Here is a 476,320-nt window from a genome sequence, read left to right on the forward strand (position 1 = left end):
CGTGTAAGTACCTGTCAGTATGGGTTGGTTTTCGGTATACTGTATGTCCTATGCTTCCATCTTCTTTCTTAATAACTAACACATCTAGGAATGGAAGTTGTTGGTTATTCTCCCGTTCCATGGTAAACTGTATTTTTGGATGGATATTGTTAATGTGTTGTAGAAATTTATTAAGTTTCTCTTCTCCGTGCGTCCAGATAATAAATGTGTCGTCAACATACCTAAGCCACAGTTTGGGTTTATGCTCTGCTGTTTCTATTGCTTTTGATTCCATATCTTGCATAAAAAGGTTGGCTATTACGGGGGACAGTGGTGAACCCATCGGTGCTCCTTCGACTTGTTTGTACCTCTGGTCCTTGTAGATGAAGTAGGTGTTGTTTAAGCAATGCCTCGTTAAGTTTAGTGTATCCTGTGGTATTGGATATTTTCTATGTATAATTTCTAATGTTTCTTCTACTGGGACATTGGTGAATAATGAGATTACATCAAAGCTCACTAATAAGTGTTCAGGTTCCAGAATAACGTCCTTGATACGGTCGATAAAGTGGCTTGCGTTCTTGACGTAAGAATCCGCTTCCTCCGCATATGGTTGTAGCTGGTCAGCCAGAAATTTTGCCAGTGATTGTAGCGGTGATCCAATAGAGCTGACTATTGGTCGTAATGGTAGCTCTGCCTTATGTACTTTAGGTAAACCGTACAGTTTTGGACATCTTGACGACTTTTCTCGTGGAATAAGCTGGAACTGTTGTTCTTTCTTGATGTTTGACGCTTGTATTTTGGCTTTCGTTGTTTTCTCCAGATACGTTGTTGGGTCTGTTGCGATTTTTTGATATGCACTATCGTTTAGAATGTTTTTTATTTTTGTGTCGTAGTCTTCAATGTTCATTATGACAGTAGCGTTACCCTTGTCAGCTGGAAGAACGATAATGTCTTTGTTTTGTTGTATATTCTTCAAGGCTTTCTTTTCTTCGTAAGTTAGATTCTTTTTCGGAGGCTTGGCTGTTCTTAATATTTGTGATACGTCTTGTCTAATAATCTCGGCTGTTTCTGATGGTAATTTAGTGATAGTCGTTTCCACTTCGCTAATGATGTTTTCGATGGGAATACGTGTCGGTGCAATAGCAAAATTAAACCCTTTGGAAAGGACACTATTTGTAGCTTCATCCAAAGTAAGATTTGAGAAATTGTAGACTAAATTATTGGATTCTGTTGTTGGTAGTTCCTTATTCTTTGGTCGTTGTTGTAGTATCAATTTCTCAAACTTTTTGATTTGTTTTTTCTTGGTGAGATCAGCATCTGTCTCCGATCGAAAGTTTGTGAGTTTGTCGAAGATGTTCCACATAATCGGATGTACTTTGTTACTTAGTGTGAGATATAGCTTTAGCAACTCTGAATTTACTTTATCGATGTCTCGTCTGGAATCTTGAATTGCTTCTCTAGTAAGTGCTAGACTTGCCCTTTTTAAAATATTCTTAGTTTTATGGTTGTTTTTGTGGAAACTTAACTTCATACAAGTGGGTATTATGGCTTCATCGCGGCAGCGTTCTAAAAAGGTTAGGTTACAAAGTAACTTACCTCGCTTTGACCGTAGTTTTTCATATCGTCTAAGGTCTCGTAGAATTTCCTCCCCGTAGAGGTTAATTATATTGAATTTGAAATTTCCGCGGGAGCTATATGTGGTTTCAGTTGTTTTCCGGGTTTGACTCCGCGTTAAATATTTTTGGTTTTTAGAAAAACCATTGTTTTGACGACGTTTCGGCAAGGTCACACTTGCCATTGTCAAGTCAGATTCTGCTTCGTCTTGATGTTACAGGCGAACTGATTTCTCGGTCGCTGCACGCTGAGTTTAAATATCTTGTTGCGCTTCTTGTCATTGGTCCTGTGCGCAGAGTGGGCGTGGTCTTCTTCGCTATTTTAATTTTTACGTTTTTCTGCAGAATTGTTTTCCACGTATTTGGGAGTCTTTGGGCATCATCTCTGGTGTTTAAATTTTTCGGATGTTTTTCGATCTCTATGGCTTCTCTGATTACACGTTTGGCCTTATTTTCGATGTTGGCTAGCATTGTTGTTCCATTTAAGTCTATTTTATGTCCTGTGTTTATGACATGTTGTGCTAGGGATGAAGTTTTTTCTTTTCTTTCGATGGCGTTTCGATGTTCTTCGCGTCTAACCTGTATCCTTCGATTTGTTTGTCCGATGTACGATTTATCGCAGTCTTCACACGGGATCCTGTATACGCCTTGATTTTCTAATGCAACTTTTGTTTTTGCTGATGGTAATATGGTTGCTATTTTTCTGTCGGTGTTAAAAATAGTTTCTATTTTGTTTTTTCTTAGAACTCTGCTGATTTTGTCTGTCGTACCCTTTATATAGGGCAGGATAGTTTTACCGACTGGTTTTTCTTCTTTTTCTGGATCTTTGCTGTTGTTTCGGGATTTATGTGCTTTTTCAATCATGAACATGGAGAAACCATTTTTTCTTAGACTTGTTTTGACTTTGTGCATTTCTTCATTCTTATGGTCCTCATCTGCCAGTTTCTCAGATCTTGTTATTAAGGTTTTTATTACCGAATTTAATTGTGCAGGATGATGGTGTGAGTCTGCGTGTAAGTACCTGTCAGTATGGGTTGGTTTTCGGTATACTGTATGTCCTATGCTTCCATCTTCTTTCTTAATAACTAACACATCTAGGAATGGAAGTTGTTGGTTATTCTCCCGTTGGTAAAAAAATTAAAATAGCGAAGAAGACCACGCCCACTCTGCGCACAGGACCAATGACAAGAAGCGCAACAAGATATTTAAACTCAGCGTGCAGCGACCGAGAAATCAGTTCGCCTGTAACATCAAGACGAAGCAGAATCTGACTTGACAATGGCAAGTGTGACCTTGCCGAAACGTCGTCAAAACAATGGTTTTTCTAAAAACCAAAAATATTTAACGCGGAGTCAAACCCGGAAAACAACTGAAACCACATATAGCTCCCGCGGAAATTTCAAATTCAATATATATATATATATATATATATATATATATATATATATATATATATATATATATATATATATATATATATATATATATATATATATATATATATATATATATTATTGTAATACTATAATTTTTTCTTACTCACAAGAAACAATACAGAAAACATGGGAAAAAAAAGATAAAGGAAAGGATCCAGTTACAGATAACATCAGTCATGAAATTCCCAAATATTAAAAAAAAGATAAAAAAGACAAAGTTTAAAAGATCTTTCAAGCTAACATGATTTTAGAATTACGAAGTTACCACCAATTTTATTTTTTAAGAAGGGCAAAAAGGATCAAAGAAAACATAAATTAATAAATAAACTTCTTAAAATGCTAACAAATATTTTTACCACTCGTACAAATAAATCTAAAATGTGAACTATGTGAGAAGTGTCACAAGTTATGAGGCATTTAATGATAGATCATATTATGAATATGTGTTTGTTATATGTATTATTATATTTAGATGCATTTTTTGTTCCAATATTTATTTAAGTAATTTCATATGCATTGTAAGTACAAAAAATCCATAAATGATTTAACACAAAAATACTGTACTGCCTATAAATTGAAGACAATGGTTGACTTTCTAGCGCAACTTGAGTAATTTTTGTATTTTTGATATGTGCTATTATGTTTACAAAAGCGTTAGATTCTTTTGCTCAATTTATGTACATAAAGGTCTATATCAAATATACTACGTTGATTCGCTTAATCAGAAATTATATTTGTTGATAAAGGATAAAAAATAACAGTAAGATTACGAGTTTAGATTAGATAAACTAAAAGTTCGTTGTTGTCTATATTGTGTTACGACGACAAGCTTACAAAAACAAGTTTATTTTATTGCGAGTCTATTTTAAAATCATTTGTTATTTCTATTGGTCTTTATAGGAAAATTTTACCAGTCTTTATGTGTTTTCAAGACACTTTGCTTCTCCTATAACGCTGTCTATCTACAGCCATTCGTCACCTTGGGATACCTAGTTCTGAAAACTTTTGTTGACGTTCTTTTTTCCATGAATTATTAAGCGAAGAGTTATTGAGTTTCTGTACTTGATTGACAGGAAAATTTCATTACTTTCCCCCATTCTTCCAAGAAGCACGACATTGGTTTTATATTGTGTTTAGAAGATAGGTTTTACATTAGATTTTTATATTATCTTATATTCCGTTTATATTATGGTCAGTATCACAAAAATCTACCGCGTTAAACGCTAAATATTTTTCAATATTTGTGTTAATACCTTGTAGAATTTAATCTCTTGTTGTATATACAAGTCTTGTTCTTCTTCATAGTTTGGGCGAGACACGTTAATATCTGGCAATTGATCGTAAGATCTTTGTACCAAACCATTAAATTCCAGTAAGTTCTCTGGCCTCAAAGGAGGCCAACAGTTTCCTCATTGGTAGTTTAAGGATGTCTTCTGATTCAATCCTCAGTTGACCAAAATTCTTCTGGCTAACTCCTCTTCCATTTACCATTTTCCGCACCATGGTTCATTACCATACCTATGTTCTTAAACGACAATGTCACAATTTCGATAACAGTTTTAATCTCTATTTAAGTTCATCAAATTGTCCGAGAGTTTGTATGAATATTCTTGATTATTTCTTAGTGTGGATGTGCCATTAAATGACTCTTTATTTTTTTTAATGATTTCGGATCATCTATTTCTGGACCTCGTTTCTTGCAGCATCTTTGGTGATGCCACACAATAGCTCTGGTCCTACAAATATTTCTCTCGAGCCTTGTTCTGCCAACCAATTTGCTCGATCATTCCCATGTCTCCCCTTCATGACCTAACACCTATTTTAAAGATACTTCATTGTCTTTTGCCAGGTTGTTAGATCTTTACAGTTCGTTCCCTTAAGTTTTAATTTGGTGAGTGTGTTTTTTACGGTCAGAATTCATCTTTCCATTAGCAATTTTGTCTACTTTTTACTTCTTCTTCAGGTTTTCATTACAGGTTGTCAATTCTTCTGACTTTGAGCAGTATATTGTGCCCAATTCCAGTGGTGAATATATGGAGGGAAGGTAAACGAAGGTCCAAAATTAAAGAAAACCTCTTGTTTATATCTTTTATATAGTTTAGGTTTATCTTTTTTATATCTTTTGGTTAGTGTTTTATTGGAAGTTCCCAACCAAGTTGGAAGTTCCCTCCCCTCAAAACAAATGTCTAGATCCGCCACTGCATAACTCCATATGTTCATTCAAGTTTGGACGCTTTCCAGTTTTGTCATAATCTTTCTTACCTTGACATGCATATCTTATTTAGATCGTTGAACATTTTCTTTTTTACTAAATCTATTCTTCTTAATATGGCCTTCTAGCTGCGTCTTGCGCTGTCAAATATGCTGACCAGGTAGCAAAATTCCTCTCAATTTCTATTTCGTTTCTTTCTACATTTATGTTACACCTTAGTAGATTTATTTAAAGGATACTTTACATTGGATTATTTTATAAAATACCTACATTTATTTATTATTTTTTGTTTTACATCACAGTTTCTTTTGGGTTGTGCACATTATATCAGAAATTAAAAATAAAGAGTATGTACCTACAGGAAAAATCAAATTCTGGATTGTGCAACCTTTTTTGATATTTAAGTTATAAATTAAAACTCGTAGTATTATTGTTATTATTGTATTTGTTACAATTTAGTAAAATTCGGTTATGTTATTTACAGGGTAGTTAAATTGTTTAAGCATATATGGTTTTGGAAAACTAAAATTATGAAAGATTTTCAAAAATGTGATTATTTTTTAAGGAGCTCAAAATATCTGTAGCTATTTTTGTTATAACCGTGGCAGTTATGGACAACATGGTAACTAATCCATTAGTAGTTTTAAGAGTAGAAAGACTACTGTATTTGTATGCAGGGTACTCATTATTATTATGATATTTATGATGTTATTTTCAAAACAAGGATTTGAAACTTAAGGTTCTTAAGATATTTAAGTATATAAGCGAAAGTTGAGTGGGTTATGTATGTGATATAGACTAAATATTGTGAATATTTTCCCAGGAATTGTTCTTAACCTATATTGTTTTGGGGGGTCAAATGTAAAATAAGATAAAAGTAGAATTGCGTATTTCTATTCCTGTAACTATTATTTGTGTATCTAAGTTATAAATTTATGATGCTCACCTGCCAAATAATGAACAAAATGAGCAGTAAATATGGTCTTGTGATGAATAAGAAACAGATCCAAACAAAGAAGACTATGACGAAGAAATCAAACACAGATTGGCAATAACATTTAAAACAATTATAAAACAAATCGTATAGTTAGAGACTTACCAATATCCTAACAAAATAAACTAAAACAATTACACGCATTAACCTTTTTCATTGCCATATATGCATCTAATACACGGACGTTAATATTCAGCAATTGAAGAAAATTAGCTACCTTCACAATGTGGGCTTACAGAAAAATATTGCAAATATCCTACATAGAATATCGCACCAACATTTTAATTGTAAAGCAATTAAATGTCAACAAAGGAATGTAAATGAAAATAAATCAGTCCTACCTCAGATATTTCGAACATATAGCGCGAAGAGAAGAAGACCTACAAAACTGACTATAGGGAGTAAAAGTAATGGCAAACGACCACACGAGGCAGATCACACAAAAGCTGGGTAAATGAAACCAGAGAAATTATTGGTGATGGTATACGTGAAACTTACCGAGCAGTCCAAAACAAAGAAGGATGGAAATCCACGACCCGAGCGCTCGAACCATAATGTCACTATTCTTTTTCGAGAGTCAAGAGACAAAAGAAGTAGAAGAAGAAGAAATTATAAACGACCACATAAACGATGGTTAAAGTATTCTATATAATATGAGATGAAAATACGGACCTTAAAATTTATCAGTTTTTAATGAACATCATCACCATTGGCACTATATCTCTTTATGTGCCACAGCTTTCTTTAAAACATTCCCTCATTGCGTCCTATCTCTAATAACTCTTTTCTATCCTTTAACTTTGATGGATTTTAAGTCATCTTCCAAGTTATCCAGATACTAAAGTTTCAGTAACTAGTACGTAGTTACACTGGTCCACTTCGGTCAATTACTTTTCTTACCATCGCATCTTCCTCCCATCTGATGACATGTCCAATCCATCTAAGCACACAAACCTTGCTTTTTTAGTCCTCCGTATATTATTTTTAGCATCTTTAACTCGACACGCTTAAGCAACTCTTGGTGATTCTGTGTGAGTGACCACGTTTTAGCTCCGTATGGAAAATCTGATCTTATCAGTGTTCTATTTATGGTAAGTTTAATTTTTCTTGGAAGTTTTGAAACCTCTCGTCCTCCGAAGCCATAGTAATACTTATTGGCAAGGACTAATCTTCTTTTTATTATTTTCTTTTATTCTTCGCTGACGTTATTGTCCTTAGTCAGTAACAAATCTGGGTATATGAAGGTGTCCATACCATCTAACTTCATACCGTCAATTATTAGTCTTGGTCTTTAATTACTAGAGTGTAAGACGCATTATATATATATTTTTTTTATAGCCCTTTTTCTATCCGAATTGTCGAATAAAGGCCTCTCCCATTTCTCGCCATTCATCCCTGTTGTGTGCTAGGCGTTTCCACATTGGTCCTGCGACTCTTTTGATATCGTCGCTCCAGCGCATTTGAGGTCTTCCTCTTGGTCTCTTCGCATCGTACGGTCGCCAGTTTCCGACTTCTTTGTTCCATCTACCATCTTCGAGACGTTCGTTTTGTCCAGCCCATTTCCATTTTAATTTAGCTGCTTGTTTCGCGGCGTCCTTTATTTTTGTTTTGTTCCGGATTGCTTCGTTCGTTTGCCGATCTATTAGTGAGATACCAAGCATCTGTCGTTCCATGGCTCGCTGAGTTTTTCGAATCTTGTCCATGTTCTTTTTTGTGAATGTCCAGGTTTGAGCTCCGTAAGTGAGAACGGGAAGGATACAAGAATCGAATACTTTTGTTCGAAGGTTTTGGGGTATCTTTTTGTCTTTCAGTGTGTATGAGAGTTTTCCAAATGCGGCCCATCCCATTCTTACTCGTCTGCTTATTTCGGTAGTTTGGTTTTCTTTGTTTACCTTGATATTCTGACCCAGATATATGTATTCTTCTACATGTTCCACTTTTGTTCCTTGGATGGTTATCGTCGGTTGATCATCTTTATTCGACATTAGCTTAGTTTTACTCAGATTCAGTTTCAGTCCTTTTTTTATGGATTCCGTATGAAGCTCATCGATCATCGTCTTCAGTTCTTTCCAGCTGTCGGCTATTAGTACTACGTCATCTGCATATCTTAGATGGTTTAAATACTTTCCGTTTATCGATAGTCCCTTCGTTTCCCAATTTAGTGATTTAAAGATGTCTTCAAGTGCGGCAGTAAATAGTTTTGGAGATATGGTGTCTCCCTGTCTTACTCCTCGGTTGATTTTTATTGGCCTCGTTTTCATTCCGTTATCCATCGTGACTACCATTTCAGCGTGTTGATATATATTATGTATTAATATCCTATATCTAGAATATATTCTGCTGTTGACCAGTGCTTCCTCAATAGCCCATAATTCTATGCTGTTAAAAGCTTTCTCGTAGTCTATAAATGCTAAACAGATTGGTAAATTGTATTCGTTAACTTTTTCTATTAGGACCTTTAGTGTGTGAAGATGGTCACATGTACTGAACCCTTTTCTAAATCCGGCTTGCTCTACTGGTTGATATACATCGAACTTTGTTGTCAATCTATTTGTAATTATTTTTGTGAATGTTTTATAAAGTTGTGATAGTAGTGATATTGGACGATAATTTTTCAGATCTGTATTGTCCCCTTTTTTGTGTATTAATATTGTGTTAGCAGTATTCCATTCCTTTGGTATGTTTCCTTCAAATAGGCATTTATTAAAAAGTATTTTTAGGTACCTGATGACTACTTCTCCGCCTTCTTTCAACATTTCTGCCAGAATTCCATTAGGTCGAAAGCCGCACTCAACCACCTATTTGTTCGGCACCAGGGAGCATTCTGCTATACAATACATTCGATAGTATTTTATATGCCATGTTGAAGAGAGTAATACTTCCATAGTTGTCGCATACCATCATGTCTTCCTTCTAGTGAAGTGAGGGTTGTATACCTAATTTCCAGTGGGCGGGTGTTTCAATTCTGTGTCACATATTATTTATTTACATATGAATGTGATTTTAGCAGTAATTGTGTCGAAGAGATTTTAATGAACGCTTACCGTATATAATGGTGGAAAAAAATATTCTTTTTATATTCTGTATAATAATGCAATGCTGTTAAAATTTTGCTTGAATGCAAAATTTCAATTTGCTTTCCTTTTCATCGTAGAATAAAAACAAAATTCTAAGAGATACTAGACGTATCTAGATTGCATGGTCAGCTTATGGAAAATTAAAACACATATTAAACAAGACTCACATATTGAACGAGACTTTTTAAAACTTGAATAATAGGTATATGTATTTTTCTCCTTATACATATGAATTGAGAATCTTGCTGCTTATTAAATATTAAGCGAGAAGACTTCGAACATCACATAGAGCCATGGTTCGAACAATTTTGAGGATTTCACTTGGGACTGCGAGATAGAAGCAGAAACGAATAGCTCAGAAACAAAATTAAAATCAAAGATGCAATAGAAAAGTCACAAAAATTAAATTTGATGATTTTTGACTGTTCTGGCCACTTCCGTAACTTATTGAACTGCAACACAAAAACTGTGGGTATGCAAAGCTCATGACAGAACTCAGTGGAAAAACTTGGATGATACCTATTACTAGGTACGGATGAATACCAGTTTAAAAGAGCACAAAGATGTTTTGAGGTGAAGTGTTCCTGCACAGAGAAGTCACCGTATTTTATTTGTATGTTTTGTAGTCTGTATTTTGAGCGAGTTTAAAAGTATATGTTTAATGCTCGAAAAATTGATTTATATATTGCTACTGCTTTGGTTATTACCTTAATTGTATACGTATGACTTAAGAACAATTCCTATAAAATGCAATTTTGTATTTCTTGTATGATTGAAACAAAGAATGAGTGAACAAAAGTTGATTTTTTTTTATTCAAAACTGGTTGCAATAGACCACGAGAACCTATGTAGTAGATACCTAGTTCAAAGAAATTATGGAGTGTTCGTAACTTACTCACATGATACGCTTTTATGTATGCAAGATGTGCTCAGAAAAAAGTTGAGTCTTTTAATTGTGATGATAGTTAAGAAAAGTTATTATTCGAGGTGCCGTTTTCTGAGCATTTTGTATAGCCAGTTATTTGTTGCCAAATAGTGGATGTATATTTAATGTAATAATCAAAATGTGGACATCGTAACCTTATCAAATGGATGATTAAGTAATACAAAGTTAAAAATAATATTATACTTTATAGCGTGTCCTCTATTTAACAAGTTTTTACTGTGACTGTTTTAAGAGAAAAAAACATTTTATAGACTTTTATAGTTCTATGCATTTTAAATTAACATAGACGTCATGCAAAATTCTGGGCTTCCTTTTATATGTCATTGCTAAATCACTTAGCTATGCTTTTCAACAGTCTTTTAGATTCAGATTGTTAGGTTAGGTTAAGATGGGTATAATAAAAATAGCCTAGAGGAAAAATTTATTTCTTATATCTTTTTTTTATTCATAAACAATTCTTGACATAGCCCCTTCTATTACAGATTATAAGTTTCTCTAGGAAATTTATCTCTATCTTTTGAAATTCTTAACCCAATTTTACTGTTAAAAACATTGTTATTGTTACCTGTTTCCCGATTTCTTAATATCGCACAGGTAATATCTAGTATCTAGGTGCTAAATATTATCTTTAATACTTATTCATGTTATATCTTCTATTGTGTTCCGTTATACTGTGAAATATAAACGTGAGACAGCTGGAAAAACGCTTCTCGATAGTACAAGAAGCGAAGGGATAAGACATAAATGCAAGGCAAATATAGAAGAAAGGGTGGTATGGTTGTTTTGTTCTCTAAATTTTATTGTTTTGATCGTTTTAATTTTTAGACACGGGTTCACTATGTAAGTATATCAATTTTAATGTGATTTTTAATTTAATTTAAGATGTTAATATAGTGCCCAATATTGTATTTCTTTTGTACTACGTTTATGAATTGCTGTTGGAAAGACATAGGAGTTGGAGATAAAGACTATTAAGTTTTTGATTGTTTTAACTATTAAATGTGGTGTAATTAAGTGATCATAATTTTTAACTTTCGCTAGTAATTACAGGTATACCATTCTAGCTTGGCCACTGAGATGCCTAGAAGGGAGTGTGAAAGAATCACTGTACAATAGCGACAGAGAGCGGAAAGTTCCTTCACTATATTATTTAACTTCATTCGATACATTTTGCTACATATAAATCTACAAGTTAAGGCAAGTTCTATTATTTTAGTCATTTGTGATTTGAGTTCATCAACTTAATTTATTTCTTTTATTCCAGACAAATTGCTCCATTTCAGATTAGTTATATCAGTTTCTAAGTCACTATTGGTTTTGTCAAAGTTAGTAATAATCTTTTTTACAACTATTCCACCTTTTTTTACACCTATTGGTTCCTTTGATACTTTTGCGAAATTTTACAGTGAATGATCAATTTGTCGGCTGCTATTTAAATAAATTATTACAATATTTTAAAACAGTTAAAATTAAAATTTATTTTTCTGATATTCCTTTGTTTTATCCAAAACATGTGAATCAATTACACTGGTAAACACATAATCTCCTGCGGGAAATTTTTTCGCTGTTTCTAGGTAATTTGGATCTGCAGAACGCAAAAATGCCATTATAATTGCCTCATCAGATCGCTTTAACAAAATACGGCAACAGATCACATTTTTAACATATTGGGTAATTTAAAGCAGCGCTACTTACATATGTAGTGCTGCTATTCATCAAAGAAAAGAAAAAAGACACAAATAAAAAGTAAGATATTTATTGTACAATAATATTTTTACAAAAATCATCAAACATATATGCCAGAAAACCTGAATCCTTTCATCTAACCTAATCAGTATCGCAGCACAAAGCTGTTATTTGGCGTCACCTAAAAACTTCCTTTTATGTGATATTCTTGCAAAAGATTTAAAAGGACGGTTGAAGACTCCAGCAGTAATCAGCCATCATGTGAGTGTCCCATCTCCCCTGGTACTTATGTTCCATCGCTTTGATATCTTGGTGGAATCGTTCACCCTGTTCCGCACTAAGGTCATCAAGAGTTTCTGGCAAACGGTCTAAGTGGCTGTGGAGGAAATGAATTTTAACGCTCATATGACAACCCTGTTTCTTAAAATTGTTGAGCATGGCTTCCACTATATCTCGGTAATTTTCAGATTTATTGGTTCCAAGAAAATGTTGCACAAGTTTAACAAAAGGACACCCATTACTCTTGTGTCTAAATGCGAATCTTTTATAAGTTGTCTTATCTCAAACCCATCAAATATTCCGGCTTTCAATTTCTCTGTACTAAGTGTAGGGAACTTGCTGGAATAGTATTCAAAACAAGAACTATTCTGGTCTAATATCTTTACAAGTTGTTTCATGAGCCTTAGTTTAATATGCAACGGAGGTAATATTACTTTCTCTCGTTCGACCAATGCTTCGTTAATTACGCTAGCTTATTCTAGAACTAAAGCATCTCTAGATGGCCATTTTGTTCTACTTTAGTGTTTGTTCTTAGCCCTGCTATACCAAAAATATAGGAAACGAAGATATTTTGTATAGCCACCTTGTTGTAATAGAAGAAAGATCACCATCTTAAAATCAATACAGATCACCCACTGGTATTGGTTATAGTTGGTTATAGTTGATGTTTCTTAGCACCAGCGATGTTGTTTTATATTCTTCCTTCATTTTTGTAGAATATCAAATTGGTATACTTCCATATTTGTTGCCATTTAAACTTCGTTTGGAGCTGTCAATAAACAATTGCCAGTGATCTGGTATATACTCTGATATAACTATTTTTTCTAACAGCCCTTTGATATTGTTACAAAAAACTGATTTTCTACTTTTCTTCAAAATGTACTCTCTATATATAGAGCAAAAACCGTCCGGATGATTCACACAACAACGCCTGATTGTAGAAGCATTGGTTTTCACTTGTCAACAACAAGCTCCTGCCACGAAAGTCAAATATAAACTAAATTTTACAATGGAATTAAGTCGACCTTATAGGAATTATGTAGCTTCTAAAATGTTAGATTTTTTATGGAGTTTGGGATCGACTTAGGGATACTAGAGATCAGAAGAAGAAACCGAACAGAATGGCGACTAATCTCAGAGCAAGCCAGGATCCACAGAGAATTGTCGAGTCCAAGATTATGATGATGAAGATGTTAGCTTAATAAAATAAGGCAATTTTAGAGAGAAAAAATAAAATGACTAATTGGAAATAATTAAGAAACCTTGAATTAGGTAATTTCAAGGGAAAAATAAAATGACTAACTAGAAATAATTATAATGGTGTGGGTGTTTCCAAAAACTATAGTTTCATTATAAGTCATTGCAGTGCATTCTTACCAAAATTTGTTAAGATTTTCGATAAATATATTGCAATTATTATAGTGGAATATACAGAAATATGAGAATAGTTAAGTATTTCATGAGTACATTATATCTCGAAAACTAGAGCTGATACAAAGAAAGGCTTTGTATTTTTGGAATCAGCAATCAGTTGCTTTTTTTTCGACAGCAAGTCTATTTCTCACCTTTCGTACCTCGGATTGTACTATTGTTTGTATATTTATTGCATCGTATCGTATTTTATAGCTATATTGTAACAGATTATCCAGTTGTGGTTTTACTAATCATTATCATTGCCTTTAATATGTAACCATTATTGCATTGTTTGTTATGGTTCTTAATTAAAACAATCCTTTCATGTTATCAACTGGGAAGGAGTTTCTGGGAAATCGATATTTTAGAGTTCTTGTAATTGATCTCATGATTGTATTCGCCATTTGTGGTGTCTGATTTCCACCTAATACTCGTATTCGGAATAAATGCATTTTCGCCATTTTCATGCATTATAAGACGTAATCGCTTGCTTCTTGTCTTTTAAATCCTTTTAGAAATTCAGAGCTCCATCACTTTCCATAAGTTTTTTGATGAGTTCGTATCGAAAATCGATTTTGTGAATTTCTGTATGCAAAGTTTCTGTGTAACCTTCATAGCTAATATCTGCTAATTTTTTATAAACTATCTTTAATGTAGAACATTGCTATTATACCTACATCGTTATGGCGAGCTTTTATTTTTATTTGTTATTATGTTTTATTAGGGGTTGAAAACGTTGTTGAATAACCCGTTTCTTGTATCTATACTATAGATACAAAGTATCTATAGTCTTGTGAGTAACTTATACCGTTTTCTTTTTAATTCGTCGACTATTCGTAATGGAAACGCCTATTGCTATAACAACACGTTTTTGTTAAAAGCATGTATATTATAAAAATATATCCAAACCTATTAATTTAATATCAACAAGGCACCGAAACAATTATTAATTCATTAAAAAAGAAAACGTCCAGAGCTACGGCAGCTACTGCTTCTGCTGGCAAACACTACAAATCTGAGTTCAAAAACTGAGCTCTCGAATGTTATACGTGTTCAAACTCCAAATCCCAAACTAGATTGGTCTACCTGTAAGTCATTCGTATATTTTGCATAACCATAATTTAATTTCTTCCCAATTGTCTCTGAGCTTTATTGAATTCCGCTTTGGAATAGTTATAATATTTGTGAGTACGTTCTAATAGGGCCCCAGGACGAAGAAGAATATCCTGGCTTGCTAACCTGAGAGCATGGTATAGAAAGACCTCAACACAGCTATTTCGTATAGCAACCAACAAAGTCATTATAGCCAGGATGATCGCCAACGTTCGGAACGGACAGGCACCCTAAGAAGAACATTCTAATGGACCTTCATTAGTTTGATTAATTTTGTTAATTTTTATATCTTTGCTTCAATCTGAAAGTTAAAGATTGGCTAAAGCAGCTAAGGTGCTATATTGTCTGATCCGTTGCTGGATCTTTTTTCGTTGATGTTATGGTGTGCCTCAGATTTTAGTCAGTAGAATCGATAAGACTTTTATTTACAGTAAATCAAACATTATTATTTTTAAACTTTCAGTTCATTATCTAATCGCTTCTAATCAAGTACAAAGTTTATAAATGTAGTTTAGTAGACCAATAGAACGACAATTTTTGAGATCTGTCCTATTTTTAAATAAAACAATATTTACTATTTTAGTAGCTGTTTGATTGCATTTAGATAGTATATTATGTAAAGGTAAAATGAATAGTGTCTTTTTTAGTTCTTTGGTCTTTTACTGTTTTCAATAATTCGTTCCTTTATCTAATTATTTTTCTAACGCAATGAGATAACTTACCGTTTTTTAAATTTGTTCTTCTAAATATTCACTGTACAAAACTTTTTTAGTCTTAATTTGTAAACATTTTTTAGTGTTCTGATAAACCCTCTCCTTGAGCTAAAAATTTCTTTATTTGTTAATTATACGCCCTGTGTCTTTGTATAGCATCTATTTTAGTTTCATATTCCAAGTAAATAGCTAAACTTCAGTTTATTTAAATGCCATACTATTTTTTGTCATTTATATTGTCATTTTGGCTTCGACGTAAAAAACAGTTGATACGCAACATCTTTATTTGAATACCTTTTTCTATTTTATATTAATCTCATGATACTATTAAAATATTTAATGTGATTTATGTGAATGGTTTTTTATTAATATAAATTTTCAAATGATAATTTATGGTTGCTCATATTAAGTAATTAATTCGTTTGTTATTTATTTTGGTATATATTTCATAACAACAAGGAAACATTTTACAGTGACTCCGTTTTACAATGTTGTGGGTGTAAAGAACATTAGTTCTTTTGATTTATACTAAAGTCAGTTGTTCCTAAGTTAAATTCTAACCTTATACTTCATTCTAGTTAGCTATGCAAACAACATCAAATGTTATTTGTAGATCGTTGCGCTGGTAAATTTTAAATAAGTGCTATACAAATCTATCAAACCGTTGTTTTTATAATTGTTTAAATGCTATTGGAATTAAGTGCAGTATATCTTTATACCAGTATGTATATCAGTATTTCTTAAGCTGTAAACTTTTTCTAAATATTTTCTATAGGATGGCCAAAAGAAAACGAAACAGAGTCGTTATCAGGAAATGCGTCAAAATTTTAGACAAACGCAGACATCTGTCTATTTTTGTTTAAAGGGGGAGAGTTTTCTTGCTATTTTGGCCCTACTTTCACCCCCAAGCGAAGGAGTGAAATTTTTATTGGCATTTAGGGTTGTCTAAGATATTTGAAAGTCCTTGCAACAGCTTTTAGATTTTAAAATTCCACCTACTTTATTTGGTATTGAGGAAGAAAGTGGACAAAGTATTTTAATAAGTTCATATGGGCATTTACATTACAATTCGCCCAAGCTTTTGTATTCGTCTTCTCCGCCTTCTAAAAGATCCGAATACAATAGAGACGAGTTGCTAGATTTATTACTATTGGCAGCCATAGAGGTGCGTTCCGAATCGATGATTAATTAGCGATATGTTTTAAAAGGATTCATAATATAAAAAATAATTGGAAATTATCAGCACAGTTATTACATTTTAAAAAATACATTTGAAAACTCACGGCTACTTACAACTTACGATATAGTTATTAAAACTAATGAATTCAACGTATTTAATTTTTATGATGTATTTACGGTTAAAACGGGAATATCGGATAGTACTAGAATTACTAGAGTTTTTCAAGCATAGTGGATAAAGCTATATATTTGTGAATATTTCGTTTTATTCTGGATTTATCCAGTTAATAATATATTATTCTGTTCGAATAAATAAGCTTTTTTAACTTGAAGTAAAAATTAATATGATTTTTATCGCTTTTTGAGTTATATGAAGATCTCAATGCTTAGTCATATCTTTTGGAAAATAATTCTGTAGTAAATCCTTAATGAAGACCAGAAAGCAAATAAAATTTAAACGTAAATAGTGTTATTCATGTCCAAGTCTCTAATGTACTGTTCTATCCACTTGACATTGGATATCTAGAAAGGCCCGGATAAATCAAGAAGTTATCAATCTCCTATGTCTTTTATCGACCCAATTTGGATAATACGCAAAGTATCCTAGTAAAACTAGTTTTATCCAATTTTGGGATTTATCCGTAACATATATAGTACTACGTGGAGAATTCTTGGCTTTGAATCTGTCAGTACGTTAATGGTTTAAATTTGTATTTTTACCCTCACAAAATTTTTGTAATTATTTACCACATTAGCAAAAATGCAAATGGGTACAAACACCAATAACATGGAATTAGTAGATATTGAGGAAAGCTTATATGTTGAAGTCCATAACTACTTCTTTGACGCGGAAATTTTTTATTTTGAAATTTGAGGACACAGACTAGGAACCAGTTTTTTTGTTTTTTAGTGCTTAAAACTAAAGAAATCATTTTTTTGCGAAATTTCAAAAAGAAAAAGAGAAATAATAGTGATTTTGGAGTGTAAAAATGTCGCGACTTCAAATCACTGTAGAATCTGATATTATGATGGTATTTACATTATTGTCAAATCTTCAGTTTTTCTGGCTATGACTGTTACAATGACAACTTTGACTTTTTAATAAATTAGTAGATATTGTTGGTGTCTATGTAAAAATACAATAAATTGTATATCTGAAAAATAACGAATTGAGATTTTATAGATAGTAGTATATAGTGATATGCGCCGAAGTCAACAAGAAACGTGTAAAATCTTTAATAATTTATATCCTAACCGAAATCCCATAAGATCCACATGAAGATCTACTGTCAGTATCTAAATTAGTAAAAAAGTTTAACGAAACTGGTTCAGTAAATGATTTATCGAAATCAGGGCGCAGAAAAACTGCACAAACTGAAAACAAATCTTTAGATGTTTGTATCCTGTTAGAAGACTAAATTACTAGTCAAGTATCCTGAGAAGAAGAAGATTTTGCAAACGTCCATAATAAATTTTTTTCGTGAAAATAAATTCCATCCTACAAAATTAAATTAGTTCAGGAGTTATCAGATGATGATTGCGATAAAGGTGAAGAGTTTGCAGACATAATGATGGATCGACAATCAAAACGATCTAAATGTTTTTAAGTAATATGGTAATGGTATGTTTTGTAATGAAGGAACTTTTTTTATTAATGGAAACGTAAATCTGCATAACATTAGATACTGGTCACGTAACTATCCACGTTGAATGCGTTATTACCATACAAAGTATTAAGAAAAACTTAATATACAAGCTGGAATAATGGACGACAAAATAATTGGTATCTCTTAAGGGAAACTTAAATGGTCAGACGTATGTATTTACATTTATTGGAAAATAGTAATATACCTGAGTGGGCTGGGTTATTTCCGAAACCAAGTAAGTATTTTTAATGACATTTTATTGTAGAAGTTTGGTTATTTGAAAATTTTAGACGATAACAAGATCCCAAACGACAATATTCGGCTGCAATAAGATGGAGCTCCACCTCACTATGCGCGTGTGGTGGAGCAATACCTAAATAATGTGTTTGAAGATGGATTGGGAGGCGTAATTTTATCGAATGAATTTGTATTCAGCTACTGTAGTCTTTCTGCGCTATGATTTGGATAAATCTTTTACTACAAAAGTGTCGTTTTTTACTTTTTACTTTTACATTTATTGTCAGTAAACCTTGTTATGATGTTATAAGGATATAAATTCTTTAGAGATTCTAAAGATTATTCAAACTAAATGAGTTTATTCATCAAAATGTAATACTTTAACTTTGGCGAAGATAATGTAAATAGAGTAATAACTTTAAAAGTATGGCATTTAGTTATAGGGAACATTACATGAAAAATAATTTGTATTTCTTAACGACTTCAAAAGGCAAAAAACAAAACAAAGTTTATTAAATTTTCAGAAAGATGGACGATCTGACAACAATGTAAATACGACAGTAACAACGGTCACATCACAAGATCTTTTATACAAGTGTAAAAAAGGCCTCAATTTTTGTTTTTTGAAAAGGTTTGTAGATGCTTTTGAACATATTCGACTGTGATTTTAAGTCGCGACATTTTTACACTCCAAAATCACCATTATTTTATTTTGCTCATTTAATTTTTGAATTTTTCGCAAAGAAGACATGACTACTTTCGTTGCGGGTGGCGGTACTATTTTTTTTTCTCAGTTTTAAGTAATAAAGAACAAAAAAAAAATTGGTTCTAAGAGTGTGCTCTCAAATTTCAAAATAAATGTTTTTGTCATCAAAGAGAAGAGAGAGAGAGAGAAGAGAAGAGAGAAGACATTACTCCCGGAATTACTGGACGATTCGGTCTTGGGGAAAGAAACGAAAGAGGTGATAGATTGGTGGAGTTCTGCCAAGAGGAAAACTTTGTTATCGCCAACACATGTTTTAAACAACCAAAAAGACGTCTCTATACATGGATATCACCGAGAGATGGCCATGGTAGTGTAATGCGTAACCAAATAGATTATGTCATGATTAACAATAGATTTCTAAACTCATGTAAATGTACTAAGACATATCCAAGTGCCGACGCAGCCACCGATCACAATGTACTGGCATCTAGAATCAACCTAAAATTAAAGACAATCAAAAAGCCTTCCATTACAAAGAAATACGATAGACAAAAACTAAAAGAAGAAGAATTTAAACATCACTTAGAGCAGACAATGAACGAAAAAATTCGAGACAACATCACACAAGTATACAATGTACCAACAGTCGAAGAAAGATGGGATAACATAAAGACTGGTATCATCGATACAGCAATGCAAAGTGGAACTGTCACCCATTATAAAAAGCAAGCGTGGATAAAAGATGAAATAATCGAAATGATGTACGAAAGAAGACAGCTTAAAAATAGAAATAACTCAGAGTATAAACGAAAGCATAATCTGATTCGAAGAAAAATCAGGGAAGCCAAAGAGTTATGGATGCGAGCAAAATGTGAGGAACTAGAAGAATTGCAACGAAAACATGACGAATTTAACACACATAAGAAAATAAAAGAAGTTACAGTACACAAAAGAAATACACCCATAACATTAACGAATAATGAAGGTCATGCACTATCCCTAGATGCAGAGCACCGCCTTGCAGAGCATCCAACTAGATGAAAAAGACATAAACTTATTGCCAAACTTTACTGGAACCAAACAGCCATTATTAATACCAACAACAGAGAATCAAAGCCAATCAGTATTGAACGAGGCGTAAGACAGGGCTGTGTACTGTCTCCCACCCTCTTTAACTTGTATTCTGAGAATCTATTTAGGGAAGCTTTAAAAGGTCAAAAAGGAATTATCATAGGAGGAGAAACAATTAACAATATACGGTACGCCGACGATACTGTGATTCTAGCTGAAAACATCGACGATCTGCAGGAGCTAATCAATAGAGTTGACATGGAATGCACAAATTGGGGACTGTCGATAAATATCGATAAAACTAAATACATGGTGACCAGGAAAGTGGATATCGGCGCAACCCAACTGATATTAAACCAACAACCGCTGCAGAGAGTTCAGAGATTCAAATACCTTGGATGTTGGATTACCCAAAATCTGGATCCATCCTTCGAAATTCGATGTAGACTTGAACAGACAAGAAACTCATTTCAAAAATTCAAGCCTGTATTATACAATAACTCATTAAATTTGGAAAGCCGTGAAAAGCTAACAAGATGTTACGTGTGGTCTGTACTTTTGTATGGATATGAAACTTGGACTTTAAACGCCGATATCATGAATAAAATCGAGGCGTTTGAGATGTGGTTGTATCGAAGGATACTAAAAATTCCATGGACTAGCAGAACCAGAAACGAAGAAGTTCTTCGAAGAATGGGATATCAACGAACTCTATTAAATATTATTAAGAGGCGTAAACTAGAATATCTTGGACATATAATCAGAGGACCAAGATATGAGTTCCTTCGGCTAATTCTCAACGGTAAAATCGAAGGAAAGAAATGGATAGGACGGAAGAAACTCTCTTGGTTGAGGAATTTGCGGCAGTGGACAGGTTTGACAGCGGACCAATTGCTACACGTAGCGCAAGACCGAGATCAGTATAACAATATTAAAAGCATGGTAGTCGCCGACGTTCCGTAGGGATATGGCACTCTAAGAAGAAGAAGGCATCAAAAAAGTAGCTATTTTGAATTCGACGTATATTATTTCGCTTTACTTCATAAATGATAAAAGTGTAAGTGCAACAGCTTAACAGTTTAATAAACAACATCAAGATAAACATGTCAGTAAGAAGTAGGTAATAAGAGTTTATTAAGTATAACAATTTTAGGAGACAGTAAAAGTCTGTAATGAAACAGTTTGCAGTTTTGGACCAAATTGCAGTTTTCAGTCATGTTCATCTAAATCCTACATTAATCACATCTATGTCTGGAATTAATTGAACTAGAGTGCAAAAGAAGAGAATATATTTAGTGTATTAACAATTAAGAAGAATACGACAGCCGGTTGTAACTTGGTGAAACAATGAGTAAGCGAATAGTAAATGATGCCCATTTTTTTTTAATATATTACTCTCCAATTAATTCACTTTTTTATCAACTGGACTGTAAATCGTCATAATTGCCGCTATTGGTCTGATTCATGGTCGTCATTCATTTAACGAATGTATTTTAAAATGTGTTTTTTAGTGAGTCTTGGACGCAACTTAAAAATTGACAGTTCATTAAAAAGGGATATATGGACTTTACAATGATATATTATTTGAATTCCAACGCCATTTAAAAATCCTAAGTCAATTCTTAACCTCACCTTGATTGAGCCTAAAATAACGGGGAAACCCTCCTTTTAAACAAAAATCTTCTCTAACGTCTCTAACGGAAGTGTTTCTAATAAGAAGGCGCAGTTTCTAATAACGGTTCCGTATCGTTTTCCGTAGCCACCCTGTATATTACAAGTGATACAATTAGTCACAATAATGTATTTTAACTTAGTCCACTAGATAAGGTTATTCGAATTGTTTTTTGTTAATAATCCTAATTATAAGGAACTAAAACAAAACTTTATGGTTGTGTATAGTGCACTTTTTATTATAATGACCGAAATTATAAAAGATCCAAGAAGTTACCCACTTTTTTATTAAATGATAAATATTGTTTATCGTTTGTGTTTTATTAAGATTATATTTATATTACGTTGTGACTAGTGTTAGAATAGATGTTATATAGTATGTTTTTAAAAAATAATAACATACCTAATGCTTTATTTATTAATTACCTTATGGAATAAGAATTGTAAATAATTGAGTGTATATGGTACCTATATCCCAGTGGAATGTTTTTCTTAATTATAACTGAAATTTGAAGCGAAAACTAGTGAATAGATGTATATTTTGTTGAAATTTAATTTATTAGTAGTAGGAAGTGTATGTTATATTAGAAAACTGCAAAAATTTAAATTTGTTACATTGAAGACGTGCAGTAAGTATTGCAAAAAATTAAACAAAGAAAATGTGTCAACATATTTACAACCGTAATCTTAATATATTTTTTCATACTCAAATATACGTGCTGATAACTAAAAGAGAAATGTGAAACAATAAAAGAAGTAGGTACAGTAAAAAATATTCAGAAATAGAAATGAAATATTCTGGGTTCTAGATCACATACCTGACTGAATATAGGGGAAGAGGGGGCACAGTGTTACATAAATGTTTTTATTTGATGTCATTTTGACAGGATTTCATTAAAAATAAAATTTTGAATATTTTAGAACTCGTTTGGATTTGACGCATACTATTATATAATCAACTATAGGAAAAACTTACATGACTAGTCGGTAAAAACGATTTTGTAGAGAAAATACAATTGTAACATTGTGCCCCACTAGTGGGGAACAGTGTTATATACTATGGGGTACACTGTTACACAAGGAATACTGAAGTGATTAATGAGAATTTTATATTAAATACCATTTATTTGTCGTAACTCTACATACAAATAATATAAAATTTATTTTAATACATTATAATAATTTTGAAAATCTACGGGAAACACCAGCATTTCACTTCTGCGTGCTGTCTGGCCTGAAGGTTTGGGAGTTGGTAATTTTAAAACAACTTGGGAGACATTAAATACGTAGTTTTCATTGGAGGAAATAAATGTGAACTTGGGAAATAAACGACGGATATAGGTAACTTTCACTGTAGTTTCAGTTTTGCCAATAATATGTCCTATAGACAATATTTCTATGCCTTTTGAGATACCTTCTTTAATGAGAACATAATCGCCAACGTTTATTTCTTTATTATCGTCGTAATCCATTTGGGATATCTCTTCGTCATGACTTATAAACGATCCCATACTTGATTCACTATCAGCACAAGAGAAAGATTCTTCCGATTTCTCTGAGTCAGAAGAATCTTCCATATCTTGAAGTTTACGTGTATTTGATTGAAAAACGTTTCTTTTTACAACTTCTTTTCGCTTTCTGTCATTTTCATCTTTATTAGGCGACTCTTCGTCTTCTGACGCTGATGTCTGTTTCTGAATCCTTTTATGTAAGACAGACATTTTTGTTTTACCACATTTTTTTGACGTGTTTATTTCACCGCGTTTTCTAGTTGCGTTCTTCTCATGCCTTACTTTTAGATCAGCAATTAGTGCGTCTTTAATAGGTGTATTTGTTAATATTTGACTTTTACGTTTTCGGTTCTTTCCTCTTCCTTCTTTTCTATCTTCTGCTCGAGGAAAAGGGCGAACTTGTTCTGGAGAGACTAGCGATGACAACCATGATGAAGTTGACGGAACTTCTGAGGATATTGCCGAACATGAAGGCAGCTGAAATGATGCAGTTGCCACAGGCATTATCTCAGGTATTTGATGTGTTTTTATCTCAGCAGTTTCATTATTGACTAGCTGTGGTGCCATATCAGGCGTTTCAGTAACGACTTGTTTTATTGGTAACGTAGCTGTTTCATTTGTCATCTGCTCTACGGGAAACGGTCGGTCAGTTACTGCAGATGCTAGAAAATCGTCTTCAGAGAAGATCTGCCGATTCAATGGCCAAATTCCAGTTGACTTAAATCCACTAATAATGTTGTTTGGAATAAACGCAAGTGGATATGCTTTGCCCAAGAGTTCAGCTATTTCATAGATAGTTATTGTTTTGCCAGGATTAGTTATCATCCAATCATTGCAGGCTTTATTAAAGTGAGTTTTTAATGACTTATATAATGCTTTATCTAAAGGTTGAAGTTTTCCGCTTGTGTGTGGGGGTAAAGTTAAAAGTATAATTCCGTTAGACTTACAAAATTCCAATGAAGCAATTGTAATGTGCGACTCATGGTTATCCAAAATTAGTAGTATGGGAGATTCTGAAGATGATTTTGTAAAATGATGGAGATGTCTCAATATGTCGATGAAGACTTCTCCGTTGACCCAACCTGTTTTTACTGCTGCTCCTGCAGATCCAGGAGGTGCTCCCTTCAACATTCTGTCCTTAAAATGAACTCTGGGAAATACAAGGAAGGGCGGTACAGAATTACCTATTGCATTAATAAAACAGCATACCGTCACCAATACCCCTCTTTCACCTGAAGTTACTTGTCCAATTTGTTTTAAGCCTTTCGGACCTACTACATTTGGAGGATTGTGAACAGTGGTAAGTGCTGTCTCATCCAAATGGTAGATATTTTCTGGACTTGGACCATTGCGAAATTTTTTAAAAGCACTTACCAAATTGTCAAAAAATTCGTTAATATTTGTTTTGTTGAAACTGGTTGCACGACTCAGACTAGTCGCCTCAGGTTTTCTTATGGATAGCTGGGAGTATCGTTTCATATAACCGTACAACCAGTCTACTCCAGCCTGTTTATTTTCGTTCCATGAATTTGGAAACTTAAGATTATTTTTCACAGCCAATTCATATGCAAACTGCATTACATTCTTTCTGGTTAAGCCATGGTGCATTTTACAAGCTATAATCAAATAATCTCTTAGTTGATCTTCTAGCTCTTTCGAGAAAACTTGATTTATTTCATAGTTTGGCGTAAATCTGAAATTTACTCGCTCTTCTTCAGACAAAGCTTTGTATTTATCAACATATCTTTTTAGAGTCATATGAATTATATTAGCTTGAATGGCTGCTGCCCTTACTGACCATCTGTTATTAACTACATTAAGAACGGCCGTTTTCATTGTATCATGGGTAAATGAGGCTATTTTTCTGATGGATTTTCTGTTACGAACCATTTTGATTCTGAAATAAAAATACAAAAGTAAATAAAACATCTTACTACTACCATATGCAATTTAGTACAAAATTAGTATTGTACATCATGCATATTTTCATTGTTTTTCTAGCAAAAAATGAAATATCACACTGTTCCCCACGCCTAAGTAGTGTAACACTGTACCCCTTCATAAGTTGTAACTCTGTGCCCCGAACGACGTTTTTACATTCAAATAATATTTTTGCCGAGTCACGAATTTTTGGGGTTATGTTAGTCCTACGAGTGTGTAGCTACAAGACGCATTTATAGTAATATATATCAATACAATGTGTAATATTTATTTACTAAGAGTTAAAACAGTTTTTAATACGTATCATTTACTTACTTTGGTGGTACAAAAACAGAAAAACACTTATATTTTCACTCAAATGTACAGTGACGGTCTACAAACACACCTACTGTTAACAAATAACGGAAAGTAACTACGACGACGACGGTACGGTTTTAAGTTCAACTTTAAGAAGATGGCGGAGAATTTAACATTGTACCCCGTGTAACACTGTGCCCCCTCTTCCCCTACATATAAAGGCATCTAATTGGTATTTAAAAATATTCTATCCCTAATATTGAATACGATCAGGACCCCCGGTTCAATTGTATTTAACATTATGATTAAACAATACTAAAAGAGTTTAAAATTTAAGGGGAGAAAGTTACTGTGCAAAATGTGGAATAATTAAAACCAAAGAAGATTTGGGAAGAACACGAGACTATTTGGCAATAATACGGAAGAAAGAATTTACTAAAATTGGAAAGCAAAGATGAAGATAGATAAATCAATTTGTAGAATGTCTAAAGTTTCACTTAACCATAATACAATCAAAAAAGCGAAATTTATTTACATATCTTATAAAATGCCAAAAGGATAGTCTAAAAACTGAATTTAATAATCTTATTGAAAAATTTTAGGTACCAGTTTCTTCACATACTACTAGCATAATTCTTATTTACACAGTTCTTAACTTATCATACATGGAACAGTTTTGGCAATATATCAATGGCTCGAAGATATTTGGAGCCCTCACAAGAATTAACACCTCACTGTGGATCCTTTCTACCATGTGGAAACCAACATTGTTAGTTTAATCTAGTGAACTGTGGTAAAAATATTTACAATTTATCTAATGGTAGTATTAGTATATCTGGATGTTTTAGAATCTATCAAAGAAAAACGTTTTATCAGAATCAAAATTTGTTGGTTCTACGAAATTCTGAAACTCACTCCTAAGTCAGATAATAACCTTATATCAAAATGTTCCTGCTAAAAAACTATGCATCTATCTTATTAAAAAGAAATTAATAATCAAATATCAAAAGTAGTAGCGACACAAATAGTAATTTCTACAATATCCACGAACATTTTTTTATAGCATTTTTGTACCTTTTCTTATTGAAATGATGAATTGTTTGCACATGTATGTCCATTTTCTAAATAGGTACGAAATAGACGAGGTACTGACACACTAAAAAAGAATCTACCAATTTCCCGTAGCAAGATGAATCTCTATACAACTGTTTACATTCGATTTGGGAAAGTGTCAGGAAAATTTTTGAATAAAATTCATACGGGTAAAATTAAAATCGCATTTTGTGCATTTTGTGCAAACTAGCAACTCGGAAAATATCGACAGGAATGAGTTCAATTTTGTTCCTCGGGTGTTTTCGAGGTCGCTGAACACGAATATGATAAAGAGTAATTAGAGGATTTTGTTATTTCCTAAAAAGTGTAGATTTGTTAAAAAATATTGAAAATAAATACATATTTATGACTTTTGTATCGGTTTCAATTAGTTCATTTTGTGTAAGAAAACTGTCTATGTCTTCACTGTAACAAAAATATTTTCTGTAGTAAAGATTAAGTAATCGGAATGGCTAGTGAAAACGCACCTTAACAAGAATCTCCCTTTAAATTTCAGTAAAGCAACGTTATGACCTACCCAAAATTAGACCTATTTCTGTCGAAGCTGGTGTTGTTCGAAAAATTTAGTTGCTACTTATAAGCTTTATGTACATAGTGGCGCCGTATTTAGGGGAACCCTTAGTACATTTATTGAAATAAGACTGGTTAATTAATTGGCACAACACCAGTTTCGAGATTATCAGGTCTGCCAAATGTAATCATTAACAGTTATATAGTTTGTTGTATATATTTTAGGTAATGAATTTTGAAATATGTGGAACATACTGTATTTGTTATGTTACATTAAATATATAGGTGTTACAAATAATAAAAGTTGTTTTATTAACATTGATTATTGATTAAGCAGTAGTTCTTACTAGAAGAAATCCTAGAAGAAATTCTTATTTGGGAATATGCACATGGAATGTCAGAAATGAAATGAAAAATGAAAAGAATGAAAATAGATCTACTGGGAATCAGCAAATTAAGACGGCCAGAGTCATGATTTTTTAGAATAAACGGTAGTATAATATATTATTCCAGTAAAAGCACAGAAGACCCACATCACAAAAATGCTGTAGGTATATCAATAACACCAGAACTGAGTAAATATGTGACCAACTTCGTACCAGTCTGGATAGAAAAATATTACTTCAAATAAATACTCAACCAGTCAAAACCAATATTTTTCAAATCTATTCCCCAACTGCAGATAGAAAATGTCACGATGAAGTCAAAAAGCTCTATGATCAAATCATAGACATCTTACAGAACTTTAATAAACCCGAAATTTTATATATTGTAGGAGACTGTAATGCAAAAATTGGAAATGGTCGACGAGGTTAAACTGTAGGTCCTTGTGGTCTTGGACAACCTAACGATCGAGGGCAAAGTATGTATAAATTTTGTAAAGAAAACGACATTATCATTGCGAACACCCTACCCAAGCGATGACTATATACTTGGAAAGCGCCATTTGATGATAGCAATAACCCTGGGTCTTCAAGAAATCAAATAGATTATATACTTGTAAGTGAGCGCTGTACGTTTCCAGGAGTAGATTTTGGATCTGATCACCAACCTGTCGTGGCTGATATTAAACTAAGGTTAAAACGAATCCAGCGACAAAAACCAAAAACCAATGTACTTAACTTTGATATTATAAGCATAAAAGATAACATTAAACAATAATTTAACAATAGTATAAAGAACACCGGAGAACAATTAAAAAATCCAGGGGAACTGTGGAATGAATTTAAAAACCAAGTTAACGTAATCTCCACAATCAATGATTATAGAAGTAACTTAATCAAGGAAGATAAAGGCATGACAGAAAACATCTTGAAATCGATGGGAAAACGTCGACTTATAAAATCGAATAAAACAAAATATAGATATCTACAGAGAAGAATCAAAAGGAAGATAAAATAAGTCAAAGAAAAATCGATAAGAGAAAGGTGCGACGAAATGGAGGATATGGTATCCAGTCACTACGTATTTAATGTGCACATAAAAGTAAAAGAAATAAACAACATATTTAAAAAACGAATTTCCTCTGTACTAGTTGACAATAGCACTAAAATTATTGTAAATAAGAATGAAATGGGAAAATAATGATAACTGTATATATCAGAGTTGTTTGAAGATGACAGAAATAATATCGAATTCTACCAAAATTTTACTGACGGCCCAGATATGAAATCAGAGGTATAACACGCTATAAAAAATGTTAAAATTAGGAAAGTTTGTGGTCTAGATGATACACCAACTGAGTTGATGAAGCTAATAATAGATGAAGATAACGTAGAAGTAGTATCAATTTTTCCCTTATCCACGGCCACTCCTTCTTTACTGGTTATATGACCCAGATAATTGACTTTACCTTGAAATAGCTGGCACTTCTTGGGGTTTAACATCAATTGGGCAGCTTTAAGTCGATTAAAAACGTTTTCTAAATTCTTCAGATGATCTTCAAATGTCTCCCCCAAGACGATTATGTCATCTAGGTAAACCAGGCATGTTTTCCAAGATAACCCTCTCAACACATTTTCCATAAGCCTCTCAAATGTCGCAAGAGCATTACAGAGTCCAAATGGCAAAACGTCGAATTGCCACAATCCAGATCCTGTGGTGAAGGCTGTCTTCTCTTTATCTACTGGGTCCATTTCTACCTGCCAGTATCCAGACTTCAAATCCATAGTAGAAAACAATTTACTTCCAGCCAATGTGTCCAATGTATCGTCGATCCGAGGCACAAGATAACTATCTGTCTTGGTAACGTCGTTCAGCAAGCGGTAATCCACACAGAACCTCGTCGTTTCGTCTTTCTTCTTAACCAGGACCACCGGAGAGACCCATGGGCTCGTAGAAGGTTCTATCACCCCGTCTTTCTTCATTTCCTGAACAATTGTTTCAGCTTCCTCTCTTTTCGCCTGTGGTAATCGTCGAGCTGTTTGACGAATTGGCTTAGCATTACCAGTATCAATTTTATGCTTAACAACGGTAGTTCTTCCCGTCTTTTCTCCTTTCGGTACGAAAATATCACGATATTGCCGAAGAAATTCACTTAATTTCCTTTTCTCCATCTGATTTAGAGACTGTCCAGCAACTGCAACCATTTGGTCGAATTTGTCGTTGGAATTATCAGATGTTGTCACCTAACGGATTATGGATGTCACAGGTATACAAGTTTCTAATTTTGTCTCTTTCTTGATGGTCACCAGGTAGTCATTGACATTGATAAGTCTCACAGGAATTTCTTTAGCCGAAGTCACCAATTCCTTTCCAATTATGATTCCACGGCCAACCTCGTCGTCATGGTTCCAAGGCTCCATCATAACAAGTGTCCCTTCGTTCACAATTCCCTGTAGCCGCGCTACTATGATCGTTTCGCTTCTCGCAGGCACGACTGTATCTTCTTTAATGGCTGCTTGCACAGTGTTGTCATCATGTGGATGAAAAAATACCTCCTCGTTGCCAACTTTGATTATCTTATTCTTAAAATCCAATTGGAATCCATGCATATTCATTACGTCCATTCCTAATATAACATCCTCTTCGATGTCAGCAACTATAACAGTATGGACGAACTTTTCTGCTCCAATTCCCAATTGTACCTGGATTTCTCCATGAATGTTGGCATTTTCACCTGTAGCGGTCCGAAGTCGCAACCTCGTTGGTAACAGTTTCTTACGGCTGTTTATAACTGTCGGGCGTATAATAGTTCTGGTCGCTCCGGTATCCACCAACAACGTATGCCTTCTACCATTTATTTCTCCATCTACATATACACTATCTTCACGACATTTCAAAGAAGCTATTAGTATGAGAGGGTCTTTGGAAAAGTTCCAGGTCGAAGCTGCCCCCCTAAGGCGACCCGTCCTAGTTTTCCTGGCGGTGAGTTTCTTGATTTGCGTCGTACCTAGGGTGCTTACATGAGCTTCGTACGTGTCCTATTTCGCCACAATTCCAGCATCTTATGGTCTTCGTTTTCTTGTATGTCATACTTTTCATCATATTAACAAGCTGGTCAAGTTTATCTTCATCTCCTATATTTTAATAATTTATTAATACTGACAATAATAATAAATACCCCACCAACCCGTCAGGCCAGCGTGGTGGGATGTGACAAAACCTCTAGAATACAAAAATGTCGATTTCAACAGAGACACGTAAGGTGCCACAGGTGGGTAGGAATTTTATTTCACAATCCCACACCGAAGCGACGGTCTCTCAGAAATCTGGGAGGGGGGGGGGGAAATACGTAAGAACAACAAACAACTTCATATCAACATTATAACATCTGTTCCATGGCAAGATAAAAAACATATGATATAATGGGAATCAGAAGTTAAAAGAAGAGGAAAGGGGTATGTGGCTTTACATTCACGCAATAGGTCCTACTATAAAGGTAGGGAAGACTATAAATACTGTGAGGTAGGTTTCTTAATCAATAAGAAGAGAAAATCACATAAATTCAAATAATTATTAGCGTCTCGGACAGGGTTACATACATGACCTTAAAACTAAATTCATAAATCAGAATAAAGATTGTGCAGGTTTATGCATCAACTGAAATAGAAACTAATGATAATGATGATAGATGACAATCAAGAACCTAAAATAATAATGGGAAATTTTAACACCAAAATTGGAAGTAAAATTGAAGACTCTTAAAAACAATATTGCAAATTTCGAATTCGCTCAATAAACTTAAGAGGAGAGAAACTTCTGGAACTCCTAGAACAATAAAACATGTATGCTATGAATACCTTTTACAAAAAGAAACCTAACAGTAAACATGAGTCGCACCTAACGAAACTAACAAAAATAAAATAAATTATTTTTTCACAAACAAAAGAATATTTGAAGATGTCACAACCAACAAACAACGTAACTACTAGTAGTGGCCATCGTATAGTTAAGGCGAAAATAAATATTAATCGAAAGAAGAGAGAAAACGGATCTTTAAAAACAATGCAGATAGATGCCTTCAAAGTAAGAACAAATGGAGAAGAATTCCGAAAGATCTTAGCGTAAATTTGAATCATATCCTCTACATCCCTCTTCCTCATTCCTTGAGCCCTTGTCAGGGCGTGGTGATACTCTAAATAGGCTTGCTGCCTCCATTGGCTGTGATCATGTGCCATATGGACGGCTTCATGTAGGGATTTTCCCACCAAAGTTTTCACCTCATCCTTATCCTCCACATAATCAGTACCAAATTGAGACGTTAACAAGATCATAAATTAAAACCTTCTGGAAGCCAGACTACAGGTCGTAAAGAGAACAAAAACTAAAGAAAACGAAATAAGCAGCGAAAGTAACAACTAATGAATGAAAAGAGACAACTACTAGCAGAAAAAAAAACGCGACACTCAAAAATATGTAGAACTAAATGGAATAATTACAAAATGACGAAACAGTGACATCAAAAAATGGAACAAGAACTTAATAGAGCAAGTTATAGGAAACAATCTTCTTGTCCTGGTCCTCCCGACCATCAAATTTTGCCCATTAAAATGATTTTTAAAAGTTTATATTTGTCGCCTCTAAAAATATGACCTAAATACGAGTCCTTTCGCTGTTTAACGAAGCTTAGAAGCTTTCCTTGGGTATTAGTTTTTCTAAAGACCGCTCGCTTTATGTGTGATATTGTAGGAAACAATAGAGGCTTCAAATATCAAAAGTGTGTTAAAGACAAGTAATACTACTACACAACGAGGGATCAAATGTGACCCAAAAAAATTATAGACCTATATCGTTTCTCAGTCAAATGTACAAACTATTTATGAGAATCATAAACAACCAGTTAACTTACAAAATGGATAATTACCAACCTCTAGAGCAGGCTAGCTTTCGCAAAACCAGACTAAGTGCCTGCCTATCAAACTATATGCTGACAATGAAAACATTGATAGAGAAGGCAAATGAATACCAAATACTCGTATTTCTTGCATTCGTAGACTACGAAAGGGCATTTGACAGCATCAAGATGTGGGCCATAAAACAAGCTAATAATAATTGTTAACTAGATTCGAGATATAGGCAACTAATACATAATATATAATATGAAAACGCAGACGAAAATACAAATCTCATCCTCTTTAAAAAAAGAATTCTACAAGGCGACGTAATATCGTCAAACTTGTTTAATCTAGCCCTAGAAGTCATCTTGTGTTCAAAATTTCAAATGGGTCAACATATGGCATCAACGTTAATGGCAACAAGTTAGGTTAAGTTAGGTACAATATGAGTGGGCGCTTAACCACCCTTTCACTCGACCTATAAGTCTATTGTGGCTCATCCCTAGGATAAAGTTGTTTCTTTAGCACCAGCCATTTTAACAAAATCTAAAATGGCCTTACGTGACACTCTATGTCATAGGGCTCTAGTTGATAACGCCCAACTGTATTGACCCTTATCCTATCTAACCCTAGGCAGTTGCATATAACGTGTTCCGCTGTCTCGTCATCGGCCTGACAGAATCTACAATTCGTACTTTCTGTCAGTCCGATTCTGTTCATGTGCTCCTTAAGGCGACAGTGTACTGTTAGGAGATCTATGATGATTCTCATATCATCCTCATTCATATTTAGTAGATCTTTGGATCTCTTTTTCGAAAGTTCATGTATAAAAGCCTTCGAATGTTTAAGACCCATTTGTTCGGACCACTAGTTACGTCTCATCAGTTCCACCCAGTTCGATATTGTTCTTTTGACTATGCTTCTTGCTATCCAAACGACAGGTTCTGGGACTCAGACTGCTTTCTTTGCTCCTACCCTGGCAAGTATTTTCTTTTTCATTTCCTTCAATACCAGTATATTCAGACACCCAGAGTAGACTGGGTAACATAATAAATCACCTCAGATTCGCTGACGACATCGTGAATATAGCGAGCACATTCGAGAAACCAAAAACTATGGTGGAGGAACTCGCAGACAGCTCCCAATACATTAGCCTAAAAATAAAAAAAAAAAAACAAAAACAATAAAAAACACAGATGAAACAAGAATATTATCTACCTATGTCAAATTCTGAAAGTTAACAACGAGAACCACAGTACGGATATTACTAGAAGAGCAAGAGTGGTATGAGCAGGTTTTGGAAAACTTGTTCAACCAGTGCATCCTTCCTATCATGGCATATGGATATTAAATCTGGGCCCTAACTGAGGCAAATATAAACAAACTAGCCACAATAGAAAGTTCAATCAAAAGGGCAATATTAGGTATACGACTATCAGCTACAACACGGAACAACTGAGTAAAATCAAAAACCGACCTCCGCAGGCCACACTGCTAGACAAAAAGACTAACGTTGGAAAGTCAAAATACATCATTGGAGACCCTATAAAGGTAGATGATCAAGAGGAAGACCACAAAAGATGTGGGTAGATGACATCAAAAAATAACCGGAACAAATTGGACGATGTTGCTTAGGATAGGGATCGATGAAAGTAGTTGAGAGAGGTAAAACATAGTCCAAAAATCAACGATAGAAGACTAAGAAGGAGATTGATACTGATAGTTACCGTATCCACATTTTCTGTCACTATTACCACCAAAATGCTTGTCAGTTATTATTTGGATATCTTGGGAATTTGTTTGGTAGATACCCAAGCAACTAGAATTATTATCAGCAATCTCAAAAAATATGTTCGTTATTGAAATATTTAATTTTAGAATAATCTTATTTAAATAGGAAGTATTTGTAATAAACATTTTGATAATCATCTGATAAAGTAGAAAATATCGATATTTGGATAAAATATGCCTTTGGTAGTACTTATTATCGTTCAGTTTCACAAATAGGTAGGCAGACATTATGATGAAAAGTATATTCAAACACACTGTCTGTTTTTTACACAAAGTATAACGACTCTAAACTATTAGACACAAATTAAGTTTAAGACCGCCTTTCTGTTTTAGTTCTTTACTCGGTTTCGATTACTAGAAACTAAATTCACTAAGAATTTTTACCGTGATGACCGGCATGTGGAATGCATATTATAGATTCCCTTGTCGACTAATTTATCAATATGTCTGCTTTGCAAGTTGTAGAAAGCGTAGTGGTAAAAATTTGAATTTAATTTCGCCAATTAGGAAATCTTAGGATTTCTAATATTGTTATTAGATGGCGTTGTAACGCCTGTAAATAATTATTTTTATAATTATTGTACTATGACGGGAAAGATTTAATTTCGATTCAGTGCCTCTGTATATGTCGCTCTGGTGATACCTTATGAGGTTGAAATACGTATAAGCGGATGACAGATGCCCTGCATTAAAATTAAATCTAAGACCGTCTTTTTGTTTTAGTTCTGTAATATTTTTTATTAATCTAATTTATTGTCTTTATTTATTATAAAAATGTTCTAACACTTAGTTTATTTAAAGTCTTTATTTGTACAATATAACTAATTTATCTCACACTAATAATTATATAATTTATTTACATTTATTACAATACGCGCGTTACATTTTAAAAACTCGACGCGATATTATCTTCCGACTGCCTCACACAATGAAAGTCACGCTATATATACCAAAACAGCCGTTAGCATGGAATTTCTCGAAGGGGCGTTGACCTTTCAGAACTTACTTGATCGTCGTGGAGCCAAACAGGTCTTTTAGCGTAGGGGACCCGTGGGTCTTCTTACTAGAAATTTCTGCCGGCAGGTATATGATCTGGAAAATACTTGAATGAGAAAGGATATTTACAGTTTAGATATTATGAGTCATCGTAACAGTTCTTTACTCGATTTCGAGTAGTAGAAACTAAATTCACTAAAAATGTTTACCGTGATGAACGGCATGTGAAATGCATATTATAGATTCCCTTGTCGACTAATTTATCAATCTGTCTGCTTTGCAAGTTGTAGAAAGCGCAGTGGTAAAAATTTTAATTTAGTTTCGTCAAGGGAAATCTTAGGATTTCTAATGTTACAAATAGTTACGTTCTTGAATATCTCCAACATCCACGTCAAGGTGTGGTACAAACGACTTTTTAACTAATTAAAACTTACATCAGCAACTCACTTCTTAAATTCTATCTCCGTAGTCATTTCACTGTAAAACAAAAATTATCGAATACTCAAACCTACTAAATGAGCTCTTTAATATAGCGTACTAATCCCAGTAACTTTTTTTCTCTGGAAGCCGTCTGTTCTATAAAAATCGTATTGCAGACAGTTGGCTTCACTTTAATCTCTAGGAGATGTACATCCTCAATTAACTATTACACAAGTCTTGTGTAAGATCAGTGATTGCCTTGATTAACGCAGCAAATTACCTTTTATCCGGAAGATCATTTATGCGTCATAGTCAAACGATATATAGGTTTCACACAAATACCATTTCGGTGTCCTTCAACTTATAAGCTTACCTTAAAGAAGTTAAAAAATAAATTAAGAAAATTCGAGCTAAACGAAACAAAGCATTCTTCCAAAATACAAAAAGATGGGACTCATACAACTGTGTCTTGTTAGGTTGCCTATCCCTTTCGGAAGTTGACGATCAACATGGTTAGGTTTACATGGACCAAGAAATTCTTCTTGTCGCTAGTCCTCTTTTTCATACACCTTAGTCTGAATATTGAGTTGATATCATTTCTATTAATATAGCCCAGATATTCTACTTTGCCCTTTTAATTGTATGAATGATTTCACATTTCTTCCTCATTCTACGTAAAACCTTGACATTACTTACCGGGTCCCACCTTGGAAGTCTTAAGATGTCTCTGTAAAACCACGTCCCGAAAGCTTCGAGATTTTTAAAAAACTTTAGAAAGCATTGAAGTCTTTACTTCGTACAATAAGGTAGAAAAAATATAACATCTGGGGATAGAGATTTTGCTTCTGACTGACAAATTATAACTCTAGAAGATAGATTTTATACTAACGAATGCTAATCTGATCTTCCTCATGCGTTGTTTTATTTGAATCGAGGGGTCTCATTGGCTGTTTATATTAGTATCAAGGTATATGTAGCTACCGATCATGTTAATTGGCTGTTGGTTAACCAAAAGCTGTCTATTAAGTATTTCACAATTACTTACTACCATGTGTTTTGTTTTTTTTTATATTAAGATCAAGTCCATACTTTTTACTGATAACTGAAAAGTGTGACTTTATTTTTTGTAATCCATTTGATTATATTTAAATTATTTGTAAAAACTACTGCGTCGTCAACATATCTAATGTTATTTCGATGCATTTTGTTTACTAATACGTCTTTCCTTTATTCTTAATATACAGTTTATGTTAAACAACAATGGCGACTGCAGTCTCACTCCTCTATCAATTAAGATTGCCTTTGTCAAGAGACTTTAACTCAGTATTGTAACGATTATAAATAAAACGAGCGGTTATAATTTATATAAAACTATTTATTTATAAGTTTACAGCACGATGCTATCTTGTCAATTAAACTACTTGATCGTACTTTCTGGAATTCCTCGTCTCTATTCTGAACGCGTTTCTCGTACCCCGGTCGGAACATAGAGAAGACTCTCTTATATGCGTCATCATTCTGACGAATTGAAACCGTTATACGGGGTACGTCGAAATTAGCTTTTACTTTACACTGCTTCTCTTCTAGATCCAAACATCCCGATCAGCAATTTTATATAAAGGCCCAGGATGACGGAATCTGCAAGATTTTCCAGCTCTGCATAAACCCTTCAAGAAGAAATAACAGTCTACTGTCTTTAAAAGACATGATCTCTTCGAGTTAATGAAATACACAGTAATTCCTACACCGGTTTCTTGGAAGATCACTTCAAGCATGTTTTATAACAATCTTTCAATCCTAATTTTTTAGTGCAGGGCCTATCTTTGGTAAAACCAAATGTTTGATGTTACAATTACACACGATTTTTTTCAAATTAGTTAGAGCACACGGTATATGCTCGTACGTTACCTTGTCTATATAATACTTCCTGTTCACCACATACTGCAAAGATCGAGGATCATCTTCTAATCTCTGTATCATGCTAATTTTTTAACTCATCCAAGAACCCGGAACTTCTTATTGAATGCGGACGAGACTCAATTAGTCATCTCAAAGTCTTGGGCAGCACAGTGGGATAGAGAGACGTTTTCCGGAACACTTAAAAGATCCTGCTGAACTTCTGTGTTCATGACGAATCTAGCACACTTTCTTTACTCATGGCCTCGTACTACTTCAGGACGTGCAATAGTTCTTGTTGCACCTATATCTACCAAAAACGATCTACATTTATTCTTGATATGACCCTCAAAGTACAAGCTATAAATTTGAACCTTATATGATGCGTCGTTTCGTCTCTTGTTGATTCTTCCTTCACTGCAGGATTTAAAACTATTGCGTTATCTGGTGGTAACACTTTCGTATTGATCATCATGCTCTTTACATGTTTGAACTTCACTTTACATCAACTACATTTTTCTGTATTTTATCGAATGTTCTAGAAACTTCTTTAAATTTCTTATTGTTCTGCCTACATACTTCTTTAATTATTTAAAAAGTGTCGTAGAATCGTCTAAAAACATTTTCGAATTTCTCGTCGTGTTTTTTGTGGAGTACAGTGTTTTTTGTGTTTTTTCAATGAAACCTTTTAACATAAAACCAGCTTAAAAGGAAAATTTCTGTATTTTTTACCAAATGAGATGAGTAGTGATACTTTAAAAATTTGACCATAGCTCTGAAGATGGCTTTGTAAGCTGAAAGCGCGTATCTAGGAAATAAATTTTTACACACTTCAAAAAATACTTTTCTTTTCAATTCTTTGATTTTAATTTTTATTTACACTGCGTACTGCGTCGTATCTTTTTCAACCTTTTATTCCATCAGTGGATTATGGTAAATAAATTACGGACTTAATATCGGTTCCTGGATACGTTTTGACTGATGTTAAGGAGTTATAGGTATTTTTTTTTAATAATAATGTAATCTATTTAATTTCTCACTATTAGACCTTGGAATATTCTGAGGTGATATCTGACTGTATTTCCGTATTCTACCGAGAAATAAAATAAATTAAAAAAGGTATGAGTTATTGACAGCTCTTACACTTAAGCGAATCAATTTCACGAAACACGTCCAAAACGCCAAGGTAAAAGCAAATGTAGCTAAAGAACTAATGCAACCTTATATTTTCAGGACAAGTCCCATAACGAAGGTCAAGAAGGTCTAATTATACCAGGCTTACGTTAGGTCGGTGATGTTATATGCAGTTCCAGTATCGAGTTCAACGGCAGAAACCAACTGGAACAAACTAGAGAGAACTGATACGTCGTAATCGACGGTGCATAAAGAGAGGATAGAGTTACAAATGCAATCATCCAGGAAAGGCTCCAGTACACACCACTGAGGGAGGTGGCCGAGAACAGGACAAGATACTTCTTTTACCAAGCCACAAGAAGATTACTAAAAACAAGAGACATCCTTGATAGAAATCGAATCAAGAGGATGTAAAGAAATAAACAGGTTGATCAACCATCTGATCAGCAATTAGCCAGGTGGTTGCAACGTCGACCAAAGATAGTAGGTATGATGCCGGAAAACAAGTACCTGCAGAAAAAGATGCCAAGGAGTCCATGACAGAAAAATCCAAGGTCCGAAAGGAGGCAGTTCAACCAGTAGGCGGTGCAGAAGCGGGACGTCAAGAAAGAAGGCTATAATATCTAGAGTTGAAATATCTTGTGAAATGTGAAATGTTAATTATATTAAGGGCAATAAACGTTTTTATTTTTTATTTTATTTATTCTTTGGTATTAACATTAAACTGTGGTCTTACCAATGCAATGGGACAAGTCATGTGATAATTTGAAACCCATCAGCCACCAGTTCAAGACACGATGACACGAAGTGTTGGTTGCGTGCATCCACACCTCAGATTATTTTGTATTTTAGAAACCATTACAAAATAAATATATCATATCAAATTTTAACCAAAAAATTGTTGTAAAAGCAAAAGTATACATAAATATAATTTGTTTACTTTTTTTTTGTACAAATAATGAAACTGGTTTCTCCCATATTCACCAGCAATCATAAAACATCTGCCCCTTTTTAAGAATTAAGTAATCTTATCAGCAGTGCACTAAAAATTGATCAACGTAAATAAATAAAACTGTCGTTAATATCTGCGCCATACCACACCACAACATATATTACAATTTACATACGATTTACAAAACTTGAATTGGATCACGCTCTACCACGGCCTTGAAAAGAAGAAATATCGCCTTGAATCTCCCCTTCCATTACACATTTTGCTGTTTTCATTTTTATTTTACCAAGTTATCTAGTCTCATCGCAGCTTTGCATTGTTATTATTAAATAAATACAAACCGGCGTTCAATTTTGAGGATAATATGCAAAACGGGTTGATTTTTGTTTAATGTTAACTGTTTTTTACCTGTGTTAAGTGTGTCACTGTGCCAGAAGTTAGGTTAGGTAAGTTATTAATCATCGATTTTTGTTAACCTTTGTTTTGAAGAATTTATCTTTTCTGCGACAGTTTTCATGGCATAATTTCGTGTGTAGAATTATGGAAAAAGTATGATATATTTTAGCCCAATGTCGTAATTCCTTGTTTTTATTGTTTTTTATGCCTATCCTAGAATTTAACGATTTACTATCCTAGTTATTATCCTAATTGTACATCAACATGCGAATTAAATGAGAACACAAATTTCAATTTCATTTAATTAATTTAATGAAGATACTGCTATCAAAAATTATTACTTAAGTAGTCCAACAATGTTTGTGTAAGCGGCAAATATGGTTTAAATAATGAACGAATTGCTTAAAGAAGTCTTGCCAAAATAAACACATCTGGGGTTAGGATGAATTGTGGAATTTTAATGCATGGTGATAGGAACTCTAAAACCATCAATTTTTGTTTTTTACATGTAATATTGGTTTATACTTCAGACAACCAAAACATAACTAGCAGTAACAAATTTTATTACATGCACTGGCATTTGGTAAAGCTCATCCTAAAGTAAAGTATACAAAATTCTACTTTTAACCACTTAATTACAGGTCTAAAATATATTTTTTTAAATTGAGATATTCATGTTTACTTATGCTAGAAGCACTAAATATTACTATTTCATTTTTGGAAACACCAAAATCTATAGACTGATTTTTGTTGGAAACATAAACATACAAGATTATATTGTTAAATGACCTCATATTTATTCAGCATAGTAAAAGAAAGATAATTATCTTGATATAAACATTGCTACAACACTGCTCATTGAATAGGAATTTTTAATACTGTATTCTTTGAAATATCTGAGAGAAGATATATAAATACTTATATATAAATGACAATATTATTTGTATTAAGTTATTTTTTACAATTTATAAATAATGATAATGAAAACTAATTTTACATCAAATAAAATTAATCAGTTATATGTATTTTATTTACTATTTAGAAATAGTTAAAGGATGTAGATAGGCATTGGGATTGTATAACAGGAACATTTTTAATGTTATTGCAAAATTATAGATAGTATTCCACCTACTTACCTTAAGTTAAAATGATAAGTTATCAAATTATAAGGTTATTAAAATAGTAATTTCCAATCAATTATGGGTATATATTCTAGAAAACCATTGGGTTTTTTTTGTTCAAAACCCATTGGACTATTACTCTGTTTTTCTTTTTGTATTTTTTCATATTTATAATTAGTTTCTTGAAATTTTGATGGCAAATCAACATTAGTAACAAGACAATCAACAGGTCTGTTATATTAGTCTTATATATACTAACATAATATATATTGTTATCATAGTAGAATTAGTGTATGTACTAAGTGTTTAAATTGACCACAATCTATATTTATTTTAAAGTTGTAAGTGCCACAGTAATTCTAATTAAGTATCCTTGAAAAAATAAAGACACAAGTGGTTACTTTGGATTAAAGATTATTAAAAAATAAAATGTATCATTCTTAAAAAGCATATATTTTAACTATTTTCTTGACAGTTAATAAAAATGCAAAAAGAATGCATTTCTTAGCACTTTAGCACATGTATAGTACTTGCTTTATAATATTTAAGAAAAATTGCTGTATTATCAGAATAAACACTGTAGCAAAACATTATTTTACATTTTTATGTGACACAAAACCCAGACAACTAACTTAACATCACAGCACCTAATATAGTTTTTTTCATCAGAAAAATTGTCCCCAGGTTTATAACTAGTAAAAACAAATGTTGGCATCTACTAACTACTCTAACTGATATATAATTTGTGATTATCACCCTCTCTGTTGATTCAATTTATTTGGTGTTTTTGATACTCCTCATTTATTTCTTATGTTTTTCATATCCAATTTTATTTTTTGTGATTTGGTATTTTTCTTAAAATTGTCATTTTCGCTGGCAATAATAATTTTTGTTATATTAGGTTTATATTATATATTAGGCTTAGGTTTATATTATATATTAGGTTATAGGTTTCAATGGAGGTATTTGTCCTGCCATAAATATGGGTAGAAGGTATTTAATGAAAAAAATTTGAACTACTGGTTTGATTTGAAAATTTTTTGCACAATTTATTACTGGTATTATTCACTACAAAAAAATATTCAAAATAGCCACCATATGCCTGAATAGAGTACTGAAGTCTGTTAGACCATACATTGATCACTGCATAGATTCAGTCTATATGAAAATTGTCCACAGCTTCTACCAGCACCTGATTTAATAACTCCAGATTATAGTGACATCTTGTACAGACGATGCCCCCTAAAACTGACCACAAGTTGTAGTCAAGTGGATTAAGATCTAGGCTGGCTGATGGCCAATGATCACTATTAATAAGTTCGGTAAAATGATTTTTAAGCTACATTGGTTTTGGCCTTATGCACAGGTGTAGAGTCCTGTTGGAATATCTATGGTCTAATATTGTTCTGAAGCCATTCTCTTGTGGCATTTTAAAGTAATTACCATTTAAATGGGAATAAGCCACAATCAAAGGCCACATGGTAATCACGAAATCAAACAACATCAGTGCTAATCTTGTAATAGACAATACAACGATTGAGCGTGTGTCCTGTTATAAATATCTAGGTGCTTGGATCACAGACGATACTGATCAAACAAAAGAGATTAGATGTAGAATAGAAATCGCTAGATCAGTCTTTAATAGAATGCGCAAACTCTTTTGCAATCGTGATATCAATATAAAGTTACGAATATGCTGCGGTGTTATGTCTTTTCTACCCCTGTTGTATGGAGTAGAGGCTTGGACACTAAAACAGTTGACCACAAAAAACATCGAAGCTTTCGAGATGTGGTGCTATAGGCGCATTCTCAGAATATCATGGATGGACCGCGTCACTAACACGCAAGTACTCCAAACTTTAGACAAAAGATGCGAAATTCTAAATGAGATAAAAACTAGAAAGATGGAATACTTGGGGCACATTGTGAGAGGTGAAAAGTACGAACTTTTAAGAAATATCATGCAGGGCAAAATTAAGGGCAAAAGAAGTGTGGGAAGAAGAAAAATATCGTGGCTTCGTAATCTACGTGAATGGTTCGGGTGTAGTTCGATTGAACTTTTTAGGCGCGCTGCTAACAAAGTCGCAGTGGCGATGATGATTTCCAATCTCCGCTAGGAGTGGCACGAGAAGAAGAAGAAAGGCCACGGCATGTTTATTGATGTTTTAATTTCCACTTCAGAAATCGTTCGCAAAATACAAACATTAGTAAATTAAACAAATTTTTGGTTTTCTTAAACGTGCTTTGGCTTTTGATTGTGGCTTATTCCCATTTAAATGGTAATTAATCTATGGTCTAAATTGGCATATATCACACATTTTACATGTGGAGAGAGATACAACTTGCTCCAACTGATTATGCAGGAAAAGGTGAAAGGAAAGAGAAACATATAGGTAGATGTAGAATATCATGGTTGCGCAACCTGAGAGAATGGTAGTATGATGTATATCAAATGAAGTTTCCAGAGCAGTTTTCTCTAAAGTCCTAAATAGCTATGATGAAAGCTAAAGAAGAAAAAGAAGAAGATTTTGGAAAATAGGATGGATTAGGGGCTCCACTACATTTGTATAAATGTCCCAAAAAGAATTTCTCACTGCTGTTTTAACACTCTTTTCACAAAAATATAAAGAAGTGACACTGTCGTAGGACACCCGCACCAAACCATCACTGAGGCAGAATAATGTCCCTGCTTGATCCTTGGCACCATTTCACGGCTTCCTTGAATGTACATAAACTCTATCGTTTTGCTATTGAAAGTTTCCTATACAGTAAAAATTTGTTCATCTGTAAAGAATATTTGTAACACTCTTTACCCTACAGTGACAACAGGCGTCTTGATTTTTTTTACTATTTAGTTTTAATGCAATGGTAAGGTGTAGTCCTGTTTGTCCTTCGAAAGCCCCAAGTCTTGTTTGATAATGCCACTCATGGTTCTTGGTGCAAAATCCATGTCCATGATTCTTTTTTCATACAGGAGCAGAGTTAATAATCTGTGGCGTAAAAGCCACTTGAGGTCGGTGGTAACTTATATAGTCACTTACTCCTTCTGTATCCAAAAACAACTTAGTATGATACACAAAACACGAGTAATATTTAACAGTTTAATTAATTCAAAAATAGGCGCTCTTTCTATTTCGTACTAATGAAGAGCAATGGCAGCAATATGGTTCTCTTTGTCTCTCCACTCTATAGTAATGGCTCAAACTAGACAAGAATGTTTTCGCGCGTTTATAGTGTACATGTCAACAGTCAGAAATGTCAATATAACTTTTAGCTGCTTCAGTTTGTTAGCTGTACAAGCTGCGTTTACAGTTATATCATATAAATATTTAGGACAGGAGTAGGTATATTTAATTGTGTCCTGTATTTTCATAGAATATGCATGTCACTCTATGACTTTGGCAATTTTCAGAGTTGATATCTGAGTTAACAGGGCTTAGTGAGAACATATGCTTACTTTAAAGCTTACATGTGTTCTGTTTTCTGACCCCGTAAGAGTATTTTTGTGTACAAAACACCTTCTAATAGGCAATAACCCTTTTGCTTGACTTTGGCTTTAACATTTTCCCCTTAGGCTGTACTAAGCTCCTATTTCCATTTTTGGACATCTTTCAACTTGCAGCTCTTTGGAATAATACATAATGGTTCTGATTCAATACAAAGACGACCACTTTTGTTTATTATTTTTTTATTGTTACATTGCATGTTTACAATCTACTCCATACACAGAGTAATAAGTAAATAATCTGTAAGTAAATTAACGTGAGGTACTGTCCAGTGACGATCCTCTAAGTATTATTGAGGTAGGACTTCTGGCCATACTCTCTTCAATTTTCTTTCGGCAAGTGGTTGGGTGAATAAATTGTTTATCAGTTCGTGGTTGTAATCAGTGGTGCAATTTTTATATTTTATTGAGTGATTTTTTATTATGTCCTTATGTAATGGGATGTCCATTATATCATAAATAATGTTTATTATTTATGACAACGATTTGCATAAATTCATATCTCCTTACAAATCAGTTTCAATCAGTTCAATTTGCAATGAGGAAGTTTCTACTAAATCTAGCAAATGGTTTGCTGCAAACAAACTGAAACTTCTCCGATGAATCTCTGGTAAAACGCAAAACTTTTTTATATCTGCAAGTAACTTACATAATGATCCAGATAACAAAGAGACTGTTAAACTATTGAGAATAACCCTAGATAATCGACTGAACTGGTCGGCTCATATCTTACAACTAAAGAAAGTGCTATCAAGTTCATTATTTATTATTCGCCAACTAGCAAGGGTGGTCAATTTTGAAATGTCACTTCAAATTTTCAGAATGCAAAAAAAGCTATCAGGATATTAGCAGGGGTTAGTTATCTAGAATATTGCCGACCTTTATTCTTTACGATGAGAGTCGTAAAGAATGGTAAAAATCGCTAAACGTTTATTTAACAATTTTAAGTATATAGAATTACTTTATTTTCAACAATATACAAACATTTTATAAGAAAGCTGCACTTTTTACCTTTAAAACGCATTTTGAATTTTGTCAATAAGACACTCTTATCAAAAGATCTTATCCAACTTTTACCGTCGAGTTGATACGACAATGCTATTTAAATTTGATATCGTGCGGGTAATTACATTGAAAATCACCGGTCGCTTCAAGCGTTGTTTCTGAGAGAACAATTCATTCTACATAAAAAGTGCTTATAAGATTTTTGTTCAAAATTATCTCAGCTACATTTTTTGTTTGAAACATTTTTTTCTAAGGTGTACAGATTCTTGGTAAATCGATTTTTTCCGATTTTTCCCACTTACGAGGGGGAATTTTAGGGGGAAGCCTGGAGGTAAAAGTGGTAAACTTTTTTGCATATTTTTTGGGGTCCCAAAGTTAACATTCTCAGCAAAATTCAGCTTGTTCATATGATTTTTAGAGGTCAAATCTCTGACGACTGGACTATGTATCCCAGTTTAAAAAATGTGTCAAAAGATATGTCATTTTTTCCGAACGTTCTATCTTGACACCATGTTGGATTTTTTAAAGAGGGTAGCTGGTCTTTCTTTCGTTTACCCCCACTTCTTTAACTCCAGTCGGAACGCAAAGTACTCTTTGTTTACAACATTCCTGTTACCAGTTTGTACAGTTGTGTCGAGTAAAAAACTAAAATTGACTTAATAATGGAATAAATAAAGAAAGAAAATTAAAGACTGGACTTCCGGAGGGCTTACACAACTTTTCTCCAACATGTAATCTCCGATGTTCTTCCTACCAGTTTGGTCCAATTTAGCTATTCTTACGATATAAGGACTTATAGTCCTGGGTCTATACATAAATTCATAGAAACAACAGAAGAGACGTTAACATCATATTTAAAGACTATGGAACAATGTTGTAAAAAATGGAGACTGTCTCCTAATGCTAACAGTATGCTGTGTACATCTGAATAATAAAATGGCACACAGAAAATTAACCATCACGGCCCAAGACAAAACATTTCCAAATAATCAGTATCCTAAATAACTAGGAATTACACTACCCATATTTTGTCCTTCTTTAGAAAACATCTTGAAAAAGTCGCTGCCAAATTCAAAACGAGAAATGTTATTCAAAAACTTGGTGGGACAACTTGGAATATTACTATAAAATACTATAAAATAATAATTTATAATGGGTTTTCGGATTTCTACGCCACTTAGTATATATTATCATATTCTTTAAAAACCTTTACTCATACATAAATTACGTAATTACTGGAAAAATATTTTTATTTAACGAAAATACATACTAATTCTGTGTGTACAGTTCCTAATGTCAACAAGGGGTTGTTTACAATTAATTAATTAAATAATAATATATATGGGAGATGTCTTTAATGTCAATTTTATTATTGACACGGGTTAGTTTTTTAATATGAATCATCTTCAATGTAGGTATCAATATTTTTGTATTAGGTCGCAGGCCATTATTTTTGTATTACCTACCTAAGTTATCAATGCCGTACAAATATGCTTAGCTAAAAAGAACTTATCCCCTTGACTGGTAAGTTTATCTTACCTGTGACTCAACTGTACCGTTAAGAATTGACGGCATAGTATCTAAAGCTGTTATACACATTGTAGTATTTTTGTATACGTGATTCATGCTCGGTAAAATGACCGATTAAAAATCTCCCATGGGAGTCTATTACTGTCTTGACAATAGGTATGAATTTTGAAAAATCATACTACAAGATTTTTTTGTAAACTATGTTATAAACACACATAAATGCAAGTTATTTTGATTCTTAATATCTCACTTGGTGTAGTAGTTTCTTACCTATTTACCAAAGGACTCGGATCTAAAGATGACTTCAAGTAACGTAGAACTGTGCAGGTGGTATTTTAATTAATATCAAATGTCAGTTTTAAATATGAATGGTCGCCAATTTTCATAATAAAAATTAATTATCCCACTATCAAAAAATGGCAAAGAGTAATTTTGTCCCTTGTTTGATTTGAAGTTGAATTTGGTTGAACATGTATATTGGTTAATTGTCAAATTTTTTTTTGTTTAATTCAATAATCCCATACATATTGTTTGTTTTAGATAAGTTTTATTAGATTATTTTTATGTATCTATTTTGTAGATTTTAAATCCACATTTTTAATACTATTTGAGTTGAATGACTAATACTGTGACTAAATTAGCATGTTTTACGTGGAAATTATAATGAACAAATATTGTGAAACCAAAGTAGAATCAAATATGCGGTAGGTATTACTAAACCGCTTTTCTTTTAGCATACCTATTTGAAACGTTTAGGTTACTGTTTGCTCTTTTAATAATCTACTTAAATTGGGGATAATGTTAACTTATTGGTTTAAAAAATAAATTATGATTTTAAGAGATAATCAGACATTTTTTGAGGTGATTTTATTTCAGAATGTTTTAGTTCTTAATTAGAGATAGTAATTATTGAATTACACCTATTTTAAAAACCTTTGTAAAATTTTTTGGAAAAAACGTAAAAAAGACATAAACGGAATAATTTAAAATAATTTCTCACATACCATTGAAATCATGTCTGGAGTAATGCTGTTAGGCGTGTTCAGTTTCTTGGTAACCAAAGATTATGATGCCCAATGAAAAATATTTAAATTTATCTCATTCGGAAATACATATACATACATTCATCTCCGGTAACGCGCATGGCGCGTTCATATAAATATTCTCAGATGCCAGCAACGCGCCTAGCGCGTCCTCATACTTATTCATATTCATTTGCAAGATTAGGTACCGGCATGTCAGAAAACAAAACAAAAATGAACTGGCACATAGAATAACATACAGTGTGTAAAAGCCAAATGGAATAAATTCATTATTTAGGTTACTGTACATATTTATAAAAAATTCCGAAACACGTCAAATTTAAATTATAACTTGACATTCTTTAACGTGAAAATGCAACCCCTACCTTCAACCTCCTTAGAATGACAGGTACAACCCCCAATTTTTAAAATAGGAAGTATAGGCTTGTGATATATCGTTTGAAAGGTCTTTTCATTCTCCATTCAAAAATGTTGTCGCTTTCAAGTTTATTAAGATTAATTAAGATCAAATAAATTAAAATCATGTGGTTACCGAAATTCGCTACAATACAATCAAAAACTAAAATGTAATGAAAAACGTAATAAAATGTAGAACACGAAAAATAACTATGAATGTTAATGAAGTAGATGTTCAAAATGTTCACCGCGAAAGTCTTGGCAACATCCTAATCTCAAATAAAACTGTCTTCTAACATTATTTAACATAACAGGCGTGATGTTATGTTAAATAACATCATGCCTGTCGATAACGACCTAATCGCAAGCGTTATTCGTTCTTTTAAGTCATTTAAATCAGAAGGTTTAGTTTTGTACACATGGCTCTTCACATATCCCCATAAAAAGAAATCTAATAATGTAAGATCAGGTGATCGCGCTGGCCATTCAATCGATCCTCGCCTCCCTATCCACCGATTGGGAAATATTGTATCGAGGTACTGCCGGACATTAAGTTGGTAATGTGGTGGTGCTCTATCCTTCTGAAACCATATCGTATTCGCTGGAACTTGAGGGTTTCCTGAATCAGGATATAAATTTGCCAACGTTGGAATGACATCATTTTGAAGTAGTGCCAAATAATTGTTACCATTCAAGTTGCCCTCAATGAAAAAGGGACCAATGATATTGTTTCCTACAATCCCTGCCCAAACATTAACCTTTCGAGGGTATTGAGTGTGTTCTTCCCTCATCCAGTGAGAATTTTCCGTGGCCCAGTAGCGGCAATTTTGCCGATTAGCATGACCGTTAAGTGAAAAAGTACACTCACCAGAAAACATAACGTCTTCTAATTGGATAATATTGTTATCCAACATGTCCATCATTTGCTCACAAAAAAAAGTTCTCCTATCAAAATCGTCTTCCATGAGCTCCTGAGTAGGTATCATCTTATAGGGATGCAATTTATTTTCTTTTAATATGTTTACTATCGATGTATGGCTAGCATTGAATGTAGTGGATGCCTGTCTACTCGATGTATGTGGATTTTCCTGAAACTCAAGCAACACATCTAATTTGAGTTCATCACTCAGTGCATTGACAGCTGCTGTTTTTATCTGCCTTACATGACCAAACTCGCGAAACTGCTTCTCTATTTTACTTATTGTTCCTTGGGATATAGGCGGTAAATTAGGAAATTTCTCATGAAATACGCGAGTTACTTCCTGTTGTGTTCGGGTGTTATCTCCGTAACCAATCATTTGTAAAACTGTTATTTTATGCATTTCCGTTAATCTAACCATTTTTCAGAATTGAATTAAACGAACTTTTTACTTAAATTAAAATACTGACAACTTAAATAAAACAATTTACTAATGCGTGTTAAAATAACGTTGCCACGGAAATTCTTTAAAGTTTTTTAATGGTTACCATCTAAAAACCACATTGCTATGGTTTTTGTTCACTTTCTCATTATCAAGACCTAAACGGGAAATAAGTTTTGAGTATATTTTAGCGAATTTCGGTAACCACATGATTTTAATTTATTTGATCTTAATTAATCTTAATAAACTTGAAAGCGACAACATTTTTGAATGGAGAATGAAAAGACCTTTCAAACGATATATCACAAGCCTATACTTCCTATTTTAAAAATTGGGGGTTGTACCTGTCATTCTAAGGGGGTTGAAGGCAGGGGTTGCATTTTCACGTTAAAGAATGTCAAGTTATAATTTAAATTTGACGTGTTTCGGGATTTTTTATAAATATGTACAGTAACCTAAATAATGAATTTATTCCATTTGGCTTTTACACACTGTATAATTTAGGCCTAGGTAAACTTGGACACAATACATGTCTAGATTTATATTGTCCTTAGTAACTAGAAAAATAAAGTTTGTGTTTATTTCATTTCGACTTTTAATAGTTATTACGTAGAAAACTATCCAACGGATCTCAGAGTTTAGAAGGGGACCTGCAGTTTTTAAACAGTGACTCCATCGCGTCCATCATTGCTTCTGGAAGATGGCAGCAAAAATCTAGTGAATTACACGGCGATGATTGTTCATTACGAATAATTCGGCGAATGGTGGTTTGTAGTAGTACATTTTGGTTGTTAGTTATCCCTAAAGTGACGGTGAGTAATAATGTCAGTAAAAAAGTGGATGTAAATATTGAGTCTTCTGCATCTAAAAAGGCTAGATATGAACATAAGCGTAAACTGAATACTGTTGACTTACAATCATTAGAAGCATCTGACGATGATAATGTAATGAACAGTGGAAGTGACTGAGTGTCAAGATAATAGTAATATTACTGAAAGCGATGATAAAGTTCTTGGCGATGATTTAATGTAAATTAAAAATTTCATTCAAGTAGCTGACATATATGGTCTCCAGAAGTACGATATCATGAAATCCTATGAACTGTTAAAGCCACACATATAGGAAATCCAAGTGGAAATGATCCTATAGACTACTTTCCACACATATAGGAAATCCAAGTGGAAATGATCCTATAGACTACTTTAACCTGATTGCCAATAACTAATTTTATAAACTGATCATTTTAAATACAAATTCATATGCTGTCGAAATTTTTTGGTTTGTATGTACAGCCCTTTTAATTTTTTGTGAAATTTAAAAAAGCAAGTACGTTTTATAGCAATAATATAGCAATTTTGTTTTTGGAAAATACTAGCCAAGGGCTTCCTAAACTTATTCGTACTGTGACGCCCTTGGGACTTTGCTATTTTTTTGCGATGCCCCCTCAATCCAACCCCCAATAATACTTACCAATTTTAGTACTAGTCTTAGTAACAGATTATAGTTATAACAAAAACACTATTGTTCTGAAGCTATTTTCTTGTGGCATTTTAAAGTAATTACTGTTTAAATGGGAATAAGCCACAATTAAAGGTTAAAATACGTTTATTGACGTTTCAATTTCCACTTCGGAAATCGTTCTCAAAATACAAACATTAGTAATGTTCCAGAAATGAACATATCATTTTAAAATATAAAATAAAAATAATGTTCTTTACACTTTTCTTAGTGTAGAATAAGTAAAATATTCACTAATATCTAGTTTGCTCGGGATAGCCGACTTAATGGCGCCACAGCCTCTTAAATAGTTTTCACACCTAAATACAAGAGGGGTAATCTACACTTTTACGCACCAAGTATTATTTTATTAGTTCGTTCTCACAGATCGCCCTTGAGGCATCGCATTTTAAAACACTCTCAATTCACGTATAAAATATTTCTTTACGCCGAAATCGGGCATTCTTCTCATAAATACGGTTTTCTCTTTTACGTGTGATAAAGAAAGAATTATTTGATATTGTACTGTCAGCTACGGTCGTTTTGAACCTCTCTACTCTAAAAATAAGTTAATTATAAGTCGATAAACTAAAGGTGATTTTATTTCTCTGGAGTTACATTTGCTCACATTAACAATCCTTATCCTTCAACGGTCACTGAAGAACCAAACCTATGGAGATACATCCACTCACAAGTCCTTTGAAGTAAGGCTTGGAATCAAAAGACTTCCAACCCTCTCATATAGGGAGCCAGTAACAAGGCTCCCACTCAAGTAAATTAAACAAATTTTGTTTTTTTGTTACTTAGTGAAAAATTCTTCTAATAATTTAATTTTATCTGACTCATCTATATTGACAATTCAGACATACATTATACATTTTAAAGTAGACGACTTTAAAATGATATTGCCAATATTGTTGAGTTGCGTTCCTGGGACGACTTTAGATAGTTCATTAGATTACATGATATCAACTTTAACTTGAGAATATCCGTCAGAAAAGATCATAACATGTAATTCATAATCATAACATAAAAATGTTTAATTTAGTAATGTTTGTATTTTGAGAACGATTTCCGAAGTGGAAATTGAAACGTCAATAAACGTATTTTAACCTTTAATTGTGGCTTATTCCCATTTAAATAGTAATTACTATCACAAAAACACTATTTGACATTTATATTTTTTATTAGAAATCAAGAACGAAATCAAAACATAGGCACAAAAATAAAAAGGGATATTTATTTATGTAATTAGCTGGTTAATGTGAGGGATGTGCTTGCTTTTTTGAGCACAGCTTATGAAACTGGGGCTCCATTTTGGAAATTGCCACTCTCATTTCTTTTTCTAAGTTTAATTTTGACGTGTACTTGTTTTTAATTACTGCAATTGCAGAAAAACCCGTTTCGCACAAGTACGAAGTCGCAAATGGTAATAAAACCTTTAATGTAGTAGTGCTAATGGCATGATATTCATGAGAAAGTGAGCTCCAAAATTCAAATAGTTTGTCCTTGTCGTATTGAAGCTTTAGGCTGGAATCACAGGACAATTCTGTCAGTTGCTCTTCTTCCCTGTTCAAAGTGTCGATGTCGTGAATGACAGGAAGGAGTTTCTGAACCAGTCAAATTGCTCCATATCTTCGGGAAAATATTTCTCAAAGTGTTCCCTCAATGATAACATGTGTTTTGTAAGCATATTTTTTAAATAGGGATCAAGGATTTCTATCGATTTTTCTTGTACAATAGCTTGTAAAGCAGGGAAACAGTCAATTTCTTGATCTTCTAATTTTCTCTTCCATAAGAGCAATTTCTTCTGAAACCCAGTAATTTTATCTGCCAATTGCAGGATATGAGTATTGTTTCCCTGCAGAGACTTATTAAGATCATTTAATTTGTTAAATATGTCACAGAGGTATGCTAATTTTATTATAAAGTCTGAATTAATAAAGTTTTGCGCATCATCATATGATTCTGTATGTAGATATGTGTAAAATTCATTTCATAATTCGTATTCATACATAAATTAAAGAGGTGTGCTCGGCCCCCATTTCTTCATACAGTTTATGGAAAAGTCTTGATTTCACGCGTCGTGTTTTAATGTAGTTTACCACTTTAATAATGCTATCCATTACAACACTTAATTCACGTGTAACCTTCTTTGCTGCTAATGGAGCCTTGGTTTTGATGAGAGCTTGTAGTCCTCCATACTGTCCAGAGATCGCTCGGGCACCATCCGTACACACGCCTACAAAATTATCCCAGTTAATATTATTTTCAGTCATATATGAGTTTAAAATCTCGAATAAATCAGTAGCTTTACAAATTTCACATATTTTTCTGCAAAATAACAAATCCTCACATATATTTGTTTCTTGTATATAATACATAACATATCAATTGAGCATCATCATTACTACCAGTCGCCTCGTCCAGTTGAATTGCAAATAAACCTGAAAGTTTCCCCACAATTTGCTCATTAATCTTCTTCCATGTCGTGAATACGGCGACTAAACGTATCATTTGAAAGAGATATATTTTTTTTCTTTAGCTGCCGATTCTCCAATCATCACTGTTACCATATCAACCGCTGCAGGTAAGATCAGTTCCTCAGCGATCGTATGTGGTTTTTCACATTTGGCAACATGGTAAGCTACCATATAACAGGCGAGCAATGTTTTGGTAGGAATTTATGCTCTTGAAATCAAAGCCGTGGTCTGATGTTTTAGCTCTCGCAATTTTCTTACAAAAAAGTATTTTTTAAGAAGAAGCATACTTTCAGCCGCCAACACTTTGTGACAAACAACACATTGTGGAAGTTCTACATTCCCTTTAGTAACACAGGTAAATCCAAAATCCAAATATTGCTCGTCATATTTCCTATATTTCTTCTTTTTACTTAAATTAACATTACTGCTCACGCCTGATCCTTCACTTCGTTTTTTATTCTTTTGAATATAAGTATCCATTGTTGATAGCAAAAAACTCCGCGTGCGTAATAAAACAAAACAAAAGCTTTACTAAATGACATCACATAACATAACACGCGCGACAGTAGGGAACACGCTGGTCGGGGGAGGGGAACCGAGCGGCGAAACAGAATGCGCCCGGCGCTCACTCGACTGTAGTGTTGCTAATGTCCCGATAATTATCCGATTTTCGGATAATTTTGTGGACCGTCGGATAATTTTCGGATTAAACAATTTTTTGAATAAATTTGGATAATTCAAGGGTCTATCGACTTGATGTTATATTTTTTATTTGATTTATTTATTAATAAATATATTTTATACTCATTTAAAATCATATAAATATATTTTCTGTATTAAAAGTCCGCGCTAACACGCGACGCCTATGGGACAACGCAGCGACGCACCAGGGCGTCGCGACGCACAGTTTGGGAAGCCAGGGAAGGGTTTGTATTCAATCTGGTTCTTATTTTTAACTTAAGATCGGTCTTGCTTAACCCTTAAATGCCCGTGATATGAAAATAACCATAAATGCCCATGTGGGGTCTCCTAGGGACCCCACTAAAATTTTCAATTTAGTAACGTCATTTAGCACTGACTAAAAGGAAAACACGGTTAAAAATAATTTTAAGCATATTTGAATAATTTTTATTTATTTTTCATACAAAATTAACGGCTTTTCTAGAAACAAATTATTTTCAATTCGAACAAAATTAAAATTAAATAATAATATAAGCATATAACTTTTAGTTGCAATTTTTACATACAATAGTTTTTTCTTCTTTTCTGTGCACCTGGCATATAAATTTTTTGCAAAAAGAGCAAACGGTGTTCACTTTTCTGTCACAGTTTCGCGGACACTGGTAACAACGAGCACGTTTCTTAGCTGAATGGACGGATTGAGTTGCAACTTCGGTAGTTGGGTTTACCATTGGTATGCCACAATCTTTTAGAGCAGATTTTACATAGGCTTTATGTTTTATATATTTCGCTCTTTTTTCCATGTTGTTTCGAGCAAGCTCAGCCCCTAATTGTAACAGGAAAATACGTCTTCGTGAAAAATTATTTTTCTTCCAATCAGGATTTTTTTCAATGTATAAAATATAGGCATTTAGTGCACATATGTCTATAATATTCATAAAGAGCCTGAATGGCCAACGAGCAGTTCTTCTTTTACAGGAATATTCCCTAATCAGTTTGTCGGCATTATCAACACCACCCTTGGTATTATTATAGTCTAAAATCATCAAGGGTTTGTTTTGAGAGTCTTGACAAATTATATCACTATCGTGTTGACTTGAAAGAAGATGTACCATCCTGTGTATTTTAGGTATGTACGAAACCATAGCTAATTCTTTAGTAAAAGCAAATATTGACGACTCCGCAGGTCTTTTTGTCAAACTTAGTTGTGGTGGTGTATCAGGTTTATTTTTGCGGACGGTCCCAAGTAAAGTAAGGTTTTTAGATAAAAGATATTGAGCAAGAGGAACACTGGTAAAAAAGTTGTCAGTTGTAATTCCTCTCCAACTGCCATGATATGGTTCCACCAGATCTTTCACAACACGAAATCCCTGATTTTTCTCTATTCTACCACCTGGTAGTTTTTCAAGGTACACCTGAAGTTTTGATAAATAAGATGTTTTAACATCCGCTGCAGCCCAAATTTTTATCCCATAGCGGCAAGGTTTTGATTTTATATATTGTCTAAAAGGACACTTTCCTCTAAAACTCACTAACTGTTCGTCAACGGTTATATGTTCGTATGGTTCAAAGGCTTTGTCACAGTTAGAGACGAACATGTCCCAAATTACTCGTATCGCACCTAACTTATCCTGTTCCTTCCGCTCCACCCTGGTTACTTTGTCATAAAACCTCAAGAAACTCGATAATTCTTCAAATCGGTTCCTAGCGAATGCGGCTGTAAAAAATGACCGGCGTATTGAGGTGTCTGTAGACCATATCTCTCGTGTCGATTCTTTCCCACACCTTAAAGCACCAGCTTTGATAAGTGCTCCTAAAAAGCTATCCAGTTCATTGTTGGTAAGTACCGTCCACTCTTTTTTGTTATTCGGATGTTTTTCGTTCCACTCTTGATAACGCCTAACAGCTTCTTCATTAGTATGAAGGCATATGACATTCTTCATCTCTTCGGTCAAAAATAAATTGAAATAGTCTAAAAACGTGTTGGAATTTTTACTATAGTTTGTTAAGCCTGGATGTACATTTATAATATTTTTTTGTTGCCTCTTGGATCTCACGAAAGGTAGGCTATTCCACTGCATTCCAGATTTGGATGTATATGTTGGACCACTAACCTCACTAATATTATCGTCCACTTCGGTAGGTTCTGCATCTGATTCCTCGTCACTGTTGACTTCTAAATTGTCCTTAGTTTCCGAAACATTTTCCTCAAAAACATCTTGCTCTTCGCTATCTGATTCGTCGGTAATCTCATAGTCGAAATCGGAGTCTGATATCCCTTCTTCTATATTTCGGATAATTTTTTCATGTTCTTGGTCGCTTATTGTCATTTTCATTCTCTTACGGTCCATTTTTCAATGTAAACTGACGAAAAATGTTAAAAATAATAAAAATATTCTGGTGCCTCTAAATGCCCAATCGGGGTCACAGCGAGACCCCACTTATCTAAATCTCTCTTACAGACCACTGCACCTCACGAATGTTCGTGGTATACTAACAGAAAACGTAGGAGACACGTCCACACAAATACCTGATTGCGCGGTTGCCAAATGTTTCAAATAAAGATATTATAGCCAAAAATGTATGTCTGGGGTCCCATAGTGACCCCGATTGGGCATTTAAGGGTTAAAATTCTATCGTTCGTCCAATAATTTTCTTTACGCATATTTGTTTTAATTTACTTATTTAGTAATGAACTACGTTTTGTTCATTTTAAAATGTTTTAGTAGTCAAGTCAAGTCAAATTTATTGATCACATGCGACATTATACAAAGTACAGGTATGAGACAAGTCAAAGTTACATTTTACAAAGTTATCTTAAAAGTATATAAATTAATAAACACGATAAAACATACTTAAAAGTTATTTTTAGAATATGGCTCTAGCTCACAAATGTATTGATGTACACACCTCCGAAAGTTCGGCTGATGTAAATTCATTCGTATATCTATTGGTAATTTGTTAAAGAAACTTATGGCTGCATAGTGTGTGCTACTTTCCAACAAAACAGAACGATGTTGTGGAAGCATAAAGTGATTGTCTCTGAATCTTGTTGAATAAACATTGTTAAATTGAAATTTATTAAATTCATAAATTTTGCTATGTAAATACATTATACACGAAAATATATACAGACCAGGAATTGTAAGAATATTGTTTTGTCTAAAGATGCCTCTACAAGAATCTCTAAATTTCATTTTATACATTATCCTAATAGCTCTTTTCTGAAGTACGAATATCTGCTCTAACTCAGAGGTACAACCCCAGACTTCAATGCCATATTTGGCTATTGAGTAAAAATGGGCAAAGTATACTGTTTTTAATACTGATGTATGAAAGAGACGTGAAAGAATTCTCAATGCATAACATGCGCTACTTAATCTGGATTTCAAATTAGAAATGTGGTTTGACCATTTACAATTACTGTCTAGAAGTACCCCCAGCAACTTCGTGCAGTCTGTTTTATCTATTGCTGCTTCTATAGTGGCTTGATGGTTTAATAAATTATTTGACGTGAAAATCATATACTTTGATTTCTCTTTATTCAAAACTAATTTGTTGGATAAGAAATAACTGTTGATGGTGGATAGTATCTGTGTGGTTTTATTTTGCAAATTTTGATCAGACGTTCCTGTGACTAGAATGTTAGTATCATCCGCATAACTGATGATGTTAACCCCAGTCAGTGAATTAGTTAACAAAGCCATATCATTAATAAATACTATAAAAAGTAGAGGACCCAATACACTACCCTGAGGGATACCATAATGGATATCCAATGTGTTTGATTCGTTTACAAGTTCATTAGATGTTATCTTTACTTTTTGTCTTATATTCTCTAGGTAGGAAGTAAACCATTTTAGAACTACACCACGAATACCAGTACCCTCAAGTTTTATTAGCAACAAATTATGATCCAAAGTGTCAAAAGCCTTGGACAAATCGAGAAATAAACCACATGCCTTCTCTCGTCTGTCCAAAGCATCCAACACTAAGCTGACGAAATTTGCAAGAGCTGTAGTTGTAGACTTTGAAGATATAAAACCATGTTGAAAATTATGCAAGACACTATGCTTTTTTAGGAATGCGTTCATTCTAGTATAAACCAGAGTTTCAATTATCTTTGAAAACACAGATAAGAGACTTATGGGACGATAGTTGTTAAGGTCATCTTTATCACCACTTTTGAATAAAGGGATTACAATAGATAGTTTAAACATACTAGGAAATATTCCTTGTTGAAAAGAGGCATTACAAATATCCGTCAGTGGATCTGCGAGAGCATGAATGCATTGTTTTAATAACTTAGGGGAAATCTGATCAAAACCACAACTGTGTTTGGATTTAAAACTTTCGACTATACTAGTTATTTCCTGTGGGTTAGTAGGATATAAAAACATAGAACAACTATTACGGTTTTTTGATGCTGATGTAAACCCACCTATTTTAGTAGGATCCAAAGCGGCAAGTAACTTTGGAGCCATTTCAACAAAATGGTGGTTAAATTTGTCTGCTAAATTACTGTTATCATCACTAGGTACTTTTGAGTTATTTTGTTTCCCGACTGTTAAGTTTACTAAATGCCAAATACATTTCATTTTATTTGATGATTCGTTTAACTGTCTCATGAAGTGACTACTTTTAGCTGCTTTTAATTTAATTGAATATTCTGCCTTTGCCAAATGAAGGACTGGCCTAAGATTACTATTTTTCTGACAGATCGTTTCTAAAAGTTTTAGCTGATCCCTTAAATTGTACAGTTCCTGCGTAAACCAATTCGAACGTGTACATTTTTTAGGTTTACATTTAAGTAGTGGAAAATGGGACCGAAAGTAATTTTGAATAGTATTTAAAAAAGCTAATGATTTATCCTCAGCAGAAATTGTATTAAATACTTCTGACCAATTTGTTGACTCAAGGGTTTGAACAAAACGATTTATGTTCCTTAGTATGTTTGAGGTGTTTTGGACGAATTTATCCAAAACGTTATTTATTTAGCGTATGGCTACATCCTAGGTAAATTTTGTGAATAAACAAAGGGGACAATACCTTGCAAGCAGCAAATAATAATAATTATTTTTTGGAAATAAACATTGAGTTCACAAATATAATCAATTGACACTTTGGTCGCAACTAAGAAATCTGACGGATTGCCACTTTAGGATCTAATCGGGCATTCATCCACCAGATGTTTAACCGTTTGTCTTTGAGCACCTCAATCACAATTTGGGGAGAATTTTTTTTCCCATCTCAAAACTGAATTGGGGCATCTGTAACAGTTTGTTCTTATTCTGTTCAGTGTGGTCCAGATTCATCTTGGTTGGTCGAAACCCTCTGAATTGCTTGTAATGCATGGCATATTCCGGGTGACAGGAGGGGCATTTTTAATTGTAGTTGGCCAGCCCGTTGTTTAAATAAGAGCACAATACTTCCGTCTTGACCAGATTGAACTGCAATCTCCAGCGGTGGAAATATCTTCCGAGGGTAACCACTTCGTTTGTTAAAGTTCAATAGAGTTGCTCAGTAGAGTTCAATTCTTTAGGCCCTGGGATCGTAGTATTGATGACATCAGTGATCTTTCTGAATGGAATCGCTCGCATTAATTTATATATTATTCCTTGTCTCTATACGGTATCGTATGTTGCTGTTAAATCAACGAAAGCAGTAGATATGTTTAGTTAATTTTGAAAGCCCCTTTCTACATAGTTATAATAGTCAGTGCTAGGACTTGGTCTGTGCAGCTGTACAGATTCAAAGCGTTTATTTGATTACATTAAAATAATTTTAACACAATCAAATAATAATTATTTATAGTGCGTAATTAGTCTACATTAATGCCAAATATTGTATCATATTCAATCATATCTCATCAGTAACTCGTTGAAAATCAGGCAACACATTAATTGGTACACACAAGTTAGCACAATTGTACAAACACACGATACTCAATTTAAAAAAATGTTATTTGAAGTACATTTAATTATGTTTATACATTGTTGATGTATATTTATTTACTGTACTATTATAAACAAAACATATATCAACATTCTATAATATAATTATATCTCATAAAGATAACTAACCAATCTATTGCAATGCCCATAAATTCCGTTCTTTCATTTTCGAATTGTTTGTTAATCTGTCTATCTATGGCACTGCTTCTTTTTTGCTTCACATACTAGTTCTTGTGTACTTAACATAAGTATAATAACACAACTAGAAAAGTTAAATACGTATTATGAAGTTCAGGGCCGGCGATAACGAGCCTGCAAGGGAAGCACTGCAGGCGGGCGCTCCTGTTTGGGGGCAAGTTTTAACAAAAAATTATGTATCGGCGAACCGGAGGCATCCACATTTACTCACTTTAATGATTTTTTACAGACCATAAAATATCTCTAGAATCAATGGAAAGTTTAGAGGATATCGGGAAATAGCCTAAAGTACCCGAAAAAATCAGATAGTTTTAATCGAAAAAGGGCCTACCCATTCAAACTAAACTGATCAATTATCAACAAGATGCAAAAGGACGAAAATTCGACAATACATATTTCAACCGGAAAATGGAAAATGGGGAGATTGTCTTAAGAATATGGTTAACATATTCCAAATCTTTAAGTTCTGTTTTCTGCTTTTATGTACGATTTTTGAATGTTAACTCCATCATAGTCTACAAAAAATAGTCGAGAAATTTTGAGACCAGACTTGATAGTCTAGCATGTTTAATAGAAAATGATATATGTAATAAATTAGATATTAATAATTTTATTGATAATTTTGTAAAAATTAAAACAAGAGCAAACAATTTTTTTTTACTATTTACATTGTGTTTTACTAAATTTTGTATGATTGCCAAAATATTAAATAAATATAATTAAATTAAAAAAAAACCGAAGGGCCTTTATGCTAGTTTTGCAGGCATCTTATAGAGATATCGAGATAGGCCTTATACCCTAAGAGTGTTTTTAAGAGGGTAATTATGTTTACGTAATGACATTTAAAACGCTTAACTATGTATGAGCTACTGTCAAATCTATGAAGAAGACGGAAGCTATTAGTCCCCACCGGTACAATAAAAAATCGTTAAGACCTATAGATACATATGTAGCTTTTGCTTTAGCGGACTCCCACCTGTTTGATCAGCAGCTTATAAGTCATACGTAATAAAACAATAGGGCCATACATTTGAGTACTGTGGCTGGACTTTGTTTTCGAAACAGTTTGTAACATTTATTTTACGGAAATACGGAATTACTGATATAAATAGAAGAATCAGAATAAAGTAAGCTTGGAAGGGTGGCGTTTGGAATATTTTCTCAGATAAAAGATAAAAGATTGTATTTTTTTGGCTTGCTGGAGTAAAGTTGGGGCTGTAAAGTGTGGCTAGTAATCAAGTTACGGTAATAGAGTGTATTTCTTTGTAGGATATCAACTTTTTCGACAAAAGACAGAATTTGGTAGGGTGTGCGAAACTTTTCTTTTGGACAATCTGATGGATACTGATAGAGTAGCTTCTTGTATACCTGATAATATCTTTACAATTGAAAATACCACTGATATATTTCAAAGGAAGCTTGATTTCAACTTTGATGTGGAACCGATGTGAAAGCCGTTTCTCGCTCCCTTTACGCCATCAATTTCTGTCAATCCAGTCATTTTAACCTCAAATTGTTCTGAAGCTACTTTCTTGTCGCATTTTAAAGCAATTACTATTTTAATTGGGTATAAGCCACAATTTAAGTTTAAAATAAGTTTATTGACGTTTCAATTTTCACTTTTTTACAAGAACGCTTTCCGAAGCTCCCTTACCTTGAGCTATTTTATTATTAACGTGTACATCAGAGGTTTCTGTATTAGAGAATGTGACACCTAGATAGTTAAAATTCTTACAATTTTTAATCACACCACTCTCAGTTCTTCTTCAAAATTGTCGACCACCATATGCTCTGTTTTCTCTAGATTAATTTGCAGGGTATATTTCGCCTTGTAATTTCCGCATTATACAGTGTGGCGCACCGAAAACGAAACAGAGGCATTTACGGGCAGATGATTCCTTTTTTGAAAAAACGCTCGGACCCGTCGATTTTGTTTTCGAGGGGGACACAAAATTGGCATACAATCACTTTAACATTTGCAGCCCCTTAAGCGGGGGTGGCATCATCCCTAAAATCTTAAATGAAAAGGGGGGTCGAATGATCCATTATTTGAAAGGTCTTTCAACTCCCTTTATAATGATGTAAAATTCATGTATTCAATTCAGTAGTTTTGGAGATTTATTGATTTAAAGTTTAAAGTAGACTTTAACAGGTACATCAAATTAGTTTGTACTTCTTTCAGAAGAAATTTGAGTAAAAGCATTTTCTTGATAAGTAAATGCTTTTATTTACTACGCCCATGGTTTATTAATAATAAAAATAGCAATTGAAGTGTCGTTTGTGACAAAAAAAAGTTGTTTCTTGAAGAAAGATAAGTAGAGAATGCCACGTATTTATTTTAAATAGGAAATAGTACATTAGTTTGCGATTGATTTGACCAATCTTTGTTGTTAAAATATCATTTATTGCTTTATACATAAATTAACCATGGTATATTCCACGGCAGAAAGGGTTGAAATTATTGAAATATTTTTCGGAAATAATCAGTGCGCTAATAGAACAGCACACATTTTTAATGAGCGACATGAGAACAATAATGTGCACCGAAAATATGTTCTAGAACTTGTAGCTAAATTTCGGGAAACTGGATCAGTCGCCAATAAAAAACGTAATATTGAAAATCCTATAAGGAACGAAGCAACAGAAGTGGGGGTTTTAGGGCAAGTTATTGTAGATCCTACATTAAGTACCCGCAAATTGCAAACTTCGTGTGGTGTTAGTCGACGTACTATTCAACGGATTCTAAAGGCCCATAATTTTCATCCGTATAAAATTCACCTTGTACAAGAACTTAATGAAGACGATTTTGATAAGCGATTAGAATTTTGTGAAGTTATGAGTGAACGAATTACAAACGATGAACAATTTTTATTTAACATTTGCTTTTCCGACGAATGTTCCTTTTTTTTAAATGGCGAAGTAAATCGTCATAATTGTCGATATTGGTCGGACTCTAATCCCAGAATTTACCATGAGGTACACACACAGCAGCCACAAAAATTAAATGTTTGGGCTGGCATTTTTGGCGATCATTTGGTTGGTCCTTTTTTCTTACCTGGAAATTTGACTGGTGAAATGTATTTGGAATTACTGCAAAATGCCATAGATCCTGCGCTAACAGATATAATTGAAAATCAGAATGATGGTCGATACGTTGAGAATATGTTGATCTTCCAACAGGATGGTGCCCCACCACATTACGCATTAAGAGTTCGGCATTATTTAGATCAGACCTTTCCAGGTCAATGGATTGGTAGAAGAGGTACCGTTGAATGGCCCCCAAGATCGCCAGATTTATCACCTTTGGATTTCTTTTTGTGGGGTTACTTAAAAAGCAAAATCTATGCTACTCAGCCAATATCCTTAGAAGATTTACGACAAAGAATTGTGAATGAGTGCCATCAAATTACTCCTCAAATATTGCAAAATGTCCGGCAACGTTTTCAGCAAAATCTTTATTATTGCATGGAAAGTAATGGTGGTCATTTTCAACATTTACTCGGCTGACATGTCAGTTCATTCTTTATTTTTTAACAACTTTGCTGCTATGTATTGATCTCCTCTTACGATGATGTATTTAAACTTTAAATCAATAAATCTCCAAAACTACTGAATTGAAGTACATGAATTTTACATCATTGTAAAGGGAGTTGAAAGACCTTTTAAATGATGGATCATTCGACCCCCCTTTCCATTTAAGATTTTAGGGATGGTGCCACCCCCGCTTAGGGGGCTGCAAATGTTAATGTGATTTTATGCCAATTTTGTTTCCCCCTTTCGATATCAAAATCGACGGGTCCAAGCGTTTTTTTTTAAAAGGAATCATCTGCCAGTAAATGCATCTGTTTCGTTTTCGGTGCGCCACCCTGTATAGGGTGTGTCGTCCAAATTATGATCACCTGATCGTCAGCAAATAGAAGGGTATATTTTCGTGTCTTCTATTAGTATTCTCATCTCGTTTTTTGTTTTTCAGTCTGTTAATGTGTCATTCATGTATACTTTAAACAGAATAGGAGCAATACAACACCCTTGTCTTAGTCCTTCTTAGACTGAAAAAGGTGGAGTTAATTTTTATACTATAAAAAAAACAGTATTGTGTTATATTCGTTGTACCAAGGTATATAGCTTGCAAGGCTTTTATAATTGTGTGTTTAATTGCCCTCTTTTTGCAATCCTGGCCAGTCACGACAGTGGTACAATATCGTATCTTTGAGGTCTGCGAAAGTTAGGTGGACGGGTGGACTGTCCTTTTCAGATTGTTTTTCAATAAGCTATTACCAATGCACGAACGCTCAGCTCCAAAACCACTTTGCTATTCGCTTTCTGTCATAATTTCTATTCGAGCTTTAATAATTCTTCCATATAGCCTTCCAATCGAGCACAAAATGTAACAGTATAACTCCAACTAACATTGGGAGCCAATTGTTTTGGGCTTCGACTAATATTAGTGTCTCAGCTTTAGGTATGTCTTATCTTAAATGCAAATTTGAACAAAGAGAAATCATAGGGGTAAATAAAAGATGATATCTACCTAATCATATTTATTATACATTAAAAATGAATTTGAATATTAATATAAAAGGCAAATTCTGCCCAAAGCTATACAAAATGTGGAAATATGGTAAAATATACGGTTGGCTTCATGTAGTTGAAAAAGTAACTCGTTAGATTCATGTAGTTGAATTTAGTGTTAACTAGTTTAGTTTAGTGCAGTTGTAGTTAAATATAGATAAATGTAAGCTGAAGTAGTTTTAGGTAGTTGTTGAGTTCTTCATGGTAGCAGGCATGTTACTGCAGCTTACTGCAGAAATTGGAATAAAATAATTATTTGAAGAAAAATAACAAACATGTGACGTTTATAACGTTACAAAAACACTGATATCTCAGTAATGCCAACACTTCGACCTACTACTTCCACTTGAAAGATATCTATTATAGTAAAATTACGTCTCTATATAATTATAATTGTCTATCCTGAATTAGCTTCCTGTTCTAACGATATTCTAACGGTATTAGTAGATAACGAGGGCCTGCGTAGCGCAAGCGGTAGGATGCTTGCCTCATAAGCCGGTGGTCCGGGGTTCGAATCCCACCGCCGGCAAGAACATCTAGACATTTTAAAAAATGTCTATAGGCCCCAGGTCGACTCAGCCTGAATAAAAATGAGTACCTTGGGTAAAACCAGGGGTAATAATAGACGGTTGAAGCGTAGCACTGGCCATGTTACCTTCCTTGTATACCGTAGGCCCTAGATATAGCAGACTACCCTGCTATACTCCCAAAGCCGCGACAGCGGTATAAAACGGGAGACTATTATATTATTAGTAGATAACTATATACCCAACAGCTTCATTAAGCGTCTTATGCTGAATAGAAAGGTGTGCTTCTTTGGTATGTTCCCTAATATTTTTTTAATCTCATATTTTGGTAATCAAAAATTTTTTATTCAGTTTTACTTTTATTATATCAGAAAAAAAGCATTAGAATTGATAACAATATATCCTAATCAAGTTGTTTAAAAAGTATATTTGAAGAAAAACATCTAATTTTTACATCCTGTTTGTAATACTATTTACTATTAAATACATAAATATATATTCATCTATTTCTTTATTTAAGTTTGAAATTTTTATATTTATTAGAAGACCAATAAACGTTGACTGCTATAGTTGCACTACTTCCTATTAAATAATACACGTGTATTTTGTTTTACATTTTTGTTATCAAGTGTATAAGAATAATACATCCTTAAAATAGGGGTAAGTTTTTTTCTATATTGTAATTTCTAATTATTTAATAGCTTGTTTATACGTAGTTTTTCCTCTTATTTTTCTAGTCCTCTGCCTATGAAAGATAATGAGAAGAGTTTTGTCTCAAATGCTGGATATAAACTTTTTCTGCTAGTTGTCAATCTTTACTTATGAGTAGTAAAGCTACATTTTACCATTTTCTACTAACTACCTTATTTTAAATCTTTTATATTCTTAATTGCCTTATGTGAAGTTAACATATCCATTTTATAAGCCTGAATTTAGACCAACACTATAATTTATTGTTGGTTTAATACCTATTATTATTAAAAATTATTGCTGTAGCCGTTTTCTAGAAACAGTGGGTATGGTAACTTTACGGTAAAGCTAACATAGCCATAGCTATATCTCCGCAAGGAAAAGGGGTATAGGGCCCATCTTGGCGGCATATTTTATTGCTAATTAATTGCTGTTGCTTGGTATATTAACCAATCTGAAAAAGCTACCCCATCACCCCCTAGCTCAAAACACACCCCTAGAAAACCGAGATATCGGCCAAAAAGCAAACCGCAAGGAATTGATTGCTAGTTTATTGACGAAGTTTTACGCTTCTTCTTCTTCTTCCGTCTTGTATGTAGGCTTTAAAGCCTGTTTCTTCGTCAATATTAGCCTCCTAAATTGTTTAAATTATCGCACCATCTTTTTCTTGGTCTGCCAATACTTCTTCGTCCATTTGGTGACTTATCTCGTGCTGTTCGTACCATCCTATCCTCTGCCAGTCTATTAATGTGTTCGTTCCACTCCTGTTTCCGTTTTGTCACCCATCCATTTATGTCTTCTATATTGCATGCTCTTCTTTTCCCTGATATTCGTCGAAGTATTTTCATCTCTGTTGTTTCCAGTAGTCGTCTCATTTTAGATGTGCCAGGTCTTGTCTCCGCCGTGTATGTTAATATAGGTTTAATTGCTGCTTTATAGATTCTTGTTTTTGTGTCTTCTCTTAGGTGTTTGTTCTTCCAGATTGTGTCATTAAGAGATCCCGCCGCTTTAGTTGCTTTTAAGCTTTGTTGTCGTACTTCTTCTTCAACATCTCCGTAACTAGTTATGTCTATTCCCAGATATCTAAACCTTGCTTCCTGCTTTATTATTTTTCCATTAATTTCGATTTTACATCGTAGTGGGTATTTAGATGTTGTCATACATTTGGTTTTTTCTGCTGATATTAATTTATTGTATTTTATGGCTATTGTATTGAAGATGTGTGTTAATCTTTGAAGCTCGTCTTCTGTCTCGGCGATTATTGCGGCGTCGTCTGCATAACATAATATTTGTATTTCTTTGTTCCCATTCTGTAACCATGACCTTTACGTACTGCTTGTATTATTTCGTCCATTATTATATTAAATAGAAGTGGGATTAACGAGTAACCCTGTCTGACTCCGCTTTGTACTGGTATACACTGTGTTAGTTTTCCATGTATCTTTGCCTGTATTCGATTATGGAAGTAGATGTTTTCGATGGTTTGTATAGTATTGATTGGTATGTTTGTTTTATACAGGAGGTGTAAAACGCCTTCGACTTGGATGCGATTGAAAGCCTTTGTCAGGTCTATAAAACATAGATATGCTGTTTTATTGTACTCGATGGCCTTTTCTGAATCCTTGTTGTTCATCGGATAAAATGTTATTTTATTGATTTTGTTGGTTAGTACTTTTGTTGTAAGCTTAAGTGCGGTGTTCAGTAGACTTATACCTCTATAATTGTTAGGGTCTTCTTTATCTCCTTTCTTGAACATTGGTATCATTATGCTGTTTCTCCATGCGTCTGGTATTGTGCAGTGCAATATTAGTTTTTGTATAAGTTTTGTCATCTCTAGGGTTATATTTTCTCCTCCGTGTTTTAGAAGCTCGTTGGTTATTCCGTCTGGTCCTAGTGACTTTCTATATTTAAGTGAATTTATCTCTACTTCCTGAAAACTGATTTCTATTTCGTGTCTTAATTCAGGTACGTTATTGTGTTGATTATTATTTTCCTTTCCTTTAAACAGTTTCGTCAGGTATCTTTCCCATTCGTTTGCTGGTATGTTATTGTATTCCTTCAATTCTGCCATTTCTTTCCGTTGGTTTCTTATGAATCTCCATATTTGTTTTTGTGTACCGTAGAAGTCGTTTTCCATCCTTTTTGTAAACTGTTCCCAGTGTTCATTTTTTGTTATTCTTATTAACTGCTTTGTTTCATTTGGTATTCTTCTATAGGTGGCTCGGGATTCTGCAGTATTTGATGTTTTCTACTTCGTGTCGGCCTCTCGTTTCTCTTTACATTTCTCTTTTATTTCTTTTCTGAACCATGGTGTATTGTTGTTGTTTCTTTTGTTCAGTGTGACTTTGCGTTTTCCTAGAGCTTCTGTTGCTGCTTATTCAATGTTGTTTTTAATTTTCTCCCAGCTCGCGCTTATATATTCGATGTCGTCTATTTGTTTCAGCTGTATCTTCTGTGCTAGCCTTCTTTGGTACATTTCTCTTGTAGAGTCGTTTCACAGTGATTCTACATTGAATTTTTCCTCGGTGGTTTCCTGTAGAAAATGTTTTGGTGTTAGTTTAATTCTTAATTTTGCGAGTACTAGTTTGTGTTGACTCCCTGCGTCTGCTGAGTTTAAAGTTCGGATATCTAGAATCTGCTTTGGGTGGATTTTTCTATTAGTGACTATAAAGTCAATCATAGATTTGTGCCCCCTGGAGTTTTCAAATGTATATTTATAATGGAGCTTATGGTCGAAAAATGTATTATTGATTCTCAGTTGAAGATGAAGAACTCATGGCTAATGGCAGACGCATGTGTGTACTTATCTTAAAACTAGTTTATTTCCATTTTTTGCAATTTTAAGGGAGTGAGATCGGCAGCACACGGTATGGGGACTACCTTAAATTAGCAAAAATTTAACAAAAAAATATGGAATTATCTCGTAGTTGCCATATTATATCGATATTGTAGCTTAAGAGAAATATTGTCTGGTGTACGCAATGAATAGAACAAATAGCTTTTCAAGCTAAAAACGGGGGTCAAATCATATATTATTTTTTATAAACTGAATCAGCACTATTTCGCCAGAGATAAGATTTGCATTGAAGGATGATGGGAACAATAGCAAGTAATTTGAAACATTATTCAAGAAAATTTAATTAGCAATACAATATGTCGCTAAGATAGGTTCAGTTAACAATATTTTTGGGAAACGGTTGCAGAAATAAAGTGTTTCTTGGCATAAAACTTCAGCAATAAATTAGCAATTAATTGATAGCGGTTTACTTTTGTGGTTTCAACGTGTTTGGCCGATATCTCGATTTTCCAGGGATGCGTTTTGCGTTAGGGGGATGATAGGGTAGTTTTTGGGGATTGATCAATGCACCCAATAATAGCAATTAATTAGAAATAAAATACGCCGCCAAGATGGGCCCTGTACCCCTTTTCCTTGCCGAGATCTAGCTTTGGCTATGCTAGCTTTACCGTAAAGGTAGCATACTCACTGTTTCTCGGAAACGGCTACAGCAATAAATTTTTTCTTTCCGTAATAAATTAGAAAAAGATTAGAAATAAATTATAGTGTTGGTCTGAATTCGGTCTTATAAAATGGATATGCTAGTTTCTTACCCTATACGCTCTCATTTTAGCATCATTTGGTGCCATCACTAGACTTCCCTTAATATACTCATTCTTATCGTAGCTAGGTCTTATGGCAGTTTTATAGAATTTTGCTTTGAGTTTCATTGGAATCTTTCTGTTACACAACATACCACTAGTTTTCTTCCACTTCATCCATCCCGCCCTAACTCTAATGTATGCACATCCATATATTTCTCCATTATTCTGTTTTACCGATCCTAGGTACTTAAAACTATTAACTTTAACCATCACTTAACCATCCACAATTATCATTTTTTTTATAGTAATAACTCCATCTTTAAATGAATGTTCCGAATACTCTGTTTTTGTCCTACTGAAATTGTCTCCACTGTTTCAGTTTTTGTTCTAAATTCCTTCCAGTATTCCAGGGAGTGTTACCCTGTTTTTTCTCGTTGTCTTGTGACGTCCTCTCGTGGGAGTCACTATCCGGGTAGCTTTTAGACAGTCAGAGACAGAGTTCAAAATAAAAATAAAACTTTATTGCCTTCCTTAAATTAAATTGACAAAAATCTTATATACATATTTACAATTTGGTTTAGTCTTCTCAGTACCTGGCCTATTTATTCAAATTAAGTTTGACCTTGTCATATGGAACCAGTCTTATCGGCAAGCGAATGTGTACTTGAAATTTTACGGTTTTAATAACAGCGGACAATAGGTATAAAGGAAGGAAAGGAACTCAACACGTCCCTTAAGTGATTCGGGTTAATAGGACACTCCTCGACAATCTCAACACGACTGCTTCAGAGTACGGGTAGTGAAAAGCTCAACACGCTTTTCGGGTAAAGACGGTATGGGACGGAAACAACTTGTGAACTCAACACGTCCGCAAGCCGGGGTAGGGAAGAAAGAGAACCTTCAGTCAACACCTGTCGATTCTGTCTCTGTGAGGAAATGTTGCCGTTTATATAGCGGAGCTTTGCCCTTTCTACTGTCGATACACTCCTACTTCATGGGTTGGTTCGCGCGCACGCTGGTTTAACGGTGATGGCTTGGACTCATCGTTACACCCCCTCTTCCTGGGGAAAAAAAATTTTGGAACAAAATTTTTTTTTTATTTTTATTCCTTGCCAGGTACTTGGTTACCCTAAAAAAAAATTTACAATACATCGAAATAAAAAATGTCCGCCCTAAAAAAAAATATAAATATCGTCTTCTTAAACAAAAAATCGTCTTCCTCTCTCTTTAAAAAAAAAACGTCTTCCTTCGTGGGGCTTCAATTATTGGTTTTTATCCTCAGCACCTGGTTCGGGAGTCTCAGTCTGTATTTTTTTCCTTTATGCTGCGGCGGAACTAGTGAGAGCAGCGGGATTGACACTGGAATTGACTGGACTTTCTGAATTTTTGTGATGCCCATGGTTGGTTCATCGAAAAGGTTCTTGAATTTGGAAATAGCCTTTATCAGGGGCTCGCAGCCTTTGCCCGGGGTGTTAGGTTTTGGTGTGTTCCCTAATGGTGATATTACTTCTGGAACGGTGTATGGTGGCGGCGTAACTGTGCCGTCCATTTCTATGTCACTGTAATATATTTCTAATGTGTCTGACATTGTATTTGAAGGTAACTGTAAACTGTATTAAAATATACTGTCACTACTTGGTGTTGACTGTAAGTGCTTGGACTGATTAAGGAGTAGGGAAATCGGTAAATGCGGGTTTTAGGTCTTTGATATGAGCTGTTATTGTACGGTTTTTATCGTCGTGTTTTAATTTGAATATTACATTAGAACACACTTTTGTTATAGTATATGGGCCTGAAAATTTCGGTGCTAATTTGGCGTTAAAATTTTTGGCGGCATTTGAGAGTTGGTATTCCCTTTTCATGACTTTGTCGTTTATTGTGGGTTTCCACTCTCTTCGTCGTAAGTTGTAGTAATGGCTTTGAGTTGTAAAAGCTTTTGCCAGGTTTGTACGTACTAATTCGAATGTTTCTCGTAGTTTATGCCATTTTATGTTTTGATCGGTATGTTGTGTGTCGTTTGGGGTGTTTACGACTTTACTTGGAATTTCTAGTTCGTGTCCAAAGTTCAGGAAGGCTGGGGAGAAACCCGTTGAATCGTGTTTAGCTGTATTATATGCGAATAGTAGTTCTGGAAGGCTCGTGTCCCATTTCTTATGGTTATTATCGCAGAACTGAGCTATCATTGTTTTGATTACTCTGTTTGTTCTTTCTACTGGATTATTCTGGGGAGAATATGGCGGAATGTTTCTTTTAGAAATCTGGAATTCGTCTAGCAACTTTTGTACTTCCCTGTTATCGTATGTTCTTGCGTTGTCTGATATTAGTTCTTTGGGTGATCCGAATCTCATAATGATTTTATCTTTTAAGTTCTGACAGACTGATTTTGCCGTTGCTGTTCTGATCGGTATGACTTCGACCCATTTTGAAAAGGTGTCCTGGAATGTCATTATATATTTGTTTCCTTTGCTGGATGTTGGAAGGGGTCCTATGATGTCGGTTGAAACGGTGTGCCATGGATGTGGCGGAATTTGTGTAGATTGCATGCGGCCTGGAGTTAAGCTTTGTTGCGGCTTAAATTGCTGACAGTTCTTGCAGTTCCTGACGAACTTTGCGGCGTCTTTAAACATCCCTGGCCAGTAGTATTTTCTAGCTAGGCGGGTTATTGTTTTGGCTATTCCTAGATGTCCTGCGGTCGGTTGCTCATGGTTTTCTGCCAGGAGTTGTTGTCTCTTGTGGTTTGGGATGCATAGTTTCCAGGGGTTGGATACCTCTGTCTCTTTTAAATCGTATTTGTCCCAGAAGTGTCGATAGAGAAGTCCATCTTTGATAGAGTAGTCTGGAAATAGTTGCGGATTTGTCTGGATTTTATTTAAAGCTTTATTGTACCATTCGTCGGGTTCTACATCTTCTACGTTTATTATGCAAACCAGATCTACTGGTTCTCTAGAGAGCGCGTCGGCCAGGACGTTCTGGGAGCCCTTTCTGTAAATGACATCGAAGTCAAATTGTTGCAGCAGCATTGCCCATCTAGCTATTCTACCTGTAGGGTTTTCCATTGTTTGTAAGTATCGTAGACTTTGATGATCTGTGATAATTGAAAATGGGTATCCTTCGATGTAGGGTTTCATCTTTTCTATACCGAAGATGATCGCTAGTAGTTCTTTTTCTGTAACGCTGTAATTTTTTTCGGCATTTGTTAGGGTTCGACTTGCGTAAGCGATGACTTGTTCCTGTCCTTCGTCGTTTGTTTGTACTAAAGCTACTCCTAAACCGTGGTTCGAAGCGTCAGATTGTAAAAAAAATCTTTTCTGGAAGTCCGGGCAGATCAGTATTGGAGCTTGTGTCAGTAGTAATTTTATTTTGTTAAATGCTTCCTCTTGGTCTCTGTCCCAAGTCCAATGTTGTTTTTTCTTTAGTAGCTTTGTTAAAGGGGCTGCAGTTCGTGAAAAATCTTTTATAAATCTCCTATACCATGAGATGATTCCCAAAAATCGGCGTAGTTGTTTAACGGTTTTTGGTGCGGGATATTCGACTATGGCTTTTGTCTTGTTGTCGTCCACTTTTATTCCCGTTTTGTTTACTACATGGCCTAAATAATTTATCTCTTCTTTGCAGAATTTACATTTGTCTATATTAATTCGTAGTTTGGCCTGCTGTAGTCTGTGAAGTACTTCTTTTAAGTTTTCCATATGTTCCTCGAACGTTTTCCCCAGTACTATTATGTCGTCTAAATAGGCGAATGCATGTGGTTCCATTTCTGGGCCGATTACTGTATCTAGTAATCGTTGAAAAGTAGCGGAGGCGGCGTGTAATCCGAATGGAAGTACTTTGAACTGGAATAGTCCTTTTCCTGGTGCTATGAAAGCGGTCAAGGGTTTGCTTGCTTCGGAAAGTGGTACTTGCCAATATCCATTTTTTAGATCTAACGTGGTAAAATATTTTGCAGATTTTAACTTTTCTAGGATATGATTGATGTACGGTAATGGGTAGGCATCTTTTTCTGAGATGTCGTTGATTTTCCTAAAATCGATGCAAAATCTGTATCCGTTGTTATCCTTCTTTTTTACTAGGACGATGGGGGAACTGTATGGGCTATTGGATTTTTCTATCACGTTCTCTTCTAGCATCTTATCTATCTCATCGTTTATGATCTTCTGCATTGCCGGGTTTCGGGGCCTGTATCTTTGTTTGATCGGTGTATTATGTTTGAGTTTTATTGTATGTTCGGTTAGATGTGTTGTTCCTTTAATTTGTTTAAATTTCTCCAATTCTGTTAGTAACAATTCCTGTAATTGTTTTTTTTCGGTATTGTTTAGTGTAGTACTGATGTCGAGCTGCTCTCGTTTCGGACTGTTCGTGAATTCCGGTATGTATGACGGAATATCTTCGGTCTGGTCGTCGGCCGCGGTATCGGTCGGTAGTTCGGTATATCTTCGGTCTGGTTGTCGACCGCGGTATCGGTCGGTAGTCGGTATATTTTCGGTCTGGTCTTCGACCGCGGTATCGGTCGGTAGTCGGTGGGTCGTTTTGTTATATATTTTGCTTCTCTGTTGGAGCGGATATCTTGCGGTTGGTGTTTCGTTGACCCTGGAATTGGTCGGTATTCGGTTATTGTCTGCATTGTACGATCTGGATCCGTGTTCTGTACTGGTTGGGTATTGTTCTCTCCTTCTTACGCGATTTCTATTTAAGATGTTTGATAAATCAAGGCCCCATCTTGTTATTTCATGCATTCCCAGTACTACTTCTGAAGCTAGGTTTGGTAAAAAATGTAGCTTGGCATTTCTCCAAACGTTGTCTATGGAACATTTTGCTGTAAAACAGATTTCTATGTTGCTGGTTTTTCCATCTGCCAGCGTGATCTTTAAAGCTTTTCTGTCGCTTTTTGTTCCACATTGTTCCAATATTTTTTTACCTTTTTGTCCTATAAACGAATTTTGGGCTCCTGTGTCTATTAGTGCTCTTAACTTTTTACCGTTGCTGAACGTTATCGTTGTGTGGGGTCGTTGATCTGTATAGTGTGCGTAGCTGGAGGTTGTTAGGGAGGACTCTAAATGCTGACTGGGTTGCCTCCTTCTTGTCCAGTCCTGTTGGAGTTTTCCGGTCGGCTTCTACATTGGCAGTTATTGGAAGTTGTTCCTCGGGTTCCGCAATGGCTGCAGAAGAGTACAGCGATAGCTCTGCAGTTTCTTCTATTGTGGCCTCTGCGGCCGCATCTCCAACAACAAGTCTGTCTGTCGAAATTCTGTATTTTGTTATTACGACTATTTGCCTGTGTCCAGTCACACCGTGTATTGTTTCTGTTGTATATTTCTTTTTGGACCATATCATATTCTTCCGCTAGTCTGATGATGTCCTGTGTTGACGATACGTCTTGCCTCTTTATATACAACTTGTATTTCGGGTTCATATTGGTGTATATCCTGTTTAGTTCTTCTTGGTGATTGAATTCACCATGTCTTCTGATCATTGTTTGAATATCAATGATGTAGTCTTTTACACCTTCGTTGTTTCGTTGGAGTCGGTTCCGGATTTGAGTTCCAGAGATTGCGTGAGAACGGAGGAAACGAAGAAATTGCGGAAATCTTGTTCGAAGTCTTTTAATTCGTTCCAATATTTATTATTGTTTCTGTACCATAGTAATGCTTTCCCGTTTAATGTTTCTGGTAGAGCTTGTAAAACGTGGGTGTCTTGTAGGCCGTAAGCTGTCTGGAGTTCTTTCAACCGTTCTATGAATTCTATTGGGTCTCTTGAACCGTCAAAGTGTAACCACCATTTGCGTACTATTTCCATCTTTCTTTGTCTGTCTTCCATCTGGTTTTCTTCTATTTCCTCTGGGTTTTGGCCTTTTTGAGTTGGTGCCTTGATGATCGCAACTAATCTCGCTCTTAGCTCGCTGAAATTCCCTTCCGTCGGCTGTTCTCTGTTTGTTAATTCGGCTATAAGTTCGTCTTTCTTTAATAGGTACACCCAACTAACCTTCGACGTTTCCGGAGCGTCTGTCATTTTTGAACTGTGAATCACCCTGTCTTTGATTAAAATTTGAAACGTAGTACTGTCTCATGAAAATAAAATTCGGAATTCGGTCGGTATTATTGTTTAAAACGTATTTTTCTGCTCGGGCGCCATTTGTGACGTCCTCTCGTGGGAGTCACTATCCGGGTAGCTTTTAGACAGTCAGAGACAGAGTTCAAAATAAAAATAAAACTTTATTGCCTTCCTTAAATTAAATTGACAAAAATCTTATATACATATTTACAATTTGGTTTAGTCTTCTCAGTACCTGGCCTATTTATTCAAATTAAGTTTGACCTTGTCATATGGAACCAGTCTTATCGGCAAGCGAATGTGTACTTGAAATTTTACGGTTTTAATAACAGCGGACGATAGGTATAAAGGAAGGAAAGGAACTCAACACGTCCCTTAAGTGATTCGGGTTAATAGGACACTCCTCGACAATCTCAACACGACTGCTTCAGAGTACGGGTAGTGAAAAGCTCAACACGCTTTTCGGGTAAAGACGGTATGGGACGGAAACAACTTGTGAACTCAACACGTCCGCAAGCCGGGGTAGGGAAGAAAGAGAACCTTCAGTCAACACCTGTCGATTCTGTCTCTGTGAGGAAATGTTGCCGTTTATATAGCGGAGCTTTGCCCTTTCTACTGTCGATACACTCCTACTTCATGGGTTGGTTCGCGCGCACGCTGGTTTAACGGTGATGGCTTGGACTCATCGTTACAGTCTGATCCAACAGTAATGAGAATAATTATCCTGCTTTCACATGAAATTTATCAGTCGCACATGTCCTAACATTAGTTGTTACTTACTCATAAATATCTCTCACAATTTTCACATACCAGGAACTCCATTCTTATTCAGCGATCACCACAGAAGCTCTCGAGGAACTCTATCATACGATGTCTCAAGATCAGTGAATACCATATGAGTGTTTGTTTAGTCCTGTATTTTTCCGTCATCTGCCAAACTCACTATTTGATTGTGAAATTTGTATTTTACATCTTTCGAATTTTTAGCTTTCCAAAACTATCTTTCATTGATCCAAAAAGTTCATAAAGTAAACTTTGTTGTTTACTTCTAATACAGCCTGAATCAAATCTTAAACCCATCAATGATATTCTGAAATGTGTGTATAGGACCAGTTACTAGAACAAACTGAACATATTCACTACCCCATGAATGAGGTAGTAGGTGAATTAATGTAGGAGTAAACACATTGTTTATTTCACCAAAAATTTATTGATGCTAGTACTTAGTAACATAAATGATAAATTTGTAAAATTTTTGACCTCATTATATACCAACTAAATTTTTAAACATCATCGTGTATCTGCCTACCTTTTAAATTTGGATCGGGGTACACAGTGTGAAGACAAATATCGAATAAATTCGAATATCGAATCTTTTTCGTGTGCTTCCGTCCAACATTAGTAGTTCCCATTTTGTAATTCCTCAATAATAATGTTGAAATTATTTTGATCTATTAATTCACTAGAAAATTTAATTTTAAACAACTTTTCTATAGATGTATACGTACAAAAAGTGCATAGAAGTCACCGAAATCCACCCTAGTGTCTAGGGACTAATTTACCCCCTTCTCAAAAACGAACCCCTTTAAATGGTTTACTCACCGGGGTTTTTTCATATTTGGGGGTCAATTGACCACATGAAACAATAAAATTCCTTTAACGTTGTAGTTCCTTTCTAAAGTACATAATCAATAGCCTATTATGAGCTATTCAAATTTTAATAGCAAAAATACATTATATTTAAAACATTAGAAAAATTATCAAGCACATTGCCCTAGCCAACATTAACGTAGAAAGTGCCAGAAAATATTCCGCTTAATGAAAGACAGGTGTGCTCTGTCATCGGTACACAAACAAAACATTTTTTATAATTCTTGCTATTTTACTCCTACATTTACTATTGTTGGTTACAAAAGTTTTATCGTTTTGTATACATATTAGACAAAATTTTTATATTTTTGTACATTTATATCATATCAAATATTTACTTGATAATAGTTATAGATGAGTAGTAATATGAGCTCTTATTACTTTTACATTGTAATGAAGAAATTATGGATGTGCGTTCATTTCAGTTTTTTTAATATATTAGTTGTTCCAGTAAGTTACTAATGAAAAGCGATTGTAAACGAGTTGAGGTAGAAAAAGGTCTGGATTGTAATGTGCGAAATTTTTGCCAATTACTGTAGTTTTATAGTAATCTAACACATTGTTTGTATTTAAGCCAGTCCAGTGGTATTTACTTCCTAATCAACTAAACTTTTTAACAAAACCAGTGATCATTCAAGGTTATTTTGTAAACCGTTTCTTCTAATGTTTTTGATTCGTTTTAATTGATAAGTGTGCACTCGGCTGTTGTAGTATAATTTTACTATTATTATTAATTCATTCAAAATGACGTCATTCTTAATATCAACTTTGTATATTCCAAAGATTAATATAGTTTAAAATATTTGCATGGATATATAAAAATATTTTTTCCAGTAATTACATGATTCAAGAATGAGTAAAGGTTTTTAAAGAATAGTGATCAATATAATTATTATTAGTAATTTCTCTATCGGTCGCATTAACTTGACATATTTTTTGACCGTTAGATATCACTTAAAGCAAAGTGGAAAAAACGAAGTAGGAAGGTAATCCCAGGAAATCTGAAATGTAATTGTGAACTTACTCAGGTTAACGTTAACGAGCTTGACTTTTTCCATTAGTGATGGATCGTTTACGAACGATCTAGATCAATGTATATTTTTGTGTGCGAACAATAATAAAATTGATATAAGTATCTATAAATTTTATTTTTATTTCCCTTTTTCTTATTTTGTTAGTGTTTAGTTCCTTTTTTATTTAACTAAATGTCAGTGCGAGACATAAAGATAACACAATAACACCCCAATATCTGTTTTCGTTCAAAATGATGTGGACGCCGGTTCCATAAGTAAAGATCCAGATCACCCGAGACCTGGGTCCGTTAAGTTTAAGTGATTAAGACCCGTTAATACGGGTCTTCAGAAGTTCCGTATTACCAAGACTATTTTCCTTATGCCCTATCTAATTATATTTTTCGGTATGTTTCTATTTTGAATGGAACCAATATTAAACAAGATATATTATGTTTTGTGAATTACCATTTTGGCGTTGTGTTGATGAATGAATCGATGTTTTTGTCCTTGAAATACTCAATGGACTGTATTGAGTTATTTTGAGCTATTTATACAATGATTTACTGTTTGTGACTTGAATTGCAACTTATTGTAAATGCACTGCGTGGACACAACAAAAACTCACTGTTCCGTGTAATGCTTTATTTTAATTGATCTTTACTTACTCACAGTAGCGTCCACTATTTAATTACAACTCTTAAAAATTAAATTAAATTTTTGCATGGGGCTTATTGAGTGTGCTCCTATCCTATGGTCTTATTTTGGTATTAAGTCGTGCTATATTTAAATCTACTTTCTTCATTTTTAATTTTATCCTTTTATGTCACCCTATTCATCCATCAAGTGTTCTCGTTTCTGGCACATGGATTCATTTTTCTTCTCTCTTTTTAACTGCTTAATAGTCGGTACCTTCACCACAGCTGGTATTATGACAGTTTCACCATAGCTGGTATTATGACGTCGTTATATAATTTACCTTTTAGGTTTATTGGATTATCCTATCAAAGAATACACTATGCGGTTCCAGATTGGACGACGTATAAACTTCGTTAAATCTGCTCTGACTCTATACACGCATCTCCATCCTTTATTTTTACACTTTTGTGTGATATCTATCCTAGATATCTAAACTACTTTTTAAAATTATTTCACCATTCAAAGTTACTTTCTTATTTGTGCTGCCAACTTCATCTTTAAATGTACTAAATATTCCGTTTCGGTCATTTTCTTTTCCTTCTTGTTTTTTCCAGTAGCTGTCTTTACTTTTCAATCTTTGGTTTAATACCGTTCTCAGTTTTTCCACTATAACAAATTTTCAGTATACATTAAAGAGCAAGAAATGCCACACGATAAAATTTTCCTGTTATCTGATCCAGCACTAACCAGAATAAGTAAGGCCATTAAGCCCTGATATAACCCCACCCTCCTTGATTTATCAGTCTCCATAACTATCTTAACACTAAATGTTATTCCACCGTACATATAGTTTACAACTTTCGCATAATCACCGGGAACTTCTTCCTATTCAGTGTACACCACAAAAGCGTTCGAGATAGTTTTACAATATCTAAGATTCGCAAGCAGGTCTATTAAACAGATCTGTTTGCCAACTTGTTGTGGTTTCCTCTAATGTTGTCTATACTTCTTCAGTGATGCTCTCTGGTTTAGCTCTTATACCTTACTTTTCTCCTTTTTTTTTGTAATGCTGAGACAATTTCCTACTATCAAAGTATTTCTTCCACTTTTATTATTTCCGTTTTAGATGTAGCTAGTCTGATTAACGTATTTTGCTTCGTTTGTTCTTTTTTTGGGAATTTTATCCTCTTCCTCTTTATAAGAAACTCTACTTGTTCATTGGCGGATTAATACCTCTATGGAAGGTTGTCACTACATCTCTTGCGCGGCCGCCCGATACTTCCTCTACCGATTGGTGATTTATCTCATGGCATTTTGACCACATGGGTCTCCTCCATTCTGCTTATGCGGTTATTCCATTCTTTTTTTCTGTTTAGTGTCCATTCGTTTATACACTGACCGTTACATTTTCTTCTAATGTCTCCACTTCCCGTTCGATCTCTCAGCGTATTTCCTATAATTCTCAGTATTCTCATCTCTGCCATTTCTAGTAGTCTTTGTGTTGGGCCTGTATCGCGTCTTGTTTCTGATGCATGTCATTATTGTTCTTACACTTAATTTATAAATTATTAATTTCATCCCAGTGTTAATGGGTGGTTTCGCCGTTTAGTGCCATTAAGGCATCCTGCCAGTCTATTGGCTTTTGTACTTGATCTCTCACTTCTTTGTCCAAGTCTCCATAGCTGAACAGTGTAATTCCCAGATATTTTATTTCCATTGCCGACTACAATTATATTAGTTTTCAAATTGTTATATAAAATTCGTTTGCTCTTTTTGTAGTAGGTATTGCACTTTTGATGATTCCATCCATTATTAAATTGAGGAGCATAGTTATCAATGAGTCCCTCTGTCTTATTCCGCTGCCGATTATTTTATATTTGAATATATTCGTTTCACCATTAACTACTAATATAATACATATGTTTGGCGTATTTTATTGCACTATGACTAAATTTCTATATATATTATTTGTATATTATTATATACTGACAAAGTTTTTGATGCTACTGAAACCCACAGCACGTTCGATGTGTCAAGTTTAACTTAATTTTGAGATATATATTTCAAACAGTGTAAATCAGAATTTTTGATTATTTATTGAACTTCAATTATATTTGGTGTCAAGTTTATCGTATACATTTTTATATGTCTTCTTTAAAACTTTGTTTTGAAAAGTTTGAAGATCTTCGTACTTTTTTTCAGGTCACTGAAAATGCTCCACTTCGTTAGTGAGGATTTTCTAAAACTGGCATATTACTGCCATCTATATTTCAACTGAGTTGTTCTTCTATTTTGTTCTGAATGAAGACTGTTTTGTGCCCTTTAACATCTACCATTTGTTTTGTTTTTTATTCATCTCCACGCTGTAGGGATATAGTTGATACGTGTTCTCTACTTTTCTTTATGGATTGGATCTGCATAGACTAAAACATGTATATCTAAATAAATGGACCACCTTTGAATTTTGCTGAAAAGGAAACTGCTACGAATTTTATGGATAGACATATTGTTAAATTTGGAAGTAATTACTAGGATGGGGAATTAATGAGAAATAATATTGAACATTAATAGAAGAACTTAAATAGAGACCTATAAAGAGCAACTATTAAAACTCATTACGCACGGCAATATTTGAAGAAGGCGAAATGGGAGAAGATATTATCCTGTCTAAGGAATCTGTGGAAATGGTTCATATCCAGCAGCTCTGTATAAAGCGGCGCGCGGTAAACAAGACCCGCATAGGCATCACTGTGTGCATCCTTCAAAAGAGGATGGACTTAAAAGAAGATATATCCTGTATTTGGTTAATAATTAATAATGGGTATTTGGGTTTCATTTCGCATCTTAGTTCAATGACGAGAATAGCAACTTATGTTCTTTATTTACAGTGTTTATTACTTGGCAATCTTTAAATTATATATATTTATGTAAATAATGTAGAATCGGAAGAAAACAACAATAGGCACCAAAAGCGGATACACTCACTTCTGAGCTAACTAAACCTACTTCCTCTTAACCGGACAGAGATGTGAAGTCCAATACACTTTATACTGACTTATACTTTCAAGTTTATAATTGTGGTAATTTCCCATTACATATTAATGACAAAGTTAAAATATCTTTAGTAAATAGCTTTAGAAGAATTCACACATGTACCTTGTTATCTTCTGGTCATAAAGTAATCTAATTAAAACTTATTTTGTCCCCTCTTGGATTGGCTCACGTGTGAATAACATTACTTCCTGTTATTATTCTTTGTGGGAATATCTCTGAAGGTTGAAATTCTCGGTAATCGTTATTTTAGGTAAATCCACATCATGTTGATCCATTACTTACTTTGGCAAGTATGCTTTTTTACATACATAATGTATCTTAATATATGATACCTGTATATGTTCATCTCAATTCAACTTAATGGTTTTTGTATTTTTTACTACACAATTATTTCTTGTTCTAACGTCGTGCTTTTTGCTCTTGCAATATTTTCTCAATTATGTATTTATATTAAAATTCGCTGTTGGAGTTTTTTGAGGACGTCAATATTTCTATAATAATAAATTTAGCAGCAATGATTCCGTTTATATCTAGTAGTTGGCATTTACAGAGAGCTGTATCATTTTGATAAAATTCGCATGTCCTGTTTATCAATGCAAACAGTGATTATAAAGAAGTTTTTCTACATCTGCTCATTTTAAATCAAGAAAAATATTTATATATCTATTGATAGCAAGCTCTATTAGACTGAATATGTTGTAAAATTACCTATTCAAAATAAACATTTATTAAAATTTAAAAAGGGACAATTCCCTTTAGTTGGCTGTATACCATATAGTTAAAAAAACTCGAAGTATAACACTTCTGTTGTAATTGGAAGGATATTTAATTAAAATTAAATTTTAAAAATTTAAAAGGATTAAGTTCACAACCTTTTTGAACTAATCAGTCCATCTTCAATGAACTTTGTAATACTTGCAAAATAAACTCAAAACCAAACAGTAGTTGGGTTTAAATGGATTTATCCATACTCGAAAATATTAAATTATATGGCAGTATGCCGATGAAATTAGATTGCCGACAGGGAACATAAGTCCCTGCTCGAAAGAGTTTTCTACATCCGAACTGTGGGAATGTTAAATACCAACTGTTTATTAAATTTATTATTTTTAAATTATAATACACAAGTTTTATGTTGATTGTGTTTTGTTGATTATTTTGATAATTATCTAGAATATAGATTAAAAATTTTTAATCACCCTACACATATTTTATTTATAGTTTGTTAATAAAGTGTATTCCAAACAGCACATTACGCAAGAGTAAAAGTATACAATAGTACTGCTAAACAATATTAAATTCGAACACTTCTCCGCTTCCGATGAAAATCATATAATTCCCATTCATTTTTCTGGACATTCGTTGTAATTACTGGCTTCTTTATGAATTCGCTTCTATGAAAACAAAACGGTGCGTGCTGTTTATAACGTAATAATTGTTTGTCTGATTTTCTCTTCCATATATTTCGTTATTGTTAAAACTGAATTTTAAGAAGTATTAACTAAAAAGGGACCTACAAAGGGAAAAAGTGGAATAGGATATTTGTTATATCTAATGTATTGGCGGATAGTAGAGTCTCTGGACGATATGTCTTTTAGGAATTTTCTTATTTTTTTATTTTAATTTCTTCGATAAATTAGATAAAAGTAACTTTTAGAAGAATCATAGGTTATAGATTCTGTACAAATGAAAAGTTAATAGTTAATACAATTAAAACTATATATACATAGTTACCTGTAGAAAGATATATTTATGATGTTTCGTGCGTAGAATCTATTTTCACCGTTTGCTTTCACGCGTAATTAAAAGTTTGTTACTCTGGTGTGCTCTTTTTAAAATATGTTTTATTGCTGTGTAGAATTATTTACCAGATGGTAATTATAGCATTATTTAGGACATACATATTGTTATTGTTTACTTTAATAACTAACAAAATGGTATTTTACATATTGGTAGAAAGTGTAATCGTCGTTGCAGTAAGAAGAATTATTAGCTATATCTAGTTATGGACTAAAACCAAGACAATCAAAAGGTATAATGGATATAGTGACTAGTAATTTTGAAAACGTTTTGATGTTTTGGAAAAACCTTAGGTAACAAAAAAGAGATGACCATGTAAAATAAAACTATTGAAAAAACAAATCGATGGTTTTTTTTATTTTTAACAAAAGTTACTGCTTGACGAAGGTGGCGGCGTATTTGTCTAAACCGGAAGTCTGTACCATTCAACATTAAATAACGCAATAAGGGTAGACTTTGAGGAAAACTCCAACGTTTTTTAAAGTACTTCCATAGACCTTTGTGAGCTATAGTAAAAGTCATTAGTGTAAAAATAAACAGACTTATTACAAAAACAAAGTGGTTGTCTTACTTTGTGGGACAAAAAACAAGAAATCAAAGGGCTTTACCACAAAATTAAAAATAAAACGTAATCCTGGTTTATTCAAATACACGTAGGTACTGACAATGTGTTCTGAAAATTTGTCAAATTTAAAATGCATAGAACACTGAAAACTTTTGTTTTCAACACTTTCACAAAATTTATTCTAAATAATTATCACTACAGCTGTTTCGGCCAGAGTGCCTTTCTCAAGTGAACTATGTTTGGTATGTGTTTACACTGTCTAGTCTTTAACTGAATAAGTTGAGGAGGGGAGAACTGTTTGTCTCAAGTTGGTCATTCAGAATTATATCCGTATTTTTTAATTTGTTGATTTCCATAGATTCTAATAAAGATAGCTTAAGGCTTTTATTTTGAATGTGAAGAATTTGAAATTCGTCATTAAAAGACTGATTATGGTCTAGAAGGTGAAGTCCGTACGTAGAGTATATTTTTCTGTTATTGAAAGCCCTTTTATGTTCTGCTATACGTTTGATAAAAGTTCGATCAGTTTGACCGATGTAAGTTTTTGGGCAGTCGCCACATTTAAGTTTGTATACACCGCTGTGTAATTGCTTTTTGTTTGGATCTTGTTGTTCTTGATATATTTGCCTAAGTTGTTGTTTGTTCTAAAAGCTGGTGTTATTCTTTTTTTTATGTGTCTAGCTATTTTTGTTGATATCTTGCCTGTATATGTAATCGAGCAGAAGGTACTGGGTTTTTTTTTCTGGAGGTGGAAATACTAATTTCAAGGCTTTTCTTTATGTAGTTTTTGATTTAAAATTTTATTTATTGTGTGTTCTTTGTATCCATTGTTTACTGCTATATGCTTAATTATATTCAGTTCTACCTCGAAGTTATTTTTTGACATGGGAATTTCTATTGATCTGTGTAACATGCTATGGTAAGCAGCCAATTTATGTTGTGTAAGATAAGATGATGAATTGTGTATAGTTGTGTCAGTATGGGTAGGTTTATTAAATACGGAGAACTGATGTTTGTTTTTAAGTCTGATAATTTTTAAATCTAGAAAATTTATGGATTGATTCTGTTCTGTTTCTATTGTGAATTCAATATGACTATGGAATGAATTAATATACGATAAAAATTGGTCAAGTTGTCTATTAGTTCCTGTATAACATACCAGTATATCGTATCTCCACCAATACAAAAACTGTTTGAGTATGGGATGTTTTGAAATCTTTCTTTCTAGGTGGTCCATAAAAATATCTGATAGCAATGGGCTTAGAGGATTACTCATTATAAGTCCTGCACTGTTATTTGTATATATTTGATTATTAACTTCAAAGTATTATGCAAATTTCAAGAAGATGTAAAATTTCAGACGTAATGATTGGATTTGAAATATTATGGTCTAAAAGGTCTTTTACTAGAACAAAAGATTCTGTAGGAGGAATTCTAGGAAAAAGGTTTTTGACGTCAAATGAAATTAATTTTGAGTTGTAACGTAATTGAAAATGTTTTATTTTATTAGTTCTATTGTATTTTTTACGGTAAATTGAAAACTATATTTTTTCAGCCCTTTAAACAATTTAAACAATATGATCTCAAAAACGAAGATCTTAAAAAAAGTTCTACTTAACATAATTTAGTAGTTCTTATAATTCCCTGCAGCTCTAATTTTGAAGCATTTAAATATCTTAAAAATTAAAAAGTTCATCGTTAAAAAACCATTTACGTGTTTCGGTGAAATTTTCGGAGCAGTAAAAAATACTTTTAAACTCATATTCTCACCTTATCAATTTTTGTATTTTCTAGTATTAATTCTATATCTTTCTACATACACTATTCCCTTTTATACACACACGCACATACAATCACACAAATACGTTTGTATATTCGTAAATACCAGTGTCCTCCAGTAACAAATCAAGAGGAGGAAATCGAAAGTGATTTTAGTTCTTCTCATGAATTGTAAAATTGCAGTAATAAGTCATTTTATTATATTAAAATACATAGGTAACATCTTTCGTTTTTACTTTGTCATTCTATAATTTTTGTCTATAATTTTGAAAATTAAAAAACAAATAAGTAATTACTATTTAAATGGGAATAAGCCACAACTAAAGGTTAAAGTAAGTTTATTGACGTTTCAATTTCCACTCCGGAAATCGTACTCAAAATACAAACATTCGTAAATTAAACAATTTTTTTTCTGTTTAATTTACTAATTTTTATATTTTTAGAATGATTTCCGAAGTGGAAATTGAAACGTCAATAAACTTATTTTAACATTTAATTGTGGCTTATTCCTATTTAAATAGTAATTACTTTAAACTGCCACAAGAAAATAGAATTCGGAACAATATTAACAAATAAGTAATGTTAGAAAGTATTTAATTTTTTGGGAGAGTTTTCTGTAAGGGATGATTTTTAATGGTTGAAAGTGAAAATATATCTGAAATAGTTTTAGAAATAGAAAGACAATAATAATTATTATAAATAAATGATTCGAATATTTTAAACAATTAAAATTTGTTGAAATCAATTTTGCATTAGTGTTTATACTCTAGTCGTCAGAGACGAAAATGCCACTGAACCTCTAAAAATCATACGAACAAGCTGAATTTTGCCGAGAATATTAATTTCAGGACCCCAAAAAAGATGCAAAAAAGTTTACCACTTTTATCTCCGGGCTTCTCCCTAAAACCCCCCTCGTAGGGGGTAAAAACGCAAAAAATCGATTTTCCAAGAATCTGTACACAGTAGAAAAAATTGTTTCAAATAAAAAAATGTAGCTGAGATAATTTTAAACAAAAATTTTTGAGCATTTTTTGTACAGAATGAACCGTTCTCTTAGAAACAACGTTGGAAGTGACCGTCGATTTTGCATGTCAGTTAGGCGCGTGAAATCAATGTTCAATAAAATTTGTATCAGCTTTACGGTAAAAATTCGATATCTTTTGATCCAATTGTCGTATTGACAAAAGTTAAGATGCATTTTAAAGATACATAGTTCAGCTTTCGTATGAAGTTTTTGTATTTTGCCGCAAATAAACTCAGATTTAATACAGGTGTTAAATAAATAAACGTGGCGCGATTTTTGCCATTTTTTATGATTCTCACGAGATCAATACAATATATCCCTTTCATTGACCGGCCAATATGAAGTTTCGATTACTAGTGCCTAACCGTTAAAATATATAGCATGAAATTTAAGTTTTGAGTTTTGGCAACAAATATGAGGCATTTGAAATATGCTTAAAAAACGCTGGATTTAAACTTTCACACAACAAACGATCTAAAACATTTAAAACTTTTTTTTTACTTACGCTAGTACGTTTTTTAAAAGAACAAAACTTCTGCAATAAACTATACCCAAAACCGTCTTCTTAAATGCATTTTCCGTGACGTGTGATCGTTTGTAATGTAAAACATTAAATTCTGCGTTGTTTATTCATATTTCAAATGCCTCATATTTGATAAACCACTCCAAATTGAAATTTCATGTCATAGGTTTTAAAGATTGATCTCTAAAAATGAAAATTTTACTACAACTGGTCCATGAAAGTGATTAATTTGATTGATCTCAGAGAATCATAAAAAATGGCAAAATTCGCGATACGTTAATTTATTTAACACCTTTATAAAAACTGAGTTTATTCTCGGCAAAATACAAAAACTATATACGAAAGCTGCACACTTTGCCTTTAAAACGCATCTTGATTTTTGTTGATAGGACATTTGGATCAAAAGATATCGAAATTTTACCGTCATGGATATAAGTTTTATTGAACATTGATTTCGCGCGCGTAACTGACATGCAAAATCGACGGTCACTTCAAGCGTTGTTTCTAAGAGAACTGTTCATTCTACACAAAAAATGCTTATAAACATTTTTATTTAAAATTATCTCAGCTACATTTTTTATTTGAAACATTTTTTTCTACGATGTACAGATTCTTGGTAAATCGATTTTTTTGCGTTTTTACCCCCTGCGAGGGGGGTTTTAGGGAGAAGCCAATGGGTAAAAGTGGTAAACTTCTTTGTATCTTTTTTGTGGTCCCAAAATTAATATTCTCTGCCAAATTTAGTTTGTTCGTATGATTTTTAGAGGTCAACCTTGACGACTGGACTGTTGTTTAAGGGTTGATAAATTACAGTGTATGTGAAAGAACATACACATAAGTAAAATAATGGTTTATTATTAATGAACCATTTAAAAATTTAAATCTAACGAAAAATGTTTGCATAAATTTCGTTATAAGGGTTGGTTTTCTAAGGGTTTAACAATGAAATAATTAAGAAATAAAACTGCATACGATGAGAAGATAATAATTAAATAACAATGTAATATTTAACATTTGCGATCCGTAATCCATAGAAAACTATTTTTTGTGTAAATTTTGACGTAAATGGTGGTTTTTGAGGGTTGACACATTGCAATATATATTTAAAAATATAAACTAATGTTTATTTCACATAATTAAACATAATTTAAATCTAAAAAATGCATAAATCAGTAGTTTTTAATTTTTTTTGCTAAAGGGGTGGGTTTACTTCTTAAAAATAAAAAGCACCCATTAAGAGTATACCTATATAGCAGAAAAAAGGTCAATTACTATTTAAATAGGAATAAGCCACAATTAAAGGTTAAAATACGTTTATTGACGTTTCAATTTCCACTTCGGAAATCGTTCTCAAAATACAAACATTAGTAAATTAAACAAATTTTGTTTTTTGTTCCTTAGTGAAAAATTCTTCTAATAATTTAATTTTATCTGACTCATCTATATTGACAATTCAGACATACCTTATACATTTTAAAGTAGACGACTTTAAAATGATATTGCCAATATTGTTGAGTTGCGTTCCTGGGACGACTTTACTTATAAGATAGTTCATTCGATTACATGAAATCAACTTTAACTTGAGAATATCCGTCAGAAAATATCATAACATGTAATTCGTCTTTAAAAAGACAAATACATGCCATGATGTCAGTAAAATTCTCCTGTTAGTGATTCATAGTAAATTATGAGGGAAAAACCAGGAAAAAACCTCATAATACTATCCCGAGATGGTAAGTATTTGATCGTGCATTTAGTTTACCTTCAATAAACACCAAATTCCGATTTTATGTTTGTTACTTAAAAACCATAAATGATGTATTTTCTATATGTTACTGACTTACCAATACTGGTATTTTTCTTTTGTATATATTAATATATATATATATATATATATATATATATATATACATTATATATTAATACTTACCAATATTGGTAAGTCAGTAACATATAGAGAATACATCATTTATGTTTTTTAAATAACAAACATATAAAATCGGAATTTGGTGTTTACTGAAGGTAAACTAAATGCGCGATCAAATACTTACCATGTCGGGATAGTATTATGAGGTTTTTTCCTGGTTTTTCCCTCATAATTTACTATGGAATCACTAACAGGAGAATTTTACTGACATCATGGCATGTATTTGTCTTTTTAAAGACGAATTACATGTTATGATCTTTTCTGACGGATATTCTCAAGTTAAAGTTGATTTCATGTAATCGAATGAACTATCTTATAAGTAAAGTCGTCCCAGGAACGCAACTCAACAATATTGGCAATATCATTTTAAAGTCGTCTACTTTAAAATGTATAAGGTATGTCTGAATTGTCAATATAGATGAGTCAGATAAAATTAAATTATTAGAAGAATTTTTCACTAAGTAACAAAAAACAAAATTTGTTTAATTTACTAATGTTTGTATTTTGAGAACGATTTCCGAAGTGGAAATTGAAACGTCAATAAACGTATTTTAACCTTTAATTGTGGCTTATTCCCATTTAAATAGTAATTAATTTAAAATGCCACAAGAAAATAGCTTCAGAACAATAGAAAAAAGGTCATTTTCAAATGGCTGTACAGGTGCTTTGTCAATATTTCCAACGGTTTTTTTTGGTCTGATTCTCTTCATAAGATCTCAAATTTTCATCTTTTTAAAAAGTATATTAGTTTTTAATGGTTTACTTACAAATAATTGATGTAGAATGAAGTACCATTTTTCGCCTTTAAACAATTTAATTATCTGCGCCGTTTTTACCTTTACCAAAAAACAAAATGCATTAACTGAAAGGTTATGAAAAAACACATCTTAAAAAAGTTTGTACGACCCATAGAACCGGATATGTTTTTCACAGCAAAATTGTTTAAAAACATTAAGAGCTGAAATTTGGATAGATTGTCAACTAAGTTTCAATTTTTCATTTAAAATTTAATCAAATTTAATATATGCCTAATTAACATTATGGAAACTGGTTAAAGTTAATAAATCAAAAGAAAGGTCACCCAGGCCGCATGGAGGTAAAAATGTCTTTCAAGCGCATGAAACTAAAAACGGAACTATTTATTGTTTATTTTATTAATTATAAACAATTGAAAAAAATGCCTACTTTCGGGTTTAGTTTGCAATAATTTTTTTTTGTTTATAAATATTCTATAATTTAGAAAATCTTATTTTAAAGAGCAATATTTTCAAGATAGTGGACTGTGGTACGTTTTCATCAAGAACGCGTGGTTTATTCCCAATATTAAAACGAATGAAAAAAGTAACTTTTTTGTTTAAATGTTAATAGAAAATCATGACGCAGTAACAATTTCAGGTCTCACGAGATCTACAAATTCCCAGATATACAAATGTTTTTAAAATACATAAGTTTTTATTTCTGAAAAAAATATTGAATATTGTCTTCTACTGATTATTTTGTAGATTCTAAACATTAATTGTTTATAATAGCAAAGAGAAATTTTCACCGCTTAGTATTCTAAGTTTTAAACATGCTTGAGATACATCTTCCATGATGTAATACTTTGCTGTAGTCTTTTTGTTTTAGTCGTTAATCAACGAAACTTTTTTGGATAAAAATAGAGCTATAAATTTTTCGATAGACCTTGAAACACCGCATTGGCGTGATGATAACTTAAGGACGCAAGGTTTGCGTTATTATACTAAATTTTTATTATTTTCGGAGTTAAATCTATGATTCTATTTTTAAGCATAAAAATTGTTGTTTATTGTACATTTGAGTTTAATTACAAGGTAGTATGTCACTAACGAGCAACCAACAATGTGCTGTATCCATTAAAAACAAATAAATTTTCGTTGTATTTAACTTAAATTGTTCATTTCGTGGTAATAAGGTAGATAACTATATCATATTTATCGGAAGAAAGAAAAAATGGAATGAATTCAACACATAATAGAGCAGATTCTAACCAGTCCATGTTCTAAGCTACTTTTAGTATGTAGTTATTTTAAAAACCTGTGTTTATTTCCTCAATTTTTTCTCATAATAATTGATTTCAAACATCTAAGTTCTCAGTGAATTTTATATAACATATTCGTTATTATTATTATTAAAGGCATAAGTGATAGAATGATATATCTTATCTACAAAGTAAACGAAAAAATTCAATTAAAGATCATCCTGGTATACGCACCTACCAGTGCCCATATAGATGAATAAGTTGAATGGTTCTACGATGACGTTAACACAGCGATACAAGAGGTAACCACCAACTATACTATACTGATGGGAGACCTAAACGTCAAAATAGGTCTCAAGCAGGATGATTCAGAGTTTGTACTTGGACGTCACGGATATGGTAATAGAAATGAAAGGGGTCAAACACTTACAGAATTTTCTTCTGCAACACACGCTATATGTCATAAACACTCATTTTAAAAAAAGTCCCCAAAGAAAGTGGACTTGGCAATCACCAAATAGTTTAAACAAGAACGAAATTGACTTTATATTTACTAACAAGACAAGAAAGACTCTGTTAAAGACGTAACTGTATTAAATCAATTTTCAACCGGAAGTGACCATATAATGGTAAGGGCGAAGATAGTCTTGAAAGTAAAGAAGGAAAGGAAAAAATATGGCAACAAGGACTAAAAATGTCACACTCACTGCGATTATTAACACAAGAGCATACCAGGAATAAATAGACAGTATCCTACAGAAAGGCATGCCAGATGAAAAAATATTGAACAGTTTAACGAAATGTGGGTGGATGCCCTAAGGAAGGCACAGAAGTACCAAGCCAGCGGTAAGAGATATGAAGAACAAAACACCTGGAGAATATGGCATTGTAAGTGAAATGATAAAACTAGGAGGCGAATGCGCCATAAAAGTTTTAAAAAACTCTTTATAATGCTTGCCTCTGTGAAGGAATTACACCAGAAAAATGGAATAGTGGCATTATAATAATCTTGCATAAAAAAGTAGATGTATCAGAAATTGGAAACTACAGACCTATCACCATGTTATCTCATTTATATAAGTTCTTTATGAGAAAACTTACTAACAGGCTGGGACCTATGCTAAATTTTCAGCAACCACTAGAGTAAGCCGGATTTAAGAGTGGCTTTGGAACGAATGACCACCTGCAAGTAATAAAATCCTTAATAGAGAAAGTTATAGAATACAACAAGCCATTATATTAATATTTGTAGACTTTCAGAAAGCATTTGACTTTGTCCAGCATAGCTCCATGTTGAGTGCCCTTACAGAGTGCAGTATTGATCATAGGTACACAACTCTTCTTCGAAATATATATAATAGCGCAACAGATGTCGTAAGAATGTACTATCATGACACAAACACATTTCTCTTGGATAAGGATATTAGGTAAGGAGACACGATCTCTTGTAAACTATTTATTGCTTTATTCCAGAGTGCCATAAGAAACAATTATTGGTAAATATTGGAGTCAACATAAATGGGGAGTTTCTGATCAACTTAAGGTTTGCAGACGACATAGTCCCTATTGCAGACCGGGTAGATCATGCCTGTCAACTTCTTCAAGACCATCAGAGATCTTGTACACGAGGTGACCTAAAAATATGACCTTTTCCAAAACACATACATGACCAACCTTGTACTGGCCAAAAACATTTCAACTAATGGCACGCAAATTGAACAAGTTTATACCTATAAATATCTGGGCCACGAGATTAAATTAGGAAGAGACAATCAAACAACAAAGGTCAGACAGGAGAATAGGACTAACATGGGCAGCTTGCGAAAAACTGGGGGAAGTCTTTGGATTAGATCCAATATGCTTGAACAGAAAGATCTTTGATAGATGTGTACTTCAGTTCTAACGTATGGAACAGAAACGTTGACCCTTACCAGAAAAACAATCAATAAGATACAAGTGACACATAGAGCAATGGAGAGGTCAATGTTGAATATATTCCTCAGAGCCAGAGTTTCAAATCATATAGTTAAGAGAGAAACTGGTATTACGGACGCAGTTAAAAGAATTACAATGCTGAAATGGAACTGGACAGGACATGTTGCCAGAGTCAGAGATGGAAGATGGTCCTAGAACATTTTAGAACGGAAACCTAGACACGATGCTTATCGTAATCGAAGACGTCCTCCAACAAGGTGATCAGACGACATCAAGCACAACTGGATTCAAGAACGGATGAAATGGAATTATTTACGGAGGCATATATTCAGCAGTTATTGTACTTCTTCTTTTTTTAAAATAGTATTAGGCCTTGGTTACTTTATTATGTTAAGTCTTCCCTGCTCTTCCTGTGATGCTTATCACCAATTCTGGTACCATCGTTTTGGTAATGTGACTAGAGCCCTAAAAAAACTTGTGTATTCTATTTGAGTACATATATATTTTTAAATTAAAAAACTTTTTTGACATAAACGGATGTAGTGAGCCATTTTAAAAATTCTCCAAATTATTTGTCTCCAAATTAAATTTTGGCAAAATTATTTGAATTCTTTTATTAATGCTGGGTTTTCTAATGACAATTTTGATTAATCCAATTTGACATTTCAATCACATTTTTTTCTTGAAACGATAAGGTGGATTTAGCTAATTCATTCTACAAATTGATGATTAAAATATTCTTACTCGGAAATGTTACTGCTTAGGTTACTGTAATTATAAATTACTATAATTGTATAATAAGGTACGATTTACATACATTTACATATACATTTATTATAAAATTAAAAATACGTTTAAGATACGTCAATATTTAACCAAAATAAAATATAAATAAATATAAAATAAAATTAAATTAAATTAAAATTTATAAAAATAAATAAAATTAAATAAAATTAAATAAAGAACGAATCTGCATCATAAGATTAAGAGGTAAATGGTCCAATTTAACTATATTTTCAGTGTATGCACCATCCGAAGATGCATTAGAGGATGAAAAAAATGAATTCTACGACTCTCCAAATCAACTCTACACAGAAGCTCCTAACCACGATATTAAAATAATACTAGGTGATCTAAACGCAAAGGTAGGCACAGAAGACTACGTAATACCGGTGGCAGGAAGATATAGTCTACATGAAGTTACAAACGATAATGGATCACGTTTGGTCGATTTTGCGACAGGCTGCAACGTAGCCATCAAAAGCACCCAGTTCGCTGGAAAAAAGATCCACAAGGCAACATGGAGATCAAACGATGGAAGAACAAATAATCAAATAGATCACGTATTGATTGATGGGAGACATTCTAGCAGCATAATAAGTGTAAGAAGTATGAGGGGACCGGACAGCGACACAGACCATTTTCTCGTAAAGGCCAAGCTCAGAACAAAAATTTCAACATAATCAACAGATAAACACACAAAGATCGAAAGATGGAAAGTGGCGAAGCTGAAAGAAGAAAATAATCAAAGACAGTACCAAGTAGAATTAAGAAATAGGTTTCAGGTTTTGGAAATAAATGAAAATGAAAGTGAAGATATAGATCAGCGATGGAACTCAATAAAAACAACTATTACAGAAGCAGCAGAGAAATCTATCGGAAGAACGAAAAAAACAAAAAAGAAAAAATGGTTCGACGACGAATGTGAAAGAACTCTAAAAGAAGCAAACAAAAGAAGAATTGATTATCTGTCGAATCCATCAGAAGAAAAACGTATACGATTTCACAGAGAGAGAGAGAGCCGCAGCTAGAAGAACACTTAGACAATAAAAGAGACAATATCTGCAGCAACAAATTGAAAAAGTAGAAGGAGAACACAGACGAAATCAAAATAAAAATTTCTACAGAGAAGTAAGACAACATAAGAGAGGCTCGTACATAAGCACACCCAACTTCGTAAGAGATAAAAATGGAGAAATGCTGGCTGCCGAAAACAAAATAATAGAAAGATGGGCTGAATATTTTGAAGAGCTCCTGAATATCCAAAATTTCACTGATGAAAACAATGAAAATAGTGGAAACAACGGAGAATATGAGTATCAAACGGTCGAATTCGAAATACCCCCACCAAGCATGGAAGAAATTACGCATGCCATAAAAAAGCGTAAAAACGATATGAACTCATAAGTAAAATCCATCAATTACTAGAAATGGTCTGGCAACAAGAAATAATGCCGAAAGAATGGTGTGGTAGTATTATTGTACCAATACACAAGAAAGGAAAAAAGGAATCATGCATGAATTACAGGGGAATCTCACTAATCAACACTACATATAAAATATTGGCTTCGATATTATTAAAAAGATTAGTACCAACGCCGAAGAAATAGTTGGTGACTACCAGTGTGGTTTCAGGCCTGGCAGATCGACTATTGATCAAATATTTACAATAAGACAAATGCTTGAAAAGTATTGGGAATATAATCACGACGTGCATCAGATTTTTATAGACTTCAAACAGGCTTATGATTCAATTAATCGTGCAACATTATGGAAGGCAATGATCGAGCTCGGCGTACCCAAGAAACTAGCTGCGGTAACACAAATGTGTGTAAGTAACTCTTTTGCAGAAGTTAGAATAGGGGGGAAAATATCAAATGCTTTCTACGTAAATTCTGGACTGTGACAGGGAGATCCGTTGTCCCCATTGCTGTTTAACCTGACCTTAGAATATGCCATGCGAAAAATATATCCAAAAATCAAACAAGACATAACTGCTCGGGGAGCAAAAATCATACTCGCCTTTGCCGATGACGTAGACGCAGTAGCACAATCAACATTAGAAATTAAGGATATTTTCTCGAGCTTTGAAGAAGCTGCATTAAACATCGGTCTAAAAATAAATGAAGACAAAACAAAATACATGGTCGTCTCAAAACAAGAGCGACGGCGAATAAGGCAAAACATGATCACAACTTCGAAGTGGTTAAAGAATTTAAATATCTAGGAGCAAAAATCACAAATGACAACAAATTAGAGCGAGAAGTTGAAACGAGAATAATGGCAGGAAACAGATCTTTCTTTGCAATGCAACATCTAATAAAATCAAAACTTCTTTCACGAGGCACAAAAATCCGGATATATAAGACCACAATACGACCAGCAGTCGCGTATGGAAGCGAAACATGAACGCTAACAAAAAGAGAAATAAATAAATTGCTGGTGTGGGAACGTAAAATTCTTCGAATGATATATGGGACTTGCAGAGACAGCGTGACAAATGAATGGAGGGGCAGATACAATAACGAGCTAGAGTCTCTATTCGGAAAAGAAAATCTAGTCAGATATATAAAGGCCAATAGACTCAGATGGGCAGGGCATGTGATACGCAGTAACGACAATCGCCTTATTAACAATATGTTCTGGGAAAGGCCAGAGGGAAGAAGGTCTGTAGGGCGGCCTAGAAAAAGGTGGAAATATGCAGTCAAAGAAGATCTAGAGAAAGTGGGAGTGCGACAAGGGGAATTACTGGCACAGGACCGACAAACATGGAAGGCAATAGTAAACGTGGCAAAGACTCACGAAGAGTTGTAGCGCCATTGATGATGATTGATGATTAACAGTATTTAAAGTTTGACAGTTTACCAAATATATATTATAAATTTCGGCTTTAATATAATTGTAATTAGACAATTTTTTAATAAAGTTGTTACATTACGCTGCTCAGGTGTGGCTGGGAAATATCTCAGAAAATATCTGGATGGTACGGACTGGTTTTTATTACACTGGACAGAACTAATATTCAAATTCATCTTATTCGAATAAGACAGATGCTTGGTACAGCGGTTACAGTAGTTAAAATAACTTATTGGAGATAAAAAAAAACACGTCAAATATTTATGTTGACATAATTAACCAAACAATACAAATATCATGAATAGTACCATGAATAAATGCCTATTTTTTGGCATGGTAACCTTTGGCAATGTTTATAACTGAGTTTAAAAATAAAAGAAAGTTACCATCAACATTATATCACGATTAAATCCAAAAGTAAAAAGAAATTTACCTAGAAAGAACCCTACTGCTATTTGGAAGTCAGTTAGTTATACTCAATTTGAAAATGCATGATAGCAAAATTTTTATGGCGGAAGACTACAGTGGTGTATATAAGTTGCACATCTCAATAAAAAACTGAATCGCCCCTAAAACAAGTAATTGGAGCCGATCCTTGGAAATTCGATATGACATCTGTGTATCTATTTCCTGATCAAAGATTTCAATAGTTGGTCGTAAAACATCTTTATTACCTTTTAATATGTAACTGTAAGCCATAAATCCCTCACTTTATTTTTTCTTGTTTTAAAAAGTGTTTTTGTAATCAATCAAAATAAAGATATTTTAAAACTCAAAATCTACAATTTACTTTAACATGGAATTGATACCTGCTTCTTTAAATATTGGTTATGTTATCTCGTCTTATGTTGAGGGAAAGAGACATCCACAACAGCACTTACATTTATTATATACCTAAATAAATATAGTCATTTAGTACGAGTGGTTGGCGATTAGCTTTAATTTTAAATTGGTATTGTTTATCTAGACATTTGAGCATATATTAGTTCAATTGGGATAAATGCACAACGAATAACGATAACGAAGGTGGTTACACCGTAACTCCGCGTTCTTTTGATACTTCATCTACAGCATACTTATTAATTTTTGATGAATCTCATTTACATAACTGTGAATTTTTTTTAATAATACTTTTTCTGCCCTTATTATTTGTTATAAAACTTCTTTCTTTTTTCAGTAGGTAAAAATAAAATAGGTTCCAGTAGGTTTTCTTTCTTTATTCTTGCTAGGTAATGGTTCTTTTAATCTTACATGGTAACTGGCATTGTCCATAACTAAGTACTACATAATTGAATGTTAGGAAATGTATCATTTTACCAAAATAATCTACAATGTCAGACGTCAACATCATTGTTGACATCTGACAGTCTGTTTAATCAGGTAGACAATCCACACATTCAATAATATATGTGTTTTATTAAAAATAACAAAGTGGATGGAGACTTCCGGTTTTACCACAAGTGATCCTTCCTTCCAATCTATACACCTTAACAGATGCGTAGTGATTATGGAAGTTGCGTTTCTCCAGGCATCGTATTGCTCTTTTTACGTGGTTTCTTCATCTGTCTCTATTTTGGGTGGCATATACCGCATTAACAAAGTTCGTGTTTAATAACTTCTCGACTGTATCACTCCATCGTGTTGGTGATCGTGTTTGACTTCTTCTTATCGGCGTTCCTTGGACTACGAGTCTCTCCATATTATCGGCACGTGTTATAGGTCCAAAGAATATTAATATTACCCTAAGTGATAGAGGACTGTAAATTTTTTTGGACTTGTAGGTCATATAGTTATACGGAAGTGCAAATTTTGAGCTTTGATATCCGATTATTTTTAAAGATAAATCTAGTTGCCTATCTACATAAATCTACAAATGTTGTGTATTGTTGTATCATTCATCCTATGTTAAGTTTATTATCTCATTTTGTGGATAATTTTTTCAGTTTTATATATGCAATACAATTTTCTTGTGCATTTGATTTAAAACGCGATTCGATGAGTCACGATTTTAATTTTCGAATACAAATACCGTTCGTAGATATTTTCTCAAGTTGCAGAAATCAATTGTTATCGCAATAACTATGTCCTTGGACGCAAGCCATTTTATAGTCACGCCCATGGCGTCCAGCTCAATGTTGAGAATAGAGGTATAAATTCTTTCACGGTTCTTAGTTCTCTATTTGTTGTTTTGATGTAAGATCTAATAATCCATAGACTTTTATCGTTTAGCATGTCACATAATTTTCCCCTTTTTGGGTAAAAGTATATCCAGACATCGAAATCCGGATAGACGCGTCCTATAATTTAATTTTAAATATCTAAGCTCTTATAAAGAAGCCGTTAGCCGATAGAGCCTCTATTCGATGGACTGAGCATCGGTTGTTAGTAGTTTAATCTTGTTAGTGCTTCGTGAGGCTGTGTTTTATGGTTATATTTTATGTGTAAAGCTAAGTATTTTAATTTATTTGAACTACCTGAATAACGACGTTACTTTAAAATAATTATATGGGAGGGGCATTTTTCAATCTAATGATTCTGAACTGTTTGCTCTTTAATCAAATCAAAAATTAGTTAAATTTATTAATTAAAAATTTTATTAAATTTAGCTTTATTACGCCTAACATTTCATACAGTTCATCCTTAAAACTGTAATAAAAAAAATTATTAGGAAACTTCATAAAAACTATAAACAGACGTCTTAGTTACTCAGAAATTTATGTTTAAGAATATTTTAAAAGTAATGTTGACTTTATGTACCCACTGTACATTATTTTTGATGCAATTATTTTCTTCTACTCTTATTACTACGAGGGTTATTTACTACGAAGCTACGAGCTTTCGGGGAAGAAGGAATATACAATATTTAGAATTAAAAAAATATATTTATTGTTTTTCAAATTGTTTAGTTATATTACAGTAGAATATCACTAATCCGGCAGTATTAAAAATCACAGAGTTCCGGATTAAATGTTCCAATTACTGGAATGTATAGAAAAATTCATAATAAATAAAATGTATGTATGTATTTGTGTCCATGTTCTACACGTTTTCTTTTATAACTCTAGTATATCTCGCATTTAACTAATTACATAGTTAACATAGTTTAATTGAGGTTTGTTTTTGTGCAACATGTAGTCCTTGTTTAAAAACCTTTTCTTGCATGTTTCGAAGAATTATACTATGTTTGCAGGTATACCATTTTCTTTAGTCCATGTTAACGCAGTTATTGAAAAAATTGAATGCTGTATCTGGTTTTACTTTTATAGTTTACAACTGTTTGATTCGTTCCAATATTTCTACTTTTCTACTGTCCATGTAGTATATTTCTTGATTTTGCTTTTGTTTTTGATTGTGGCTAGACACTGGATAGTCAATGGTCCACTATACTGTACAGCGTAAGAAGTACGAAAGTAAATTGCTCTAGCAATGAAAATATGAAACAAGTAATTTCTAAATTAAATTAAAAAAATCCATTTATAATCTTTTTTTACGGTATTAATAAGAAGTTATTTACAGTAAAACCTTTTAATATAATTCATGTAAACTGTAAATTTTATGTACATACATTTTATGTATTTAGATTTTTTAAACATATTTTTATTTTCTATTTACCTGCAAAATATTTGTTACAACCAGATTAGTTATTACCTAGAATTTAATGTGGTTCCAATCAGTGAGCTCTGAGTAATTATCACATTAATGCCCAAGGGGTCGTTAACGACCCACGAACTAAAAATAAATCTAGTGTGAGCTGTGATTTACAGATGGAGCCAAGAATACCCCTACCGTTAACTAACAAAACAAGTTAACTAATTTTCCCGTGCGACTAGTTATAACATGGACTTCTTTCTAGCTAATACGTATTGCGAATGTAGATCAAGTGGTAATATCATATCCAATTACAGAATTGCTATGAGAGGAAAAAATGGTGTTCCCCAATATTGCATTGGATGATTAACTTATGAATATGATGGATACAATCAAGGCAATCTACATTTTAGAAGAAAAATTGCATCGCATCTTTTAAAAAAATACGGAGTTAAACCGAAAATGTCTGGACCAAAGAGAACTTCTGTGTACAATAAAACCTTAGAAAGTCGTTTTTGCCAACAGACAAGAAGAATATGTTCATAGTGTAAAAAATAAAACTACGAAAGCATGTGAAATTTGACAAATTTCACTTCGAATAACTGTTTTGATGAATTTCAATAAATTAAAGAAAAACTTAATCCTAGTTTTTATTTCAGTAAGTGCCCAAGGGGTCGTTAACGACCCACTCTCAAAATCATAAACTAAATATCAAAAAAAAATTGTATACTTTTTTCATGTCATATTTGATAATTTTGTAACACAAAACATTAATTTGAATGATTTCAATAATAGTTCATAGTTCTTGGCATTAATGGGTTAACATAAGCGTAGACACTTCCCCAGAATTCCTCATAGGCTGAATTGAACTGATTATACTTTGGTATTTGACCATTTGGAGAAACTGATTTCTTCTTCTTTGTGTGTCGTGCTTGTATTCAAGCGTTGGCTATCGTCATATTGACAAGCTGATGAAATGATTCTCGGTCGGCAGCTAGATGAAACGGTTCCTCGACCGTTCGACCTGTCCATTGTCTAATGTTACGCAGCCAGGACAGTTGTTTTCTTCCGGAAGAAAACAACTGATTTCTTACTTTAGCGATATGTCCAAGCCGGTTGAAAATAATGGTACCCTGATAAGTTTGTTATAGTAGTACTTGTGATTGGAAAGAGTTTGTTATAGTAGTACTTGTGATTGGAAAGAGTTTGTTTCTGTATTGACAGCAATAATGGCGAGACGTGTTTTAGATTGATATACATCAAGTATTATTTAGTTTGCTCGCTTATTTTACAGCTGAAAAGCCAATAGAGGCCCTTTGCGACCAGTTCAATCCGTACATACGTACGTGTATGTCATCGCAAGTCAGTTTTGAAAATTAGAAAAAGTGTAAATAGTGAAGTACAGGTAGCACCATATAAACTTCGACCACACACTAAGGCTAAAGTTCTTCCTCAGGGTTGTAATTTTGAAATTCGAGATATTATATATAAAATTCGTGAGAGGAAAGAACATGATATTATAGAGACGGTGTTAAAAAAATTAAAAGACAGAAATACATTCGAAATTTTTTAGGGTAAGTCTTTATAAGAATTTTCAAACAGATTGGGTTTAAGTTTTGGGATTTGGCAGAACGAGAATAAAAATCCATAAAAGACACCGATACTGAGATAAAGAGACATCATATTGCATACGGGTGGAAAACATATTTTTTTTTATCAAGTAGATTTTGTGTTTTTGTAAAATCAAAATTACGATGTCATAAATATGGAGATGTTTTGAAATGGTTTAAAGAAAAACTGCTTCCAAGTTTACCTGAACCATCTGTTATAGTTTTGGATAATGTCCTATACCATTCGGAAAGTTTAAATAAGCGAACCAATAAATTCCTGAACAGTATATAAAATAAAAGAATGGCTAATGAATGAAAATATTTCATTTCCACAGGATTATATTATACGTAGCTTTGCACATAATGTGTTAAGACTGCCCCCTTTACCATTGCGAATTCAGTCACATTGAACATATTTGGGATATGCAAAACTTATTACGATAACTATATTGTACGTAACGGTTAGTGACGCAACAGTTTTGAAAATATAACAAGAAGCATTGAATACTGCTACTCCTGCAATTTTGTAAAAAAAGTTTGCCGAAATGTGAAAAGTTAGAAGGATATCGGATGATATCCTTCTAACCAAATTAAGATACCGACGACAGTGATTATGAGTATGGATTTAATTCCTGATTACTCTGTAAGGTAATATGTTTTCATTTTCTCATTAAGAAACATTTTGAGTGTTTTTGTTATTATTTTATCATAAATACCACACCTATTTAGAAATAGAATGTGTAGTTTCTTCTACGTTTGCACTAATAATTATTTCTCTAAATAAGTGTAAAGTATATTCAGGTAAAACCGCATTTTTGCTTGTCTTCGACACTCCTTCAAATATTGGAAGAATTTGCTATTAACTTTCTCATTACAGAGGACCGTTCAAGTCAAAGTTTTTATTCCTATTCCGAAATAGTCGCAAATTCGTGAAATATACTGTAGGCTTTATTTCCCTTCTTGAACTGCTTCCCATATTTCTTCATCTGTAATAATTTGCTGTTTCTTCGGTCTCTTCAAACCAAGAATTTAAATCTTCGCTTGTCTCGGATCCTTTTTCTGAAAAATTTTGAAACCAATCGGTAAGAAGTAGATTATCTCCAGGACCATTTTTTTTGTCTCTTGTGATAGGTACGGCATTAATTGCAGGCCGTAGCTTTTTCCATGATTATTGGATTAAGTCAGGTGAAACGGAGCTTCATGCGTAAGCGAGAGAGAATATCACATCCTTCAAATTAAATTTGCGTATGCATCCGCGTTATGTCAACCTGAGAAATAATAGCAATTGTTATACAACGACTTTATTTTTGTAAACATTTGGATCCATCGGCTGTATTAAAGCTGTTAATTATTGTTTATTTGGGTTGCCTGGACCTTTGTCAAGTACGAGTAAACCTTTTATGGGCAAATTGGACCGTTTCATAAACTTCTTTACTTCTGGGACAAAATCTTTATGGAACCATCCACTAACTTTTATGTTGGTTCTTGTAGCAGACTGGAAGACAAATGATTTTAAAAGCTCTGTAATTTTTAGCTTTACAAATCAGTAACAAATCTAATTTGTGTATTCTAGTAGCATTTAGATACGGAATTATCCAGCCTTCTGCGTCCAGAGTTGAACAAGGCTTCCCTAAATCCTTGCAGTTCTGTTGGTCTTGAGCTCCCTGAAGCCACTTTCCAGCGAAATCGTTTGTCACCGTCTATCCATCGTGTAGATGATCGCGTCTGCTTCTTAATTCTGCTCTTGGTCTCCACACTGTAATTTTTTGAGTCCACCGCCCGTCGTTCATTCTGGCCATATGGTCCGCCCAGTTCCACTTCAGCCATGCTCTGCGCTCTATGACATATGTGACGTGGGTGTCACATATATGATAGAATACAGCATAAACGTGACTATATCTTTTGTTGTAATGTTTTGTTGGGCAACAGCCTCCAAAACCGACCACTCTCTTCTACATTTTAAATTTGGTCAGGAAGAACATCCAGTTCTTCTACTTTGTCTTTAAAATACTGAATAAATGGCTGCATTACAGGTTCGTTGCGTGACAATTTTTCACCTAATATAGTTGATAGATAGATACCTAATCGCTTTTTAAATTTTTCCAGTCACCAAACACTGACAAAGAAATCATTTTCTTTGTAACTTTTGTTATAAATTTCGATTGCTTTTACTTTCAGAATTGTTTCAGATACAGGAATTTGTTTAGAACACTCTGGCATGAACCACATGTATAGATCGTTTTTCATGTTTGGTCATTCACCAAGTCTTAATGTTTTTTCCTTGTACAGATTCCATTTTCTTCACCTGATCCTCTATCTTTTGTTTTTTTCTCTTAAAATCGTGTATAGTAGCACGCCCATTTCCATATTCTGTTGCCTCCACTATCTAACTTCTTTTTGTCCATTTTATCGTAGCTAGATAAAATAGATTAAAGCTAGAGTCTTGTGTTTTTTCGTTGACGACCTTTTTAACTACAACATTGTCACTTAGAACTTAGAACAGTAATCGAAACGTTAAAATAAACATATTTTAAACTGAAATTGTGGTTAATTCTTAATAAAAAATAGTAAATAATAATAATCTTGTTACACTTATTTTTGGTTTTTTTTGAACAACGGAAATATACTACATCATCTATAAGTATTACGTGTATACTCCATTGTTTTTATTGGATTTTTGTTTAAACCTGTTTCTTTTAATGCTGAATTTAAATTACCTAATCGTCTATATAGGAATTTAATTATATATCTCCTAACAATGAAATATATTAGATGACAGAATGATAAATTATTTAAATTAATGCATTTTATACATGGTCATGGGTTTTATGGGGATTTTTTTTTAAAATGTGTGTAGGCATGAACTTTCAGGGGCTTTCCCATACAAAATATTCAAATGTGTCAAATTGTTGGGTAGATCAATGATTATTACATTTTAATTCTTTAACCATTTTGTAAATGAACCTGTTTATTCTAATAATTAAAAAGGTTTTTATAGTTTTGAATTGTGTAGCAATTCAATAAATTGGTTTTTGACTTAATGTAAATTTGAAATACTGACTTGGTATGTAAAATTTAGTAAGTCTTTAAAGATTTTAATAAAAGTTGTTATCATGGTTTATCAAAATAGGCACTTGCTAATAAACGGTTGCCTCAAAAAACTCGTTTAAGACTGTAAAAAACATAGTAGCAATCAGCTACTGAAACAACTGAGAGTCGTATCCTGATCGCATATTATAATGAACAAATGAATATGTATACCAATCAGAAAACAAAATGGCACTTGGGAACAAAATTTAACGAATTTATTCCAACCTTACGTGTTCACTGTATATTTAGTACTACTATACTAAGTTGAAACATTGATAAAGCCACACTAAATAATATAACTTAAAATGTTAAACAATCCAATAAACATAAAAATAGAAAGGGAAAGTACAAATAAATCAAACGTCTCAAAAATTATAACGTCTCATCGGAAACAACAACTTACCGTTCAGATGGAAAATGTTTTTAACGATGTGTCATTAGTCTCCAAAAATAGACAGGATTTCTGATATGAAAATAAACCCACATTATTTTTACTGGGAACTCCGGATATAATTTTTTTTAGGTAAATATAAATACATTTTTTACTAGTTTTTTTACTATAACACATGCTCATACATAATGTAGGTACAACAGACAGATTGTTAACAAGAATTTAATTATATTATTTTACCACGTTTTCTAAATAAAATTGAAACGGTTTATGCCAATAATACTTGCAAATGTTCTCACAAAAATACTAAGCACAACACCTATTTTTTCCTATTATGTAGAAACACCGAAATTTGCACCAATTATAAATAAATGTTTATACTCAGTTTAATAACAATTGCCTGAAAAAGTACACAGTAGAATATGTAGCAATAGGTGAGCAACTTCTGAGTTTTAGAAGTCATTCGTACGAAAACATTCGTACAATTTGTTCGTTCCGTATTAAACAATTCTCCGGGTATATCCCCTAGTCCGAGTGCTTTGTTCCTCTTCAGCTGTTTACATGCATTTTTAATTTCCACTGTTGTTAATCTTATTGGCGAGCCGACTATTGAAACTCTATCTTGGTTTTGATTTCTATGTTCTTGAAATTCGACTCTACTCTACCAAAAGTTCTTTGAAATACGCTTCCCAGTCTTCATGTTTTATGCTCTGTATTACTTCTTTATTCTTTTCTTTTCTCAATTTTTTTATCAGTTTCCAGCTTTCTGTGCTTCTGGTTCCTCCTAGATAAGTATTTATTCGTTGGCAGTTTCTTTCCAAGACTCGTTCTTCTTAGAGATTTTCCTTCGTACTTCTGCTAGTTTTTCTTTAATTTTATTTTGTCTTGTAATGATTTGGAGCTTAAATATTATTGGTACAGTTGTCTTTTACATTGTATTTCTTCCTCTATTTCGTTATCCCACCAGTATGATTTGTTTACCTTGGGTTTTATGTAGCATCCCATTGCTTCAAATGCTGCTTCGTGTAAACAGTTTTTTATATGTTCATATAACTGGTCGATATTCTTAGGGGCGGGAATTTGTAGCTTCTCATCCAATCTATTTTTGAAAAAGTCTTGGGTAGTTTCTTCATCTAGGCTTCTGATGTTGTATCTTCGTTCCTGTATCTTTTCTGTCTTGTTTATGTCTATATGTGTTTCTCTCTGTTGTGTTCGAATTGAGAAGTGTATTTAACGTAATAAATAGTGATCGCTACCCCATGTTGCGCTTCTCTGAACTCTTACATCTTGGACTCTCAGTCGGGTTTTTTGTTTTGTTACAATATAATCGATTATTGATTTTATGTTTCGTGTTTCCTGAATCCATGTATAGCTGTGTATCAGTTTATGTGGAAAGTATCCATTTAAGATTCTGAGTTGATTCTGATTGCATAAATCTATGAATCTTTTACCATTGTTGTTCGTGGTGTCTTCTCCGTATTTTCCTACTATTTCATCCTACTATTACATCTTTTCTTCGTACTCTACTGTTATTATCCCCCATTAATATTATTTTCCGCGATTGACTTATTTTCAATATTTCTTCGTGAAACTGTTCAAAAAATGCGTCTTTCACGTTGGCTAGTGCGTCGTTATTTATTGCGTATACCCCCATAATTGTTAGTTTATATCGGTGAAGACACATATTTACTTTAATTAATCTTTCACTTATGGCTTTCCAGGTTGTTATGAACTTTCTTGGTCTTCTGTGAATCATTAAAGAAATTCCCTGTTGAGCTCCAAATTCTTTTGGTACTCCACTATAGAAATGGTCATATTTTCCTAGATTTTCAGAGCCGGTTCCCTTCTGTTTTGTTTCGGTAATGACTGCTATGTCTATTTTTAGTTATGTTAATTCATTTAAGACTTCATTAAGTTTTTTTGAAATACCTTGAACGTTCTATGTACCAAAAAATCGTGCCCCTTTTCGAAGCTTATGTTGTCTTTGTTGTGCCGTCCTATTCCGAGGCGTGTGATTGGGTTTTTTAACAATTTTATGTTTTTACAAGTGCTGGAGAGTTAGCCCAATGCCTTAACCCCCCAACCTGGAGGACCAGGAGTTTGGGTTCAGAGTCTCCCTCTCCTAGACGGATTGCGGGATCTACCGCTAACGGGTTCCGTTCAACCTTTTAATTTTATACGAACCCTAAAATCGAGGGTTCGGGGATTAAACGATAATTTTACTGGTGCAATTAGCTTAACTGTAAAAAACCTGAAGTAATATTATTTTATAATATCAAAAAGGATCTCCGAAAAGTATCTCCGACAGAAACGATAGTTTTTCATAATAAAGTGACAGGATCTATAAGGTCAAACGATCCTTATAAAAACTGCAATTTATAAACTATGTTATCTGAGAAGAAAAATAAGAGAAGAAGCGAATATGAAGTACCTATTATGGAATAGAAGATATTATACATCATGATGGACAATGAGCAGAAACAGACCGAACAGACATTGTAGTCTTAGATGATTCATTTAAGTCACCGTTTGAACTTCATGCAGAATAACTTAATAGGTCCATTTATTAGAAGGATAGAAATTTAATAGACGTTCATAAATATGTATATTTGATAGATATATTTGATATTATAGCATATTAATTATGTGGTAACAATAAAAAAATAATTAGCCATAAATTACTGACATTATTAAACTGATAGATACAAATGTACCAGGTAATTAATTTCATTTATATTAATTCGAAAACTGAAAGAATAATAAATTTAAAAATCTATTTCAGAATTAAATTACTCCATTTCGAATTTCGGATTTAACTCTTTCAGATTTAAAAAAAAAAGGAAGAATTAAACCCTACCTAGCACTATCGACAAAGGAATACCCAGTTTATAGTCTGTTTTGTGAATATTTCTAAATATTTTGAATGGGCTTCATATAATAATTCAATTATTTATATATGTAAATACCTGATTTAGAAAATACTGATGGTACAGAATTTGTAAACAAAATGGAAATATAAGAATGCACTAAGATCTACAAAGGATCTTCGCTGGTGACCCTGGAGCTGACCTTCATAGAGATCACAATCCAATTATATTGGATTTTAGACTAAAAAGATTTCTGAAAGTTAAAAGGGAAAACGTGACAAGAAAAATAGACATATCACAACTGAAGAACCCTGAACGAAAAAATGAAATAAGTATCCAGGTTGAGAATAAAATAGAATCGCTAGATAACTTGGTGCATACAGACATTAAAGAAACACGCACTGCTCTAAAAAGAACGGACGAAAGATATAAGAAAAAGATATCGGGTTCATGAAAAACTACAGAAAACAAGAGTTGCCGACAACGAAAGTAACAGCCTAGACTTGATAACAGTACTATTCAATATGATATTGGACAGCGGTAAAACACTATCAGACTGGCTAAAATCAATCATTCGTGACGTTACCAAAAAAATTCAATGCCATACAATGCGATGACTATCGAATATTAAGCTTGATGTTTGATGTCCTTAAAACTTTCTCAGAATCATGCATACACGGATTTACAACAACTGTGAGTTTTAGATGAGTGACACTCAATTCAGATTTCGAAACGGATTGGGAACACGAGAAGCTCTTTTTGCCTTAAATGAATAAACACAACAATCAAGAGACATGAATGTAGATTATATGCATGTTTTATTGATTATCAAAACGCATTTGACTGCGTTATTTAAAAAAAAATTATCTGAAATTCTGAGAACAACTGGAATTGATGAACAAGACCTGCGAATTATCCCAGAACCATATTAGCACCAAACAGCAACAATTGAAGTAGAGCACACAACATCCGAAGATATACGAATTCGACGCGGAGTGCGAAAAGGTTGCGTCTTGTTACCGTTATTATTTAATCTGTATTCGGAATCTATATTCAGAGAAGCATTAGACGAGGTCCAAGGGGTAATCAAGATTAACGGAACCACCACAGACAACATAAGGTACGCATATGATACCGTCATAATAGCAAGCGTAGTATTTCTAGTATTTTCAAAGATACTTCTTCCAAAGATAAAAAAACTTCGGTACATGAGTCAACAAAAAGAATTACTTCAAAGAGAGAAAAGCTCATGTCTTGAGAGGTGAAAGATATAAATTACTCTAAATCATGTTGGAAGGTAAAATACAGGGTAAAGAATCAGTTGGAAGACGCCAGAACCCGTGGCCAAAAGACTTGAGGAGATGGTTCGACCGCTCATCCGCAGAAATCTTTCGTGCAACATTATTCAAAGCTACATTTGCCATTTTTTGTGCCAAAAAGAGCACTTTTTTCTTCTCCAAATCGAGTCGTTTTTTCTGCAATTCGGCGTCGAATCGGGCCAAGTTTTGCCCTTCTCCAGGTAGCCGATGTGGATCACCCCTTGTGAATTCCAGAAAATGGTGGCCATCACCTTTTTTTTTCTATTCCCAAAATTTCAGATAGGATATGACATATGCTGTCTTTCGAGATGCCTACTATCTCATCTATCTCGCGCACCTTCAGTCGGCGGTATGCCAATACGAGATCGTGGATTTTTGTCACGTTATCCTTCGTGGCAGCCATTTTAGGGATATCGAGCGTGCCTTATCAAAAACTGACGTGCGACCACGTTGAAACTCGTTAAACCAATTTTTGACGTTTGCCATCGAAGGAGATGGCATCCAAGCGAAGCGCTCTTTGATTTCGTTGCGCGATTTTTCTTTCAAAACAAGAATCGAATCACCGACCTATATTGCTCTTCCATTTTTTTTTAAAATTCGCGGACACTCCCGCTTTCACACGCTTTCAAAACAAAACTATGAGTCCGAATAGTCCGATTCGGCTGAAAATTTGACATTAGCCGTCTACTAAAATGTATTACACGATAGTAGATGTCTCTTGAGATAGTGGCGCCATCGGGCAATGGGGCTAAGTACTTATCGGACCGCCTACGTAAATGATAGCATATTGTGTGTATAACGTGTGTATGCGTATTTTGTTTTGTGCGTGAGTTTACGTCGTGTTCATGTTCAACCAACAAATCCCTAGTTTTAATAGTTATTGACAACTGCAGCTGCTCTGTCGTGTTCTCTGTGGATGGTTATTTGGTTATATATACCTTTCCTATTGCCGTTTATATAATATTCAGGTTTCGAGATATTTGAAAAAAATATATTTATGACTTTTCTCTTTATACTTTAAAGCCGATTTTTAAAAATTATTAAATAATGACTGGTTCTTTTGCTCGAATAAAGACAGTAATAACCTTCTCTTTATGTTTTCCTTATAAGGCGAGTGGTTTTGCAGATTATAGCCTTCGTAGTAATATGTACATATAAAAATGTAAGGTTACCGTTCCAAAAATGGCGACTTATTTACTAAATATTTGTAATAAATTTGGATAAAAATCGAAGACAAAAATGTTATATCATAATTTTCATGTTTTAACTATATATTACAACTTCAATAAATCATTTTATTTAAATAGGTGGGTACTCGTTTTAGGGCATTAATTTACTATAATAATAATGAACGAAAAGCAGTAGTCATGAAAAGAACAGCGAAAAAAATGTTACAATGTACAATAAACATGCAAACAATTTGATGCCATACATATATTGAATAACGAATGCGCCCAATAGACATTTTTATACACGAAAATGAACACTAGGATTGCATATGATCAAAATTCTCAATATTACATTTATGTTGTCGACATTAAAATCGTTGATAGAAAGGACTTTATTAGAAGACAACAATGTTCATAAGTGATTTATAGAGTTGAAAAACACCGAAACATGTATCAAACAATAAATTAAAAACCAAATTATTAGAGTTCATAAAACCAGAATGTAACATTAGTAGATTTTACTTGTTTGAGATATGAAGTTTGAAGACTTGATTTGAGATCGTAAATATTAAACAAACTAAGGTCTAAAAATTCAGAGACATTGCCGATTTTAACGGATCAAATTGTATTTACGGATGAAAGCCTTATCAGAGTTAACTGAATTAACTAGTAGACCGTTGCATTTTAATAGAGCCACGATTCTATCCCTTAAATCTTTGAGAGAAGAACTACAAGATGAAATCAAGTAGAGGAAAATATGTGATAATAAGCTGTGGGGTTTACTAGAGAAATTTGCGTGAAAGTTTAATTTTGTTTTGTAAAGAAAACCGCATGTGCTGCGATGATTTTTTGTACGTTGTTTAACAGTGTGGTCCACATAATTAAATAACTTGTCTCTTATGAAATTGAGCATCAATTAACTTACATGTTCTGCGGATTTATACTTAACCATCTAACAGACAAGATCGTAAAAATTATCTGTTGAAGTTGATATATTTTTTTAAGTAAATATAGGCAAAAGTAACTTATTTTTAAAGTCTGCTAAAAATCTTGTCTAGAATGAGTGCTAGGTGAAAAATAGCGAAGACCGTTTACAGACGGTCTTGTCGGGTTATGAGTAAAAAATAACTTTGTTAGATGTTTATTATAAAACAAGTTTTATTGAGCGCATCAAATTTTTTGCACAGCTTATACCTCTTTCTGCTTTTTCTATTTAACCAAACTGGAAAATGGTTTTCACCATCAAAACGTACATCAGCAACTTGATGAACCACTTTTTTCTAAAACCAGATGAACTAGTTTTACTAAAAGAACCAGGTTCGCCATTTCGAGCTAATGATGGTGACTTAAATTACGTTTTACCTTAAAATAAACAAGGCCAGATGCTATCTTTTCACGGAATTCTGAAGCAGATAGAAGCCTCTCCTCTTCGCAACAGTCACTAAAAATATTTGCCTTTTCGACACATTTACGTTTATATAGTACAAATGCGTTTATGGCGGCTATGTCGACAAAACTTCTGCTTTTAGCTCGAATGTGATATCCACCCAAAAGGCCATCGATCAAATCGACTCCACCCATGTGAGCATTATATTCACGTATGATTTGTAGACAATCAACTTCGATGTGTTTTCTTTGCTTCCTGTCATACCGAGGTACTCTTGCTTTTTGTTTATTATAAGTAGTTCTTATAAAAGGTTTAATACCAACATATGTCAATGTCAGACGGACACATTTGTTATCCTTCCATAATACAGTGCTTACGTCGATCCCATAACTTGAGGTCATGCATTCTATGGAAAACCCTCTACTTTCTTTATTTACTTCACTGTTAATCGACAGTTTACACGCTGGTATACGTTTAGCTACAAATAAAAAATTAAAACATGTATCATTTTGAATAATATAAACTACGGAAAATTTAATTACCTCTTACTGTGCCTAAACTATAAATTCACGTAAATATATAAAAGAGGAAACGAAGTATAGAAGTTGTCAAAATAAAAGATGTAATCCACGAAATTAGGAATTGTTTGTGATAATCGAACTACAACATTTGATGTTGCTCATAGGTCTGGTTTACCAGGCAAGACTACATTATCTCCGGCACCATTGTAAATTTCGAAGCGATAGGCAAAACTATGTGAATCACATAGAACAAACAATTTCACACCCCATTTGTGCGGCTTATTTGCCATATACTGACGCAAATGGTTTTTGTAGAGCACATCTGAAGTAATGAATAATATCCTGGTTCACCTCTTCTTTCGTTGTGATTAATCTTGAAAGTATAAATATTTCTTGATGGCAATAAATCGTTTTGATGTCATACAGTTTTGAATTAGCACAAAAGCATTGTTTCCCCAATAACTATCTATGTTGGAATAGCGATATATAGACATGTACAGCATTATACCAATATAGTGTCTTATTTCGTCTGCAGTTGTGCTGAATATTGTATTTATATTTTTTTCAAAGCTCAATGGTTTGTCTCTTAAGCAATCTGTTTACCGATATCGTCTTTAAGCATCAGTGTTTGAGCTGTTTGACTATCTGAATCGCCACGAAAAGCCCCCCCCCCCCTATTTGAAACCCCCCTACTCGAAAGAGCAAAACTCTTTCGAGTTTTTTGATATTGTATTCAGAGCTGTAATAAAAAAGACAATGTACGTAACGTATAAATATGTTTTCTATATAATCTTACCCCTCCAGTAAAGCCACCATTATTAGGTTAAATTAATTGCCCAGTACCTTTAAGAGTTGGCAATGGAGATCGAGTTCTTTTGACTGGTTTAAAACATGCATTTGTAGAAGTGGGTGTAGATGGTTCTTGTACTTTAAATGTTCGGTCGCTACATCATTCAAAACTAATGTTGAACCTGCTGGTTGATCAACTATGCTAATATCCAGTGACAAATTTATATCATTTACAAATGTATCAGTTGTCTAAGCTTTAAGCATCTGAATGCATTCATCAATAACTCTGATACGTCGAGTAAGCTGTAAGGCTTCGCAGGCTCAATACTATCATCAACATAGTCGCGATCCACAATAATACCGTCCCTACTATAAATGCTATCGGTTTCTACGGAATCAATAAATTCGAATTCTTCAAAATCAGACAATTCTTCTAAATTAATTGTGTTCTTATGGTTACGATTTAGACGATGCATCTATTAAAGAAGAGAAACATAATAAAACAACAGGAAAATAAGCGTGTTTCTACGCACAAAAAGATAACAAAATTTCATACTGAAGGGGACATTTCTTATACGTAAACCGGCAAAACCGTCTTGAAACGATCATACAAACTACTATTATTTCAGTGATGGACTCGACCGTTGCTTAATGAGAATTAATTTTATATAATAATAAAACACTGAAAAAAACTTTCACAAAATTTATTATTCTTCACTGATGCTTCCAAATGTCATGAAGGACATGCTGCAGCCTACATCTACGAAAACGTCAAGTCTACCATACGAATCCCAACAAATTGTTGTATATATACCGGAGAACTTACGGCAATTCATCAGGCCGTGAAAAAATGTTGTTCTATCAATGAAAGCAAATTTGTTATCATCACCGATTCAATGAGCGCATTACTTGGAATAAAACAGCTATATACAACTCACGCCATACTTCTCAGGATCAAAGAAGAGTTATCTTATCTACAGACTCAACAAAAAGATATTTCCTTTATCTGGGTACCTTCCCATATGGGAATAAGTGGTAATGAGGAAGTGGACTCTCTGGCAAGCAATGCAACCACCGACCAAAGTATTGCTATCATAAATCAAATGCCTTGGACTGATCACAAAGTAAATATCAAAGCCCACGTATACAGAGCGTGGCAAACTACTTGGGATCACACTGCTAATAAACTCAAAGAATGTCTAAGTCAAGTAGGAACCAAACTCATCTTACCAAATAATAGAAAAGACCAAGTCATCATTAAACGACTCCGAATAGGACATACTTTCCTTACACACAAGCATATCTTCAACCAGGAGGCTGCTCCGTTGTGTACCAAGTGCAATACTCAGTTGTCAGTGAAACATATAATTGTTGAGTGTCCAGTGTACCAGAACGAAAGAATCGCGTGTGCCCTTAATGATAATTTAAAAAGTATACTAACGTCAAATTTACAGTCTTTATTAAGTTATCTTAAAATGACTAAACTATATACCAGATTGTAAAAAATATTTTTTTTATGCAACAATATGTATCTTACTGTTTGTGTATGTCCCCCCGCTAATAACCCTTAGTGGTTGATGCGGGTATATTTGTTTAAATAAAAAAAAAAAAAAAAAAAAAAATTTATTATATAATAAATTTATAATATTTAACATTTGTGGAAGTTTTGAAAACAGAGTTTTAAGTGTTTTATTGTTATACTTTTATTTCCTATAAATTTTTCGCTATAAGTATTTAACTTCGGTCTGCTATTTTGTATACTTAAATATTTACGATACATATTTTGTTACAGCTTTATTCTACGCCCTTCAGTAAAAAACTGTGAAATATGAATCCTCCGCCCCTTCCTATGTTGGTACCCTACCAACAGTACTTCAATGCTTATCCAGTAATTAATTATCAACAACCTCCAAGCGCAGCTAACGGCTACGGCTGGCATGGAAATGGATATGGATGGCAGTTGGATCCGAGCTCATGGCAATATGCACCACCTGATGCTGAAGAAACTGGTGCTCCTGTTGTGGAGGAACCCCCTGTTATGGCTCAGAAAGTTACCAAACAGAATGCATGGGTAAGTGAAAATTTTATGCAATTTATCATCTATCTAACTCAGCACATAAGGCTATCTATTTACGGAAGACTTAATTCCGATAAACATTTAATTTTGTTTTTAAATGCTACATAGTTAAAAGCACGATGAGAGCTGTTGACTAAATTTTAAAACGAACAAGTAAAAACAATTTAACTATTTTCTCGTTGTAGAACGTTCGAAAATTGATTTATTGTTTAAAGTACACTCCATGATACATATTAATACAATTTTTCATGTGTTCGAGCCAATTTCTGAAGCACTTTTCCTGTTCAGAACAAGATAATAACAAAAACATGTGTTCCACTAAAACTAAAAGCCATTTTAAAAGTGCAAGGACAAATATCTAAATTCAGTCGTACAGACCAGTTTGTAAAACTTATTTTCTTAATATTGATTTTTGTGTGATAGGAATGATTGCAAAAAATATTGAGTACTTATCAAAATTAAAAAATATTTCGGGTATTAATGACCGCACCAGCAATAGCTTATTAGACGAGGCAAAAAGCTCGGGTTCGTTCGGAAAAATTTTCTCATGAAATTTTTTGCATAATCACTTTCATAACAAGCTGAATTTTGTTGAGAATGTCAATTTTGGGACCCCAAAAAATATGCATAAAAGTTTGCCACTACTATCTCCGGGCTTTCCCCTAAAACGGAAAACATTGATTTACTAAGAATCTATACGCCGCGTAGAAAAACAGGTTTTAAACAAGAAATTTAGCTGGGATAATTTTGAAAAAAAAAATGTTTATTAGCGTTTTTTTTTGTAGAATGAACCGTTCTCTCAGAATCAACGCTCGAAGCAATCGATGATTTTGAATGTCAGTTACACGCTCGAAATCAATTTTTTAAATAAAATTTTTATCAACTCAACGGTAAAAATTCGATATTCACAATATTCGAATACGATATACGAAAATTTGCACAACGTCGGATCAATGAAAGTGATAAATTTTATTGATCTCAAGAGAATCGTAAAAAATTCAAAAATTGACAAAAATCTCGCAACGTTTATTTAATTAACAGCTTTATAGAAACTGACATTATTGCGGCAAAATTTAAAAATTGCATACGAAAGCTGCACTCTTTACGCATTATGAATTTTGTCAATAGGCCGCGTCAAAAAATATCGAATGTTCACTGTCGAGTTGATACAAATTATATTTCAAAAATTGATTTTGCACGCGTAACAGAAATTCAAATTTGTCGGTCGCTTCAAGCGTTGTTTCTGAGAGAACATTAACATTAGGAATGTAGCTGAGAAATTATCTCAGCTACATTCCTTGATGCCCGAGGCACAGTATATTTCTTAAAAAGAAAAGCAATATACTGTGCCCGAGGGTAGCAGTGGCAAACGTTTTTACCACTTTTTTTTTGGTCCCAAAATTGACATTCTCTGCCAATTTCAGCTTATTCATCTCGTTTTTAGAGATCAAATCTATGACGACTAGACTAATATATATATATATATATATATATATATATATATATATATATATATATATATATATATATATATATATATATATTGATATGATTGGTGTTTATAGAAAATAATTTATAAGTTACACTACTAGATAATATTAGATATTAAAAGTATTTGGTTATTTTAATAAGTTATATACTAGAGAATTTTATAAAAATTATTTATGTGAGGGCATTTTTAAGAAATTAGCATATAATAATTGTAAAAAGTTGTATTTTAATAATTATAATATTGTAGATATATTTAAGTGAGCCATGTGACTAGGCAACCAAAAATACTCTTCAAAGTGACAGATAGAAATTCATAATTAGGAATATAAAGTGGGGTTATAATAATATGTTAGTTTAAAATGTTTAATTTATATATATTTACTGATTTAAGTGTATATTCTGATCTGAAAAGCCTAAATGTCAACAAAATTATCAATAGAAAATTGGATCGAACATATACTGTTTCCAGAAAATTCAGACATGTGTTTAATGGAACAAATCGAACATGATTTCTTACCAGATGGTTCTGGAACATGAAAAAAGATATAAATACCCGGTGATTTGGATTCAGTCCATTCAGTTAGTCAATCAGTTATGAGTTACAGTTACTATGATGGCCAGTATGAAAATTAGTTAGAGGCAGTCAATCAGTTACAATTGTTCAATATAGTGAGTTAAATCAAGATTAAGAAACAGTATAAAGAAAATATTATTGAAGATTAAAAATTATGTTATGTATAAATGATGATAATGGAAGAAGTATTAATTGAATATTAAAATTAAATAATATTTTTGATTGGATATTGATATATTGAAAAGAAGAATAAAAATAAATGCTGTTTGCTGGTTTGCTTGGTGGTTTATAAATGCTGTGAAGAAAAATATCTTAACAGGTTGACTGCCACATAAAAATGTTTAAAAAAGTCCATGGTGCCAAGTTGAAAAAAGTGCATCTGGCAACCAACTAAAATACTTCCATTACTAATATTTCACCAATTTCATTTATTAGTCCCAATTTTTGAAAAAATAGGTCAGCGGTCGAATACGACCGCCTGGGCGTAGGCGGCATACTTATTCCCCTGGTGCCAATCGGTCGGTCGGGCGGTCGTTCTGTTCATGATGAGACTTGTTGAGTGGTTGTTTTGACCAATATTTTATCAGTAGAGAGTAGAGGTTTGATTGTTAGTAAGACAAGTAAGTTAATTGTGCTCGTGTTATTTTTAGAGTTAGATAATAGTAAAAATAATTATTATTTCTTGAAATAAAATGGGAAGTCGCGGTAAAATGATGGTTGGTATGGTTTTGGAAAGCAATGAACGTTCAGGTAAGATATAATTTTCATATTTTCATATCATATGTTCCTATTATATTTTCAGATGTAAATCATTGCATAGGATTACTGTTTGAAGTATGTACCTACACAATAAGCAAGATAATATTCTGAAAAATACACATTTATTTATTAGTAGAATAGCATAGAAATATGCTTTATTGTCATTGAAAGCTATATAGACAATATAGATATTGAAAGATTTATAGCAAAAGTTTACAAAGAGTCAGAAAATAACAATAGCTAATACCATTTACTAAAATCATACAAATCGTTAATATAAATAAAAAATAATGAAGTAAAACAAAACCAATTTATTGCAAAATTTAAATAAGTTGCAAATAATTAACGTTTTTTTTTGACAGTTTCACGGTTAAAAATTTTGTTTTTTTTTCAGATGACGAACCTAATGATTTTTCCTTCGATTCTGACCTAGACCCTCTGTTCTTACCGTCCAGCGATGAAGAAATTCTATATAGCTCCGATGGATCAGAAGCGGAAGAAGAAATAAATTTGAAAAATAAACGTAGAAAGCTAAACACTCTTGTTAAAAAAATGGAAATTGGTAATGAGCCATGCTGTTCTAAGTCACTTTCCAGCCTGGATAACATTCACAAAGAAATACACTCTTTGGATGAAAATTCAAAAAATATTGTCCAACTACAGCCTTTGGAATTGAACAGCGCTATTTCCTTGAAAGAATTAGATGACTTTTTTCAAGTTACAATCGATCAACAAAACCAACAAAACATATTATCATTTGAGCAAAATGAAGATCACCAAAGCCAGGAAAATTCTGCTGATGATCTAGCCGATAACTACTATACAAGCCTAGAGTTAGCTAACATTTTACTTGACAAGGAAACTCACTATATTGGGACGCTAAGAGCAAATCGTCGTGGAAACCCAAAAGAAGTAATAAATAAAAAATTGAAAAAAGGGGAAACGTTTGGGTTGGAAAACGAGACAGTCATCTGCGTTTTGAAGTGGAAGGATAAAAGAGATGTCTTATTACTATCTACTAAACACACTACCGAAACTCGAGCAATTCAGCGACGAAGTGGTGTTGTTCATAAACCTCAGGCTGTAATGGAATACAATGAGGCAAAGTCCTCAATTGACCAGTCAGACCAGATGGCAAGATATAATTCACCTCTACGAAAGTCACTTAAATGGTACAGGAAGCTCGCTGTAGAATTTCTTCTTGGAACATCCCTCGTAAATTCTCACATTATTTTCAACCAACTAGCCGATAAAAAGATGAAAATAACTGAATTTAGAGAGCATGTAATAAAGTCGCTCTTAAGTTATGAAGACAACATTGAGTCACAGAATGATTCCGAAAGGGAACAACAACAAATACGAACTACAAGGAGATCGATGCAAACTCATACTTTGGTGAAAAAAGAAGGACCATATGATAAAATAAAGAAATACTGTAAAGGTTGTTATAAAGAGAAGATTCGGGGAAACATAACAAAAAATCAGGTCAAAAAAGTAGTAACTTACTGTGTCACTTGTGAAGGTCAACCACACCTTCGTTTAGATTGTTTCAACAAACACCGATATAACAAATAACCGATAATTTTTAATTTCTTTTGTGTTTTTATTTAACTTTTGTATGTATTTCAGTTTGTATTGGATATTTTTTATAGTTTTATATTTTTTACTCGAAATAAACATGTCAAAATTTCGATATCATTTTAGTCTCCCCTATTCAGCCAAAATGAAAACTGATATGTATATACGACGACTGTATGCCACAATGGTCGAATACTGCAATAATTTCACTTATCTACACGATCTCTAGCAAAACAGGAACTATATCACAGACCGTATCAAATCGGTCGTATACGACCGCCGTGGCATGCAGCACTTATTGAACTGTCGGTCGTATACGACCGCCTGGCAGTCAACCTGTTAAATTGGTGGAAGCTAATAATTGGAAAAAGTAATTTCACAAAAACAAGGATAACCGAAGCTGAGAAGAAGACATTGGTGCTGTTCTCCTTTGTTGAGAACAGAACTTTGTTGGTCTTCAGCGGAGAACCATCTAAATGAAGCCAAATGTTCGTTTAAAATTTTTTAAATATTCATATCTACGAATATGAACATTATTTTCGGCAAAGTTTGTGTGTTGTTTTTTGTTTTTTGTTTTTTCTTTTTTGGTTAAGTTAGTTTTAAATAATGAGTAAAGTGTACAGTAGATATATGATAACATCGATAATATACTACATATTGAGTTAGAACTGATGAAGCTTTAGAAATATAAAGCGAAACGTCTTCGATAAACTTATGAAGTAGTTGACTTCTTTTTTTATTTGCCAACCTGAATGACCGATTAAACCTCTGAATTCACTAGTTAAGTACTTTAGAAATATAAATTGACGGTCGTATTCTTTACAATATATATATATATATATATATATATATATATATATATATATATATATATATATATATATATATATATGGATATTTATCACTCAAATGGATAATTTAATAAATAAGAAATCAGATGTTGAGCATCTGAGTGAGATTTATGATTATTTATTACACATCGAAAAGTAAAACATTATAAATAGACACACATAACTATTAAATAATTAATGCAACACAAAATGTAATTTCAAAATTTTTCAACTACAACACACCTTTACGGTAAATCTTAATCAAATAAACAACTACTACATCAACACCATGGAACTAATTATCGTCTGGCATAAGTCAATCAGTAACATTCGATATTTGGTAATTCTGGTACTTAACCTTAATGACAGTTACCGAACTAAACGTTTTGTGTATGTTTTGTTTTTAATTTGAATTGTGTTTTTGTTTCTTATATTTTAATTGTGAACGTAAATTATACAACTAAATGTTACATGTCTGCATGTCTACATGATAGCTGCAATCCACATTGTACCCACAAATCATTACTTGATGTTATTAAAATTTAACCTCAATCAAGTAAGATATAAACAACAAACAATTATTAAATTGTATTTTACCATGTTTTAAATAATTGTAGCTCTCATCTGATGATGCCAATGAAAATTGGCGAAATATAATGAATGTTGAACAGACTACACTTGGCTTTCAATCAGCTGTATACCCAATTAACCTCAACCCCCTTTTTCATCTATCAGATCAGCTGTTATTTTAGAGGATATATTATAACTGTTTTGGATGGGTTGGAGTCAATAAAAGGGCTATTGGTTAACTATTTTTTTAATTCTCGAGCTTTAATATATATATATATATATATATATATATATATATATATATATATTGGATATTAAGTCTTACCCCCCTAGTGAACTCCGTTATTTAAGACAAAGATGAAAAACGCTCGGACCCGTCAATTTTTATTTTAATAGAGGTATTTTATAACATAAAAAAATTGTCACCCCTTTCATCCCTTTCACTTGACAGCTATCCCCTCAGATTTTTTAAATGGCAATGGGGGTCGTGCGATAGTTTGTTGGAAAGGGTTTGAAAAGAAGAATTCTAAAATCTATCACACTTTACTTTAACTTTAAGGATCTGTTCGTTAATAACGATTTATTGTTTGGAAATACACTTTGCGATACAACAATACAAAAGTAGGTACACTGGTTTTGCTTTAATATGGGACATTCGGTATAACAAAATTTATTTAATTTTTATTCTTGAACGTTTATACCGAATTATTTTTTTGCAGAATAAATACTTTTGTGTCGTTAAAACATATCATGGTTAGAACAATTTTTTAAATAATCTAGTTGGCGTGTATAGTTTTTGACAACTGTCATAAAAACCAAGCAATTAGCACTGTTGATTGTAAAGAATATTGACAAGAACTTGAGATTTGGTGAGCTTTAGTGGTAAACTGTAAATTTTTAGTATTCAAAATTCAAAACAATCAAAATGGCACCACCTCGTAGATTAGTAGACAAATGTGAAGCAATTTTAATATTTAGCGAAGCATGCCGTAACTACCATGAAGCTGTGAGAATATTTAATGAACGTTTTCCGAATCGTCCAATTGATCGACATTACTATAGACTACTTGTCACCAAATTTTGTGAAACTGGTTCTGTCGAGAACAAGAAACGGGATGGTAAAAAAAAGACTTCTGAGGAAAAGCAAGTAGATATTTTGTCTCAATTTGTAGTAAATCCATCCAGTTCAACTAGAAATGTTGCTCGCGAATGCGAAGTTAGTAACAGGACTGTCTTAAACACTTTAAAAAAGCAAAAATTATATCCCTATAAGATGAAAATGGTGCACGAATTGACAGAGGATGATCCAGATCGACGACTGCAATATTGTGAAACTATAATAATATTTCACTTGATCTTTTTTATTTCTTACCTTGTCATTAATCTTACATTTTTTGAAATTCTTTAGTTTTCATCACCCTATCACTTCCTAATTGTACATAAAATTTCCCTCCATGTTGAGGTGTCGTTGAAATTTCTTCTATGCTTCTTCGGACTTTTCACTTCTAAACACAAAATACACACTTTCTTACAAACCAATAGTTCATTTTCAATAATAAAACAAAGCATTAAAATCGGTTTTTTTAATGTTCACAGAATATCATCAACTATTTTTTGCTGTATAATAGCTTCACCAGAATAGAAATTTTCTCTTTTAAAAGTAACTGTTTTCGCTATTTTTCATATTGTCTTTGTCTGTTTGTTTGTTCTACGATAATCTTTAGGTATTTTTGGTTTGTCATGATTTTAATTTCATCACAGTTCATTTTGAATCAGATTTTTATTGATTCGATGTTTTAAGTTTTCTTCAATTGATTTTTTTAATTCTATGGTATCGAATGTTTTTTAAAGTCCACGAAGGTCATATATGTTAGTACGTTTTATCGAGTGGATATGATATATGTGCATTTGCTTATGTTAGAGTTGTTAAAACATGATCACTTGTTCTGAATCGTCTATCTAGTTTTGATTTTAATCTATATGTTAGAATCTTAACGTCTTCTTAGCGTAGTTTAGGTTCAATAATTAGTTTTTGGAGCTTATTAAGCTTCTATCCTATATTGGGGAGCTGTAATTTGTGGCGTTATCCACCCAGGATATCCTAATTATAGGTCGGTCCATCCACATTTCGAAGTCCTCAAGTGGGTTTAGCAAAGCAATTCCTCTGATCTCTACATTTTCGTAGGAGAACCGTCAGCCTGAACAACCCTTCTATGGTCCTAAGACTAGGTCTAAAACCAAATTGTATTATGCTTATATCGGTGTCGCATTTCGATATATTCTGCGATGTATGATTTTTACATATAGTTTTAGAATTTGGATCATCAGACTTATTAGACTGGATGCTTTAATAGATCATTCCTGAGTAGTATTTGGTCCATTTTCCATCTTCAGTATGACGACAAATTAAAATCGATGAGAAGATAAAAACAAAGACTAAGAACTAACTAACATGATATCCACTTAAGGTACGACATTTTATTACTTCAAAAAATTATGAGATGTGTTATGAGTTTTACGAAATAAATTATATCTCTAGAATGATATAATGAAAACTTGAAAAAAGTGGATTTCTAGTATCTAAAACACAGTAGAGAATCTTCCTTGATAGACAAATAGGAGAAAACAAATTTTTTGGAGCTGAAACGAAAGATTAAACAAGCCAGTGAAGAAAATAAACATATAAATTAAGTAGACACGACATGGATAAATTCAGGATACACGGATTCGAAACAATAGCATGATGAAATGATTAAAAGCAAAAGACGGGTATTTCGAGTATAAAAAGGGATTGAAGGTATTTCGATAGCGCGTCTTCTTGGCGCAGTCCTCTGATAGTTGTAAATGGTTCTGAAAGATCTCCTTGTACCCGCACTTTACATTTAACTTTCCTCATTGTCATTTTAACAATTCTACCAATCCTTTTGGTATTCCAAATTCATAGCCGAATATAATTGGGGTCTGTCAATAGTATCTTACGCTGCCTTAAAGCACTACTTTCAAAATATACTATGTTATTAACACTTTCAAAGTAACGTCCAGAGGGCAGGTAAATAAGACAATTAAAAGAAGTAAAGTGAATGTGTTGAAAACTGACAATATTTATGAAGATTTAATTAATTGAACTTGTTATTCTTAATCCAAACTGTGGTTCCTTTAAACCTAATTCAGATTATAACGTGGTCACTTTATTGCATAACAATGAAAAGACCTAGTAATAATAGATACAAAATACTAGTTTTTTCACTAGCTTGCGACTAAAACTTTTTATATCCAAATATTTTTGTACCTTCAGTTTCTGGGTGTTGACATATCCCAAAGATCTCTAAACATTTATTGATTTTAGTACAACCGCACCCATTCAATAAAATCCGCAACACATCGCGATCGTGCCAAAAATTTTTTCTTAAATTTTAACTGCCAAAGTTAATATACACATAAATATCACTTTGTATACTACTCCAAAGCAGTTGTTCAGAACTTATTGCATAATATATTTTGAATAGGTTAAAGAAAATATTTTAGAAATACATAGTAGGTATGTTAAAAGCATTACAAGGATTAGCAATAAAATGTTTTTCGAAAATTTAAATTTGGAGGCTCGATTTGTTGGAAAAATATTATTGCTATATTGGTTTTCTAAAATGATATTTGAAGAAAATTTGAAAATGAATACCTAGCTTTAGTAATCTACAATATAATTGCTTATCTTGGGAATCGAATTTATTGTAATAATAGATATCTTACATTATTAATTTAATATTTAAAAAAATATATAAGTATGTTCATATAAACAACTACCGATATTTTGTTTTTTTATTAAAATATGTGCTGAGTTAGAAAGATAAGCATGCAGTAATTCTTAAATAAACTATTGCTAATTATGGCCTGTAGAACGATTCTTTTAATCAAATGCTTTCGTAGTTTTTATTTAAAAATGTTGCAACAGTAGTTTTTGTCACGACCATATGAAATTATTTCGTTTCTTTTAACCATCTGTCTTATAGAGATTAATCTCCTACTTCAATTTATTGATAATGATTTTGATTATGTTGTATCACAGATTCCTAAGACTATAAATATTCCTACCCAAAGTACTATATCATCAAAAACCAATGAGAATTGAATAATCAGCCTTTTGTTTCCATGTCACATGATGTATGCACACCGGTTTCCATACAATTCCTTGTTCTATATTTTGGCATATCAGCCTTCTTGTCGTGTTTGTTATATTAACCAAATATTATTTATTCCTGAAACTGTTTTCTTGTTGCGTGTTTAGGTTAAATATTGTATTTGTATGCGATTAAACCCCAATCGATTGTAATGAAAATTACATTTTATATTTTGTTGTAACATTTTAATTTCTATTTCGGAAATCGTAAAATTTTTTTTATGAATTGAGAAAGTGTGTTAACCTATAATGTTTATCAACTGACAATTAACAGTCAATTATTAATTACAGGTTAACATAATTTCTTAATGCATTAAACGATTTCCGCATTGGAAATTGAAAATCCAAAAACAAATGTAAAATGTAATTTTCATTAGGTATAATCAATTTTGGTTTAATTTCATATAAATACAATATTTCAATTATTTATTCCTCTAGGTTAACATCATACTCTCTTGAGATCATTCCTTTTCTTGAATGCGGTTCTGAATAATTTTATCATTTTTCTATGATTGTATTGAATACGAACATATAATGCTGTATATATTGCATTTTATAATTTATTGTCTATTGTCTTTCTTCTCCTTACCTGCTTCAGACATGATATTTATGTATGACATATTCTACTTATTTATTCTTTACTATGCTCCATACGTCCATGCAACCCTCTTCAATGAGAACCTTTCGAGTACTGAAAACCATAGTGTTAATTAGCAAATGGCTTTAGATTCATTTTTAATTATTTGTCTATTCGAAAAAAATATTAATACGTACTGATTAATATAGTCCACCTAGAAAATATCCAACAATTATAATATTTCTGTATATACTTTTATTACCTGTTTAAATTATAAAATGATTAAAAATTATTCATTTCATTTACTTACAATTTCTTGCGGCCTAGGTAGCTCAGAGTGTATCCACCTTTGGTAGCGAATGATATGGATTTTATTTCAACTACAAAAAGAAGTATATTCTAGATCGCCGCTTTGAAGGCTCAAATCACAAGTCGTAATATGTCTAAGTACAGCTTCTTTACACTTAGTGGTTCGTAGTCGACTTTCAGCTGTAAGTTTTGTATACCTGTGTACATTTAACGATACCTAACACTGATATATGTAGAGGAGTTTCCTACGCTCAAAATTGGGTATTACACAATAAGAATAAGGCACAATCTCTAAACGTGCAAGTATATCAGAGACTAGGTCACCGCCATAATATTCCGTAATGTTGTTCCAAGCCTGTAAAACTGATCGAATCAAACCTTTTATTTCGTTACGCTGGTCGTTTCAGCTCAGTTTTCATTAATCCTGATATTGTTAATGGCACAAAGATTTGGTGAAGTACCTTGAAATTGTACCCAAATGATGTTCAAGCTTGGTTATAAACAAAAATATGGCATTTTGCATTACTCTAATAAAGCGCCACCCTCTCGATAAAATTAGTTGTTTCAGGAAGAAAACTATTTAGTAGCTCACAGTATATTGTACTAATAGTGGTGCCATCATCTATACAGGGTGTCCCATAATTAATTGGACATTAGCTAATGGGTGATAGCTGACATAAGAATAAAGCGTTTGAGCTCAAATTGCTTAGGCAAAATGTTGCTAGTTTTCGTTCTACAGGGTGATTCATTAATATTTTTTTTATATCATTTTTAGGGATATATTGAAAACTATTCAACTGATTTGAGTGAAATTTGGTATCTTACCATTATTTAGTATGCTTAATGTAAAAATGATATTAGTTTTACCATTGACACTAGGTGGCGCCACCTACTATATCATTGGTTCATTAATGTGGCCATAATGTTTTTTATCCTCCCTGTATAAACATTCTAGGAAAAAAAACATGAAATAAAATTCAATTCTACACAAAAAAAGTATTCTTGTTCCAAATCAAAAAAGTACACCGTTTTCAAAATAAATGTGTTTTTTAGAGACGTGCATAAAATGAAAAAAAATTACAAAAACTTATGTAAATTCAAACCTTATTCAAAAGGTCTTGAAAACCAGTGAATATTAAATGTATTAGTAGTAGATAATTTTTGTAAACAAAATGCATATGATTGAAACAATTATTTTTATTAAATCTTTTACACAGTAACAAATTTAAAAAAAATCAGAAATTAAATTAAATTAAACAATGCAGTGAATATAAAACAATTGACAAAGTGAATTATTCAAAACGAAACGAAAAAAAATTACAATAAGTGTTCAAAATGTTCACCATTAGATAAACTACATAATCTAAATATTTTGTGTAAGTTTTGTCTTATTTTAAATAATGAGTTTCTTTGGCCCCTAATTACGTTAACTCCTTCTACAATATTTTGCCATAACTCTTGACATTTATTTATTTTTTTATATAAACAAGTGACTTTAGGTAGCCCAAGTGAAAGTCTAGGGGATTTAGTTCGGGCTGCCATGGATATACACTACCTCTACCAATCCACCTTTGAGGATAAATTTCGTCTAGATAATTTCTAACTTCTAGGCTATAATGTGGTGGTGCACCATCATGCATGTACCAAGAGTTACGTCTCAAATTTAGAGGTGTGTCTTCTAAAAGAGTTGGTAAATCTTCTCTCAAAAAATTTAGATAAGTTACTCCGTCAAACCTAGTTGGTAATTCGAATGGTCTTACAATACAATCCCCAAAATGCCACTTCAGATATTTATGGAAAACTCATGTTGAAAATGATGTTCTTGAAATGCATAAGGATTTTCTGTCGCATAGGTATGGCTATTGCGCCAGTTAAACACACCTCTTCTAGTAAATGTGGCTTAATCGGTAAATAAAATTTTATTATAAAACATTGGATCGTCTAAATGCCGCCCTATCATAAGCTGACTAAATCGAAGCCTTGCTGGAAAATCCTGTGGTAAAAGATTCTGTACTGGACTAAAACGATACGGATACATATTTTCTGTCCGTATTATTCTTGAAACCGTAGATTTGCTTATACCAGTGTCCGCAGAAACAAGCCTTGTACTGGTTTCTGGATCTTCTGGAATACGTACACCAATGTCATCCTCCATATCCGCATCAATTACTCTCGGTCTTCTCTGTTTTTACTTTAATAGTTTGATTGCCTTCTATTGGAATAAAGTTCGAAATAGCGTTGAGCTGCTTTACGAGAACAAAAATTTTCCTGGGCATACAAACAGATCATATCGCGTATTTCTACACTAGAAAATTCGCTATGACGTAGCATTTTATCTTTATCTTAAGTGGTTTATAAAAAACGTAATAGCACTTTGACAAATAATGGCTCGCACTGCACTTTGACAACCAATAAGAAATAAAGTCGTAGCTACGTCTTGACGTTGCCATTAAGTTCAAAGCATACTTGTTTTACAAAAAATTAAATAGAGACATGCATCATTAACAAAATACGTTTATTTCGAAAACGGTGTACTTTTTTGATGTGAAAGAGGACTAGGTAGCTGTTTTGTGTAGAATTGAATGTTATTTCATGTTTTTTCTCATAAAATGTTTATACAGGGCGGACAAAAAAATTATGGCCACATTATTGAACCAATTTTATAGTAGGTGACGCCACCTAGTGTCAATGGTAAAACTAATATTATTTTCATATGAAGAATACTAAATAATAGCAAGATAGCAAATTTCACTTAAATCGGTTGAATAGTTTTCAATATATCCCTAAAAATGATATAAAAAAAATATTAATGAATCACCCTGTAGAACGAAAACTAGCAACATTTTGCCTAAGCAATTTGAGCTCAAACACTTTATTTTGATGTCAGCTATCACCTATTAGCTAATGTCCAATTAATTATGGGACACCCTGTATAGAGAGGTGTAACACCAGGCTAAGATATTGCTCTCCAACTTCCAACATATATAAAATTATTACCAAAATTGTCTTGCTGAAAACGTTGACAAAAATCGATTCTTCGCTGTCTCTCAATATGTATCATTGCAAGGTTTTTCCGGTCTTCCCGACACTGGTCTATGTCTCATATGGATGGCATTCTTTATTGCCTCACATACTGCACTTTTTTCGAATGTATTCCAATTGCACTAATTTTTTAACGTTTCAATCACCTTTACTATAAGAAATATTCCACCTCGTTTTTTTTTCTACTTGTGACGGTATTTCACAAATTTTAAGTCTGTCTAAAATATTTATTGATTATCGGCACAGCTACCCTATGCATTACCTTTTTTTTAGTATTACAAGTAATTAATCTATTAAAAATAGGAAAAATGTAAAATTCTGGATTTTTTCTAGGTGGAATATATTTAATATAATTAATATAATTAAGTTGCAATTAAAGATGGGCAAAAAATGACCAAAAGAGTAAAATTATTCGAAAGAATTTTCTTACAATTATTACTTAACTTTAATTTGTATATAAACTAACATATTTTTATTTTATTTTAACAATAGTTCTCTTCTCGAATGTTTGACCCGGTAAGTCAACATGATACATATTATCAATGTGGTAGTTTATGTTGTAAAAATCGCTTATTGTAAAATAGCTTTGGTATGATGCCTTTAATGTGCTTCTAGCAAAAAATATTTGTGTCGTATGTTGGGAATTTATGAAAAAGTTCTATTATTGGGGACAGTACTGTTTTCAATGTCTGCAGTAATCAGATACCTAGTGTAGGCTGTTTTACTGCAAATGTGGTTTTACTGAAATTAAACATTTGTTAATTTAAAATCCCATAGGAGTTAATTTGCCATGCTTTTAAGGGAAACAAAGGAATAATTTTTAAAAAATCAATTTTTTGGACTTAGAAATTGTGTGGTTCGAACTGTATGAAGTGTGTTTTTTCATTTTTATTATATATAAGTATAAATAAGTTGCCGTTTCTTGAGTATTCAGTTTTCTTTTATACATGTTTCAATTTAATTCTTTCTAATTTTGAAGCAATCAGTTGAAACTTCTTTGTGGAACTGTGATTTTTATGACCATTTGCATGATACAATTGCAGTAATAATTATACTTAATACTAATACCATGTTGATTCATTTTTATTTTTTATTTATTTTGTAATAATATTCTACTCTTACTATTTTTATCCATTTTTTATCTACACTTTCTGGGGCTAATCGTTAACTAATGGTGCTTCTCGAATACGTGCCCTATTTACCATGTCTGCATCCTGAGTTATGTAGGTTGGTCTGAGTCGGTAATGGAATTTTCAGTGAGATGTGTCATATTTCTGCTGAGGTATGACACAGCCGATTTTCATTTTATGGTGTATTATTGTATTCGAAATTTGTCGAGGTGGTCATATTATTTTTATATTTTCTTTTGCAAAACTTAGAAAAAAAGGTGTCGATGTTTATAATGTTTTTACTTTAAACAGGCCTGTATAAAGACTGTTGTAATCTTCTCCGCAAAAACTGTGCTATCATACATTTCCAAATCGAGTGTAAACAAGCTAGTTTTACCGAATAAAGGAGGATCCATAGATTCTCCAACAAAGTTATTTATTTTATTATTCCAACAAAAGATATTTAGCTATTGGAGATGATGCTCTTTCAGCACTTGTAAACCGAGTATCTAAAAATACCATTTCAATTTTTTTTAAAGGTATGTAAACCAAAAAATGTTGTTTTTTATACATCGTTTTAATAGTCTTCATTTATATCACTAATACTATGGCCACAAACTTCTATTTCCTTATCAATAGAATTTAAAGCATTTTCTCGTGCATATTTCTTTTTATATCGGTATATCCGTATAATAATTCCAACGGCAATTATGCTGGTAATATAGTTCCAAAAACTTGCCATAGTCCTTTAAGACCACTAAAAAATTCATTATGTTAAGTTTCTTTATTATTGCTAATTAATTATCAACAATATAATATCAGTATTATATTCGGATCATATTAGGATCATATGTAAAGGTAATTGTAGAAAAGTTCATAAAAAATATTAAATGACATTTGGCACAATTTCGTATATTTTAAAAAGTTTTTGTTTGTATATTTTTTTCATTTATGCCTTATGTTCTAAATACACTTGGGTTTCCAAATGATGTTAAAAACACAACACTTCAAAATAAAAGATCCCTTTCGAAATGTACTAAAAAGTTGAATTTTTAAAAATTGTTTTTTTGACATGGTGAAATAACTTGACATTTTATAAATACTTTTCTGATCTATTAAAAATTATTATATATATATATATATATATATATATATATATAACAAACAAATAAAATATTACAACAAATGCTCGAATTAAGCTCCTTGGTTTAATTGACAGTATCCAAGACGTCCAATGAATTCTTGGCTTATATTTCACAACATCACTGGTGTAATTTTTTGCATTTTAGTACGAATTCTCTGTTTGAGGTCTAGCAAATTGGTAGGTCGGTTTACATATACTTTACTTTTCATATAACCCAATATAAAAGTCCATGGGATTCAAATCTGGCGACCTAGAAGGCCATTCAATGTGGCCGCGTCGTCCAATCCAGCGATTGGGAAAAGTTACATTTAGAAAATTTCTAACTACTACAGCATAATGTGAACTTGCTCCATCCTGATGAAACCAAATAGTCGGATCTATTTGACCAGGATTATCGTTATCTGGAAATGTTACGGTTAAAAATGGAACTACGTAAGTTTGCAACATTTTTAAATACCTTTCACCCGTCACAGTACCGTCAAAAAATACAGTCCTACAATGGTATTCCTAACAATTCCAGCCCATACATTTACTTTTTGGGTATATTAGGTATAAACTTCCATTGTCCAATTGGGATTTTTTGTTGCCCAATAACGACAATTTTGCTTATTAACGGTACCATTTAAACAAAAAGTGACCTCGTCGGATAACAAGATCTTATATTCAAATCCATTATTTCAATTACACAATTCTTATTTATTTCGCATATTTTCGCAAAACTCCATGCGTCTATCAAAGTCGGCTTCATTGAATTCATGTATAAGTTTAATGTTTTTCGCCTTTTTTTAGAATTTTATGAACAGGACCACGACAGATCTCATTGTTAGTTAATAAAGTTGTAATTAAAGAATGAGAATTTTCTTCAATTTCAAGTAATACATTTAATTGATTATCGTCGGAGAAAGTGGGTCGGCCACGCCACTCTTGAGCTTATCTCTAACATTGCCAATATCATTAAATTTATGCAATATTTTGCTTACCGTCGTTTTACTTATTGGTACTTGATCAGGATATTTTTTACGATCGCCGTATCCTAAGATTATCAAAACTTCTATTCGCTGTTTTTCTGACAGCACCATCGTAATTTCAAATAATTTCTTTTAGGGTAATATTTCTCAAAAAATTACTAGTGCAGACTTCTAAATCGTTGTGACACAACAAATCAATTTAATATTGACATATCGTTGACACATAGTCATCACTTTATTTTATTGTATTTTTGATCTACAGCCCATTACAAATCCATTATCATTTGAATGGAATTGGTTATCTTTAATAGATAAACAATAACAATAGGCCACTTCATTCGAGCGTTTGTTAAATAAATTTTGAATTAAATTTTAAGAAATACGAGCACTGGTTTCCTTTACACTCTGTATACTGAAGTTTGAATATGATGAGTTTGGTACAATTGTACTCAGAAAAATATGGGCTTTTAATTTTTTAGATAAAATATGCTTTTTATTTAACAAAATTATCGATGACGTCACATCTGCTAAGAGAGTGGGGGTAAAAGTTAGTTTTTTTTCCAAAAAGGTTAAAAATCAAAAATAAAATCAACCTGTCAGAGCTTTAACTCTGAAAATAATTAAAATTAACTCATAGGATAATAGACCGTTTCCACACTTTATGAACACACTGTATATATATATATATATATATATATATATATATATATATATATATATATATATATATATATATAAGGCTTCGTAGTACTAACACATTTATTTATAAGTGATAATATTGTCTAGTTCAATACATAAAATGAATCTAATTTTTGTATGTACCTATGTATTTGTGTTGTGTAAAGCTTTCCGTGCAAGAAAATGCATGGGTATTCTCTACTGGTTTATTGTTTACTTTTGGGAAATTGTGTTTTGTATTAAATAGGTTTGAACTTGTGCGACTTATAGTAGATCAAGAAAATGACGAGGGTAACGTATACATGTAAAATGTAAAAGAATCTACTAATTGTACAAGGTGCGTAACAAATAAGTTGTTTACCAATACGAAAATCAAAATAATATGGGTTCATAACATTTTAATAGCTTTATTTACATTTTAATAATATGCGTTCCGTTACAGTGACCAGTTGCAACAACAGACGTGTTGAGGATGCGTTTTACCAAATAAAAATTTGGTCAATACAAATTATCTGACTCCTTAATACTTTACTCTCTATCAGATGCGTTTCATAAAGGCATCTTGAAAATTATTGCCTACATTTATTTTAAAAAATGAAAATACGTAGATAACAACGTTTTTTTTAAATAATTTGTTTAGATACTTAATTATCAAATAACACCTTACCATTTGTTAATAAAAACCATTTTTATTCTAGTATTAATAAGTCTCTTCTATATTTTCGAAAGATTAATAACTAGTTGAATAAATAATCCAACAATGACAATTACTTTGTGATTTAAATTACTGTAATTTAAAATTATCATTATCGTACCTAGCACCAGTAAATTCATTATTAAACGTTTTTCATCAAACTCTCTATTATATCGAAAAATATATCTAGTGGAAGCTTATTTTATTTTTATTTACAGTCTTCTAACACTTATTTTAATTTATGTACAGTCATTTGACACTAACACTAAAAAAAACAATTTAGTTTATAACATTTTACTTACTTAATGCTTCAAATATATTTCTTAGACTAAGTCTCTACAATTTAATTACTCTTATTTATATTATACACCTATGCTTCTAGAGATTTCTGGTCGCTTTAATTGTCTCTCGAATCATTCCACGGGCTTCTAAATTGGTGTGATTTGATTCGATTCGATTATATTCCATCATGGACGTAGCAATGCTATCGTAACACTATATTTAACACATTAAACTTTTAATTTACGGCTTAGCTTGTAGCGGTTATATTGCCAACCACATTGGGTATCACATAGGGATTTGAAAATGGGGACTAAACAATAACTGGGCTGGAGATATGGTAAGCAAATAAACCGGAATGTTTTCGAACGGCTACTCTTGGTTTGATTGGAGAGCTGGGTCGTGAGTTAGTGAATAAAAAAGGGGGATCGGAAAAGAGTAGCTACAAAAAGAGAAATCAAAAAGTACTCACATGGATTTCCTGGACAACACAACACAAGAAGGTTCCTAAGCTATTTAGACTGGACGCCGCTTACAAGAATCTTCCTGCTGGATGGAAAGATAGGCTTTCCTTTCCTAAAAAATACATTAAAAGGGTTAGAATCTTTTTAGGAAGGACATAATACTACACTTGGTTTAGGGAGAAACATTACATATTTATAATTATTTTACCATAAACAGTTACAAATACAAATAATAACAAAATACAGAAACAACTTTCAATGCTGCTATCGGTTTAAAAAAAAACTCCAGACGTTGGGGACACTATTTGGGCGACATTTTGTAGCGGTTCCAACAACTAGTTGTAACTATTTACAACTAGTATACTTATTATAAATCAAAATATCTTAAATGGAGCTTACTTACTGAGGTTAACCTTTCAAATACAAACAAAACAATTTAACTTTTAACTTTTTGAAACATTAAATTTTTAAAATTATTTGCATTTAAAAAAATGAGATAAGAATAATTAATATGACAGCTAGCCAATCCCTAAAATTTATAATTTTATTTATTACAATTTTTTTTAACTTGTCGTGAAAGCAATTATTAGTGAAAATGTCTATTTTTGATTTGAAAAATTTTAACAAAAAAAGTACCTGATATCACTGACTGGTGTATTTCCTTTAAAAGTTTTTGGGGCTGGAACTGGATTCAAAACACTGCAAAACAACACAAATGCATCTCACAAGCTGTAAAATGGTCTGAAATGACCAGAAACAACAAATAGACGATGGAAGCTGGGCACTGGATTATGTAATCTTCAAAGCTTGGCTTTTCAAAAACTTAAGCTCCTACTTGAAACCACGTGGACATCTTTTAAACTGTTGGAAACGCCGTCTTACAAATCCCTCAGGTAAAACACAGTACGAGCAAATCGGTGATTAACTCAGACAAAAACTGACACTTTACATTTACATAATATGAGTATAAAATTCACCTCTTTCATAAAAACCGGCCTTTCATTGCCGGTTCCTTGAAGAATACACACCCAAGCTCTTTTCCCGTCAAAATGTTAAACCATCCTCATTTTAACTTCACACAAAACTTCACACTGCTACTATACTACATATTTTCCCATGATAAAATACGAAAAACGAAAAAACATTACGAATTTGAAGAAAAATTCGGACTCCAATAAAACTAAACGCTGTTAACAGCGGCCTGACCGAGAGTGATCTCATTATCTTTAAAAATCGTGCACCCAACTCGGTATAAACAAAAGCATAAACGAAAAAAATTCCTGTTTATTTGACGCGCAAAATATCCTAAAGCGGCTCTCGATCAAAGAAATACATACCCATCTGTGATATATAAACAAACTTTAAAATGTGTTTATTATCAACTCCAGCGTTGATAATAAACACAACTCCAGGGTTGAAAATACTTTTTCGGTGGTTTAACGTATACGATAGGAAATAGAAATACATTGAAAATATTGTTTTAATATATGTTTACGGTGTTTTAATATATACAAGGTGATTTGAACTGCCACAAGTTTATAAATCATCCGAACCATGGGACTTCATCGAGTTTTTTGACTCAGTGGCACCGACCCATACTATTACACGTTCCAACAACATTTTCCATTATCTCATTCAACTTACATATATTCTCTCCTATTTTTATTCCGTAGGCAACAGCGTCCTCTCAATTATTAAGATATATGTGATCCATATTGTTACGTTCTTCCAGGCCACATACCCCTCAATTGAGCAGAATTTACTTCAATTTGATTCAACTCCCAATGGTAAAGTGATCTCAAAACAATAATACTATTTATTTAGTGTTTGGTATACATGGTAATTTCATCATTTCAAAAATACAGAGTGTGTGTTATTTCATTACATAGAATTAAGATATATCAAAAGTAAATCCAGTTATCCACTCAAGACTTAATATGCTCTTAACTTACATTCTTCAACCAGATGACGAACGGAGTGGCTAGCAGCTTCACAGTCGCAGTTTTTTTTGCGAGTTTCCCCCACTATAGGCTTTCTACACAGATACCGTGTCCCTTGTGAATTATATTCAAGGTTTTTCATATACATATGACGAGGAAGATCAAAACCGTTGCATATTTTTGTTGGATTTATTAAGTCAAGAGTCGGGCGAGTTCTGATTCCACAATTCCATCCATCTACCATCGAGGTTGAAGCCACCACCAGCAAGCTGTTTAGCAAGATGTCAGGATGGCTTTCGGGATCGCATTCGGTTTGTTGCCATTCAGGGTTCATCCCTATGGATAAGCAGTTCAGAGATATTCATAATTTTATTGTATTCCATTATAAGCGCTTTTTGTCTGCGTGAAGAAGGTGCAGCTGTATGGCTGAGTATCGGAGGCCAGAAATGGGAAGTAGATCTGATATAACCAGTAAATATCCTCATTTTTCTATGTAGTTGGACGTCGATAATTTAGAGCGGGCGCTGTTAAGCCAAAGTGATGCACAGTATTCTGCCACGGACTATATCAGATTTAAAGCTGAAGTTTTTAATGTGTTTCGATATTTTTTGTGCGTGTTCTTGACTTGGAGGAGGTATTTTCAATATATGTTTTAAAAGAATATTAATAGATAATATTAGAATAGAAGAAGAAAATCAGTAATAATTTTGGATTCTTCATACAAGAGCTTGAGTTTCTTTTTTTTTTTGTCTTGTAATTATCGTATGTTTGTCATGTATTCAGGTATCCTTTTTTGATTTATATAATTAGTAATCGAAGGCCTCGGGAATACACAATTGGTAAAATGCATGGAAAAATTATAAAATACATTTAAATACACTAATAAATATCTTAATTAGAAGTGAAATGTTTGTAAAAAATAGTTCTATGCTTTCAGTGCCTGTAGATCTTTATAAAAATAAACGTTAAAATTTGGAAATTTCAATTCATGTGGGTGGTTCATTTAATAAAGTTTATGCATGAAGGTAGGCTGAAGAAGATCATTTCTGATAAATTTAGATCAGAAGCCCGCTGTGTTTAAATTGCAAAATGTGTTATTAAAATATTCCTTATGCAAGATTATGTAAATTACTTTAAACCTAAAATTAGCCATCTCCGTTAAAAATTTGGTGGCGTCATTTGACATTGCAGAAGTTCATTTTGGTATCCTATCTTTACCTGCAATTTTTCAATTGGTTTTTAAACTTCCTCCGTATTTATATTAACTTCTTCTTTTGTAGTTATTTCTGGTGTTTCCATGTATTTCAGGTAAATTATTTTCTTTACCCCTCCTCTTTATTTGGATAATGATTTTGGATTCTTCTTACAATCTTGCGGTTCTTTTTTTGCGGTGAGTATTGTATAATACATTCAGTACTCTACGATAGACCTAGAACAAACTTATTTTTGGTTTATGTTTTAGATCCATATTCGCGTTTCGTATTTATACAATTTTTTTGGTAAAATGAGGGAATTCTGGGATTGTTTCCAAATATATTTAAAGCCGTTCTAGGGTTTGTATACCGTTTTACAATGTTTATGCCTTAATAATACGGTTAAAATAAAACCAATTAAAGGTTATCCTGCAATAATTTACTATGCCAGTACCATCCGCTGTACTTAAGTTTTTGACTGAATTATGTCCCCTTCACAAAATAAATATAGAGGGTAATTCTGTTCTACAAATCTTGTAACATCCCAAAAAGTGTACCAATTTTTATAAACAATATTTTAAATAAATTTTTAAATTTGAATATTTTAGTTTAGAACTAGTCCCATCGTAAAGTAGGGGAGACCGGAGTTTGTTGACTTATTTTTTCAATAATTAATTTTTGCTGATTTATTTTTTGCATACTGTTAAATTCAAATATGTCAGCTGGTTTTATACTCCTTCAGGTATTGTACGTACATTTTCAATTTATTCGAATTTTCCGTAGAAAAAAGTTTCAAACAAATTTTGTCTGCCTTGCAAAATAAATCAACTAGCCCCGGGGGTGGGTTTAGTTGACTAACGGCCTGGGGTGCTGACTCGATATTAATACTATTGACACAATTAAAAAATAAATGTAGATTAAATTTTTAAGAGTTAATTAATTTAAATTAATAAGAGCAGTAGAAATGGAGTTCCTGAGGAGAAGCTGTAGACTTACAAAAAGAGACAGAATTGAAAACGCAGAGATTAAGCGGAGAATGGGAGTGCAATCAGACATAATCGACTATATAGAGGAGAAGAGACTATCCTGGTACGGCCACGTCAGAAGAGCGGACAGAGGACGCTGGATAAACAAAATCACAGAATGGAGCCCGATTGGAAGAAGAAAGAGAGGAAGACCCCGAAGGTCATTCAGAGATGAAATCGACGAGGCTATGGAGAAAAGAACCCTGCGAGATGGAGACTGGAATGACAGGGAAAATTGGAGAAAACGGTTGAGTGAAGGAAGACAGTGAAAACTGTGGAAATCCTTAGTAGTAGTAGTATTAAATTTTTTACTTTTATTTTGACCATTGACATGAATAAAATCTAACAATTAAAAACGAAACTCACAAATCATCATCTGAATTACAATTGATAAATATGAAAAAAGTGATATTACTTTTGTTTGTGCATTTGATGTGAGCCTACTGCTGCAATGGATCAATGCTAGCGCTATTTGGATAGGGTTCTTCACATACTAAGCACTTAGTTTCACCCTCAGATTCCGACGATATAAGGCCATGATAAGCTCAGACGTAGATGGAATAAGGCTTTCTTCCCGGAAAAGAAATTTTCAAGTTTTCTCTTGGTTGCATATTTTTTATTATGTGGACCTTTCTTTTCTTTTGCATTCTGTTTTTCTTTGCGAGAGCATCTTTTATCGTTGTATCGATTAAAATAGCAGTTTGTCTCTTCTTCTATGTTTGCTGACAAGTCGTCGTTGACATCTGGGAAATGTTCTAGAGTTTTCAGTAATGATTTTAGCTTGCTCCACTCTTCAAATATTTCTGTTGTTTTCGGTAGCGTTTTCCTCTTAATTTGCTAGTGTACTCCTGTCTGTCACATATGATGGCAAGAATTCACTCTCTGTGAAGATACCCCCATTCAGACGACATATCCTTGTTTGACTGAACCCAGCCATTATATTGGTTGTCGTAGCAGTTAGAGGCAGACTCAATTTTCAATGCCAAGAATATCATATGTGTAAAATGTCTTACATAGATTGTTCACTATCCAGTTGTCCATAGCTGAGTTGCAGTATTTTTTAGGGGCCCGTAAACACTTCTATCTAGAGGCTGCTATTTATGAGAGCAGTGCGGAGGTAAAGATAAAACTATTACTCCGTTTTCCTTACAAAAATCCTACGTCTCGATAGAAAGGTAGGATTCTTGGTTGTCAAGCAGCAAAAGTACAGGGCGCTCCTTAGAACACCTTGTGCGAAATACAAAATACTTGACAAATTTTACAAAATGTTGTTCTTTCATCCAACCTGATCGATTTGCATTTTCTAGGCTTCCGACAGGTGCATCTCTAAGTGGTCCCTGTAGTTTACCCTCGGAAAATGAAGAACGGAGGAACAGTATTTCCACTTGCTGAAACTGCAACAGTGAGGGTTACAAGGATTCCTCTTGCTACGGACGTGATTTTGCCTATTTGCTTGAAGCCACGTCGTGCCACTATTCAATCCGGCTTCTAAACAGTTGCTATACCCGTCTCGTCAACGTTCCAAATATCCGATGCTTGCAAATTCAGGAGCTTATATACCGTTTTTAAAATGAAAAACATGTCTACATTTGATTCGTTAAATGAAGTGGCTCTTGACAAACTGGTGGCTTGTGGTGTCCTCAAGGATAATGTTCTATTCCTCTTGATATAAGATGTATAGAAATCTGGACCTGCCATTTTATTGTTTGTCCAGCTATCTGGAACTCTTAGATGGTTTGCACTGGCATACTGAAAGGCGAATTTTCTAAGCTCTGTGGGGGTTAAACCGTAGTACATATACGAAGCTTGTTTTAGGTAGTTAGGTGTTAGGTGTTTTAGATAGCTACAAGTTTCTCTTGTTCCTCAAAAGAAATATTGTAATATTGTAATTGTCGCCCATTGTAATAACCTACACGTTCCTGCTTTACATTCCCACCATGTGATCTGACTTTAACTACATAACGCTGAAGTAATTTTTGTGGAAGTGAGAAGTCTTTTGCGACACTGTGAACATTTCTGTCATCATTTAAGACTGTTAAAACTGCCCGTTGAATGATATCGGGTGCTGTCTTGCCCTTATCACTTCTTCTCTTGTAGGTTCTCACAGTTCTGCTATAACAAAAATAAAGAAGGTTAACGCTTCAGATATATTTACATTTGGAGAAACATATGCAATATAATAGTTGCTTGTAGTTTCCAAATACCTCGATATCACTATCAACTTAATTAATCCCTTGTAAAATGCCAACTTAGTTTACAAATTCTGAAATTTAAGTACATAATGGGGTTTGTCGACTAAGTCAACAGATCCCGGCACGACTTAGTCGAAAAGCCCCATGCGTCACCCTGTCATTCCGAGGTCCGTATGATAGACATGCGTTAACGTAGATACCAATAAATCACCGTCAAATCATAGCCAATGTATATTACTTCTTAAAAATAATATTCAGTGAAATTTGTGACGAATGAAAGATGATTCTAGATTTCTCGTTCTCACCGACACAAAACACAATCGATCATAACAGCGATATTGAAAAATGGAGGCGTAAGAGTGGGCAGTTCAGGTACCGTGTCTAGAGGCGACATCTGCTACACATTAGAGGAAGGAGAGACAATTAATCAACTAACCCCTTTAGTCAACTAGCCAAGATCTGCCCTTTGGCTAAAAATACATTAAAAATGCTAATTATATTATATAAAAAAAGTTTATAGTTTATGAGTTATTAAAAATTTTAAGTCGAGAAATCGAAGATTTTGTCTACTTTTAGTCCTTATAACTTTTTACATGGGGCATATTTCTCTAAAAGCTGCACATAAATAGAAAGTTTCAACCTATTTTGACAATTTACTATTCTTTCTCATTTATTATATTATTAGAGAAACTTTCTTTCTCATTGAGTTAACAAGTAATAAACAAATAGCTTTTCGCCCTTCCCGAATTAACCAGCACACGGCTAGCTAGTAGGCGTTGATATTATGCGTGGTAAATAGTAGCTATTTTAAAATTTCATAACCGCTTGAAGCATGCCTAAGGTCTACAACGTACTGCCTGTACGTTGTAAGTATGTAAGTGTGCTTGTTGATTCTGCAAGGGCGAAAAGCTATTTGTTTATTGCTTGTTAACTCAATGAAAAAAGTTTCTTCCATTTTTTGCAATGGTAAATTGTAAAAATAGGTTCAAACTTTCTATTTATGTGCAGCTTTTAGAGAAATATGCACCATGTGAAGAGTTACGAGGACTAAAAGTTAGCCAAAATCAGCCAAAATCTTCGATTTATCTACTTAAGTTAAATGTTTAGTAAATTGTAAACAATAAACTTTTTATATATAACATGTATAGCATTTTTAATGTATTTTTAGTCGTACTTTACGATGGGACTAGTTGTAAATTTAAATATTAAAATTTGAAAATTTATTTATAAAACAAATTGTTTTTAAAAATTGGTACCACTAAATGTATCTCCTTTTGATATGGGACCTATATATTCGTATTCAGTGAAAAATTTTACATAACATAGAATAGTTTTTAACTATTCACCTTTCCATGCATAGAGAGAGGTACACAGCTGCCGGATTATTACGGAAAGTAAGAACAATCAGCCAATTATGCATGAAAAGAGTGGTGTGTAGATTTTAGTAAACAAGCATTGTTTCGCGTTCAGAAATGTTATCTAGTTGTGTTTCACAATGTAAAGTGAATTCATCGTATTTATTTTTGCTGTTTTTTTTTTTGCTGAAATCAGTCTTTCTAATTATATTTCTCAATATTTTCGACAGTAATGTCCCCGTCGAAATATTTCAATATTTAATCTAATTATAACAATTTTATTAAGATATACAATAAAAAGTTAAAAGTAGATAAAAGGTATCGATGCCGCAAATTACTTTAAGTATAAGAGAGACAAAAACAAATTTTAAATTTAGTAAAAAATTGAAGTACACTCTATGAGAGGTAGGATTTACTTGTTATCTATTCTATAAATCACCAACTTTGATTTGTCTAACTGACATTTACATCAAATCTATTTAGAAATTAATTAAAATTAAGTCAAAATTTTTAAAGTATACAATGTTCCATGTCTTGCTTCTTACCTAAATCATGTGCAAACTTTTGCTGCAGCCCATGCGTACCGAGATGTTGTATCCCGTGCTGCCAACCATATTGCTGTCCACCTATATGCCGTTCATATAAAGAACCACTGTCTTTTTGGACCGGCTTTCCAGGTAGAGATGATGATAAAAAGAAAACGAATGGATCCAAAAAGAAACAAATTGTAGGTTCACGAAAGAAAAAAGGTTTAATATCAGGGGCTGATGTAGACGAAGGAACAGCTGTTGGTGGTGTAGGTGGTGCTGGAGTTAGTGTTGGACCTGACGGACCTGGTATTGGAGCTGAAGGAGTTGCTATTGGAACTGATGTATCTGGTATTGGAGCTGGACCTGGACTACCTGGTGTTGGAGCTGGACCTGGAATGCCCGGTATTGGAGCTGGACCTGGAATGCCCGGTTTTGGAGCTGGACCTGGAATGCCCGGTTTTGGAGCTGGGCCTGGAATGCCCGGTTTTGGAGCTGGACCTGGAATGCCCGGTTTTGGAGCTGGGCCTGGAATGCCCGGTTTTGGAGCAGGACCTGGCTTTGGACCTGGACTAGCTGGTATGGGTCCTGGACAATTTGGTATTGGACCTGATGGTAGTCCTGTAACTGCTTTTGGAGGTGGACTTGGCGACGTCCCTACAGATGGACGATATGCCGGAGACGATATGAAAATTGGAGGTGTAGGTGATATGTATGGTCATGAAAAGTGTAGATGTTGTAGAAGATGTCCATGTCAAGTAGGTAAACCCCAAAATAGTAGTCCTAAACCTAAAGGACCTTGTACTTGCTGCAAGGACTGTCCTTGTCATGCAGCTATTCAAGCACGGTATTCATCAATAGTCCCAAAAATTATTCGTAGTCAGCATAAAAAGCAATGCAAGTGCAGTAACGCTAAAAAAGATAGTGAGAAGTACGCACTAGTATTATGCTGTGATTGCGGACACCGAAAAAAAGTGTTGTTACCAGATGATGAAATAAATGAACTGTCTATTTGCTGTTCATGTGGAAAAGAGAAGAAATCGAAGAATGGTAACAATGTTTTATGTCCTCCTCCATCTACTAAAATGCGACGTCTCTGTAGGTACTGCAGATATGTTCAATCTTTTTATCAAGATTAGTATATTTTTGAAGCTGTCTGTGTTTATATGCCACCTTTAAATGTATTGTAATTCGATTGTAATTTGATTAAATGAAATGAAATAATGTATAGACTTTTTACTACTTCTTTTAATTAAATGTTCCAAATTTTGGACTCCTATGTATTTACCCTTTGTTTCACTGGTGTCTCATATCTTGGTTATACCATGTTACTGTCTGTTTATATTTTAGAATATAATTTAGTTGATAACAGTTGGTTCATTTAAATTCAAAGGAGGGAAATCATTGGGTGAACAGCTGATAGACAAAGTATACTATTTTTACTATATTCAATATATTTCGCCTATTTTCATAGGCATCATCAGGGAAAACTGCAATGATGGTCATTGGGTATATCTTACATATGATGAATTGGTTTATTTTACTGCCAAGTGAGGATGTTTGTCAAGATGTGTAATTTTTATGGATAATTGCTTCCAATCAAACATCTTGACAAACATCCTCACTTAGTAAGTAAAAAGAAATAATTCATCATATGTGTAAGATATACTTCACTATACAGTGAGGAGACGTTTGTTGGTCTTTCGTGTTCATAACGCGGTGTTGTTGTTAATTATTCAAATACATAGACTAACAAATAGTGCAAAAAGTTGGTAATAGCCAACGTGAAGCAATAGTGAAAGTGTTTTTACTAATTTTAATCTGCAAGGAAATCCCTTTATCTAAGCATATATCACAATCTGTTAAAGTTGTTTGATAAATCTTTAACAAATCCATGTAATGTTGGTTATTTTAAGAATAATGAGATACCGCCCATACTGAACCTTTTTTTAATATATTTTTGTATAGCAAGTTTCTGAAACAATTATTGGTTGTGATAATCCTTTTAATTATTTAAAAATTTTATTTTTAAATAATTAAAAGGATTATTGTAGCTTAATCCCACAAAAACATATTTAATACTTCTGTGTGTTATGGACTAGCTCCCAGCTTTAAACCACTATATGACATTTTTAAAATATAAAGAGACCACAATAGAAATATGAACAAACTAATAAAGGTATAATGAACAAGGGAAGTGGAAGACCATTACAGTTTAGAAAAATCAGGATAGGGTCTTGGAATATTGAATATCTTACAGATCAGACTATGGTGTTTGTAGATGCGCTTGAAAGAAGGAGAATACAAATTGCTTACAATCAAGAGACAAGGTAGAAAGAACTAGGTTAAATCAGTTCAAAAAGTAAAGAACGGTAAAGCAGTTGGACAAATGAGGTTTGTTTAATCGAATGAGGGAAGTTCGTTGTTTACAAAAATAAAGATGTTCAATTATGCATAAACAGAGGGCCGATAAAGCTATTTGATATTGATATAGGGATAGGTGAAGAAACTGAAATATCCGAAAATCAGATTAGATTTATACAACAAATCAACATCAATGGATGTAATTTTGGATCAGATAATAAGTAAACCCTAGGTAACATTTCTTGAAGAAAGGACTTGGTAAGACAAAAACAGAGCATTTGGAATGCTCATTTAAAGAGGCATTTACTACCTCAAATGATATGATAACTTTAGAGGGTAAAATGATTGTGAAAAGTAATAATTTTAAAGACGGTATACAGCGTAATGGGGAAATAGCTCAGGACAAATGAAATAGAAGGAGGCGAGCGGTGTGTTATGTGACAGAAATATTTCAATGAATCTGAAAGGAAAATTTTACAAAACTGCCATGTGCTAAGATTTGTATGTTGTACCGCCGTCTCTAGTTCGTGTGTCTTGGACCGCCTTTTTCAAAGCAATATTAAATAGGATGCAAGCCAGGATTGACTGATTCCATCCTTTATCTCAAGGGATCGAGAATTCTCTCACTGTTTCCTAAAACTGGCTTTTAAATCAGACATTCTCATTCTCGTTAATCGGATAACTTTGTTATACCAAACTCACGCATTGATTGTTATAGCATTGTTCTCTTAACACTGTCGGATGCGGTTTTGAAGACGTCAAATAGGTGATGGGTTTCAATGTTAAATTGTAATGTTTTTTTAGAGGATCTGTCTTATTGAATGAATCTGGTTAATTGTTGATTTTTATTTAGTGATTCCGACCTGGTATTTTCCAACTATGCCCACTTAAACTTTTGTAAAGAATACTTGCTAGTATTTTGTAAGCAGTTGCTAACAGGATTATACCTCTGTAGTTGTCACACTGGAACTGATCACCTTTTTTTATGTAACGGACATATATCACGCATCGAGATCATCATTCACAGACCATGGTCTCATTTTGCCAGACAAAAAGTAAAAGTTTATCCAGTGTCTGTAGCATGGCGTCGCCACCATTCTTGTAGAGCTCACTGCAAATTTGATCAGTTCCTGGTGGTTTACTATTTTTAAACCCTTTAAATGTTTGGGCAACCTCTTCAATGGTATGTAGTCTTTAGTTTGGGTTGAATAGATCCCAATCATTTCGATATGCTGGGGTGTTATCTGCTTCTTCGATATGATGAGCATTACATTTTTGCGACGAAACAGTCAACCCATCGGTTCAAGATTGGAACTGTATTACTTAGGATATTTCCTTCTCCATACTTACAGCTCCCTATTCTTGACTTAAACTCTTTGCTCATTTTGTTTAGATTTCTGTAGAACTTTTAAGTTTTGTTGTGATTTCTTAGTTATCCTATGCTTTCTACTCCTTTATTTTCCTAGTGCATCCAGCTTGATTTTTCTTTAGGTATGCTCTATTTTTATTATCTGTTGCTTTTTGGCACTCCTTGTTAAACCATTCATTTTGTTTACCTGGTTTAGTTTTCCCCAATATTTCCGTTACCTTCTCAGTTATTATGTTTCTACATTTTGTCCACAACTCCTCCAGATTTTCCCCCGCCTCCAAGCTGTCCATTTCCTTGTTTCATTGGCAGGGGATTTCCATTTTCCTTTGTGTATCATATTATTGCGAAATATTTTCCTCCTAGTATTATGTTTTTGGTGCTTGCAAAGTTTATTAGTCTCAACCCGTTATCATTTGACTCTTTATGTAAGCTCTCACATCCTATAGTTGTTTGGAAAGATTCAGGTCCCCAGGAATTATTTTCATGTCATGACATGGACATCGATTATATTCTTTGTCCAAGGTGTCGTAGAATTTATCTTTTTAGTCATCTTCCTTTTCTTCTGTACGGGCGTGTGCACTAAGTAAGCTATAGTTAAAGAATTTTGTTGGTTATTCTTTCAGGAAACTTTTAAAATTCTTCTATTGCACCACATTTCGAAAGCCTCAAATCGATTTAGATGACTTTTATTTACAGTCCAAGACACCATAAAGTAAGACCGAGAACACGTAGCAGCGTAGCAGGCGGATTCGCAATGCCAATTTTAGGGCTCTGTTACATAATACATTGGGCAAAACGGCAAAAATTGGTATGACCCAAAGATAAAAATTTATGAAGGAATGTGATTAGAAAGTCAGAGAAAAAGTCAAAGAGAATGATGATGATAATAAACAAGACAAAAATTATATATATATATATATATATATATATATATATATATATATATATATATGTATATATAATTAGATTTTTTTTATTGTCAGTGTTATAACATATTCATATGAACATCACATTCATATCTATAGAGATACAACTGTCACTTCTGTCTTGTCAATTTTTTGTAGACAGTTTTATATTTTGTGACATTTTTGTAAGTGCTGTTTAAAAAGAAAAGTTTGTTAATTTTGTATTGTTTAAAAATTAATAATGTAAGTCTAAATATGTGGGAATCGTTCTATGATAGGACATCTCAATCCTGTTCAGGAATAAACGCAAAATTATTAAGTTATAATAAAAAGAAACACGATCTCCAATCTGTCGAATATAAGAATTACATCCACAGAGACGTATTATGTGTTTTGGATCCGAGTCCCATGAAAAAATATAAAAATCAAAATAATCGTAAAAAAGGTGTTCCCAGTGCAAGTAAAAGAAGTAATAACAAAGCTGTTTTGTCCACTTTTGTTTATTACAAGGTAAACGAAGAAGCTGCAGAAACAAAAAAGAGACCAGTAACACCTAGTTGTGGGAAGTGTGAGACTCCCAATGAGGTGAATGCTGGTTCAGAAAAAATATGTGAGCTGTTACCAAAGACTTCGATACCACGACCTAAATCATCGTCGAAAACAACCACATCCGAATTATCTTCAGAGCTTCCAAAACAACAAACACCTAATGAGTTAGAAAATTCCGAGAAAAACAAGTCTAAATCATCTTGTAGACCAATTTGTCAATTCTCAAAGAAACTTTTTTCTACTTTGGAAAATGAAAGAGCGAGTTTCATTTGTGCCGAGACACATCAAATTCAACCGAAATTATGTACGATAAAGACCTGTATAAGAAAAGAACGGTCCAGATCGATAAAACCCTATGAACCGCCGACGGAGAAAATAAAAATTTATAAGGTAGAGTATACTTATAAATATATAACTATTTTATAGTTTACATGTATAGTGAAACGTAGACCTATATTAGTATAAGGCAACGCTGTCAAAGGTCATATTAAATCCAAGATTGTCGTACTTAACAGAGTAAACTTTTTTAAATAATGTATACAATCTGCTATAATTTAAAACCGAGTGTAACACTAACAAAATCTGATACTATTAAGCTTTGTTATGGCCTACATACAAGTATATTTACTAATTCATTTGGAATATATGGCAATTTCTTGCTCTCAGAAATTTTTTAATGCAGATTTATTAATGTTATTATGATGATGAAGTCTTTTAAGTTTTATAACAGAGCTTTTATAATTATCTGTATAATATTGCTGTATTTGTAAATTTGTTCTCTGTATGTTCCGATTTTATTTCTTGTGTCGATTAGATAAATTTCTTTACCTCTACCTTTTGTAAACTTAACAATTTTGTAAACTTATTTTGCGAATATTTTACTTGGTAATATATTTGACTCAAAAATGTTGTAGTTGGTTATTTTCAAGTAAACAAGTAATTACTAAATTATCTACAGTAAGGGGAAAAATTATGGAATACATTTTTTTTTGAAAATAGTCAATTTTGAATTAAATTATATTAAACACGAAGTATGTAGAATAGACCGGGGGAATCCCGACACCTTAAGACAATTTGAATTTTCAGATTTATTCTATATTAGTTACGTTTTTTGTGAAAATACCTATACTATAATTGGAATTTTCCGCAGCAAGCAAACAAGCAATTTAATTAAACCCAGCCTGTGAGAAATGTTCACCCCTAAGAATTACGTTCGGGTGTAACAATTCATTGGAGCGAGGTGTATTAACTCGAGTAAAAACAAGAGTCTTTCCATCGCGCTCCAATGCTCCAGACCATCCCTTTCCCCCTATAGCACTCTAATGCGTGATAGGGGCACAACTATCAGCCAATTGCTCTTCATGTGAAGATTCTGGGTAATAGAACCCCAACATGGTTTCCTAACCGAATTCAAAACTTAGGACAGCGCATTGTCGCTATATTCCTGTTATCCTAATGTGGATTATCCGCGAACTAAAATATCTTACTTGGGGCTCAAGTCTCCGCTCTGAGCTAGGCTCAGTTCGGCGACTTGGTGCTCAAGGGGTTGGACCCTACGTTTCCGGGGTTTTAATGGTTTTTGTTAATATTTTTTTTGTGGCTTGCGCCGGTTTTTGTTAGTAGTGTTTTGATTTTTTTGGTGGCCGAAGCCGTTTTTTGGATTTTTTTTTGTAGGATGCCTGAAACATAAAATCAGAATTAGTGCATATTAATATAATAAATTATCTACTTAAAATTAACTGGGTCCACGCTGTACGTTGCGATTGTCCACGAATGTTATGAGCTACGAACTATCTTCATTGTGCGTTGTTGTTGTTTTTTTAAGTGTTTTCTCTCTGGTGTTTTGTTTTCTCTCTGGTCTGATTGTTGATTTTTTCTTTAGTATTATGATTTTATTCTTCTATTTGTTTTTTGGGTCTTTTGTGCTTCCATCTGTGGAAAGCGTCGTACCTCATTACCTCATTTTATCTCGCAATATGTGGCTGGGGTGGTTCTCTATCTCCGCGAACTTTGTCCTAGCTTTTTCTTTCATTGTATCAGTCACTCTGATTTGTTGTAGTTCTCTAAAGAGGAATCTTTCTGCTACGTATCTCGGTACGTTGACTGCTTCTCTTAGGCTGTTCTAAATTTAGGCTTCTGATCTAAAACCGAATTGGGCTTCGGGTATTATATCTAATCTGTCTGTTTCAGCTTGGAGTCTGCTGAGTATTATTCTCTCTACAATCTTGGTGATTGCAGGTAGTAAGCTTATTGGCCTGTAGTTTTGTGGGAATGTGCTGTTTTTTCCGGGCTTTGGTAACATTATGACATAGGCCTCTTTCCATCTGTTTGGGAATTTCTTGAAACTTAGCATCGCGTTAATTATATTTGTTAGATATACTATGACTCTCGCTGGTAAGTATTTTAGAGCCCTGTTTGTTATTTGATCGGGACCAGGTGCTTTTTTCGGCGAGCTATTTAATTAGCTCTTTTAACTCCTCTGGTGATGTATGAGGGATGATTTCGTTCGGGTTTTCGGGTCTTCCTCTTTGTCTTTCGACTTCTTCTATGAAGTCGATGTCCTCGTCTGGGTGGTAATTTACTGTACACTATCTTTCGAGAGTACTTCTCATTACCTCTGCTTTTTCCTCTGTGGTGTAGACTATTCCCTTTTCTCCATGTAATGGAGGGATTTGCTTTCTGTTGTTTCTCAGTATTCTCTGGAGCCTCCAAATATTTTGCATATTTGGTCCTTGCTCCTCAATGTCTCTTATGTGGTATTTCTGTTTGTAGTCCTAGGTTGCTTGCTACTACAATGTCTATGTATGTAGGAAGTCCGTTTTCTGGGTAATACGTTGGGTCTGTGGGGCCCATTGCCATAACGTCGTCATTATTTTCTATGTATGTGTTTAGTAGTCTTCCGTTTCTGTTCGTAGCTCTGTCGTTCTAGTTTGGGGATCTTGCGTCTAGGTCTCCTATTATGATTTAGGGTTCGTCGTTTAAGAACGTATTTAAGTCGTCTTCAGTCAGTAGGTCTTGTGGTCTTACGTAGCCGGAGGTAATTCTGACTTCTCCTTGCCTCATTTGTACTCTTATTGTTGTGGCTTCCATAGTATTTAGTTGTGGTGTTTTTTCACTAATATTGCTGTGTTACCTGATCTTGCTGTGTTGTCGTTCCTGAGTATGTCGTAGCCTGGAAACTTGATGTTGATGTTGTTCGTGAGCTTTGTTTCTTGTATTGCCACGACGTCCATTTCATATCTATTTACCAGTTCGTCCAGTATATTCTTGTTGGTCCTTATGCCTCCTGGGTTCCAAGAGCCTATCCTCAAGTATCCCCTATTTGCTTGCTCTAGTTTAGTGCTAGCTTTATATCTGCGATCGCCTCGTGGACAATTCTAGTGACCAGCTCCTTAACTGAGTTCACTAGGCCGTCTTGCTGTTGTTTCGAGATCAAGATGGTCTAGATATTTTGCGCTTTCGCTGCCTGTGCGTAGGAAGGTCCGCTTGATGTTTATTGCGGCCTTTTTTGCGGGGCCTGTTGTCTCTGTGGATGTTTTTTTCCCCAGATTGGACATCTGTGGCATCCTCTGAAGTTTGTCGGGTGTTGCCCCTGGCAGTTGGCACATTTTGCCTTCTATTCTCGGGACATTTGGCAGTTTCTTGTGGAGTGATTTTCTCCGCATCGTACGCATCGAGGTGTCTTAAAACACGCTCTCTGCGCGTGGTGGTACCCCTGGCAGTTGAAACACTGCGTGGGCCCAGTTGCCTTTCTGAGGTCGTCGATGTGGACCTTCATTTGCATCAGATTAATGATGTTCCTGGCTTTTTCCACGTCCTCCTTCTCCAGTGTCAGCACAAAGATTGGTAGACTTTTTTTATCACTCTTTCTGGAAATCATGTTCTTTATCGATTCACATTCAATATTATACTCTTCTTTGAGAATATTGAACATTTCTGTAACGTCTGTGTTTGGAGGTAGTCCTTTTAAAACCATTCTTGGTTTTATGTCTTCCTCTAGTGGAAAGGCAATCCACTGTATAGGTGTTATTTGTGAGCGATCCATATTCGCGTGTGGGTGGAAGTCCTAACCTTTGGAGGAAAGCTTATTTTTTGACCGTCTGACCCGTTGTCAGCACGGCTTCTGGGTGCCACCCAGTACTATTCGGAAGTTCACGCTCTAGGCAGAACTAGAGTGGAATCCGCTTGAATTTCTCACCGCTCTGCCCTTGGGGCCGTGTCTGCCAGGTGTAATTTCTAAAATATTACACCTCACAGTGTCATCCCAATCGTAGCACAGGGAGTATCGCGACGGGCTAAGCCCGTTTACTTTTTCACTTGCCAGACTGATAAGTCCGGCTTCGACTCAACGCTGCAGCTCCTCGGCGGTCTTTAGGTGTCGCTTCTGCTCCACGTCCATACTGTTCAGCGGCTGACGCTGAACTGAATTTTGCGCATCTATTGGGTATGTAATGATGGTAAAACAATATTTCATTTAGGTATAAAAACAATATTTCATAAGATGTCGGTATTTCCCCGACCACCGGGGTAATTCCGAAAGAGGTTTGGGGTAATTTCGACAGTAGTAATAATAAGAAAATAATGAGACAACTAATGGTATTGCTATATACGAAAACATTAAATACATGAACGAAAACTAGATAAGCAGATAAATAAGTTAGCAGACATACAACAAATGACTTAGTTCATAGAACAAAAGTCAAACTGATAGTTTTCCGGGCAATCATATCCACTGCACTCAGCGTGAGCCCATTGTCCACAAAACACACATCTTTACCATAGTTTAATTTTTATACCAAACTCAACACATTTCAGTGTTTTCGGAAAATAATTCAAAACTGTAATCAGATATTTTTGAGTCATATATATCTTCTTCGAAGGAGGATTCGTCAAAATTAATTTGTCTTCTACACCTTTATTGGTAACCTTTCGTTTTAATGCGCCCAATTTTATTTGGGATTTATTTTTAACATTTAATTGTTTACTTTTTTCACTATTTAACATTTTTAGCTTCAGATTCGGGACGACCTTTAGATCCAGTATATCTTTTTCTAATCTACACTTGGCTTTTAAGTCCCTAATTTTTTCTTCTTTTGTGTTTCTTCCAAAACCGTTTTCATAGGGGTACCAGTCATAATTACTGAGTGTTGTTTTTTGTAATTTTTTGGATTTGGTTTATCATCAAATGATTGTGGTCATGAAGAGTTGCACCAAGTGCTGGTTCATAAACGTTTTCACAGTCGACGATGACTAAGTGTATTGTTAAGTGACAAAGTCTATATCAGTAAAATTTTCAAGGCTGTACGATAAGTTCTCTGAAGCGCTAAACTCTGAAACTCCTTTATCTATCTTTGCGACTTTTAAGTAAGCTTCAATAAATATAGATGCTGTCATATATAGAAATCTTCCGAAATTGGTTTTCCCCCAAGAACCTGTCACCCTGTATATTGAATGATTTCTTTAAGGGGCCATAAAACGATAAATCCATAGGCTGTAGTTTATGTGATGTGTGAGGTGGTATTGAGACAACATGTATGAGATTAGATCTATATCATAACTATCAAGAGAGATGTGAGTCCCGTGATTGTCCATGATCAATAAGACGGGATCTTCCTTTGTTGGTTTTACGTTGTCTTTGAAATGTGTGAGTCACTGCATAAAGAGGTCTTCATTTGCCCAGCCATTATGGGAGCATTTGTATATGGCTCCAGCTGGTCCACTTTTCTCTAACTGAGGTGACATCCTCTGCCTAGGATATATAAACATGGGCGGTATGTATGCACCTGAAGCACTCCAAAGTGCCGACAATCGTAATGTTGCTGCATCTTTCCCAACTTGTGGCAGAGCTCACCTGATGTTGGCCCTTAGTAGCTAAAACCTTTCCAGGTTTTTGGACCGTAGACTTACCGGTTTCGTTCATATTGAATATTCTATATTCAATCAATCCTCTGGAACATTGTGGATCATTTCTGGAGTTATATTAAGAATTTATAATCTAATTCTATATTTTAAATCTTGTAAATTTTCTGGTCGTTCGGCGACCTGGATCATCATCATAGATTTTTTAAAATGTATTGAATTAATGAGAAGTAAATTAGTCCCCAATTTTGTCAACTATTAAAACACTTGAAGAAGTTTATAAATACACATTTAGTACTGCTGTTCTTTCTACTTTCTATTTGAATTGAATTTTATAGACTTCAAAATATATTAAATCAAGGTTTTTTATAGGTTATATATATTCGATATTAAATGAGGACTTTAGGACATTAAAAAATTGGGCGAAACACGTTTGAACCGTCCAAAAAACCACGTTTTTCACATTTTTAGGGTTTTGGGGAGGTTAAACATATTTTTTTACATTGACCCAACCTGAATCAATTTTCTATTTTTACTTTTTATGTGAGTAAAAAATAAGACTTAGCACAAGTCTATTCTAATAAACCCTTAGGGTGAGTCTACATAACCTAAATGCATTTTTTTTTTTCGGAAGAAGCGTACATCTTTTTTTGGAGGTGGCTGGAGGTCCAATTTTTTTGTGTATTTGATCAAAAACTATATCTCTGATTTTTTCAGATTGTTTCGTATGGTGCACCATTTTAAAAAATCGGAAAAACTGTTTTTTAAAATGGAGAAAATCTCCCAAAACCCTTAAAAAACAGTTCTTGGGATTTTGGAGATGGGAAACCTTACGAAAAAATCTGAAAAAATATCAGAGATACAGTTTTGGATCAAATACACAAAATAAAAAAAATGGACTTGCATTCTCTTCTTTTTACCGAAAAAAAGAATAATAAATACGAAAATGACGTTTATGGGATAGGGGAAGGCGGTTGGCGGGCTAAAATTGCGCTGTCTTATTTTTTAATCACAAAACGTAAAAAATAAAAAAATTGATTTAGGTTGGATCGATCGAAAAATATGACTAACCCAGCAAAACCCCTTAAAAACCGCAAAAACATGTTTTTTTGGAGTTTTAGAGGTGTTTTGCCCAATTGTTCAATGTCGTTAAGGTCTCTATTTTAAATTAAAATATATATATACCTAATCAATAAAAACCTTAATTTTATCTATTTTGAAATCTATAAAATGGGGAAAATCCCCCAAACCTTTTTGGCTTTTGTTCAAAACCTTTTTGTTTTGAAGAAAATCTGAAAAAATCATAGATTATAGTTTTTGATCAAAAATGCAAAAAAAAAGTTTTTGGGAGGAGGGAGAGTGGGGTGGTAAAATTGAACGTAAAAAAATTAAAATCAATTCTGGGAGTCAGGTCATTTTGTCTATCTTAAGGGAGGGGGTTAATAAATAATTTTTTTAAGTAAATTTACTTATACAAACTTTTACATTAAACTTTTATCAACATTCAAAATCATGTCTGTTTTTTAAATTTTTTGGAAAAATGTGAATAACTAAATAAAAATAAAATATATTTTTGAATTATTGTACATACTTTATATTTTTGTAATTTTACACCGAATCTATCTTCTTCTTCTTCTTAAAGTGCCTATCCGTTCCGGATGTTGGCGATCATCACGGCTATCTTTACTTTATTTATTGCAGCGCGGAACAGTTCAGTGGTAGTCGTGTTATACCACTTTCGTAAATTTTGAAGCCAGGAAATGCGTCTTCTTCCCGGTCCTCTCTTACCATTTACTTTCCCTTGGAGAATCAGCTGGAGAAGGCCGTAACGTTCTGGATTTCTCATTACATGTCCTAGATATTCCAACTTTTTAGTTTTGACGGTCATGAGAATTTCACATTCTTTCCCCATTCTACGCACTACCTCCACATCAGTAACTCTGTCAACCCAGGATATACGTAAGATGCGCCTATAACACCACATTTCGAAAGCTTCGAGCCGATTCATAGATGCAACAGTCAGTGTCCATGCTTCCATTCCGTAGAGCAGAACTGTGAATATGTAGCAGTTCAATAGACGGCATTTTGTTTTTAATGATATGTCCCGACTGTTGAAAATGGTTCTCATTCTAACGAATGCTGCTTTTGCTTTTATTATTCGCTGTTTAATTTCTGTTGAGTGGTCCCATTGGCTATTTAAATTGGTGCCTAGATATGTATATTGCTCGACTCTTTCGATATTCTGTTGGTTGATTGTAAGTTGAGCGTTTAGTATTGGTTTTTTACTAATTGTCATAAATTTGGTTTTCTTTATATTAAGAGCTAGTCCGTATCTGTTGCTGACTTCTGTTATGCGATTTGTTAATATCTGTAAGTCATTCAAATTATCGGCAAAAACTATAGTGTCATCTGCATATCTAATGTTATTCAACCATTCACCGTTTATTAGTATTCCTTTCGCACAACCGTCTAAAGCTTCCTTAAATACCCATTCAGAATAAATGTTGAACAACAATGGAGACAAAATACAGCCCTGTCGTACTCCACGTTCTATTGCAATTTTATCAGTTAACTGGTCTTCTATTTTGATTTTGGCCGTTTGATTGTAGTAAATGTTTCTGATAATTCTAAGATCTTTGTTGTCAATTCCAATTTCTTGCATTAGAGTCATTAATTTGTCATGTTTTACTCTGTCAAATGCCTTCTGGTAATCTATAAAGCATACGTATATGGCACAATTCACATCCCTGCATCTCTGAAATAGCACCTGTACAGCAAAAAGGGCCTCCAGTGTTCCCAGAGCATCACGAAATCCGAATTGTGTTCTTGTTAGTTGTTCCTCACATTTTGTATATATTCTTTTGTGAATGACCTTTAGAAATGTTTTAAGTAAATGGCTCATAAGGCTTATAATTCTATAGTCTTCGCACTTTCTCGCATTGGGTTTTTTTGGAAGATTTATAAAAGTTGACACTAACCACTCTTGGGGAACCACGCCTGTATCATATATACTGTTAAATATATTTGTCAACCTTTATGCCATCATAGTCCATAAGTTTTAAGAATTCTGAGTGAAAATTTTCAGGGCCTACTGCTTTACCATCTTTGGTGCTTTTGATGGCATATTTTACTTCTTCGACTGTAAATGGTGGTCCAGATTCGCAATTGGTGTTTGTTGTAATACCAGTGTTACTTCGTATATCTTCAAAAGTTTTTTCTACGTATTTAATCCAAATATCTCTTTTATGCTCTATTTCCAGTACTATGTTTCCCTGATTATCTGTCAGGAATCCAGTGTTCTTGTATTTATATAAGCCTGCCGCTTCTTTAATCTTTTTATGGAGGTTAAATGAATCATGTTTTTGTTGTAATGACTCTATCTCTGTACACTTCGAGCTAAACCAATTTTCTTTTGCTATTTTAATAGCCCTTTTTATTTCGTTATTTATGTTGTTGTAGTAATTCTTATTATCTTCTATACCGAATCTATACATATGATAATATACAGGGTAATTCATTAAAATGTCAACTTGATGGTGACTTCGATCTTTATCGGAAGTACAATTTTAAAGATTTTAAATTCGATTATTTTCATAGATAATATTTTGATGATTGTATGTATTAGGGTTATTAGAATTTATAATATTCTCAGATATTTGTCAGTTAAATTGTGCTATTGAGTGTGTTTATGCTTTAGCGGCTTTTTGCATTATGCTTGTAAATAAAATCTCTTAGAATAGATTATTTTAAGCGACTCACAAACACTTTCACATACAATTTCACATAATTTTTTTTATTTTTTATCAACCTTGAGTTATTTATAATTATTTTTTAAACTGTGTATATATTTTGTATTTTTTAGACCTTACCGGATTCTGATAAGGTATTTTTTATATTGGTATTTATTAATTTACTTGTAGATATGTCTAAGATTTTTAACTATTTTAAAAACCCTGTACACAACACACATCAATGTGTTTTAAAACTACAAAAATATCAATAATTTTAGAATCTAATACATAGTTTTAAGAAAACTAAAGAAAGGGGTTTATAATAATAATAATAGACAACAAAAATAATAATTTACGTTACAAGTTCCGAAAGTGATATTTTACGAGACGAGTTGGGTCTGCGAGTCTCGTAAAATTACTTTTCGTGTTACGTACAATATTTTTTTCTGCAGCCGTTTTGTATGTTAAACAGAATATATGGATAAACTTTACTTTTACTTTTATTAAACATTAATAACACAAGTATAACAATTATTTACATTGATATTGTTAGGAATATTAACAGAAATGGCAGTATTGAAATTAGTATTGGACGTGTCAGTACTTTAACTATGTTTTGAGATATTGACTTGGTTGCGGCCATTTTCAATCTGTGAAGCTATGTGAATTTTATTTCTTAAAGAATTTTCTACGTACTCCACTGCTACATTAGTTGATTTCCATCCCTCGTGTCTTTTCAAGTTGGTTATAGCATAGAATAACCGCGGTTGTTCTCTGGTTATAGTACCACCACTATCAGCCAGTAAAGTGGCTGAGCTGCTTCGTAGACAGTGCCCGGTAACTTGCAGGCAATTTTTCCAAAAGTGTAAATACCAATAGGTTGTATAGTACACCTTCCATTTTTGTAGTATACAAATAATATACTATGCGGTGTGTTTGCTTGACGTAATGACAAATATTTTCTGTATAAAGAAATGTTATTTTCTCCAATAACCACAAAGGTTCTTTCCATGTTTATTTTAGAATTAAGAATTTTAATCACTAACATGGTTATCTTATCTTGTATATCATCTAAACTCATTTTGCAAAGCTCCTCACGACGACAAGCTCCTGCCAAACCGATTATTACCTAATGCAACCTAAAATTTACAAAAAAAAAATAAAAAAAGAGAAATTAGATTTAATTATATAACCTTTGTCATTAAGTAGATCTTATCTTCAGTTTCTGATAAAATTTATCTATTTCTTCTTTATTTAATACTTTCCATTTTTTTGGTTTGTAGCCGATGGATTTTCTTTTAAGGAAAGCCATAACTTTTGCATCTCTCAAGACCCTTCCATTGCAAAAATGGACTAAGACAGGGTGATGGACTATCGTGTCTCTTATTCAACCTGGCATTAGAAAAAATAATTCGAGAGTCGCAGATTACTACGAATTGTACTATCTTTAACAAATCAGTACAAATTGTCGGATACGCAGATGACATAGACATCATAGGTAGGTCCACAGAATCTCTGACTAGAGCATTTCGGTCGTTAAGAGCATCTGCACACAGAATGGGACTAAATATAAATGTTCAAAAGACCAAATATATATGTTGCACTAGGTCAAGCAATCCGACACCTACACGAATAATAATTGATGACCTAGAACTGGAAGGTGTTGAGACCTTCATATACTTAGGGTCGCTGCTAACCAAAGATAACAACGTTAGTGAAGAAATCAAAAGAAGAATAGTGCTCGCCAATAAGTGTTACTATGGCTTAAGAAGACAGATGGCCTCAAAAATGCCTAGAAAAATTAAACTGACTGTATACAAAACACTAATAAGACCAGTGCTAACATATGGTTCAGAAACTTGGACACTAATACAGAATGACCAAGATTTGCGCAAACGTTTTGAGCGAAAAATACTAAGACGAATATATGGAGGCATAAAAGAACAAGGTTTGTGGCGCAGGTGTTACAATTTTGAGTTGTATAGAAGATTTGGAGAACCTGACGTTGTAAAATTCATTAAGGTAGCACGCCTCAGATGGATAGGTCATGTAATCAAACAAGAGGAAGATGCCATAGTCAGAAAATTTTTTGACCGAAGAGGGCCGATCGGACAACGAAGAAGAGGAAGAAAGAGACTTAGGTACCAAGACAACCTAGAAAATGATTTGAAGTCTTTTGGAATTAGAACATAGAGAAGAGTTGCCAGAGACAGGGGCGAATGGAGGATTGTTCAGAAGAAGGCTTTGGCTCATAAAGAGCTGTAACGCCACTGATGATAACTTTTGCATAGCGGCTTATATCTATATTATTTTTAATGTTAAGTGTCGACTTAAGCATCGAGTAACTGCTCCAAAGGCTTGATGGCTTCAAGATATTAGATTTTTCCATTAAATATGCAAGAATGACTTCTTCATGTATAGTATGTACATTTTTATCATTGCTCCACTTTTGAAATAAATCGTAGACCAATTCATACCTCTTTCTTGACTTTACCGGCAATAATTCATAAATAGCAGCTTTAGCAGTTTCCCTAATCTTGTCTGGAATCATTTCGGCTTCACTTTCACTGCTGATTTCCATTTCTTGGAATTGAAAAACAAAAAACTGAGCGAAAACACACGAATCTTAAATGACAAGCGTTGTCATAATAAAATACAAAGTTGATGTTACTGTCAAACCCGTTAGCTAGCTACCCAAAATCGTTCCGAAAGTGAAAAAATTAGTCCCGAAAGTAGCTACTTTCGAAGAAAATGCCACGAACAAACATAGCACTCCACACCCTCTTCGTAGACTTCAGACAATACTTTGACTGTATTGAAAGAAATAAATTATTTAATGAAATAAAAAATCAAGATACAGGTACCGACAAAGCTAATTAGATTAACAAAAATGACTATGGATGGATCTCGAGCTAAAATAGCAACAGAAGAAGGTAGCACAAACTCAATTAAAATAGAAACAGGAGTGCGACAAGGCGTCAACCACACTAGTCAACGTAGCGGTAGAAGGAAAAGTCAAGGCCAACTAAATTAAAGGAAATATAGCCCACTCTTTAACACAAATAGTAGCATATGCAGATGACATAGTTATTATAGGAAGAGACAATGAAAGATTAAAAGAAGCAGTATCAATCCTGGCAAATGCTGCAAGAAATCAGGTCTAGAATGTTAACGAAGGAAAAACAAAATATCCACCCTGTTTTATAAGAGAAGATAACAAGACGACAGAAATCAAGATAGGAAACTACACTTTTGAAAGAGTTTAACAATTTAAATATTTGGAAGTAATTGTGAATGACAAAAATAACATAATTACATACTCAGTTGAGACTATGTGCCTCACATATAAAGACCAAGGGGAAGAACCGGGCAGAGATGGGAGGACCAGGTCATAAGAGATATCAAAATCCTGAAGGTGAGAATCTGAAGGGAACTATGCACAGATCGAAATCAGTGTAAGAAAATTGTAACGAAAGCCAACTCTAACAACTCACATGAAGAATGCGGGGTGATTCACCGCAATAAGTGAATCTGCGAACTCTGTATGTATAAGTAAGAGCGGCAAACGTTCCGTCAGGAATGAAAAGCCATGATAATGATGATGATCTTACTGCTCTATTAATAGATTGTATGTTAATTCGCTATTGCTAATACAATTAGCTGCATTCCCAGTGGATATAAAAATAAATGAAATATTTTACCAAATTATATTAGAAGACTTAGCTTCAATTGAGTGGTGGGATTAGAAAGTGCTGTCAATGGTGTTGTGGGAAAGCAAACGCAAAGGCGATATAATTTCGAATTGTAAGAAATGTGTAAAGAAATAGTTAATGGTGGAGAAGCAATACCTTTCATAAAAATAGGTAGGTTTGATGGGCTGGAAGAAACTAACAACATAAACGATTGCTGGGAACAAATGAAAACGACAATAATCACTACAGCTCAAGAAAATCTTCAGAACGATAACGAACAGTTAAAATGATAGGATTACTCAAGATATCTTAGATCTAATGGACGTTCGAACACAGTACAAATTTAGAAACAGAGAAAAATATACTAAAATACGTAGACATCTTACAAGACTCTGGTGGTAAAATCTTAAAAGATATTAAGGATGCTGTACCGAATAACAGGAGTATTTAAAGGCAATTGAAGAATCTACCAAGAAATAACATCTAACAGATTACAGGCACACCGATCCTAGTCTCAGAAGTGTAAAAGTCCATCGACCAATCGAAACGAAGGAAGGCTCCTGATCCTGGCGAGATACCTACAGTATTATTATAACTATTAGATAATGAGAGTGTTGCGATTATCACTTTTCTTTAAGATATACAGCGGCGGCAAATTATTAGATACTTTGTTGAAATAAATATTTGTATTATTCCCAAAAAAAGTAACGCTTAAGAATGTAGCGACTATCAACTTATTAGTTTAATGAGTAAGTCACTCATAAATTTTATGAAAATATTGCATTGTCGCATAAATTAACTCGTGAGGAGATTACTGGTGATGAACGAGTTTAATTTCCGAAGCGATATGGGTACGCGGGAAGCGCTTTTTTGTATATGAATACTTTTACATCGAAAAGTATTTGCATTCAGTTTCGAAAAAATATTTATGCATGTTTTATAGATTTCGAGAAAGCATTTGGTAGAGTACCAGATACATTACTACTTCAATGCTTAGGCTTGGTTGGTCTGGACACGTATGATATCATATTGCTCAAAAATCTTTACTGCACTCAATCCGCTTGCATTAAGGTGGGTGGATGTTTCAACTGACGTTCATATGAAGCGTGGCGTCAGACAGGGATGCCAATATGTTATGTCATCGATGTTGATGTTGTTTAATACCTACTCTGAATTAGTATATTACATACCGCTAAAAAATCATAGCGAATGTGTTACAATCGGTAGAGAAATTATTAATAACATCATATTATACCGCCGTAATGGTAGAGGATCTAGAAGACATTCAAACTCTGTCGAGCGTAGTAAACAATGAATGCAATTGAAAATGGCTGAACCTTCAAAGCAAAGAAAACGAAATGGATGGTATCGGAAAAATGAATATTGAAGATTCGGTACTAAATCTAGGTAACAAAACCCTGAATATGGTGGAAATCTTCAAATATCTGGGCAGCCGGATTGTCTGCTGTGTTAAAACGACGACTAAATTTCGACCAGAATAGAACTGATACGCAAAAGCTTCATTTATCATGCTCTCCCATACAACTCTCAAACATGAATGTTTACTAAGTAAAACTGAAAAACTGATAAAAAAAATAGGGTCTAAGAGTGCTAAAGTGCTAGATCTGGTCCGCTTTGTTGTATGAATATGAAACCTGGACAATAAAAGTCAAAAATCTAGATAAATTAGAAGCGCGCGACTTGTCCTGTTACCGTCGCATGTCCAAAATCCCGTGGATAGCATACATGTTCAACAAACGTGTAATAAAAACTACGCACAAAGAGCGAGAATTGATCAAAAGGATTTCATTCTATTTTTTCCTGAATAATTTAATCAATGAAAAGAAAGACGGCATTAAAAAACAAAATATCTTTTTATCCGCATCAATCATGCAAGGTTATTAGCATAATAATTTTGTCTAGGGTGTAGATGTTTATTAAAGGTCTTGTTAATAAGTAAAGTCAGCTTCATTGTGTTTACAAAGAGTGGCTTATATTCGAGCAATTGCGATACTTTAAGCCTTCGGACTTTCGTTAAAAAAATTTCCTTCTTAGGTCATGTAGATGTTGAATGATCGCATAATTAGATAAATACATATAAAAGCTAAGTTATTTGTTAATTTTTAATTGTGATTAAGCTCTTTATTAACTTATATTATATTTTATAGAACATACCGAACTTACCGGAACCAACTAAGGTATTGTTTTGATTAAATTTATTTTTAGTTGTTTGACAATATGAATTTTACTAATATTTTTGTTTTAAATCATATACACACATTACTATCAAGTAATCACTCTTAAAATAGAAATAATGTTTGTAATATCAACAGGAAGTGGCATCCTTCTTTTGAAGTCCATTTCGTCACGGTTATTATAGCGTAGGGTAATTTTTGAATGACACTGTAAATGTCAAGTACACGTCTGTGAAGCTTAAAAAATAGGTTAATTTTACTACGTCATTTATGTTTCCAACTATTCTAGAATTGAAAAATAATGTAATTTTTTTGTTATCATCTAAAAACGCCTTAAAATGACTTTAGTTTAATTGGAAAAAATTATTTAGCGGATTGCTAGCTCATACCATAGAATATTTGACTTTGGTTTGAAGACCCCGTTTTGATACCCAGTGTCTGCGAAAACATCTAAATGGTTGTATTAATATATTAAAGTCCCAAGTTAACTCAGCCTTTATAATCTTTGGTAAAAATAATGTAGTGACAAGTAATAATGTAGGGGTTAAATCCACCAATCCTATGTAACACATAAAAATCTCAACCCATTATGTTATGGTTATTGCCATGCGTAACATTATTCTTCTAAGTTTACTTTTGAAAATATGATAAATTACTTACCATGTATTCTATAATATGTGTGGTCGGCGGACAAAAGCAGACAAGTCCAAATTTGTGTTTTTTTTTTTCAGAAAGTAATAAAAACTATTTTAAAATTAAACGCATGAGTAAATGTAGCTTTTATTAATTAAAATTATGTATATAGGATAGATACATGTATTACAATATCAAATTCATTACAGATCAAATTTTTATGCTAAAACAAATCCTGACCAATTGCTATGAATACAACATTTCAGCACAAGTACTTTTCATTGATTACAAAGCTGCCTACGATACAATAGACAGAAACAAGTTAATAGAAACACTAAAAGAATTCCAAGTGCCAGAAAAAATAATAAGATTGGTAAAAATAACAATTAGACAAACCATTTGTGCTGTGAGATGCAACGGTACAGTCTCAGAAGAATTCGAAGTGAAAAAAGGTGTTCGCCAAGGAGACCCGTTGTCTACATTGCTATTCAATACAGTTCTAGAAAAAATTGTAAGGATTAGTGGGATAAATAGGTCCGGAACTATTTTATACAAGGAGCACCAATGCTTAGCATACGCTGATGATGTGGTTCTCATTGCAAGAAATGGAAAAGAACTATCAAATATAACAAAAAGACTGATTCGGGAATCTCTAAAATGGGACTGAAAGTTAATATTAATAAATGGAAGTACATGGAGATCTCGAGCAAAAAAGGAATAAGCACCAGGGGAAATATTTAAATTGGAGGTAGAGAATGGATCAGTTGTAGAATTCGAGAAGGTGGATGAATATATGTACTTAGGTACTCTTATTGATCAAACATGTAAGGAAGAAACTGAAATTAACCTGAGACTGACCAAGAGCAACAGGTGTGCTGGAGCCATGAGCAAAATAATTAAGGCCAAAGATATATCTCGTAATACAAAAATAAGAGTATACAAAACTATAATTAGACCCACAATGCTATTCGCTGCCGAGACATGGACTATGAACAAAACCGTACAGAACACATTGGAAGCATGGGAAAGAAAGATACTTCGCAGAATATTTGGTGGAAAAGTAGTAGAGGGAGAATGGAGAAGACGAACTAATGCAGAAGTGTATCAGTTGTATGCTAACCATACAATAACAAAAGTGGTAAAAAAACGTAGACTAGAATGGCTCGGCCATCTAGAAAGAATGCAAGGTAATAGACTAGTCAAGAATATTGCTTGGAGAGTACCTGAGGGCAAAAAAAGAGAGGAAGACCAAGAAAGAAATGGAGAGATGTAGTGATGGAAGATGTCAGAGAGATGGGAATCAGAGATTGGAAACTGTTAGCTAAGAATAGAAAACAATGGAAATTATCCATCCAGCAATGGCCTAAAAGGCCTGTTAACGCTGTACATACATACATACATGTATTACAATACAAATTAAAAACAACATAACTTGGATTTTGTTAAAATTTTGGATTTTGGTTGACTTGTCCAATTAGGTACGTCTTTCTTTACTGACTTATCTTATAAGGTATAAATGAAGTGCAAATTTGAAAATAAAAAAAAAAACATAAATATTATATTATTATAATTACGAAATACACATTAAAAAATACAATTTTAAAAGAACAAAAGCATAAATTTGAGTTAATTTATTCCTTCATCATCACTTACAAGATCCGGATGAGTATTTTGAGTTGTAGTATTCGTATGCAAGCCTTGATAAAAACTGTGAAATAGGGTAGGAATTAGAGGCAGTAGCGAAATATAGTCTACTTCTTTATCTCTATAAATAGGGACTGGTTGATTAGTTATAATTGAAACTTTTTAAGGTAGTTGCCCCCCTCTTCTGTTGAAGTCAATAGTCTTACATGGGTCTTCTTTACTAAAGCTGTCTTTGAATTGAACGATTGCAAAGTCTTTCGTATATCGAAGTCATCTTTTGTCCAGCCATCGGAATTGAAAACCATCAGTGTCTTTATTTCTTAGTACCATGCAACCTTTGAATAACGATGAGAAATCAAAGAAGTCTGTTGGTGACATTTCCATAACAGTGAATTTAGAGCTTGAGCTTTAGTGCTTGAACGTACAAGTTGCATCCAGTCATGAGAGTAAAATATTTGAATGTCACTTTTCTTATAGACAAGATGCTATCTGATTTGCCCCTCTACCTGCAACAGATTCATACCACATGTAACCAACACTTTTCCCTGTACTGTTATCATGAACTGTCAAATTAAACGTCCACAGCTCTTATAAAATGCAACAGATAATTTTAAATATGGTGTTGGTAAGCACTGTTGTAGGTCGAAAGTGTATGTCCTTAAATGTGGAACAGTTTTGGCAGTTTCTGTATCTTTCCTTTTTTCATTATACGCTTGATCAGCTTTCATTTAGTGTGATTTGTGGTCTGAAGAGAGTTCTTTCTGGTCATCTGTACAAATTTTTAAGTGCATAATAAAATTATCGCAGGTAAAACATGTATCAAGTTTTGACTTTTTAAATCCGAGGTTAAGCTTTTTAAATTCCTATGAATAAATTTTGATAAATTTGGGCGCAGGTAAGGACTGTTTGAACAATTCGTACATTTTTGTTAAGTTATGTGAGATGGTAAGTACTTCTTCGAAGTGTATTTTTGTGTGTGACGAATAATGACTTTAGTACAGTGGAAATGAAAGTATATGATTTTTTATTTCTATTCGTTTTTCTTCACTAATTTTCGGTTTTGATGTCTTTCCTCTTTTATCTTCTACATCAGTACCTGCGATCGTAGATTGAATCTTACTGGCGATAGTTAAAATAGAGTTTTTGCTTTCATCGAAGACATTAAGAAGACAACCACGACAGATAGATAGTCTCGTTATTTCCCTTTATAAAATGAGAATAAACCAAAATTATTGACCTGCATTTAACCTTGTTCAGATCCATTGTTCTTGGTCGATGTAAAGCAGTTTCTTTCACTTGAATAAGAGATGCCATGTATGTTGCTCTCTTTGAGTACGAACTTTAACCCCAATATTCATCAAAACATTTTTTAACTCGTTTGCGTTAAAGCGATCTTTACATTTAATTCTTAGGACATGAGCTTAATACTTTGGCTACGCGCGAACGTATTAGTTTTCCTTGTAACGTAAGATAATCTTTTCCTGAATTTCGCTGTAATTTATTGTAGGCTTTGCGTTTCCTTGTGCTTAGTTTTTCTATACGTGCATACTTATACATTTTACACGGTATAATATTAACGAAAACATTGAAAGTGATAAGAAACGTGATAAACCCAATGTAATCAATACCCAAATTACAAATTGAATGAATCATTTATATAATATCCTTTTTTATAACTCCCTCAGTCTTTTCGCTAGCCAGCAATTTCACTAATAACTGTACCTAACCAGTTAAGTCAAACGTTTGGTTAGGTATACTCCGATCTAAACCAGATAAAAGGACTTGATTGGTTAAATTTATCTCTAAAATGGAAAAAATTGTGAGTATGAAAAGATCACTATTTAATAGGGAACCACATAACATCTGTATCTGTATCTGTAGAGTAGGGAGGGCGAGTTAAGTTTCACAGCACTTAGGCCACAATTGACCCATTGTGCATCCTCCCAGGGAGCTGTCGCCCTTAGCTCATTGTCCATCCTGCCAATTCTAGGAAGGTGGACAAGTCACCAGGAGACATCTCTCTTATGTGGGCAGGTGTTGGCCAGGACTCACCGAACGCATACTCTCGTATTAACGATAACTCTGGGCATTCACATAGGACATGCTCTACAGTTTCGTCTTCTCGTTCACACTTCCTACATAGAGGTGTGTCTGCTAGCCCCAGTGTATGGAGGTGTTTGCTTAGTTGACAATGACCAGTTAAAAAACCAACTGCCAAACGTAGGTTTTTCCTGGTCATTCCCAAGTACTTCTTAGATGTTGACTCTTCAAGGTTACTTAGTGTTACCCTGGCAAGTTTACATCCTTTCCCTTCTTCCCATCTTTTTACGGTTTGCGCATGGGAGTGACATTTGACAATTTCCGCGATTGTTGTAGTTGACCAACCAAAAAGATCCCCAGGTCCTAAGAGTCTTAGGCCTGCCGCCTTCCTAGCTAATTGGTCAGCAATGCGGTTGCCTTTATTCCTATTGTGTCCTTTAACCCACCTCAGGATGATGGTATTACCATCCGAAGCTTGGGTTAGTGACTTGTGACACTCCATTACTAAACCTGATGTGACACGTGGTCTATTCAAGGTTAGTAGCGCTTGTCTGCTATCTGTGCAGATGATTATAGTTTTACCTGCTATACCTTTTTGGGTTATCTCTTTTGCGGCTATGGAGATACCAGTCAGTTCTGTCTGAACTACGCTGGCATTTTTGCCCATACCCCACTTTATTCTTAGGTTCAGTGATCTGGAGTATATCCCGCATCCTGAGCCTTCTTTCATTTTGGAGCCATCGGTGTATATGCAATAGGCATTTGCCACGTTTGTCTCCATATACTGTCCTGTTTCAATTTTGTAGGGTTTGTTGAAGACAAACTTTGGTTCAATTGAGTCGCAGCCTGCCTGTAGAAGTGGTAACGCATCCAACTCTTCTCGCCAGAAACGAGTTCTCAATTGTCCCATTCCTACATCAAGGTTTGCACCAGCTGTTGGTGTTGTTTTCATGGCACCTGTTATATTTATGCAAGCCATCCGCTGAATATGGTTTAGTTTGTTAATCGCTGTTGCCTGTAGCACTTTTAGTACCCAAGCAATAGCTCCGTAAGTTAGCATTGGCCTAATGACAGCGGTGTAGACCCAGGCGATCACCCTGGGCGTGAGGCCCCAGGTGCGTCCGACCGTTCGTCGACACTGCTCATAGGCAATATATGCTCTTTTAGCTCTACCATCTAAGTGTGAGTTCCATGTTAACTTCTTGTCAAGGGTAATACCGAGGTACTTCACCTCGTCAGAAAAATTTAGACTGTAGTTTAGAATCCTTGGGGGTATTAAGCCCGTGATTCTTCTTTTCCTGGTAAAGAGGACCATCTCAGTTTTCTTTGGATTTATAGATAGTGAGTGTTCCTTGCACCATGTTTCTATTAGTCGGAGAGCAACTTGTGATCTCTCACATAGTGTGCTCTCAAACTTACCGCTTTGCAGGACAGCAATATCGTCTGCATAGGCTATTGTGTAGAAACCGTTGCTGCTGAGTTGGTCAACCAGGGTATCTAGAACTATGTTCCAGAGTAGTGGTGATAGCACCCCTTCCTGTGGACAGCCCCTCGTAACCATGCCTCTAACAGAAACGTCTTCTACATTTATGCTTATTGCTCTATTAGAGAGCATACTGAATATCCATTCGCTTATGACCAGGGGAACATTCCTGACGTTCAGCTGTTGGGTGATAGTTGGGAATGTGGTTTTATCAAACGCTCCCTCAATGTCTATGAATATACCTAGGGTGGATTCTTTATTATCCAGCGATCTTTCAATTCTTCCCACTACATGATGCAGTGCAGAATCGGTAGATCTTCCCGAAGTATATGCATGTTGATTTGGGTGAAGTGGGTTATGGACCAGAACTTCATCCCTTATGTACCTCTCGCATAGCCTTTCCATCGTTTTCAACAGAAAGGATGTTAGGCTAATTGGTCGGAAAGCCTTTGGTAGGGTGTAGTCCATCCTACCTGGTTTTGGTATGAAGACCACACGTACCTCTCTCCACTTCCTAGGAATATATCTCAGAACCAAAGAGGCTCTGAATATTTCCACGAGGTGCGGCAGAAGAATATCCAGTCCCCACCGTAGTAGGGCTGGATATATGCCGTCAGGCCCTGGTGATTTGAAAGGGGTGAAGCACAATATGGCCCATTTTACCTTTTCCTCATTAATCATTGTTCTGGCGAGATGCCAGTCGTTTGTTGACGGTGTGATTGCTTCTTCCATCCGGTTTGGTGCTGTTGAGACACTAGAACCGGGAAAGTGTGTTTTCATCAGGACCTCAGCACTTTCGCGAAGGTTGGAAGTTTTATTCCCATCTTCCTTCGTTAGTATGCCGACATGCCGATGTGGGTCCTTTGAGAGCGCTTTTTGTAACCTGGAAGCCTGCGGGAAATCTTCGATTTCCTCGCAGAAGGTTCTCTAAGCAGCTCTTTGTCTTTGTCTGCAGACTTTTTTAAACTCTCTGAGATTTGATTGGTAAGAATCCCAATCCTCTTTGAGTTTGGTGCGTTTTGCTCTATTAAAAGCTGTTCTTGCTGTCTTCCTAAGGTGTTCCAATTCAGTGCACCACCAAGAGTTGGTTTTGCGACTTTCCTGGACCATCCTTATTGGACAGGATTTTTTATAAGCATAGCTTATTTTGTTTTGGATAGATACCGCATACCTTTCCAATTCTGTATTAGTTCCTGGAGTTGAAGCCCTTTCATTCCGCAGAGCATCTTCTAAGAGTCGGTTGTAGAGTTCTACATCCGTCCTATTAGGGTCGCGCGATTTGATAAGGCTTTTTTCCAGAATAATATTATAGGTTAGCCAGCGGTGGTCGGACATAGAAATATCCTCCGATACCTGCCAGTTCTGAATTTTATTCGATATTTCAGCTGTTGCCTTGAACCACATAACATTTGACTTGTCTTTTTTATACCAGCGGTAGGTAATTTTTTTTAGGTGATTTTAATAGATCCAAAAATTTTCTCAAAAATTGACTTGTCTGCTTACGTCCGCCGGCCACACATATATTCTTCAATATTAAACTACAGTTATCTCCATAACATCTCGAATAAAAATATCTACTAATACTTTGTTTCCCATTTTGATAATTTAAAATACTCTAAATTTTAAAATAAATTGTTGAGGTGCTGATGATGCTAGTTAGATCGATACGTTCGATAGGCGAAAAGAAACAGGCAAAGTGTTGAATTACAATGTGCGGGAGCATCTCTAATACCCAAGAAACACGTAAAGTACCTGGGAGTGACATTCCACCAGAATGGAAAATGGGGGGAGCACGTGCGGGAGGTGGCCCGGAAGGCTACGGATAGTGCGGCTGCGTTGAAAAGGGTGATGCCCAACATTGGGGGACCCAAATACGAAAGAAGGAGGGTCTTACACGGTGTTGTACAGTCGATCGTCCTTTAGGCGGCACCAGTCTGGAGCGGGGTGGTAGAGATAACGGCCTATAGGTGGCTAATGACACGAGTGGACACAACAAGTCTGTTGCGAGTGGCATGCGCCTACAGGACTGTGTCTGGGGCAGCCTTGTGGACCATCACTGGATGTGTTCCGTGGCATGTTGTGGAGAGGAAAGAAAAGAGCTCTATGAGAGAAGATGCCCAAATCTTACTATGGCCGAGAGAAGACAGGAAAGGGAAAGGTCAATTGAAAGATGGCAAAAAGAAGGGGATAACACGGAGAATGTGGCACAGTGGACGAAAATGCTGATCCCGAACATAAGAGATTGGGTGGACTGTGGCCACAGGCGACTGGATTATTTCCTGACGCAGGTTCCTCTCTAGATTCGGAAAGGCTGACATAGATGAATGCCTATACTGCGTACACTCGGACACTGTGACACATATGTTGTTAGAGTGCAACAGATGGATAATAGAAAGGAACAGAATGGAAAGCGCGACAGGTGGGCATTTTGTTACAGTGAGTCGGTTGATCCGTATTTTTCCTGAAACTTTTGATATACTTAGTGGAGAGATTTCATATTTCGTAACGCTAAGATCCACATTCTCTTTGGATGTATCGTCTCTACCATTAAAGCTTGACTCGTTAACAGGAATATATATCTAGAAATTAATGTATTACTGCACCTGAATTGTTTCCATTTTGTAACTTTTAAAATAATTTCTTATCCTGATATTAGATAATCTGCAAATCCTGACTTATTTACTAAATATACTTACCAATTCATATCAAAAATATGAGATTGTGAGATGAGTTTAATTTTACTTTTTCGTCAAAAATAAAAACGGTTGACGGAAAATTTTTTTTAAGATTTTATATACGAAATAATTGAATATCAACTTCTTCTTCTTCGTGCGACTAGGATTACTCCTGTTTGTCTGCCTCTTATTCTGTTTGAGTCGTTGTTGACTGTACATTATCTTTTCACCTTTTTGGTGGCCTTCCAACGGGTCTTCTGCTATACGGCTTGTTGTTTTTACAGATGTTCGCTAATCTATTTGGTCCCATTAGGTTTACATGTTCGTTCCTGTTAATATTTTGAATTTTGCATTGTTCGCGTATACTTCTTTAGTTTGTCTGTCTCTTAATGACATGCCCGCTATTGATCTCACTACTTTAATTTCGATATTGTTGATTTGTTGTTTCGTCTTTCTTGTATCGGTCCTTGTCTCCGCTGCATATGTTAGGATTGGTCTTACTGTTGTCTTATATACTTTTATTTTGCTTTCCGTGGTCAGATATTTGTTTCTCCATATGGTTTCTAGGATGCAACCACTTACTCTTGCCGCTTTTGATGCTTGCCTTGTGGTCTCTGTTCTTATATCCCTGTCACTAGTGATTTCTACTCCTAGGTAATTGAATTTCATTACTTGTTCTACAATTTTGCCGTCTATTTCTAGTTTGCATCTACGCGGCTCTTTACTGATTACTATACATTTAGTTTTTTCTACTGATATTCTCATATTAAGTTTGTTTGCTGTGATATTAAAGGTGTGGAGCTGCCTTTGTAGGTCATCTTCGTTATCAGCAATTAGTACTGCATCATCGGCATAGCATAGTATCGTGTAATATCAACAAAATGAATATTTATGTAAAATTATTGATAAATTCCATTTGTAACATATTTTTAAGTGAACAAACCACATACATTGAAATAAAACAGGTATGAAAAATAAGAAAACACGGCCCTGTACTTACAGAGTTACTAAAAAATCTACCACATGTAATAGAAACCCTATGTGAGATATTCAACGACTGCTTAAACGGAGGAAACACTCCAGAAGAATAGAAACTACCGTATATAACTTCGATATATAAAAAGGACGACAAGAAAAAATTTGAAAATTGTATAGGATTAGGATTGAGTGTGACGTCATCTATTGGTAGACTGTGAGGAAGAATTAAAAAAAAACAACAAGAAGAAGAAATAATAGATGTTGAAGCTGAGAGTATATTTACAGCTGATAGGTCTGGTACAGATAAATTATGTCTCAGACAGCTAATTGAGAAAACTAAAGAATTCGATAATTAACTGCACTTAATATTTATTGACCTAAAAAAAGCTTATGATAGCGCACTCCTAAATAAGTTGTGACTTGTCATGAAACAGCAAAATATGTCAATAACTTATGTAATCGCTGTTAAGAATTCTATGAAGGCAACTTTAGCTCTGTAAGAACATGGAACGGCTACTCAAAACTTTTTTCAGTTATAAAAGAGCTAAGACAAGGTTGTTACATGTAACTAACTCCTTTCAAAAATATACGTCAATCCTGAACTTGAACTGAACAATGGACAATGACAAACTACATGCTAAAGAAATTATTGACAAGAAAACTAAAATTCGCGCTTGGAAATTAATGGTAAGCAAACTGGGTATATACCAAAAAAATATAAAAACTAATGCAGGGGACATTAGAAGGACACAGGATTGCCGATACTTAAGATTTCAGTTAAATGAAGATAAAAAGGATAATTGAGAGATACAACAAAATAGAAAGAGGTCAAGTTACATTATTAGATCCTGTCAGAAATAAAAGAAATCGAAAAAGAATGGTTATAGAAACAACGTTTGTAGACATGATAGAAACGAAACAACTGTCCTGCTATAGCTGGAAAAGGATTCAAAGAGGCGATGAGAAGGAGAAATTTGGATGAAGAACCCTGGATTGATAAAACGAATGGCGTAAGGGGTGCGAGAAACGTCCAAGGTAGCTGTAAAGAATCGCTATTCGCTGTGTATAATGTGTATATTCACGAAGAGCGACATCTAGTGACATAAATCAGCGAAGATGTTAGCATTATTAATATTTTAATTTTATATTAGCTGCAAATAAAGTGAATAAACTTATTTATTTAATACAATAATTATTGTAATATATATCAATAATTAACTTTTTGAAAAATTTTGAATTTATTTTTAACTGTAAAAATTCGTAAGTATATTTTTTACGTTTATATTTCATTATCTGACATTTAAGGTTGAGGTTATGTTATTAAAATGTAAACATTGTATGTAGTAAATAAAATAATTATTAAATTGCAATATTACTATTAATATGGATGCAATAATAAAAACTGGATTCCAGAAAATAAGTCATAAAATATCTTTTCAACGAACTATCATATCCACTGTAAAATACAATTAATAATTGCAGTCCGATTTCATGATAACCTAAAGTACAGTTTAACTAATGTTCATTTTCGACTAAATTGAACAAACTTGATCCAACATGATTATTATTGAAATTTATACTTTAAAGTGAACTTTATATTATTTAAATTTACAATTAAAGTGAACTTCAAACTTATTACGAAACCGGGCGTAAGAATGAAGAGTTTGGGTTATGTTACTTACTTCTGCTTTATTATGATATAAATCCACTTTTCTCGTTACATTAATTTGTGCCTAGAAGTTAGAAACCAATAGAACTTGAATTTACTATTTTGTGTTGTATTTTTACAATTTGTTACACAGCATTTACGAAATCCCATTTTCTGCAATAACTACTTATGAAATATGCTAACAAAGTTGCAATATTTCACTTCTGCACGCGCACGATCGTTTCTCGAATCCCCTCCAAGTACTTTCACTTTCAGCGAATAATATATAATACCAAACAAAAACCATTATTAAAAATATCTAAAACGATTTCCTCATAATGTCTATTTATAACGAAAATAACAGATTTGTTTAGAAACATTGACATCGCTAACATCGCATCATTTCAGAAAGGCAAACGTCAGAGATTATATATTAGCCGCAAAGACCTTTAGATCCCCTAAAGCTGTCGATCACTATTATCTGACATAGGCATACATTGCTCAATTAACACAGACAGACCAATAATTCAACAAATTTGACATTTCTCCATTTGTATAATTTTAAAACTAGATAATAGGAGACAAATTTTAGTCAATATTATTTATGATAATGGTTTACAAAAGTATTTTAATGGAACAATTAAATGCGTTTAATATTTAAAAACCCGCCTTAAAACTCAGGAAAATATGATCATACTAGACTTTCCGTGACTTTCCTTACTATTTAGTATAACCCTCGTAAAATTTCGATTCATTCAGAAGATAATCATGCCGAAACGGTCAATCTTCCTTCCGCGGCTACTTTGTAATCAAATCGATATTAACTAGAAATTGTTGCAATAAAGAAATCAGACCAAATCCATTGACATTTCGAAAAGGTTAACAAAATTGGAAAGGGTACATAAAAATATTAATTAGTCTAATGCGATTCCATTATCAACACTAGATTAAATACCGCAATTGCGTTTCCTGTCCAGAGGGTTAGGCACAGCCGTATCATATCGAGATATTTTTTCAGTTTGCGTGAAACATTCGCTTGGCGATGAACGCGTAAGACTACTCCTGAAAAATTAAAGCGAAATGGATAGTAAATCTTCTTCGGTAACCAAAGTTACCGTCGTTAAATCTACCTACCGGGTCTCTCCAGCAGACAGTAATTCGCCGTCGCGAACCGGTTTTACTGATGGTGGAGAACAGGTAGATCAGAAACGTACCGTGCAAGCAGTACATGCTGCAGCCGTAGTGCCTTCGAAACCGAGTGTTGCGAGCCCCGGCGCGGCTCCGGGAAAAGCGCCGGGACCACCTGCCGGGCGGGGTGGCCCTCCGGTGAAACCACACGGTCCACCTGCCGGACGAGGTGGACCTCCGGCTTCGGATAAACAAACGGAGAAGACTGTGGAGAGCGTGCCTGACACTGAGAGTAGGAAGTTAACATCTGCTGTTCTTAAAAAGGTTTATAAGGTATTACGAACGAAAATATAGTAAATTTACTTAAAGACTTGCTTTGATGCCTTTGGATTGACATAATGTTTGCATTTAACAATATTTCTTAGTGTTTATTCACCTGTAACTATATTTATATTTAAGCCTATGAATATACATATGTTTGAAGATTCTAAAAGGTATATGAGGGGTAGCTTTGTTTTTTTAAGCAATCTTAAAAAGTGAAAAAAATATTTTTGGTTCAAATAAAAGATTATAAAAAGTTCTTTAATTTTGAGAGTTTGCAAATTAAAATACATAAATCATTGACTGAGATAATTGAAAAACCCTTATTTTTGCAGTGATTTATAAATGTTAACAACTTTGTTTTTTTTTCCATAATGATAGATAATATAACTACTTAAAATTGTGACAGTTAATGAGCTATTAAAGTGTCCTAAATTTTAAACAGATCGACCAAATAGTTTATCAGTTATTCAATTTGTTTATCCTGGGAGAACAATTATTTAAACAGCTGTACTTGCCAACTCAGTTGCCATCTAGATCCCATACAGGGACATCGTCTCAAGATCAGCAAAGCCCCAAATTGGGAGTCTTACGTTGCCATGCAGGGTACCTGTCAAAAAGTTTAACATTACACCAACTATTTAATAAGAATATAATAAATAACAAATTCTGTACCATATCAAGGGTTTTTACCCACATATTTAATGGTGTTACTCATGTACACCTGGTAAATGCAATGATGGTGGACTTGTTAGTCTGAAAACGTTCTGTTTTGGTGTAGCCCGAAAAGGTTTTTTTTTAATTATATGCCTTTTATAAAGGATTTTTAAATAAAACGCTAGAGATATTTTGTAAATTGCAATCGATTCTTTAAGGCTTCATTTGTAAGGTATATTAAAAAAAACTTTTATTAAATTTGTTATTAAAAAACAGTTTGAAAAAGGACTGACTTTTTAGCTAATAAACATTTATAATAACTTTGACATTTTTTATGTCACATGCTTGTAAGTAGACTCAATGAAAATCTGATGAAAAAACACACTTTCCAAAAAAGAAACAGATTCTTCTATGGCCAATAGGAAGCAAGATATCATTTTTTTCTCTTAAAATCATATTTGCATGAGCTGAACAAACAGATTGTTATTTTTTTTTATTAACTCCAATTAAAATTAGAATCTATCCAAAAATAAAGAATAATAACTAATTTGTTTGTTTGCTTAACGTGTGGGCGCCTCTTCCAGTGGATAGTTTCTTTTCTTTATTTAGTAACTGTAAACGTTACTAATTTATTATGAAAAGTTTAACTAAAAAGTATTTAAGTTAAAAGCAATAAAATAATAAAACACAATCACAACTACCTATCACATAATTAAGGAAGAATTTAAAATACAGTTGGTTTAGCTTAAACATTAAATCTGTTCGGTAGATCATTTGGTTTAAAACTTTTCAGTCTAAGCACTTCATTATTGTCATCGAATGACCACTTCGCGTGTACATTGGGATGCACTTTTATCCGTGCACCATATTTGACACTGTAACTTGTTACAACTTCTTTTACCGAAGGCACTTCCAGATATTTTTCTATAGAGGAGGATTTAATTTCTTTTACAGAAGGCACTTCCAGATATTTTTCTATAGAGGAGGATTTAATATACCATGGAGCATTTACTATAGATCTTAACACTTTATTCTGGAAGCGTTGGAGGTTTGCAAGATTAGAATTGCTAGCGGTGCCCCGTAGCTGAATACCATATTTCATATGGGCTTGTATATAAGCAGTGTGTTATCCAATAATAACTTTTGAGTTTCGACCAATCAACCAGTACGTATGTCTAAATTTAATACGAAGTTTCATTGTAAAGGTTAAATGTGTTGACCTACTCTCGTTTATTCTAATTCGCCAATTTTTTTATCCAAATTTCTATTTTATTTAGGTTTTTTTTGTAAATTTTCTGTGTGTAGGAACACCTGATTTGATAGGGTGGAGCTGAGTGTATTCATCGTGATGTTTTACCAAGAAGTGTCTATCGGAGAGGTAGGATTTTAGGAGTGGAAAGAAAGGATATGGCAATTGTTTATTTGTCCTCTAAAGTGGACTTCTCGCCAAACCTTATAGAAGGCTTGACTGACGTGTAGGAAGGCTGCTGGGAGGTAGGATTTACTTTTCAGCACGTAAAAGATTGTTTTTACTATTCTATGGACATGTATTGTAAATGAAGATCTAAATTTTATTATACAACTTATAAATGGCATGCACAGTGAAGATATAAACAGTTATAACTCGTTAAAGTGATGGTACTCGTAAAATACCGCCATGGAAAAGTGGAGTGGAGAACTGTCCGCTGCAATATCTCGACTTATTTCTTGTTATTGGGCATAGAAGGTTCTGTTTTTTTTTGGAAACTGTGTTTTTTCGCTAGTGTTTCATTGCGTCTACTTACAACCGTGTGAAAAAATATCTAATTATATATAAATGTTTCTAAGCTAAAATGTTAGGCGTTTTTCAAACTGTTTTTTTAATAACAAATTTAATAAAATGTTCCGGTTTTTTTAATACACCTTAAAAATGAAACCCCAAAGAATCGATTGCGATTTTACCAAATATCTCTAGACTGATTGTTTGGGCAAGTACAGTTGTTTAAATAATCGTTAAAACTTTAATAAACATAAACTTTAATAAACATAATTAACTATGTGGTCAATCTGTTTGAAATTTAGCACACTAAACAACTCATTACCTGACACAATTTTGATTAGCTATATTACATGTAATTATGCAAAAAACAATTATGATTATTAACATTTATAAATTACTGCAAAATTAAGGGTTTTTTGCAATTATCCCAGTCAATTGTACATATTTTAATGGGGAAACTCTCAAAATTAAAGAACTTTTTATGTACAACGTTTATTTAAACTATTTTTCTTTAGAATATATAAGAAACGCTTTATAGGAAAAAATAATTTTTCACTTTTTGAGATTGTTTAAAAAAACAAAGCTAAATCAGCTGTACGCCCTCACAGATGTTTCATCAGCTACCCCTCATATACCTTTTAAAACCTTCAAATGTCTGTATAAGTGGCCAGCGAGTTATAGATCATGGTCATCTTTGTGGAGGTGTACGAGTTCATCATTTTATAGCTCCCATAAAATTATTAGACCCTTCGAGATATAATAGCAAACTGATCACCGGCATACTTTGGAGACCCGAAACTTATCACCATCACTTTTGCACCATGGCATTGGTTTCTAAAGCGGAAGATTGGCTGTTAGCTATTACAATTCTTGTTTACGTGGTAATCTACTCATCACCAGCATTTTTGCACCATGGCACTGGTTTCTAATGCAAAATATTGCTTGTTATATCTTAAACTTATTGCTAACGTGGTAATCTATTAAATTCAGAAATTGTTTTAAGCAAATTACTTTAAAATTTAACTGATATTTTTTTTATAATTGAATGATTCGACCGTTACTTGATGGAAATTCATTTTATGTAACAATAAAACACTGAAAAATTTTGTAGAAGTTTTGAAAACAAAGTTTTCGATATTTTTTTTATTCATATCGGGTGCCTCACGATGAGTGGCCTATTAGACGTATTAGAGGTAATCAATAAGCAATTCAGTATCCATGTTGAAGGAACGATGGCAAATGAAGAGACATTTTTCTTTTCGCTTATTTTTAGGTGGCTATCAATAGAATTTAGTGTAATTCCCAAATACTAACCAATACATTGCATTTGCATTTAATAAATCCGGACTTGGATTATTGTTTTAAATTATCAAATCTTAGCATTTTGCAAGAATTTTATTGTTTTTAGCTGCCACAGCATGCAGGTAGGCCAGTGATCAGTTTATATATCTCTTCGGTTCTAATAATCCCTCGTTTTATTGCTGTGATGAGTTTGTACTATCACGAGTGCATTTATGCTAATTGGTGATGAGTTTACGTGTTCCCATCTTTTTGGAAGTTCGCCGCTCGACTATAAACGATTGCTAAATCCATATTATGTTGTGTCTACGTTGTCTATTATTATTTATGGATGCAAACTTGTCTCATTTCCTGAAGACTTTTTTTAATTGTTGTCTTAATCATTTGATCCCCAATGTTTATGTTATCCCTTAAAATTCGATAATTTGCTTTTCGCCTTCATAAGCTGGAAAAACAATTTAACGTTAAGAAACACTGAAAAATATTCTGAAAAATCATCCACAAAAGAGATACACCCGAAATGTATTCTATTAAATGAAATTTTCGAACTCAACCTGTGTAGCTACATGAAAAACTCGTATAAATTTAATTTATAGGCTTGGCAATATAAATATGACATTGTTGGTAACTATGAAAAACATTATGTGTCAAAAGTGGAGCTCGTATAAATTTTAGAAGCTTTTGGACACATACACGCTATCATAAACATATTGTTTCCTGAAATACTTTTGTAATATAATAACCTTTGAATTATTATTATATGTATAAAATAAAGAAATTTAATTCATTTACTATCTAACTACTTTCTTAATTATTTCAAAATATTTTTAAGTAATTAAAACAAATTTAGTTTTGTAAACGTTTTCCAGTATTTAACTAACTGTGTTGTGCCACATGCTAAAAAAATTATAAACGGTATTAAATATCGCTTAGCAAGTATTATTTAATATGCAACTCTTATTTGGTTTGTTTCGCTACTGTAAGGTTTGTATTTACAACTAAAAGCAAGCAGTGACCGAAATGCATGTTCACACTATGAGAGATCATTATTCAAATAATGTCAAGAATGTGAGATATTGCATTGAGCATATCAATTCAAGAAAATAAAACTAAGAAAGTGCTGATCTCCTATGAAAAAGCATTTTTAAGTGAAAAACAGCTACAGCTTCTAAGAAAGTGTACAGCTTATGTATATGTACCATTCTGATATACATTCATAGATCTGGAATTTGTTATTTACGATGTTATTTGTTTCGATGTTTTTCACTCAAAAAAGAGGATATACATAGCTGCTTTCATGCTTAAATATTTAACATTTTGTTTGATTTATTTATTATCATTTTTAACGTTATTGACTTAACTGTAAAGCAGCTTCTATTTTCGTCGCTATTAGTTAATTGATATGTTGACCGATAACATGATATCAATAATTAATCTAAATAGTTTATTTCGGTGATCTGTTCTATTTTAATTTTTTTATATATAAATGAATTTGGAATGTGATGAAGAAAAGTTTTTTTTTTGCAATATTATAATATTATTTTAAACAGTCTGTCTGCAATCGAACATTGTTTTAAAACAGGGTCAGGAGTGTGATTTATTAAAAAAAGTGAAACTGGTACATACGAATATCATTTTTTATCTCCTCTCAATTTATTTAGTCCAGTCGTCAGAGATATGGCCCCAAAAAATCATACGAACAAGCTGAATTTTGTCTAGAATATCAATTTTGGGACCCTAAAAAAGATGCAAAAAAGTACCACCTTAAGCCCCGGGCTACCCCCTAAAATCCCCGTCGCACAGGGATAGAAACTCAAAAAAATCGATTTACCAAGGAACCTGTACGCCGTAGAAAAAAATGTAGCTGAGATAATTTGCACTTTTTCTGTAGAATGAACCGTTCTCAGAACCAACGCTTAAAGTGACCGGCGATTTTGAATGTCAGTTGAGCTTGAAATAAATGTTAAATAGAATGTGTATCAAGTCGACGGTAAAAATTCGATATCTTTTGATGAGAATGTGTTATCGACAAAAATCAAAATGCGTTTTAAAGATAAAGATCGCAGCTTTCTTATGCAATTTTTGCATTTTGTCGGAAATGAAGTCAGTTTCTATATATATGTTCAATAAATAACCGTTCCGTGATTTTATTTATTTTTTAAAATTCTCGTGAGATCAACAAAATTTATCATTTTAATTAACTGGTCATAGTGAAATTTCGATTTTTAGAAATCAATCTTTAAAACCTATAACATGAAATTTGAATTTTGAGTTGTGGCAACAAATATGAGGCATTAGAAATATGACTAAAAAACACAGAATTTAAACTTTTACGTTACAAACGATCACACGTCACGGAAAATGCATAAAAGAAGATGTGTAATTTTGAGTGTAATTTGTAACAGAAGATGGGTAGTTTTGAAAAACGTGCTAATGTAATTAAAAAAGAGCAGTTATAAATGTTTTAGATCGTTTGTAATGTGAAAAATTAAATTCAGCGTTTTTTAAGCATATGTATTTCAAATACCTTACATTTGTTGCCAAAAACTAAAATTTCATGTTATAGGTTTCAAAGATTAGGCTCTAGTTATCGCACTCCACAGTGGCCGGTTAATAAAAAGAATAAATTCTATTGATTTCATGAGAATTATAAAAATTGGAAAAAATCGCGCCACTTTTATTTATTTAACCCCTTTAAAAAAACTCAGTTTATTTGCGGCAAATTACAAAATTGCGTACAAAAGCTGCTCTTTTTAAAATTAAAACGGATCTTGATTTTTTACGATAGTACACTCGGATCAATAGATATCAAATTTTTACCGTTGATCTGATACAAATTTTATTGAACATTGATTTTGCATGCCTAACTGACATTAAAAATTGACTGACAGATTCTTGGTAAATCGATTTATTTTCCGTTTTTTGCACTCTACGAGGGGGTTTTAGGAGAAAGCCCGAGGATAAATGTGGTAAACTTTTTGCATCTTCTTTGGCGTCCTAAAATTGACATTGTCGGCAAAATTTAGTTTGTTCGTATGATTTTTAGAGTTTCAGTGGCATTTTTGTCTCAGACGACTGGAGTAGTCATTCAGAAACGAAAACCAATCACTGCATTGATTGCCGATAAATAGACTTATATACCGATAAGTATTCTTTGTAATAAAGATTAAGTAGTAGTAGTGTCCCTATTATAAACGCAAAAATGACCATTGATAGAACATACATTAATAGAATAAAAAAAATACTAATATCAAATCGTCAAATTAGGTGATAAAATTCAAGTGTTGAAAAGGACCATACAAAGCCCTCAAGTTGTAGAGAAAGTATTGTGTTGTCTTCAACCTTTATTCGGATGACATGTTTTAAAAACTGTGGAGAATAAAAACTAGGGTATTAGGTCACTTTTTCACTAATAGTTAGATACACCCACAATATCATTGCATTGGATGAAATAAATAAAATATATAACTTCTTACGTTAGTCAATTCTCTTATCAGTAAGGTTGGTCTTAAACCGCATAAAAAATAACTGGTGATTACTACAACAAACATTGATAATACACATAAAACGAAACGATATTTCAACATAATTACCTAGAATTGAATAAACGATAAGTTCTAAAGGCGGGTACACATATGCGAGCAGAACTGTTCGCGAACCGTTTGTGAACGCTATATTCGTTAATTTGTACGACGGGACGAACCGCTTGAGAGCTGTTCGTTCGTTGCTCGTCAGGAACCACAGCCTGTCGGTTTTTGGGACGAAATTGGAAAAGATGAGATCATTCGGTTAAACAAAATTGCTGAACGAGCGCGGCTTATTCAAAAGTAACGAGAGAAATTAATAACAGATAATGTAAACAAAATACCGAAATGTTTAGAATAACGAAGTAAATTAATTCTCGGCGTGTTATTAGATACTTAGGGTATTGGATAGCCTGAACATAAACATATTTTCAACGAACTCTTCGCGAACAGCTCACGAGCAGTTCGCAAACAGTTCGGCTCGCATATGTGTACCCACCTTAAGATTCTACTCCGCTTACGACTTCTAACGTAGGACTTAGATCCAAACAGCGAAAAATATACAGATTGAAACGTCTTAAAACGCTTCCATGTTTCAATATTTTTGTTTTTTTTTTTATTATTATTATTATTTTTTTTTATTTTGTCAAACATCTAGTATTTACATTCGACAGTTCCTTGTAGTTTTTTGCGCGATATTTTTATGACTTCTTCGCAAAATTTCGCAGCTAGTGAAAGTTTCGTTATTCCTACATATTTTGTTTGAACAATAATCTAATTTATGATCGACCATTTTTAAAAAGCTGTCTCCACTCACGGTACCATTAGGTTTTGAAGCCGGCAAATTTATTAAAAGAAGTGATGTTTACTTTCAAACAAAAAAGTGCTTCTTTCGCTCGTATAAATAGATCTTATTTTCTCTCATTCAGGTATTTTCTGTTTACACTCACAAGTGAGGTCAAACGTTTGTAGCTGTCAGTTCTGTTTTGTCGAACTATATCCCCTTTTATTGGATAAGCTTTCTTTTAATTATTTTAAATATCTCATCTTATTTTTTCATTTTTCGTTTTCTTCGCCTGTCAGGTATCTTTTTATTCATACTTGCAAGGTTTTATTTACGGTTGGTTCATAAACCTTCGCAGATCACTTGATTGTCAATATTAACCTTGAATATATCCCTGTAGATAATTATCCAGTGTCGAGGTACTTATGAGCCATAATTTGATTACCGGTTATGCAGGTGTTGTGGACACTTTACAATCACCTAATCTGAGACAGATTAAGACTATAAACAGGTACATTTTATCTTTAAATTTACGTTAAGAAAATCAAATTGACAACATTTCAAGAGACTGGACTTTTATTATTATTATTTGATGTTAATCATATTTTTATGCTGCCTCTAAACATTAATTTTACATTTTTCAAAATATTTCGACTTCGAGTCCGAAAATCCTTTTAAAAAAAACTTTTCAAATATAAAACAATGAAAACTTCTAAACTCCTTATGAAATCTATTATGAATTCGTTGAATGTTTATATTGAATACTTTGAAGCATCCCCACAAATACACTAAATCCACATTAGCTTAAGGGCTTGTTTGTAAACTAATGTTTTGCTAAAAAATAAGAAGTGTGAAATTTTTTTCAAGAAATCTCTTTTTTCTACAAAGAACAAAATAATTGAAAACACAAGGATCTAGGGAAAGATAAATGCTAAATATCAAATTAGCAGACTGCAAAAAAAATGGTGAATTCAAAATATCACCAATGTAAGACATATAGTTCGAATAGAAAAATCAGGAACAAACTTCAATAAAATTGGAAAGGCACTTTGTACCAGAGGACTGAAATTAGAAACTGAAATTTAGCACAATAAACAACTCATTACCTGACACGATTTTGATTAGTTATATTACATGTAATTATGCAAAAAACAATTATGATTATTAACATTTATAAATTACTGCAAAATTAAGGGTTTTTTGCAATGATCTCAGTCAATTGTATATATTTTAATGGGGAAACTCTCAAAATTAAAGAACTTATTATGTACAACGTTTATTTAAACCATTTTTCTTTAGAATGTATAAAAAACGCTTTATAGGAAAAAATAATTTTTCACTTTTTAAGATTGTTTAAAAAAACAAAGCTAAATCAGCTGTACGCCCTCACAGGTTTTTCATCAGCTACCCCTCATATACCTTTTAAAACCTTCAAATATCTGTATAAGTGTCCAGCGAGTTATAGATCATGGTCATCTTTTTGGAGGTGTACGAGCTCATCATTTTATATCTCCCATAAAATTATTAGACCCTTCGAGATAATAGCAAACTGATCACCGGCATACTTTGGAGACCCGAAACTTATCACCATCACTTTTGCACCATGGCATTGGTTTCTAAAGCGGAAGATTGACTGTTAGCTATTACAATTCTTGTTTACGTGGTAATCTACTCATCACCAGCATTTTTGCACCATGGCACTGGTTTCTAATGCAAAATATTGCTTGTTATATCTTAAACTTATTGCTAACGTGGTAATCTATTAAATTCAGAAATTGTTTTAAGCAAATTACTTTAAAATTTAACTGATATTTTTTTTATTCATATCGGGTGCCTCACGATGAGTGGTCTATTAGACGTATTAGAGGTAATCAATGAGCAATTCAGTATCCATGTTGAAGGAACGATGGCAAATGAAGAGACATTTTTTTTTCGCTTATTTTTAGGTGGCTATCAATAGAATAATTTAGTGTAATTCCCAAATACTAACCAATACATTGCATTTGCATTTAATACATCCGGACTTGGATTATTGTTTTAAATTATCAAATCTTAGCATTTTGCAAGAATTTTATTGTTTTTAGCTGCCACAGCATGCAGATAGGCCAGTGATCAGGTTACATATCTCTTCGGTTCTAATAATCCCTCGTTTTATTGCGGTGATGAGTTTGTACTATCACGAGTACATTTATGCTAATTGGTGATGAGTTTACGTGTTCCCATCTTTTTGGAAGTTCGCCGCTCGACTATAAACGATTGCTAAATCCATATTATGTTGTGTCTACGTTGTCTATTATTGTTTATGGATGCAAACTTGTCTCATTTCCTGACGACTTTTTTTTAATTGTTGTCGTAATCATTTGATCCCCAATGTTTATGTTATCCCTTAAAACTCGATAATTTGCCTCTCTCCTTCATAAGCTGGAAAAACAATTTATCGTTAAGAAACACTGAAAAATATTCTGAAAAATCATCCACAGAAGAGATACACCCGAAATGTATTCTATTAAATGAAATTTTCGAACTCGACCTGTGTAGCTACATGAAAAACTCGTATAAATTTAATTTATAGGCTTGGCAATATAAATATGACATTGTTGGTAACTATGAAAAACATTATGTGTCAAAAGTGGAGCTCGTATAAATTTTAGAAGCTTTTGGACACATACACGCTATCATAAACATATTGTTTCCTGAAATACTTTTGTAATATAATAACCTTTGAATTATTATTATATGTATAAAATAAAGAAATTTAATTCATTTACTATCTAACTACTTTCTTAATTATTTCAAAATATTTTTAAGTAATTAAAACAAATTTAGTTTTGTAAACGTTTTCCAGTATTTAACTAACTGTGTTGTGCCACATGCTAAAAAAATTATAAACGTTATTAAATATCGCTTAGCAAGTATTATTTAATATGCAACTCTTATTTGGTTTGTTTCGCTACTGTAAGGTTTGTATTTACAACTAAAAGCAAGCAGTGACCGAAATGCATGTTCACACTATGAGAGATCATTATTCAAATAATGTCAAGAATGTGAGATATTGCATTGAGCATATCAATTCAAGAAAATAAAACTAAGAAAGTGCTGATCTCCTATGAAAAAGCATTTTTAAGTGAAAAACAGCTACAGCTTCTAAGAAAGTGTACAGCTTATGTATATGTACCATTCTGATATACATTCATAGATCTGGAATTTGTTATTTACGATGTTATTTGTTTCGATGTTTTTCACCCAAAAAAGAGGATATACATAGCTGCTTTCATGCTTAAATATTTAACATTTTGTTTGATTTATTTATTATCATTTTTAACGTTATTGACTTAACTGTAAAGCAGCTTCTATTTTCGTCGCTATTAGTTAATTGATATGTTGACCGATAACATGATATCAATAATTAATCTAAATAGTTTATTTCGGTGATCTGTTCTATTTTAATTTTTTTATATATAAATGAATTTGGAATGTGATGAAGAAAAGTTTTTTTTTTGCAATATTATAATATTATTTTAAACAGTCTGTCTGCAATCGAACATTGTTTTAAAACAGGGTCAGGAGTGTGATTTATTAAAAAAAGTGAAACTGGTACATACGAATATCATTTTTTATCTCCTCTCAATTTATTTAGTCCAGTCGTCAGAGATATGGCCCCTAAAAATCATACGAACAAGCTGAATTTTGTCTAGAATATCAATTTTGGGACCCTAAAAAAGATGCAAAAAAGTACCACCTTAAGCCCCGGGCTACCCCCTAAAATCCCCCTCGCACAGGGATAGAAACTCAAAAAAATCGATTTACCAAGGAACCTGTACGCCGTAGAAAAAAATGTAGCTGAGATAATTTGCACTTTTTCTGTAGAATGAACCGTTCTCAGAACCAACGCTTAAAGTGACCGGCGATTTTGAATGTCAGTTGAGCTTGAAATAAATGTTAAATAGAATGTGTATCAAGTCGACGGTAAAAATTCGATATCTTTTGATGAGAATGTGTTATCGACAAAAATCAAAATGCGTTTTAAAGATAAAGATCGCAGCTTTCTTATGCAATTTTTGCATTTTGTCGGAAATGAAGTCAGTTTCTATATATATGTTCAATAAATAACCGTTCCGTGATTTTATTTATTTTTTAAAATTCTCGTGAGATCAACAAAATTTATCATTTTAATTAACTGGTCATAGTGAAATTTCGATTTTTAGAAATCAATCTTTAAAACCTATAACATGAAATTTGAATTTTGAGTTGTGGCAACAAATATGAGGCATTAGAAATATGACTAAAAAACACAGAATTTAAACTTTTACGTTACAAACGATCACACGTCACGGAAAATGCATAAAAGAAGATGTGTAATTTTGAGTGTAATTTGTAACAGAAGATGGGTAGTTTTGAAAAACGTGCTAATGTAATTAAAAAAGAGCAGTTATAAATGTTTTAGATCGTTTGTAATGTGAAAAATTAAATTCAGCGTTTTTTAAGCATATGTATTTCAAATACCTTACATTTGTTGCCAAAAACTAAAATTTCATGTTATAGGTTTCAAAGATTAGGCTCTAGTTATCGCACTCCACAGTGGCCGGTTAATAAAAAGAATAAATTCTATTGATTTCATGAGAATTATAAAAATTGGAAAAAATCGCGCCACTTTTATTTATTTAACCCCTTTAAAAAAACTCAGTTTATTTGCGGCAAATTACAAAATTGCGTACAAAAGCTGCTCTTTTTAAAATTAAAACGGATCTTGATTTTTTACGATAGTACACTCGGATCAATAGATATCAAATTTTTACCGTTGATCTGATACAAATTTTATTGAACATTGATTTTGCATGCCTAACTGACATTAAAAATTGACTGACAGATTCTTGGTAAATCGATTTATTTTCCGTTTTTTGCACTCTACGAGGGGGTTTTAGGAGAAAGCCCGAGGGTAAATGTGGTAAACTTTTTGCATCTTCTTTGGCGTCCTAAAATTGACATTGTCGGCAAAATTTAGTTTGTTCGTATGATTTTTAGAGTTTCAGTGGCATTTTTGTCTCAGACGACTGGAGTAGTCATTCAGAAACGAAAACCAATCACTGCATTGATTGCCGATAAATAGACTTATATACCGATAAGTATTCTTTGTAATAAAGATTAAGTAGTAGTAGTGTCCCTATTATAAACGCAAAAATGACCATTGATAGAACATACATTAATAGAATAAAAAAAATACTAATATCAAATCGTCAAATTAGGTGATAAAATTCAAGTGTTGAAAAGGACCATACAAAGCCCTCAAGTTGTAGAGAAAGTATTGTGTTGTCTTCAACCTTTATTCGGATGACATGTTTTAAAAACTGTGGAGAATAAAAACTAGGGTATTAGGTCACTTTTTCACTAATAGTTAGATACACCCACAATATCATTGTATTGGATGAAATAAATAAAATATATAACTTCTTACGTTAGTCAATTCTCTTATCAGTAAGGTTGGTCTTAAACCGCATAAAAAATAACTGGTGATTACTACAACAAACATTGATAATACACATAAAACGAAACGATATTTCAACATAATTACCTAGAATTGAATAAACGATAAGTTCTAAAGGCGGGTACACATATGCGAGCAGAACTGTTCGCGAACCGTTTGTGAACGCTATATTCGTTAATTTGTACGACGGGACGAACCGCTTGAGAGCTGTTCGTTCGTTGCTCGTCAGGAACCACAGCCTGTCGGTTTTTGGGACGAAATTGGAAAAGATGAGATCATTCGGTTAAACAAAATTGCTGAACGAGCGCGGCTTATTCAAAAGTAACGAGAGAAATTAATAACAGATAATGTAAACAAAATACCGAAATGTTTAGAATAACGAAGTAAATTAATTCTCGGCGTGTTATTAGATACTTAGGGTATTGGATAGCCTGAACATAAACATATTTTCAACGAACTCTTCGCGAACAGCTCACGAGCAGTTCGCAAACAGTTCGGCTCGCATATGTGTACCCACCTTAAGATTCTACTCCGCTTACGACTTCTAACGTAGGACTTAGATCCAAACAGCGAAAAATATACAGATTGAAACGTCTTAAAACGCTTCCATGTTTCAATATTTTTGTTTTTTTTTTATTATTATTATTTTTTTTTTTTTTATTTTGTCAAACATCTAGTATTTACATTCGACAGTTCCTTGTAGTTTTTTGCGCGATATTTTTATGACTTCTTCGCAAAATTTTGCAGCTAGTGAAAGTTTCGTTATTCTTACATATTTTGTTTGAACAATAATCCAATTTATGATCGACCATTTTTAAAAAGCTGTCTCCACCCACGGTACCGTTAGGTTTTGAAGTCGTCAAATTTATTAAAAGAAGTGATGTTTACTTTCAAACAAAAAAGTGCTTCTTTCGCTCGTATAAATAGATCTTATTTTCTCGCATTCAGGTATTTTCTGTTTACACTCACAAGTGAGGTCAAACGTTTGTAGCTGCCAGTTCTGTTTTGTCGAACTATATCCCCTTTTATTGGATAAGCTATCTTTTAATTATTTTAAATATCTCATCTTATTTTTTTATTTTTCGTTTTCTTCGCCTGTCAGGTATCTTTTTATTCATACTTGCAAGGTTTTATTTACGGTTGGTTCATAAACCTTCGCAGATCACTTGATTGTCAATATTAACCTTGAATATATCCCTGTAAAATAATTGAAAACACAAGGATCTAGGGAAAGATAAATGCTAAATATCAAATTAGCAGACTGCAAAAAAATGGTGAATTCAAAATATCACCAATGTAAGACATATAGTTCGAATAGAAAAATCAGGAACAAACTTCAATAAAATTAGAAAGGCACTTTGTACCAGAGAACTGAAATTAGAATTGAGAGTTAGGAGAGCAAGGTGATATATTTTCTCGACTATTCTATGGAATGGAAGCGTGGACCCTTAACGCGGCGACTACTAAGAAGCTAGAAACATTCGAACTGTTGATATATAAAAAAATCCTGAAGATATAATGGAGACCAAGCGTGTAACAAACAACGACGTGATGAGAGAAGTTAACAAAAGAACGGAAAGCACCAAAACACGAAGGCGAGTCATGCGTGGTCAAAAGTACGACGTACTTTAATTGACTCTACAAGAAAAGATCCAGGACATTAGAAGTGTAGAAAGGAGAAAAAGCTCATGGCTGCGTAATTTGAGGGAATGATACGGTTGCACATCAATCGAACTATTCAAAGCAACCGCATCTAAGTTTATAATAGCCATGATGATTGCTAACCTACCAAGTCGCCAACTGAAGTTGCTATATTTATGTCCTACCCTGTATTGAAGGAAAAAATAAGACTTTTATGTGAAAAGATGGACGTTTAATACACATTTAATAGATAGATAGATAGAAAGATTAAATGTTTACATTTATAGTTATCTCTTTCAATTAACAGAATTCATCTAGAGACGAAAATAATCCCTAATTTCTGCTGATTTTCCCGTATGAGTGTTTTATATATGCTATTCCCTATCAACAATTAGTGCCCCTTGTCATTACAGTTTAGAAGGTACTACTTAAAGTTTAGCAAAGTGTTGAGTAGGCCTCAGTATTCAATAATGTGTCGAAAACAAAACCCGGAAGATGATTCAATTTAATCTGGCCCCGATCGTTGAAAAATGATTATATAAATCATTTTAATTTACTTAGTTTATAGACTACAGTTTATTCTCTTAAATTTTGATTATTGTCAATTGATAAAAAAGATTTAAATCCTTTCATTGTCTATAACTACTCATATAAACAATATCTATTAAAAATCGCTTCATTACTTCATTAATATATTGCCAAGATGATCTCATCGACCAGATACAGAGAGATAATTTAGATTTGCAAATAATTTCATGTCAAAATCACGTAAAAACGTTTGGTACAGATGTTTTTTGAATCAAAGTAAACATAGTCTTTACATGTTTGTTAGTAGCTAAAAATGATGTAATTAGAAATATTTTGGACAATTATAACTTCCTCTTCTTTCCATACAATGATTTTGTTATAAAGTATTTCAAATTTGTTTTTTCTTATTTATTTTGTTTTTGTTGATACTGCCTATATTCAGATTGTCTTATAATGTATCATATATATATATATATATATATATATATATATATATATATATATATATATATATATATATATATATATATATATATATATATATGATACATTATAAGACAATCTGAATATAGGCAGTATCAAGAAAAAAAGAAAAGAAGTGAGTTAAAAAGGTCTACCAAGACATCAATATTATCTTCAATAGTTCAATTGGTATATTATCGGGTCCTGGAGCTTTTCTACCTTTTGTGTGTTTTATGGCATAAATAACTTCCTCTTTCATTATTTCTGGTCCTGTGATTTCTCCGTCAACTTCTGATTGTTCTACATTTTGGTCATAAAATAGGTGTTCAATGTATTCTTTGAATGTACGTAATTTATCTTGCGCTTCAGTTATAGTAGTACCATCTGCATTTGTTAATATCCCGATTGGTTTGTTACGATTTCCTGAAATCATTTCTTTAACCTTCTTATAGGTGTTGAAAGTGTCATACCTTGCCTCACATTCCTCAATTTCTTGACATTTAATGGACATCCATGTTTACTTGTTTTATTTTCTGTTTTATTTGTTTATTAATTTCTTGATATTTAATTTTATTTTTGTTTTTATGTATTCTTCTTTCGTCCATCTTTTCGAGAATTTCTTGTGTCATCCATTCTTGTTTGACAGCTTTTGTAAATGTTAATGTTTTCCGTCCCACAGTCTCTATTGTGTTCTTTATATTCTTCCATTTCGTTTCAATATCTGTAGTTTTTTTTATTTTGTTGTTTTATTTCTTGGATACTCTGATTTATTTTATTTCGAGTTTCTTGGTATGTATTTGGTTTTCTTAGTTTATCAATGTATATTTGTGGTCTAGATCTTTTCATTAGTGGTTTTCTCAATCTTACATTCATATTTGCTACTACTGGGTTGTGGTTCGAGTTTACATGCCTGGGACGATAAGCACAGTATACAATAGAAAGATGCATTAATAGTCATGAAGGAAAACTACAGCAAAAAGAGGAAAATCAAAGAAGCAGCCCTCATATTACTTATGAAGAAAAATGTATAGCAAACTGATCAACAGAATGTAGTAGGCTCTGGGTACTAATACTAAAAGAAGAATTCAGCAAAAAGAATATGCTAACATTAAAGGATTAGTAGAAGTCAGAGACACATCATCTACAATTAAATACATAAACACACAAAAATTAGAATTTGACATCAATTCGAGAGTACATCACCCACAGAATCTTAACTAAAAACATGGCTGTTTGTCTTCAAGGTAAGCCACCTGTCAAACAAAGCGACAATTAATAAACAACTACAGGTTAAAATGACTTCTTATTTAATAATAATCTTTTTGAAAACAATATCCGGATTAGAAATCCAAACCTCCAAAATAAATGTACAATGTAATTTTTATTACAATCAGTTGTGGTTTAATCTCATATAAATATTTTGACGCCTGTTATCGTTCTCAGCTGTTTCGTGCTTGTTGTTCGCAGTATTTTAACCCTTTTAGTTAATGTAATAAAATTTTGCCGGGAATAGTGTTTTACCGGGAATATCCTCCCAGTAAGTGTTCGGATCCATTTTTTTTTGTGCCACGGACTGCGCTTTCTGATCCCCTTCTTTAAAGTTCATTAGCTTTTTGGCATTAGTTGACTTGGCACCCATACCAGTATGACACTTACATCCCGCTAGATTATCGAGTTCTTCTCGGCATTTCCAAACTAGCCTAAGCGACTCCAGAGCCGCTTTACTATCTTTGCGTTTATTGACCCACTTAAGTTCGAAAGTCTCCATGTTAATTTTTCTTAATTTCTCATCTGACCGTTCTGCACTTTTAGACTCTCAAGTATAACTCTGCAGCCTGAGTTGTGTTTTTTTTCTAGCCCATCCTTCTGATGGGCAGTTGTTTACCTGGAAAGGTACTTTAAGCCTGTATGTGGGTACCGTATGGTCAGAAGTCGTCATCCATATTATGGTATCCCTAATTTGATTTATTATGCCTCTGAATGTTAAGGAGTAATCAGCTTCTCTGGACTAAATCAACCTTTCTAACTAATTAATGTAACATGGATTAGAGTTTAGAGTTCTTGAAGTAACAATACTGTTTACACGACAAGAGCGTGTCTTTCAAAATCGCTGTCGCTTTACATTCCGTGAGAAACAGAAACAAAAAACATTATAATATTTTTGTAATTCACAAAACCCAAGTAAGTATTAAAAAAACGAGTGTGGCAGTCCAGTGGGACTGCCGGTGGAAGTTACACTTCTATACACGCATTCGCCGTTACAAATTTATTTGGGAGTCAATCTGCACAATCATTTACATATGTAATGCTATAGGTAAGACATAGCAGAAAGAGAAACAGAATTAATAACAACTTACTAACAATTAATAAATAACTTTTGACCTGTAATAGTATAGTAAATGAAGGATTGAATCAATATTATGATGAAAATGTATATTTTTATTTTCATATATGTATGAAAGGAGTTGAATGCAAAAATTTTTTACACATACTCTGCAGTAAAATTCATTGTTTATTTTGTTATTATTATAATAATACAATACAAATTAAAATGCAATATTTATAAGTATTTAAAAATGACAATAATATACATAAAAAATACACTATAATACAGTGCAACATAATTCAATATAATAATACAATGCAATATTCTTCTTCTTCTTAACATGCCATACACCAAAGTGCGTAGGCGACTATCTCATTACTAGAATTCTGTTCTTGGCGGCGTGACACAGCTCGCCTGTATTGTGTATTCCTGTCCATTCTTTAATATTCCTTAACCAGGATAATTGTTTGCGGCCGGCTCCTCTCCTACCTTCGATCTTCCCTTGTAGGATTAACAGTGGTATTTCATATTTTGCTCCTCTCAATATGTGCCCAAGGTAACCAATCTTGCGTTTTTTAATTAATTCAAAGAGTTCTCTTTCCACGCCGGCTCTCTTAAGGACGTCATCGTTTCGAACTCTATCCACCACTCTATATGCAATATTCATAAGTATTTAAAAATAATATACATAACTTTTCTACTTACGCATATATGTTTAATTTATCATGTAATAATATTAATAAAAAAGTCCTCCCCGACTGGGAATCGAACCCCGGTCTCCCGCGTGACAGGCGGGGATACTGACTACTATACTACCGAGGACATGACATAAACGTATTTCAAAATTGACAGTTCTGGATCATACAGTGATTTATTAAGATTATTATTTTAAAATACAAAAAGACTAATATTATTATGAACATTTAATAAATAATACAAAACATATCACATAAATAATAATATTAATAAATATTTTATTATATATATAATATTATATGTATATATATATCTTTATATAATATATATATATATATATATATATATATATATATATATATATAATATTAAATTATATATACAAAAGGAACATTTTTATATTCGAGAGAGGAAGAGAGAGAAAATATATCTTCTGTCTCTCTCTTACTCATTATCTTACATATGGAATGATTTCACAGATTCACACCCATACAAATTTCCAACGTGGAGCGCGCGTATAGAAGTATAACTTCAATAATACACGCGGTTACTGTTGTTTAATGCCATTAAAATGGGGAAGTGCAAATTTTCCTATTTCAAATCAGTATAACCGAGATAGGCCTAATCTGCGGTTTAGGTTTAACACCCTATATATAAATGCACGGATAAATTATCATTTCATATATTTATTATTGGATATATGTACTACAAATATAATGTTTCTTTAGATTCTAGTTAGTTGTGTATGTTTAGTCGTATGATAACAATTTCTTATTGTAATCTGCATTGAAATAATGTGTACTTAACAATCACAGCTTTTTCGCACTAACCTTAGATAGTCTAAATAATATTGTTGTAAATTTGTAAATAAATGCATCGCAATGTAGTAGTTAAAAATGTGTAAAATGTGTCGGGTAGTGGGATTAAATGATTTTAAAGTCGAAATCAATTGGCACATCTACAAAGAGATAAAAATTTATTACATTGATCCTACAAAGTAAATTGGTAATTAGCGATTAGAAAAAGGAATTTATCACATTATTGTATTCAAGAAATTATTTTTATTAACACTTTTAACTAACCACTAGTACTAGTTAAATATTATTCTTATAAAGGTATATCGAACAATTTTTCTATTTGTGTAGTAAACGAAAATGCATAATGGAAACATTTATACGTATTTCAAGGCATTTACAAAAAATATTGCTATTTCAGTTCCAAAGCTTTGTTTGTTAAAATTGAGTTCAAAGAGATTATCATCAACTTTCCTAGTTTACCTTTTCGATAAACTTCAAACTTTCAGCAACCAAATTTGGTATTTGTGAATTCTTGGGTCTATATTGAACATGACCCATTGTTGTAATCATCCGCATTAACCGTGCAAGATTATTGCCGAATAATTTTTGCAAGGTTGATGCGGATGATCGTAAAATCTTCTTCATTGTCATTTAAAGGATTGGTTTATTATATCCGAACGACTACGTTACCAGAAACGGATACGAATCCGATGATTTTTGCATTTAACAAATCTTTTAATATATTTCATACAATACCTTCATCTGTCAAAGAGTTTTATATTGGTATATTCATCGATTTAACACATCCATCTTAAACCTAGTTTTTAGTTTTTTACTTTATAATACATCTTATACTTTCCATATTTGTCACGTACGAGGGTTGTATTTTTAGTTTTGCATATAACCATAAAGACAAAAGATATGTAGACTTAAAGTACTTTATTGCTTTTCAAAATATGTCCCACCAAGATCGATATAATTTGCATACGATCAAAGCAATTAGTAAAACAGTTAGTCCAGTCTTCAGTTGACACCTGCAAAATCGCTGTTTTAAAGGCATGGATGGCTTCTTCTAGCGGCTGGAATCGCTGCCCACGCATTGAATTCTTAATCTTTGTGAACGTGAAAACGTTGTTGGGACTTACATCGGGGCTATACGGTGGAAACTTTAACAATTCAAGGTTTTGAAGCTCCAAAAACTCTATTGTCTTTTGGGCAGTCTGAGTACTTGCGTTGTCCTGGTGTAGGATGATTCGCCGTTGCGTGTTGCTTTATCGGAGCTTCGCGATAACTTTTGGTAAACAAACGGGTATATACCAATCAGAAGTAACCATTCTTCGATCTTCTAAAGCAATTGTTGCCACATGACCAGAGTTTAACACAAAAGTTTCGACCCTTTTCTTTGCCACACTTCGAGAACGAATCACTTTTGTTGGTTTTTCCTCATCGTGGAACACCCAGATAGTAGATTGGCGTTTATTTTCTTGTTCGTAGGAGTAATCCAAGATTTATCGCCACTAACAATACTATAAACGTTTTTTGAATTCCCTTTGTTGAACCGTTCCAATGTTTTTCGACACCAATTGACGCAAACCGCTTTTTGCTCTTCTGTGAGCCAATGAGGGATCCAACGGGAAATCAACTTCGTAACACCCAGTTCTTTATGTAGGATTTTTTGGATTGAGGTCTTTGAAATGCCCAAAGATGCCTTTATCTCACGGTATGTTACAGGGCGGTCATCCTTAATTAGCTGACGAACCGCATCAATGTTTTGCTGTGTGATTGCTGTTCTGGGTGGACCTAGTCTGAATTTATCGCTGAGACTGGAGCGACCACGTTGAAATTCACAATACCAGCTGGAAATAGTTGACTGGTGTGATGTTTCATTCCCAAACACAGAAACCATTATAGCCAGGCACTGCTGTTGGGATAATCCTCTCCGAAAATTATAAAAAATTGTTCTTGGCTAAGATCCATTTTTCGATCGAATTGCTAATTTCAAAAATTCACTATATCTACACGACTTGTGGTATTGCAATGAAACTCGATTTATGTCAATAAAATATTGAGGTTACATTTGTGTCGCAAGGATTTATTGGTGGCGCCCTCTAAGCGGCCATATGCAAAACTAAAAAGACAAAACCTATTCATCCTGAATTCGGGAGTTTTCGAAACACTTTGATTTCTCCCACCTTGGACTTGGACACTGTATTTGTTGTGCTTGTTTTGGAATTGTTTGAATAGCGTATTAAATTATAACATTCTTATTTCACATAATATTTTACAACATTCACTTCGCTCAATTTTCACATAAAATAAAATATATCCACATGTTTACATTGAATTAGCTTTTTTATAAATTAAAAATGTGCCAATAGTTTTCTTAATAAACAAAGTGTTACAACAAAATAATGTTCTAATCTTTAATTTTTTTATTTAGTTCGGTGAAAAAGGATCTGGTACACGCACAAAAAGTGGAGATTCTCAAGATTTTTATGCGCTACGTGATGAATGCTTAGCAAATGGAACACTCTTTGAGGATCCAGAATTCCCTTGCAATGATTCATCGTTGTTCTTCAGTCAAAGACCTGACAGGAATTATGAATGGAAACGACCCCATGTAAGTAATTTTTCGTGTTTTAACTTTAATTTTGATTATGATCGTTTCAATTAAATTTAAATAAATAAATTTGAAGTTTAAATAAATAAGTTTTAATTAAGTTTAAATAAATAAATTCCGGGTAGTGGGTAGGAACTCCTTTTTGGATAGTTCTATCAGGAAACATGAATCAGTCCCCGCCTTCTGCAGATTGCAAGTGTTTCTTGACCCGGTAAACTAGTACCTCTTAAGGGTCCCTCGTACAGAGTCACGTTTGAAGCCCAAAACGGCGTCCATGGCGGAGAAGAAAGTCTTCACAACGGTTTGGAGGGTGAAGGTGATAGCCTTCTGGTTTTAGGACTATTATAAAATAAAAAAGGGGGAAGACAGGTCTTTTTGAGCCGTAGACAATGCAATCAGTCTACGATACTCTCCGATACATGGTTAAAACTTCCAGAAAGTTGTCTCGAAAACGATTGAATAAACGAAGACCACTCAAGCTAGGAAAACGGATTATGGGGATTGATACATGGAACGTTCAAGGTATCTCACAAAAAATTAACGACATAATTTCAGAAACAAAAAAAACTAACGTGGATATTTTAGTACTTACCGATAACAAAGTATTTACCGAGACCAAAAATAAGAGATAAGGTCAGAGAACCTAGGAGAATACGACCATTTTTTCTCTAAAGATAAAAGAGCCCATCAAGGAGTGTCCATACTTATTCGAAAAAGTCTAGGAAGATACGTAACATCCTGGGTAGTAGCGAGCCAGCGCATCATTAAAATAATTTAAAACTTGCTACCAGGAAGTAAAGTCACCATTATAGGAGTTTACACCGTAAATGATGATGCTCTAGTAAGAGATAAAGACGAGTTCTTTGAGAAACTCTCAAGATGATAACAGAGAAATGTTAATTACCATATGTTACCAAAACAACTTACGAATCCTAAATGGTTTTTTCCAACATCGAGAAATACATAAATTTAGATGGGTATAACAAACAAGAAACTTGAAATCAATCATCGATTATGTGATAACTAGACAAAATACAAAGCTCAAGGTACGAGATGTTTGAGTATATAGAGATAGTAAATGTGGAATTGATCACCACTTGGTCAAAGCTAAAAAAATTCCCCTTCAACTAGTCAAGAAAAAAGAAGATGCGGCGCAGGAACAAAACAAAATAACTCTGGAAATTAAGTAAAACTTGGAAACCTTTAACAACGAAAGCTCAAAAATACTGTACAAAAAAAGACTACATGAAAAACTCGTATGTGAAAAATTTGATAGTGTAGAGGACCATTACAACTATATAAAAGAATATTTAAAGGGTGCAGCGGAAGAAGTGTTGGGCAAGTATGAAAAGACAGCACAAGCAAGCAATATTGGTGAGATGAAGAAATCGAAGAGAAAATAAACACCAAACGTGATAAATACAACATTTCTGAAAGTAAAACCGGATCAAAGTAAACACGAATACAAAGTAGAAGTGTTTACACAAGTAAATACAAAGCAGAAGTATAGAAAACTGGAAAGTAACTTAAATCTCTTCGAAAAAAAGATATCATCTCTCCTATTAGCCTACGTGAATGGGACGAATACGTTGAAAAACTACTGATAGAGAAAAGGACAGAATATCTACAAACACCACAAACACACCCTTATGTACAAGTAAATACAATAGCATCTCCACTTAGAATTGACAGTAGAGAAGTAAAATAAGTATGTCAAATGTTGAAAAACAGAAAATCATCACGTCCAGGCAATATCTCACCCAAACTACTAAAATGCGGAACCGACAAACTATACAGGTACGAGCTAAAGGCATTTGTGACAACTATCATTATACTGAGGAATGGCAGTGGTAGTCCCTATCTGGAGAGTTTTTGAAAATTAATAAAAAAGAGAATGGAGGGAGAATACAATGATGGAGTCCGAAGAACAGGCTGGCTTCAGAGCAGGTGGATCGACTATTGACCATATTTTTTACGATTACCCAACTTATAGAAAAAAAACGGCACGAAACCAAGCAATACACCTCCTATACGTAGATCTTTGAAAATCATACGACAGTGTACCACAACAATAACTATTTTTAATAGTTTAGGGAAGGTTCAGAAAAAACAAACGTCAACGTAACTTTAATAAATGTAGTGCAAGAACTCTGTAAAAACAACACAAGCAAAATAAAGTTAGGCCAAGAGATATTCAAAGGGTTTGTGGTAGACAAAGGACTCAAACAAGGATGATGTCTGTCCCCGACTTTGTTTAAGATCTACTTGGAGCCAGCGCTAAAGACGTGGAAAAGGAAATGTGGTGTGGGAATCTCTCTAAACAACACATTGTCCACACTATGCTTTGCAGGCGATCAAATGGTCTTGGCTCAGAACTACGAAGACCAAGAATATATGACACGCAAGCTTATTCAGGAATATCAAAAATTGGGTTTAAAAGTAAATATAAAAAAAACAGAATCCATGTGTATAGGAGGAGAACAACAAAATACAATTTTGGAAGAGCAACACCAACAAATAAATCACTGTAAAATGTATAAATATCTAGGCATACCTATGACCAATGAGTGTAATTTGGATGAAGAGATTTAACACAGAAATAACCAGGAAGACATTGTGCTGAAGCTATTTTCTTGTGACATTTTAAAGTAATTACTATTTAAATGAGAATAAGCCACAATAAAGTTAAAAGGTTAAAGTACTGAAATGATATTTATTTAACTGTTGTCTTTATTCAATTTATAATGTCTTTATTAAAAGGTTCTTATTTTAATTTATTAAAAAGCACGATAACTTATATTAATTTATTTAACTACTCAATAATACATAATTTATTTTATACGAACGCTACAATTAAAATCGCGGGCGCGAGTGTTCAGATTTTAACTGATCCTTGATATAAAATTTCTCTTTTATATAAACCTCCGTTAGTTCTGGAATTCCCTATAGCAGACTCGAACATTGTTGGTGGTGTTGACAAGAATAACGGGAACGCCATCGAATAAACTAGAAGGATGTCAACAGCTAAAACTAGTTTTTCAACTGCTTGGAACCCTCGAGTCGTGGCTCATGACTCATCATAATTCGGGTCTAGAGGCTTCTAGTAAACAAACGCCGAAATGACTACAACAAAACAGAATTAGTCATAATATATATATACAGTTTTATAGGCCATGATATTTATTATCGTAACAGTACGTTTATTGATATTTCAATTTCCACTTCGGAAATTGAAACGTCAATAAACGTACTTTAACCTTCATATGGGGCTTATTCCCATTTAAATAGTAATTAACCAGGAAGACAAGTCATTCGGCAATTAAAGAGCTTACTGTGGGATAAAATAATTTCGAGGGAAAATAAACACAGAATCTAAAATATCATTGTCAAAAGCATTGTTCAAAAATGTGGCCACTAAAGGAGAAAGCCATAAAAACTTTGGAAGGGACAGAAATAGAATATTGAAGGAGAGCGGCCGGTAAATCAACATGGGACCGAGTAAGAAACAAGAGAATTCAAGAAATCATGGGCGTTAAACATAGAATAACGGAGGACATCGGAATCAAGCAACTAAAATGGTATGGGCACGTACAAAGAATGGATTTTAAAAGTAGAATTCCAAAAAACAAAGTATTAAACTGGACACTATAATGAAAATGAAAAAAGAGACCTAGATTAAGCTGGAGAGAAGGAGTCGACAAGGATATAAAAGCGAGAGAAATAGAAGAGTACTTTCTGAATGACCGAGTCGAATGGAAACTGGAAATCAGAAAACTAAATCAGAAGATTTAGTGTGATGTTTAATTTGACGAGACTTGGTGGTCACGGCATGATTTAAGGAAAGCAAGATCACAGAGAAGACGGTATTTGCGTGTTAGAAGATTAGAAAAAGAGTATTTAGATTTAGTAAGAATGAAAAATTCCTCCCCGTAGAGGTGAATAAAATGTTCGTATAAATTTCCGCGGTCAGATAAATGAAAATTGTCAAGTTATCGGGAAGAACCGCGTTGAGAATTTAATACTCGACGTTTCGGCACCCATTTTCAAGAGTTATGCGGTTTCATTCGAGTTCGGGGTCTCAATCTGCCTACTCCTCTCACTCGTGGCGTGCCAGTATCGTGTTCTGTATAAATACAAGAACCGTCAAACGGCACCGAGGTCTCAATCTGCCTACTCCTCAATGTCCAGTGATGACCGGTATTACCCTGTGTGGCTGCTTTTATACTATCAGTATGCGCAGGAACTGTATGCGCCGACGTGATCTGATTTGACGTGGTCTGAGCTGACGTGGCCTGAGCGGTGTCTGTTGGGGCAGGGTTTCGTAGAAGCAGTGGTCGCCATGTTGCCGGCTGTCGTTTAGCGTCATCGCGCGTGTTCAAGCTGTTGCCGTTTATCAATTTCGATGGCTTCACGAATGATTCTCGATTTTAAGGAGCGGATGGGAGCGATGGTTTTTGCTTTTTCGAAATCCATTTTGTGGCCAGTCTGAATATGATGATGGCTAGGCTGAAGTAGTATCGGAATGTTTGACTGATAGAGAATGTTCGTAAATACGGTTATGGATTCGTCTTCATTGGGGATTTGGTCTTTTACGGATCTGTCGATATTGTACAACTTGGAGTGAGTAGTGAAAATGGCTTTGATGTTTAGATGGATACGAGTTCTACTGATCTGACAGGATCTGATAAGATCAATAGAACTTTTATCCCTCTAAACATCAAAACCATCTTCACTACTCACTTTAAGTTGTCAGATCCGTAAAAGACCAAATACTCAATGAAGAGCATGGTGTCTACGAAATACATTGTTAACCGTATCACTCTTGAAAATGGCTCCAAAATGGGTGCCGAAACGTCGAGTATTAAATCTCAACGCGGTTCTTCCTGAGAACTTAGCATTGATAAAAACAAAGAGAGCAGAATGATTAAAGAAATAATAGAAGTTGATAAAATTTAAAGGATTCTTTAGAAGAAAAATTAGAAATATTGGGGGAATAAAAGGCGTTGGAATAATGCATTGTTATGATGTATTGATCTATTTATTGTTTGATAATAATAAAAACGCGATTGATTGCAGAATCGTAAATGCCAACGAATCGACAGACCACGTAGTATAAGCGATAAGTTTTTCCCATTAATTTTAGATATATCATTAACGGGAAACTTTAACAAACTATCAATGGTATAGTCTATAATAGTATAGATTATAGAAATGAAATAGACGAATATGTTCTTATTTAAAGGGACTATTTTTAATACATTAATATTGTGATATGTTGTAATGATTATGAAAATACTTTATTCACGTTTTTTCAGCTGCTTTAAAACTGAATTGTTGACTCCATGAAGTGTACAAGGTGGCCATTATTTCCATTTCAATAAGCTCTTTATTCTAAGACGGCATTGTAATGGTCCGAAATAAAACAATTTATTAAACTTTACCTAAAAAATAATTGGCATTGAAACAAACAGCTTTTTAAAACATAAATTGGCATAGGTTTGAACTTCCTTACATATTATTAGTACAAATTATTAAACTCATGAAAATAATGAAAATTTCAAAAATTACGGTTCGTCAGAAATTATCAAACCTGTTATGTTATTCAGTAGAACAATGTATTGGCGGTTGACGCAAAAGGAGTTGGTTTAAACTCTCCTGATGGATGTGAGCGTGTCTGAATTTTGAATTTTGACTGGAAAACACTGCACTCATCACGTTACATTACATACCGTTATACCTTTTTAGGTTCCCCATGATCCCCTTATGCTCTGCTTAAGGACCATTCTTTCTTCGAATCTATGAGCGAACTAGAAGTATTACACCGAGATTCGATCTTTTATTTTTATGTGAGATGGATTAACACTAGAAAGTCGGAGGGGGCAATTTGGCCCCTGTTGCGATTTGAAGTGATTGTAGTTCTTTTATTTGACACAATAATAATTTCATATTTTATGACTTAATATTTTGATACAAAGTCTTATTTAACGCAAAAAAATATTGTTTACTAAATTTATTAAATGGATTTTCTAACAAACCTACCATAGAAGTCTGAAGGGGCCAAACTGGCCCTGTATTAATTATTATCGTTTTCTCGGAAATTTGACGATTTCTTTTAACCACCGAACATTTAACTTTCTGTCGGATAGATACAATTATGTTTATGTACGTTTATTCCTAGAAGATATTTTGTTACATACTGTTTGTTCCTTGAAAGTATTTTGTTTATTGAGCGGTTTATTAGGTTCTGCTGACTCTCGTTTCTAGAATATTGAAACATTCGTTCAATTGTGAAAATTCAAGACGGCTGTAAAGATGTCTCGTCGTGGACTATCAGAGCTTGAACTTCTTGAAGAAATACGAAAAATACAAGAAGATGTTTCGGGAGGTGAATCTGAATTTGCAGAAAATAATGAGTCAGACGATGAACAATACGTACCACCACAAAATAATGATTCAAGTGACTCTGATGCTTCAGAGCAGTTAGACAGTTTTATTGTACAAGACTCACGAATTTATGTAAACACTGCTTCTACAACTCAACAGCACGAGTCAGCTAATTTTATCGTGAATCCAAGTGCATCTAAGCCAAGTCACAAGAGAAAAAGAGGTCAACAAGGAAAAACTATTTCAATCGGAGACACCGAACAATCGAAAGACGGAACAACGTGGAAAGTTATTGATTCTGGATCAGTACCTAGTAAGATTATGATTTTTAGTATCTTCATATTCATTGAATGTTTGCTCATTACAGGACGCCGCGCTCAGCACAACATTTATCGAGAGGAATCAGGTCCTACGTCGTATGCAAAAAGGAACGTGAGGAACAATTGTGTGGTAAGTGCTTGGCATCTAATAATCAACGACAGCATGTTACGTCATATAAAAGAATGCACTATTGCAGAAGCACATCGATGTTTGAAAAATGACACATGGACTATAACTTTGGAAGAACTGGAGGCTGCCCTTGCTATTATGTACGCAAGAGGAGTCTACGGCGCCAAAAATTTCCCAACCAACAGCTTGTGGTCAACAGTATGGGGTCCTCAGTTTTTTAGGCAAACTATGCCACTAGACAGATTCAAGGATATTATAAAATATCTCAGATTTGACATAAAGCAAACGAGATCTGAATAATTGAAAACCGACAAATTTGCTCTAGCCTCTGCGGTTTGGAATGGATTTATAGAAAATAGTGGTGCATGTTACAAACCGGGAATAAACCTTACTGTGGACGAACAACTACTGCCTTCTAAAGCCAGGTGCCCGTTCACACAGTACATATCAAATAAGCCGGATAAGTTTGGCATAAAGTTTTGGCTTTTGACATGCGTGGAATCAAAATATATTGTAAATGGTTACCCTTATACTGGCACTGATCATCTACGCAAGAAAGATACAAGTGTTGGTGAACATGTTGTTTTGCGGTTAATGGAAAATCAACTGGGAAAGGGCAAAAATGTTACGACAGATAACTACTTTACATCGTTAAAATTGGCCAAGGCGTTGCAAAAAAAATCAACAAGTCTTGTGGGTACTTTGAATCGCAACAGAAAGGAAGTTCCTCTAAGCGTAAAGAGTAAAAAATGGAGAATTATATGTTACCCATATATTCCAGAGCGACGAAAAGATAACACTTACTGCATACCAAGGAAAGAGTCACAAAAATGTGCTTTTGTTGAGCTCATTACATCAATCAGTGGATGTTGCTGTCGATGGAAAAAAAACTTCCTCAAACAGTAAGTTTTTATAATAAAACAAAATACGGGGTTGATGTAGTGGACCAAATGGCGCGTCTTTATATTACAAAAGTTGCTTCAAGACGATGGCCAATGCACGTGTTTTATAACATTCTTGACTTAGGAGCAATAAATGCATGGATTATTTATAAAGAAGTTACTGGAAGTAAAATCAGTCGTCGTGTAAGTTTATTCTTCAGCTGTGTGAAGAATTACGGGCTCCATACCTTGCCTCCCGAAATCTGGTACTATACCCAGCACCACCGGATTTACCAACCACCAGCACTGTTACTAGCCAAAAAAGAAAAAAATGTCAGTTAAAAATGTTTTGTAAAGGAAATCATACTTCCAATGAGTGCCACGGCTGTAACAAGGCAATGTGTGGCACATGCCAAAAACTGCAAACTGTATGGTGTTCCAAATGTTTAAAATGAAACTAAAAAATTAAATCAAATTCTATCGTCAAGAGTTTACATAATTTCTTAAAACTGTTTATTTTTATTTTTTGTTTATTCCCAAATAAATAGTTAATTCTAAACTTGGTTTTTATTGATTTAGGAACTTGGGGCCAAAATGATCCCTTCGGGCTTTCTAGGTAGGTATGCTAAGCCCGACTTTCTAGTGTTAAAATTCTTTATCTTATCTCACTGTCTTGACCGTCTTGACTTCACGTCATAAAGCGTTGGAATTTTGTTGGTAAAATAATTTGTGATCATGTTACATTTTTTAAATTTTAATTCTTTCTTTTTATTATTTTTGTATATTTTTTAATCTTTTTTAATTTTTAAACTAATTTGAGAAATCATGACGCTTTGAAATCTCTTTACGGCTTTTCGGCTAACAAAGCATAACATATTTCTATTGAGAGTAAGATCTATTGAAATCTGCAACCCGTTAAACACACTAAATTTTCTAACTGCTGAACCTAAATTAATTTCACCAGTTTCTTTTTAAAAATCCTTTTGCTAAATAACAAATCTCAAGGAGGAGAATCTACTACTAATTTTAGGAATTGGAGAAAGTTGGGCTTATGTCGCTGATATTTCTTAGGGGAGCTGTGAATCTCTTGGAGGAAAGGAAATTTTGGTCTGGTTCTCTTAGGGGTGACACATGTTTTCTCTTGCGATAAAGTCGATTTGTTTCTAAGTGCAATCATCTATTAGAAATACTAGGTCGTCGTGAAATATCATATCTTTCTTCAAAATTCAAGTTTTAGTCTTGAATCATACAATAAATCTCCCGAAGTTTGTGATAAAATTCTATAGTCAATGATTTTTCAAGATGCAAATTACCAACAACTGTAAGTTATATAATTTTACACCTGAAAAACTTTGAGAGTTGCTGCGATCTTTTACAAATTTGGGATCATATCTTTGTCCACCTGTTGAGTTAATATTAAGTACTAGAGCAATCAAAGAAGATTAGACGAATTCTATTTCACTCTACTATTTATAGAGTCATTGCATTTTGATAACTACACTGTGCCGATATTTCTTTTAATAAACACAGGGCCAGTTTATTCGATAAATAAAAACTACAGTGCCGGTTTATCTTCTCGTTTTGCTGCAAAGAGTTTTTTTACTCTAGCTATTTAATAAACTACTTTTTTAGTTGTTGTCAAATTGTCAAGAGTTAAATTAGATTATTGGATTTAAATTTTCCCTTAACTCGAGTTAAGTCCCGATCTAACAAAGATTAGATTTTTTATTTTTTTATTGAATTTTTAATTAATAGCATATCTCTGTTTACTGATTACCTATTTTTGCATATTTGGAGGAGTATTTATTCATTTATTGTTATTTTTATGTACTCAACCATTTGTTGAAGGTAATAGTTTATTGTTTTTTTTTTGTATTCAAGCAATTGTTGAATTGCAGTGTTTATTTGTTTTTATGTATGTATATTTCAACTGTCTGTTTTTTAATGTCAATGAAATCGTCGGACTAAAATATGTATACTTAATTTACATGTAAATCGTATAAATCTTGAAATTGTACAGAAGCAATATAATCTGAATTTCTTCGATAAACTAACGAAACTACGAAATAACTGACCTCAGATATCTATGAGTCGTTAGGAGTATAATAAAAATACTCATGTATCACTAGCTAACTACGAGCATCTTTCATGTCAAATTAAGCCGTAAAGTTAGACTATATACATTCACTTTTGTAGTTCGCAAGTTTGATCATAAATTGAAGTCCCAAAGTTGCTTTCATAGGAGTAACTGCTGAATCATTACTTTTTCCATCAAATTATTCTGTTCTCGAGATCATCTAAATTTAACATAACTATAAAAAGACGAATGTGAATGGTAAAGTTCTAATGTATATTAATACCGTAGCAAATAATATCTAGGAACTGTTAACAATATTTGAATAGTCTTCGGATGTGTAAAAGAAATAATAAAATTTCATTGGCACAATAACTCAGAGCAGAAATAAAAATTCGGATAGACCTTTCCCTTTTTTCCCATAGAAACAGAAAGTAAAAAAACTTATTAGTACTAACAAAAATGCAAGAACATTTTTAATAGACAGTAATAAGAATTTATTAAAACAACTTAACACTCGACTTAGGCATAATGATTATATTGATTTAACATGCTCAAGATCAAATTATTCCCGCAAAACGTTTAAATATCAGATCTTTTGACGAGAGATTATTATATTCTAAAAAAAATCAAATCAATAGAGACCAGACCTTCAGGGGACCTACAAGAAAGAAATTAAAATAAAACTAATTTGACATTATACAGGGTGTTTCTAAATTCATGCGACAAAATTCAGGAGGTGATTGCTTGTATGAAATTAAGATGGGTCTTTAACGCTTTGACTGCGGGAACCGCATATTTGCGTAATTTCATTAGTGCACGAGATGTGCGGGAAACGCATATATGCAAGAGGGCTAACCGCTTCGCTGCGGTTAGCGATTATTTGCGTATAACCAAAATATGTCATTAGATGTTTTCTAATTGGAAGGGCGTGAACCACCTACCTAAAGTGCCTAGAGCGGGATGGGTGGGAGCAACTGTGAAGGTGTCTAGAGCGGGATGGGTGGGAGGAACTGAGAAGGTGTTTAGTATTGCGAATGCGTTGTTGCAGTAAAGTGAATATTGTCGCTTAGAAAATTACTTTGTGTTTGAAATCATAAATACTGAAAATAAGTATTACATCATGCCGCCGCCACCTAAAACGGGTAAATATTATTCGATGGCGGAATTGGAAGAAATTGTGACACAAAGTAATTCAGACGATGAGTTTTTATTTAAAAGTGATATATCTGATGATTCAGCTGAAGAAATTGAACAGGAGGTTATAAATGAGCATCTATCGAGTTCTACTATAGACGAGGTAGACGATCAACATGAGACTGACGTGGGTGACGAGCAAAAGGAAGAGAATCGTGCTGATAGAATCGACGAAAACCTGAAATGGGAAAGCGTAAACATTCAGCCGCGTATAGTTCCTTTTGATTCTAGTAATTCTGGGCATAATATTCCAGATCTTTTTGATAACTGTTCCGAGTACGAATGTTTCCAAGTATTTTTTGGAGAGGATATAACCAGTTTCATAGTCACTGAAACTAATAAATTTCATAAATACGTTGTTGACAGCAAAGAGCTTGGACCACGTTCCAGATTGAAGGAATGGAAAAACACAGATGCAAAGGAAATTCATCGTTTTTTTGCCCTAAACTTCCTGATGACACGGGTGAAAAAACTTCAAATACAAGAGTACTGGTCAACGAATTGTTTGATTGAAACACCTGCTTTCAAGAAAACAATGGCACGAGACCGATTTTTAGCAATACTTCCCTCAAAGCGGCATCGATTCGGTGTGAAATTTTTTGTCTTGTGCGACTCATCTACTGGGTATATATTAGATTTTGTGATTTATACTGGAGCAACAACAGAAACTGTGAATTCTAGTTTCGGAAAATCTGGAGGTGTAGTTCAAACTCTTCTTGACCCCTATTTGGACAAAGGTCATATATTATTTGTAGATAATTGGTACAGCAGTCCTGATCTGTTTTTATGGTTACATGATCGTTGCACTAACGCTTGCGGGACTGTGCGTAAAAGTAGAAAACAAATGCCAAAAATGGAGGAACAGTTAAAAAGGGGTGAGTCTGTATTTCGTACCGCTAAAAACCAACTAATTGCTATTAAGTGGTGTTATAAACGAGACGTATTCATGCTTAGTACAGCACATGACAAACATGTAGTAGATACCGGAAAAACTGATAGGAAAACAAATAGACCAATAGTAAAACGGCAATGTATTATTGATTATAATAAAAATATGGGAGCTGTAGATAAAACAGACATGCTGCTCAGCTCAATTGAAAGTGTTAGAAGATCCACCAAGTGGTACAAAAAGGTCTTTTTCCATATAATGGATATGACACTGCTAAATAGTCATATCTATTCCAAGATGCCACAAAAAAGAAGATGCCAGTAGCCAAATTTCAGTTGAATTTGATTTCGCAAATGATTGAATTAAATTTAGATGACTTCGTATACAGGCCAAGAAGAGCAGAAAATCCAGCTCCATATCGTTTAACTGGTAGACATTTCCCAACAAAAATTGCCTTAAGAAACCAAAACCACTCGACAAGCAGAAAAAGATGTTTTGTTTGTAGCAAAAATAAATTGCGGAAAGAAACCGTTTACATGTGCGAACCATGCGATGTCGGGTTGTGCGTGACACCTTGTTTTGAAAAATATCATACTCTACGAAATCTGTAATGTCAGATAAGTTTAAAATTATTTGGTATTTGTATTTTTTTGAGAAAAATCATTAGTTTAAATTTTTCTTGTGCCATTTTTTTGTTATTAAAATTGATTTTTGGGTTATTTAGTTTTTTTTCGAGCCTGTAATCCTTTATTTTTCATATTTATGGTAAAATGAAATGTTTAGTTTCCGTTAGTTTATATATATATATATATATATATATATATATATATATATATATATATATATATATATATATATAAAATAATAAAGTAAAAAAAATCATAGAATTCCGAAAATTAAGTCAACTGTAACCTAAAAACCAAAAATATTTGCTTCACTGCGGGAGACGTCTATTAGCGCCGCAGCGACGGGATGCAGATCCTATCAGTCGCTCCGCAGCGAAAAGGTTAATATTAACAAAATTTCCTCATGCCCACCCCTTAAGGGTGATGTGTCCACTAAAAGGTGGTGACTAAAATTGACTTTTTATTTATTTATTTATTTTTTATTTCAGTAAAGCTAGAAACTTGAAATTATGAAATTTTCGTGCACTCGTAAAGGACTAACCATGGGTATTTTTTCATTATTACTGTTACATTATACGGGAGTGAAATTAGCAACCCGTACTTTATTTTATATCAAAACTTTTTTTCGAGATGAATTTTATGAAAAAAAAAATTAACTTAAAATCCTTGTTTTATTTAAAACTTCTAGGCAAAATACTTAATAAATACAAAATACTTAAATACAAAATAAATATTTATTTATTTATTTATTAAGTTGAGATCCTTGCTGTGCTGCAGTGATCTCAGTTTGGGAACCAAGATGCGAATAGTGAGGTGCTACGTTCTTCCAGTGTTACTGTATGGAGTTGAAGCCTGGACACTGACGCAAGCCACTGAAAAACGAATCGAAGCCTTCGAGATGTGGATATACAGAAGGATACTAAAAATATCTTATGTGGACCATGTCACCAACGTTGAGGTCCTACAGCGCATGACAAAAGAAAAAGAAGTGCTTAATTTAATTAAACAACGCAAGCTTGAGTACCTCGGCCACGTGATGCGGAACGAAGAAAAATATCGAATTCTTCAACTTGTTATGCAGGGTAAAGTATTTGGCAGAAGAGGACCGGGACGCCGTCGTATCTCGTGGTTGAAAAATCTCCGACAATGGTTTGGGATGACCTCAGCGGAGCTGTTTCGCAGAGCAGTCAACAAAACCATGATAGCCTTGATGATCGCCAACATCCGGACCGGATAAGGCACTGAAGAAGAAGAAGGCAAAATACATGAACGTAGTTTAAATACGATTCTTCAAATCGTTGATATCAACTATGGTTATCGTGTCGACTAATGATTTAAGGTTAGCACACAAACAGAAATCCCAAGGATTTAACTCTGGAAATCGCGGAGGCCAATTTTGGGGCTCGCCTTAGCCAATCCAACGGTTGGGATATGTTGCATCTAAATGTTGCCTAGCAGTTCGACTGAAGTGTACTGGAGCACCAGTGTTTTGTCTGATATTGAGTTCTTCAAGTAGTTCAGGGAGATCATTTTGTAGAAAACAATTAGAAAAATTATAGAATTTCAAGTTTCTAGTTTTACTGAAATTAAAAAATAATAATAATAAAAACTTAATTTTAGTCACCACTTTTTAAGAGTGATATCACCTTTAAAGGGTGGCCTGATTAAATTTTGTTATAGGAAAGACCCATCTTAATTTGAATCGAGCAATCAACTCTTGAATTTTGTCGCATGAATTTAGAAACACCCTGTATGTCCCTTTCTTTAAAAGTTGTTAAATTTTGTTTGGTATGTTCACTAAAATAATTACTATTTTAGTGGGAATAATCCACAATTGAAGTTTAAAATAAGTTTATTAACGTTTTAATTTCCACTTCGGTAATAGTTCTCAAAATACAAACAATAATAAATTAAACAAATTTTTTTACTTGGTGAAAAGTTCTAATAATTTAATTTTGTCTGACTTATTTATATTGACAATTCAAACATATCTTATACATTTTAAAGTAGACGACTTTAAAATGATATTGCCAATATTGTTGAGTTGCGTTCCTGGGACGACTTTATTGTTAAATTAAGAATAGCTTCTGTTCACTACAATATTCAACATCACCCGGCATGAAAAATAAATAATTTGCAAGGTATTGCTTTAATAAAAATATAAACAATGTGCAAATTATATACGATCAGGAATATTTACTTCTATTTTGTGTCTTGTGAATCATCTTGATGGCCTATTCGAGCGTTAAAATCCCCCAACATTATGATCTTCCCTCTGACTTGATCTACTACTTGTAATTGGTCATAAAACGCTTCCCTTGTTGTTTGAGGCTTGTTATTTTCTAGGCCGTATACTCCGATGATGTTCAGGTCTTCCTTCTTCATTCTTATCTTTGCTGTTACTATTCTTTCTGATATGTAGTGACACTCTTTGATGATTTTGGTACCTTTGGTGTATTAGTAAGGCTAAACCTTCTTTGGTCTTGTGTTCTTTTGCTACTCCGCTGTAGATAAGTATGTATTCACCTGATTTTGATTGACCTTTTCCTTTCTTTTTTGTTTCCTGTAGAGCGCAAATGTCTATTTCTTTCTTTTTTACCACTTGGGTTATTTCTTGGTCCCTTGAGTTGAGCGATCTGATGTACCAAGTAGTGATTCTCATCTGGATTTTGGATTTTTTTGCTTGTCCTTATTTCTTGCCGTAGTCGTCTTCACAGTATCAATCCGGTTCCGAGGCTGTACATTGTTTCTTTGAGCAGTATTTGTTTTTTTACGATTGGTAGGTTGCTAACCTTGCCAACCACCCTCAACATTTTATCCGGGCTTGGGACCGACTGTGGTAACCGCAGAGCTACTCAATCCACCCCGCAATCACCCCAGGCAGTGATGATTTACAACGTATGCTGCACCAATTTAATATAACCGCCAGAAAATTAAACATGTTAATTTACCAAAAAAAAAACAAAATGCATTACTAAGATACTAAGATGTAAATTGGAGCTGGAAGGTCAGATAATAGAACAAGTGATGGAGTTTAAATATCTAGGCATCACATTATGTAGCTACGGAAAGCTCGAAACTGAAGTGAAAGATCAAGTGAATAGAGCAAACAGAGCCGCAGGATGCCTAAATGAAACAATACGGAGAAATAAAAATATCGGGAAAGAAACGAAAGGCAGAATTTACAAAACAGTCATCAGACCAATAATGACATACGCGGTAGAAACAAGACCTGACACAGCGAGGACAAAAGGATATTAGAAACAGCAGAGACGAAAACACTTAGAAAAATTAATTTTAAAACACTATGGGACAGAGCTAGAAATACAGATATACGACGTATATGCAAGGTGAAAAACATTAAGAACTGGGTAAGAAATAGAAGAGTAGAATGGAACGATCATAAAAGCCGAATGACAACAAATAGAGTAGTAAAAACGGCAAGAGACGGTTCCCCAATAGGAAGACGATCAGTAGGAGGACCACGAAAATGATGGAACGACAACTTACTGGAGGCACATTAAAAAACAGACAGAGTCATGTCTGTCCTGCTCGATTATTGTGCGTTGGCAATCAAATTGGTTATACTAATTTTGTTGACGGCAGCTCGGAAAAGGAATGCAAAGGATCTGTTAAACTATTCCCCTAGGTTTCTAAGCCATGACGTTCTTCTTCGACCTCGCCCTCTTCTTTCGTCTATCTTATCTTGTATTATTAAATGAAATGTATTATATCTCTTTGAAAGACGCATAACATGGCCAAAATATTTTAATTTGCGATTTTTGCCTGTTCTGACTACTTCAGAAACTTTTCCAATCCGCTGCAAAAGAACCTCGTTACGAACTTTATCCAACTTATTTGCAGAATTCTCCGATATACCCAGATTTTATAGGATTCAAGTTTTCTTGGAAGTATATTTGTTAAAGTCCAACCTTTGACAGCATAATAAAAGAATAGAGTACACATAACATCTTATTAATCTAATTTTCAGTCTCAAAGTAATATTGTTTCCACATTTGTTTTTCAACAAGATTTTCTTCATCTTAAAAAATGTAGCTCTGGCCTTCTCTATACGTTTTCTAATCTCTCTGCTCATGTCCCAGTTCTAATTTAGATCTTTAGATCGAGTTGTTCTCCATAAACTGTTACCACTTCTGGTTGTATTGGTGTTTTACTGACAACCATTACCTTTGTCATTGTGATGTTTAGCTTCAGTCCATATACATCGCACGTTGTGGTAATCCTTTTAATCAGATATAAGAGTTCTTCGTAACTATTTGCAATTAACACCGTGTCATCCGTATACCTCAAATTATCAATATTGATGCCATTAATTTTGATACTACAGTGAACACCATTCAATGCTTTATTGAAAACAAATTCCGAATAAATGTTAAATATTAGTGTGGACAAAATGCAGCCCTGTCTTACTTCTCTTCGTATTTGGAGCTCTTCAGAATTTATACAGAAGTAAAACACTTCACATTTGTATTTAGGTATAAAAAAATATAATTAAAACTTTTAGAAGTGTCGTCAAAATTTATACAGTAGCATAACGTGACGTCTTTGATCTAGATCAGATCATCTTCAGTGCCTTCTTATGTAATCGAAGCTAACACTAAAATTGTAGCTGTGACATCAATATATGGTTTTACATTGTTCCAAATTTAAATTCTAATAAGACTCTAGGTCGATGACATCCAATGTCGTTATACCCAAAGAAGATATCACCGCTAATATCGAGTCTGCGATTCGCAACTTACCAATCGAAAACGCTGAAGAAATAAGGACAGAATCAGCAAGAATTTTGCATAAAGCTAAGACACCGAAAAATAACCTGAGCCACCAAGAAATCCGTGCCATAAAATCGTTGAACGCAGACAAAGATGTTGTAATTTTACCAGCAGACAAGGAAAACGCCACCGTCGTAATGAAGACAACCGACTACAAATCGAAAATACAAAATCTTCTAGATCCTGCGGTATATAGAAAATTTAAAAAAGATCCCACAGCAGTCATCCTACGGAAAATCAATAGACTTATAAAATCTTCGTCCATACCAGAGGATATAAAGCCAAGAATATGCAACAGCGAAGCAGTCCCACCACGCTTGTATGGCTTACCGAAAATACACAAAGACGATGTACCCCTACGCCTTATTGTGAGCTTCGTAGGATCTCCATCTTACAGCCTTGCTAAATATCTCGCCGATATTTTACAACCACATATAGGAAAAAACGATGCCTTTTGAAGTTATACTTCTATACGCACGGTCGGTGTTGGAAATTTGCATGAGAGTGAATCTATGAAACCATTACATATGTAAGATAATGAGTAAGAGAGAGACGGAAGATATATTTTCTCTCTCTTCCTCTCTCGAGAATAAAAATGTTCCTTTTGTATATATATTTAATAATATATTATATTATATATATAATATTATATATAATATAATATGTATTAATATTATTATTTAGGTAATATGTTTTGTATTATTTAAAATTAAATGTTTATAATTATTTTAGGCTTTTGTATTTCAAAATAATCACTGTTTTACCGAGAACTGTCAATTTTGAAATACGTTAGTGTCATGTCTAATTGGCAAATCCTTTACGTGTTTGGTTCATACGCTGGTGGTTGTGAGTTCGAATCCCAATTATGAATTTCCTTGTTTATTTTTGAAATATTTAAAAACCTCACGTTAATCTTATTAAATATATGTAATATACGCAAAAACATAAATTTTAAAATAAAATGAAAATTTACAACATAATCCGAGTTGTTGGTTTTTTATTTTTATCTTTATAAAGTAAGTTATATTGGCAGTTTTAAATACTTATGAATATTACATTTTAATGAATTTAACAATGAATTTTACTGCAGAGTATGTGTAAATTTTTTTTTGCATTCAACTCCTTTTATACATATATAAAAATAAAAATATATATTTTCATTAAAATATTGATACTTACAATCCTTCATTTACTATACTCCTATTACAGGTCAAATGTTTATATACAGCAAACGATGCACCATATACCTATATAACTAATTCTTTTTCTCTTTCTGCTCTCTCTTACCTATAGCATTACATATGTAATGATTGTGCAGATTGACTCCTATATAAATTTTTAACGGCGAACGCGTGTATAGAAGTATAACTTCTACCGGCAGTCCCACTGGACTGCCACACCCGTTTTTTTTTTTTTTAAAACTCCGCCCATTTTATCGAGAAGATCAAAGGAATTTTTGAGAAGGATCAGAGGAAAGGAACTTTACAGGAATCTGATATTTTTGTTAGCTTTGATGTTGTTTCCCTATTCACAAGAGTTCTCTAGAAGACTTTCTGAATTTAATTGAGGGACTAGTTTCCAAGGATATGGTGTATTTATACCGTGTTTGCCTCACTACCACCTACTTTTCATGGAAAGACCAGATTTATGAACAGATAGATGGTGTAGCAATGGGAAGCCCACTAAGCTCGGTCGTAGCCAACCTTTTGATGGAGCATCTAGAGAAGAGGGTAATGGACTCAAGTATACAAGCCAAGAGTATGGTTTAGATACGTCGATGACACTTTTGTGATTTGGGATCACGGAGTAGAAAAACTTAACGATTTCCTGTTTTTATAAACACACTACATCCAACTATTCAATTTACGATGAAAACAGAGAAAGATCAACAGCTGGCGTTCCTTGATGTATTAGTAAATCGAAAGGAAGGTTACTTAGGACATAAAGTGTATCGAAAACCTACACATACGGACAGATACCTAAACAGGAACTCAAATCATCATCCAGGCCAAATACAAGGTATCATCAAAACTCTGGCGGAGAGGACGAAGAGAATTTGTGAACCACAGCATCTACAAAGTGAACTTCTTCATATTGAAAAAGCGCTCACCTCTAATGGTTATATCAGAAGAGAAATACGTAAAGCGATGAACAAGGTCTCTAGAAGAAAGGTCGAAGAAACAGAATGTATGGGCAAAGCGTTCTTGCCCTATATATCGGGGGTAACGGACAGAATTGGACGAATACTTAAAAAAGCCAATGTAAAGACCATTTTCAAGCCTACAAAGAAAATCAAGGACTGTTTAAGATCGGTAAAGGACAAACGCGACCCATTAGCAACGGCCGGAGTATACCGAATACCATGCACATGTGGAATGGTATATGTGGGAACCACGAAGAGACACACAAACACAAGGATAAACGAACATAAAAGCCGTTGTCGTTTAGGACATATCGACAAATCTGCCGTTGCCGAACACGCTTTGGGAAGCGGAGAACATCGAATACTGTGTGAAGAAATGCAGATGCTGGATAAAACATCACAGTACTACCCGCGGTTGTATCGGGAAGCGGTGGAGGTATATAAGCACCCAAATAATTTTAATCGGATAGAAGAAGGACTGAAAATTAACAAGACATGGATACCAATATTAAAATCCACAAACACCCTTCCCGCCAAACACGAAGAAAGAAAAGCTACTACAAACGACGACACGCCCCCTCACTCCGAAACCAGTGGAGGGCAGGCGAGTAGAAAATATAAATTGGGCCTCCGCAGTGCAACGCGGCGTCAGTTTCAGCTTACAAGCGAAGCAGTAACATCTCTAGAAGATGCCAACCCCTAGTGTTGGCGACATGTCGAGAACTAATCTCAGAAGACAACGGCCTAACAGCCCGAACAAACAGTTTTCTCAAGTTCTTCTAGTTCACTTTTCGCTGTAAATGCGTACACTTGTATTACATTTATGTTTCTGAGTTTCGCGTTCAACTGAATCATTATAACTCGTTCAGATATCTGGCATACAGCGCTAACACATTTTCTAACCTCTCTAGAAACTATGAATCCTACACCATTACTTTATGTCCCTTATCCGATTTCCCCGACTTCGGCAATTTTTCTCGATCCTGTGTAGGTTTACAGAACTGGTCGACATTGAGGATACCTGTTCAGTCGCGAATGTTGTTCAGCCATGATGCTTGTTTTTTACAACTTCACTTCGTTCGTTCTTCTTCTATATTGCCTTTTACTCTTAAGTATAAGATACGGTTACCTTGAATAATGTGGCCTAGATGAGAAATTTTTGGACATTTTATGGTTGCTAAAATTATTATCTCTTTGGAGGACTTCATTGTTTGTCCACACATGATATCCGTGGCATTATTCTGTGGATCTATATGTCCAGGTCTCATTGAGCTGTTAAGACTGACAGTAGAAAAGGTTAGAATAACAGTAATAATAACTAATTTTCTTAAAGAAGAAGATTCTCGTAGAGCATGGGACTGATGAGTCTTTTATCGCTTCAGTGTCGAGGTCTCTGTGTTTTCGGCAGCATCGGTACAAATCTAGGTGTTAGTCAATCTTTAAACTAGAAGCTGTCTGCTGCATATCAGAGATTGTTAATTATCTCGGGATTGATTTACATACCTTATGTTTATTAGTATGAAACTTCTCTGAATATTCGATGACATTCTTAATTTCTTTAATAAGTGTTGAACAGTAGACAAAACACAGACCTACATAGTTCTTCACTTTACGCGAAGTTGTTTGGAAACTCTCTCATAATCATGTTTCCTTTTATCGCAGTGCGGGGTCGGCTTCCTTTACATTTCTCTATAAGTTTCTATCTTGGCTCATATCAAGAACAATTCCCTTCAAAAACATATCTTACCTAAGTGCCTATCACCTCAGCAGTTTTTCATATTCGGTGATTAGCATATCGACAATATATGCTTTCTCATTTTTTATTGACTACCAAAAAACATTTGACTGCGATAACCATCAAAAGATGTTCGAAATTCTGAGAACACATTGAGTTGACGAACAAGACTTGCGAATTATCTCAGAACTATACTGGCACCAAACGGCAACAATTGAAATAGAGCACACAACATCCGAAGATATACAAATCCGACGAGGAGTGAGACAGGGTTGCATCTTATCACCACTACTGTTTAATATTTATTCAGAGTCTATTTTCGGAGAAGCATTAGACGAGGCCCAAGGCGGAATTAAGATTAACGGAATCAGCATAGACAACATCAGATATGCTGATGATACCGTCTTAATATCAAGAACTACAAAATATAATAAATGCGGTAGTTCACCACAGCGAAATGTTCGGTTTACATCTAAACGTTTCCGAGGAAAATGCAATACTTGGGCCATGTGTTGAGATGCGAAAGATACCAATTATTTTAAGTTATATTGGAAGGAAAAGTATAGGGCAAAAGATCAGTAGGAAGACGCCAGAACTGGTGGCTGAAAGACCTGAGATGGTTCGACCGCTAATACGCAGAAATCTTTCGCGCAGCAGTTTCCAAAACTACAATTGCCATTTGCATATGCATTCGTTGTTCCTTGTAATTTTTAATTCAATGTCTCTAAAAGTTAGTATTATCCGTGTACTTTTTGTTTTAAATTTCTTTCCTTTAATAGTTTCCTTTAATAGAATATCAGCAAGCTTTATCATATTAAAGGCTCTCGTAAGGTCAATGAAGCATAGGAAGGCAACTTCATTATATTCAATAGCTTTTTAGACCACTTACCTGATAATAAATATTGCATCTATGCTGGATTTATTATTTTTGAATCTTCTCTTTCGGTTTAGTACTGAATAAGCCACAATTTTACTTTATGATTTGAAGTTTACTTTGACGTTTCGATTTCCGTCAAAACGCCAAAATAAAGTAAAGTTTTTTTAAAATAAAATTGTGGCTTATAATAGTAAAAATAGTAAATTGTATTAAGATGTCAGTGTTATTAATGTTAATACTGTTCTGAAGCTATTTACTTGTACCATCTTAATGCAATTACTATTTTTGTTGGGAATAAGCCACAATTTAAGTTTGAAATAGGTTTATTTTTGACGTTTTGATTTCCACTTCGGAAATCGTTCCCAAAACACAAAACAATAATAAAAATTAAACAATTTTGTTTTTTGTTACTTAGTGAAAAATTCTTTTAATAATTTAATTTTATCTCACGCATCTATATTGACAAATGATATTGTCAATATTGTTGAGTTGCGTTCATGTGACAACGTTATTGTAATATAGTTCATTCGATTACATAAAATCAACTTTAACTTGAAAATACCCGTCAAAAAAAATCATAGCATGTGATTCGTCTTTAAAAAAACAGCCACATGCAATACTGACAGTAAAATTCACCTGTTAGTGATTCCATAGTAAATCACGAGGAAAAAACCTCATGATACTATCCCGACATGGTAAGTATTTGGTCTTACATTTAGTTAACTCTCAATAAATACCAAACTCTGGTGTTATTTCTTCTTTTAATATGGATAACCAGATCCTACTGCATTCTGTCGAGGAATTTGCGACGCAATTTTACCCTTTTTACCATCTGTTTCTTTCAGGACTATATTTGAATCTTTCCATTGAACCCTACGTTCATTTTGTCATGCGTGTTTCCATATTTGAGATCTATCAAATTCTCTATTTTTCAATACTGTTAGAATAAGTGAACATCAATTTTATCAATATTAAAAATAGATAATTTGATAGATCTCAAATACGCATGGGAAAATGAAGGTAGGGTTCAATGTAAAGATTCAAGTTGTGTGTATCTGAAAATAACAGATTGTAAAAAGAGCAAAATCAAAGATCAGGCTTTAATTATGCTAAATGAAACCAATTGCGTCGCAAATTTCTCGGCAGAATGCAGTGGGGTCTGGTTATCCATATTAACAGGAATTTTAATAGCGAAGAATGACGGTAGTCGCTAATGTTCGGTTTCGCTAAGTAGAAATCGTTTGATTTCTCTTTTTGTTTTTAGATGGCGTAGTTACGTCCGTATATAGTTATTTTAATAACTATTGTCTAGGACGGGAGAGATTTTTGTTTTGGTTCAGAGCAGTGACTATACCGTTCTGAAGAGACCTAAGAAGGTCGAAATACGTATCAGCGGTTGTTGCTGCACTGTATCAAAACAAAAATCTAATACCGTCATTCTGTTTTGTTATTTACTTCGTTTGAAGTACCAGAAACTGAATTCACTACGAATTTTGACCAGGATGAACGGCTTGTGGAATGCAATTTTAGATTACCTTGCCGAGTAATTTATTCAGCTGTTTGTTTCGCAAATTTTAGGAAACACAGTGGTTAAGATTTAAATTCGGTTTCGCTAAGTAGAAATCGTTTGATTTCTCTTTTTGTTTTTAGATGGCGTAGTTACATCCGTATATAGTTATTTTAATAACTATTGTCTAGGACGGGAGAGATTTTTGTTTTGGTTCAGAACAGTGACTATACCGTTCTGAAGAGACCTAAGAAGGACGAAATACGTATCAGCGGTTGTTGCTGCACTGTATCAAAACAAAAATCTAATACCGTCATTCTGTTTTGTTATTTACTTCGTTTGAAGTACCAGAAACTGAATTCACTACGAATTTTGACCAGGATGAACGGCTTGTGGAATGCAATTTTAGATTCCCTTGCCGAGTTATTTATCCAGCTGTTTGTTTCGCAAATTTTAGGAAACACAGTGGTTAAGATTTGAATTCGGTTTCGCTAAGTAGAAATCGTTTGATTTCTCTTTTTATATTTATATAAATATACAATATCTTCACTGCGTTCAAATAACTGGAAAAATAATATAGTGTTAATTAAAAATTTGAACCAACTTTAAATTTTTTAATTGCATATATAAAAATTTATTTTCTTGGACTTATAGTACTTTTCAATTTCAGGAAATTAGTAACGACCCCAAGTTTTTTGTCGAAGGTTTTTCCCGATTCGACGTACAGCAAGGAATACTTGGAGATTGCTGGCTTTTGGCAGCTACAGCAAACTTAACTCTTAACAGCCGCTTGTTCTTTCAAATCGTGCCAGATGATCAAGAGTTTGACGATAAATACGCAGGCATCTTCCATTTTAGGTAAATCAATTTAATAATTATCATGAATAACATCTTAAATCATAACACATTAATTAGTTTTCTTTGTTGATATCTTCGGTAATATAACAAAGTACACTTTTGCCATTTATAAAAAACATTCCTTTCTTCTTTATTTTATTTCATGCTCCCAAATATACGATTTCGATTTCAATATAATATTTTAAAGAACAGCAACGACAAAATTGTATGGGTGGGAAGGAATTATCTGCCGGTATAGGCAATCGTCGGAAATGCTCGGCGTTTTTATATGACATTAAGTTAGCTTTTCTTTATTTTATTTCATGCTCCCAAATATACGATTTCGATTTCAATATAATATTTTAAAGAACAGCAACGACAAAATTGTATGGGTGGGAAGGAATTATCTGCCGGTATAGGCAATCGTCGGAAATGCTCGGCGTTTTTATATGACATTAAGTTAGCTTAACTTCGACATATTCAATTTTCATTTACCGATTCCCAATTTACCCTAACTATGTAAGATCTTATCGTTATTCATTTAAGTATAAAATAAGGAGTATAGAAGTCATAAAAACCATACAAACGAAAAAACTGGAATATCTGGGCCACATAATGAGAGAAGAAAAGTACTCTCTGCTTAGACTCATAATCCAAGGAAAAATCTCGGGAAAGAGAAATGTGGGACGTAGGAGGATTTCCTGGTTGCGAAATTTAAGGGAGTGGTATGGGTGCAGTTCAATACAGTTGTTCAGAGCTGCAGCCAACAAAGTAAAGATTGCTGTGATGGTAGCCTACCTCCGATAGGAGACGGTACTGCAAGAAGAAGAAAAAAGGATTATATAAGAGAAATGTCTAGTTACGGATCAAGATAGATAGACCATTTTTTTACCTTGTTCAGGCTTTTGTCTTTACAAGGGAGGGTGCTCCATTTTTTTTTGTGGAGCTAGGGGAGTGTGGTAAACTTCAGGGTGATATGCGTGTGATGATTTAGTGGAGGAGTGCTAGAAATCTGGAGTTCAGAAGGTGGCGTATTGTGATGAGAAGCGCACAAGAGAAATTGAGGGTAAACCAAACAAACAAGCCGAGGACTTTATGGAAGCAACGATAAAGTCCTCGTAGACATACCGTCTCAGGACTAGCAACTTCACGTGGAGTCATATGTCGCCATGTTACCTAATCCAACGGTAACTTTAACATCTTAATATTTTATAAGAAATACTGTAAACCAAATGTAACTAATTATTTTTTAACGGGTTTTTACCCATATATTTAGGGGCTACATTCATGTACTCCTAGACACTGATGATGGAATATGGATTCCGAAAACGTTTTGTCTAACATAGCCCGTTTGGGTTTTTAAATATGTATATACTTTTTACAAAGGATTTTAATAAATTTTTTAATATATGGTATACAGCCAACTACAGGAACGTAGATTCCTTGTGGATTCTAACATTTGTTTATGCTTCAACTAAATAAATCCTTTATATGCCTAAATAAATAAATTCTATATTAAAAGTCAAACACAAACAGAAAAGTTTACTTACTACTTGATTTTATGTAAATAATATTGAAGTCTGTTTACATTTCTGATTATTTTCCGAACATAGACTTATTGTAAACATGCAAGTGAGTTTGTTTTACAGGTGTAATAGTAAACAAAAAAAGAAACACAATTTTTATAAACTGCTGTAGGTGCCTTCGAGTTTCTGATATTTATTTAATATTTCAATTGGTTGTAAGTTAACTAGTATTTTCTAGGGATACCAAAAATTACCTTGAATAAATACTCTTGGCAATTTTATTTACTAATTTAAGTAAGTTAAGATTAGTATTTTATTTTAGTGACAAATTTATTATTACGTTATTTGTATTTTAACCCATTATAGGCCAGCATCCTATTAATAGATCATTGAAAATTTTATTTCGTTTTCAACTCTTAAAATTTGCTTAAATTTAAAGAAAAATTTTCCATAAATATTTTAGGCTATAATCAACTCTTAACATTGGACAAATTTGCTGAATTTGTTCACATTTACACATATAACATTAAAAATTTCATATCGGCCATTTTTTATCGTTTACTGGATTATTTTTGTTGAATAATGTTTATTATACAGTATACACTATATTTATGTTATGAATAAATCTCGGAAATATAAATTGTTGTATCGTCATTAGAAGTTTTATTTTACTGTTCTATAAATCGAACACTGGTACTTACCGTTATCAAAATGTGCAGAATTTCAATATTCAGTTGAATGTGAATATTTGCATTTTGCACAAGATATTTAACTTTTTTTTTGATTTTACGTTTGAGTTGTAATCTGATTCTCGAAACGTTAACATGTACCGTCATTCAAAGCGCTAGAGAACTTCCTTATCGTAAAACTACCTAATTAACTAGTAATTATCTTATCAGCATCAAAAAATTGTTAACGTGAAAAGTAACAAAAACTAAATAATTAGTGAAACAAACAAAAGAAATATGTTCCCTTCGGGGAACTTATTAGGATTTGATAATATTGGCCAACCAATTTATCGACAAATGAATACTATACAGGATATCCCAACAATAAATAACCAGAACCAGTCATACCAAACAGCAGTAAAACCGCAAGTACCATTTTTGTATTTTAATCAAACACCATCTAACCAGATAACAAATCAAATGTCATGCCTAAAACAAATACCTATTCCAACCCAAATAGCTATACCAAACCAAGTCCAATTTCCTAGTCAATCAACTGCACAAAGTATTCAAAACACTCAAAACCCTATTCAGTCCCAATACGCAACAGTATCCACAAACCCTCAATGCTCACTCTTATCATCACAAAACAATAATAACTACACGGATAGCGATAACGAAACATAACGTGCGAAACATAACAAAACATAGAACTTAACGAAACAGAAAACGAAAATAAACATCCTTGGCAAGAAGTTGGCAATAAGAGAAAAAGGGTGAAAAGACAAACAGACAAGAAATTCTCAAACTCTCAAAAGAAAATATAGATGAACAAATAGACAATTTATCAAATACACAAAACACAAATATAACCAAAAAAGATCCCTCACCGCCACCGATCTATATTTATGGAGTTACTGACTATAGTGCTGTGATAGCAAACCTTTCAACTGCAACTGCAGCAGAAACCTATTACACCAACATTTCAAATAATACAGTAAAAATTAACCCTACAAACTCAGACACCTACAGGACACTCATACAGCACCTTAGAAAAGAAAACATTGTACATTACACTTACCAACCGAAACAAGAGAGGGCCTATAGAGTTGCCATAAGAGGATTACACCATTCAATACCCACAGAAGATATCTCGCATAAATTAAATAATAAGGGTTTTAAAGTTCGCAACATAATTAATGTTAGACATAGAGTTACCAAAGAACCATTGCCCTTATTCTTTGTCGATATAGAGCCATATGAAAACAACAAAAACATATTTAACCTGTAAGTCCTACGAAACTGCATAATAACAGTAGACCCACCTAAAATAAAAAATACAATAGTACAATGCACAAGGTGTCAAAAATACGGGCACTCAAAAAGTTACTGCCTGAGGCCATTCGCCTGTGTTAAATGCGGTGGATCACATGACACAAAAACCTGCAAAAAAGCACGCGACACACCAGCAACATGTGCCTTATGTAATGGCAATCATCCAGCAAACTATAAAGAATGTGCTATATATAAAGACCTAGTAAATTCGAAAAACAAAAATATAACAAGCAGCATTTCTATACCTAGAGTTGCAAACCTAAATAATAATAACACTGTAAAGATATAATCTTTTAGCGAAAGCCGCTATCGCTTTATTATAATAAATATAATAAATAAATAATAACACTAATGCTCACCACATACGAAAATCACATGTAACAAATGCTCAAGTTGCAGCAACTAATACTTCTTCATAAGACAACAACAATAATTCAGACCTTTCAAATAAACTTACAGAATTCCTCAACGAATTTAAAAATATGTTTGCACAATTGATAAATCAAAACAGCATGATACTAAGCATGCTTAAAACAGTGATAAATAGAACGTCGTAATGGCTAACTCACTTAGAATAGCAGAGTGGAACGCAAATGGTCTAACAAACCATGTGCAAGAAATTATACTATTTCTAAAATTAAACAAAATAGACATCCTACTTATAGCTGAGGGTCACACTACTGAGATGTCTTTTATAAAAATTCCACACTACTCTGTCTATTACGTAAACCATCCAGATAGAACAGCCCATGTTGATTCAGTTGTAATAATTCGTACAGCTATAAAACACTAAGAACTTGCTCCATATATCACCAACAAAACTCAAAGTACTATCATAAAAGTACATGCGCTCACCTTCTCATTAACAATAGCTCCTATCTACAGCCCACCACGCCATACCATCAATCTGGAGGAATACAGAGAGTTTTTTGAACAACTTGGCTCACATTTCCTAGTGGCAGGGGACTGGAATGCAAAACATACAATCTGGGGAGCAAGACTGATATCCACAAAAGGCAAAATCTATTAAAGATCATACAAGATAATAACCTGAAATACCTAACAACTGGTACCCCCACATACTGGCCCACTGATAACAACAAAATTCTGACTTTGCTATAACTAAGGGAATACCTGAAATACACAGCGACATCACCCCCAGTTTTGATCTACATTCGGACCACAGTCCCATCTTGATTACCTTAAGTACTAATATAATTTTAAAAACTCTTGCACCAAGGCTATGTTCCAGTAACACAAATTGGGTTCAATTCAAAGAAGAAATCAATGAAAAAATATCTCTTGACATTCGATCGGTGGATCGGAAGACGAAATCTAACACCTCTAGACTTTTTCCTGTGGGGTTACATAAAATCAAATGTTTATGTCAATAGACCCCAAAACTTACAGGACAAAGATAGAATTAGGCATGAAATGAGTCTAATTACTCCAGAAGTCATTCGCAATGTACTTGATGAATGTGTCCGTAGATTCGCATATTGTCAAGAAACCGATGGATGGCATTTCGAACATTTAATTTAAAATAATTATTATGCATAATTTGGTTACTTTAAAGTACATTATTAATTAAATCATTAGTTGTAATTTACTTGAATTTAAATTAATTAAAAAAATTAACGATTACGTCACTACACCTACACCGGTGACATCATCCCTACCTCATGTACATTATAACATGGGTATTTTATAACAAAAATCGACCTTTTTTGGGATTTCCCTCAAAACTCGACGGTTCTCGAAATAATGATAATCCATAATTTGGCCGTTTACTGTATATTTTCTTTTTTATTATCAATATTTATATATCAATCACCTGTAACCACTGGTTTCTGAATCTGATAACTTCGAACCAGTATCACGGTCTCATTAAAACTTTCTGGTATGTCATCACTATTACTAGAGCAATCTCCAGTGTACCATTTTTAGAGCTTCTTCAAAATTACTATCACCTAAACCAACTTTTTATAGCGAAGCTTCTATACTAGTGTTGTATTACTTTTTTTTCTATAGTAAAATGCTGAAACGAGCGTCACGGAACTAGCACCGCAAGATGGCGTCTTCACGTTTTAAATTAAAAACTACATCAAAAATAACCAACAGAATACAAACATTAAATAAAAAGTAAAAAATTTTAAAATATTTGTCAATAAAAGATGTAGTCAAATAAAAGGAAAAATAAACGATCGATACTAGAATTCGATTCGTAACATTTGTCGAACGGTCAAAATTTAAAAGTCATAAATGTTGTAACGATATTATTTTGCCTACCTCAGAGTAAGATTATGGGGTATAAAATTGGGAACAGAAACTATGGGGCCGAAGATAGGACAAGCAAAATAATCGAAACTTGTGCGAACTGCACTCAGGGGGTTGTTGGAGAGCTGGGGTCGTGGATAAGTAAATGGCAAGGGGGGTCGGATTGGGGGTAACTACCAGAATATGAAACAAAGGGATACTTACATAAATCTCCTGGACAACTGGGCAAATAAAACAACAAGGAATAGCTTCTAGCAATTTAGAACAAGGGCGCCGCTTTGAAGGATCCTAAACTTGCTGGAGGAAAGAAGAAAAGGGCTCTTCCTTCCTAAAAAGTAAACACACAAAAAAAGGTTAGGAGATTTTTCTAAACTAAAATAAACAAAATGGTTGGAGCAATAAATTAAACATTTATTTGTGTCTCTAACAAACAGTTATCAAAAATACAGATTGCACCAAAAATATACTATATAAATAGTTGCCAAATACAGAATAAAAAGACTTACATGTGTTCGTTTACAAACTACAGGTGTTGGAGAAAATACAAAAACTTACAAATGTTACCGCACAGAGATTAACCTTTTTTTAAAACAAACAAAACAAATAAATATCGGAAAAAATAAAGCTGTCATATGTTAACATTAAATTAAAAAAAAAAAACAATTAAAATGACAGCTAAGTTAAACCATAAAATTTACAATTTATTAATTATTACAAATCCTTTTAAATTTTAACGAAAGCAATTATTACTTTTAGCAAAAAAATGTCTGTCTAATTTGGAAAAATTAAAATGTTAATTGTTACCTTGATTTCACTGTTTCGCACTTAACTTAAAAAAAAAACTTGTTAAACATCTATGGAACATCTATCTGGACATATTCTCCGACAGGGACAAAACAACCATTTCCATACTCAGGGATGAACAATCAAGAGATGTAAAATTAGGATCGGTGGAGGAAGCAAGCTTACGACGGGGACATCCTATATATATTATTATTATATATTTTCAAAATTTCTTCAGTGCCGGTGTACTGCACAAATCTTATGGTGATTACTCTGTTCTAAACTGCCATTGTGCAAAGAGTATTATCACCTTAACCGGTCTTAAGACATTACACAAAGAAATTGAATCGACTCGCGATTCCTAATTACTCAAACATCTTTTCTGTCTCAGATCTATTGCGTCACTCCTCTATGCCTTACATTTTACAAAATTCAACGCAAAATAAATTCCCCTCTTGGCCTAAATCTAATACTGGTGTGGGCGACCCTTCTTACGTCCATAACATAAATTTCTTGTTTTTAAAACAGGCCTCAACTATGTTACAAAGCGACCCTCAAACAAACTACTTCCAAATATGAAGAAATAACACGTATTAAATTGATTTTTCTACCTCACAATGTATTCAGAGATTTGGGGGATTTGAATGTAAACAAATCGTTGTTCAGCGACAAAAAAATCTTGAAATATTATAGTTAGAAATAACATGTACGAAATGGGGAATTTTAACTTCGTTGCAAACAAACAAACAGGGGCGTCTTTAGAAATTTTTAACATATAAATATTTCGTATTAAAAAAATTTTTAAAACGCTACAATGTCATCTAATAAATAACAATAAATTTTTATGATACTCATTTTAAAATAATTTCATATAAATACAATGTCGGATTTTTACAATTACTAGTTCTACTATTGTCTTAATATTTTTTTTTTATTTATTTTTTTATTGCTAATTTACAATCTACTTCAATACAGTAATAAGTAAATATGATGTATGTTCTTGGCTTGTGGCAGGTGTCGTCCATTGACGACTCTCTGGAATTTACCTGGCAGCTAGATCTTCTGGCCAAAGTCTTTTTAGACGTCTGTCAACCAGTGGGGGGTTGAATAATTCGTCTATGAGATGGTTTGGATGGTCTGCGCTGCGATTCATGTATCTTCTGGAGTGGTCAGCAATCACATCATTGATGAAGGGGATGTTGAGGTCTGCATGAAGGGTTTGGTTTGACACATACCATGGGGCTTTAGCTAACATACGAATAGTTTTTGACTGGAATGTCTGTAGTATTTTGGTGTTGGATGGTTTGCTACAGCCCCACAGCTCAATTCCGTATGTCCACACTGGTTTGAGTATTGTTTTATAGATGGTCAGTTTGTTTTCTAATGAAAGTTGCGATCTTCTGTTGATTAGCCAGCTCATATTTTTAACTTTTAGATCGAGGTGTCGTCGTTTGGCTGCAATATGTGATTTCCAAGTAAGTTTTTCGTCTAGATGAAGGCCCAGGTACTTTACTTCTGTTTTTATAGGTATAGGTGAATTATTTAGGTCTAGTTGTGGACATCTAATTCTTCGATTTGTGAAATTTACTTGACAAGACTTGTTTGTGTTGACGTTTATTTTCCAGCATTTAAGCCAGTCATCTAGTTCATTGAGATGATTTTGCAATTTGTTAAATGCTAATATTTCGTTGATGTCTGATGCTAGTATACCAGTGTCATCCGCAAATGTTGCCATTAGTGTATTTTCGCTAATAGGAATATCAGCAGTGAAGATTTGATAAAGGAATGGGCCAAGCACACTGCCTTGAGGTACTCTGGATTTTATTTGGTGGTAGTTGGATAGAGCTCCTTCGAATTTAACTTGGAAGTATCTGTCGGACAAGTATGATTTAAGGAGAAGGTAGATTTGGTCAGTTAGCTGAGCTTTTATTTTAAAGAGAAGACCCTCGTGCCACACTCTATCAAATGCTTGCTGTATATCAAGGAATGCTGATAGACAGATTTGTTTCCCTTCTAGGCTCTCTTTTATTTTGTTGACTAATCTATGGCACTGTTGTATGGTTGAGTGATTTGACCGAAAACCAAACTGATGATCTGGGATAAGGTTTTCTATAGGTATTATTGTTTCTATTCTGTTAAGGATTAACCTTTCGAAGACTTTTGATAAAGTCGGAAGGAGACTTATTGGTCTGTACGAACTGGCTTCAGTTAGAGGTCATATTATCATTATAATTTGTGCATACTTCCATTGCACTGGAAAATAGCAGAGTCTCAGGAGGCTATTAAAAATAATGGTTATTAAGACGACACCTTTTCTTGGGAGTTTTTTTAAGATTTCGCCAGTTATAAAGTCAAATCCTGGAGCTTTATGAGGGTTAAGCAGGTTGATTTCGTTACGGACTTCGTTTGGTGAGAAGTATTTTAGTGGTAATGATAGCTGACAGGGTGCATTAAGGAAGTCTCTAATTTTCCCGTCGTTAATATCGTTAGCCTGTGGGGTGGGGAAGACGGTTGATAGATGTTCTGCAAATCTGTTGGATTTTTCTATATCTGAACTAGCCCAGGTTCCATCATTTTTCCGAATTGGTGATTTCATTACTACCGGCCTTTTGAATTTCTTTGTGGCTTTCCAAAGAGAGTTGTCGTCAAGAGAAAGGTTTGTGACATATCTTTCAAAAGATTCGTTTTTGGCTGTTTGGATAGCGGAATGAAGTCTGTGTGTGAGCCTGTTTAGATTTGTTTTATCTATCGCGTTTCTTGTTCTTTGCCATTTGCGACGGGCTTTTCTTCTTTCTTCTACTAGTATTCTAGTGTGGAGGGGTATAATATACCTTTCATCAATGGTTTTTTCCTTTTCAGGAGTAGCTTTCCAAGCGGCTTGTTGTATTTGTTCCGTTAGATATTTTACAGCTTCTTCAATATCGTTTTTGTGTTTGAGTCGAATGTCAAGAGATATTTTTTCATTGATTTCTTCTTTGAATTGAACCCAATTCGTGTTACTGGAACATAGCCTTGGTGCAAGAGTTTTCCAAATTATATTGGTACTTAAAGTAATCAAGATGGGACTGTGGTCCGAATGTAGATCAAAACGGGGGGTAATGTCGCTGTGTATTTCAGGTATTCCCTTAGTTATAGCAAAGTCTAGCAGATCAGGAATTTTGTTGTTATCAGTGGGCCAGTATGTGGGGGTACCAGTTGTTAGGTATTTCAGGTTATTATCTTGTATGATCTTTAATAGATTTCTGCCTTTTGGAGATATCAGTCTTGCTCCCCAGGTTGTATGTTTTGCATTCCAGTCCCCTGCCACTAGGAAATGTGAGCCAAGTTGTTCCAAAAACTCTCTGTATTCCTCCAGGTTGATGGTATGGCGTGGTGGGCTGTAGATAGAAGCTATTGTTAATGGGAAGGTGAGCGCTTGTACTTTTATGATAGTACTCTGAATTTTGTTGGTGATATATGGAGCAAGTTCGTAGTATTTTATAGCTGTACGGATTATTACAACTGAACCAGCGTGGGCTGTTCCATCTGGATGGTTTGCGTAATAGACAGAGTAGTGTGGAATTTTTATAAAAGACCTCTCAGTTGTGTGACTCTCAGCTATAAGTAGGATGTCTATTTTGTTTAATTAGAAATAGTATAATTTCTTGCACATGGTTTGTTAGACCATTTGCGTTCCACTCTGCGATTCTAAGTGAGTTAGCCATTACGACGTTCTATTTATCACTGTTGTAAGCATGCTTAGTATCATGCTGTTTTGGTTTATCAATTGTGCAAACATATTTTTAAATTCGTTGAGGAATTCTGTAAGTTTATTTGAAAGGTCTGAATTATTGTTGTTGTCTTGTGAGGAAGTATTAGTTGCAGCAACTTGAGCATATGTTACATGTGATTGGCGTATGTGGTGAGCATTATTGTTATTATTATTTAGGCTTGCAACTCTAGGTACAGGAATGCTGCTTGTTATATTTTTGTTTTTCGAATTTACTAGGTCTTTATATATAGCACATCCTTTATAGTTTGCTGGATGATTGCCATTACATAAGGCACATGTTGCTGGTGTGTCGCGTGCTTTTTTGCAGGTTTTTGTATCATGTGATCCACCGCATTTAACACAGGCGAATGGCCTCAGGCAGTAACTTTTTGAGTGTCCGTATTTTTGACACCTTGTGCATTGTACTATTGTATTTTTTATTCTAGGTGGTTCTACTGTTATTATGCAGTTTCGTAGGACTTGCAGGTTAAATATGTTTTTGTTGTTTTCATTTGGCTCTATATCGACAAAGAATAAGGGCAATGGTTCTTTGGTAACTCTATGTCTAACATTAATTATGTTGCGAACTTTAAAACCCTTATTATTTAATTCATGCGAGATATCTCCTGTGGGTGTTGAATGATGTAATCCTCTTATGACAACTCTATAGGCCCTCTCTTGTTTCGGTTGGTAAGTGTGATGTACAATGTTTTCTTTTCTAAGGTGCTGTATGAGTCTCCTGTAGGTGTCTGAGTTTGTAGGGTTAATTTTTACTGTATTATTTGAAATGGTTTTGGTATAATAGGTTTCGGCCGCAGTTGCAGTTGAAAGGTTTGCTATCATAGCACTATAGTCAGTAACTCCATAAATATAGATTGGTGGTGGTGAGGGATCTTTTTTGGTTATATTTGTGTTTGGTGTATTTTATAAATTGTCTGTTTGTTCATCTAGATTTTCTTTTGAGAGGGAATCAAATCTGTTTTGTGTTTGGATTTGGTTGGGAATTTCTGAAGTTTTTTGTCTTTTCACCCTTTCTCTCTTATTGCCAACTTCTTGCCAAGGATGTTTATTTTCGTTTTCTGTTTCGTTAAGTTCTACGTCGCTAGGGTTAGTTCAGCTAGAGGCTGAATAGGGTTTTGAGTGTTATGAATATTTTGTGCAGTTGATTGACTAGGAAATTGTACTTGGTTTGGTATAGCTATTTGGGTTGGAATAGATATTTGGTTTAGGCATGACATTTGATTTGTTGTCTGGTTAGCAGATGGTGTTTGATTAAAATACAAAAATGGTACTTGCGGTTTTACTGCTGTTTGGTTTGACTGGCTCTGATTATTTATTGTTGGGACATCCTGTATAGTATTTATTTGTTGATAAATTGGTTGGCCATTATTATCAAATCCTAATTAGTTCCCCGAAGGGAACATATTTCTTTTGGTTGTTTGACTAATCACTTAGTTTTTGTTACTTTTCACTTTAACAATTTTTTGATGCTGATAAGATAATTACTAGTTAATTAGGTAGTTTTACGATAAGGAAGTTCTCTAGCGCTTTGAATGACGGTACGTGTTCACGCTTCGAGAATCAGATTGCTACTATTGTCTTAATATACATACAATATTCACAATAAGTGCGTCAAAAAGATTTATTAGTAAAACATCAGTTGAATTTTCATTTTCATATTTATAGTCACAGCAGACAGTTGGAAAAGTCCATTAATGAAGCGAGGAGAGTCCGTTATACAAAATTTCGAAACTGACCACAATTTGTTATTTTGATTTTGGAAATAAAACTATACTATACTCAAATAAATCGAAAATTTTATTGGATGTCTGCTGGTTCGCTCCGGTGGTCAGATTTTATCATCACTTAGCATTTGGAACTAAATTATAATGATATTTAATTCCGGCAGAATGTTTTTTCATTGTTTAATTCAGCCATTATTGAAATTTTTATAAATGTACTTTTTGCTGTAGTTATTATATATTTATATAGTTATTATATCAGATGCTTTAAATGAATAAAAATTTCAAAGTTGTAATATATTTTAAAAATTATTTTAGATTTTGGCAATACGGAAAATGGATAGACATAGTAATTGACGATCGGTTACCCACATATAGAGGAGAACTAGTATTTTTACATTCTGCCGAAGATAATGAATTTTGGAGTGCTCTGTTAGAAAAGGCCTACGCAAAGTAAGTAAAAAATAATTATTATTTTTAGTAATAACTTCATTTCAGATTTTTAAGTCTTTTTACGGTATATACTTGTCAATATTCATTGCTGTGACTTCAACTATTCTCAAAATATTAAGGTATGTCTTACATTAAGTATTATCCGAGTCATCTAAACTTCGGTAAATCTGTTAGATATAAGCTCTCCACTAACACCCGAATACCCTGCCAAATAAAGTCTTACTACAAACTTCCTGTAGCAACAGTAAATTCTGCCAAAGCTGCCAAGTTAGCCTGTGGGAGTTGATTAGTGTTATTGACACCTTAGAGTCCGCGACCTGGGTCGCCCGTAGAATGTTAGTAGTTGTGGAGAATTTCCGTACCGTCTTCAAGAGTTATATGCCGTGTGAGTGATTGTGTGCATTTGCTTAAGCTGTAATTTTTATTTTTTTCTAATGTCTTCTAGTCCATTAATTTGTAATCTCACAATAATCTTAATTTCCCTAATGTTTATAGTTTCACCGTGTATAATTGTGAAACATATCGATTAGTAGCTTAATTACAGTTTGTTCTGAAATTATTAGGAAACAATTATTGATGAAATGATTGCAATCATTTCCTAGGTTCAAATTATATTTGCCAGCTTTCAAAAGTCAAAGGTTTTTGTTCTATGCAGGGGGCACTACACTTATTTGATGAATCGTAGCATTTTAGTGATTAAAAATAAAGCTTCGGGACTAATTTGGGACGCAGTCTATTATAAATTTTTACCTTAACAACAGCTATAGTGTAATAATTTAGTAGCTGTCAATAAAACTCTATTTTACTCCACGACTTCAACATTTTATTTTATCATCATCGATCGAGAAGAAACGGACACAGGGGTATTAGAAACAATTCGAAATTATAATTACATTCTAATTGTCCAGTTGTCTATATAAAAAGAAAGTCAAAGTATATAAAAAGAAAGTCAAAGGCAGTAACGGGTTACTGGTAAACCACTGGTTGATGGTAACCGGGAACGACCCAATACTAAGGAAGCAATAAAAAACGGGTGGCTCTAAGTGAGTGTCTGTATATTTTTGTTTCTGTGTAGTGTTGTGTCAGTTAATCGGTTGACCTTTTCCTTCCATTATTGATAAGTTTGCCCATTCTCATGTTTTATTCAGTTTTCTATTTAGCAGTTGACATGTGTTTTTGTTGTTGATTAGATGCGCAGATTGTGTACTATGTGGGAAAGTGGTCTCTTATTCTATGCATGTCGTATACATTCTATACGTTCATTCTTACTATGTTACAGTCTCTTTTCTTCTTTTTCCGCAGCACTTGTTTTTCATGTAGAATTGCATTTCTCGACATCTTTCATCGTGTCTATAATTCTCCTAGGCTATCAGGATAAATCCTTTTTTGCTGATACCCTAGTTTAATTCGACAAAAATCTTTCGAATTAAAGTTATTTTTTCATGAGGACTCCACATCTACAATAAAAAAATGGGAGTCTTAGATTTCGCGAAATATTCCACTGTCTCGCTTCTTTTGGCACACCCCTATATACATTGTTTTGTTGACCATAGGAGTTAAGATTTATTGCAATCGCATCTCTAGAGTATATTTATTATAATGCTCTAAAACTAATTTTTTGGATATTTTTTAGTCTTAATAGCAATACAAATAAATGTAAATACATAAGTAATATGCTTTATTGTCACTGAAAATTGTACAAATTTTATGGACAAAGCTTATAACAATAAGACAAGGAAGAAGATAAAAAATGAGAATAAGAATCGTTTGTACTTTTAAATAAAAAAACAATAAAATTCTTCCAAACTTAAACATAAAAAATACTACCTAATTAAGAACCTACAAACTTCGTAAAATGTACCTAACTAAAAATAAAAATTAAGAAAGCAGATAATTGAATTAAGGGCTCAAATATTCCACATCCTTGTGCTAAACAGTAACCAAATCTGTCATACAGATTTCTCCTTATATTTTGGAGTAGGACTGGTGTAATGCTTGCAGAAAAATTAAGTATTTTTGCCTTTAATTCGACTAGGTTTGTGGCCTTTTCAAATTGATGCCTATAAATGTTTTTTTGGGAAAACCCCAAAAAAAGAAATCGTTAGGCGCTAAGTCACAGGATCTAGCGGGCCATTTAATTGTACCACGTGTACTTATCAGTCGATCAGGAAACGTTTGATTGAGGAAGTCAATAGTTGCTCTAGAGTTGTGAGCCGAACACTCATCCTGTTGCAAATAAACCTCCTGAAAATTAACGGGAAGGCGGAACTGCCGGAATGATCTCATTCTGTAAAAGTTGTAAATATTTGGGCCCGTTTAGGTTTCCATAGATAAAAAATGGACCGATAATATGGTCGCCCAACATCCCAGTCCAAACATTTAACTTTTGCGGATGCTGCGTTCGCACTGCAACATTGAGGTGCTTATTTTTCCGAGAATAATACCTTGTAACGGATGGATTGTGTTTTTTATGTAATGAAAATGAAGATACGTCAGAAAATAAGATATTTCTTAAAAAGTGTACTTACATTTTCATTCTGTTTATCCAACAAATTCACAAAACTCCATCGGCCTAAAGTTATCTTCCGGAAATAATTCTTGTGTTGGTTGTATCACTATAACAGTGATACCCATTCCTTTTGAGAACTCGCTGGACAGTTCAAGCATTCACGTTAACTTCCCTAGCAATTTGTACACTATTGCAGGGTTCACTAGCTTCCACAAAAGCACAAATATCAATATCCCTATTTGACGCTCCTCATCGACAGGTTGGTATACAACAGGTTGCACTTTTTCTTGGAAGGTATACAACGTAATAGGCATTTTATTAATTATTTGTTTATTCTTTCAGAACTTCGTTTGAAATTTTTAATGTCAATGTGACAATTACGACAATTCGTACCTACTACTGTGAAATGAATATAGAGGTGGAAACGTGTAACATATCACAGCGATTATCATTGTGTTGTATGGTCAATAAAACAATGTCGTGATCTGTATAGCGATTTGTAATTAATCCGGTTTATTGATAACGTTGGTTTAGTTGATTTAGTCCTCGTGATTTTCTGACCACTTGGTCGTACTCAAAAACAACATGAACAGCGAGTTCTTATACTCTCCCATTTTAAGTGCCCTTAATTTATACTGCTTTTACTATTTTTAATGGAAATAGGCCACAATTTAAGTTTAAACTAAGTTTATTTTTGACGCTTTAATTTCCAGTTCATTTTTTTTTCGATTTCTGAAGTGGAAATCCAAACGTCCAAAATAAACTTTTTTTAATCTTAAATCGTGGCTTATTCCCATCAAAAATAGTAAATTGCATTAAGATACCAGAAGAAAATAGCTTCAGAATAAGTTTAACTGTTTTAGTATACCTTTTTAGTATTTGGTTAATGTTTATCGTAAAAACGCCTTTGTTGTGCATTTTAAAATAAAAATAATTGTTTTAGATTAAATGGTTCCTATGAAACATTGAAGGGGGGTTCAACATGCGAAGCCATGGAAGATTTTACTGGTGGCGTTTCTGAAATGTACGAAATGGAATCTAGTCCACCAAATCTGTTCCAAATCATGGTTAAGGCCTATGAAAGAAGTTCCCTTATGGCTTGTTCGATTGAGGTAAAATAATACATATGCCATTTATTTTTTCATTTATATGTTGTATTTTACTATAAACATGTAATAAACAATATTCTCGTGTGGAAGAGAAGTTGTTAAATAATTTTGAGAGTATTGAATTCTATTATATCAGTTGATACGTAAACGATCGCCGTTGTATATCGCAATTATTTTTATGTAGGTACATTATGTATATTTTTTCTATCCCCAGCAGTTAATATCCATTTGGATCAAATCGGATCATGAAGTCCTATCTTTTATAATCATGTAAATTGTGGTATTCTATCGTTTCTTTTGGTATTCCATTTTTAACCGATTCTCTATCCTAACGTAAACCGCCGCAGTGTAATGTGTTTTGTTGCTTCTCAATCTAGATGTTTTTTTATTTCTTCCATTGTAAATAGATCACACTTAATTAGTCTAAAACATCTTAAAGTCGTAAGTAACATTTTTAACTTCTTCCCTTTAAGTTTTCTGTTAGTAAATCTTTAGAATAATGGATCCACGTTTCTGGTCTAATTCGGACAATCATTACTTTTCTCGACTGCTTTAGATTTGGCGAGGCTTAACAAGGCATGTCTCGTAGCATTTCCTTTATAGTATTCGTTTAACTACTTGTTTCTTAGCTAAAAGCTGTATCTGCGTACATTTTTCTACCTTCTAGATCTTTGATAACTATACAGTATACACTGTGTTTATTTGAAAATGACTCACTCTCAATATTTCAGAAATGCGACATGTTGGAAAGAAATGTCGAAACACGTAAACTTTTAACTTGAGGTGGACACTTTTTAGCGTTAATATCATAAACGTCAGATTCAACCCCTTCCACCCCTTCCTACTATTTCTAATGGCGTTAGTTATCAAATCATACCTCAGTTAAAATGTCTCGTAAATCTGTGTTGAAATATATTGTTTTGCATTTGATAACATTGTTTTTAATCTTTGTTTAAAATTGGTTCTCTTTAACATTTACATACGCCTCCGTATTATTGTGATAATTTAAAAAGTAATAATAATAGTGACAAAACAATAATTACAATAACGACATACGAAAGTCGTAGTGATAATTACAATAACAGGATTAAGTTTTATGGTAAATAAATTTCTAATAATAAATTTCTTTATTAGTAAATTGTCTATCTTTAATAGATATTGCTAGTACTGACAATTATTAAAATGATTTATAAATTACCTGAAAGGACCGAAATTATTTAATGAAAGAATCCCAGACAAACATGTCGATCATAAGTATGTGTTAATGCTACTCCGGAATTTTTGAATACAGGTTCTGTCTTGAATAAGAAACGTAACGGAAAAGAGTTTTAGACGAAAACACACAGAAGTAGTTAGACATTTTGGTATGGATCGAACAACATCCATCAGAAAACTAGCAGCCTCTGTAGTCTCTGTACAGAATGCTCTTCATATGCACACATTTCACCCGTATAAGATACATGTATTGAACGAACTAAATGAAGATGATCCCAATGGTGGAGTTAAATTTTGTGAATTGATAAGAAGTAAGCGTAACTCCCAAGAAATTTCAGTTCTTTTGATGTGGATTAGTCAATGGGCATAACTTTTGCTATTGGGATGATCAAATCCACATATTTTTCTTAAAGCTCCGTACCAAACGCAGCAGAAAATAAATGTTGCCTGAAATTTTAGAAAACGCTGTTATCTGACCGGTATTTATTGAAGGAAATTTGACGGGTGAAAAATATTTGGAACTTTTAGATAACGTTATCGAACCTTGCTTGATAGTGTGGAAAGTCAACTAGATGACGAAGGAAATTTTTTGATTAATAAAAATAACCTACATTTTCAGCAAGACGGGGATCCACCACATTTTGGTCGAAGGAGTGCTAAAAATTTGAGGTCTACAAATCACAACCAATATCTCTTCATGATTTAAAACAGCCCCTTATTCAAGTTTTGCAGAGATATAAAAAAAAAGTTTAAAAAGTGCAACAGTAAACTGTGTAATTTTTTGTGTGTGAGTGTAAATTTTTATAATGTTCTTTAGAGTCTTTCTGACATAACACAACACGGGAGCATAGGCGCATTAAGTTTAAAGAGAGTCAATTTTAAACAACGATTAATTAACAAATTTAGGTTGGTATCAAAGACAAAAGAGTATGATTGAATACAGATATACCAGAACCTTTAAATGATGTATGACTTGATACATAACGCCATTTAATAACATTTAAGTGGTATTTCCACTAGGGACGGAGTGAATCTGACGTTTATGACGTTAGCGCTAAAAAGTGTCACCCTCAAGTTGTTGATTTTTTTTGGCATTTCTTTATATTATGTCGTATTTCTGAAATATTAAGAGTGTGTCCTCTTCAAATAAACAAAGTGCACAGTGTATGATTCGTTCTATGTTTAACAAGATCCTGCTAATTCTTTATTCTACCAGTAGTTGTTTTTTTTTTCTCGGCGAATGATTTTTTTCCTACAGGCCTATCTTGCCGCTTCATATAGGTAGAAATGTTTCAAAATCTCCTGGACCTCGTAAATACGCATGCCCGAAAAAATAAATGGATCCTAAAAACATGCACCATTTTAATTTCATAGGAAATTGGTCGACAGGGTAGGATTTGCACGTGCGAATGATGTCGAGTGTTTCCAATAAACATGACATAGGTATTATGTTTCTCTAATCTTAAACATTCAGTTACAGTTAGTCATCGCATTTTTATTTAATCTCACATTGAAAGATGTAATAAAAATTTACGACTTCTCGTCTTCAGAATTGCTGTGTAAAAACAATGTTTTAAACCAAATAGGCCAAACAAAAGTATAAGAAACTGATAGAACAAGATTTGGTGAATTCAAAAATAATTGTGTGTTTTTGGTCATTAAAAATCGTCATTTTCGTTTTTTTTTTTTCAATTTTAAATTTTATAAGTTGAAAACGATCAACTTTTGAGAAAAATTACAATAAACCTTTTTTATTCAGAATGATACAGAAGAGCGAAAATAAATTTGTGCGGGCAGATGAAATTGATTTATAGAATTTGTTTAAAAACAATTATTGTTTAAATAAATTAGAACCACTTCTGCTGGTATTATGTTTTAAGACGAAATAAGTTAAATACAAAGTTATCAATTAATTAAATTGTCTGTGTATTTAAATTAAATGTACACTACCTTTAATAATGAATGTTCTATCGTTCTTCTTCTTTCTCCAGCACGCTGGACTGAACTGTGGAATTTCATTCTTGCACTTGGATGGACGGTGATAAACTATTTACTTTTATGGGGTTATATGACACTCTCTAGATGGTACTGATATTATATACTCAATGTGACTGTGCAACCGGAATAGTCTATAAGTATTTAAGAATATTAATGCAGCATCTACATGAAGACGGTATATTAGGTTACGCACGATAAGACACACACATACACGTTAATTTAAACGAAATAAGAAATGAAATAATTAATAAAATGTTAAAAGAACTAAAAAATATACATGGAGGGACGAAATACCTAGCTTGTCACCTTGAGTAGTTGGTATTTATAGGTCGTTGTTGTAGCCGTAGTCGTCGTCACTATCAGACAGTTCTGTTTCAGATGATTCGCTATCGTCATCTAAATTTATAATGATTTCATGCGCTTCATCCAGGATGTATTCTCGGCTGAAATACTCTTCTTCTACTTTATCAACATGCCTGCAAGTATTTGCCCATATTTCTGGCGTGATTTCATTTAGCCTGATTTTTGCTAGTTCTAAAACATCTGCTAATTTAAAAGTCGGGTTTTTTTGCTGCAACTTCATTTTTTAAAATGGCCCATATCTTTTCAATTGGGTTAAGTTCCGGATGATATGGTGGTAAACGTAAAACCGAGTGGCCGTGCTGTGCTAACAATTGGTCTACAGCATATACTGGATTTTTAGGTTTTGCAATGAGTACCTTACTGTAGAGCTCTGGTTTTGTTTCGCTTTCATCGAAAAATATGTTTCTTTCTGTCAACCATTTTTTCATGATGTCTTTTTTCGAAGCCGATGTAGGACATTTTTCACGAGTCACATTATGATATGAGGCGTTGTCTATTACCAAAACTGAATTGGAAGGTAAATTGGGAAGAAGTTTGTCTTTCAACCACTTCATATAATTCTGGTGATTCATGTCATCATGATAATCACCAGTTTTTTGTCCGGATTTGAAAATGAGAGCAGCATTTTCGACAAATCCATTTTTACCACCACAATGTAAGATGATCAGTCGTTGCCCTTTAGATACCGGAGATTTTATGCACTTGTTTCGTCCATCATCTCAACCTTTTGGAACTGTGTGGGAACTATGTATATAAGTTTCATCACTATATACAATATTTCTATCTACAAAAATATTGAGAATTACTTTAAAATTAGTTATAATATAAATAAAAATATCTTACTTTCAGATTTATACTTTTTGAGTTTTCTTAAAAATTCTGTTCGTTTGGCTCTTATGTCAGTTTTATCGATTAAAAGTTTCCTATTGTCTTCCACTGTTCTCTACCTAAATCCTAATTTCTTCACAATTTTGCTGAAGGAAGATAGTTTACCAGTTACAATTCCTTCGTTTCTAACAGATTCGTAAACAGCTTTCATGGTAGGTCTTCTTTTGTGGATAGTAGCAAACGTGTAAATGGTATTTCTTATAACGTGTTCATCAAATGGATTGACTGATGACTTGGGATTGGGCTTGCAAATACTTGTTCTGGGTGATAAAAATTGTGAAGTTGCTGGTTTGTTTTTACCTTCCTTAATTATCCTCTTCACTGTACTTTCTGAGGTACCAGTTGCTTGGGCAACTCGCTCTATTAGGGGCAAAGGAGTTATGCAATATCTTAAATCTTTTTCCCGTTTCATAAATAAATAAACGTTAAAAATAATTTGTCTCCCTTGTCCATGGACCACTTTTCCATTGTTACTTTCCCTGTAAAACCGCTAGGTTTTAAATAATAGATAAAATGTTAAATATTAGTTATGTTTGAGAAAAACATTTACAAAAAAATGAATTGAAAAGAAAAGTACTTTAAAATTGTGTAAAGCATTTAATTTCTAGCTGAGCCCCTTTGGCTTTATACACTCTAGGAACTAAATGCTTTACACACTCTAAAAGAACTTTTCATTTTAATTTATTAATTTATCATAAGCGTTTACAAAACACATTAATTTTTTGCAAGAAATATTAAAATAAACAATAAAGTTATCAGATTTTACACACTTTTAAAAGTGAATTTTTTGAATTTATTAATTTGTCGTAAGTGTACAAAACATATAAGTTATTTTCAAAAAAATATTAAAATAAAAATAATTTAACTTACATTTTTAGGATCTCACTGTAAAATATTAAAAACGACTTGAAACGCACTGAATATAAATAGCACCTCACTATAAAATATTAAAAACGATTTTTCCCAAAAAAATTAAAATATTAAAGCTATTTCACTAACGCAAAAAACTAGTTCGTCTCTGTCTCGCTACGATAACGCACTGAACAGAACTGCATGTTTTTGGAAATGCCTGATATTATTGTTTCGTCCGTAAATCGACGTCACTAAATGATGACGTCAGGTCCACGACATTATGAATTATCTCTATATATATATATATATATATATATATATATATATATATATATATATATATATATATATATATATATATATATTGTATGTTTAAATTGTTGATTTAAATTGACTGGTGCTGGTTAATCGTGGTGGTAAATAGTTGCTCGATAGGGTGAAGAAATAACTTATAAAATGAAATCTCTTCACACGTTCTTTATTTTGTGCTCTTATGGCAACATATGGAAACATACTACTTTTATAAACTTGTAATGACTTTGCCTAGGGCTGACAGGGTTGCCGTCTAGGCAAATTAAAACTTAGGTCTAAGAATTTACATATATGTACATAGAATAGAAATATTTTGAAACAATAGAATAAAATTATTTTGAAACGATTTTAAACAAACTCCCCCGTTGAAGGGTACCTTCAAAATAGATTATAAATATAAATAAAGTCTTATGTATCAATACTATCACTAACACTCTCTTGCTGCATTGGTAACGGACACAAATGACGAACAGAGCGAATAACAGTCTTATTGTTTGTTTTTACCTCTGCCACTCTTGAAAGTTTATCTTTACCGGAATGCAAGTTAATAATACGTCCCAAAGGCCATCTACATGGTGGTTGTTGATAACTGCGAATTAACACTAAAGTTCCAATCTTCAAATGGGACGAAGATTCTTTCCATTTGTATTGCTGTTGCAGTTGCAAAACGTATTCTTTCACATAACGATTCCAAAATTGTTGATATATATGACGAATCGTTTTGTAGTTGGAGAGCCTGCCTATCGGGATTGTGCTTAAGTCAGTATCGGGAATGGTTGTAATAGAACGGCCAATCAGGAAATGGGAAGGAGTAAGTGGCGTTAGGTCAGTTGGGTCATTAGAGAGTGCAAACATAGGTCTAGAATTTAAGACTCCCTCGATCTGAATTAGCAGAGAATTAAAATCTTCGTAGATAAGTTTTTTGTCGAGTAACACCCTCTTTAAATGGTGTTTCATGCTTTTAACTGCCGCCTCCCAAAGACCGCCAAAATTAGGCGCATACGGTGGAATGAAATGCCACTTTATATTATGATCAATAGCGTAATTGTGAATATAAGTATTATTTTTTAAAAGAAATTGACCAAATTGCTTAAGTTCATTGCGAGCTCCAACGAAAGTGGATCCATTATCTGAATAAATGTCATTGGGGATACCTCGTCGAGCTATGAAACGCTTCAAGCAGGATAGGAAACAGTCGGTTGTGAGATTTGTAATGAGTTCAAGATGAACTGCTTTGGTACAAAAACATACAAAAACACAAACGTAACCTTTTATTTCTTTGGCTCCCCTACCCGATTTATTGTTTAGTAAAAATGGTCCTGCAAAATCTATGCCACAGTGCTGAAATGGCAGTGATGGGGTTGTGCGAGCTTCGGGCAAACTGGCCATTGGACAACTGGCAAATGTAGGTTTAAATTTAAAACAAGTAAGACAATTTCTTACCGTTTTTCTTGCAAGGTCTCTCCCCCGAATTGGCCAATAATATTGTCGAATTGCTGAGAGAAGGAGTTGAGGACCTGCATGTAATAGGACTTTATGTTTATGCTCAAATAGCAACTTAGTGAAAGGATGATTAGATGAAATTAATATAGGGTGTTTAGAGTTAAAGTCTAGTCCAGATAATCTAAGTCGACCCCCTACTCGTAATACATGATTTTCATCTAAAAATGGAGTAAGATTTGAAAGTATGTTTGATTGGTAATGGTTTATTGGAATTTAAAATAGATATTTCCTCCGCAAATGAATCCAATTGTGCAAGTTTTATTAACCGCAATGATGCTTCTTCTACTTCGGAAAGAGTTAAAGGGCCTATCGTTCTTTCTGACCTTTTTTTACACGCGTTATTACGAAATCGAAGACAATAACTAACGACATGTTTTAACGTTGAAATATTAGAAAATCGAGAGAATAGAAAGAGTGGTACCGAATGGGTAGCCAATAACATCGAACGTTTAACCTTTTGTTCAGGAAGTTCGATTTCAGACATTGCAGGAGGTGCGGGTTTGTCTATAGGACCACGTAGAAAAATTGGCCCCTTCCACCATAATTCACGGTTAGCTAGATCTTCTGGTAAAACTCCTCTGGAAGCCAGGTCTGAAGGATTTTCTTTAGTATTAACATAATACCAATCATCCTTGTTGGTTAACTGTTGAATTTTGGCGACGCGATTGCCTACGAATTGTTGTAACTGATTAGCATCCTTTTTTACCCAACATACTACTATCTGAGAGTCGGACCAATAGTATATCGGTACTGACGGTGAACTGGCATTGACAACTTGGGCTGTTAATTGTGCTCCCAGTAGAGCAGCACATAACTCTAATCTGGGAATGGTGAGTCGCTTTAATGGTGCAACTTTACTTTTGGAGCAAATTAAATGACTTTGATAATTGCCACTTGCATCTATGCTTCGGAAATATATACAGCTTGCATAAGCATCTTGAGATGCATCGCAGAAACAATGAATGTCTAGTATGGAATGATTGGATCCAAGAACATGTCTAGGAATCTCTAATTGATTGAGTTGGGACAATTGATTGTAAAATTGTGTCCATTTAATATAAATGTCATGTGGAACCTTTTCGTCCCAATTTAATTTGAAGGTCCATAATTTCTGAATTATGAGTTTAGAAAGTACAATTACTGGAGAGAGAAGACCAAGAGGATCCCAGATTTGTGAAATGATAGACAATATCTTTCTCTTAGTAATCGAATTATCATGTGGAATTGAAGATATTTTAAATTTTAGAATGTCTTTGTTACTATTAAATTGTACAACTAAGGTTTTACAGCTTTCGTGTTCACCGAAATTTAAAATTTCATTAGGAATATCGCAACATGGAATGTTCAAGAGAACACTCGGATTATTTGTAACCCATTTTCTAAGTATGAATTGTGCTGATTTTAATATGTCTGAAATATCTTTACATCGGGTTTGTAATTCTGAAAGATCATTGGAACCCGTTACTAGGTCATCAACATAGAAATCATTAAGAATTGTCTGTGAAGCTGTCGGTAATGTATTACAGTTATCAATTGCTAATTGATTTATGCATTTTATTGCTAAGTATGGCGAACTAGTACAACCATACGTAACGGTGTTTAATTGATAAATTGAAAATTCATCTGCTGGGTTGTCCCTCCACAGGATCTGTTGAAGGGGCTTGTGTGCATCATGTATAAGGATCTGCCTATACATTTTACTAACGTCAGCAGACACAACATACTTGTATAGTCGGAATCTAATTAATAAAATGTCAAATATGTTATTTTGCACCTTTGGTCCAACATATTGTAACTCATTGAGAGACCATCCAGAACTACTTGGACTTGATCCATCGAAGACCACTCTAAGTTGAGTAGTCAGACTACTAGGCTTGTATATGCCATGGTGGGGAAAGAAATAAGTTGGTTCAGTGACCATGTCACTTTCTACCCTGGTCATGTGACCTAAATCGATATATTCATGTATAAAATTTTTGTATAATTGATAAAATTGAGGATGAGTTTTGAATCGGTTTTCGAGTGATATGAATCGGTTTTTTGCCATTTCTTTTGAATCTCCCAATAAATCGGTAGAATATTTGAAGGGCAACTTCACTACAAACTGACCGTTTTCATTTCTTTGAGTGTGTTTGGTAAATAGTTCCTCACACTGGACGTCATCTTTTGATAACATCATAGGTTCATTTATCTCATTGAGTTCCCAGAATTTACGTAACTGATTGTCTTCTGGTATAAAGCATTGTGAAAAATTGCATAACGACGTTGATATCGCATTCATTACAGTACCAGATATTACCCACCCAAGTTTGGTATTTTGAAGCACTGGTGCATGTTTTCCTAATTTAATATTGCCCTCTAATAGCAGTTCCCAGAACAAACTGGCACCTATGATCATGTCAACTTTCTGAGGAGTATTGAAAGTAGGATCAGACAATTCGATATTTTGAGGAATGGAAATTGTAGAGATATCAAATTGTTGTAACGGAATGGTTGAAATGAATGGTGTTACATAACAAGATAATTGAAATTGGAAATTATTTTTGTTTGAGAAAATTGTAATTGAAGTTTTCTTTTTTAAAGTAGAAACCACTTGGTTAATACCAATAATAGCTAATTCGGTATTGGTTAATGGTAACCCTAACCGTTTGACAAACTCTTCGGTAATCAAATGGGATTGAGCTCCTGAATCGAGCAGAGCTCTACATTGATGCAATTGATTGTTTTGGTCTTTAACTTTGAATGTTACTGTCGACAGAATTATATTAGATTGTGTATCTCTGTCTGTAACTAAACATTGTTGATTTGGGACTGAAATTGTTTGAATATTGTGAGAAATTGCTTGTGAATTGTGTGACACCTGGTCACTATCATTTGGATGATTATGAGCACCTACTGATTGAATTGTGTCTCGAGAATTGTATTGATTATTGTTGTTGTATGCATTTGACTGTGTGTTTTGACTTTGATATGAACGAGAATAATCTTGATGTAATAAAGTGTTGTGTTTACGTTTACACTTACGACATGATCCGCTACTGCACCTTTCCTTGGAGTGACCAAAACGTAAACAATTCGGACAAAGTTTTAAAGATTTAATCTTTTCCCATCTGTCATTAATTGTTAATCTTAAAAATTCGGGGCAAGAATATATTAAATGATCACTCTTGCAAAAATTGCACTGAATTTGATTTATTGCTAAATGAAATTGTGATCGAGATTGTAGAGGTTTCTGAAACCCAGAGTGACTTTTAACGGTTATCATTGAGGAGGAATGAGGCTCTTCTTGAGATTGTAATATGTCTTGTCTCTGTTTAAGGAATTCAAGAAATTCATTTAAATGAGGCAATTCGACAGAAGTGTGGTATTCTTTCCACTTATTTTGAGTTACTTTGTCTAATTTATTGTATACAACATGAATAATTGTCATATCCCATAGAGACTCTTTAGTGAGCTTCATTCCTTCTAAATATGATAAATGCTTTGAAACTTCATCGATTAACCCTCTGAATTGCATGAACGTGCCTTTATGTATCGAATTTAAATTGAAAATAGATTTTAAGTGGGTGTCGACTAGAAACTTTTTTTGATCGAATTTGTTGCAAAGCATATTCCATGCAGCATGGTAGTCTTGGGAATCAGTAAAACCTTCTATTGTTCGTTTGGCATAACCTTCCAACGCAGCTTTTAAAAAGTTAAACTTTTGACCTGCACTTAATGATGAATTTGAATCGATAGTGTTTATAAAATTGGTTTTGAATTCGAGCCACTGCTCATATTCACCATTAAATGTAGGAAGCTTGATTTTAGGCAAAAGAAAATTTTGAAGTGGATCGTGATTAATTACATTTTGAGGTGTGACATTTATTACCGGAGAAGAATTGCTGTTTATGTATTCCTCTAAATATGAAATTGCTGTATAAAAATGATTTTCAAATGGATCACGTTCATTAAAATGAATTTCTAATTGATCGTCCGAACATTTCTCCTCAATAGATTGCTGAATAATTTCAAATTGACTTAATAATTCAAGATTATTTTTGTATCGCATATTTACATCACCTAATGTCGGTTTAAGTGAACCATCAATTATTTTATTTACAAAATTTGTTAATGAAGTTAATTTACGTTTAAGAGAACCTCTATTTCTTATTAATTGTGCAATATCTGAGCTCGACATTATTTATTTTTTAATTGAAATGTTCGTAAATATCTCTAAATCTGACAAGTTATAATACCATGCAAATTCAAAAAGATCAAAAAAGTCTGAAATACCAGAATCTATAAATAGCACTGCGATAAAGGTTAAGGGTAGGATTTATCTTAAGATGGTATATAAGTGGAACAGACTTACAGCTTTTTAGGGATGCGCGTCTGCAATCGCTCAGAAAATTGGCCACAGGAACACCGCTTCGTGTTTGTCAACGTTCTTTTGACTCGCTGTCCCGTTCTCTGATGGGTTGAAAGGCACAGATGCACTAATAGAAACTGTTGCTTTACTTTTAACAAATTGATGATTTAAAATTGAAATTGTTACGATTTACCACCGAATTCGGCTACGAATGACCAAAAAATTGTATGTTTAAATTGTTGATTTAAATTGACTGGTGCTGGTTAATCGTGGTGGTAAATAGTTGCTCGATAGGGTGAAGAAATAACTTATAAAATGAAATCTCTTCACACGTTCTTTATTTTGTGCTCTTATGGCAACATATGGAAACATACTACTTTTATAAACTTGTAATGACTTTGCCTAGGGCTGACAGGGTTGCCGTCTAGGCAAATTAAAACTTAGGTCTAAGAATTTACATATATGTACATAGAATAGAAATATTTTGAAACAATAGAATAAAATTATTTTGAAACGATTTTAAACATATATATATATATATATATATATATATATATATATATATATATATATATATATATATATATATATATTTCGACTAAAGAGTACTATACAGTTCTTTTGCCGATTCTGTTGTTTCTTTTTCATATATTCAACTAGTCTTGTTTTTTACAAGAAAACTGTGGAATCTCCTGAAGAATGACAATCAAACCAGTCATTGAGGATCAGGAAGATTCCTGTACGGGCCTTATACCCTTAGGCGATAAATTCAGTTATGAGTCGCTGGAAACTCGCCCTCACCATGTTCCATTCTGGAACAGAATATGCTGGCAGAGCTAACAGGTGGAGGGTCAGTCAGGGCTTTAAGTCGTAATTTTTAGACTGTTTGTTGGCATCAACACAACCGTTACGACCTCACCAGCCATTTTCTTCCATTATTCCTTTCTTTCAACTGGGATTGGGTATGTTTGTTGTCTTGTTCTATATATTAGATATTCAATAATCAAGATTCTTAACACATTTTAAATCTGTTTCTTTACAGCCTGACCCACGTGTTCTAGAAGCTCACACACCACAAGGTCTTATTAGAGGCCATGCATATAGTATAACTAGAATAAAATACGTTGAAATTCATACTCCAAATGTTTCTGGTAAAATACCTCTCCTAAGGCTTCGAAATCCTTGGGGTAATGAGGACGAATGGAATGGTGCCTGGAGTGACGAGTAAGTATTACAAATAAATAAATGTATTTTTACCATTGGTTCGAGTAGCATATTTGCTTAATAATGAACCTTTAACTAAATTTGAACTAAGAGAATGAGATCTTATAGCAATGAAATTAGACAAATATCATGGATTCAAGGAGTAATATAATAAATCACTTAGAGAAAGTAGATAGATAGATTATAAATACGTTTTTTAGTAGAGTGTATTAATGTAATATTTTATTTACAGAGCTCCAGAATGGCGATATATTTCACAAGAAGAAAAGGAAGAGTTAGGTCTTACATTTGACAAAGATGGTGAATTCTGGATTTCATTCAAAGATTTTATGAAATATTTCAGCAGATTAGAAATTTGTAATTTGAATCCTGATTCTCTCTCGGAAGATGAATTACATGAAACTCATAAGAAAAAATGGGAAATGTCTGTATTTGAAGGTGAATGGGTCAGGGGTGTAACAGCCGGTGGTTGCAGAAATTTCCTTGGTAAGTATATATGAATTAATTCCTTCTAGTTTTCACTTCAAGTAGGGGACTTTGCAATGAAACTGTTCTGTAAAAGTTAGAAAAATAAATTTTAAATAAATAAGTTATAAATTTTAAATAAATAGGACATATTTCGCCTGCTGAATTTCTTGATTTCTTCATACCAAATCTCTTACTTGTTGGGAGAACAATTAGAAATCAGATAGATTACGTTTTTGTAAATAAAAAATTCCGAAACAGCTTTACATATGTCAAGACTTATCCTGGAGCAGATTTGGAGACGGACCACGTTCCACTGGTGGGAGTATTCCGAGTTAAACTCAAAAAAGTGCAGAAAAGAGAACCAGTCATACGATTTACGAATGCTAACATAAAACGATTAATATAACAATAAGAAGGAAAATCAGAGAAACCGAAGAAAAAGAAGCAATGAAAAATGTGAAGAAATTATAGTCATGAATGTACATAGGAAAGTTAAAGAACTCGCAGGTGAACTAAGACGGAGACAAAAAGGAAATGAAACTGATTTTGACGGAAACATCATCTTGAACAGAGTAAAATAAGAACGTGGAAAGAATACCTAGCGAAACTTTTTAAAGACCAAAAAAATAACATCTTTGATCTAGACCAAAAGGTAAATGATGGACCAAGAATATTACAACAGGAAGTTTCTGAAATAACACAGCAAAATGCAACACATAACAAAGCAGCAGGACCCTATAATATACAAGCAGAACTACTCAAATTTATGGACAACGAATCAATCGCAATAATCACAAAGATACTCAACAACATATAAATCTCTGGAGAAATATCAACAGAATGGCTGAAGTCTGAGTTTATTGCACTTATACAATGCGAAAAATACCGTACGATAAACTCCATGAGTGATCTCCTAAACTAGTTCCTAAAGATAATCCATAAATGATTTTACAAGCTGTGTGAAAGTCAAATTTCCCGTCAAATTTCCCCCAACCTGTTCGGGTTTATAAATGTTACTGTTACGAGAGAAGCTTCGTTCTCAATACAAGTCTTATTCCAGAGGTGCAGAGACGTCAACTGCGACGTATACGCTTCTCTGGTTGATAACTAGAAAGCGTTTGATCGAGTACAGAACGCCCAATATGATGCAAATACTAAAAGAAGCAGGAATTAACAACCAATCTAAAAATAATTCAAAACTTTGGTTGGAATCGTACTGCAAATTTCAGGTCTAACACGTGGTTCATCCTTTATGACACATTTTACAACTGTTTACATATCCCGAAGTTTGAAAATGTTTAATGGTATTTTTAACTGTTGTAACACTTCATCATCATCCAGCCTCAAGAGTCCACTGCTGAACATAGGCCTCTTCCTCATGTTTCCAACCCCGTCTATCTTGCGCCGCTCTTATCCAGTTTTTATTGAGTCTTCTTAAATCGTCAGTCCATCTTGTAGGTGGTCGACCGACGCTTCTCTTGTCTTCCCTTGGCCTCCATTCCAAGAACGTCTTTGTCCATCGCCCATCTGTCATTCTGGCTATGTGTCCTGCCCATCTCCATTTTAGTCTGGCTATCTTTTCGATGATGTCAGTCACTCCGGTTCTTCTCCTGATGTCTTCGTTGGTTATTCTGTCTCGCAGAGTTATTCCTAACATGGACCGCTCCTTCTCTGCGTGACTCTCAGTTTGGTAGCTGCTGCTTTTGTTAAGGTAAGTGTTTCTGCTCCGTACGTCAAGACTGGGCAGCTCATTTTTAAAAGTTTATCTCAGTTTTCCAAATGCTGCCCACCCAAGGCCGGGTAACACTTGGTGAGGGTCTATTTTCGAACGCAACAATAAGTAAATCAATTACTTCGTTTATCGAATGACCCTGAAAGTACCATGTTACAAGTTGCACTTTTTCTTGGACTGTATACAACGTAATAGACATTTTATTAATTATTTGTTTATTCTTTCAGAACTTCGTTTGAAATTTGTCAATATGACAATTACGACAATTCGTACCTACTGTTAAATGAATATAAAGGTGGAAACGTGTAACATGTCACAGCGATTGCCATTGTGTTGTATGGTTAATAAGACAATGTCGTGACCTGTATAGCGATTTGTAATTAATCCGGTTTATTGATAATGTTGATTTAGTCCTCGTGATTTTCTAACCATTTGGTCGTACTCAAAAACAACATGAACAGCGAGTTCTTATACTCTCCCATTTTAAGTGCCCTTAATTTATACTGCCTTTACTATTTTTAATGGAAATAGGCCACATTTTTAGGTTTAAACTAAGTTTATTTTTGACGCTTCAATTTCCAGTTCTTTTTTTTTCGATTTCTGAAGTGGAAATCCAAACGTCAAAAATAAACTTATTTTAAACTTAAATTGTGGCTTATTCCCATCAAAAATAGTAAATTGCATTAAGATGCCATAAGAAAATAGCTTCAGAATAATTTTAACTGTTTTAGTATACCTTTTTAGTATTTGGTTAATATTTATCTTAAAAACGCCTTTGTTGTGTATTTAAAAAAAATAATTTTTTTTAACAACAAATTTTAACAGACTTGAAGGTGAACACGTGGAGTGAGTAAAGGCTGCATTTTGTCTCCTCTAATATTCAATCTTTACTCTGAAAGAATATTATCGAAGCTTTGCACGAAACTGAAAGAGGCATTCTTCTAAACGGGTACAGGCAAAACAACATCAGATATTCAGATGACACCCTAGTATTTGCGAACAACCTAAAAAAACATACAAGTACTTATGAAAAAAATCACGTATTACAGTGAATATTATGAGCTCTACGTCAACCAAAATCCCAGTAGAAAGATTGACGCACTACAATTACCTCGGCACCATAATAAATGAAGAATGGCGCATCGGAATAGCTAGATCCACCTTCAATCGGATGGAGGCCTTCAAGAGCCACCACCTCTCTCTTGGTATAAAGTAAGAATGCTGCGATGTTGTCCTCTCTATCCTTTTTTGTGGTGTTGAATCATGAACCTTGAACGAAGATATTTGCAGAATATTGGAAGCATTTGAGATGTGGCTATATAGGAGAATACTTAAGATCCCGTGGACTGATCGAGTCACAAATGAAGAGGTCCTCAGAAGAATTAAGAAGTAACGATAATGAACAGATTGCTTTAGCAGTGATAATAAAAGAATAGCTGAAAATAAATATGGAGCATGTGTAAAAAAATAAAAAATATTTTCTCGTTATATAAGTAATATAAATGTATTTTAAATGATCAGTTTGAAAAATCTAAAAGTTTTAAATACCAAAAAATCTAAAAGTTTTAAATACCATTTTGAAAAAAATTTTATCAGTTAGTTATTACAACTTATTAAACTAGTAACTTAATTTTCAGCTTCCTTCTGTCATAATCCACAATACAGAGTTACTTTGACTGACGTTGACGACGACGATGATGAGAACAAATGCACAATAATCGTAGCGCTAATGCAGAAAAATCGAAGAGCTCTACGTCAAAGTGGCGCCGAATTACTTACCGTTGGTTTTGCTATATATCACGTAAGTTTATGAGTTCTATTTATGAAACTTATGTTTGTATTTTCAATATTATTTTAAATATCGTTACCATCGTCAATAATTTGTTCTCATGTTGTTTGTTTTTTAGCGGTAACAAAATAAAATGTATAACATCACTAACAGGCTAAGGAATCAAAATCTAAATGAAGAAGGCCAGAAAGATATAGACTCGTACTGGACCAGAATAAAGGAAGATATTGAAGGAGCAGCACAAGATAAAATGGGAACAGATAATTGTAGCCGTAAATATCATTGATTTGACGATTAATGCAAGAAAGCAACAAAAGCTAAAAATGAAGCCTAGGGAAAGATGCTTAACCGATGAATTAGAACAACTGTAGAGAAGAGAAAAAAAGAGGATACACAAAAAAAAATGAAACCACTTAAATAAGTAACTTATATAATATATAGAAAATCTTAATTCAGAGCATTTTATAGGAAAGTTAATATCAGCAGAAAAAAATATTCAAGGCACAAGCCAATGCAGTAGTCGGAATGGTGAACTATTATCAACGACAGATGTATTGAATAGATGGGTGGAATACTTTAACCAGGCACGTAATATAGAGGAAGAAGAAGAAAACCTGGAAAACTCGTGAGGCAAATTTTACAAAAAACACTGGAATATGGCGTAGATAATCAATACTGGACTCGACACTGGAATATGGCTTTATAAAGTAGCCTACGACTCTGTAAATATAAGAGAAATGTTTAAAGCAATGAAACAGGCTGCTCCAGGGAAAACCTTTCTCCTGTATACTGTTCAGTCTGGCGCTGGAACAAGTACTGCGTATGTCACAAATCACAACCAACGGTTAAATATATAACCAATCAGTGCAAATCCTGTCTATGCTAACGATATCAATATTGTTGGGAGAACGAAAAATCGCTGTACGAGAGGCGTATTTAGCACTAAAATAAGCGGCTACAAAAATGGGTTGAATACTAAACACCAAAAATTACATAAAAATAAGCACAACAGATTCTATTTTGTGCTTAATCTCTTTCTTAAATCCTCAATTATATCGAGAAATACAAAGTTAAACTCTATAAAAAAATAATACGCCTAGTCCCAACATATGGTCCAGAGACCTGGTGTCTAACAAAAAATAATTAAAACATGTTAGGATGTTTCGAAAGAAAAGTACAAAGGCTAAAACACTCCTTAATAGACCCATTGGTCAGAAAAGAAGAGGAAGACCCAGAACAAAGTTCCATTGATGAAGACATAAGAAATATGGGAATACGTGCTTGGCGAATGAAGGTAATGGATAGAAATTCTTGAGGAAGCTATGACCCATACAGGGTTGTAAAGCCAGAGTGATGATGATACTCGAGACTATTTATTCGATTTCTTATTTCTTTTGAATTGATGGATTATTTAAAGCCCACTATTCGTTAGATAAAATAGGCAGCCATGGTTAAAATTTGTATAATCCTATAAACGCATAAATTTTCCTCTTAACCATTGGGACGATGGAGATAAGAATATCCCTACAAACTCGGTCCCAGAGTCCTGAAGAGGTCCTGCTCAGTTCAGAGCTTTCTCTGCACTGTTTGAGACTGATAAAGGCTGCTTTTTGTTGATGCTGTTACTGTTTTATTTTAAATCCATTTCTCCTACAATCCCTCTCATGAGCAACTTAATGGCCTTATTTTGGCTTTAGATACACAACCAAAGAGATTCAAATGGTTTGGATCGTACGTGGAACGGCTATGGTTCGAATTACTTTGAGATCTAATTTTTTCAGTAATAACTTTCAAAATACTAAAATAAGGGCTAAATTCTTTTCTTAACAAACTTTTATAATTATTGCTACCAATAAAATTAGCGTCTTGAAGTACCTATAAACGTTCCTAATTAAAAATCAATATTTTTTGATTATTTTTAAATGAAAAGATGTTTGCAACACTTATTAAAGACCTGTCGTTCTTGAAGTCGGGTCGTTGTTTATCCGTCTGTCTGTCTCCGCCTGAAGGAAACCTCCTAGAGTCTTAAAACGTCGTAAGGAAATGTAGGAAGAACTTTATTAAGTATATATGCGCGTTTAAAATCCGCTTATCTTCCCTCTCCAACTATTTTCATAACCATAAAAATTAAATAAATTCTTGGGTAACTCAACTATGTCACCTGCACATTGTTATATCGGTTAACTGAACTACACCACTTGCACATTATTTTTGTCGTTTTAGTGATTTTAGAGTCAAAATAGACTTTATAAAAATACATTTCCCATTTTTTTCGAATTACAAAAGTGTAAATTGGTACTATTATGCAGTTATACAATTAAAACGCGTTGGTTCCATTCAAGCATATTGTCGGGTTCTTGCATACTCGGTTGTATCTCATTAATTTAAAATTTGTAAGGTTTGTTAATTTATTTATTTAATAAGATATATTTTATTTTTCAGTTAAAATATCCAGACAGGCTTCCCAAACCATTAGACATTAATTTCTTCAAATACAACGCATCAGTGGCACGCTCTCCGTCCTTTGTCAATTTACGTGAAGTCAGCTGTCGATTTAAGCTACCTCCTGGAACATACTGCATCGTACCTTCCACATTCGACCCCAACGAAGAAGGAGAATTCATACTTAGAATTTTCACAGAAAAACAAAACGTTATGGAGTATGGTTACAATTATGATAATATTAGACATCTCCGGGATACTGTGGACGAGGAGGAGGAGGAAGATAGACCTACCGCTCCCTCGTTTCCATCATATCCACAACCGTATCCTTCTCACCCAGAACCACACAGTCCCTCCTACCCTCAACCTAGTAGTCCTTCTTATCCGGAACCTAGCACTCCTTCTTATCCTTCGCCATATTCTAATTATCATGGAGGATATTCTCAACCTCCTCAACCCAATTATCCAAGTCATCCTGGATATCCTTCTAGCAATCCGGGATATCCGCCACCTTCAGACGGATATTCCGGATACTCTGGATACAATCCACAGGCCGGCGGTGGCTATTATCCTCCTCCTAACCAGTATCCTGGTTATCCACAATATCCTCCAAGGAGAGATGATGATACTAATGACCCTGTTAAGGGCGTGATAAATTTCTTTAATAGGATATTTAAATAAGTCTCTAATTTATTTTTTTACAAGTTAAAGTTGTGATGTATCGCCCCGAAATTATTTCATAGCTATGGTTAAATATTCTCACTGTTCAGAAAGTATTTCAACGATTCAGGTTTTTAAAATTATTCTAGTTTTTACTATTACAATAATACTGGAGTTTTACTTAAGTTCAGTTTGGTAAAGATTAGATTTCTCATAAAAAGAAATACACGAGGAATAAAAATTAATATACCTAAACATGCTTCTACTTATCTGGGAAGTTAAAATTAACAAAGCACATTGATAGATGTATATAAAATTAAAATTGGGCAAAATGACAATAACATGGGCGCCTTTTCTAATGTCTGTTGTTAAAAATTATAAATGCAGTTTTATTACAGTTTTATTCATAGTTGGCGACGTAAGTCTGAGCTAATCGTTCCATGTCAATGTATTATATTTTTCTTTTCATTACAATGTATAGTTCACTTTTGGTTCACTTCTGAAACTTTTGAGTCAATATATTTTGCAACGGCCCTTGTTTTTTTGATGTCATTTTACAAATTTTACGTGATATCGAATGCTTTTTTCTAATATCTACGAATGCTTTAACTATGGTTAACTTTTTCACTAAATTACTTTTATGTTTGAAATATACTCATTTTCATTAGAGCTCTGTCCGAATCCAGTTTCTTCCATTGTTCAGTAGATAATTAATTTAGACGTTATTTAGACTACAAATAAATAATTATGGATAAAATATCGACTTACACAATTTAAAATTAGACTCTATTGTGACCAGCAGCGACATCGAGGTACTACTATTTAAGAATATAGTAGTTTCGGTACATGCTTTATATGATAAAATCCAATAGTTTAGAATGAATAGTTGGATCTACAGGATTCAGTATTTGCTAACCTGATTTAAGTGCCACTCCTTTTCATAATACTTTCTATACATACTATATAAACGTATTAACTTTCATGGTGCTAAGCACTAGACTTAGTGCTAGTACACAGTACTAGTACTAAGTCAATTTTATAAGTGTTTCTAACCCAGACAGCTTTCAGTCATAAGAATTATATTATTTCAAAAGAAATGCAACTAAAAGATACTGATAAGTATATTTCTAACTTGAAGGATATTCCCGTATTCAACATATAATTTATTTATTAAATATACATAATGCAATTAATAAGTCCCTTGAAACTCTTTACAGGGATCGTGACAATGTTCATGATTGTGATAGTTATTAGTACCTCTATAGTCTAGGGAACAAATACTCAAACGAAGAGTCGATCTGACATCACGAAACAAAAATTTACTTTTGGCCAGAAGAAGCAACACTTTTAACATCATAGTAAAATTAGTTAAACTAATACTTCTTCACGTTTCATCATTTCGGCGAAGGTTGGAGATTAATTTGGGAATTTTAGTCATATGTGCAGCTGCTCTATATGGTTTGTTGTAAATATAAACCAAACTCTTAAACTTTTATCAAAAACTTTCTTCCTCTTACATGACTTTTCTGCCTTTTATTTAGCTTCTGTTACTTTTTGTAGTGGCGCATATTTAGTTCCTTTTACAACCGTTCCAGATATTTAAGTGTTTTTATGTTGGTTATTTCTTCACTTGTTGGGTCGTAAGTGAATTGTTCAAAAATGTCCCTTTTAAGTTCCCAGCGTTAGATTAATATTATTAATACAAAGAAATGTCTAGAACTTTATGAATGCTGAACGCTATCTATATCTAATTTATTTCATTTCATCGCTGTATCGAATATTATTGCTCGAGTTTTTTAGTTCTTACTGGAGCTTTTCTACTAGGCTACTTTTCAGTAGTTCTTCGGAAATATGATTTAGTTAGGGGATCCAGTTCCAAATATCACGCCTTAAAAAATATGTCGTTCTAAAAAAATTTACTACTCCAACCGTAACTAGATAAGAAAATTTATATAAGAAAAACCTGTACGTTATTCGGGTCCACATCAGGAGAATATTAAAAAATCAAACTTTATAATTTCGTATAAGGTAGAACAGACTGATAAGTATATCTATGAAGTCGTGTTTACGATTACTTATGTTCACGTTCAACTAATGGCTTTCTAGTTCAAACAAGATAGTCTTTGACATCCTAAAGCTAAAAATAAATGAGTATTAGAGGGATCATGTAAATTAAGATATAAACAATTTGGAAACTACAAATCAACAATCTAGTAACTACTCCAATAAAGTATGTAGAAATTTCATATGTAGTTCACTGTTTTTTTGCGTATTTTTCGTTAATAGAAATATACATATTGGTTACAGTTGTATTTAATTTGAAACTATTCGAAAATATTGCTTGAAAATAAAAATAATTCAAAATACAAATAATTGCAATATATGCAACACGGTTAAACATATCTCAGAAATTAAACTTTTATGTCATTAGTTTTATTCAGGTATACTTTTTAATATGGTTTCTCTTTCCAACAATTCGTGCACCACTTTTTTTATATTTTTTTCATTGTAAGTCGTTATAACTAAGCCGTTAAAAAAGTTTATTATAAAAAAACTAAGAATATTCTTGTGATGAATAAGTTTATATAACTAGATCATTAGGGAAATATAGTTCGTGCCACCTAGTAAGAATCAGCGCAGATTCCAATTTTTGTACCGGTCAAACCTGAAAGGCGTTAATACCGATCACGACACGACGAAGAATGTCACCTATCACTCGCTTCTCAGTATCATTTGGAAATGCCAAAGTTGCGCGGCGTTGGTCCTTTCTAATTGGATATTGGACACAGGAGAACGACATATAAGAGGTAGATCAATGGAGGAAATATTTAAATTTATTTTGATAAACCTTTAATTTATTAGAACGTGGTATTATTTATACCTTTAATTACCACTGTAATGTATATTCAATATATTCATATTTACACAATTTTATTAACTTTTTCTGAGATGTTTAACCTTGAAGTATCTATTGAACTAGCATGTAGATGATTCTCACCATTTGACGAAAATGAACAAAATTATTTACTTCACGTATGCAAGAAATCTGCAAATTACTAAACCTAACTTACGCATGCTTAAATTCAATTCATTGCTTTTCACGCACTTAGGAATTTGGTTTTGGTACTCTTGGTTTAGAGATTGAAATTGCTATCTAATCTAGTATTCGCATAAGATTCGTATAAGAGAAAATATCATTTTGGATAAGAAAAACAATTATGACCACATAAACGGAAAAAATTGGAATATTTGATACAATATCATTATTAATAGTAATCAGTTTTTATAACATTTTTGGTTAAATTTTTTATATAGTCAGTTTTGAAATTAAATAAAAAATCCTCATTGAATTTAAATTGTGGTCTACTTATCGTGGTATTGATGTTGGTCCATTTCCTATAGTATTAGTGAGATTGATAAATTGTAGGTAGCTAAAGTCAGTATTGAATAGCATTTCATATATTTTTTGTACAAGATATTTTTACGAGAGCCACAACCAAATTGAGCCTTATGGAACGTAAACTTACTACAGGAAATACTATATCTAAAAGAAGGTATCTTCTACTATTTATATCTATTCCTGTAATATATCCTGTTATGAATTTAAAATAGCAAATATATGCATATTTTAGCAGCTACCGAGATACATAATTTTAAATCCATATCAGGCAATCTACAATCATATTTCCGACCATATTACCGCTATTAACGCAAAACATTTAGATTGTAAGTTTGTACAGACACGTTTTTAATGTTGAGATTAATATTTATGAATGTTAATTAAATAAAAAATATATTCGAGTTCAAAAAACTTATTTTAACATTGAGACTCTTTTAACCCCCTCCTTGGTTTTATTTAAATTTTGTTAACAGTACACTAATAATTTAATTTTTATAGGGAGCACGATGAAGAAGTAGGATATGGTGAAGTAGATAAGAAAGTAAGTTTAATATACATAAACAGCTTGCTTTTGCACCATCATCGTTGCTAATATATATGTAGATAGCTAAAATGCACGAAGTATGATGTTCTACAAAAAAATCTAAATAACGTTCACATCGATGCATTTACTAACTTAAAAGGAAGGGAATTGTATATATTATCTGATCTAATACTGAGATGGAGCGAATTCGGGGGAATTTTCTTTATTGTTCTAGTCTCATCTTTTAATGTGGTAAATATGACAGTACAGGATGATCTGTCAATAAAAATGTGTTTGCTTCTCTTATAATTTTGTAACTAATGGAAGCAATTAAGTTGGGAGGAGTGATAAAGTAATTTCATTTGAAATACTAACTAAAAGTTCGATTCAAATTCGAACTGATTTTAACACTATTAGAATCCGCTTTTTGTACTGACCATCAAGCAAAAGTGTGTGAGATAGCAGACAGTTATTTCAAACAAACATGTGCATAGAACTTTTACTGAAGCGTTTTAATTTTTTCCATAACCTGAAGAAATTGTTACACTGTTATATGACCATCAGTGAAGAGGATTTAAAATTAATGAAACTAACAGACTGGAAGACAGGATGCAGACACGGAAAGAATTATAAATAAACAACCAACGCTGCACAGACACATACATAAATATGAGAAATAAATTGAAGAAGAGTAATCTCAAAACGACAAAGTGTATGCGGCATGTAATGACAAAAAATCATTAGATGGTGCTTAGGATTGCCATAATTTGACCGAACTGAACGGCTGTAGTGATCAAGATGTTGCCCACAGTTCTCCAGCCAATGTGCTTGACTCGACAGAAAGCTTAATTTTGATGACAATGTTTGATGTTATTGCAGGTGATCCAACTATAACTGTAAACCCAATTTGTTTTAAAGTACTTATCTCTTACTACTTATCCGATACTATATATTACTATTTCACGGTTGGAATGGTGTTGAATCGATCGGATCGATACCGATCACGATACGTCACTTACTCGCGATGACTATAATACTATCTGGAATAGTCAGCCACTGAGAGGAGGGTTATGTGGTGTAAAGGTAAATAGGAGGGTTTTTGAGAATTGTGTTGACCGTTGTAGAATTGAGAATCTATTGTTTCTCGTTTTTGGTACTCATGACTAAACTGATTGTTTCGCACGCATCTGGACGTCAGTAGTACAGCTTTCTGCATAATCTTATATAGATGTTCATTTATACCCAGCTTTTTTATGTTTTCTAGGAGCTCTTCGGAATGACTCCAGTGGTAGAAAGAATAATAGGTATCGTCTGAGTACTTTCCATTCTCCAGTGTCTCCTTATTTATTTGTATTTCTAGATCTCTGTACTTGGCGATCTTTTGGTTGTACTTAACACTCAGATTATTGTTGTTAGGTATCGCCACATCGATTAGTGTTGTTTGTCTCGTTAGTTTATTAATTAGCACGATATCTGGTCTATTATGTGCTACAGTTTGGTCTGTGAGCTCAGTGCGATCCCAGTATAGCTGGTAGTTGTCATTCTCAAGCATACTCTCAGGAACGTATTGATAATATGGGAAATGGTTTGTTTGTAGTAGTCCCAGTTTAAAAGCTATCTCTTGATGGTGAATCTTCCCTACTGAGTCATGCCCTTCTTTATATTCAGTTGCAGCAAATGCCTGGCAACCCCCTGTAAGATGTTGGATGGTTTCTTGGGCTTGACATCCATATCGGCATTTGACGTTTTGGACTGAGGGTCTTTGACGATATATTTCAGGTAATTTTTGGTTGGTATAATCTGATACTGAATGGCAAGTAATGAACCTTCTGTTTCAGGGAACATCTTTCCTGATGTCAACCAATAGTTCGACGCTATATTGTAGACATAATCTTGACTGACTTAATTCGGATGTCGCCCGTGTAGAGGTTTACCCATCCAGATGCGCATTTTTTCGTTCTTAGTAAGATGGTTTATGCGCATTTCTTGTTTGTCAGTTTGATCGATGTTGTGTCATCTACTGCAAATAAGTTCTTAAATTAGTAATGTTTTTCTAATTGCTCGCTTATATCGATAAGTCCTCGTCCTCCTAAATACCGCGGTAATGTCGTTCTTTTTACTGCACCTCGAGGATGGTGTTTTTGTGCCTTTGTGAGGTGTGTTCATACTTTTCGCTGAAGAGTTTCTATATCCGTTTTAGTCCACTTAATAATCCCAAATGAGTAGCTAAGCGCGGAAAATGCGTAGGCGTTTAATGTCTTAAACACATTTTTACTAATAAGATAAGAGCGGAGTAGCTGTTTTACCTTTCGTATGAACTCTGATGTTAATTCTATTTTAATTTGTTATGGTCAATTTTCCGCGCTTGCTTTACTCCTAGATATTTATACATGTCAATTTTTTCCATGGCCTCGATGTTTTGGTCATTTTGCATATTATTAATACTAATATTAACAGAGGATTAAGCTTCGCCATTGTTGTTTTTAATGCTAAAACCTGAGTCAGTGCAGTTCAGTAGCTGGTAAAATGGGTTCATCGCTAGGCAGAACCACAATGGACTTAGCGAATCTCCTTGGAATAGGCCGCGGCTAATTGCGATATTTTCCGTTTCGATATTGTTTTCACGAGGTATTTGGAGGTGAATTTTAATCTTCCAATCTGTCATTATATGTCTTAAGAAGGTCATTATATTATCATCGACTTTATATATTCTTAATATATCTACCAGCTATTCATGCGGCACTGAGTCCAAAGCTTTCTTATAGTCAATAAAGACAGTGAAGAGGTTCCTTTTTGTGGTGTATGTCTGGTTAGAAATGACTGAGTCGATAATAAGTTGTTCTTTGCAACCCATGAAACTCTTAGCGCATCCGGAGGCTCGGGAGACTGAGACCTCGGAAGCCCCGAAGAAGACATCAAAGAAGATGTCGAAACCTCGGCGCAATGATATAATCGACGCGGTTCAACCCGGAAGACTTTTGAGGTTAATATTAATTCGTGTAATGTTATTAATCTTAGTTCTACGTTTAATTGTAAGTACTAACCTCGGAAATCTTTCGGAACAAAACTCTGAAATATATTAGTTAAAAATCTTGTATACATGATATTATTTTCCGAATAAAGACCATTCTGCATTATTTTAGTATCTAGTTCATGGTTTCATTTTGTATTCTTTTAGGTTTTCTATATTTTACTTTGTATGAGATCTTTACAGCAATCGTTTAATAGTTTTCATGTATTTAAAATAAATCATGTAAGATAATTATCTTATTGTTTGTTATATACATATATAGTGTATCCAGTGTGGTCGGCATGACCTTCATGAAACGATTTATATATCACAAGATATAACGAAGCTGCCTGTAACTACTGCAAGGAGATAGTCACTTTGACATTATAGAGTTAGGGTCAGATTGATGAATCTGCTTTCTATTATATAGTTTGATTATTATCCAATGTATTTTTTATGACCTATAGAATCAAATAGAATGATTAAAAACAACCGTGATTGTCTTATTTTATCATTTTGATGCAAAATAGTTGTCTAAATGTATGCAACACTTCATTTTCACTCCTTGTACGACATCTATGGATACGTGGCGAAACTAAAATGTAGAGGACGTAATGAAATATTCAATTCTTTACTTGCATTCGAAATTAATTATAAATTAAAATTTTTTTGTATCTAATTAGGTACACAAAACATCTAAAATAGAAAACATTATGTTGTAAATAAAAAGCAAAACGTCATGAAAATGTGTGAGTTTACTATAATATAGTTCAATATAATTGATAGAAAATATTATCAAATGAGACCTTCTGTTAAAAATGGGAAGAGACAAGCTTGAAGTATAAATATAAATAGAAATCAAGGAAAGCGTGATACGAAAAAACAATTTAACAAACATAACTCAATAAACATTCCAGATTAGAAGAGTCCAAGATCTTTTTGCGCTTTTTTTTGTGCTCTATTCATTATTGTTTAATGAATTACCAATTCAACGGTGTTAAAATTTTTTAGTTGTAGAAATTGTATAAACTTTCCAAAACTAAGTCTCAAAAGGTTGCATGATATGTCACAGAGCTTAAAAAGTATTTCAAGGGTGTAAGAATGTGTAATGTTTAAAATAGTGAGAATAGGGGTAACCCAAAATGTTGATATTTTACCTATATTTTATTGTCAGGTCAGTACGTAAATGTCGCATTTAAATGAGTTTAATAACGAGACTTTATAGTTTTTGCTTTATAAAAAAGTTATAGATATATATCATATTGCTTCTGCTGCATCTCCCAATGCTACAAGCTATGAATTCAAGAACAAACTATAATAACAGTAAAATAAAATATATTCGGTTATCCCTATAGGTTGCAGCACCACCGACAGAAGAGGAGAAGCAAGAATTCAGTCAGGTTTACCAGTTCTTCTTAAAATTGGCTGGTGAAGATAAGGAAGTAGATTGGATGGAACTGAAAGATATTTTAGATTATTCACTGAAATCAGGTAAGATTTGATAAGGTTTTTGTTAGCTTTTATTATATTGCGAATTAACAGGTAACATAAATAGTGTTCAACCTGTTATTTATTATTAGTGTTATGTATTATTTTTGTAAGTTCTATTGTGAGTTGTTGGTATGGATGGAGAATGGTATTTCAAATTATACTTCCTCTACTGTCGACTTTTGTAACAAACATAAATAAATGCAAAACGATTTTTTGACATTAATTTTAGTTTTATGAGGTAAGAAATTCAATATTTATTAATATAATTAATCAATTATTTTAATATATAATTAACCAGGAATTAAGACCATTTTTTATTCACTTTCCGCTGGGATCTCATTCACATATATATTTTGTAGTTAACTTTTGTATTCTGTCAGAAATTATTTTACTTCTTTACTAACATATATTTTGGAGAGATCGAGAATAAAAATACTACACCGACTTTTTCGTTGACAAAACTATCTATATCTTCAATTCTGTTTTTTAAAATATCTTTTTGTCTACTGTATATATATTTCTGAGCACGTGCTACAATGGTTTCTGACGCATTCTCGAATTTCAGCGTCTAACATGTGTATAGCTATTAAGTTTTATGTACACCTAGCACTGACCAGAGATCAGTTAACCGAACTCTGTTAGCCTCGGTAACCCTTCGGTTAACAGATGTGTTAACCGAAAAACCAATTATGAATAAGCCAACCATTTAGATATAAAAATAAAAAAGTATGAATTTGATTATATTTCTAAAATGTTACATAAACAATACAAAACTAAACTTCGGTACTTGATATTTTAGAAACTGTCTTAAAAATACTGACTACTGACCTGAATCTTAACGAACAAATATATATTATAAGGGCGACATTAATGTTTCTAACAGGTAGTTAGTAGCTGAAAAGTGATAAAACCATATTTGATTTATAATACTACATTATTTATAATACCTAATTAAGAAAAATAATAAAAACTTTAAAATACAGTACGGAACACAAACTTTTACTTAAAAAATTTCCTTTATAAAACGTATATTAATATAAAAACCCTATCGGGCTACATCGCAGAACGATTTCAGAATAACTATTCCATGATCAGGGCTATCTGGATTTACATGTTTGAAGCCACTGAATATGGGGGTAAAAACTCTTTAAATGTAGTTAGATTTACCTTGAATTACATCTTTGACATTATAAAAGAAATTGGTCACATGGTAACGTGGGACTTCACTGGGGTTGTTAGTCCTTAGACAAAGTGTCTGTGAGGACTTGTTATAGTACTTGCAAGCACTCTTGACCATAAAGCTGCGCGAAGGCGGAGTCAAAATTCACGTAAAGGCAGAAAGATTCTATTGTAAGTGGAATTATACTAACCAAACTAAAACGTTCTACCGTCGACTGCAACCTCGAAATTGTCGAAATAATTACAGTGTTGGACTGAGTAATAAATAAAAAATTGCACGGTGCATAACAAAAATTTATTTTTATCTGCATTTCGTTTATATTTTCAATGATTTTTGTTCAATTTTTTTTAAAAACTGGCTTTAATTTGTTATTTTAAACTTAACTTTCGATATTAAACGTGAAAAAAGCCCTATTATTTATTGCAAAATTATTGTTTATAAGTTTATATTTTCAATTTCTTATTTTGAGTTGAGACATATAACTAATATTATGGGATGAATAACTAATACACATTTAATTTAATAATTTATTTTTAAAATGTCTAAACAGTTGTATCTACTTAAAAATTATTTACAAATTAACTAATTTTTGTATTGATTTATAATGGTATTTAGGACGGTAAATTAAATAATATTCAAATAAGAGTCCAACGGATAATTTGATTGAGTGATAATGATCAGTTGTTTACTGATTTGTTGAATGCTAATGATTGATTGATATTTTAATTGATTCTAATAGTAACCGATTAGTTGGATAATTTCATACGTTTCAAATTGTGAGTTTTATATTGCGATAAATATTATATGCTCTGACTTTCTCACAATAACTGCGGAACTCCTCAAGGAGTGATTCTGACTCAGTTACTTTTTTTTTATATGAATCACTTGCCTGTGTTTTTTAAAGGCTAGAAAGACCTATTCATGTATGCCGATGACATCAATACGATAGGATCCGCGGGATCGTTTGATCATGTGATTTAGAAAGTAAGAGATTTAATTAGGTTATTCAAAATTTAGTGTGATAAAAATCTTTGAATGTCAGTCTTTGAATGAAAATATCGGTGCAAAATATTCAAACTAAGGTTTTGAAAAAACTTAGTCGGAGAGAGTCCACCTTGCGCTTGTTTAAACATCATATTATAAATAAACATTATGTATGATATAAATTAAACATTATGTGGTTTTCTGTTAAATTTTAAAAGACAAAGAAAATCTATACAGCTTGGCCGATTACTAGAAGGGGAAGATGGAGTAGAATGGATTCGAGTGATATGAGTATGGGCGTTCTAAGAGTTTTTTGCGAATACAACTTTGGGTAAATGGTCGGCATCATTACCTCTGAAAATTTAGACTGTTTCTCACTCAGTAGTATTTTCTCAAGGCACTCTCTTAACCAATTTTGTCATTAGATTTAAGGATGTGTTTAATTTTGTTTTTTTGTGGTAGTTGTCATAAAAAATTCTAGGGCTATAACACCAAGTGCATTTGTGCATAAAAATTAATACTTAGGTCATGAAATCCAAATTTCCAGCGACAACCAAACCGCTAAACTGCAAAGAGAAGAATTACTTTAGCATGGGACGCATAAAAGAAGACGTTCTTCTTTTTTAAACGAAAAAGAATATTATGTACTAATTTAAAAAAAAAAATTATGTACTTCAGTCATGACAGCAACCAAACTCAGAGTAGCCCAAAAAAGAATGGAACGGTCGTTACTTGGACTCACTCTCGGACATAGAAACGAGGAAATAAGTAGAAGAGCTGGCGTCATAGATATCATAGTATGGCTGAGTGGAACTGGGTGCCTCCAAAACGATGGATAGACGACATAAAAATAATCGCTGGGAATTGGTTTCAAGAAGCTCAAGACCGACAGAAGACGTCACCTTTTTTATTGTATTTGGAACGGAAAAGACCCAAAGTGAAAAGTGATCAATGCCCAATGAGGAATTGGGTAAAATAATAATTTGTTTATTTGAATTGCCACTTACACTAGGGCTAACGTCTGGACCCTTATTTTGTCCATTGCGATTTGGTTTTTTTGTCTCCCATTTGTTTTGCCACATATCTAAAAGATCTTCCCAAAGTCTCAACTTTTACAGTGATCGCCAGCTATACCAAAAACCAGCGCAGATTCCCATTTTCATACCGCTCCAACCCAAATTGTCACCGATAACGATACGATACGATACTTTGTTACTAATATTGTAGCATTTTTCTCTCTCTTTATATCATATAGATTTACTAAGGTTTGGTTTATTAAACACTTATAGAATTGCATCTTAAAATTTCGAACGAGAATAAGAATAATCCAAATATTTATTTATACAGCCCGCTTAAGATCCAATGTTGAAGAAACTCGAGTTTGAATTAAATTTTTACCGCCAAGTGGTGTTTTATGTCACTTCTGGGATTGAGAGAATTATTTTAGGTCTGGCGGTGAACCAGCTCAGATCGTACCGGGACTGATCCCGATTGAGCTTCGCTTTCTTCGACAAAATTGGTGTTTTTATTTTTGAGAAAGCTATATTATCGTTTTCTTAATCTCTATTTTATCTCTTCTCAACAAGATAATGAAACCTATCCACGAGTATACACAGTGTCCGTCTTCGATGGTTTCCGATGGCAAGCTTTAATTTGGAACCCCTGGACAGCATTTTCTCCATTTATTCGTCATTAAATAGTCCCGTATAGTCTACAACCAAAGTGTATGGTAAAATAACCATAATTGACTGTAAGTCATTTTTATTCTTTTATTCGTTTTGTGCTAAAAACGGTTAACAGCTGAATTTTTCTTAATGCACCCTTAAAAATATTCAGTTACCAGTGAAGTGTTAAGTATCAGTGTATCAGGGATATATTTTTTATTTTATTGTATGTCTAGAAATTTAATAATCAATGTATGCATGACCACGGCAAATTCTTGATTATCTTCATTTTTTTATTCTAATTAACATCTATTATATTAACATTTTCAAACCAAATATTTACCTGGTCATTAAGCAAAATGTACTATCCAGTTTGACATCTGCCTATTTTGTTACCATCATGAGTTTTTGATTGATCCAACAATAAACATAGATAGTAGGTAAACACTTCATATTTCTCTTTCCTTAAACAGGAAATAAATAATTCGAATAATTTTTACTAAAGTGAATATAAAATAAGTGTGGGTATTTCCGTTTTTTTTTTATATATGCTGGTTTAAAAAAACACTAAATCTATTTGTTACTTTTTTATATTATATTTTTTTAAGAATACTTTAACGTCTAATCCTCAGTTTTCCTTGTCACTCAGTTCAAAAGATAAGGTCGTGTCCTTTATATTTAGTTCAATTTTTTATCCATTTCCCTTTCAGTTAGTATGATTCTATTTATTTTATTTCTGACCTGGTTTTAAATAAACCGTTTCAGTATCCCCAGTCTAGATACGTTGGTCCACTTCCCAACGCTCGCCGTTGTATGCTGCAAAACATCTGAGAGCATTGTGCATCTGGGTAGCATTGTGGACGTCTTTAAACCTCGGTTTCTTCGTTTAATCTAAATTCAAAGATAGAACACCCCCTTGAATTAATTTTTACCTTAACCAATATAGTAAAAAACTACTGGGCTTGCTTTTTACCTCTTTTTTACCCATCCTGGTTAATTGTACGTTACAATATCACCATCATTGATTTGACTGTAACGTTCGGAATAACTAAAAAAATGCCCGATATTGTTCTGCCTAGCTGGCGATTACTAGGTGTGCAAAAGGTGGCCACATCTGGAAAATAATTTGCCCTCCCTTGTTAAGAGAGGAATGAGATACATATCTGGTAGGTCTTTTAGGTCACTTGTCGATATAGTCCTGTAGTCACTCAACACTTTTTAGTTTTCGCTAATAACTTTTTGTATTTGTCGAAACAGGACATCAATCCATACAGAAGCTCAATGTATCAAAGTGGAATATACCAGAGAACTACGAACACAGAGAAGCGACACTCCTTTGAAGTTTAGTGGTCAAGCCGCCAATGACAGTTAACAACCAGAAAATTAATAGTCAGTGGGCATATCACACAATATAAATTCTTAAATAAAATTGAGCATTTATGTTGATTTTCAATAAATACGACATATTGCACTGAAAAAATAGTAACATGCAGGGCCGGCTTTTGTTGACATTCTTAATGGTTTAATTATTTTTGATTTACAAAAGGTTGCAAATACATCGCACAACGCAAAGTAATGGTGACAATCGTATTGATGGAACCATAAATTAAAATACTTTTTTGTTTATCCTGATGTTGGCATTGATAGACCAATAATATACCGATTCTTTTTGGCTTGTGTTGATACAAGATATAATTAGATCGTCCTGGAATTTCCTAATAAATTATCTTACATTATCTTCAAAATACAGTTCACAAATCCTATAATTATTATAAAGTAAATCCATTTTGAATAATAAATCTTCTCGTCTGCAATCTTCTATCCACACTTTGGCACTACAAATTTTTAACAAAACAAATTTTAAACAAAGAACTTTTTCTGTATTTATAAATAATACTTCATTACTTACAACTATAAGCGTATTAGTATATTCTAAGTATATTGTAAGTAATGAAATATTTAACTTTTGTCAATATCTAATCTTAATAAATTTACAGTTTTCTCCTGATTAGGTCACAAAATTGTCACTAAATATTGAGATATACAACAAATAAAGTTTTAATATTTTTTATTTGTAATTTCCATTTAAAACTCCTAAATATTTTATGTACTCCGATCCATATATTTGATCTTTGTTATTTATATTTAACGAATTAAAAATTGGCAGACAACTTTTGTATATAGCAAAAAGTAGATGAGTATTTAGTTTTTTCATAATTTAATGTAAGTTTGTTTATTTGCAACCATGTTTTTACAATTTTGAAGTCTTGTTCTGTTGTAATTTTAAGATTTTCCCAAATATCAGTCTAATTGTTTCCAACAATTTTTAGTTTGAGCATTTTAGTAATTTCTTTGTTTCGTTTAAATCAAATATCCTCGTGTATAAAACCCTTTATATTTTTTTATTTCCTAAAAATACTATATTCGTATTGTTGTTTTCGAGCGCGCTGACACTCGGCTACCATCTGTTGATTTTTTGACCTGAGCCTTCGGAGACTTGCGTCTTTCAATAAAATAAATAGCACTACTGACACCAAATTTAATGTTTTCATTTTGAACTATCCCTTGGCAGACCAAAGTTTATTTTTCATTGCTCCACTTAACGAGAGCTCGGGCAGACACGTCGGCGTCGGCTTACTGTTCGAAAGTCAAAGTAATACTATTATGTAATATGTAATAACTAATAATAATTACAAAGCAATAGTAATTACATGTTATTATTCTTAGGAAATCTAAATAAACTTATCTTTTTTCCTGTCACAGATGAACATCCGCGAATCGTACAAACATAACCAGACATTTTAAATATAAATTAAACTTTTAACTATAAACTATAACTATAAACTTTTATATTTAACTTATATATTTTAACTATAACTATAAATAAATTATATAAATGGTCAAATGCACTTGTTGAGTCGAGTATTTACCACATACGCCTACGGACTATCGTAAAACAACCAGAGTTAAAGAATAAGCACGTGTTGATGACAGTTAAACAACCAGAATCGGGCATGCGTATACAAAAATGGTACACGTTTTAGAACCGTCGTGTCGCTTCTCTGTGTTCGTAGTTCTCTGAATATACAATATTCGGACAATGTACTATTTGGCTGCATTTTCATTATTGCCGATGTTCCAGTTACCGAAGTTTAGAATAGTTTAATGTAACGTATTACATACCTAGAAATAGTTTTTATATTTACCAATATGTTTTTCAATCATATTCTCGTGGATCTATAAATAAATATTGTTTATGACTCGAGTGAATAAAACAATAATGAAAATAAATCTTATATGTATTAAAGCTTAGAAACAGTACTATTAAACATCTAAGTTTAATATCAAATATCATCACTGGATTCCACCACTAGGTTAGTAGCTGAGCTCCTACAGAAGGGACAATATCCGTTTTGTAACGTCTGCAACTCAAAATCGTCAACATGGAAACATTTGAAACAAAAATCACACATGCTAATGTGTAATTCTGGGAGAAGGTTTCGAAAATATTGATGGCGTAGAGGCATGGGCCATCTACATATTAAAACACTGGAAGTGTCTAAAGACAAAAGAGTTTTTCTGCCGACTGTTATCGGTTGGAATTCACTGGTTTTAATAACTTTAGTAGTAAAGGGGTCTAATTCTTCTTCGGATGAAGTATCCAATTGTAAAGTTTGCTGAGTTTCGGATATGTTTTCCCTCCAATTTTCTTCTTTCTTTTCGATAATTGGTGTCTCTAAAATACAAAGGTTGATTAATATTTAAGTTTTAGAATTAGAAAGGAAACTAATGTCATATTACTGAACAGCCATTCTTAGTTAACTTATTATATATTCTTTCAGTGCAATAAAACATAGAAACTATAATAGTCAAATAATTACATGGAGATTGTAAAAAGTATTAAAAGCTGTGGACTACAGCTTATGACAATTGACATATCAAAATATTAAAAACATAGTTAATAACACTTCAAATTATACTAACAATAGTTTTGAAAGATTAGAATGAAAAAAAGTTAAATTATACATATACATAAAATAAAAATTAACACAACAAAAATAAACACGATCAAGGTATGTGTGAAATGAAAGCATTCTCTTGGAGGATTTTAGGCGTAACCTCCACCTTTTACTAATAAGCGAATCCCAAGATAATTGAAAAAACCCACAACTTAAAAGAATAAAATATACATACAACATGTTTTTCCTTCACGCTAGCACGGAATGTAATAGAATTAAACGCAGTAATCTTAACAAGATCAACAGACCTATAAAATTATGAATGTATAGCAATCTTGTTTTTGTCTCTGACGACTGAAGTAATTGCACAAAAAAAATTTAAAATCGATATGGAAATCACTCATTAAAAGAAACGCTGCGTACCACATTCTGGACCAGGCTAGAGAATGTAATCTAGGATTATAGGACCACAATAGATCTGAAAAGTGAAATAGGCCAAACGCCACCTCATTAAATATATCTATCACATTTCAAATGGAATTAAGAGATGAGGGGCAAATATGATGCGGAAGAACACAGTTGCACTCAAGATGCCTAAGATACAATAAAAAAAAGAATCGCCAGAGTATATACCAAAGCATTGGACAAATAAGTTGAAAATAATTGTTATGTCTACAAGTAGTAAGAAGTTACAAATTATTGTTGCGGAAGTATATGATCTAAACACAAGTGTATTATGAACTATGGATCAAACCTAACCTAGGTAGTTACCAAGAATCATAACCACAATTATCCTTATGACAGGGTCAAAGTGAGTAAAGATCTTATCGAAATAGTAACCTAATCTATCAATATCTTAATTAATATTTAAATATGCACTAGGGTAACAATCAATATTAATAATACATGATCTGGAAATTCAACTACGTGTATACTGTGAGGAAGACTTTTTTCATTACTAGGTGGGCGCCGGAGATAAACATTTCCAACAGTGCTGAGTTTCTAAAATTAAAAGCCCCTTCAGAATCACGTCGACCAGCTTAGCCCTGGGTCGAACCTCCCTGCCATCCGTAACTCCGATGTGGCCGGGAGTCGCTAAACCCCACCCCTCTCATAGAGCATCGGATTGGGATTGTCCGTTAGAACTGCGAGGAAGACTGCAATTTTTGAAAACGTGGAGATAAAAGAAAATGTTAAAAATTGCGCGGACTGCAAATAAAAACTAATTATTATGTAGTAAATGAAATATACAGTGCTAGTAAAAAGTCCGTTCCCCTCTCGTATCTTTTGAACGGTTATAGTTTTAATAGTGAAATTTGGAGTGAGGTAATAAACATACTTAGGCTTCTTAATTAGTCATAACAAGTGACGTAATAGTGACAGATGACGTTACAGCGCCACTGTGACAGATAATTTTAAATAGGACCTTATGGAAAGTGATACCTCGTTTGAACGGTATTGACAATACCTATTCATTGACAATACCATACTAATTTTATTTGAGTTTAAGCTCATTTTGATGAATAAATTAAGTAAATACTAAAGTTGTAGTTTCGCATTTAATTAATAAATATTAAAACCTCCGCCTCTGGTTACTTGTCAAAAAGTTGCCGTTTTTCAATTCTCTAATTGTTTTTACGTCAACATTAACTTTTTTGAAAATTAACCAGAGGAGAACGTAGGAGAACCGAAATATTTATTAATTAAATGCGAAAGTACAATTATTTTAATATACCTATTAAATCATACTAATACATATACAGATTGAACGAATTTAAAACGGAACAGGAAATCAATGTATTTCGGCTCAACTCCACTCTAGGTGGTTGGCCAACAAAAGGTTGTCAAATAATTATATTATAAAAATCCAATACTTCAGCGGGCTGCTGGGTTCGGAACTCATTCAAGAACAAGTCAAAACTCCACCCAAATAGGTTGCCTAGAATCACTGAAAAAACTAGACTAAACAAGCAGTTATTATGCTGTCAAACCACTTATCGCTTCCTTATAGTCCAAGAGATAGAGCCGAAATTTTGAACTGATCAGTAATATGACATTTCTCTATTGGAATATATTCATTGTAACTGGGTTAAGACTTTGCCTTACAGGCGGACGCCCCTCGTGGTACAGGGGGTGGCTATACAGGGATGAAGTTGAAATTTTTTTCGGAAAAATTAACGATCGATAATATGGCTGAAAATTTGCCCAGAGTAAGATCTTGGTATAACTAGACGAAATCCCAAAGGGCGGACGCTAGAGTGGATACATAAGGGGTGGCGGACAGGGGTGAAGTTGCAATTTTTTGGGTAAAAATTAACGATAAGTAATATGTCCGCCATGGCTCATTATTTAGCCCCTAAAAACTTTAAATCCAAAAGGACGGACAGCTGGGTTGGTACAGAGAGCCACAAAACGGGGTCAAATGTACCACTTGCCTGCGCATTTTAGGTCTCGGTAACAATTTTCAAACTGATTTTATTATGATATTATTATACCGATTGATTTGAAAATTTGTATGCTCACTTCTGTTACTATTCTGAGAAGCGTCAAGTAGAGTTTTCCTCAAAATTTTCCAAAAAAATTTCCGTAAATGAAAATTTTCGTAATTTTTTGAGGTAAAATCTAATTTGTAGAATCCTTTCGATTTTCTGTCAGTTATACCATGATTTTTTTCCAAAAATTTTCAAACGATTTTTCCGATAAGAAAAAAAAATTTAGAAAAACTTTTCATAATACATTTGATAAACCTCTACGTCATCGTCTGAATCTTTTATAGAATATTTTGTAGTTTTAAAATGATATTATGATAATGTTTTTTTTTCAAACTAAAGTCATATTTACTTTACAAATCACATTTTTTTCTTAAATACGAATATTTTACGAATTAATTTTTAATTGAATAAATGTTTGATATTTAATATTTTATTAAATTAAAGTAATTTTATAATGTTAATTATTAAATATTTTTGGTATAACAAATAGTAATTTTACTTATTTTTTATTACAATAAAAAGGTTTTTAAATTTATATTGCATAAATAATGATTGTTCAGATATAAGAAAAATTTGATTTATTATTACATTAATAATCAAATACAAAATATATTATTTCTATTTATCAATAGGTAAAATTCAATTTGTAGAATTCCTTTAACATTCTACAAATAATTATTAATAAAAATCAATTTAATAGTGGAATTATCAATTTTTTAAGTTTTGAAATTTACTTTGTAGATATTTTCAATATTTTTTTTAACTTTCAAATTGATTGAATTTTTTTTCATTAGTTAATTATAATTTTACAAATTCTGTTTGGACATTAATTTTGCATCATTATTATTTTAAAATATTAAAATAATAATGATGCGCGTTCATTTAGATCAGTAATTCTAGACGCATGCGCTAAATGTAATAAGTATAAAGATGCTTTTATTCAACTTGGTGAAACTGACTTCGATTGTAATGAAGTTTTTGAAACCTTAGTCACTTATATGGAACAGGACTGACGAGAACAATTCCAAAAAGAAAAGTAAACGATGTCAGATTTTTACTATTTAACCGGCAGTATAAGTTGCATGATGTGAACGAGCCTTAAAAAAAAAACTAAAAAATTTCGATGCTTCAAGCTTACCACCATGTCAAGATGAATTACACCAACATCTATTGCGAGCTCATTATATTTCAAATATTTGGACAAATGCTCATAAAAAAGTACCATCAGAATTGATTGTTGAAGAACATGGTTGGGAGTTTGAAGATGAAACATATAAATTCAAATGGTTTAGTGGACCTCAGATGCCAGAATCAGTTCGAGAAGTAGTGATTGAAAATGAAGCAGATAATGAATGTGATATTATTGAAAGTGAAAATGACGAAGATGATGAATGTGAAAACATCAATGAGAGTGAGAAAAATGACGAAGTTTTTCTAAATTTTTTTTTCTTATCGCAAAAATCGTTTGAAAATTTTTGGAAAAAATCATGGTATAACTGACAGAAAATCGAAAGGATTCTACAAATTAGATTTTACCTCAAAAAATTACGAAAATTTTCATTTACGGAAATTTTTTTGAAAAATTTTGAGGAAAACTCTACTTGACGCTTTTCAGAATAGTAACAGAAGTGAGCATACAAATTTCCAAATCAATCGGTATAAAAATATCATAATAAAATCAGTTTGAAAATTGTTACCGAGACCTAAAATGCGCAGGTAAGTGGTACATTTGACCCCGTTTTATGGCTCTCTGTACCAACCCAGCTGTCCGCCCTTTTGGATTTAGAGTTTTTAGGGGCTAAATAATAAGCCATGAAAATGGCGGATATATTACTTATAGTTAATTTTTCCCCAAAAAATTGCAACTTCACCCCTGTCCGCCACCCCTTATGTATCCACTCTCGCGTCCGCCCTTTGGGATTTCGTCTAGTTATACCAAGATCTTACTCTGGGCAAATGTTCAGCCATATTATCGATCGTTAATTTTTCCGAAAAAAATAACAACTTCATCCCTGTATAGCCACCCCCTGTACCACGAGGGGCGTCCGCCTGTAAGGCAAAGTCTTAACCCAGTTACAATGAATATATTCCAATAGAGAAATGTCATATTACTGATCAGTTCAAAACTGATAATCCGACTATAAGGCAAGCTCCTCTTTCCTTTAAAGGAGACAGATAGTTGAACGATATTTTATACAATGTCTATCACCGGGTATGGATTTATTTTTGTCCAAGTTTTATATTGGTCCACTATTTCAAATGCAGTTCAAACAGACATATATTAAATTGTATGTTCCGTTTCAAATTGGTTCAATCTGTATACTTTGTTTGGCTTTAAGATGATTTTGACGAATAAATTTAAAAAATAGTAAAATTCGCGTTTGGCATTTAATTAATAAAAATTCTAACCTTCGCCTTTGGTTATTTGTCAAAAAAGTTGACGTTTGTCAATTCTCTAGTTGTTTTTAGTTTGCAAAAGCGTATATAGCTCAATATTTAGTTTCTGTTTCTGCTTAGTTTAGTTAATTCTCTAGTTATTTTTAGTTTGCAAACGCGTTTATACCTGAATATTTAGTTTCTGTTTCTGCTTAGTCTAGTCAATTCAAGTTTAGTTAAGTTGTTTTCAGTTAGTTGTTCTTAGTTAATATTCAGTTTATTTATTGTTTAACGAGACGTTTAAATTTTTACAAAGGCAGAAAGGTACGTACTGTAGCCGACAAAGTAGAAGCTGTGTTAATAACTGGTGAATTCGGAAATAATTTCCATGCAGCTGAACGTCTTTTTAATGAGAGGTACCCCGATCGCCCTACATCGAGAGCTTATTTGAGGAAGCTTCTTCGGAAGTTTAAACAAACAGGTAGTGTTCAAGATGTCAAACGACCAACAATTCCCTATAACCCTACTTCTTCTACAGCGCAAGTCGCATCTATCAAATTTCATCTATACAAATTAAAAATTGTGCACCAACTTTCAGATGATGACCCCGACCGAAGACTAGAATTCTGTGAAAATATGTCCAATAAAATTAAACAACAGCTCGATTACATAAAAACAATTTGTTTTAGTGACGAAAGTACTTTTTCTCTCAAAGGAAATGTTAACACACACAATGTGAGGTATTGGAGTGACACAAATCCTTACGTCTTGTGAAACACATACTCAATTTACAAAAAAAAAAATAAATGTTCGGGCAGGTATTTTGGGAAACCACATAATTGGTCCTGTTTTTCTCAATACTAACTTAACCGGTGAAGTGTATCTGAATATTTTATTGAACCGTTATTACTTGAAATTCTGGAGGATAATCCAGATGAATTCGGCAACTTGGAAATAATGTTTCAACAAGATGGTGCTCCTGCACACCATTATGGTGCAGTAAGACGTTACCTAGATGAGGAATATCATGGTAGATGGATTGGACGATGAGATACGATAGAATGGCTAGCTCGGTCACCGGACCTCACACCATTCGATTTTTTCTGTGGGGATACTTGAAATCTAAAGTTTACTCTACAGCACCTGACAATATTGATATTTTTAAACAACGAATTGTTGAAGAATGTAGGGCAATTTCTCCCGACACCTTTGAGCGACTACGGCAAGAGTTTAGAAATAGGATGCATTACTGTCAGGAAGTAGATGGAGCACATTTTGAACACTTACTATAAGAACTGGATGTTAAATATTTATTAATTAAATGAGAACCTACAATTTTAGTATTTAGTTAATTTATTCATCAAAATGAGCTAAAACTCAAACAAAATTTTTATGACTGAATAGGTATTTTCAATACCTTTCAAACGAGGTATTTACTTGTCACAAGATCCCATTTAAAATTATCTGTTACAGTGGCGCTGTAACGTCATCTGTCACTATTACGTCACCTGTTATGACTAGTTGAGAAGCCTACGTCTGTTTATTACCTCCCTTCAAATTTGACTATAATAACATTAACCGTTCAAAAGATACGAGGGGGGGAACGGACTTTTGACTAGCACTGTATAAACAATCATCAATAAGATTAAATTAGAAAATTTGAGATATAAAAATATGAACTATCAAAACTAATAATTGGATTCAGAAGTAAAGGTCGAGGTGAAAGAAAAACATTAAAGCTGAACAATTTACATCACTAATAAAAGATAAAATTAATAGATAAAGTGAAATTCGTGCTATTCATTGTAAGAAGAGATGGCACTTAAAGGATAAGTTTTTCTAAAAAAATCGTGGTTTTATCCTAGATAAAATATAATATTTTTTCAACTAATATAACCAATTAATCAGCAAATCTCACAAAATTATTTCTAAAATATTATTATTACTATTATTTTAAGAATATTGGAAAATTTTACCTATAAGCCGCACGGCTTCCTCATCACTTATTCCATCCTCTAATTTAAATTCAACCAACGGCAGTAATTCAAAGCTAACGAAGGAATACACAAACTTTTCTCCGCATTTGACACAATTATTTGTTATAGTAGACAATGGGTTATATGTCGAACAACGATAACACATCGGCAATAGTTCTTCGGGATCACTGTATGGTTTGGCTCTGACAGCAATCGTTGCGATTTCCACCTGCTCTTGAAATTTAAGTGGCACCCTTAAATTAGTAATCTTGTCGAAAAGTTGTTTTGCTAATTTGTTAGCACCTAGTTTCTTGGCCTAAAAACGTCAGTCTTTAAAAAAATTAAAAATAGATCCAAATTGGCTTTAACTATGAGTAATTTGAGTAGGTTTTTTTAATATTGTTCTGAAGCTATTTTCTTTTGGCATGGTAAAGTAATTTATGCACTTATATGGGAATAAGCCACAATTAAAGGTTAAAGTACGTTTAGTGACGTTTCAATTTCTCAAAATACAAACATTAGTAAATTAAATAAATTTTAAAGTAGACGACTTTGCCAATGATATTGCCAATATTGTTGAGTTGCGTTCCTAGGACGACTTTACTTGTAAAATAGTTCATTCGATTACATGAAATCAACTTTAACTTGAGAATATCTGTCAGAAAAAATCATAGCATGTAATTCGTCTTTAAAAAGACAAACACATGCCGTGATGACAGTAAAAATCTCTTTTAGTGATTCCATAATAAATTATGAGGGAAAACCCAGGAAAAAAACCTCATAATACTATCCCGACATGGTAAGTATTTGGTCGTACATTTAGATTACTTTCAATAAACATCAAATTCTGATTTTATATGTTTGTTATTTAAAAAACATAAATGATGTATTCTCTATATGTTACCGACTTACTAATACTGGCATTTTCCTTTTAATAACTTCCTCTTTTAATATGGGTAACCAGATCCTACTACATTCTGCCGAGGAATTTGCGACACAATTGGTCTCATTTAGCATAATTAGAGCCGCTTCTTTGATTTTTCTCTTTTTACCATCCGTTTCTTTTAGGACTATATTTGAATCATTCCATTGAACCCTATGTTCATTATCCCATGCGTGTTTACATATTTAAGATCTATCAATTGATGTTCACTTATTCTAACATTTAATGGCCTTGATTTTTCACCTAAATAAAACTGATCGCATTCACAAAGTATTTTATAAATGCAATTCTTTGTCCTTTCTTGTTCATTGTTAGGTTTGGTTTTAGACAAAATAGATTTCAATGTGTTTGTTGTTTTGAATGTTGTTAAAATGTTGAACTTATTTCTTATCCTTTTAAGTTTTTCTGATAATCCTTTTATGTATTGTATTGTTATTTTCCTCTTATTATTTCTTGTGTGTGCTGTAGGATCTTGTTCTAAGTTGTTCTGTTCTATTCGGTCGATTGTTGAAACTTCCTTATTTATAAACGATAAAGGATAATCATTTTTTAATAAAACAGATGTTAACAAATGTTTTTCCTCCAAGAACCAATTTTCGTTAGAACAAGTAACTTTGGCTCTATCGTATAAGGATTTAATGATTCCGTTTTTAATATTAATATTGTGATTTGATTTTAAATTTAAATATCTGTTGGTATGTGTTGGTTTTCTATACACCTGAGTCTCATACCCAGTATTTTGTTTTTAATATAGAATCTGGATTTTGGTCCTATATACCATTTCATTTGTCTTAATTTAGTTAAGACTAATTTGATCTTTTTTGGCCTGAAGACATTGTTTCCATGTTAATGTTTTGTAAAGAATTAATTTCACATACTTTACTCGTGTACTGATTAGCAGATGTATACCATCTATTATCATATCCTCCTTTGAGGTAAGCGAATTGATTTGTGTAGAAAAAATGGTTTTCATTTATTACCTGTTTTGCTAGCGTGTAGAACACAGCGAATGTTGAAACTCCTTTAATCCTATGTTTTTGTCCCGTCGCTTCAGTCATAAGAAATCTTGATATATTAAAGAGAGCTTCTGGCATATATGAAGTAAATGGTTCTTCGAGGTATTTATGGATCGTATTATATGCATAATATATTTCTGCCAGCTTTTCATTACTTCTAAAATAATTTAAATATTGTTCCCTTTTTTCTTCATGTTCTCTGGACATGTCGAGATATTGTCTTGATATAATCCAATAGTAGTAGCTTGCATCTTGAAACCTAAAAGTTAAAACATAAAACGTGTATAGCAATAATAAGAGTATTAGAAACAACAGATCCAGGAATCAAAACCAGGATGTAGAGAAAACAAATATAACGAGTAATTCACACATCCATCCCATGTCTATGTTTGGATCGCTATATTTAGATTTTCTTGTATGTAATATTGAAATTCCACGGACAGTTAGAATTAAGTTATCGTCTTCCAGGTCAGGACCATTTATTTTTTGCACGATCCGTATGTGGGTTCATCGCAACGTTTTTTTCTATCTTTGTAGGCAACTTTTTCAGGAACAAGGGAAGGACGTTGGTTACAGTACCTAGAGGCAAAAACAACCAGCCAAGTTGTAATTTAGGCACAGCAACTCAAATGCTCAAATCCACAGTTAAAACATGAATCCGTCGAAACTACTCACGCATTAATGTTTATTTTAGGAATTAGAGAAGGGTTATTTCTTTATTAAAAAGGAAAATGAACATGAATTGTCTAAAATGTTCCCTTTTAAGATATTGTGATCTTCTCCGTTGCGTTAAAATCAGTGTCTCAGTTGAGAAACCTTATAAAAATGACTTACCAATAGTTCACTATTATGCTAAAAGAGAGTCTCCCTCCTATCAATTGCTGGTTTTCGACATGATATTCAGAAGACTATCAAAATTAGGCAAAATTATCCATAGACGCCGTTTTATTCCCATGTAAGGAGAGTCTCCACTTTTATAACAATTATTTTCGATGGAAATTTACCCTTTAGTGGCGGTTAGAAGGGCCGTATCATTTGCATAGAGTAGAACATGGGAGGTTATTTCAAATGTTACTGTTGTATATTATGTACAAGAATGGGGCTAAAATGGAATCTCGAGGAACTCCTAGTTGAGGAATTGAGTAGAGATGTGAACGTAATTGTAAAATAAGTCCGATATTCAATTAACTTCCTGATCAGTTAGTTCTGGTAGAACTGGTTAAAAGCCTTTTGTACATCTAGGAAGTTGTCAATAGTGATATTATATTTTAATTTATTGAGCAATACGTGTGGTCAGGTCGAATAATGCCAGTGTGCAATCGAGAAGATCAGTAACTCTCTTCCTAGGGTGTTGATGAATGAAATAGGTCTGTAGGATTCCATCACTAAGGGGTTTACCCAATTTTAGTATCATGATTGTGTTAGCTATTTTACGTGTAGCAGGGAAAGAGCTAAGTTTAAGATATGCACTAATTCTGTTAGTAAAGGCAGGGTGTATACTATCTTGAAGCTGTTTAAGGTATCGTCGAGTGATATCATCAAGACCTGAGAGTTATTTTGTCATGGCGGTAACACCTCTTCGTCGTGGTAACCTTGATAGAGTTCATAATTTGCTTATGGACATGCATGACAGGTATTTGATAGGGAAGGAGTATTTCTGATTATATGTTCTGTTGGGACTTTCTGTTCGGGAAATTTGGATTTTCTTTAGTTTGGAAGATATTTTGGAGTGGATTTTCTCTTCCTTGGAGTTATTTGATTATTGATCAACAGGTGAGATTGTTCAGTTGAGTTTTTTGGGAATTTATGTTAGATTTTACTGGAAAATCGAACATGATGTTACTTGTAACAATGATATGACTGTATCGGTGAACCTTTTGCTTAAATAAATGTGGATTCTGTATTGGTGATTCGGTGAATGTCTATTAAAATGTGATATAGTTTAATGACTTCTGTGTTAGAATTATGATCATCGGATTATGTGTTTCTACAGTTTAAGTTGCTTTTAGGGTAGTGAAATACTCAAAAAAATTGGATTAAGAGCGGGCAATGTGCATGGCTGTAACAAGATAGAGATTTGAATGGTTCTATAATGAGTGGTGTATCTTGCGAATGCAAGTTTGGTGTAATATAGTGTCGTTACAGCGAGTAACTGGATGTTATATTCTTACAGAATGTGTTTTATGAGGGATATATTTTGTGAAGTTCCCTGACAATTAACGGCACCTAGGGCAAAATACATATTTTTGATTTAGGAATTGGGATGGAAAGTGAGAATGATTTTATTTTAGCCGTCTTAACTACTCTGTAACAGCCCTTATATCGTCGTCCACTACTATCGTGTCCCTTCGAGAGGTGTGAGTTGCTATTCGATAGATAGTGCACATTTGGGTTCCAGGTGGCCTCCGTCTTCATTTATATTCTCGGGATGCCTACGGAATTATACTGCTTCACAATTATTTCTGGAATAGAAGTAGGGATTTTTAGAGAGAATATTTGTTTCTCCAAATAGTATGGAATGACTTGTATCTTCGTTGTCTTCTGCCACTGTAGACTGAACCTAATGCATCTTGCACTAGATTCGTTTTGCCGACATATACGTAGCTACAGGAAGAGTGTATGAAATATAAACCACAAGAAGAATCACGGTGTTGGACATTTAAGAGGAGATAGAAATTGGAAAATTTTCCTGTGTGGTCTGAAAGTGGTAATGATGCCTTTTTTATTCTGTCTGTGACAGAGCGAAGGCATGGGATAAAGACTAAATTATATATATGTATACATGTAGGAGTAGGATGAGAGTTAGATGCACGCAGAAGTGTTGAAGTCATCCAAAAAAGTCATGGTCCAAACAAAGAAGATGATTCGTTAACACTATGTATCTTTTTTTATTTAATGATGTTCTACTGCTATTTTAATTTTTTCAGGTGTTATTTCTAATCATGCAATAATTAAATATTTTCCGGTCCCCAAAAATGATTACACTAACTTTCTTATTCATTTACAAGTAAATACAAATTAAATGACATCTGTATTTTACACATAAGCGTAGTATATTAGCACATCCCATACCTGAAACTTATTTAGGCTTATTAATATTATACAAGATTTAGCCTAATAATGTACTGTGGGGTTAGGTTTTAACTTACCACAGAATATATTACCTTAACACTCTATTCAGATTACTAGCTCCAATTGCAACCTTTAGTTTAAGAATCACGGTAACTCAACTTTTTTGTTGTTTTTGTATTCCCTTTTAAAGATTAATGAAAGCAGAAAGTAAGTAAGCAATAAACTGAATGATGTGAAGATCTAATGATTATTTCCATCAATTAGTGTGATTGGTTTTCATTTTTTAGAACCCCTAAATAATAGCTAATAGCTAAGCCATAAGCCGCTAGACTTATTTAAAATGTAAGAAAAATTGAACAAATAATATTTTTAAAGTTATTTTAAATATGAAACAAAGAGATAACATTTTGAATAAAAATAGGAAAACAAATAAAATTATAACAATAACTTATAACACAGAAGCAATTGAAAATAAAGACATCTTTACATACCTGCACTCACTAACGGCATTATCCGTCAACTGTATAAATACTTTAAAAGCCTCTTGTGATTTTCCAGCCTTATGAAAAGCCTTTTGAGCTTCAACAAACTTATCACTTTCAGCCAACCAATGTGCGTACGGTACATAAACTAGAGCGTTGTACTGTGGTTGATCGCGAACAAGGGCGAATGCTTGCTTCCATTCTTTGGCTTCGACGTGTAATCGTAATACGGCTTCTGAATCGCCAAGTCTTCGATAAATTTCGGCAGCTGCTGAAGAGTGATTAAGGCGTTTAAGGTGTTTGGCTATTGTTAAGAGTGTCGATCTGTCTGATTTTTCCAATTTTCTAGCCAAATCTATTAGTTGATCGCCCCACCTGTATAGAAAAAATAAAATTTATGTGTTTTTTTTTTAAATAAAAATGTATATCTAGAAGAGGAAACATTTGTCATTCTCCAACAAATTAAAGTATTTTTCGTAATCTAAATTTTCAATGAATATTAGGCCAATAAGATAATTACCCTATATAGCTGCCCATACATTTAACCTTTCCCTAAATTGTGTATGATCTTCACGAAACAAACAAGGATTTGTATCAGACCAGTATCTGGGATTCTGACGGTGAAGGTCTCCATTAGGTGAAGGTTAAATTTTACTATGTAATCAGTTAAATAAACTTAATAACCTTAGATAAGCAAATATTAGTAGTATATTTTTGGAATCAGATTTTAAGAATCTTTCAAAGGACTTGCCACATGACCCATTTGCTATGTAAAAAATTAAGATGTGGCTGTTACATGTTTATTGAAATACTAATACTTTGATACGGATAGAATACTATATACTAATACTCCGATAGAATTCAGAGCATTCTATAAGAAAGTTAACATCAACAGAAAAGAATTCAAGGCAACCACAAGACAATGCCGAATTACGCTTCTAAATGCAACGTATAAAATATTTTTTTTGTACTATGTCACCGTATGACACCATATGCAGAACGGATAGTAGGAAAATACTAGGCTGGTTTCAGAGGTGGAAAATCGACAATTCATCAGATTGCAACCCTGAAACAAATTTTTAGGAAAAAACATTGGAATATGCATTGATACTAATCACATATTTATAGACTACAAAGCACCCTAAGACTCTGCGAATAGAACTCTACAAATGTTCAAAGTAATGAAAGAGCTAGGAATACCAAATCAATTGGTAAATTTAACAAAACTAACTCTTGAAAAAGTTGATTGTAGAGTACGAATTCAGGGTTAACTGTCTAAACCTTTTAAAACAAATAACGGGCTGCGCCATGGAGACCCTCTCTCCTGTATACTGTTCAATCTAGCTCTGGAAAAAGTAATACGTATGTCGCAAATTACAACCATTTTTTCAATATATAATAAATCAGTGCAAATCCTGGCCTATGCTATCAATATTGTCGGGAGAACGAAAAACGCTGTACGACAGGCGTATGTAGCATTAAAAGAATCAGCTACAAAAATGGGTTTAATAATAAACACCAATAACACGAAGTATATGAAAATAAACACGCAATCACACATCCTACGACCACTTGTTATAAAAAACGACGTCATCGAAGCAGTGAACGAATTTGTATACCTGAAAGCGCTCCTTAAGACTGAAAATAATACTACCGCAGAGATAAACCGCAGAATTTGCACGGCCAACAGATGCCATTTTGACAGAGACCTGGACTCTAACAAAAAATAATGAAAACAGGTTAGGATGTTTCAAAAGAAAAGTACTAAGGCGAATCTATGGAGCAGTGAATGACAATGAAGTGTGGAGAAGACGACATAACTTCGAACTTTATAGAATATACCAGGAACCTAATATCGTAAAACATATTAAGATAGGACATCTGAGGTGGATAGGGAATGCGGATGGAACAAAATTACCCAGCTAGAAAAACGCTCCTTGATAAACCCATTGTTCAGAGAAAAAAAGGAAGACACAGAACAAGGTTCCTTGATAACATCGATGAAGACTTGAGAAATATGGGCACACATGCTTGGCGGAGAAAGGCGATTGATAGGGACGATTGGAGAGAAATCCTTGAGGAGGCTAGGACCCACGCAGAGTTGTAAAGCCAAAATGATGATGATACTTCAATACCATTAGATATTCGAACAAGCTTAATAATCGACGTGTCCGAGAGATTTTATTTTACCTTTAAAATAAACGACTTGACAGAGAGGGGTAAGACTTTATCTTCTCACTTATAATAGGACAGGGTAATTTTCCAATTGTTATTTTTGACAGCATTATAATGAACGAGATAATGAAAGTCACGTGAAATATTATAAACAACGAAAAAAACTGAGTCAGAAACAGTGATAAAGTGCTTCCATGTTGCTTAATATCAAAATAGAAGCTGAATTTAAGTTTATATTCTTATATTCGTATAACAAAAATGAGGTGCCTTCATGTTACGCCGCAAAAATGTTTCTACCCTAGATATGAATAAAAAAAATTCAGCGTATCGGTTGGTAGATCGTCAATTCATGAATGAGGTAACAGAAACAGACAGTTTACACGTAATTTTAACTAAGAATTGAAAATAAAATAATGTTCGGTGCATTAAATTACCTGGTTGCTCTTATCAGTACAAAAACTAAATAGGTTGATTGTTTACCCCGATATATTTACCCCAACATTTTCACCACAATCGTAAGGACTATTTCATAATCGTCAATGAAACCTGGGGCTACCATTATACTCTCGAAAACAAACAAAAGTCCAAAACAATAAATTCACAAAAGATGTATGACAATAAGGAATGAAAAATTACTTTTGAGAACAGGAACAATTATGTAAACTGCATATTGAGATTTTCGTGGAATTATCTTACCCGAACACTTGAATAGAGAAAGATAAAAAAAGGCGTGAGTTATGCCAATTTATTGGTACAACTAAGCAATAATCAAGGAGATATTTGATAAAAAAAAATTTTTGTCTTTCAGGATAACAAGTCTGCTCACAAATCTTTTGTTGTATCGTACAAAATTTGTAAATCGGGTTTCTCTAATTAGTTCTTTATTAGCTATATTCCCCAGATTTGTTTCCCTACGACTATCATCTGATTACAAACTTAAAAATGGCTCTTTAGTACGAGATTTTCGTCGACGAGATAATCACCGAAAACAGCTGTTTAGAAGACTTGGATTCATCTACATACCATGCCATGGTCAATTTGTAATATAGATGGAATATATGTATTAAGATTCAAACAGGAGACTGTACTAAGAAACAAAATTTCAGTTTTCTTTATTGGACTATCTAACAATAATTGTATATGTTGAACAGAAATGTACAATTTATGACAACATAATTTATTTGTAGTTTTTTATAGCAATATCAAATTGAATCTTGCAGTATATTTCTATCAATTGTGATCAAAAAACTGTTAAGCTGCTAGAGAAGGCGCAGAAAAAAATAAAGAATAGCATTTACAAAACGCTAAACAACGATAAATAATTTAAAATGATAAAATAATTTTCCATTCAGATTATAATTTACAAATTTGAATATTATATCCCTTTGTTTTACTAAAACACTCGAAACAGAAATTTGTCGTTCTCAAATTTATTTGTTTTTGCAATAAAATTTAGTTTAATGATTATGAATTGCATTTTATCAATATAATTTCTAATATTTATTTTGCAATGGAATTTAAAATACATAATACAAACCCATTGGCAGCAAAGATTTCTACGGCAGAGAGATTATCTCCAATTGATAGATACATGTCAGCAGCTGCCTTATGTTCGTTAATATTCCTCGCCCAATCTGCTTTTCTCTTTATTAGATCGGTATTGTCATTCGATCCCAAATATTCTTGAGCTTCGTCAAACATACGCAAGTCTGTGTACATAGTTAATGCTTTATACTCGTGTCCTGCGCGTTGGTACATCTTTGCCGCTTCTTTGAGTTTACCTTTATGTGCCAAGATGTCGCCTATCATGACTTCTTTAGGATAGTTACCTAAAAACAAATCACGAATTATACTACAGTTAGAGAATCGGGAAGAATATGTTATGGAAACAAAAATCATATGTTATTTTGAACATATACCTTATAATTTATATTTGTTTCTAATAAATACTACTGATATTGGATTAGATAACAGTGAAGTTCCGAGGAGACATTTCTTGATGTTTAATGTATGCTGGTGATGATGTGTTAATTTAATATAAAACACTGAAAATCAATAAGAACCACAGGAACATTGGAGATAGTTTCCGAAAAAAAATTTAACAATTTTTTGCACACAACAATCCTAATTAAGCATCCTATAGATCATTGACAGGTGTATCATGCCCACCTTTGTGCGCGGTATACCGATAACATATTTTCACAATCGAAAGGTCGTTTTTCAACTATTTTAAGTTATTATATATATATATATATATATATATATATATATATATATATATATATATATATATATATATATATTGTGACGATTAGGGTTTATAGAAAATAATTTATAAGTTATATACTACATAATATTAGATATTTGGTTGTTTTAAATAAGTTATATACTAGAGAATTTAATAAAAATATATTTATGTGAGGGTATTTTTAATAAATTAGCATATAATAAGTGTAAAAAGTTGTATTTTAGTAATTATAATGTGGTAGATAGATTTAAGTGAGCCATGTGCCTAGGCAACCAAAAATACTCTCGAAATTTGACAGATATTTATACTCTGAAGTGACGTTTAAGAATATTTACGAATATAAAGTGGGTTATAATAATATATTGTTTGAAATGTGTATTTTATTAAATTAGAATGTTAAGTTACTAATTTAATTATATATTCTGATCTGAAAAGCCTAAATGTAAACAAAATTATTAATAGAAAAGAATGGAATTCTCTGGATCTCCGGAGATGGCCATGTTTGCGAAATGGTTTGTTCCAGAAAATTCAGACAAGTATTAAATAGAACAAATTGGAACATGATATCTTACGAGATGGTTCTAGAAATTCAAAAACATATAAATACCCGTGATTTGGATTCAAGATGGCAGTTTTTGAAAGTTTTTAGTCAGAAAAGTTTTAGATAGTGCAGTCAGAAGAGTTTTTTGGGCAGTTTTTAAGTTTTTTAGTCAGAAGTCAAGCAGTTTATTATGAAAATTAGTTAGAGTCAGTGAATCAAGTACAAATAGTCCAATAGTTTAATATAGTGAGTTAAATGAAGATTAAAAATTATGCATATAATTTAATGCACATTTATAATTATACACAAATAATTATTGAAGATAAAAAAAGGTATATTGGAAGAAATTAAATTATATTATGGTTGGAGATTAGTATAAATCAACTTATAATAATTGGATATTGGTATATTGAAAAGAAGAATAAATATAAATGCTGTTTGCTGGTTTGGTTGGTGGTGTATAGATGCTGGTGAAGAAAAATATATCTTAAATTGGTAGAAGCTGATAATTGAAAAAAGTAATTTCACAAAAAAAACAAGGATAACTGAAGTACGAAGACATTCAGTGGTGATTAGAATCTATATACTTAGTGGAAAATAATTCATTTAGGCATTCAGTGAAAGAAAGGTACAAAATTTTGTTAATATAATTTAGTTAGTGTCATAACAATTTCAATTTTGAAGATAGTTTGTTTAAATTTTAGATTGTCTATAGAATTTAATTAGTTTTATAAGAATATCAGTTTAAAGATAGTTTATTTTAAATTTACATTGACTAGGTTAGATATATATGTGTGTTTCATAATAGTTATAATAAAGATAATTTAAAAAAGTACTTACAAGCTAATTCTTTGAGAACCGCGATAAAAACCCTATATATTATATTATTAAAAATACTCATTGCTCATCATTCAAACAAAAAACACATCATAACAATTTGGCGCCCAACGCGGTGGCTCTCTATTTAAAAGAATTAGTTTGGGAAGATAAGTGCTCTCATATAATTAAATTAATTATCAGTAGAAAGAAAAAAGTATAGATTTTAATTTTAATTATATTTGAACAAGTAAAGCCTCAAAATGTCTCAAGGAAAGAAAGGTACAAGAAGCAAAAAGAATGAAGAAGATGTGGAAGTAGAAACACAACCTATACAAGAGGAGAGTTTAGTTCAAGTTCCACAAGATACTGCAGAAATGAATCCAGAAAGAGAGGAAAATGTCAATATGGCAGCTTTGATGTCATTAATGATGCAGATGAACAAGACAATGGAAGAGAATTCAAAAGAAATCAAAGAAGACATGAAAAAAAATGGAACAGAAAATGGAAGAGAATACGAAAAAAATGGAAGAGAATTCAAAAGAAATCAAAGAAGACATAAAAAAATTGGAAGAGAATTCAAAAGAAGTCAAAGAAGACATGAAAAAAATGGAACAGAAATTGGAAGAGAATTATAGAAAATTAGAAAAGAAAATAGAAGATAATAATAATAAAATTGTAAAACAAATGGATAAAAAACTTGAAGCTGCAGAGAAAAAAGTAGCAAATGAAATAAAAAGTATACGGAATGACTACAAGAAAAGGATAGACAATGAGAGGACAGAAGTAAAGAGGATTATTCAAGATAATAAGATAGATATAGAACAGAAAATAGAGTTACAGAAATGTAACTTAGAAGTAAAAATTAACGAAGACAGGAGAAACACAGAAGAAAAATTAGACGATATACAACAAAATATCCAAATAAATAGTAATCAAATAAGAAATGTGGAACAGAGAATAGATGATATTTCACAAATGAGAGACATAGGGAGACCTTACTTAAATTTAACAAATGAGACTGGGATTAAATTCTCTGGTAATATAAAAAATTTGCATCCTAGAGTATACATAAATAGTTTAAAACATAAATTAAGATTTGTGAATAATATTAATGATATTAAAGATTATATTAGAATGACATTAAATGACAATGCAGCAACTTGGTTTGCTAGTATTGAAAACGATTTAGATAACTTTCAAACATTTGAAAATAAATTTTTAAATTATTATTGGGGTGAATTAGAGCAAGCAAAGTTTAGAGAAATTCTATATTTTGGAAAGTATAATCAAAATTTAAAATCAAATATGGTAGATTATGCATTGAAATTGATAACAGTTGCAAAATATTTAGAACCACCACTTAGAGAGGATGAAACAGTCTTAAATGTATCTAGACATTTTGATGCTGATGTTGTGCAAACCGTAACTGTACAAAATATTCAAACAATAGATAGTTTTATTAATTTTATTCAAAGAATACAAAGAGGCAATATGACAAGTAATAATAACAACAGAAAAAACAATAACTTTCAATATAATAAAAATGAGAATCAACAATATAGACAATCATATAACAATAACACTAGGTATGGTGATAATTTACAAAATTTCAATAATAATAACAGTAATCAAAATAGACAGAATTTTAATAACAATACTAGTTATAATAGACAAAATTTTAATAATAATACTAATTATAATAGACAACATTTTAATAACAGTACTAATAATAATAGACAAGATTTTAACAATAGAAGAAATACAGAGCGACCTAACTATAACAGACAGGTAAATTGTGTTCGAAGGAATAGAAGCTGCGAAGACAGGGAACGAAGTACTACAAGGCAGGAAAATGTGAGTAGAAGTCATAGTAGGGAAAGACATAGTACATCAGATCCAAGTGGTCAGATACAATCTGACAATTCTAATAATCAAAATTTTGTGCAGTAAACTTTCTGAATTACAAGTTAGGCCATTGCTATTATGAAAAACCTTCTGAATTTATTTCTTTAGATGAAGATAAAATTATTGAATCTATTAATTTAATTTATATAAATGCTTTGGCCAAAAATAAAATGATTAAGATTATGATAGATACTGGTTCAGAAAGTACATTAGTCTCGGAGAATTTTATTTTTAATACATTAAAATTATCAGATATAATAAAGATTCCAAAAATTAAAATTATTGGTGCAAATAATAAGAAGTTGGGTGAAATTGATAAACTAGCCAATTTTAAAATTAATATTCTTAATAAAGAAATTAATATGCAAGGATTTATTGTCAAGGATTTATGTGTTGATATATTAATGGGAAATGATGAATTGGAAAAGAAGAAAGTAAAGATAGATTTTGAAGAAAAAATGGTAACTTTGGAAGGGCAAATAATTAAATTTATGCAGAAAGATGAGGTAGAAGAAGGAATAAGAGTTGATAGGATATTATTAAAAGAAAATAATGATGTTTATGAAGAAGAAATGTATTTTGATGATAGGGAAATGTCCCAAAAGAATGTAAAGAATAATTATTGTAGTGAATATTTAAGGAATGGAAATTTTAAGCAGATGGATGCCTACGAGGCGGAGTGCGTAAAATTGGAAGCAAGGAATAATGAGTACATAATGAAGAATAATGTTATTTGTAAAAAAGAAGATATGATGAAAGTTTTAAATTGCCCTGAAGAATATAAATCAATAGTCATTTCCATATTGCAGCAACACAAGGGACTTGTCAATAAAGAAAATAGAATTGCACAGAATTATATCCATAGTATAAAAGTTAAAGAAGAAAAAGATTTTAAAACAAAATCATACCCAATACCATATAAATACAGAGAAGAAGTAAACAAAACAATTAATAATATGTTAGAAGATGGGATCATTGAGAAGGCAGACACACGTTTTATCAACCCCATAGTAGTAGTACGAAAAAGATCAGGTGAAATCAGGTTATGTTTGGATGCAAGGAATATTAACAAGATTACTGGAAAGCAATTTGAAGCACCAATGAGTATAGATGGAATATTAGGAAGAATTACAGGAATGTCATTTTTCACTAAAATCGATTTACAGCATAGTTTTTGGTTAATACCTCTAGAAAGAAAAAGTAGACAGTATACAGGATTTCAGATAGATGGAGTAGTATATCAATTCAAAGTAGTACCATTTGGACTTCAATCATCTTGCAGTGCTCTATGTAGATGTCTTCATGATATTTTGGATCAATATGAACATTTTGTAATTCACTACATTGATGATATCTTAATTTTTTCTAAAACGGCTGAAGATCATGAGAAACACCTAAAAATTATAATAAATAGATTAGACAAAGTGGGACTAAAAATAAATCAAGAAAAATGTACATTTTTTCAAAAAGAAGTCATATATCTAGGTTATAAACTTAACACTAAGGGAATCGAAATGGATCCAGAACGGACACAAGTCATTCAGGAATATAAAACACCACACAATTTAAGAACTTTAAGAGGATTTATTGGAATAATTAATTATTATAAAAGGATGATACCAGATCTAAGTATAAAAGAAATTCCATTACTTGAACTACTGAGAAAAGGTGTAAAATGGAGATGGGATCAGAGAAGAGAACTAGCATTCCAAGAAATTAAAAACATTTTTCTGTCAAATTTGAAAATATACTATCCTGACTATACACAGCCATTCATACTAAGAACAGATGCATCAATAGAGAGATTATCAGGGGTATTATTACAAATACATGATGGGGTCGAATACCCAATACAATTCATTTCAAGAATTACAAAGCCACATGAAAAGGGTTACTCAGTTTCAGAATTAGAACTAGCAAGTATAATACACTGTGTCACAAAATTAAGATTTTATTTGTTGGGTAATGAATTTACAATAGAAACAGATCACCAAGCTTTAACGTCTATATTAAATAACAAATATGGAAACAGTAGAATACATCGGTGGAGTCTAATACTTAGTGAATACTGCTTTGAAATCAAATACATTTCTGGAAAATCCAATATAGTGGCAGATGCTTTATCAAGGTTAGAAAATACATCACAAAAAGGGCAGCGAACAATAAAAATTGGATTAAATCAATTAGTAGAAAGTACTGGATTATATTCTAAAGAAGAAATTATAAGAGATCAGATCAATTTGAGTGAAAAAAAAAAGTCCTTAGGAAAGATGGGGTATATTATAAAATAATAAATGGCATAGAAGTATATGTAATAACTAGAACTTTAGCAAAGAAAATATTGAAAAATTTACATAACAATTATATGCATATTGGTTCAAGAAAGCTATGGATGCTATTTAGGGACAATTATTTTGCAAAGAATGACATAAGTATAGCAAAAGAAATTACTACCCAATGCCCAATATGTCAACTAAACAAAGAAAAGAATTTCAAAAACCAGAACACATATAAATCTAATGTTGTATATGAAAAACTAAATACAGTTTCCATGGATTTTATTTCAAATTTAGTTCTCAGTCCAACAGGAAAAAAGCATATACTAGTGATAGTTGATTTATATACAAAATTTATTAAACTATATCCCTGCTCTAGAACAAATGTTAAAACATTAAAATTATATATTAATCAATTTTTCGAAGAAATAGGACCATTTAGAAATTGCATAATAGATAATGCTACATATTTTAACAACAAAAAATTTCGGGCATTTTGTGAGAAAAAGGGAATCAACATTCATTTTACAAGTATCAGACATCCTCAGGCAAATCCTGCAGAAAGATATATTAAAGAAGTTATAAAATATTTAAGGATACTGTGCCAAAATCAACACGAAACTTGGCAGCAACATATAACACAAGTAGAATATTTTTTGAATAATACACATAATTTGAATACAGAGGAAGTACCAGAATATTTAATGTTTGGCCATATAGGAAACAGAAAGTGGATTAGTGAATATAATCAGGATATGTTAGAACAAGTAATGCAGAAAGTGAATAACCGAATTAGGAGGAAAGCTGAAAAATATATCAGAAGACAAAATCGAAATATAAAAAAACCAATCACATTTCAAAAAGGAGACCAAGTGTTAATTCGTTCACTTAGAAAAAGTAATGTTAAAGAAAACCGTTGTAAGAAATTACAACCAATGTTTGAAGGTCCATATACAATTGAAAATCAGAATGGACTAAATAGTTATGTGTTAATAGATGCAGAGAACAGACTAAGAGGCATATTTCATATCAACGACATTTTTCAATATCATGAAGAGATTGAATAATGATTTCTATACTTTTAACACAAATATAATAACACTAATAACTTACTGATATATCCATTTTATTCAATAGACTTGATTTGTTAAATGGTAGATGGTAGATTTCATTATTTTGAATCAATTTGACATCATACTTGTTGAAGTTTGTATATATGGAAATTAATTGTACCCTAAAAATCATAATTTGGGGTTAGACACAAAATTGATACTATAATTGCTATAAAAATGTCTTTCTAATATAATAAAGTAAAAAAAAAAACTTACCAATTTATATTGATGAAGTTATTTTGAATAGAAATAATTCCTAGATTTTGTCTATAAATAAACAGAACACAATATCCATTATATTTTTAATTAAGGTTATATTTTATTCTCTCCATTTGATATGACAGTTTGACCATAGAATAGCCGAACTGTGATCCGTTGTTCTTTGCTTTGACATAGACAGCGAACAGGGATGTATTTAACACATTTTAAATAAAAAAAAAAAAAAAAAAAAAAAAAAAAAAAAATTTTGATTTATTAAATTTAATAAGGTATGAGAAAATTAATATTTAAAAAAATAATAAGTAAATTATTTATTTTAAATATTATTTTGGGGTATTGTGACGATTAGGGTTTATAGAAAATAATTTATAAGTTATATACTACATAATATTAGATATTTGGTTGTTTTAAATAAGTTATATACTAGAGAATTTAATAAAAATATATTTATGTGAGGGTATTTTTAATAAATTAGCATATAATAAGTGTAAAAAGTTGTATTTTAGTAATTATAATGTGGTAGATAGATTTAAGTGAGCCATGTGCCTAGGCAACCAAAAATACTCTCGAAATTTGACAGATATTTATACTCTGAAGTGACGTTTAAGAATATTTACGAATATAAAGTGGGTTATAATAATATATTGTTTGAAATGTGTATTTTATTAAATTAGAATGTTAAGTTACTAATTTAATTATATATTCTGATCTGAAAAGCCTAAATGTAAACAAAATTATTAATAGAAAAGAATGGAATTCTCTGGATCTCCGGAGATGGCCATGTTTGCGAAATGGTTTGTTCCAGAAAATTCAGACAAGTATTAAATAGAACAAATTGGAACATGATATCTTACGAGATGGTTCTAGAAATTCAAAAACATATAAATACCCGTGATTTGGATTCAAGATGGCAGTTTTTGAAAGTTTTTAGTCAGAAAAGTTTTAGATAGTGCAGTCAGAAGAGTTTTTTGGGCAGTTTTTAAGTTTTTTAGTCAGAAGTCAAGCAGTTTATTATGAAAATTAGTTAGAGTCAGTGAATCAAGTACAAATAGTCCAATAGTTTAATATAGTGAGTTAAATGAAGATTAAAAATTATGCATATAATTTAATGCACATTTATAATTATACACAAATAATTATTGAAGATAAAAAAAGGTATATTGGAAGAAATTAAATTATATTATGGTTGGAGATTAGTATAAATCAACTTATAATAATTGGATATTGGTATATTGAAAAGAAGAATAAATATAAATGCTGTTTGCTGGTTTGGTTGGTGGTGTATAGATGCTGGTGAAGAAAAATATATCTTAAATTGGTAGAAGCTGATAATTGAAAAAAGTAATTTCACAAAAAAAACAAGGATAACTGAAGTACGAAGACATTCAGTGGTGATTAGAATCTATATACTTAGTGGAAAATAATTCATTTAGGCATTCAGTGAAAGAAAGGTACAAAATTTTGTTAATATAATTTAGTTAGTGTCATAACAATTTCAATTTTGAAGATAGTTTGTTTAAATTTTAGATTGTCTATAGAATTTAATTAGTTTTATAAGAATATCAGTTTAAAGATAGTTTATTTTAAATTTACATTGACTAGGTTAGATATATATGTGTGTTTCATAATAGTTATAATAAAGATAATTTAAAAAAGTACTTACAAGCTAATTCTTTGAGAACCGCGATAAAAACCCTATATATTATATTATTAAAAATACTCATTGCTCATCATTCAAACAAAAAACACATCATAACAATATATATATATATATATATATATATATATATATATATATATATATATATATATATATATATATTGTATAGGCTATAACTCGTGTATTTCTTAATAGTTGCTACTCTCTTATACCAATTAAAAAATCTTGATAGCATCCATCGGTTGGTACCTATATAAGAGTACAAGTATTAAACAAACTTCTTTATTTATTTACAACAACAATATGTATGAAGATGAATAACAGGATTTTTCTACTGGAAGATCGTGTATAGATGCAATATTCGTCATAAAGCAAATGACTGAGAATCACTAGAGTATAATAGACCAGCATTTCTGTGTCTGATTGACTTAAGAAAGCATTTGACAGAGTAAGACTCAAAGATGTAATTTATATCTTGTGTATAATAGAAAAGTTCCCTAAATATCATAAACAGGATTGAAAACATTTACCAAAACAACAAAATTGAAGTCAGAATAGATGGACAACTTACAGAACCTATATAAATAGGCAGAGGAATAAGACAGGGGGACTCATTGAGCCCTATGCTCTTTAATTTAATCATGGATGAAATCATCAAAAGCACTAACAAAGGAAGAGAATTCAGAATAAAGAAGTAAAAATACTCTATTACGCAGATGACTCAATATTGATAGCCTAAGATGAAAATAGTCTGCAAAGACTGGTCCACAGATTTAACATAAGAGCAACAGAATTTAATATGACAATCTCATCTCATAAAACTAAAACAATAGTAATTAGTAATCAGCAAAGAACCAATCAGATCTAAAATAGAAATTGATGGCATCAGTATTAAACAAGTGATGGAAATAAAATACCTTGAAATTACACTGTCCAGCAATGGAGACTGGACAAAGAATTAAAAGATCAAGTACAAACAGCAACTAGACTGAAAGGGTGCCTTAATAACACTATATGGTGAAACAGATACATTAACACTGAGATGAAGTCAAGAATATGTAAAGCCAGTGTAAGATCAATAATGATATATGCCTCAGAAACAAGATCCGACACAGCCATAATACAAAGGCTACTGGAAACGCCAGAGATGGGAGTACTAAGAAGAATTACAGGAAATATCGAAAGAGAAGTGAAGACGTTAGAAGAAAATATAACGTACAGTGTATAAACGAATAGACACCAAATAGCAGAAGAGTGACAACCTTCCATTAATGAACAAGCAGAATTGTTTATAAAGAGGAAGAAGAAGAATATAACATAACATATAACATATATACAACGGCAAAATCAAAAGAGTATTTATATGTTCATTATCCACCCAATATCGTTGAGACCATGTAAAAATACGCGATAAAAGTAACATCAAAAATAATGTCTTTACTTAATAATTTTGATAAAAATGTAGAAAAGAATTAGAATTAGAAAGAAGTAGAAGTAGAAAGAATGTAGAATTAAATTCTCAATTTTGTTTTTCTAAATGATAATGTAGTTATTTTTTACCTTTTTGTTGTAAATCTTGAAGATCATCTATTAATTCCAGATAAGTAAAATCCTGTAATCTAACAAATGCCAACCTAGCGATTTTAAAGTCTAGATGTTCTAAAGCAGCATGTGCCAACTCTTCCCAATCGCCCTGGGTAACTCCCAAACAAGCAACCTTGTACGCCTCTTCATACATTCTCTTGTCAATGTACTGGTACATGGGTGTACTCAGAGGTAGTTCTAAAGTATTCATGCTAAAACCGTTGAGACAGAATACTTTGGATCCTGTCAAACCTACTACGAAACCTCCCATCGTTTGTGTGTGAGCAGGAAAATCTGTGACCTGAAAAGCAAAGTTATTGGTAACTTAACAATATTCAGTTCAACAGGTACCTAGTCATTATGTTATAATATTATATTATATTAGATGTTCAAGATTAGTATAATGTCGGATAAAAATATAAATATCATAAATACATACAGTTATTGGTAACTTAACAATATTCAGTTCAACAGGTACCTAGTCATTATGTTATAATATTATATTATATTAGATGTTCAAGATTAGTATAATGTGAGATAAAAATATAAATATCATAAATACGTACAACCGATTAGAACCAAACAACTCCAACTTGAGTTGACTGGTTCTAATCGTTGGACAAGGTCGTTCTCCTTTCGAGCAGGGAACATGTACGTTCCCTTTATGTGAAATCCTATAATATCGATCTTGTGTCATTATAATTTTACAATTTACTATGGTTGTCATGTAATTCAAAGGTTTTTACACATATTTTTGTAGCTAGTTGCAACTACTTTAAAATGTTTCACTGATGATGGTCCGACTGGACCAAAAACGCTGAAGATTTGTAATCCTTTTGGATACAATTTAAATATTTTAATAAAATATACCATTACACACAAGAAGTCTTCATTTCTTTACACAAGAAGTAAAGACTTTTTTTTTGTAAAAGAAGTTTTTTAATGGTATACAGCCAACCACTGAGATTTTTCCCTTTTACTGTGATCTAGAAAAAACGTTGATGCAAGATGCAAACAAGCAAGAAACTCTAAGATCGGTCAAAGGTTCTCGAGAACCATTGTCCACTCCAGACTTCCTCTTTGTAAAAGATCTGCCGTTGCAAAATACACCATTACACAGTTCATTCACCAAATTTTATTCCAAGAGAAATAGGCGCTTAGTATCACAACACTTAAATAAAGACTCGGATCATTCAAGATAAATAAGATGTCGAATCGAAGAATAAATAGGCACATTCAATAATATGCGCAAAGTGCTCTGTACTCTCTTACTTAATATACATACCCGAATAGGGATTCTGCTGTGTACTCTCTAATTTGAGTTATGGAGAAAAAGCGTAGACTCTCACAGACGTCTATGTAAACACATAAACGCATTTACGATTTGGTGCTATCGACGCATACTTAGAGTCCCATGGATATACCATATATCTAATAAAACCATCTTACTACTCATAAGTGGAGAACTAAAATATCTCCCAACTATCAAACGTAGACAATTGAAAAATTGAAATACTGTCGGCTGATCATATGAAATGCGAAGTACTACCTGCTGCAATTTAATCTCCACGGGAACTTGCGGACATGGTCGGAAATTACGTCAAGAGATTGATTCAGAGCGGCAATAGATATTATAATGCGGTCCAATGTGATAGCCAATATCCATATAAGATAGCCATTTTAAGAAGAAAAAGATCACACTTTTCGAGATCCAAAGCTATAAAGAGGGGAAATCCGAAAACAAGTGAAGGATTCGACCGTTACTTGATGGAAATTCATTTTATCTAACAATAAAACATTTTGAAAACTAGTGTTTTCAAAACTTCCACAATATTATTATTATACTTATACTACTACAGCTGTTTCGGCAGAGAAAGGCACTCTGCGCCACCTCCTCCCTATGCGGGGTCGTGGTTTCGTGCCATTCGATAGATTATTAAAAGTTATTAAACGCGTGTTTTTGTTTTTTCATTTGGAAGTGTATTTCTCGAGATATTAAACGCTTTGCATAATTTTCCTAGGGTATCACGATAAATATTTTTTTCCGATTATAACGTCATCTATCAACAATTCGAAAAAAATGTTCCTTATAAAAGTTACTTATTTTTTTTATGAGGAATTCAAATCTGTAATCAAAAATGGGGGTTCCCATTTAAGATTTCAAAGTTGCCCCCTCTCTGCTCCAGGAGGTGTGGCAGGGGGGTCGTGGTTGGTATCATTCAGATTTTTGAAAAATATTGAACACGTGTTTTTCAGTTTTTCGATTCCATGTTTAATTGTCGAAATATTCGACCGTCCCGCTTCTTTTAACACATCCTGTATAATATGTTTGTCAACTGTGACATAGATATTTGTTTTAACCACTACAAAAAGGCATTTGATAGAGTAAAACATAAGCTTACAATTCTTGAAAACACGGTGCTTAGGTGAGACTTAAGAGTCATATAGAATACAAATATATTGCAATAAATCGGCCAACATTAAAGTGTATGTTGAGTCTTTCTATATTAGTCACAATTCACCACTTAGAACTAAAATCTCTGTCGTCAGATTTTATGTATTTTCCACGTTATTATACGGATTTAGAGGTTTTGACACTCTCTGAAGCTTCTTCTGGAAAACTCAAAGCCTTTGAGATGTGATGTTATAGACGCATCTTAAGAATTTCATGGAAGGATCGTATGACTAATATTAAAGTTTTACGTAGAATAGCTAAGAAATGCGAGATTATTCACACAATCAAAGAGTGCAAACTGGAATATGTGAGCCAGATTATGAAAATGAATAGAGATATGATTTGTACAACACATTCTTCAGGGCAAGATGTTTGGAAAGAGGACCAGAGAGAAGAACATCTTGGCTTCAAAACATGAGAAAGTGGTTCAATACATCTACAATGGACTATTCCAAATAGCTGCCACCAAAGTTAGCATAGCCAAAGTTTGTGGCCAACATCCGGAACGGATAGGCATCGTAAGAAGATAATACGAGACATTTCGCAATGATAATGATAGTTAGCAAAACAATGACGAACTTTTGATATGCCACGATACCCTAATGTTGTCCTGCTCAGAAGAGGAATTGCTCCAAATAATCAATAAGCTGGAAACGATGAGCAAGGAATATGGTCGCATGCTAAATAAAAAAAGTCCACAAGGAATCAAAGGTATATACTTTAAAATACCCAATCGGGCTATATCACAAAACGTTTTCGGAATGATTTTTAATAAAAATTTTTGAATAAAAAAAGGTCCCAAATCATGATCCGTTCAATATCAGAAATATTGCTGATTTCGAAGTGGTCTATACGTTTAACTACCTCGAATTCATCATTCCAAACAAAGGAGACTGTTAGTAAGACATTAAACACATTGGCAGTAACATGAAACGCAACCATAAAACTAACTCGTATATGATAATACTCAGCATTATGTCCAGATACTAAACTAAAACTATTACACATATTAATATTTCCTATTGCCACGTGCATCCGAGACAAAATTTCAATTATAAAGCAACTAAAGGTCAACACAAGACTTCCAATAAAAATAAATCAGACATCTTACCTCATATACTTCGCACAAATATCGAGAAGAATAAAAGGTATAGAAAAATTGATCGAATTTAAAATTAATGACAAATGACCTCGAGAAAGGGGTCCGAAACACCGAGTGGATCAAGTCAACGGAAATATTGTATTTTACAACGGTATTTTACTATTTAATTTGAGTATCATTTAATTTAAAACGAAATTACACCTCTTCTTTACCCAGTTATAAAGATATTTAATAAGTTTTAAAAAGGAACTTTGTTATTATTGCGATTTATAGACCCTGTTCTTCGGTGTTTAAGGGGGACCATGCGGAATCAGATCTACGTCCACTAACAGATTGCCTTTGAAACAAGCCGCAGTTGCAGACAGAACAAATAATTTCTGGACACATCTTATAAACGGCTATAATAACAGTGTACCTTTACAGTTAATATAGTTCTCAAACTGTTATTGGGTCACAACATATTTTTTTAAAATAACTTATTGGGAGTAAACCGAAAATTGTAAAATGAAATATTTATTTGGCATTTTCACTTCCAGACCTGAACCATATTTGAAAAAACCATTTTGATTTCTTCTCAAAAATTTATTAAAAAACAAAAAAAGCAAAAATAAACAAAAACAGTCAACGTACTCGACACATCCTTATAATCATTCTAAATTTGCTTAGATAATTTTACCTTAATAGACAAAGTGTTGTCTCCACTGTACGCCAACATGTCTTCATACAAGTTGTTAAAAGAGACACTGTTCGCATTGGCTTCTTGAAAAAGAAGTTCACCTGTTTCGAAGTTAAATATTTGGCACAACCCTGAATCATCTACCACCGCAAGTTTCTCGCTAAGTTGACTTAGGTCTAGACATCTAATGCCTTCATTCACTGTAACCTTAGAAAAAATATTATTTGTAAAAGTAAATTATTATGGGGTTTTAAAACTAAAGTTGGGAAAATAAATAATTATAATAAAAGCCACTATAACTTAAAAAACTAATACCACGTTACTTAAATTTTTCTCCGATTGTAACAGTACATAACAGCGATATACTTATTTTTATTTTGAGATATCAGTTAACGATACTGATGTCAAGCCTTCATATTACCTCTTGGATGGTCTCCCTGGTTGTTTTTTTTTTCAGATTTACGCGATGTACCAATTTCGCTATTTTTTATGAGCCATTATGCTTTCCTCCAGCTTTCTTCTCTCAAATCACATATTAAATTCTAGTTTCTCTCAATCATTTATTGGGTCTTTTTTGAGAAGCCGTTTATTGTTATAACGGCTCGTACTGCAAACAATTGGCTTAGTGTACATCTTTCATTCATGTAACCTTCCGGCTCAAGTTTTAGTGTTAACGACTACTTACGTAGCCAAGCCTGGTGGCTTTACATGCCCTCCGAAGAACGGTGGCAGCTCAGTTAAATTGGAAATTAAAAATTTCTGGTGTCTGTGCCGGGATCGAACCCGGACCGTCTTGCTTGGCAAGACAGTACGTAGCAACTGATCTATAACTGCCAATTATTGTGTCTTAATGACATTCCTTTTTAATTTTTTGCAACTTTATTCTTATAAACCTCTATGATATTTCAGTTCAGTTTTAGGTTGCGTAGGTCAGTAGTGGGTTAGAGTATTCGTATCCTTCAGATTATAATCTGTATAAATTATGTTACACGTTCTACTTATACATTTGTTCCTCAATATTTTTTAAATATATAAATTGTGGGGCCTTATTAACTCTTGACCTAATTTAATTTGTGACTATCACTTAATATTTTTATGCCGAGATACACAAGGTTCTAGCCTAGCTTATTATGTTCTCGATTCATTCATTTTACATCTGATGGTACGCCAAATATTAGCGTATTTAACTTGTGTTGCATCTATAAAGTAGACGTTCCAAGCTGAGATCTTTTTCGATCATAATAATCACATTGTTCACATATACCATATCAAATAAGCAATTTCCCATTTTCTAGCCAAAGCTAATGTTTTGTATGTTTTTCTTATTTTGTCCATGACCACGGGGAAAATTTCAGAGCTTCGGATTCTATTAAATTATTATTAAATCTATATACGAATTTATTCAGTGTTTCGTTTTTAAATTTACATGTCGCGCTGTTGGCTCTTTTATTTTATCATCTTGTCTGTTGTAATTGGTGTAAGCCTTTCCATTAGTGAGAATATAATTTGTATGAATATGTTTGTGTGCTTTTCTAAACAAAAGAATTGTCAATTAGCCACATTAACTATAAAATTATTAGCGGGATAATCATTTTTAAGTAATATGCTTGTTGAATAAATGCATTTTGGCTTCATTGTCTTTATATAGATTGGCTTATCAATTAATTATTTTTTTTTTAAATTCAACTTTTTAAAACTCAGACCCCTGAATTTTTTTCGATCGTCTCCCATTCTGGTGTTATATCTCCTGCTTCATATTTCTTTTATTTGCACTGTTATTTTCTCTCCATATTTCTTTATATTATCTACATTGTGCAATTTATTGACATTAGTTTTTATGTTTTCTTTCTATTTAAACTTTTTGTCTTATAGTGGCGGTGACCATATAGTAATCTGAGTCTGCCACACACCTATAGTTCTCACATCCTTCATTGATATTTATTTTATCTTGTGAATCAGTATTTTATCAATTTGACTGTACGTTTTCTGATTGAGTGACCACGTTACTTTATGTATTTTATGGTATTCAAATTTTATTGAGATTATTATGTTGGTTCTTGTTGCTAAGTTACATAGTCTAAGGCCATTTTCATTTTTGTTTTTGTGTTCTGCATGCTTTCCTGCAATTTGTTGTAAATCTGGGATGGGTTGTATCTTCTTTGGATATTTTTTTCCATCTCTTTTTCTATTTTAACATAAAAATTTAGCACTGATTCAGCAAGTTATAGTATAATAAAAGTTAATATAACTCAATATAAATATATAAATAATCCAATTATTACTGCCTGAAAGAGGTAGTATATAACGTTAAACTTACCTTCAACGCTGCATGTATATTATCCAAATGGACTTCCCACACTTGACCATTTTTTAATCCCAACAGTAAACCTTCCATTCCAGGTGGGCCACCGATGTTTTTAATGTAACGAATAGGACTCTCAAAGTTCCAAACCTTTTCTTTTTCTCCAGAGAAGAACATACTCTGAAGAGTCTTTTCTTGACATATTACCAGGTGTTCTGAACATACTACCAACAAGCTACATTCCAGTCTTTGCGTTATTTTCTCTTTGGCTCTATAGTGCATGTCGTTGGAGTCCTTTGAATACAGTTCATAAATTACTACTCTTTCGGGTAATTGCACCTAAAAAAAATATATAAAAACTTCAAATAGGTTTCTAATTGGTAGAGCGCCAATAAAGTGAAAGTATCTGACTTTCTTGACAACCTTGAAAGAATACGAGTGTAATAAGCAAACACGTGTTTTAATTTCCCGTACAGAACATATTGTATGAAAACAAAATGAATGTTATAGATGAGGACTAAACTGATAAATGCTACTTCACGGGAATACGATCCACACGAAGGTTATTTATTAGAATAATTTTAGAAACAAACAAACAATATCAAAATGTTGCTATTATGTATATTAATATGTGATTAAAATATCTAATCACTAATGAAAAAGTTTAAAAAAAGTCAAAACATGAAAAATATGTCATGTAAAAATCAACATACACCTTTGATATTGCGTCTAAAGTTGGGTCGTTTGTTGGTTAACAAGCCCTAAAAATTTCACATCGACGTATCAATTACAGTCAAAATTATTAAATTTGTTTTTCTTTTTTTTGTAATGACATTAGTCAGAAAATAATCAAGATGATAATTATCGAAGAATAAAATCTGTACCATCAATGGGCACATAATTTTTTAATCATTATTTTAATGCAAAATCATTTCTCATATCATATAAAATAATATACATTTAGTTTAATTTTTTAACTCTTTCTCGTAGATGAAATCATTTTTGTGATATTAGAAAAGTTTACATTTTTACACAACTTAAAAAGAAGTTTGGAGCAAAGTTAGTTTTTTTAATTTACACTTAATTTGTTTATAGCAATTAAGAAAGTAGCGTCATTCTAAATATGAAAAAATTGCACCAATTATATTTTTGTAATGTACGCAAAAAGTGCATACAAATTAAAAAAAAGATCAAAATCCATGAACAAGATCCAGGGATACAAAATTGTAGCAGTTTAGAGTTCTTTTATTTTTTGAACTAGTATAGATTTCCCCTCCACTCATTCCGACTAGTCTTCATTTTAGCATCAGTTTTAAAATTCACAGTGCACTGTTAAAGTACTATATTTTTCACAATTTGTGAACGAAAATTTAAATCTTTGTATTTAATATTGCGATAATTACGTTTCTTAATTGAAATAAACAAAGTGGCAGTGATTTAAAAAAAATAACTGCTCCAAATTGTCATAGAAAAACTTTTTTTTTAAATCGTGGAAAAATGTCGTCATTTCGAATATTAAAAAACCTTTTATCTACAAGCAAGAGAGCAATTGAATGCTAAAAGCTATTCTAAATCGTTATATGTTAAAAATGACAGTTATTTTACAAAAAGACGACTTTAAACACTGCTCCAGTTTCAAAACTTGTCTACCCAGATACGCAACAGTAATTCAATCGAAGAAGAAATAAAACCGGGGGGGAGGGGGAGGATAGCAATTGGTGCACTAAATAAAATATTGAAAAGTTGACTGTTGGTAGAATATAAAAATGAAAGTTTAAAAAGTAGAAGTAAGACATGTCGTACTATATGGGGCAGAAACTGAGACTATTACAAGGAAACAGAGATATTGTAAGTAAGGTCTACTGAGCTGTTAAGTGGTGAGGCTTATAAGAAGCAACAACGAAGTAAGCTTTATGAAAATTGAAGCAGCCAAGCTAACAAGGAAACAATTCCACAAGTAAGATCAGAACCGGGTCTAATATAGGCTGTAGCATTAAGTAATATAATGTGTCTATAATAATTAATAAAACATAATCCATTGCCTCTACAGGTATTTTTACATCTAAACAGATTTTAATACTACTGACACCTTATTCGATGTGTACAGTGTAGGATATGACCTATCATTCGATGTGTAGGATTTTGTTTTTGTTTGTTTTCAAAAATGGTAAATTGCGTTGACCAAAATTAACAAACTTTGTGACAATAGCCTAGTCGCAGGGTTAAATGAAAAGGACTTGACATGAGATTGTAATTTAAAAAGGACCGTTGATAAATGTTTAGTCAAAATTTGTGTTGTGTCAATCGCGATTGATTCGTTCGTTTTGATTCAATCACTTCCAAGTATTGGCGAACTAACGACCGAATCACCTAGTTCATAACGATCGAATCGTATGGTGACAAAAATCTATTGATCGACCGCCAACGACGCCGATCGACATTGAATTAAAACAAAATCGCAGAGCCAATACTCTTATTACTTTCGGTCCTCAGTCGTTCCTCACTTACGACGAGTATCGATATATGCTATGCGGCTCAATGATTGCGTTCGTTTGAATGATTGAAAACTTAAAATACTACATATTGAATTAAGAATTGCGTGCAAGGCAGCGACTTAGCTACAAACTGGGAGTATTGGAGTTGGAAAATATTCTATCGCGCCCAAGCGATTGCTTTTGCTTGTGTTGTTAATAGTTATTAGGTAGTTAAAATTTGCACAATGACATTAAATATTTATATTTGAATGCAGTACATATTTCCATATAAATTTATAATTGTTTCTAAGTTACACTAAGAACCTAAAAACAAAGACAGCTTCTGGAATATTTCTTCTAGAATCTAAGCTAAGTCCTATTTGCACGAACATAAACGTATGAAGGACAATGAAGTGAACACACATATATGAAATACGGTAAGCAATACTACCGGATTTCAGTCGATTTTTAAACGGCAACGAAAAGTATTGAAACGAACGAACGATTGAAATGATTCGATCGTTTTCAGAGTCAGTCACTGATTGATTCAATCCTTCTAAAATGAACGATTGACACAACACTAGAAATAACAAAAAAAAAAAAAAATAGAATAAAACAAAAATAAACACTGAATATCTTACCGCTAAACGATCTGTGTATATTGCTATCTTCTTAATGAGATCTCGACATTTAATCCTAACTTTTTGTTCAGTAATGAGATGTTGAATTATGATATCAGTCATATTTTCTCTAAACGCATATCTTTCTCTAAACAATCCATGTACCATATTAAAAACTAATTGGTAATATGCAACAGTTCCATCTTCACAACCTATAGCCTAAAACAAAATTTCATTTTAATATACTGGATTATGGACTCACACACCAAATGGATGCTATCAATATAGTGTAGTGTGATACGTGTGACTATTTAGATCTTTATACATATAATAGAGTTCAATAAAAATATATTGGTATTAAAGAATGTGCGATATTGCCCGATATTTACTTATTTGGGCCAATGCAAATATTGTATAATTACTTATCCGTTTTGTAACTAAATGTAAAGCGTTCTTCTTAAAGTGCCCTCTCCTCAATGGAGGTTGGCTACTACAATTGCAAACTTTTTTCTATCAGTCTCTCAGTCAGTCTTTCCTTTTACTAGTTAAAATGTTATTACTTATTCTTAAAGACAAGCTTACGCTGTATAAGCATTGTTATAAATGCAAGAATCCACTTTTATGTTCAATTGAGGAATTAGACCAAATGTAGATGTCATTGAGCGATGATGTGCATTACTTCTTTCCTCCTAACTATTTAACCTTCAAAAGCACCTGTCGCTTATCTCAAACTACAATAATGCATTTAGTTTCCAGCCTTATTACCCCTAGCAAATCACCCATTATTTATTTATTATTAATCTTCTACCGCACCATGTGCCATAAATGGCACAAATTAAATTAATTTTTGTCGTAATTGTATAGCAGCCTAACCACGTGAAAAATTATTCGAAGTCTAAGGTAATTTTTGTGCTAAAAAGGTTTTTTACGATGATAAAAAATTGAAATTCATTGTGTTGTGTCTCTTGAAAACACCAAAAACGGTTTCCGCTATTATGGTACACTAGGTTATGGACTCTAATGTAGATATGGATCCGAAACTATGTATAATAATGTTGCCTTTGATTAGGTATCAGTTTTATAATATTTTTAAAATATTTGAACCTATGAAGATTCATAAGTACAAGAGTCAATGACTGATACAACATTTGCATTGATTTATTAGAAATGTCAAGCGAAAGAATGGTATCCCATTTTAAAATTCTTTTTTATACAACTGTTTACGTAAAAAATAGATTACTTTATTACTTTTTTTATTACTTTTGGCTACTTTTCTAATATATATTAATAATGAATACGGCCAATATCGAAATATACGGTCATTACAGTATTGCCCGTTTTACATTAATATATAACAATTTTCCATCCCAACTGCCTTTTTATTTATTGTGCTGGAAAATTTCCTTCTCCCTTTTACATAATTTTCAGCAATTCATTTAAACAATTTTAATATCTATAGAGAATACTATGTACTTACTACAAAATTTCCACTAGGGTGAGCTTCACAACACCATACCCAGGAATTCTGCATTTCCCCAATGCATCCTAGTTTAATTCCTTCTTTAGTATACATTGTACACGCCATATTTAAACCTCCAATTAAAATGAATTCTCCTTGAGCAAAATATCTGACTCGCAAAGCTTCATATCCAATATGTCTCTCCTTTCCAACAAGTTTACCACCTAATCAATCAGAAAACTTTATATTACCTTTAAAACATATTTGTAGCTTGTATTTAGTCTACATATAAAATATAGTTATACATATTGTATATATAACGAAAATAAAGTAAAATTTTTTTCATGTTTCTAGTCTGAGAACGTACGGCTTATTTTAAGTGTACACTTCAATTTGGTTCTGTAATAATATTGGAACAAGCGAGGCACTATTCAGCTTGCATGTGCTGGTACAGAGGTGTAGAGATGTCAATCATACTGTGCACATGTGTTTATAGAGTTTGAAAAAGCATTCGATAAAGTTATACATGGAAAACTGATAAAAATTCGTAGACGAGTAGGGAATAGTTTATTCGTCTTCCGGTTTTGGACCGTGTCATTTGTGAGTGACCCAAAAGTGGGTTCATCTCGACGTTTCGCTACAATTGTATGTAGCTTCTTCAGGAGAACAAAAAGAAAAAGAAAACAAAAGACAGGAAGATGGGTAGTTAGCAACGGTAACTCAGTTACTCAACGCAACCAGAGGCGAATACTAACTACCAAGATGGGCATATGGTCACAGTAACTCAACTACTTAACGCAGCCAGAGGTGAAAACCAAATGCCAGGACAGGGATTCACGACCAACAGCTCAGAACACTAACGCGTCGAGAGGCGGGGAGTGAATCCGACGATTACTCCGCTGCCGCTCTATTTATAGTCGGTGACCTGTCGTGTCGGGACGTATCGGCACACTCCGTGGCGCGAACGTCAAGAAGCGCGCGCTGGCCAATCATGTGGCTGCATCGTGGTAGCGGGACCGGACGGCGGCTCTAGACTGAGATTCCAGATGGGAGACAAGTAGTATCCTTCCTCTCGATCGATATTATGTGGATTTTTTCGGATCTCTAGAGATTCGCGGATTTTCCTGGAATAAAAGAAGGGGCTCTTAGAAATAATATGGGTTTTTTCTAACAATATGGAATGACCGGTTTCTTGGCAGTGTTCTGCAACTGTAGAATGGGAGAAAAGACCTGATCGAATGCATCTTTGATGCTCTTGAATCCGAGTTTTGACGGAACGACCAGTTTCGCCAATATACACTTGTCCACATGAACAAGGAATAGAATAGACACCACAGGAAGATAGGGGCGGTAATGGGTCCTTAGGAGAGAGTAGATATTGTGAGATTTTCTTGGGTGGTCGAAAAGTAGTCCTGATACCTTCTTTGCGAAGAATTTTGCCAATCCTATCAGTGACACTTCGAATATACGGAAGAAAAGCCACAGGAGTATTACCCGAAGATTCTGAATTTGTCGTCCTAGGGTGTAAAGGGGGATGTAGATGTCGGTGTGTAATATTTTGAATTGTGGACTTGGAGTAACCGGTGGCGACAAGGTTTTTTTGCAGATGGCCAAGTTCTTCTCTAAGGTTGTCAGGTTCAGAAATCGAAATGGCCCGATGGATGAGAGAGTTGATCACAGAATTCTTTTGGGCAGGATGGTGGTGTGATGAAGCATGTAAGCTGTTGGACGTGAATCCCTGTCCTGGCATTTGGTTTTCACCTCTGGCTGCGTTAAGTAGTTGAGTTACTGTGACCATATGCCCATCTTGGTAGTTAGTATTCGCCTCTGATTGCGTTGAGTAACTGAGTTACCGTTGCTAACTACCCATCTTCCTGTCTTTTGTTTTCTTTTTCTTTTTGTTCTCCTGAAGAAGCTACATACAATTGTAGCAAAACGTCGAGATGAACCCACTTTTGGGTCACTGGCAAATGACACGGTCCAAACCCGGAAGACGAATAAACTATAATTCTGACTCTGGCCGTGGAAGCCTACGATCTCATTTGAGTAGGGAATAGATGACAAAGAATTAGACAAAATTTCTACTATCACCAGCAAGCAAATTCTGGCTTACATATTTCTGAATTAACTGAAATTCTCCGTACAGTTAGACAGGGGTGCATCTTGTCACCACTGCTTATTAATCTGTACTCCAAGCATGTTCTCAAATAGGTACTTGCCAAGTTTAATGTCAGTATCGCAGTTAACAGAATTAAAATCAGTGATCTGAGATATGCGGATGATGCTGTGTTGTTTCAGAAGTACAAGTTATTGATTGACAATGTTAATATATTATGGTAGTTGATGACTACATAATCACAGCATACGGTAATGAAATAAAAAACCTGAGATCAGAACTTATCTCAGTTCATATATAAATGACAATTGAGATATGAAGGGTAAGGGGAAAAAACAAACGATGTCACAAAAGTAACTTACAGAGAAAAGTTAATCAACGTGACTAATCTGCTGGTTATGATCTTAGAAATAAATAAAACTGCAAACAAATATTTTTAAGTAGTTTATTACTATATTATTAATATCTAAACAAAAGAATACGAACTTAACATTATTAGATTTTGTTGAAAAAATAAAAAAGCACGGTAACGTCACAAATAACTTGTTAAAAACCAACGTTGTCCACTTTCTACATAAGCCTACACAGAGATTTTTCATTTGTATAGCAATGTTTCGTAAAATTCTTGAGCATTTTGAAGACAAAATCGTTTTAAAACTTGTAAATCGTTGTACTTAGCCTGGGAAATCGGTAATGGTCTATGGTATGCTTGACTTGGTAGCTCAAATTCGCCATCTTTCATTTTTCTTGGAACAACAGATTTTATTGATCTACCTGTTATTTGCTTGCTTTCCCAAATGCCATTATAAGTGGTTCGGTAAAAAACCAATCCGCGTTTGTCTTTCACCAATCGAAGTTCTCTTACTTGTTGCAGAGCCATTGGACACTTACGAATAAATTTTTCTTGGAGAAATGTAGTCCACTGTTTCGTTAATGTCTGGTCCACGTCTATAACTTTGAACGGTTCCGGCTTTTTTCTTGCATCTTTTAACACATTTATCCAATCTACGGGTAGTTCCATCTTAGTCTTCAAATTTATCAAGCCCATGTTTTTATCACATTCTAGATACGAATGTCCTCTAATGGGGAATGTAACTTGAATAGTATCTAGACGCTTTATGTAATGGACAATGTAATGAAGTAGCCGAACAACTGTGAAATTTTTATTTTATCCACCAGCTGAGTCGCAGAAAATGTGAAGATGACGGACTTCTGTTGGTAGTTCATTAAAAATGAAATAGAAGAGAAACGATGATACCTCGTCGGATCCTTTCCTTGACACATATTCAGGATATGTAAAAAAACAGGATTTTCCTGAAGACGGCACATGAATGTTGAATGAAAACATAGAAAGTTGTCTCCTATAATAAACATCGTTAGTGCTGATGTTGGGTAGCGAAATGTTTTTCTGGTAGTCCATGACGATTGATTCATATTCAAAAGTTCTCCTAGCTTTTATTCGGGCAGCTCGTTTTCTATCATAGAAAACTTGGGCACGACTTTTGTGCAAGTTATTTTCAGTAGATAGAGCTTTTATCTGTGCTGCATCGTCAACAGAATGAAAAGTCTTGATTTTTGCATTAAACTCATCACACTTGCTACAGGTATCTGCCCTTGGGTATCCAAATGAAATGTTGAATTTGTTATTAAAGATATTTCGGTACGTGTCATATGAAACAGATGCAATAGGATACTTTTCTTTAAACATTTGGAACATTTTCATAATATTTAACTCTTCACTTAAATACACTTTTTTCGAGTCCTGAATGCTATAATGACTTAACCTGCCCCGAAATGAAGCAATATGTTGCTGAATTTGGTTACTCAAATCAGAAGTTAACTGACGATGTTTCGAAGAATGCTTTCCTCTTTTGTCGACAGGAGCAAGTCCGGATGTTTTCAGAGATGCTTGAATATGAACCAACTTAGATCTAGTAATACCATGCATTGCAGTAAAAGCACTACTGCAGACAGATATTTCTTCTATGTTTTCTCTCTTCACTCGTACTCTGTAGCGGTAGGTAGCATCATGGTGTTGTTCTCCATCGACTTGTCGTGACCTTCTTCTTACAACTGGCAATACAGCAATCAATCCAGCTAAATAACAGTTTTGAGCATCAATTGATCCTAGTTGATTGAATCCGTTAAATATGTTTTGCCTCTCTTGAGCAGTAGTGTTTTCAAAACACTTCAGTCTTTTACACTTACAATCATCTCCTAACTCGTGAGCCTGCAATCTTAACTTTTTCATTACATCTGCAGTTCGACCAATTATCTGTCGTTTCTTGGTTTTTTTTAACAGATCATCACACAAATCTTCTTCACTCGAACTCATCTTGACATAAACTGCCGCGAAAGACGAAAAGAACAAAACATGACGTAAAATTGTCACGCCCTGTTAACTGTCGTTGCTATGCAACTAGTTGGACTACGTCGGTTGTTTACCAGTACCGCGCGGACAACGTTTGTTTTAAACCAGTATGGGTATTTTCTAATGCTTTCTTATTTGGACACCGTTGGTATTATTCCCATACAATTTAGCACGTGTTTGGGACCGGATATTGTCAACACAATGAGTTGATTACCTGAAATTCTTATAAAATGGACATCGTTTGTTTTTTCCCCTTACCCTTCATATGAGCAAAGGAATCAAATCCTCATTGAAAAGGCCAGAGCAGTGTTTTTCCGAATGAAAGAAGTGTTATGTGAGGAATATTAACAATAACGTGAAAATAAGACTCGTCAAATATTACATCTTTTCGACATTATTGTATCGAATTAAAAGCTGGACACTCATTAAGTCGCTATTAAGTAAACTTAAAGGTTTCGAAATGTGGATGTATCGAAGGCTGCTATGCATAAGCTGGGTTAACACAGTGAGTTAACAGAGTGACAAATGAAGAGGTATTACAACGTTTAAAAAACAACCCGAAGTAGTGAAAACCAAAAAAATACGAAAATTGGAGTATTTTGCCTATGTAATGCGACACCCAGAACGTTATGGAGTCCTCCATCTTATTATTCAGGTCAAAATATGTGGAAAGAGGGGCCCCAGTAGAAACAGAACATCATGTCTTCGTAACCGACGTAAGTGTTTTAATCAATAGTCGTCGTCCAGAGCTGCGGTGAATAACATTGTGATAGCCAACATGATATCCAACGTTCAGTAATAGACATGGTACGGAAAGAAGTACACTTCAAATATATACAAGCATATTGTCAAATTGCTTATAGAAAGGACAGAAATTTGGTAAAACATGCCAAAATTTTATATTTAAAATCATAAGAATTAGTAATGTTTACTGCATACCAGTATATTTGCGCAGGGACTAGGGGTTATAATAATTCCCGGTGAATTGTATAGTATCCCATCTCTAGTCTTTACTGGCTATCGAATTCTAGTTCGCAGTTGATTTTAAGTCTAGTTCGCACTGTGCTAGTATTTTAGTTGAGTAGCGAGTAATTTAGTAACTAAAATACACACTACTGCCCAAAAATCATTCGCACTTGTTCGAGTACAGTTCACAAGTGAGTTGTGTTTTGCAAGGTGAACAGCCTAAAACGCAATAAACTATTTAAGCTAATCGTAATGGCTATTTTAGAAGAGGTAAACAAGAAAATTTGTTTGATTAATAAAATGAAACTATGGATACGAAAATGGATCGATATAGGAGATTAAACTAGTAGCTGCCAAAGATCCCAAAGAATTCTTCGATAGTTGTGTAAATTTTCTGTTTTTTATACGAATTTTAAAGTTGTTTCTTCGCACCAGCGAAACGGAATTTTTGCGTCAACTAATGAACTCGACTGGTTCGGACTTATTTAGCCGGTGAACTAATAAGCAATGGGGAGTGGTGGGAGGTGCTACTGGCCCGAAAAATATAGAATAAAATGAATCGACTCGACTAAATTACTTACTAATCTACTTGACTAAATCTGTGTTGTTCACAGACACGTTTAGTTACTAAAGTACTTGCTACTCGACTAAAATAGTAGCATGATGCGAGACATTAGCTGAAAGTAGATTCATACCCATCAGTGTTGCCACATTTAGCACTTATCTATAAAGCCTTTGGCTAATCAAAAAACTGACGCCCTATATTTCAATTAAAAGTAAAGTTGCGCAATGTTATATGGACCTGACAAACTCGTCTCACAGACCGAATATTCACATAAGACTAACATGAGAAATTCAAACACTCACTACGACACTACGATAAGGGTAACAATGTACCTAATGTGTAAAACGATAAATTCTTGTTCCAATCAGTTACACATAAGGTATCAGTGGGATCATCTTTGTTGGGACACCAGCTTAATGCCCAAATGGCAGGATTGTTTGGTCTCTCAATTTTATGTTTTTCTTCGCCCTGCTTGTTTCTGATTGATATCATTCCGTTACTACATCCCAGAGCTAGATATTGACCATCGTTTGTCCAGGAACATGAATTTATTCGAACCTAAAATATTAAAGTTATAGGTTTAGTGAGAATTCTCTTATCTATTGACATCTATTGACTGTTTAGTACTGTGCACACACATATTGTGTTACCACGTAAAAGATTTTTAACGTAAGCTTTTTTAAAAAATTTCCATTTTGAGACATGGCGGTATTTTTCAAAGTTAAGGAATCCTTTTGTGGAGTTAATGTTAAAAACTCTGCACTCTAGAGCAACAGCTAATATTAACCAAGGAATTGGTTACAGGTGCCTGAGGAAAAAGGCGTCCAATAACATCGAAAACAAGATATGTTAATGCAAGTAAGTAGTATTAACTAAAGTAAAAGGATATCGGTATTAATCGCACATAAAAATGATGAAAAATTAAAGCCAATGAAAGCAGTGAGATTTATCGGTCTTTGTCAGTGCGACATGGTCAAGTTAGAAAACGTAAAATAAACTTGGGAAAGGTTCGCTATAAGAGCAACTAAACCATTTTGTGGCATTGATGCTTGGAGACCCGACATCAAGAGCAACAACTCATATTAACCACACAGGAAGCTAATACAATTTAATCGCGTTAATATCTCCCATTGTTTTAAACGTTATTGGCCGTTAGATTTTCCTCAGGTTTTGAAATTTGAAAAAGAAAAGTTAATGCACAAAATAAAGATTCATTAGATGTATCAAGATGTATTACCTACACTATTAAGTTGATGTCCTTAAACAATACCTAAATAATTGAAAATTCCAAAAAAGTCAAAATAATAGTAGTAATCAGTAAACTTGGCAAATATGCAAAAAAGTAAAGACTATGCGCATAAATATGCAATAACTAACCCGAAAATATGCATTTCTTTTAGAAAATATGCATTAAATATTAATTTTTTTAGAAAATATGCATACTGTCAAGGGAAACATATATTTTTAATAATGGTATATTAATTAATATTTATTTTAATAATTAGAAAATAAAACAAACTTAAAAACTAAGTAGGTAATTGTAATGTACTAATTAATTGTAATGAAAGTAGTAAAAAAGTAAAATATTATTCCTTAGAATTATGGAAACAATAAATGACCAAATGATTTTCAAAATTTTCCAATAAAAACTTATGGCTTCTATCTGTGTACATGTATATTTGTAAATTGAGAAACTTCTTTCCACATCAACGGATGTAATGGGAGCATATTTTAAATTCACAAAAATATTTGGTTCTAAATCTATTTCTTCGTAAAAATTACCAACAAGAACGTCAGCTACCTCAGTAAGTTTCTGAAAACCATTGTTTTTTTTGAGTTATTGTTTCAAATTTTTGAAAAATATCTTTTCCAGTGTCACCTTTAACATTTTGACAAGCTGATCTAATTTCTTTTATTAAAGCTATGCTTTCTACCAAGAACAACTTTGATGATTCTAATTAAGAAAAACACTGAATAGAAAAAAGCGGCTTCCAACCATATTCCCCATCGTCTTAGAATGGGTTCTGGTGGAAGTGGAATATTTGGAAGCATTTCTTTATAAAGTTGAATTCTTAGTTGAGATTTTAGGAATACTTTTTTTTAAGCTTGATATCAGGAAGTTAACAAAAGGAAACTTTTTCTAATTTCTTTCGCAACTCTGTTTATTCCTTGTGCTAAACAAGTAACGTGTATTAAGTTGGTATAAAATATTATTAAATTTTATCCTGCCTTGACTATATATGTTGCAGCATCGGATAAAAAAGCAGCTACAATAAGAAAAAAAATTGATATTTCTTATTACAAATTACAAATATGCAAATTTGCATATTTGTTTAAGTCTAGTAATCAGTTTCAATAATATAGTTAGTTTCTAAACAAAAAATAGTTACTTACATTAACTTTGTGTTTCTGCACAGATTTTTGTTCGGTGCTCCAAAATGCAAAATCTGATAAGGCACAGGACGCCAATGTATGTGACAAAGGATTAAATGCCAAACATTGCACCGAATCGCCATGACTGTACTTAAGTAGTCCTTCCAGTTTGTTTGACCAAATGATAACCGTCTTGTCTGCGCTACCACTTGCGAACTTTTCGCCATTCCTTGCGTAACATACAGCGTGTACTTTATCTTTGTGACCCTTCAATAGTTGCACCAAAGTACCATCATTGGTGTCATATACCAAAACGTGATTTCCACCTGCAACAATCAGTTGGGTGCCATCGGGTTTAAAGCAGAGGTCATATATACTAAAAAACAAGAAAATAGACATATAAAAGAGAATAAAAAAGAACATCGGTATGTGATTATTACATTAAATATTAACATCGAGTTTATTAACATAAACAAATACGTTTATTAAATAGACAACGTCGGCAATTTTAAATACAAATGTTTCAATTTTTTTTATGAAAGGTAAACTCGTATAATACGTCGTCTATTTTCTACCTCGAAAATAACTCGTCTGTACTGTACAGCCATGTACAGTATTCGCCAAAATAAACAGTACCGAATACCGAAAATTGACAAATTGGCTACAATCTGTGACTTTTTTAATGCATTTGTGACCAATATTCAAACATCCTTCAAACTTGGTGCATACGTTACATTGACGAAATGCTTCACCGTTTTCGAGGTCGTTGCATTTGGTTGCAATAGATACCAAGCACACCAGCAAAATACGACATCAAAATGTATGCTTTATGTGATGAAAAGACATTTTATACTTCAAATTTAGAAATATATGGCGGCAAGCAGTCTGATGGTCCGTACGTTACATCCAACTCAGCAGCTAACGTTGTACAGAGACTTGTTTCTTTGATAGAAAATAGCAATCGAAATCTTACCACCAATAACTACTATAGGTACTAGCGTTCTACTTGCTAATTATTTAATTACTATTTAAATGGGAATAAGCCACAATTAAAGGTTAAAATACGTTTATTGGCGTTTCAATTTCCACTTCGGAAATCGTTCTCAAAATACAAACATTAGTATGTTAATAAAAGCGCAAATAGTTAAAAAGATTGAAGCCTTTGAACTTTGGATATACCGGAGAATGTTGAGAATTCCATGGACTGCCAGGGTCACCAATGAGGAAGTGCTGAGAAGGATGGGTCGAGACAAAAAATTGTTGAGAACGATAAAAGTACGCAAGACTGCATACCTTGGACACATACTAAAAAATAATAAATATAGTCTTCTGCAGGTCGTCATGCAGGGTAGAGTCGATGGCAAAAAGGGAATAGGTAGAAAGAGGAAGTCATGGCTGCGAAATATTCGAGACTGGACAAACATGACTGTAGACGAATTATTCCACGTTGCAAAAGACAGAGAAGCTTTTAAAAATGTGGTCGCCAACCTCCGTTAATGGGGACGGCATAGGAAGAAGAAGATTTCCATTTAAATAGTAATTAATTTAAAATGCCACAAGACAATAGCTTCAGAACAATGCTATATTTTATATTATAATTTTTACATAAAAAGGAAAACGTTACTAGTCTGTTGTCAAACTAGTCTGTTAAAAGTTGTCTTTTTAGATTCCAAAAAGACATGATGCTCGTGTCTTTTGTCTCTCGCAAAAACAAAGCTATAATCCTGTAATTGGTGCAAAGTAATTATGGATTATAATGCAGTTAACGGGGATGTTGATACAGTGGACAAAATGTGTGCAACGTATTCAACTTCTCGCATCTCCAGGAGATGACCTTGTATGATATTTTACAGTTTATTGAACTTGAGTGGAATAAATACCCAAGTTTTATATAGATTTTCGTGTCCTGATAATTATTTTGAAAAATTTTTCGCCGAGTCTAATGAAACAGCACTTTGTTTCAAGGGCTCAGCCAACCAATTTACCCTCGGATGTGAGCGCATTTTAAAAAATCAAATATGAACAAACTTTAAATGAACACGAGAAAACAGTTCGTCTTCCAAAACTTGGAGTTTGTCGTTCTTGTAACGCGGAAAGAAAAAGGGGAACGGCATCCATGAAATGCGTTAAGTGCAATTCTTTCACTTGCAAAAAACATTCACTTACTTAAAATTATGTGTAACTCCTGTAATACAGTCAGGATGATAGTGTTTAACTGTACATTTATTTATTTATTTACATAGACTAAAAAGTAAAAAGTGTAATTTCTGTTTTATTTTGTAAAATTTGGAAATAAATATGTTTATTCATTATTATTTGTAATATATTTATATGTTTTATAATTAACATTCAAGAAATATGAGATAACTCAAATTTATCCAAAATACATAAAAAATGTCACGCTTGCTTTGATATAAAAAATATGCGCGCTGAAATGTGTCGATATTTTTCAGACACTTGTTTCAAACCGTCAATTTCCGTATGAGCTGAAATAATGCTCTACTATAAACACTTTCTCCTTACTTGAGAAAACCATTTTCACGACGATAAGAGCATATGACAGTTATCGACAAATAAGACCAATCAAATAAATACGCATTGCGTGTGCAATTTCACAGCCGTCTAAATTTCGGTACTATTTATTTTGGCGAATACCGTGTATCTGGCTATTATTGTCTGTCCATTTTAAGCAAATTGTTTAATGTCAAAGTCAATGTTTAATAAACCCACCGGAAGCCCACCGGGCATCTCAAATTAGTTGGCAAACTTCAGTTCGGATGTATAATTTTTTTCGAGTAGGGGTTTATGGTTCCCGGTTAGTAATTCAATTACATCGTTATTTTGGCGTACTTTCAAGTAGTATGTTTTCTGCAATGTAAACCCAACCACTGTTTGGTTTTGCGGTTCGTTATACAAGTACATACTACAAAAGTAAGTAATATAAACCACATTTTTGCATTTAAGTCAAAATTTTACCTTACGTTCTTCTAAACTGAGTGGGATTACTTGCTTTCAGGTTCACTGAAGATGGACTGACTAGTTCAAAAACGTTCTGAACTTTATTATAATCCATTTAAGTTTTTTAATTTAATTTTTAATTAAACATACCACTTACAACAAAAGTTTTTACTTCGATGTTCGAATTTTTTAACTAATATGGTATACAGCCAACTCCTGGAAGTTATCCCATTTTAAGATTATTTTCTTCTTAAATATGTAAATACTGAAATTTGGTTTATTTTTGATAATATTATCATCTTGACCTAAACGCAATCCATGATATCGCGAAGATTGCAGCGCCGTAATTCTGGCAGTGATATTGAGGTGGTTGATGAATCCAAATAGATGATCCATTTCAATTGCCGTTACACTTGGGAGAACAATTAGAGAAGATTGTGAGGTCTAGACAAAAATAACTTAACCATTACCGCTGACAATCGATCTACTAAGAATCGCATATGCGTCTATATTCTTTGCAGATACATTAAAAAAATGATAGCAATGTAATAAAAGACGGTGATTAATATTGGGAATTTCGAGTTGAAACAATGTCAAAATGATACGTTTGTGTTGTCCTTTTAATTCATCATCAGTGGCATTACAGCACGTTATGAGCCAAAGCCTTCTTCAGAACAATCTTCCTTCGCCCCTATCTCTGGCAACTCTTCTCCATGCTTTAACTCCGATGGATTTTAGATCATTCTCTATGTTATCTTGATACCTAAGTATTGGTCTTCCTCTGGCCCGTCTTCTCATTGGTCTTCTTCGGTCGAAAATTTTTCTGATCGTTGCATCTTCATCTCGCCTAATTACATGTCCTATCCATCGAAGGCGTGCTAATTTAATACATTTTACAACGTCAGGTTCCCCAAAACTTATATAAAAGTTATAGCGCCTATGCCACAAACCCTGTTCTTGGATTCCTCCATTTATTTTCCTTAGAATTTTTCTCTCGAAACGTTTAAGCAATTCTTTGTCGTTCTGTGTAAGTGACCACGTTTCTGACCCGTATGTTAACACTGGCCTTATTAGTGTTTTACATATGGTAACTTTAATTTTTCTGGGTAGCTTTGGGGCCATCTGTTTCCTCAAGCCATAACAGCACTTATTGCCAAGCAATATTCTTCTTTTAATTTCTCCGCTGACATTGTTGTCTTTAGTCAGCAGCGAGCCCAGGTAGGCGAAGGTGTCCACACCTTCCAGTTCCAGATCATCAATTAATAGTCTAGGTATCTGGTTGTCTGATCTAGTACAAAACATATACTTGGTTTTCTGTGCGTTTATTTTTAATCCCATTCTCAGTGCAGACGCCCTTAGTGATCGAAATGCTTCGATCAGAGATTCTGTGAACCTAGCAATAATGTCTATGTCATCTGCATATCCGACCACTTGTACAGATTTATTAAAAATGGTGCCATTCGTATTAATATGGCACGCTCGAATTACTTTTTCTAGCGCAAGGTTAAATAAGAGACACGACAGTCCATCTCCCTGTCTCAGTCCATTTTTACAATGGAAGGGTCTTGAAAAGTCGTTTTGGATTCTGACTACACCTTCTACGCCTGTGAGTGTAAGTTCCGTTAGTTGAACAAGATGAAGCGGCATTTGAAATTCCACCATAGCCTGTAGAAGTTTTTGTCTGTTGACTAAGTCGTATGCGGCTTTGAAATCCACGAATATGTGGTGCTTGTCGACTCCGAACTCAAGCGTTTTCTCAAGGATCTGCTGACTGTGAAGATTTGACCCGTTGTTGATTTATTGCCTCGGAAACCGCACTGGTAGTTCCTAACTATTTGTTCAGCATAGGGGATCAATCTTATATACAATATGTTGGACAATACTTTATATGCCACGTTAAGTAGGATGATGCCCCTATAATTATCACAAACCATCATATCTCCCTTTTTGTGAAGAGGGTGCATTACACCTAATTTCCAGTCCGCGGGCGTTTCCTTCCGTTACTAATTTATGCATGTGTTTAAAAAGAGTGTCACCACCATTTTTAAAGAGTTCGGCAGGAAGATTGTCCAAACCGGGAGCTTTGTTATTTTTCAGTTTTGCAATAACTTCTCTAATTTCTTCTTCGGTTAGGGGCGGCTCTTGAGCATTTTCATCCATTTCAGGCAAAGTAATTTCTATTTGGTCTTCTTCACGACTATCGCTAAGCAGTTCTTCAAAATGATTCGCCCACCTGTTTAGTATCTGTTCTTTGTCACTAATTATGGAACCATCTCTGTCTTTACATGCTGTTATTCTGGGTCGGAATTCTTTTCTGCGGCTGTTTATCTTCTGGTAGAATTTTCGCGAGTCTTTTCTATTGTGGTGGCTAACAATCTCGTTTAGAGCGTTTTCGTATGGCTCTTTCTTTTTCCTTCTAAACGTCCTTTTTTCTTCTCGTCTAAGATTTTCATAGTCTTCCAGGTTTGATCTCGTTCTGCGCTGCTCAAGTCTCTTATATGCTTCATTTTTTTGCTGGTTAATGGATCTACATTCTTCGTCAAACCAATCCCCAGTTATTTTAGCCTGGTTCGGTTTTAAAAAGCCTTTAGCCGCTGTATGGATAGCTTCCTTGCATTTGGTCCAGTGTTCTTCTAGACTTATATTTTCGACAATTCTTGTCAGCTCTTCATTTAAAATTTTCCTGTAGTTATCCCTAGCATCTTCAGATTTTAGCACATCAGTATTATATTTAGTATATTTTGTGCTCTGGCCCTTCTTACCGTTTGATATACGAGCCCTGAGTTTTGTTCTTACAAGGGAGTGGTCGGAGTCTATATTAGCACCTCTAACTGCTCTTACATTTAGTACGTCCGAGAAATGTCGACTATCAATGAGTACATGGTCAATTTGGTTTTTGTTTGACCGTCTGGTGATTGCCATGTGGCTTTGTGGATATTTTTTTGAGGAAAACATTTACTTACTACCACCAATGATGCTGCGAGTTCAATCAGGCTTAAACCATTTTGGTTGCTGACAGCATGAAGACTATGCTCGCCGATCGTGGGTCGGTAAATAGTCTCTTGGTCGACTTTAGCGTTTAAATCACCAATAATAATGTTTATGTCGTTGTTCTGACATTGTCTGTAAGTGCTTTCCAGTTTCTCGTAAAATATGTCGTTCTCCTCGTCTTCTTTATCTTCAGTGGGAGCATGAATATTGATAATGCTGTAATTAAAGAACCTGCCTTTAATTCGGATTCTACATATCCTTGGACTTATTGGATCGAAAGCTACGACTTCTGATTTCAATCGTTTATTCAGTATGAATCCCACGCCAAAAATATGATTATTTTTATCTCCGCTGTAGTAGAGTATAGTCTTTTTTTTCTAGGCTAGCACTACCTGTCCACCTGATTTCTTGAAATGCTATAATGTCTGCTGAATATTCATTAAGTATATTGGACAGACTTCTTAGTTTATCTGCACTATACAGCGTACGGACATTCCAAGTAAATAAACCAATATCATTAACCTTATTTCGTTTGCCAAGTCGTCGACAAAAAATCCGTCCGGCTGATTCTTTTGAAGTTTCCGTAACAGAAGAATTTTTACAGGAGGGGAGTGTTAACCCACTGCCCAATCCCCAACCTGGAGGACCAGTTCACCCGCTTTTGTCAGTTGCCGACCCAACCTTCCACCCGGGTTGGATACCGGATCTCCAGTTGGGTTGCTCGGTTTAACAGGGGACACCAACGTGAAGGTGAGAGTCGGATTTGAGTAGAAAAGGCTAAGTGGAGTAAACTGGAATCAACTCTATATTTTCGCATCCTACTCCTTTGTCCCCCGTTGTCCTTTTAATTAATGTTATGTAATTCATGTTGGTGCCTTTATTAATACTTTTTTCAAAAGAAAATTAAAAATTATATCGGCTAACCATTACCATATTGTTCGACTTCATAGGCTAAATACATCTTGTTAAGCTAATAGAAAGAATAATAGCGTAAACTTTAATTAAAATTCTAATCTCTAATTACTTTGACACATCCTCATTCTCACATCGATGACATAATATGTACAGGGTGTCCCTAATTGGTATGTTTTGTAGGGTATACCGAGAATTAAAGGAGATAGAAAAAAAGTAGTTATGATGTCATGACTTCTTTTTTCGTTAAAGTAACGATTACCTAATCAAATCATCAATCGCTTTCCTCATTAGCGATATACAGGGCGATTATTGAAAAATGTCGGAAACGACAGGGTTAAATATCTTCTTTATTAAGAAAAATTTTTAAAAAGGTTATTAGAACTTTTAATAGAAATATTATGGAAGCGCTCAGTGGCGTACGAAAATTTTCTTTAAGGGTTCTCACTAAAGAAATATAATACCAACTTGTTTTTTTTTTTATATGGGACACCCTATATATTTTGAAATTTTTCGTTTAAATTTCTCTTTCACCTGATATGACATATTACATATCTATTTTCAGTTTTTGAAGCTACTATGCAGAATTGTTTATAGTTGACGTTATGTTATAGGCACTTAAAAATAAAACACTCGCAACAATAATAACGCATTTTAACATTTTATTATGAGGATATTAATCCCTTGAAAGTTTTATTTCATCATAAGTGGCTCGACAATCCGTTGTGGATCTTGGCCTGCTCACAAAGAAGTCGCCACTCCTGTCGATTCCTGGCAACTTCGCTCCATCTTCTAACCCCTAGAATCTGTAGGTCTTCTTCCACATCATCAATCCATCTCATTCGTGGTCGTCCTCTGCTTCTTGTGCCCTCTGGTTTTGAAAATGTTAATCTCTTCGTGTATTCGTGATCTGACATCCTAGCAATGTGTCCAGCCCATCTAAGTCTCTGCACTTTAACGAACTTCACAATATCTGGATCGGTGTATAACTGATATACTTAGTTCAAAGTTGTATCTTCGACGCCATAGCCCATTTTCATTTATGGCCCCAAAAATCTTTCTAAGAATTTTTCTCTCAAAAATACCAAGAAGTCTTTTATCATTTTGAGATAAGATCCACGTTTCAGCCCCATATATCAAAACTGGTCTTATTAAGGTCCTGTATATATTAAGCTTTAGTGCACGTTTTATATTTTTAAAATCCACAAGGAAACTAAGTTCCTGTGTTTGGCTGTATACCATATATTAAAAATTTTGAATAAAATCCTTTATAAAAAGGTATATAAAAAACCCAGTTGGGCTATGTTAAATTGGCAAAACGTTTTCGGAATAAGTATTCCATCATCAGTACCAAGTTAATACATGGATGTAGCCACTAAATATGGGATTACAAACCCTTTAAAAATTGCTAATTGAAATTTAGTTTACATAATGTCTGTTTTACAATTTACCAGTAACTTTACCATCTAAATTGTAAAACAGACATTATGTAAACTAAATTTCAATTAGCAATTTTTAAAGGGTTTGTAACCCCATATTTAGTGGCTACATCCATGTATTAACTTGGTACTGATGATGGAATACTTATTCCGAAAACGTTTTGCCAATTTAACATAGCCCAACTGGGTTTTTTATATACCTTTTTATAAAGGATTTTATTCAAAATTTTTATATTTTTATTTTTTAAATGTCCTTGGAGGCCGTGAACAGTTCTGTTTGCTATTGCTATGCGTCTTTTTATTTCGTCGCTTGTCGTGTTTGTTGCGTTTACTAGCGATCCAAGATATGTAAATTCTTTGACTTACTCAAAGGTATGGTTGTTAATTTGAATTCTTTGTTGGATATTTCGAGGGTTTTTAGAAACCAACATATATTTGGTTTTTTCCTTGTTTACCACAAGTCCTAATTCACTAGCTGCGTCCGCAAGCCTTGTCTCTCCTGCACCATGTCTCTCATACTTCTGCCCACTATAACTATATCGTCAGCGAATGCGAGAATTTGCGTCGATCTATTAAAAATAGTTCCATTCATTCTAATATTTAATTGTCTGATTGCCTTTGCCAAGGCAATATTAAAGAGCAGACACGCCAACGCGTCCCCCTGTCTTAGACCATTATTAATGTCAAAGAACGTAAAGTTTTCTCCTTCAATTCTAACGCATGAGCTTACGTTTTGCATTGTTAGGTGGGTCAACTTAACTAACTTAGGTGAGATCCCAAAGTCTATCATTGCATTATATAATGCAGTTATTTTCACACTGTCATAGGCTGCTTTGAAGTCAATGAAGAGATGGTGTGTTTCTATGTTATATTCTAGTGACTTTTCTAGAATCTGCCTATGTGCTTGAATTTGAATGTGCTTGGAAATTGACTTTCCAGCAGTAAATCAGCATTGATATTGACCAACAATATCCTTTGTAAAATGTTTAAGTCTTTCAAATAATACATTGCCGAAGATTTTATACCAGATGCTAACAGAGTAATGCCTCTATAGTTATAACGAAAGTTTTATTTAGCCAAAATAAAATCAGTACCTTCCTAACTTGAAAGTAAATATTTACTGCTAATTGTTGGTTCAAAGTTAATTATTATTTTTAAAGTATTGTTTCCGTATTTTATAAATAAAATTGTCATGAAATAGAACACACTGTATTTTATTACATTTTTCGTTTCTATTTATAATTTTTTATCCGATATAATATTATTGTCTTCTATTTTTTTATTATTTTTTTGAAGCTATTTTCTTGTGACATTTTAATACAATTTAGTAGTTTTATTGGGATGAAGCTCGCATATCCAGTGCAGGAATATTTAACTGACACAATGAACTATATTGGAATGACTCAAATCCTAGTTCAGGGGATCAGGAGGTAAGAGGGATTCGGTTTTGTTACATAGTGTTTTGGAACAATTCGGAACATTAGTGTTTTGTTACGTATTTGTAGAGTAGATGGAGGAGCAGCTACCCTTAATGTCGAAGTCGTTGAAAATTATTGAAATGATAAATTTCATAATCAGTGGATTGGAACTTATGGTTTATATTCACCAGAAGTAAATCCTCCTAATTTTTTTATTTGACGATTGTAAAAAAACAGTACTAGCTTTAATACTAAGGAAGAATAATTCTAAAGCATTCATCAAGCATTTGGAAAAATAAAGCCAATGCATATACTCAATTGAGCAAGATCTGTAAGAAAAAGGTGTCAATTATTATTATAACGAAACGGGGACATTTTGAATATTTATTATAATTTTTAAATTTTGTAAAATGAATTCTAGTTGTTCCTTTGTGTATTATTGCTGTTTTTATGTTTATTACAACGTTAATATTTTCTTAAAATTAATTTTGATTGTTAAATAGTTTTTTGTTGCTGGTAGATGTGTTATTTCCATTTTTTAAGTTGATTGACCTTATTTCTGGTAAATTAAACTGTGAAGGATTATTATCCCCATAATAAAATGTTAAAATGTGTTACTGAGTGTTTTGTTTGATAAGCGTCTATAACGTGATGTCAAATAAAGAATTTATTTGCAGAGTAGCTCTAACGACTTAAAATAGATATATAATATGTCATATCAGGTGAAAGAGAATTAAAAATGCAAACGAAAAATGTGAAAATATATAGGGTGTCCCATATAAAAAACATAAATTGGTATTACATATATTTCCTTAGTGAGACCCCCTATAAAAATTTTCCGTGCGCCACTGAACTCTTCCATAATAAATCTATCAAAAGTTTTACTAAATTTCTTAATAAAGAAGATATTTAACGCTGTCGTTTTCGACATTTTTTAATAATCGCCCTTTATATCGCTAATTCGGAAAGCGATTTATGATTTGATTAGGTAATCGTTAGGGTACTTTAACGAAAACAAAAAAGTCATGACATCTTAGCTACTTTTTTTCTATCTCCTATAGTTTTTGGTATACTCAGTAATACATACCAATTTGGGACACCCTGTACATATTATTTATATTATTACATATTATTTATATATGTACACACCAACTGTTGGCTGGTATCTTCCTCACAACACTAATGTTCTTGTTTCAAGTAGGGATCATTGTGATCCCTTAAAGTGAAATCATTAACATCAACCCTTGTCACATCAATTTTATAATTTAAGAATTTCAAAATGTAATCTAAGGGTTAGACCTTACTTTGTGGTTAGTTTGAATTACTATTATGATGTGATTTTCACTGATGATGGTCTGATAATACCAAAAACTTTCTGAAATTTTTAATCTGTTTTTATAATTTAAATTTTATAATAAATATATACCATTACACCTAAGAAGTTGTTTACTTCACTGTAAGTATTTTTTAAATGAATACTTTTGAAAACCATATGGTTGCAGTGAAAAGAATATTTTTGATATTTTTTAAAATACCATCTTTTTCTCTAAGTAAGTATAGCAATATCGAAAATAAGTAAAATTTGCTATATTTTTTCCTTAGAATATGTTTGACTATTGATTCTTGAGGTTATTTCCAATATAAAGATTTCAACCCCCTATAAGAAACTACTTTGAAAAGACAGTATAGTATGCTAGTTACGAACTTTTCTTAAAGTGTAGCATAACGAGACTTTGATTAAGTCAAACAATTCTTATACTAATCTTCCTGATGGATTCAGAGAGACTCTCTTGAAATAAAAAATGTAAAATAACGAGACTGATTGCCGAACATTTACTTTACAACTCTGCTTGACACAATGCAAACAGACTCTTATGAAGTGAAAAACAGTTGCTAATTACAACTGCTCTTGACAACCCAGAACAGGCTTTGTGACACAAAGTGATGACATAATTTTACATTAAATATTAAAAATAATAAATTAAATTTGAACAACCCCTTGGGGTGGATTTCACCCCCAAGTTATGTCCACTTCGGCATAGGGTAGATTTTGAAGTTAAGGATAAATAGATGTTAATTCCAAAATTTCTTCAAAATCTATGTGTGTTGATAGGAATCGGAGGTTGTACCTACTATATTTTTACTGTGGTACACTGGACAAATACGGTTTACATTTTCTCCCTCTTAACATCCTATTTATGTTAGGATGTTTTAATTCCTTTTCCTTCCAGTATATTATTTTGATATGACATAATCTCCATGTGCTATATCGTGATACATATCTTCCAGTTTTTATATCTATAGTAAATTAGTACAATTGTCTACTAGGTCTCTAATAAAACACAAAACAGCATTATATCTAAAAAAGTGTTGACAAAAACAATACATGCAAAAAGAAATCATACAAGATAAACATGCATATACTACAAATTATGACAATAACAAACAAAAATATAACTACCTCAATTGTTTTGTACTTGTCTGGGGTTTACTGCTACCCAATCGGAATGAAAATCCCGATTTTGTTGGGCTGAAATAAATTTAGTTTTAAGTTTTCAATGATAAAGTTATTTCATTTTATTCATATTTGGATACTTTAGCATACACCAGGTACACATATTATTTAATTTACGAAAGTCTAAAAAGTTTGACATTGAGAATACCTATAACTAGGCAACAACTGACAACTATAAAAATCTGTAGGGAGAAATATTATTTACTATTTTTAATGGCAATTAACCATAATTTCAGTTAAAAATATGTTTATTTTGAAGTTTAAGTTTGCACTTAGGAAGTTGTTCTCAAAACATAAAGTAAACAAATTTTTGCTATTTGGTAACAAAAAAAAAATACTTCTAATAATTTAATTTTATCTGCCTCATTCATATTGACAATTCAGATATAGATATACTTTACATTTCAACATAGGTGAGTTTATTGAACTATTTAACTTGAGAATACCCATAAGAAAAATCATAGCATGTCAGCATGTGATTTATCTTTAAAAAGATAACTACGCCCAATCATTAGACATGGGTCATTACACACATTATATAAGGAAAAATAAAATGATGTATTTATCTAATAGGTTTAAGACCCTGTAGTAAACATAGCTTTTAGATATCACCCAAAAATATCATGTGTGCATGCTTGGATCATTCTTTATGAACTGTTTTTACATTTAATTTGATCATTCTGATTTGCTTCATAGTTATGAATTATTGAATAAAGCATTGCACACTTTGATCATGAAACAATTAACAATTAATGGATATACAAAGAGCTTGTGGTTGAACAAGAAAACAATAAATGAATTTGTTAATATTGGGTTTTAGCCCCTAGATTCCATTCTCCTAATTATTCCATGAATCAGTATTCAAGTACCATATCTACTCCTAAGGAATGTTATTCCACTCCTATGTTTAACTTGACATGATCAATAGAAATTTCTTCTCCAAGAGATAATTTTGATGCTAATAGGGTTATTAAAATGAATTAAAATGAAATGAGGGTTATTAAAATGAATTAAAAAAAAACAGAATGAACCAGACCTGCAAATGCATAAAGGATAGCTTTGAGTGACATCTGAAAGCTGTGTATATTAAAGCTAGTATATATGATGATTACTATTTCCATTGGAATAAGCCACAATTAAAGTTTAAAATAAGTTTATTCAATTTCGACTTCGGAAATAGTTCTGAGAAATTTAAATTTATTTAAAGCTTCAGAACAATAACAGGTATATAAGATAAACAAGATAGTCAGAAAATTTCAAAAGGACTGATTGAACAATTAAGAACTGTTTGCCTACATAGATAATAAATTTTTGACCATCCCAACTGTAGATGGAAAAGAGAACTATTAAACAATAGTTAAGGAGAGGGTATTAATACTTGAATTTGAAACTTAGATGGAATGTGATCAAAAAAGAAATGGAATAAATACATATAAGTACATGTAACATGACATAAACTGAAAAGTGCCAACTGTATAAATAACTATGTAGAGAAGAATAATGTATAAAATTTGAGTTTTTCAGAATTTAGGCTGAACATTGAGTTTATAGATTATAACAAACAATTAACAAGAACCACTATGCATCTGAATCTGAACTAATTAGTAGTTGTATTTTTAGTATATTAACCATTGAACTATTTAAAGCAATGAAATCAGTAAATAAAATTTAATTGATATGCCAAATCAGAAATAAACCAAAAGAAAAATTCTACTGATAGCACTGTGAAGATAATTGATTTTTCTTATTAACTAGAGTAGCCAAATCAAAATGTGCCATAATTTGTGCCCTAAAAGTAAAATTATATCTACTAGATGTATCCAAATATGTGAAAGTTAAAAACATTCTCATCTAATTAAAGGTATCTTCATAAAATTACAATAAAATACCACACTTTAGTAATAACTACTCACCTTTGTGAATGTTTTTCTGTGTCTTGGATTTTGTCTACCCATTTTGGTAAATATCGCATTTTGACTAATTTTAAAACTACCTGTTTTTCATATTTTAATTACTTCATTGTTAAAACCAATATAGTCACTGCATTATTAAAATTCTCCCACAGTATTTTCCATTGTTGACATCCTAGAGGGAAATTTTGTTGCTAGGTAACTGAATACCTTTATAAAAAACTGAATTGGAAGAGTATCAAATATTATAAAACTTAATCCACTTAAATCTGAAACATTAAAATAGCACATTATTAATAAAGGCACCCTTGCCTTAAGACAAAGAGATTAAATATTATTTAAAAATTTAAACTTACATGTTAAGTATATTACCGCAGCTGATGATATTGCTAAGAAATCATGAATAGATTTTTATTTATTCTAGGGTTTAACAATTTTACCAAAGAATATAGCGTCTATATTCTTTGATTTTACCCTCGAAAAACAATCAAAAAGTCTTAGAACTCTTTTGTTTGTATTTTTTAAACAAGTGAATTAGCCGACAACAGACGACAACCAATAAATACCTTCTATCTACAACGACAGGTTGTTGTACTTACACCTGGTAAAAGAGACACCTGTATGCGGTGTACCAAAAAGAAGAAAAGAGATAGAATATTTGAGAATAGAATGATCACTCAGTGTTGCCAGTTTATTGCTTGTTTCTTGTTGTTTTGTATACAAAAGTTCGGTAAACTCCATTCGCTTAGCAGGGACAAATTTTGACAGATTCATTGTCGGAAACCTACAACACAACAATTCCTACTTCTCAGTATTAATAGCTCAAGTATCCTGCTATTACAGACTTCTTTCTTTAAAAAAAGAAGAATTATTCTAAATAGTCGAAGTGTATATTAAACCCATCAAATTTTGGGTAGTATATATTTAAAAAATATATATTTAGTTGTTATAATTTAACATAACTATTTATTATATGGTGCAGATAAATAAATATTGATTGTCGGTAATTCGCAAACTTCTATTTTATTTACTATTTAGTTTGTTTACTATTAATATTTTCTATGAGTACGGGTGCTTGGTTGTATAGTAATTTCCAGCCACTTTTAGTCTGTCAAAAAGTAACTAACTTCGCAAAAAAATAATTACTAAATTCACTAGACAGTTCGGACTGGGATTAGCGAACCGAGTTTATAATCAGCATACATTAGGGTGTCTGTGTATAATATAGAACAATTTAAGAAAATAATATCACTTGGAGTAATTGTATAAATATAAATAAACAAATAAAAATAATAACAATAAAGGATATATTCCTATTCAATGTAGAAAACTAGGTACATACTAAAAGAGTTTCAAAGCAATTGATTTTTAACTTAGGTAGGTAGGTACCTATATAAGTAGAAAATAATATTTTGGATAGTTTAGTTTTACAATTGTATTAACACAGTTCACACCAGAATATCCTGTGCCACTAAAAACATTTAAATTTTAGCATATTTTACTTTCTGTAATACTTATATTTTTTACACAAGTTTCCTGCATAATCCCTAACATAATATTTAATAATACGTATGGTTTTTAGCCTTTGATAGTTTCAATCGGGCCTGATGATTGATAATTCTCAGTAGGGTAGATTATAACGTAAATTATAGTACACCTGCACCTGATTTGAAAATCAATTAATTCCTTATACAACAATAGTCTGACAACATAGCAGGCAATCTGAAATGTTTGTTGTGGCTACTACACCATGCTCGGGTAAAATAAATCAGTTTAAGATCATTGATAAGTAATTTTAAAATGTTGAATTTTTTGCGCCTTAAACTTTAGGATACGTAAGTGTATTTAAAATTTTAACGTAATTAAGAATGTATTTAGTACAAACATTTTTAATGTTAAATAATCAAATTCATTGTTAGAATTATTTTAAGCACTTAATTATTTAATTATTTTTTCGTAATTTCCACAAGATCGTGAACAGAAGAAAGCGATCGTTTCAATTGCACCTAAATCTACAGAAAAAACTGCAAGTGCAGAAAACGACTTAACGGTGGAACCTGAAGTAAAAGTTGTCCTGCCTGCGACTCCTGGTCAGGAAGTTGCTACTACTACTACTACTACTATTACTACTGGTACTACTACTACAGAGACTGGCAATTCCTTTACTTCGTTTTGTTCCTTGTTTTGTGGAACAATATGCCAAGGAACTCCGTTGGCAGACTATTTCACATCTAAAACGGACGTAGCTCCATTAAGAACGGTTTTGGCTGGTATGTGGACATAAAAGAATCTGCATGAAACATTTTGCATGATTATTTCTTAAATTGTATGGTTATTGTTATACATAGTTTACGTAGAGTAAAATATACTGATAATACCGTCAGTTAAAACTGTGTAAAAAGAACGCAAATATTCATATCGAATTACCTTTCTATGTTTATCTAATTAACCAACGATTCCATAATTGGATATAGGCCCTCCTAATTTTTTATTTTTCTCGGGTATTAATAAGATCGATTAAAAATACGTCTAAAAACATATCTTGGTTAACTTCCGGTCATAAAAATTTTTGACTTCCGGAAATTTTTTTTATTGACTTCTAGTTTATTCTTGATCCTTTTAGATGCAGCTTTAGTCATTGAACAAACAATCGATTTGATTTCGATCCACAACTTTGTTTGCAAAATAAAAATTCACACAGAATCTGTACGCCATAGAAAAAAATATTTCAAACAAGTAATTTAGCTGAGATAGATAATGTTGATCAAAAATGTTTATTAGCACTTTTTCTGTCGAATTAACCGTTCTCTCATAAACAACGCTTGAAGTAACGGGCGATTTTAAACGTGTTGCGAAATTAATTTTTTAAATAAAATTATCGAATCGAATCGAATGGGTACTGTAAATCATAGTAAAGACTTCTACTAAATGTCATTTTAAAGAGGAAGGATAAAGTTTTTTTTTTGTAAAGTAGTGCCTATATTTCTACACTCGTGGAAAAAAGTTATGGAGTATAAAAGAAAAATCGTGTGTGTTCCTGTTTTTTGGTTCGTTTTTTTAAATATATATTTGTTAAAAAAAATTGTTTTTAACTTTACAAGGTAAAATTTCGATAGGAAATTTAATTTTGAACAACTTTTTTGTAGATGTGTGTGTACTAAAAGTGCATAAAATTCACTCAAATGCACTCTAGTGCATAGGGACAAATTCACCCGTTTCTCAAAAACGCACCCCTTTGCATGGTAGGACTCCGCGGTTTTTTCATATTTGGGGGTATATTGATCATATGAAACAATAAAACCTCTTTAACGTCGTAGTTTCTTTCTAAAGTACATAAGCAATAGCCTACTTCCGGTTGAATCGAAAGTGATATCGAGCTGTATCGATTTTATACGTATAAATCGACTGCAGTTATACGGAAGTTTCAGATTTCAAATTCGAATATTTTCAATCATGTTTACTATACGGTCTACCTGAAACCCCTGTATTGTACTTAAAAAAATAATAAAATCAGATCAAAAATAATAAAAACTAGTTATTTGTAAGCTTCCTTCTAGTTTTCGACCATGTTTTTCTGACACATCTTTTTAATAGGAAACATTGCTAAAATCGTGCTGTTTAGGATGTTTTTCCACTTTACAAACAAATTCAAGTTTACCTACGTTTCCATTATCAATGACAACAACTTGACATAGATCTGCAATACAAGGAATCGTTGAACTTGAGAATTGCTTTTCAGGGCAAGCGGACTTGTTTCATTAGAGGCATGTTCGTTTATCGCAAGAACGGTGTAATTTGTAATTAACGTTAACGTTGTAATAAATGTTAAAACTTTTTTTACTGCCTTATAACGAAATGTGCGTTCACTGCGCAGTAACTAAACGTTTTTGTACGCTGTACTCGCGATAAACGAAAACACCCTACCATAGTATGTATCACGGAAATTAGTAAGAGATTGCCTTTAACCAAAAAATTGTGATTTTCTCCAAAAAGTTACTCAATAGATATCAAGAAAAGGTATATTCTAAAAATTTCTAAATATCCCCTTTAAAAATTACTAAATCTGGGGGAAATCCTTAGACATGGAAATTATGTGCCTCACATAGTTGCCATTGTCTACGATTCGTGGGTGGTTCTTGCTTCCTTTGCGTTTGTTGTTTCTTCTAACTGTCGGAGGTATTACTGTCGATGGACGTCATGATGTCGATTGTACAAGATAGTATCAACATTCGACAAGGCATCAACACTTATCGATAGTTCCACGAACTGATTAAGGATCGTGGAAATATCGAGGAAAGTTAAGCGTACTGTTGAACTTTCTTTATATTATTATAATATGCTAGTTTTTAAATTGTTTGTGTTTCTTTAGAAAATTTTATTTTATTTTTTTTGCTAAAGCACGATATTATAAATCTTAATATTTTATATTGCACGTGTTTGTAAATAAGTACCTATAAACTAAGACAAAAGTACTAGCGTCATGACCAAACATATTTAAGCTACTTACTATTTATAAATAAAAATATCCAACCGTACGAAGTGAAAACAAACATAAAAAATCTATACACAGATGTTCATTCAAGAGCCCATAACTATTTGTCATAATAGTTATGGGCTCATAGTCCATAACTATGTTAATCAAATTAACACAGAAAGAAGAAATATTTGTTACAATAAATATAATTTATGACTCCAAATATAAAATATCCTAAACATGGAAGCTATTTCTACATATACATCATATACTTAGTGAGTTTCTTGGGAAAAATATGAGCTGAAGAATGGATGTCACTTATGGAATATATAAAAATAATAAACAAAAACTAAGTGATAAATAATACGAAGACTAGAAATAACACAGAAAAACCTTCCCACATTGTACATACAAACGAAAATGTTTTTACCATCTGTAAGTACCACGAGAAAGTTAGAAAAGACCTGTCTATAATAAAGAAAAATATATAAAATGTTAATCTTAACCCAAGTCGCTATAAATATATCACGAGACAAAAATTTAGTTTATTAATAAAGTCGAAGAAAGAAGAAATCTTCACTGAGGAATATCAGAGATTGGACTAACCCCAGTATTGAACAGATATTTCAATTAACCTTCGTTAGAAGATGGCTCAATAAATAATAAGAAGAAGATACTCGTCAAAGTATGTACGAAAAAGTAAATAGAATGGACTAAAAGTTCATGACTAAATATTAATTCAAGATCTCGTTAGGATGGTAACATCAGATAATTTTTGCGTAATTCTTTTTCTTCTTAACGTGCCCCATCCCTAAAGACATTGGCGATCATCATGGCCCATTTGACTCTAACTTCAGCCGTTCTGAAAAGTTCTATTGACGTTTTCCCACTCCATTGTCTCAGATTCTTCGGCCAGGACGTGCGTCTTCTCCCCGATTCTTTTGCCTTCCACCTTCCCTTGTATGACCAGGCGCATCAATTCGTATTTCTCGTTTTTTAGTATGGGACCAAAGTAGCTCATTTTTCTTTTATTTATAGTGTCGCGTATTTCTTTATCTTTTTTCATTCTTCGTAGCGTTTCCGCATTTGTTATGTGTTGTGTCCAAGATATTTTGCACATTCTTCGATAACACCACATTTCAAAGCTAAGGAGTTTTTTCTCTGTCGCCTCTGTAATTGTCCAGGCCTCAACTCCATACAACAGGACAGAGAGCAGGTAGCATCTCAATACTCTAGTTCTAATTTCGATGTCGAGTTTTCCATTTCATAATATTGCTTTCATCTTATTAAAAGCACTTCTAGCTATCTCAATACGCCGTTTTATTTCCGTACGCTTCTATCCCATTCTTCATTAGTTCGCAACCTAAGTACTGATATCTGTGCACAATGCCTAAAAGTTTTCCTTTATCATAAACACTGTCTTCCTCAATCTTGTTCTTGCTTACCATCATGATTTTTGTTTTATTTGTATTCAGGGCCATTCTATACCTTTCGCAGTATTGGGTAATGCGATCAACCAAGATCTGTAGTCCTTCTCTGCTGTCCGCAAGAAGTATTGTGTCATCTGCGTATCTAAGATTATTCAGAAGTGCTCCGTTAATAAATATACTTTCATTTACGTCTTCTAATGCCTCTTTAAACAATTCTTTTGAATACATATTAAAAAGTAAAGGGGAAAGAACACATCCTTGTCTTACTCCACGATTTATAGGTCTTTACTTCGATTTTTGTTGGTCTATTCGTATTATGGCTTTCTGATATCGGTATAGATTGGCAATGATTCTCACATCTTCGTCATCTAATTCTGTGTTCTGCAGTATTTTTGCCATTCTTCGGTGTTGTACTTTGTCGAAAGCTTTTTCGAAGTCGACTAGACATGAATACGTCGCAATTGATATCTTGACATCGTTTGATTAGTGTTTGTACAGTCAATAATGCTTCTCTAGTGCCAAAGCCTTTTCTGAATCCCAATTGGTTTTCAGCTATTCTATCATCTAGCTTTTTATAGATACGTTCGTGTATCACTCGTAAGAACACTTTTAGAATATGGTTTATCAAGCTAATTGTCCTGTGCTCTTCACACTTCATTGCGTTTGATTTTTTGGGTATTGGAATAAATATTAATATTAACCATTCTTTCGGAATCTCTCCCGTATAATAAATGTCATTAAATAATTCTATTAGTGTGCCCATATGATTTTTTGTTAATATTCTTAAGATTTCTGTAGGTATTTCATTTGATCCCATGGCCTTCTTATTTTTTATACGTTTTAGCGCTTTCTCAATTTCGTCTTTGGTGATTGGTGGCCTATTTCTTCCTCTTGGTTCAATTACCTCAATTTTCTCGTCGTCTTTGAATAGCTCTTTTATATATTCTTCCCATCTGTTTATTTTATCTGTACATTCCGTTATTATCTTGTTTGCGCAATTAATAAACTAAATATAGCAAAAGTCATTGTAAGTGGTAAAAGCATTAAAAGAAAAGAAGTGAATTTTGACATTGCACGTTTTAATGGAACTGCACTTTATTATTCCATTACATTATACGCTTGTAAATAAACCGTACATTTTTATTTTGTACCAATATTAATTAATATTATTTTTTAGAATTAAAACTCCAAGGATTCTCGAAAGACATTTGCCGAAGTATGGTTGCCATGTTAGACGCAGACAGATCTGGAAAATTAGGATTCCAAGAGTTTAAGGAATTATGGGGAGCTATAAGGCAATGGAAGGTAAGGCTGTAATTAAATGTGTATGTGTGTGTGTGCGCGCGCGCTGTCGATTTTTATGACTTAAATTAGTCGAACTCAACCGAATATAATTCTATAACTAATCTGTTATAACGTGTCCCAGTGAAAGCGACTTCCATCCAACAGTTTTTTATTTAAATTTAGTACCTCGATAGCTTGACCATTGACACTAAACTGTTGTCTTATTTTGTTGTTATCTAATTCCTCTATATTGGATCGAAATAATGATACGAAAATAAAATTTCGATCCTTTGTTTGTCTATCCGTCTCTCTGTCCAGCCTTAGATTGAAAAACTGTAATAAATAGAGAATAACTGACGACGAATTCCAATTCAGCACTTAAAGTTATTAAGACAGAAACAGTCAAAAGGGAAATACTCACTTCGGGTTTTGAGAAAATTGCTAAACTCGCAAACGACGATAGATCACTTATTTTGACAACGGATTCGTGATCATCGTGCGAAAGTAAGTTCAAAATCATGTCTTGGTTAACTTCTGATGATAATTTTTTTTTACTTTTACTGTATTTTTGATCTTTGTAGATGTAGGTTTGCCGTGGAACATGCAAAAGTTGTCGAAATTCGAAAATTAGAAATTCGCAATATTTAAAAAGATGCCCTATTCGATCCAAATAATTTTGATTTTTGATCTACAACTTTGCTTGCAAAATAAAAATTTGCACAGAAAAATTGTTATAATATAGTCCCTTTTATACTTTTGCGTATGTGTGTGTGTGTGTGTGTGTGTGTGTGTGTGTGTGTGTGTGTGTGTGTGTGTGTGTGTGTGTGTGTGTGTGTGTGTGTGTGTGTGTGTGTGTGTGTGTGTGTGTGTGTGTGTGTGTGTGTGTGTGTGTGTGTGTGTGTGTGTGTGTGTGTGTGTGTGTGTGTGTGTGTGTGTGTGTGTGTGTGTGTGTGTGTGTGTGTGTGTGTGTGTGTGTGTGTGTGTGTGTGTGTGTGTGTGTGTGTGTGTGTGTGTGTGTGTGTGTGTGTGTGTGTGTGTGTGTGTGTGTGTGTGTGTGTGTGTGTGTGTGTGTGTGTGTGTGTGTGTGTGTGTGTGTGTGTGTGTGTGTGTGTGTGTGTGTGTGTGTGTGTGTGTGTGTGTGTGTGTGTGTGTGTGTGTGTGTGTGTGTGTGTGTGTGTGTGTGTGTGTGTGTGTGTGTGTGTGTGTGTGTGTGTGTGTGTGTGTGTGTGTGTGTGTGTGTGTGTGTGTGTGTGTGTGTGTGTGTGTGTGTGTGTGTGTGTGTGTGTGTGTGTGTGTGTGTGTGTGTGTGTGTGTGTGTGTGTGTGTGTGTGTGTGTGTGTGTGTGTGTGTGTGTGTGTGTGTGTGTGTGTGTGTGTGTGTGTGTGTGTGTGTGTGTGTGTGTGTGTGTGTGTGTGTGTGTGTGTGTGTGTGTGTGTGTGTGTGTGTGTGTGTGTGTGTGTGTGTGTGTGTGTGTGTGTGTGTGTGTGTGTGTGTGTGTGTGTGTGTGTGTGTGTGTGTGTGTGTGTGTGTGTGTGTGTGTGTGTGTGTGTGTGTGTGTGTGTGTGTGTGTGTGTGTGTGTGTGTGTGTGTGTGTGTGTGTGTGTGTGTGTGTGTGTGTGTGTGTGTGTGTGTGTGTGTGTGTGTGTGTGTGTGTGTGTGTGTGTGTGTGTGTGTGTGTGTGTGTGTGTGTGTGTGTGTGTGTGTGTGTGTGTGTGTGTGTGTGTGTGTGTGTGTGTGTGTGTGTGTGTGTGTGTGTGTGTGTGTGTGTGTGTGTGTGTGTGTGTGTGTGTGTGTGTGTGTGTGTGTGTGTGTGTGTGTGTGTGTGTGTGTGTGTGTGTGTGTGTGTGTGTGTGTGTGTGTGTGTGTGTGTGTGTGTGTGTGTGTGTGTGTGTGTGTGTGTGTGTGTGTGTGTGTGTGTGTGTGTGTGTGTGTGTGTGTGTGTGTGTGTGTGTGTGTGTGTGTGTGTGTGTGTGTGTGTGTGTGTGTGTGTGTGTGTGTGTGTGTGTGTGTGTGTGTGGAGAGAGAGAGAGAGAGAGAGAGAAAGATGGCATTAGACAAAGAATCTTTTTGCCACGGAAAATTGTTATAAAGATTTTTAAATTTTTATCTTAGAATCGTTTATAAACTTGATTGAAATATATATAGATTTGTCAGAATAAGATAACAGATTGCTGATACGAATAAACCTAAATATAGGCTCCGAGTTTGTTCCCTATAATTAAGACAATCGAAAAATAACTGATTCAAATCTCCAATAGATTTATTATTACACGAACAGAAGGGAGTTTCATAACTTCCAATCCTATGCAGATGCTCTGGAAAGAGGCCATGGTTAAGTTTTAGCCGGGTTATCGACGAGGAATGTACTTTATTATAGTTCAAATTAAAATGGGGAATATTTTTTTTGGTAAGTATCGATGAATAGAAAAGTAATGGTTTCTTGAAGTATTCTGAACCTCTTTATATTTTGACATACATCTTTCCCTGCCAATACTCCTGATAATAAAAAAATTGTGCTTTTCTTATTAAGGTTTGGAGGTCTAGTCTTGCCCATTTCTTGATTTTACGCAGTCAGATAGTTCCCATAGCATTTCTAAAACCATATTGGGCTTCTAGCGATCTTCTTCGCATTTGCGGCTAATTTTGCTATGAAGTATTCTTACAAAAAAAAAAAAAAAAATTTTAGCGAGTATGGCTCATTAGGCTAGTTAATTGATATTCTGTGCATTTCCGCATCATTTGTCGTCTGCAAGGACCACATTTTCCTTCTAGTTTTCCTTTAATTATTAGTTAAATGCATTTATATCTCTCGTGTCTGAATATGTCCAAGATAAGATGTTTTTCGTTTTTTAATAATTTCTAAGTACACGACCTCTGTTCATACATATTAAAACTTCTTAATTTTTAACATGGTCCGTCAATTGAATTTTTAGAATTAGCTGAAATATCCACTTATAAAAGTTTTCCAGGCGTCGTAACGAGCTAATTGTCGACGTCTAGGCTTCCATGTCATCTAATAGGACACTGTGTATTATAGCATTATATAATACGATATCGTAGAGTTAGATCAAGATCTCGGGTGGTAAAAAATTGTCTCATTTTAAAAAAATTAGTTTCTGGCCTGTAGTTGCCTCTGTAGAATGGAACAGGTCAGAAACGCATCTCTAAAAATGAGACAAGACATCTCTAAAATTATATATAACATTTTAATTTTTTTTAAAAAGGTTAATGTCTGTATCTCTGGGAGACGAAATTGTACTGCTGGCAGTCCATTAGCATACGGTTATTGGTAAGAGCACACTTGCAATTGCGGTAGGTTGAAAAATCTTTTAAGGACATCAAATGCTCATGTGTCAATCTTGTATGACCGCTTCGTAGTCTTCTGCCTATTCCTACTTCGGATCGAGTTAGATTTGCTAGGCATGGTCGGTCAAGAATGGGTTGGTTTTTTAAGAGAGGTTATGTCATTTAATAAAGGAGCACGGAGGAGAGAAGGGGTTTCCAAACTTTTTTGTATACCACGCCCCTTTTGTTAAAATGAAAGCTTTTCGCTCCCCCCTTAACAATAAATTTTATGGGCCTAGGAACAGAACAAAAACAATTACGTATTACATTAAAAACAAAACATTTATTTATACTGCCGTAAGATACAACAATATCAGTTTTCATAAAATACAAAATATATTAATAAATGAAAAATAAGGTAGGTTGGTTAGTGAGGTGGATGGGTTTGCATTTTCTTTACTAGTACAGCCATTCGTGGCTAAGTTGTAGTAAGTTCACAACGCAAGTCACTAGCAACATTAAGTTTGTTCCGATACTTTGTTTTAATTGCCACAAATAGGTGTTTAAAAAGGCAAATATAAACGAAGAGTTTCCCGTAATATACTTGGATACACTTTGAAATATTTTAACCAAAGTGAAGGTTTGTCCATTATATCAAAGTTGTATTTGGCAGAGGAATCATGTTTAATTTGCAAAGCATCTTCTTGAAGTGATTCAGGTAGGGAGTCTATATTGGCATGCAATGAGTCAGTTGACATTCTCTAAACACTATCGTCATAAGTGTCTGGGAAGTATTTCTGGAACTCTTTAATTAGGCTCTCCAAATGGTTTGATATTTGGATTTTCAAACTTGATCCTTCATAAATGTCTTTGAAGCGTGTTTCTTCTCAGATTGACTATACTTTAGGGAAATTTGAATAATTTCAGGGGTTTGCTGATATTTTAAGCGTCCAAAGTTGCAGTTTCTTAATATACATATTGATCGCATCACGATGAGTAACTATATTTGAGTCTCCTCCCTGCAGTTTTAGGTTAGGGCTGTTCAACGATTCAAAGATGTATGACAAATAAGCCAATATTACTTGGGTACAAGATTTTTTGAAGGCCACGCTTAGTTCATTTTGCTTTCGATGTTCCAAGAAGATGATTACTTCATCACTTCCTATATCTTCACAGAGAGTTTTAAACAGTCGAATTCAATGCACTGTTTTTTATGTAATTTACTTTAATACACAACTTTTTAAGGCAGTATTAAGTTCATTTGGAAGGGTTTTTGCTACCAAGGCTTGTCGATGTATAAAACAATGTATCTCAGTTATATCAGCATTTTTCTCTCTTACTAATTGCATAAAGCCTGAGCGAGAACCAAGCATTGAAGGCGCGCCATCTGTACATGCACCGATCAGTTTCTGCCAAGAGATTTCATGTTTGTCAAAAAAGTCTGACACTGCTTTTATAACAATAGCTTTGGTCGTGGTCTCCAACTCTGTATAAAAGAGTAGCTCGTCTTTCATTCTTTCGTTTTCAATCTACCGAACATGACCAATTAGCTCAGAACATTGAACTATGTGTGTATTCTCGCCTAGTTGAATAGCAAAAAAATGTCGATTCTTTTACTGCATCAACTACCTCGTTTTGTTTGTCTTCGGCCATATCATGAATGGGACTTTTCACAGTGTTGCTTGGATGACAAATGTCTTTCAAGACGATTAGGTCTCATTGCATCATTGCTTAATACTTCATAGGAAATTATACATTAAGGGTGTTCGACATTATCTTTAAGCATTAAAATAAATCCGTATTCGATATAATCATCATTATACTTGCGTTTTTTTGCTGAGCTCATCTTTACTACAATATCTTCTCTCAGTCAAATCACGCTATATTGAAAGTCAACTACGACAATGAAAATCTCACAACACATTCACTCTTATAATACAAGAACACATGCAGGCTAGGGGGTAGCTTAGGGGCAGCGGGTAGACACTTTTCTACGATCCTGGTGGAAAATAGGTCTATTTCAAGGAAGCGTCCCTGCCCATGAGAGCCATGCTTTGCTCTCAATTCCTTACTGAGAGAAATCATGTACCATTCCTTTATCCTTCCAAAATCTAGTTTCCCACTTCCTATCCCTGCTTGGTGAAGGGCAGCAGCGATCATCAGTACCAGTTCAAGGCGTAGAGGAAATGATCCTGCACCGGCTTGAAACTGGATTATCACAAGCATGACCGGAGCAGTTTAAATGGTTGCGGTACTGCGATGGGGAAGGCAACGGGAAAACCACCCCATTATATTTTCCACAAACCTAAATGGTAGACGAGAAAAAGAAAATGGCCCTCCGTCCGGGGCACCCCTTAAATGGGGAGAGGGTGCGAAGAATCCCCCCATCAACTATCCAAGAAAGTGGACAGAGAATCCAAATATACGACCGAATAGTACGCATCGCCACCTGGAACGTACGCAGCTTATTTATGTCCGGGAAACTGGCAAACACTGAGGCCGAGATGGTATATATATTCAGAGATTCTACAGTATTCACTGCCTTCCCTCGCTCAACCGTTTCCATCTGTCTCTGTTGTCCCATTCTCCATCATTTAGGCCTCTCTTACTCATTGCGTCGTCTACTTCGTTCCTCCAGGATTTTCGGGGTCGTGTTCTTTTCCTCCTTCCTATGGGGCTCCATTCGGTTATTCTCTTTATCCATCTGCTGTCGCTAGTTCTTCTTACATGTCCATATGACTTTAGTCTTTTTTGTTCTATATATGTTAGTATGTCGGTTTCTATTGATGTTCTTTGCTTTATTTCGTGATTACTTCTCCTATCCATTCTTGTTACTCTGCAGCATCTTCGCAGGCATTCCATTACTGTTGCTACTATCTTACTGCTGTTGTTCTTGTTTATGATCCAATTTTCAGCCCATATGTCATAATACTTCACACTAATGTTTTATAAATCTGTGTTTTTGTCTTCATACTTAGGTGTCTATCCCACCATACTGAGTTAAGTTGTCGGATTGCTGTTCTTGTTTGTCCTAATCTTTGTGTAATTTCTTCCTCTGTTGTTGCCTTTTTCGTGATTATAAACCCCAAGTATTTGAACTTATCCGTTCCTTTGATTGTTACGTTGTCATCAATCTGTAGATCTTCTATGTTTTCTTCACTTGTAGATAGGTACTCTGGGTTCGCGAGGTTAATATCTAGGCCAGCCTTGGTATATTCTTCTTGTAGTTTCTTCATCATGTAGCTGAGGTCGTCTTGGTCTTGCGCAATCTGTGCAATGTGTGGTAAGACTGAAAATAGACATCTTGGGGATGAGTGAAGTAAGATGGCCTGGATCAGTAGTACAAACAACAAAACATGGATACATATACTATTCAGGTGGAACCGACCCAGAACATCAATATGGAACTGCTATATTAGTGTCGAACAAAATTGCTCAATCAGTCACAGACTTCATCCCTCTAAATGATAGAGTAGCAATGTTGAAATTACGAACAACTCACAGAAAACTAAATATTATTCAAGTCTATGCTCCAACAAGTGATAAGTCAGACGAAGAAATCGAAAAATTTTATAACAACATAGACAAAATAATGCGACTGACAAAAAGAGGTGAGATAACGATTATCATGGGTGACTAACGCTAAAATTGGTCGTGGTGCTGAAGGAGACCACATAGGAGCATACCGTCTAGGTAACAGGAATAATAGAGGAAATAGCCTTGTACAATTCTGCGTAGAAAACAATCTGTTTATAGCCAATACCTTCTTCAAACAACATCCTAGAAGGTTATACACATGGAAATCACCTGCAGACAGAAAAGACAGAATTGTTAGAAATCAAATTGACTTCATTTTGCTCAATAACACCTTTAAAAAGTACATACAATCTAAGAAAACATACCCGGGAGCTGATATACATAGCGATCACAATCCAGTTATATTGGATTTTAGATTAATCAAAAACCAAATAAAAAAAAAAAGATTTTTCAAAGTCAAAAAGAAAACAGTGACAACAAAAATAGACATCTCACAACTGAAGAACCCTGAACAGAAAAAAGGAATAACATGTTTGAGGAAGAAATAAAAACGATCGAAAACTTGGTACAGACAGACATTGAAGTAACATGGACTGCTCTAAAAACAAAAATAACAAAGATACAAGAAGAAGACATCGGGTTCATAAAACAGAACAAAAAACAAGAATGGATAATGCAAAAGATCATAGACCTCATGGACGTAAGACGAAAACATAAAACAAGCCCAATAGAATACAAGCGAATCAACAAAATCATTAGAAAAATAGAAAAAAGTGCAGAGAGGCGAAAGAAAACTGGATGTCAACAAAATGCCTAAAAATCGAACAACTTAAGGAAAAATACGACACCATTAATAGTCATAAAAAAGTAAAAGAAATGACAGGTAGACACAAAAAGAGACAAGCGACAATATTAAAAAATGATAATAACGAAATAATTATGGGTACAAAAGACAAACTAGAGAGATGGAAAGAATACATACAAACTCTTTTTGACGACGATAGACCTTGTTCTTCACCATCCACAGATAATCGAAGAAATGAAGAAGGCACAGAAATAACCAAAGAAGAAGTGATCCACGCAGTAAAATCTCAGAAAGATGGAAAAGCTACCGGTCCAGACAATATCAATGTCGAAATACTAAAACTAATTGCAGATAACGAAAGTAAAAGCGTAGACTTAATAACAGCACTATTCAATAAGATATATGACACAGGTAAAATACCAACAGACTGGCTAAAATCAACTTTCTTAGCATTATCAAAAAAATCGAATTCCTCACAATGCGATGATTATCGAATATTAAGCTTGATGTCTCATGTCCTTAAAACTTTTCTCAGAATTATCCATACACGAATTTACAAGAAGTGTGAGTTCCAGATGAGTGACACTCAATTCGGATTTCGAGACGGATTAAGAACACGAGAGGCTCTTTTTGCTTTAAATGTGTTAACGCAACGATGCAGAGACATAAATGTAGATGTATATGCATGTTTTATTGACTATCGAAAAGCATTTGACTGCGTTAACCATCAAAAGATGATCTAAATTCTGAGAACAACTGGAGTTGACAAACACGACTTGCGAATTATCTCAGAACTATACTGACACCAAACGGCAACAATTGAAATAGACCACACAACATCCGAAATTATACAAATCCGACGAGGACTGAGACAGGGTTACGTCTTATCACCTCTACTGTTTAATTTTTATTCAGAGTCTATATTCAGAGAAGCATTAGGCGAGGTCCAAGGCGGAATTAAGATTAACGGAATCAGCATAGACAACATCAGATATGCTGATGATACCGTCTTAATAGCAAGCAACGCACAAGAACTACAAAATATAATAAATGCGATAGTTCACCATAGCGAAATGTTTGATTTACATCCAAACGTTTCCAAAACTAAAACTTTAGTATTTTCAAAGACACCAATAAACGTATATGTGTATGCCAAGAGTCAAATAATAGAACAGGTTAATTCCATAAAATATTTGGGAGCAAATATCAATAGTCAGTGTAATCCAAAAAAAAAATCCTATCAGGAATCGAACAAGCAAGGAAAGCATTTATGAGCACATGAGTCATGTTTTGAGAGGCGAAAGATATGAATTACTTCAAGTTATACTGGAAGGAAAAGTACAGGGCAAAAAATCAGTAGGAAGACGCCAGAACTCGTGGCTGAAAGACCTGAGGAGATGGTTCGACTGCTCATCCGCAGAAATCTTTCGCGCAGCAGTTTCCAAAACTACAATTGCCATTTGGATCGCCAACCTTCGAAAGGAGACAACGCCATGAGAAGAAGATGCAGGCTACGCCGAGGTATCTCAAACACTGAGTCACCATTAGTTAGCTGCGGTTAGCTGCTAAAAATTTAATTCTTTTGTAAACCACTCTACCCCTTTCGTATAAAAGTAACTTATTATTTTCTTTTTTGAATTTAAATCTTAAATCTCTCAACACTTTCCAAAGGATAGACTTTTTAATTTCAGAAACCTTTTTTTCTCTTATTTTGACCAGTAAAGTATCTAAACTGACATGTTGATTGTTTTCACGCATTCGATACAAAATATTGCGAATTTCAAATTTTTCTCCATCAGGTCAATGCTCCTAGAATGTTTACGAGTTGTTTTCTTGTCTTCGTGATACTCAGTCACAATAAGATCTTCTTGAGAACCTCTGACAGTCTTCATTACAGTTTTTAGCTTACTCTCACTTATGTATACATATTTACACATAATAATGACTTTAAAGTTCCACCATTGTCTCTTTCCATAGTAAAGTATTTATGCATATTTGCAATTAATTCATGAATATCCAACTTACGTCAAAGTATGATGGTCATTTGAAACTACACGTTTGAATTACAATATACTGAGTTTAGATCAATACGACAGAAACTTTCGAACTTTTGTACTTAGGAACAATATAATATAACCTCTTACAAAGATCCTAAACACATTAAGCAAAATAGCCTTATTATCATTGAGAATGCCGATTGTAATTTAATTATGTTTGGAGAAAAGTTTAGAAATGGTTAGAAATCGTGTAAAGAGTATACGGGAATAAAAGGAAAACGACAATTAAGATTTGATTTCACGTATAGTGCGTCTGTATAATATGTGGAATGCAATTTTAGATTCCCCATGTCTCTAATAACATCTTTCTCAACGTCTGTTTTGCCTTGCAATTCTTAAAAGCCAGAGATTAAAGCATAAATCTGAATTTGGTTTCAAAGAATTAGTTTACGGATGTATTATCAGATGTCGCTATTTGCGTCCATACGAAGCCATGTTAGAGTTACTTCCCAAGACAGGAAATATTTGTTTTCACGTTCAGAGGGTCTGTGAATATCCGTCTCTGATGATCCCTTTTAGGGTGAAATACGTATAAGCGGATATACAGACGCACTGTACGTGAAATCAAATCTAAACTGTCTTTTTCTCACAAATTAAAATGTTTCCCACAATTATTTTATTTTTAGTATAAGTATTTTCATTTAAAAATAAAAAGTTACATATATTTAGCAAAACCCTAACTTTAACCCGTAATCGCAGACTTCTCAAAAACGGTACACTCTATGGTCAGTCTAACCACCACTATTTAAATTAACAAAATGTTCTAGTTTACTCCGAAGTATCCTTTAACAAAAATTAAAAGTGATATTTTAGTACTTTGTATATTTACTTTGAATATAAATTATTCTTAGCACGGTAGTACTTGTTTCAGAAAATAATTAATAAAGAAGTAGGTGAAACAAATTTACGTTAAATAACATTATGCAAGAATACTATTTAAAAAAAAAATGTAACAAAATATGTAAAACTATGAACAACGGGTAAATGACACATATATTTATTTTATACCTAAAATTTAGCAAAGTGTTAAATATTATGGAGATGCAGTTTACCAATACAGTTTACCGTGCCTTTTACTACAACGAAAAGTTTTCTGCGAATTCCGTTAATCGTTTAGGGGTGTAAGTTGGTTGAATGTACTGTATGTTTTAATAACATAAAATTATTAAATTGAATATTTTATGCACTCTAATAAACTTATTCTACCCTAAAGAAATTCAATATTTGATTAGCTAAAAATAAAGAAATACAGATTCCTGAACAAATAGTTTATATCAATGTTTGGAAATAAAGAAAAGGAAAAAATAAAACCTCATATACATGCAAGACTATGATCAGCTGAAAATAAAAAATGTAAACGAATAATTACTTAAATCTATACGAAACGATAGCAGAAAGAGATATCGAACAAAACTGGACAAGAATTAAATTAAGAAGCAAACAATATCAATACTAAAGATGAAAGTAAAAAGTTGAAACCATTGTTTGATGGCAAATGTAGAAGGGAATTAGATAAACCAAATGAACTACGGATACGGTTGAAGATGCTAACCGCGTTGAAATCTTAGAGAGATAGAAACCATATTTTTAATTGCACTTAAACCAAGAAAACGAAGAGCTAACCACAGATAATCAAGGCAACACTTAATTTGTGGAGAAGATGTTCTTTTAAACTTAAAAAGCGCTGAGAGAAATTTGTTTATTAAAACGAGTTGTGAATATCGCGTTTTATCACAAATTTGTTTTAAATATAATTTAGATGTAGTTTTTTCTAATAATTTCCTTATTTTTAAAAACTCATCTCTTTGGCTTTATATCCTTAAATATTTGTAAAAATTTTTTAAACTTTAGTTCTTTAGCCAATTTATTATATATTTATTTTGTTTTTCTAGAACGTTTGGCTGATGTACGACACAGACAAGTCTGGAACATTTAGTGGCTTTGAATTGAGAGACGCTCTAAATTCCGCAGGATTCAAATTAAACAATAGGGTTTTGAATATTCTAATGCACAGATACGGCAACAAGAATGGCGAGATGGAGTTTGAAGATTTTATGATGTGTGCCATTAAGTTAAAGTCAATGATGGGTAAGTAATTTTAAATTTTAACTTTTTTGATCAATCCGCAATTTACGATATGTTTTAACATAGTTTCACTATATTTTGTAAAAATGAGAAATATGGTAAAAAGAGAAGAAAGAAATGTAAAATCTTTGGTTTTAAAAAATATTAATCAGGAGCCATATATAACGAGAAGGAAATGAAAATAGAACAAAGTTTTTAACATAAAGATGCAAGTATACATGAAGTCCTTATTTTTTTCCTAACCTTTTTTATGCTTTCCTGTAACATAAATATTCGCTATTGCGTCTACCTTTGAGAACATCCGTGTCAATTAAGTCTATTATTATATAATCATACTAGAAAGTACGGCTTCTCTATCTACCTTTGCGTATCATCTATTCAGCATATATTGTTGAGTGTCTTATTCTGTCACTTAATCGATCTGTTATACAGGTCAAACACAATGGGAGTATTGTATATTTTTCATTTATTCATGATACGCATTCCATGATTCTGGAACCCTAAACCAGTTTTTACAGTTCTAGATATATATATTCAATGAGTTGGCTTTTGGCCTTCCTATTTCTCTCAGTTTTTACAGTTCTAGATATATATATTCAATGAGTTGGCTTTTGGCCTTCCTATTTCTCTACAACCCTTTCAGATTGATTTTGGTCCTCTAGTCCTATAACTGAACCTTCAATATAGCTCTTTGCCGGTGATTTTTGGCTAAAAACTACACATCTGTCAGGATATCACACTGACATAAAATGCGCTCTGCTGTTTCTTCTTATAGGTGACAGAATCTGCATAGATCATCATCTGCCTGTCCCATCAGCTTTGTATGTATCCTATGATACATACTATTCCTTTAACTGCTTTTATGTCTTTGCTTATTAGGCCTGCCGTAAATTTTGACAATTGTTCTGTAATGAGCTGTTTCACCTCTCACTGTCCTGGTAAATTCCTCTACCATTCCAGAGATTTGTGAACTACCCACTTTCTTATAGCCATTCTTGTTACTGCCTTTGCAATGCAGCGGAAGGGTTCCAGTCCAATGAATGGCATTGATGAGCCTTGCTTAGCCAATTTTATCTTCATTTTTATTGCGCTTATGACCCTCGTGCCCCGGTACCTAGACTACCGTAACCTTTCTACGGTCTCTTAATATATTTAGGGCACTCACACAATTCTATACTAGCTTAAAATTGACCTCTGAAGAATTAAGTGCCTTAAACGCTGCCTGGCTATCTATGAAGATGACTGTTGAACGGTACGTTCTTTTCTGCTTTTCTATTTCTTTCAGGCAGTGATGGATTGCCGTTAGTTCCACCTGAAAAGTTGTGACATCCTTAGATAGACTTACCGGAAATGTATCACTTACTTGCTTTGTCACTACTATACTGGTTCCTAGACCCTCTGATGTTTTTGAGCCATCAGTAATAGCCGTTGTATCTGTGGGTTGTCCCATTACAATATCTGCTTTTAGCTCCTCAATTAGTTTCCTATTGTCAGAAGTATGCGCCTGGCTTGTGTGTTGCTGACAATGTTTTAATCTGTAAATGCTAATCTGGTTCACCCTGTATAAAGATGGTGGTACATTCAGCAAGACTTCTAACGCTACTGTAGTAGTTGTTTTCATGGTTTCCATAATATACAGGCATGTTTTCCATAATATACAGGCATGTTAGTCTTTGTGTATTACTTAGCAGCTTTATTTTTACCAGTTGCTGTATCTTTGTCCACCATATCACAACAGACCCTTAGGTTATCATTGGTCTAATAACCCTTGCGTATCACACTAGTCTCATTTTGGAGTTGGGATCCAAATTCTTACCGCACATTATTCTACATCTGCCCAAGGACGTAGTAGCTTTCTTTGTTGTTTTCAGTATTTTATATAAGGCTATGATTTTAATATTGTTCTGAAGCTATTTTTTTGTGGAATTTTAAAGTAATTACTATTTAAATGGGAATAAGCCACAATATGATAAAAATATACTCCTAGGTATTTTCTATTAGAGATGCCCTTATCTATCTACATATTACCGTAGGTCTACTCATTGCCTTTATCAAAGAATTGGTACTAATATTATTAAATGCCACTTTAATATCTAAAAAAGCGGCCATTGCTATCTCTTTGTCCTCTATTGACTTTGAGATAAGCCTTTTAGATCATCCAACGCCGTAGATTTACCAAGTTGATATGCATATTGACGATTGTTTACAGGATTATCTTTTGCTCTTCGTCTCTTATGTATCTATCTAGAATCTAGATTCCAGCATTTTTAATAGAAAAGTCGATAGGATTATTGGTCTATATGACTTTGATGTTAAGTATTATATTTTACCTATCTTAGGCAATTATCTAACTTTAACCTTCGACATTTCCGGTACGATCACCCATGCAAAACTGGCTTTAAAAAGCTAGCATGTGAGTTATCAGTACCTCTAATTCCATATACACTAGCATCGTATATATGCCATCTGTTTCTGGAGACTTACATGGCTGAAATTTATTTGTAGCCAATCTAATTATGCTTGATGTAATTACTGTGGCTATTTACCAATCTATAGAACCTGGCCTAATCGGCCTTTGGTCTATATTGGTTCTCCTATCTGCTTTATTCAGAATTGTTGAAGTGCGTGTTTATGAGTTCTCTTTCCTCTTTGGTTTCTGTAAATTTGGTATTACCCTTCTTTAGGCAACCTACTTCTTTAATGGTAGTATATTTGCCAAGACTTGTGGATTCGAGAGCAGGCCGGGATATCTGTAATCTCTTCGCAAAACTCTCTCCATGAATTCCTTTTGGCTTTCCGAATTTCTTTATTGTATATCGTTAGCTTATACATGAGGCATCCTAGTGTTTAATAATTTTGGCTTTATTAAATAGGCTTTGGACTTCTGACCTTAGGTTCTACCAGACTATACTACTGCCCGTATTCTTCCTTGTTTTTTTTAGGACAGTTTTCCTGGTAAGCCACCATAATATGTAGCTTCGCTTACAGAATTTGTGGCCTTTACGTCTTTAAAGTTCATACTTTCCCGGAGATTCGCACTGAGGGACTCTCTATATCCTACCCAGTTTGTGCCTCTAGCATTTCTCTAATTATTGTTTGATGGAAATGTATTAAGATCACATCGTGTATGTCTGTGATCCGAACATGGGGATTCATCAAACACATATCAATTTTTTAATAAATTCTCTTACCTTGCTTTTGCAAAATATTAAATCCAACACTTGTTTGCGTGCCCCAGTAACAAAAGTTGGTTTGTTTCCTATTGTTGTGAATTTATTAAAAGGTTGAATATTTATAACACTTATGGATTTAATTTATTTTTTATTTATATTAACTTATCTGACAATAATTTATATATATATATATATATATATATATATATATATATATATATATAAAATGTTCGGAAAGATTTCCGCGGTTAGTACAATTAAACTTAGAGCTAAGATTAATATTATTATAAAAATTAATATTAAACTCACCAGTCTTCCGGGTTGAACCGCGTCGATATCCATTTTGCCGAGCTTTCGACATCCTCTCTGATGTCTTCTTCAGGGCTTCCGAGGTCTCAGTCTCCCGAGCCCCCAGACACTACTACACTCACTAGTCACTTGTAGTTCACTCACTAGTTCACTACTACGACTGGGACCAGGGGACGGTTCATTTATACCGTCGATGGTGACGTGGCCTAGGTGGGGGTTAGGGTGGGGATTGGCGCGAGAGTTGGCGCGAACATTTCCGACAGTGGGATTTTGATTCGAAGATGGAGGGGGCGATATTTTGTTTATGAGAGGTCTCCATGTAGAAGGTAACCGTATGGCGTCATCTCTTTTATTAAGGCAATTTGGTCTTTTTTCTATTTCTATGGCTTCTCGGATAATTCTTGGTTTATAAAAGCGGATGGGGGCTATGGTTCTGGAGTTTTCGAAATCAATTTTGTGACCTGTATGAAGATGGTGTTGACCGAGAGCTGAAATTGAATCGGAATTGCGAACAGAAATGGAATGTTCATAAATCCTATTTTGAATTCTACGATTTGTTTGGCCTATATAGGATCGGTTGTTTGGCCTATATAGGATCGGGGACAGTCTGCACAAGGAATTTCATAAACTCCGTGCTGTTCGTTTGGAATATTGTCTTTGATTGATCGAACAAGAGATGAAAGTTTTTGTTGGGGGGTAAATATTGTTTTTATTCCTCTTGGTTTAAGAATTTTGTCGATTTTGTCAGTGACACCTTTGATGTAAGGAAGAAACGCTTTCGTATGATAAGAGTCTGAGTCTTTGGATTGAGATTGAGTGGGAGATTGATGTCTGTGGATGCTCCTATTGATGTGATTTTCGCGGTAGCCATTTTGGATGAGGGCTTGTTTTAAACAAGAAAGCTCAGCGGATCTACTTGCATCATCGGAAAGGCGTATTGATCTGGATACAAGAGTATTAATGACTGAATTAATTTGTGAAGGTGCGTGGTGAGAGTTGGCATGCAAGTAACGATTGGTATGTGTGGGTTTTCGATAGACAGAGTAATGAAAACCTTGGGATTGGTGTTTCTTTATGAAAACATCGAGAAACGGTAGGGATGAATCAGTTTCTACCTCCATCGTGAACTGGATACTAGGATGTATACCATTCAGATGGGTTTGGAAAGACACCAAAGCATCCCTGCCATGGGGCCAAATGACGAATGTATCGTCAACATATCGTAGCCAACATGTGGGTTTGAGCATTGATGTGGATAGTGCTCGGGTCTGAAACATTCTGAAAACTAAGTACAGTATCCAACAAGACCACTTATCTCTCATTAAACATTGTATGTCCAACACCTATTTCATCTTCCAAAATCAATTCTACAGACAAATAAATGGTGCCCCAATGGGCTCCCCTCTATCTTCAGTGATTGCCAATATCTTTATGGAAGACTTCGAGACCCGAGCACTATCCACATCAATGCTCAAACCCACATGTTGGCTACGATATGTTGACGATACATTCGTCATTTGGCCCCATGGCAGGGATGCTTTGGTGTCTTTCCAAACCCATCTGAATGGTATACATCCTAGTATCCAGTTCACGATGGAGGTAGAAACTGATTCATCCCTACCGTTTCTCGATGTTTTCATAAAGAAACACCAATCCCAAGGTTTTCATTACTCTGTCTATCGAAAACCCACACATACCAATCGTTACTTGCATGCCAACTCTCACCACGCACCTTCACAAATTAATTCAGTCATTAATACTCTTGTATCCAGATCAATACGCCTTTCCGATGATGCAAGTAGATCCGCTGAGCTTTCTTGTTTAAAACAAGCCCTCATCCAAAATGGCTACCGCGAAAATCACATCAATAGGAGCATCCACAGACATCAATCTCCCACTCAATCTCAATCCAAAGACTCAGACTCTTATCATACGAAAGCGTTTCTTCCTTACATCAAAGGTGTCACTGACAAAATCGACAAAATTCTTAAACCAAGAGGAATAAAAACAATATTTACCCCCCAACAAAAACTTTCATCTCTTGTTCGATCAATCAAAGACAATATTCCAAACGAACAGCACGGAGTTTATGAAATTCCTTGTGCAGACTGTCCCCGATCCTATATAGGCCAAACAAATCGTAGAATTCAAAATAGGATTTATGAACATTCCATTTCTGTTCGCAATTCCGATTCAATTTCAGCTCTCGGTCAACACCATCTTCATACAGGTCACAAAATTGATTTCGAAAACTCCAGAACCATAGCCCCCATCCGCTTTTATAAATCAAGAATTATCCGAGAAGCCATAGAAATAGAAAAAAGACCAAATTGCCTTAATAAAAGAGATGACGCCATACGGTTACCTTCTACATGGAGACCTCTCATAAACAAAATATCGCCCCCTCCATCTTCGAATCAAAATCCCACTGTCGGAAATGTTCGCGCCAACTCTCGCGCCAATCCCCACCCTAACCCTCACCTAGTCCACGTCACCATCGACGGTATAAATGAACCGTCCCCTGGTCCCAGTCGTAGTAGTGAACTAGTGAGTGAACTAGAAGTGACTAGTGAGTGTAGTAGTGTCTGGGGGCTCGGGAGACTGAGACCTCGGAAGCCCTGAAGAAGACATCAGAGAGGATGTCGAAAGCTCGGCAAAATGGATATCGACGCGGTTCAACCAGGAAGACTGGTGAGTTTAATATTAATTTTTATAATAATAATAATCTTAGCTCTAAGTTTAATATATATATATATATATATATATATATATATATATATATATATATATAAGAAAAAAGAAGTACTTGTGACTCGTTTGGAACAAATATATAACTGTTTTGGATGGGTTGGAGTCAATAATAGGGCTATTGGTTAACTATTTTTTTAATCTCGAGCTTTCAATTGTGTTTACAATTATTATCAAGAGCTAAAAAAGACAAAATACTTACAAGGTTGAACTAAAAAGAAAAAACAATTTTTGTTAACTTACCAAATAAAAATTAGTTTGGTAAGTAAAAAAAATCACTGCTTACATGTTCAAAATATTTTATATAAAAATGTTTTGATCTAACAAATGTTTCTCCGAAAATTTCTATAATTTTGAAAACATTTTTTTAATATAAAAATAATTGAATTTATAAATAAGTTCAAATAGCAACCAATTACAAATAGCCTCAATGTCATAAATGCCAACATAAAATTTTTATTTTTGACAATTATATTGCCAAAAGTAAAACTTCGTTTAAACATTCTTTTTTGTTTAGTAACAAAAAGAAGAAGATTTATTCACCCTTGACAGATGTCTGAAAGAATGTGATAGATATATGGAGAATTGAATATGACATTTTACAATTTTTATATATAAATCATAAAGAAAGAATATAATTATATATTTTACTTAAATTTTGAATCTCAGATCTTTTGTTTAAACTCTTATCATTTTTGCTAATACAAACCATTTCCAAAAAAGTCCTTTTAAATTTATTACTTTCACTACATAAAATTTTAATGTTATCAAAATCCATAATATGGTCTTTATCGATTACATGTTCTGCCAAAGCACAAGATGGTTTTTTAATTCTGCAATCACTTTTGTGAGAAATAATGCGATTTGAAAGATTTCTTCCGGTCTCACCAACATATTCAGCCTCACACTGAGTACAACTAATGCTGTATACTAAATTCGTTTTTTCAAATTTGTCTATAGGATATTTAGTTTTAGAATATAAAGATGAAATAGTTTTGATATATATATATATATATATATATATATATATATATATATATATATATTGAAATGATTTCAATATGTAAAAATAATAAAAAGTATACAACTTAAATGGATTTTTATATGAGTTTGTTGTTCATGAATTTCATGAAGCCATCACAATGTGGGTTCAACTCTGAAATAAAAGAGAGAAAAAGATTAGTAAATTGTTAAATAAATTAATTTTGACTTACCTGGTATAGTGTTAATAATTTCTGAATAGTATAGTTGCCTAGTGTATAGGTGAATCGTCTAAACTTTAAAAAGAACAAAAAAAGAAGAATTCTTAAAAAATATTTAAACAGAAATTTTGAAAACGTCAGAAAATAAACTGTCAAGCAAGTCTATGGGAGCTAAATTAATAGGGGTTTTGTTAAATAAGAAATTACAATGATGTGGAGATGAAAAGAATAAATTGTATTAGCATTGTAATAGAATAAGTTTTATATCTGAACATTTTTTTTTATAAATTCCCAAATTAGATGTGATTAAAGTGATTATGAGAAATTAATGTGGATTGACAAATGTGTCAGAACAGGACAGTTTTATGGTTTAAAAAAAAATAGAAGAAAAAAAGAAAAGAACGTTGGTTGCTGTTAGCAACGAATGATAGATTTTGGAGAGGCCGACAAGAAATTTTGAAAGGAGAGTCCTGAAATTGTGGAATAGGTCGGGAGTGTTTTTTTAACTCGTCTAAAGAGAATTTTAGTTTTTCCACAGTTTCCACAGCAGAGATATCCAGAATTTGTTCCAGAGAGTAAGAGAAACAATTTAACTTATAAATTATTATTGGAGTACAGAAATGTCATTTAAATTGAGAAAATTAAAATTCATGAATTAACATAATTGCGATAGGCCTTAAAAAAATTGAAAATATTAATGATCATTAAATTAAAAATAGAATAGTACGTACCTTAACTTCCGAAGAGAGGATTGATATTCCAGTTTCACCAATTATTTTGCGAGTAGTTAGTTTTCTTTAAATAAATCAGAACTGTTTTAAAGTAAGGTTGGATAATAATAATTTTGGGGATCATTTGAAATTTTGATTATATTTGAATGCAAGTTAAAAGTCAGCGGAATAAAGTGTTCATTTTCTTTTCTTTATAGTTCATTTAAACACTTTATAAAGTTGCAATATTTATTTAGTTTTTAGGTACTTGTATAGAGTCTCCACATTTTGTAATAAATTTTTATTGTCACGACTCTAAACCACATTAAGATTTATACGATTCCTATTTTTGTAAATTTTTAAAGGCAACCCAAGTTGCAGACGAATTTTATTGTTTATATTAAATTTGTTCAATATTAATAAATAACGTGCTTCATTTGGGTTAATTTATCAAAGGTCTAAAGTAAATTTTGGTTTAATTTCTTTTTGAACTCTACCAGGAGACTACAGAGTCGACGTCACACAGTGACAGATTGCTTAGAACACATAATTGAGCTAGCTGAGGTATATATTAAATTAAACAACGAACCACAGATTTTAAAAATTACAACATTTATTATAAATAAAAATAAAATTAATAAAATACAACTTTTTCAATTGACGCTAACAACGTGGGGCCTCTCGGAAAACAGAAATAAGGGCGTTTTTAAGCAGATTTATTAATATTACACAGATTAGAGTAAAAATAAATTGGTGTGATTAGTGTTGCAGAGATTCTGGGGCAGTTAAAGTTCAATTTGAGAATAAATAGATATTAGGATAAAATGGCAGACCGAATGACTTTAAGAAATGGAAAAGAAGTCGTACCGAAAGAGAGTAAAAGAGAACAGGTATTAGAACAGGAACAGGATATACAGGTAGATGAAGAAAGCAGAGGAAGGTCAGGAGAAGTTGTAGTATATTTAGAGCAATGCATACAAGAAGCAGGACAAGGTGATAGAGAGGGAAGTCTAACAGATAGTTTGAGAGAGGAGTTGGATGAGACAGTGAGAGATAGACGTGATGAAAGTGAGGATGAAAGTAGAGTGCAGGAGGAGAGACGCAGGGAAGATGTTGGAGAGTCAGGGATGACACAGATGGATATGAGGCAAATAATGCGGATGCTACAACAGATGGATCATAATATTAGGGGGGATATGCACAAAATGGATAGTAATATTAACAATATTAGGGGGGATATGAACAAAATGGAAAATAATATTAAAGGAGAACTTAGGGGAGAGTTAATTAAAATGAGGGAAGAAATCAAAGAAGAAGTGAAGATAGTCAGGGAAGAGATGCTACACATTACCCAAGGTTTAGAAGAGAAAGTAGAACAGGTTAGAGGAGAAAGTGAGGATTTTAAGAGGAATGTACAGGAGGAGATATCCAGAGAAAAGGCCATAATTAGAGCGGAAATAGAACAGGAAATTGGGAGCAGATTTGTAGAGTTGGGAACATCCATTCAAGAGAATTTACCAAGGGAAATAAACAAAGAAGTTAATAAGCAGAATAAAGAGATTGTTAGGGAGGTAGAAAGTGTTAAAAGGCAAACTCAGGATCATGAGGAAAAACTTACCATTCTCAAAAACAATATAAAGATGGGATTGCAGAATTTGGAACTGGAAATTGGTAGGCATGCAAATCAGGCGGAAAAGGGAGATAGAGTATTACAGGGACAAGTTGAGGAATTGAAAGAGAAATTTAAAAATGCAAGTGAGGAGATTCAGCGTTTGGAATCAAATCTAGGACAAACAAGGGGAGTGAGTACTGTGATGCCGAGTTATAATGATGGGGGAATTAAGTTTGACGGAAACCTGAATCACTTACATCCTAGAATATTTGTAGATATCATCAAAAATAAGGTAAAGAATGTAAGGGATCCGATAGAAATGAAATTGAATATTCGAAACATGTTAGTGGGCATGCCATTATTATGGTTTTGCAATAATGAAAATTCCATAAATAATGTGCAGGAATTTAAGGCCAAGTTTATTAACTATTTTTGGGGAGAAAACCAACAGGCTAGTTTCAGGGAACGGTTGTATTTTGGGAAATTTAATTATGAAAAAAGTACCAACTACAATCTGTACGCAATGCAGTTATTCCAGACAGCACAATACTTAGAACCGGCTATGCGAGAAGAGGAGATTGTCCTATACATCGCCAGGCAATATAACCATAACATGGCGGAAACAATAGCTCTCCGCAATATAAAGACGATGGAAAGTCTGACAGGATATCTTCAGAGGATTGAGAGAAGTGTAGGGACGCAGAATCGAAATGGACAAGAGCAAGGGACATATAGGAATAACACAGCAAATAGACAGGGATATGTGAATCGAGGGAATAATTATAGGGAAAGAGAATTTGAGAGACAAAATAGAAGCAGGGATTTTACAAATAGGGGAGAGAATATGAACAATGCCAGGAGAGATATCGGAAGATATAACTGGGAACGTAGACAAGGGAATCCAAACAATGATAGAGGGAATAACTGGAGACAAGGAAATGACAGAGGCAATAATGGGAGACAGAACCAGGGAAATTATCCACAGGAGACGAGAAATAGGGAAGCTTACAGAGAAGGAAATCCAAGATATAATAGGGGGGAAAATGAGGAGAGAAGACAGGTGAATGTAGTTAGAACAGAGGAGAATAGGGGGGAAGCAAGTGTTGATGCAGAAGGGAGAAATTTTGTTTAGACCGCTCCTATGTGCATAATATTGTCTACTTATCAAAGTATGAACATCCAAGGGAGTTTATTAGAGATACTGGGGAATTAAATAAAAATAATAACACTAATACTTTACAGTTTATTGAAGGGTACATACAAGATTCAGTATACAAGTTATTATTAGATACAGGTTCAGAAGTAACTCTAATCAACAAAAACATTGTAAATAATTTAAATAAGGACAATATTATGGTGATAAAAACAAATAAATTATCATTAATAGGGGCGAATAATAAAAAATTATATGATACTAATAGTTCTATAATCTGTAATGTAAAATTGGGAAATAAAATGTATGAAATACAAATGTTAGTGGTAGATCACTTAAATTTTGAAATAGTATTGGGAAATGATGAAATGGAAAAACATAAAATGATTATTAACAATGTCAATCAAACTTTACAAATTGATCAAGAATCTATTAAATTTTGTAAATTAAATAAAGAAGAGATTTTGAATAAAGAAGAATTTCAGATTTGTCAAGTAAACAGTTCAGAAGAAATTATTTTAGTGCCAAAGGAACATGAAATGGAGATAAGAAGTTTGTTAAAGGAACATCAGAGGTTATTCAATCAAGAGGTGTGTGTGGCAAAACAATATGTACATAAATTGGAAATGAACAAAGAAATCAAGAATTATAAAATGAAGACATATCCCATTCCGTACAAATTAAAGAATGAGGTGTACCGAGAGCTGGATAAAATGCTGAGGGATGGAATAATAGAAAGAAGTAATTCTCCTTATATTAGTGCCATCACATGTGTAAGAAAAAAATCAGGAGAAATCAGGATATGCCTGGATGCTCGTAATATCAACAGCTATACGAGAAAACAATATGAGAGTCCAATGAATGTTGAGGGTATTTTTGGAAGAATCACTAAAGCTAAAGTTTTTTCAAAGTTGGACCTTCGGCATAGCTTTTGGCTTATTCCATTAGCCAAAGAAAGCAGATGTTATACAGCATTCATGGTGGATGGTATTGTGTACCAATTCTGTGTGGTACCATTTGGACTCCAGAGTTCATGTGCAGCACTGGTCAGAACTTTGCATTCCATTCTGAACAAAAATGAAAGGTTCATTCTCCACTACATAGACGACATCTTGGTATTTTCTGAATATGAGTTGTCACATCAGGATCATCTAAAAACATTAATGGAGGAGTTAGAAACAGCAGGTTTAAAATTAAATTTGGAAAAATGCTCTTTTTACCAAAAAGAAGTCAAATATCTAGGATATGTGCTCAATACACAAGGAGTCAGTATGGATCCAGAAAGGATACAAACGATTCAAGAATTTGCCACACCACATAATCTCAAAACACTCAGAAGTTTCTTAGGAATATTGAATTATTTTTAACGATTAATTCCAGACCTAAGTAGGATGGAAGTGCCACTAATAGAATTGTTAAAGAAGAACCAGAAATGGGAATGGACTCCAGAAAGAAATACAGCTTTTTTACAATTAAAACAAATTTTTACAACTAATTTGCAAGTGTATCATCCGCAGTATGATAAGGAGTTTATACTAAGAACGGATGCATCATGTGAGAGATTAGCTGGAGTGTTGCTACAACAACAAGAAGAAAAGGAAGTTCCTATAAGTTTCGTATCTAGGGTAACCAAAGATTTTGAAAAAAGATATTCAGCAACGGAACTAGAAATGGCAAGTGTGATCTACTGTGTTACCAAATTAAGATTTTTTTTGTTAGGAGCACATTTTGTATTGGAAACGGATCATTCTGCTCTGACAACTTTGTTTAAAAACAGGTTTGCCAACAACAGAATTCATAGATGGAGCCTTTTGTTACAAGAATATGACTTCGAAATTAGACATATTCCAGGCAAGTCAAACATTGTAGCAGATGTACTAAGCAGAGAAGCACAACAAAGAAGTGAAGGAAGAAAATATCAAATTGGAATCAACAGAATGAAGAATGAAGAAGGGCTGTATTCGTTAGAAAGAATCTTGGAAGATCAGAGAAGATTGGAAGAAGCAGAAAAGAAGAGAGCAATCAATATCAATGGAGTATGGTGTAAGAAGTTGGAAACCATAGAAGTTTATGTCGTAACCAAAGAATTAGCAGAAGAAATCATGAGAGATCTACATGCCGAATATGGTCATATAGGGAGCAGAAAATTATGGATGTTGTTTAGGAAAAATTATTTTACAAGAAAAGATATATCCATGGCTAAAAACATCACTAAAAGTTGTACCATTTGTCAGTTAGCAAAGGAGAAGAATTTCCACAATGTTAATGTAGCAAAATCCATAGTTGCAGAGAGACCTTTAAAATTAGTTGCTATCGATTTTGTCACTAATTTAGCCATAAGTGAACAGGGTTGCAAAAATATTTTTATAATAATTGACATACATACAAAATTTGTAAAGTTATATCCCAGCGAAAGGACAAATGTAAAAACCGTAAAATACTATCTAGAAAAATACATAGAGGAAGTAGGTACTCCAGAAACAATTATCTTAGATCATGCCACATATTTTGAAAGTTCAAGATTAAAAAGAGTTTGTGAAGAAAAGAAAATCCAATTAAATTTCATTAGTATCAGAAGACCCGCATCTAATCCTGCAGAAAGATAGATCAAAGAGGTGGTAAAATTCTTAAGAATTTTGTGTGCTAGACAACATTATTTATGGCAGGAAAATTTGCCACAAGTTGAAAGATTTTTAAATGAGACACCACAGGGAATCACCAAACAATGCCCATATTTCCTAATGTCTGGAAAGTATCCAGAAAGACCCTGGGAAATCAGTAATACAGGGGACATTCAAGAAGTAATGAAGAAGGTGAACCAAAATTTAATAAGAAATGCTAATCGTTATGTAAATAGAATCAATAAGAAGAGAAAGAAAAGAGTTACTTTTGAAAAAGGGGAGAAGGTACTTATCAGGTCACTACAGGTGCCTAAAAGGGATGAAAATCTCTGTGGAAAATTACTTTTGCCATTTGAAGGACCTTATGTCATTAGTACTGAACATGGGGTAAACAGTTATGAACTAAGACATCCAGAAACTAATAAAATTAGAGGGATATTTAATATAGAGGGAATTTATAAGTATTATGAATAAACATACAAGGGTAGGCAATATTATGACACGAATTTGGTATTATAAGATATAAGTTTTGTAAATAGAAGGATAATTAATAAATAAGCATATCTTGAGATAAATTTGATAATTAAATAATTTATTAGGAACAGATGTACAGAATAATGATGAATTTATATAAAAAAAAAGGTTGATTTATTTTCAAGTAGATTTATAGGAGTTACAAGTATAAATAAATGAGCAAAGTACTATGGACAAATCGATATTTTGTAGAAATTGGGAAATAGGGAATATTATAATGATAAATAGTATATGCGGAAATAAGATGAAAAATAAAATTATAAGAAATATTGAAATATGAAATATAGAGAGTTATATGTAGAGATGATGAAATGAATATTATATGCGGATATAAAAAGAATAAATAATAATGCGGCAATGAATAAAGATACTGAAATAGTATATGAAATAGTATATAGGGGAACAATTATAAGAATTTCTACGAAAATAGTACAAGAAATAAATAGTACAGGAAAAGAAGTAAAGAAATTGGGAAAGTACTTGGAAATTTGATTCTGAACTTGATATAATTAGTGAAAGATTTGTAGATTTTGTTTGGAGAATTCTGTATTTGTCATAGAGTAAATTATAAAAAAAAAAATATTCAAGAGATATGCTTATTAATAAAAGTCAGTTTATTGTTATGTTAATATTAATAAAATATTTAAGTTTACCGGTAAGAATTTAGATTTAGTAAGTGCTGATAGTTAGCACTGAACAAAATCCAAATTGGGGGGAAGTTGAAATGATTTGAATATGTTAAAAAGTATACAACTTAAATGGATTTTTATATGAGTTTGTTGTTCATGAATTTCATGAAGCCATCACAATGTGGGTTCGACTCTGAAATAAAAGAGAGAAAAAGATTAGTAAATTGTTAAATAAATTAATTTTGACTTACCTGGTATAGTGTTAATAATTTCTGAATAGTATAGTTGCCTAGTGTATAGGTGAATCGTCTAAACTTTAAAAAGAACAAAAAAAGAAGAATTCTTAAAAAATATTTAAACATAGAAATTTTGAAAACGTCAGAAAATAAACTGTCAAGCAAGTCTATGGGAGCTAAATTAATAGGGGTTTTGTTAAATAAGAAATTACAATGATGTGGAGATGAAAAGAATAAATTGTATTAGCATTGTAATAGAATAAGTTTTATATCTGAACATTTTTTTTTATAAATTCCCAAATTAGATGTGATTAAAGTGATTATGAGAAATTAATGTGGATTGACAAATGTGTCAGAACAGGACAGTTTTATGGTTTAAAAAAAAAATAGAAGAAAAAAAGAAAAGAACGTTGGTTGCTGTTAGCAACGAATGATAGATTTTGGAGAGGCCGACAAGAAATTTTGAAAGGAGAGTCCTGAAATTGTGGAATAGGTCGGGAGTGTTTTTTTAACTCGTCTAAAGAGAATTTTAGTTTTTCCACAGTTTCCACAGCAGAGATATCCAGAATTTGTTCCAGAGAGTAAGAGAAACAATTTAACTTATAAATTATTATTGGAGTACAGAAATGTCATTTAAATTGAGAAAATTAAAATTCATGAATTAACATAATTGCGATAGGCCTTAAAAAAATTGAAAATATTAATGATCATTAAATTAAAAATAGAATAGTACGTACCTTAACTTCCGAAGAGAGGATTGATATTCCAGTTTCACCAATTATTTTGCGAGTAGTTAGTTTTCTTTAAATAAATCAGAACTGTTTTAAAGTAAGGTTGGATAATAATAATTTTGGGGATCATTTGAAATTTTGATTATATTTGAATGCAAGTTAAAAGTCAGCGGAATAAAGTGTTCATTTTCTTTTCTTTATAGTTCATTTAAACACTTTATAAAGTTGCAATATTTATTTAGTTTTTAGGTACTTGTATAGAGTCTCCACATTTTGTAATAAATTTTTATTGTCACGACTCTAAACCACATTAAGATTTATACGATTCCTATTTTTGTAAATTTTTAAAGGCAACCCAAGTTGCAGACGAATTTTATTGTTTATATTAAATTTGTTCAATATTAATAAATAACGTGCTTCATTTGGGTTAATTTATCAAAGGTCTAAAGTAAATTTTGGTTTAATTTCTTTTTAAACTCTACCAGGAGACTACAGAGTCGACGTCACACAGTGACAGATTGCTTAGAACACATAATTGAGCTAGCTGAGGTATATATTAAATTAAACAACGAACCACAGATTTTAAAAATTACAACATTTATTATAAATAAAAATAAAATTAATAAAATACAACATTTTCAATATATATATACAGGGTGGTCCTTAAGTAATTGTACAAAAAGAAACAGTAGATTTTACACTTTAAAATATTACGATTTAAGCCAAATTGCTTTAATAAAATATTGATATTAAGAAAGATACAGGGTGTTAAAGTGCAAAATTAAAATTTTATTTTTCGCTATAACTTTCATGTTTGTAAACATTTATGTATAAAAATTTACAACTGAGTACTTTTAAATATGAGAAAATATAATTTGATACACACTTTGATGTAACTGATAGAGGGCGCCACTTATGCCACATATGTTGTATAAATTTAAACTTAACTTTTTTGCTCTTTAAGTTACCTGTATTTGGGATTAAAAATATTAAAGATACATTATTTTAACAATAAAAAGGTATACTTATTAATAACTTCAAAACTTAACAGTTTTCGAGATAATCGCATTTTAAAAATCAGCTGCATAAGTCTGATCTAAGGCAATTACTCCAGGCAACGAAGAAAAAATAGACAAAAACATTAATACTTCTGAATTTTGGTATAAAATACCTTTAACTAAAGTTAATAGTTAACGAAATATTAAATAAAATAAATATATCAGTAGGATAATTAATAATAGGATTTGACAAAATAACAGAATAATAGGATTTTACCTAAAACATTTTACGTTTTATGTTAAATTAAAGTCATAATCAAAACATTTTGTTTACAAACCAAATTAAGAAATAGTTAAACTAAATAACATAACTTTTTGTTAAAGTAAATGTTCGATATGTCCACCATTTTCTTTAATTCATTTGTCAATATATTCCATCTAAGATCGTCTCATATTAAATAACATCATTGGTTCTAAAGAAACTGCTGCAGTATTTATTTCTTCGCATAGCTGGTTGCGAATGTTTATGACACACGTTGTTTTAATGCGCCCCATACACCAAAATCAAGCGGATTAAATTCGGGGCTACGTGGTGGCTATAATGTATAATGGATGAATATATCGATGACATTACTTATTTATATGATTACGTTACAGCTTATGAGTAACTATAATTACATCTCGAACAAATGGACTATCATGATTTACGAATGAACTAATATTATGCTGAACTAAATTGTCTGTGTGTTTACTATATTTACAACAATATCGGTTATTAGGACAACAATGATGTTTTTGTAAAAATGCTGAGTCTTTCAGGTTAGATTTGTAGCATAAGTATTATGAAACAGGACACATATGTGCTATTCAATACCTGTGCTCTAGTTTCTATTTATCCTAATAAAAATAGGTAAACAATTTACGTAATGAACAATAAGTATTCTTTTTGGATTTTTTATGAATTAAATAATTATATCAATATCTCATCACATTGCCAAGGAATATGACTACCACAACCAATTCAACGTTCAGAAAAGTTGTATTTAAGTATGTTCTAACTGCTTTCTCTACTCTCTAGAATGTGGTTGTATACCATCTTGCATAAACCACATATTTTGGGTTTTTACTATTTTTTAATAAAGAAAAAGTAATACAACACCATTATAGAAACTTAAGAAGCGATAGCAAAGGAACATTGCATGAAATATCTTTTCTCCAATAAGACATTTATCACATATAACAAAGCATTTTGTGATGTTACATTATCATCTTTGAGTTGTTTTAATAAGAATAAACTATGAATTATGCTTATCTACAGGTATTCAGTGCTTTATCGCACAAATATCAAACCAAGAATTATTATGCAGCTGACTTATAAAATGCATTTATCTCGAAAACAGTTAAATTTTCAGGTTACTGACAAGTATACCTTTTCTTTGTAAAAATAATGTATCTTTAATATTTTTTAACACAAATAGAGCTAACTTAAAGAGCAAAAAAGTTAAGCGCAAATTTATGCCACACATGTGGCATATGTGGCGCCCTCTATTAGTTACATTAAAGTAAGTTTAAAATTATAATTTATCCTAGTCAAAAGCATCCAACTGTAATTTTTTGTCCAAAAATATTTACAAACGTAAAAGTTATAGCGAAAAATAAAATTTTAAATTTTCACTTTAACACCCTGTATCTTTCTTAATATCAACATTTTATTATAGCAAGTTGGCTTAAATCGTAATATTTTAAAGTGCAAAATCTACGGTTTCTGTTTGTACAATTACTTACGGACCACCCTGTATATATATATATATATATATATATATATATATATATATATATATATATATATATATATATATATATATATATATATAAGTAGTTAGGTATTATTGACTGACACGTTATGTAAAATAAAGTTTTATTTTGAGGTTGCAGTCATTAATAGGGCAGGAAAGTAAAACTCTTTGTTCTTTAATCAAGCTTTCGCAAAATTTATTTGCTTCTTCAGGATATGCTAAAATATGGTATCAGTAAATACAACGAAATTAGAACTAAATAGCATTGTATAAAACTAGTAAAAAAAACTTACAACATGAGGTTAATCCATTAAATTTTCAAATTTGCAAAACATTAAAACTTAACTTATTTTAAAAATTATACAGTTATGTAAGTACAATATTCCAATTTAATTTAATTTTGTAAAAATTCATTTTGACATTGATTATGTTGATGTTTGATTTATGTCAGAAAGACACTTGTTTCTGTTTATTATATTTTTTGTTGTTGATAACTAGCTCTTGATTGTTATTATGGTTACGTACAAAGTGGCGCCAAATATGAATATTTAAATTTTTTGAAATTCTAATATTTATAGTCAGAAAATCTAATATTGGAAAATTATAGTATTAATTTTCGTAAGACAGAATGTAATTATAGATATTGCTTAGTTTATCAATATCAGTTTTTTTATTAACGCATTGATATTTATTTATGCATACCATTTCTAAGAATTCTCTTTTATTTAATTGGTTTTCGCGTCTTAATATATTAGTTTCATTGAAATTAAATGAATGATTTTTATTAATTGCATGATCTAACATCACATAAAAGTGACCTTAGAAATAATAAAAATACGTTGCATTAATAGATCATGCAATTAATAAAAATCATTCATTTAATTTCAATGAAACTAATATATTAAGACGCGAAAACCAATTAAATAAAAGAGAATTCTTAGAAATGGTATGCATAAATAAATATCAATGTGTTAATAAAAAAACTGATATTGATAAACTAAGCAATATCTATAATTACATTCTGTCTTACGAAAATTAATACTATAATTTTCCAATATTAGATTTTCTGACTATAAATATTAGAATTTCAAAAAATTTAAATATTCATATTTGGCGCCACTTTGTACGTAACCATAATAACAATCAAGAGCTAGTTATCAACAACAAAAAATATAATAAACAGAAACAAGTGTCTTTCTGACATAAATCAAACATCAACATAATCAACGTCAAAATGAATTTTGTATGAAAAAGCTGATCTTTCAGTATCACCCAGTTGTCAATTAGCAGTAAAGTAAACAGAAGTAGAAATTTATCCCTGGTTGTGCATTGCCTAGAGCAAGACGAGCATAACCTTACATGTACTGGGTAAATGATTATATAATCGAAACCCAAAAACAAACGAAGAAGAAGAAGAATTTTTACAAAATTAAATTAAATTGGAATATTGTACTTACATAACTGTATAATTTTTAAAATAAGTTAAGTTTTAATGTTTTGCAAATTTGAAAATTTAATGGATTAACCTCATGTTGTAAGTTTTTTTTTACTAGTTTTATACAATGCTATTTAGTTCTAATTTCGTTGTATTTACTGATACCATATTTTAGCATATCCTGAAGAAGCAAATAAATTTTGCGAAAGCTTGATTAAAGAACAAAGAGTTTTACTTTCCTGCCCTATTAATGACTGCAACCTCAAAATAAAACTTTATTTATATATATATATATATATATATATATATATATATATATATATATATATATATATATATATATATATATATATCCGTACGTAACAATTAAATTCGCGAGCGCGTCTTCAGAATTAACTGTCCCTTCCAAATAAAATGTCCTGTTATATATGCCATTGCCTTTACGCTAGAACCATCGAACAGCCTTCTCGACTAGCGGCGAAATTATAACGGTAAGGCAAACGGGTATTTTTACATCGGCTCGACCGTTTCTGGAAGGTCCCTTCAGGTAAATAGAAGCCTCTCGTAAAATCTAAAACATAAACATGTGAAGAAAAACATGTTTACAGGTTAAAACTATGACTCATATTTTTACGTAACATTGCCCCCCTCTCAAAAGATGGTTCCTCCTGGAACCTTGTCGGGACTAGAACTGGAACGGTATGCTGGTATCGGCAACTGGACCCTCTTTTACAACTTCCAGTTGTATAAAAATGACAAGGGACGGTTTTCTCTCCGCACCAGTAACTATGCGGATTGCAACAGACTAACACCTGGACTTCGGTGTCTTTAAAGATCTCCTCCACCATATTTCGGATAACCCTTCAATCTAATTGGCGGCACTCCAACTTTGGCATGGCTAACTTTAGCACGTCGGACTCTAGTACGTGCTCTCTCAGTTGAATTAAGGCTTCCCATACATCTTGGTAGGTAGGTTGGTCACGGGCAGTGTCTTTTGTTACCAGGTAGAAAAGGTAACGTGATGCATCTTGGAGTTTCAAGGTTTTGCCGGGAGCTGGCACCTGGCATTGAAGTTCTGCAACTCGACCAAACTTCCTTCGAAAGACGGATGCCAACCTTGGTGCGTCTTTGATACTGGCCGGGATGGTAAGGGCCAGCGAGTAGTCATCGGGGAGCGCGAGTAGATCTTGCTTTTCTTCAGTGGTAACACCATGTCTCGCTTTACCGGTACCTCGATAGGCACCCATGAATTCCTCAAACGTGAGGTCAGACACATCGTGGACTTGGTTTACTTCCACTTCTTCATCTACGTCGTGGTCACCTTCGAAAGACGCCAACCGGTTATGGTGTACTATCATCGGCTTTCCCCTCGGAATCTTGCTTATTCGGTAGATGACATCGTTGATCTTCTCCATGATGAGGTATGGACCTTCCCAAAACTGCTGCAATTTGGGAGAACAACCTTTTCGCTTCTTGGGATTATACAGCCAGACTTTGTCGTTCTTCTTAAAGCAACCCTTTTCGGCTTGTGTATCGTACCGTTTCTTCATTCGGTCGCTAGCGATCTGAAGGTGGGAACGAACTCATGTACATCGTCCATTCTTTTTCGTAATTCGATCACATAATCTTCACCTGCTACATCTTCTCCAGGTCGACACCCAAACTCTAGATCACAAGGTAGTCGCATTTCGCGTCCGAATAGGACTTTGGCTGGTGTCTGGCCTGTTGATTCGTTAACAGCAGATCTGTAGGCCATTGTGAAGAACAGAAGGTATTGGTCCCAGTCTCGCTGATGATCGGACACCATCTTTGTCAAATACTTGCCAACTGTCCTATTCATTCGTTCTACCATACCATCCGATTGCGGATGATACGCGGTAGTTCTTGTTTTCTTCATGCCTAGTCTATCACATATTCCTTGGAATAGATCGCTTTCGAAGTTCCTGCCTTGGTCACTATGGATCTCCAAAGGCACTCCAAATCGGCTAATATATTCTTGGATCAACTTATCTGCAACGGTGGCGGCCTTCTGGTCTGGAAGTGCGTAAATCTCGACCCACTTAGTGAAGTAATCCATTACTACCAGCATGTACTTGCCTCCATTTTCACTTTCTGGAAATGGCCCAGCGATGTCCAAAGCTATTCTTTCAAACGGACTTCCAACATTATATTGTCTCATAGGAGCTCTCCTTTTTCGGTAAGGCCCGTTACTCGTTTCACAAATAGTACATTTCTTACACCAGTCTTTTACATCGTCGGAACTGTTCATCCAATAAAACCGTTCCCGAATTCGCTGAAGGGTTTTCCTTACACCAAAATGCCCTCCTGATGGACTGTCGTGTAACTGACGAAGTACTTCGGCTATTCTGCTCTTTGGGATCACCAACTGTCTTCTCTTCTCTGAACCGTCATCATTTTCCAGGACTCGTTTGAGCAAGCCATCTTCGATGATAAATGAGTCCCACTGGGCCCAATACGTCTTAACTACTGAGCATAGGTTTGATATTTCCTGCCAAGGTGGTCGACGGTTTTCCTCTTTCCATTTTCGGATTTTCTGTATAACTGGATCTCTCTCCTGTTCTTTCCTTATCTTAGTAGGCGTCCAGTCGTCGTTGACAATCGTCGTTCTTAGAACTGCTGCTTCCTTGGATTCTGTTTTGTTGCAGTGGGAACACTCTGCTGGGCATGGCCTTCTGGAAAGAGAGTCAGCGTTTCTGTGGCTAACTCCGGCCCGGTGCTCAATCTTAAAATCGTATTCTTGGAGTCGTTCGATCCACCTGGCTATCTGACCTTCTGGATTTTTAAACTGCATCAACCACTTAAGGGCGGCATGGTCGGTTCGGATTAGAAACTTTCTGCCATAGAGGTATTGATAGAAGTGCTCTACTGATTTCACTACTGCTAGAAGTTCTCTTCTCGTGACGCAATAATTCCGCTTCAGGTTTTGAAAGAACTTTACTAGAATATCCGAGGACTCGTTCCTGTCCTCCTTGAATCTGAGACAGCACTCCTCCAATTCCCACATTACTTGCATCCGTATCTAAGATGAACTCTCCTTCTGGCAGTGGATACCCTAAAATTGGTGCTGTTATTAGATGTTTTTTTAAGGTCTCAAAGGCATTTTGGCAGTCTGTATCCCAGCGGTATTCTCTTGCTTCCTCTGTAAGTCGCGTTAATGGCTTAGCGATATCTGCAAACTTCTTAATAAACCTCCGGTAGTAAGTACATAGTCCAAGAAAACTTCTCACTTGATGTTTGTCAGTTGGTTTTGGCCATTCCTTAATGGAATCGATTTTTCCCTTATCCACGGCCACTCCTTCTTTACTGACTATATGACCCAGATAATTGACTTTACCTTGAAATAGCTGGCACTTCATGGGGTTTAGCATTAATTGGGCAGCTTTAAGTCGATTAAAAACGTTTTCTAAATTCCTCAAATGATCTTCGAATGTCTCCCCAAGACGATTATGTCATCTAAATAAACCAGGCATGTTTTCCAAGATAACCCTCTCAACACATTTTCCATAAGCCTCTCAAATGTCGCAGGAGCATTACAAAGTCCAAATGGCATAACGTTGAATTGCCACAATCTAGATCCTGTGGTGAAGGCTGTCTTTTCTTTATCTACTAGGTCCATTTCTACCTGCCAGTATCCAGACTTCAAATCTAAAGTAGAAAACAATTTACTTCCAGCCAATGTGTCCAATGTGTCATCGATCCGAGGCAGAGGATAACTATCTTTCTTGGTAACGTTGTTCAGCAAACGGTAATCCACACAGAACCTCGTCGTTCCGTCTTTCTTCTTAACCAGGACCACCGGAGAGACCCATGGGCTCGTAGAAGGTTCTATCACCCCGTCTTTCTTCATTTCCTGAACAATCCTTTCAGCTTCCTCTCTTTTCGCCTGTGGTAATCGTCGAGCTGTTTGACGAATTGGCTTAGCATTACCAGTATCAATTTTATGCTTAACAACGGTAGTTCTTCCCGTCTTTCCTCCTTTCGGTACGAAAATATGACGATACTGCCGAAGAAATTCCCTTAATTTCCTTTTCTCCATCTGATTTAGAGACTGTCCTGCAACTGCAACCATTTGGTCGAATTTGTCGTTGGAATTATCAGATGTTGTCGCCTGACGGATTATGGATGTCACAGGTACACAAGTTTCTACCTTTGTCTCTTTCTTGATGGTCACTGGGTAGTCGTTGACATTGATAAGTCTCACAGGAATTTCTTTAGCCGAAGTCACCAATTCCTTTCCAATTATGATTCCACGGCCAACCTCATCGTCGTGGTTCCAAGGCTCCATCATAACAGGTGTCCCTTCGTCTACAATTCCCTGTAGTCGCGCTACTATGATCGTTTCGCTTCTCGCAGGCATGACTGTATCTTCTGTAATGGCTGCTTGCACAGTGTTGTCAATATGTGGATGAAGAAATACCTCCTCGTTGCCAACTTTAATTACCTTATTCTTAAAATCCAATTGGAATCCATGCATATTCATTACGTCCATTCCTAATATAACATCCTCTTCGATGTCAGCAACTATAACAGTATGGACAAACTTTTCTGCTCCAATTCCCAATTGTACCTGGATTTCTCCATGAATGTTGACATTTTCACCTGTAGCGGTCCGAAGTCGCAACCTCGTTGGTAACAGTTTCTTACGGCTGTTTATAACTTTTGGGCGTATAATGGTTCTGGTCGCTCCGGTATCCACCAACAACGTATGCTTTTTACCATTTATTTCTCCATCTACATATACACTATCTTCACGACATTTCAAAGAAGCTATTAGTATGAGAGGGTCTTTGGAAAAGTTCTGGGTCGAAGCTGCCCCCCTAAGGCTGACCCGTTCTAGTTTTCCTGATGGTGAGTTTCTTGATTTGCGTCGTACCTAGGGTGCTTACAGGAGCTTCGTACGTGTCCTATTTCGCCACAATTCCAGCATCTGATGGTCTTCGTTTTCTTGTATGTCATGCTTTTCATCATATTAACGAGCTGGTCAAGTTTATCTTCATCTCCTTCCTCTTTTACAGTCCTAACTTTACTGTACCCGCCAGAGGCCTGCGTAGCTGACTCGTATTCGAGGGCGGCGGATAGGACATCAACCAGCGTCTTGTGACGAGCTAATCGCAGTGTTCTCTGCATTTCATGATCACGAAGACCATCAATAAACGTTTGAACGGCCAATTTTTCCATCATGTCTTCGGGAGCTGTTGGATAAGCATATCGTACTAATCTGGCAATATCTACCTCATATTCTTGAAGAGCCTCATCTTTCTTCTGTCTACGATTTTTAAGCTGCGACTGATATACATGCTCCAAATGTTCGTGGCCATATCGCATATTTAACCTCTTCTTCAGTTGTTCGAAATCATCGGTCTCCTCTACGGCTATGGTCTGAAGCACATCTAAGGCATCTCCTCGAAGAGCGATAGTCAGGTTTACCGCCTTTTCTTTTTCAGACCATCCATTTGCTCTTGCGGCTGATTCGAACTGTTTCATGTAGTTGTTCCATGACGATTTTCCATCGAAAGTTGGGACTTTCACATGGACAGAACCTCCACTTCCTTTAAATTTCGGCCGTGTTTCCAACTTACATTTCGTCTCTTCTTCTTTTGTCTCCACTGTAATTGGATTGTTTCCTCTCTCTGCTGTCCCTGTTTCCTCCATCTTCCTTTCCATCTCTTTAATCTTTTCTTCGAAGGCCGACATATCGGCAGCAACTTGGTTTTTTAACGAAGATATTCTATCGTCGAGGGCAGACATCTCAGAAGTTACTTTAGAGATTTCCAAAGAGATATTAGCAGAGACTTTGCTTTCCAGCGAAGAAATCTCGTTAAAAACTTTGTTTTCTAATGACGCGATGTCACCAGAAACTTTGGCTACATCACCAGAAACTTTGGCTACATCAGAAGAAACTTTCGAAATATCGTCAGAAACTTTGTTCTTTAATGATGCGATGTCACCAGAAACTTTGGCTACATCACCAGAAACTTTCGAAATCGGCGAGAGGACAGCATCTTCAAATATGTAAGTCTCTGGATCTAGTCCTTCTTCTAGCAAAGCGTTCTTTAGTCGTTGGACTAACTCAGCCTTTTTTCCGGTAGAAGCTAATTCTCTGTCTTCAAGATGTCTTCTTAAATTAGTCACTGTCGGCTCATAAATCGTCGTCATTTTCACAATTTACAAATATTCGCTTGTATTATTATTATAAGTCTAATTTATGTTCGATCCAACTTCTAACACCATTTGTTGTGAATTTATTAAAAGGTTCAATATTTATAACACTTATGGATTTAATTTATTTTTTATTTATATTAACTTATCTGACAATAATTTATATATATATATATATATATATATATATATATATATATATATATATATATATATATCCGTACGTAACAATTAAATTCGCGAGCGCGTCTTCAGAATTAACTGTCCCTTCCAAATAAAATGTCCTGTTATAATATATGCCATTGCCTTTACGCTAGAACCATCGAACAGCCTTCTCGATTAGCGGCGAAATTATAACGGTAAGGCAAACGGGTATTTTTACATCGGCTCGACCGTTTCTGGAAGGTCCCTTCAGGTAAATAGAAGCCTCTCGTAAAATCTAAAACATAAACATGTGAATAAAAACATGTTTACAGGTTAAAACTATGACTCATATTTTTACGTAACACTATATTTAATATAACGAAACCTTCAGATAAGATGAAATTCAAAATAGGTTCACGTTAATGTTTGTGCTGCCCCATATGGTATGGTATGAGTTAGCATCACATCATAAATGAACTGTAATTCTTTTCCTAGACAATAAGCAACTATATGGCTGATAATGCTTGACTCATTACTAGAATCTCATCACCCGAATAGTAGGGGGAACACACTACCAGTTTCTTCCCTCCTACTTCCGTGGTTAGTGGTTATAGTTAGTGTAACGTAACTTGCCCGAAAGGGTATTGCGGTTTAAAAGGGAACTAAGAACTCCAGATTTCTATGTCACTTAGTATTATTTAAAGTTAATCTAACAGATAAGATAATACAACTATAATAGCAACAAATATCTTGCTGCAAATAAACTACAAAATATAAAATAAACTCGTATTTTAAAAATGATTCCGAGCTGATTTATATGTCAAATAAATCATTTAAAAGCCAAGTACATCAATAGAAACAGACATACTAACATACATAGAACAAAAAAGACTAAAGTGGTATGGACATGTAAGAAGAACTAGTGACAGCAGATGGATAAAGAGAATAACCGAATAGAGCCCCATAGGAAGGAGGAAAGAGGACGACCCCGAAAATCCTGGAGGAACGATGGAGAATGGAACAACAGAGAGAGATGGAAACGGTTGAGCGAGGGATATATATATATATATAAATCATTTATCTTATAATTTGAAATTTATCACCAAGGAGATTATGATAAAAGCTAATTATGCCACAGGGAAATAATTTCATAATAACAATAACTCAATTGCATATATAAAAAAGCAAAAACTAGCAATTAATTTGATCGATTTAAGTTTTTGGCAATCGCCACATTTAAGTTCATATACACCACTGAGTAAGTGGTGAAAAATCATGAATCAGACTTACTATTTTTTTTTTAATAAAAAAATCTTATTTTAATATAATATTATTTTTTTCTGTTTTAGATCATTTTAAGAAGAAGCAACAAAGTGGAAGCAACAATGCCACATTTTCGATAGACGAGTGGTTGGAAAATACCCTTTATTCGTAATTTTTTGTTATATTTTTCTACAAAGTTTATTAATAATTCCTATAGCTTTTTGCCAATATTTTTGGAATATATACTTGTTAAAATTAATATATTGTTCGTTAAAAGTATCTTACAATTTTACATGATTATATACGTATCTATATACATTTTCTTGTTAAAATTTGACTCATAAATAAATATTTATTTATTGATGATACTTGTGTTTTAATAAGTGTTTTTCAGTTTATGCAATCTAGATTACTTACCAAAGATAATGAAATCAAATTACTTAAATATTTGAACAGGAAATTAGTTAAATATTTTAGATTAGGAAAAAGTTTCCCCAAATAAATATTTATTGATATTTCGTCTATATTGGGAAACATATCAGTATATTTTAATAAGACTGAGGAATTGGTTGTCTGAAAAATTAGCTCTTTTATAGCAATTTTTATTTGAACCAGATTCTCAAATTTGGAGATTCGTCTTATTTCAAATTCTTTTCGGTCTTATACTTTTCCTTGCAAAATAGTTAAAATAGTTTAAAAATCATTTCTTGTTTCTATGGAGAATCTACATATCGTTTACTGAGTAATATTTAGTTTATTTGTGATTACGAAGACTAGCTGTCTTGACATTTCTATACCAGTCTTCCTGAGAGCCTTTTTTGCATGGTTTCTTTTCTCTTACAATTTTTACAATTCTATCTTTTTCCATTCTCATTAGGTTCATGTTTATTCCAATTTCTTCGTTCTCTTCTCTATCTCGCTACATCTTGGACATCAAATTTTTGCTTCATATCTTCGTTTCTTACTCTAGTAAGAAACGAAGTCTAGAAGAGATTCCAATGGTCACTCAGACAAATGACATACAGGAGTTAAAGAATATGATAAAAGGGCTTATGGAACAAGTGAGCACCATGCTAAACTTACTCACAACACTTGTCTTCATTCAAAAATGAACTAATGACTAATACAGTAAAATTTGCACTATGGAATGCTAATGGCTTGACACAACACAAACATAAGTTGTATGCATTTATAATTAATCATAAACTAGACATAATACTGATTTCAGAAACACACTCCACGAAACAAAGTTTCATAAAATTTCACAACTATAAAATATATCTCACAACATATATAGATGGAAATGCATACGGTGGGACAGCAATTATTATAATGAATAACATTAAACATTATCAAACAACCAAGTAGTTATAGAAGATTGGACAGTGTATATAACTTTTTCAGCTATATATTGTCGAGTAAAATATTTAATTAAACAACCAGAATTTAAAACCCTTTTTTATACAGTTGGATCTAGGTTTATTTGTGGCGGAGAGTACAATTCAAAACATCTAATGTTGGGCTTTAGACTTAATAAAATACCAAAGAGCGTGAACTGCAAAAATAAATACTAATAGATAACCTAACCGTAGTATCCACAAGAGAGTTAACATATTTGCCAGCAGACCCTGCGAAAATTCCAGATGTAGTGAAAGGAATAAACGAAAAATATTTTAAACCAAAGTCTTGTTTTGATTTATCCTCTGAATATTCACCGGTTATCATAACCGTAAATAAAAACATATCAACAACAGAAAAGAGCTGCATATTACAAGTAAACAATCGAATCAATTTACACATCCTACTAAAGACGGATAAACAGATCGAACATGCAATAGAACATTTTTCCATACTTGTACATCAAGCAGCGTGGAACTGTTCCAATACAATATACGAAAAAATAGTGGAGAAAAAAGAAGACTCAGAAAACAATGGCAAATATCAAGATCTCCTCAGAGTAAAACAGACCTCAATAAATAACAAAAAGTACTAAAAAAACTAATAATAGTAGAAAAACTGCAACTTTTCAGGAATACTTACAAACACTAGATACAAACCACTGACTACTCGTTATGGGACGCTACAAGGACATTACGAAGGCAGAACTGTACAATCCCGCCACTAAGAACAGAAACAGGAAAATGGGCGAAAAGTCCACTAGAAAATGCTGAAACATTTGTGACACACCTTAAAGAAGTTTTTATGCCAAATGACGGGAAATACTCGCTACAAACTGAAGAAGAGATTATTACAGTATTCGCAAAACCTTATCAGCTAGAAATTCCTGAATAAACTTCACAAGAAATGAAGTAAAAATATTATACAACAAAACATCGATCCAAAAAAGGCCACAGGATACGACATTATTACTGGAAAAACTCTGCTGCAACTTCCAGAGAAAGGCTTCCAATTTCTGATACAGTTATTTAACCCTATAATGGGATTAGGTAATTTCCTACCACAATGGAGATTAGCACAGATAACAATGATGAGGAAAAGAATCAGACAATGTACAGTCCTACCGTCCTATTAGTCTTCTTTCTGTGGTTTCTAAAGATTTTTAAAAACTTTTTAGGCTAATGCCTACACTAGAAAACAAAAAACTAATACTATCACACCAAATTGGGTTCACAAAACAACATTCAACAATACAACAGCTACATAGAATTGTAGAGAGAATCAATGAAAACCTTGAAAATAATAGTTACTGCTCAGTGGTATTCCTGAACATAAGACTGGCATTTGATAAAGTTTGGCATAAAGGTCTCTTATGTAAACTAAAATAGAATTACCAACAAATTACTATATAATTTTAAAGTCCTATATCACCAACAGAAACTTTCAGGGAAAGAATGAGAATCAATACACAAGCATACAACAAATTCTCGATATGGTGCACAAAGGAAGCGTCCTAGGACTCATAATATAACTTATATTTACTGTTGACTTACCGATAGGTACAAATATCACCACACCCACTTTTGGGAATACGGCAATACTATCATCTAACAAAAATCCCAAAAAAAGACTCAGAAATCCTACAAAATAACTTAAAATAAATACAACAACGGATAACAAAATGGAAAGTTAAATTACATGAAAACAAATCACTACACCCAACATTTACCACACGTAAGGAAACATGTCCGACTGGAACGTTAAACGGTAAAGGAATCCCACAAGGTGATGAAGTCAAATATCTATGTATATACTTGGACAGAAGATAAAACTGGAGGAAGTATATTTACTAAGCGAGAATAACTGGGTCGTAAGTTGAGGAACATGTATTGGTTGTTAGGCAGAAAATCTAAACTATCAACTGAACATAAAATATTAATTTACAAAACCATCCTGAAACCAATTTGGACTTATGACGTATTATGATGAACCGCCGTACATTCCAATATTGAAATAATACAAAGATTTCAATCCAAAATATTAAGAATATTACTCGGAGTTCTATGGTTCTTAACCAATGAAGCCATCCATCAAGACGCCCGAATAACATACGTCAAAAAGTGCGCGAAACAATATTCAAAAAAACTTAAAATAAATTCGAATGTGTTCGCAAAAAGTTTAGTGAATAGACCGTACTAATTTTCAGTCCTATTATGAGCCCTAACAACTATAATATAATGGGACAAATTAAAATACTTATGTATCAAATTCATGCGTTTGACTGTGAATTTATTATTTTTTAATAGTTATGATTATAATGCTAAATAAGCAATATTTTAAATGATATATAATCACAAAACGTAATTGATATTGTTTTATACAACCCACATAACCTATTAATGGCATAAGGATCATCAAAATATTTAAAAATTGGTGACAAATAAATAACAGGACAGTATGAAATAACTGCTGAAAACCACACAAGATAAGATAATTATTTGGCTACGAAAACAATGCAGCCGGACATCCCAACAATGTCAAACTATATTTTACGAGTAATTTCTTGTCAAATTGAGTGAGTCGCTGTATTACTTTACTAACATGGTACCTGGTACCTGTACAAATTAAAAAATTAGAGTAGGTCATTAAAACTTATTGCCGCATTAAAACAAGTCTTGAAGGGATGACATTAATATTTCTAAGACTACAGTGTAAAATGAAGATAATAAATGAAGATAAAAATGGTAAACGCCCTGGTCGTTCAAAACTAGTTTCTGATAGAAATAGAAGAATATTAATAAAAGTTTGCAAAAAATGTCGAAGAAATACTATAAGGCCAGTTACAGCTGAATGGAATCATGAAATTTTATTATTACCGATTAATTATTTTAAGGGAATACTGTCGTAAGTAGAAACATAAATCTGGATTAAGGTTTTATAAGGTTAAATTATATCTAACAACTTAAAAGTGTACTCGCATTTTAATATGTTTTAACATATTTTTTTCTTGGCAAGGGAAAAGCCACTAATGACCTCAAAACATAAGCAATCCAGGCTTATTTGAGCAAAATCTCAACTTTCTTGGTCAATAGAAGATTAATCCGGAGTAAGTTTTAGTGAAGAATCTAAATTAGATGTATCTGTTGATGATTAGCTCTAACGAGTTATTCGCACTAAGCATGAGGCTTTTCAAAAAGACTGAAACGGACCCTAAAATTTCGTAAATGAGTGATGCTTTGGAGTTTTATGGCAATTTCAGGGTTAGGATGTTTTAAATTTATTGAGGGTACCGTAAATGCTGCGAAATATCAACAAATACCTTAAAATAGTCTACTTCCATGTATTGTGAAATTGAATGCTAGCAGAAATTATATTTTCCAACAGGACGCAGCGGCCTGTCATCCGGCCAGAACCACATACAACTGGTTTGGAAACCATAATCTAAATGTTCTTTGGGCTTCTAACAATCCTCATCTAAATGTCATTGAAACAGTATAAACATAAACGTAAAAATATAGCATAAAATGAAACAGACACTAACGAATAGCCCAAAACGCACATTACACGAACTTAAATGCAAGATAGAGCAGATTTGCAATGAATTCACCTCTGAACAGTGCAGATCGTTAGTCCAGTAAATGACCGACCGAATTCGATCTTCCATAAATTCTAAGCGCGATGTTACTTCTTTGTTCCATTCTTTAGTTGCCAAAAAATAAAAAAAAAATTATTATTAATTAATTCTGTTAGAGTACCTAAGTATATTGTATTTTGTGTTGTCGATTGGACCTATATTATTAGTAATTAACTACTTATATAGTAATACATTAAAAAACATGATTAAGAAAAAAATAAACTGTCAACCATTTGGATTTTGCTTGTATTTTAGTTTGTACCATTATATGGTTGTCAGAGCTCGTACTTATTCTACGTCTTTTATCTACGTAAATATTTAGGTTGAGATTATATAGATAGATTGTAATAAAAGTGGGGTTAATAAAAAATATTTTTGCTTCAAATCTTCGTTTCTTACTCTAGTCTATCAAGTGTTTTCTACTATAGATCTTCCTTATCTTAATGTATTAAATATTACACAATGTAAGAAAAAATGAATGATGAATGCGAAATGAAAAATATATAAGTCCTTCTACAAAGACTACCTTTTTTTTAATTACCGTAGTGCTAAACTCGAGTACGAGCCAAAGAAGGTATCCATCTAATGTCACGCAGTAAGACACCCTGGCTGAGTACGACACTAGGCCAAAAGACCCGAGTATAGTGCCGGATTAACCTTTTTCCGACTAAAACATTAACCATCGCTCCAGGGTGGTGGTCTTACTGTTTAATAAAAACTAAAAATCCATGCATTCATCATTATCTTAAAACAAGAATAACTATATTAAGAAAAACTTTCAAAGCCACACCTATCCCCATAAATCAGAAATAATTGTTTCAATATTAGGTAAAACAAAACAAAATCTATTAGGCAAAAGAATGCCAAAAAAGAACATATTTCCGTGAGGTGATAACCTAATTTTGGTACTTACCGGTTCTTGGCTCTCGAAAAAAAAAATAAACAAGATTTTTTGATCCCCCGTTCATATTCCTCCTCTGTCCTCTTGCTCGTTCTTTTTCATCATACCAGAGGTCAGACTGAACTTACCACGTTACTTTCATCCATTCGCCTCTCGATGTCTCCCCTCTCATTTGTCCACCTTTGGCAGGTAAAAAGATTATCGTGAGCGTTCGGCTTTATTTCACATACAGAGCTTCATTTGAGGCCATCCTATGGACGCCAGATACCCAGGAGGGTTCGCCTTTGCCAAGTTTCCAACAGCTTGGCGTACTTCACGATGTCCAGCACGATACACCATACTGGGACAGTTTAGGTCACTACCGAATAGAAAACTCCATTTAGCACCCCTCTTTCGGTGTTACTGGTATTTTGCTTTTTCAATAACTATTTAAAATTCAGCATAGTTGGTTGACTTATGATAAGTAGTTTTATTTTTTGCTAATTTCATAAAATGCTTGGATCAGCTCTACTTAGGACCTATATTATTGTTTTTATATCAGCTTTTGTTTCTATCGCTTATGTAAGTAGTGGCCGAACTAACGTTTTAAAATCTTGTTTTTATTTTCAATCCTAGATTCTAGTTTCTTCACACCGTGTCCCTTAATGCACCTTAATTTAACATGTTTTCTGTTTTTATTTTAGGATTAGTCAGAATTAAATTCTTCTATAATCCTTATCATTTTGGGAGATACGTTTTTTTCTTTAAGTATTTTTACCCAGAATACACCACAAAGATAAAAGTCGAAAGCTTACGGGATGACTTCACAAGATAGCTATTCCAAAAAGGAATAACATAAAGAATCAGAAACATATATATCATAGAAAGTGATGGAGCCGAAGAAAGCTAGATAAAAATTAAGTATAATGTCTTAACCTCAGCTAGGCAAGCTGTAGGTGAAAGAAATATAAATAAACATAAATCGTTCCTAAGGCGAAGAACTCCATGATTTTGTATAGAAGAAAAGGAAAAATGTAAAGAAAAAAAAAAAGCTTACCTGAAATACATATCAACCAAGACAAACGAGGCATACAATAATTACAAGATAATAAGAAACGAAACATGTACTTGTAAGAAGAATAAAAATGATCAATGGCAACGTTTTTCGAAAAAAATGGAACATGATTTTTATGGCCTGGAGAATAAAATATGGCGCTTTATAAGAGGTCAAAGAATGAAGGTAAAGGAACTAATAGACCCAAAACACATAAATAAAAATACATGGAGTGAGTATCCATAGGAAAAACAAATGATGATAAAACCGGACATACCAGAAATTATCACAAATGAAGAAATTAATATAAATACACTATAGATTCGAAAAACATCTGAAAAGCTGAAGAACAGAAAAGCTGCAGGTAATCACGGAATACCAAATGAATTACTGAAATATTGAGGACCAACAATGACAAAACAACTAACAACATTCATTTCAACAAAATTATAAAACATAATAAAATGTCGGAAGAATGGAGAACTAGCGAACTAATTCTACTATTCAAAAAAGCAGATAAAAAAATAGCCAAAAAACTACAGAGGTAAAAACTTATTACCTTAAAACTTACAACTAAAATTTTACAAGAACTAATGAATCAGAGGAAAAGTTTAGCAGATAAACAACACTTTTCGTACTGGAAGATCTAGTTATAAAGCAAGTTACTGAGAAATCTCCAGATTCAAAGATGTAATCCATCTTCTGTATAATAAAGAAGTTCCTCTAGATATCATAAAAACTATTGAAAACATATACTAAAAAACGAAATAGAAGTTAGAGTAGATAGATAATTTACAGAACCTATAAACATAGGCAGCAGAATAAGACAGCGGAAATCATTGAGTCCTATGCTCTTGAATTTAATCATGAATGATATCATCAGAAGTGTCAACAAAGGAAGAGAATATAAAATGGGAAATGAAGAAGTAAAAATACTCTGTTACGCAGACAACGCAATATTCATAGCCCAAAATGAAGATAGTCTGTAAAGACTAGTGCACAAATTTAACATAAGAGCAGAAGAATTTAATATGGCAATCTCAACTCAAAAAATTAAACAATAATAATCAGCAAAGAATCATTCAGATGTAAAATAGAAATAGATAGCATCAGTATTGAACAAGTAGTGGCAATAAAATACCTTGGAAATACACTGTTCGCCTATAGAGACCTGGAGAAAGAAGTGAGACATCAGGTAAAAAAGCAAATAGACTGACAGGGTGCTTTAATAACACTATATGGCGAAACCGACATATTAACACTGAGATGAAATACAAGAATTTATAAAACCAGTGTAAGACCAATAATGACATACGCATCAGAAACAAGACCCGACACAGCAACAACACAAAGGCTACTGGAAACGGTAAAGATGAGATTACTGACAAGAATTATAGCAAATAAACTGAGAGATCGATAGAGAAGTGATGCCATTAGAAGAAAATGTAACGGACAGGGTATATACGAATGGACAGTAAACAGAAAAAAAATGGAATAACCACATAAGCAGGGTGGGGGAGACCCAAGTGATCAAAATAGCAAGAGATAATCAGCAATCGACAGAAGAAGTATCGGGCCGCGCAAAAGATGGAGTGACAACCTTCCGGGTATCAATCTGTCAATGAACAAGCAGAATTGAATATAAAGAGGAAGAGAAAGAAGAAGAAGCAGAAGAAGAAGAAGAAGAAAGTATATTTCCTATGTCACTTAGTTGTACCTTATTAAATGCTGTAGTTAGATCCACAAAGTACATATACACATAGCTGGTATATTCTATGGTTTTCTCCACTGTCTTGCGAATTATAATTATGAATATGGCATCTGATTTTCGGCTATTATTTTTGTAACAGATTTTCGATATTTTTATAGTTAAGTAAGTCGATAAGTATAGTATTAAATATTAATGTAGTAATACTCACGAGGTACTTCATTTGAAAATGGAATATAGATCATACTTCCTAACAAGTCTCCTATCTCTTTTTGGATACCAAATTCTCCTAGCCTAAGCTGCTCCCAATGTAAATAATGATTTATTTGTACTTACAAATCCTGCAAATATTTATTTCTCAATTTCTTCCAATCAGCATTCATGGAATAGCCATTGCTAATTGTCTTGACCCACGATTAGCTTACCGTGAGATATATTTGCAATAAAATATTTTATTAAATTAAAATAATATACGACGACAATTTTCATAGAACTATTTATTGCTTACTATACATGTTTACAGAACTGAGTTTCGTTTGATACTACTAAAACTACATTACAAATTAAAATTAAAAAACAGAAACCCCTAGAAGAGGGGAGGGCGTCACTAAGAACTATATAATTTTACCTTGAGGTAAAAACGTAAATAACAAAATTATTCTTATTGTCCTTATCGGAACCATATAAAGACACAGCGGATGCGACAACAATAGCCGAAGGATTTGCCGGATACATACTTTCTAAAGGGAGGGATTATAATGGACAAATTTTTCCCAGAAATATATAAAACTAATAAATATTTTAATCTTTTAATAAATTTCCGGAAACTAAAATTTACCCAAAACTTTAAAAATTACAACTATGAATCTAAATAAAATAAAATCGAAAAATAATATGAACTAAATTATAATGAGACGGAACACTAATACTTCTTAATCACATTATTTGAACAATTACTCTGAATTTTACTTCGCACAATTTATTTTTTCACTGTTCAAAACTACCGGCACGCAATTACCCTGTCAGGATTAGATGTTCTTTCTTTCACAGACAGCAAACGATTCTTCTTTTCTTTTGGGTCCAACATCCATCAAACATACAAATTATCCTTCCTCCCTCTATTATCAACCAATGATCTTTTAGTATTTCAAACAGTTGAATCGTTAAAAACCCGGCAATCGGTTTTTACGTCGACCTAATTGTAAATCTATTCTTATCTAGTATTTTAAATTCATCAATTTACCTTAAGTTTATTTAATTTCCCCTCTCTTTTTTTTAAATTTGTAAACATTTTGGGATCATATATATATATATATATATATATATATATATATATATATATATATATATATATATATATATATATATATATATATAATGTAATGCTTATGGTATACATCAGCTATATACATATTTATAGTTATTTATTGAGAAATAATACTAATTTTCTTATGATTTAAAATACAATTCTTAACAAAAATGATACAAAAATGTTCTGACAAATTACATTCTCATACTGGTCTTCTTTCTGGAAATCAAAACGGCAAATAATCAGTTTATAATTTTAATGGGATTCCCCTAAAATATTTGAAAAACGAATGTTTTCAAGTGATGAATAAGGAGTAATACTTAATGACGCATGACATATTAAATTAAACTGCTCGCTTTCGAAATTTTCTATAAAAAATAATACTAATGTTCTTATTATTATTAACATCATATTATTTTGATCATAAATAAATATTCTACAACTGGGTAATCGCTTATATATTTGTTTGTTATAATCCGTTTAATTATAAAAGATAAAATTCAGGTATAGAAATTATAGATATATTTTTATTTTTGATAAGATAATAAATCGAACATACCTGGTTCGACTCTAGAATCTGTCACTGCATGTTATGCAATTTAGTTAAAAGTTAAGGATAATAATTGTGGAAAAGATGAGTGGCGGTTTTGGTTCGGAAAGAATTTATTTGGTAAGTAAAACTTTTATACAAGGTATTCTACAAAATTATTACGAATATTTGATGACGTTTCTGTAGTGAACTTTGCTAATATAAATCAACCATAAAACAGAACACTATTTCTACTCACCACTGACTACAGTCAAATACAACAGAACTATTTTTGTGTGCTTACAATATCCGCTTACAAATTTAATACCTCTTAGATACAGTAGCATTATCTATTTGTTCGTTAACATAATTCAGTATTTTTGGAACAGTTAATTTCTAAAATTTTATATAAAGTTTTAATATAACTTAATTATTTGTGTGGCATATATGGCATTCTAGCTTCTAAACAGTTTGTTCGTGGTACAACCAAACCACTCTCTTAAATTTCTCATCCACGACATTCTTCTGCGGTCTGGATTCCTTCGCCCTTTAATCTTTTCCTGCATTTTATTTTGTAGCAATATGTATTGTTGTGTCCGCACTAGATGGCCCAAACATTCAAATTTTCTCTGTTAAACAGAATTAATATTATTGTAATATACATCAGTTTATTAGTTTTAATATTTCTGTAGGGATTTCGTTGCGCCCCGTTGCTTTTACAATAATACTGTGCATACATATGAATATGTAGTTTTCAAAAAATTAACTTCCTATAGTGAAGCCATTCGAAGCAATATAAGATGCTAAATGTTGTTTGAATGGCGTTTTTAAAAAAAGTTGTTTACTTTTATTGTCAATGAAATACATTAAAACAAAAAAGAGTTATTTACTTTCATTGTCAATGATATACGTTAAAACAAAAAATCTGTATTTACATTTTTTCCAACTACATAAAACCATAGTTTCAAGGATAACATAAACTATTGCTTCTGCAACTGGAAGTAATCTGTCATTTTTGACTGCTTCCTTTAAGTCTATCACACATTTTGGCAACTGCTAATAGAGAAACCTTAAAATTGCTAATAAATTTTATTAAAGATGTAAAAGTAGAAATATAAATTAGTATAACTTTAGTGATTTATACATATATCTAGAAAAAAGTAACAAACAAGAACAAAAAATTTTTTTAAACATAAACAAAGCATTCTATGGCTGATGGACTTGTTTCCATGCCATATCTTTTACACACACATTTTTGACTGCTTTAAATTGTCCAGTATCATATGGTAGCGAGATTAAATTAACGAGCGGTTCGAATTTATATAAATATATTTATTTATAGTTTACAGTTCGGTACTCTGTTATCAACTAAACTCTACTTCCAACATCGCGTCATATATACAGTGATGAGTGCCTTAAGAACCGGCAAAATAACGCAAAAGATAGAAAACATAACACGTTGTGAAATAAAAAGAGATGAAAGTAGTAGAGGTGGGAAATTATCGATAAAAACCTCTAATTTACATTAAATTACATTAGGACTATCGATAGTTTCCCACCTTTAGACATTAGTTTATGAGCTATTAGTTGACTTCAGTCATAATATTACAAGTATGACGTCGAATATTTACATTTTTTAAATTTTGCATAAAGTAAAAACTGATTGAAGGCAATAAAGCAAATGTAAGTAAACAGTTTAATTAGTAGTAATTTGATAATTAATTCTGTTTTGACGAATACAGAATAACACGCTATGATAATTCTGTATTGAGAAGAGTGTATGCGACGTCTCAAATCATAGTTTATTATTGATAAATACTTTAATTTTGGATAAAAAAATACTCCTACTTAAACTGTTTTTACTTACAATACGTGATACGTATTACTATGACTGAAGTCAACAAGCTCATAAGCTAACGTCTAAAGGTGGGAAATTTTCGATAATTCTAATGTAATGTAAAGTAAATTATAGGTTAATATCGATAATTTCTCACCTCTACTACTTTCATCTCTTTTTATTTCACAACGTATTATGTTTTCTATCTTTTGCGTTATTTTGCCGGTTCTTAAGGCACTCATCCCTGTATATACCAAAAGTACGAAGTTCGAGAACATTCGGGAGTTGTCCCACCTCTAATTCGCCTACGTGACCTGTTGTTCTTTCTCTCACTCGATGGATCGCGAATGTTCTTGATGCCTTTTTCAAAATGCAACCGTTACCTGGGGTATGCCGAAAGCATGTTCGTAACAATTTTGGATAAAGTTTTTTACAACGTTTAAAGCACTTTGCCCATCTTGTCTATTAGGACTTTCTTGCGTAGATTCACCGCGATTGTTTTCTCCATCTTCATCACTTTCGTCACTGACGGTAACGCGCTCTGCCGGCGGATTTATTACTTCCGCGATAATTTCACTATCCGTCGGAAGATCACAAACAATGACGTCATTATCAATGGCAATGAATTTAGCAAACTCGTTATCATTGTTCAGTTGGGTCAGTTCTTGACTTTGCTGTTGTAACCCCAACCACTCTGCTACAGGATATTCATCTTCTTCGTTTTCTACCTCAGCCTCTGTCCATCGGCATGACCGAAACATTTTCTGATGGTTTTTTTATCTACGAATGTCCATGCTTTGTGGATGAAATTAATGGCATCTACTAAAGTAACAGGGGATTCACTACGGTTTTCCACATTATTCAGGACCCACTTAACTGAAAGTTTTCTGTAGTGAACTTTAAGGGATCTTATGATGCCCTGATCCATCGGTTGCAGAACGTATCTGCAATTTGGGGGTAACAAAAAAAGTTTAATGTTTATTAAATCGTTAACTTTCGGATGGGCTGTACAATTGTCAACAATTAAAAGAATCTTTCAATGCCCCAACTCTCTGTCCCACTTCAAAAGTTCTCCACTATAAATCTTTGCTGTCATTCACGATTTTTTATTAAATTTACATGTGACAGGATGCTGATTCACACCCCTGAAACATCGTGGTTTTTGAGATTTTCCAATGACAATTAACTTCTTTTTTTGGAACCGGATATGTTGGCACACGCGAGTACAGTCACCCTTTCTTTTGCTAACTTGCCACCTATGCAATGTTCATTTTTGCATTTGAGGGTCTTATCTGGAGTAAGTTTAAAAAAAAAGTTTCAACTCGTCAGCATTAAAAACATTTTCGTCACTGTAATTTTGTCTTATTGTAGGCCATAACTTTAACCAGTTGTCGGTCACTTCTTTGGAAATACTCTGTGCTTCACCGCAACTTTTTCCACACGTAATTTCGTGTCTGGCCTTAAAACGGCTCATGTCTGGCTCATCCACCCACTCGATGATTTAAAATTCTCATCACCACCTGGCGCCTGTGAAAACTGTGTTGCTTTTTCTTAAAGCAGTGGTCCACCTATTGGAATATTCGCAGCCCTGTTTACGGTAAACCATTTGACCATTGCAGTGTCGAGTTCTTTATTAGTTGCGGCACGTAGTTTTTTTGATTTACCGGAAAAAGACGAACCTACTTCGAAAATCTTGTGTTTATTTTTGAGCATGATAGATCGAGTGGAACTTGAAATTCCTCTTTCACGACAATCTTCTGCTTTCTTCTCACCGTTCTCAACATCTTTAAGGATGTTATTTTTTTCTTCTAAAGTAAATGCTTTTTTTTAGGAGTCATAGTGTGTAATCTATGTGGCTATGTAATCTGGAACACAACTTTCAAGACGCGAAAGCACAAATCAGGAAACAAACGATAAACGTATACGACAAAAATAACTGAAATGAAATTCTGGTAAAATTTGTTTCATCTTTTTTACAATAACAGTAAGACTTATTGGGCAGAAAATATTCAAATACAGTGAAAAGTGTGTTACAAGAACTTTATAGCAGCCTTTCTGCAGGACATTTTGGAGTCAAAAGAACACTGTCAATAGTTCAAGACAAATTTTACTGGATCAATTGTCGCCGAGATGCAGAATATTGGTGTAAAAATGTTATTTCTGTAATGATAGAAAAGGCCCTAGATCAAGAAGTCGTAGTAGAATGGCACACTATTTTTCCGGAGAGCCTTTTGAACGACTTGTAGTATAGATATTCTGGGTCCACTTCCGATGACACAGAGAGAAAACAAGTATGTACTTAATGGTCGCAATGGATTATTTTTTAAAATGTTTGTCACTGATAATCAAAAAGATTGGGATAACTTAATTCCTCTATTACTGTTAGCCTATATAAGTTCCGAACATGAAGCAACTGGTTATTCTCCATCGATGCTAATCAGATGCATGCTACAGGTGACTTTCGAAACAAGTGACCCAGTATGGGTATACAATCTCACACGCAAGAAAGGAGTTTGTCCGAAATTTGAACGGAACTATAAGGGTCCGTACATCATCCTGCAGAAAATAAACGGTCTAATCTACCGAAACCAGTTTTCAGCTACAAGTAAACTCAAGGTAGTTGGTATCAAGATATTAGCTCCGTGCCATGAAACTGATCCATCCCCTTGGCTTTAATCGGTCCCTGAGAGACCAGTTATTCGAGTCGAATAACTATAAAGAGGGGAGCAGTGTTACGAAAGTGCCGTAAGTTTTATGCCACATAGAAGAAGTCTCTTGACGAAAAAGAGGAAATATTAAAATTCTACAATATTCAAGATGCCATGGAAAAATCCTGAAACGTCTAATGAAGTGTGGAACGTCAGAAAATGTATATAAACAGATGTTGTTGACACTTTAATAACAGTTGTTATTTAATTTTTGAAGTTTATAGTTGTCATTAAGTTAAAATATTGTAAACGAGTTGGTATTTGAATAAAGTTAATTTAAAGCAGTGTAAGAATAAAATATACCTATATAATCTTACTTATAAGTTACAGTTATATGCCCAAAAATATACTCAGTTCAGACAGAAAGACATTTAGAATATGGATAACTTAATTTTAAGCTGCCAATGGAAACACCAATTCCACATATTGCCACTATTTAATTCAGAAAATCATAACTTCAACCATAACTTTGAAATTGTTGATTTCTTAATATTTAAGTTTTGTGGATCTATTACATTAAAATATTGCGCATCTTCTTTTTAATTATTTTGGGTCATGACTTTTCGTAGTAGGTTTTTTAATCTTTGTAAAATATCGAATGTTGATATTACTTTTTTCTAAATCTACTTCTGGTATTTACTACTCAATAATTTTTTAAAATTTTTTGGCTAAATTACTGCTGTCTTTTAGCTAGGTGAAAAATATTCAGGTCTAAAAGCAAGAGGAGCTCTCCAAAATTATGAAGAAATTAGAAAGAAATATCTAATGAACAATGCATTATTCGAAGATTCGCAATTTCAAATAGAAAAAGTAGAACTCGGACAACAGTGGGATAATGATAAGAACAAAATTAAGTGGCTCCGACCCCAGGTACCTAATTTATATATTATATTCTTTTTAATTATGTCGAAATCTTAATATGTGCTGTAAATAAAAAAAACCGTCATTGAAAAGTTTTGATGTTGGGAATTTTATATGAATGGTTAAACCGTATATATAAATCGCAAAATTGTACAAAATAATAGAAACGAATAATGAGATAATTTTTTTTAAAATTATTTCCATACTGTGCCAAACGAAAAAAAAAAAAAAAAAATTAAGATAGATGTATTTTTAAATTTAGAAAAACATATCCATCATAATGGATATAACATAACCACTACAGTATACAAAATTAGATTTTATAAAATATTCCTATAGATTTTAAAATAATGGCTAAGAGTAACTTGTACATTGCGTTCGTCACACATAGCTGAGTCACTTAGAAAATAAATATGAGTTCGTGTGTCTAATTAGTAACCGAGTTTTCATCAATTATTCTCTTTTTTTCCGAGTTGAAAGTTTGCAAGCTGTAGCGTCATTTTTAATTTGCTTAGTAAGGTTTCAAAAGCAGGTATTGTAATGTTATTTATGACGAGAATAATATTTTTGTAATTGAGAGAAAATATTTGTTCACATATGCAAGTCTAGCCAAAAATAGTGATTAATTTTCAGCAAATTCATTCATAATAATAAATATATAATTCCAGCGGAGGGTACCTATGATAGCCTCTAAGATGTCGCTCCTGTACTATTCAAGGCTCCTATTATATTAAGAAGCATTTGTTTTTGTAGGGTTATGAGAAATGTCATACAAGATTGTAAAGCTGTCTTTTTCCACCAAAGTGCTGAACCATAATAAACTAATGTGTATAATCAAAAGATTTCCTCTGGTTTTAACCCCCAGATTTTACCTATAACTCATCTGCAGTTCCAGAACAGTTGTTTACCCTTGTTGGTTATATTGTTAATATGAGTACTCCAATTAAGTGAGGAATCCAGTGTTACTCTTAGATACTTGACCTTATTGGATCTATCTAGTTCCTCTCCAAATAATTTTAAGTCCAGAAATCAAAGAGGTTTTATTTCAGACACGAATTCTCTATGTAATGAAGAGCATGTTGCATATAATCCGCAACAGCAACGGGAAATTTTCCGCTAGTCACAATGTTGTCTGCGAAACCCTGGACCCAGATTCGTTGACTGCTAAGTCTATGAATCTGGTCGTCAAAAACTATATTCCATAATGTTTGTAACAATATACCTCCTTTGGGACACCCCTTAGTGGCCCTCAGATTTATGGTACCCTTATACATGTCTGTGAATACTACTGCGAATTATCAGCTACTCTGAAAAATCCACTTGTATGTTGTATGGATTTGACGAGATTTGAAATTTGCGTATAAAAAAAAATTTCTTACTCTGCATAAGTATAGGTACAGAAAGACGTGGGAGATTTTATAAATATAAATTTTTATTCGGCTGGTCTACATCAGAAACTCAATTTCTCACAAAAGGGTAATCATTTATTAATAGATAATTTTATAATTTTATACTGAACAATGGAGATCGAAAATGTCATAGATGTTATATATTTATGGAACAAGCACTCAAAATATGTCGACAAAAATGTGGCCAAATGGGAATAACGGTAGACTATGGCATAATATACTCTCTTTTGTTCGCGGACGATCGAGTACTAATAGCTGCTGATACTGACGATTCAAGATATGTATATGCTAACTGTTTGAGGAATACGAGAAATGGAGACTAAAGAGGACAAAATACATGGAAATTTTGCGATGAAAACAAGCAAGATCCCAATATAGAATCTAATTTTAAGTAATGCTCGTCCATCAGATACTTGTGATGAAATTAGAAAATTATGAATGCACAAGGTATGATACCATTGTTCTATACGTGTTTCGAGTTATTCACTCCTCATCAGGAACACTTTACTTTAACGTCTTTTCTCTACGTAAAGAGCGAAAAAGATAGTGTTTTCCAAGGGTCAACCGTAGATGCATGTCGGAGTAAAAGAATATTCCTAGAGTCGTTCAATAGCCTCCAGTAAGAGACTATGAATTTGCGGTTCAACTAAATTGCTATCAAAGAGAGGCCTCTCCACTTTTTGTTACTTCGTATAGATGCCGCTGCTAGCGTACCAGGCTGTTATTTTAACTATTATGGCCAAATACTACAATACTAGTGTAACAAATACGTGTTGCGCCACGATGGGCGCTACTGTAACAAAATGTATATAGATCACTTGGGACAAGGTCTCTGATGTGATAAAGATCTTTAGAGTAATAGTTAAGATAAGTTTTAAACTAAGTTAAAAGTAGAAGTTGAAACTGAATGCAGTTCAGCTAGCTGGGTATGCTTGAGACTGGCCAGTTAATACTCAAGGTAGGGTTAGGCCTATTTGCATGCCCTGAGAAAACAGTAAAGAATAGTAAATATAGATATTAACTAAGAAAATATAAGAATAAATAAAACGAACTAAGAGTAAGTACTGACAACAGGAATGTACGAAAGAAGGATGATTAGGGCGCAAGGGAAGATGTTTACTGGACTCTTCGTCTCATAAACACTTCACCTAGTGACTTTATTGCTGCCGATAACTATGATTTTCTGTAACTAGATATACACTTATATATTATAAAAGAGGGTGGTTTAATGAAACAGATTATCACTTATAACCCAATTTAATAATAATAAAGTATAAACCCTGTGAACAACGTAATGTACAATTTAACTTAAATACCCTACATGAAAATCCCCTTAACAATGTTATATATATATATATATATATATATATATATATATATATATATATATATATATATAAAATTTATTTTAAATACGAAAATCCTATTAACTCTTGTTTTTTATATACAATATATTTTACATTCCCTAATGTACTAGAAAAGTATGACCTTCTGGTTACACTTCAAATTGAATGCTTTTAAACTTCGATAAAGTTTTATTCACTAATTAGAACAAAATTTACCGACAACCAAAATATTTATATATCCAAACAACTCTAACCATTTCCTATATTTAATCCAATATATCAGTTTGACAATTTCTGCTTTGATTCAAATCAGATAACCTGTAAATGTACTTAAATTGGTCTGTTCGGAAAGGAACAGATCCAAGATTAACCAATGATGTTACCAGTAGGGCTGTAAAAATACCAAATGGACCTTTGTGCACAAATGACCTTACAAAAATTGTATTTCAATATTATAACTAATACATATATATTTAAATTATTTAATGACAAAAATAAATAAAAGATTAAGAAAAATTGAATGTTATATAGATAATGAAATGCAAATATGGATTATGAAAATTGACTGTAATTATTATTAAGGTTGTTTCGTTCAGCTCACTAAAAGTTTAAACAAAATTTAGGTAACTTATTTTTAAAATAGAACGAGAACAATTAAAAACCTGACTACTCTCAAACCGAGAAGGTTCTTCTTCCGGAAGCCTTAACGCCGCTGGGACTCGTCCGGGTGAAAGTTAGAAGTCTCACTCTCCTAGCACCAAAAACTAAACAGTACCTCCAGAATCCAGGGGAAAAACCAAAAACTCAAAATAAACCAAACTCCATCCAGTACCCAAATCCTAAATGAAAATTGACTGTTATATTCTTTTTTCTTCCTCCAGCGACTAAAAATAAAATCAAAGAAAGCTCTCATTACCTTTATTCTGATTTGATAAAAAAAAACAAGGCGATTAGGACAAGAAAAACTATCCCGAATGATGATAATTAATGAAAGGTTTCGTACATTTTTTGCGACCTTGGAAAATTAACTGAAAACTATGTATTTATAAAAAGAGTATTGGGATTTTATTATGAATATTTCAAGGAAGAAATAAACTTTAACTTATCTTGATGAATATATTATATGCAAATAGTAATGAAGGAACTTCTTACCGAATTGATTGGATATTGATATGAGAAAATGTACTTAGGAGAATTTCTAATAGAAAGAATTCTGAACGTGATTAGACTGATATAATTAGGGTAAAATTATTGAATAAATGGTATAAATATGAAACTAACAATGGTTTAAAAAAAATTATTTTTTTTAATTAAAATAAAACTCACCCAAAGCAACAATATTCCAGTATTTAAACTAAAACCTTCTTTTCCAAAACTTCAAATACTTATCAAAATAAACATGCCTTCTTTAAACTTAAATTGGCCTCCGAATAAATTTAAAATTTTTCCTAACTCGAGAACCACGTGGCATTGGTCGCTGGAGAATCCTCTGTTCCCTTCAAAAGTCGAATATAAAGTGCTTCTTCAAACTTTTAAAATGGTTGACTTCTGTCAGTTCCAAGCTAAGCGGAAACGACAGGTAAACAGTTTGACCACTTTATCAACATACCTTTTACATAAAGATCATCGAGCAAAAAGACAAAAGAGGGAATCTAATCGTTATAAAAAGGCGACCAAAAAAGTGGCCTCTGATGGCGGACATATCCGGAAGTGCGAATGCGCCAAATTTAAATTTTCCGACACTTATTAACAGTAGCTATAAAATAGCTTTCAGAATATGTCTTAGACGAGAAAATTTTAATTAAATATTAACGATAACCGTCTAAAATGTGAAACAATTGTTAAAAAACTTCAATATAAATAAGATTTCATGTGACAGTTGGGACAAATAATAACATAACCTAACTAAATTTGATTTCTTAAACAAGGAAAGACTCTCTTTCCTTGTTTAATTTGGCCTCTCAAGATGGCACTTCCTGTCTTACAATATTTTTGCCCCCACTACCTTTACATTCTCTCTTTTGTCTTTTTGCTCGATGATAAAGATACAGAGATAATTATTTAATACAAGTCCATGTATAGTTGGTTGCATACCTTACAGGCAGAATTAAGTTATTTTATATCTATAGGTAACGATAAAGTAATCTTATCGTTACACTAGACTGCATTTTATTTCAGTTTGAACTTTCACAAGTGTTTGTGATGAGGAGTTGAATAACTCGAAACACGTGTAGAACAATGGTGGAAATGTAATATTTTACTTTCATTTTAACGTCTGTTTTCTACGTAAAGAGTGAAAAAGATAGTGTTTTTCAAGGGTGAACCGTAGATGCATGTCGGAGTAAAAGATTATTCCTAGTGTCGTTCAACAGCCTCCAGTAAGAGGTTTTTGAATTTGCGGTTCAATTTCCATCAAATAGATAGAGAGAGGTCTCTCGACTTCTTGTTACTTCATATATCATCATCATCATCATCATGTGCAGCTTTATCAACCGTTTCCAATTACGGTGCAGCCTCCCTTATTTCAATGTTATTCTATATTCGACGATGTCTTAGTTATACGTTGTTCTAATAATTTGCGCTCATTTGCGCCCATATTTTTCTATCTTGTGCTATTCGAGACCACGTTGTTCCTGTTAATTTTCTAATATCATAATCCCATCTGAGATTTGGGCGCCTCTTTGGTCTCTTAGCGTTCCTGGGGTACCACATAGTTGTTCTAGTGGTCCATCTGTTATCTGTTCTTCTTGCCATATGTCCTGCCCATTGCCATTTCAGGGATTTTATTCTTTGGATTACATCAGTCACCTGGGTTTGCCTCCGTATCCATTCAATTCTTTTACGATCCCTCTTTGTTATCCCTAGCATACATCTTTCCATTGCTCTTTGAGTTACTTGGAGTTTCGACGTTATTTCTCTCTTTAATATCCAAGTTTCACATCCATATGTCAAGACGGGTAATATGCATTGATCAAATACTCTCTTCTTGAGGTATAGTGGCACTTGAAGACTATGGAATTTCGTCCGAATGCTGACCACGCTTGTTTTATTCGTCTGTTGATTTCCGGAAGTAGTGATCCCGATTTATGTATGAGCTGTCCCAGGTATATGTATTCATCTACTACTTCTAGCGAGGTTTCATTAATTTTTATTTCCACGTTGGCGATCAGATCATTGCACATTATTTTAGTCTTTGCTAGGTTCATTTTTAGGCCTACCTCATTGCTGGCTGTATTAAGGTCATTAATTTGCAGTTGTAATTCTTCAGGACTTCTAGCAATTAGAATGATTTCATCAGCGAATCTAAGATGGTTTAGGTATTCTCCATCTATACATAGACCTTGGTTGTTCCAGTCTAATTTCCGGAAGATATTTTCTAAGGTTGCAGTGAAGAGCTTAGGAGATATGGTGTCTCCTTGTCGGACTCCTTTCTGAGTGGGAAATTCTGGGGTATTTTCATATATGCTTACTCTAGCTGTGGCCTCTTTGTATATATTTGCTAGCGTTTCGACATATGGTTTATCTACTCCTTGGTCGACAAGAGCTTCTATGACTGCTCTTGGGTATACGGAGTCAAATGCTTTCTCAAAGTCTATGAATGCTAGCGCCAGTGGTAGATCATATTCTTTTGTTCTGCTCATTACTTCCCTTAATGTTTGAATATGATCCATTGTGCTGAAGCCACTTCTAAAGCCTGCTTGCTCTCGGGGTTGTGCAGCGTCAAGTGTGTTCTGTATTCTGTTGTTAATGATTTTGGTGAATACCTTGTATATCACAGGTAGCAAGCTGATCGGTCTATAATTTCTAATGTCTTCCTTGCTACCTTTCTTGTGAATAAGGATTATGTTGGCTGAATTGCACTTTTTTGGAATATGTCTCGATTTTAGGCAGTCTGTGTATATTTTTGCTAGGATTTTCCAAGTTGTTTTACCAGCAATCTTTAGAAGTTCGGCTGTAACGCCGTCATTACCGGCTGCCTTGCCGTTCTTCATGCTCTTAAGAGCTGCCTCTACCTCATCCACGAGAACATCTGGTACATCTTCTTGAACCGCAATTTCTTCTTCGCCTATTTCTTGTGCTTCCGGAGCTTTATATAGACCCTCATAGAATTCGGTTACATGTTTTATTATTTCATCCCTATTTGTGATCCTTCCGTTGTTGTTTACCAATATATATATATATATATATATATATATATATATATATATATATATATATATATATATATCTTTTTTGTCCACTAATTTAGCGACTAAAATGACTAGTAGTTCGTAGTTCCAATTGGGAATAACCAGCATATATCTGAAATTTATATAACAGTTTAGATTTTTGTTTCTGATAAGTATAAAAATAATTTATATTAGGGTAGAAGATAATTTTACATTATTTACATTATTTAACAATATTACTAGAAGATAATTTTACAGCATATATTTCCAGAAATAATAGTTAAATTTATGAAAAACGGCAACATTTTCTCAAATATTTCTTTTTTTTTTATAAATTAATCTTAACACCAGTATCCCACATAGTCCTCCTTCATATGACGTATAAAAACTTTAAACTTTTAAAACTTTAATTTATAATATAAAACTTTAAACTATTTATAAAAATAATTGTATTTATTGTAAAAGGAAATAGTTTCCGATCCAGTATTTCTAGAAGCGAATGAAGACAGGTTCGATGTTAGACAAGGAACTTTGGGCGATTGCTGGTTTTTGGCTGCTTTAGCAAATATAACAGATAATAATAAAATAATGCAGCGGATTATACCAGATAATCAAAGCTTTTCTCAAGAATATGCAGGAGTATTTCATTTCAGGTATGTATTTAATGCACACTTTTGTGAAAAATGTATAATTTTCCATGGTTTGTATATGACCTCTTGATATTCTTCTTATTTCTTACTAAGATTATTTACTGTCATTTATAGTCAAACCATCACTGACTAACCACACGTAATCGCCAATCAGCTGGATAGTTCTTTGGCATACACATCTTATTAAACTTATTGTTATTAAAAATTATAAGGTCATAAAACCAAAGTTTAAACTTTAGTTACTCTATTGCATGATTATATAAGTAAAAAAATGATCTACTTTGATGGTCTCCCGGCGATCGCTTGCCAGCTGGTATTCTATCTGGAGCAATTCTTGGTAGCCTCTGATCCTCCATCGTTTTTACATGATTGTAACATTCTCTTGTACGGCGCATCTCTACATCTTATATGGCGTGTTGTTGCCTATTGATGTTATTTCTTATTCTGCCCCTTCTAGTTTTCCCTGATATTGCTCTTACCCTCTTTATTCTGGGTCATTATGAGTCTGATACAGATTTTATAAATTTTAACTTTGCTGTCAGTTCACAAGTATGGGTTATTCCAGACAACATCTCTTAAACATACAAATATGACTGTGGTAATATTTTCTCCCGTCTTAGGTCTCGGACTGTGTTCTGGCAACTGAATAAATAAATAAAAAAAATAAATAAAAACTGACGTATTTGTATTGGTTTACCTGTTCTATGGATTTGTTCTCCATTATAAGCTTACATCTAATTGGATCTTTAGCTATAGTAATTTTCTTCGTTTTCTGCGTGGATATGTTCATATTAAACCGACTGCATGCTTGGTAGAAACTATAAAGTTATCTTTGTAGGTCGTCCTTATTCTCTGCATTCAGGGTTGCGTCATCCTCATAGCACATTATACGAATTATGCTATATCTGCTATATAGATATCTCGCAAATGTTGCTTACTTAGCAGAAGCGTGCCTTCTGGAATTTAATCATTTTATCTTGACAAACAAAATGTATGACAATATTCAAGATATCTGTAAGATGTAAACTCGAGATGAATGGATTAGTTATCTAGCAAGAGATGCAGTTTAAATACTTCGGCATAGAAATATCAGACTATGGCGACGTTGAAGTAGAAGTTAGAGAACGAACAACGAGAGTAACAAATATAGTTGGCTGCCTAAACAATACAATATGGTATAATAAAAATATTGGCATTGAGGCTAAATTGAGAACACATAAATCTGCCATAAGGCCTATATTAACATACACAGCAGAGACTAGACCAGAAGAAACAAAATCCAAATAATTGTTTAAAAAACAACAAAAATAAGGCAATCCATGGGAATTGGTAATGGCGACACTTCATAACATCGACAGTTCCTAACTATACCTATTCGTAACGGTACAATTCGTAACACCAACATTTAGTTTTTTAGCAAATTTAGCATTACTGGATGTAACTCTCCACTCTCTCCTGAGAGTTGCAACTCTCAACGTCTAAAGCGTGACAGGCAAAGAAAGAGAGCTCGCTGATTTCATACAGAGAAGAAGAATTGGTGTACTTTGTGTGCAGAAAACTTGTTGGAAAGGTAATAAGTCCGAGAGATCTTAAAGATGGATGCAAGCTAATATATAGTAGTTCGAACAGTCACGGCAGAAATGCAGAAGGTATTATTTTGAATAACGAATAGAAGGAACATCTTGTAAGGGTAACCAGAAGACGTGATAGAATAATGAGGGTCCAACTAAATACAGGCAATACCAACGTGAACTTTATATGTCCCTTCACCCCACAGGAAGGGAAACGAAGAATTTTGAAAAGGCCCTTGATTGCGAAATGGTTGAGATTCCTGTAGACGAAAACGTAGAGGTGCTTTGAATTAACATATTGGTACAGAAAGAGTGGGAATAGAAAGAAAATAGAAAGAATTCATGGATGTTTGGGGATAGGAATGAGAAATGACGAAGGAAATAGTGTGATTGACTTTGCAGTGGCATGAGATTTGGCTGTCATTAATACGTTTTTTATGGCAATTGAAGACCTGTATGTTACCTATAGTAGCGGGGAAAGGGAAAATCAGATAAATTTTGTGCCGTGTAGAAGAAGTCAGCTAAAAGAGGTTACGTACTGTAAAATAATAAAGGGTTAGTGTGTAGCTAGTCAACTCCGACCGGTGATAGTGGATACGGAGATGAAGGTGAGGCGAAAAGGAAAGCAAGTAGCACACCAGAAAATAAAGTGGTGGAAGTAAACTTATAAGGATTTGGCAATAGTCTTTAACAGTAGAGTGCTGGAAGAACTTGAGGAAAAAGATACGGTAAATGACTGGTGAGAAGCAAACAATAAAGTTGTGGTGCAGGTGGGAGAGGAAAAGCTAGGAAAACATCTGGTAAAGGACCTCCTAAAGAAACTTGGTGGTGGAACGATGAGGTGCAATAGAAGGTTAGACAGAAGAAACAGGCTAGAAAGGAGTATTACAGGTCTAAAAGAGAGGAAGATAAGGATACATACAAGGTAGCAAAGAGGGAAGCAAAGTGCGCTGTATCTACTGCTAAGGAAAGATCGTCTGCACAGCTGTATAAAGAGTTGAAAACACCTAAGGGGATTAAAAGGTTATACAGCACTGCTAAAGCAAGGGACATGTCATAAAAGGACTTGACTCACGTGCGGCAGATTAAGATGTGAGTGCGGATGTAAGAGTGTTAAGAATCGATGTTGAAATAGAGCAAATATGGTATGAGTACTTTAATCAGTTGCTTAATGAAGCACATCAGAGGAGAGACAGAGAATGAGAGACAATACCTGTGGAGATTTGGAAGGCTCTAGGAGAGAAAGGGTTTGATATTTTGTGGCAAATAATAAAATATATGAGGAAGAAAGGATACCCAATTCATAGAGAGAGAGAGAGAGAGAGAGAGAGAGTGAAATGGTATCATTTTATAAAGATAAAAGGGACATTCAGGACTGTAAGAAATATAGAAAGATAAAGTTAATGTTGCACACAATAAGAATTTGTGTAGACTGTGTGAAGTGTGGCCTGTAAAGAAATTCCAGGAAAATAGGATGGAGGTAGCTCAAATGAAAATGTTACGATGGATGTTGGGTAAGACAAGAAGCGGAAGTATCAGAAATGACTTGATTAGGGAATGGGCCGAGGTGACCGTAGTCTCAAAGATTCAAGAACAAAGACTATAATGGTTTGTGGGACGAAGGATAGAGCTGTTAGAAGTTGATAGAAGAAGAGATAAAGAAAACCGAGGAGAAGATGGAAGTACTATGTGGCAGAGGACCTGAAAGAGAAAGGTTTAGGTGAAGAAGATTCGATGGACATGGACGATGGACCCCTGAAAAGCGAAAAGCTGAAGAAAAGGAAAAAAAGAAAAAGAAGAAGAAGAAGCATTACTGGATGTAGACAAAAATGCATTTTGCATACTTTCTTACACTACAAGTTGTGATACTTTTTCAAGACTCCTTTTTAAATATGTTTCATACATATTTCTGCATATATTTTTGTTATAAGTTGTTATGGCAACTAAATAATCACAAGGCTTATAATTATTATAGGTAATTACACACTTTTTTTACAAAATGTTTACTTAGAAAGTTTGGAATTTCTAAATATGGTTATCGCCTTGAACCTTAAATATAAATTTATATAAGGTTGAATGCTCGAATAAATGAACTTTAATCAAATGAAAGGCAGATATCGAGCACAGTTTATTAATTAAATCTTGTCCAAGTTCTTTCGCTTCCTAGAGCATATTTACTGGCATTTCTTCAAATTTGGCCTATCCAACAATCTTTGACGATGTCATAAACATACAATTGTTACTACACGACACAAGGACAAACAGTTTAAATTTTTTTAAAAACAGCGAAGCTACATGTTGATTGGTATCAGGAGATATAGTTTTATATAAATTCAAGGAACATTGAAAGGGACAAACTTAAATGTTTGTTACAGGTAGATTATATTTATTTTAAGACACAATTTTCAGAATATATTTCTCCACGAAATATTAAATGTGTTAATTATGTTTATACTGGTGCTAGTTTGTTAAATTGATAAACGTAATGTCAATTGCAACTGTAATTAAAGTTGGTTTCCACGTTAATAAAAATAAACAAAATAATTCGATTTTGACGTTACGAATTATACCGTTACGAATAGTCATAGTTACGAGACTTACCATTTGTGAAGTTACGAGCTGTCGCGTTATGAGGTATCTTGTCACGAATCTAGTGTAATTGTCATGTTATTGTTTTTTCTTTCCTAATGAAATAAGTCATTAAGTCATTTTTTCTTGCAATGGCCTCTTTTTCAGGTTTTCATATCGTTCTTCATTTATGTTATGTTAACTTGTCTGATTTACTTATAAGTAACATTAATTTTACACATTACCTTCAGAGGTAAACAAGAAGATAGTCAGTGTAGTAGCTTTTATGGAACCAGCAATGAAATCTTAAAATATTCTTCTTCTTTACGCGCCATTTCGGCTATGAAGCTTGGCTATCATCGTGGAAATTCGGACCCTGGAGGCTGCTGCTCGGAACAGTTAAATACAAATACTACAAGCGACCATTCCCTGAGGTTTCTCAACCAAGACATATTCTTCGACTTTTCTATGCTACGCTTACCTCTAAACTTTCCCTACGTAATTACTTGTAACATTTAATATTTACTGTTCCTATTTTAATAGTCAATACTACGTCCTTTTATTTGTTCATCCTGTCCAGTATTACATACTTGATTAGTTATTTTGTCCTTTCAGTGATTTTTAACATCCTTCGATATGCCCACGTCTCAAATACCTCCAACTTACTCATCTAATGCTTATGTATAGTCCACGGTCTACACTATAAAACACAACAAAATTAAGAAAATATAACATTTAGGCATACGAACTTTCAATAATTATTGTAGGTTCAAGTTACAATTTCACGGTATTTGTTTCATGTTGTTAAAAACACTGCGGTATTTCTTTATTATTTTTCTTATTTCGATTCTTTTCGATATTTTTCTTAATTTATTTTAAATGTATTATTATTTGATTCAAAATATTCTGTTAAACAATAATATCAGTTCTTCCAATCTGCAACGCTTGTTCTTATACCTGTTCTTTATGCTTAAGCTTTATGCTATGTTCTTTAGCTTTAGGCTTTTAACATATTTATATTTATTATATCACTACCTACAGTTTTTCATTTTTAGATTTTGGCAATATGGTAGATGGATAGACGTGGTTATTGACGACAGATTGCCTACTATAGATGGTAAACTTATCTTTACTAAGACTAAATTTAGTAATGTATTTTGGACTCCTTTATTGGAAAAAGCTTATGCAAAGTAAGGCAGGTTTTTTTTATTTTTTTTTATTGATTTATTAACTATATTTATTACACAAATATATATATATATATATATATATATATATATATATATATAACTATTATTTTTTCCATTAAATTATGAAGAAAAATGGACCATATCCCTAAATGATATATATTGATTCCAAATGAAGGCCTTAATCTTTCGTTGTAGTTTTACGATATTATTCAATCGATGAACACAATAAATGTTGGAATAAAGATATTCTTTAATACAGTTATTAAAGTCTAAAAATTGTATTAAGAGTAATATAGTCATCTCTGTCTTCCGTAATATCATCAAACAGTATTTACTTATAAAAAAAATAATAATTTAAGAAATCTGTAACATTAATAAAATAGCCTTAACATTGTGTATGAGAATAATACTAGATATATTGGAGCAATAAATAGGGAGGAAGCTAAATAAAAACTTCGAATCAAATAATATGGATTATATTAGAACAAGCTAATGAATATAAAAAATACATGCATAATAAAGGGTAACCCCGTTAAGACAGGCTCACTCCCAGAATAAAATTTTTTTCATTCTGTTAAGTGCTATGTGATTAAAAAATAAGACTCAGCTCAATTTTAAGCTCAGTTTATCTTAGTTACTTCCATAGACACATAATACAAATAAGCTCAGCGTGGCAATACAGCGTCGTTCCCCCAGTGTGATAGAGAAATCTGACGCAAAGCAGTCTCTGTATCTCTTTCGACTGGGCCGGATTTTTTACCACGTGACCTAAATAACCAACGGCAAGGTCACATGGTCGATAAACCCGGCCCTAAAAGACGCAGGGACTGCTTTGCGTCAGTATTTTCTGTCGCACTGGGGGAACGGTAATGGATTGCTGGGATCAGTTTATTTGTATTATATGTCTATGCTTACTTCAAATTATATATAACCTATAAAAAAAACCTTGATTTAATCAACTTTAAAATCTATACAATGGGTAACATCCCTAAAGTAAAATGTTTTCAACTGGTACATCTTACAGAAAATTTGAAGGTAAAGAGTAAAAGTAGAAAATATTGAGAAAACCATTAAAACCTTGAAAAAAGATGGTCTCTTGCGGGTTTAAAGGCGTTCGCCTAATTTTTATATCTCATAAAAGACTTAGTTATCAAATTATATACAACCTTTAAAAAAACTTTGATTTGATCTAATAAGTCTATAAAATGGGACAAAATGGTGGAAATCCCCAAAAACCTAAAAACCAGTTTTTTTCGGTTTTTTAAGTTGGCGTACCAGACGGAAAATACTGTAAAAAAAATCAGAAATATAGATGTTTATTAGTACATTAAATAGAAACAAAATTAGATCTGCAGCAATTTCCAAAAAAGTTATAAGCTTTTTTCGAAAAAAACGCTTTTTGAGGTTATGTACACTTAACGTACGGGCATAGACATATAATACAAGATAGACTGATCCTTACAATACCAGCCCGTTCCCCCAGTGCGACAGAGAAAACTGACGCAAAGCAGTCTTTGCATCTCTTTCTGATTTGCCATGTTTGTCAACCACGTGACTTAAATGACCAACGAGAAGCTCGATAGATCCGGCCCATTAGAAAAATATACATTCTCTGTCGACCTAGGGGAACGTCACTGTATTGCAGCAGTCAGTTTATCTTGTATTATATGTCTATGTATACGGGTCTATAAAATATACAATTTTTGTAAAAGCCTCAACTAAGCGTTGAATTTTTGAAATTATTAAATTTATTGCAGCCCGCCGAAAAAAAATAATAATAATAATAAATAAAATCGGAAAAATGACTATTACATAAAAACTGCAAAAACTGATTGAGGTTGTATTTCTCTCAAAAAATATGGAAAAACTCTGAAAAAATTTGTTTTTGGTAACAGTGTTTTGACCAATTTTTGAATGTCAACGGACGCAGTGACTTTAAATCATATATAACTTCATATAAAATATATAGTTTTAGTGTAATTAATTATTTTTAGGCTCTACGGATCTTACCAAAATATTGAAGGGGGCTTTATTTCTGAAGCTCTGGAAGATTTCACCGGCGGGCTAAATGAAAGGTACCTTGATTTAGCAAACATTTCTAAAGATCAGGACCTTTTCAAAATGATGTTAATTTCATTTACGAGAAAATCATACATGGGCTGTGGTATCCTGGTAATATATAAATTAAATTTTCAAAATATATTTATATTGCATTTTAAGTTATAATAAGTAATCGTTTAAATCGCGCTGAATAAATATTTAAAAGTACTGATCTCTGTATCTCTGAAGAGATTATAATAAATAGAAATTATTATCTATTGGTTATCTCTGATTTCATTGATGATGTAACTATGTCCTGATTAACAGTTACGTTGCTGAGGTGTTTCAGTAGTTTATAATATTCGGTTCACTCCTCCCCACTTATAACTATTTACAAAGAAAGGTTAGATACTTGGTAACTTTATCTTGACCCAGAGGTGGTCGCCGTTTCCGTGTAAGGTCTCATTATCTTCCCTCTTATTTAAAAATTTATAATTATCGACAATATGTAGTTAAATTTGAAGTTTTAACTTTTATTTAATTTTAATTTTAAATTTTAAATGCAAATTCAGGTAGACGTTTTACAAAATGCTTTAAGTATCACTGATGATGCTCTGATAGGATCCAAAAACGTTTTGAAGAATTTTACATTCCTTTTGGACATTTTCATAATTTTATAAATTATTATACTAATTACATTAGAAGTTTCACACATAATTTTTTTTATTAATTTTTAGATTTTATTTATTAGATTTTTATCAAGTACGTCTATAAACTAATAGTTTTTTCTCTAAGGATTCAGGTGAAGTTGAAGGAGAAAGAAAAGATGGACTTTATTCAAGTCATGCTTACAGTATAAACAATGTAGTGGAAGTTACCTCAAAAGCTGAAAAAGTCTATAAGTTGCTTAGGCTTAGAAATCCATGGGGCACGGGTGAGTGGACAGGCGACTGGAGTGACCAGTAAGTTAAAAATTCTTCTAACATCTTAAATAAGTGAAATATTAAACCTGATTAATCCAGTGTATTATCTTATTTTTTTTCCTTTTTTTTGATGCTATATATTTGCTTGAAATTTTGACTGTAGGTAGAATACTACCTTATGACAGTATGTGCTTTTCCTCTGGAGGCGGTTACCACCCCAACTCAGGCAAAAGTTAAAAAAAATAATGTTAGTCGCTAGAATAGTAAATTTTAAGACGAACAAATTTTACAAATTACACGTCAAAAAAGCATGTTTTAAGCCGTTTTTCGCGAAATCTCCAAAATTTTAGATTTTATCGCGAAACTATTTGTAGTAGACTTTTATTTATCGAATACAAAAATCTAAACATATTGTTACTCTTCTTTTAAAATAACTTTATTGACCACCAACTTGTTTACTATACGTTTACCGACTGACAACTATAAACTTCAAAATATCCATTACACTGTAACCATCTGTCAACAACATATGTTTGTATATATTTTCTGAGATTCCACACTTCACTATAATAGACGTTCAAGGATTTTTCAATGACATCTCGAAAATTCTAGACTTCTGCATTACTTCTTCTTTTTCGCCAAGGGACTTTTTCTATATGAAATAAATCTCATGGAACTGTCATAACACTGCTCCCTTCTTTATAGTTATTCGCCTCGAATAACTGGACTGTCACAGATTTATTGAAGCCAACAGGGTGGATCAATTCCATGGTATGGAGCAAGTCTCTCCATATGAACTACCTTGGGTTTACTTCTAGCTGAAAACTATATGCGATAGATTAGATCATTTATTTTCTGCAGAACGGTGTACGGGCCTCCCCAGTTGCGTTGAAGTTTCGGTCAAAGTCCTTTCTTACGTGTGGGATGGTTATACATATACTGGGTCACCTGTTTCAAAAGTTGTACCAGTAGCATGCCTATCGAGCCTGGAGTTGGCTTTATCACCTTAAAGCTTCAAACTTTTACGAGAAAATTCTTTCCGAACTCTTCCGAAAATAAGATCTTGATGAAACTTCATTTATCTTCCGGTGATCATCATCGATAGAGAATAAATAGTTAATTCATTTTCGGAACTTCTATAGGCTAACAGGAATACAGGAAGTAAAGTGTTCCAATTTTTTAGATTATCAGTGACAAACATTGTAATGTATTGACAAACAGTTCTATTATGTTTTTTGACTATTCCGTATGATTCAGGATAGAGAGACGCAGTGCATGTTTACTTAATAATTAAGATTTTTATCAATTCTTGCAGATAATTAGAATGTAACTCTAAAGGAACACAATGTCTTGATACGACGTGTGTTATGAATGCTTCTGTTACTGTAGTCGCTTCTTGATTAGGAAGGGGTGCAGTTTCAGGCCATTTTAAAAAATAATCCATTGTGACTATTAAGTACTTGTTTTCTCTCTCCGTTATCAAAATTGAACCAAGAATATTCACTGCGAAGCATTCAAAAGGCTCCCCGGAAAAATAGTGTACCATTTTACCACAACTTCTTGTTCTAGAGTCTTTTCTACCGTTACATAAACCACATTTCTTACACCAATCTTCTACATCTCGCCGACAATTGATCTAGTAAAATCTGCCTCGAAGTCAAGAGAACACTGCTCATGACTCCAAAATGTCCTCCAGAAAGGCTCCTATGAAGTCCTTGCAATACACTTTTAATATTTGATTTTGACAGTACCACTTGTTGAACTGAACATACTCAATTGAAACTTCTCCACTTCCGATATAATAGACCACTGGAAAGATACAGCGATTCCCTTTGAGCCCAGTACGCATTTATAGTTCCACTGTGTTTGGTTATTTCCTGTCAAATAGGTCTTAATCCTTTTTTAAGCAATTCTCGTATGACTTTTAAGTTATTATCTTTCTTTTGACTCTTTTTAACATCTTCCAAAGAAGTCTCCTTCCTGTTTAACTGTGGTTCTCCGGAAATTTACTTTTTCGGTAACAGTCTTCTTTTCTTCAAGCTGACACTGACTTTGAACCTGTAATTTGTTTAAAGCATCTTGGGATTCTTTTAATTGTTCATTTTGCAAAACCGACACCTGTTCTCTTAACTTTTCTATTTCATTTTTATTAATTGCTAGTTGCTCCTTTAATAGCACAACAGATTCCAAAGTATCTTTTTTACTTCTGTGATCACTTGTGTGAAATCGCTGTCTTAAAGATCTATCCCTATAAGTATTTCTAATAGGGCTATGTAACAGGTTTCTGGACGTCGATCTAGGCGACCTTCGAACTCCATTCTTTGAGTTTAGATAAAGGGATACAATAGATTGTTGGTTATCTCCGGTTATGACTTCTTCATTTTGGGCTCGATCTGGAAATGCTTCTCGCCGCTTCATACACCTGGCCTGAGATTAGTGCTTCGTCTAGCGTTTTGTGATGCTGTAGTAAAAGAATCTGTTGCATTTCTACATCATATAGTCCATTTATAAATGCCTGTATACCAATTAGTTTCAGAAAATCTTTAGGTGCTTCAGGATATGCCAAATGCTATAATATTTTAATATCGGCTTTATATTCTTGCAGACTTTCGTTATGCTTTTGATATCAAACTTTGGGCTGACTTTGGAAAACCTGCTTTAGATGCTGCTCTCCATATATTGTCTCTAAAGCTTGAACGAAAGAGGTATAACTTTGTAAATCTTGTGGAAAAAATTGCAAAATTGTTGCTGCCTGTCCTCGAAGAGACACTACCAAGGAAGCTGCCAATTCTTTCTCAGTCTAGCTATTTGCTCTAGCCGTAGCTTCGAATTGAAAACGATAAGTTTTTCATGCTGTTTTGATCATCGAATGACGGTAGTTTTAAAATTTTGCTAGTTCTAACTGTGCTTGGTTTAATTATAGAAGACGAAGACACTATTTGTTTCGATTCGGATTAGTTACTTAAACAATATTAGATGAAAAAGCTTTTGTGTTGTTTTCTTTTTAACTCAACTATTTGTTTTTCTAAATTAAATTTTAAATCGTTTTGTTCTTGTAATATTTGATTTTTTAAATCGTTTTGCTGTTGTTTTATTTTATTTTTTAAAAATCGGTTTTTATATCGTTCTGTTGTTCTTCTATTTTATGTCTTCTACTAGTAATTTAACTTACTTCTAACTTAAAATTTTTTTGAATTTGGGATAAACTATGTCTGATTTATACCTTTACTTTACTATGCCTTTCTTTTCCTTTTCTCCTTTTGGTCTACGCTTCCCCATGGCCTCTTTCTCTTCTTGTCTACGCTTCTCCTTTTCCTCTTCCATTTTTAAAGACCATGCAGGGGTCCGGATGTATCCATTTCTTTATCATATTAACTAGATCTCGTTATCGCCTTTAAAGATTACTTAGTATCTCGTCAATCTCACCGCTCTCACCAATGTTACACCTCTTTAAAAATAACTTTATTGACCACCAACTTGTTTACAATACTTTTACAGACTATTAAAATAGCATTAGGCACTTGCATGCATAAAGTTATTTGTGTATTACAAGGGGAACAAGGGGATTAGTCTTCTAATATTTTAATAACTAGAATTTAAATTTTAGCAAAAATTTATACAAAAAGATACTATTAAACAAGATCAAAATATGACTAAGATTACTGATTGTAGTTCAAAAACCTGGGATCTTCTTCCGGACGAAACTAAAAATGAGCTATTAACGGCAAAGGATGATGGAGAATTTTGGATGCAATACGAAGATTTCATTGACGCTTATAATTTGTTAGAATTTTGTCACCCTAATCCCGATTCACTAGCATATGAAGAAGACGAATCACATAAATGGAACATTTTTATGCTTGACGGCAGTTGGGTTGCAAAAATTAGTAATGGAGGTCAGCCACATAGTACAAGTAAGTATGTTTTGTAGTTAAAACGAGACTTATTAAGTATATTATTTTTTAAGCCTTAAAATACGGGGAAAAGTTATTGCGTAGTGGTTGCACTGTATTGCAGTTACATAATTAATAGAAAAAAAAAAGGAAAATAACCTAAACCATTTTATTTTTCAAATGAATATAGATTTTGAAACTGCATTCTAAAATTGCATCTATCGTTTTCAATACATGTGTTTACATCTATTTTTTCCAGTTCCAATCCAATTTTTTATGTTTCCAAAACATATAAAAAAGATTTAACATTTCGCAGCATTAATATTTTAGATCAATATTTATTTAAAAACAAACAACTTATGATATTTATTATGGCTTTAAAAAACTTATTTTGTGCACTGATATTTTGAAATTATAATTTTGATAAAAGTAATTAAATTTTGAATTAAACTGAAAATTTTTTTTATAAGACCGAGGAGAAACTAGGAGAAATTTTTAAAAAGACAGATAAGAAATTTAACGAAACTTCTGTAATGATAAAAGAAACTTCTAAAATGAATGAAAAAACGTTCGATAGGGTACAGGAAAATGTATACATTTTGATAAAGTAAATCAAATTAATAGAAATTATGATAACTAATAGAGTGCAAAACAGATCACTTGTAAGAGAAAAAGGCACAGTAGATCAAGGTTCGATAATAAAGGCAAAATTGATAAAGGGAGAATCGACACATCACATGAAATTAAAATTATCACTGTTTGATAAGAAGTTTTCTTGCTCCTATAATCTTGACAATTTAAAGCTACTGCGAGGATTTAACCATTGGACAGGAAAAATACTGTTTCTTTGACTACTGCTTAAAAAGGTAATACTGCTAACATTTTAAAGAGAATTCCTAAGAGCTAATACATATTTGGAAAAGAAAAGTATTTTTGAAGTGAGAAAAATCCTTAATTTTTTCCTTTTTTACAAGGTTAAAAAACTTCAGAAACTTTCTTCGAAAAAAAAACACATAGAAGACAGAAACATAAAGCTCCACAAAACACATTAAATAATTTGTTTTTGTACGGGTGTAAGAACCCGACCATTTGATTGGAGTTGAAGCGGCAGCCAGAATGAGTATAATCGAATGCCGGCCTTTTATATGATTCTTTAAAGGTGACAATTGACATGCATCATACACAGGAAATTAAGATTATTTTGATTTTAAGACAATTTACAGAACGTAATACAACGACTTAATGAATGCTGTCATGAATACGGACCCAGGATGAATTAAAAAAAACTAAATGCATGATCATGACAAAATCAGCAGATACAAACATAATTTGTTGTTGAAGATATTGAAATTAAGAGTGTAGATACCTATAAATACTTATTAACATGGATAATGTCAAAGGCAGACCAAACCAAAGAACTTAAGAAACATATTGAAATAGCACGTGCACCATTCGTTAAACTTAAAAAGTTTCTTTGTTGCTACTCTACTACACTACTTTTCTTTATGACTTGGAAGCATGGACATTAAAACTTGTGCATCTTGTAACAATTAATAAATTGCTTATAGGAGGCTAAAAGAGGAGACTGAACAATAACTGGGATTGGAGATTGGGTAAGTAAATAAATTAAACGTTTGGGAACTGCTACTCGTGTTTTGTTTGGAGAGCTGAGTCGTGGATAATGATTCCTTTATTTGGGGAGAACTGAGTGGACTAACTACAAAAATGACTTCAAAAAAATACTTGCAGAGATGTCCTGGCCAACACTACACAAGAAGATTTCTAAACTATTTAAAATAGGACGCCGTTTAAAAAAATCCTCTTATTGTTTGGAAAGAAAGACAAATCTTGATAGAGCTCAAACATCAAATAGGGCTTTAGGTTATCCTGGATGATTACAATATGTATTCTTCCAAACCCGGCTGCTTATTTTTCACTCAAAATCATGTAAGCCCACATAGCCCTCAAAAATGCTGTAATCAAATCTCGTGATATGAAATCATCATCATCATCATTGGTGCTACAGCCCTATAAAAGAGCCTTGACCTTCCCAAGTCTATTACGCCAGTTAGTTCTATCCATTGCCAACTGTTGCCAGTTTGCTGCGCCTATTTGTCTACCATCCTCATCTATACCATCCCTCCATCTGAGTTTTGGTCTACCCCTACTTCTACTTCCCACAGGTTGTGACATAAGGATTCTTCTAGGAGGGTTGTTCTGCTGTGATCTTGCCAGATGTCCTGCCCATCTTAGTCTTCCTATTTTTATAAAGGATACTACGTCTTTACCACCAAATATATGTTTATATCTATGATATATCTCGTAGATGTATCTCCTTCTCCAAACACCATTTTCACATATGCCACCAAATATTCTTCTCAGGATCCTTCGTTCAAATATAAGCAGGAGATTTTCATCTGCCTTGGAAATGGTCCATGTCTCCGACCCATATGTCAACACTGGTTGTATAAGGGTTTTGTATATGGTTATTTTTGTTTTTTGGCTTAAGTTTCTGCTTCTCATATGTCTGCTCAGTCCAAAATAGTATTTGTTTGCTAGGATTATTAGGATTATTCTTCGCTTGATTTCTTCCTTCATGACGTTCTCCTTGGTGATCAGGGAGCCTAAGTATGTGAATTTGTCCACCACTTCAAAGGTAGAATTATCAACCGTGAATTGGTGGCCGATGTTTCTGGCTCTATTGTTGAATGTTGATGCCATTATCTTAGTTTTATTTTCATTTACTTGCAGGCCCATATTTTTTAAACCGTTTGACAAGGTGGTATACATTTCTTCTAGCTTGCGTGTTGTGCGGGCAACTAGATCAACTAGATCAGCATCATCTGCATATGCCAAAATTTGGGATGATTTATTAAAAATGTTTCCTCTGCTGTCTATTTGGGCATACCTGACCGCCTTTTCCAAAGCTATGTTGAAAAGGAGACACGCCAGCGCATCTCCCTGTCGCAGCCCAACATGCGTTTCAAATGCCTGTGATTGTTCGCCCTGTATTTCGACTTTGCAAACAACTTTAAGCATTGTAGCCTTAACCAATCTTATCAGTTTATCGGGGAAGTGGAATTCATCCATGGCTTCATACAATTTATTTCTTAGGACACTACCATAGGCCGATTTAAAATCTACGAAAAGATGGTATGTGTCGATATTGAATTCATTGGTTTTTTCCAGTATTTGCCTTAGCACAAAGATCTGGTCTGTTGTTGATCGACCAGGCCTAAAACTACTTTGATATTATTCGCCAAGAAGCTCCTCTGAATATTCACTCAGGCGACCATATAAAATACTTGAAAATATTTTGTATGCTGTATTAAGGAGGGTTATTCCCCTATAGTTTCTACATTCTGATTCATCGCCCTTTTTGTGTAGCGGGCAAACGATCCCAATACAGCACTCTTCTGGGATTTGTTCCTCATTCCAGGCTCTCAGTATGATTTAATATATATATGATTAGTCAGAGTAGCACCTCCACATTTAATAAGTTCCGCGGGTATACCATCACTTCCTGGAGATTTATTATTTTTTAGGCGTTTTATTGCATCCCGTACTTCCTGAATTGATGGAGGCTCCAATGGTGTATTGTTGTTTGCTCCTGGGGGTGGTTGATTTGGATCTTCTACTTCGATAGTAAGCAGTTCTTTATAGTGTTCCACCCACCTTTTCAATACTTCTTCTTTTGTATTGAGTATATGCCGCCCCTCCTTATCCTTACATAGTCCGATCCTTGGTTTAAATTCTTTTCTTGCTTTATTTAGATTTTATTTATTATTTATTTAGTTTCGATATAGTTTTGAAACCTTTCTACCGTTTGCGGGTTTTTGAGTGCAATATTAAGGCGCCTTGTTTTGGTACTTCTCTCCTTTTTTGCATTTGATATTCTAGCCCGAATTCTTGTGCCAACTACGTGATATGAAATACAGCAATAAAATTCATGGAATTAAATGAAAACTTGCCGGTTTCTAAAACTCTCCGAGAAGCATTTTTCCTCGTTCAGGCCCTTAAGCTGTTTTTTTGACTGCTACACTAATGAATTTCCGACGATAAAATTCCTCATGACTTCAACAACAAAATCGACAGCTCTCGTAGCCGGTCCATTGATGTGTGACATCATTCTCAAAAATCGGTACAAACAAAAACGGAAAGATTCCTGTTTCAAGACTTCAATTGACCCAAGATCAATGAAAAGAGCAATTTTGTTTATTATAAACTGTCTCGAAAATGTTTATATTACCAATCTCAGAGGCGCAAAAAAGATAAAGAATCGGTGTTTTATTATATACGGGGTGAAACGAAAACACCTTTGAATTTTGGTGTTACACACAAGAATCCTACGAATATTATGGAATCAAAGAATGTCAAACGCAGAAGTTATTAAAAGAATAGAAAATGAATCTGAATAATATTGACTATCAAAAGAAGAAAACATAAGTACTTAGGCCACGTGATGAGAGGGCAAAGATACTCATTATTGCAGCTTATTATGCAAGGCAAAATTAGAGGAGAGGGAAATGTGGGAAGACAAAGAATATTGTGGCTTAAAAACTTGAGAGAATGGTTTGAATGCAGTAGTACAGAACTATTTAGAGCGGCAGTCAACAAGGTCTGCACAGTCATGATGGTTTCCAACCTTCGATAGAAGATGGAACCTAAAGAAAAACAAGATTTAAAAAAATAATGAATGAAATGAAATGAGAAATGAATTGAAGACTGTCTAAGTTACATAAATCTTGGTTTGAATAGTATCATAATTAATAAAATGTTGAAATTGACTGAAAGTAAAAATAAGTCCAATTGAAAATTATTCCTAAAACTTGTGGGGATTGTAACATAACTTATGTGGGTAGAACAATGGGAACCCTGACTCAAAGAATAAAAGAACATCTTAATAACACATATAAATTAAACTTTGGACATTACATCAAATTTAATAATCACTCCTTTTCTCTTTCAAAAAACAGTAAAATTTTACATATTCCAAATAAAATTTTTAGACAAATGAACCTTTTAGAAGACCTTGAGATATCCAGAGACATGAAATCGAACCCTGAGTGTTTCTTAATTACATAAGTTAATCTAAATTACAATAATTATAAACCTCTATTTAAATTTTCGTGGGAACCTTTAGAGCTGGAAGTTCGTGTGGATTAGTTCCACACTAATAAAGTTGAAATATATTGTATAGAATAGATAAACAATAACAGTGAACATTTTATGTATATAATGATATTTTTTTTATGCATTTATACTATTCATAATTATATTATTATTTTAAACTTTGTTTAGATTTTTGGCATAACTCACAATATTTGTTGAAAATAAATGATAGTAGTAATGCTCTACACAGAGTAGTAATTGGATTAATGCAGAAGAATAGAAGACTGTACAATCTTCCCAAGATTCCTATAGGATTTGCTGTGTATGAAGTAAGTACATAACAATATCTTACCACTGATTGTTAATATCAAATTTTCTAAGATAAAGTTCTTCTATTGGTGATTGTTTTTTTAAGTGTGGATCCATGCCGACCAAATCTGTAATTTATACTGAAGTTTATATAAAATTTTTCAAAGGCGTTAATTTTTTAAATCAAACACGTTCAACTTTAGTTCTGAAACTGTTTTCTTGCACTTCTTCTTCTTTAAGCATCACGTTCTGCTAAACCATTGACCACCAATTGCATAATCTTGATTTTGTCTACTGTTGCTCGGAATAGCGATCTGGTGTTAACTTCTTACTTTTGATGTGGATTATTAATGCATCTTCCTCTATCTCAACTAAGTTTACCATTAATTTTGCTTTCGATATTGGTTCGTGTTTCTGATAATCTACGGACTTTTTAGAATTTTTTTATACATCCACATTTTTAATGCTTCCAATCTTTTATACATTGCGTTTGTCAAGGTCCACGCTTTAATACCATGAACAATAATACTACCTAATCCCCATAGCACGTCTTTATAACATTGTTTTTAATTTCAAAAAAGTCTGTGCTACCTGCTTAATTTTACATCTGGCCTCTGATGTGTTGTCCCACTTTTCGTTTCAAAAGCAACCAAGGTACCTTTTTATAAGTTGTAACTCTCTCAGTAGTATTGTTATTCGCCGCAATTCTACCTTAACTAACATTACACTTGCGATAGCCACTTACTACTACCTATTATTTTTTAAATTTACATTTAGGTCTAACTCGGTCTTTTCCTTGCCATTATACCTAATAATGTCTGCATATCTTCTAGACTGGTGGCCAACAAAACAGTGTCATCTACATACCTTATTTAAGTAATTGTAACTCGATTGAACAACCATTTTACTCACTTTGAATGCTGGAATAAAATTACAAAATATTATTATTAAATTGATAGACATCTTTGTCCTTCGCGGAAACCACAGCTCATTCACTAAGCCAATCGTGATTTTTATAATAGAAAATAATTTTTTTTAACTTGCTAGCGATTTCGCTGTTTGATTGCTTCATTGATGCAAAGATCAATTGAATATGATGTTTTTTTTTTCAAATTACAGCTAGTATTAGGTGTATATTATATTAAAAAGGCCATCGCACATAGCTCAAAAATAGCACCCAATGTTTTGTGGTAATAGCTTAGGTGCGACGTGTGGCGCTCTCAAAAGACCATTTTTACGATTCGAGCGCAGTTATTATCAATATCTGCTGATTCTTTTATAATATAAGAGTGTTCTACAATTGGCCTAAACCATTGTTTGAAAACGATTTTTTTCAAACAATACCTAAACTATACACGTGCATTTTTTTGAGCTCTCTAGAAGTTATGCAGTGAGCATAACAAACAGCTCCCTTACACTTTGGCCTTTAATGTAAAATAGTAAGCGCCAACTAATATATAACAAAACTTGTGGACCCAACAAATGGCATAATCCTTTGATATAAAACACTCCTAGAGTCGTTATTGGATCGCGTGATTTATATTTAAAAGACAACTACCTGGCTTGAAAGTGTCTGTTCCTAGCAGAGGCGGATTACCGTATTTGCTGCATGATACATTTTTGATGCCGTCAGTTTTTGGAAGAGCTCAGATCCATCCAATTGAAATCAAAAATATTGATCTTTAAAAAGATAGAACAAAACCTTTAATAACATATACAATGTATCTGATTCCCTGAAGTCAACTTTCGCAGCAATTCCCAAGAAGCACAACGTCAGACGTAGCGAAGATCATCGCCTAATTAGATTAGAACTTTCTAAAAGTAATTTAAGTATAAGCGGATTTATAACAAGTGCGAAGAGAGAACGGAAGACACAGATTGGTTTCAACAATGGGTTAGGAACACGAGAGGCACATTTTTGCATAGGTTAGAAGAAATGTTATGACCAGAGAAAGGATGTCTTTATTTACTTTATCGATTACCAAAAAGCTTTTGATAATGTAAAATATGATGTGTTTAAACAGGCATTAAAGTGTTAATGGAAAAAGCAGCAGATCTACTATAATAAAAAAGCAGAATTAAGGGTCTCCAATGGTCTATATACAAAACAAGTATAAATAAGTAAGGGCGTGAGAAACAGCTGTATTCTCTTCCCTCTGCTGATTAAAAACTTATGTAGAAAAGACCTTTCAACTTGCAGACCAGAATATTGTTGTGAATTTATTAAAAGGTTCAATATTTATAACACTTACGGATTTAATTTATTTCTTTATTTATATTAACTTATCTGACAATAATTTATTATATCCGTACGTAACAAATTCGCGAGCGCGGGTCTTGAGAATTAACCGTCCCTTCCAAATAAAGTTCCGTTATTATATACCAGTGCCGTTATCTCGAAAACTCTAAAACCTTCGATGGCGAAACGGTAAAGGCAAACTGGATTTCCCTCGCATCGGTTCTGGAAGGTCGCTCAGGTAAATCGAAGTCTCTCGTAAATTCTAAAACATATTAGAATAAAAACATGTTTACAGGTTAAAACTATGACTCATATTTTTACGTAACATTGCCCCCCTCTCAAAAGATGGTTCCTCCTGGAACCTTGTCGGGACTAGAACTGGAACGGTATGCTGGTATCGGCAACTGGACCCTCTTTTACAACTTCCAGTTGTATAAAAATGACAAGGGACGGTTTTCTCTCCGCACCAGTAACTATGCGGATTGCAACAGACTAACACCTGGACTTCGGTGTCTTTAAAGATCTCCTCCACCATATTTCGGATAACCCTCCAATCTAATTGGCGGCACTCCAACTTTGACATGGCTAACTTTTGCACGTCGGACTCTAGGACGTGCTCTCTCAATTGAAGTAAGGCTTCCCATACATCTCGGTAGGTAGGTTGGTCACGGGCAGTGTCTTTTGTTACCAGATAAAAAAGGTAACGTGATGCATCTTGGAGTTTCAAAGCTTTCCCGGGAGCTGGCACTTGGCATTGAAGTTCTGCAACTCGATCGAACATCCTTCGAAAGACGGATGCCACCCCTGGTGCGTCTTTGATACTGACCGGGATGGTAAGGGCCAGTGAGTAGTCATCAGGAAGCGCGAGTAGATCTTGCTTTTCTTCAATGGTAACACCATGTCTTGCTTTAACGGTACCTCCACAGGCCCCCATGAATTCTTCAAACGTAAGGTCAGACACATCTTGGACTTGGTTTACTTCCACTTCTTCATCTACGCCGTGGTCACATTCGAAAGATGCCAGCCGGTTATGGTGTACTACCATCGGCTTTCCCCTTGGAATCTTGCTTATTCGGTAAATGACATCGTTGATCTTCTCCATAATGAGGTATGGACCTTTTTCGTTTTTCTTAAAGCACCCCTTTTCGGCTTGCGTATCGTTCCATTTCTTTATTCGATCGCTAGCGATGTGAAGATGGGAACGGATCAACTCGTGTACATTGTCCATTCTTCTTCGTAATTCGATCACATAATCTTCACCTGCTACATCTTCTCCAGGTCGATACCCAAACTCTAGATCACAAGGTAGTCGCATCTCGCGTCCGAGTAGGACTCTGGCTGGTGTCTAGCCTGTTGATTCGTTAACAGCAGATCTGTAGGCCATTGTGAAAAACGGAAGATATTGGTCCCAGTATCGCTGATGATCGGACAACATCTTTGTCAAATACTTGCCAACTGTCCTATTCATCTGTTCTACAATACCATTCGATTGCGGATGTTGTAGTTCTTGTTTTCTTTATGCCTAGTCTATCACATATTCCTTGGAGGTCGCTTTCGAAGTTCCTTCCTTGGTCACTATGGATCTCCAAAGGCACTCCAAATCGGCTGATATTTTCTTGGATCAACTTATTTGCAACGGTGGCGGCCTTCTGGTCTGGAAGTGCGTAAATTTCGACCCACTTAGTAAAGTAATCCATTACTACCAACATGTACTTGCCTCCATTTTCACATTCTGGAAATGGTCCAGCGATGTTTAAACCTATTCTTTTAAACGGGCTTCCAACATTATATTATAGAAGGAGCTCTCCTTTTTCGGTAAGGCCCGTTACTCGTAGCACAAATAGTACATTTCTTACACCAGTCTTTTACGTCGTCGGAACTGTTCATCCAATAAAACCGTTCCCGAATTCGCGGAAGGATTTTCTTTACACCGAAATGCCCTCCTGATAGACTCTTGTGTAACAGACGAAGTACTTCGGCTATTCTGCTCTTTGAAATGATTCCCACTGAGCCCAATACGTCTTAACTACTGATCATAGGTTTGATATTTCTTGCCAAGGTGGTCGACGGTTTTTCTATTTCCATTTTCGCATTTTTTGTATAACTGGTTCTCTCTCTTGTTCTTCCCTTATCTTAGTAGGTGTCTAATCGTCGTTGACCATCGTTGTTCTCAGCACTGCTGCTTCCTTGGATTCCGTTTTTTTGCAGTGGAAATACTCTGCTGAGCATGGCCTTCTGGAAAGAGAATCAGCATTTCTGTGGCTAACTCCGGCCCGGTGCTCAATCTTGAAATCCTATTCTTGGAGACGTTCGATCCATCTGGCTATCTGACCCTCTGGATTCTTAAACTGCATTAACCACTTAAGATCGGCATGGTCGGTTCGGATTAAAAACTTCCTTCCATAGAGGTATTGATAGAAGTGCTCTACTGATTTCGCTACCGCTAGAAGTTCTCTTCTCGTGACGCAATAATTCTGCTCAGGTTTTGAAAGAACTTTACTAAAATATTCAAATACTCGTTCCTATCACCCTTGAATCTGAGATAGCACTCCTCCAATTCTCACGTTACTTTCATCTGTATCTAAGATGGACTCTCCTTCTGGCAGTGGATACTCTAAAATTGCTGCTGTTATTAAATGCTTTTTCAAGGTCTCAAAGGCATTTTGAGTATCTGTATCCCAGCGGTAACCTCTTGCTTCCTCTGTAAGTCGCGTTAATGTCTTAGCGATATCTGCAACCTCCGGTAGTAAGTATATAGTCAAAGAAAACTTCTCTCTTGATACGAAAATCGAATTTTCCCTTATCCACGGTCACTCCTTCTTTACTGACTATACGACCCAGATAATTGACTTTACCTTGACATAGCTGGCACTTCTTGGGGTTTAACACCAATTGGGCAGCTTTAAGTCGATTAAAAACGTTTTCTAAACTCTTCAGATGGTCTTCAAATGTTTCCTCCGAGACGATTATGTCATCTTAATAAGCCAGGTATGTTTTCCAAGATAATCCCCTCAACACATTTTTCATAAGCCTCTTCAATGTCGCAGGAGCAGTACAGAGTCCAAATGGCATAACGTTGAATTGCCGCAATCCAGATCCTGTGGTGAAGGCTGTCTTCTCTTTATCTACTGGGTCCATTTCTACCTGCCAGTATCCAGACTTCAAATCCAAAGTAGAAAACAATTTACTTCTAGCCAATGTGTCCAATGTATCGTCGATCCAAGGCAGAGGATAACTATCTTTCTTGGTAACGTTGTTCAGTAAACGGTAATCCACAAAGAACCTCGTCGTTTCGTCTTTCTTCTTAACCAGGACCACCGGAGAGACCCATGGGCTCGTAGAAGGTTCAATCACCCCGTTTTTCTTCATTTCCTGAACAATCGTTTCAGCTTCCTCTCTTTTCGCCTGTGGTAATTGTCGATCTGTTTGACGAATTGGCTTAGCATTATCAGTATTAATTTTATGCTTAACAACGGTAGTTCTTCCCGTCTTTCCTCCTTTCGATACGAAAATATCACGATATTGCCGAAGAAATTCCCTTAATTTCCTTTTTTCCATCTGATTTAGAGACTGTCCAGCAACTGCAACCATTTGGTCGAATTTGTCGTTAGAATTATCAAATGTTGTCGTCTGATGGATTACGGATGTCACCGGTACACAAGTTCCTACTTTTGTCTCTTTATTGATCGTCACTGGGTAGTCATTGACACCGATAAGTCTCACAGGTATTTCTTTAGCCGAAGTCACCAATTCCTTTCCAATTATGATTCCTCGGCCAACCTCGTCGTCATGGTTCCAAGGCTCCATCATAACAGGTGTTCCTTCGTCCACAATTCCCTGTAATCGCGCTACTATGATCGTTTCACTTCTCGCAGGCACGACTGTATCTTCTTTAACGGCTGCTTACACAGTATTGTCATCATGTGGATGAAGAAATATCTCCTCGTTACCAACTTTGATTACCTTATTCTTAAAATCCAATTGGAATCCATGCATATTCATTACGTCCATTCCTAATATAACATCCTCTTCAATGTCGTCAACTATAACAGTATGGACGAACTTTTCTGCTCCAATTCCTAATTGAACCTGGATTTCTCCATGAATGTTGGCATTTTCACCTGTAGCGGCCCGAAGTCGCAACCTCGATGGTAACAGTTTCTTACGCTGTTTATAATTGTCGGGCGTATAATGGTTCTGATCGCTCCGCTATTCACCAACAACGTATGTCTTTTTTCCATTTATTTCTCCATCCACGTATACACTATCTTCAGGACATTTTAAAGAAGCTATTAGTATGAGAGGGTCTTTGGACATGTTTCGAAGCTGCCCCCCTAAGGCCGACCCGTTCTAGTTTTCCTGATGGTGATTTTCTTGATTTGCGTCGTACCTAAGGTGCTTACATGAACTTCGTACGTGTCCTATTTCGCCACAATTCCTGCATCTTATGGTCTTCGTTCTCTTGTGTGTAATACTTTTCATCATATTAATGAGCTGGTCAAGTTTATCTTCATCTCCTTCCTCTTTTACAGTCCTAACTTTACTGTTCTCGCCAGAGGCCTGCGTAGCTGACTCGTATTCGAGGACGGCGGATAAGACATCAACCAGCGTCTTGTGACGAGCTAATCGCAGTGTTCTCTGCATTTTACGATCACAAAGACCATCAATAAATGTTTGAACGGCCAATTTGTTTATCATGTCTTCAGAAGCTGTTGGATAAGCATACCGTACTAATCTGGCAATATCTACCTCATATTCTTGAAGAGCCTCATCTCTCTTTTGTCTTTGATTTTTAAGCTGCGACTAATATACATGCTCCAAATGTTCGTGGCCATCTCGCATATTTAACCTCTTCTTAAGTTGTTCGAAATCATCCGTACGGCTATGGTCTGAAGCACATCTAAGGCATCTCCTCGAAGAGCGATAGTCAGGTTTACAGTCTTTTCTTTTTCAGACCATTCGTTCGCTCTTGCAGCTGATTCGAACTGTTTCATGTAGTTGTTCCATGACGATTTTTCGTCGAAAGTTGTGACTTTAACATGAACAGAACCTCCACTTCCTTCAAATTTCAGCCGCGTTTCCAACTTACATTTCGTCTCGTCTTCTTTTGTCTCTACTATAATTGGATTGTTTCCTCTCTCTGCTGTCTCTGTTTTCTCCATCTTTCTTTCCTTATCTTTCATATTTTCTTTGAAGGCCGACATATCGGCATTAACTTGGTTTTTTAACGAAGATATTCTATTGTCGAGGGCAGACATCTCAGAAGTGACTTTGGAGATTTTCAAAGAGATGTTAGCAGAAACTTTGCTTTCCAGAGAATAAATCTCGTTAGAAACTTTGTCTTCTAGAGAAGCGATGTCGCCGGAAACTTTCGAAATATCGTCAGAAACTTCGTTCTCTAATTTCGAAATCGACGAGATGAGAGCAGCATGTTTGGCTTCAAATATATAAGTTTCCGGGTCTAAACCCTCTTCCTCCAAAGCGTTCTTTAGTCGTTGGACTAAATCAGTCTTTTTTCCGGTAGAAGCTAATTCTCTGTTTTCGAGATGTCTTCTTAAATTCGTAACTGTGAGCTCATAAATCATCAACAAGTCATTTTCACTATTTATTTAAGATATTCTACTTTTCTGACACCAATTAAACTGAGTTTATTAGTCTAATTTATTAACCTTATTTATTATTAAAATGTTCTAACACTTAGTTTATTAAAGTCTTTATTTGTACAATATTATACTAATTTATTTCACACTATAATTTTATAGTTTATTTACAACATTTGTTACAATTTATTTATTTCGACAATACGCGCTTTACATTTCAAAACTCGATACGATTATATTTTCAGACTAACTCACACAATCAAAATTTCTCTATATATATCAAACAGCCGTTAGTCTGGACTCCCAGAGATCTGTGCCGACCCTTTGTGAATGGTATGGAATGAAGTCCGGTTTTATAGAGGCTCGCAGCGATGTTGACCTTTCTCGAACAGAAGAAAGTGCCAAACAGGTTTCTAGTGGGGCAGAGAATCTACGAGAACATTCTTATTTAGAATAATAACATGTTTACAGGTTAACTGAGTGATATTTATCGTAACAGTACATTACTGAATGCACGAATTGAACATTATGAATGTTAAACTATAATTTATGAAAGAATGAGATTCAAAAGACGTATCAAAAGTACGAATTTAGGCATTTATAGGTTTACTATTGTTATCTGGATACAAGAAGCAAAATCATACCCACGTTTTGGAACTCTGGACAACAGATGGCACCGTCTCTAAAATTTTTCATGTATAAGCAAAACCAGGTTCTTATTTCTATTCGCCATTATTCGATTTGATGATAAAAGTACCAGAAATCATAAAAAAATGGTAGATAAGTTAGCTGTAATAAGATGGTTCATAGATAAATTCGTAACGAATTGCAAAGACAACTACACTGTGGGCGACTTTTAAACAAGTGATGAAATATTGATACTTTTCCAAGGACGGGGTAGTTTTCTTCAATATCTCCCCAAAAAACTAGCCAAGTATAAACTGTAATTTTTTATATTGTGTGATGCAAAAACATTTTATGTGTCAAATTTTGAAGTTTACTTTGGTAAGCAGTCCGAAGGCTCCTACAGCATGCCAAATACTCTTAGTACAATTGTGAACCGCTTGTTGAAGGAAGTAAAAGGTGCTAATCGGAACTTAATATGTGATAACTAGTATTCAAGTTATCCGTTAGCGAAGGAATTATCGGAAGAGAAAATTACTATGATTGGGACAATGAAAAAAAAAAAAAAAATAAATAAATAAACGGGAAATACCGCAAGAGTTTTTACCTTATAAAAATAAACCAGTTAAATCCTCGTTTTTGGATTAAAAAAAAATGTAATATTGCTTTTCTATATACCGAAAACAAATAAAGCTGTTGTATTGATCTCAACAATGTACGAGGATGGAGATATAGATCCAGTGTCGAATAAACCTGATAACATTTACAATATAACGCCACCAAAGTTGATTCTGTTGATAAAAATTGTGGCACCTACCCAGTATCCAAAAGAACAAGATAATGGCCCTTGGTTATATTTTTCCAACTCATGAACATCTCGGGAATCAATAGACAACTATTCTATAATGCAACTCATGTCAATGCAACTTATAAGCATAGACGAGAATTTTTGAAAGTGCTCTCCTTAGGTTTGATGAGGCCATACCCCTCTACACGAGCTAGCATTTAATCACTACCCAGTGATGATGTAAAAGGTTTTCTGAAGTAATATAAAAACCCAACAGAAGACAATAAGAAGCCGCCTGCAAAGATCAGAGCGAAGTGTTTCATTTGCGGTAGGAAAAAAAACGGGCCACAACAATCATCTGCGGAAGTTGTAATAGATCAGTATGCAAACAGCATATGACAACAGTTGTTACATGAGATGTTTTCAAAAATGAAGAAGAAGCAGTGAATAAATAATACAAACTAACAGTGACACATGTGAAGTTTTCATTTCAAGAAGTTATTACTTTGTTAAAGTTTTGTCTTTTTACAAAAATTTTATTTTTTAATTTATATTTATATTATACTATTTATATTATCATTAAAAATACACACAAATCATGCATCATGTTTTTTTTTATCCGTATATATTAATATAAGTAATTCCTATGTATTAAATCTAATATTATATGTGGTGTATATAATACACCGCACGGCTAGCTGCGTGAGATTCGTGCAGCTATATAAATGAGAAAATAATCAGGACAAATTGTGTACTGTAAATGAGAAAACAAATGGCAATTAACAGTACCAAATAAAATATAAAATTAAAAATAAATCCTGAAATCCCTATTCTAGCTAAAATTTAGAAGAAATTATCTTACGAAGCAGTAGCTTTACTTTACACAAAGTAATGTGTAAATTGAGAGAAAATGTCAGAAACAAAGTATTGCCAAAAAAATTAGAAAGGTAAGAAAAATTAGAAACAAAAACCACCAATCATCATCATTTTTCTCAAAATTTTTGAACGTGTAGATTTTTGTAGAAGCAGTTATAAAATTATTCACACTTTTTGAAAATTTATTGGAATATCCAGGGAGTACGAAAGATTATACCGGAGGATAAGGGACAGTGAGAAACTCCTCGCCTTAGATAATATTAAGTTTATGGATTCAAATTATGTTTAATTAAAAAAAAAAAGTTTGGTTTAAAAAGCTTTGGAGGGCAGACGGTCTAGCGCCTTCCGTTATTACTAAATTGAATTTTCAATACTGCTAATATTTACTATTCTTGTTATATTTATTGATTTATTATTTTTGAAACGTCAGATAAACTTATCGATACACAAATTATCGAATTTTGTAGAAATAATAAAATTACATATGTTTTAGCTAAAATTCGTTTCTCCTGGACGTTTAACGCACAATTTTTTTTCCTCAATTAAACCTGTCTATGTTAGAGAATCAGAAAACAATACACAGGTTACGGGACACCTAGATTTACCAAAAGGATCCTATTGCATAATACCATTTACAGATGAACCTCAAGCAAGCTGTGAATTTCTTTTAAGGGTGTACTCTACTGTTACATTTGATGTTAAGTAAGTGAAATTAAATTTTTTAAACAGTTTACAATTACATAAAGCAAATTTACAGAAAAATATTTTTTTAAGCATGGGAAATAGTATTAATTTAAATTATTAAATTAAGTTAAAAACATCAGAAAAAAAAGTTGAAACAAGTCTTTAAATCGTTATGCTTATACCATAATCAATAAATTTCTTTTTTAGTGAACACGAAGTAGATGTTCGGTTAATAGATCCAACAGTACCGTTAGGAGGGGTAAGAATATATTTTTATTGATCAATCAACACAGTTAGCTTTATTTTTTTTTTATAGTTACGTGCACCTGTAGATGCAGTAGATGGTGTGGCTGCCGATAAAGGAATTAGACATGTATTCGATAACTATGCTGATAAAGAATTAGAAGTTGGTTGGAAGGAACTTAGGTGTATACTAGAACTTCTTTTCTCAAACGGTAAATCTTTTAAACATTAGACATTATATAATATATATATATATATATATATATATATATATATATATATATATATATATATATATATATATATGTGTATATATATATGCTCGGATAAATTTCCGCGGTCAGATGAATGAAAATTACTAAGTTCTCGGGAAATCATCACCCCGCCCAACTCAATTCAGTTGTCAACACTCTCATTTTTCGTTTCATAACACTTAGCGACAACAATCATAGGTCATCCGAAATCAATTCAATAAGGCAAACACTCTTACAAAACGGCTACCAGTCGTCACTCGACACTGAGGAGTAGGCAGATTGAGACCTCAGTGCCGTTTGACGGTTCTTGTATTTATACAGAACAGGATACTGGTACGTCACGAGTGAGGAGAGTAGGCAGATTGAGACCCCGAACTCGAACGGAACCGTATCACTCTTGATAATGGCTCCAAAATGGGTGCCGAAACGTCGAGTTTTCAATTATCAACGCGGTTTTTCCCGAGAACTTAGTAATTTTCATGTATACATATATACACATATGCATATACAGTAGACTCCCTCTATAACGAGAACTGAAATGGCAGACTAATTACCTCGTTATAAGCCGATCTCGTTATATCAGACAACAATAATACTGTGCATACATATGAATATGTAGTTTTCTAAAACATTAAATTCCTATAGTGAAATCATTCGGAGCAATATAAGATGCTAATAAATATTGTTTGAAAGGCGTTTTTAAAAAAAGTTGTTTACTTTTATTGTCAATGAAATACAATGAAAAAGTTTTTTTTATTGTCAGTGATATAGTTTAAAACAAAAAAGCTGTACTTGAATCTTTCCCAACTACATAATGTATAAAGCCCATTTTCAAGGATAACATAAACTACATATTGCTTCTGCAATTGGAAGAATTCTCTCATTTTTGACTGCTTTAAATTGTTTTGTATTATTTTATCTATCATATTTTCTAAATATGTGAAACAGTTGTATTTATTGTAAAGAAGTTTATTGAGGGCGGCAGTTATATTTATTGTGGGGCCGTTTAAAAAGGTATTTATTTATAGCCACGTCCGGGCCAAAAACGTAAAAAGACACGTTTTTCAGTTTTATTTTCTCTCGTTATAACCAAATTTGCCTCGCTATAAAGGGTGATAGTTCAATAGAAATTTTACGGGACATCTAATGTACCCCGGTATAAGCGAAACCTCGTAATAACCGTGTTCGTTATAGAGGGAGTATACTATATATTTATATATATATATATATATATATATATATATATATATAAATATATATATATATATATAAATATATATATATATATATATATATATATATATATTTATATATATATATATATATATTATATATATATATATATATATATATATATATATTTATATATATATATATATATTTATATATATATATATATATATATATGTATATAGATGCGTATGTGTATATATGTATACATGAAAATTACTAAGTTCTCGGGAAAAACCGCGTTGATAATTGAAAACTCGACGTTTCGGTTTTTTCCGAGAACTTAGTAATTCTCATGTATACATATATACATATATGCATCTATATATATATATATATATATATATATATATATATATATATATATAAAATTAGTATTTCTTGGGTTTAGGTTTAAGTAATATTAAATTTGAACTTGAAATTAACGGTTCGGAAGGTAATCCTTGATTTTGTCAAGATTCTAAAATGTACAAGATTGAGAACAAAAAATTATTGTAAAATATATATAAAAAAAACTTACCAAAACGTTAAGCGGGGCACTAACATTACTGAATTGACAGAAGTAAAAGTTAATATCTGATATCTCATGGTTTACTGTCATTAATATATAATTATTTTTACATGGGCGTCTTTGGTGTTTTCGAAAAAGGTAAAGTGGAGGTATGTTATAACTTTAAGAGTTTTTTATGGTGTTATCTTTATTATTATTTAATCAGATTAAAATATATTTTATTTGGATTCTGTGTATCTTTTTGTCATTGATTGGGATAGTATTTCTTTTAATTTCGATTGATTTCTATATCTCCCTCTTCTTTCTGTTTTGTTTAGTTTTTAAAATTTTGATGTTTTTGAAGTCAAATTTATGCTTCTGCTCATTCTCATGTTTTATGAGTGCAGTGATGTTGTTCTTGTCATTTGAGAACGAATTCTGGATTGAAGTAGTTGAGGGTATATTGGGCAATTGTAACTCAAATTGTATAGGTGGTCTTTTGTGTTAAGCACCAATTTAACAAGAAAGAGAGTTGGCAGATGTAGTGGTCATTGTAACAGAAATGGAATAGATGTGCTCACAACACAATATTGTGAGACTTAATGCAGCTTGGCTAGCAGGCTATGCCAGAGGATGACCAATTAAACTCAGAAAGGATTCGGCCAATTTGCATGCCTCTAAAAGACAGTTACTTGGAAATGAATATGACCAACTGATAGAATTAAGGATAAATGGACAAAAAAAGTACTGAAATAAGAAACAAACTAAAAAGAAAATTGTTTACGCCAGGAAAGTATCAAGGTTACTTCCCAAAGTAGATTATATTGCTGTAATGGTTGCTTTAATTAAGTGAGAAAAAATACTAATAAAACAGATATTATGTACAACCCAATTTAATTCCTATTTTGTAATGGAAAATATACAATTTATAAATAATTTAACCTATATTACTACCCTTTCCCTATTATTTACAGCCTAAACCTAACTTTAAATAAATTGACATCCTTAATTACAAATTATAAACCCTTGTATGTAAACCTTAGCATTAAATTATAACAATATAAAAAAATAAAACACCTAGCCTTTAATGTACAACCTTCTCGCCTACTAGAAAATACTTCTGTATTTCGGCATTCGATTAAAAAAATATCGCAAGTGATACGAGAAACTAATCTGACGGATTAGTCATCTGACACATATTTATAAAAAAAAAACTCTCTGGTTAGATGTGCACACAAATACCTTACAAAGAGATCTGAGGGGGTACTTTGCCTTCCCTGGCAAATAATTATGTTTAATTAAAGTTATATTAAATGATTATTAATATATTAGTAAAATGAATATTAGGCAATTTAAATAAGTAAATATGACAAAAAAATTAAATTAAAACAAACGTGTTGAGATCCTACAGTTGATTCCTACTCATTGAAAGGGACGGCACTGGAGGGAATTCTCATCCAAACCAATACTTAAGTTCGGTGCCTTAATTGAGAGGGAAAAATAAACCAAATGCTTGTTACAGCCTAACCAAAACTCCAACTAAAAAATTATTTCTTATCCCATTTGACTTCCGATGAATGTTCTAACTAATCGCATACGGTGGTATGAGGCTAAAATTAAAACAAAAATACCACATTATTTTAGATCTCTTATATCCATGAAGGAATAAAAGGAAAAACAAGGTTTTTTAACCTTAATAGGAAGAAGAAATGGATTTACGGTAGAAACAAAACCGGATCAGCTTAATGACTTTGTCGAAATTATTGTGACCTTATAAATTATATTCTCAGTATATTTAAAAGATGTAAAATGTATTAGCGATGAAACGGGAGAGATTATGACATGATTGAAATCGTTTAGGTGTACAAGAAGGTTGTACAAGAAAATTACGAACTGTATACTCACCGGATACCAATTACTGAACAAACTAGTAAAACCAAAAAAAAAAATGTTCTCCTTTCCCTTCTAAATAGCTAAATACTTTGCTCTTCAACTGAAACCATTCCTCTTCAAAAAACACAAAACGAATTCTTAAAACCTTTTTTGTCCAGTAAGTTGGACACTCTAAAAGTAAATTAATAAACTAATTTATTAATGTTTGTATTTTGAGAACGATTTCCGAAGTGGAGATTGAAACGTCAATTAAGTTATTTTAACCTTCAATTGTGGCTAATTCCCATTAAAATAGTAATTATAGAGTAGATTATATATGTAGTATAAAAAAAGCCAGATGTTTGGCGGGCCCTGTATATAAATACAGCAAGAATTTAGATTTAGTTAGTCTTGATAATACATGTCTAAAATAAATTGTTGTTGTATAACAGAGTATTGCAAGACTGTGTATAAATATTAAATAAATTAAATGTTATAACCTTTTAATAATAAATTAAAAGATTGTAAATAAAGATAGTAAAATCGGTACATATGTAATAGGAAGTTATTTCTATCTTATTTAAAATATAAAATAAATTTCACTACAAATTAAACCAAATGTTAATCTCTGTTAAATAAGTTAATAAACACATTAGTCTTTACAAAATTATACCATCTATAATTATATTAAACAAGGTATATTTTAAAGTTTTTGGATGTCTATTTTGTAGAACAATACACATTTTCAAAGGAATTATGTCGAAGTATGGTTGCTTTAGCGGATACGGATCTCTCAGGAAAACTCAATTTCCAGGAATTCTACGAGCTTTGGGAGCAAATTGGAGAGTTAAAAGTAAGCATATTATATTTATAATATAGTTGATCTATCAAACAGAAGAAACATATTGTAAACGTAAAGGTGTCTAAAAGTTACTGAATTTTCTTAATCATATTTTAATTTTTTATTAACGTTTATACCGTTATTAATAAACTTTTCGTGGATTTAACGTGGATTTAAAATTTATTTTAAAAAATTTCGATTTCTCTCCTTATTGCTTTTCCTAAAAAATTACAATTTTTTTTCTGCTGTTTTTATGTATTTTGATTGTAGCGTTGTGGATTGAATAAGTTGAAAAAAATTGAATTTTTTTTGTAAATAACCAATATTTAGAATTTTTTTTGTTTAGTATATGTTATGCATTTCGAATTTTATAACAACAGCTTCAAAAACACAATTGCACTTGTATTTGTGTTATATATATGTTTTTGCAAAAACCACTCACATGATATTTGTCAATTACAGCTTCTTTACATGCCGCCACAAATTGTATGATGATAGGCAAGCGTTTAGTTCGTCCGCAGTAGTTCATTGGGGAATAATTATTAAATAAATCTTCTTCTTTACGTGCTCCATTCCTAAGGACATTGGCGATCATCATGGATCTATCTGCAGCCGTTCTGAAAAGTTCTATTGACGTTTTCCTACTCCATTGTCTCAGATTCTTCAGGAAGGACGTGCGTCTTCTCCCCGGTCCTCTTTTGCCTTCCAAGTTTCCTTGTATGATCATTAAATAAATAACAGTCTAAAAATAGAAGCACGGCTCACCAAAAATGTTTTTGATAGTCACAAACATCTTAAGTTCCATCCAGTCCCTGTAATTAATTTTTGTGGGCCAATGTACATTCATCCGAAACGATTAATTAGCATACCTGTAATTGCTCCATTTTTGGCAAAACTTCAATCTGCTGTTTTATTAATTTATATGTTTATTGGTATAAGTTGCAGATATTCCATATAAAGTCAACGCTACTGCGATCTGATACTTGCAAATAACAATAAACTTTACAAATAAAAAGCAGATATCAAGGCATATTTTTTGATTAAATCTTGCCCAAGTACTTTTACTCTCAGAGCATCTTCAGAGGCATCTGAAATAAGTCAAGAAACATTTTTTCAAGTGAGAAAAGATTAGTTAAAATTAGTGATAATCAAATTATATAACGTTTTAAACTTACTTTGTCAAAAATTTTGGCTATCCAGCACGTCAATGAATGTTATACCTACACATTAAATACGTTTATACAAAAACTAACACTAGACAAAGAACAAACATGTTAAACACTATTTTGATGCTACATTGTGGGCGATGGCTCCTGGTCTTAACGGAAATGTTATAGTGACATATGACAGCTTAGATGGGCATCTAAGGTACATAAGGTTTAAAACTTTAATTTTGGCTTGGAGCATTCAAAGCTATCTAGATATAGATTATAAATTAGTACCTAATGTAAAGAAATAAATTACATTTATATTTATATACGTATTTATGTGCTTTTATTACATTCAGCTTTGCTCAAGGTATATGACATTTTTCATAAGCAGTAAGAAGATCCAAAATTATGTTGAAACACCAACATAATTTCTGAGAATCTAGTCCTACAAATTTGAAAAAATAGTTTAGTAGTTTCAATCATTCACAAAAAAAACTGTTTCTGCTACTATATGATTTTAACTTAACATATTACGTTAGCTAAAACTATTAAAAAGAAGTTTCAAATAATGCATAGATTTTCGTCATATTAAATAACCAAATGGCCTTTTTTATCATAAAATATACCTCATATATCAATAAATTTTTAATTAGACGTCATTAAGTCATTAAACATTAAAATAAATAATTTATTATTTTTTGCACAGTCTTGTTAAAGTGTATTTATTTTTCAGGGCATTTTCAAAAATTTTGATTCAGATAGTTCCAACGGAATGTCAGTGCGTGAACTTAGACAGGCTCTTAGAGTAGCTAATTTTCAACTTAGCAATAAAATTTTATCCCTAATCGGACTAAGATACGCAAACGAAAAGGATGAGTTGGAATTAGAAGACTTTTTGCATTGTTGCGTTAAATTGAAATTAATGATAGGTCAGTATATATTACTCTGATTTCTTATTTAAAAAGTTAAGTCAAAAATTATACTTTTGTTGTGTGTATTACTAAATTAAAAAATTAAACCGATTTTTTGATTTATATAATTAAATCAAAAAGGAGGCCGTCCCTGGCGGTACAGTACTTCGGCGGTACAGTGTTTTTCTTCGGTCCTACAAAATTTGTATTTAATGGTGGGATTTAAAAACAGTGTTTAGTCAGGTTATAGTACAATACCAATCTACCTCCGTTTAGTCATATTCCTCAGCCTTAGCCCAGCAAACATTTCCAAAAAATGATCAGGCTTCGGCGCAATCGATGGAGCTTGTCTTCATGATTACTTTATCCCTTTAGGAAGCGTAATAGGACCCCAAAAATATTATTTTCTGTTCCCGTTTATCAAATAATAGAATTTGTCTATGTCTATCTAGTAAGGAACTATTAGAGGTTTTTATGAATTCTCAGGCTCAATCGAGGTTCAAGATCAAATTATAAAGGCACGTCGACTTAAAACACTAGCTGAGAGACCGTCAAATATATTTTCAACTATTCCTCATGAAGTGCTCTGCGAAGAATTAAGAAATATTAGTTTAAATATAATTTCAGCGATTTCTTTTCTTAGGATTAGTTCAAACCTAGCGGAATAAAGCCACATACTAAGTTTCCGAAGACAAGTCTACGTCAGTTTATACAATTTTGTCATGGACATATCGCTAGCCAGTATCTTATGAATTCCAGTAATGCTCCAACTGTAAGCTCACCTACAAATCTCCACAACCAAGAAACTACCGGCACTCCTAGTTATAGCAACGTTTTCAATTAACCTCATTCGGCGACAACACCGTTTTCACAAACTTCAGAAGCAGGATCCTACAACCTATCAACACCTCTTCCATTAGATAAAATTGCAGAAAACTCTGATAAAGCCGATACATTATCACATTTTTCTGAAACAACTATTTCAGTCAATCTTACAAATAAAACTTCAAGCTCGACTTCTGTCACTACTTATGAGTTTGCTCCTGTACTTCCAAATGTTATAAAGCCACAGCATCTAAGTGAAAACTCTGATAATACTTGCGCCAATGCAAGTACCTCCAATCATTTCTTCTCCTACAGATTCAGCACTTTTATCACAAAATCTGTTCATGAAAACCCAAATCTTCTAAATTAAAAAAAAACCACGCTCATCCAACGATCCATCTACATGGAAAACTCTTGAAAATTTTATTATTCATACACCAACTTTCGTTTTAAATTATTACCAATTGTCTTTAATGATTGATAATGTCCAAGGCTCACCCGACACTATTAACGTCGTCAAAGAATTTACAAGTGATATGGTTGGTTTACTGTATCTTTTAAAATGCAGCTATCAAAATGCAAATGATAGATCAACAAAAACTAAGTTTACAAAACTTCAAAAGAAACTCCTTAACCATTTAGGCAAAGATATATCTGACCTAGATAGTGACTCTTCTGTAAACAGTCGTTCAGTATCCTCCAACTCCGAATCTATTAACAACATTCAACTCGATTCTTCAGTGAGACATTGATGGATTTTTTCATTGTCTCCCTATGCTACAGATTCTTTTATCTGAATATTCTCCAGATAATATTTGTTTACAGAAGAAAAACTTAAACACCAATCAATTGTACAATTTCTAAACATTTCACTTGTTTCCGCAAAGACCGTATAGATGCAAGTCGGGCAAACGGTGGTGTAGCGATACTAGTAAACAAATCCACCGAGGCGGTGCAAATTCCAACAGTTAGTGATTTGGAGGCTGTCGCTGTCAGAATCTCAACTACCAGTTTAGTGACTATTTGCACTATTTACCTTCCTTGTGATATAGAAGTCAATTCTGGTAGCCTTTGAAGGATATTAGAGCAATTGCAATTACACAACATAATGTGCGGGTCAAACTACACATCTGCCAGAGGAACAAGTATTGCCGATATCTTAGATCAACTTAATATAAATTTTCCTAATGATGGTTGCTCCACAATATTCAATATTTCAACATTTCATATTTCCCCTAGGATATTCCTTATGCATTGATTTAACTGTCTGTGATCCAAAGTTAGCTCATTGCCTCAGTTGGGATGCTCTAACCTGTACATATGGTAGTGACCATTTCCCAATCCATATTAGAAACCAAATTTTTTCTATTCCAAGTCTCATATTTATATATAAGTCATCATCATAAGTGGCTCGATAATCCATTGTGGGTCTTGGCCTGCTCACAAAGAAGTCGCCACTCTTGTCGATTCCTGGCAACTTCCCTCCATCTTATAACCCTTAGAATCTGTAGGTCTTCTTCCACATAATCAATCCATCTCATTCGTGGTCGTCCTCTGCTTCTTGTGCCCTCTGGTTTTGAAAATGTTAATCTCTTCGTGTATTCGTGATCTGACATCCTAGCAATGTGTCCAGTCCATCTAAGTCTCTGCACTTTAACGAATTTCACAATATCTGGATCGGTGTATAACTGATATAGTTCAAAGTTGTATCTTCGACGCCATAGCCCATTTTCATTTACGGCCCCAAAAATCTTTCTAAGAATTTTTCTCTCAAAAATACCAAGAAGTCTTTCATCATTTTGAGATAAGGTCCACGTTTTAGCCCCATATACCCAAACCGGTCTTATGAAGGTCTTGTATATATTAAGCTTTACTGCACGTTTTATATTTTTATTTTTTAAATGTTTCTGGAGACCGTGAACAGTTCTGTTTGCTATTGCTATGCGTCTTTTTATTTCATCGCTTATCGTGTTTTTTGCGTTTACTAGCGATCCAAGATATGTAAATTCTTTGACTTGCCCAAAGGTATGGTTGTTAATTTATATTCTCTGTTGGATATTTCGAGGGTTTTTAGAAACCAACATATATTTGGTTTTTTACTCGTTTACCACAAGTTCTAATTCACTTGCTGCGTCCGCAAGCCCTATAAAACACTGCACCATGTCTCTTATACATTTATATATAAGTGTAGAATAAAAAATGCAAATTGGTAAAAATTCTCCAAATATATCGATAATAATATTTCCACTTTGGAAATAACAGACGATATAAACTCAACTATGGAGTAATTTAATAAACTTATCTTAAACGCTGCCCATAAATTTATTGGTAAACCTAAGTCTGTTAACGGCCGATGTCCTGTACCGTAGTGAAATAAACGTTGTGATAAATAATTGTGAATAATTACGTATCGAAAATTAATAGCAATATCCTCTCTGATGTCTGGAACAAGGATAGAAAAATATCTGGTTTACATATTTCCCACAATTTCAAGGGTTTAAAAGAAAATAATAATTTCATAACATCGAGCAGTTATATTGCAAACATTTTTGGGAGAATCTATCAAAGCCACACATCGAATCTACAGTATACAGCCAATTTTCTTAAAGTCAAAGAGTTCGCCGAACAAAATCCCGTACATCCATTCGAAGTTCAAAATAATTCCTTAAACCAGCCTACCTCTTTTCAAAAGATAAACTCATCTCTTCTTAACCTGAAGGATTCTAGTCCTGGACCTGATGATATTCCTTCAGCATTTCTGAAAAATTTTGCTGTTTCAGCTATATATAACGTCTCTAAAACATATTTACCAAAATTTGGCTCCATCACCAATGCCAGCTATTTGGTCAAAGGCAAAAGTCATTCTTTTCCTAAAAATTGACAAACCTAAATATGATCCAGAATCATACCGACCCATCTCTCTGACATCGACAGCGTGCAAATTACTGAAAAATATTGTTAACTACAGGCTCTTATGGGTTTTGGAAAATTCCAATTTCTTAATCTCCGAGTAAAATGGCTTTAGAAAAGATCGGTCAACCATAGACAACATTTTAGACTGAGAAAGTGAGATACATAAAGCTTTTGCTACAAATCAAATGCGGTACTATATATTTTGATTTAGAAAGTGCATTTAATCAAGCTTGAAAGTACAACATTTTGAGACAACTTCATAACTGGAATATTCAAGGCGACTGCCTTGTTTTCATCCAAAACTTTTTAAACAACAGATCTTTTCAAGTAAAAATAAATAATACTTTTTCAAATATTTATCGTTTTCTACAATGGTACATCCCAAGGAACCGTGCTCAGTCCAACATTATTTCTAGTGGCAATAAATGATATAATCAAAAATATTCAAGCGCCCTTATAAGCCCGCTTATATGTTGATGACCTAGTGGTATCTATAAAAGGCAAAAATATCTCCTTAATGTCCTCAATTCTTCAAAACTTTTTAGATACTTTCGAAAATTGGTCCCACCTTACAGGATTTCAATTTTCAACAGAAAAATCAATAGCAGTTGTATTGTCTTCAAGGTCCTTGCCACAACCCCCTCCCCCAACTCTGGGAAGCTATGAGAAACAGCTGGAGTTTAAACATCATAACAAATTCTTAAGTTTAATCTTTGATTCAAAGCTTACATGGAAAGATCTCACAACTAATCCTTTCCTGTTATAAAAGATTAAATGAGTTATGATCTCTTTGTAACAAAAACTGGGGCTCAGACCAATCCTCTCTACTTCTTTTGTATAAATATTTTATACGTTCTAAGCTAAATTATAAGCAATTGCTTATTCCACTGCTAATCAATCTCTTCTTAAATTATTGGATGTCATTCATAATAAAAGTCTTAGATTAATTACAGGATCTTTTCAAACTTTCCCGGTACCCAGCATTTATGCTCTTTTAGGAGAACCACCGCTACATCACCGCCGCATGTTCCTCACCCTATCACATGAAGCCTCAGTCGCTTGTAATATTTCAAAAGCAATATATCAAAATACTTTTACAAATAAAAATGTTAACAAATTCCAATATATTCGCGATACTAAAAAACCATATTACGAATGACTTAAATCCATACTTCAAAATCTACAACTAATTTTCCGGATGTTTTCTTCCTGGGCATTAAAAACCCTGAGCCTTGGCTGATCGACGTAGCATTCTTTGATACATCTCTGGCCTATTTAGATAAATCCAGTACAAATAATTCCCTTATTCGGCTAAAGTTCGAAGCCCTCTTAGAAACGTACCTGGACTACTATAAAATCTATACAGATGCATCCAAGTCCAAAGAGGGGGTGGGACATCAATCGTTTCCTTAGAAAACAATCTTCTTTTCCGTCTACCTTCAGTATGTAGCCTATATTCAGCTGAGCTCTACGCTATATACCGTGCTGTGAAACTTTTTAAGGAGAGTGGCTTAAGGCTTTTCACAAAAGCCCTGATCATAACAGATTTCCTTAGCTCTCTAAACTCATTAAAACATATTTTTCCGAAACATCCCTTTGAAAAAATACTAAAATACAAGCTGTCCCAAGCTCATCAACATGAAAGAAGAGTTCAATTTGTGTGGGTACCCTCACACGTCGGAATAACGGGAAACAAAGAAGCTGCCAGGACTGCACGACAGGCAATTTTAAGCGATTATTCGGAGCCTATAGACAAGTGGGTTTCCAGGGACTTAACAGCTTATTTTAAAAATAAAAATAAAATGTTTATGGCGAAATGAGTGGTCTCAAACTAATTCTAAGCTGAATTAGATCAAGAGTAATGATTCCCAGTGGATTCGATCGTCGCTTAACAGGCGTGAACAAATTGTGCTTGTACCTCTACATCTAGGATGTACCAAGTTAACATACTATTATCTTTTCACAAAGAATAACCCATCCATACGTGATCATTGTAACGTTCGATTAACAGTTGAACACTTTTTAATAAATTGTGGTAAATATGATCAAGAAAAACATCGTTACAATAACTCGAACTCTCTAACAGAAGCTCTAGGTCGGAAGTGTTCCTATGATAATATAATTAAATATCTAAGATCTTTAAACATTTTGTATAATCTGTAGTTATTCAATTTTGTTATTTATATTTTATTCCGTCGCTAATAACCTTTTGGTGAATGCGACTTTTTTTTTCTAATAAAAAAAAATTAAATCAAAAGTTACACTTTGTTATTATTATTTAAATTTTAAAAATATTTTTTAATAAAACTTGTTATTTTTAAACATTTTATTTAGTTTATATAATAATATATAATAATTAAATGGGATGTAAGGGATAGTGACGCGCAACGTATAGCCACTCCTATCCAAAAGTCAACATCACCTGCTCGTGTGATGATCTAGATCATGGTCATCTGGTACATCCTGCTAGATAACTAACGAGGCTCTGACGTCCGAGTGATTGCCGGTATAAGCAATCCCCCCCACTTACTGGCCAACGGCTTAGGGCGGATGAGTTGGTAAGTGGCAGGGCACTCTTTTGTCCTGGGGTTGATAAATCGGCCCCGAAGGCGAATGAACCAAAATTTGGCCAACGGCATAAGGATTTAGAAGGTAAGGGGAAGCCACTAAATTAAAGATCCACATGGATATCCCTGGAATAATTATCTTATATGTCGAAGAAAAGTGAACCAAAGGCCCTCAGTTCCGGGCAGACCTTAGATGGTCCGAGGGTGCTAAGAATCCCCCGGGTTCGACTTAAAGATGTTATTCGTAAAGTAGCGACATGGAACATCAATAGTTTGTGCATCCCAGGAAAGATAGATAACTTGCTCAAAGAAATGCGGCGCCTAGAAGTGAAGATAATGGGTGTAAGTGAATCGAGGTGGTCTGGCTCAGGTATTTCCCATAAAGACAACTTTACAATGTACTATTCCGGTAGCAACACCAGAGATAACTACCACAGACACGGAGTTGCAATAGTACTTGATAGTGGAATTGCAATGTCTGTTATAGATTACATACCCATTTCAAACAGAGTAATAATAGTGAAGTTAGCAGGCCAACCTACTAATATCAACCTAATCCAGGTTTACGCGCCCACAGCTGATAAACCTGAAACTGAAATTTTAGCTTTCTATAAAGACATACATAAAGCATTAAAGGTCACAAAGAAAAACGACATTAATATCATAATGGGCGATTTCAACGCCAAAGTTGGTAAGGGTAGATGTGGCGATGCGGTAGGTAATTTCGGTCTGGGTAATAAAAATGAGCGGGGAGACTTATTAATTGAATTTTGCGAAGAACATGATTTTGTCATATCCAATACATGGTATCAGCTCCCACCAAGAAGATTGTATACATGGCGAGCACCAGGAGACAGGCCAGGTCCTATTATACGAAATCAAATTGATTACATCTTGATAAACAAAAGATTCCGCAACTATATAAATAGAGTGGCTGCTTACCCTGGTGCAGACATTTCATCTGACCACAACCCCCTAATCGCAAATGTAAGGCTTCGACTGGTGAAGGTTAAAAAACCATCAAACAAATAATATATAAACATGAGAGAACTAATGAGAGATGAAGAGTAAATTGCATAGAGGAAACCTGCGAGAAAATAAAAATGGCTGTAGCCAATGCGGATGAATCAATCGCAAGTAAAATAAAAAGAAATCACAAAAACGAGTGGATGACGGAAGAGATACTTGAGCTAATGGAGCAGCGCCGACAGTACAAAATACATCAGAACCAACGTAAATACAATGAAACTCAACGTACGATAAGAGCAAAAATTAAAACCGCAAAGGAAATCTGGATGAAAGGGCGTTGTGAAGAATTAGAATCACTACAAGAAAAGGGGGACAGCTTTGGACTACAGAAAAAGGTTAAAGAAATTTCGAATATATACAAGAAACACCACGAGACAAACCTGAAAAATGATCAAGGCGACTACGTACATACCCAGGAAGAACTAGCCAAAATCTGGACAGATTATGCTTCGTCCCTCTTTGCAGACAACAGACCGAATCTGCCAACTACTAACCTATCTACAGAAACTTTGTCCGGTCCTCCGATTATTCGCGCCGAGGTGGAGTACGCTATAAAAATAGCAAAACTGGGCAAGGCCCCTGGACCGGATGGCATTACTACGGAAGCCCTAAAACTGTTGGATGATGACAACATCGACACTCTGGTAACAATCTTCAATGCCATATATGACACCGGCCACATTCCAATGGATTGGCTTTGTTCAACCTTTATAATGATCCCTAAATCACAAAGAGCGACAAGGTGCAAGGACCACAGACTAATTAGCTTGATGAGTCATTTACTTAAAATATTTCTTCACATACTCCACACAAGAATGTTCAGAAAACTAGAAGAGCTGAGCGGCGAGACACAATTTGGTTTCAAGAAGGGACTCGGGACGCGCGAAGCATCATTCTGCTTGAATACCCTGGTACAAAACTGTATGGACCAACGAAAAGATATAGTCATCACATTCCTCGACTACGAAAAAGCTTTTGACACCGTAAAACACGATGAAATAATAAAAATGCTACACAATGCTGATATTGGTGAGAAAGATATAAGAGTTATCCAGAATCTCTATTGGAATCAAAAGGCACGTGTGAGGCTGAACAAATCAACAAACACAGAGGAATTCGAAATTTTACGAGGGAGAGAAATTTGATTAAAAATATTATGAAATTGTAACGAATTGTAACTAACACGAATACATAATTTGGAAAATTGTTTTCAAAAAAGTCTATTAACCTTGTTCCATTACCGTTACTGACATCATGGAGACTATGGTTATCTATTCACTGTCACTCGACACTGAGGAGTAGGCAGATTGAGATCTCAGTGCCGAGAGACAGTTCTTGCATTTATACAGAACACGATACTGGTACGTCTCGAGTGATGGGCAAATTGAAACCCCGAACTCGAACGGAACAGTATCACTCTTGATAATGGCTCCAAAATGGGTGCCGAAACGTCGAGTAATAAATTCTCAACGCGGTTCTTCCCAAGAACTAAATAATTTTCATATATATATATATATATATATATATATATATATATATATATATATATATATATATATATATATATATATATATATAGTAAACTCTTAAATATTGGGGAAATCTGCAGATTTGCCCAATATTTAAGAGTTTACTATTTAACTAATCTGCAAAGATAAAGAGGTTTAAATCTTTGTATGTAGGTATATTTAAAAACCCTTAAAAGGGCTACATCAAAAAACACAAACGTTTTCGGAATAATAATTCCATAATCAGGTTAAAAAGCCATTAGCTGATGTCCGTTTGAGGACTTTTACTCTCCGGACTCTGGAACTCACGTATTACGAAAAATACTAAAATGTTAAAATAGGGGAACTAAAATCTTTAACATATTAAAGTTGAATTATGTGTATAAAAAATAGAACTTATATTATTAATCTTTTTTTAAATTTAAATTATAAATTTGAAACATGAAGGGCTGATAATTATTCGTATCAAAGTAGCGATCCACTTCTATTCTTAGAAACTTCTTTTTATTAATAAGTTTTTACATATATTTTTCAGATATTTACAATTCCAAAAAGAAAAGAGAATATGGCTTGGAGCAGTGGTTACTTGAAACAATGTATGCTTAAACTGCAACACTATTTTTGTTATTATTATTTGTATTAGTTTTGTAAAATAAAATAAATAATGTTCTAGTACCTATTTATTATTATTTGTATAGGTAGACCTAAATCCTTAAAATGTTAGAAACAGAAACCTAATGGAATTTTTCGCGTTCTTAGAAATACAAATAAGAGATGGCACTACTAGTACGTGTGTTAAATAAAAATTAAATTAAATTAAATTTTTCACAAGGGAATATATAGTTTAAAAAAATATTTGTTTGCAACAATATATACTTAGCATTTAATAGTAATTATTTTAATTGCATATTTACATTTCTTTTTTTAATAAACAATAATATTTTACATTTTCTGTTTCAAATATTTCAAAAAGGAACCTAATAAAACTTCTTTAACATTTAAAACTTAATCCAAAAGATGGCGCAGCAAGTACATTTATGGTAAATTTACTGCATCTTGTGCATGTGAGTTGCATGGTTTCAAATAACTCTAAATAACTAAAAGAAGATCAGAGATTCCTCAGATAATTTTAAGATAATTTAATCCAATTTACCTAGTCCGAAAATGCTTCCTAAGGGAGCTAGAACTCTTTGAAGATGGCGTCTTGTAATTAGCTTTTTTTTTTAAATACCTTCTTAAAACGCTTCTATTAAGCAAAAGGAAAATTGGTACGAATATTTTTATCCTCTATAAGTAAATCGATTCCATCAATTGCGAATTTCTATTACTGGTCATAGGTGTCCGTTTTGGGTAGATTAACAGTTATTTTAACGCATAACTTTTTTGTCTTTAACTTTTAAGAATTTGTGATACTAGATTAATAAATTTTCCGGTATTCTACAACTAAAAGGTACTTTTACGTTAAGTCGTTAGGATAAACCGTTTTCTAGAAAAATCGATTTGGAAATATTTTGTTTTTTTGTCATTAAAGTTAAATTAATATTTTTTGCACTAGTTGGCTTTGAGCTGTCAACAGAAGTATAACCTACTACGTTTTTATTGTCAAATTGATGTCAGTTCGCGAAGTTTATCTTTAAGTTTTTTACTGTGTCGCATTCAAACACAACAATTTCAATTCAACAAAAATGGTTGTGACTAATGAGGAATACGCTGATACGCATTTAGTTTATTGCGAAATGAGGTGTAACGCTCGAGCAACACAACGTGGATAAGCTGAAAAATTACCCAATCTTAAGAATCCCAGCAATCTTTATCAACGATTAGGAGAAGCAGGTTCAGTGAGCCCAAAAAATCATGAAACAGGGCGACATAATAAGCAGCACATGAAGATGGAAGTTAAGGAATATCCAGAAATTAGCGTTCGAAGACTATCTGCCATGTATCGTACAATTTTAAGATCTTCCTTAGAAAATATCTACAAAAGAAAACAAAAAAAGATTTTTCAGAGCATATTGATGAATATTACCCTATATGGAGCAGAAGTATGGCCAATGCCACCATCAATACGAAATAAAATAAGAACAGTTGAACTGGACTTAATGAGAAGTTGTCTACAAATTACCAGAGCGGATAGAATAAGAACAGAGGAAATATATAACAGAATGGAAGTAAAATTCTCAATTACAAAAATGTTCAAAAACAGAGCCCTGCAGTGGTACAAGCATGTACAGAGAATGCCAGAGCATAGGTGGTGAAAAAGAGTATTGGACTGGAACCCATCGGGAGAAGACGAAGAAGAAGACCTGCTACAAGATGAAAAACATACATAGGAAATGCTCTGATAGATAGAGACGTCAGAGAAGATGACTGGGAAAATAGAGTTCTATAGAGGACGAAAATGGCAAAGTAATAAGGGGAAAAGCCGAAGAAGAAGAAGAAGAAGGAAATAAATTACGCAACAAAAATTTATATCCTTTTTATTTTACAATGGTATAAGCACCGTTAAAAGGGGATTTTCCTACTCGTGAAGAATTCGCTAGATGGTTACAAAATCAGAAAAATCAAAATGAAGATTTTTGATAATGCCACATTCACAAAATATGGATTTTTTAATGTACAAAATACACATTGTTATTCGTACGTTGGTGACAACCACCACGTTGTTCAAGAATTTAAGCATCAGCATAGTTTTAGCATAAACTATGTTAAGCCTATGCTGATTGACGATTATTTACTTGGACCTGTGGAATTGTCTGCTCGTTTAAATATGACGGCTCTTCGGTCCAATTTAGCAGGAATTTACTAGACATTCTTAATAATAACTACGGAGACCACCTGATTGGAAGAGGCGGTCCAGTTGTTTGGTCAGCCAGGTCGCCGGATTTGAATTCTTGCCATTATTGTGTTTGGAGATGCATAAAAGCATTTGTTTATTCCGTTTCGATACAAAATCGTGCACAACTCTGGCTAAGAATACAAGATGCTTATAGCAAATTTAGAAATAACTAATTTTTGCAAGAATTCGGCGTTCTTTAAGCAAAAGGATAAATTAATGCATATAGACTAATTATCATCACATCGAGCATCTTTTGTAACTATCTACAAATGATACGTGTTCTTTTGTGTTAGTTTCGTTCCGTCGTAATAAATACTTTGTTTTTAAAAACCTTTGTTTTAAATAAAATTTTGTTTCAATTTAATTTTTTCTTCTTTTCCCAAACTTTTTTACGAATTGTGTGTCGCGTTTATTGAAACAAAAGATCATTTTTAAAATTAATTAAGGTACCAATGAATTTAACTTTTATGGCGAAGAAATGAAAAATTTTCGAATCGGTTTTTGTAGAAAACGGTGTGTAATATAGACTAGACCTACAGACTTAAAGTAAGAGTTTAGTAACATACTAGTATCACGAATGCTGTAACATTTTTTTTTATATAAATAATATATTAAATTATTTCTAATCCTTTTACTCCGTTGCTGAGACGCCGATGGCCGTATTTGCAAATAATATATGCGCGGTTATAGTAATATATGCGTTGACCATTAGGAAAGTTTATTGAAAATTACCGAAATATTAAGGGGAACAATTTACCTACTTATTTAAAAACGACGGTTTAGGCAATCCTCGGGTAATTCCTTCCGGCTCTAAGGCCGGGTTCCCTTATGATAAAGTTGTTAGATATCGTCGGGGCACGTAGAAATGTTTTTCTATAATAACCTAATGCAAGGGATTTTATATTTCATCACGTTCCTAGCTAGAAGGGTACCGTTAGTTTCGGTGATCATTAGAACCTTTTTACCTTCTTAGAAACCCATCTAGGCTGGCCTATCATTTTTGGGGAGGAGATACCCTCACCTTTTCTTGGGTAGTTTGGTAAAATTTTAGAGGAACCAAGTTATTTCCCGGTGGGCATTCGTCGAGTAAAGGTGCTTTGCTCATTATATACTCTGTGTCGCGTTATCTGTGCATTTTCTTTCTAAGTGTGTATACACTTCTATATTTAAGTTCTTTCAATCTAATACTATATTAGATTAAATATAGTTATAGAGTACCTTTAATTTTAATTATCTTCAGTGCTTGATACAAGTAAAGTATTATAGTAAAGTAAATTAACTTCAGTGAAATAGTGCAGCAGTCATCAGGAATTACTGTAAGTTACCATAATCTTAGTATCTCCACTTATCTGGGCGAATAATATGGTATTCTATTATATTGTTTTTCAATCATCTGGGCGAATCTAAGTTCATACATGTCTTCACCTGTAGTTGAGAGTAACTACTGATTTTTACATTCAATATTTTCTTACAAACTTTCCACCAGCTACTTAGAAATTTCAATAAACATAATTACGAACATTTAGTTCTCCATCATTAAATAACAGTGCGAGATAGATAATCAACATAACCAAGTGCGGTTTGGTTAAATTTTTATTTCGGTAACCTTTTTGTATTCTTATAAATTTATATTTGATTAATTTTTGTTATTTGCTATAATTGTTATGCATTTTTAACCCAGTGTCTCTAGATATGCCATTAAACAGCAAAGAGAGACCTTTAATCAACCTTGGTTGAATTTTTTCTTACTCACTATCAGGCTCTCTTCGCTGATAATTGAACCTGTGCATTATTATATTGTTGTATTTGTAAAGGTACTTATTATTCATATTACTGCTTATTTTTATGTGTACACCACCATTTCATAGTTGATGGTGTATTTTTATTACGTGTATGTACTTTTAGCTACCGACATCATTGTGTTGTTTAATATATTGTTTTTGTTTTATGTATGTATTTTATTTGTCGACTCCTAACAAGGTTTCCTGATATAACCATAACTGAATATTTGCTTTTTACCTTTAAATATTACTATACCTTTGACCAGTAGAAAGATCAGGCCGATTAAGTTTCGTAAGTAAGTAGATGGACGGAGTCTACCTAATATGTTTATTATTTGTTTATATAGTGTGTTGACCAAATTTATTGAATAGTTAACTGTTGGGATCTTTCCTTATATTTGGTCTCAGAACCAAAATATCTTTCTTTATTTCTTTTCTTTTCTAAGGTTTCTTAATTTTCTCCTTAAACCCCAAAAAATAAGTGGCGCCCTGTTTCTATCTTATCGTATCTTTGGTAATTTTACCCATCTATCTTTTTGTTTATTTCTGTATCTTTTCTAATATCTCTTATCCTATCTTTACTTATTTCGTCCGTTGGACCCATTCCCGGTTCCAAAAGCTAGTTTCGAACCCACGACTCGCTCTCCACCAACCATCTGGCTGCCGTCCGCAGTGTCTCCATTGGTGACCTTTCTAGGTCCAAGATCCAAAAAAGGTATCCGAGGTTACAATGCTTAAAACTTAAAGACAAAATATTTATGCGTAAAAATAACCGTTGACCTACCCAAAACGGATTCCTATGACTGTTACTAGAAATTCGCAATAAATGGAATCGATTCAACTCTGGAGAACAAATAATCGTACCAGTTTTCATGTTGGTGGCTTCTAAGCCATTTTTTCACTTCATTACTATAGTAGGTGCTTAGTTACAATATAAAATTACTATCTAATGGCTACAGACGATGTATAAAATGTAAATGAAAGAACAACAAATTCACACAATTTTGCGGGCCATATCGATCACCTCTACAGATTTCACATGTGTGACATCCAGCTGGAGCCCGAAGTAATTCTGGCTGCATACCCTTTCCTGGAAAAATAAAGATGAGAGGCATGTAGTTGGCAATAGCACTGAAGCAAACAATGGTTGTCATTAATTTGTCTCTTTCTGCAGAAGTCATCGTCCGTATTTCTCGTTTGCCATACAACGCTAGAATTTTGGAATGGCTCCTGGGCCTCCAAAAACCATTGGAGAAACACCCGTTTCATTGATGTTAAAAAAGTCGCTAAAGATTAAATTTCTGATTATCGTAAATTTTCTACAGTAGAAAAAAAAATGGCTTACGGCAACTCGGTTGGACCGCATAGCTCTGGCTGTGGGGGTAGGTTCAGATTTTCGGTAACTGATATCACCATGAGGTTTAAAAACTTATTTAAGTAAGTCTAGTTCTTTCAGAACTGTGTCAAACCTGTGTTCAATTTTATTTTTGTTTGTGCTAGAGCACATGTCTCAAATCGGCGATTATGATTAGTTCAAATAGATTTGGTAACCTATGAAACATGACGCTCATGGATTTAGTGCATTCTGTTTCTCAAGAAATGTTCTCATTCAATGGCGTATTTAACCCATTTTAGTCAAAAAGGATTTAATTGATTTAAAACCAGATAACTCATGTATTGCTTGTCTGCATTCTACACATTGCAGTAATTCAGACAAATAAAATATTTTATTTCTTCGTAAAGAAAAATATATAGATATAAAAATACGACATTTGGGTAAACATATTTATTATATTAAGTTTTAAATAGCATGTGATTTATTGATTTCGTAAAAATATGATTTTGTCAGAATTAAAAGGTCTATGTCAATAATTATTTAATGTACACACAAACCTAATAAATGGCAACCCAAATAATAGTGCCATTATTCTTAAAAGGAGGACTCAAGCAACCGCGAACCTGCATTGATTTTTCTTTAATATGGTGGAAGTGCAATAGTTATAAACTTTAAAACCTCTAAAAATTAACTAAACAGAATCTTAAACATATACAAATATCACAAATACCAAACATAATACGGTAATATTAAAAGTAAAAACAGTTGGTGATCTTATTTAGAGCAGCAGTAAGATTAAAAATGGAAATTTTTAGGAAAGTGCTCATAATCAAAGCAACTTTAAAGAAGATTTATTCTATATTATTGTACATCATGCATGTTATTTTGGACAGTAATTTGATACAGAAAACTTATTTAAACCCATTGAAATATCTTTTTACTTTTTTATTAATTTCTTTGTAAGGCATACCAATATTTTGTTTTACAAATAAAAAAGGGGCCCCAAAATTATTTCCCAAATTAAACCAGAACAAACAGTCGATTTCCGAACAGTTATCGTGTATCCATTGTGAAAGGGAGAAAGTGCCACTTTTTCTTTGCCAATGCGGTTGTTTCGACACGTGGTGGGTCGCGTGCATTCTGTTGACGTTCTGCCATCAATCTAAATTAAGTTAAAAGCTTCCTTAATAAATTGCATACAACTATTAGCGGCACGTCCGCCAGTTAGTAGCTAGTCATTTTTGTCAATTAAAATGTTCGTTCATGTTTGTTAAACTGTTTTGAATTTATGTTACTTAGAATTAAACTTTTTTAACCCTTAGAATATATAATAATGGAAATAATGAACCACTATAAAAGGATAAAAGTGGCGTAGTTAACATAAAATATAGAAAACTTTTTATGTGGTATGGACTAAAAAATATTAATATTAATATTAATTTAATTAATTTTCTATATCTATAATTACATAAATATAAATATATATATATATATATATATATATATATATATATATATATATATATATATATATGTATATATATATATATATATATAAATCTATATATATATATATATATATATATATATATATATATATATATATATATATATATATATATATATATATAAATCTATAATTACATAAATTAATAAATTATTATTAATTATTTTATATACTAAATTATACATCTGAAAAACAAATATTTTTAACAATTTATAAATAAATTACCTTATTAATATAATACTTGAAACCCAAATTAAAATTATCTTATTATAAGTGATATTTTCAATTTTTTAACTTTATTATCAATTTTATATGTATAGTCGATTAGCCCAGCTTTGGAATATTTTGACAGATTCGTTGTCAGAAACATTCAGCACAAAAATTCCTACCTATTACTGTTAATTTCCCAAATAAACTTACTGTTGCGGGCTTTTTTTAATGAAAAAATAAGAATACTCATAAATAATAAGAGCGTATATTCACTAATTTTCATCAAAAACCCGCCATTTGTAAATATTAATATATAAACGATTATACAATTATTTCAAAAATAAACTTTTGTTTTAAAATTGACCAGTTTTATTTTGTTAATAAACGCATGTAAATCTTTTTTTGTTTAAATATTGGCTATGAACACGTATGCTTGGTTGTAGGTATAGTAATTTGCAGGCCACTGTCAGTCGATTGAAATTTATACAACGTAACAAAAAATAATATCTAAAACTTGACAGTTGGGACATTGATTATCGAACGACTGTAAAATATTTATAAAATGGTGTTAAATGCATAACATTGTAACCGATTAAAAAAAGGGAAAAGCTAAGTGTTGCAAATTAAAAGGGAAAAGCCTGCCTGCCTATTGGGAATGTAACCAATACAAAAAGAATATATAAAGTTTACTTTAAACACTACAAGAGAATCGGCTTAGCTCAAGAGAATGAGAGTTGTGCTCAGAGAGGAGGTCGGCACGTTTGCTTGCCTGTAGTAACTTAAGAGAGTTAGATCAATCCTAAGATGATCTTGAGATGGGCGCCAGGGTGAATTTTGAATATCACTCCAATTTGGGGTATCTATAGTTATACACTAACTGAAAAATAAAAGATTATGGAAAAAAAAATAAAAATCTAAAATGCTTTATACACTATATTATAAACCTAATGTACTATCCCAACCCCATATTTATATGCATTAAACAATTACTCAAATATATCTCCCAAAATATATTTACAAAGAACAGTTACCTAAAACTAGGACCCAAAAATATAAATATAAATAAAAAAAACAATTGATCTGCACAGTCCTCTAACAATGAGGTAAAAGGTTATGTTAAAACTGTTTGAATAACTCACATGGAGTAAATAATAATTAAAACATTACAGAAAAATAAAATAATTATACCAGTTTAAAAAGTATGACAATGCAGTATGAAAAGGCAGTTTAAAAGTATGACAATAGTCAGTTAAGCAATTGGAACAATACTACATCAATTTGATATTATGAAGGTACATACAACTGACCATAAAATTGGATTATATATCCTGACAACTTATTATAAGTGTTATATAAAATATTAATAAATAAACAAATTCAAAGTAAATAGGGAATAAAATTAAGACAAGTAAAAGGATTCAGCAAGTTGAGGGTACTACCCAGGGATTGTGCACAAACCTGTTTTGGTAACCCACTTAGGCTGAAGGCCTAAGTATCCAAGATATATATGTATATACTATAAAAAAAATTGAAATTTAAATTATTAATAGATTTAAAAAAAGAAAACAAATGTCCTTAGTAGCAATCTGCTGTCTAATGTCCAGATAGTGGATGGGCTCCAAGATCAGCTACTGTCTATGTTCTTGTAACCGTTTTTAAGGTCTGACAGACCAACCAGAAATTAAAACTAAAATTCTTCCCCAAATCCAAGTTTCTTCCCAAATTAAAAAAAAATTCTTCTTCCCCAAATCAAAAATTTAATGATAATTCCATGTGTGAAGGTTGGAGCCGGCGGGCTACAAGAGAACAAAAAAGAAACTTTTTATTCTATGTTTTTTGTACTTAATATAGTTTTTGTTCCAGTAACAAAAACTAGAATATATTTGTCATTAAGTGACCTTGGCTCAAATATTTAATAATACTACTATTACTACTATTACTATAATAAATATTTAATGTTACTACACTGGAATATATTATATATGTCTATAAAAAAATGAGAATGATTGTTGGATATTTTTAATGAGAAAGTTTAAATGATTTAGGACTCGTAAATTTACATGTAAATTGTGGTAACTCACCAGAATCTTTTGGAAGTTTTATTTTTCATAAAATAAAATAACTTCGACTTCACATAAACTAAATAACTTCTTGTAACTTCTTGTAACTAAAAACTCATTCCATTCCCCCCAAAAAAAAATAACAAAAATAACTTAACCCTCTTCGTTCATAAGATCCTGCCCGCGGCAATTAAACTCCACAACCTCTCTTTAGGAAGTTCTGTTCCAAAATTGCCAGAATTCTTTTTCCCTTTTGACAAGGGAATCGATTATCTTATCATCGATATCGATATTCGAAGGTCATAAAAATGAAATATTAGAGATCGTATTGTGGGTTGCATACTCCAACGGCGGCAAATTAGTAGTTAATGTAGGGATTCGGTTTGCTAACGTTCAAAATGTTAGATTATTAACGATCGTATCGTTACAACATGTGGATGGAGACCATATATATTTGTAGTTACTTCGTTATATCCAAAAAGTGTTTGCCGCTTGTGATCCAATGCCTTGCAGTCATGCAAGATATGATTGGCTGTTTTAGATTCTCTGCTACAGACTATGGGGCTTATATTTCCATGAAAGAGTCCCATTGTATGTCTGGCGCATGTCACGTAAGGAAGCCTGTTATAGCTCAGAGCTAATTTCTGCTTATTTTTCGCAGTACTTTGGCCCTCTTAATACATGTTCTTCCAATATACATCTTGCCATGTGTTCGACCGGATATAGATTTCCAGTTTGAGTTGTGTTGTCTTTGAGGCTTTTTTCCGGTCATATGGACGATGCTTTTTGGCGCCCCCATTTTAGCTCCCATGGCTGCTTGGCTATCTGGGCATATATTATTCCACTTCAGTTCGAAAGGCCTCATGTAAACTTCTCTTGCACACTGTAAACATTTTTGTCTCAAATACAGATGTGTATTCTCCTAGCGAAATAGAGATGTTTAAATTTCAAAGATAAGAAAACCCCAGCAATTTGCGTGGTATGTAAAGGAAGTCATAACTAAATTACAAGGGGTGTAACGTTTATGAGCTTTACGACAACCAAATTTAGCATACACAGAGGTAACTTAGAGAAACACACCATCTTAACTACTCACAACACAATACATACTGACATGTACACAATTATAAATAAACTACAAAACATTAAACATTAAAACATCAAGCTAACTGGCGGCACTCAAATTTAAAACCATTTAAATGAATATTATATGCATTCCCCATGTTAGATATAAGGTGCCCGCCTGCAAATATAGCATAGGTGCCCTTCGATTTTTTAAATTTATTTGTATTTATTAAATCTATTGGCAATGGTTTTAGGTTAATGGAATGCTACAATAGCTGACAAACTATTCTCCATAAACACATAGAATACTAAATTGACAAATCTCTTGATAAACTAAATTTTATGTAAAACGTTTATTTTACTATAAATCAATCTTTACGCTCCTAACTTCTGACACAAAACCTTTAAACAATTTCAAAGAAATTTGAAGAAAATAAAAAAATTATTTTGAATATTGTTCTGAAGCTATTTTCTTGTAGCATTTTATAGTAATTTTTATCCAGTTTTATGGTGGTAATTCTGGACAACAGTGTATAGATTTATTTTCTGTGTTTTTTGAGGGGAGACCAATTCCTTGCCTACAGTCAATTCATAATATTGTTAAAAATTTTGAAAATTGTTATTGACTAAAAAATTACAGAAAATGTCACGTTCAAGAAGTGTCACCAGAAAAAGTTAAGGAAAGAGAATACCGGAATATACACAATTGTGTATACAACATTGATTACAACAACTAGTTGTAACTGTTGAAATATTTATTAGAAATGAAAAATATATCTTTATAAATGAATTTCAAAAAAGAGGTTAGAGAGTTAGTTGTAAACAAAATGGTTTAGAAAAAAAAACTAAACATTTATTGTTATCTCACCACAAACAGTTACAAACATAGACAATACAAAAATATTTACGGTATAAATAGTTACAAGGAATATACCAAAATAATAATAAAGAAAAACTTACATAGGGTAGACCGGCGACAAATGAAACAGGGTACAATTGAAACAGCCGCCATATTGGTAGTATTCCGTGATTAAAACCGCGCGCGCTTGTAGCAAACGCAGCGCCTCTAGGAGCCCGGTGTCTCTATCAGTCAGCCATTGATTGTCGTTTGCATTACATGCGTACATTCTCGTTAGCGTGATTTACCGCTACCGAAGTAAACTTTTGCACTGAACAACAAAAGGTGACGCAACATATCGGAACGTAAGTATGCAGCTTCGACTATTTTTGTAGTTAAATTGGCATTTCTTCTTTAGGGAGGCCAGTTTAAATTATTACTATTGTCCTAGAGTGAAAAGATATTTAAGTGTTTACGAAAAAATGTCTCGTGGGGACGATTGAAACAAATAGTATAGGGGACGATTGAAACATGTTTCAATTGTCCCCAGAGTAGTCTTTTATGTTATTTATTATTGTACGTTGTAGTAGAGTATCCAGTGGTTAACACTTTTGGGGCGTTATTAATACCCCCCTCAAATTCATGTGAGATAACGTAGATGAAATTGTAGAAAAATTTGAAAAAATTGTCGCCGTAGTTTGTGCACGAGCCCTATTAACTGTTTGGTTTGTTTTAGGATACCACGAGTACGAGTGAGAAAAACGGAAAGGGGTTTAAAACCCGTTTTGGTTTATGAAGAAGCCTATAAAGAGGTTACTGAAAATAACACGTCCATAAGATCAGCTGCAGCTAAATTTGATCTACACTACGTGTTATTAAGTAGATTTATCAAAAAAAAAAGAAAAAAGCAATTGAGCAAGGATTTGTTACTCCAGTCACAATGGGTTATCATTGCGTGAGACGAGTATTTGACATAGACCAGGAAAAAATCATTGCTGGATACATAATCAAAGCGGCACATATATTTTACGGGTTACCGCCTAAAGAAATTCGGAAATTGGCCTTTCAATTGGCCGTAAAATATTCGTTGAACATGCCTGATACCTGGAGACAAAATGCTATGGCAGGAGAAGATTGGTTCTCTGGATTTATGAAACGCAATCCAGAACTTTCAATCCGCTGCGCTCAAGCCACAAGTATTTCCAGAGTAACCAGTTTCAATGTAACGAACGTAAAACTTTTTTATGATAACCTGGCTAATGTAATGGATAAGTACCAAATTTGAACCAAAAGATATGTATAATATTGATGAAACGGGGGTTACGACGGTTCAAAAACCTAGTAAAGTTGTTGCCCAAAAGGGGACAAGACAGGTGGGAGCACTTACATCCGGAGAGAGGGGAACATTGGTGACCATAGCTTTAGCCGTCAATGTTATCGGTAACAGTATACCGCCCATTTTTATTTTTCCACGAAAAAGATACAAAGATCACTTAGTCCGTGACGGTCCAGTGGGGTGTATTGGAGCGGGAAACGCGAGCGGGTGGATGCAAGAGGAAGAGTTCTTGGTATACCTTAATCATTTTCAAAAGCATACTAACGCTTCAACCGAAAATAAAGTATTGCTTTTACTTGATAACCACCAGTCGCACATAAGTATACGCTGCTTGGATTTCTGTAAAACAAATGGCATTGTCGTCTTGTCATTTCCCCCTCACTGTTCGCATAAGTTGCAACCTCTAAGTGATTTGGTTGCCTTCTGTTTGCATATAACATTCCATACCTTCTGGCTGCCAAACGACCGCAAAAATTTTCTTGTGCGTACACGCAAATCATATCTCGCATTTCTTCATTAGTAAAATGATTGTGACGAGGCATTTCAATTAAAAAAAGTAATGATTACTTTTAAAAAATGCAACATTACACTACACTGTCACATCAAAAATAATTTTCTCTGAACAAATGACATTTACCAACAACAATTATTTGACAGTCCAAAGCATACTTTTCATAAATGAAATAATATTTGAAATCCTTTTTTAAGACTCTAAGCAGTTCGACTGCGTTTTTATCGAAAACGGTTGAAATTATCATGTTTAAACAAGAGTACCAATTTTACGTAAAAATGATGTTTACGTCATATTTTCTAATAAAAATTACTAAAATGTTTCATCAGAAAAAGTTTAGACTCAATTTGATCATTAGGAATGATCCACGTGGCGTCCTCTATGACAAAACGTAAAATTGTAAATAAAATACTATTTCTTGTCTAAGATTATGCCTCTGTGCCAATTTTGATAGCAATTTATAAATATACAGGGAAACTATTAGCAAAAAACGAAAAACAAAATTAACTTTAACACCCTGTATCTTTTTTCTCAGCAACATTTTATTAAGGCATATTTGGCCCAATAGCCATATTTTGGTCCAAACAACCGTAGATTCAACACGTTCAAGTAGAAGCGTTGCTAGAGAGTTACATGTTAGCTATGTTACTGTAGCGAAAGTATGGAAAAAGCGGTTACAAGAATTTTGAGTATTTGAAAACGCAGCAGCTTTATCTAGACGATTACTTTCGAAAAATGGAGTTTTGTGAAATTTTAATAACAAAGGCCAATGATGAACCAAATTGTATTAAAAACATTTTAGTCACTAATGAATCTTCTGTTTCGTTAGTACGGAGACACAATCCTTCCATTACGAGGTATTGGGCTCGGAAAAACCAGCACAGAAGTGTTTGACAGAAGTGTTTGACAGCCCAAAATTTGGATGAATTGTAGGGCATAAAGAAATATTTCTTATTTTATTAAGAATAATTTTTTATTTTCGATAAGAGTATATTTATATGTAATAAAAACAAACATCGAAGGACGGAAATGTACATTTCATGCGTTGTTATATGGTATTTCTGTTGAGGTGTCGGAGGAGATCGGAGAAGTACAATTACCTCTTACGATGCAATGTTACTGATTTTAGCCCTTTATGTAGTGTGCACTATCTAATCCCAAACTTAACGTACTGTATATTGGGAAATGACTTAATTCAATCTTATGATCTGGTGAACATAAAATCTATAAGATTTAAGCCAATTATTTTTAGGGATCGAAGATGAGTTATCTTTAACTTGTAGTGTTCATTTAATTTTATTAAGATTTTCAGGAAAATTTAATTTAATTTATTTTACTCTAATCATTTGTTAAACATTATGTTATAATTATTTAATCAATATTTAATATTTAATTTAAATATTTTTGTTATGGTCAGGATATTTTATTTTTGTTAAATTTTGGTAAAAATGGGGATATTCCGAAATAAATAAACAAATTTTGGTCAAGACATTAAATACATATAATTTTTAAATTAATAATTATTCTTATTTTAAATAATGATACATTTTTTTATATTTGCTAAATACAGACATTAATTTTCTAAACCAAGTATCAATATATGGGGTTCTGTATTTAATTACTTGACGAAAATTATACGTAATTTCAATATTTCACCTTGTATTATTCATAATAGAATAACTTACCTACATAAGTTTGTTACATATAGTTTGTTAAGATTAGGTTGTTAAACAGATTTTAAAAACATAAAAATATACTGGGAGTTCCATTAAAAATAAAGATGCTAGACGTAAATCACCCTGTACATTTAAATTTATGTTTAAAAGCGCATATTTAAATTTAAGTTAAAGTTAAGTTGAAGTCGAAGTTGACGTGTCCCAGCGTTTTTTATAATTCTCTAAAATAACGACACAAAAACAATTTTATTCCATAAGTGCTTTCCACACTGCATAATTCCAAAATTTCACTCTCTAATATTCATAATAGACCCTACATGATATAATTCGTTGACATCAGGTTATGTTAGGTTATGTGGGAGATGGGGATCAGGAGCTTTTAAAAATATAAAAATATAGAGGGTGTTCCACTAACAATAAAACTTTTGGACTATGCTATACACGGTTCACAATTTGTTGATAGCTCACTCCAAGTTTAACCCTAATTAGAAAACTGAAATACAGAGAGGATAGGTAATACGATATAATAGTAAAAACCAACCTAAAACTGACTATTTAAGACGTTTTCGACTAACCCACCTTATATCTGAAGGAATACAATACCTTATAATCCTATTATGGGGGTATTTTGAATGGTTAGAAATGAACGACCAGTGCCGTAGAGTATATGATTGAAACATTTATTTGAACTAAATAAATATATTTTTTAAATTGTACTTATGTAAATTGTATTTTTTAATAAAACTTATTTATTTTATACAAAAATAAAAAGTTTCTTGCCATTTGTAAAAGATACATTTATTTAATTAAGGAAAAAGGCGCCAAATGTCGCCTGGTAAAATTTCCAATGTGTTTTAAATGTATCCATTATTTTCGAATCCGGCGAAAACTAATAAATATTTTTGAAAAATTTAAACGCAGAATGAAAGATTACATTATTACTCAGGGCAGAAAGTTCCTGAAAACTTCTACAATGTTTATTTTAATATATTATGTAACAGGGGTGAAAATAAAAGAGAAAATATAGTATAATTTTTAATTGAAAATATTGCATGCAAAAGAAACTTTTTATTTATTCTAAAAAATATTTCATTCTGCCTTTAAATTTTTCAAAATTGCTTTTTAGTTTTCTCAGGATTTGAAAAAAAAAATGGACTTAAAATGGAATGAAAAATGTCTTACTGCATCTTTCCAGTTTTGTTTTGTAATATGTTATAAGACTCGTATAACAATTCACGTACAGCTTGTATTTTATATGACGTATTTTTTCTAGCCACATAACTTTTCATTTGTGCCCAAATGAGTTCAATTGGATTTATTTCTCAGTGGTAGGGTGGAAGTCTAAAGACTGTGATGTTTCGCCTTTCCGCCATTTTGTCAACTACGTATTTCTTGAACTTAGATTTGTGTTGCCGGGCAATTTTTAAAAGTTCTGCTTTTACCATTCCATCTTCGTAAGGCAGTAACTTATTCCGCAGCCAGTCAAGAATATCCTGTTTCTTCCACGCATTCGTTAGAAGTCTTTCTACTAGTCGTGAATGATAAGGTGCATTATCTAATACTATAATTGAATTTGGTGGTATGTGTTCATTCGTTTGCTCAAAATACTCTTCGAAAACATCAGCTGTCATCTCCTCGTGATAGTCTTTTGTGCTTTTGGAATGAAATTGCAACAAACCATGCTTAACGAATCCTTTTTCACTGCCAATGTGAGAAATTATTAATCTACTGCCTTTACCAGAAGGTGGGGAGATACCAGTAGACCAACCTTCCATAAAGGCTTGCCTGGAGCTTAATATATTTTTATCTGACCAAAATTTTTTTAAAGTATGACCTGAGTTTACCCACGTTTCATCCTGGTAGAAGATGGGCCTTTCTTCAGCCCGGAATTTTCGTATGAATCTTAGATAATTTCTTCTCCAACATCATCTTCTCCTCCCGGTCAATCAAAAGTGATTTTCGGTCTGATTTCTCCCACCGGAAATTTAAATCTTTCAAAACTTGCCACAATTTAGTTCGTCCGATATGAGGCAAATCCGGGTCGTCTCTAACTTCTTGTAAAATTTTGTTTAGGTTTGGTATTTCTTTTTTGAAAAAAAATCCATGAATTTTTCTTCGAATACCATTTTTGGCAAATTCATCAATTTCAATAGGCTTTTTCCCTCTCTTTAAGTTGTCGTTTGTGTTTGGGTTAGCTATACCGTGTTTTTTTCTTTCTGATAGGAACCTATATAAAGTTGACTCTCCTACGCCAGTCATGTTGGCACAACTTTCGACTATGTTGCGAACAGTGTTTGTGGGATTCTGAGAAACCAGAGCATCGTGAACATTCAGGACAATAGTCTTCTCTCTTGGTGGATAGACAGACTTACTGACTGGTCTAAAAAAAACGTACTTAACAAAAAAATTGTTTTCGTTCGTAATAACTTCACCCTGTGTGTCGAAACATGGACAATAAAATCAGAGGATAGGAAAAGGATTGACGCATTCGAAATGTGGTGCTGGAGACGAATGCTACGCGTCTCGTGGACGGAGCACAGATCCAATCAGTCAATTCTCGAAGAGCTAAACATTCAGACCAGACTCTCCTCTCAGTGTCTTGCAAATGTTTTAAAGTTTTTTGGCCACATTGCGAGAAGAGACAATGACAACTTAGAAAGACTAATTGTGTGCGGAAACGTAGAAGGACGTAGAGGCAGAGGACGCTCACCTATCCGATGGTCAGATCAAGTACAGAAAGCCACTGGAGAGACGTTTTCCGAGTCCATGAGAGCAGCCCAAAATCGCAAGAGATGGAGAGAATTGACAGCCCGCATTGTAGGAAATCACGATCCTCAGCAATGAGGAAACGACAAGAGAGAGAGAACTTCACCCTTTCAAGTTAAGTTTCGAATATAATTATATTATTAAAAATCTGGGGAATTCCATCTTAATTATCTTGCAACGAATAGTACATTCGGATATAAATTCCAGGTTTTCTAGTAAAGTGATTAAACGCGAAGATTAGTATTGAAATATCCAAAGAGATAAGGTATTCTTATTTACAAAATTGTTAAAGGTTAAATTCTTATTTTTATTAATATAATATAATAACCAACATTAATCGTGAAAGTTTTAATTGTTTTTTTGCTAAATATATTAGTATTAAAATATTATCAATATTATATATAACACACACACACACACACGCAGTGATCAACCCTGCCCCTAGGAACATGTGTATACCAATGTAAGAATGGGATCCACATGTCCGAAGATCAAACCGGTCACACCTCGCTAGTCGAAGTGGTACCTATCTGACCCCCAGGCTTTTCCACCACCCCTCCTCATCGTGTGACTTACGTGAGGAGGCTTATGATCTGAAATTTACTTAAGATGCCCTGGGTAATAGGACATCCTCGGTTTTTAGTGAATGTGGTTATGTCACCTAACTGTAGGGGTAGCCACATCTAGGCTTTTCTTCCTATTTACTTTACTGACTCAATTGATTTTACTCTAGCTTTACGTCGGAACTTGAGTCCCTAAAAAAAGAAAAAAGAGCGTGTGTTCCGACCATAGAGCCATCAGCCTGAGCTAATGACTCTATGTCCGGAAAAGAGTGTGTGCTCGGTCACTCAGCCGCCGATTTGGCAAAATAAATTTTGTTCTCCTCGCCGGCTGAGCACCCGAGAGGGGTCCGGCCACCAAGCCCATGCATGCCGCACATGACCTCAGTGCTCGGATTTCGCGAGTAGATCTTTCATTTCGATCTGCCTTAAGGGCCTAGTCCGCGGAGCGGTATATAGAATTATATATTTGCTATATAAGGTAAATTTACGTTAAACGGTTTAATGAGAAGTATGAATGTATCAATATGAATTTACGTTATTTAATCAGAAAACACATTTTTTTTTTTTTTTTTTTTTTTTTGTGGACTTCCTTGTGGCGTCGGGACTATAAAATGCCTGGGCAACAATTCTTTCCTTTTTTCCTTAATCCTATTTGTGTGCGTGTATTGGGGTGTGCATTCCCAAGTGTATAATGCTCTCACACACCCCGGTGTATATTGGACTTATAATTACCTAAAAACCTAAAAAAGAAAAGCGTACCCTCTCGCCAGAGTTTTTTTTGGTGTGTTTTCTGATTGACTGCATTTCTTTGTTCGTTCTTCTTGCAACCATCTCATTCTTTATTTATTCGTTCGGGTTCTCCCTATATCGAGCTATCTGTTGTTTTGGTCTTCTGTGTACCGTCCTTGTGTTTTCATTGTAGTTAGTCAGCTCTCTTAACATTCTGCTGGGGTGGTTTCTTAGTCCGTTAAAAATTTCATATGCTCTCTCGTCTAGCGTGCGTAGGATTCTTGTTTGTCCTGAGTCTCTATATACATATCTCAAGGGTACGTACCTTGGTATCTTAAGGGCATCTCTGACTATTTGATTTTGAGTAGTCTGTATCGTTTTCCTGTTTGTTTTACAGGTGTGTCCCCACGCAGCGGATGCATATGTTAGGACTGGCAGGATAATACTATTCGCAACCCTGATTTTGGTTTTAAATCGTAGTTTACTTTTCCTTCCAATAAGTGTTGAGAGCTGACTTTTCAAGGCTTTGGCTTTGCGTATTTGCTGATTGATGTGCTCAGTGAACGTTAGCTTCTTATCTAGATGTACCCCTAGATATTTAGCCTGGTTGGTCCAGTCTACTGGGGTATTTTCGATTGTAATTTCGCGATTTGGTACACTTCTTCTGTGACTAAACATTACAGCCTGTGTTTTATCTGGATTTAGGGCTATTTTCCATTTTATGCACCATTTTTGGAATCTGTTTAGTGCTCTTTGCAGATGATTAGCTGCATGATCCGGGTTTCTCCAGCTAACAGCTATTGCTTGTAACACTGGGCGTGCTACAATAATATTACAAGGCCAGAATCGCTCGTTGTCGAAGAGAATAGGGCGGGGTTATAGAAACTATATCGTATTTTAAATTCAAGCACAATTAGATAATATGAAATTATTATTTATTATTGGACGCCACCCCTGGTTTATCCTCGAAGGGGAAGAGCAAAAAAAAATTAAGATTTATTGAAAGTTTACAAGAAAACTATTCTTTATTATTTCTTAGTATTGAACAAAAAGAAAACATTAAAAGTTACGTCATCCCAAAGGGATTCCAAAATATTATTTTATGTTAACATTATCATAAACAAAAAATCTTTGTATCGCATTAAATTAAAAATTGGTTATAAAGAAAATGAATGTATATATATATATATATATATATTAACCCCAAATTTCGAAATTTGTTTACATTGAAAATAATATAGTTATTTATCAACTAGGAACAATGAAGAAAATAAACCTTTAAATTAAATTAGAACACTTCACTATATTTTCATTTTTTTTTGAGTTCATAATCATTTCTGTTGTCTTGAAAGTAGGTATAATAAAAATTGGTACAACCTTAATCTGCTCTGTTTCTCCTCTTATTTAATCAGTCACCAAATTGATTCAGCTACGTACTATATCAAATCACCACCATCCTAGATAAGAGGGGTTAGGGATTCCATAAAAAGATACTGCTACTGGGCCATGATCTAAAATAACTCCATAGCAATACTATCTTGCGACGAGTATTAGAAATATAATATCAGCATTATAGCCTCTCCGATAAGGGTCTAAAAAAATAAATATCTATCTGAAATATGGACAAGAAAAGGATTTATTTGCTCACCTCTGAATTGAGACCCACTTTGGAAACACGTCTTAACGGTTGGACGGTCTTAACAGAAAAGAGCGAAGCGCTGTCATGGCGCCTGAATCTGGAAATTGGGCGTGAGTGACAAGTTGAAAAATATGCTCATCTACCGGATATATTTGGGAATTACAGAAGAACCCTTGAGTCGGCTACAGGTAGGTACTTGACAGATAGATGGGGCTATTAGTTTTATTAAAAAAAAAAAAATATAATCGAAATATATAATGAGTTTCTTTTAAATCTTTTGAAACGGTTACACAGCCCTCCCCACGATTTCAACTGGGTACCAGCGTGGAATCGGACTAGGCATGGTGGCACACCATACTAACCTTTTCAAAAGTGGGAATAGATATACGGAGAGGTAAGACAAACAGAATGGACAAATGTAGCTACAATCTGGACTCACAGAATCCTTCTTTCACAACTCACGTAGGAACAACTCAAAGATTTCAGAACAAAGCGAAACAGAACGCATAGAAATGACTCAACTATAAAAATGTAAACAAAAAAAATTGCATTCTCACTCTCAAAATTCATAGGGTATTTCACATATAACCAATATCATGAACAAAGCGGAATAAAACAAAACATATCTACAAATCATTATTTGAGATCAAATGCTCGCATTTAATCGAAATAATATAATTAAGATATTACCATTTGAAATTTCATAAGTAATATAAAGCAAAACATACTAGTGTTGTCACCAAGATACAAAACAGATAATTTACTGCGTAGTCGTTATGAGACCTAACACAATAAAACACAAAAAAAAAAATAATGTTATCGTTTGCTCGGAAGCGTAGAGTCTTTCATCTATGACTTAATCCACGAATAACATAAGAATAATAATACAATCGTATCATTAACGCCATAAAATACAAAATACAAATGTGTCATCGTTTGTTCGGAAGCATAGAGTCTTTCATCTATGACTTAATCCACGAATAACATAAGGTAATAACGCAGCGCGTCATTATAGACACATTTAGAAATACACAAATAAAAGGAAAGAGTTACTAATAGTTCAAAATTGGGTACATTAAAGTTCTACAAAGACAAGCCTTAATAAGTTTACTGGGAAAGGTAGACATCAGAATTTCAGTAAGACACATCTATATTTAGAAACAAAAAAAAAGGCTGATGTTTAGTTATTAGTATGACAACTAGAATTTGTGATAACTAACGTGTATCATCCGCCTATAATAGGGACAACATCGGTAGGTCAACTTCGGGTAGGGTTAACTTCGGGTAGGGTCTAAATAATTCTAGATTACATAACTAAACAAGTATTGGAGAACTAAAAAAGTTTCCTGACGCGGGAGGCTGTTATTCTAGATTTATTACTGAAATACAATTATGAATGGCTTATCATTCCGACGAGTCAACTAGCGGGAATCCGCTTACTTCATCCCTAGCCTTCCTCAGTGTCTGGCCATTCAGAATATAGGATGTTAGACAGCAATAATCTTTTCAAACATTATTTTGGGGGGTTTCGAATAGAGAGTCGAAATTCGAAGGTCTTCACACTAAGAGTAAAACTTAGGCAAAATGAACAGATACTATAATGAACTATCATTGGTAACTAGACAGAGGAATCTTGATATCTTTGGTATAGATACCAAAAAAAAATTACTTGGATTTATAAGTCCGTAAAATAAGATAAACTGAATTTTGTATCCACTTGAAGACAACTAAAGGTATGTACAATTTATGGTAATATAAACTAACATAAGCATAAAAATATCACATTCTACCAAGGCATTCTAAAAATAAAATGAGATTAAATTTTGCAAACACCCTTAAAATCAATATAGGTTCTTGGTTGGGGTAGCATAAACTCAAGATCTCGATCAATACAAAATAGAAAGAAAATAATACCGAAGTAGAATAAGATAAGATAAAAATAAAATTTATGTCGAAAAGAAATACGACATATATACATATATATATATAGACATATTGAACACAATAAATGATCAATATTATAATAATAAAAAGTAAAACAGTTCAACGAACTGGGGTGCGAGCCAAACTGAGTTGCTCTGGAGATCGACGTGCGGAGTCTCCTACACTACTTCCAGAGGCTCGTCTCTTTGCGACAACATCTGAGATACACAAAATTATTAATTGGAATAGGGATAGGTCCACTAATCCACTTGACTATAGCAGGATGCTCCCTGACTAATAGTCAACACCACCGACATAAAACAAGGGTTGTCGAGACAGCTCAAAAAAAAATTGAAACGTGTCAACTTCCTGAAGGGAAAGAAGCACTAGGGGACAGATTTGCCGAAGCAAAGTGGTATTCAATGTACTAAGTACTAGGGTATCAGTGCTGTACTGACCCCACGCCAAAAAAATTTGGAAAGGAAACGAATCCTCTCCAGGATAAAGTTCGCGTTAGCGCAACTCTTCCTGTACACGGGCCACGGAGGGGTTGACTAGTCGCTGGAGAAGGTAGCAAAGATTAAATACGCAAAGGCGTAAAGGGAATCAACTAAAAAATTAAAAATTAAGAATTCCATAAGAATATCCTCTGGGATTGATCACAGTGGAAAATTTCCAACAAGGAGACTCCCAAAAGGACAAAAGAAGAAAATAAATCCAAACCGTTAATACACAATCTTGGAGAAGAAGAAAGAAAATGGGTATATGGCATACAAGCCACAATCGCTACACAAATAGTTCGGTCTAAAACTGATGTTTCCAAAAGAAACAAAAAAAAATCGTAAGAGTCTTTCACGAAACAAAAACTTACGATAAGACTTAAAAGGAACGGAAGAATCATTACAATCTTCCAAAGAAATAGAAAAATATTACAGTTCATCGTCAATAATAAAAAATCGTGATGTTGGATGTAACACACCACAACAATAAAAAAAGGTTGAACAGTAAAACATTTTTGACACCTAATTGAATCCAATATGGTCGTCATACAAATCACAAAGAAATGTTTACCATTCTTTAGCAGAACTCCAATAGAGTCAAAATAATATAAACTTTTAATTCTCAGTGGGTCATTTACGGAAGCACCAGAACTATTTCAATTGTTAAACAAACGTGGTCTTAACGTCGACATAAAGATAAAAGATAAATTCACAATAGGCGGCAGCGGGTTGTTTCACCTCTGTATATACAAAGAGTCACAATAGACAACAGTAAACTACTCCAACCTTCACTTGTACCATATCGTGAACACAAGATAATAAATGAAAGCTTTTGAGCCTTAGCCAAAAGTCTCAAAGCAAAAAGATATATGTGGTCTAATAAACTATTAGAAGACCGCAAAAATGTCAACGACAAAAAAAAAAGAGAGCTGCTGGGTATACAACAGTCTGACATCCACACAAATAACTCAAGATACAATAATACAGGTCACGTGCCTGTACGTCCTACAGGACATCTCGAGAAAAGAAAAAGGTAAAACCACAAATAACAATAAATTCCAGTACCAAAAACATACTTCTACTACATCTGACCACACAAAGACATAAAATTACCATAACAGAAGGAAAATAACAATATTTCCGCTCTATATTCTCAACAAAGACGCCTTAGGCAGAGAGAAACGAAGTCATATCATTACTTCCTTATACATGCAAAACAAAAGAACCATGGACTGTAAAATTAGAAAGCATTTTCCTTTTCAGGAAATAAAATTTTCTTTTCAAAGTACGAAAAAGTTAACTATGAAAAAATAAATTTTTAAAATAAACGAAAGACAAATTAAAAAGAAAATTTAACAGATAACAGACTAAAAAAACATATTAAAAACATCCTAATATCAAAGAACTCAACTTCAAATCCTCGAAAAAATAATATTTCGCGTAAGTATTCTACACGAATCCAGATAACACATTTTAAAATTACGTACGGACAGCCTGTATATAGATATAATTCCCATATGTTTGCTGCGAATAAAAACCATGAATCAAGATCAAGAAATAAAATTCACTTAATTGATTTTTCAAATACCGAACGCTAAGAGCCATTTCGTTTATTTAAAATAAACACATTGAGGAATATAATTATTATGGTTCCTATAAACAAAAAGACTGAACTGCAAAGAAAATGAATTGAGGACTAGAATATAAAATTAAAATGCTTGAACATATAAGCCGGAATAAATTCAAGGTTTCAATCCATACCAAACACTTATAA

The 476,320-nt window shown here is 33.2% G+C and overlaps 4 protein-coding genes across 9 annotated transcripts; 3 read left to right on the forward strand and 1 right to left on the reverse strand.

Moving 5' to 3' along the window:
• The first annotated feature begins 40,065 nt into the window (after nt 1-40,065).
• LOC140443464 (calpain-A-like) lies at nt 40,066-383,894 on the forward strand. Of its 5 annotated transcripts, XM_072534748.1 has the most exons (17): nt 40,066-40,254; nt 116,480-116,758; nt 131,161-131,184; nt 199,846-200,025; nt 224,252-224,439; nt 236,819-236,953; nt 240,406-240,574; nt 253,096-253,277; nt 253,510-253,763; nt 257,115-257,278; nt 259,709-259,926; nt 264,267-264,309; nt 268,657-268,792; nt 339,068-339,367; nt 344,179-344,306; nt 355,862-356,057; nt 383,615-383,894. In XM_072534748.1, the coding sequence occupies exons 2-17, from the start codon at nt 116,516-116,518 to the stop codon at nt 383,698-383,700; spliced, it is 2,646 nt and encodes an 881-aa protein (XP_072390849.1). In that variant the 5' UTR covers nt 40,066-40,254; nt 116,480-116,515; the 3' UTR covers nt 383,701-383,894. The 5 variants fall into 5 exon arrangements, with proteins under 5 accessions (XP_072390849.1, XP_072390850.1, XP_072390846.1 ...); XM_072534749.1 differs by lacking the exon at nt 131,161-131,184 and having other exon boundaries at nt 40,067-40,254; XM_072534745.1 differs by lacking the exons at nt 40,066-40,254; nt 116,480-116,758; nt 131,161-131,184 and adding an exon at nt 149,035-149,813.
• On the forward strand, nt 93,186-96,131 carry LOC140444355 (uncharacterized). The gene is made up of 3 exons (XM_072536104.1): nt 93,186-93,273; nt 95,341-95,702; nt 95,805-96,131. The coding sequence occupies exons 1-3, from the start codon at nt 93,186-93,188 to the stop codon at nt 96,129-96,131; spliced, it is 777 nt and encodes a 258-aa protein (XP_072392205.1).
• On the reverse strand, nt 275,902-337,704 carry Oseg1 (intraflagellar transport protein Oseg1). 2 transcript variants are annotated; one of them, XM_072534744.1, is made up of 15 exons: nt 337,470-337,704; nt 337,101-337,366; nt 335,134-335,202; nt 322,976-323,330; nt 320,914-321,139; nt 314,582-314,787; nt 313,126-313,323; nt 310,026-310,349; nt 307,709-307,915; nt 303,452-303,776; nt 292,649-292,940; nt 288,946-289,311; nt 285,347-285,641; nt 283,424-283,739; nt 275,902-276,356 (listed from the first exon to the last, which is right to left on the reverse strand). In XM_072534744.1, the coding sequence occupies exons 2-15, from the start codon at nt 337,157-337,159 to the stop codon at nt 275,965-275,967; spliced, it is 3,630 nt and encodes a 1,209-aa protein (XP_072390845.1). In that variant the 5' UTR covers nt 337,160-337,366; nt 337,470-337,704; the 3' UTR covers nt 275,902-275,964. The 2 variants fall into 2 exon arrangements, with proteins under 2 accessions (XP_072390845.1, XP_072390844.1); XM_072534743.1 differs by having other exon boundaries at nt 337,454-337,704.
• A 10,139-nt stretch (nt 383,895-394,033) lies between the features above and the next one.
• Nucleotides 394,034-451,949, forward strand: LOC140442664 (calpain-A-like). Its single transcript, XM_072533659.1, has 14 exons — nt 394,034-394,181; nt 399,276-399,455; nt 406,836-407,023; nt 412,215-412,349; nt 414,344-414,521; nt 415,185-415,351; nt 418,985-419,226; nt 424,507-424,646; nt 435,246-435,454; nt 435,644-435,695; nt 435,753-435,891; nt 440,257-440,378; nt 442,251-442,446; nt 451,806-451,949. The coding sequence occupies exons 1-14, from the start codon at nt 394,146-394,148 to the stop codon at nt 451,874-451,876; spliced, it is 2,055 nt and encodes a 684-aa protein (XP_072389760.1). The 5' UTR covers nt 394,034-394,145; the 3' UTR covers nt 451,877-451,949.
• Nucleotides 451,950-476,320: the final 24,371 nt, after the last annotated feature.

This window comes from Diabrotica undecimpunctata, chromosome 6 (assembly GCF_040954645.1).
Source record: "Diabrotica undecimpunctata isolate CICGRU chromosome 6, icDiaUnde3, whole genome shotgun sequence".
Classification (NCBI taxonomy): domain Eukaryota; kingdom Metazoa; phylum Arthropoda; class Insecta; order Coleoptera; family Chrysomelidae; genus Diabrotica; species Diabrotica undecimpunctata.

Excerpts from the sequence above, each read along its gene's own strand:
- LOC140443464 (XM_072534745.1), top strand. The coding sequence starts at position 149,130 with ATGTGGGAATCGTTCTATGATAGGACATCTCAATCCTGTTCAGGAATA. Across the intron at positions 253,278-253,509 it reads AATGGTGCCTGGAGTGACGA|AGCTCCAGAATGGCGATATA; the intron begins GTAAGTATTACA and ends TTTTATTTACAG. Across the intron at positions 356,058-383,614 it reads TAAGTTAAAGTCAATGATGG|ATCATTTTAAGAAGAAGCAA; the intron begins GTAAGTAATTTT and ends TTTCTGTTTTAG.
- Oseg1 (XM_072534744.1), bottom strand. The coding sequence starts at position 337,159 with ATGCGATATTTACCAAAATGGGTAGACAAAATCCAAGACACAGAAAAA. Across the intron at positions 303,777-307,708 it reads ACAACACTTTGTCTATTAAG|GTCACAGATTTTCCTGCTCA; the intron begins GTAAAATTATCT and ends TTTGCTTTTCAG. Across the intron at positions 292,941-303,451 it reads TCAAGATTTACAACAAAAAG|GTAACTATCCTAAAGAAGTC; the intron begins GTAAAAAATAAC and ends ATTTGTTTTTAG.
- LOC140444355 (XM_072536104.1), top strand. The coding sequence starts at position 93,186 with ATGTGGGTGGATGCCCTAAGGAAGGCACAGAAGTACCAAGCCAGCGGT. Across the intron at positions 93,274-95,340 it reads CACCTGGAGAATATGGCATT|TGTATGCACCATCCGAAGAT; the intron begins GTAAGTGAAATG and ends CTATATTTTCAG. Across the intron at positions 95,703-95,804 it reads ATTCTAGCAGCATAATAAGT|ATCGAAAGATGGAAAGTGGC; the intron begins GTAAGAAGTATG and ends AAACACACAAAG.
- LOC140442664 (XM_072533659.1), top strand. The coding sequence starts at position 394,146 with ATGAGTGGCGGTTTTGGTTCGGAAAGAATTTATTTG. Across the intron at positions 394,182-399,275 it reads GTTCGGAAAGAATTTATTTG|CTAGGTGAAAAATATTCAGG; the intron begins GTAAGTAAAACT and ends GCTGTCTTTTAG. Across the intron at positions 419,227-424,506 it reads AGGTCAGCCACATAGTACAA|ATTTTTGGCATAACTCACAA; the intron begins GTAAGTATGTTT and ends AACTTTGTTTAG.